The 534,748-nt window shown below is 40.7% G+C and overlaps 3 protein-coding genes and 1 long non-coding RNA gene across 12 annotated transcripts; 3 read left to right on the top strand and 1 right to left on the bottom strand.

Annotated features, from left to right (window-relative positions):
* Positions 1–60,009: 60,009 nt before the first annotated feature.
* ARHGAP6 (Rho GTPase activating protein 6) lies at positions 60,010–375,437 on the bottom strand. Of its 7 annotated transcripts, none has more exons than XM_064708522.1 (13): positions 374,886–375,437; positions 119,575–119,734; positions 102,023–102,094; positions 92,551–92,807; positions 88,005–88,200; positions 84,960–85,015; positions 81,122–81,272; positions 79,743–79,891; positions 76,495–76,674; positions 72,099–72,196; positions 65,787–66,049; positions 63,797–63,877; positions 60,010–63,072 (listed from the first exon to the last, which is right to left on the bottom strand). In XM_064708522.1, the coding sequence occupies exons 1-13, from the start codon at positions 375,387–375,389 to the stop codon at positions 62,384–62,386; spliced, it is 2,856 nt and encodes a 951-aa protein (XP_064564592.1). In that variant the 5' UTR covers positions 375,390–375,437; the 3' UTR covers positions 60,010–62,383. The 7 variants fall into 7 exon arrangements, with proteins under 7 accessions (XP_064564592.1, XP_064564600.1, XP_064564634.1 ...); XM_064708530.1 differs by lacking the exon at positions 374,886–375,437 and adding an exon at positions 217,976–218,181; XM_064708564.1 differs by lacking the exon at positions 374,886–375,437 and adding an exon at positions 216,250–216,269.
* On the top strand, positions 281,575–285,577 carry LOC135446251 (uncharacterized). Its single transcript, XR_010439711.1, has 3 exons — positions 281,575–281,656; positions 282,190–283,678; positions 285,561–285,577. It is a non-coding gene; the product is annotated as an uncharacterized LOC135446251 (long non-coding RNA).
* An 833-nt stretch (positions 375,438–376,270) lies between the features above and the next one.
* Positions 376,271–385,323, top strand: LOC135449396 (skin secretory protein xP2-like). The gene is made up of 4 exons (XM_064716772.1): positions 376,271–376,276; positions 380,379–381,680; positions 384,157–384,204; positions 384,291–385,323. The coding sequence occupies exons 1-3, from the start codon at positions 376,271–376,273 to the stop codon at positions 384,163–384,165; spliced, it is 1,317 nt and encodes a 438-aa protein (XP_064572842.1). The 3' UTR covers positions 384,166–384,204; positions 384,291–385,323.
* Positions 385,324–413,276: 27,953 nt separating this feature from the next.
* Positions 413,277–436,635, top strand: MSL3 (MSL complex subunit 3). 3 transcript variants are annotated; one of them, XM_064708491.1, is made up of 14 exons: positions 414,561–414,600; positions 415,104–415,135; positions 415,446–415,528; positions 416,111–416,206; positions 416,766–416,866; positions 417,763–417,854; positions 418,614–418,736; positions 419,156–419,316; positions 421,241–421,399; positions 422,045–422,307; positions 422,691–422,800; positions 422,989–423,088; positions 423,522–423,606; positions 432,875–436,635. In XM_064708491.1, exons 1-14 carry the CDS (start codon positions 414,576–414,578, stop codon positions 432,972–432,974), a joined length of 1,530 nt encoding a protein of 509 aa, XP_064564561.1. In that variant the 5' UTR covers positions 414,561–414,575; the 3' UTR covers positions 432,975–436,635. The 3 variants fall into 3 exon arrangements, with proteins under 3 accessions (XP_064564578.1, XP_064564571.1, XP_064564561.1); XM_064708508.1 differs by lacking the exons at positions 414,561–414,600; positions 415,104–415,135 and adding an exon at positions 413,277–413,592; XM_064708501.1 differs by lacking the exons at positions 414,561–414,600; positions 415,104–415,135 and adding an exon at positions 413,757–414,180 and having other exon boundaries at positions 432,875–433,777.
* The last annotated feature ends 98,113 nt before the right edge of the window (positions 436,636–534,748 follow it).

Below are 534,748 nucleotides of genomic sequence, written 5' to 3'. Positions count from 1 at the left end.
GTCCCCAGGTTTTCTGAATTCAAAACCACATGGGTTTCAACTTTCAAATCATAATATTATTTCATTATGCTGAAATATTTAAGATGTTACTACATTTCCTCTTCAGTCTTAGAGACAGATGGAAGTAAAAAAAAGGAGAAACTACCAAGGAGATGAGTGGGAATTATAATAGCACTGCACAACAAATAATATCATCACCATTTAAAAGTGGCTCTGTTCTGTGCATGCCAAATTAGAGCAGGCTTTCAAATTTCAAAATTAGAGCTTCTAATGGCAGTTTCATTTCATTTTTGTTCCTTGTTTTTGTCCCTGTGTCACTGTAACCCCATTACATCTGAAGTTACTAACAGATTCACATCAACACATGGAGAAAAATACTCCTTTCTTTTTGTCTGGCCTCTGAAAGAGTTTTTAATGCCTCCCTTATCTATATGCATTGTTTATAAATATGCATTATTCAGTACCTAGATTGGATAGTGATGGACCAAAAGAATTTGCATGGATCACATTCAGAGCAGCTCAGAGAAAATTACTTTGTCAGAGGCACCACTAGTTATTAGTGCTAAGCAATGGATAAAAACCTCAAAGACATCTGCTTAAAATACCTATGCGTGTATTAGAATAAAACTAACAGAAATATAGAAATTGTTTCCTTAGAAATTTAAGGCAGATTTAGTGAGCTTTAGTCAAATCAATATTATTGCCAGAACAAATATTCTGGATACACTGGTTTAGGGATTTGTTTTGCTCAAAGTTCCACTGGAAGATTCCCAGCTACAGACTGCCCCATTGATTTGCAGGACTATGTGCAGGAATATCAGTTTTTCCCATGCTAAATTACAACAGCAGAGAGGAAAGGTCTTTCCATTCAGAAGAATATTCAGCATATACTGCTGTAAGGAGGCTTCTTTTGAAACTTTATTTCTTTTTTGTTTAATTTAGTTTAGCCGATATGAAATTTGAATAAAGACATGAAAGCCTTACAGGAAAATCTGTGGTGCTTCTAGTCTGTAAATGACAGTTTTAAGCCTCTTATTTTTCTTTTTTATTCCCTTTGTTACCATACTATTGTCAAAAAGCACTGGGGAATGGATCCATCCCCTAAAACCCTGAAGGAATCTTAGCTATTTGCTGAGCACACAGAGCAGTACACAGTCAGCACTTGTCTTGTGCAGTGCAAGACTGCCTTTCTTCACAAATGCAGAAATACACTTTATGTCTACAAACATCTACACAAAGATCTAAACTATAAAGGTCTTTGATAATTTCAACAAAGTGCCCAAGATGTGATGAGACAGATTGCCAATATGTCTCCTAACTCAGTGACCCATTGTAACCAGCATACATGGCTCTGTGCACTTTTTTCCATTAAGGAGTTCACCACCACAGCATCAGCTAAATCAGCTCCATCCTGATGCTTTACTTCACTTCTGACCTGGACTTTCAGTGAATTTTGGTGTGGACCTATAGATCTCTGCTATTTCAATCCAAGTGCAGGCCCAGCAGCTTGACTAAGCACGGTGGTTATCCTGAAAGGATCTGTACCTAAAGGTTGTGCAGGGGGTTATGGTGCAGGATGCCCTGGTCCAGCATCGACCCAGCTTGCTCTAAATCAGAAACAATACACTCAGCAGTGAATTTGGCTGCTTTGCTCCTGGAATAGAGTCTGGCCACCTTCCAAGGAATCCTGCAGTCCTAAGGAGATCTGCTACTCTGCTGTGAGTCATGGAGACTCGTGATTTTCCCTACAGACACCGGAACCAAAAGAATCCATTACTTCTTCTACATAATGTCCTATGGCTCTGTCTCTGTGTGAGCACAGGGAAATGCCAATAGTTCATTTAGTACTAAATAGTTGACCCAGTTTTTTAGTTTTTAAGTTGACCCTCTGCCTTCCTTCAGGGGCTCCATGAAGTCCAGCATCTTTTTTTGTCAGACAGCCATACAGATGGGGCAGCCAAACAGTGGTTATGGGTTGAGAGAGTGGTGAAAAGGGAAAGCTGCCCCCTTCCTGTTAAGATTTTACTTATTGGTGGCAAGGCATAAAGTTGGCTTGAGACTTTGTGGTGTAATGCAAACTGAACAAAATTACTAGATCTTGGAAGGGCTGAAAGGTACTTACAACCATCACTCATTCCAAGTAACGGTCTCAGCCTTAAACTTCACCAAACTGAACTGAGCTGGCGACAGTGACTCAGGGGAGAGGGCGAGAATGCCTGTCATGGGAGGCACAACACACAGACATCCCTTGGGTGGACAAGACACAAGATGCTGGAGGTGACAATGCTGGCAGACATGGTGCCACCCTGACAGCACACTGAGAGAAATGGATCTCCAGGAAAGGCTGACAATGAGCACTGCACACGTTCTCAGGCTCCATCCCTGGGGATGGACAAAGCCACAAGCTGTGGGTGGCTCATCTGCACTCACATGAGGCAAAATGCTGATTGGCAACTTCAGCTTTTTCAGTCTGGGTCTCAACTGGGATAGTGTTCAAAGGCAGAAATACGACAGACTAAAAATAGCTGTCAAAAGCAGAACTTGGAATCTGGTATAGTATCTGGGGTTATTCAGGCTTGTGAATGTGTGATGAGAGTCTAGGGAATTACAGACCTAACTCTCTTAAGGCATTCCTCCTAAGGCAAACAGTAAAACTCCTGTGATAGGAAATTAAAACATCAAATTGGAGCCTAATCATCTCAGTAGTTTGAGAAAAGAGCTTAATACCTTGACTTTCATTTTATAATTTGCTCTTGATTAAAAAGAGGATGAATTACACATCTGTGTGACTAGATTTTATTCAAACAGTATAGGAAAGAAGAAAAAGTCAGTTTTGTGGATATTTTTAAATCTAAGTTTATTTCCTTCCTTATTTACAGTGACAAATGGATTACAGTACAAAAGCAAAGGCTGATTTGCTTAGTTTTAGTACCATAGTGACATATTTTCCTCAATTCACATATCAGCTTTTCTACAGCAACACTTTATAGAAGAGAGTGCAGCACACCAAAAAATATGGCTGGCTGAAGTGCACCCTGCTAACAACCACCTCTCTACTACACACTAGAAGAACTGAGAAATTAAAGATCTTTGCCTCTTCCCATTAGAGAAGATGTCCAAAGTAAACTACGAGTTGCCAGCAGCTTTCCTTTTAGGGTTTAAGCCACACTCATCCAAAGCCCCCAGTGTTTGCCCTCCTTTTGCTTTATTAACCTATCAAAGTCTCATCTGTGCACAAGCTTGAACTGGCCAGGGGTGTGCTGACAACTTATCCCGTGGCCAAACACAGCATTAGTTCTTCATCCTGCAGGGCTCCCAGCCTCCCCCACACAGCCACGAATGCAGCTCCCTGCAGGAGCACATCCCCAGCTCCCACTGCTGCCCTTCCCATTTGAGACGGAATTTGGTGTAGCTCCATCCTGTCTGCTGTCCTAAACAGTTTGTGTGTTCAGACATTCCGTGTTCAAGCATTCTGCAGACTTTGTGGGGAAATTCCAGGATGAGACAGCTGTTTCTGCATCATTTCAGAGAATTTTAGGAGCCACTGTTGAAGCTGTGGAAGCAAGCAAGGACCTCTTTAAAAGGTCTGACTTATCATATTGCTATTAAATGTGGACTGACCACTATTAATCCACAGAAAATTTGTACAAATCTCTTGCAATAAGAAAATAGGTGTAGAGGAAATAGCAGCTTTGCAAAATTGAAGCCTGTGTTTAATTTTCTAACAGGCAAGTTTATGAACCTGATTCCTATAATTGATGCCTATACACACAGTTCCCTGTCCTGAGTTCCATCCAATACAAACATTGGGTTTCCAGCAGAGGAGAAAGCTGTGATATGAGCTGCAGCAAGAAGGCCAAGCACAAGGGAAGAGCACACACTACCCAGATGGTGCAGAATGTACAAGACAGCCTTACTGCTTCCTTCATAAAATATATGTTTACTTTTAGTAGGTAGGTCTTGATCTAGGAAAAGAACAGGCAAACAATGGTATATTGCCTAGATATAGCCTGGAAATTAATTTTATTTAGCCTCTAATGTCTTTCTCTTCTGACTTAGAATGTGCTTATGAAAAGAGTATGCATAAGATATATAGATAGATAGACAGATATAAATATATATATGGATATATATATGGATAGATACAGTTTTCCAGTTGATTTAGGTTTGTTCCTTTCTACCCAACAGCTGCTGCTGTCATTCCTTCATCTTTCTCCTCTGCTTTCATTACTCCTTTCTCTCACATTTGTCCTCTTGCCATTTTCTTTCTAAATTGGATGCAAAACCAAAAACATTTTTTCTCTATGTATTAAAAGCATTAAAAATGTTCATGAAAAGTAAATTCTCCCTAATACATAGCAGCTTGCTATATATAACTCTAATCACAGCATATAAAGCCTATCTATGAAAAGTTCTAAAAACAGTGCGGTTTTCTCTCAACTTTCATTTGTCATTGACATTAGCCCTGCTACAAAAAGCAAAGTAACTATAAATAAACTAGTCAATATCTTAAAAGGGAAACCTATTAGAGCTAGCTATGGAGTGTTTGGGTTTTCACTCCTGAGGCTATACAGCAGTAAGCCCCCTATTAAAGTTGTGCTTTCTGAGATCCCAGTGAACTGCATGAAATTCCAAAGATGTAACCAAGGCTTGCTTTTTTAATACTTTAGGTACTTGTTTGCATGTAAATAGAAAATGCCCCTTTCAGCTTTTGCAGTCTGTCTCTCAGAGAGGAAGATCACCAAAAACTTTCCCACAGAGGCAAATAATTTATAACATCAGTCAATGAGCAACTGGCCCTAGGTGCAAGGGACACCAGATAATGAATATAAATGTCTGAGATTTGCCAATAGCTTTTTACTTTATGACCTTGGGCAAAATATTTCAATATTTTTTTAATTTTTGACTTTGGGCAGAACTCCTCATTATTCTTTAGAGTACATATGTAGAGTCATTTGTGGCTGCCTGCTACCAGAATTATCTGATAACATATGAAATATTTAAATTGTGATTAGGATAACAACGTTGATTCTAAGATTTCAAAAGCTGAGATCAGAGTCAAACTGAATTTGCATCTCAGCTATGGGGGAAAAAAAAGAATTGTATTGTATGCAGAACAACACACCATCACTTTGCATGTTGAAAGATTGTCTCCTTAGCACTATGATTTAGTCAAAAAGGAAGCAAATTTTCTGGATAAGCAACCCACTCTTCATAAATATGAACAGTATTAACTATCAGGCAAGATAAATCCATGATGCTGTGAGTGAACCTTACTTTAAGGTCAAAGCCATCCCTCTGGCTATTGCTTGCAAAATGTGCAAGACAGAGAATTGTATACATTTATTTTTTCTACTCTATTTCTCTCTCTGTCTTTTTAACTTATTTGACCACCCTGGGCTCAAAGCTCTCATTTGCAGATGAGTGTACTTTCCAGGTGGCTTTCCCCAGCCTTTCTGATGGGAGAAATTTTCTCTTTAAAGTGTATACAAACCATCACTTAAGTCCAAAGAAAAACATTGGCTGAGTGATGTCAGTTTTACGATGCTGTTTATTACCAGCTATATAATCCCAGTTTGAGGCAAGGATTACTCAGCATTTTCAGATAATCCACTCAGATCACTGCTACACCAAATGAGGACAGCACAAGGTTATACCAATTTAATCACTTTAGTTTCAATAATCATTACACAGAAAAAAACTACAAAGTGACACTAACATATGACTTTAATAAAAATAATAAGTTTGTTTTAACTCTCATGTTGAAAGCCACAAGGTGAAAGGTAGAGAACACAAAGCTCATTCAGAAGTACAAGGAAATTGGCAATACCAAGCATCTCCTGTGGTTCTCCAGCCCCTGTAGAATTAGGGTCATTTCACACATCAGCCTCCCAGCAAATCAGATCAGGGAAACTGAAACTGAGTATTAATGAAAATTCAGAAATAATGTCATATACTGATATTTTCTCAGCCACACCAAGCACATTTTGAGAAGCCATGTCTAACTAGATGTGACAGAAATAGTGTCTTAATTGCTAAATTTACGATCTGATTTAGCAATCACGTGATTTAGGAAGTAAAGGACCTAATATGTTAGGACACAGATATACTGAATGCCTTTCCCTAGTTTTCAGGCACATATTATTCTAAACAGGGTCAGACACCACTCCTGTGGCTCCCCAGGTAGAATCACTGAGCTCATCATGGGATGTGGGTTGTGAACATCTACCTAATTCACAACCTCAGCCATGGAAAAGAGTCAAAAGCCCAGTGAACAACTTTTACAAATATTCCCACAAAAGCTGCAATACATGAATCACCAGAAGACTGAACTTGCAAGTGACAAACAAAGAGCAATTTGGCATAGGCATCATGACAAAGATAAAGAGAAAACCTCCAAGTGGGCCTGGGGAGACAGGCATGAACTGCTGATAAAATCCTTCTCCTACCCATTCTCATATAAGAAGTACAAAACAACAAGTTATTCCTACCTCTACAATATGTCTTTCACAAAAAGGTTCATTTTCTTTAATAGCTGGGATAAATTCACTGCTCAGAAGAGTCACTAGCATGCTCTCCTAGCCCTGGCTCTGCTGTGCAAGCAGACAGCTAGCACTGAATAATTTAGGGGGGGTTACTTGGAAAGCAGGGTGGGGGAAGGTAAAAAAAACTAATAACTCCAGCAGTCCCCCTCAATCATCTCCTAAAAAGGGTCAAAGTGCATCTGCCCTGAAAAATCCAGGCCATGTCTTGCCTGAATGCCTGACATTTGCAGAATTCCAGACACGATTAAGAGAGCATTAACAACAGGGAAAAGCACGGACCATGTGCAATACAAACAGCAATTATCAAAACCATTGCCAAGTTTATGTCCCAGGGATGCACACTTTGTTAAATGAAATGGTTCTGATAAGCAAAGTATGGCAGCTAGGGAAGGCAAAGCATGGCAAAAGAGTTCTTTGGTGAGCTCTCTCCCTTGGGCTGCCAGGAGGGGCAGGAGATTCCACAGGGCTGAAGTCATCTGAGCTCAGAGAAGGTCTTCAGCGTGGGAATGACACACCTTCACTATCACCAGTCTCCAGCTTGAGAGGAAACCACCCTACCAGCCAGGGAGTTATCTGTACCTTCTCCTAGGGCTTTCTCCTCTTCTCTCACTCCTTCAGTAAATCATGTTATCAATGAAAACACAAACAAAACCCAATTTAGACCAGAAGAATCTTTCCTTTTTCTTTTTTCTTTCTTTATTCTTCAAAAGAGAGCCAGCAGAATTTCAAACATCTTATGACTGGTGATGAGAACATGAAGAGAACATTTCACAGTATGTGGCAAACATAAATTTTTAATTTAAAGCATGTAGCTGCTTCATGAAAAAAAAATCCTTCTGGCACAGCCTAAAATGGTTACAGAATCCTGAAAACCAGTACCAGCCATATACATACTGATGTGACAGGAGGCAAACTGTCACCAGCTTGAAGGCAGTGACTGGATCCATAATCTTAAATTAATGTATATGGGGATAATTCACTTAATGCATTCAACTTTTATAAGTTATATCAAAGAGCATATTTTCTTAATTGCCAAAACTGCCAGGAGGCACACAGTAACATATTAAGATGCCAGCTTCAATCCACAGTTTGCACCTCTGAAAGACTATTGAGAACATTGTGAAAGGTATAAAAGAAAGGATTTGAGGCAGAGAAAATATCTAAAATATCTTCAAGAGGCAGACATAGAGACTGAGCTTACAGGGAGAGGATTGACAGATGACATAGCTGCATGCAGTTATGTCATAGAGAAAAACAGCAGGCTCATTAATTGAGGAGCATAATCCTCACTGGTCAGAAGCCGATGCCAGATAAAGTTAAATTGAAAGTAATCATTTGTTTGGACTTTGTCAATCATCAACAAAAAGCTATCAAAGCAAACCTTCCCTAATTTCAGATCAAAACCGGATGCCTTTGGGAAGGCATGTTTAAGTTAAACAGGAAGCAATGTGTTCAACATGGATAACAGGATAATGTGTAGCAGCCTGTGAGATACAGAGAGCAGACCACACTATTGCCTTCCAGCTCAGGGCTCGTGAATCCCTGAGTTGTTGTGGTGGGCTTGGTCAGACGCTGCCATGAGCCATTTCTGTGCATTTCACAAGGCCTGACCTTCACGTACACCCTGGGCTGCACTGTGCGTTCTCTGCATGAACCTCTCCTCAGCCTGTGTCAGAGGCAACTTGTTCGTTCACTAAAAATTCATCTGAACAAATTTAGCACAACTAAAGACAAATAAATCCGTTCTGAAACCTGTGTCCGAGAAGCAAATTTTCAAAATATGTGTAAGTTGGTGACATGAGAATCAATTTCCTCTGGAATGTGCTTCTCCTCAGCAAGGGCTACTTCAATGCCAATGTGCTCTCTCACATCATCTGGTTTGGCTGTTATACTATTAAGTGGAAGTGGTAATGGGTAAAAATGCTAATTTTCTGATGTGACTGAGCAGGGTTTAAGGTCTAGGAGGGTTTAATAGCCTCAATATGCATATTTGGAAGAAAGAAGGCCTGAAATTTTCAGTGTAAAAACCAGGGAATATTAGATTACAATGATTGAGAAAAGCAGCTGGGAGAAGATTCAGAGACTTGAAAACACAACTGTGCTAAAGCTGTAAGTGCAATTCTGAGAAGTGATAAACCAACCAACAAAATAACCGTAACAACCAAATATCAGTGGAGTTGCAAGAAACGGGGCAGGGGGAAATCAAACCTCATCCCTGCCCTGGGCTTCCTGCAGGGCAGCACAACACAAAACATCCCTTTTCCTCAGGGCAGGCAGAGGGAGCACGTGGGGAAAAGCAGCAGCAAAACCCCAGCAAGGCTGGGAGCCTGGGAGCTGACACTGTCTGCTCCAAGCACTGCCCAAGGAATTCCTGCCAACAGTGTTCTCTGGAGGGGCTGGGGCTGAACGTGCTGCCCTTTAAGGATACAGGACATGTTTGCATCCAAAGGTTTGAGATGCCACTCTTTGGACCCAAGCACAACAGGAGAGAGAATGGAAAATTGTGAAAGAGAAAAGAAAGAAAAGAAAAGAAAAGAAAAGAAAAGAAAAGAAAAGAAAAGAAAAGAAAAGAAAAGAAAAGAAAAGAAAAGAAAAGAAAAGAAAAGAAAAGAAAAGAAAAGAAAAGAAAAGAAAAGAAAAGAAAAGAAAAGAAAGTATAATAAAATAATAATAATTTTAAATATATACACACATATATATATAACAACAAACAAAGAAAGAAGAGGGAAACAGGAGGGAAAGGAATATATGATGAGAAATCTTTCCTGTTCTCTCTGAGCCCACAAATCCTCAGGACCACCCTGGATATAAGTGAAAACATGCCAAAAAGAAAAGAGGAAATGCTTTTCACAGAGCTGTTACTTTTCACCTCTCAGCTTTAGAAATGCCAGGCTGCCATTTTCAGAACTTATATAAGTACTGGTTTTACCCTCAATTTTCGTTAGTCATGAATCATTTTACAATAGCAATCTATTTTTAAAAATTATGGCAAGAATCAACTCTCAGAAAGCAGCATCTGTCATATCCATTCCTAAATGCAAACTTGTTTCATCCCATTCTGAATCCTGGTTAGTAAACAAATCCATAAATCCATTTTGACAATGTCATCAGATCAAGCACTGTTTTATTCAGGGGTGCAGGAGGGCATGACAGGACAAGAAAAATCTTCAGAAGAATAACAGAAGACTAATTTTTTTTTTAATTAAGTGAGAAAAAACATGAAAAGTTCAGTGAAAAATAATTATTAAAACCCACACCAAGCTCATTTCTTCATATCCAGCAGCATTGAACTGGGCCTGTTTCCACCAGGAGTGAAGGTTTTCCATATTCCATATGGGGAAAAAAAAATCCCTTCTTAATTACACAGCTATGATGGATTTTGGTGGGGTTATTTTTGGTTTGGGTTTTTTGGGATTTTGTTTTGTGGGTTTTTGGTTTTGGGGTTTTTTTTGTGCCAAATCCAATACAGAAAATTAGTCACCATCCTTCATTCATCTGAGGGGAAAAACTTGAAGCAATTTCCTTTGGTTGAGAACAAGGAGAGAGCCTGCAATACAATACAGTAAGTTCACAGTACCCATGGTCTGAATGCATTTGCTTCATGAGATATGAGATATTCATATGGGGCTAAAATACACACATCTCCTGCATATTTATATCTGGCAAGGGGCTACATGACATTTTCCATTCTAAAAGATTTGTGGAAGATTTTATAAAGATTAACTTCACTTAAAATGAAAAAAAAAAAAAAGCAACAACAACAGAACCAAAAGTGTTACAATTTAAAAAAAAAATCCTGGATTAGGGAAATGGCCTTTTTTTTGCTGTGAAGTTTAGCTAAACTAGGAATTTTCACACCTCTGTATGTACCCTCATAGGCTTTTCTAGGGAAACTCCACGTCAAGAGCAATAAATTACACAGGGACAATTGGAGTATGCCTATACCAGTAAATGACACAAGGAGATGCTCCCAGGCACTGCAATTTGTATCATTTCCTTCTGGTTGGTTTTGACTTACACTGTGGGGAGCACTCACCGACTGTTTCCAGGGGTAATTTGGAAGTCAGCTAGGATTCTTTGTTAACAGGTGGTGTGCATGGCTGCTTTGGAGGGTGGGAGTTTGCCAGCACAGCTCAGAGCTGCTGCCCAGGCAGTTGAGTGCACCAGTCTGCACCAGTGCCAGCCTGATGCTGCTCCTAAGCAAGCACACTCTGTGAGCAGCACATCTAGAGCTGCTCTTTTTGCCACCAGAGAATGAGAGTCTCCATATGAGCTGTGTCAAGCTTTTCCCACAATCTCTCATGCAGTCCCAGGGCTTCCCACATCCTCTAGGAGGAGGAAGGAGGAGAAAGCTCAGCTCCCTGTTCCCTGCCCACAGACCCCACACAGAGCCCAAAGCACCCTTGGCCAGCAGTTGGACAGCTTCACTCATCCCCTCATTCCTAGCAGCAGAAAGCACAACAGGAGAAACTTGCTCAGTGCTTAAATAAAAAGTTACTTATGCTACAGGAGTGATTATAGTTTGACAACACACATTTCATTTTATTTTTTATACTAATGTTGGAAAATTTTCACAAATTCTTTACGATATTTTGGTTGACAAAGCAAATGTCTGTGAAAGTTACGAAATGCCACATTGAGATTTCCGTACAAACATTATATATCTGCATCTCTGATGTAAGTTTCCTCCTAAACCAGTTGTTTTACCCCCCTTGCAAATTCCTCACTGCTAAATAAATGTATTTCCAGCTGTATCTGTGGGAAACAAACAGTGTCATACAATGAATGAGCAGCTAGGAAATGCACACCTGTCATAAACTAAAACGCATCTCGTGGGATATATTGTATTCCATTCCCAGCTTACCAAGAGAGGATACAATGAAAAAATGGATTGGTGTCAAATGCCAGATGTTTTCAAGCCTCTCTAATTAGGTAAAAATTAAACAACTGCTATGTCCTATATTATAGATATTTTGCAGATGTGTAATTCACATAAACATAAAGTCTGATTTTCATTTACACAGAGGCCTCTTTACACTGCTTTGGCATCACAACATTGCTTAATATTGGCCTTAGTTACTCATGTTTGCATTTCAAGTTCTTTTTTTTTTTTTTTTTTTTACTGAGAGAGTAAAATAATCAATTTCACATAATCATCCCAGAATAAAGCCCACAGTATGATGGGGATGATTTTTGCAAGGAGTCTTGAGGGATGCCAGAAGGAAAAAGAAGTCATATTCTCTTTTAGTACTTATATTCCACATAGAACAAGTCTGCTGAGAATGACTAGTTTCAATTCATCTGTACTGTACAACTTTACAAATGTCATTGCATATTTAATTGCAAGTGTGATTAATTTGCTCATGAGGAACACAAAATATTAAGCTATTTCCATTACCTGCTTAGCCCCTCTCCTCAGGCTCTGCACAAAACCCAAAGCTGAAGAACATCTAGGGAAAGAAATAATCAAGTAAATCCTGTTTGTACCAAAACAGGACAGTTTCTCATCTTACAGATTAAAATAAGAGGAAAATTATCATTAGTTAAGGTAAAGGGAATAAAACTTCAGTGAAAAAAATCAATATTGAACTTAATTAACTACTTAATTCTGTTCCTAACAATCTGAGGGGGATGGGGGGGAAGAGAGTTCCTGTGTTTTTTCTTAACAAAAAGGCTGATTTATCTGTCCCACACAGTTATCATACATTAAGAGCTATAAGATGAAGGATACTTCGGTGCAAATAGGTCTGCTCACAGGAACTCAACATGATTTCTTTGTACCCTCATCCCAAGTAAAAATTGCCAGATCTTTCTGTAGTCAGATACAAATTTGTAACCATAACAATTAAGTCGTTTTTTAAAAGAAAGAATACCTCTTTTATAAAGACCTAAAGATGGGAACATGATTGACAATGCTTATCAGCATCTGACTCCAACTATTTCAAGTACAGCTTTCTCATTCTCCTCAGATATGGGTGTTTGTATTAGCACTGCAACTGCAACACAGTCCCTCCACTGGGGACTGCTGCTGGGAAGAAAAGCCTGATAAACCATATGGCTAATAGAAAGAATGCCTGGACTGAAAATTATTATTACTACAGAAGATTAGACAAACACACTCACAGTGTATCATTTTGCCCTTGGAGAAGATTCAAGCATGGTTATTAATGTATTTGATTTCTTTCTCAGCATTCCTGAATTATTATTTGTCTTTTAGCCATCTGGTCCAATTGTTAATTTTCCTCAGAGATGGGCAGTCACACCATGTGCTTATGGTAACCATCATTTTGGTAACTATTTTTTTTGCTATTATAGGCAGTATCTGTCCAAATTATATTGCACTAGTTGAAAACATTTGTCCTAAAATCTAACAAGACGTCATGAGATAATCCTGACTAACATGCTGTAAGTTTTTTTGCTGTGTTACAAATTGCTCAGAGAAAGAGAGTGTTAGTCTAACCCCCACGTTCAGCTCTATTTGGAAAAGAGTTTTGTGAACTGCAGAGAGGTCTGGTTTCTTGCTTAATTTCTTGTTCATTTTGTGAATAAATTCAAAATTACAAGGGGAGAATTGTTTTTCACATGCACGGAGCATAAGGATGAAGGCTGCCACCTGTTCATGGACAGCATATGCAGAAGTAACCTCAAATATGGGCTGACAAGGCAAAGAGAGCCCAGGAGACATCAGCAATTGGGCTAGAAACACCATCCCCGTAATCCAAGATACTGTGCAATATGCATGTGAGATAAGTGCGTCCAATACTATGTAACATACCCTAAAAGTCACACAGAAGTCCTGTTCCTCCTGATGTAGTCTAAGCTGCAGGGCATGTCAATGTGTGTAATGTTGTCTTGGTTTGGAAAGACAGGTGTCTGCTAAGGAAGGCAGGAGCCTCCCCTGAAATGGAAAAATGTAAACCCCCTCCCTCTGAATTGTTATAAATTTGAAATTAAGGGGGCTCTTTGGAAAAAATATGGGAGCAGAAATAACAGTTCTTTAATAGGGAAGAAAATTTAAAAAATAGAATAAACAATGCAGTAAACTAAAACAACACTGACAGAGTCAGAATACAACCTGACACCCTGTGGGTCATGGTGTTGGAAGCATTCCAGTTGGAATTGTGGCTGCAGTCTTCCTGGAGTGTCAGGTGTGGTTCTGTTGGATCAGTGATCCTGTAGAAAGGTGTAGTCTTACTCTGGAGATCCCGTGGAAGAGGCAGCTGCTCCTCTGGGAAATCCAGTGGAGAAGCTGGATTTGGTTTCAGAACCTCAAGATTATATCCAGGTAGCAATGCTTGGCTCCTCCCTCTGGGCAGAGCATTCCCAATGGCATGCTGTAGTTCTTATCAGTCATGCAGTGACATTCAATAGCTGTTATCAGCAGATGTCTCCCCAGAGGGAGGAGTGGTTGTGGAAGAGATAAGGAAAACTGCCCACTTAACAGAAGACAGCTGCCATACAGATGGCAAATAGAATACAGATAGAATTTGCTTGGCAATCCAGGACAGATGTCAATACTTTCATATATTTTCTGTAACTTTTCTCTCATTTGCTTACTTGTTATGTCTCCATCTCTCTATTCTTTTCCAAAGTCTTCTTTAATACTTGCTCTGTCACTTGTTAACCTTTACTTCAATCATCTTTCTTCCCTGTGAAAGAATGGGGATAATTTCATGGCACAATGCAGCATTATCCAAATGCACTTGTGCAGGCTCTGGACTGGACAGGCAGTGTCTGGATTCATTAGCATGCACTCCCAGACAAAGTTCATTTGCTAGACACATCTCAGACGAAGTGTTAGTTCAGCTGCTTGCGGTAGCCATGCCTTGGTGTTCCATGCTTGGTGTTTCAGTGGAACATTGCTGCACCTTGCTGTATCAGCAGACACTGAGCACAGCTGCCTCTGGTGCTCAGACTAAGGATCATTATGATTTTTTTTTTAAATAATAGGCACTCTCAATTCACTCAGGCATGAAAAAAGCTGCAAAAGTAAAATGCTGGTTGAGATGTAGGTCACAGGATCCAAACAAATTATACTGGCATTGTCCCTTCTATATCCTTCTCTCAACAACATCAGCACGAACAATTAAATACCAGTAACAAAAGGGCAGTATCCATCTCAGCAACAGTTTACTAGTGGGCATTGAAGAGGGCAAAAGACTGATAGCTGCATGTATTGCCATCCATCACAAGAGCTCAGCACTTATGCAGGATGTATTAGAGAGAACTTGCCCCAGGAGTTATGATCAAAGGGATCACAGAGGAAGGAGGAAGGGGCTGCTCCACCCCATTCACAGGCAGCAGGTAGCCCAATGAGCACTCCCACCTCCAGGTTCCAAAAGGATGATCCCAACCTGGCCCCCATGCCTGCCCAGCTATGCCTCCCAAGGCCTGTCTGGCAACTGCAAGGTGCTCCAAGAGGAGTCCCACAGTATGAGGAACAAGCTGAAATACACACCTACTTCATATTGGAGCAGGAGAATTTCTTTCATTTTCCACTTGTCCAGCAAAACTACATGTTTGTGAACAGATGCATGGCTGAGCTGGAGCTGCTGGAAACTCCTCACAAACATCTGCATCACTCAGCGGCTTTGGGAAATATCAGCAAGGCTTTATAGGATAGTGGGCATTCAGGTAGGGGAAAGGAAGTTTACCAGCAGTGTTGAACAGTGGGGACAGAGACCTCTGTCTCTCCCCACCAAAAGCCAGCCCAACCACCCATTAAAATATTCTTCTCTATGCCAGCACAGGAACAGCTTTCCCCTCCTCTACAGCCAGGAGGACTTTGTGCTCTAACCAGAGTGCCCTTACCTCACACAGACCAGACAGCCTGATTCCCTGTCTCTGCTCCTCACCATCCTGCCCATTCTCACCAAGAGTCCCTTTCCTTCCCTTGGTCACCCCTCACACTCCTTCCTACACTCCCGTGCTTCCAGCAGCACTGACACAGCTGGGAAAGAAGATGTAGGAAATGTACTGTGGGGAGAAGGAAGCCAGAGTCAGGAGGGTCCCATAGCTTGGACCTGAGGATCCTGCTTCCCCACCAAAGATGGGAACCAGCCATCACTCATCCTGCAGTGCCCAGGTCCCCTGGGGATTCCTCCTGCAGCTGCACCAGCATCACGAGGCATTTGGTGAACAGATACTCTTCCAGAAGGTGTTCTTCAGCAGGAACACCACAGGCAGCCAGCAGTCACCATCTCCTCAGTCCTCTTCATCTCTGTAGACAGCTGCCTTGGGTAATCTCATCATTAAAGAGCCCGATGGTTTTACTTCCACCTACTCCTTTTCCCAGCAATTCACTGAGCCCCTGGCCACTCAGACACTTCTCCCCTGAGCCTTCCCAGCCAGGAAAAACTGCTGCTTGGGGGCCTCAGAACAGACCCAGCTTTTAAGATACAGCAGCAGCAACAACAAAATTATTTTGAAAGGGCTTTAAGTGCATCTGGTCCTCTAATGAGTTTGTAGCATGGCCTCTTCAATGCAACTGAGGGGATAGAAGTGAGCAGCAACCAAAGGATCCCTTTGTCCCATGGGAGCACAGAATACAATACATCACCAAACCTCATCTGTTTTAATAGCTTCCCTTCCCAAACACACCCTGGGCCTTGTAAAGCAAGAAGAGTCATTAGACCATTGGCCTCACCTTGAGGAAGTTTACTGTTGATCTGTAATCTCTTGGGTTTTATCTCTGAGAAAAGAGCAGTGGCACGTTTGGAAGAACCTCTGTCTACGTCAGTCCCTATGGCCCTGTTTGCTTGCCCCCACTGTGAGCCTCCTCAAGAGCTAAACTGCAAACAAACCAGCCCCTACTTTCAATAAAATTCAAAGGAAGTCTTTGTTGAGATGTACTGGGAATCTTAAGTGCCAAAACAAAACCTTTGTGTTCCAGTCCTTAGCTTGGGGATTTAAATGGGATGCCTATTTCTTTAACTTTCTACTTTTAAAGAGCATTCCAGTTCTTACTACATAAGTATTTTGATTCTGAATATAATCATTCCTATCACAAAGGAGGAACAGATGGACTTTCTGCCCATTATTGTAAAGCAATTTAGTTCCCTCATATTGACTGTGTCAATATTGAACTCCTGAGCTTGAATGCTATCAGAGAGTGAGGCCCTTGCCGAAATCCTTTCCTCAAAACCACAATATTTCTTGATGTGAGTAACTCTGAAAGTCTTAAATGAAGCATTCAAGTGTAAAGAAGATAGGGACCTTGGAATTTGGTCTGTGATTATGAACACCTTTCTATTGGATTGGTCAATTATCACACATCACCTCCCAAGTAAAATAGATCCCTAATCTTTTTGCATGAGCATGTATCTGCATTCTAGCAATACAAAGATTAATCAGAAAAAAAACCTTTCTGAAACCTGTGTTACTAAATCATACAGAGGAAACAAAATAGGAAGTTTAACAAAAATTGTTTTACCCAAGCTTGTTCAAATAGAAAAAAAAAAACCAACAAAACAGGTGGATATGTGACAGCTATAATTGATATAAACAATGTTTTTAATTTCAATTCAACATATAAGTATCTTCTTTGTAAGTCTGATGAAATTAAAGAAAAACATAAATCTGTTTATCAAGTTCATCATGCACAGAACCAGAAATAAATGGTTTTAAATTGAAGCAAATGAGGTTCATGTTAGATGGGAGGTTCTGTAGAGCATTTAAGAAAGATGCGTGCCTAAGGAAACTCAGAGATTTCTATCACTATAATTCCTACAAGAACAAGTTAGACAAATTTGACAAGACATATATTATATATTTACCCAGGACTTCTTGGCTCAGGAAGATACAAAAAAATATTCAGTGCAGATCCTTGTTCTGTGTTATCACCTAAGTGATATTAATTTCTAATTACACAGTATTTACTACCTAGCATTTAAGAAACATGTAACATGTTTGTATTTTTGCAGCTTTCTTTCTTATTTGACAAATAAGAAAACAGCAGAAAAATTGTTTCATTACAACCTTTAACAAATCTACAGCAAAGTCAACAGTTCAGGAGTTTCAGCACACATTCTTATGTCCATTAGTGGGATTTAATGGCTCTTCATAAAGGACTAGCAAACACAGATTGGTTTCTAGAGACACTACCCAGAAATTCTTTGCAATTGGTGCATTGTTTCAAATGAAATATCATTCAAAGCAAGTTTTATTATTTTTAACCATGGCAGCTGAACTTGCAAAAATATTCCCTCTACCATCACCTTGAGATCAGAAAAGAAGTCCCAGGAGACTTCAACCAACAACTGCATGAGCTGACTGTGGTGATGCTACATGTCACCTGTGGTGAAATAGGGAAATGCAGAACTAGGGTTTTACCAGCAGACTTTAAGGGGAAAAAGAATTTAAAATCTCTTTTACAGCTTTGTGCAACATTAGCATCTTATCTGATTCAAAATACATTTTTCAGATTTTAGCAAACATTTAATATCAATTCATTAAGAAGAATTTTTTTGTTTTTTTATCGTATGCTTCCCCTTGCTTTTTCTTCAAAAGCAACATGGTCAGTAAGTATCAGTTGATTTTCATACAGATTTATATTAGAGCTCAACAACTCTGCATTTGTTTTTTAAAAAACAAACATACTTTCAAATCATTAGAAATAGTTTATTATTTAAAGAATCATATTTGATAGATGAATTGTGATAAAGTGTAGTAAAAACAAAGCACAGTTAATGATGAATTGTGCATAGGTAATAAAGAACTTGAAGACTAAAAGCTTCAAAAGAAAAAATAAAATAGCAAGAATTGAAAAGCTATTAACAGCATAACTTTCCATATGGAAAGTTCTGAGATAAGATCAACCTGAAATACTTCGAAGTGTGCATTGAAGCGAATGAAACAACCTTCACTTTACTCTGCTTCATCAGCAGCGTTGGTCTAGAGTCCTTCCTGGCTATGTGCACCCTAGGAATATATGCTTCTGAAAAGCAGTTTGCTGAATTGAACACTGGGAGGGTGGAAAAACTCATTATTTTATTAGGAACCTGAACGTCTTGGATCTGTCTCTTTGACTGCATTTGCCAAGGAGCAAAATGCACTGGAAGAGTAATTTAAAAATCAAGAAACATTTTTCCAGCAGTGACATAATTTTCCATTTAGGTTATGAATGTTTTAAGGTATTTCTAGGTTTGCTGTTATAGCCCTTTGTTTTAGTACCATCATTGTATCCCATCACATAATAAATATTAGCATGCACAATGTACCAGTTTGTATAAACTGCTGTACATATTTCGACACCTACCTACCTTCAGTAACCTTGTCCAAGTATTGAGTTAATCATAACTGTACATAACTGTACTGTACCAAAGCCTGTACATTTGAGCTTTTGCATTATTTTTAATTTTGTCTGAGTTGTAGTGCATCTAGCCCCTCCATAAGACAGCCCTCATTAATAGTGCCAGTGAAGAATGTCCTAGGAGTAGAGACTGTGTGGAAGCTGAGGTTCACGTTTGTGCAAGGACACCTCAGGCCACACCATATCAGTAGTTTTGGTTCCTGGGCTACACCTGAAAAAGCTGATTCAGGTACTTAGGGCTCAAAGGAAGGAGGAAGAAATTGATTCTTTGGAGCAATGTTTACAAGCCAACACATTGTGGAGGTTGAGATTTCCTTTTCTCATGCACACCTAAGACCACAGTCCGAAATCCCAGCAAGAACTGAGCTCATGTGTTTGGGCATGAGAGCATTGACTTACCCCTTAATAGTACTTAAATTATTGCAACAAAGTCAGCAGTAGTTGTGTCTACCTCATTGAAGACATGGTTAGAGCATTTCTCCATTTGAGCTTGTTTAAGCCACAACTCAGATTTTGCCAGAGACTGCCATAACCGGGCATTCCTCAGTTTGGGCAAGAGATACACAGACTGACCACTTTCCATCCTTCACATGGATCAGAATAAAAGACCTGTGTTGGGACAGGCATGTGAGGGACAGCACAGTGTGCTGCATTTAAGGAAGGAAAACAGAATTAAGACCAAGACCTGCTGACACACATTGTGTGAAACACCTGCTGAGGACCATGGTCCAACATTAAGTGTATGACCTGGAGTCTGGTGTCACAGGCTCCAAGACTAATGATGCTGCAGAGCACAGTGGATGATTTGATAGCTCTAACTGTGTCAACATCTCATTTTCCAACATGTAAAACTGAGATAGTTCAATCAAGCTAATCTGGAAAGTATTTTGATATCTAGGGAAAGGCATGCTATGGAGAAGTTATCTTGCACCTGCTTTGAATGGGAACTGGATCTAGCTCATGTTGCAAATCATTTGGGTTGGCTGGTTTGGAGGTGCCCAGTAACAGAAGTCATGGCAGGCCTGGGCTGCTTGAGACCCAACCTGGTAGGAGCAGAGTTGTCTGCTTAAGAGAGACTTTAGGTGATGAGATCCAGCGTGGTGCACGTGCGTGTGAAGCCGCCCTCCCATGGACAGCATCAGCCTCCCTGATCTGGAGGGATGAGAGGTGCGAAGGTCTCACTCAGCACCACAGAGGGGCAAGCAGGGGTCAATTGTGGCTTCACAACTCCTGAGACCAGGGCTGCTAAGGTTTGTTTCCCACAAATATCCCAGCAGCAGCATTTCACTCTTCCCCTTCAGGCAGTCTGACTGCGGCCCAACGCTGCTGAGGGAAGGGAGAACAAGGAGGGGAGGGAATGGATGCTGTTACATAAATGCTTCCATAGGCCTGACTACTGTTTCCTGGGAAAGGAAACTCCATTCATCAAGTCTGTAATGAACTGACATCTCATCAGCAGGGGAAACAAGAGGAAGGTACTTGTGAAGGGAGAAATCTGTCCCTCTACATACAAGAACTGTTTTCCTTTGCATGCCTAATCTGTGAGGTGACTAAAGTTTCACCCACTAGTGCTATAATACTCACATGGGAAACATTAAGTTAAATATTACAAAATTAAAGTGTAAGAGTTATTGGAAACTAGAGCTGAACAAAATATTAGAATTTTCATCCTGGGGGAAATTCTAACATTTCAACATTTGTTTTCATCCAAAATTAGAATGGAAATGTTGAAATACCTCTTATTTCAGAGAATGAACATGTTCTCAGCTACTTTAACATTAAAATGAATTTGACAAAGGTGTTACAACATCTCCTGGGAATTGTTGTTAAGGTATTTTGTACTTAGAACCGTGTTAACAAGGAATATTTCATTTGGGTTATTGAACCAGAACTGTTAAAAAATGCTTGGGGTCAGGCAGAACTTTCATTTGATTTTTGTTTCCTTTGAGGTTATTTAACCCTTGTGTTCCCTTTAGCAAATGAAAAAAAAAAAAACCCAAAACCCAACAAACAACAAAACAAACAAAAATACATAGAGAAAAAATCTTGTTCTGTTCTGAAAAGGAAACAAGTTTTGCAGCCATTCAGTTTGAAGATAGTCAACAGTTTTCGGGATTTTCTATCTGATCCTCATATATTGGTTCTTTTTATGGTTAAATATCAAAATGAAAAAACTAATTTTGTTTCACGTGTTCTTGCCAAGAGGAACTATTAACACAGACTCAACAAGTTACTTCAGTTGATCCACAACTGAATTCATCAAGACAATAAATCACTGAAAAAAAAATCTATCTCATTTTTAAAAATATCTTCATAGGCTTCCTTCTTTGGTTGTGTGCCCCATAGTTGATCTTCAAGCCATGAAGTTGAAATCCTCTCATGGTATTCTTCAACACTGACACCTTAGCAAGTAGCATCCTGGAAACTTACTATTTTTTTTTCTCTTCAGAAGGAATAATTCTTTTGTCCTGATATTGTGTTGCTGGGTGCTGCTTGCTGGGTAGGTCACTTCTTTTATTGGAGTGTTGCTGGCATGCTGGCTGAAGTCTGCAGATTTAGTAAGCGATGAAAGTGAGCAGAATGGAAAAATCTCAGGGAAAAAATGCCCTTATGGAGGTGAAAAGGTATCTTGCTGTAATTAAATGCACTCTAAAACACTTGAGAAGCAAAAAGGGGGGACCCCACTGTTCAGATTCATTTTGCAGATTTAATCAGACTAGAAATTTTCCACTTACTCACAGATCATTCATTGATCTTCTGATGTTACTTTAGTTGGCTGGTATTTTCTAAGGTCTCAGGCCATTTTTTTTTCTATTAAATAAATAGGACCTAAGACCTCAGATGTCTATATACCCACTTTTTAAAAAAATTCCTGTCCATATTTTTTTTTGCTGTTCTCATACAAAGGCTAAAGGTTAGGGTTTTAGTTTAAACATAATATTTTCATGGTTCATAAGAAAATCTGTATTGGTTTACATTTTTGGCAACTTTCATAATACCCTAGTGATTCCTAGAAGTCCTTGTACTTTCCTGCTGGTGAGAGATACTTTCCATAAAATAACACAGTATAAAAATAGTAATTATTAACTCACTGTGATGTATTTTCTTAAGGTGCAGAGAGTGTGTCCAAAGCAATAAATATATTCAGTGTCCAGTTTTGTGGCCATGTCTTCCGGTTAAAAATTATTATGTTGTAAAAATGTACTTTAAAATCAGCATTAGAAGCTTCACTAATGGGAAAGACAGGAAATAATCCTAGTTACTTGTAACATCCCCATATCCCCTACATCTGACAGACAACAACAGTTCAGTGTTTAAAAAGGATTTAAAGAGGATTTTAAAGGGTCTTTTCACTGCAGAAAAGTCTCACTTTGAAAGCAGCTCTAAAAATAATTGAAGAAATTCCAGCTCTCTGTTGTGACACATTATCTAGGTTGATACCTGCATAAAGTATATTTAAAGGCTGCAGATATTTTATATTCAGTATACTGATGCAAAAGAATTTTTCGTATTGTGTTTTTTTCTAAAGGATGTTTGAGTTGTCAGAAAAGTATGGATTCAGCAAATGCTAAATAATGCACATTAAAAAGCCAAGCCCATACACCACTGCTATGCACAGTGCAGCTCAGCTGAGCTCAGATCTAGGAGAAGCCTTAATTTAGGTGAAGGCTCTGTGACTGGGAATGGTTGGTGACTGGTGGGAAATGGGTTGGCCTTCACACACACTGCCTGAGCTGAAGGTGGACATTGTGATGAAAGGTGATCCTGCCCAAATTACAGGAGCTCCTCTAAGCTAAATTTGTGTCCTGCATCCCTTTGCTGACTGTGCAAATACAGAAGAGTGGCATTTGTTCCCAACATATTTAACTTCACACCCCTGAAACAAACTGTGCTTGCTGCCATGAGCCTTCCTAGGCCACAGAAACTGGGCCTAGCTCAGCTAGGTCAGACTGAGGAAGACTCATCTAGGTTAGACTGAGGAAGGCTCAGCTAGGTCAGACTGAGGAAGGCTCAGCTAGGTTAGACTGAGGAGGGTTCAGCTCAGTTAGACTGAGGAAGGCTCAGCTAGGTCAGACTGAGGAAGACTCAGCTAAGTTAGACTGAGGAAGGCTCAGCTCGGTTAGGCTCAAGTCTTTGCAAATGATTCTGGTCTTGATGAATTTAAGGTGGTGTTTCTGCAGGACCATTCAAGCCCAGGTTGCGTGTGAATCTCTGAGAAAGGTAAATTAGTAGTATTGTTGCAGGGGATTTTCTTGTGGCTATTCAATATTGATAAATGTATAATTGTCTTTTTATGGAATTCACCTCAAGAAAGAAATGGAATTTTATTGCATTAAAGCATTTAGAATTTCTCAGAATTATTTTTCTCCACCAAATCCCTTTGAATGGTCCCATCAAATTCATTCACTCTAAGACTGGAATACATTAACAGACTGAAAACATTTAAAATTTTATATGCCTGTCTTTACCAAACACGCTCTCAAGAAGAAGTCTAGATTCATCTACAGAACAAAAACAGATAACAAAAAGAAATAGTTCTAATAGTGTGAGACATGTAGATTTTACAGAAATATACCCTGTAACATATTATATATGTCAACAAGAAAAAAAAGTTGATCTATTTCTGTACATATTTAGTACAGACAAATTTCTAATGGTTTCTTAAATTGCTTGAAAAGATGTCTACCAAAAATTCATCCAGAGGCATCTCATATTACTTTGAAGTAGAAAGCAGAGCTGCAGGAAAAGATATGGTAAAAAAAAAAAAGCAATCCTGGTAATTTTGTGTGACTTTTTTCACACAAAAAATTCACCCATAGATCCAAAGCAAGTATAATATATACATTTTAAAGATGGAGAAATGCGTAAGCAAGGAAAAGGAGCATTAGCCTATTTGCTTAGGTTTTTCCATTCCTTTCTGCTGGATTTCCACTTGGATTTCCCTACTCCAGTAAATGCAGGGTCCACAGAACAGCATACAGTAAAGCAGTAAAGTCAAATACTAAAGCAGATTAAATACAGTGAAACAGTGAAGATCACGAATGGAAACTCTACATTAAAGTGTGCAAGGGAACACAGTGGGTGACAAGCTGTAAAGGAAATCATTATTAGCAGGATAATATTAGGAGAATCTAAGGCAAATGCTGTGATTTCATGAAGTGCATTTAACTACTTTAATATTTTTATTAGTAAGTGAAATGAAAAAAAAATCAAAATCCTACTTTGCAGAAAATAAACTCCTACCTCCTAACAGCAGAACTTTACATGCTTTTCTAGAAACAGCAATGGCATGTGTTCATCAGAGACTGTGCAATTCTCACAAGTAAAAGCTAAAAGCTGAAAGCCAATAGCTTTGTCACACTGACAAAGAAAAACCAAAACTGTTCCTAGGCTGGACATGAATACTAGAGGTTCTACAGTTACACCCTATTGACAAAAACAGAGACCTTGCCTCAGATTTTGAGAGAGGCAGGAGCAGACCAGAACTGCTTTAGCTAGAAAGAATGAATACCAAACTATCCCTTGTATTCATATATTCTGTTTTACTTCTTGCATTCAAAATTCCTGCCCCTTTATTTAAAATATTTCCACTCCTCAAATGTTTCTAATCTTTCTTTCTTTTATTACTACTTTGTCTGGACATGCTGAACAAGTTATTCCTATTTATTGACTTCAGTCTGTGAGGCAAATTCTGAACATGCCAAAACAACTCATACACATTGAGTCAGACATGTCTGGTATCATATTTTGCAGAATACTTAAGTTACACATGTAAACACACATACACACTGTGAGCTAATTTTTTGAGATATGTTCATTTTAATATGGTTTCTAAATTCAAGTATTTCCAAAAAAAATTTCTTGTGTCCTTTAATCTACTGATCAAGCAACTATGAGTACAAAATGAGTATTGTATATAGTCTGTGTCATATCAGAACCAGCTGGCTTGAAAATTTCTCTAGGGATAAATGAAGGGGAAAAATCCTTTGAAATAAAATAATTCTAAGAATCCTGTATGACTCTTAACGACAATCTTTCATAATTATTTCACAACCTAGGTCATATTATATCTGAAGTGATAAGCCATGTTATATTTGAAATGATATGAGGAAAGCAGTAAAAATCGAAGCCAAGTGTAGTAAATCATCAGTTCTAAAAGATTAAATACTTAAGGAACCATTGCCATAAAAGGAAACTTGCTGGAATGAGGAAAGAATATCAGATGTGTTTCATCGTCAATATCCCATGTATGAAAGAAAATTTGTTCTTTTCATAATGCAACTTCAATTGCACAGTTTAAAACAGTTCCAGAGCAAATAGCATGCAGTCAAGAGTCCCAACAGGTAGTTATTGCTATGCACTTAACACATGAGCTCAGGTACTTGAATATTCTGCTTTTAAGGGAAGCAAAAACACTGATGCTTTTTACATGTAGAATTTCTAAGTAGCTAAGCATTAAAGATTGTTTTTTATCCCTTTATTTCTGTAAAATGCTGCACATTCCCATCATATATAATGTGGAAGCACAAATCCACCCATACAATGTGTTGCCTGAATGATACCAAACAGCTATTCCTTCCTGTCCCAGCCAAGGTAAAGTTGCCTTGGGAAGCAACAGCAACTTTGGCAGCACCCAGAAAAAAAAAATATCCACAGACACAGAAAGCAGCTTTGCCCCCCCAAAGCCAGATTTAGCTCAGACAAAGCAAAAATCCGAAGCATCAATGAAAAGAAGGTAAATATCTTGTCTCTGCAATCAAGTTTGGAAATTCTAGATAATCTAAGTATTGAGAGAGGAGATCCTGTCTGCTCCCCAAACTATCAATTCTTCCTCACTACTGAACTGAAAAGTATTTCAGCCTTTGCAAAATCCAGTTCCTATTCACTTTTCACTTCAAATACCCCTTCAATTTTGCAATTTGGATTCTTCCTACCCTTTGCAGCCTTTTGAACTTCATTGTGGATACTGCTCAGACTTCCTTTCCTCTTATTCTTAACCTTTCTTCCATCCTCTCTCCTATTATTTTCACAAAGGCAAGACCACAAAGGCACAAAGGCTGAGATTTTAAATCTGAAACACTTCTGTAGAACTACACCTTCCAGAGAGGCATTTGGGGCAGCTTGATGGTGTGTCCTTAACAATAACAGTTATTAGGGGCTACATTGAAGGAGCTCATTTTCAGTTAACAGTCTGTCTGAGCTCCTGTAAAACTGCTATGTTATAAATCACTTCACTCTGTTATTATAAAAAGGGGGTAGCAGACAATTAGCAATATAATTATAGAATTATTATGCTCCACAAATTATACACCCAGGCCCCCAACACATGTAGCTGCAGGGCCCCAGTGCAGACAGGAAATTTTTTTCTTCTAAAGAAACAGATGTGTCAAGACAGATTAGAAAGTTTTTGCAGATGCATATGATTTTAGGTTTGTTTTATTTTTTCTTTTGCTGATGTCTTCTATAAGAAAATGTACAAATGAAGATATGGTAACGATGTAAATGAAGGCTGTGAAGTTCAGCTTAAGATTCCAAAATTTAGCAAGCCTAGCTTGCATCTTGAAGTGAGGATGCTTGTGTGACACAAAGATGAGCCCAACATTACAGAGGGAGCTGAAGGCCAGCTGTCTTCTTCTCTCAGAAGAAATCCCTGGGAATGCTGAGCATGTCCAAGCTGCTCTGACAAAGATTGGAGTCACTTGCTGGTGCCGGGGCAGCAGCTGAGAACCCTCTTCTGCAGAGCTGAGCCCACCAGGCCTGCTGCTGCTCACTGGCTGCCCCAGGACAGTAAAATACAGCATTTTTCCCAAGAGCTTAGTTAAGCCTCATTAATCAAAAAGGCTTTTGAGACAAAACTGTTGGCTATTTTGTACAGGCGCCTACTTAAAATGAGCAGTAGTACCTGACTTCTGCTTACAAGAACACAAACATGAACACAGGTAATCAGAGAAATTAACCCACTGACATGCAAGAAAAGTTAGAAGTTGGTCATCTTCTACATAACCTGACATTTCCGTAAGGTATTAAGAATCATCTGAGTTATCTATTCACCTAAACCAATTTGGCACACTACCCTGGCCCTAATCACAAACATAACACAGAAGCATATATGTGGAATTGGATCCAGTCTTTCCTTTTATGAGAGGGGATGAGGGAGAAAATAACAGTTCTTTTTTTGCCCTCATGGTGAGGCAGCTGCTGAAGTCTGTTCTAGTAATAAAAAAAGCAGGAGTAACCAGAATGGGTTTACATTCTCAAAGAGGAAAAAACAAAAGCAGCAACTGCTGCATCCCACATCTTTGAGGTATCTTTGAGGAACTTGAGGCACAAAGGAACATGTACAAAGTAAGCAGCATTTCAAACATGTCCAGGGAGACAGCAGTTTAAAATGCAGCAGGATTTCCAGGCTGCAGTGGGGCTGTGGAGTACTTCTGTCAGAAGATCTCCTGTCTCACTGTCTGGGTTCAGTTTTCTACATAGCTCCATGCTATAATTAGTCTGATAGCTGTGCACTTATTTTAATGAGTAGCAAAGCAGCTGCTGGAGTTGCCTATAGCTGAATTGGTATGTCAGCTTATAAATTACAGTTCTATTGCCTACACATTGGAGCTTAAAGGCCTAAAGACATTTCTCTGCAATTTGCTAATTATTGTAATTTTGATAATTTTCCATGACCACCTCTTTACCAAACAAACAATATATTGAAGAGTTTTAATAGTTTAAACTGTCTCAGGAGTTAAAAAGAAAAGCATTTAGCACTTCCACCATGGTTTTCAGTGTGTGAGTGCTAAGGGAACAAGTGGATACTCAACTGTTCATTTAGCTCTCAGGTCTGTAAAGAATGTCAGTCTAGCAGAAATGCCTACACAGATGAAGAGGTAATTTTATTATAAGGAAGTGAATTCTCAGTCTGCTCTCCTTCCAGACATTTGCTGTTTTTTCTCAATAATTTTTTAATGCCCAAAAAAAGCAGCTCCTTCAAGCATCTCCTACTGGCATCCGCTGAGTGGCACAGCCCTGCTTCAGCAGGAGGTCCCTGAATGAGGAGCTCAGGAATCTGCTCTTATCCATCAAACCCTCAATGACCTTCACCCACCCTCACTTTCTGCAGTTCAAGCCCTCATCACTCTGGCACTCCTGCTATATATTCAGTAGAATTCATGTCAGGGGTATGACTGCACCCCAAAATGGATTTCAGAGAGGTTAGCACTGTGCTTTAGCTGTGGACATCTATTTTAAAAAGCCAACACCAGCATGCCCCAGACACTTGTTATGACTTCCTATTTGAACCTTATCGGCTTCACCATGATCCAAAATAGCAGACAGCACCTCAGTAGCACGGGACATTGGCACTCAGTGGTGTTGAGCTGTTATTCTGTCACTGCCCAGGGTCAGCCACCAGAGCGAGTTTTTCAAGGAGCAAATCTAGATGGACTGCCTGCTCCACTGCCACTGACACCCTGCTTCCCTCCCCTGACCTCCTCAGGCTCTGGAATCTTTATAAATAAAGGTCAGTAGAATTCTAGCATGGTGTTCTCTGCCTAGGAAAAAGAGAGGAAAGCACATCACTGAGCATGTATATCCAGAGTGAAGGAGAGTTAATTCCCTCGCAATTAACACCTCACCACTCTCTCCCCTCATAAAAAAAACCATTAAGGAACTAATAGCCTGCTCTTGCCAATTCTTATTAATGTATCTGGAAGCTCACACCAGATTATCTCAGTGGCTCCATCTGGTCATATAAACCACACTCTCCAAGTTCTTGCCCTCTGGAAAAGTCATCTGTTCCTATGTGAGAAGAGTGGCAGCCCACCTCACGCAGTGGTGATGTGGCACCTGATGGAATGGTATCCACCATCAGTGAACCCTAATAAACACCCACAGTCCCAGCTCCCTGGCATCTGGCACTGGGTGCCAGGGTGAGCTGTCAAACCCTGCCCAGCTTCGCAAAGCACAAGCAGAGCCACATGGGACTTACAGCTCCTCAAGTCCTTTTCAGTGCATGCCTAAGAATCGTGAATCTCTTTGAGAAAACAACCTTTTTTATTGTAACTATTTTCCTTTTACAATATTACAGCATGTAAGTGTGGATGCAGAGTAGTTATAAAGCCAGAAAAAATCAAGGATGGACGTTCCGTACCAGCAGGAGGAATATTACTCCTCTGCTCAGTCATGAAGACTGTCCCTAAGATGACAGGAGAAAGGGCATGATCAGGATGGTCTAAGCCCAAGCATCCTTTTTGAGCTTGGCCTGCACCTGGTACCTAAGCCATGATCTCATCCAGCTGAGGGGGAGCCACAGTGGCAGAGGGAAGCATAGTGACAGGGAAGGTTTGCTCTACACTTTCATAGTTCCAGCTAGACTTGTGTTTTAGGCTTTTCTAACAAAGCAGATTAAAAGATGTATATCAAACCACATAATAGGTACATGAAGAAATCCAAGCTGTTCCTGGTGCCCGCTGTAAGTACTTTAACTGTTCTAGCAGTGATGGTAAAATAGAAAACAAACTAAAGAATCACAGATTGTTGTTTGCTTTTCACACTGCACTTCAGTAAAGATTATTAATTGTCAAGACTATTATTAATTGTCAAGACTATTAAGTTGTAAATTAGAAAAAAGGGTCATTATCTGCAAAGGGCTTTGTAACAACTTCTCATGTGTCCTTTCTCACATGCAGACTGAGCTGCTGCGTGCCTGTGTCTGTAAGCCTGGGGATAGGCAGCAAAATCCCCACGGCTGGCTACTCCACAGGCACGGGAATGCAGAACTCTCTACGTTCTGATGGGGTAGTTAAAAACAGCCTAGGCATACTGTGGTTCTGGGGTTTGACATGGCTAAAACCCTTTTTTGCAGAGTAATTACCCCAAAAATTTTTACTTTGAGATTTTATTCCAAAATAATGAATCTGAGAAACATTTTGCCATTAGTTTTCTAAATTAATTTTGGGAGGAATCCTGCTTATATTAGAAAACTTGACCAATAAATTAAATAGAAAAAGCTGCCAAAATTCTATTTACCTTTAAAAATAATTACTTAGTCATACACACTGGAAAAAAAATTCTGAGAGCTTTAATTATGTCTTCATACCTTGTATCTTAAGTCTTCAATATCAGGTAGATAGAGAAAAACAAACCAACCTCCCTGCACTTTGTCCCTTCCCAGCTTTCATTGCTAGTTATTAAAACAGAGAATAAGCAAAACCACAATGAAGGCTCTTGCACTTAGATTTTATTGAAAGATTTTGGAAGACAAAATTGATTCAAAACACTAAAGACAAATCTACACAGAAATCTCTCCAGATCAAACCCAGAAACATGCGTGAATTCATTTTTTCATTATTTTTGGATAACCACATTAAAATTGTATTTCATGGTCTCTCATTCCCATCTTTGCTGGATATGGACCAAAGGAAGTCCTCACTTGTAGTGAGAAGTCCAAATTTCCACACTGGGCCTTGCTCTTAGCTCCTTAGAAAACCCCAGTGGCTTAACCTCTGGAAGCTATCAGTTTTCATCTAGAAGTGTACTTTGAACTTGTATTTTGCATCAGTAACCTACAAGATTAGCATCAGACCATGCAGGATGATAGTTTGAATGAGTTTTTCAGTCAGGCTGGGTATCTTTCACAACTGGACATTACTGCCTTTGAAAATGACATTAACACACATTGACATTGATGGCTGGCGTCAAATCATCAGCCTCATTAAATCTCTTCCCTACAGAAGTTGAGGAGGTCTTGAAAATATAAATGCAAGCTAATTTTGAGTAAGAGGGAAAAATCAGATAAAAGTGCATAATTATATCACCCTCTTCCTCTCCTATTTTAAGAGTAGTCTAGAAATCTCAGAGAGAACTTCTGGAAATTTGTAGAAATCTCACTTCTCAACTTGATTCTTCAGGGAGATGGATTCCATTAGTATTATTATGATTTCTTTCTTTCTATCAAAAGTTACTGGCATTTAAAGTTCATCTGTGAATTGGTGTCCAGTAATGCATGAAGGGGGAAATATGCCCTAAAGAAGGACAACTGAAGTGTGCAAAAACCTATTTAAACCTCTGAAATGAGTATTTCAGAAATTATGTGTTTTGATATGAAAATGAGATTTAAATGACACAAAATATGATAAATTTGTTTGCTCTGTAATATCCCTTCCAAATTTTTCAAAGCTCTGTGGCCAAAAAATCTTATTCCAGTCACATCAGAAGAGCACAACTGTGAGGCCTGTGCTTGCAAAATACATTCCTTTGAAATGGCAAATAGAAGTGCCTGACTGAAATTCTCAGACTGAAGGGGAAAACAAGAAAAAGGAAGTTGCAAGGAGGTAATGATATCTGCAGCAACACTTAGCAAGGATGAACAAATTGCAGTGGGAAAATAAACGGCCACTTCCTTTTCTAAAGAGAAACTAAATCAGAATAATTTGCTTTGATGTTGATGGGAAATCACTGTATACTTTAAAACTTTGGGACCTAATAGGCTGCCACTCGACTGGAAGCACAGTGTCTGAATGTGTGGAGAGAGGTGTGTGGGCAGAGGGCTTCCTATGGACAAAGCACAGACAGGGTTGCCCCCAGTGATGTGAAAAAGGAACAGGACAGCTGTGCTTCAAACCAGTTACCCACTGGATTTCATGGCTATTGTTAATAACACTTTGTAAAGAATATTTATTTAGTGTTAATTAGAAAATTCAGCTCTAAGGGGGAAAAAAAAGGCAGATGTAAAATTAATGTCTCTACAGAGATTGAAGTGGTCCATTTGGAATTTCAAAGGCAGGAAATTCATGAAAATGATCATACAGTGGAACTGTCAAGCATTCAGTGATATCAGTTACTTAGGGAAAGGGCTCAGTATCTCAGAGGCAGAATCTGTCACTGATTGCTACATATATCTAATGGTAACTTATTCAACAATTCATGTCCATGAACACAAGAGGAATACCCAGTATGTGAGCTGCTATTATTGAAAATATTCCCCTTATTACCACAGCATATTGGGAAGTGCTATAGCTAAGCACACTCTCTAGAGTGGAGTGTACACTACACACTCCAAAGAAAACTCTTGCCAAGGTTAATATCTGTGTGGAGATTTTAATTTATGAAAGAACTGAAAACAGGCAATAATGAATGGACTACAACAGCCATTAGTTGTTTTTATTAATAAACTATCAATTTTATCCATTCTGACAGCCATGAATTGCTGCTGTTTGATCAGTGAGTTCTACAGCTCCTCAGATGACAAAAGCAAGGCAGGACTGAATTTTGTCACAAAGCCAAATTGCAGGGTAAAACCTTATGTAAGTTTTTATTTCTCCTCCATAATTAGCTAAAGTAACTCTATTGCTGTTGTCATTCATCTCTGACCAGCTCACCTTATTGCAGTATATTTCTCTTTCTAGCTTGCCTGTGTATAGGGATATCATTCTGCCCATATTACACATAGGGATGGGCCAAGAAAAAATAATTTTCCCCATATGTTCCTTGTGATGCATTTCAAACTACAACATAATCCACAATATATAAAAAGCCCTGTCAGATGCCATATGCTAATGGCAACTCTTCTCAATACTTTGGAAGAGTCTTGGTGTCCCCCCACTACTTCCCTTCCCAAAGGAAGGAGGAGCATCTGTCAGAACTAAGCCCATATTTTTGTGATTTAGCGCAAGCAGAATATGATTCCTAAATTTCTTTGAGCAAACCCTCTACGTTACCTGCACCCTTCTTTACTCTGATCTACCAGCACCATGAGAACAACATACCCTAGGTTTACCAGCATCACCTCTACTACTTCAAACTAAATTTAAGACAAATGCAGAGACATTTTTAGCAGAACTCTCTACTTTGCAAGATTTAAAGAAGGGGTTTTAGATGCAAGCACAGAAAAAAAAAAGATAAATTACTAAATCATAACTCAAATAAAATCCTATGCTCCTGCATAGCTGTTTCAGCTCCACTCCGCCAGAACCTCTGTCTTGCCTCTCCTTGCTGCAGGTACTGGGACCCTGAACTCAGATACTTTCCTACCTCCCCAGCTGCTCCCTTTCTTCTGGACTCAAGTTTTCCTGCTAATTCAAGTGCCCCATGACAATCTACCTAGCTCAGTTTTTCAGAGTATTCAGCAGGATTTCTTCAGCCCCACTTTGCTTGTAGCCATCCAGGAACACACGATCCAAAAATGAACACTGATGGGACTGCTAAAACTGCATGTTTAAGACTACTGTCCTTAGTCAGCCCTGGTGTCTGCCCCCCACTCAGTGCGGATCACTCCTTTGGTCCACTAGAGATTACTAAAACATTCATATTAAATGTCATACAATGCATACATTTTGTCCAGCTCGTGATCTGGATCCCTTGAGAGCTTTCTGTGGAGACCACACAGTGCTTTCAAATAGCTGAGAAACACTCTAAGAGGTTAGGAAGAGAAATCCATCTCTGCAGGACCACACTGAAGATCCTTTTAATTCAGAAGATGATGTGAGAGTAGTGAATATTTTGGAACAGAGTAAGAGACAAGGGAAAGCAGACAGAGATCTTTCCCTTGTATATTCTACTGGTTCCTGGCCCTGCACAATCTAAACTTTCTAAGCCAATGGTCACATCAGCATCTTAATGTTTAATAGACCTGGGTGGAGAGTTCTTCCATGAACTTGTCTTATTGCTGTGCCTGGAAATGCTAGAAAGGCAAGCTCTTCTCCAGTCATTTGCTTTTACTGGGGTTCCCATGACACAGGAGGCAGTGAAATGCATAAGATGTTTCAGCACTTCAGAAGATAAGTACCTGGAAAACAGACAGCTGACTCAGCTTTGGTCTGGATGAGAGCTCAGTGCTGCTGTTAGATGGAAGGAAGCCTCTCAAGGGTAAACCACAAGCCTGGAATTAAATTTTAACTGAATATATCTGCCAGGCTCTGATTACAAACCACTGCACATTCAAGGGAGCTTTCTCAGCTGCCAGATGCCCAAGCAACAACACCCCAAAAATCTACATAACAAGCAGATGCATCATTTCAGAGCATGAACAGCAGCAGTCAACCTCAGCCAGGCTCTCATCACACCAGAGCAGGGCTCAGCAGAGGCACCAGCCACTTTCAGCTAACCTGTGAGGTTAAGAGTGTAGGGTTAAATAGTTTAATGGTGGGATAATGTACAGGATTAACCACCAGAGGTGTTTCAGGCAGTGGGCAGCAGGAGCCTAGAGCTCAACATCCATCTGATCCAGCTAGTGCAGACAGTGCTGCCTGTCCCAAACTCAGAGCCCAAGGCAGAACACGATGGCAGAGGTTTCCTCCACCCATAACAAGGAGTCAGAGTCCTTCCATCTACACAGCAAGATTCAGGCTTGCAAACAAACACACAGCACTGACAATATATGAGACAGCCCTGAAGGGAAGAGAGCATACAAATGTCCCCAAAGAAGTAAAGTCTATGTGAGGCTCCATTCCAGGAAAAAGGATGCATATTTCCCTCTGTGTAGCAGCAAAAACATTTATGGCCATACAACAAGCCTCTAGGTGGACTTAGCAGGTCATGAAAAAGTACTGAAAATATATGTTATTTCTGATTTTTTTTTTTTGCTAAAACAAACACTTTTTGGGAGCCATGGTGACATCTAGACATCCACAGATTTCTCAAGTCACCATGGGTGCAAAGTCTGAGTCCCTGAAGAGTTTGGTCTCAGATTCTAACTAGACACTAACTAGACAGAAATGCAGGAAGAGCCAGAGGCACAAAAGGCTTGCCTGGAGTGAAAAAGGCCCAATATCATAGAAAAGAAAAAAACCCCTGCTTCTCCTGAATTCCAGGCTAGTTCCCAGTGTATGCAGTCCCAGGGTCTGCACAAAATTCAAGCCATATGAAGGACAAAGAATTATAAAACCTGAGAGTAATGAAGATAAACCACGGACAATACCATAAAGTGGATGTATGTGGTATAAACTCAACAGAGCCAAGAAAATCATAGAGAAGCCTTTCTATTAGTACAAATAGATGAAATTGATGTATATTCGTACAAGTCTTCTCCAAGAGCAATGGCATTAGCCCATGCTGTAATGCAAACCAAATGCACAGGGAAATCGTGTGACAAAGGCCTATTGAAAACAATAAATAAACATACACACATTTACACATACACACACATATATGTATATATGGTATTATATGAATTATATATATCAAATTAATACTCTAGAGACATCTCATGGAAATCATTCTTGAACTCTTCTTTCCGGGATAAGTTTTGAAGTTAAGACTTCTGAAAAATGGTGCTGTGGAAAAAACCCAAAGAACTCACCCATAATATTTGACATTATGGGTATTTGTAATTTTATTTTCAGTCATTTGACATTCTTGCTAGCTGGGTGCATTCTCATCCTCCCATTTTTTCAACATCAAAATACCTTAAAATATCCTTTAGCTGCGTAGCAGGAATTGGATTGAGTGTTCATCACATCTTTCTGGTTAGCTTTCCAATATTTGCAGCAAGAACCACTTGGTTGTACAGAAACTAAAATCCTAACAGATAGTAGGAGACTGTACAGTATGCTCAACTGCTCAGCCATAGCAAAGCAGTCTTTGTAGCACAATTCAAAGTTTGTCATTGCTGCTGCAATGGCAAAATAAACCATTCAGGATTGTATTTGGAACACCAAATTTCTGTCCTAAAGAATAAAATTGCTGATGAAGATGGTCACAAAAGGACTGACCCAGCATTCCTCCAAGCCCTTCTTTGGAGGGGAGCAATATGAGAATGGATCCCAAGTATAACTAGTATTTCTATTAATATATGATTATTTTCCAGTGATGGAAATGTTAAGCCTAATCCAAAAAAAGCACGGATCTGGTTTGGAACAAATTCCTTTACTGCATCATGTCCAACATATGAATTACTGCAGTGCCTTCATGGATATTTTTAATTGTCTTGTTATATAAAACATAAACACTCAGGAAAAATGGGAAGAAGATCCTCATTTTATAGAAAGCCTGCTGATTCCCTAAAGACTGGAAATGCATTTCAAGAGTTATTTGTCTTAACACAAATCGAAGCCATGGCTATTTTTGATGCAGTGATTGAACTCATAACTTAGAAAATGAAATAAAAACATTTGTCAGGAGTTGCAAACCAATTGTTGAAAGGCGTGCATTTATCATGGGATGTTAAATATAAATTTACACAAGTCCAGACGGCTTTCTTGTGATGAGCCCTTTACAGAAATATTTAATGTTCAATTCAATTAATTCATGGCAATTAGCAAAGGCGATCATAGTAAAGTGTCTTTAGCAGCCAATATTTGTCATCTGGAGACTGGAACAAATCTCAAAAATCAAGTTATGAATATGGGAGTGATTTAAAGTTTATTAATAATACAACAAACAAACCTGATTTCCGTCTCTTCGAGGAATCATTGTAATTTGCAGATTGCAGTGCAAAATGAGATGGATCACAATGATTAACCTTGTGAGCTACAGAATAACTACTATACATGTAACAGATGTCTGCTGTGACAAGGGGCACATTACCTTCATGTTTATATTAAGAAAGAAGAGGGATTCAACTGTTTCATATGAGAGAGTTGTGGGAAAGATCTCAGAAAGCTCCTTAGGAGAAGGTGGGGAATTATAAATATTTGCAAGTGTTTATTCAGGTGCTTCTACAGTACACGGCTTGAATGCAAAGGGGAGCGAGGAGGAAAACATCTGATCTAAATGTTACTGGATTCATTTCACTGGTACAGATATTGACCCAGTTCATCTCATTTGGTCAACACCAGCCCCGAGCCAAAACTTGCATGTTCATTAACATCAGCTGCACAAGCAACAGGACATTTTTCAAAGTAAAATCTTGCTGGAGAAATAATATTACTGAAAGTAATTACTCCTGAATAATTAGAAGCACAGGAAGCAGCTTACCTTCATAAAGGTGGGTGGATCCCAAGATGTTTGGAGATACGGCCTCGATACCCTTCTGCTTTCTTTGTGCTGGGCTTTAGTATTGAAAGCAGCTGATGCCGTTCCTCTTCCACGACCATCACCCCCACCAGTCTGCACCACAAAGCCAGGTTCTTCTAGAAATGCGTAAAGTCCATCTTTGCATGAGCTGGTACAAGGATTTAGTGATTTTAGTTGGAGTCCTCTTCAACTTCTGATGGGAGAATGAAATTATTTCTGCCCTATATGAAAAACAAAAAACCAAAACAGCAAAGCAGACAACAGACAGAAAGGGTCGGATTCAGCTAAAACCACTGACATATTGTCATATGTATGTGCGACCCCTTGTCAGCTTGGGGCTTCAGGTCCCACCACGTTCAAATTGCTCATCTGAAAATGGAGCTGTAAGTGATCTCCTGGACAGCTGTCTGATTTCTGCTGAGCTCACTTTGCCCACATGGTGACACCTACACAGAGACATCTAAATGTAGGTGTCCTAATTTGCAAACTGAATATACCTGAATTTTGTCTTTATGAAAGAGAGACTATGAAAACCAGGACACAGTGAGCCTGTTTGTTGAGATGAGCCTTCCCTCCTCACCCGTAACTCTGAGCATCCAGAGAGATCGAAGTTTTGGAGGTCTTGACAGCAATTACACTGTAGGGCACCCATAATCATTCTCCTCTCTAAAAACTGATCCCATCATATAAAAAATTGAAGAGTCGCAACTGGCTGTTTCTCTCTGCTGTTTAATAACCTTGAGCAGTCCAAATAACACACATTTCATTCCAAAATCTTGCTGTTTAAGTTGTCCCCTAATGGGAAATAGCTCCAGTGCTCACCAAATTCCCTTCCTCCCAACCACTGCCTGCAGGGAGTGGGTCTGGGAAGAGAATTGTTTCAGAGCACACCCAGCTCCATTTGCCCCCATGGACAGTGGCAGGAAATGATCCCAATTAATTCAGCTTTAGGAATGCTGCCATCTCTACTGACAAAGGCAAATCATGAGGCCATTGTCAGCTGCTGCTTCCTTTGCCCAGTGCTCTAGGTGGCTGATAAGAATTACTATGCTAAATGATGATAAACTAGGGGGGGGCAAAAAAAGAAGTTAGGCTCCAATCCAATACACCCCAAGGCTTCCCCAAATGTGGCAAGGATATAAACTCAGTAGCTGGGTGTGCACAGTGTTTATTAGCTCTGCTCTTCTTATCATCAATTCCTGATTTCATTTTAAAGATCTCCCAGAGGAACTCAAACGAAAAAAAAAATCAATTTACGTTCCAAAGCCAGACAAAACTGGAATAGATAATGTCCAACCAAGGGAAAAATTAAATCCAATCTGCATCTTAGTTGAGCAGAGCAACTTCATTGACTGGCTAGGCAAGCATGCTCTATGTTTGGGGCACAAAAGGTGTGAAATTCCAACTGACTTCAAGAGAAACAGAATCAGGTCCTCCAGAAAACAATCTATAAAATATATATTCACTAAAACCCATGGGCATAAGCCTAACTATATTTATTTCACAGAGGTTATTGGTATAAAACTGCAGTATCATCAGGCAGCAAAGCAGCATTTGGCTCAGTCTCCAATGAAAAAACTGAGAAATGCTGTACATGTAAGGTTTGTGGCACCTCCTGCCTGCCAGTTCTCTCCATGCTTCTAAAATACCAATTTCAATTGAGACCTGGCAATCTTATGTATATGTAAACAGACCCAAATTGCATGCAGTGCAAAATGTGCCAGGATCAGAAAGCAAAGTATTACTAAAAATGGTTTTTTCCTACAAACCAGAAACTGGAAGTGCAACTACAAACGCTGAATCAAATCTCATCTCTAATACAAAACCATTGGCCCTGCAGGGTCTCAGTGGCACCAATTAAAATTGTCTTTGTTGGGGATGATAATCACAGGAGGCAGGAAAAGGGACACACAACATTTCTGTTTGACCTTGGAACATCCCATATGCATAGAAGCCAGAGCATGAAGCAAAGTGAGAAAATATAATCGTGTACAGTAGATGCAAAATAAGATAAAGGCAAATTCCTGTGGAGAGGAAAGAAGCACCTCAGGCCAGCCCACATGAGCAAATAGCCACCAGGAAAGGGAGCCATGGTACTGCAGAGCATGCTGGAGCCCTGACAGATGATCAGCCTGGGGATTGTAAAGGATTTCAGGGCTGCCCAGGGTTTCTCTTCCACACTGAATTTCATATGAAATGTTTAACAGAATGACTTGCAGCAAAAACAAGATGGTCTTTGCTAAAAGAACCACTCAGTGTAATTAAAATATCAGGACAGTCAGAGGAATGCAGTAACGGTCCCTATTCCCTGATCTACCTCCTCTGCCTGAGAGTGTGGAGAGGTGAGAGGAAGGAGAACAAGATTTCCAGTTTGCACAGCAGGATAGAAACAATCTTGTGAACTCCTGCTGTAGTACTCTACTTGTGTACTATCATTTTTGCTGAGGCTGCAAACACAAAGGTCTACACCTATTTTTCAAAATTCAAACTAAACACAACAGATGAGCAAAAGAAAAACTAAAAATAAACTTAGGATCAATAACTTGCAAATAAGAAACATAATAGTGAAGAAACCCAAATCCTTCTACAGGAATATCGTCCTGACAAACTTAAGCTCTAACTCCTTTAATTTTGTACAGGAAGAACATAGCAGCAGTCTGGAAAATGGTGAAAGAAGGAGAAAAATCTAAATGCCATTTTGCAGCTGCAGTTGTCTGGACCCAGCATTTATACTAAACATAAAGAGTATAAAGAACTTTCAGATCAGAAAAATAGCCTCTTCTGCCCAGGGGGACAATTGTGACTGAGGACATTCTCATGTAATTGTGAAAAGGCCTCTAATCATCTACAAAGCAAAGCTGTGGAGCAGCCTTTCAAAAAGAGTAGTGGGATTAGACCTTAAGCCTATGAAGATGAATTTCTCAGGTGCTGGTACCATACGGCTGTCTAAGTTAGCAGTGGGCTGGACAAGGTGATTGAGGTCCTTTCCTATCTGTATCTGTATCTGTATCTGTATCTGTATCTGTATCTGTATCTGTATCTGTATCTGTATCTGTATCTGATGTCTCCACATAATGAGCACAAAGAAAGATGGCCACTGTAATACAAACACCACACATCACCATTTCAGAGATTTTTTTTCTGCTGAGGTCACCTGCTCACTTTCATCTAGGTAAGTAAAGCAGATCAAATTAAAGTAAGATAGCTCCTAAAAAACAACAACAAGAGAATGATAAAAAGTTGAAAGTTCAAAATTTTTGATCAAAAATAGTTATCTGGTTAGCAAGGTTTAATTTTCATCCATGACCCTCATCTCCAGAATGCCAAAATTCATTCGGTCCCAAAGGCAAAATCTGTCTTCAAAAGTGCTTACCAAGGAGCAAGCACAGCCCCATGAGCTGCTGTACATTCTGGGTACCCAGCACGGCCCCTTTGAGGCAGAAGCTGGAGTCTGAATTTTGGTGTTCAGCTTGGTCCCTCAAGCACTGTCACTGTGGGAGAAAGGCACTCCAACTCTCTGCCTTAACCACAGCCACGTGCCCGTCCTTCCCACAGGCACATTCCTCCTCTGACAAATGGGAGGGAGAGGAGGGGCAATGGCAATATTTGGATTAAACTGATTAATCTGGAAGTGATCCAGTTCTAATCAACACTTAACAGAAAACCCCAATTTCTTTCCCACTGCCAAAATTAGGCCTTAGTCTCCCTGATCATACAGCAGTATTGAACTCATATGCATTTTATGTAGCTAATTCACATATAGTCAGACAGAATGGGAAGAACAACTGCTGTCTTCCAACATATTAAAAAGGATCCAAAACAGCTCAGTCCAAATCATCACATTTGAAAATATGTTCACCACACTTGCAAAAACTTAGGACCACCTTTTATTTAATTATTTCCAGGAAATAATGGAGAATTTCTATTAAAAGTTAAATCCCAGGATCACTGTTAGCAGAGAGCACAATGTAGGAGATCCTGGTTTAATGCAGCTTTCAGGAGTCAGATTTTGCACCATGCTTCAAGTTGTAGTTTGAAACAAATGTCTGGTTATTAGTTGAACCCATTATTATAAAAGTGAGCAATTCTGTAGCAACAGAATATGTGAACAGCTGAAAGAAATACAGAATCATGAACCCTAAGCAAATAAAAACCTTTCATAAAGGAAACATTCCAAAATATATTTCTAAACAATGGTTGACTGCAACCAAGTAATTCACACCCCGTTGTGAAACAAACAGTAATAATTTCTAGCAGACACTGGGGCTCAGAAACAAACAAAAACCCCCTTTATTTCCCCCTCCTCTTCCAACCGTGTTTACAAAAAAATGTGATTAAAAGTAGAATATGTTAAATAAAAGAACTGAACTCACTTCCCACTCTAAGGAGAGAGTATTTCAGTAAATGCATTTTTTCCTTTAAGTGCTATTCCCAGCAGAACAGTCCTTTAAAAATCAATCTACAAGCTTCAAAGTCAGCTCAACACTTTAAAAAAATCACTTTCTATCAAAAATATTTTTGGCATGAGGTTTGGCTATTGTTTTCAACACTCCTTCCAAAGGCTGGTATGCTGTAAAGAGTGACTACAAGCTCAGGCCCCACATAGGTAACAGCAGCTGTATGCACTAATTTTGCAGTTCCTTGAACTTGTATGAATGGGGGCAATGCTAACCTATGCTCTGTGCTGAAATCACACACCATTTTGGTTTAAAATTACTTTGCACTTCAATACAATTAATATTTTGTATTGAAACTGTAGAGCACATTTCCCCCTTAGTCAGACAATGAATGTTTTGAGTTCTTTGAAGCATTCCAGTAATAAAACTCGCAGTGTTAAAAGTGCAGGGTTTTTTCCAAAGCTGTGTGAGTGACACTTTCTGGCACTCTTTTAGACAGGTGAGGATGAGGATCAGCAATTAAGTGTCAAGCACAGAAGGGCTGCCAAGGCGCCACAGGCTCTCCTGGCCTCCAGGTTTGGGCAGGTGGAGCATCCTTGTCCCCAGGAGCTCCCCATTGCAGGACAGATGTCCTTGTGTCGGTTCTGTCTCTGACCCAGCCAACGGCAAAGGGAGGCAGCTGGCTCGTGGGCAAATCTCAAGCACGTCAGAAGCTTCTGAGGTCTGTTTAATCCCTAAAAAGTTGGGTCAATTTGAGAAATCTGTATCCCCATCTGGAATAAAGACCAGTCTGCTACGGGGCCCAAAGCTTTAACAAAAGCAAAATCTCCAGAGATTTTTAGTGGTCTTTGTGTCAGAGAAGAATTAAAGTGCCAATGTTGAGGGGCACTAGGGGGGTTCTTTTTAATCATTGACATTTTGTAGTTGATCTTTTACTTTGTTGCAAACCCTGAGGCTGTTTTCTTTTTACCAAACCATTCACCTGCACAGAGGCATGAACTTTGGCATTTCAGAAGTTTGGATACCATGCAAAGATTGAGGGTATTTTTTGTGCTACGTACACTGCTAAAATCAGTATGCACATCGTAATGGAAGAAAAACCACCCTGAACAAGTTAGCCAGTGCTGAATTTCTCTTTTTAAAGAACAAAAGAGTTTGCTGAAGCCTGATGAGACTGACCCAATTTAATAGAAATCTCAAGAATCTGCTACTGCTCAGTAATAAAATCATAACAGAAATCAAATAATAAAAGAAATTTAACAACAAAGTTATGTGTAAATGATTTTGCTTTGCCAGCTGTTCTAAAATGCCACTCTAAAACTTTTCCTTCTAAAACTTTCTCTGAAATTTTTTCCCAAGTTAGAAATTACAGACGTGAAAGTTTTCAAAGGTAGAAATTTGAAAATTTTCATTGATGCATATGAAATAATCTTTCTGTCCAGAAAGATTATTTAAAGTTTCTTATGACCAGGTTTGTTTTTTCCCTTGCTCTTGCCTTCTATAAATAAAAATTATCCAATTGTAATGTAGACCATCCTTATATAAGCTGTATGGAGCAAAGACAGACTTTCTTTTTATCTATCTATCTATCTATCTATCTATCTATCTATCTATCTATCATCCACCTATTCGTCTGTCCATCCATCCATCCATCCATCCATCCATCCATCCATCCATCCATCCTTCCATCCATCCATCCATCCATCCATCCATCCATCCATCCATCCATCCTTTCCATGGTACTTGGAGCAAAGCCTTGATTGGACACTGTAGCATACAAAGCAAGGATGCTTTTTCACAGAAAGTGAAAGATGACCAAGGTGCTGCTGCTCTTGGACGATTCTAAGCATTACTAAAATTCTGAGGCTGAGGTTGTTTAGAAAATTGGTGACTGTGACAGAATCAGCCCCAGGAGTTTGTATTACTTTCTCTTAGGAAGGTGGCAATACAACTACCAGGATGCTAAAAAAAGAGATGTCACTTTTTTGTTTCTTGTTTGGGAAAAGGAAACATTTTCTTGTTTGTGGTTTTGATTAGCATAACCTGACTTCTCTGCTGTGAGGGACAATAATGCCCCTCCAGACAGAGGGAATAGTGAGTCAAACCCTGCATTACTATTTTCCCTTTAGATTTGATTTTTAGGCTTTGTAGCATCAGGGAGCAGATTTTGGCTCTTCTACAAGTTCCCTGAAAGTCACTACCATGGGCTTTCCCTCTCTTCACCTCTTTGAGCAGGAAAACTGGAAACAATAAAAATACTTTAGAGAAAAGCCATTCTGTCTCTTACCTCTGTGCATCATCCCCAGATGTTTCAATGCAAGTCCAGCCTCCCTGCAGGAAGAAAGAAGCAGCAGCTCATGTCCGTGAAGGCTCCAAAGTGGACCTTGATCTCCATGCTCTGAATCCCTCAGATGTCCAAGGAAGATAACTTAATGAATCCCAAAAACAATTTAATTGGGAAAATTATTCTGGACCTGAACAGGTGTGCCTGAGCAATTGGGTGTCTGTACTCTGAGTGGACTCTACTTAAGGAAGTAGAAATAAAAGTTTTGAAAATTCCAAGACAGTTGGGAACAAATTGCATTGCATCCAAAATTTGCACACCAAATGAAAAAAACCTCTTCAAGACTTATTAGGCCTTTTCCCTATCATCCCTCTCCTTCTAAACCTCCAGCATGGAGATTTGGCTCACACAGACCACTTACATCCTCATTTCATGCCATCCAAAAGTTCAGCTGCATTGGGTGTTCAATGATTTGGGGAGGAAGGATTTACCACAATGAATATTTGCAAATGGTCTACAGGAAAAAGAAAAATTCAATGGACTCACATACAATGAATAAAATACTGAAGCTCCCTCACATATAGATGCCAAAGGTAAGTTTGGCTTCTTCAGCTCTGTGTGTGTATATAGAAATATAAACCCACATAGGGTTACAATGCAGAAGCTGTGCTATGTTTGTTTAACAAATGAAATATAGATACTTAAATGAATATTAAACAGTCAAAACTTTGTTATTGTAGTAGATCCAAACCAGCGTAAAAATCCATAGAATAAATAATCTATATAATCCTCTGGTTAAAGTAATTCAACAGACCAACTCATATCAACTCCAAGGATTTGCTTATGCCTGTCTGCCTGACTAGGGCTCTGTCTTAAATTTAAACTGCAAATAGGATATGCAGTTATCTTCTGAAGGACTTTGCAATTGCTTTTCTCTAAATTGTTTGTAGGATTCAGCTGGTTCTTAATCTGGATGGGACGAGATATGTCATACAGAGAGCCTTGTCTGCAATTTCATTTCAGGTTTTTGTAATCAATTTCTTAATAGGATTATATTCAGGGTTCATTCAGTTATCTCTGCACTGAGCCTTAAGTTTTCCTTGGCCCTATATTTTACAGCAACACTCCTACTGTGACATTGGATAAAGTTGTTTACTCCTTATGTATTTGTAATTATCAGCACTGAGTGTAAATGATATAATGCTGAGCATGTATTTAAAATAACAAAAGATGGAAAAAAAGCTAGATATCATCTTCAAGCCAAATGTACAGCATGAAGGAGAGATACTCTGACTGCTTAGAAAATATTTAATTCTAAACCCTCAGAAGCCTAAATTGTTAGCAGTTAAATAAAGGGGGGAAATGGGAATAAGTGGGATCATATTTCTCTGAAATGATTTCATTTCTGATTTCCATAAGAACCAGAGATGCCTCTTTGAAAATCCTGATGGACGCTGATTGTAACTGCTCCCTAGGCCTGTGTCAATCTCCTGAGGGCTGCTACAAAAAGTCCTCAGGCAGAAGCCAAGCCACACTGCTTATTTTTGTTTCCTCTTTTTACAGCTTCTGTCCAAACACTTTGACCCCAAAATTTTAGGGTTTAGAAGACAATAACACTGGGTGTCAGTCAGTCTCTTTAGCAGTTTCACCAGGTGAAAGGATATTAACTACAAAGGCTGTGAGCACCAGGTAAGCCAGCACAGGGCCTTGCCTTAGAACAGCAGCACAGAATCACAGAATAGTTTTGTTTGGAAAGGACTTTTTAAAGCTCATTTAGTCCAGACCCCCTGCCTTAAGCAGGGACACTTTCCACTAGGGCAGGTTGCTCAAAGCTTCATTCAGCCTGGCCTTGAACACTCACAGGAATGGGGCATCAGCTTCTCTGGGCAGCCTGCTCTAGTGCCTCACCTTCATTGTAAACAAATTCTTCATTTTATCCAGTCTAAATCAACTCTCTTTCACTTTAAACCATTCTGCCCTTGTCTGACCTCTACATGCCCTTGTCCAAAGTCCACATCCACATTCCTGTAGGTCCTCTTCAGGTACTGGAAGGTGCTATAGGGTCATCCCAGACACTTCTCCAGGCAGAACAGAAACTCTCATCCTGTCCTCACAGGAGAGGTACTCCAGCTCTCTTACCTTCTTCATGGCCCACATCCTCCTTTTGTTGGGGGTCAGGGCTGGACACAGTACTCCAGGTGGGTTTTCACCAGAGTGCCCTGTTCCTTCATCTTGTTAAAGAGCCACAAGGTTTGTAGGGAGGGATGGGGATGTGCATTTTTATTTTATACATGGATGTACATGATTGCGGTCCACAGCCATCTCAACAGAAGGTGCCTATGGAGCACCATGGGGTGCAGTGGCCCCTGCACAGATGCCAGGGAGGGCACTGGGCAGTGGAGGAAGAGCCTCTCAGAGCAATCTACAACCCAGCCCCCATTTTTATAGAGACCTGCAGAAAATGTCAGGCCAGTCCTGCTCCACTGGCTGCCAGATCTCCTGTGTTACCTCTGCTGGAGAGAGGTAACAGCCTGCTGTTATTCACAGACTGCTCCAAACCCAGCCAGCCTCTCCCTGGCTGCTGCTCCCCATGCCCCAGCCCATCCCCACTGTGAGCTGGACCCAGGAAAAGGAAAGGACCCTTATAAGGATGATTAAAGAGAAGGAAAAAACACCAAAAAAAGCCTAAACATACGGATGAAGAGCTCTTCCATCACTAAGCAGTCCAGCAATCAGGAAATACAAAAGATCTGGGAACACAGACAAAAAAACCCTTTTATTAGAGCCATAACAAACAGGGATTTGCACCAGTATTCCACTGCTGAGCATGAATGGTTTTTTTCCTTGAAATCAATTATGGGAGCACAGATTCTTCATAGGGAAAAAACCCTAACATGGCATTTCAAAAACTTGGTTTTTAATTCATATTTTTAACTATTGTTGCTATTATTGTGCAAAATAACAAAAATTCCTTTTTTGTTACCTTTAAAACCCATACTTAATGTGATTTTTGTCAGTTTAGAATCTGCATAAATCTCATTCTTGCATGAAACAAGAAAACAGAGAGTACATCATGAATGGGTTCAGGAGTATGTGGTGGAGCTTCTCTTCCATTGTGGACATCTTCCACTTCATCCAAACACACAGCTAGGCATCCATTTTGTGTACTTTTCCTTTTCTCTTCCTACCCCTATAACCCTCCATAGTTTCAGTCCTCATAAAAGGAAAATTTATGCAGTGGTCAAGCACATTTTCAGGGTATCTTTTCTCTGAGAATCTCAGCTGTGTCCAAAGACACAGTTTCTTATTTGCCTATGAAAACTCTCTGATAAGGGATGCAAGATAAAAGTGTATTGAGGCAGGGCAATCAGTGTCCCAGCCCCACAATACTGACCCTACATAGGAATAGCTCTGCATTTCCCCAGGTTATCCCTGGACATCAGCCTTCCTCCACACCCTCTTCAGACAACACTGGTAAAGCATCAGCTCCTGAAAGGCAAAAGCAATGCATGGCTGTCAGGTGTGCCAGTCCCACGGGGTCACAAACCTGCTGCCAGCACCTGTGGGATGCAGCAGGGCTGGAGGCATCTGGGCTGCTCCCCAAGGAGAGTCAGACCGGGACAGAGGGGGCTGAGCATCCATGGCAGCAGGGAGGGATTTGGGCTGGAGAGGAGTCACACAGGCAGCAAAAGGATGGGGTGGAGGAGAAGGCAACTTTTGTGCCCATGCAGCAAAGGCAGCAGTAACCCAGTGGGTGCAGGTATTGCAGAAATAACTCTGGGGAGCTGTGCTAACAATCTCCTGTAAAAAAACCTGCCCATTGTCCCAAAGTACTGATGACAGGAGTGAATGAAGTAAATTAATCAATCCTTCACTAAATGCATGTATTCCTGAAGTTCAAAGTGTTTTCCCATTCATTGAACAAATCCCCTCACTGGCTAGGATATTTCCAGTCACCTTTGTTTAGAAATCCAGTCAGTTACTAAAGAGAGGAAAGTTGGATTATTCCTGTGCTTATCTTCCAGAAGAGCAAACTCTTGCAGACTCTACTTAACAACCTAAGAGGGGAAAAATAAACAAAACCTTAGAAAGGTTTGAAGTATTTGTGGAAGAAAATCTAATCCTGATTGTGAGAGTGTACTGACAGTATAATAAGATAAAATAATGCATCCCTTTAAAGTCATACTATACATTTTGTATTGTACCTATATATTCACCGGAAAGCAGAACTGAATCATAAAAATAAAAGTTATGTGAAATGCAGTGTAAAATATAAATGAGCTGGTTAAAGCTCATGTGTCTCATAAGCCAAAACAGAACAGAGTTTCAGTCTAGATAGCTGTACCTTCAGCATGAGCTGAGGAAAAGGGGGAAATGTGCACAAGCGCAGGCAGGTTTCATATGAGCACACCTGAAGCTTTGCTCTTGTGGCAAGAAGAGGGTTGGGTGGTGCTTGTGCTACACTGCATGGAGGCAAGGAAAGAGCAGAGGCTCAGGCTGACTACCAAGGCAGAGCTCCCAGTCTTAAAAGAGATATTTTGAGATTTTTATAATCCATTGCAGATAGGGTCTGAGGTGGTCCTTTAAACAGAACTTTCATGCTTGACAATACAAAGGTTGTTATGGAGGGCTTCCAGAAATGTGCACACACCTATCTCCAAGGGCTTCAAAACTGGCACAGTAATATTTAAATCAGCTGAAAATGCTACAGGATAAGATAACATCTCCTCAGGGTAAAGAACTGACACTGGTTATTCCCTTATTCCCACCCCAACCTTTACTTACCTACAGACTATATACTACAAGTGTATTTGTCATATTTGGGAACTTTCTCTTGCAAATAACAGTTGTTTCCTCCTCTTGATAGACTAGATTTTTTTTTTCTGCTAAAGTTTCATTGTATAAAGCATCTGTTTTCAAGGACCACCAACAATTGTAACATGACTTCCTTATACCTGCAGGTGCTCTCACCTGCATTCACACTGGTGCTCACAGCCAGCTCTGAAGGCAGACAAGTTCACTGCAAGGATTGAACATGCTCAGTGTCCAGTATGTTTTTAGTAAATACAGATTTCTTAACCATCACTCTGTTGATTGCAAGGGCCAGATTTTAATGTTACAATAGAAAAATAGGTTTAACATACACCTGGAAGAAAATCTCAGTTTGCAGCACAAATTTACATGGTCAACTTTGCAAATAATATCCTGGTGTTTAGCGTGGTCTTGTTCCAAAAATCCTAGAGGGAGCTCAGCAGTTTCCATTCCAAAGATGCAAAACATCTCACTGCCCTCTGAGATTTCTTACATATTATGTATAAACCTTCAGACACCACAATGAGTGCAGTGCATACAAAGTAAATGATGTATATTTGGAATTGTTGTGTGCAATAAGTAACCATGAGAACTAACAAGAGGAATACAAGCTCTTACTCAACCTAGAGTCATGGTTTTCTGCTTTCTTGAGTTCTTTCAGGTTATTCAGCAAGGAACCAATTCAGCATTCATTGAATGGTTATGCCTCTAGGACCAAAATCTCAGCATGGTCCAAAATATCTGAGAAAAGGGAAAAAAAGAGAGAGAAGATAGTTTTTCTTGCAAGAATTTATTTCTCGTGCAAGCCATAACCAGCATGTCTGTCCTCCTGAAGATACCTGGGCAACCCTGGCACAGCAGCCTGAAGGACCACACTACTGCTTTTATCCATCTTTCAGCTAAATGAGTTCTTTGCTGCTAGGCACCATCATGTGCCTTGGAATGGATGTTTCCAGTTCAAGAGCTGGTCTTTAGGCCAAAATAAAGAATATATCACTGAAAATGTTGGTTTTATTTTCTTGGAAATAATCCCACATTTCATTCCAAATCAAGCAAACACTTGTCAGGACCTAAACCAAAAATTTCAGTCAGCACTAGTGCACCCCCAAATACACACTCCTTCATTCAAATGGCCAGGAGATTTACCTGAGACATGTAAAATTTAGTTTAAATCTCATTCTCCATGTAAGACTATTTAATGTTTATCACCTGCGTTCTATATGCCTTGTTCTTCAAGTGATAAGGGTTGTCTGGGCAGAGTTCCCTCACTCTCCACAACACAGAAATTTGTGGAAAATACTGGGCTACTGCCTGTGGGAGGAGCTGCACTATGTCTCACACTCCCAGCATGTCTCACATCTCAGCACTGCTGCCTATTTTTTTCTAACATCTGCACATTAATAATGGATGACATAGCACCACCAGGTCACCCTGAGGAAGATCTGCCTGCAAATACCCTTTAGCCTTGCGTTTCATAACCTGTCCTCAGAAAAACTGGGATGGGAGGAGGAGAGAAGGAGCTGAAACTCCTGCTCAGGCAGAGAAAGTTGTCAAAACTTGGTCTTCCACATTCCTGCTGGACTGGCTATTGAGCAAATTGCAGAGATGACTGACTCCCTTCTATTCATCTAGCATAAAACAACAGAATGCACACTACCCAGCAAGTTCAGACACATAGCTTTAGGGTGCCAAAGCTGCATTTTTCCTTGAAGGAAATAATCCCTCTCCCCAGTCCCGTTTCCAAGGGGATTAAAAAGAATCTGTCAGCCCATCCCTCTAGGCTTGCTTATACAAAAGCAGCACTCCATAAGAGCACTTATCTCTTGAGTCAGAATAGTTCCTCCATCTAGTAAATAAAATATTTTTTGGTTTGAATAAAGAACCATTCATAGTTAATATCTTTAAAAATAACTTTTTATATGGTTCCAGAAAATAAACCTGCAACTAATATCCTGAGTCTGAGAGTGTTACTGATCTTGCCAAGTCAATCTAATACATTGCTTTAGAGAGTAAGAAAGATAATATAGACCCTCTGGGTGGGACTTCTTAAAATGGGCTCAGAGGAGAGAAGTTCTAGAGGCAGATCAATAACAGGGAAACCACCCCTTCTCCTCTCTGGAGAGTAGAAAAAATATTCATATTCCATCCCTGTCCCTCACAGCAGTGGTACATTATGTACCATAGATCCTGGCAGATCTTCCCTCACCATCCTTATCTCACTGTGGTGAGCACAGGATGGCCCCTAAGACAGCTCCATGCTGAGAAGTGTTAAAGCTTCTGGGGGTTCATGGCTGAGAAATGCAGAGGCATGGAAAGCATGAAGTATACAACACACAGAGCAGGGAAACAGAGATAGACACAACATAGAGAAAACAAAGACTCTTTCATAAACAGTTTTGTGAGAAGAACAGATGAATGTAAACACTAAACAAAGGCTGCAGCAACTGCCCTTGGTACAATGGGAGGAGTTGTAGGGAGGGAGGCAATTTCCTATGATACTGCTCCTAAGAGGAGGGGGTTTTGACAGAATTAGTAGAACAAAGCACTTAATCACTTGCCCAGCAGCTTTCTCTACAACTCAGGACTAAAATGAGGGATCTTCTGGAAGGGCTGGACTTCACCAACAAAGCATTTGTTACCATTCCTGTGTCTGGCTCCATCGGTGAGGGGTGTTGGGAGTCCCTGTCATGAACATATGTGCCACTGTCAGTCAGGGCAGCAAAAGGTCACTGAATTATCCTTTAGCTGAGGCAGATTAAGCCAAAAAACACAGTACAGAAGGCCTTCAGTTGCTGCAGGACCTTGAGTGCTGATACCCAGTTTTTGTGCAGGAGTCCCAGAGATTTTGTGGAAAGAAAAAGTTTGTGGGATGAAAGAGCGCAAGCAAAGATTCCTTTGATAGGCTCTGAAAAAAATTAAAATGGTAATTTGTCTGAGTAGGCTAAGCCTAGGTGTACAAAAATCTCCAAAATGCTGTAGCTGGCTGTTGAACTAGTAGGGATATAGCTATCCCATCACAGCACTGTGTGAACACAGTAGATTTTAACAGCCTGACTGAAAGCCAAAGCTCATCATCCTCTTCAAAATCCTAGAGCTTCCTGACATAGTGATGAGCTGCTTTGGAATACTGATCCTGATGTTTTACATTACAAAACAGGGTAACTCCCTATTTGGCTGGGACAGAAGGTGTTGGGATCAGCAAGGTTGAAGCTGAACCTCCTGCTCCACCACATGTGCTCCCATATGTGCTCTTGTCTTCCACAAGTGGAGGCCTCAGGAACCACTAATGAAGAATAGCAACCCAATCTGTTCTCCAGATAGAGCTTCCAAAAGGAGAGATTTGGGAAACTGTGTGGGTGCTTCCCAGTGGTCAGGATACAGTGGCCATCCCAGACTCTGAGAGAACAAGTTGCCAGCATGCAATTCAGCCATCCCAGGTGATGCCCAAGACACCACAGCACAAGTAGGAATAGCAGCACAACTGGGATGCTACCAAGGATGGGACCTTTGCTTATAAATTTGTCTTGAGGGAAAAACAAGGCAAAACCCAAACATTTTGGGTAGCTAGGGCAGCAATATCAGATAAAAATTCTGAAAGGAGACTTTTTCAATTTTTATTTCATGCTGCCTGAAAGTTTATGGTATAAGAAGTCCTTTGTAAACTACTGCATCATATCACAGGATGTTCATATGAGCCCACCTCATTCACTTTGCTGAGCATCCAAGCAATATAGAGGTAAATGCTAACAAACATTTTAAGATTGTTCCTGTCTGTGGGAACAGGCATTAGGATGTGCCCCCCCTCATGCTTGGGATGACAGAAGAGCTGAAAGGAGGGCTACAGTGTTGCTGTTCTTCAGGTGCTCTTCCAAAACATTTGGAAAGCACCCCAGCCACACCTGGGGCTGTGCAAGGATTTGTCTAGACCCCCTACAATATCCAGGAATGGATGTCTAAAATAAAGGAAAGTCATTCTAAGGGGCTGTTAGAGATGACCTTTGATGTGAGAGCCATGAGGACATTTCTTGGGACACTGTGCTTATAATTCCATCAAGAGCTTCAGACACCGCCTGAAGAGCGCACAAAGGACTTGATGCTGTTTCTGTCACAGCACACACATTTGCTTTATACTGGTTCTTCTGACAGCTGAAATCTCAGTTCTCCCAATGATACTTTTTGGCATCCAGTCAGGTGGAAGGGTCAGTGTTCCATGAGTCTGTTCTGCCTTGCAGTGCCATCCTGTTAACATGAATCCCCAAACAGATTTTCCCTGGCAGCCCAACCATTCACTATTCACTCCAGAGTGGCCCTGGTGTTAAACATGTGACAACAACAAGTGGAAACACTGAAACAGAACTTAAAGCCCTTTGAAAAGATCTGACAAACAAAGCTATTTAATGTTGGTGCTGCTGTATCTACCAGAGTATAATGTTCAGGAAACATGAAAGGTAGTTTAGCCCCCAGACTGGCAGACAGCTGGGCAATGAGATTCTTTCTCTGTTTAATCCCTTTTCTGGGAACATGGTCTAAAACTCTCACACTTTACAGAAAAGGTCCACAGGCTCTGACATGCAACAGATATCTGAGTTTTCGGCTGGTCTTGCTGTGTGACTTCTATCTTGGTTTACTGAATAAATCTATAAAGCTGAAAGGAAAGGCCTGTGTGGATGTATTTTAAGAAAAGTCTTTTTTCCTGTCTCCCTCCTCACTGAACATCTAGTTCACAGGGGACAAGGTTGGCAGGGTTTTGGCTGCAGCCATGAGGAACTGAGCCCAGCAGCCTGCTTGCTGGTGAAAGAATTAAGGTATTCAGCATGGTTCTCGTTGATGCCAATATAACGGGGTTACATTAACACAATTGTGCAGTGAGCATAAACTTTCTGAGCAGAAAGGTCTGCTCCAGTTGCCCTGCTAGTGTGTTTGCATAGGCCTGCCAAATAAACAACATTCCCTGCTGGGTGATTGGGAACAAGTCCTGAGTGTGAGATGCTAATCCTTATGGTATAATCTCATCCCTGCTCTACAAAGGCTTCTCCAGCCACTGGATCTGACAGGGTCACACAGCACAGCCTGTGGGCTGGCAGTGAGAGCTGGATGCATGGCCACTCTGAGATCCTGCCTGCAGCTGAGCTGAGGATGCAAAACTCCTGGGGCTCATGGCCGGCCCACCTACCCCCTGGCACAGAGTCTTTTCCTGCACAAAACTTCCAGGCAGGGAAGGATGTGCTATGGAGGGGATCAGAGCCATGGAGGGAGTCTCCACAGCACTCAAGGAGAATGGCGAATCCACCAAACTGCCTACAAAGATGTGAAGTGGATCTGCACCAAGGGGCAAAAGCATCATGACTGTGGTTCATGTTTCCTTTTTCCTCTCCCTCCCTTCTAAAATACCCTTTAAGGTTTTTCAAATGAAAACCTGAGGGTCAGGACAAGGCAGTTTTTGGCTTTTGACATTGAGTGAGTCCAAACCTATCCCTACAATGGACACGCAGAGTGTTTGCTGCCCTTTTCTAATATGCAGAACTGCAGAGAAGTGCCCTCCTTGCTGTGACTAGACAAGTTCATAGAAACACTAGGTATTTTTTAAAGGGAAAATTTAAGAGGGAGGATAGTACTTGTTATTAAGTTGTAAATACAAATCATGACCCGGAAACTCTGATCTTATCCTATTTATTTTAGTTTTCAGGGACTCTGCATGTTGTGGCAAATGTCCAGAATTAGGCAGAAGGTATCCACATTTGACCATTATGATTGATATGAGCTTTGGTGCAGCAGAACATGGCGTAAACACCTTAACAGAATGGTTTTATTTTAAGTGGTGCTCCTCTTTATTTCCTTGCCTTATAATGTACTCTGTTCTGTCTCAATCCACTGGCTGGTCAGAACTGACATGGGGTATTTCTTACTTGCTTGAAGGAATAGCGGTCATGGAAGACTTCTTTAAAAATCTTTCCTATGAAAAGGGATGTTAGAGCTTTCTGTCTTCTCAGTCTCCTATGGTTACTTTTATTCTTCCAGTGCCATCTGCATCCCTGATGCTCCTTATCCACGGCCTTAAGCTAATCCCTTGATACCAGAGTAAACAACCACTACATGTTCTCCCTGCCCACTCCCTTAAAACACAGAGCAGAAAATTGCCTGAGGGTAGTACGAATATTAAACCAACTCTGAACAGCTCTCCTCACAGGGCAGTGCAGGTTTCTGCTCCCTCTTTAGCACACAGGGCAGATCCTACATTCCCTGTGCATGTGAAGATCACAGAGACAAAGGAGCAGAGCAGACAAACACCAAACTAAACCAAGACCCCACAGCAACCACAAAGAGGACACACACCACAGGCACAGCTCTTGTAGCAGGAGCTGAGCACTGCCCTGCCCATCCCAGGAGGGTGTGAGAGCACCTCCATGTCTCAGGGCTTACCTGCAGTGAGAATTGGATGTCTCCTTGTGGGTAGGGGCAGGAGTGATGAATTACCCCTACCAAAAGAGATGTTTCTCTGGAATCCTTAATTTCTTTTCAGAGCCTCCCCTTGGCACCTCCCCATGATTCTACATTAGGAGTGAAACGGAAATTTCTGGTACCAGCTAGCAAGGGCTCATTTTGCAGCAGTAACTCTGCTGCTTTCCCAATGCTCCTGGCTCAGCTTGTCTGGCTCTCAGGGACAACTCAGAAGGTGTCCAAAGGGCTGCCTCAGAGTATGAGGCTTTCCATTTACTCACAGCACAACATGTGGTGCTGGCACAGGGCACACAAAGCTCTCCCAAGCTCCCTGTGCCTTAAAACACCATGGGCCATACCCACATGCTCAAACCCTTGGGGCATTGGAGTCCCAGTGTAGCACAAGCCAGAACAGCTCAGGCAATTTAATCTTCAGTGCTGAGCAACTATCCAAGGCTCCTAGGGCACAGAAACTTCCACATGGATCCCAAGTACTGGGCAGCACCATCTACAGGTGTGCTTTCCTGTCCTTGGGGAAGGCATCAGCTTCTCAGCTAAGCTCTGCCATCATGGGCTGTGGGAGAGACACACACACAATTCTGAATTCTGCCCCCAGAATTCAGCCCAGTGGGAGAGCCTTGAGGAAGGTGGGACCTGAGAGTTGTGTGTGGCCCATTGATGAGAGCTGTGCAGCTGCTGCACTGCCCTTGGTCCCTCCCGTTAACCAGTGGGATGGTGAGGTATTTTCAGGGTCCCCCGTCATTGAGAGGAAAGATGAATCTAACTCCATGTTCTTAGAAGGCTAATTTATATTATTTTATGCTATTATATTATATTATGCTATACTAAAACTATACTAAAGGATACAGAAAGGATACTTACAGAAGGCAAAAGGATAATAATGAAAACACGTGACTCTTTCCAGAGCCCTGACACAGCTGGACTGTGATTGGTCATTAAATCAAAACAATTCACATGAAACCAATGAAACAATGACCAGTAGGTAAACAATGTCTAAACCACATTCCAAAGCAGCAAAACACAGGAGAAACTAATCAGCTAATTATTGTTTTCATTTTTCTCTGAGGCTTCTCAGCTTCCCAGAAGAAATCCTGGTGAAGGGATTTTTCAGAAAATATGATGGTGACAGGATGGGAGAACAAGATGATAGATACTCAGGGTTTAAATATGCCTGGTACATCCCAGAAGTATTGCTCAAACAACCAGATGACAGGAGGGACATATTGAAGATTGCTTCTTCAGTCCTGGCTAGGGCACAAGGCAGAAGAAAGGAGCCCTAAACCCAGAAGAAGAGCAGAACAAATGGCAGTGTGGCTCTGTCCCTGCATTTGTGTAGCAATGCCATTCCAGCAAGGTTTAAAATTCACACAGATTCTCACACTCATCTTCTCACTAGCACCAGGATCAGGCAGAATTAATTCTAGCACCATGAAGGACAAGACATGCAAGAGTGCAGGGCCTCATCACACCTGCTGGGTTCTCTGGACCTTGCTCTACTCCGTCACACCAATTCTCAATGTTTCCAACTACAAATCTTGTCTCTTCAAGGATAGGAAAACTTGAAGATTCGGAAACTTGTCTGCTAGAGGCAGACATGGGAAAACAGCATTCACTTAGCATCAAAAACTTTGTCTCCATCTTTCTTTCCTTATTTTTTAAATTACCTTTGTTGTTCCTTTAACAGGGGAACCTCCCAGCTCTCTAGGTTCTGCCTCTTGCTTGCCACTTGTCAGAGTTATAAGGAATAGGTTCACATGAAACCAATGAAAGCACCAGTGGGATGAGGCTGCTACTCCGGAGCTCTTTTTTTTCACAGGCTGAAAAGTGGCTCGTAATACTGGAGCCAGGGCTTTTTGTGGTTTTTTAGGAATATTTCAGAAGAGCCTTCCTTCAACTCTGAGCTCTTTCAGGGCTCCAGCTCTCCCTGCAATCACAAATAAGGCCACAACTACACAATGTCAATACCACCCTGGGCAAAAGCACAGCTGGTAACCTTTAGCTGCTGTTCAGATCTACAGAAATAGCTTGTGGGTGAAAGGAAGAGTTTGTTCAGCATTTCACCCTTTTAAACCTTTTTTTAGGAGAAAAGCCAGATGCTGCTTCCATATTCAACACTCCATCTCCCCAAAGTGATTCTTGTCCTCAAGCGACCAGTGTGTTTTTACTGCAGTAACCCTGCTTGGCAGGTTACCATGTGCATTTGTTATTTTCTGCATGATAAAGTGCTTTTTAGTCTGAATTAATTAATTTCCTTCCCTCCCTCCCTTCCTTTTTGAATGGTGTCTCTAACTCACCTCTGTGAAGCTGAAGACAGTAATCAGGGTCAGGTAGTCTTTGGTCTTTTCTCATAATGATTGAAGAGTTTCTGTACTCTAAAGGATGCCTTGCTTGGTCAATACTCCTTTTTCAAAGCAGACAAAATTTGGATTTCTATTAAGATGATTCAGAAAGAAATATTTTTCCCAGGCCCATTATATTTTTTTTAATTAAAACCCATAGCTATGGTTGGAAGTAAACAAAAGAAAATGGAATTGAGCAAACACAGCAAAAGGAAATGGTGATTGAAGTGTCTATTCATGTCCCTTTTGTTCAAAAGAGACACTGTTAAAAGCTATTCTCTTTTATTTAAAAGTTTGAATAATCATTAGAAGAGTGCACAGAGTCTGGGGCTGAAGTCCTCCCCCAGAGAGTGTTTCAACCACCCAGCTGGAGATACTGCTCTCACCTGCACCTGCTTTCACCCCTCCCAACTGCAGTTTAAGAGAGAAGTGGATCCTCTTTCCTCCTTCCTACTCTACTCACTGACTCTAAAACTCCAGTAGCAAAACCACTTACTTTCTCAGAAGCAGAAGAAAGAGAATTAACACCCATCTTGCAAAAGGAAGATTTCATCTGCCTGTCTCTATTTGCCAGTGTCACTTGAGAATCAATACAAACCACCTTTCTCTATATATATAATGCCCAAATTAGGTCACTTCTAGAAATCATATATTCATTTTTAAGTCTCTGAACAAATTAACTTTTTTTTTTTGTGTTCAACTTTGTTGTCTGTTCATAAAAACTTTCACTTCATCTGGGCACAGAGTTTCCAGTGAATAAAGAAATCCAACTTGAAAACAAACCAACCAAGCAAGCAGTCACACATCAAAACAAAGGTTAAAATCCAGCCCAGGCAGTGTCCCTCCCTCACTTTGCAAAAAGCCAGTATTTCTCCCAAAGCTGAGTGTGCCACCTCCCCAGGCCCCCAGGAGCAGCACTGACTCTGCCAGCCCCACTAGTCCCAGATTCACCTAGGAACCACAATGCTGAGGCCTCTGGGTAAAGTTCTCTTTTCCCAGGGGCTGGAAACCTGTGTTGAACATTCACCATCCCTTTTCTGGTTTACTAGACCCTCAGGGTGGAATTCACTCCAACAAATTTGGAGTGCTACCTTACTTGGGTGACTTATTTAGGCTCCCTTTATATAGCAGGGGAAGGAAAAAAATAGGCCCTTCTAGCAAACAGACCTTCAAAAGAGACTGTCCTTCAAAGAAAGACATGTAGGCTCTATCAAAGTGGCACAGAAATACCCACTTCTTTCCACTAAATAAAAAGGGAGCCTGTGAGTAACTTTTCCAGATGCAGATACCACCTTTTGAGATGCTTTGCACTTCAGAAAAAATTAAATTAATGCTATTCTCAGAGATGGTGCATTTTATGACCCAGCAGCCTGAGTGTCTACCTGCCTGGAACAGCTGTGTGGTCTCTGCAGCACTGGATGGCTGCAGACACTTTCCCTATAGCAAGTGTAGCACAGCAGGCCTTTACAGTTCCCAGTGATGTAAAAGGACTTGGTAAAAGTCCATTACTCTTTAATGCAACTGAGAACCATTTCCACTGCTTTGCAGCTCTGTGAGGTTAAGTATTGCACAATGGAGCTACTATTTTCTTTTTTTTTTTTTTTTAATTAATGCAAAACAACAAGGGAGGGAGAGACGGAGATGAAGCTCAGACATCCTGTTCCCCAGAGAAGAAGGAAGGCCCTGATCCCTGCAATGCAGGGCAAGCTGGTGCTCCAGAAAGGCTGGAACTGAGATTTCTGACCTCCACCAATGCCTGTGAAACAACAAAACCAATGAAAAAACAGGTAACACCACCCTCCCCACACCATACAACCACAAGTTCCAGTCCACTGCACCTCATCATTTCAACAGCAGAGAAATTCTGAGTGGCATTAATTTATGGCGGCAGCCTGGGCTCCCAGTGCAGACAGCAGAGGGCTTGAGATTCCATGTACCCCAGGCAGCAGCTGGGTGGGCTCAGGTTTGTACCTCAGAGCCACTCTCAAGTGCTTGGCTGGGCTCCTGGCTGCAGGTTGAAGCAGCAAGCCTCAAGGTTGTTGGAGCACCTGACAGAAGAGCCAGTCTCACCCTTTTCCTCTCCCCATCTCTGACAGTCCATCCTCTTCCTCCCCTCTGCCCACCACTTGTGAGAGCCACTAATTTTATGTGTTCCTTGTTCAGGACAGGTTTTAGCCAGATCAACAAGCCCTGAACTCCTCCCACCACTCCTTTAATGCAGATGTGATAGAGACCACGACCCTTTGCTAAAACAGGAATCCTCCTCCCAAGGGAAAGGGTCAGAGAAAAACACACCACATCCCATCTCTCCTGGGCTCACCTGTGAGTGCAGCACAGCCCTCCTCCCAGCTGGGAAACCATCCTGAGAGAGGGAGTTCAGCCCAGGAGGGGAAAGTGGTTTATTTACAATCCTAGGTGGGAACCAGTGTGGTGTGATAAGAAGTGATAGGAGGGAAATTGAGTTTGCCTAGAGGCCTTGAGACCTCCAGAGGGGGCCTTCTCTATCACACTCATCATTAAAGCCTGTGCTTTAATGGAGATGTGACAGAGACCATGACCCCTTTGCTAAAACAGGAATCCTTCTCCCAAGGGAAAGAGTCAGAGAAAAAGCTTTGATACCCTCACACTAGAGACTTTCTCTGTAAAATGAGTTTTATGCTATTCAAGAGCATGTGTATTCAAGAGCATGTGTATTCAAGAGCACAGGATCATTTAGAGATCTAAAATGGGATATCCCACACAGATTTATCACCCAAAATAAAACTAGAAACAAGATTTTATGGTTACCTTTCTTACAAAATATATATTAAAGAAAAAAAAAAGGCATACAAATTATGTCATTGATTTCAGCCTGGAAAGACTTACAACTGAAAAGTACATTCTTAACCTGCTCATGATAATTCTGCTCTGCCCTGTTCAAATGAGAATTACAGAAATTATATAGTCTTGCCAAGTGTTACTTTAATTTATTGGAATTTATTTTGTGTCTTTTCTCTTCCACATGACAATCTGTTGAAATGTGTGCACACAAGGCTGTCCTCCAGCAGTGGTCTTGTCTTTTGTTTTCATCTTTTGTTGCATAAACTCTATGTAGATGGCAATACACAGATATATATATATATATATATATACAAATACATACAATGAGAGGAAGTGGAAAAAAGCAATCTCTTCATGAGGCTGAATAATCCTCAGACATCTTTCACTAGAAAGGGTGCAGGTGCTCCTGTATTTAGAAGGGTTTAAAATGAAGAGATGGACATCTAGTAAATACAGTATCTTCTGCAGTAAGACTTACACTATGACTGGGTTTTGACTACCTGGGAGCTAATTCTCTGTACAAATCTGTATCAAGCCTGGAATAATATTGAGGCAAGATCAAATAGTGAAGATTGTAAGAGCTCATTTTTGTCTGTCTTTATATTCCACAATCATTTTAATTTGGGGTGGACTGCCTTTTTTTTTTGGAATAAATTGACACAGAGCTGCTGCAACAAAGGGACACACGTGAACCTTTTCCTGTCAAATCTCATACCATAATAATATTTGGAAAAGCTTTGCAACTACGAGAAGAGAATTTTATTTATTCTGCATAAAAAGAGCTACAACAGTCAAAAGGCCAAATTCTGCCCCTGTCTACTTGGCTTTGTGCTTTTATCTTATAACTTTACTGGGAAAATAGAGATACAATGAGAAATGGAGATCTGAAGGGAAGGACTCTTTATATGATGGATTTTAAGCCTCAAACCAAATTAAAACTTTGAATCTTGTATATTTAAGTTGCATTTGAAGGTGGCCCTTAAGCTCCTCTTAGATGTTTTTTATACAGACACTTAAGAATGCAATAAAAACACATCAATATCCTTAAACCTTCAAAAAAAAGGGAGCAAAAATATGCTCATTGTTTTACTCAGCTTTTTATTCCATCAGTATGATACAAGATAGAACTTAGACAACATCACTGAGTAAGTCTTCAACTTCATTAAAATTATGACTAATATGTTTTATGAAATTATTTTGCTATGATACACTTTCCCTTGTGGAGTGCCAAGAAGGAATTTCTCTGGAACGCTGGAGTACATTGCCACCCGCTGCCCACAGGTGGCTCTGCTGCTGAAAAACAACGTGAACAGAACAGCAACGTTTAAAACAACACAACACACAGCTACTGAGGCAGTGGGACTGACCCCGACTTTGGCACAAATTTCATGGAAACACAGTTGTGAGCTTCTCCAAATGTCATGTTCATTCCTGAAATTCTACTTCACTCCCTTTAATGTGTCTGTCTGCATTTTTTGCTTTTCTCTAGCTTTCTTAACACTGGAGCTTTGATATTTCAAAGGAAAAGCCATATTCTTTCTCAGTGTTACACATCTCAATTTATTAGGTTTGGTTTTCTAAAATTTGGATTCCAGTTTATTGTTTTAAAACAATACATAAAACCACACATTTATAAATATATATATTATATCCTGCATATATAACATTGGTTTTCCTTTGGAATGGGAGGGCAGACTTTGCACTACATAGTTCATTGGTTTAGGCACAATGTTGTTCTTAGATTCTCTGAGCTGCTTCCTATCAGAACCTAAAAAAATACTTTTATAATCTTGTATCAAATTTTAAAGTTTTTTGCAAATACATGTATAAGAAAAAAATAATTTGTATTTCCCCCTCTAAGCTCACTACTACCCTTATAAAATATATGGCTTTTCATGTTTCACTTTATTTTAGTGTTTTTCAAAAGGCAGTGAAAAGAAGTACAACTTTACCCCTTAACAGCTTTTTTTTTTAATATAATATATATATATAAGCACAGAAACCAGCTTGTGCACTTTCTATAGAATTCCAATGCATATCATGGTAATGTAAGTGCAGTGATTTTTTAAAAAAGCAGTAACGATTGATTGACATCTGTATATGAAAACATAACATGATTATCATACAATACCCATTACAGAATATACAATCATCAAAACTGCAGATATATAAATACATTTTTAGCAACATCAAAGCAACAGTTTTATCTTATACACAGCATATGAATACAGAGTTATTACACTTAAGTTTTCACCTTGTTTTTTCTCAAAAGCTTGCTGAAAAACAGGAAAATGCTGTAGTTGCAAATTAACTGCTTGACAGTGCTGTTGAGAAATTAAAGTGAACGAAGTTTTAAAAAAGTATATGCAATTGAGTTGGTATAAAACAAACAGGCCTCCCCCATTTTCCAATGTCCCCGTTGTTTTCCTATGAGACGGAGGCACGGGTAAAAGTGGCAGTTCCACAGAGTCAGATCATACAAGGGTTTCTGGGAGGGCATCAGGGTTATCAGCTGATAACAGCTCCCAGATCTGCCACCTCTCCCTTTGCCACTCATTCCAGTCCGCCTCTGAAGCACTTGTACTGTTGTGGCTGTGAGGGGCTGTGGGACAGCTGTGACCCGCTGGCGTGTGCGGGGCCGGCTGCTCCTGCCTGGGGGTGGCCTGCTCAGGGGCTCTGCCTGGTGTCCCTCCAGCTGCTCTCGGCCCCGAACTCTTTTCTGGGCGTTGAAGTCTCCAAAAAGAGTGCAGCGTTGAGGAAACACTCGAGCTGGTTTTTGCTGGGCCTGGGTAAGGGGGTGGTGGCCGCTCTTTCCTGTAGGAGGGCTTGGCTGTGCTTTGCAAACAGCCCGCGCTTGAGTCGCGCTCGCTGAGGTCCTCCACGCTGCTCAAAGTCAAGCGCTGCTCCGACCGGGAGTGGGACAGCCCTGAGCTCCTGCAGCCGCCGTCCCTGCGGGGGTCACTGCACGGCCGGGACGCCGCGGGATGGAGCTGGCACTCGGCAATGGCGGCCGTGGTCTGGCTCCTCCGCATCGCCTGCCGGCCGCCGGCCAGGTCCGAGGAGCTGCCCTGCCAGCGAGGGGAGCACGTGGCCAGGTTCCCCTGGGACAGGGAGCACTGTCCGGGCCGCAGCGAGCTGCTCTCGTAAATGTTCCCGTAAGAACCTGGGCGTGGGGGCAGAAACACAACATGAGCCTGCAGAGCCATTCCTGGGGCATTTAACAACTTACTACTGCTTTTTCCTTGGACTACATGGTAGAGGAGAAGATTGCCCAGAAACCTCATAGCACCTTTCAGTATCTGGAGGGGGCTGACAGGGAAACCAGAGAGGGACTCTTCATCAGGAACCGTAGTGATAGCACAAGGAGTAATGCGTACAGATTGAAAGAGGGGAAATTCAGGTTAGATATGAGGGAGAAATTTTTACTGTCAAGGTGGTTAAACACTGGAACAGGTTGCTCAGAGAGACTGGGGATGCCCCAATGAGTGTTCAAGGTCAGGCTGGATAAGGCCTTGAACAAACCAGTTTAGTTGGAAGTGTCCCTGCTCAAGGGAAGAGGGTTAGGATTAGATTATCTTTAAGGTCTCTTCCAACTCTTATCACTTTATAGTTCTATGATTCATAGAAACATAATAATTTAAAACTATTTCTTGAAGCAATTTTAAAATAACTTTTAAAATTATATTTGACAGTTTGAAATGTTGCTGTTTTCTGCATTTCACTGAATACAGAGAAGTATAACCACTGTGTTCCTCTGTATTCTACTTTAGAGTCACCTTTTAGAAGTCCAGCTATGGACAATGTGAATTCTACTGGTTTCACTGTGATTTCTTGACAACAAGAAATTGGTTTATTCTTTGTTAGATTTGGGCTTTAAAATTACTGACCTGTGATTACTGGATCTTTGCAGCCACTTTTCAGCGTTGAATGCCAAGTACCCCAGATATCAAAATGATCTTCAGAAACATCTGAACAGCAGTAAGAGCAGGCAAAAGATGATTAGTCAATCATCTTCAAGACATTATTTAGAAATATACAAGTAGAACAGTTATGCATCAGAGTCATTAACATCCAGTGGCACCTTCACTGTGTACCTAACACAAGCACCTCATATGTGAGACCCCGCCTGGAGTACTGTGTACAGCTCTGGTGATGCCAACATAAGGACATGGAAGTGCAGGAAAAAATCCAGAGGAGAGCTATAAAGCTGGTAAGAGGACTGGAGTACCTTGTCTACAAACAGGCTGAGAAAATTGGGGCTGTTCAGCCTGGAGAAAATAGCATGGAGACCTTGTAACAGCCTTCCAGTATCTGAACATGGCCGACAGGGAAGCCAATAAGGGACTCTCCATCAGGAACTAGTGACAGGGCAAGGAGTAATGGGTGCAATTTGAGAGTGGGGAAATTCAGGTTAGATACTAGGAAGAATTTTTTTACTGTGAGGTTGGTGAGGCACTGGAAAAGGTTGCCTAGGAAGGCTTTGGATGCCCCAAGCCTGGCAGTGTCCAAGGCTAGGCTGGTTAAGGCCTTGAGCAATCTGACTTAATGGGAGGTGTCCCTGCCCATGGTAGGGGGGGGTTGGAACTGATCATCTTTGGGGTCCATTCCAACCCCTTGACATTTTATGATTCTATGTATTTGCTCACAGCTACTTGCTTCAAGAACAGACCCTGCAATGGATTCAGCGAGCTCTGTATGGGCAGGGTGCCTGAGTTTGCTGAGTTCTCAAGTCCTCTGCCTTACTGCAGTCAGAGAAACTGCAAAAGAACAGGGGAATTTGGTCCACAAAAGGTGGTTTCTGGCAAAGCTCCCTCAGGCAGCCCCAGGGGTCACCATAAGGCATGTTCTATCAGCCCAAGGAAGCTGCCACTCTTACCCAGAAATGCAGCCATAGAACAAAGATTCAATGAGGAACTTCCTAATTTGTCCTGGTCCAGTATCATTGTGATGCATATTAAAATCCAAAAGATGGTTAATACAATAAAACTTAATGTAATTTCCTATTCATAACTTAATAGAAATCTGACCAAATTCTTAAACCTCTTCAGAGATTTAGATTTTGAATACAGAAGATAAATTCCAGTTGGCATTTATAAAGCATATAATTGAGATATTAGTCTAAATCCCATTAAGTCCAAAGGGAATTAAATGCCTAGGCAGTACATCTGAAATTAGGAGGTTTTAAAAATACCACCAAACAGTTATATGCATCCCTACGCATTGAAAGGTCTCAAAGTTTGGCTCACTAAGTATAAATTTCATGGATGACAATTTTTTAATATATATATATTTAAAGGAAAAGCATCTTGAAGTGCTGATGAGCTATTAGTTTAAACCACAGTTCTTTACCAAAGAAATCACTCAGGTATTCACTCCACAGGTAGCTATGGGAATAATGGATCCCTGCACTAGTATTGCTCAGTGTGTAATTGGTTGCAGATGTAAAGCTGTGCAGCTCAGCTATGTTTTCCAACGACATGGTGTTGAGGTCATTCTTTACAACTGGAAATCTTAAAATCTCAGTTTTTTCCCAAAGCCTGAACCATAAACCTTGCAGGTATTACAGTCCCATGGATCAGGACTAGACTGGACATATATAGTTCTATTTTCCTAATTAATATCGCCAAGTTTTGAGAAGTGCCATACCATGAGCATCCCTGACTGATGGCTGAATGAATGAGAAGGACTCAGCACAGATCCCTTGGGCTCAACCCAAAAAAAAATTATATTGGTCTGTCATTTTTTTTATAAGGCTATTTACGCTATTGCTCCTCAAATCCTGGTTGCTGATAATACAAATCTGGCCCTTTTCAATTATTTCAGGAGTGTCCATCAGTCACTGAGGAGGAGGAGGAGCACAAGCAGGATGCACCATACCTTTTTCAGCCTGTGATGCAGAAGAATTCTCCTTTGTCTTAGTTTGCAAGTGTCCAACCAGCGTGTACTGCTCAGGTACCTTGTACAGCTTATCTGGGCTGTGGGCAACTTCTTCTGGCATTGCCACCAGCGAGCGCTCGGACAGCACCGGGGAGTTGTTGTCATAAGGGGAGATATCACCACTGGAAGCTTTGTTGGAGTCTGTGGAAGAATGTCTTTCTCCTGTGGAGTAGGAACCTTCCGACCGCAGCATCTCAGGGCTCCTGAGAAATTGTGATGAACAAACTATTGTTAATAAAAGAATGCTTCATGTTCACAGTTACAGGTGCAGTTTGGCATCAAGGCCGGGATGGAAGGGGCTCTGAACAATCTGGTCTAGTGAAAGGTGTTCCTGCCCACAGCAGGGGGTGTTGATCTAGGGTACTTTTAAGGTCCCTTCCAACCCAACCATCCTATGATTCTATGATCATACAGATAAAATCAAACACATGAGAATGGTCACAGCTGCTGAAATGAAAACACTTCAGAAACACTTATTGAGGTGGATTTTCCATGAGTAAAACTTTTGCCATGATGTGGCCAGCAGAGGCCACTCAAAATCAAAAGATGTTGCTGTCAAGAAAGAAAACAACAAAACCCCACACAACTGTACAGTAAACCAGAGGAAACTAAGCAGTTAATAAACTCCTTATGTTACCTTGACAATGCAGCTTGTGGCAACAATAAAACTGAAGGCGTGATAGGGAAGATTAGTTTGATGCTAAGCAGTGTGCTAAAACAAATTTTTGTATTCTGAAGTTTTCCAGAGAGAAATCAAGCACTCAGCTTGCCTGTCAAACTACAAGAATGATCCTCTTCTAGAGACATAAGAAGGTAAATGTTCTACAGGGGACAAACAGATGTATTTACTGTACTTATGGCTGGGGCATCAAACAACTGGTTCCACTGATACCTTCTACAACTTCTTTTACCTTTTCACCTTCACACCCCCAACAACACGAACTGCCTTTACTTCTGCCAAGAAACGGCAAACACAACTCCCACCTAAGTACAGCCAAAGGTCAGAGAGACAACTAATTTTTGAAATGTGCTGGGAACATTGATGGAGATTTCTTGAACTGTCACAGTTTGCCATGCAGGTAGGAGGCAGGCTGTGAGTCACTGAATATCCACAAAGAACATGCAGAACTACTCTGTAAATAAACATAATTTTTTTTCCCTGTTGTTCCTTGCTAACTCATATTTCTATTACTCATTTTTCATTTCTCTGCACCTCTGTTTTGTAGATGCTTATTTTTTGCTTAAGTCAAACACTTCTTTAAGCGACCTCTCATTAATATCTGTTCTAATTTCATATGATACAACAGAGGCTCATTCCTCTAAATGTCTGAAAATGGTCAGTCCTTTTCACAGTCAAATCCAAAGACAGCTTGAATGTAGTGAGAAGCCAAAACTCATTTCTCATTATGGAACAGCAGCTCTCTTTCCAGACAAATAAAATAAAACTGAGGAAAGAAAATAAAAAAAACACAAAGCAAACCACAGGACAATAAATATTAATACAAAAATAATGACAAAACTTAACACCACTTTCAAGCTGTTGTTTTTTCCCTGGCTGATTTACATATCACATGTCCCAAAAAATAAAATATATACAATCAGCAGCATGATTACTATGTTATTCAATATTCCTTTTTTCTTTTCTAGTATGAAAGCAATCATAATGTGCTGGTAACTAATTAAATAATGTTACTCCTCAGCAACTCTCAGTGACAAAACCATCACTGGAGTTAAACTCAGGCAAGCCCAAAAAGCAGAGCTGCCATTTGGCAAAGTTGCTCTGTCACAAGCTTCCCAGAGAAGCATGGTAATGCTGAGGAGCCATTAAAAAAAAATAAAACCTCAATTATATAACTTCTCAACTAAATTTCTTATCTGAACATAAATCCAATGTAAATTAATCTATAAACAGACACACACTGAGGAACTATAGTTTTGTAAGTATGTATAATTCTATCACAAACCTTTTTTTCTCATTTCTTGCAACTTGCTTCTTTCTTTCTGTCCTAAGTCCTAAAACCCCTTGTGCAGTGATATGAGATTTAAGCAATGTCTTGGGATTTTCAGAAGAACTAGAAGGACTAAGAAGAACTTAGAAAAGGGGAGAAGGAAGTAGAAGAACTTAGAAAAGGGGAGAAATGTTGGTATCTGCAAGTTTCCTTTTTTCCAGCCTTCTAGACTGAATGTCATCCAAACAGTAAGGTTTATTGCATGTAAGTGTTTGCAGCATCAAAATCCTGCTGCACAGGGTAAAGACAGAGGTAAACCAGCACTTAGCCATGGCAAGGTAACACAAGGAATAAGGGAAATGGAAATGAAAGAATGTGGGAACATAAACTTGAGTTTTGTGACACACTGATTTCATGTCTTACCTTGAATGATCTGTTATAGTCTACCTCTTCTCAAGACAGAGCTCCTGCTAAAAATTTACCTGAATGGAAACTTTCAAGTCTTTGGAAAGATTCAAACATTCAAGTTTCTAAACTGATTTACAGTTTTGGCTGGTAAGTCCATACTATTTTTAATATACATATATAGTATCACTTTCAAATTTGTTCAGGCAAAATAGCTTTAAAAATCAAAGGAACTGCAGTGGACTCTGTCAATCTTACTACAAGAGACCATCAAAATGGATTAAATACTTAAAAGCAGGAAATTGAACTCACACATTTGCAGGTTTGCTTCACAAACAAAATACAACAACTTGCAAGAAGACTTTGGTTTGCTTCTTTGCAAACAAAGAAAGAATTCTCACAAATCCCTTAAAATGAAAGTTTTGCACCTGTTTGCTTTACTGTTTGAGTTCATTAGCAAATGGATGTTTGCTACAATTCAAAATTCTTCCCTTGGACAGTGAGATTCTCTACCCACTCACCAGGGAGAAACTAAATTGGAAGGCAAACATAAATACTGTGTAAGATACCCACTCCTCAATATGCAATATATGAGGAAGGGTAGATAATTGTCCCCACAAGGAATAATAGATGATTATGTGCAATCAAATGTGAGGAATGGGAAGGCAGGTAAAGTATTTTTCGGGGACTATGAAGTATGTTAAGGAAAAGGTTTTAAAAGTGGCTAAGTACCAATGGAAAGATTTGAAAGCAGCAGAAGAAACCTATGCCACATGAATTTAAAAATACAATTTCAGATTCCAAAACAACAGGCATCTTTCTATGAATTGATGTTGTCCACCAGAGTCCAGCTGCATGGGTGAACTGGAAATGTGTTAATCACAATAATTGCTTCTACTGAGGATATTCTTACTTTTCCACTAGCATCAAGGTTATCAAAATAGGAAATCCCTTTCTGTTTCTGGCAGAAACACTTTTCTGTTATAACTTAAAGCTTCTGAATGGGAAAACAATTCCAACTTCAAGAGACAAATCATATGGAGTGAGATGGCTTGGCACCACACAGTACTTATTTCCACACATATTTGAGTAACACAGGTGCTACCAACAAGGCAGATTACTGTGGGATTGTGATGAGGTTGCTGCTGTAACAGGGTAAAGGACTCTGTTTCAAGGAGCCTCTGCAGCTTTAAAAACTGCATTTACACATACTGCATGACCTGTTGTATGGCTTCATTTTTGTGTCACAGATCAGGATGGATTGAAACTCATTATCATAATCCAAAAACATCCAAAACTGCTGTAACTTTGCAACTTATTTACTCTGAAAGGACTACTAACCATGATAAGCATTAAATAACCATAAGAAATAGATTTTATTTTTTGTTAGTTTAAAGATGCTTCATCTCACAGCTGTAAACCCAAATTCCATTGTCATCAAGCCAACATACAAAAAATTGGGAAGTCACCCACAAAAGCACACTTCACAATTGTAATTGCCATTTGTAATTAGCACTTTATCATGAACAACTTCCATAAATTCCCTGACACACTGTTCACAATGCTTAGCTCTTAAGGGAACTGAAAGATGAGGAACATGTGGTTTGTCCTCCTCTGGGGAGGAAAAGAGATTGTGTTTTCTGTGTTAGATCAGAGCCAAGGAAGCATTTATAATGACAGCAAGAGCAGAAATGTGAGGGCAATTGCAGAACAGGACCTTCAAAGCAATTAATGTGACATTAAAGTCTCAAAGTTGATTCTATACTTATGCAGTCAACTAGCTTTTCTGATGAAGACTGTCTCAAGAATATATAAACTTTTTTGTCCACAGATCCACATTTGTATTTTGAGTATGTGACCAGGCAATTTCCAATAAGAAAGGTATATTTTGGAGGCTCATTTTTATGAAATCAAGACAAACATCTCCTTGTAGTCTGCTGTCTCACATTTCTTATAGGAAAAAATAAGCAACACATTTGTAGCCTCAAAATTGAGATTATGTTGTGAAATACATTAATCTCTTAAGAGCATCACACTCCTAGCAATAACACTAAGCAACATTCTCTCTAATTGCCTGGAATATTTTAACCAAGAAGTTGCAACCACAGTGAAAACATATTAACACTAAAAGTAAATCACTTACATGACAGCAAAGTAGAAAAAAAATGACAGTAATTTTTTCCTATCTCAGTGATATTTCATCTGCCCATTACTGACAACACAGTAAATTAGTACAACTGTAGCTATATGCTCCTATTTGGCTTCAGAACATGTCCTTACAAAATGCCTTTTGTCAGTTGTGACCAGCTTTTCACAAAAGCTGCATTTTTTCCTGCAGGTGTGCATGCTGGCTAAGAGTAAGGAACTTCAAGGAAAAGTCAATTAAGGAATCAGGATCTAACAATTACCTGTTGCATCCACAATGATTTGTGACTAACTTATGCACAATTGGTATGTGTAGTCACATGTGAGATACAATTTGATGTCTTTTTGTTATACAGACAGTGAAATCCTGCATGAAGTTTTTGTTAGCTTGAGTTAGAAATCATCTGATCATTCCAAACTAAGGACTGAAAGGAAGCAATCTCAACACACTACCTTATGTCATATGATTTGTAGTGTCTGTCCTAATTGTAGTCTTGGCTTCTGGCAAATGTGAAACAAGTCTAAAAGACAGTTTATGTACCTCTAACTATCCTGCACTTACTGTGATCTAAATATACACATGATTACTTGTCAGTCAGACAAACTAGCTGAAATTACTTCACACTAAGAAAATTACCCCAAATCAGATGATCTGTGATAATTTTCTACTTCATGTGGTTAAGTTAGGAAACGAATAAAATTCTTTACAACTCAATATATACTGCACATATTTTTGTTTCCAAATGTTGTAGTTAAAGAAAGCTTGTTCCTGAAGGTGTTAGTTAAACTATTTCTTGTATACCTTTCCCTTTGAAGCCAGGCACACCATTACATTACCTCCAAATATAAAATGTTAAGAGGGAGAGAAAAAAAATCATAGCTGACTATACAAATTCAATTTTAATTATATTCTGAATGCACTAGGCACTTTCCACAAACACAGGAAGACAAAGTCCAATATGTCCCAGAGAGTTTAGAGTCTACAAACCCTCTTAAAAATTACTTAAAGCAATTCTATCAAATTTTGTGATCTGCCATATTGGGATTCACTAGAATAAAGACAATGAGTGTGTGGTCCCATAAGAAAGCCAGGAATACTGTTAATCTGAATGTACAAACTCACAGCATTAAGGCACAAGGGTGCAGGTAAATGTACACCATACACAAGAATATGTTATGTATCATAACTGCTATAGTGACCAGTGTGATTTTTTTTCTCTTAAGATCCTTCACAAAGCATACAATTAAATAATATCCAAAGTCTCCATAGGGCTGCTGTTGTGGCAGTTGGCTTGTTCACAATGTCCTACATGTATAGGATAGGAAAAGAATGACAGAGTGGTCAAGCAGCTCGCCGTGATGGTGTTAAGGCACTCTAGGGTGTGTTTCAAGGATAGTGGAATACATGCTTCCTGTTACTGAAGACTACAATAAACCCAAGACACAAATCAGCAGATGACTAAAAAACATCCTGTCAGATAATAGTGCACTGAATATTTTTATGTACATGTCATTCTGTTCTCTGCAGCAGAACACAATCTTTCCTCTGAATCAGGGAAACAAGTTTTGTCTTTAGAAAATGCTGTACAAGAGTCAGAATTTCTTTGGCAGAGTCTGTGTAATAGGGAGGATATTTCTACTCCACTGTAGACAGTGCAGAAGAGCTGTGGAAAACTAGAGCCTTTTGGACACTTCCAGTGGGAGATAGAAATTCCCAGAAGAAAAAGGGATGATGAAAAAACAGATTACTCACGATGACTGGGAAGCTTTCCTCCTCAGCAAATAGTCTACAACATCTGGGTCAGTCTCTAATAAGCTAATAAGCACTTCATTCTGTAAATCAGGGGAAACCTATGAAGACATAAAAGAATACTTAGTTGGAGGTTAATATCCTTTCATATACATAAATTTTGGTGCTATGCTTAATCTAAATGAACAAGTACAAGTACATTTACAGAAAGTATATAAAATATTCAGAAGCTTTCACTTAAAAGAGAAATTTCATGTAAGAACAGATGAAGTAGGACTGAAGATCACTTTGTACAATGTTCAATGCTGATTACTGTTGAATAACTGGTAGGCGTCCAGTTGGTAATTATATCTGGAAATAACAGTGGGATCACTTAGGTATCACGATCTCAAAAGCTCCCGTTTAAGGTATTTACTTTACACCACTCTTCAAAGATCTGAGGACATTTACCAATCTCCATCTCTGCCTCTCCAGCCACTCTGACCAACAGGCTCAGTCAGAATTTGTGTCACCTTCTTTGGAGTTTGGCCTTTTGATGTGCTTTCTCTTTGCACTTTGTATGGGCATGAACCTTCAACACCCTTGACAGCTTCAGATGCTGCGGGATACAGCAACATCTCCTGGGCAAGTAGCAGAAATGGCACCCCAAAATCTGCACAAGTAAACTTTGTGTTTCCAACTGCACTTTACATGACTCTTATCAATCTTCAAGTAAGGATTTGTCTGCTTTGTCTGCATTACAGCAGAATGCTCAACACAAACTTCAAAACACTGGAACAGATGAAACCATCCAAGAACAGCCCAGGTTCACTCATGACACGTGAAAGTCAGTGCAAGACAATCTCAGCAAGGGGTCATCAGCTGGGCAATATATGTTTCTGGATGTAATCTGTCAGAGCCTGAATCTCTTGAGCTTCAAGTCACACTTCATGGACCATTTGTTCTCCCTGATATTTCCTGGGAAATAGGAATAGCATTACTAACATGTTCCCCAGAGGAATATCCCATTTTGGAAAGTATTTAAGGAGTCTAGTTACATAAAAGGCATATTTCTTAAAATAAGGAAATAATTAGAAAATAAATAAAGATATGCATAATTTAATTCAAACTGATCCAAAATCTCTATGAAAAACTTGTGTAACCACATACTCATTTTTTTAATATTGTTTTCAGTCTCTGAACTGGAAAAATATCTTACTGATGGTCACTGATACACTGGTCTTTAAACAATTTTTTTTATAGGAATATAATTTTTAGAAACCTGGTGTACTGTAACTTCTCCATTTAGACAGCTTCTCTGTACACTAGAAGAAACTCCACATAAGAGTTTCATGGTAACAAGAAAATCCACACATTTTTGTCTGTATCTTTCTACTCAGCTTTTTATCAAATAACTTTCTAAGAAACTACTGAGAGAATTTTGTCAGAAAATAAAAATACATCTTGCCTTATTAAAAAGAAGTACAAATCCATCACAAAAAGTCTGAAAAAGTTCCACTAGAAGCTCAGTTCCAACAGAAAGCTTCTCTGAAACCCAAACTTAATGGTTCTACGGATTCATAGGGGTTTTACCAGAATAAATCTGCAAGTAGATTTGTGCTGATGGTCTCCTTGCTAGGTGCCTACTGGGTTTGGGGGCTTCTCCTGTGCAGCAATTTTCTTCAGTTTAGTTCAGTAACTTGGCAAGTGCAGAATTGATATGCATGTAATTGTAAACTTACACTTATAGAGAACTACAACAGCAGTATCTCAGGAAGATGTCACCATATTACTGAATTGTTTCACTGGTAATTGCACCCAAGTAGATGGATGAGAACTTGAAATCTGGGACAGAAGGGAAGCCAAGGAAGCTGGTGAAAAAACAGCTCTGGAGAACATACAGGGACATATCAGAGGGCTCCAGGGTTGTGAGGACTCCAGTAAAGTACCAGATATTCTGAGATTTTGGGATTTGGTGCAACATGACAGTCATAGCTGTTGACACACAGAAGTGTGGAGGAACCCTTGAAGTGTCTCCTTTTGCTGTCCCTGGCCACTGATGTGGCACAGAATGGCAGTGTGTGGCTGCCTCCACAGTAGGAAGGTCACAGTAGCCTCTAACTACAAAAATATCAAATTTCATACAGTCTGTAGCACTTCTTTGCAGCAGGGCTGGATTTGGACACTAGGAGATGAAATACATGAACAAGCTGCTGATTGCCATTCTTCATGCAAAGCCAAGTCAAAAATGAAGAGTGGCTGAGTTGTGCTTCCTTTCATTCAGCTGCAGAGACTGGCAAAGAACAGTCCTTAATTTTAATACATCCCCAAGACTCATTGAAATGGGCAAGAGTTGGATATGAAAGTGGTTATCATCACTGACATCAATGAAGCAATGACCAGATTCCATCTTCTACAGGAAATCCACTTTTGCATGCTACTGATGGTAATCATAGTTACTCAGTACAAATGGTGCTCAATATCCTGGGTTGTTCCAAAAAACAGAACTTCTCTGATCCACCAATAAATCAGAATCATTCTGATATTGTGGTCCACCACCACATTTTGTTTTCCTAGGGTTTGGTTCCAAATGTTCTTCCAGTTTCAATGCTGAAACCAATCACAGTTTCATAACCTCCCCATATATAAAAGTAACAGAAAGAAAAAAAAAACCAAACACAAAAGCATCTGAGAATTAATACACCATGTTATAGTTGTAGCTGAATGCTTAACTCCAGATGTTCTCTTTTTTTTTTTTTTTTTTTTTAATGTAGCATAAATGTCGAATATAAACAGTAAAAGCAACTCTGGAAAACAAAAGAAATTCTTTTTCCCACACTCCATTTAACCTCCAGAAGAAAGTTGAAGCACTGAAGAGAAGGAATAAATCCATCAGAATTAGAGCCCAGATGCAGGTTAGTCCAACCTTAGCCCCATCCTTTCCACATTGAAAGTCACAAGGCATGCCTTAAGGATTATGGACTGAGTTACTGAGTTGTGCCTGTGCTGTTAGAAGTTCTTAAAGAGAAACAACAATAAGAACACTTCAACTATATTAAGTATTCTTATTCAAGTATTATCTCGAACTTGATAGGGCCATCCACACTCTGGGCTAGCAGACCTTCACACAGGAGCGCAGTTCTGTCACTTCCTTTTACTGAGGTGGAAGGAAAAATAGCACCTAGCATTTTCCCCAGCTGTAAAAAGCATTAAAAAAAACCCAAAAAAACAAAGAAAGAAAACAAAAAAGAAAACTATTGCAAGTGTCTCACTGGTACAAGAATAAAAATAAAAGGCAGGAAAACCACAAAGAAGTTCATCTGAGGCTAAGATATCTGAGGCAGGGCTCATGATTGCTTTCTCATGCTCTACTCCCTTGTTGAAACCTGATAGACATCTTCCATTTACAGTTCTATGTGGCCATCAGCCCACAGTTCAGGGCTGTTCATCATCTTCCAACAAGGTCTCCAGCACTCAGCTTTGCTGAAGCACTGAAGGTTTCCAGAGTGTTCTTTCTGCTTTGGGAACTTATCTCCTCAGTGTAACATACAGTGCTGCTTAATCTCGACACAACAACCAAAGTTTTTTCCACTTCTTCAAGACTACTGGTTTTGTTACAATGTGTATTTTTACAAAAATGAATACAGAATAATGAAGACCACCACTAGGTCTGACTGGCCTCTGCTACCCCCAGAGCAGGGCTCCCTCAGACACAAGTCATGCTGAGCTGACCTACAATTTTGTACACAAAAAGAGCATGAGATACAGCCACAGAATAAACTGCTCAGGTAACTGCTAGGCATAAGAAATGTGCCCTAACTCAGCTTCATCTGAAGTAAACATGTCCAACTCCAAGGCCATCAGCCTTCTTATGAAGAACTTGCTTGCTTCAGCTAAAGAACTGAAGGGAACTCAGGAACTACACAGATTTATGTTTTATTCCCTTTACCCAACTAATAAATAAGAAAGTTTTGTCCTTCCTGTCCATCCAACCAATAAAAAAGTCTTGGGTCGGGAAGGTAATTCCTTAAATTAATCAAGGATGTCTTAATCCCTGCAGAAAAAATTTCTTCCTGACTTATAAAACTGAGATGTGAAAGATCCTTTTCAGTCTTGTCTATACATTGCTCAGTATACAACTGAATGGCCAACCCCATCATTTTCACAATATTCTAAAAAATATACATTTACTTGCACAGAAACCATTCTAAGCAAGATATAAGCACACATTTTTAATATTTTTACTTACTGCAAATCATTCTCCTTGCTTGAAGACTACTCTTTGTTACCAATAATTACTGATCCTAATTTAATGCAGCTTCTACAGTTTATTTCATCTCCATCTACTTTATTATCAAACAGCTGTTTTCGCATTTATCTTGCAAATGTATAAGAGAAATATGAAGAAATATCCACCCACCATGAACAGGGTTTCATAGTTTTCAATCATCTTTTGCACAACAGCTATGATAGCAGTACTCTCTTCAGCTCGAGCTGAGCTCTGAACTGAGAATTCTTTGTCTGTAGATTTCTGCTTGTGCAACAAGTTAGGGCCAAAGATGGTGGCCAGGTTAAGTGATGTCATTTTGTTCCCAGTAATCTGGAAAAGAGAAAAAAAATGAGGTGGGGTCTCCCAGGGCCTGACATATACAGATATTTATATAGACACATCTATACACACTCATACCCCTAACACCCACACAGAAACACTCTCTGTCCCCCCTGATTTGGTGGATGCTCCATTCATCAAAACCAAAACCTGCTGCTTGTCAATAAAAAATGAACAACTTTTAGTAACACCTTGTTTTGAACATCTCTGCAAGAAGCGCTGTAGATTTTCTGGATATATTTTCAAGTGGATTAGAGGAGTAGAAGGTGGAAATGTTTTCTGCCTTTAATTCCCTGGGAGCTCAACAGCGGCGAACTTCTGAACTCAGAGCAACCTCCCTCCTACCTCAGCATCTCAGGATGTTACTGTCTCCTAGGACCTAATGCTGAAAGCTCCCGGCTTTCTCAAGCAGCATTCATGATTTGAAACATGTGATACTTTTCCACGTTTAAACTGTTGAGAATATTAAGGAGCAGGCTCACTTCTTTTATGAGTATTTTCCTGTATTTCTAGAACATGCCAAATGTTTACTTGTTTGGTGGCTTGTTTTAGTTTGTTGGGGTTTTTATCTTTTTTCCTACTTTTATAAACCTGTGCTCAAGGGAGCAACGGTAACCTGAATTTTGAGGAAACAAAAGGCTAGGAATACATACTAGACTAGACAGGAATTACCTGAAAAATATGTCATATACATTATTACATCAATACTTTCGTTGTCATATTTGTGATTAGACTATTAATTTCCCTTTCTATTCTTCAATAAAAAGTAAAGGTCATTTGAACAAATAGTTTTTAAAAAGGATATAAAGAGGCACCAAAAAAAGGTAGTAAAAATAGAACTTCAAAAGTGAGTTGTACAAAACAGATGATTTCAAAGCAGTATTTTTTTTTTTTTTTGTAGTTGATCATTCATCAAATACTCTAGTCAAACTTTAAAGCTGCACTGACTACATCTGGTTTATTTTTCAAAGAACTCAAATAGACAGCACAGAAATGACAGTAAAATGCTTTTTATTTGTAGGAGCAGTGTGTAGTGTTGAAAAGAACCTGTACTAAGTGGGTGCATGGGCAGTCATAGCAAACATGTTGGCTCTTTGTTTAGAGATCCATCCCATCAGGACTGTGAGAACAGCAAACCTTGTTTGCACAGCACCAAGCACCAGCTGTTTCTCAGGTGACCTGCTTTTTAAACTCTGAGCTTTGAGCCACCACAGATGCACAGGCACAGGGGGCCTCAAGTGTGCCAGGGCAGCCTCAGGCTGTGCCCAGATCTGCATGTGCAGGCTGTTTGTACAAACAGTGAGCCTTTTCTTAAGGGCAGCCTCAGGGCATCCTTAAAAAATGTTGTAAACATTTCCACCGAAATAAACTGAATAAGCAATTTTAATAAAGTTAGTCATCCATCTTCATCTTTGTGAGAGAAGGGTTGTTGAAAGAAATCAACAAGAGGGCCTGTGTGCCAAAGCTTGGCTGTTTTCCTTCCAGTGATAGCAAACAGTCTGATAAAATACTTTCTCTTGCCCTGAATGCCTTTATTCACTTAATTCTTCATAAATAGCTTAAATAATTGTGAGCAGAATACTGTATTATCTATAAAAGGTATCCAGTTGCACGTAATATTCCTGATGCTTACAGTACTGTCAAGGTAACTGTCATAAACCTGCCTTACCAAAATACCTGTGGCAAAGCTGATGTACCATGGTTGAGCCAAATGAACTCTGCTCAGCAGCATCCCCAGTCCTGCAATAAGATCCTCTTGGGTGCATTCCTGAACCAACAGAGAACTCTTTGCAGGACCAGGGGGACCATGACCTTAGCTGGCTTATACATGTTTTTAAGCACACTAAAGTATTACAGGCTGCTTTTTTTAAATGTTTCCCATCACAGCGATATAGTTTTTTATCAACTCCTTGCTGAGAACAAAAATAATAGCATTTAAAGTGGATTTAAAAGTGAAATGGGCCTTGAAGTCACATACAACACTGGAAGTTAGGACTTGTAAAGATGGAATAACTGGAAGTTAGGATTTGAGGCAGAAATTTGGCAAAAATAAGTCTCAAAGTGCTAATTATTGTTGAAATCAGACAACTGCAAAAGGCATCCAAATTTGACAAAATCAGCAGGATTTTCCATCTGGAAGACAAAATTCTCAAGGAGTTTCATAAGAGTCTCAGCTGCAGTTCAGAGGACTGAGAAGTCCTTCCACAGATAAACCAGTATATTTTTGTCAAGCACTGACAGATTATATCCATTTTATTCATTTAACAGAGTTGCCTCCTTTTACACAGCAGCCTACTGGTGCCAGCACTTCCCTGGTAGGAAATGGGAAGCCTGGATTTTCAGGTTTTCTCCAGCATGAATGGGCACAGGGTGCAGAGAGGAAAATGCTCAGGGCTAGAGCTCAGCCCCATGGCTGGGGCCATTCTTGTCTCTGTGGGGTGAGTGCACATCAAACTCTCCATTGAATTTGGTCCAGGCTGCAAGAGTTAAGGAGGTCAGAAAGAAAATGGGCAAAGATGAACCCTGACTCCAGCTAGTGATGAGGTCTGTCAGTTGCAAGGATACAGATAGAGTTCCTGTCCTCTGTTTATTTTTCACTACTCAGGGCCCACAAGGAAGCTAAGAGAACCAGGAAGCAAACTGCTCTGTCCAAAAGTCATTTAAAAAAGCAACAACAGAGAATGAAAAGAGAACAACAGAAAATGAAGAAGCATATACTTGCTTGCCTGACCTTTTCTGAGTACTTTTCCCATAGAATATAATGGGATAAAACAAGGCAACAGGGGAAGGATGGATGACATAGACGTTCTTGACAGCAAGGCTGGTACATTGAATCTCCCAAAGCAAGTGGTAGATGCTTTACTGGTTAAGTCATACAAAAATTAAACCTTCACAGCCCTAAGAACATTGTAAACAAATGGCAGAAGTGCAGGCAAACAGATAAAGTCTCTCCCACCTTCCAGGGATATGCCACCATTGTGTATGTTTCAAGGCTTTAAAGATCTCTTTTCAGACCATGAATTCAGTAAAGTCAAAGGACACAAGCAACCAGGACTTACCTCTTGGCCATCCTTGTCTCTGGTGTCTTCTGCATGGCCAGCTACTGTGGAGAGGAACTGCAGCAGGCGGTGAAGGGTATCGCAGTTACAAGGAGGTAGAAGATAAATGAGAAGCTGTAAGGTGCTGAGCTGCTCATCTGGCTCTAATACTAAGAGGGGAAAAAATATGTTCTAAGAAATCACTCCAGCTAACCTAAAAGCAGAACAAATATACTAATCCCAACCCAAAGGAAGGTATAGGAATAGCTTTGTTTAAGAACCATTTTCCTTACAACATCAGAAGAAAAAGAGAAAACTCTAAGGAAACATCAAAACTATAACAACTACTACTATGGGATATTTGCCTTAGTTGGTCAACATTTTGCTCACAAGACAAGATTTTTCAATAAGATTTTTCTTATCCTGAAAGAGAGCAAAATTCATGTTTTACACTCCATCACTGTTACTGGACTCAAATATTCTGCTTACTTTTCTACTTTACTCCAATCATTTAGGTATGGCTACTGGTATGTACAGTAGCTATCAAGCATTCCAGTCAGGTTTATGCTTCAGACATTTTTAATCAGTTTTCTTACAGTTTTTCATCTTGCAGAAGTATCAGGAGATTGGAAAGCAACCAGAGCAATAAAGGACACTGCTATCATTACCATCTACCATCTAAATGGTAGCCAGTGACAAAGGTGGGACAGAGGCAGGATCTCAGACATGAGGGCTAGAAAGCATCTGAAGAACCCATACCAGGCACCTGCTTAAGCTTGAAATGTCCAACTTAACTTTTTTTTAAATCCCTGAGAGTCTGCACTTGGGTCTTAGGCAACACAATTGGGAGTACTTAATACGATGGCTTTGAGGACCATCAAAGAAGAATGAATGAAAGAAGCAATATGAAGAAACTTGAATTTTTCAAGCCAAGCTGGAACTTTGGTCAGTAGACAGATCTAAAAATTCTAAGAGACAAAGATTCAAATGGGAGTCTGTGACCCGGCACTGCTGGATCAAAGACAGGGTCAGGTTTTAATAGACAACATGAATTCCATTCTTACAAATGCAAAAATATATATAGTTAGTGAAACCCTTGTTCTAGTTTTCTGGATTATACTTCTACAGAATAAAACCAAGAAGTAAAACCAAGACCTCAGTAAATTTATACTAAAGAATATACTGTATTATTTATATTCTTATACACTATATTGTATTATAATATATATATTATTGTTATTAAATATACTATATAATTTATAGTGTATTAAACAAATATTTGGAGCAAATCAAGGCCAGAACATTAAAGGAATAGAGTAAAAGAGGCTATTAGTAGAGATCAAAGAATTCAAACAAATTAGCCTTTGAAAATTGATAAATCAAGATGCTGTAGAGCTCACAGAGAGTGTTGATGAAAGGTGTATAAAGCTCTCTGGTGAGAAGTGGGTCAGGCATGTCACGCAGAAATTCCTTTAACAAGGCAGCAACATCATGAATGCTGTGCTCTTCATCTAATACAACATCTACACCTCGGTCAAACTCTTCACGTAACTGAAAAACATCATGAGAGAAAACTACAGTCATTTATTGTCCCCAGTAATGCATCCCAACACAGAAAATCTTTAGAAAAGCAGATTTACTCCTTTTTAATTTCAAGACTGAGCATGACTAGTCTTTGGTAACGTCAACGACATAATTAATATCTAATTGCTGCTTAATATGTAATAAATAACTTAAAGTTTGCACCAGGCTGTAATAAAATACATTTTTTTTCCTAGCTAGTATATGACACTCTTGTATGAAAACATATATCCAAGAATAATTTTTGCAGAAATGCAAGATTCATAGCAAAGGCAGAAACCAGAGAAAATAAGGAAAATTAAAAGACAGGCTCTCATATCACGTTACTGCATTATCCCTGGAATCGGAAAGACTAAAACTGCATTTTACAACGCTTATGATTTTGTAGAAAAACATTATTAGTAATATCATGTTAATATCCACCAAATTCACATTTCTCTTGTCATTTAAGACTGTATGTAAAGATAGGTATCAAGCAGACAGGTTCACTAAGACTTCACAGTATTCCTTCACACACACCTTGTTCTGCCTTCCTAATTTAGTTACGGTCATTAAGTCATCATCATTACAGAGTTCACAAACAGCAAGCTAACTTCATTACAAGGTATTGCTAATTTTTTCCCCTGCTTTGGTCCTCAGACAAATGCTGTATTAAAGGCATCACACTTTGAATTAAAGGCAACACACTTCCCAAAGGCAGATGAAAACACTCTTCCAAATCCAAGATATCTTATGAAAAGGTAAAAACTTGCCCTTCTGGAGAGATTTTCCAGCAGAAAGAGCAGAATACTTTCCTCAAGGAAGACAGCTTCACCTTTTACTCTTTTTGCATTTTGAAAACAGTCTAGAGGTTTTAAAACTATTTCCTAGAAAAAAATTGTACCTTTGCTAACATTATGAGGTATCACAATGTCACACCTATCTTCTCAGAGAGTGATTACAGCTAAATCTTATAAACAAAGAAATATGAGGTATCAGGTTTCTTCATCAGGAATATTACAAATATACCAAAGAGCGGAAAGAAGCTAAGTCACAAGCAAACTACATGCCTGTAAAAATTTGTAGCAAATCTTGGTCACATGCAAATCTATCTTCAGTGTGTTCAGTGTGAAAATCCTTTGTTTTCAGCTCAGATTGTGCTTTCATATTGGTTGATAGATATTCATTAAAAACCACAGTCTCCATTCCAATTTATTAGGATTACTTTTAACATTATTAATATCAGTCATTATTAATAATAAATAATTATGTTATGAGGACCAGAATATATTCTTTATCTAATATTATTCTTTGATTTATGGTCAAAGATTTTCCAGTACCAACTTGAGAACTTCATTTCCAGCTTAATTCTACTCTCCAGACTCGTGACAAAAGCAGAACATCCCTGCAGAGCACCATAAATTACCTCAATCCAGCAGATTGTTTCTGCACTTAAGTGCCCAAAAGCAGCTGAGGAAACAGATTAGCACTGCATCAGGAATTCAGACTTCCCAAATAGCTGGCTAAATCACAAACTGCTGTTACAGACTTGAATATGGCACTTGTGATCTGATATCCTGTGAGACCTACAGAGATATCCTAAGCAGCAAAATATCATAGAAGCCTTGATGAGATGTGGCCACATTTCAGGCCCAGGTATCATGGCTGTTAGGACTGTAAATTGTACATTTAAACTTCAAGTCTTTCAGACTCCATTCACATGGCATGCTTTCAGACTTTGGAAGATACAGGTGGTGAACTACAGCATCCACTGAATCTTGGATATGAGAGATGAGGACATCTGTGCTGGAACAGGGGATAGGAGAGCAGAGCTCCGACTATTTCATCCTCAGGGTTGAAGCTGCCACAATGTCACCAGGCCCAGCATCAAGGGTTCCCCATCCCAATCTAGGCAACAATGCTCAGACACAAGATGGAACCTGGCACCCTCATCCACCAGATCTCCCACCTTGAGTCAAGATGAGCTTGGGAATCTCTGTCCTACACCTCACTGAACATGAAGGAAGAAGTTTTCAAGAGATGCACATGTTCTAGGTTTTCTCTTCCTGCTCACCAAAAAAAACCACCTCTGGCACATGTATCTACTTACTTATGTATTTACTGAAACAAACTACAGTTGAAACAGGATATCTTCTAACTGAGGAAGGAAGGCAAACAAAATATGCTTACTTTCTACACAAGAAAAACTAATGAACAGCTGCAAAAACACACCAAAATCTGAGTGCTGGGTTTGGCTTTCTACGGTTCAGAAAATGAGTGGAATTTTAATTGAATCAAGACTTTCCCATGTAGGTTAATGTTGACAGCATTTATTACTGTAACTACAAGGGCCAAGCTGATGCTTCCTTGTTGTTTAATGAAATATATCAGCTTACCTAGTTCAATAAATTAGTCCATTTAATAAAAAACATAGATACCCAAATCTCTTGATTTCCACACCTTTTGAAAACAAAGTAGAACAAAAAGTGGTGAAAGTCATTAATGTTCAGAGTAAGGCTTAGTTTACAAGTGAATGATAGAAGCTCTCTGCTTTTTCCCCAGATGCATGATGCAGTTGTACTCACCCCTAATGATTATGTATATTTTGACATTGAAGCTTGCAACGCAAATGTGAGACAACTTCACTACTTTATCTAGTTCAGTGTTGATCTGAAAACTGCCTCTGCAGATGTTTTTATAGCCTAGTGTAGCACGGGTGACTCAGGAATAGAAACTGCTGGAGAATAAGCTACAATTCAGCAGGCCATGCTGTCCTACCTGCCAAAATCAATTCAGTTTAGCTATTCAAGGTAGCTTTCCAGAATGATAAAACATTACACTATGAAGTTTTTGCAACTTTTTGCAAAGAACTATAAACTGTAGGATCAGATGCAGGCAAGCTTTCTGTTGCCTTTTTTTTTTTTTTTTCTGTTTGATGATTTTGGTCTTAACTTCCTGGGAGGGACATTTTCCTCTATCTTTTCATCTCTTCCTTATGCATTATGCAAACACTAACAACCATCTCCACTGCTCTAATTCAGCATGTATTCCCAGCTGCTGGGAATGTCTAGGTGGGTATACCTAGGAGCTAACACCCACATTTGACTTTATCTCTGGAACCTAACTGCACACCATCTGTGCTTTTTCATAATTTAGCTGAGACTAAGACTTGGAAGGGGGTCTGCTCTGACCTTGAAGTCTAGCAGGGGTAAAAGAAAGGTGATATTTAGGAGCAGCAATCTTAGGGTCAAAGAGATTGTTCTGTACTTGCATGTTTTCTCATACCGTGAGTTTTCCAAAGAAGATTTACAGTTTGAGTTTACTTTGGGAGCTTCTGAGCTGTTTCTGAGATGAAATGAACAGCCAAGATTTTTTTTCCCTGCAGTGTGACCTTTGGAAAATTTCTTCACTGTAGTTTATTTGGATCTCCAACCCTGTGCTACTTTTCCAGAGCAAAACATACAGAGACTGTTAACCTGCTGAGAACCTGACAAGGATTTCACCAGATGTAAAAGATACTGGAGTAGCCTTTTATGAGCCATCAAAAAATCAGCAAAGTCACTGACCCAGAAAGACTAAATTTCACCATACTACAGATGGGAAAGAAATAACAACAGAAGGAATCAGATTTCTTTGTATTATAGCTGATGAAAGAAAAACATATCCATATCCACTCACCTGTCTAACTCTCTTTTTTGAGCTTCCAACTCTGAATATTCCTACTGTCTGGAGACCTGCAAGTGAAACACATCATAGCACTATTTTATTGCTTAATTTTCTCCTGAAAATTGCATTGAACCAAAGCATTCTGACCTATGTGTGTACTTATAAGAATAAATAAAAAGAAAAGCAACATATTTCTCCACAAATGTGTACTTACCACGTTGATGCAAGATATGATTAAGAAGCCATCCACTGTGGTTTTAATGGATCACACTTAATCTGCAAAATGGCACCTCTGTGACATTTCTGATGCCACTTTGGATGCGCCCCTGCTATGAGGAACAGAAGTTTGCAGAGACTGGGGCACTGCTCAGGGTTTGGAGGTGTAACTTCCAGGACTGATATCAAAGGAAACAGGCAGTAAAACAACTAAATACATGGGCACTGAGCTGTGTATTTCGATACAGGATGAAGCTGGTATTTGGGGTAACTCACTGGCTCCAAAGTTCCTGTCATGACAAAGTTGAGAGTCTTCAAAGGTATCTAAATAGGGCACTCAGGCAGACTGTGAGAGGGAAGAACTTCAACAGGGAGTTGTGTGCACTTTATAAGGGAGGAACAACTATTATATAGAGGGAAAGCCATAAAGAAGCATTGTGGTACTTTAGGCAAAGTGCAGAAGTGTGTCATTTAGACTTAAAGCGATTAGGAAATTGGTGTTGCCTGCTATTTCATAAGAAATCAGTTCAAACCTTCTTGTGGTCCTGCAGAAAGCCACTACAAATACAAAAAACTATAATTTGGTTCTCAAATGGACATATCTTGCAGACTAACAGGACCTGAAAAATTTGAGAGTGACATGGTCTTTAGCAATGACAATGTGCGTGGAAATTTTAGAGCCTGAAGGGCCTGTGTATATAATATAATTTTACATGGTTATAGAGTTTTGCAAAAGGGATGAAATTATCCATAAGCTTGGAAGTTTATGGTCTAACAAGGGCTACTCTGCAGCTCTAATCCCCACTGACATACAGAAAGTGTAAAATTTCCTTGTGAAACAAATGCCTTCTGACAGCCATTAGGCTACACTTGCTTGCTGGAGATGTGTCAACTTGAACAGTATTTGGAGTTGCAGATCTTCATCACAGAAATTCAGATAGGATTCTGCTTTTTAGATTTTAGTCTCAACATAACACCTCTTTTCAAATCTTCTCTCTTTGGTTAACAGAAAATTACATTGATGGACTACCATTTAGCAAATCCAGGAACACTGGCAGAAAATCATCTGAGATGGAGATTACACACACTGGGCAACCTGCAGGCTGCTTACCCATTCCTACACATACAGTGTTTTTGCTACACTGCAGGTCTACAGAAAGCCAGGCCTTTATATCTCTGGGATGTGAATCCAGGGAAAATAGGGAAGGTGACAAGGACAGGTGCTCTAATGTCTAAAGCATAACCATTTTTGTCATTTAATGCTCAGAATTATCGTTTAAAGCAGTCATCAGAAACTGCTGGTGATTTGTTGCTGAAAAAGGATTTATGCATATAGGCAAGTATTTCAGAATCAGGAATGATGTTGCTACAGTGTCCACCTTCTACCACTTTTAGGTTTCTCTCCTTGCCAATGACTGTCTTGTGAAAAGCAGATTAAATTTAAAATTGAAGAATTTGCCCTAGATTATATTGGATTATTGCACTGTGGTATATTATAGTTTATTCTTAATCAAGGCACAATAACTCATCATAAATTTCCTTTAAAAGAAAGCTTCTATGTAAAGGAAATATAAAGAACATCATATGGAAAAGAACTTTGTTATGAAAGTGCATTAAAAGGATTAAAAAAATTATCACAGATAATCAGGTGACATAAAATTACAGTATGCAAATGATGCTCAGCTGGATGGCTTTTTTGGCTGACTCAGATACTTCTATGTTCTCCAAACTCAGCTACCTTTGCTTAAAGGGGTGGATGTCATTCATCTCAAATTTAATCATCCCATCCTTACTTGTCAGCCATGGTATCTAATCTCTGTGAAAGACTAACAGCAACTATCTTTTGCAGTGTTCCTAGATACATTTGTAAGGAAGACAGTTTTCAGTTATGAATTGTGAAAGCTCAGCATTGTTGTTTAAACTGCAGTCCCTCATTTTGCAAAAAAAGCCTTTCATTCAGAGTTAGTAAATGATTTCTTGCTGGTGAAATTAGCATCAAATACATAATTTGCTGTTACAATCACCATTATTTTATGGTTTGTTGATTATCTGGCCATGGGATAACTCCATCTTCCTATGGCAAAGTTATTTCAATTATCATTAAAAAACTTTACAAGGCTAAGATCCATTGGCAGAGATGGTGAGCAGATACCTAGATTGACTATTGTTTCTGCATTAGGTAAAGCTGTGGGAGGCTTGTGTCTGGACAATCATGAACACACAGGAAGAATGCTGGCAGGAGTTTGTGATTTCCTTTGGAGAGAGCAGGCCTGAGCCTGAGGCTGATCAGGAGGAATCAAGCCAGAGACAAACTGAGTATTCAGCCTTCAAGCCTTGCAGCGAAAACGAAGAGGCTGCTTGGAGCTTAATATATATTTAGTATGGAATTCTTTCTTATTCTGAACCCCCATCTTCAAATATCAAAAGTCTTACAGTATAAATAGTTAATCTAGATCTCACACCTTAAGATCCACTGGCTGTGCATGACTCCAGACTGACTGGAACATTTCAGACCTTTTGTTCTGAAGGAACAGGTAAACCTGTGGGGTGTGAAGAGCTCTTTCTGCAGAGCTGAGCACCCCAGTACAAGATGGGTGACCTCCAAGAAAAGGTTCCATCCCTGTGCTCTATGGGCCAGATTACAAGCACAGATCTTCAGTTTGGGAAGCTATCATGTACGGAATTACTTGTGGGACAGTATTTTTAGCAAGAAGCAAAACAGGAGGGAAAATGTCTAGCTTTCAAAGATGTCCTTGCATATACTTACTTCTCAAAATAGGCATTTATTTATATTATAGTAAAAATACATCTGCCACTCCTGGGAAAACAAAATATTCTTACCATGCTTTTCCAAGTGCTGGCAGCAGCTATCTACAAGCCGGGGAACCTGCCTGTAAATAGGGTTCAGGCTTAGTTTCTTATCTCTTGCCTTTTCTTTCTTGCTCTGAGCTTCTGCTGGCAAAGAGAGCTGGAGAGCCTCCAATAATCTTGAGTGATTGTCATCAAGATCTGTGATAGAGTCCACAGACATTGCACCCTGTAAAATACACACACATGTGAACAATCAGTAGGGCTAGGGAAATCTCAGCATCACAGGACGTCCAATAAAGACTTTTGCCTACCTGCATTTTAAACAAACTGCAGGGCAAGGATGAATCATGGTCTGTGGGTGCACCTCTGAATACTGTATTCATGTGCATGGAGATATATAGATATTTTTAAATCTTATTGACTACTTCTTCTGTATCTTGGACCATTGTATCAGTGAAATTTATGCAAAATGATTAACAACCATACACCATATATATTTAACAGTTAATATCCCAAATGCATACAGCTGTGGAGTTTGAAATAATTCCACTCTATCACAGAATAAAGATACACCAGAGAAGTTGAGGTGTAATATTTTTAAAATAATTCTATGTCACATATCTTAATTTTTTAAAATCACTAAAATTCCAATGAAAGCTTTGGAATCCAGGTTTTGATTACAGCAAGGTGCAGAAGTTCAAGCAGTCTGTAAAGGATAAAGCAGCACAAGCAGCTGGAGGTTTCTGACATGTTTTAATTTTCACACTTTAAAAATAAGATTTTCTTTCAAAGCACAAGATTACTGTAATTTCATTTCTCTCATGTCTTATTAAACTTAGGAGGCAAAAAACATTCTAGGTCCATGTATAATAATAATATTAATATTATTAATAACAACAACAATAAATAATAAACACAAATAAAAGTTTCAGGTTTTTTCCTATTAAAAATATCTCTTGTACACTATTTTCTTTCTTTCTTTTTTGTTTCTTTCTGAAACAAAGCATAAATTTTACAATAACATAAAATGTACTGTAAAGGGATGAAGCCTGTCATCCTAAGAAACAATAACAAAAATGTAAATTTCTACTCAAAATTTTTCTGACAATTATAGTTTGTTAAAAGCTGACAGGCAATTTATAGACTGCTAGTCAGAACTCTTATGTCTATTAAATGAGAACTTGAGAATTAAATGAGAATTGCTTACAAGGGAATTTAAAGCTCTAAAAGTATTTTGTTCCATCATCCTAGCCAGCTGAACTTTATAAAGATTTTAAACTCATAGGCAAAACTCAGAAAAAGTCCACTGAGATTTCAGACTCATTAATAAATTTCTAGTTTTAAATACCTTTAAAAAAACCCATTTAACTTATCAGGTATAGTTCTGTTTCTTGTAACTCATGGTAGATGTATAAATGAAACACAATGAAGTTTTCAGATTTTTTTTACCCGCATTACTATAAACAATTACTAGATCCTTTAAAATGCAACTTTTGACCTTTATTTCTGATGTCTCTCATAAGTACATCTGCTTGATTCCTTTTACCATTTCCTGCCAACAGGAAACAAAAACACAAACAAAAAACCCCTCCAGACCAAACAAGAACCTCTGGCTATGATCCATGTGTGTAAAATTCCAACTAAATGATATTTTGAGTTTATTTAAGAGTTTGGCATTCCAAACATCAAATAAAGGAATTGGCACTGAAAATCCTAACCCCACCCTCACCAGTGCAGCCCCTGTGTGACAGGTGCCCTCCTTTATAACCTGCCTTTATTGGTCCTTTCCTGTCTGCAAAGCATCCTCACCTCATGAATCATTATCAGAGTTACCTAAATCGGATTCAGATCCCTAAAATAGATGCAAATACAGTCAGTTCAACGTGGTCCTTGGGCACTTTATCAAAGTTGTGGATTAACTGGCACACTGAGCTGGCTTTAGGAAGAGTGACCTTGAGTTCAGTGACTGAAGTCATGGCTTGGCAATACCAAGTTCAGGCCAGCTCTGATTTTACAAAGTGCACAAGAAAATGTTACCAACATACTCCACAAATCCAGCTCAAACTCAGCCAGACCTATTAGTCTGGGCTCAGTCTGACCTACCTGACTGCTGAGGAACAGAGGAGGAGGAGACTGCACACCACTGCTCCAGGTTAGTAACACACACACTGCAGTGCCCAGCAACTAAAGAAAATCAAGTTCCATCTGCCAGCCATTACCTTTGCACATAATGGATGCCAGTCCCTGCTCCCCCATGACAAGTTCAAAACCTAAATACACTGGGGAAGTCTTAATCTAAGCACACAGAAACATGAAGGAAAGTGGAATTTAAAGTCTCAACTTCCAACTGCAGGGCAAAAATACTACACAGAAAATGCAGCAACAGTGACTTTTGTAAAGCTGTTGGAGAGAGAACCACAGCACTCACACCATGAGCTCTGCAGCCAGCATTACCTTCTTCTAACTCTTACTGAAAGTCTCAGGTGAGTGTTAGAAGACTCACTTTTGTGTTTGAAATACACAAAAGTGAATGACACAGTTGCAAAGAAGTGAATGGAGCAATGATAAACAATCCCTCCAGTTTAAGTTTAAGAGGACTGCACTCCAGGTGTCTCTGCAGCATTTTTGTGATAAATTGGTTGTATCAGTTGCATTTACTAACAAATATTTTTTTCCTTTTCTTGTAAGCATTTGTCAGTTGAAAACAGGGCAATGGTGCTCAAGAGATAAAAGATAAGCGCAGGCTTCCTTATCATCCCCTAAAGTAAGCTCAGAGCAGCGCGGTAAGTGCACTGATAAACAGAATTATAAAGACAGACAAGATATGGGACATGCGTTGATATTAATGTTAAATAATGTAAAATTCATGAAATTCATTAGGTAAGTTAATTCCTTAGAGAAAATGCCAGTTCCCTCATGTCACACAGCCCACCTTAGACTAACTTTTATTGCTCTGTGGGTAAACCACGTCCCACTGCTTCCTCATGGCTGTGGAATAAAGGCTCCAATTCTGCCCTCTGAAAGCTGCAATAGCATTAATGACAAAAAAATCCCCAACTATCCAAACAAACAAAACAAGCAAAACCCTCCCTCAACTTCTAGGAACTTGGTCCTGATGGATCTCTGTGGATGTACCAAAGGATCCATGGCCTTCTGCCTGCTCACTTGTCAAATACAGGTCAGAAATCTTATAATCCAATCTTTGTGAAAAGAACAGCAGATGAGCCACCTCTGGACACATGAGTTATCTTTCCTATGAAAAAAGGTTCTGAAACCAATGAGTACATACAGTGAAGTTTTATTTTTTGTCACTGACTGCCAAACTCTGAAAGAAGTTCATGGGTTTCCCTTAACTTACTCAAGTAACTTTGCACTTTTGTGTGAACACAAATGACTGCTCATATGGTTCGCACAGACCAACAGATGTGCATTAATGAGTATACAAGACTGCAAACACCATGCTTTCAGTTTTGCAGACAGAATATAGACAATTCAAGCTTTAGCTGGCAGCTAGACAAAGAGCCCCATGACCTGCCTTCTGCCTTCTCTCAGTTTGCAATTTATTCCAGTTCCACCCCTCTTAATCCCTGGTTTGAAGAGCCCAACAGAGAATTTCTATGAAGCTGTTTTAGCCTACGGATGAAAGAAGGCGAGGTTCTTAAGAAAATACTTTCTTTTCCAGAGTCTGTGTCTTGTACCTCAATTCTTGCTCAGATTTATTAAAAGGGGTTTTATTCAAAGTATTGTATTATGCAATTTTTTTTCTCCCTCCATTGCAAATGGAATTAAAAAGCAGGAAAGTCTAGAACCTCTATTCCATGGTAACAAAAGAAAAAAAAAATTACCAACTGTAGAACTAGGAAGTTCAGAGCATAAAATTTACTTACAAGGAACAGGTTTATGCTAAAAAATTATCAATTTTACATGCAGATTAATATTCAACCTGAACCCACCACTCTGTATTTCGCTGTCAAAGGCTTCTTCCTAGTCTGCATGCAGAAACATCCTTTGAAGACCCTGGCACAAATCTAGTCTGACAACTCCTTACTTACCACGGAGGATATGATAAGGGTTAGAACATGAGGATTTTTATTAATATAAGGATAGGGATTAATAGTCAAAGAGAATTATTATTTATTAATATAAGGATTTGGACTATTATCAAGTTAGAGCTAGATTTAGATAAGTACACCTATAAATATCAAACACATAGGTTTAGACTTTAAAACTGCTGAAAAAATTAGGCTAAAGACAGATCGAATTTGTTAAATCTGAAAAACTTAGAAGGAGGTAGATAAAGGGAGCGAACAGGAAGACTTCTAGATAACCTCTCTGCCTCTTTGTGATCTGTTACAGACTCACAGGGTCTATATGACCTTTTCCCACCAGCATCAGCAAAAGAAGATTTCCACTACAGTTAAGAGTTTTCTGAAGTTGATGAGGCTGACTTCCATCTGAAAAAAACCACTATTGAACAGAAAGTATTCCACAGTCCACACACACAACAGGGCTGTCCTGGTCCAGTCAGACCCTCTGGACCTGCAATCACACACCCCATTGTGATGTGTCTACTTACACGCCTCCTTGCCCGTGGCGCTGGCTCAGGTGTGTTAGGAGAAGTGGATTCATTCGGTGTTTCTGAGGTGGAGCTGAGAGATGAGTTACTGCTGGAAAGTTCTTTGTTCTGTCTTTTAGTTCCAAATGGCAAGAGAAAGGCCACAAAATCTGAAACATCTTTTTGCTCTTCTCTCTGAGAGTCTTGCTTGAGCTTATAGGCCCGGTCATTAGCAATCACTTGAGACAAAGGCATTCCAAAAGCCTGGGGAATAAATTCTGCAACAACAACAAACCCCTAATAGTTACCAAACATCTGGTATTTATTTAGTACAAAAAGAATTAACTCTTTCTTTGTTAAGAAAAACAATCTGAAGTCTCTTTAAATATATAGTAATTCCAATGAAGTATTGGACTCAGCAATAATAACAACAATCGTGCCAGGTTGTTGTAGCCTACGGTATCTGAATCATACATCCAGTCACATAATGCAAGATACCCTGCACAGGATCCTGGAAAATCACTTGAAATCTAATTAGGATGTTAACTTCCACCAAAAGTAACTGAAGTCAGGCACTTCTGGTTACATGTAGATGGTGCACAGGGGCATCAGAAGCTCTGGTAACCATCCTGAGACTGTGAGCCTCATTGAAGTGTTCCAAAGCTCTCTCTCATGTTTCAGGTCCCTCCACCAGGCTCCTTTCTCATGAATGCTGTAGGGCACCAGAGTCAAGGGGTCCTGACATGTGCATGGATTTCACTACAGTTCAGAGAGTATCAATCTACCTGTGCAGAGAGCTTTGAAGTACATTCACCCCTCAGATTAAGCCTTCAAGCATATAGTTTTAAATTCACAGAAGAACTATATTGTTCTAAATTTTGGTAAGATTGAACCTGTTTAATACTGGTATATCAGTATAAAGTTCCTTTGTAACACTAAAAAAGCATGGACACATGGAAATATAGGAGAACACGTTTGTCTTGATTAAGAAAAAACATCATCCTCTCACATCAATATAATTGTAATGTACAAAACCAGCACATATCTCATATCTCAAAGTAAAATGCTTAGATATTTTAGAAAATAGAAAAATGTTTTACAGTGAATCAGCAACAAGAAAATTCTCATCAATAATTTTCAAACCATATCTATCTGAGATTAGCAGAAGCAAAACTACTGAGACAGATTTCCAACTAGAACTGGCTTGTGCTCAAAAGAAATGAAAAAAAAATAGCCATTGATGCTTTTCACCCTGGTGAAAATGAGTGCAACTTCTACTAGGTTCCAGCTTCAGATCTTCTCAGATCAGGCATAAATAAAGCACCAGAGATTAAAACCAAATTTCTTCAAGCATCAGAAAAGGAATTATTAAAAATAAAAAAGAAGCACATAGGAAAATTCTTATATACTATACCTCTCTTTTGCCGCAATCGTGTAAATGACTAAATGCCAAAATTCCTCCTGGGACCTTAAGTCTGACTAGGTCTTTGATGACACTTGCAAATTGTATCTGGATTTGTATTAAGTAAGGCATTGAAAAGAAGAGGATATTTTAAGAATCTTGAATGAGGACACTACTAGTCTATCACACTAAAGAAACAACAGCCCATTGTTCTGATTTGGTAGAAACATTCCTGCTCTTTAGAAGCATGAAATGTTAAGATATGAGTTAAGTTTGGTGGCCAGTCAAAACTAAATCAGGAAGCAGAGCCTCATATATCAAGCAACTCTGGAGGTGACCTATGAGTAGAACGACACCTAAAACCATCTGCATTTAATTTAGGACAAAAAAGAGCATCCTCACATGGATATGAAGCAATGCACAGATAGCCAGTTCCAGGAGTTCAGTTTGACTTTTCCCTCCTCTACTCAGCAGAGTGTGTCTACAAAATTATGACAGTATTAATATTAATATTAATTTTTTTTTACTGCCCTGAATTATCTCCCTAATGAACATTTAAGATGACAAATTTGAAACGCACATGTGCAACACGTTTCCCCTCTGGCCATGTAACAGGGTGCTTTCTTATACTTCCAGTACCCCTTTTTATTTGTTCTTCTACAACATTTCCTGAGAAAAGCCAACACAGTATATTCCTCTGGTTTGGCTCAGAGCTGCCCATGATTCAGACTGGGAGAGGACAGCAATATTTATTTAGCTCATGTGATGCCCAACAGCCGGCTGGTGCCATTGATCCTACATCAACTGGGGCAAGATCAGCAGGAGCTGAGCTCTCAGCACTGCTTCATTAAACAAGTTTCATTAAAATGACCCTCTCCTGACTTCAGTATGTGAAGGTTGGCATTTTGAGGTAGGCATTCCTTCTCCTTGGAAACTCTCAGGTGTGGGATTCCAGGATTTTAATTGCTCTTGCTCAATGTGGCTCAGAGAAAGGACAACGAGCCGCTACTCCAGACTGCTCTGATGTAGACCTTCTCAGAGGACACGAACCACTTCCTCGATTTCTCAGTGTCTGGCAGGAACTGGATGAAAACCAACTGGCTGAATTTCAGACTAAATACAGATGGCAGTGGTGCTGGCTGGCAGTGGTAATTACATTAAAGAGCTGGCAAACCCAGTAAAGTTTTGCTCATTTGTTGAAATTAAGAGAATCAGTTGCCCCCTCTGCAGACTGCCTGCAGCCTCAATTCCCACCAAAATGTGTGTGTGGCTGTGGTGGCAGGGAGCATGTTCTACCCCCCACTCTTCAGAAACATTCAATCCCAACAGCTTCCTTGTTGGACAGGTAATTAGAGTGAATGTTAGCCCTTCTGTCATTTCAGATTCATTACTAAAGAAAAGCTGTACCATGTGAAGTAATTGTGAAATAATCAGCAACCCACAGATGGGAGAGAAAGGGCTCTAACTCAAATCACAAGATGTGTGGGTTTGAGGCTCCAGTCTCACAAGAAAGGTAAAAGGACCAACTGTCTTTTTACAGATGCATGCTGGGGATCCCCTCTGTCAGAGAGGTTTCATTTGCATGAAGAAATGTACTTTAAAGCACTGGCTCAAACCTTGATCTTTTGTATACATACCGAGTTAGTTATTCTCTGTAAACTCAACAAAAAATTGATCACTTATTCAGTGAGGAGACTGGGCAGCTTAAAAAGCCATTTTGCAAAAAGCATCATGTAAAAATGTGAAACAACCTGGCAGATTGGGCAATCAGCTTGGAAACAGACTTGTATCCCTAGCCAGCACCACTTTTAATGCGCTCCAGTTTTCAGTGTTTACTGGCAAAGAGGAAATTTACTATTTTGGAGAAGTGCATAATTTCACTTACCAGAAAGCCAGTCTTGCAGCTGAGGCAAGATTTTTAACAAAATTTTGATTGAAACTGATATGTTCCTAAGAAATCTTTCTTTGGCGGTAAATCATCATTTTCTAATAAAAAGCAGCATATCACAGAAAAATTCCTAGCCAGATCAAATAAGAGTTTCAGTGATCTCAAATCCTCCTTTTTGCTAATCAAATGATAATATTCAGGATGTTGACCCACATGGTTATAGTTTACCTGACCTCATGTCACCTGTCCAAACATAGTTTAAAAGACTTCTCTGAAGTTTCAGCTGGTGAAAACTGCTTTCCATCCCACAGAACATATTAGTCTATTAGGAGCCATATATATTCTAGATCCTAATGAGTCTTTCAATACTAATAAAGTGAAAAGTAACTATGGTTCAGGTCCTTAGCATTTGGAGTTTTTTCTTAAGTACATCATAAATGCCGGTTTTGGGTTGCTAAAATCCTGTGACCAGGATTTACTAAGGTGCTTGTACTATTTAAATAACATGAATAGAGATCAGAGAATAACAACCTTTCAATGGGATATTTAAATGGGGTCTTTAAGTCAATCTCCCCGGCTAGCAGACAGGGTAACTCTGTTTTGGTGACTGAAATAAATTATTTCAGATCTGTAGAGACAGTGATGGAAGCAGAAAACACAGAAAACAGAAACCTCAGTCCATAAGGGGAACTCTGAAACTCCTTCCATCTGAAGGTTCTTCAAAACCTGCACTGACTCCAGGAGATACAAGAGAAGACAATATTTTCAGCATCAGTTCTGTGGCTGAAAATCTCTTCTTCAGCTACTCACAGCTCACTGACCTTCAAGGAGTAATATAAGGCCCTCCCAATTACATATGCTTTTTTGTGGGAGTAGGTCTGGCTTTTTTTAACAAAAAATTAAAGAGACTATTTGGTACTTTACTTGACTTCAGTATAAAATATGACACAATACTGATTAAAAACCCTCTTTTTTATGCCTAGAGAGCATGAGAAACATATTCAAAGTTTTTTTTATAGAGGCATGGTAAGTTGGTGGAAAGACTTAAAAAAAAAAAAAACCAATTTCTGATAAACTACAATAAAAAAGAGACTTCATTTATTCAGCTCCCTCCTTAGGCACACAGACACCACGATAGGCTGAATTACTGAGAACAAATGCAAACATTAATATCTTAATTTACTGAGCATGAATAGGAAGTAAACACAAACGACATTTTCAAGAATTTTGAACTAAAGAAAAATTGAACATCTGCTGGATTTGCATATGCTACAGAGTTACCAGGAAGGCTTTTTCTTGTGAAGTCCTGCATACACAGCAGCTCTGCTAAGGCCCCAGAGATGAACCTGCCAAGTATTTACATCCCATGCAAAAATATCAGCAAAAGGGATGATTCTCAGTTACTCAAACAATCACATAACAAGTGGTTATAAATTCTGAGCAGGTCTCTTTGTTAACCTGTAGGGTTTTCTGGAACCAAGGCAAAACAAACTTGGCTTACTGATAAAATCTTCTAGGGCGAGTAATTTCTGGGAGGCATCTCTCTCAGGAATGCCTGCGTGTACTCTAGAAGTAGGTCTGCTTTCACTGACACCCCTACCACTGGCAAGGGATGGCAAAAACCCTGCTTCTGCTGCCTTAAAGATTAGCACTGAATTCATAAGGGAACAATATCCAGCTGCCAGCAGACAGCATCCTGAAAATGTCTTATTCCAAGCAGCACAGAAATGTTACTGCTCCTTCAGCCTGAGTACTGTTTGTCAGCAGCCAAAAGCAATGTTTGGAGACATCTGTAGGCAGTAGGATTGAGGGCCATGATGGCCATTCATAACAAGGAGGCCGGGTAAAGCAAAAACACTTGAACGATGGAAGCTGAAAATATTGCTTAAATGTCTGGGTGGAGTGCTGCTCTCCTGTTTAGTCTGTTTACATCCAGCAAGTTTGGCTATATCCTGCTTTGGTGAATTACTCAGAGATGTAATAACAACTGAAAAAACATTTCTTTTACAATTTCTCCACTTTTAACGAGATGTTGACAGATATAAAAAAGGACAAAGATATATGAAACTCATTTAAAGTGCATTAAATTCTACTGTGGTGTCTTTTTGGCCTTCAGAAGCCTGACAAGTTGCTGAAACTCTCACTTAACAGACAGGTTGACTGATCCATCTAAATAAAATGTGAATTTAGACAGTAAAACCTCCATAGATTGGACTGAGTCCTAAAATACAGATTATTAAATCTCCAAACAGTCCTAGAAAAAATAAGTACCATTACTTTTGGTTATGCCTTTAAAGCATAGATGCCTGGTGGGGCAGGTGGGGAAGAACAGTCTTGGGCACACACTGGAGAGAGGTGGCACCTCTCCAGAGAGAGTAACCCCAGAAACCTACACCATGGGGCAGTTCAGTGCATGTCAGTGCTGAAGGAGAGGGTTTGCCAGGCAAGAGCTGCAGTGAGGCCTCCATCATGCATCCCTGGTGACCAGCATGGTGGCCCTTTCTTTCCACCCTCCTCTGTCAGGCATATCCCTGCTATCTTTGCAACCCTCACACATGATCACATGGTGCTGCGTGACTGTCAGGATTAACCTTCAGGAGTCTGTCCTTACAAAAGGAGATTTTCAGGTGGCCCATACACTCTGGGCAGGACCAACAACACGGCCCCCTCAGACATTACTTGTCCAGGTATGTGGGGGATCCCAGGCTGGGACAGAGAAAACACAAAATGTTTGGGATTAATTACTCTCCCAATTGCAACTGTGTTTACAAAGTGATGCTGAAGGGATGGAAATGAAGTCTGCACTAAGGCCCTGCATCTCCTCTGTGTGGAGTGTCTGGTGAGCAGCTTCCCTGCTTCCCCTCCGACGTCCTGCAGCCTGCTCTTGTTTCCTTCTCACAACAGTGCAGCTGGACTAGTTACTAAAAAACCCATCACAAACACTTCAAAATAAACAAAAGGAAAGCATTCCATTCGGGTATGAGCACTAGGGACCTGCCTGGGGGGTGTGTGCTCCCAGCCTTTTGTGTAGCACACCCATGCTCACAGTTAGGAGTGTTTGTACTGGACCAGCTGCCCAGAAATGGAAGAAACCCTCTCTAGAGAACAAGCCTGCTGTGAAAGGCATGTCAAGGGAGGTTAACTCTGACTCCAGGTGACATGGAGGCCACTGTTCAGGGAAAGTGGTGGGGCTCAATTCTGGTGTGAGCACAGCAGGCTCATCCTCATGTAGACCAGCAGCACAAGGCCTTACATTTTTCTTTCAGAGCTAACTCATCAGCTGAAAGCTGGGCAATACTGTCCCCCCTGACTCCTGAGGCTGGAGGAGATGCTGGTGCTGCTGCTGTCCGTAGGAAAACAGCCACCCTTCAAGCACTGTGACAGGCTGATGCCCCCCTGGCACAAACCAGCACTCCTGGTTGTTCATTCCCTCTGCTGTGATGCATTAAAAGTCTGCTCAACAAGTACCTGAGTGGCAAATGATCTTTAATAACTCAGAAGGGCAGAGAAAAGTACACCAGGACCAACCATGGCCAGAAAACCTGACAAATAAGATGCTATATGCTGCTACTTGGGCTATTTTTGCCTAACACTTGCTGTTGGCAATTAGTAAGAGTACATATGCCTTTCTTTTCACTCTGCTAACACAACCTGTTCAGAACGTGACTCTTTCCAATTTCCTGGACTCTTACTGACCAACCCAAGTTTTTCCTAAAGGAAGGAGAGAAACACAGATTCTACTGTTTGAAAAGTGCTGGGGTATTCTCTCAGAAGGTCCTTTAATATTTTATATTATTTTATAAAAGCTCCTATAATACTTTATAAGTAGACAGTGCATGTAAAGCATCTCTATAACTCAGAATAAGACAGTGAGAGATGGGAGAAAAAGGATAAAAGCAGATGGGATAAAAAAAGAATAAAAGCAGTATGTTTGAAACATCTGAATTTCAAAAAATAATAATAAGAAAAAAGGAATTAAAATTAGGAGAATCAGCATAGTGATTTCTAAAAATGCTTAGTATAAGTAACCAGACAGTATGAGCAAGGCTGAAAACCAGGAAGTAGATAAATTTAAACAATGATGAATAAATACAAAGTGCTGATCTTTAGTGGCAACTAGTGAGCCCTAAAAGGCAAAGTGCACTCAGAAAACTCTTCAGAATAAAAATCAAGTATATCCCCAAACCTACTAACTGAATGGAGCATAACTGCATATAAATGTTACCATGCAAGGTAGAGACAAAAGAAAATCCCTGAACAGACGTGCAATAGCAGAAAATAATATTATATTGAAGTGCTCAACTGGTGCAGCTGTATAATTATCAGAAATAAAGGTCAGCTGAAATAAACTATGGCTGTAAGGAAATTAAATAGAATGCAAGGCAATATAAGAAAACAAATTTTTGAAAGATCTTTGGCAACAGAGAATTTAGTGGAATAAAGACCAACTCTGGATTAAGGATTTGTATCCATCACCAAAAGGACACTCTCACTTCTCAAGGCACTGCACCAAAGAGCATTGGTGGAGCTCTGAAAGTGCAACTGCAAGGATCTACCAAGTTGTGGTGAGACAGCAAAATTCTGGCTTTGGTGAAATATCAAAGCACTTTATCATTGTTAAAATCTGCTACAGTAATGAAAAAATGTGAGGGGAAAAGCCAAAATGTATTTTAACTCTCAAACTTCTAAAAATAAACTTTCAACAGAGACTACCAAAGTCATCGTATGCCTAAGGAAGGAAAGATGAAAGCTCTCAGCACACCAAAAATTTGTGAGAGACAAAACATTTTAAAATGCAGGATGTGGTTAGCCTTTTCTGATGCAGAAGAGCACCTCACAGGCCCTATGAAGATCAATCTCTGGCAAACACACTGAAGAGCAGAGCAGGTTTTGCACAGAATTATGTTGCTCTGCACTCTTATCTGTATGAACAACTACAGAAAAAAACATAGCAATGACTAATTACCATGTAACCAAATGTAGTGAATTAATAGGACAATGCAAAAAAGATTCTCCCCCAAAGGTGGCTACAAAATCATTAAATCTCTTGCTTAATGACTCCTCCTGCATGCGGCTTCAGTCATATATCAAGTAATTCTTGTAACGAATTAAAAGTTTGGTACTTGCAGTGTAATAATACAGGAAGCCACTGGATGCATCAAACCAGTGTGTCAGGGCACATTCCATTTTAGAAAGATTAATACAATATTTTCCATGATCAATTTTAAATCAAGAAAATAATAATAATGTATTTTAACTCATCAAACAAATAAAAATGAAAATAATAATATTTTCTTCTTGATGACTATGTAAACTAACTTGGAAATGGGGATGTTAATTTTTACAGTGGAATTTTGAAGTTCCATTCTTCTGCTAAACTAGACTTAAAGTGAGGACAGCAGAGTAACCAGGTCACTTCTTCTGTCAAAAATTCCTGGATTTGAGTGCATGTTTGTGAAACTGGGATATCAATACTGAGTTTTATAATCATTTTTCCAGAAATGAACACCAAATTAGATGCACAATTTCCTACATGCAATTTCACAGACACTTTCCAGCATCTCAGTATTCAGACTTGGTTCAAATGGCTCTGAATTACAGGTCAACTTCAGGCCTTGGATTAGGGCCCAGCCCATAAAGCTGATTAGTGTCCAAACAAAAGAGTGCAACAATATCCGTAAATCCACGTCACGTGGGGTTTATTAAAATCCAATTGATCAGTAGCACTGAAGCATTTATATATTTTAAACAATGGTTATTTTCCTAAGGTTAAAGAAAGAAAAGCATACCAAGAGACTTGCTTGGGCAGTGCTGGGTTTATGTGCTTTGTAAATTGAGAGTACAAATGCAGGTAAAGAACTGGACCACGTTATACAGACCACATTCTGCACTGGATGGTGAAAGTGGGTAGAAAGACAGTTGGAGAAAAGATGCAGTCCTTTCCTTTAAGTCTTCCTTTTTTTTCTCAGGAAAAAAACCAAACAAAACCGACAAAACCAAATCAAAACCAAAACCTTTCACTTGAAGAGATCTGACTTATACTAAAGTCAAACAGAAAAGATAAAACATATTTGTTAGGCTGAAAATAAATACCTAGACAGTATATCACTTAACAACATTCCACTTGAAAAAGTATTTATCAGACTAAAGAAATCTCATATACAAAACTAAGACCTGATCACCAAATATGTACTCATTTTTACCTTTGTCTCTGTTCTTCTCCTTTCCTAAAGAGTCCAGTTTCTTTCTTAATGACTTCTTCCTCTTTTGTCCATCTGTAAGAGGCAAAAAAAATGAAAACAAGAAAAGGAAGTAAGTGAAGAAAAGCAACGCTGAACAAACTGCTGCACAAGCTGTAGGAGCATGGAGTGAGAGGGTCACAGCACTGGGGATCAGGAAGGGTGTGAGACACATTTCACAAAAGCTGGGGACTGTCACAGCCCTCTGGCCCCAAGGAGTGTGGCTTTGCTTACCCAAACACTGAGGCTGTACTGGGGAACACAAATGTATCCCCTGCATGCTGCTGGGCACATTTACACACGCATGGTCACTGAAGAGTTAACAATGGACGTGTTTTGCTGGATGCTCTTGATAGCAAAGCACCATAAACCTAAAAGCTATATCCTAAAGAATAGCCTTCATCCATGGTCACAAGGCTGTGATTCAGGTGTGGAACTAAAGGTAGTATTTGGAAAGGGAGGATTGCTAAACTCCAGGATAAAGCTCTGCATACCAGCCATACCAGTTGGGTGATAGTTGACCACCTTCACATGACCCATCTGATCTGAACTCATGTTGGGAACTGGCACTTGAGTACAGCATGTCCAGATTGGTTCAGATGGATTAGAGCCTCAGAACAGGTTTTGTTCTGACAATCGACATATTGTCCAAGTTTCCATTTGGGTACTAAGAACCAAAGGTTTTAAGCAATATCAGAGGCAGGTTGGTTCTTGAAACAATTATATCAAAAAGTTGGCTATCATTATTTCCTTCAGCAACATCTTTTATAATGAAAAGTCAACAAAACGGAATTTTATTTATTAGGTCTCAACAAATACCAGGGATTAAGTCAGGGGCCTGCTTTAACTTGTACCTTTGGAATTTTTTAAGTTCTAAAGCAATATAAAGTGTCTACCATAGACACTGCTCTAGATAAACTTTAATGAACATATACCTTTTCCCTTACTGGTTTTGTATTATGGTAAAACCTCAAAAATAAGCACACCATATCCATTTCACTTTTAGAGCAAGAGAGTCACCAAGTAATGTGTCTCAACGCATTTTTCTAGTTGTGTAAGCCGGTGTCTTAAATAAGTCTTAAGTCTTTTATAGCAAGGAACATACCACAAAGGAGTGAAGTGGATCTCTGTTAACAAACTCTCATTTTTAAAATAAGGAGTCATGAGAGACCACAAGCTACTTCTCCATACCTTTCCCTCAAACCCTTCCTTGAAAACCAAGTCCAAAATATTACCTGACAGACTGCTCAAAAAATGACTTTTTAAATAGCCAATTAATATCCTTTAATTTTAAAAGTAACATTTCTTCTTTTTACTTTTTGTAATGGTGGTTGAACTGACTCCACTTGTACTCTGCAGTTATTTCCAGGACACCACAGAACCACAGAATGCTTAGGGTTGGAAGGGGCCTCTAGCGCCTTCCTAGGAGATCATCCAGTCCAACCACCCCCCAGAGCAGGATCACCTGGAGCAGGTGACACAGGAATTTGTCCAGGTGGGCTTGGAATGTCGCCAGAGAGGGAGAATCCACAACCTCCCTGGGCAACCTGTTCCAGTGCTCTGACCTCCTCAATGTAAAGAAGTTATCATGTTGAGGTGAAAATGCTTTGTGTTTTCATTCATTGCAATTGCTCTTTGTCCTGCTGCTGGGCACCACGGCAAAAAATCTGTCACCATCCTCTTGGCACCCATCTTTGAAATATTTATATGGACTGATGAGATCTCCTGTCAGTCCTCTCAAGCCTAAACAGGCCCAGGTCCCTCAGCCTCTCCTCACAAGAGAGATGCTCCAGACCCCTCATCATCTTTGTAGGCACTTGTTGTACCCTTGCCAGTAGCAGATTGTTTCTCTTGTGCTGAGAGCACACAAGTGGACACAGCACTCTGGATGTGCCTCACTGAGGGTGAGAAGATGGGCAGGATCACCTCCCCTGATCTGCTGGCAAAGTTCTTCCCAGGATACCAGCAGCCCTCCTGGATGGAAGGGCTCCCAGCACCCACAACTTGGATATTTGGTTCCTGTCTTGAGGTACAATTGCCAAGTGTTGGTTATATTAAGTCTCCCTTTCCCACACCTGCTCTGGTGAGAATTCATCTTTCTGAAATGAGAGTTCAGCAGTATAATGGTGGCAATTCATTTCCTGATATGGTCTATGATTAGATTTTCCCCTTTTTTCTTAGCCACATGACAAGGCTATAATTCAAAGTCATTCTCTGATTGATGAAAAGCCCAGACTTTTCACACCCTCTGACATTTCCTGTTGTTAAGATTGAGTTTTTAAGAGAAATTCTTTCACCTCTTGGCAATGTGAATAGTTGGTAGCCTGCTTACATGCACCTGACAGTACAGCTTGTTTTTATAAGGTTCTCTGCTACCATTGTGTTCTGTCTTTATATCTATAAAATTATTTTCAAATTATTTTCCATGTTATAAATTCAAATTACTGCTTCACAGACTCTTTTTGACAGATGATTTATATTTCTTTGGAGTCATATTCTGCAAAAACTCATTTATTGATATACTGAGACATTAAAAAAATGAGAGAAAGAATAGAAATTTGATGTAAAATGCAGTGTTTTGCTATGATCATTTACATTTACAGTTCACCCCACAGCAAGAGAAAAAGAGTTGCATATGAAAATAAGGCTAAGAAAAATCTCAGCAAAAGCTAAAGCTCAGAAGATCTAAAGAGGTCTAAAGTCAGTTCAAGTTTTCATCCTCCCCAGCAAAAGACATGATAAATTACAGTCCATATGCTGTACATATAAATATGTTTTCAAATTATGTTAACACAGGGCACATCAGGCATGAACATTGCTGAAATATTCATAATGTGTTTAAAGACTTATGCAACCTCAGCAGTTTTACATATTAAATGAATTCCATTCACAATAATAATGCTTAGTATTTATTAGCTGCAGTGTGGCTTTGAAAATATCATTAATATCAAACATTATTGAGAAACAAGCAAAGCATCACTACCTACTAATTAATACCTACTGCATGGTTTTTAATTAATTAGCAAATACTTCTGCAAAATAGCATTGCATCAGTCTGAAGAGCTATTAGGTATGGATGGATTGCTATTTTTAATTTCCACTTTGGAAAAGTCTAAACCACATAGTGATAAAAGCTGCTGGGCTGTTATCCAGCCTTTTGTGTCAATAAATTCTCAATTCGTGTCTTATTTCTGTAGATCAACAATACACTGCTCTTTCAACAGGTTCCACTCAAGAACATCAGCAAGACTAGAGAAGCACTCAAATGACAACTGTCACAGTGAAGGAGGCTGTGGCTTTTTTCCTTTGCTAACCCATTCTGCTTTTCCTGAAGGACACCTGTGCAGACAGCTGTGCAGATCAGCTTGTTTGTCAGAAATGGACTTCATCTGTACAGCACTTACTAATTTATATGTTTGCTGCATTTCTCACTGCAATGCATACATCACTCCCTAGGCATCTATTTATTAAGACTGGCACAATGAATATTTAAAGACCAAGAGTCTAGAATCAAACTCCTGAGTGCACATTAAATTGCTATGTGACCTGTTTTTCCAAAGTGGTAGCACTTCCAGGTTCAGCTAATGCCAAAAAGACCTTTCTATTTGAAAAATTAGGTCATCTCTTTAGGACTCTGCCAGTGAACCACACAGCCTACAGAATACAAGACTATTTGTACTGATCTACAGACTTTTTACAAGAATTGAACAATCTGACTTCTGAGATTATCAAAACTTAAATATTATGGGTTAAAGTTGAAATTCACCTGCAGTGTCATCACTAGCACAATTTTTTTAGCATTTATTCTATCAAATCCCAGATTTTCTACAGACCATTTGAGGGCTTAGATTTCTCTCTAAGTGAGACCACGGTTCTACAAACTAGGTAATAAGAAGTCATTTTCACACTGAGGATATATAAACTTCAGCTTTGACAGTCAAAACATGAAAAGAAAGAAAGAGACCTTTGTACATTTTTTTAAATTATTGTTCTGTTGCTTTGCACAAGAACACCTACTAGCCACTTACCTTCTAGGACTGCAAAAGAGAGGATAGTGCAGGCTGAATCCTGTTACTATTTACTTCCAGTACTTTTTTATTTGACTTATGTGTCTGGAAATGAACAAGTCTGTTTGGTAGGTAGAAGTGTTGCTCAGCATAAGCTAAAGAATCACAAATTAGGTATAGGGAATTAGCTCAGAATTATACAGTTAGTGGCAAAGTTAATACCCAGAAAGTCTTGGCCTAACAGTTTCAGATTATGTCACTTAATATCCTGTGAAACCCCAATCCAATATGCTTTTACCAATTAGTAAATGATGCAGTAAAATAGTACAACAGCATCCAAGCTTTGTACATAGTTTCTGGGAAAATATTACAGTATTAGGCTTCAGATAATGAAAAAAATACCCTCTCAAATATGCTTGAAGTGAACCTGTAACAAAAATAGGATTTTTTCAGCACTTTCCTTTTTTCCAGCATGGACTGGTGGATTATCTATAAGAATGATATCCTTTTTATGTTACTTACATGCAAGGACACTTTCTATTACCCAAAAACTTAGTAAATTCATACAAATCCTTTAAACTAATTTAACTCAGCAGGCTTTTGACATAAGAGGTGGTATGCTGCTGACAGGGTTGAAGAACAAAGAGAACTTCCCATTTATTGGCAAGTTCCTTTGCTTAAGAGAAATAAGTTTCTTGTCCATTTAGGGAAGAATGTTTATCAAGTTCCACAATTAAGGGCTATTTTAACACAGTGTAAAAAGAGGACCTATCTCAGTGATTATTATCAGACCCATAGCTCAATTACCAAAACACCAACAGATAAAAAGATTGATATTATGAGATTTCTAAACTACTTCTTCATAGTAATTGTAATTCTATTCATGGCCATTTTTCTTAATAACTACTAGTAATGGGATCTAACAGCTCTTAAAGGAAAAAAAAATAATATATCTTCTAAGACTGCAATCAAATCTGTCTTGAAAATTACTAAATTACTACCAATGGCACCACAAAGCACAAAATTAGATCTCTCTTGAGCACTTGCTGGTTCACTTCACTCATCCAGAGCAACTCATTTCCCAAATGCCAGCCTCCCCCAGCCAGCCTGTGTGCCAATGTCAAGCTGCAGTCTCTGTGGCCTGTGCAATACTGCAAGTAATTGAGAGTGTCAATCAGAAAACACTGCTAAGTTCTGTTGACAGAGCACAATAAAGGCAACACTGCACTTCATTCACTGACAGTTGCACAGTGTTTGTGGTTGTAGCTGCTTCTTTGGGTCACTATACAAAGCAAATTTACTTCTAAATATGCACTTGGGGCTGCTCTGCTGAAGAAGAGGGTGATGGTTTTACTTAGCCATTTCTGTGACTATAAATGTTCATCTTGAAATATTTATTTTTAAAAACTTGTTGAAATGCCCCGCCCCCATGCAGTAACTTCCAAAGTACTGCCAGCTGCAACACAAATGGAAGATAAAATTCAACCAGAAAAACAGGATTTTGGCACATAAAGCAATACAAAAAGGGGAAGATTGAGCCTTCAGATATTTCTTAGCACACTCACCCTTTGCCTCAGCCATACACTCACAAGACCTCCATCAGTGATGAAGATTACTGTATTTATTCAGAAGCCTTGGACTATTATCTCTTTTTTCCTTACGGTCTATGTTCCACGCTTTACTTCATTTTGACTTAAAACAGCATTTCTTTGTGCTTGTCAGCTGGCAGCTGATGGAAGAAGAGCCATAATCATTCAAGAATATTCCACAGCTGCAGTCATGGCCTTCCAGGTGACATCTGGCTCATAGATGCTCCCCTCAGTCCACAGCACCACAGGTTCAGGCTGCTCACCAAAGGCACCACACACAACAGAGGCAGCTTTCCTCTGATGCAGCAAACAAGCTTCAGCATTCCCCTCTCTGAGAGGTTCTTGAAGACTGTGCTCATGGCAGAAGAACCAGCATGAAAAGGGCAGAGCTGAAGTCAAAGCCAGTTTTTCAGAAGGGAGATCCCTCCTGTTGGACTGTGCGCAGGGGACAGGGCTGGGCAGGGGCAGCACCTGGGCCAAACAATTCTCAGGGCAACCATGAAAAACCAGGAGAGCTGTGGGGAAAGTCAACTGTGCAGGAAGCAACGTTCTCAGCAACACACAATGCATACAGTACAACCACCTGAGAAAACCCACAGCCAGCAGACAGAAGCATGATTTTAATTCACCCCTTCCACATCCCAGCAGACTCTTTGGTAACCTGTGGCTAGTGCATCTTATCAGACCTAACCTTCAGTGCCTCTGGACTAAGGCACTACTAATCGTTAAAATGAAACACAGGCAAATTACTAAGTCCAGCTTTGCAGGTTTTAAGTGATTCAGCTGCTGAAGTTTAAAAGCTGCACTATACACAATTTCTTTACTGTTGAACAGTAAGAATTTGGTGACAGTGGTCAACAAATTATTTATCTAGAACGTATTCGTAAGTTTCCATGGAACTCATCTAGAAGGCAAAACTGACGGAAATGTCACCTACTTCAAAAGAAAGCTGCATCCCTACAGGAACTGCAGTTTTACTTATCAGATAACAGTTGACAATAACGTCCTGTGGTTCTGATACAACTTTTTAAAAAACTCCAAACAACCAACCCTACAAAATTTGCTTGCCAGGTACTAATAGATTTTTTATATTTTATTTAATAGATTTTTTATATTTTTTTTATATTTATTTAATAGATTTTTTATTTTACATCAGTTGATACTGAACACCTATTCCGAAGGCAAAGGTGATACATCAATTTATACTTGCTGAGCATATTACCAGTAGACTGCCCTGTCTTTTAGGAAAACAAATCTGATAAGTGTAGTTCTAAACTAGATTCAAATCTAGAAAAATGCACTATTTCTAATGAAACCTATTTGCAAGGCCTATTTCTATAAAAAATATAGACTCTAACTGCAGTGAGATAGGTATTAACTCTCCTACACACAAAACCCCACAAACAAACAAACAGAAACAAACAAAAAACCAACCAACCAAAAAAAAAAAAAAAAAAAAAACCCAAAAGAAAACCAAGACCACCACCACAACCAACAAAACAACAACTTACTTTGGTCACTGCTCTAATTCAGATAGCAAATACTATCCAACTCCTGTGGCTAGAGGAATCATAAAAAAATGACATTTCCACTACATTTGCCTACATGTTCCCTGGTGCATTTAAGGATTTAACTAGTCTCAAGTATATAGGTTGTAAAGAAATAACTACTTCTGTATTTTCAAATATGTTCTTCCATGACTCTCTGTCATGAAGAGACACGCATTAACTGGTGGGCAAATGCAGGTGCAATGTATTCTAAGGGTGAGAACCAATATGGGATTTGAGCTCTGGAGCAAGGTCAGGGCTCCTGAAGCCACAGCCAGAGGGAGGGGGATGCCAGAGCCCACCCAGGCAAGGAGAAGAGCTGGGAAGGAGCAGCTTCCCAGGCCTGGCCAGGCCACTGCACTCCTGCTGTGCAGGAAGCTGCAGGTCCTACAGATGAACACGGCACAGCTGCACCAAAGAAACTCTTCAGCCAGTACAAAGTGGATGCCTGCCTTGTTTGTGCAAGCTGTGTATAAATATCCTTAAAATAACAGAATTTTTAATAGTTGCAGAATTTTTCGAACCACCACAACAAAACCAAGAATAAAGTTTCCTATCTTTCCATTTAATTTGATTTTTTAAAATGTAACCTTTATTCTATTTGCATTTGGACTATTGACTGGAAGTAACTGTGTTGGAGAAGTCAGGGAAAAACCCTGTTCAGTTATTTTGCCATTCCTGTTATAAAAACATATGTAGTTTTTTTGCCATTTAAATATTTTTTAACTAATAATACATTTAAGATGGCTGCATTACACAAGCTCTGAGGAACGAGATATTCAGTGAGTTTTAGTATCCAAACACTAAATTATCATTGTTTGGGAACTAATTTGTTAAATCTTTAGCTAGACCCCTGGAAAAAACTCATTTTAACCTAAAAATAAACAGTTGCACAAGTACTTTTCTATGCCAGAATGAGGAAAATGGCTGCTGCTGCCATACATGGATGGGATGATGGAAGTAACTCAAAAAACCCATGCTAAGCTACCTGGCAGCCTTCAGAGGATTATGAAGGAAAGATCAAATGCCCTTGTGTGTGGCTGTTAGTGGAAAGCAGCAAAAAGCAGGCAGATTCCTGGGAAGGGAAAACAGATACACAATGCCAGGTCTGACTTCCCTGTGCATAAACACACTCAGATTTTCAACTCATACACAGCTCTGCTTGCTTCAGCACCTGCATTAGCACAGGACTGCCTGTGTCATAAGAAATCCCAAGTCACAGTAATCTAACAAAATAATACTGAAATCCCACCTCCCAACAAAACCCTTAACAAAACAGCCATAGAAGGTAGTCCAGGTCTTTTGATGGAACACATGCCTTGTGTCAGTAATGGAAGTAAAACATGTCTCTAGGCCCACTGAAATTAGGGGCAACCAGTCCTCCTAGGCTTCGTATTTGCTGCATTGACACTGATGACAGCATTCATGGAACAGTAACATCAAGTAGCAGGTGCAAGACAAAATATAGACACTACTTTTTCTCATTATAGCAGTATCCACAGTGTGGCAGGAGTTTCCCTGATCTCCAAAGATAGGAAAGTTCATGACTTAAATAGCCTGGGATACACCAGGGACCCTGCTGTTGCCCCTCTCTCTAAGTGGAAGACACAGAAACCGTGATGATGGGCAGAGGTTTGAAAGCTCTGAGAAAGACTGAACGACATCCCCTTCTTGGAGTGTTTTCAAAGCTCAGAAAAACTGTCAACACTAAAGCAGGTCAAAAAAACCTAAAAACCAATAGGTTAAAATTATCCACACTAATAAATGAAAACAACTACAGTCAATGAAAGTATTTTAGCTGTACTGAAAAAAATTCAAAATACCAAATTAAAGCCAAACAGGAGCCTTGATGCTATAGTATGAGATAGAAAAATACAAATACATGCTCTAAAACTGCTTTCAGTTCACTGAGGAAACAGCAGGGAGACAGCAATTGACTGTCTCCTGGCTTCAACTGCTTAAATAAAAATTTTATAATGTGGAGGGGGAGAGTAGTTTGACGCTACTGCTAATCAAAATGACTCAATCTGATAAGGAGAGTTACCTTCAATCCAAACACTACAGGGTGGGCCAGGCCCAGAACAGACACAATCACCAGCATGTAGCTGGCCTTGGATTTACTGTTATCAATAAAGCCACGTGCACACCGGTACTGGCAGGTGAAGGAGCAACCAAACTTCTTCACATCTCAAATCTTTCCCCCTGCATTGCTCTCAGTGTGAGCATGAGTTGAGCTCTTCAAAGGAAGAGGAAATTCTTTTAACCCTCTGGAATTCAGGAGACCAGCCAGTGGTCACAGAGATGGTTCAAGGCACCCAGGTCTCTGTAGATATGACTCCTTTGTGTAAGTCTGTCCTCAGACTCTCACCTTAAAGAAGAAGCCACATAAGAAAATAAAGCATTACTCTCTCTAGAACTAATTAAACTAGTCCACAGCAGTCCTGCTCAGAACTGTGATGGAGAAATTAAATGACAAAGGAGCTCTCAGTGTGGGGAAGTGAAATCACAGTGCAGCAGGTCTCTCACTGGACAGTTTGGTGGCTCAAATAACTGAGCGGTTATCCCTCTGAAAAATGATCAACAGATCTTACTTCTAATAATGTCTCTTTGTAGTAATTACCTGTCCTTTGAATCATCAATCATAACAAAAACAGGTGTTGAAAATGTAAACCACAGAGCAAAAAGGCACAAGGAGCTCTGTAAAGAACACTTGGGTTGACTTCCTGCACAGAAATAGAGTCACATGGACATCTGTCTAATCTATTCTTAAAATCCTTCAGCAGGAGATTACATCTCCATTAAATCTCAAGGCAGCCTTTTCAGTGTAAAAGCCTAATACAAAGATATATATAGTACCACAGCTCTGATAAAATAAATCTATCTAGAGTCACTTTATCTTTCCTAATCAGTATCGAGAGACATTACGCTTCTGGCACCAGCCACAACTGCACTTAAATCATGCCTGTGGAAAAACTAGAGAAAATTTATTACCCAAGGCAAGAAAAAAATTATCAGGAATATTCCCTAATTCACTACTGAAAGGAGCAACACACACAAGATAATTTAAATAAGCCTGATTTTCAACTGAAATTTTAGAAGTAGTATACTGGAAGAATACATGTTATACTGATGTTCCATGTTGACAAAGCTCGGCCAAAGGCAAACAGAAAAAGGAAACTGGTAGGCTGCAATGTCAGTATTCTTAATAAAGGTTCAAAAGCTTTTTCCTTGGCTGGTATTTAAATTTACTGGTATTTATTATTTGACTTTGAACCACAATAAAGCACAAATTCATAAGTCACTATCAAATCACTGGACATATACATTTGACTGTTGGCAAAACCCGGACAGCCTAGATGGTTGATTCAGCCTAGAATTAAAGGGTAAGCACTACATGAAATGTTAAAGACAGATTTGGCAGAACACACCCAAGAATGTTACTGTTATACTGGTGTTTTCTCAAAGGAAAAAGACTGAAATACACCTAATTTTGCAAAGCAGTTTTAGAGCTTCTCAATGTGTATTTTGCTTCCCAACACTGATTCTCTCTACCATGTGTCTCAACTTTTCAATGTGGCCAACGGTCAAGACCAATATTTTAAAATGAAAGCTGCGATTTTCATGTCTGACACTAATACAGACAAAATACCAAATACACTTACATGTACGTCAAAGTCAATAGCTATTTCAAGTGTACTCCTAAAGAAACTATATTAGATAGGATTTTTTTTTGGTCTCAGAAGTAATTTTTAAATTCTAAGGGAGATAATATCAAATATATGTGGTATATATAACATCAAATATATCTCGCAGCAGTCTCCGGATCTGATGTTTCAAAAGCAGTACCCTAAATGTACAACAAAGAGCATCTAAATAAGCAACTGCCCTAGCAATGAAAACTCTGGTCATAAGTCTATCTTTAACTTTTCATGATATATGAATATATGATACATGAACTTTTCATGATATATGGAAACATGTATTGTAATATTTCCTTATTTGCCATAGGAATTTAAGCAAGATCTCTTTCCTTCACTGTGAAGGGAACTGAAAGACTCCTGCCTGTCAGTGCTCCTGCCCAAAAAGCTCCATAGCTAAGTATTCCTTCAGTGTCCATCCCTGTCCTCATTCCTTTCCTCTTTCTCCACAAAATACACCTACACAAGAGGTAGGTTCTGGAAGTTACACAAATCTTTATTTTAAATGTGCTAAGCTATAAACGTATTTTGTCATATTTACATTACCAGTGCCATTGATTTTCCTGTGAAGCCTACAGCATTTCCTACCTCTTTTCTGTGTTCCTACAGCACAACAAAAATGCATGCTGCTTCTCAATCAATCGCAGTTCCTAGTTATTTACAAAATACTATTTAGTAAAAGGGCAAGTTTTTTTGTTTGTAGTGATTTTTTTAATGAGTAAAACCTTTTCCTTTTAAACCTATTAGCTTACCTCTTACAGAATAGTTAAGTTGAATAAAGCTTTCCTGATGTAAACAGACAAGTAAAACACGCTATGTGATACAAGAAAATCTCGGAAATCAATTTGCTGAGCATGGCATAGTCTTTTATAAAAAAAAACTGCCTCACAGCAAAAATTAGAAAAAGGAACATCCCTCCCTCTTAAGTTTTGAAGATAATAAATTATTTCCCCTGTTACAACATTAGAGAAATTATATTCTTGCAAGCTTGATGTATTTCCATTTTATTCTTTCCTCAACAGTGGCAAAAAAGTGAATTTGAAAGTAAAAATCCAGACAAAGTTCTGAAAATTTCCTTATTGGGAGGAAAAAAAAAAAAAAAGTTTTTTGTTTTCTTATCTCTCTGCCTGGAAAAACTCCTGTCACCTTCACTTTGATAAATGACTGTGTAGCATAGTTCAAGACTATGTCTCACAACCTCTACCCTGCAGCAGCTGGGACTTCTCCTAGCTTAAAACATTAATTTAATTTTCTTTCCTTCTTTTTTTTTTCTTTCTTTTTTTTTTTTTTTAACCCAGACTGAGAGATACTTGGTATTGTTTTCTTAGAATGAAAAAAGAAATCCCTGGACGAATACATTTTTCCATGACATATTTAAATTGGATGCACAGGTGGGAAGTTTCAGTCTGAAAATCAGCAAGTTGAACAGTTTTTATCTCTGACCAGTCTGTCTGACACAGCATAGCCAAGATTTACTAATGTAGCATAAAGGAGGAGTTTATCTCAGCCTTACTTGTCTTAAATATGATCTTCATGAGCTCTACTACATTGAAATAAAATCCATGGAATCATAAGCCCATGCCAGAGACAGTATTTATATGAGAAGAATCAGCAGAGGCTGGCATTAAGAGGGGTGGTAAGAAGCCTCTACACTCAGAAGATACCCTGACTCCAGTTGAAAAGCAGCCAGTCCCTGAGCCTGTAACTCCACAATGTATATGCTGCAGTTTATTTAGATGTTTTCCACTGCCACAACAGCTATAATGTATGCAACATGGTCAGTGATTAAAAACAAAGAGCAGTTTGGAGCCCTCACAAAAATGCAAGCCCAGATAAAAATCATAGTCACTCTCAGTGTTAAGGAAAATGAAAAATGAAATATAATGGAGAGTAATGTAAGCAAAAAACAGATTGAAAGAAGCACGCCCTGCCAAAATAAACAAGAAGCATAGAATTGTGTAACTCTTAATTCCCTTTTCTATTCAGAGCTTAACTGGAATGGAGGGGCAATTTTTTACCATTTACAAATGAATGGTAAAAATTCAGAAAGCCCAGCCATGTTTCCCTTCATTTCAGAGACAGGGCTGTCTCAGCTCTCAGTCTGTAATCACACACTTATCCAGCCCTGCTTCTTCAATCTCACCTTTACTAAAACAGGTCATACAGGAGAGCAGTGCTCACTCCCTGTGAGCACATGCACGGTGTCTCATGGCACAAAGCTCACATGCAAAACCATACACCAGCACATGTTCAACCAGCAGCAGCTTCCTTAAAATTACCTTCCTTAAACAACTGGGACTGCATTTAGGCTTCTAAACCTACCCTTACATCTTCATTACAACTAAACAAATTACCTGAGAACCAGATTTGACAGCAGAATTAAGAATCAATTTCTCTCTCCCAGAATATCACAGAATCAAAGAATCATCAAGGTTTCAAGAGACATTCAAGATCATCCAGCTCAACTGTCAACCCAGCAGCAGCATAATCACCAGTAAACCACACATAACCCCAAAATGCTCTCCTTATTGATTCTTGCTCTCCACAAATCCTCCAGCCCCACTGCAAAGCTGAGAAGACAACATCCTGTTAGGAACTGGAAAGAACATAAGAAGTAATGTTCTCTTCTTGAATAAAGAGAAGACCCAAATATGATCCCTGAGTCTCAAATCCTATTTGAGCCCCTTCACCAGCAGGTTCCCATCATACCTTCAAAACCAAGGCAGATGCTCTAGGAGCTGAAATAGGGTTGAAGCCCTAATTCCCCATTTGCTCAACTCCTAGTAGTTCCTACCCCTGCTTCCAAACACAGGGTCAGTGAAGTGGGACAGGACTGTTAAGAGAGTCATTATAAACATGAGATATTTAGGAAACTGATCCAATCAAACCTCATTCAACAACCTCTCAGCTCAAGAGATACCTTGGAGCCAATGAACAGAAGAAAATGAGCTCCTCTGCTGCTCTGATCCCAGTTTTACTCTGCAGAAGCCACCTAACTTGAGTTAGCATTTGCTTGTGAAGACCTTTTGTAAAAGGTTCACTTTTCTCACTAATTCTGTGCAAGGACATACACAAAACCGTGATGTCACCAAAAAGTAAGCACACCTGAAGTAAGCTGCATCACCATTTTTTTCTCCTATTTTAAAGAGAAGATTGACTTCCCTGAAATGAGAAAAGACACACCATATTGTAAACATGAACTGCAAAGAAGTATCAGCAGAACTGTACTGTTGTGACATTCAGAATGTCAACAAATTAAAAATCTTTCACAGAGAAATTGCATTGGTAAAGACATTGCATAGTGCTTTGCCTGGAAATTACATCCTCGTGCAACTTTACACATTAACCAACAAAAGATAAATGACTTGGTCTAGTTTTTGGTGGCAAATGGGGGAATGATATGGGGGAGCAAAAAAGGAGTTGATTAGAGAATTTGAAAGATAAAAGGCAGAAAAGCAAGACAACAAGAAATAAACGTGAAACATCTCATGGTATATGTAAAACTAGCGCCTCTTGCTCAACTTTAATTCATTTTAATTACCTACTTTAGTGCAATTGTAGCATCTTTTAAATGACATGCTGGTTAAAGAAATTCCTGTGGGAAGTGATCTCTTCTCTGTGACCACAGGATATTTTACTAGGAGATGTGAGTAATGTTCTTCATTAACAGTAATAGCTACAACACAGTGAAGGAGAGGGATTACATATGAGGTATCACAGTCTGTGCATTCCTACACAAGTGTGGGAATAGCCAGATGAGCCCTGGAAGAGGTAAACTGCCCTAGCTGTGACAAAGGGACCCTCTGAGCATGGGAGGACTGCAGCATTGTGAAGAAGCAACCAGTAACAGCATGTCTGTGGTTGTAAGATAAGGCAGAGGCATCTGTACTCTGGTTTAACCTCCATGCACGCATGTTTGGCACAAGCACTTGTTAGCCATTAACAATGAATTTTTACTCTTCACCATACCTATGCCAGTAAATGTAACTATTCAAATGCCTGCAGGAAGTAAATGCCCAGCAGGCACATGCATGTTCTAATGTAATTCTCTAGCAAGTTTTGAAAAGCAGCCAAAGAAACACAAAGAAGTACACCTCTATACATAGACTTCTAAATTTTCTAATACATAAATAGTTCCACTTGCCTCTACTCATGAATATTTTCATATGGCATTCTCTGAAATAGAAGAGAGTTGTAGAGTACATATCTCATTTTTCTGGATCTCTCCAGACCTACAGAGCTCCTCTAGCTCTCTCAGACAGTACTAGTTCTACATCGCACAGTTTTAACAGTTTGTTTTTAACTTGAGTCTGGTTTTAACTTGATGGCTGTGATGGAATTTTATTTTATTTGCATTCTTGCATGCCCAAAGTGCCCAAGCCAGTTTCACACGGATAAAACTTGAAATTCCCAGTTTACACATGATGTTTGAATGTGATGATTAACTGGATGGATGCCTGTAAACTCTTGTCATACATTTTCATTCCACACATTTAAAAATTATAGGAACATGAAGAGGACTTCAGAGTGTCTCTGCAAATGGTCTAAACAAATCTGTAATAATTTCAGAATATGGTAGATTTTTATTCTCCTATCAAAGTACCAGCACAGATGTAGCATGATGGATTGACAGAGTGATTATTAGATATATCCACTTCAAAATATTATTTATTTCTGTTGTCAAAACTGGTGCCAAGCTTTGAAACAGGATGGACAGCTAAATACAAAATGCACCTTAATTCTAGCTATTACCTTCACTTCCTTCAATAGATGGTATTACAACATTTTGAAATTCATTTGTACTGGCTATTCCTTTGTGATGTATACCTTAAAACACAGAAAATCTAATGATGTGGCCATTCAAAGCAAGAATGCAGATGTGCAATTACTTGGCTCTTATTAATAATCTCACTGGTACATCCAAACTGGAGAGCAGAACTGAATAGCCAATTTATTTCTCAGTCAAAATGAGCCAAGAGATTAATGAAATTATGGGGTCAGCACCAGCAATGAAACAGTAGCCTGGAGTTCCTGACTTTTTGAAATGTTTTTTATTTTTAATTGCTTAACAAAAATGTATATTCTTATTTAGTTTCTATGCTTACAATTACACTTTTCAGACTCAATATATCTAAAACTACTTTCATGTTTCATATTTACCCATGTCTATATATGCTGTGAAAATAAAAATAGCTCTTGTGTGTGATTCAAACCTGAAAGACTCCCCAAATATTTGGCCTTTTAGGGCCAGATAGGTGGTAGACACCCAATCCCTGAAAACATTCAAGGCCAGGTTGGATGGGACTCTGAACAACCTCATCTAGTTCAAGATGTCCCTGCTTATTGCAGGGGGTTGGCCTAGGTGACCTTTAAGGTCCGTTCCACACTAAGCTATTCTGTGAATGTGGATACTCAATTGTCTTGGATGATATTACCACACATCCATCCACATATGCAGGACCTCCATATGTGTATTTTCATTTCTCTTGGGAACAGCCATTGGCAGTTCAGACTGTCAGAAATTAGTGGAATGCTCTTAGTGTTCCAGTTCTTCCTAGGAATATCTGATAAAGTTGTTTTCCTGTTGATCAAACTTGTTTTTGAGGGAGCAGGGAAGCTGGTGAGGCTTGAAGAAATTGATAAAATCCATCTCACTACAAACTGATGCCTTGCTATATGCGTGAAGTTGGACTTTGTTGGTTTTGTCAGGAGTTTTCTGCAGATACTAAAAAGCTGATGAATACAAAAGCCTGCCTCTTTCACATTTGTTTTCTACATCATTATTTTCACAGACTGGACAAATTTTTTCTGCTTAACTTAGATCCATTAAAGAATTGCTCCTGTGGCATCACTGTGTATATGCTACCACACAGCACCTCTGGTCAAAAGTGAGAATTCAGTGATCCCTTGTTATTCCTTATGTAAGTACACAACTGCAAAGAAACCACAGGAAAGCCAGATTTGCAGATGATTGCACAACAGCTATCTCTGCTATGCTTGATCTGCAGCCTACAGGAAACAACAGAAACTTTCTCATTAGTGAAGTTTAGATCTCTTCCATGGTAACCTAAGCACAGGTCTACCACATGCACATATCCTGCATCAGGATTCCAAGAGCTGAGCTTCTCCTTTTCATCTCCTGTTTCCTAGGAGTTTGATGTTTTATGCTGAAAATTATCTTGTTTTCTAGGAAATAGGCAACACTGTCTTAAGCAAAACTTGGGTAGGACTCATATTATTTGACATAAATGTCTTCATTATCTGAACTAGTGACAGCTGGCTTCCTGCACAGACAATGTTACACAGAGTGAAAAATACCACTTCTATGGTAAGATCTACTTGACCTACATAGACATTTAATTCTGGATATCAGGAAATGTCAGAAAAGCATTTTTCTCTCAACTGAGTATCAAGACATCCTGGCATGAATGAGTCTGATTTAGATTATCTACCCTGAAGACATCTGCCCTTGATGAGGTGATCCCACCCCTAGGTGGCCCAAATTGGACACAGAAGACAAACAACTCTACTCATCATTTTTACGTAATGACTGCAGTTAAGCAAAACTGAAATGGAAGACAGTATCTGTGGAATAAAAAAACCCCAGTGTTTACTGCTGTGATATGAAATCAGTGGGTTAACAATCTAAACAGAGACAGCTTATCAAGCCCTTACCTTTGGGGATAGTAATCTGACAGGCCAGGTCACAGTCCTGCTGCAACTGATAAAAAGCCACTTCCTGCAGCCGAGCACGCTCCAGCTCTGAGAGGCTCTGAACGGGAACTGACTTCAGCCGCACGCTGCGCCCTGACATGCTGTTCCAAGTGAAATCACCCTACAGGAAATCAAATGGAAAAATATGAAGCATCATATGGAATGCACAGTTTAATAAACAGAACCATCTCTTTTACTGCTAGAAAAAACAACACAGGTTCTTCTCAACAAAAGGCCATTTTCTTGGACATCGCTAACTTTTCAAATATCTTTATTTTCCCTAGAGCAGCATTCCTTAAAAGGGATGCAGACATGCAAAACAAGAAGTCAATTCTGTCTGAAGCCATTTAATCAAGTATTGTTGAAAAACATTAGGATTCCTATAACAAAAAGCACAAAGCAAGGAAGGGGAGAAAAAAAAAGCACCCTTGTCTGCTTTTCCCAGTTTACTTTCTCTGTACAGCACTTGATGTTACTTAATTATCTTCCTGCACCATCAGTCAGAGCAGCAGATCTCCATGGACAATATCCATCTTAACTACCACATCTTGCTCATCCTACTCCAGCAGACTTGGAGAATGCACTGGCAGAGCCCCTTTTCCAACACATCTCATCTCCTCCTTATGACAAGGCTGTGTTTAGAATATGAATGACTAAAGGACAAGACATTCCATGTTTTTGAACAGCTGCAATAACAACCTATTTGTTAACATTTATAGAGAAAAACAGCATGAGATATGCTACATCTCTGGAAGGTACCAATTATGCTTGGAAAGCAAACTGAAAGCTTTAGCTGGTGTATATCCCACCTGTGAGAACCTATACAAAAAAACTATTCCAAAATACTCCCAGTATTCAGCTTGGGCCAGAGAAGTAATCATCACTCAAAGAGAAGAGTGAACACAAACACAACCTTAAAGCCTGACAATTAAAGTAAAACTTCCAGAATTCATCTCAAAGAGCACAGATTATTACAGGGAGAGAAAGAATTTGTTTTTCATTCTAACCATGTTAAAAAATAAACATCAGTCTTGTCAGTAAGTATAACCTGATGCAGCTGCTGATAATGAAAAAACTCTGATGCACACCAGCTGGGCGGTAAGAAACCCACCAACCTGCCTTTTATCACAGCATGGCAGACTTACAATAAATAGACTTCACTCCCATTTTCAGTTTAAATTTCAACATCTTTACCTTCACTGCATACTAATTTTTTTTTTCACTGTAAACTTATGATTCATCTGTTCTGCACATTCATCTGCGGTCAAAGGATGTCCACTGACTTTAAAAATTATTGGTGGAAGCTCCTTAATATAAAAATCAGTAAAATTAGACTTAGCAGTTGTGCATCCTGATGTATGCAAACATCTTTTTGCACATTTCCATATATTTTGCCCATCTATGTGCATGTACATTTATATACACACGTACAACCTGTACATACGTTTGTATTTAAACACATATGCACACCTATGACTGAGTGTATCCACATAGAAGCATGAGACAAAAACCATTAACAAATGTGCAGCACCATTTAACAATGCTTTAATCCTTTAGATTAAAGGAATTACACAGTTAACACCCTTTCTTGTGATTCACAAAATATGTTTGAGTTCAGCAAGAAATTTTTTTTTTTTGCCAGAGTAGTTTTAGTAAGTCATTAAGCAATCATAAGAGATAAAGGCATTACCTCAATGTCAGCAACTGGACCTCTACATCTTAATGCATGTACTATGATCAATGTCTTTATGGTATTTATATGCACATGAGCTACATATGCAAAACTTCTGTGTTACCCCAGTATTTAACTACCGTAATTTGTTACTTCATTTTTTTTCCTCTTCACCTTCTTACTCCTCTTCTGGTGCCTTACTGTTGACTAACCAGATTTAGTAACCTTAGACTAAAGGTTTGCAGTGTTACAAGCCAAGCTGTGTAGTTTAACTCAAGCAAAACCAAACCAGCAAGAGTCACATAAACCTTATTTGAAAAATTGCACGTAAACATTTACATTTTTTAAAAAGCTGTTGTCATTTATAGATAAAAGTGATCAAAAACATCATCCAAAACCAGACAATGTATACAACAAAACTAATTCCTTTCCAACCCTGATAATGCAAAAGAAACTTTACAAGCACAGAAGAATGCCATTCAATCCTCGTGAACAGATAATACAGAAAGTATTCTACAGTCAAAATGGTATAGACAGAGAAATATAGGTTTTTATGGTAGAGTTTAGGGGTATTTCATCTTAAGTTATTTCTCCATCATGAGTATTTTCATAAACAAAAATATCACTGGTATGTCTACCATAAAAAATTTGAAATCCTAACCTTAATATTAAAACAGGAACAGGAAGCAAAAATGACACCCTGAAGAAAATATTACGGTAACAGAATACATGTCCTGTTTCCTTCAGACCACAAAAACCAAGTGCAGCATGGGACTTCTAAGAATCACCACAAATTAGGCAAAAGTTCCTTAACTGAATTCTGCATGAATTATTCCTCTTTTTCAGGAATGAAATAGAATTATGAAAAATAATTTATAATGACATGAAAAACCAATTACAATACAATTACAATAAATGAAAAAAAACCCAGGTTTTTATTCTGCCAGTTTGCAAAGCCCCCAGATGTTCTTGGTGCTCACTGTCTAGCTAAAACCAGTTATTTGCAACATCTGGACCTTGCAATGCCACCACAGGTTGATGAGATTAAAGAGTGTGAAATCACTCTGCCCAATTGCTGTGCACAAGACATTGCTTTTCAACGCTTGATGGGTTTGATAAAATCTCTGCTAGGTCATATTAACATAGGTTTTTATTATGCTAATGGAACACATGACTAATAAACTAAAATATTTTTGGAAAATCACGTGGTAAGTAGGGCCAATGAAATCTCCTAATCTTTAACAGTTCAAGAAATGTTTCCTTGAAAAATTCTGTTTCATTTTGCAAATATATATCACTTCTATATCACTGTCTTCTATGAGTCAAAACACAGTATTTGAGAATTTAATCTATTCAAATACTCCGATGCTTTACAAAACACAAGGTAAATTAAAGGCCTCATCTTCCTCCCAAAACACTGCACAGTTATACAAACAGCCTGTAAATATTGCAAAATCATCCAGGCTTGGGAGAGGTCCAGAAAAGCTCCCTTGAAGAATGGGTTCTGGTGTAATTACATCTGCCTAAAGCTATTCAGCACTCTGTGGGGCAACCAAAGGAGGACGAGGGCAGCACAGACATGAAGAATATTTTCTGTTTCTCTCTCCATATGAGAGGAAACACTTCACCTGCCTAATTCAACATCAGCCTGCCCTAGCTGGAAGCTTAAAAGGAGCAGAAGACCTTTAAGCAACAAGTAAGAATGATGTGTTTGTTTTTGAAGTTCATGCTTGTATGTGTTCAGACATGGTACACAGGTTGCCCTCTATTATTTAGATTGTACGACTGTAGGTCTGAATATGCTCTGCAAATGATTCCATCACAAAGAAGAAAAAGGCAACACACAAACAGAAGAGTGCAAATAGAAATACTGTTCTGGGATAAAGTGATCAGCCTGACAGGACAAACTGCTAACTGCACAGCTGCCTTCATCAAAGAATTTTACGAAACCATAATCTAGACTAAAAGCCTTCTCAGTTTTTTTCCATCAGTCACACATTTTTCCTCTCAATTCCTCAACTTCAGCTGCATTTTCTCTCTGGCAGGCCCATTAACATCTAACATGTTTGCTCCGCTCAACTGAGCACTTCACTTACCAGGTAACTACCTAAATACCAGAGCAGATGACTCAGCAAAGAAGATTGCTGGAAAACTGCATCTTTTGCCTGTGAAGGATCTGAATCTGTCCATTTTCTGTGTACTTCTTGTCCACAATCATAAGCACAATCATAAGCACATTTTTAATAAGACACAGACTGCAGCTGTTCTGATGTTCTTTCAAGCATTTTTCTAATAGGTTGGATGTTTGGTAACTCCAAAATAAACATTAAGTGGCACATCCTGACTTAAGTAACACCATGCACTTAAATTACTCCTAAGCATGTCTAAGCTATTCTTGTGTGCCTGACCTCTTTCTCCCGAGCCTCCAACAGAAAATCTTGCAGATGTCTTTCAGAAAAGCCTCACTCTTCTGTCTTTGGTACGATACAGAAACTGGCTGACAACTGCATAGAATGCTGAAATGTAGATGCAAATCTATAGGCAGTGATCAACCTTGATTTCTGTGGAGTTTCAAGCCTTAGTGAGTTAGGTGGATGGGAAATAAGGCTGGGAAATAAGAAGCCTCACACATCATAGTTTCATAAAAAAGAATTTAATACAAGATGGAGAGTGCAATTTTCATCTTTTGCCTTATTGTTAATGACTTTGGTCTGGACTGATTTAGGTGAACACCATTATCAGATTAGCTGTCTACTTTTCACTGGTCTTTACCTCAAATCCATTTGAAACCACTGGGATCAAAACCAATTACGTCTACTTTTTTTCTATCCTAGCAACTTTTAGCTATGTGCTTGTATTTAGATGGGTGTCCACTATAAAAGAACTCAGTGGTTTTACACAAAAACATTATATTGCAAATAATTTGGCAAATATAGTATTAGAGTGTCTTAATTCTGTTTGTTTAATTACTTCTTTAAGCTTCATGAAATCATATATCACTGCCACTTTACAACCTTTTGCTTCCCCATGTCATTTATTTCAACTCTCTCTATAATTATTTCCAGACTCCTCAGGCATAAACTCTCACAATTTGTCTATTGGTACAGGTAATGCCTCTTCATTTCCCGGGTGTTGCTATTAGTAAGAACAAAAACCAGTTCTAAAGTAAAAGTCAGTCACTTCAGTACAGCTACATACTCTGTCCTATTGAATCAACACTATACAGAGTAGTGTTCTTGGACAGGATGAAAATGAAGGAGAAGGGGGAAAACTGATTTAAGCAGCCTTTTAAACATTACATGCAGTTAAGAACTGCATGGAAAGTCCTCTACTAGTGCTATCTCAGATAACCACCTGCAAATTAATGAAGAGTTAAGAAGCAGTAGATGGTACAAATGTGCTACAACCTGACTCTCTCTGCCACCCTCATTTCAGATGCTCTCCCATAGCATCCACAGCTCAGTGCATGACAGGCAGCACCCTGGTTTCCAGCAGGCATTACAAACAATTGCAACCCAAGATGCTCTCAGATCACGCAGATGCTCCCAAGTGTCTGCTACTACTGCAAAAGAACTCCCTCAGATGAATGAAATGCCACCTCAACACTATACAAAGAAGCACAAGACTTGCTGTGTGACATCAAAGCATTCAGAGGAAGAGATCTAAACATGGATGTACAAAGTATGGGGCCCCAACAATTAATCTTCACTAAGAAAGACTGACTTCACTAAGGTTGTTATCTAGGGTGACATCCTGTTCCCCTTGACGTCAGTGGCAAAATTATTAATATAACGTCTCCTCTAGGAAGAGAGTAAGTAAAGTCCAGATGATTCCGTGGTAGTTTGAAGCCTTGCACTAAAGTTGCCTCATTACACACTATATTGTATTTAAGTGTAGTTTTGCCAGAAAGATCACATTTTACAAAACACTGGTTGAGATATCAAAACTACTTAATGGCAATTAATATAACCAGTGCATTGCCACAGACAGACACCTCCTCAATTTCTGTCTCATTCCCAAGGCTGGAAAGCCATGTATTCAGGATCAGTACTGCAAGGGAACCCCTGTGGGAACACTGGAAACCTGGTATTTTACTCAGGAAAGACAGAACTCACACCCACAACAGAAATACTTCATCTAGAAAGAAGGCATGAACCCGTGTCCAGGTAAAGATATCCATTTCAGACTGTTAATTACAGTGGTGATTTCCATTTATCAGAGTAAAAACTAACTTTAGTCTAAGGATAAACACAGAGCAGAACAATGAGCATGCTTTTACAGCAGTATAAAAATTGTTGAAATAAAGGGGGAAATATTTCCGGATCAACCTTTCCAAGTTTTCTAAATGCCTCAGGATACTATTTCATGTTTAGAGTATTTAAAAGGCATTCTCTTACACAAACATGATGTATAATGGAGACGTATTTAATTCCTTTTCTGACATTAATAAACCTGAATGATGTACAAAGATATTGCCCAGCAAAATATTCATCGCTAACATATGGACTCTATACTGAACTTTTTCAACTGATCCAAAAACCGACCTCCAGAAGTCAGAAGGCTCCCCTAAAATGTATCAAAATATATGGTTAGTTTTTTTGGATTTCTTACTTCAGCAGATATCAATATTTCTTAAGGGATTTATGAAGAAGAAACACAATTAAACTAGACATGGCCAAATACCTTTTTGGAGGTTTCAAAATAGAGACAACACACCTTAAAAAGCCCAAATCCAACTTCAGAATTACAGATGAAATTTTGTTGGTCTTCGCATAAGCAGCTTTTTGAGTGCTTTCATGTGTAACAGAGAATTAAGATTTAAGAATTAAGCCATACTGCAATACTCTGAATTTTGCTGCAGGTTAAGGGTACAACCAGTGCTGTCACAACTATGACTGCATGAAATAACAAGTTGAAAAACTGCAGTAGCTAAACCATCTGGGAGCACAGCAGTGAGCTACAAAGTTTCATCAATCTTAACACAAAAGATTTGGGATAGTCTAGTTTCATTAAGAGAAGAATTATTTTCCCTTCTATTAGTTTATTTAGTGTACATTTTGAGAGGCTGGTGCCTCTCAGGTTAACACTTTTCCAAGTGTTAAACTCCTGCTTCATATGGAATAGCAAAAACTCTGCAAGCTAATGGCAGCTGAACAAAATCCAATACAATAGCTGCACAAATATTATTTTTAGTTGCAAAGCTTACTTAAACAGACCCTACACCAACATCCTATGACCAACACAAACGTGACCCCAACAGCCCTCAGTGTTCAGCTGCCTGTGAAGGTGAATGGAGAACCACAGCCATGATACACTGAAGACTGGCATCTACTGAGTTTTCCTGTGCCACAGGTTATGGAAAAGGGGGACTCTGTCCTGAGGACAACTCTTGCTCAGTACTGCAGGTTACAGTAATCCATTCATTCCCTGAGTGCCATCTATAAAAGCTATGTCCTTAATAAAGGTAAAGCTCCAATGAGATTCTGATTATTGAAATAGCGCTCCTTCTCCTAAGCCTAAGAAAATTAATGTTAAGCAAACAAAATAGTAAGACAAACTATATGTGAACTATATTTAAACAATCTGAATGAAAAACTTAATTATATGTCCTATTTGGATATATGATCCTGTAGTACAAAATATTCCAGTGAAACAAAGAGGATCTCTGCTTGCACAGCACAAAATCAATCATTTCTGCACACAATTAGAGGTATCAATGTGACCACAGCCAATGCTTTGAACAGTTAGGAGTGGCATCTATTTGTATTATGGTCTACATAAAAGAAAAAATGGCAACATTTTAGTAGAAAGGAAATTACCTACTATTTAAAAGAGAGAATGCGTGTGAAAGAGTACACATTGTAATTTCCAAGCCTGCAAAAATTGCATCTGCCAAAGTATTGTACACAAAGCTAAAAATATGTATTTGAGTACTTTAGTTTACTTCCTGGATTTTGAGCTTTTAAGACTCATGCAGATTACATGATCTGACAAGGATACTGTCACAATCTCATAATGAAAGTTAAAATCAAATAATTCTATAAGAACTAAGATCTGACTAACAGTATAGTCTTTAATTCAATACAAAACTCTATTCTTACTGTTTCAAGTGGTTCATACCAGTCTTTTCTATAAACTTGTACAACTGACAGAAAGAAAAATGAGGTCTGTTCCACACAGGAAAACAGTCATCTGACTACCTAAATACCAGATCTGGCTGAAAAACAATTCTAGGGTGTTATTTTCTTCTTTTGGGGGGAGAGTGGAGCTGTGTGTGATTTACTTGATAGGTACAAAATGCAAGACATCTCTAAATATTTACATTTGGAGAGTAAAGTGACAGCTCTCAGTAACACAGCTAAAATACAAAGGACTTGGGAAGAATCTGGGAAGTAGTGACCTGACCTGGAACAAGAGTTTGAACCAGGCTTTCACACAATCACAGAAGCATTTAGGTTGGAAAATACCTCTGAGCTCATCATGTCCAACCTTTGACTGGACACCACCATGCAAACTAAACCACAAGCACTGTGTGCCACATTGCCATTTCTTTAATAACTCCAGGGACAGCAACTCCACCACCTGCCTGGGCAGCACATTTCAATGCTCAACAACCCTTTCAGTGAAGAAATTACTCAGGATGTCCAACCTGAACCTGCCAAGGTGCAACTTGAGGCTATGTCCTCTCCTATTGCTGATTGCAGAGAGCAGTAAGATCCCCCTGGACCTTCTTTCTCCAGGCTAAACAATCCCACCTCCCTCAACCATCCCTGAAGGGACCTGTGCTCCAGGCCCTTCCTCAGCTCCACTGCTCTTCTCTGGACACATTCCAGCACCTCAGTGTCTTTCTTGTGGTGAGGAGTCCAGAACTGGACACAGGGTATGGGGTGTGAGCTCGCCAGTGCCCAAGACAGGGGAAGAATCGCTTCCCTTGACCTACTGGCCACACTATTTCTGGTACAGGCCAGGATGCCATTGTTCTTCTTGGCCCCTGGACACTGCTGGCTCATGTTCAGCCACTGTCAACCAGCACCCTCAGGTCCTTTTCCACTGGACTCCCAGACTGGAAAGATGCCTGAGGTTATTGTGGCCAAAGTGCAGGACCCAGCACACGGTCCTACTGAACCTCATGTTGCTGGGCATGGCCCATGGATCCAGGTTTACCCCATCCCAGACAACTGCCCTACTCAGGAAGCCACTGCCTACTCCAACATCTCCATCCCTACTGTGCTGAACCTCAGTAGAGATTGCCAGAGCCATCTGCAAATTCATTACATGACTGGCTACTCCCAGAGCTGACTTGGACACCTCTAACAGTGACCACCCACCAACTCTGTACTGTGACCATGTGTGCTTCCTCATGCCCATTCTCTTTTTCATAAACTGGCTGAGATAAATGCTGAGAAAAGGTTGTAGGAGCCATTTTCTTATTTAAGGAAGTTTTCTTTTGAGTCGTGAGTTTATATCACCAGACAGCAGTGCTGCAGTGTAAGCAACACACGAGTTCTGCAAGGCAGGGACAAGTGCATTTCAAACATACAAGTAAAAAATTAGCTTTTAGAGAACAGGAGTTCTCACTTTTGCTACATAATCACTCCACACTTCAGTTTTACCTCTCTCCCACTATGTTCACACACTACCACTGCTACCCTGTGCTGATGTCATACAGCCCAGAACAAGTTTGCACCAGTGAGTGAGTTACAGTGCTCTGCCAATCTACTCCAGTTTATTGGGACTGCATTTTCTTCCTTTGTTTGTTGGGGTTTTTGTAAGATCTGGGATATCAAATTCCACCCACACCAGCAGCTGTTTTGCTGATTCTCTTTCCCAAAGACCCCACAAAGATAATTCTCTATGGAAAAGAAAATACACAAACTCTAATTACAAGGAAAAATACTGTGAGTACAAAGAGGTGGCTTTGCACTCCTTAGTATTATGAACACTTTTCATCCATGCAATTACTTTTCCTCTTCTTTCTACGCAATGAAGCACAATGTGATCTCTTTCTGCAAAGCACAGCACAAGACATTACATTAGCTTAACGAAAAGCATTATTCTGGCATTTCTTACAAAAAATTTACTGTTTGCACACATGACTCTGCTGATTTGCCATTAAATTCAATACCAAACAGAGTTTAAATATTTTTTAAGAAACCACTTCAACTATACTGGAACTATTCAAACAGCTCTGAATGGATATACATCTATAGGTCAGACTGATGGATCTTTGCATGTACCTGGAAAGATCACTAAAAAGCACCTTAAAGCTCACCATTGTCTGTTAACATGGTGGTTTGTTAAAAACGTGACTTCTAAAGTAAGAAATGTAAACGGATCCACATGAATAAAAACTGCTGCAACATCAATTTTCAGGAAAAAAGGTGTATTTTCTAAACTGCCCCTCCAATCTGAAGGACCCCAAATTCGAACAGACATTCCACCACTTTCTTTGTTTTAAAACAGCACATTTACTTTGGACAGAAGAGGGGAAAAATAGCCATAAAGTTCCCACTGTTATGAAAAACAGAAACAATTGCTAGAGTTACAAGCTCCTCACAGACCAAGCCAGATGATGAAGAGCTCTGGGTCTCTACTTTCTTGTATGCAGTTAACTCAAAAATGCAACAGTAACACAGCCGTGGCCATAAAACCTACGCATACAGAAACTGTTATTTGCCAAAATGAACCTATGCAGCAGCAGCTGTCATGCCATAAGCTTTCAAAACCCCTTTATCTTCATCATATTTTTCTCACAGCTGCCTGGGTTACGTGCCCTTCATGCACAGAGCATACAAGAAAGAGAATAAACATGTCACCACAGAATCCAAAGCAAACCACCTGACGAAGCCACTAAAATACAAATCAGCCTAATTAAACAGTTTGGTTTCCAAACGTTAATGTCACTTCTCATTCCACAGTTTCATTACTCTCAGTCTTTATGAAAACAGGCATGGTCAGGAAACTGGTCTGAAAACAAACAGTATTTGAAGGCTCTCAGTTTCTTGATGGATTTCCAGAGCCTGGTAAGTGCTTGGTAATGCCTGCTTTTCCCCCACCCTGAATCAAAGACGTTCACTTCTCTTCAAACTCATCTAAAGCCCAAAAACATTAAACTGGATGTCACCATGAACACCACATTCAGACCATGTTCTTCATCACACTTACCTCTATCCCATGACATACAAGATTATTTGGTTTCCCTACCCATTAACTGAACTCTCTTTTGTCTTCAGTGTTCTTTCGTATTTGATCAGATATTCAGGCTTGAATTAAGGACACAGATCCAGATATGCTGCATCATAAAATAAATTAAGAATAATGTTGTTGACCTGCAGCTGTGTACTAAGCAGCTGAGAGTGAGCCTGGCTGGAGCAGCTGCGACTCCCAGGACACCTTTTGCTGCCAGACGTCATGAATCTTAAAGAGGAAAAACTGTATTTTCCTTTCTCTGCTTTGAAGCAAGCTGAGAGGCTGGCCCAAGGAAAAGCTCAGTCACACAGACAAGTTGTGACTGGGTTCCCTGCTTCTTACTCCAGAGATGTGCTGAGCTAGTGCAAGGAGCTGTGAGGAAGGGGCAGATCTCCTCCCAAAAATCCTTCAACCTGGGGATGTGGAAACTCAGAACCATCTGCAACTGCCCCAACTCTCCCTCTATCAGGAGTAGCCAAGAGTGCTGGACACAGCTGCTGTGGCACCTTAGAACACAGCAAGGAGCTCTCAGCAGCTTCTGCCTGACCTTTCTGCACAGAGCTTTTTAAAACACCTTTGAAAACTTACTCAGGCAGGCCAGATAAATTTGTAACATAATTTGACAACAGCAACACAGAGACTGAGCATTTTACACAGTCTGCTAGGGGAAAAAAAAATATCCTTGATAAAGGCACTGCTTCATAAATAATGTCTGTCACGTTCACAGTCCCCATACAGAATGCTGTCATCTATAGTGCGTGGGCAGAGAGTGTAGGAATTTGTGAGAAACAAACAGTGAATCACCAATTATTCTGATGGCAGCTCTGCCCTGTGTGGCTTTTCACCAAGTCATTCTTCAGAGAGACAAGTTTGTTTGTTGGCTGGCACGACCTAGTGCTTCATCAGATTGCACACATATCCATGGGCTGGAGTTCACAGCAATGGCAAGGCAGATTATGTAGTGCAGCTTTCTTTTCCCCCCCAAATATCTACCCAGATGCTTTGTCCACATCTAAATCAGCAGGCTGAAGAGCTGCCCACCAGCCAGGCTATGAGAGCCCCAGCTCAGAAACTCACAGTCCCCCTTGGATTGACATCTTGGCCATTAGCCTCACTCCTCACAGCACCAAACTCAGACATCAGATGTCCATAATTCTGAAGCCTTATGAAAAGCCCAGGGAAATCAATGCAGAGGCCTCAGCATTTTCAGTGCCTCAGATCAGACATCAAATCCTCAAATTATGCAGCTCCTCACCTCCACTTCCAGCCTCCTTCCACACTGCTGCCCAGGGCTGAGAGGTGCCAAGACCAGCTGGTGTGCTGCACATTCGGCATCACACCAGACAAGATTTCCAAGGCAAACAAGCTCTCTTATGTGCAGAGAGAGCTGAATAACCCCAGCAAAGTACTGTCACTGACTGCTGAGAAGCTGCAGCCAAAGAGCAGTGTTCTGTTAGTCCTCCCGAAAATAGGCTGTACATTTGTAGTCCTTGCAATCTTTCTTCAAAAGTAAGTTTCTTTAGCCCACATATTCCTTGTGCCAGTATTCTCTGAGTTTCCTTAATGAGCAAAACTCTGCTATTTATGTAACTGGAAACGGGGCTGTGCTCCTTCTTGAGCCTGGTTTACTCAAACCATGTGATGAAGGAACTGCCATTTCCAGCTCTGCAGAGCAGCTGCCCCACAAACAAAGTATCTAAAAATCACCAATCCTTCTTGGTGCCCTGCATAAAGATGAAATTTAATGTCTGTGAAGTATTGAGATAACCTTTTCCACTTTTACTTCTGAGCTCCAGACAGGTTTTTTCCTTTATCTTAGATTTTTTAAAAAGTGAAACAATATTGGAACTATAGGTAGAAGTTCATATTTATTGCAAATACAGGTTGATAGTGTTTCCTTCTTAGAAACTGAATTCTGCTTTGAACCTGGATTCTTCAGGTTATTCACTATACACTAAAAGTGTTCCCTGCAAGAAAACCCAGGGTTCTTTGGGGCACGCTGTCTACACTGTCTAGTTGAACTTATTTGTATATAATTTCTATTAGCTACCAGCACATCCAGGGAGTTATCTTTCTCATTTCAAACGACAGTTTTTTGTAATGCACAGCTTTATATTTAAAAACATGGTATCAGAATTAAATGTTATGACACAAAATATTCATAGCTTATGGAGAGGTTATAAAAAATATACCCTATCAGCAACAAAAAGGGAGAAAATGAGCATTTGTTTTGTTTTTCGGATTGATTTTTTTTCCAGAACACTCAAAAATGTTCATCTCAAAATTTTGAAATGAGCTTGACCTAAACTCTCATAGAAAAATTACACATTTCTGAGATTGTAACTTTGTCATTCACAGACAAGGAGTATGGGACTTTTAGTTTGTTTCTTAATTGTGCAAAATTCCAAGGACTCACTCACACTCTGGAGAGGTGCAGGATTAAGAGAACCAAATTACCAGGCATTGAAAATTCCTCTGGCTGATCTCTTGTTACACCAATGACCAATTCTAGATAAAAATGCCTCATGGGACTGCCAAAAGTAGCTCCAGAAATAGAATTGACCTAAAATCTCAGTTTTTTTCAGTGGGAAAAAAAATGTGATTTTGCCTCAAAAGAATATTCATAAAAGATACATTTTCTGTGGAAAATAACAATGGCACGGTGAAAATCTAAAGCGCATTTTCAGCAAAGAATGATGGGTTTGGTCCAAAATGTGCCAATGTGCTTCATGGGGGATGCCATTTGAGAACTTTGTATGCATAACTATGTATCTTTCCCCTTGCAAGCAGTTCCTAGGACAGATTCCTTCCTTTACCTCCAGGGATGGCATTGCACCACCAAAAGCCCTCCAGGCTCATAAGAAAGAACCTGGGGTATAAAATCCCCTACAGAATGGCTTCTAGGAGACACAGCAGAGCTATCATGAATAAAAACATACTGGATCTTTACATTTCCATGAAAAGTAACTGAAAAACACTAGTTTAGGCTTTCCTGTATTCTTTTTAAACTCCACCATAGAGCCTGAGAGACAGACTGAGCATTCACAGTCATACAAGGTTATGTGCACTAGGTTCAGCTGAAGCAGCTCATTCAAAAATAGAAATAAATAAGAGAAGTAAAACAACCTCTATTAAATTTACACTTCATATGATCCTAAGACCTGTGAAAATAGAGAAGTGGTTGCAAGTTGCATATGCAAAAAAGGCACTTTAATTATATCTCTGCTGTCTGATCCAGTAACCACAAAACACCCATCTGCTCCAGACACTCTCTGCCTGAGCCTCACAATCTCTAAAAAGCAGAAAGCAAATAAAAACCAATTAAATATATTTAACTTGGGGGTTTTTATCTCTTGATTCTAAGTGTTACCCATCACCAGAAACTGATGACTCCAAAAGAGATGACGTGAGTACTCTGACAAGTTATATTAGACTCTAATAAAAGCCCATACATTGAGAGAGATGAAGAGAGAATATGCAGCATCACTCCTTTTTCCAGAAAAGGAAAACATCATAAGGAGCTGCAGAGACTGAAAGTCTGATGGAGAATAGAAAGGCTCCATCCTGGAGGAACTAAAGCTGGGTTTGCTCCAACATGCCTGTGCTGTGGCTGTAATCTCCAAGAAGAGGATTCTCTGTATTTTCTCAGACTTTTAAAAAGCAGTCATTGCAATATCCTGAAAATGCCCCTTTACAGCTTTGTTTTCATAAAACCACAGAGCAGATTTTATTTTTAGTGTAGCTCCAAAATCCAGGTGTGACAAGCAGCATTAGGTACAGCCCACACCTCACCAGCCCTTTGTCACCAAAGGACAAACTCCCACCGTTGGAGGTGTTTAGATATCTGACCTGCAGAAAGTAGAGCAAGGAGAGAACTACGGACTTAACTGGTATTTTGGAAAATTCTGCACTAGATTTTAAAAAAGAGGGGTCAGGAAAAGCCTTGTCCAGGCCTCAGGGGGAGCTGCATGGCCAGGGAGGAGCTCGCAGCAGCTCCCCAAATGTGCAACCCCAGCTCCAAGTCCTGTTTCAGAAACCAAGCTCAAAGAGCACAGGCCCTACTCCCAAAGCATTTGAAAAGACACGTCTCCATCCACAGTCTCCAAAGGAAAGACAAACATAAACAAACTCAAAGGCAGACTGAAAACCTATTTTTAGATAAATGAAGAGCACAAAAGCTTTCCAATGTCCTCTCCTTACCCCCTCTTCTATTTCTTGTCTTCCCCTCCCCTTATTCTCTGCATGCCTTAGCTGTTGACTGTCACAGGACTGTCAACGCCCTCTGCTCCTATTTAAATTTTTAATGGCAATCTAGTAAGCATCCCCAATCCAATTATTTTAATATGTCTGTGTTAAGTAGTCACAACAAGATCCTCTTGCCAACATTATTACTACTGCAATTAAAATATATATTAGTCAGCTCAAAGATCCACTAAAGCCTCTTCGAATTTCACCCTTCATTACTGATTGAGCAAAGTGTTTAGTGAAAAGAAGAGGAACCAAAAGTGTGGACTTCAAGAGCCAGTATGAAGCTCTTGCAGAAAAAAGGCACAGACACAGGAAGTCAAAGAGCTTTCACTGCAGTATCCTTGTAAAACCAACAACTGCCTCCTAGGCTGAGCTTCCTGCTGAAACTCGCACTGCTGCTGTACAAAGAACTCCCCATCCCACAGACACAACAGCACTGCATACTGCTTTTGAACTTTTATCAAACTCTACTCACATCCAAATATCACAGCACTTTGGCTGACTATCAAAGATTTCCAGTAACATATGGATCTAGAGATTAATTTTGAGGTTTATGAGGTCTAAAGAGCGCTTATCTGCATTATGCCCTTTAATGAGCTAAATAAGATTATTTGATACAGCTCATTAATAATCACAAAGTATACTCAAGGGAAACTCAATCCAAAAGCCTGCATTTTGAAATAAGAGGGATTATACACTTAAGTATCGTTGCAATATGCTTCCAACAGGCTGTGGATGAGTTTTAATTGATCGCCTTAGACACGCTCCTTGTTCTCCAGATCCCCAGGGATCTCCTACAGGAACTTCTGCACTGGGGGGAGAGTCTGCTCATGCCAACCTCCTTCAGAAGTTACACTCACTTTAATATAATTACACAAATGTACTCACATAAGTGTTGAGCTCTTCAGAGTATTCCCCCTGCCTTAGCTGCAGTGTGACAACTCTCAATAGCTGAAGTTGTTGCTGTTTGTTCAGAAACAGAGGACGACAGAAAAAACTGGATATAAATAAAACTCTTTAGGAGCCTTTACTCAGGTCTGAAGAATTCAACAGCTGCATCCCATTCAAAAAACGGAGCAGAATAAATATCCTCAGCTAAAAGACCGGCTTTCCAGGGACCAAGCTGAAAATTGGGTACATTTCTAAAAGAAGACATTGATTTTAAAGGCATTTGCATCACTTGCACATTCTGTGGCATTTTTATGAGTTAAAATATCTTTGTGGTATCTGGTATTTGCTTTAAAGCTTTATCTCCAGGAGTTATGTGAAAGTCTGGGCACATCTCATTGTATGTATTTACGTAAGGAATACAGTAAAACTCCAGTTGTTGCAGAGAGAAGCCTGCAGGTGTGCTCTGTGTGCTGCTGGAAAGTGACACTGAGAGCACTGCATACAAGAGGAGTTTTGGTAGATATGGATACAGCTAGTCAATAATGCTTCCAGCATTATAACTGGGGGAATAATAATAAAGCATTTGTTCAATCTATAACTTGGTGTTTATTATTCCACAGAAGGCTACTTCCTTTACACTTCTCCATTCAAATCCTCCACTGAATAAACATTAAATGTGCTTTTTCTCTGACTTTTCACACAGCACAGGATTAATCAAAGTGTACGTTACTAGTGTTATTACTCTTATCATCATTATTATTATCATCCATAAATAACTCATTACAGACTGAGCTGGAATATCCTTCAGGAATCCCTTAGACTTTGTGAAATTTCACCTATTCCATTTGACAGAGAAATGAAAGCCAATAATAACAAAAGTGCAGGCTAATTATGGATGTTTCAAATGCTGACACATCAGCTGTGGAGCAGACCAGACCTGCAGTGGGATTGTGTTCAAAATACCACCATCTCTAAAAAGACATTCTCAGCACCATTTTCAACCAGCAATGAGAAACAGGAACTTTTGGGGAAGTAATTAATTTCATTTGGCTCGCAGAGATAAGGGCAAACCTCCAGAAATGCCTTTTCCCCCATTTCCTCCCATGTAGGGAGGGAGTGCAAGGTGGCCAGCACAGAGCTGTATGTCTATATTGAGCCTAAGTAGCAAACATGTAATGAATGAACTGAATTCACCAATTAAATTTTCCCTGGCTACTGAGCACCACTAAGTCTCCTCTGAGCCCTGTGCTAATAAGGCTGCAGATACACAAAGTTGCTTCTCAGTGGCCAGCTCCACAGCTCCTTGATAAAACCTGGGGGTTCGTGGCAAAGTTGCCAACAAGTTTCCCAGGGCTGAGCATTCCTTCAGCCCCAGCCTCTCCCTCGGTGCCCTGAGAGAAGTGGCTTGGGCAGAGACTGAGCCCACCCTCAGTGCACTGAGCCACCCAACAGAGCCCAAGCCAAGCCTCACACAAAGCTGCAGACCCTGCACTGTTCGCTGAACAGCTCAAGGCCACAGTTCATTAATTTCATGCCCAACAGTGAAAATGCCAGCTACAGATGAACCTGCCATTGCTAAGCTCGTTGACTGCTGAAATTCCCTGAAGTCCAATTGCCATTTATAGCCATGGGGCTGGGTGGAGCATCCCTGGGAAGAAGGAGACCACAGGCTGCATTCTTCAGCTGCTGCAAGAGACTTTTCCCCCAGGAGCTGGGCATTTGCTGTGCTATTAGCGAACAAACAACAGTGGGTTGCAGTTTTCAACTATAACTACTACTGGCTTTCAGCTAATTTGGTACCAGCCTCTAAAAGAATGGTTTCCAGCAGCACAACATTTCACCCTGAAAATTGCCCCAATGAGTTCTGTTACTAAGGGTGTGAACTCCCACAACAAAGAACAGCAGTACAGAGAATAAAATCCCAGATGAAATAATATACTCATCACGAGTTCTGAAGCATTGTGGCTATGGAACTAACAGCAAGTACTAAAAACCAATATAAACCAATGATGCTTTAAGCTCCTTGCCTTTTACTGTCTTCACTCAAAAAATCACCCATAGCCTTCAACAGGAAAAGAGTCAAAGCTCTGTCAAGTTCATTAGGGACTTGGCTATTTCTAGTCTGTCCTACACAGGAGGCATTCAGGTTTCAATGGACTGCAGAGAGTAGCAGAGAGAAGTGTAAAGAGCAGAGAATTCACATATTGCAATGACACAGTTAATACTGTCCTCCTCTCTCATCTTTTCCAAAGGGCTAAAACTGCCCTCTATCTGAAAGCAAATCAGAAAACAATAGTACAAATACCATACACAGTTCACACTTCCAAGAAGGCTGTTTAAAAGCAAATAATCTCCTAAATTGCTTTCCTAAAAAAGCTCCATTTTTCTGCTAGTTAATAATTACAAAAGAATTTTCTCAAATTTACTGATGATGGGAAAGAGCACTGCAGTCAGAACATTGTTTTCTTGTAGAGAACTGAAATAACATTTTTTTCCAGATTTCCACAGAGATGTTCAGTGGAAAAATGCCCAGTTATCCTAAAACATTTCTCTCTGGAAATTAATTTCACTCTTTCCTTCCCATACAGTCTTTTATGAATGTGCAGAAAAGCACACAATAAAACACTATACAGCCTTTGAAAGCACATTGAAATATTATTTTCTGATATCTGAAATGCCTGGCTGTGAGTTTATTATACAGTATTCCAAATCAATAAATATTTTTCCAGCAGCCTAAAAATTCTCAGGTTGTTTTTTTAAATAATTTCCTACCATTGCACCTGAACAGAATCAACAAGTTCAGTTTGGCTAAGTTTTTCATGCAAATAGGTGCATAAAAAAAGAGGAGTGAACTCCATTTAAACCTTCAGCTCTAAATTAAAAGACTAAGATGCCAACTATTAAAGCATGACTGCACATTTCAGGTTCTCATTTCTTTTCAGTTCTTCTGGTAATTACAGAAGTAATTCTAAGAATCATCCATCATCCTGATGACGATGCCTTTACAAAATGTGCCAACTTGTTTTTTCACTGTACCATGGGTGAGGGGGTAAGAATCATTTCAGACACGCGAGATGAACAGTTTGTTTAAACTTTAGATTACCCAGACAAAAACTACCAGAAAATTATAGAGAAAGAGGGCAGGAGAAGGTAGAATGAAGAGGGAAGAGGCACTGACCCAGCTCGTTTATCTCACTGGAGGAGAGAGCAGGGTCCATTCCAGAAGAGGAGATCATCTCCATCACAGCACCTCACACAGCCGATTTGAGTTTGCCTTGCGTTTTGCAACAGAGCTGGTCTGTGACAAGCGTGACTGAGCCAGCCAGGAGCCAGGCAGCCATCCCACACCTTGCCACTGTCCCTGCATGGCACAGGAGGCTCCTGTCCCGGGGAGAGCTGACAGAGGTGGGGCTGCGGCCTCAGCTGTCCCCCCCAAAAGCTCAGGGTCAGTGTGCTACCCCTAAAAGCATTCACCTCCAGCACTGGGACTCAGCCATGAGCTGAGGGGCAAGTCCTGAAGGCAAACAGGCAACCTCAGCTGGCATCACTTTAGGTTTCTAACCCTCTTAGCCCATTTTTCTTCCATGTTTTTCTCCAGTCCTACTGCTCTGTGGTAACTACTCCCCCTCCTGCCTTTCAGCCCTGCAGGACTACCACAAAAGGAAAACAACTGCTCTACAATACAAAGGCAAATGACAAACGAAGCAGCTCTAAACATCACAAAAGAATACAGCAATAAATCAGAAGGATGAGGGAAAAGGAGTGTCATTTATCTTCTGCTTAATGCCCCTCCTGTATTACAGCACATGCAGTATTTCAGAAGCAGTATGATTTTAAAGATAATTACCCCTTGTAAACTGTATTCCCTTTTTACCCACCTGTGATGAATTATCTGAGGCAACTCTAGAGAATGGCAGTCCAAGTTGCATCCCACTGGCCAGGCTGTGCCCCAAGGGGTGACTCTGTCCTGCTCCCTAACACTCCTGTCACCAAACAGCCTCTCAGCAGTCAACTGTTTTGCTGTATAATGTAGCCCTGGGCTGGCCATACAGACTCATTCTAGACAACACCAGGGATTGCCTTTGCAACACCTAAAACTAAAATAAAATGCACTTGCCTTTATTAAAACATGATGCACAGAAAGCATTTGATAGTCTACTGATCTGTGTACCTGCAGCTGCTTAGATTTATATTATGCTGGCATAAAATCAGCAAATGCTTGAAATAAATACAGGACTTTTTTTCTGAACAAAATGCTTCAAAGGTCACTTTGTAGTACACTGCTGTTAAAGAAAACATTATTAATCAGGATGTTACCTCATGTTTTTATTTGAGTATCTTGTTTCATAATTAAGGATCCACATTTTGAATGTAAAAAATTATACTGAGTGTTTGTTCCCCACTGACCTTACCACCAGATTTGCTCATTCCAGTTTGAATTAATAAGGCTACTAAATCACTTCACATTTGTCCTCATATAAACACAGTCACAACCTGCTGCTTCACTCTTGGTCACATTACACACTTCCTCACAGACTCTTCTTTATATAAAAGGCACCTTCTGTATAAAGACATACCCTCTGGACAGATGATAAACTCCAAACTGCAGACATTTACCTTGCCAACAGTACTGCCTTGCTGTCTCACGCCAAGGATGCAGAATTTATGGGTTCTGTTGACAGCCACCATGGATTTTAAAACTCCACAAGTCAAGAAACATTCATCTAAGCCATCATGTGGGTTTTGTGCTCTGCTGGACCTAGACCTGTTTTCTAAATCTTGGACTCTGCCTCACCAGTAAAAGAGCCCCAGGCAAACCAGTGCAAAACACACATACAGCTGGAGCCCTGCAGAAACTGTAAGGATTCAACATAAAATGTGGAAGCAGATATGTGTGTCTGCATTACAGATATGGGCATGCATCACCAATTGAAGAGAAAAATACCTCACATTTAGAACAATTAATTGACAAAATAGTAAAAACAGAATAAGAACACAGTTGTTCCAGGTTCAGAAGCAGGATGGAGACCTTACAGCTTTCTCCCATGTCCCCCATTTCCCACCCAGGCTGAGTTACTGTATGCCTCCCTCTAGGTGTGCTAGGGCAGCCTACAAAATTCTCACTGTGCCTTGCTAATGCACTGGCAAACACATCTGAAACAACAACAAAAACCCCACCTACTGAAACTTACAACATGCTGTAACGAGTTGTTACCTGGTTTAATTTGCTGTGTATTTAACAAGTTTCCATACAAAGGTACCAACAGGGGCTGAGCATAAAGAGAGCCATGCAGGATACAGGTTACAGGGTCCTTCATAAGGTGCAGTGGTTTCCAGTGGGTTAAGAGCTAACCCTACCTTGCATATTCTATGGTGATAGTGAATATTCCTGCCCATCCTGCTTGTATGGCATCATGCTCTGAAGGCTTTGCAGGTTCCTAAGTGCTGGCAGAGACAGACCCCACTGTCCCCAAAGGGGTTTGTAAAGGCCCAGAGAAGTTGGCTTCAGTCACAGGGCTGTCACTGCCATGCCAGCCCTGACTAGAGAGCAAGCACAGCTTCATGTACATCAATGACAGAAGCTTGTATTTTATAAATATAAATATTCAGAAAGTATGTCCCCCCCAGGTTTGCCCCTACATTCAGGGGAACACAGCATAATGCAATGATTACCTGTGTTAGCACTGTTAACTTGCAGCTATGGAAAGACACTATATGCTAGCTCCTGAAAAGGATCAAAATGAATGTATTTGCAAAGTGTTTTGCCAGTCAAAGAGCATATTTATGGTTGGCTGCCTTAGCTCTACCATCTGCTAAGCTTCAGCAGCTCTGTGATGTTCCCATTAGCATGTCTTATCAGTGCTGATATGGCCAGTAGACCAGAAGGTTCTGTCACTCAGGGCTGAAGTGATGTGTTGTCATCGTGCTGGAGAAAACCACAAACCCACAACCAAAGACTGAAATGTAGATTCACAAACTAGACATGTCTGAGCTCCTGCAGTGACCCAGCTGCCAGGGAACAGCCTTAATTCACATTACAAAACTGCCTCCCCCTGCAGAGTGGCCATGTCCAAGTGGTCTGTCAGAAGTAACTCCTGGCCTGTGCCTGCCCTATACACCGATGGTGCAGATGATCCAGTCCCAGCCCCAGGGAAGTTCTCTGACACAGTTTGATCTCTGTGCAGCCATGGCCCAAGAGAGCAGAGCAGGAGGCAGAAAGGCAGGCACGGCATTGAGGTATCTCCAAGAAATCCTCTGCAATCAAGTGAAAAGACATGAAGCAGTACTGTCAAGAGTAAAGCAAGAGAGAAGCATTTTCTTGGCTTAATTCTCTTTCATAGTTGTACTAGACCCATGCTGCCTATTGCCTCACATTCAGCATGCATATGAAAGAGAGAAAGAGCAGGTCAATTCTTCAAACCTGCACAAAAAAAGGTAATACTGCATTTTATGGTTCATTTTTGCTGCCCAAGCTTTGTGAAATATTCATGTAAGAATGAACTTGTGTGTACACTCTACAGTTTTAACTCAAAACAAAAAATAACGTACATTTCTCATTAATATCAGTGCTATACAATAATTAACATGTTACCCACATTAGGACAATCTTCCCAAGGTACTCTCAGTCCTACTGACAGAGTCACACTAAAACTGGCTTAAAACTTCTTAAACTGGCTCCAAACTTCGCCCAACCTTCAGCTAGATTAAGGTCAAATGCCAGAAGACTCAAGGTATCCCAAGTCAGGTGATTTATACAATTGTTACCATTCAATGCTGCTTTCTTACAAAGCAGACACTGGGACTGCTTCTCCAACATTACACAGAAGTTGCACAGTGTAGCTGACAAAGCTGAAGCCACCAGTGCTATTTACAGACAGGGCAAAGACTCCTTTCACCTGCTGGAAGCACACACCAGCCAGTGGAATCGCACGGCCAAGCACTTACGCACATCTGACTTTTTTCTGTGACAGCCTAATCAATAAATCTCTGAAAATACAAAGGATATTTCTCCTTTGGCCACTCTGTTGTATTTGACTTGCTGTTGGCAGTCTTTAGCTCTGCAAGAGCTAAGTGCTGCCACAGTGTTGTCTTCATTGCACATTTTAAACCAGATTTGTCAGTTCAGCGTATTTTTCTATTTTCACTCCTGCACAATTCTCCTGATTCCAGAACAAAACAAACAAAAACCCCATGAAAGACTTGTTCTAACACAACAGGCTCCCTGATGGCTGCAGTATTCCAGTTACTAAGAGGAGATTCCACTGTTTCCAAGCCCCTCTCTCCTGGTTCTTCTGGGACAAGAGAACACTGACATTTTCCTGAACTTTGGAAAAGCAAATGAAAAAAAGGAGACCTATAATCTACCAGATTTATTTTCCTACCTTGAGAAGGCTAAGAAGGAGCTTTGCAGCCTATTTAGTCTTTTTCCTTTAGCCCAGAGAAAATTATCTTTCCAAAGGAAAGGAGTTATTCCTCTCACTCTTTGGCAGAAGGTGATCCCATTACTCCTTGAAAAGCAATAGCAGAAGGGATAATTTCATCTCCACAATAAACCACTAACAGGCTCTAAGTCATGCAGAGCAGGAAGTTCAGGTTGCATAAGGATTTTCAATAGAGGCTGGCTGTGCCAGCAGAAAAGGTACTTGTCATTTTCTGTTCAGTTAATGCTGCGCATTTTACCTCAGCTAATGACTACCCAATCAAACCACTGTTCAACTCCTTCTCCTACTTAATGCAAAACATTAACACCAGTTCCTCATTAAAGAATTCTCACAGGATATGAAATTTTATGTCATAGAAAATATTTGGATTGTTTTACACAACTATTGCATTATTTTTCATTGTGTGAAAAAACATCTGTAATCTACTGTGCCTTACTCAGTATTTCTGCAATGTTCTTCCTTACTGAGACTTTAATAAAGTTCATAATATAATCACATTGAAGTCTTGAGTAGTGTAATAAAATTTTTAAATTACTTTAAAATTTAGTGTATTAGCCTTTTATCACCATGAAAACCCTGAATATTTTTATCCTGAAACTTCACACCAGGGCAGCAGAAACACTATGTCTAGCTTGCAAAATACATGCCTAAATACCCGAGAAGCCAGGAACTTTATACATAAAAACTGAAATTTTGTTTCCTGAAATTATTTCTGAATATTATCAAATCACAGAGTTAAGCTTATTATCATGACCTGATATAGCACTACTAACACAGAACATGACCTAAATTGGCTTCTTGTAAGAAAAGCAAAATACCTTACTTCTCTTCAGCTCCCAGCTGTGACAATGTGAATGATGGATGACCTCAAAGCCTTATTTCTAAAGGCATGAAGTCATTAAGTGCTGGGAGATGGAAAGCCCTTCAGAATGTGATCCAAATGCAGGAATTCACCCATCCACTCTTCTCCTCTTCACTAGGGAGAGCAAGGATGCTCCCGGTAGGGAGATCTGGGTGCTCACCCTCTGGGAAAGGCACGAGTGACAGCTCTGTGATCACTTAAAACTATGTGCAAATAGATACTAATCCTCTTCCTCCTCCAATACTAAATCTTGAAGCTGTGAAATCTTTTTGTTGGAAACCTATTATTTCTCAAAACTATGAGAACGGGACAAATTCCTGCTGTGGAAATATCAACTCCACCCAGATTCTTAGCTCTGCTCATAGCAGCACACTGAAGGCGTGAACTCCTTAACTTTGATGCACACTTCTGAGCAGAGGTCACTTCAGCTAATACTTTCAGCAGACAAATGCACCACACCATTATAATAATAAATGCCATGAGAATTTGGCACAAAATGCTATGATCTGTGAGCTAAGTTACAGTAAGATAGATAAAACAGCCAGGGAAAGGAGAAAAAAAAAATTAACTCTAGCGAGGGAGTGGTCTTCAAGGCAGCTCTTAAGTAAATATTTTTATCAATTTTTTTAAAAAGTCTTCTGAGATGCTTCCTAACAAAAAGATCATAAACCCAACCCACAAAAAATCTTTAGAGCAGAAACTCAAAACAGTAAGAAGAGATCATGCACAGTTCTCAAATATTTTTGCAGATTCTCCATTTGCTAAAGCTTATTGTTGGTTTTTTAAGGCTATGACTGCTCCCACATTCCTGTCTCAGAATCTACTAAAGCTGTGCTGTTGGCAAGTATTGCTACATTACTTTTAAATGACATTTAGTCCTTTTGCTCTTGGTACTCATGAACAGGGCTTCAAAATTAAAGGGAACTGCCCTCAGAGATTGCAAAAACAATGGGAACCAAAACCAAAAAAAGTTCAAACATTTGCATTCTGTCTTAAGATAAATTCCAAAATCCAATTTTATCACCAGTTTGCTGTTCTCACTAAATACTTAATAATAAATGAACAGAGTTTCCAAATTGACTGCAGAAAATCTGTCCTTGATATCTCAGATGCTAATATATGACCATTGTTTTTTTCTGATAATGACAAGTAAAGCATTATTTTTCCCCCTCTTGTTACAGATACTAAAATTTGAGAAAGACAAAGCGATGAATGTTGACCACTTGCCTCCTTGGTGCAACACTTGCTATCCCAGTGGGCAATGGAGTCACATTATGACTACAACAGTAATTCAGTGTTGTTAAACTTCACAGTGAATACTCCTCCTACTTTCTGATGCAACATCAACCACACCCATACAGAACTATGAAATGAAAATTCCAAATGGAAGAATAAAGCTGATCTGTATGCAAAGCACTCTGACCAGATTTTAGCAGACCTCTTGGAAATTACAGCCTTGTCTGATCAATGAGTGCCACTGGCTGGGGAAGGCAGAACCCTGGTGCTGAGAGCTGCTGTAGTGCAGGGAAGGACCCCTTCCTTCAGATCAAGGGTCCCCCTAAACCCCCAGGGCTCCTCCAGACAGCCAGTTCAGCCAGTGGTCAGAGAGATGGAGGAGAGCCACAGCCCAGTGCACACACACACACGCCATGGAGGTGTAGGGCATTGTCAACTTATGTCAAAATCCCATACCTTCTCAGTTATTTCTCATGGGCAGCTCCTCACAGCACAGCCAACAAACTCCATCTCTCTTCACAGCACAACCAACAAACTCCAACTCTCTCCTCGCTAACCAACCCCCGCTAACCCACTCTTTCATAGCGCTCTTCTTCTTATTGGACACAGCTGTGGCCTATTAAGGGCAGGTCTGTTCCTAACCTTTGGTGACTGGTACAGCTGCAACTCCTCTGGTGTGAGATTCCCTTCTGTACTATCTTTATTTTCTTACATTCTATCCCCCTGCAGTAGGGGAGTGGTAACAGAGACCTCCCCACCTTGGCCTCAGAGGGAGCACATGGCATTTACCAGCCCTGTGCCATCACTGCTTTCAGAAGGCTCCCAAACTCCCCATGACCAGCACACAGTAAAGTTTAGTCCTGCAAAACCAAACTTGCTCTCCTGATACCTGGAATGGCATGATGTGACAGAATTGGCAGCCATTCCAGGCCAAAGGGCAAGATTTCTTTTCCAAACTCCTACAAACTTTTTAATCTTTCCATAGAAATGAAGCAGAGATAGCAACACTGTTTTGACTGCAAATGCTTCATGTAAAAATAAGCTCCTAATGACTTCAGACTGAAGGCAAATTTGCCAGTCAGCAAAACACTTGAGTACATGCTTAGTTTGAAAAGTTTTGCTATCTATTGTATGCAATTAATCTCTTGGATCACAGATGCAGGCTGGGTTTTGTAAGGCTGAGCTATTTTGCACATCATCTCACTCATCCTGCCATCCTTTGACCTAAAGAGGTGCTCCCTGTGTTGAACAGAGTGAGGTACAAGACAATTGCCTTATATGTTTAACTGGCAGATGAGAGAGCTCATGCTTGAAAAATCCTACCCTTAGTGGCAGAGCAGTAACTCAAGAGACAAATTCATCACAGCCACACTCGTTATAGGAACTCAAACACTGCCAGCAAAGCCCAGGCTAAAAGCTATGTTACTTCAGGGTAATTTTACCTCATAACACCAAGGTAAACAAAATGCATCTTACAGTTTATTTGACCATCCAATACAACCTGTTTTTATCAATTTCAGCTACAATGTAAAGTATTTTAATCCTTCTGACACACTTGTTCACTTCAGAATAGCTGGCAGCAGGCAGACAGTGATTCACTGAGTTACATCAGTGTCAAACAGCTTCCAGTGATATAAAACCAGAGCACAGCAAAGTGAACCTGACTCACTGGATCTTCAGACAGAGACAATCCATTTTAAAACGAGTTTGGAAGATGAAAACACACCAACCATAAGGAATATCCTGGTTATTTTCTTGGTTTATCAGTCCAGAAATTGTTTTGAACATGGAAGTTTGCACAGTAAATTAAATTCTGGGTTTTTTGTATTTTATGACAAAGAAATTTGCCTAAAAGTGGAAAATGTTCATATATTTGTATTCAGGCAACTTCGTATTCATAAAAGTCCATTATATCCTTTAAATGAAAGGGGGAAAAAATCCCAAAACTCTTGTCCCGTTTTAAGGAGTTGTTTGGGGGTTTTTTTTTGCCTGTACATAAGCAGAAAGTTCAACAGTGTTGAGTATTTGGAAAAGGTTATCTTCATAAGAGAAAACTTGATCATCACATCAGGAAAAGAAAACTGCAGATTTTTGGAAACTATGATATCTGGGTTTTGGGTTTTTTTCCTGCTTTAGTGTTTCAGCTAGTACAAAAATATTTCCCATTCCTCTAAGACCAGATGGCTTTAAGTTTTAGCCTTGTGGACTGCAGCAGAGAAGTTGAAACAGAACTGGAAACATAGAGTTTTCATTTTCATGAAATGGTAACAGTTAAAAAATTTAGTTTCAGTTCATGAGACCCATAACAAAAGATTCAAAATATGTTACAGCAGGAGGCTCTGTTCTCTTGGGGAAAAAGACAAAAAAAAAGTTTACCACAATGTCTTGTCTACCTTTTCACCTGGCAAATTTAGAATTTCTCAAACGTTATGACATTGGCCCAGTAGGCAACTCTAAACCAGAAATTTCTGGCTTCCAGACTCACCTAAAAAGACATTCTGGAAAACCTTGTCAATTTAACATCTGCATCTTTGAATTGACAGAAATTAATCAAACTTTCTAAGTTTTGACACAACAAATCCAATGCTTTTTTTCATGGAATTATTTTACTTAAATTGTTGTGTCTTCTCACAGTGCTGTTCAGCACCCAAAGGATACTGAAAACCTTCTTTAGGAAATGATGCCATCCTAGGTGTTACAACTGACTCAGAGTGTAGCAACAACCAACACGATGCTTGGCTTTGCTTCTGTTCTCAGGCAAGGCAAAATATCAAGCTAACATACCTATGGATTATCATTAAATCCTTTTCTTCACTGGATGAAGGAAGAACTTCTTTGGAAGGCAGCAACACCTCTGAAATGCTAGCAGAGCCAGGTGACACCTGAGGTGACATTTAAATTTCTACTGATTTTGTCTCTATACACAAAATCTGTATCACAGACAGCCTGGCATTCACTGACTGCCTGTGAATGTGTGTACAGAGGCAGATTGCTACTGCACCAGTGCTTACATTTGTTACACAAAAACCAAAACAACCAAACATTTAAAAGTGCTGTGTGTCAAGACACCTGAAAAATTAAATGCCTCAGTACCCTCATGGGCACCTAAGTTAGGAGAAAGCAAAAGAAACTTCCTTCCTGCATGCTCCATAGCATGAATTCAAACACAAGGGAAGACAATGTATGAAGTCATACTCTACATGGGCAGATATGACACTGTACTGTGTGGTCCAGACACTTTCCTCTGAAATACCTCACAAGGGTAAGCATCTGGCATGCTTCTTCTGTTATTACAGAATCATAAACTGGTTTGGGTTGAAAGGAACCTCAAAGATCATCTATTTCCAACCCATGGGCAGGAATTCCTTCCACTAGGCCAGACTGCCACACCCAACTGGGTTGTGAATACTTTCAGGGATGGGATATCCACAGCTTCTTCAAGCCAGCTTTTCTGAGCAAGTGTTTCAGAGCCTCACTACCCTTAAAGCAAAGGATTTCTTCCCAATATCTAATTTAAACCTACTCTCTTTCAGTTTAAAGCCATTACTCCTTGCCCTGTCACTATTATGCTTCTATCGCATCACCCTGCCAATTGAGGAAGAGAGTATATTAAAAAAATAGTAAGACACCCATTTTGGAAAATGTAACAGTGTTCTTATGTGGTTCAAAAAGATGCAGACCACCAAATCACAGGGAAGACAAAATGTGGTCCAGGACCTTTTATTATATAGTCCAGACAGCATAACAGGCACTCAAGAGTCAATACCTGCCACCAGAGCATACAGGCTAAATTAATAGCAAAAACACAATAGAATCCATGTCTTTCTCCAGCTCTGCATTCATCCATGGCTACAATTCCATAGCTGCTGCCTACCCTGCCAACCACCAGGCACAGATGCAGAGCCCCCCCATCAGCTCCCCAGCACAGCCTCACATGGCCCCCCAGAAGCAGGTGATGCACCCCAGGCTGGGGGGTGTCCCCAGCAGCCCAGCCTGCCACGCCAGCTCCATCTGCACAACTGCACAGGGGGAACAAATGAAACACGTGAGCAGCCTCAGCATCCCAGAAATGCCAGCCAACCCATGTGGCCCCAGCTTGCAGGGGAATCCCACCTGCCCAGGTGTGCCATGAACCCACCATCCTGCCTGCTCCTGGACAGCTGGAGCCACAGAGCTTCCCCAAAAAGAAAAAGCAGGAAGCAGCAATAAAAAAGCTTCTCCCTCATACCCACCCTCCCCTGAGCCAGAGTGTGAGTTAGTTAAATCACTGTATCCATCCATCTCTGTGCAGTCACACTCTTGTCAGGTTGGGATTGGTTTGTATCAGTTTAGCTTCTGCCAGATTGGACCAAAAGATAAAATTTTAAACCGATTTGTAATTAAGCAATTATTTGATTGTCATTATCTGATCTGACAGTCATCTCTCTCTGTGGAGCTGTGATATCAATACAGCCTTGAGTCTGTTCTGCCAAAGTTCATCAAGTTACACGGCATTTCAGAATAGGAAATGTGCATTAACAAACCCTGCAATGGTGCACAGAGGGAATACTACACTTTGCAGGACCCTCCATCCTACAGGAAAATATAAACATAAGCACCACAGCCTTTGCAACAGAAAGAGCCAATAACATGTCCTGCTATGTTTAAAAGAAACCAAGCCTGCACAATAGTACATGCTCACTAAGTGATCCAGAAGGCATCAAGATTATAGGAGGTTCTTCTAACGGTGCAACGAGCTTACACAATTTTTAGCTCACCACTTTTCTCCTCATTTCATACTTTAAGCTCACTAATGCTTTTACTCATGAAAAGGCCAAAGAATTCCATTTTTTCAGTATCTTTGAACTCATTTCTTATCACCGCTAGAAGAGACAAAACACAAACCCCATCACCATTGCATGAGAGCTCTCTGTAAGGCTGGTTTTAATTTCATGTTTTCCTTTTCCTTCAGGATTAAAGATCAGGAAACCAGAAAAAAAAAAAAAAAAGCTGAAGCATTTCAGGCATTTTCACTTGCTTTCAGAAATCAATCCATCTCCTGCAGTCAGCAGTGCATACCTCCATTAACCCTCCTCCTCAAGGAGCACTCTAACTTAAAAAAAATTAAAGTGTGTAAAAAAGAAAAGAATAAAAATACTTCCAAACAAAACCAAAACGAACAAACAAAAAATTCAAACCAAAAAACAAACCAAGCAACAATTCTTTCAATGATCTTTGGATTTAAAAGGTGAGCTTTGGTACACGTTGTACCAAAACCAGCACAGTGATTGAACTGAATAAACACATTATCCTGAAAAATGGTCACACTGGGGTTTGAAAAGCTACAATATAACACATTATAAAGACTACATGATAACTTTAATCTGAAAAAATTACTTGAAATACAGATATGTTATTTAAAATACTTAAATAATACACACCACGTAGGTATTTCATGATTGAACTTAACACTGTTACAAAGTACCCTGCACTTCTTATAAAAAAAGAGAATTAAATCTCCACAGACTGTTTCCAGTTTTGTTTTTGCAAATTATACAAGAACACAAGGCCATACTCATTCCCTTACTAAGGAGGAAAGAGAATAAAACCCTTTTTTTTTGAGAGAACAGAACTTAATTTAAAAAAACATATTATAATTATTATATTAGCTTCACTAGGTCCATGTCACAAGAGAGACTTAACCATTTATACTTCTGTAAATTGGCACACTCAAACAGGGAGTTATTAACTATAATATCCTTAAATTAAATTGGACAGGCTTATACCATAAAAGTCAATACAATTCAAGTCACAGTGCCAGTTCACAGGCTGTACCAGCATCCTCAGCAGACATATCTCAGGGAAAGGCAGGTGAGAGGTATTTCCTGCCAATGCAGTGAGGGCTATCACTGGGCTGGATGCTGGGAGTGGATTTATGCCACACTTGTCAGAAATCTCTTCCCAAAGAGCCATGAAAACAATGGAAAAGGCTTCAACCTCTTCAGTAAAAAAGATCCCCAGGAAGCCAGAGCCACGCTGCCTGTCAGCCTGCTGGCACACAGAAGTGCTGCCAGGGCTCTCCTGGAGAGAGGCAGCAGAGCTGGTGATGGGAAAGCAGAGATCCAGAAATCCAGCCACCAGTGGTGAGCACAGGGTGCTGAGCAATCCCCAGTGTGTCCCAGAAGGGAGCACAGGGTGCTGAGCAATCCCCCGTGTGTTCCAGCAGGGACCACAGGGTGCTGAGCAATCCCCAGTGTGTCCCAGAGGGGAGCACAGGGTGCTGAGCAATCCCCAGTGTGTCCCATGGGTGACCACAGGGTGCTGAGCAATCCCCAGTGTGTCCCATGGGTGAGCACAGGGTGCTGAGCAATCCCCAGTGTGTCCCCAGGGGTGAGCACAGGGTGCTGAGCAATCCCCAGTGTGTCCCAGAGGGGAGCACAGGGTGCTGAGCAATCCCCAGTGTGTCCCAGAGGTGAGCAGTGGCATTTCAAAACTGCTCTTCAAGGCACAATCTTTTCTGCTCTCATCTCCTTTGTGCATGATAGAACTGCTAAAGATTAGTTCTTATTAGCTTAATTGCCAGGGCAGCATCCCCTGAAGCCAAAAGGAAGTCAGATTTCTACTACCAAGTCCACTTTTCATCCAAAATATTTTGTATTTTTAGAATGCCTGGCCAATTAGAAAAAAAAAATTACATTTTTCTGTTATAAAAACCAAAGAAATGTAAAACTAGCAGCAACCACCTAGAGAGAGAAGGAGGGGCAAAAAGCTTCACTTGACTCCACAGCAACCATTTGCTTTTCTAATCAACATGAAAAGTAACCTTCACATTGTTCTGCCCATCCACAGAGTCTTTTATTCTACATATCGGCAACATCCCCCTGCATGGATGTTTGCTCTAAGATAGTGTAAATGGTATCAAACATTTCAAAATAACTGTATGGTACGTGTTGTTATTTAAAAAGCAAGTATGTTCTACACTGCACTGGACATCTTGCAGAATACCATTATTTTAGATAATTCGTTAGTGTCCATTCCAGCCTTAGGAAGCTACACACAGCTCATCTCAAAGTCCTACAGAGAAGAAATAAGGACAACTGGAAAGGAGCTATTGCAGCACTGGGGATCAAGCACTTCAATTCCTCTCTAACTCCACCATGTGGGATTGTCCCACCATGTAACACAACAAACAGAAGAGTTTATCCTCTACTTGCTTCCCTTGAACTGGTCCTGTATCTGCCTCTGGATCTCTAAGAGGAGCTTACAGCAATAAATGTTTACACACAAAACACAGGAGGTGCAGTTCACAAGAAGAGAAAAGCAGCAGCAATGGGGCAAGAAAATCTCCTTTCCAAAAGAGATTACTCAAGATAAGAAAATCAAAGAAGGCAAAAATAGAGGAAGACAATTTAAAAAAGAAGAGATCAGTGTTGGAGGGGGAAATGATAACAATAAGCAGTATTGGAATGACAAAACTAATATTGATTAAAAATTTACTAACCTTATAGCACAAGTAGAAGCAAGAACACTGAATTCAAGTGGAAGATGTCCACCTTAGTTTGTTGTTAAAGCTGATTTGCAAGTTAAGACTGGAATGATCGCCTTCATTTGTTTCTGAGAACCAAAGTGAGACTTTTAGAGAAATGAGAATCAGGAACTGGTATCAGAAAAAGGAAGACCCAAAATGAGTTTATTTGAATAAGATTGGAAAGAACAGAAGCAACAACTTCTGCATGTAAGCCAGTGGATCTGGATGGCAACCAGAATTTTGCATATTGACATTTTGAGGGATCTCTGCATCTTCTTACCTACTGGCTTACTATGAGCCTGCTTCCAAGGTCACAAATGACAGCTCAGATTCACAATCTACTGGGAAGAACATTGGCACATTAGCCATTTGCAAACACAATAAATGCATATTTCTGAGTGCGTGCTTTTGAAAAACCTGTCTCCTAAGATGGAAATTTTGCAAGAGAAAGTCAGCTCTCCGTTAGATGTCCATGTACTACCACCTTGCAATGACTTATAACTGTCATCTATGATTTCAGAAAGGTCCATTTTCATGACTACCCTGACAACAGACATGAAGTGACAAGAGAATAAATCCAAACAATCTTTCTTTCATACATAGTTCACTTCCACAAAAATGCTCACTACTTCAATGTCACTTGTTCCAGAATCCCTTCCCCAATGGATTTACCACTTCTAAATTTTGAAAGCAGCCTGACCCAGTTTGCTAACTCATGCCTGACAGAGAATTATTCTCTTATTTCCTCACATATTAAGCAAGGAAGAACAAAAAGTAAGCTCAACTCACCATGAAGCAACATACCCACTACCTTCACATTCCTCTCTCAGGAAAAAAGTTACACACCTGGATTTAAGTCTTATTCCCTCACCTTTACCTTTGATATACAGCCTTTCATATCAAAAGAAAGCATAAAGGCATAACATATTTACATGGAGCAGACAACTTGAGGAAAATCACCTGCATCTTGCTGAGCTCCTTTTCCTTCCTACAGCTACTGACTTACTGCTGAGAAAAAGGTAACCTCTATAAATGCACATCATATTTGGCACAGGGTACTGCTGGAACTCAAGGTAGAGATAAAAAATGCCTGAAAAAAATGCCTCCTTTTCTTTAGTCTCAGCCAACTGCAAGATAATTAATGAGACAAAAATCCTGCAAGTCACTGAAAGGGACAGGAAGAAAACCAAGAAGGAGAAAATGACAAGAAAAGAGTGGAAACCTCCAGCAGATTGCAAGGGACATTACATTACCAACCTGAGAGAAGATAAAGGAGTTTCCTAAGGTACAGAACCAATTTGGGCTGAGAGTGTGAGATAAACTCAATATCCCATTAGAGACAAGTCAAAAAAGTAGATAGAACTTCAGGGAAAACAAAGGCACACTGGTGTAAAGGAAAGAATAAAAAAGAGACAAAAAGAAGATGAAAATCCATGTGAGACCACAAGAAATTAATTTAAATTCATCTAGAAAGCAAAACATCTATTATTTCCCCAAGAGATTAATATGTCTGTCTCTTGATGCAAGTTCACATGCAAAGACTATTTATTATTGTTCCTGAAAAAAATCAGCAAAGTACAAGAATTCTCAAGTCTCAAGCATCCATGGGAAATTTACCTTCATGACAGCTAAAATCAACCAAATTGCAAAGTTTCAAATATCGTAACATGACAAAAAAAAATCAGCATGAAGTGACTCAGGTATTTTTTTTCCATCACTTACATTCTACCACCAAAGCCCTGTAAAATGACTGAAAAACATTATTTTAAAAACAAGAGAGTTAATAATTTTTGGGGCCCCACAGGGACTCCCAGCAACTCAGCTGTTTGTGGAATGCAGCTGAAGCCTGGGAGGCTTCATCTCTTCACCAAGCAGGAGCAAAGGGATCCCATCAGATATTAACTGTCCACAGATAATGTTACCAGCAATAAGATCAATTAGAGAATTATCTCCTGAGAGAAGTATATTATGCCATTAACCTAAATTAGTCTGCATGTTATCATATGGTAAAGAATGGAAAATTTCCACAGAACTTAAAAACTTAGTGCTTGAAGTCCATTTAGATCTCTGTAATCTGATTAGGTTCTTGATTAATGAAGAGAAAGGGATGATTCTGAAGGCCTCTATAAGGTAGAAATCACTCCCCTGGAGCTGAGAAAGAGAGCAGCCCACAGTTAGAGCAAACACTACAAAGCACAACTGGAACAGACTGCTTTGAAAGAGGCAATTAACAGAGACCTTGACTGCAAGGTCAGCCACTCTCCTGGTTCCTCCCGTCCCTTCCCAACCACATGGGCAGCCCAGAAGAGGCAATTGTCCATCCAAGTGCAATATCTCTATGAAGAGAACCACTGGTAAGATCAGGAACATGGAGATTTCTAGACACAGGCTCTTCTTTCACATGACTTAGTGTTTAAATTTTGTGTCTGTGCAAGGACTGTTACTTTACACCCAAGCGAGCTCGTCCTTAGGCTAATGGTTACACTGGTAACTCCAAAAAGCATGCCTGCTATTATTGTCAGATCATATTTTCTCTCCCATCTAGTTATGCAAAGCATGAATTCAGATCAAGCTAAGCATGTCACCAGGGAAAACAGTTTAAACAGTAAAGACTAAATGGAGGGGGCAGAAGTGATCAGAAATAGGAAAAGCAAGGTTGAGGAAGGAACAGGAAATGCATACCTCAAGGTGGAATTCCTTCAGCCCTGGTGAATGTCAAGAGGATAAAACTCCCCTTGATCATACATTGTAGATATAGGTAAGGTAATTATTTCTTTCCTGAGCAGCCCAGGATGCATCTAGATACTTAAACAGTGTCCTCCTTCATCCTCTTCCACAGAGGCGTGGGCAAGATAAAACGGGTGGCAATCAAACATTCATTAAATGAGAGAGGAGCCTTCCAGAGAAGAACCAGGGCAGGAAGAAAAGTCAGTTCACATTACAACCCACAAACAGAGGAAGGCAGGTAAATTAATAACTTCATTCCTCCTCAGCACAGGGCAAGATCTGGCTAACAAGATTCCTGCTCAGTTATCAAATTTTTCCTCTTCAAAACTGTAAGAAATATGTTCTGTGCCTCACTGAGCTCTCCTAACAAACACACACCTCTTTCATCAGAATATGGATAAATTATCTCAGTAAAGTTTCTGCCTTGGTAAAGCTAATCTGTAATGATTAGAGAAATGTACATATTGCTGTCATCTTCCAAGCATTGCACAAATAGTAACTAGCTGATCAATGAACACTGCACTGGGGACTGTTAGCACAGGATTCATGTGTTTGTAAGTATGCATGTGGCTAATGTTTATGGTCAGCATTTAATTTATGTGCTTGATTTCACCTTCCAAGAAAGGTCACTCCCTTAAGGCAGGTCATCTGTCTGCCTGCAAGGGAAGGGTGAGAACCAGGAAGCAGTGGCTGACTCAGTGCCAGACCCTGCCTGACAGTGGAAAAAGCAGCTTCAGAAAAGCCCTGGAATGGTCCCAAAACCTCCCCGCCTCCCGAGCCAAGAGAAGAGAGGGAGAGAAAACTTTACAACTCAGGCAGGGTAAGGCCGGAGGTGGCTGACATTTCAAACAATAGCAGACTAAACTGGAAAAGTAAACCTTGGGACACAAAGCAGATCTGAATGAACTCTGTGATGTAGCACCCTGCAAGCACCCAGAGGAAGAGCGGGTATGGGCAGAAGAGCACCCAAATGTTTCTTTCTCAAGCCATTCATCACCCCACGTGTTCAGGCTGTTGGAGCCAAAGAAACCTGGCACCAAAGCCAATATGCCAGATTTGTTATCATTTGGAGAGCCTGATAATTTGTCTGATAAGATCCCAAAAGGTAAAAGATGAAGGCAATGCAGCACTATCTCTCTCTATGGGTAAACAGCTCCTGTCATCACATTCCTGTGAGCACATCTACAGCCTGAGGGGGACAATCCATGAGTGACCAGTCCTTAACCACAATAACTTCACATTAATAAATCTCTAGATTGACTACATGCACAGCAAATCAAGAGATTTTTATTGTGATCCCATTAACTGAGAGCTTTCCAGTTAAGCTTTCCCCAACCTGCCACTGCCATCTCCTCTTTCCAGCCACAGTTTGCCTACCCATTTCTGAGCTCCAGTCTCCAGGGCACTCCACTGCCAAGCAGCTGTTTTGTAACAGCAAGGTAACTGCACAGGATTATTATCTAGATGTAAAATCTTAATTGGTGAAAGCTCCTGCACATTTAACTACCAGAAAAAAAACCCCTCCAGCTTCTGTTCTCAATTGTTATCTCCTATGTTACATACCTGTTAGCAGAGTTTAGCAATCAACAAGTGGTACAGAGCAATTTGACTGAGAGATAAGCTAAACAAGTTAGGTGGGATGACTATCACCATGAAGGCCATGTTACTCTTCAGAAAGAAAACCCAATGTCAACTAGAGAGGCCCAGGGAAATGGTACAACCATTTCCCCATTCTGCTTTCATTTCCAGGCTGAGATGCTTTGTGTGGCACATGCTGGGGAAGAGAGGGCCAGTCTTGGACCATGGGAAGTCCCAGCTTGGTTTCCTCCAGCCCAGGAGCACAGCTGCCTGCCAAGGAAACCTACACTCCCAACAGCACAACTTTCCTGCATGAGAAAAGAGGCAGCTTTGACCCACACCCCTGAAAACAGGAATCTCATCACAAGTAGCAAAGGCTCTTCCATGGCTGCCTTTGCTTCAGCAGAAAAAGTAACACCCTGGCAGTATGGAAGCTCTCAAAAGCTGACAGCTGCTACACTCTCACAGCCTGGCTTGATTTACACCCCTGAAGAAGTTACCACCCAAATAAATAATGACCTCACAACAGTGTGATAAGGTAATCATTATTTTTGAGGAAAATTAGTATTCTGACAATGTGCCAGAATTTGGCATTGCTAACACAGATGCTCCATGGTAAACACATCTAGGAAGGGGTGAACAAACGGCTGCTATTCTTCCATAACTTGTGTTAGGAGTTTGCACTGTAAAATTTAGGTGGCAGAAGCTGCATTTCTTCATCAGTGAGCGTTGTGAGTACAGTTGTTGATGCTCCTCTCCTTATTTTGCCAATAGGATTCCCCATGAATAAGTGTCAATACCAGCTTCTACTAAAAGACATTATTTCCATACCCATAAATACATGGAGAGCTATGTAACCACCCAGGCTGCACCAACGCAGTGAGAGCTATGGAAATTCTTTCAGTCAGAGATCTGATGTGTGCACAGTTCACACACCTCACCAGCACCACCACACCGGCATGGGGACAGTGACAAACCCACTGCTTGGCCAGGATGCATGGGAAACAGCAGAAACACAAACCAGGATGAAAGACTTGTCAGACCTGTGAATGTAAATAAGTGTGTGACAAAGAAGTGTCAGCCCTACACAAGTACTGCTGTTACATTAGATGTTAAACACACCTCCTTGTAAAAGTGCATGTAACTATCAATATTCCAGGCAATGTGAATTATATAAACACTTAGAAACAAAGGCCGGGCCTCACTGAAAACTCTCCAAATATCTTTGGGTTAAAAATACTGCAGCCCTTTTTGCTGCAAGGTTGGGCTCACATTTAACACTCCAGGATATCATATATCAAAGAGAGCTTCCTCTTGCAAAGAGCTGAGTGCCTTTCTTAGAAAGCTACCAGAACTTCTTTCCTTTTTATTTTGGCAGTCTCATGTAACCAAACTTATCATATACAGACATTAGGAAACAGAGATAACACTCCATAACTCTCCATATAGTGGACCAAGTACTGGATAAAGACCTACTGCAACTGGTCCAAACAGGGCTGGAACTGTCAAAAGTTTCACTCTCAGGCTATGAGCACAGCTGATCCAACAAACTCGAATCCAATTCCTTTTAGCAGAGCATCAATTGTTCAATTACAAAAGTCAGCATATCTGAGTCACCCCTTATCTGCAGCTAACTCTGTAACTGCACCCTTACGTAAGGCTGCAGCTTGCACGTTGACTTGCCAGGTTTCATAGGCTATGGAAGAGCTTTTCCCAAAGGCTCCAGCAATGCAGCACCATGCTCCAGTATTCCACACTGAATTCCCATGCTCCAGGCACCACCTGGACATCTCTGCCAGGAACCCCCACAGAGCAGGATGGTTACAGTGTAACACCAATGGTGCCAAGGGGGTGTTTCTTCACAGGATGTGATCAAGGGATGCTCAAGGAATCCTCAGAGGCACATCCTCCTCACCACAGCCTCACAGGGTGAGCTCTCTGAGAGCCACAAGAGCCCACTGCACAAAGCCCCCCTCCTTAGCTAAGGGAACCAGCAGGGAAGGGGATGCACTCACAGGGACTGCCCCTCACAGAGAGGAGAAGCTCCTCCTGAGGTCTGCAGAACATTCCCTGTGCGTGTCCCTGAGCCTCCCAGCCTGGCAGCATTTGCACTGACACCCTGAGCATCACCTCCCCAGCCACTGCCTCAGCTCCCTCCCTCTCCTGCTGCAGAGGATTTAGCAAGTCTGTTGATGCTGGGCTGGCTTGGGCAGGGTAGGCTGCACAGAGACCGCCAGGAGACATCTCCTCCAGGTCATGTTCTTATGTTCACTGCTGTGAAGCTGTGCAATCTGTAAGACACAATCTCCTTGCTGCAGCTCTGGGGGTTTTTTGGTTTGTGTTGAATATAACAACCTTCTACCATTCTATTTAGATCAGTGCCTTTAGTGGTGCATTAATACTAAACTACAGAATGGAAACCCAGTCATTCCTACAGTTTTATATATGACCCTGTTAACAGAGTAAAATCAATGGAAACTAAATCAGATTTTTTTTTTCCTACCCAATAAAATGCAGTGGTGCCTCAGGTGAGCTTGTGCATCTGCCTTAGAGAAAGACAAGGGCATTGGAAAAACATATTCTATTTGTAACAAGGTGAACCCAAGCCAAGTCAGCTTTCCTTTCAAAGACACAGAATTTTGCTTGCTAAATTTAATGTTTGTATACAATTCTGCATGTTGTCTCTTAATGTTAACAGCTGACCACCTGTTTTCATAAAAACCATTTGCTGGAAAACATAGAATTATTCTGTTCAGTTTTCCAAATTACAGTTTTCTGTCTTTAAAAAATGCTGGAGATAAAGACAGGAGTGCTGCTTTCTGACACAAAATACTATCATCACTTGCATAAACTGGGCTTCAGTTCAACTCCTTTGGCCTGTAATGTCATCAGTATGAAGGCAGAAAAATCTTTGGCTTAATGCTACTTTGAAAATACTTAAGAGTAGCTATTTCTAACCATTTAGCAAGAATTCACTTTCAAGACAACTGCAAATAACTTCCTGCCATTTTTAATCTGGGGAAAAAATAAGTAAAAAGCGATGACTACTTTTCTTTCAAGTTTTGTAGGGAAAAAAATGCATGTGTAATATCCATGCCCAAAAGGATTTGAAATAACACTAGTTTAGTGTTATTTCAAAGTTTAGGTTACTAAATTAAACTGGCTAAGATTCTTCTGAATATCTTCATATATTTCTGCCTCAACCTTCCTAAGCTTTTTACTGATGCCAGTGATGACTCATTAATCTTACAAACTGCAAGTAACCTGCCTTTGCTTTCAGATTATATCATTTCTTCAGGTGAGAAACTCCCGTTTATCTAAAGAAAAGTCTGAAGTGGTTGGCTAAATGAGACACTAAAATATTCATATCACCCAGCAAAAGTTTAGTTGTTCAGACAATTTACGTAAGTGCTGCATGCCTACAGCTGTCAGCAGCATTGGCACACTCCAGATGAGTACCCATGAATCAGAGATCCAATAATTGTATGAAAAGGAAACCACATATCCAGTTTTGGGGGAAAAAAAAAATGTAATAAATATCTGCATGTACTCTCATGTCACAGCATAATCCACAGTATTAAGTAGACGACTTACCTGAAACACAGTTAAATACAGCTGAGAGGAGAAACCCTTAACTTAAAAAGTATGGGAGGTTTAAATACTGTGCAATTGCACCCCGACCATCGCATTTTCTCAATGATTTCTTACCTTTTATAACACAGTAGAAGAACTGAAATGTTAACATTTTCAGTTACATATAGTTTTCATATCACAGGTATCCTTATGTGATTGCTAGAAAATCACTCTACATTCACTAACAATTCAGTGGAGCTGAAAGACTTCCACTTTGTATGACCTAAAGGGCAGCAAGAATGCACTGATCAAGTGCAAGTTCTGCTGGTGTCCCTCTGAAAACATGGAGTGCTATTGGGCAGTCATGGAATGCTGGACAAGGGCAGTCAGGGGCCATGGAGGGGATGAGAGCTAGCCTAGAAGCCCAGATTGGTAATGAAAAAATAACTTGGAGGAGCTGAATCAATCTATTTGATAGAAAGGAAAGAAAGGAGATGGGCAGCAGTTGGAATAGCACAGGCTCCTTAAGATTAAAGAGATGAAAGCAGGTTTGTCCTGCTGAGGGAGAGATGGTGAGACATAAAGGAGAATCTTGTGGTAGGGTGACCCTAAGGGACCCTGAAGGAGTGAGAGTAAAAGAGATTTGGAGATGGGGTTGTGTCACCAGGGCAAGTGAATGAGTCAGAGAAGCAAAAAGGATAAGCCATGTCAAGGTCTGGGTAAGGATGGAGGAGGAGAGGGTTGTAGGAGGAAGAAAATGGCAGACAGGATACTATGGGAGGAACACATTCATATTGCAGAATTCAAACTCTGCAATTTCTTTTCTAATAACTACTGGTCACTAACACATGAATATCTAAAAGGAGATCTTTTTGTCAGTCTTCCCTTTAGCTCAAATATTTCAGTTATTTCTCTCATCTCATGTGAATGCACAAAATGCCAAAATGAATGCAAGAAGGCAGTAATTATCCTCTACTGAGTTTTAAAATGCATAAAATTGGTAGCAAAAGTTTATTACTTTTTCATCCGTGAAAAAAAATGTGCATGCTTCATGCACTGCTTCTCAGCAACTTGAGAGCAGTGAACTTATTCCAGTTAAATACCTCAGTGTCATTCACTTGAAAACTGGGTCTTAGTTCAGTCATCGTTTTCTGAAAATGCACTGTGTAATACTGTCATGAATTCTACTGAAGATAACTTTTTTCTTTTAAACTGCAAAATGAAAGACCAGAAACAAACCTACAGATCTGGGAGCTCTGGTTATGAGTTGTTAATGCTCAAAACATTAGCAAGGGCATCTGTAAAATAAATCTTACTTCTGAAGAGCTAGGTAAACATGTTTGGTTCATGAAACAAGACTTAAAAACTGCATAAGAACTGCAAAAACATCTATTTAAGGTTCTGTAACTGTGCATATTTGTGTTTCATTTACAACTATATTAATGGCTTAATACCTGCTCTTCAATTAAAATCAGCAACCTTAACTAAGAATTACCTCTGATTTGGCATAAAGAACCCAAGGGGGAGGCAAAGAGCCCTTTTGCAGCCTAAGTCTTCCAGTGACATTTCAAAGAACAGGAGCATTATCCAAATTCTCTTCCCCTGAAATGCAGCTGTTAAATGCCCTTAAATTTCAGTAATAAAAACCACCACTAAATTAAAATATGTAAATTTAAACTAGTGAATGTACAACAGGCACTTTTTTGAAACCTAAAGTGAGTGTTTCTATACTCTGGGATGTCATGTGTGGTTTCCACTCTTGTATCATTCCTGCTGGATAATAGCAAGCAGCTCAGTCCCAAAAAATTGCAAGGGTTAAAGTCTCTCCATGGACAGCAATTACTGGAGCACATCTGTGCCAGGGCTGCTTCTGTAACACTGCAGCAGAGACAGCCAGCAGAATTCCCCTCTGCCACAGGTTTGCATCATCTTTCATTTACTCTATAATACATCATCATTCCTACACTACAAAGAGCTCCATAGTAACCAAAAAGAGTTCTAAAAACTTTGCAAAAAAAAATCACAGTCGGGAGGAAGGGAGAGGACGAGAAGAAAGGAAGCTATGAGATAAAAAACCTTGTCCCACTGATATCCACATCAAACAAAATTTCATCAGGCAGAACAAGGGATGCATTTGTCCCTTGAAAAGCATTCTTTTCAGAAATGCTTGAATCCCTGCTTCCTGTTATGTAAATAATTTCTTTTCTGTTGTCTCTGTTAAGATCACGCAGTCTTGCAAACGACTCTGAGCTGGGCAAACACAGAGCCATTTCTCAGCTCAAGTCATAAATTACTGATTGTTTTAATATACTGGAAAATTGGCAGGAAGCGGGGGAAGGTACGTCAGTTACACAAGGCTTTATACCATCACTTATCCCTGCCTTCCATTAAAAAAGCCTTAGTTGCTGTAGCAACTGTCAAACCACACTCTGGTTCCTCTTCCTCCAAGATACAGGACTTCTCCAAAACACTCACACACAACACAGCTCTGCTCCAGCCACAGGACAGGTTCCTGGCACTTTTGCACGGTTTAAAAAGAGGCTCTCCAAGGAGCTGACAAATCCCTCGTAGGCCTTTTATTCCAAGGATTGCTCCTGTAGAATAGAAATCCTTAAGAAATCCTTGAAATTCTTGGATTTCCCCCCATACATCTACCCTCTTTTTTTTCTCTTCCTTTTTCCTCTTCTTTCTCTGCATTATACAGAATGTTACTCCACTCAGCTTAATTCACCACTCCATCCTCCAGTATTAAACAAAATGCCCACACATCTGTCAGACGTCCCTTCCCCTCTCATTCCTCGCATCCTGGGAGAGGCACATGCAATGGGACAATGTCACAAAACACACACTGCAACACCTCTAGGTCAGGAAATCCAACAGCAGAGAGAGACTTCCTACCCAGCACCTGAAGAGAAAATCCTCTCCACAACCCCATCTTCCTAAAACACTCAAAAAATTACAGAGAGTAGAGAAGAAACCATTAGCATGAACAGAAAGTTCTGTCAGAAGCAGGACAAAATCACACACTACTGAAGAAAATCTCATGAGGAAGTGAAAACATATTCCTCCCCTTTGTGCAGCATGCCAATATTAATGATAAGCAAAGTTCTGGAAGCTCTTATGTGTTCAAGGACACTACCCAGGGCAGGATGCTGGCACAATAAAGGGAGGGCTTACCCACCTTCTATCCTCCTTCAATCCTTAGTAGCTCCATCCTATTTCTAGCTGGAATGTGATGCTTAAGAAAATGTTCATGCCTAAATGCATTTTGTTTTAGGAACACTTAACACAAGCAAAGTTGTTATACAAGATGAGATGATTATTTTTAATTGCTCTTCTGAAAAGAAAGCATCATAGTATTGCACAGATTATCTTCAAAACACATACAAATTCTGCTCTTCCAAAAGAATTTCCATCTTGGATATACTTGTCTTTTCCAGTTTTATAATGATTCTTCTGAAGTGTGTTGTAGAATGGAGGATTAATGGTTCCACATAGAATTATTTTTGGTTCCTCTAGCAAGACCTAAATTACCCAACCACTTCACCCTGTAGTTCATTTCTTCAGCACCATAAGCATCACTTTCATTCCCTTCTACCCACACACTTGTTTCTCTGACAGGGCCAAAATGAACCAAAAATGAACAATGCACTTGTGCTGCCTGCAGCAGCAAGAAGCACGGAGGCAGCTATGGGAGAAGGGCATGAGTGTCCATACAAAGTTAATTGCAAAGCAATATGCACAAGCATACCCTGAACCCAGCTTTCTGGGAGTTTACAGTGGAAACAGCTGCATACTGGCCCAGCTACACGTTATAAACAAGGTCATTTCCCTCCTGGGAGCAGTGACACACCAGCCCTGCTCTGAACCACAAACCAGTCTGCTCCCCAAGCGAACAAAAATCACTCCCTGCAGCTAAGGGAGGAGCACTGAGGGATGTTTGCACTCACTCCCAGCTCGGCCCACCAAGAGCAGTTACTGAACAGGCATTGGTGGCTGCTCTTCAAAAATTCTCAGACCAGCCAATGTATTTCTTCTGCACTTAAGAGATTGATGGACTGTTCCCATACCTTTGCTCTTCTAGTCTCTCTTTTTTGTATCTTGTGTTTGAGCAGGTGCTCTAAGGAGGCTTGTTTTTCTGTGCTCAGCCACTCTTTCCTGCTTTTGGTGCTGCCCCTCTTTTACAATATCCCTAATTTTATGGTAACCCATGATTTATCCAGGCTCATGCACTCACAGGACAAGGGCTCAGGCTGCTATGCTAATGAAACAACCCTGAAGAAAGTGCAGGATACCATTTGCTTTTTATTACCACTGGGCATCTGTACATCTTGCACAGGATGAAGAAGCAGGGCAGCCAGCAGCTCAAGGCCACCTTGGGACATTTTTGTCTGTCAGGTTTCAGGCTACAACAGAGTACATCAGAGCAATAAACAAGGGCTGCTGTCATTTGCACTAAAGCTCCCAAACCACAACTTTGAGATTTACATCCAAAAAAGGTGTGATGGAGTAGAGCCTAATTCATTACAGTGTGCTTAAATACAAAGCAAAGCAAGCACTCCATCTCATTAATTAACCAGCTAAGATCAGTCTGAAATCAGCCAGGGATCTTCATCCTAAACATAAAGACATCCATGCAGTTCCAAAGCCATATACCAGAATACTTTCCCAGATGTGAACAGATTGGATTGAAAAGTTACTGACCATAGAAATTCATCACCACTTCTCAGCTGGCATATCATATTTCAGCTTTTTTTTCTATTATCCCTATACAAAATTGTCCAGATTACACAAATCTCTTCAAATACAGCATTTTAAATGTGACAGCCAGCTGACAGAGCCAGCCATTGAGCACAAGGCAAGTATTTATAATACTTTCCTAAATACTTCCTCTATTATTTACAGCTTTATGTTAAATGTTACATTATGAGCTGTATCACCCATTTTTGCTGCTCCAGTAGTTGCAAAGTTGATTTCACTTTCAGTACTCCACCTCTTTAATCTGAATTCTTTTGGTTTTGAATAATCAGGTACAACAAGTAGCTCTGCTTCGTCAAACATTATTTTCCTAAAAGCTACTGTAAAGGGACACATCTTCAAGCCAAGTTTTACTCATATATAAACAAGGTGACACTTTAAAAGCTGAAATTATAAAATGTGGAACAGTATCTGTCTAACTTCACTACAGAGAGAGATTTTAAAATACTTTTTTTATAACTTCAGATTTTTAACTTTAGAACGTTGTCTCCGTCTGCCCGTAAATAATGAAATGAATCTGTCCTTTAGAACAAGCAAATTTTGATAATATTTTGAGTTCTGCTTTACCTACAAACCAAAATGGACCTCTTACCACACATATCCCACTCCTGGAGCTGATTAGACAGCTCTCTTTGGATAAAAAACCCAATCAAACAAACAAACAAACAAAAATACAACCAAACAAACAAAACCCCAACGAAAACCCCCACGGCATAAGGAGAAAAAGAAACTTGCACTCATTTCCCAAGACAGGAAGTTTGAGTACATATGGCCTGATAGAAGGAGGGGGAAAAACCCCTCCAATGTCTGAGCCTAGCGGCTTGGCTACTTCTGAATCCGTACCAGGATACACCAAGTTCCTCTTTCCAAAAACAGCATGATAAGTCACACACTATAGCACAAGCCCTTAGGGGTTTTGTTTGGTTTTTCCGGTTTCTTTGGTGGGAGGGGGGCTGTATTCGTGTTTTTAAGTTTCTAAACAAAAAGCTTTACAGCACTACAGAGGAGTAAACAGCTCCAGGATAGGGCAAGGAAACATAAGAAAGCTTGGATTAGGAAAGATTTCCCCACATAACCACCCGCAACAGTACCAAAAAGCAAAGAAAATCAATCTCCTGAGAAAGCAGGATTCTTTTTTTTCCTTTCATTCTTTGTACTTTCATTCTCTTCATTCATATGAGGAGCTACTGTTACTTAAAGGTGATGCACTGCAATTGCTCAAACAGCTTCTACTTCATCTCCTCCAAAGGCAGTTTGTAAACCCTGCCCCCCTAAAACACAAACCACAAAGCCCCCACTTCCCTTAGCAACATTTTCATAGCAAAGAAAAAAATTTTGCAGATATCAAGTACCAGTAGCATATTGAGTTATCACGAATTTTAAAAATAAAATAAAAACCTGCATTTCAACAAAGTGCAATATAACCACATTCCAATAATAAAGTCAACATTATGATGTAGAAAACCACCAGGAGACTGCAAGATCTTGAATATCTACTGCTGAACCACAGAATAGCATTGGTGAAATAAGTCAATACTTTCTTTTTAGAGGAAGGAATCCAGCTCCAACCTCTTGTTAGGACATATCTACAATATTAGTTCCTAAAATATCAGTCTTAATCCACAGAGAATTTTCCCAATCAAATTTCTTTTGCTGCTGTGAGAAGACAGAAGGCTGACTATAGCTTATGGATGTACCATGACATCTGTGTATGGACTTGGCCACATTTCTAACTGCATGTAAGAGCACAGAAACTCAGGCTACACAACAAGTCGGGTCTGGCCTGCCCAAAAATTTTGTTTGCATTACTTGCCCTTTTGGTTTTTTCTGCTCCATATTCTGGAAGCTCCATAGTCCTCTCCCAAGCACACACCTGGCATAAATGCTCTTACATGACAGTGCCAGCTCCCTCCCCATCAAGTCCATGCTGCAAATCTGTTAAGTGCAGCACCGGCTCACAGAGGAAGGGTTGTTGTGCTTTACTAAAATGAAAACACAGCTTAAAAAAGGAAAATCCCTCACTGCTTTCTACAGAACTAAGCTATCAAAATGTTACTCAGAAATTAGCACTGGTTATCTGAGTGCAGAACTTGATCAATGCAGAAAACAACCAGGTGAGCCACGTAGGCACTCAGAAATTAATGACTACAAGCAATCCTGAGATATTCAATTATTATTAGCATTTGTTAAATGTAAAAAGGAGAAAAGAAGGTGAAACAACACCATGATTATATTGACATACAATTTACATCAAGCTATGATGTCACTTGCAATGACAAGATGTGGAATTCACACATGCATTAAAAGAATGCAAGACATTCTGAATTCTGTCCTGCAAATCTTGTAGAGTTCAGAGAGAAAATTACTTTACAAATGCCCTTGCTTATCATGATTCCAGCAGTATTAAATTCACTGTGAAACTACGATATGATATATAAGGTTTGTGGGCTTTTTACAAGGAATCTCAGGAGGAATACATTGCAAACAAAATGCAACAGAAACTTACCAGTCAGATGCATCTATATTGATCTTGCCCCTACATCCACACAGATAATTAGCAGAGCATCAGAAAAATAGCTGTTTGTGAGAAATGAGCAGGAGCTTATCTCCAGAAATAATACTGTTTTTAAAACTTTAGCACATCTGCTATTTCAGTTGCCTGTAATTGTCACCCCAAAGACTGACTCACATGTCACATGATTTTTACAAAAAGCATAGTTTTGTTAAACTATGCATACATTTACTTTTATTAACCTGCTACATATATACAAAATACATCTGTGTATGTTTAAAGGGGCAGTATTATAAAATTTTAGAGCTTTTTTTTTGCATCTGGATGAAGACATACCAAGAGTTTCTATGTAAAACACAGCACTCTTGGAAGCCATGAAGCAGGCTTGCTCAGAGTCACACTAGCCCAGCATCTCATGTGAGCTCCATTTCCTGCCTAAGCACCACAAGCTCTGTCAGACAGATACCAGCAGAGGCAGGGGAGCAGAGCCTGGTGTCTCTGTAAACACCCCAGCAGAGCAGGAACAAGAAAAGCACCAGCAGCTGGACACAGCTGAGCTGAAGGACGAGCAGAGGAAGTGTGAGGCTGTAGTGGCCAAGCTAAGAGTGAGGCAAAGATGGTGGGGCAGGGAGAAGAAAAGTATTCTACTTATCATGTCCCCAGCCAACATTATCAACCAGTTCTTGCCTGCTCTGTTCAAAACTGGATGATTACTGTCATTTTAGTTTCATTTTTCCATGCTAGCACAAAATCAACTCCAAATGGTTTCTAACTACCCAGGAAGCAGCAACCCACAGCAACTTCCAACACCAGTCAGCTTTGATGAAGCAATCCCATTTAATGAAAAGCTATTATGGTCTCAGATTACAACAGGGTGACATTCGTGAAAAGCTGTTCCATTTCAGAACCAATCTTTCATAGCAATCAAAGTATGAACATGTACATTCACAGAAGAAACGTAGAATGCTCCTAAATTCTTTTCTGTGGAGAGAAGGGGGGAATTAAAAAAAAATAACAGTGGGGAACAGCATCATCAAAAGAAAGAGAAGCAGTTACATGTACTGGAAGGCTGCAATAAGGTCTCCTCAGAATCTTCTCATCTCCAAGCTGAACAACCCCAGCTTTTTCAGCCTGTCTTCCTAGAAGAGGTGCTCCAGCCCTCTGATCATCTTTATGGCTTCCTCTGGACCTGCTCTACCTCATCCATGTCTTTCTGATGCTGAGGAGCCCAGACCTGCATGCAGGACTCCAGGTGGGGAGTCACAAGGGCGGAGTAGAGGGCATGAATCGTCTCCCTTGACCTGCTGGCCACCCTTGTTTTGATGCAGAGTACCACTGACCTTCTGAGCCATGAGTGCACACTGCTGGCTCATGTGCAGCTCTTCATCCACAGGAGCCCCCAAGCCCTTCTCTGCAGGGCTGCTCTCAGTGACTTCTCCCAGTCTGTCTGGGACTGCCCTGACTCAGGTGCAGCACCTTACCCTCGGCCTTGTTGAACCTCAGGAGGTGCTCACAGGCCCAACTCCTCAAGTTTGTCCAGGTTTCCCTGGATGGCATCTTGCCCTGCTGTGGTATCATCTGCAAACTTGCTGAGGGTGCACCAATGCCACTGCCCATGTCACTGATGAAAATATTAAAGGGTGCCAGTCTCATGAGTGTCCTGAGGGACACCATTTGTCACTGGCCTTCACTTGGACCTAGAGTCACTGACCTCAACTCTCTGTCCGTCCAGCCAATTTCTTATTGAATATTGATCCACCCTTCAAATCCATGTCTCCAAACTGGAGATGAGGATGTTGTGTGGGACCATGTCAAAGCCCAAACAGAAATCTAAGAAGATTACATTGGTCAGTTTTCCCATATTGGCCACTGCAGTCACTTGATCACAGAAGGCCATCAGGCTGTCTTTAAGGAATGATTTGTCCTTAAGGAAGCTGTGCTGAATGTCTCGGATCATCTCCTTGTCTTGTATGTCCCTTAACAAGGCTTCCATGAGGATCTGCTCCATCATCTTCCCAGTATGGGAAGGAGGGCTCACCAGTCTGTAGTTCCCTAGGTCTTCTTTTCTCCCCTTTCTAAAAATAGGACTGATGTTTCCTTTTTTCCAGTCACCGGGGACTTCATCTGACTCTCAAGACTTTTCAAATGTAGAGAAATATATTCCATCTTTGGAGTAATCAATAATTCAAATAATCTATTACCAGAAGCGTAAACTTCAAATGACTGGGCTGCACATTCACATTTTGTCTTTGTGTCCATGTATAAACTTTTTTAAGCTAAACTGGAAGAGTAGGGGGAGGGAGTGGATTTTACATTATATAGAAAATGCCATGCAAAAATTTATGTTAGTAGTGATGCTTCTGCACTGAATAAACTACATGCAAGCCAGTTTTATAAATGCACAGCTCTTGAGGACACAAGCTCTTACAACAGTTCTATAAATATGCTTTGCAAAATGTTTATGTGGGCTCAGTGTGTGGGCAAATTCACAAATAGACATGCTAACTCCCTTCTTCCTGATGACCAATAACCAGAAGAGGAAAAAGAAGAGATCCCTTTTAGAAGAACAGTCTAGACAGTTCAAAAATAGCCTCTGTGCCCTTGCCAGGTACATAGAAAACTGAAAAAGTAGGAACCATGGTGCTTACTAATACCAGAGTGTTGTTTTGACTGTTTTCCATCCACCCTCAACCTTCTGGATTTCAGCATGGAGATTCACACCCATTCAGTTCCCAGAGAAGGCCCCTTCATCCCAAGGCTTAACTGAGATGAACCATCAGCAGGTTTCCAGACCTTCATATTGAATGAATATTAGGAGTGTTGGTGATACAAAGTGGCAACAGGTTTCAGAAGCTGAGACGTCTTCAGAGCGTTAGCTGATCCTTTCCCTATTTGTTCTAATAAAATTCTTTTCTGCTTGCTTGCTAGCTTATGACACATGCTTGGCCTAGGGAAGGAGTTAAAGGTAGCAAGGAAAATCACATTCCCTCTTTCCTGTGCTTGCGTTTCAAAAAAAATAGCAAAGAAGAGTTGTTTATTCTTCCAAGTCAGTGTGCATGTTCTGTGCACTCAGGATGACATTCCTCCACTGGAGACATGTGGAGTTAGATAACATCAATTTATGTTAAATAATCTTAAAATAGAAACACATACAGTGCTGTTTGAAACTTACTAGATAATTCTTTCTCACAGTCTGATTCTGCATGTTGTTTTTTGTTTTCTTTCAGTGTGTGGGAGATATTATCTCACGTTTCAGTGGATGTGGTCATTTTCTCTCTGTGGCCAAGTTTATAGATTCTTGCAGGTTCTGTTCCCACATTGGGGGACTCTACATTTCCCTCAAGATCCTGGGTGAGCAGGAATATGTAAAACTCCACTCTGCAAGTGAGCCTTCACAAACGTGAAGTGACTGAAACTAGAGAGCCCAGGGACAGCAAGAGCTGCTGCAGGAAGGTTTATCACGCAATGATCTGGGTGTTACACACTCTAATTTCTCAGTAGAGTGCTAATGCTGCATGCACAGTCTGTACCAATACAATAAAGTAATGCTGCAACCATCACATCACATCATATCATAGATGGACCCATTTTAATTGACACTACTGAATTATAAATTATTATGTTTAGCACCAAACTTCAAGTCTGTAAACACTAACTCCACTCTGCTCTTACTAGCTGCTATAAATTTGCCATTAGAAACTAAGTACTGTGGAGAGACTAAAGTTTAATTGGTTTTTTTATCTTCTCCTCACAGAATTTTGATACTGTCAATATGAAGACAGTTCTGCAGGTGAAAACTGATGAAGTTACCAAGCTTCTAAAGACAGAGCTGCCATGACCTGGCTCTGCTCAATACTTCTCCTGCCATGGCCAGCATGCTCTTTAACTGCTCCTTTCCCAGCCTTCCAGCATGCTGTAAATTTGTCCAGTAGCTACATAGTCAACACAGCACACTATACAGAAGACAAAAGAGATTGGGTTTGAATTCATAAGTGCAACTAGAAAAAGAGAAGGTGAGCCTAAATTTAAAAGTTGTGCCTACTTTTTCCCTGCCTCCCTTCCTTAACTCCACAGTATGCATCAGCTCTAACTTGTTTCCCAAGGAACATCACCAAAGTCACTGTCAATCTCTAGCCTCAATTTCCCACAGAAAGCATGCAAGTTCCTAAACCCCAAAATACTACAATTGGGAAACATTAATTCTGGATGGAGTCCAGATCTGATGATATAAAGTACATTTAAAGGCTTGGCAAGTTAACAAATGACAGAAGCTGCCTAACCACATTAAGAAATACCTCACAATGCACACACTTCAAGAGGCATTTTCTGAAGCTTTATAAGTAGCCAGTTTCTTGTATTTACACTCTCCAAAAAGCCATTGTTAATGGTTCTCATAAAGCACAAATCAGACAAATTAAATGCTGCAGCCAAAGGTGATTCCTCCTGGTCCTTAGAAGCAACCACGCTTACACTGCTGAAATGATGATGCATTTTGCAACATTGCTTGGAAGGAAAGAAAAACAGCACGCTCACAAAATCTTAACTTTTCTACAACATCCATTTTAAGAGAATAAGGAAATAAGAGTGACTATATATATATTTTATTGCAAAGATGCTAGAGTTTTACTCCATGATATAATTCAAGCAACAAACAAAAGAAAAGGATAGAAAATTACTTACCTGGAAAAAGAATTCTTGTTCCTCAGCAGATTATCTAACTTTATTTAAAAATTACAGCTGAGTTTTTCTCTAACAAGCACAAAAAGTTCATACTTGCTTGCCCTACTGAGTGGAAGTAATTATTTTCTGAACTGACAAGTCATTATGAATGTAACTTTGTATTTCTAACCCCAAATCTTCTTAAGTATAGACTGAATCTTAACTTTGATCTAAGGTGTCACACCACCATATTTATATGAATTCCTACATCATACAGGGAAACTCAATACAACCCAATTTTCACAGAGCTGGCTATTGAAATAACCTGAGGTGACAAAAAAGGTTAATGCTGAAGGAACTAAAGCAAATCTTTCCAAATTAATAAAATCCTACACCAGACTTCCAACCTATCCCACAGGCACCAAACTTGCTTAATAATCTGCTATTCATCATTCAAATCTTAGGCTGCAGTAAAAGAACTGTATATCTGGTATCAGACTAAGAGAGAAACAAGAAAAAAAAATTGACCCAGCCTTCTGCATCATGATCCTGGAACAGTTTTTTATTCAGCCAAGCATGTCATATAAGCAACCACAACACTATTGCTACACTTTTGCTCCTAGTTACCAGAGAAATTGCATTTGGGCACCTAGTTCATAACCTGTTACAAATGGCCTTTTCTGTTCAGAGATGAAAATTCTGTGATGGGTATTCCTCCACCTTCCCACAGGTGTGTCAGACTGCAGCAAGTCCGACATGGGGATGTCCTTCAGGCAGACCTGAGGTTCATTCACAGCAAGCCCCCTCCTGTGACAGAGAGCACTCAAAGCCTGAGAGAGGCCTCTCATAATGTGGAGTTTACACTCAGAATCAGACAACTCTAATAATTCTGCATCAAAACAAACAAAGGAAAAGACAAGTCATTGAAGTGTTTCTGTTCCTGTAAGCAGGAATGGCTGGAATGAAGGTAACAGTGATCATGTGCACGGTTCCTTGCATTTCTAGGTCTTCATGTTGGTACTTCACTAAGGGTTTTGTATTTTTTCAGTCAGTTTGGAGAGTTCCCAAAGCACTGCTCATTTCTAAAATGCATGAATTGGCTTCCCTGGAAATAGCACTCAGCTGGAAAAGAACATGAGTTATAAAAGTAAAAATTACACCAGGGAATAAGAGAAAGAAATCCTCTGCCTTTACATTTTAAATTTATGAAGCACTTTGCTATAGTGAAAAATTCACGTAGCACAAAATCTTGGGGAGCAGACTGAAGAAAAGACAATTTTGACAGCCTGGTTTTCCTTTAATTCTATGTTTCTTCCATCTCCCCTTGGTCCCTTGACATCTTGGTCATGCCTTCCCATCATCCACGCCTTTAATCAATACTCTGCTGCCCACATCAGCTTACAGAATCAGAAGCACTCTGGGCACCCTGATACTGCATTATCCTGTAGACAGAGACCATTGCAGTTTTCCATACAGCCAGACTGGTGTGGTGGAAGATGTGTTACCCAAAAGCCCAGACATTTCCAGAAAAAGCCTGTGCTAACAGCATGTCATCGTTCCCTGAGAAAGATGAGCTAATTAGAAAATGAGTACATTTTTGCAACTTCTTTGAAATATCATCTCAGGAGCTCCTTGAGTTTTCATGAGGAATAAAATCTCCTCCTGCTTTTTTTCAACAAGACCTTTAAATTCTCCGCTTTCCTTCAGGTAGCTTTTTCTACAGCCAAGACCATAACATTTCCTTACATTGTTACTGATGCTATCATTATGAGTGCAGCATTTGCCCTGGAAATATAATAGGAACTCACAGATTATATTATCTAAACTAAGTACTATTTCCCTTCCCACTCACTTGGAAACTATCCCAAATAAAGCCTAACACACAGTTTACAGTTCATGCCCACTTAGGATTACATTAACAGCAGCAGATTTGCATGTAAGTAAATGCATCATAATTCTATGCTGTCACAGCTTTTGGTTGATGGACACTTGGAAATTCACAGTTAACTCTGTGAAGTGCAGTGAAGTTTCTGTGTTTTTAAACCACAATTACATGAAAATCTGAATTTCACATTTTATCCTGCCTCTTAAAGCGAGGTTTGAGCCCTCAGAGTTGTGCAGACAACTTGGAAATGTGCATGTTAAGAAAACAAAAATCTAAAGGCTCACTGAATACAGATTTTTTTAAAATATATCTCTATATTTTTCAAACCATCTCATGATTTCTTAATGCTCCAGATTGGACAGTTTGGCTGCAAAGGATTTTTACAGAAGTTTAAAAGAGTTATGGCATGCTATGAGAAAGATGTAAATACATGCACAGCTTTCTCTCTGTCAAAGCATGATTTGCAGGTCTCCTTAATAAAAAGGCAGCTGGAAAGCAAAACACTTTGAGGGATTAACAGCAGAATTAATTTGCTGTGGCTTGGTCATTTGTGAATTTTACAGATATGCTCCCACAGCAGAGAGAGAAACCAAATTATTTATAATGCTCCAATAGGAGAGCAGTTCCAGTGTACTACATCTGGAAATGAATATTTATATACTGAATAAGTTTTGCTATTAAAATTAAACTACATAAAACTCTAAGCGTGGACTGTGTATCTTTTAAAAATACAAACAAAAACACATATCACTGCAGTACTGATAATAAACTAAAAAAGCCCCAACATCCATAAGAAATTACACAGTTCAATATCAGACTGTGGCTGTACATAAGTTTGTTCCAAACATATCTTTACTCACACCTCACTAAACAAGGCATATCTATTCAGGATATGAAGTCACAACAGTGCAACAGTGATAGTTACCTTCACAGAACTCGGATGATTTTCACTGATGGTGAAAATAAAATACAGAAAACTGAGATTATGTCAGATCATTACAGAAAACAACAAAAAAGAGAAGCAGAAAGAGTTAAATCTGATCTGGTTAAATCCAAATCTGCAGCCCTTTATACCTGCTAAGCACTGCTGACTGCATTTCAGATCACTCTACCATGTGCCAGTGTTCCATTAAATGGCAGCCTGTGAACTGCACTCTGGGATAACTGCAAGTGAACAAAACACATCCTTTACTCTTGCTGTCAAACCCCCGAGCAACCAAACACATACACATACATGAAATAAGTAATATTTGATATTCTCTGAACGAGACACTCTGAATATGAGAGATATTCTGAATATAATGATACACTCACTATTCAGAGATTATATTCTCTGAATATTCTCTGAATTATTTCAATGCTGAGCATGGTAGTCCATAGTCCACTTCAAATTTAGCTTAGTTTAATGCATATTCAACTGTCAAATGTTATGATCTGAGACAATGAGAGACTTCTCTTTGAGCAACATGTCTTACAGAAATGTGGTTTTCAACTTCTTTGAAGACCATGGTCAGGGGTTAACTCTTTCCTAAAAAAAAAGGCACCTAAAAGTGCTGTAGATAAAGCATCTAAAGGTCACTGTAGATAACTTGCACTAAATATAGAAGTAATGTGAAGAATGTCACCACATAACACATACATTTCAATAAACATACACTTTAATGGGGTGGTGTGTCACCTTCTTCCAATCTCCCCTCTATTCCATAAGATTCTACTTCTTTCTCTCAGAAATAAAAAAAACCCAAAACAATCTGGAAAAAAACACCTCAAACTATTTGCAAAGTAAGTTCACCAAGGAATTGTTTTGGATTGACACTAGTATCACATTTTCTTCTGACATTCTATAGTCTACTATATTTAATCACAATCAATATTTATATTGCCTTACTTTGACACACATCAAGGTAACATGTCTGACATTGTACTCAGCGTAGGCAGTTCCCACTTCTCAGGATCACAATTCAGTCAGATGTAATGCTAAATAAGATTTTAAGACAGCAGATGGCATCACTTAGTTATTTTTAACTGTTGCACACTGACCATTTACTGTGTATCATAATCCATTTTTCATTATGATAATCCATAATCCAGGAAATAACAGCCAGGATGAAAACAGACTGGCTCTAAGCTTTGAGAGGGACTACGAAACCAGATCTGCTATTCCATCTTTCTTTTAGAATTTCTTTCTCAGTGTTCCTTGTATAATATCTAGGATATTGTAGGGTGATGGAAAAAAGGCAGAAAGATGTATTTCCTTTGTCAATTCAGATGATATGCAGATTTGAAAAGATAAACATAAAAAAATTTAAAAAAGGTGACTGTACACAGGTTCAAACTGCCTGGAGAAAGGGGAATTCAGAGATGGCAATGTACCCAGTCATTTTTCTGAACCCTTTTCAGAATAATAGAAACATGCTCTACACAGGGTGTTTGGAAAGCTCCTGTCACAGTAGTTAGCAGGTGTTACAGCCACAGTGTGTCATCACAGAGGTGCATTTTTCCATGTACTGTGAGGAACCTGAGCTTACAATGCCACCAGGGAACAGCCAGCTGGACCACCTTCATCAGGCTCGTGGCAAGACTGTAAATTCCAGGATGGCAGCCCATGGTGCAGACCTGGTGCCGCTATGCTGGCTGATTCCAGGTAAGGCTGTTGGAATCTGTCTCCTCCTGAACCACAAACAATTCCACAGAACAACAGAGGGTCCCTTGATGCATGGGAAAGGGGGAATAAACCATACAGAGAAGGGCAAAAATAAGGTCAGAATACAGGAGAAACACTCTCCTCCTCACCCACACATGCACAGGTCTGCTTTCCTTTGTCCACTCCTAATATTTTCTCTGGTCTTACTTTTTTAAAAGTCTTTTTAAAGATCCATGCTGTACACACTGTCTGAATTTGGAGACTGCAGTCTTAGGGAATATTGAGCAATTCTCTGCAGGGTTCCCAAGAGCATCCTTACTGGCTGGGTAAGTGCAAATGCCCACCAGAATTCACACTGGGTATTTAGTGTGCATTTTATAGCAGCCAAAAGCTTGACCTGAGCATCTTCTGTTGGTAGTAATAGATTGTTAATGAATAACAAGTCACGAAAATCAACAGGGCAAAGGAACTTGTGTGGAAGCTATAGGTTTCTTCAGAAAAGAAAAAAATACTGCAGAAAATACTGAAAACAAATGTTAGAAGCAATGAAGGCATTATAAAGTCTTTTCATTTTCCATCTTTATAAAGCTCAATTTTCTCCCCTAGTGTTCAGATCAGCCACCAAAGCATTCATCCTTTATGCTCTAAGCCTAGGACAGAAATAAGCCTTTTTAGTCACTCAGAGCACATCATTACACCTCTGGAAAGCAAACAGAGCTCCAAAAGCTGTGAGGAACAGAGGGGAAAGAAGAGAAAGTATCAATCTCTGGTACAATTAATTACTCTTTTTTTTTTGTTTTATGGAAGTCACTTTCTAAAGTGTTGTTAGTGCATATATTAGACAAAATTTCTTTCCTCCATGGGTTCTTTCCCAGCCCGCTAGCAATACAAATTGAATGTTACTGAAAATAGAATCCATAATAGAATGAATTAAACTTATAGATCCAACAATAATGTGAATCCAAACTAACAGCAGTATTACTGATGTCATGATAATTGGCATTGATATTCACTGTAGCCACATGCTTTCTGCTGAGTCAGTTTTTGAAATACCAAAGTCCAAAAGACAGACAAAAGAATAAATTCCTAGAGGTCATGAAATAGTTGGTAATGTCATTTGTAGTGAACATCACAACCATAAAAACACGAATTATCTGATGCAGGTGTCTCCAGTACCAGTGGTTTGCCTCAAGTGATCTTGCCCTGTCCTAGGGTAGAGCTGCAGCTCCACAAAACAGGATTTGGACACAAAATCCACAAGACACAAACTCAGGAGGTCTGTCCTCAGTGACAGAGGTGAGGTCAGGCAGACTTTAAATTTTAGCTGAAGAATACTCATTGAAGCATCAGACCATATTCTGACATTACTTTGAGGACTAAAATTACACACAGAGGTCTTGCAGGGCTGTCTAAACCAGAAGCAAGTCAGTTGCCTAAGCCCTGCTGCAATCAGCAGCTATTAAATTGCTTTAAACCCTGCAAAATACCACTGAGGACTTCCAGTACTTTTATGTACCTAGGCATTTCCAAATATCTGGTCTCTAGATACAGGTGGAGCCCTTTAAAATTCCTCAATATGAAAGCCATTCTATCCTATTTTATGAATTTTGTGGTAACTGAATCTCACAGTCAACCTATGTACTGCATTCTTTATGCACAGGCACGCACACACAAACAGAGGAAAAGCATTTTCTAAAATCACAGGGAAGTTCTGTAGACATGCCTACATTATTTTACAGGCAGCTACATTGAGCTTTTGAGCTAAGCTGTGTTAACGAAGCATTATATTGCCCCCAGGAGAATTTATTTATTTTCTTACGACAGGAATAAGCAGATCTCCAGAGCTCCAACAATTCCTACCACGAACCCCAAAAGGATTCAGGTCATGATCTGCCTTCCTGCACCTACAGAATAATTTCCTTCCCAAATATTCCTTCCCATTTTTTCTAGACTAGTCTTCCCACCTAAATTCTGAATTTAAATAAGCAGTAAGAACATTTCTCAAGTGCATATAACAATCTACTTACACCTTTATCCCAATCCCAGCTGTCCTAGTTGGTTTGCAGACACCTGTGCAGAAAATGCCAAAGGGACTGGCAATCTCCTCAGTTCCTTTAACAGAGTGCAATTCTGAAAACAAGACAAATTATCTCCTCCTTTCTGTCTTCTACAGTGCTTCTGAACTGGTGGTAGGAGGAGCAGAAAGTCTCCCTATCTTGCAATGTGAGAAAAAGCGAAAATTCCCATCAGAAGTGACTCACCAACATTAATCATATATACACCAGATTGAAAGGCACTCAGAACATGAAGTCAGAATCCCAGCCTCAGCTAAGCAAATGAGAAGTAAATGTCTCAGTACTACCATATTCTTTTAACTGCTCTATCTGTACAGTTTTGCACAATGAAGCTGATGAATATAAATTTATTGTTTCTAGCACTGAACTTCCACTGAGAAGTGCTGCAGAATCTTTTGGAAGAACAAGCAGCTGAGTAGCATGAAACTTCCTATGTCCTGAAATGAATAAGCACCAGTGTAAAAATTTTCACATGTAAAGCATTCATATTCACATGACTTGCCACCTGGCCTGTGCATTAAAATGAATATCCTTATAGCTTAACCAAGCAGATGAAGATCAGAATCTTAAACAACCAAATGACACTGCAGGTCAAGATATTTAGTCTCCTGTTTGCTTCTCATGGGGAGTACTGTGAATTTTTATTCACCAGCACAAAATCCAAGTAAAAAAATCCATAGTGTACTGTTTAGATTCAGGACTACAGCTGAATATAGGGGATTAGGAGGCTTGAAGAAAAAGAGAAAAATAGTAAGAAAAAGTCCTACTGCCTCCAAAAGAAAGTTTGAGAATGAGAATATTTATTTTCTTATTAAAAAAAAAACACAACAAAGCCATCTTTGGACATATACACATGCTACTTGAATCTACAAAGCAGGGAATTTCCCCATTCACACATCTGCCATACTGCTCTACATTCTTCATAAACTGGACTCAGACTTTTTGCCTTTCTAGTAGTCTTAACTCTATATAATAGTAACTATCCAGCTCTCACAGCACTATACCCAGAATTATATATAATATATGAACAATATTCTATTAGCCACAAAAAAACCAACAGTACGAATACAAAAAGTAAATTACACTCCTCCTATTTTTCAGGGAAGTATTCCAGTGCCCAGAACTAGGTTTTTATAGTCTGTCATAGTCCTGTAAACTCAGGATAAATCAAGTGCTGCTCTAGCACTACCTTGGCATAAAAGAAATCAAGCCTCACTCCAATACAGTGCTTGAGCTGCTGCCAAGTTAACAATGTCTATTGGCATTTCATTACATTGCATTTCTGGAAGCTAAGGCACAACTTCAGCATGAGCAGGGCTGCTCTGAGCAACAGACCTGTTCTGTTCAGCTCAACACTCACCCGACAAATAGGTTTGATATATAGCACTGTGTGACACACAAAACCAGGCAAGGATGTAAATTTAGCTCCTCACTGATTTGCTCGAGGATATTTAACTCAAACATTGTAACAATCACTGTAAATAATAACAATACTTACGTAAATCCTGCCTATGACTCGCAAACTTAAGAACAAAATGGTCACATTTTCTTCTGAGTAGAGGTATTTAAAAGAGTCCTGGTTTAAACTGGGTTCTGTTATACTTCAGACATTTATATTTCCCTAGAGAAATGCTTGCATGACTTCAGAGCTTCAGTCTGTTCTATTTCCTCACACAACACAAGACCTTGCTGCTTTGGACAGATCACGTCTGGCTTCTGGTATTCCCTCTCCCAAATCCTGACAGGGAGCAAGACCCCCAGGATGAGCACAGTGATAATCTCACTCTCTGTGACATGGGACTATGGCTTTTTGCACAAACATGCTGCTTCAGACTTAGATCGCAACCACCCACTTTGAGAAGCTTTCTGAGGCAGATTGATGCTGTGCCCTCATCCTTCGGAAAAATCAAACTTGATTTCATCATCTGAAATCTGAGGTACCCCAAAACACTCCTCACTTCTGAGACACTTGGGTCTGCTTGTGCATCATTCAAGAAAACAAAAATATAGAAAACAGAATCATAAACTGTCCATGATGCCACATTTAAAGGGATCCCTAGCAATGTCAGTAAACTAAGTTAGCCAGTCAGAAAAGAGTTAACTCAGTTAACTCTGAAATAGCTACAGAACTCCAGTACAGACCCAATACCATCTCCCTCTCTCTCTGTTATGAATACAAAGGAAGACAACTTTGCCCTAAAGGAAGCTCACATCAGTCTTTCAGTAAATGTTAGCTGGAGCAGGACCACGCTCATTTGTTCTGCTTCCACACCTTGTTTGTGGAAGTTTTTCTAATGTCTTACCTGGCAACAACTCTGGACACAAGGAAAGCCTTTTTTAAAACAGAGCCAGGCTAAGGTTCACAAACTTCTCATGATGATCCTGAAGGTTTTATCTTACAGATTCAGTCACTGCTTTGTAAATCAAGAAAGACAGATGTTCTAATTTTTGGTGGCTAGGCTTTTCCACATGTATTTTGACATGTTTGAAAGAAATGCACTCAGTAGAAAGGGTTAGAGACATCCTAAGATGAAATGTCCCTGAAGAATAACTCCATATCCTCTAGGTAAAGATTTTATGAAGTAAGTAAAAAGAAAAACTGGTGATAAAGTGACCCAAATTGCTACTGATGGTCCCAATGACATGTTATTGTAGTCTGAAGAGCAAAAGCATGCAAGATATTGAAAAGTCATATTAATAATGTACAAAAGTTCAGTCTAAGGACTATCACTTTGGTTGTTACATAAGATCCTATGATAAAAAAAAAAATCAGAGGAAGGTAAGTCTTTGTTTCTTGGTAGATTTCGAGAACATAAAAAATAACTGCCTGATTTTACTTTGAAAATTAACATCTTTACTCTCTTTTTGTGCAGTGTTAGAAATAAGTGGGACTAATACCTCACATGATTTGAGAGTTGTGACTAGTAAGAACAAATCAACCACAATCAGCCGGCAATCTACATTTATAACAACATATACAGCTTATTGAATCCAGAGCAGCAGAGGGGACCAATCCATACTCCTGTGAAGTTCCCAGCTCTCCACAATCACTCCAATTTACATCTGAGAACACCAAAACAAAAGGTTGGTGCCACATGCCTAACAGGGACTGTACACAGGTGTTTAAATTTAGAGTGGAAAACTGCGCAGCTTTCCAGAGCCCTTCTGGCATGATCAGTAAAATGTCAGCCTGGTCTCCAAAGCTCAGCCCCACCACACTGAGATCCACAGAGCAGGGCGTGAGAAGGCAGAAAGTACAGGAGGTGGTCTCCCAGAGGTACATGTGAAAGGCCACATGCTTACAGGACAAAGAGATGACCAGTTTTCATTCAAAAACGTGGAAACAGGCTATTCTGAAAAAAAAAAAAAAAAGCTTCATGGTCAGAACACTACACAGATATGAGAATATATTTCTGAAAAAAAAGACCAAAAATAAACTAAGAAAAGGGTGAATAAAAAAAAAGAAACAAAAAAAGAAACAAACCATCAAATCAAACCCAAAAGTCAGATGTGACCACCAGTGGAAAAAAAATACAAAACCAAACCAACATAATGGACCAGAACAAACATAAACAGAGATTCCCAATTTTCGGCTATTCTCTAACCTAGTGGCTTGTAGCTCTTCCCAGAAACTGGCCTTGGAACCTCCCTCCAGGCCACTCTGGAGAACAGTGAACCCACATTTTCTGGGTCCTGTGGAGCCCTCTCTCACACTGGCAGGTCTGTGATGCAGCTCCTGCTTCATCCTCTCCATTGCTCAGGGAGCTCAGGCACTCACTCAAGGCTGCAGCTTCCGCTCCAGAAAAAGCCATTTCAAAAGTCTGTTACAACTTTGCCACTTGCCACTTCCCTCTCTATTTTCATGGAGCCCCAAGGAAATTGTTTAAGGTCAGCAGGAAAGCATTTGCAGAGCAGGCACAGCAGTGCAGCAGCAGTGTCAGATGCAGACCCCACCCTGCAGCTCTCTGCCCAACTATGAGTGCATCCATGTCCAAGGTCCAGGCCTTAATCCCTTCTCCTCTCCAGATGCTTTACAGCAACTGCTCTCAGACAGGCTGGAACACAGCGTGAAGTGCTAAATTTCAAGTACATGTCTCTGCTCTTAAGACTCTGATTCCTCTTTCTTGTCTGTTTAGAAACGTACTGAAGTAACATTCACCATAAATAAAACAAATGTCTTTGGAAAAGGCCTCAGCAAGATGCTCAGAAAGTCTTCTGCAGTTTGTGATTCCATCTGTTTCCTTCTCCAGTTTAACCTGACACGTTGGCTTATTATTAATCTGTGTGATACTTCAGATATTTTCAGTAAGTCCTACTGAAAAATTTTCCTCCCATTTAGACTAAATGTGAGTTTTCGGCCATGTTATCTGAATTTTTTCACTGATCAGAGAAGAAGTTCTAAACTAAGTTCTCCATTGATAGAAAGGGGCTGATCTGAATATGGAAAATCAGAAATTGCAATCTAATTAGAAAACTCTCATGAAATTTAAGTCTCAGAGGCAAGGGGACAGTTTTATTTTCTACATTTCTAATTAATTTCTACCCTGTTAAGTACACCCAAATTCACATTTGCTTTCATTTCTACCTAATGATATAGAAGTCCCAGAAAATTATGCTGGTAAACAGGACTAATGACCAGTCTTGATGGTGATATAACAAGAAAGGAACAAAAGAAGGATCATGAAAAATTGTAGAAGTAAGCATTCAATACCAAAAGGGAACAATTCATGGGAAGTTAATGAGTAGCCAATATGGGACTGAGCAAGAAATCAACAGTGTCAGAAACCTATGGAAGAAAAGCAGCAAATGTAAACAAGAAGAGCACAGAATGAAATCTGTGGGCAACAGATAGAGAAAAATTCAGGGCTTTAGAAAATGAGAAGCATTGAAATGAATTTCAATTGAATTGAAATCCATTGAAAGTCAGATGCAGGAAGGTGAGAAAAAAACAAGGCCAGAAGAATCACAAATAACTTCAAAAAATAAGCCACTGTTAAAAAAAAATTATGTGATACACAAATTTTGGCAGCCTGTCAAATTTTAACTACCTTTTAAATTACTAATTATGTGTTCTAATTGACTGAATAAGACAGAATTTCAAGAGTTTTAATGTTACCCTTTTTTTTTATCTCTGCAATCTCATCTCAGTGGAGAACCAAATGTCTTCAAAGACAAAAACAGGGCATTTGCTACAAGAAAATCTCTGTCCCTTAACACTACAAGAAACCCAAGTAAAGGTCTATCCTAAATGAAGAACAAGGCAGAAACTTCAGCTACATCAGTGGAATAGGATTTTATAGGTCTTTGTCAAAATAAACCTCTCTGAGAAAGCAACCTATGTTACTCATATACAACCAAGTTACTTACATACTCACCTGAAGCATCTCCATTTCTTCCTAACTGTTCTCCAGACTGACTTCCTTTTAATCAAATAAAAGACACTGTTGGGTCCAAAGCCAGTGTTATCACCTCCAGGTCACCTCCCATCCCTCCTCTGTGGGCAGCAGCACTGGGGCACAGGAAGGGCAGGGAGCAGATTCAGGCATTTCCCCTGCAGATTAGTGCTGTAAGTAATGCCTGGCCCAAAGTGCTCCTGCTCCTTCAGGGACAGTAACACAGAACATGTTGTTATTTACAAACAAATGAAAAAAGGCCAATTGCACGCCTTTCACTTATGATGCCTTTCAACTACACGTGTCTAATCTTAAAATTATATAACTTAAGGTGCATTGGCCATGGGAACATGAACTCATTTTTGTACTACTGCTTTTCCTAAAATTACTTTAACAGGCAGATTATTCATTTAAGATAGAGCATTAAGTCTTTTTGTTCAAATTCAATGAGAACACTTATGCAATGCATGTCAAAATGAAATTAATGTGCATTAAAATCTGGCCTTTGATGAGATTCAATGTATAGAGAGTAGTGCTTACTCTGGAGCCACCTGGAAAGACATCCTTTATCTCTTATTTTAATTTTACCATTTCAGACTAATTCTTGCAATAATTGTTAATGCTTAATTAAGAAAGATGACAGCAGAAGTAATCTCTCTTAGAGGATCCAAAATAAATATAAAGCCATTTCGGAACATCTGTTGCTAGAGATTACTATTGTTGAAAATGGAAAAAAAACTGGATTAAACTGATATCGTACATCTAGGGAACCCTGATAAAGTAAAAACTTCTGTTCACAGCTCTCTGAGAACAGAGGATTTTATGTATTCTGCAGAACTGCATAAAATGCAGAGCAAACAAAGATTAATCACTTCTGTGCCCATGGTCACTAAAAGGCAAGGAAAAATGTTACAGATTTTATAGAAGAAAACTGTGTTTGAAATTGTAGGGAAAAAAATGTTCAGAGTACCTGAAATTTTGCTGGAAATGAAAGAAAAGTTCAAAGGAAAGGAAACTTCCATTTTTGCAGTGGAGAATGCAGCAGTGAGAAAATTAATCTTGTGCATTAATCTTAGCATTCCTCCCAAGTGACTCAGGCCTGCAGAAGAAAACATTCCCACTATCGGGTTAGAAAACGTCATGTTTCCCACACAGAAGGGAGGAAAAAAAGCCTGAGCAGGGCTGGTTTTACTACTTTTCTCCTGATTAATTTGCTTGGAGACCCTTCTGTTGTTCAGTTTCAGATTGCTGAGGAAAATAGTTGCCATTTATGAAAAAAAAAATTGAATTAGTCCTCGTATGTACAATAAGCTTGAGTCAGACATTTCTAAACAGTTATTTAACTATTTATAATTTATTCTAATAGTTCTTGGTAAAAGCATCTTAGAACCACATCAGCAGCAAAACAGAAGATAGGCTAATAAACTCTGTGGCAACGTTTACACGCTTAAGAATTATAAATACATACTTTATGTGGTGACAAGCAGAACAGAAAGTCCAGTAAGCAATGAAGAGTGGGCTCCCCCTTGGTGAGCTGGAAGAGTGAGAGAGCTCAGACAGCCACTGGCAGTACCTGAACCTCCACCATTTCTAATGTCTGAGCCAAATATCTCTTTTTAAAAGCAAAACCCCAGCTCTGTTGGGAGCACTGACCCCATACAGTTCTCAGGTGCCTCTGTAAAAGCCAACGCTGTTACCAACAGGGAAAAAAGCACATGTGCAAAAAGGACAGTCAGTTCTGATGCTTCACTCAAACCCTCCATGCCTGCAGAGCAGAATCCTCCTGCTGGGCACCACAGCATTAAGGGCAGCTACAACCTGTGCTTCCACAGCCAGCGGCGCTCAGCAGGCGGCTCCCAAAGCTGAGCCTGGGGGAGCAGCAGCTTTGCAGATGTGCCCCAGCTGCAGATGTGCAGATGTGTCCCAGCAGCAGGTGTGCAGATGTGCCCCAGCTGCAGGTGTGCAGATGTGCCCCAGCTGCAGGTGTGCCCCAGCTGCAGGTGTGCAGGCGTGCCACAGCTGTAGGTGTGCCGGTGTGCCCCAGCTGCAGGTGTGCAGATGTGCACCAGCTGCAGGTGTGCCCCAGCAGCAGGTGTGCCCCAGTGCAGGGGCTCAGAGCAGCAGTGTCCCCACTCAGCAGCAGGAGAGCCTCGTGCCACAGCAGCCCTGGGCCTGCTCACCCTCCCTGGGACAGGAGACGCCGCCCCAGTGCAGGTACAAGAAGGAGCAGCAGGATGGTCACACCCACACCTGCAGGACTCAAGGCAGACCCTGATGCATTTGAAGGAAGGATGGGCAGGACACAGCTGAGCACTGAAAACTAATTTAACTAATTGACTGTCTTCATAAAACATGTGGAACAGCAAGGTAGGAGACTCAAAAATGCCTCCTGTACAGCCATGTAAAAAACACCAAAGCTTAACCACTTGCAAAACAAGGAGTCAATTAAACTATACTGAACACTATACAGATTGTTATTTATTAATCTTTAAATTATTTCCCAAACAGTTACTCAGCTAAGCTTCTGATCTGTTTTGTATTAGTGTCACATGAAAGTTGAATTATGAATGATTTTTCTCTATTGTTATTTATACATGTAGCAACCAGTTACAATTCAAAACCAGTATTTTACTGTGTCCCTGAAAGAAAATTATCAGTTTGGATGGAACAGTTTTTCTGTATCAGCTTAGGTCTTTCACGAATTGCCTTTTCACAATACAACATTTGAAAAAGAACTGAGATTTCTGAAAATAATTGTATTGGCAAGGAAGGAAGGCAAAATATTAAGGGCAAATATTTCAAGCTTTTAAAGCCAAGTCTTCCTATTACCAAGTCCTCCTCTATTCCCAACTTCCTGCTATTTTATTATATTCTACCAGACAGAAACGTTGTAGAAAGACATAAAACATGATTTAAATGTTTTCCCTCTCTATGTATACCTTGCATGTTAGGTCAGTTGCTCCACTTCACAGCTCAGCTGAAAATTTGTAATAAAAACACAGAGGTAAAATACTTTTGAAGAATGCTGCCATAAAATACACAAATTCTTTTAGCTTTCAAAGAAACTCAAGGAGTTTTTCCACTTGTCACACAATGGTAAGTGATGTAAGACAAAAGGATGGAATGAAAGTCATTAACAGAGAAGAAAGATGGAAAAATCTATCTCACAGTGGTTTACAATATCCTTAGTTTTGTGTTGTAAGAGGGGTTTTCTTTTTGGTTGCTGTTGAGTTTGGCACAGACAAAGTATCTGCAAGTCATGACCTATTAGAAACTTCTATACAAAAAAATAAAATAAAGCTTATTACTAGCTAGGTGTTCATTTTAATCTGTCAGCAGGTTACAAAGAAAAGATGAAAGTAAGCACAAAGAACTATTATATACCAACTACATTTGACTGATGAGTGTTCAAGGTGATTTTAAAAATTAACACACAAAATGTGTATATTGCAGACTTTGCATTACATATGTGAAAAAAAGACTGTGGCATTTATTTCAAGACAGAATACAATACAGAAAGGTCAGATTTTATGTTCTTATTAAAAAGTTTGAAAATTAACATCTTCTTTCCCCTTCTGTCACCAGGTTCTTAACAATTTCACCAAAAAGGAGCACCAAGTAGACACCCAGATATACTCATTTTTTCATCCATTCATAGCCATTTTTTCATCCCTTCACAGCCCACTAATTATTGTAATCTGCATTCATGTTAACATTCATATTAACTGATTTGTTATAAGCACCTTTCATACATACACAGACATGGATGTGAACTTGGGGAAGGATTATAAAAAAACTTCATAAAGAACTCTACTAATTTCATCAATGTCTGACAGCTTCACTGAAAGACTTCACTGGAAAGATACAACCCAGGACTAGATTTTAAACCTAGTTAACCTTCACCCAGTAGGGCAGAAACTGCAGATTTTGTTTCATTTGGAGTACCTGGTGTTCTAATGCTTCAGAGTATCTCAATCACATAAGAAAGGCATCTCTTACAGGCAGAATCTATAAAAACAGGAATAAAGTCAGATGTTGATCCCTAATAAATGAAATAAGAACAACTATCAGACAGACATTCTCAGAATAAACAGAGAGATAGGAAAACCTAAACCATTGAGAAGTGAAATAACATCCCACAAGAAAGTCAGTAAAAGAAAAAGATACCCAATTCTATTGACATATTAGATTGGCCTCAGGGTGGGATATTCAACCTCAAAAAAGTCAAACATACCAAGTAAGGTCAACTATAATTTAAGATTTGTTATAATACCCTTATTCTTTATTTAAAAAAAAAAAGTTCAGAGATTTCTTTGACTCAAATTTTGCATAAATAATTAGAAATCCTAGAATTGTAAGTGTTAAAGAAACAATCTTTATATAGCTACAGATCTTAAAATGCGAATTTTTTATAAGAGCCCCTCAGGTATATTTCAAGCTGTCAGTTTGGTTAGTAATATACTGAAAGCTTAAGAGTAGAAACAGTCTGCTGAAGTCAGTAGGTCTACACACACTGAATTCAGTTGCACAGGATTTTCTCTTTAATGCTGATGCTCCAGAACTGCCCAGGAAAATGCTTTCATGGTAGATAAAAATTAAAAATATAACCCACTTCGTTTAGCACTGAAGTCAGAGATTACTCACCTCTTTCATTCAATAAAGACTGACTTCTTGATCTACAAAACTTCCTGGTCACCTATCAAAACATTCCTATTTGCTCCACTGCTTATTATAATTATTAGGGATCTTTCTCAGGAGTCATTTGACCTGTCCCTCATTGATATTGTCCCATTCCCTATAATATTTGTCTTCTAATCCATCCATCTGCCTGGATGAGCTCTGCATCCTCCTTTGCCCATTTCCTCCTCCTAAAGAGTTCTTGACTCTCTTCAGTGCATCTTCCTCTTCCCTTGTTTTTACATCCGTACTATATCCTAGAAATGCACCGACAGAAAAGGACAATCCCTTGGAAAATAGGACTGCTTCCCCTGCTTCTACTCTTCTTGCACTCATTGAAATATCAGAAGTTTGGTTTCTTCTTAGCCTGGAACACAGGCAGATGAGGCAGCTGCAGCAGCAGTGCCCCGGGGTGAGCGCCGTGCTAAGATCACAGTGGAGAACACTGTGACTGGAGCTGCCTTTGTCATCCTTCTGTGGCAAAGGAACAGGCCACTTTCTGTGCATCACTCAGTACGAGTGACACATTTGTATGGACAGAAACCTCTTAATACACATAGGCAACAAACTAGCAGTTATCCTGATGGAACTTCCTGACATTTCCAAAGCATAAATCATTCAGGAGAGCTGTTTCAAGTCTTGCTGTCACATAAGGTACCTTCAGAGTATACATACTGTACCACTAATAGCTGCTTTACACAGTCAGAAAGAGTAAAGGAATGTTACTGCAATTAACAACTGACCTTTTACTTTGTATGTAAGGGAAAATGCATCGGAACATACCCATACCAAAAAAAAAAAAAAATCTGCTATCTGAGACAGTCCATCAAATCCCTCTAAAATGCTTTGTTTCTGTTATTTATTTTAACCTTGCACAAATGTTGTGGGGTTTTTTTAATGAAGGAGACTAAAAATTCAATATTCTTATATAATAAATAATGCAACCTCATTGTAGGTATACTTCAGAGCAACTAAGAATGCTTAATCACTTTTTTCCTAGGATCATCCTGTAACTTGACATTTCAAAAGTTGTATAGCATGTCAGCAAAAAATAATGCACTGATGGGAATATCCTGATAGAAGTCAAGTAATCTGACACTGCCACACTTAAAGCAATTTTCTTAAAAAAAAAACAAAAAAAAAATCCAAACAAAAATAAAGAAACCACAACTACAAGACCTAAAAGACTATTTAACCACAAAACTATAATTTATTTTCTAATACGTCTCCTCATATATACTAACTAGCTCCTGTCTCTTTTCTTTTAAGAAAAGTACTAGACAACTTGGCAAATATATGTCAATAAAACAAACTTTAAAAAGGTCTCCAGGTGTTCAACCCTGCAAAGGTCAGAGCACCTGAAAGGTGAGAGCTTCCCCAGACATGTAATGCTTAACAAGAACTTTCCATACCTCTTGAGACCAAACCTAAAAGAGCTTTTTATTTCTTGGTGCCAACCCAATTAACATAAATGTATCTTCTTCATTATGTGTTTTCTGGGAAATGTGAGCAGTGTCCTGTCTTTGAATAAAGCTTTATCTTTTTGAGCCACAGAGTTCTTGGTAACATTTTAGCCATACACATCTGCAGCTTACTTTGTGTGAATTAATGTGGCTTTCTCATAAAAGTTGGCTTTAACATCATAAATAACCGACAAGTGCTAAATAAAATCTTTGGCAAAGCTCAGGATGAGATGGAGATTCCCTGCAGCCACCCCACCTGGCACCAAGACAGCAGAGGCCACAGCTGTTGTCCCCACCGGCCCAAAGCTAACTGGGGCATTCCAAGAGCTGTGGCTCCTGGAAATATACTGAATGTCACATTCACAAGGAACATAACCGGGCAAACCAAGTGCACCACTGGGATGGAAGTTACTCTGAGAAGATGCAAGGTTTTTCTGCTTCCCTGTTTATGAAAAATCATATAGCATATAGCCAAGTTTTCACAGGTTTTCTCCCATTTTTCAAGTCACAGAGCAACATACACATCCTAAAAATAAGCAGAAAAAAAAATATTTACAAGTGCTTCTGACATTCACCCTTATATGCCATTGTCTGCCATTTTCCTTGACTTTCTACCTGTTCTTTCCACCCTAAACCCATGCATCAGTACTTCAGCCCTTTCACCTCCACTCGTACATGGTGCCATCCCACAGTGGCATCCATGGGGAAACTCACTGTGCCCTGGCTCCCTACACACTTCCATTTCTCCAACTCAGGCAAGGAGAAAAGGTAAGATCAGGGGCTTGAAGAGAACCATCAAGAGCTGTTTTAGAAGATGACTGAGCAACACACATTTCCAGCATAGCTGTATGCATGTATGCCTGCTCTGTGCATGCATACCCGAGGTCCAGGGAGACAACACAGCCAAGGAAGACAGAGTCTCCTCTGGCTGGCTGAGAAGGCTGTCTGGAGGAGGAATTAGAGGGCAGGGACAGGACTCTTCCTCAGCACTGGGCCTCTGCCAAGACCAGGCAATGGGATGAAAGGACTTGACCTCTGAAGCTGGCCTGAGGATTCAATAAGCTGCTTCACATGGTGTACAAATGTAACTGTTTTGATTGTGGTTTGCCATCCTACTAGACTGTAATACAAGGTTTTCTCTCAGCATAAACAAATTACATCAACAGTCTTGTGGGACACCATGCACACATTTACCCCATGAGTACCTCCTCTGTGTGACATTGCACCAACCCTGCATCTTGGCAGGGAGGGAACCCTGGCAGGCACAGGCCAGGCAGGCCACCACACCTTGCTGGACACCATCACGGTACGCAGTCAAAACAATATCAAAAGAGACAGCCTATGCAAAACCTAATATGACAAGGATCCTTCAATAACTTTTGTAAATGACCAAATCTCCTCATTCTCTACCCTGATGGTCACCAGTGACAGCTTCTCAAAGATGACAAAGGGCTGGGTTCCACCACCTTTACCAAAGAAAATACAGAGGCATGAAGAGAGTAGTTTTGAAGCTAAGAATATTTTAAGTAACGGAGTTAAAAGCAGATGCAAAAATTTTTACCAGCAGAGGTAAACCCTAAAGCAGAATCTGATAAAAATCTGAAAGAAGTATCTTCTAACAACTGAATGATTGAACTGATTTATGTTAGAACATTCTTTCTTTCATGTACACTGAGCCTGGTCCTGTTATAAATACATCCAGCACAAGAATAATCACATCCACTGCCAGGGATAAGAGGATTCTGTGTACATGGCAATCAGCCCTGGTCACACTGAGTGAAACACTCAGGGAATTGCAGGGGGAAAAAAGAGAAGATGAAGTCTATTGTAAGGATAGAGTGTAGTGTCATTCCTATTATTCATTTCATTACACTGATGAAGAGTTTCTCTGATGAACTGGGGAACACAGCCACGAACTTCAGACAGCAGCTTTCCAAAAGGAACAGATTTAGCAGCTTTCTCATTTTAAACTCCATGAGAACACTGGTACTGCAACAAATCAACCTCTTTATGTTTCCAAAAATCCAGTGGGATATTTGTGTTTAACAATATAACAACACATTAATGCCTCCCAAACATTAACAATGTGACACTCATAGTCAAACAGAAACTCACTCATTCACAGCTAGAATGGATGATTAAATCCTAGCTGCTAAGAACTAAAGAACAGACCAGGTTAATGTATAAAGGTTTGATGCGTGCAGAGTTCTCCCTCATCAACTGAAGACAGCTTCTTGAAAGGCTTTCTGCAGGTTCAATGAACACTAAGCAACAGAAGTGAGCTGAAGTGAGTACTTGAGCTACTACGGCTGCTGCCTCAGCCTGGAGAGAATCTCTGCACTGAGGGGTCTTGCATGCAGCCAGAGCTGGCAAGAGCTGCCATGAGCTCCATGGAGGTGCCAGAGGGCTGCAAAAGAAAAGCAGAAAATGAGGTATCCAAAAACCTTGTATTTTAACACTAAGGAGAAACTGGAAGCTTGCTTATCAGAAATATCTGCTTTTTACATACAGGACAGCAATGGGGAAAACCATTCAATGAGAGCAGAAACCTTTAAAAGGGAGCAGGAGGGAAACTATTCTACTCCAACACATCCTTACCTCACTTCACACATCCATGTACCTACTATCTATGATTTGCACACAGGTTCTTATATCAGTCCAGATCTTGTAGGGATTCCTCTGTGAGTACTGACAAGTATGAGCAGTTGAGTCCAAAACTTTGTGCACATCACGTAAGATGAATACTGCTCAGCTTGAGTAGAAATAGCCACTGTTAGAAAAGGAGCCTCCAAAATCATTAATCATTTCTACATCAGCATACATATTCCAGGCACATTCCTTGCTCTGGTGCACCTCTGAGAGTACACATTTACAGTCCAGAGGAGGGCTACAAAGAGATGACAAATTACCTCACACTTCAAACCACAAATATTTGGCTAACTAACTGGCACTGAGGAGCATCCAAAACAACAAAAATGTTGTTATTTCTTTTCTGCTACAAAGCTCAGCACTCTGCTCCTTCTTTCCCCTTTCACAGAGTGAAGATGGTTGGTCTAGCTGTTTTTATCTCAGTGACTTGCAACATCTGTGCTCTTCTTCACTACAGCTACACGTGGCTCATCACAACAATTTGTTCCTGAAAGACACTACCAGGCTTCCATTGGACCTTTGCATCTGGTAAAAATATTAAATGTCTTTGTAAAATCACTGTGGTGTTAAGTTACAGTGTTAGAGATCTTTAATTTCCTTGCTTTTGTTTCAAAATATTCTTCATGTTTGATGAAGATTTTGTAAGATATCTTAGGTCCACATGTTGAATTTCTTGGCCCTGAACCATGCATAAGGCTTTCCAGCTTCCCTAATTTCATACACATGAAAACACGAGGAGGGGTGAGCTGCAATCCAGCATAACTACAATAGGAAGTTATGAGTAGTGACAGGTACTATGTCTGCTGAGTATTACAAAGCTTTGCTGGTTTACACGCATTTTCCTTAATGTCAGTGAAAGATTCACACTACAAAGAAAGAAGGCTTGCATCTACAAACCACTCAGGGAAAGTGGGTATGTAAAAACCAGAGACCTTCACTGGCTTTAGAGGACAGGACCATTTGTCTCTGTTTTAACACCTTTCAGATACTAGCTCACATTTTTCTGTACGGTAAGACATGAAGCTACCTGCCACAGAGGAAGCTCAATGTGGAACCAAGCTTGTGTATACTTGTCCCCACAGTGTGAACAAGCAGAGCACTTGGTAATGATTGATTCCAGGCTGGGACCCTGCTCCCTAGCAGGTCACTGCAGCCATGTCCAGCTGCCATCACAAGGCTCCCAAGCCAGCTGCAGATGACAAATGCTGCCTGAGTTGCTGGAAACGCAGACTGCCTCTGCTGCCTGCAGGACTGGGCAGGCATGCTGCACAAAGGCACACAAACCTCATGACAAGGTCACCTCTCAGGCCCACATCACATCTGACCTGCCTGGCCTCTAGGGAAACTTGGGTGCAAAGCAAGAACTGCTCAGCATATGAGCCAAATATAGCTGGAAAATAACTTTATGGGGAAGAGGAACCAAGGAAGAGGCCCTGGTTCTGAACTTGAGCCAGAAATGCGCCCTCACAGCAAAGAAGGCCATCAGCTCCCTACGCTGCCTAAGCTGCATTAGACAAAGAGTCACCAGCAGGTCAAGGGAGAGGATCCTTGCCCTGCTCAGCATGGCTGAGACACTCACACTTGGGATGTGGGATCCAGTTCTGGGCTCCCCAACACAAGAGAGACAAGGACTGACTTACTGGAGCAAGTTCTCCAGCAAAGGGCCACAAAGATGATTAAGGAATGGGAATGGGAGCATCCCTCATACAAGGGGAGGCTGAGAGAGCTGAGAGAGAAGAGATGCCTTAGAAATGTCTTATCAACCTGCAGAAATATCTGAAGGAGGAAGCAAGTACAGACTCTTCTCTTTGGTGGCAAGTCACAGGACAAGAGACAGTGGCCACAGGCTGAAATTCCACTCTAAACATAGGAAGAAACTTCTACAGTGAGGGTGGTCAGACATCGGCATGGATGCCCACACAGACTGTGTAGTCTCTGCCTCTGAAGATGCCCAAAATAAAACTGAAGAGAGGCCTGAGAAAGCTGCTGTAGCTGACCCTGACCTGAACAAAGCATTGGACTAGATGATCTCCAGAGGAACTCTTCCAATCTTAACTATTCTCTAATTCTGTAAAAAATAAAGAGAAAAAGATAAGTCATATTAGCACTTGTAAAACTAGTAAGAATGCATATAAAGAAATATGGGGATTTTAAGCTGACAGTGTCAGTCACTAAAGCTTTATCAGGAGACTCAAGAGAGTCATTACTTTCACTCTTCCTCCTCCACAAAGGAAAAATTGTTTTAACTCCATAAAATTTCTTCTGTCAGATAAACAGAAACTTTCATCAACAGTAGCTAACCAACCAGCTGAGAGAATAAGTGGCAAAATAATACTTAAAAAAACCCCAAATTAGTACATTATGCTATTTTCCCCAAGCCTTCACTGCCAGTCTTGAATTTTTAAAGTTATTAACATGCTAATAAGTACACTGAAATAAAAAGTACCTATTGTGTTAAATAATTACACCCTAGAGAATATTGAAAAGTTTGTGAAAACAAATTTCTTCATAATTCAAAATGATAGCACACATTTTTTCATTATGCAGCACATGAAAGCGTGCTGGCTGCACGCTTATATTTCATCTACTTGTGGCCAGTGAAAATCATTGCCAAAAGCAGGAGTTCTCCTTGAGAGAACAAACAAAAAAATTAAGCAAAAAAGAACATAATAAAAACATTTGTCTGAGTAACTCATTACGAAGTTACATGAAATTAATAACCTAATAACCTTTTTCATTTCAAAGAAATCCATCTCACTTAGATTTTATTTTACTATTTCATGCCAATGATGAGACTGACTCAAATAATTTACATTCAAATGTGAATGTGAAGTTGCCCAAGACTGTGTGTCTAGGGAAGAAATCCAAGGAAACAGTCTGGTCTCTTGCTGCAAACCAAAGAAAGCAATTATCAAAATAAAAACTGACATTTTGTGAAGTCATAAAGCAATAAAGTCAGACCATTTCTTCCTTTGAGGAGTTTTTGTCTCACTGCCTTGAAAGGGTGATATCTTCCATTTGGACTCAAGGCTGTTGATGGGCAGCTCCATTCAAACCCACAAATCCTGGCATTCCTCTGACACTGACACTCAGGGGGGATAGGCTGCCCTGACCAAATCTCTCACCTTCTTGCCAAGATGCTTTTTCACAAAAGCTCTGTCCCAACTCAGCATCTCCTGAGCCCATTTTCCCACAGAAAGGGACTCAGATGTGCAGAATTAGCTAATTGCATACTCCATGACAAATGGGATGTGTGGCTTGCACTGATGTCACAACAGCATCAGCTGTGGAAGTTGACTCAATGTTAAGGAGAAGATGACATGAAAAGACAGCACAAGTCTTTATGCCTGGTGTTCCTTACTAACAGAGGTAAATGAACTTCTCAGGTCTGCAAGCATTTACCCACAACTGGATTCAGCTGCATCCTGCACTGCCAAGGCATGCTAATATTTATTGTCAATAAAAATACTGAGTACTGTAAAGTAGGAAAGGTTGTTCTGCCCTCCGTGTCATGATGATTACAAACGAAGACAATGCCCAGTTAAAGAGACACTATTCCAAGTCTGCTAAAAAAGCCATTTCCAGAGGTAAAACAGACAGACACTTGGGAATGCTTAAGCTGTGCTGGAGTGTCTGACATACCAGCAATATCTGGGGGGGAAGAAAGAGTGAGAGAAGAAACAACTCCCATTCATGTTAAAGGGATTAGGATCAGAGTCTTGCAGACAGAGGTACTCCACAAGCCACACAGAAATCAAGTATGTTTTAGAAGTTCTACATATAATAGAAGCAATGCCAAGAATTTTTTCAGGATAGACTTTACTGCACTACATTTATTTCCAGCCAGATCATACTCACAGCCTGTTGCCCATACTAGAGAGCAGCTTGGCTAAGGCAAGGCCATTCCAGAGAGGCTTCACAGATCAGAAGATGCATTAAGGGATTTGATTTACAGGAATTATTTTAACGTTTTATCTAAGTGATACTGCATTAAACCCATTCTAATACCCAAATTAATACAGTTTAGAATAGGAAAAAACTGCTCTGTCAGCTTGCAAAGCCAAGCACCTCCTGACCATCAACTCAATATATATTTCATAATAAAACCACACATTGGAGAGGGCATTAAATGTTAAATGCAGTAATGTAAGAGTAGTGAAGCACAGTGCCTGGTGGGAGCAAAGTTAGGTGAAGTGCCCATTTTAACCACAACAGCTCCATGTGGGAGAAAGACAGAAATGTAAGGCATATAGGAAAGAATGAAGTTGTCCCAAAGCAGCAATCCTACTTCTCACTTTGTTCAAAGGCTCACAGGGTTTACCTTCCACATAATAACTGTAACCTAAGGAAACACACTGAAAAAATTACAAGCAAATGAGTATTCCACCACTCGGATCCTATTAGCAAACCATGTATGCTGAAATCCAAAAAGCCTCCTTCACTGCAGTCTTTAGTAATTCATGGAAGCTAACTAGTGAGTGCTTGTAAAACACTCCTCAGATGCTTCTTTGATGCTCTAGCTCAGCTAGGTTTGCACAACAGACACAACCACACACTCCCCAGCCACTTGAAACAATTGGAAGGAAAAGAAGCTGAGATGCACACCAAACGACCAGCTAACTTTCACAGAGCTTTGCATTTCTGCTGCTGTTTCTGGTTTCCTTTTTATTCCAGTACCCTTCCCATTATTTAATGATTTACATAGCACCTATATCCATAGCTATCAGCCATCCTTCCCATATAGCCTTAAAAGGACTTGTTTAGATTTGCAGGGGGAGGGAGAGGGGAGGAAAGGGGGTTTCTTCAGACCGTGCTATGTCAAGGTTGTTGGAAGCCAGCAAATTCTGGCCTCCTGACCCATTTTTAAATAGCAAATTATCAAAACAGTCCTCACGCTGTTTCTCACTAAAATCACTTTTATGATTCTACTCATAGTGAGACATAGAAATCTGCATTTTGGTGACAAACAGAATGTGAAGCATTCTATAATTTTCACTTTAAAAGGATGCAAGAATCGCTGGCTCCTTACAAACTTCACATACTCAGCACACATACAAAAATTTAAACAAGTCCTTTTAAGGCTGCATAGCTTCTGTCTTAAAAAAAAAAAGCCCTCACATATTTGCTGGACTGGGTTGCTAGCGCTTCCCAGGGCTCTTCTCCATCCCTTTATGAGAATCAAACTGTGCCCTGTCCCCAGACAATCCCACCACCTCATTCTTCACCAGTGGGGAAGGGATGGCCAAGGAACATTTCTGCCACCTGGCAGAAATCTTAGAATAAATTATAAAATATAAGAATAATTTAAAACTACACTACAAATGGCAAAAAAAAAATAAAATGGATTAAATAACTGAAAATACACATTTTTTCTTCCTGGCACAGTGAAACTAAGGCTCAATCCTTATTTTCCTAATGCTCTTGATTACCAATCTTTGCTGGCTTCAGTTTTCCATTTCCTGCCTTTGTGATACTAATGTACTTTAAAGCCCAGAAGACCAATTGGTACATAGGATCTGTCCCCATCATAAATACATTCCATAATACAAAAATTCTAGAGATGAAAATATCTTTTAACTTTTTCAGTTTTCATGTCTTCCAGCACGTTTTGTCTCCATGACTACTCAAAGCTCCACTTTTCATTTATTCTGTGTGGAATATGAGCCTTTGAACAGATACATACAACACTAATAGTCCTTACACACAAAAACCACCACAAATTCCTCAATGCAAAATTTTTTAAGATAAAATACTTGTTCTGTGAAAATCAATATTTCTTGTGGGCCCTATGAGTCCTGGGCAAAAATATTTCAGTCAACATTTTTTATGAGAAGATATGACGGGAGAAAGGTGAACAGCAACAGACCGAGAGGCTATTGAAGAAACATCCTGCTTCTATGGAATAAGCTCCTAATTGCCAACCTGAGTTTATTTATGCCTACTTTATGATTCATAGCTGTGCTTTCATGGAAAGAATTCTTTCTTTTCTGTTTATTCCCTTCATGTATCATTGACAATAATCGCACCCTTCTCATCTTCCCTTTCACTACGCTAAGCAACATTATTCTCCTTCAGTCCTCAGGATGAGAATATCTCGATTTCCTTCATTGTTTTCACACAATTTCTCCAGACAATAATTCATCTTTCTTGAACACAGGGCATTGGAAATGTACTCATATTCCCAGTGAAACTGTATCAGTGCTCTTTGCAATGCTATAAACACTTTTCTTTCTCTCCCAGAAATCTAACACCAAATCCAAGGCATGTGGTTAGAAAAGAAAAAACAAAAAAAGAATACCATACTTTTCAAAAATGCAACAACTATCAAGGACAACCATCAAATTATTCTGCACTATCTGGCTATGGTAAAATTATGCTTCATTTTCCTTGCCCATTCATCATTATTCTTTGTTTTTAATGACTTCCTTGTTCTAAATACTTTCTCGTAACAAATGTCAGAATAATCAATCTGTTGGTCTTAAGTCAGATTTTTGCTTAACAGGTTAAAAAATTATATTTGTTATTCTCCAGTCATATGTGAGCAGCTCTGGAAGGACTGAGCTATCAAAAATGCTTCAGATCAGATTTTAAGGTTTATGTGTCAACCCCTCCAATATTTTGAGCTGATGTCTAATGACATAGGCAACACAAACCTTGTAGAGAAAGTACCATATTCTACAACAATGAATGTAGCTACGGAGAGGACCTTGTGCCATTATTACTATTATTATTACTGTCATCTAGGGATGGCCATCATATGGTTCCCAGGATCCAGGAAGATCAGACACTTGCGTTTTATTCTTAAAACGGAAATTCTATTTTTCAGGCCATCATTTACACAAACAACCTTGGCTTTAGTACAGCACCTCCAACATTACCACTGTACTGACAGTGGCATAGAAGATATCTCCTTTTGAGATAATTTCTGTATTCTTTTTGAGGTATACTACTTATTCAATGCATCATGGCTTCATCTCAGTCCCTGATTCTGTCTGAAGGACCTCTTTTATTTGCATCAGCCTCCTCTGCATAGGACAGCTTGACCTTTTACAATTTGCACAGAAGCCTTTAGCCTTCTTTGTTTGCAGGACCTCTGCTTATCCTTTATTCTGAGGCAGTTAATTGTCCATTTGCACTTCCAATAGAATGCTTTATGTATGATTCTGAAAGTTTGGGGACTTTGCTTTCTGGAGAAAAATAAATTAACTGTCCCCTGACCTCTTCTGTTTGGTTAATTAATTCCCTCAACTTTATCCCCTGCATTTTGTTCAAATTCCATTTGAAATTGGTTAAGTTGTCAGCATTTGTTCCGGAATTGTTTTCATAGTCAGCTCTTCCATAAGGTCATTCCTACATACCAAAGCCAAGCCTGAAATGGAGTGATCTTTTCATTCAGTAACTATTAGAAGAAATATGTTGACTACTACATCCAGAAATATCCTTCCTATCATTATTAATAGCATCTTCTCCAAGGACTAAAAGTTTCCCAGAGATATGGATCTCCCAGTAGTATTTCCTTCTCTAGCAATGCTGACTTCTACACAAAAGCTGAACTTGGCATCTAGAGCAGACCCCTAACACCCCTGAGTGCACCTCACATCTCACACCTGCCCAGGTAAGGTAGAGCAGGACAAGGAGCAGGGGACCTGTGCACTTGTCCGTCCCATCAACCAGCAGCTGGGATGAACTCCTCATCACCCCCAGGCCATTCTGCCACTGTGTGAACAAGCACAACTAACACTGTTGCCTATGTCATAAAAAATTCATCCAGAATCCATTTTTAAAGTAATCCAAATGACAGAAAAATTTTAAATTTCAGAAACTTTGCCATGGTTTTAAAAATTTCTTAACTTTGTGGATCCCTTCTATCAAAAAATGTGAGACAATTAGCCAGTCTGACCTAACAAAAGATTTTTATCATTATTAGACATATGTTTACAGACAGACAAGTTTGAAGAGAATTTATTCTTAATTTGGCATTTCAGAAGCACCTCTCACCTTAGCAGTGTAACAAAGGCAGCTTTAAGTACTTGAGTGCAGTTGTATTTATTAACACTTTGCATGAGTCACCACTTCCAAATGCCTTATGCTGTCCTTAAAATCATACTGGCATATATTTCCTTTTAACATTTTGCTAAGTGCTACTAAAACTTTACAGCCCTGGGGGAAAATTATGTAGGAGAGAATTGGCACACTTACACTTGAAACAATGAGGACACATAGATCTGTTCATCCTTTACCCATTCAAATTCACAACAAGCAAAAAACCACCTTTACTTAATGTAATGTCATCCATAAAATTTTGCAAGTATGAATTACATTTCCCCCAGAAAATGCAATGTACCTCTGGTAAGCCTGCACAAAGGGCCACTGGTTAGCACAAGATAATGATCCTAAATCCTAAGAGTAGTCATGTAAGAGAGGAAAAAAGTCAATATGAATTTTAAAAAATATGTATTTAATTTCAGAAATAAATAGGTGCACAATAGATTCTCTTTAAAGTATGGTCTGATTTCTTAGTCTTATGTTTTCTGTTTTGAAAAGTTTGGCAAAACAGAAAGAATAGCACCACTGAAGTGAGTTATGAAGAGGACTGAAAATGTTGATATTATTTAAGGTGGTGAGGTCATTTCTGTCAAACATCTGTATAAGTTCCAGGCAGATGTGTGCTTTTCCCATTTACATCCCAATATATCCATAATCACTGACAGTGAAATGTAAAAGCTGGAGTTTTCCTCCAAATTAAGCTATCCATACAAAAAGGAGTTACTATCACAAGAGTAGTGGTGCAAACAAAAGGAACCAGTTCATATGAGCAGAGGGTTTGCCCCCAGTAATGAACATTTGCTTCACCCCCTGTGGTTTAACGTGGCAGGGACACACCTAGGAGCTTCCTCCACAGCTGCTGCTCCAAGTGCCAGGAGTTCTTACAGCCCCTGGGCCAAGGCACAGAGGCTGAGAGCAGCCAGGGGGCTGCAGCAGCTGCAAGGGATCCGTGCTGGGGCTGTGGGCTGGCTGCCAGACCCAACAGCAGCACGGTCACCCTATCCATGCCTTTCTCCCATCAGTACTTGGCAATTTCTCCTCCTTTTTGTCCCACATTATCTTCAGTTTGCTGTCTCCCAACTCCACCTCTCCCTTTTCTGTGCCCAAAACCAACCATTAACAGAGACATTTCAAGAGGAACTCCAGCAGAATGAGGAAAATGAGGTAGGTCCTTGGCTTCCCTCTCCTGCTCCACCTGCAGAGGCAGCAGATCTCAGTCTCTGAGAGGATGATTTGTCCTAGCTAAGGAAGTGCAGAACAAAGTTGATTAAAGCAACTATTTAAAAGATGGGAAATAAAAAGAAAAAAGTAAAGCCATCAGCTGAAAAGATTGCCAAGAGCAGTACTCATCTAAATGAAGAGCACTGCAGCATTCATGTCAGCTGCTAAGCTTGGGCTCCATTTATAGTTGGGGTGAGGAAGGGATCATGACAGAGGACATTTTCCCTTTGACTTCAGGCCATGAAACCAGCTCCTGTCACTCTGCTCTCACATTTTTCCCTACTGTGTGTGAAGTCCACCCCTGAAGAAGGCAACAAACACAGAGGACACTTTCTAGGGAGAGAGACAGAATAAGGGCGTCCCTCACAGCAGAGCCAGCATCCTTTCTGCAGGCCAAACAAATAAAGGAAGGAAAGCTTGGATAACTAACAGGCCAACAGAAGTGCAGTTTCTGCTAAAAGCTCACATATTCATGGTGCCCCAAGAATAAATTTAAGTCAATATGAAAAGCTGGTCACAGGGATCTGGAAGAGCCCTTTAGCTGAAGCAATGAATGAAAACACCATCCAATCTCTGAGACACAGACCTGGTGTGTTTATCTAAGAGGTTACACATAGCTGGGTGCAACAGCAAGGGGCAGGGATCCACAGCTCAGGAGGGCCCCCATGTCTTACAGTCCGAAATATTGGCCAGGTGAATTCTACTAACTTTTCAAGTATTTTCCTTCCCAAGAAATCACTTTCCAGTTTTAAGCAATTATGAAGAGTTAAGGCTTAAGACTGATTTTCTTATATAAAGTAAAAATAAAGCAGAACAAATATGCTTCTTTGAAACTTTTAGGAAAAGGATCAGTCCCCTAATTTGCCAGAGGTGTAAGTAATAATTGCACTAGCATGTTTCCAGAGTGCTTTTTATCTCTTTGCTATTGCCATTCTCTTTGAAGAAGAAGCAGATTCTCAGGAGAACAATAATTAATAGTCAGCCTAGAGATAATTTCCTCCAGTCCCTCTGCAGTGCTAAATTGCATGAGTCTGCAGGAAACAGAGTAAAGTGGACAATATAAAAACAATCTAAACCTACTACAAATGGGAGGAAGATGTGTACCAAAGCAATGGGGGGCATGTACATGTTTAAGAGAGCTCCACAAAAGCTGCTATTTCTTTTTGTTTTCCTTGATGCACAAACCTACAGAGATTTACTAAGACTAGAAGTACATGTTTCAGAGGTCATTTGGGAAGTAATTCAAATACATTTAAGACTGCATACATGTAAACCTATGTAAAGTGCAGGTGAGCAGGGAGACTACCAAACACTCCTGACACAAATATAAGAAATCCATGACTAAGAGACACAGGATTGTCACACACCTTCCCCCCAGAATAAGGCTAAATGGCAGACACAGTTTTCATGCCACAGTAGAGAAATCACACAGGAGCATCAAAAGAAGGCACCAGAAAGCAGGCTGTCAAAACTAATAAAGGACCTCAGAAACTTCTGGATGAATTATTTTTATGCCTCAGATCCAGCCTATGAGCTGTAGAAGAGGCACCTCCTGCAAGCACAGCTACAAGTAAAAGTGCAGCAGTGTAATTACTGCAAGCTCATCTCTGCTTTACTAATACACATACCTGGGCCCTTATCTTTTTCTCCAAGTTGGTATAGTGTTCATTTCTGTAACTAATGCAATTACTTCTCCTGCAGTCAAAACTGCAACTTTTTCTTGTTTCTTTTTATTTGATGAAAGTTAACACTGGAAAGAGACAATTTTTAAGGGAAAGGAATTCTGAGAAATAATTATACCAAACTCACAGGTGAGGTTTCAGTAACACTAACACTGAAAATGCCACAACAGTCCATACGCACAACTGGGGATTAGAACAGCAGATCTAAGCTTGCATGGCATTCTGCTCTATGTTTTACAAGATACAAGAAATGACTGTACTCATAAAGGAAACGTTTTTAAATGGATAGCTGAACTTAGTTTTGGCAAGGTAACTCAAGCACCTTCCAGCAAGTGTGAAGAAGCTTTGTTGCAACCTCAGGAGGCCAAGCAGCAAGCCTTGCTCTCTCCTCCCATGTGGTGGCCACTGATACCAATGATTTCTGTTAAAAACCAACTGTGATGTGGGGATTGGGTAATCTTATGGATAATCTGAAGTGAATACTTCTAACAGAAAATACAAGAGCAGAATAAAAAACACACACAATTAATACATTGTAATACACATTCATATAGAAAGCAGACACTTGTGATTACAAAGATCTTTGTTTCCCCAAAGAAACATCTTTTGAGCATTGCTCCTTGCTAACATGATGGTTTGGCCTTCATTTACGTGGGTATATCAGCAAGGCTGCTTATGTGAATGTGTAATTCAGCCTCAAGTGCTGCTCTTGAGTGATGCTGATGCCTCAGTGAGCAAACAAATCTGCGGCTTAAGTCTGGAGGAGCCATCAACCCTCAAGACTAACGAAAACCAAGACATTGGTAAGTAGTTGACAAGACTCAGGATTCATGGAACACCAGAGGACAGGAGTATTTTTTCAACCCTTTCTTGAGTGTCAGCACAGTTTCTATACAAGGAATTCTTTTAAAGAGTTACTCAGACAGAGATGGCACCAAACACAGGTGTATGCTGGCCAAAGGGGCAGCGATCCTGCCAGCAGGAGCAGTGCTCAGGAAGGAATCCAGACACACCATCAGCAGGACTGTACCTACAATGCCCACCCAAACACCACATTACTTCTCTTGTTTGAAACAAATGTCAACACTCCTGAAGCTCTGAGCAGGGCAGGATAGTCCTGATCTCAATCTTCACTATATTTGCTTATTTATAACCATCACTGAGGCTCAAAGTGCCACTGGTAGAGGCTGGGACCATCTGAACTGCATGTGGCTTAACATGGACAAAAAGGACTCCCAAATGCAATGAATTCGCATGATAAGACATAATTATAATGGTGACAGGGAATCCAGAGCCATTCATTTACCCACTTCTGCTTCAAGCAGGGAAGCCTTGAGGAGATTTGAAGAAACTCACGTAAGAGCAACCTCATTTGCCTGATGAATGGAATCAAAATGTCTGCTTCTTTGGAGCCAGATTGAGAAATTGCACTTAGAGTTAAATCTATGTCTAAATACCTAAACATGCACTGTTATGAGTCAGAGTATTTATTGTTGCCTTGCTCCAATCACCCTGCTAAAGCTGCATTCAAGCTTGCTTTAAAAGGGATCCACAAAGATAGCTAGAGGCCAGTTTAGGCAAAATAACAAGACATTAATTCCTCATGGTAATTCATCCCAGAATAAATGTGACCTCCCCTTTTCCCCCTTGATTTTGCATTCTTAATAGATAAATAGAAATTCTACCGAGTTCACAGAAAACTGAGTAGTATTACCATTAGTGGGAAAAAAAGCTTCATGGGAGAAAACAGCAAGATGAATCACCAAGAACATAACAAGGTTATTTGTGAAAAGCAAGGAAATACGTACACACTCTATTACACATTATTGCTTCTAAATGCACCAAAATGCATTAAGCACTTTACAGAACAAGCTATGTACAAACTCTGCTCTTGTCAGTTTATAAATCTGGCTTCATAAACACTGAAACCATCCTCACCCCTTGTCAAGCAGCCATGTGACTGCTGGCATTTTCAGAAGCAATGACTGAAATCTGCTCTCTGTTTTGAAGTTTGTTTTACACCAGACCTCGAGAGCAGAGCTGCACCGTTTCAGAAAACTTCAGTAATATATACTGTAAAGAAAATACTCATCCATGTAAAATGAAACCTTGACTTGACCTGGCCTTGCACACTTAGCAGAGAGGCAGTGTTAGACAGGAGATCAAACCTACAAGTGTCTCAAACACACAAGACTAAAACACATAGCGCTATGACAATCTGTACAAGACAAGGGGAAAATGAAAGCAGTCATTTCAACATCAATCTTTGCAGTTGAAGGTCTTTACCTGAGTTTGAAGAGTTCAAACCAAAGCCTCACCTTGCAAAAAGACACCAGCAAAATTAAAGGAAATATAATTAACTAATGGCAACAGCATGAAGATCTGAGCTCTAAGAGCCCTGAATTGGGAGAATGTGTATTACCAAATTACATACATAACTTGGGAAAAGTGAAGAACCTTGTTATTTCCTGTGCCTTTTAGTGAAAGGTACACTCTAATCTGCAAAGCCTCACACATTTAAGTCAATAGTTATTAATAGCCAATATATGGTATTATGTGGTAGAAAATCAATCAAAAAGTATAAATATTCCAACAGAAATAATACAAAATGAGTTAGGCCGATAAATGTGCTCTGCACAGCATTTTTTTTAAAAATTGTTGCCCATGATCTACAGAGCATCTGTACTTCCTGATAATTCATTTTCTCACTTTCCTGCAAAAGAAAGCATTTAAGAGAACTTTAAAATAAGCAATAGATAAAAACCACCATCAGAAACATGATAGTAAAGGAAAGGAATTCAATAATACTTCTTCAGCTGGAATTTCAGGCATGAATTCTACATAAAGGGGAAATGATTTAAACAACTAGTGCAAAATATAGTAAGATATAAGTAAACTCTGCTTAATATTGCAAGCTAGCTAAAAGAACAGACACTCTATTTGCAGGCATAGGTAATAATTGTAAAGACTTCCTGGCAATAATATTTCTTGTCAAACACTTTGATGTTATGCCCGAGAGAGAGGAAAAAAAAAAAACAACAGCAGCTTGTTACTAATCAGACTTCCTCCCTGTGCACATTTTAATTACTCTTTATTTAAGGTAGGGCAGAAACACTGTCCCCTTCACCTTTTTCAATCTTGCTGAGAGAAAAGGACTTGCAACAGCACAGAATTGTTTCGCTGCACAGCAACAATTACTGGGTATTATCTGGCAATGCCACACAAGAAAGAAAAAAGCCTCAGCTGGCCAGATGAACAGGGCCAGCTCCTAGTAAAAGTATCTTTTCAAATTCAGCTGTACAGACCTCAAAGTTGCTGAAAGACACTAAATTTGACAGTCAGCCAAGTAATTCTTTCCCATCACTTCACAGAAGATGACTAAAGGCACCTATGACATATCTAAGGGCACAAAAATAGTTCATGCTTACCTGGGTTTGAGAAAGCCTGCACCAACAAAAAAACATAATGGGATGACTGTCCATGGATGATGGAAATGCAGAAAGGAAAAATGATACAAACTTGTGTGACAACACAGTATTGACAAAATTAAGGTTATAGCACTGTGGCAAGGGCCACAGTCTTGACTCAAGTTCAGCCTAATTTAGAGACCAACAGGGACAATGGCAATATTAACTCATGGCCAGAAATGCTGCTGTAGTACTGAAGGATTTAAATACTCTCCAGCCATTGTGTATACGTCCTGGAAGTAAAATACATAATTCATCATCACTCAAAACAAACTATCCAAAATCATGCAGAGAGACTCAGTAGCTGGAGACTCCCAAATTTCTCATATAAAGGAGTGCTTTCAAAACTACAGTGCTATCAGAAAATAAAGATTTAGAAGGACCACTTCCAAAGCCATGAATCACCTGTAGTGGAACAACCATTGTTCATTAGAGAACTCACAGCAGGGAGAATGCCTCCCCAAAAAAATATAGTTAGCCAGAAGGGAAATTGTCAACTGATCAAAAAGGACAAGAGCATCTCTTCTGTAAATAAATATAAACAACTCTTTTTGTTAGAATAAAGTAACAAAAACATTTGACAAAGTAATGTACAATGTACAGAGGACTGCACAGTTTGCTCTTTTTACCCCTTTTCTCCTCTGTATTTCTGACAGAGGTTAATTCTGCCCTCTTGCAACATTTTACCATAGTAAATTCCTAAAATTCAGGAATTCGACATTGCTTGACATGGGCTGTGCATTCATGCATGGAAAACCTTGACTAAAATGCAGATACACTGTGGAAGACGACAGGTGAGGGGTAATAAAGCTCAAAAATTTGCATTTAATTAGTCCATTCTCCTGTGGCCTCAGACTGAATTTCAGATTTACATCAATCTAAATCGAACCTTGTGAATACAGTTCAGAGTAAGACATGCAAGAAGAAAAAAAAATTAAAAACCCAAAAGTATTTATAGAGAAATTCAGGCCTCAGTAACTCTGAAAACAAAGCTCCTCACTAGCAATTTCATTTCTTCCAGCCACAGTGTCCAGCTATGGGCTCACTCAGCCACAAGGAAACAAAGCAGCCCAGAATGATGCACCAGCAAGACCCTTACCCAAAAGGCAAAATTGTCTGTCCAGAATCACAGCTGAGCAGGACTTCACCTTCTGCTGAAGAAGGACTGTGAACTGCCTCTGGAAATCCCAGTGGCTTTAAATCCAAAACCATCAGGTCAAGCTGAGAGCCGGACTGACTCATGCACTTGTGTGACATTGCAGTTTTCACTCCTGGAAAACTTCGGCTTGTGTCCATCATGCACAAATGGAAGTGAGTGGTGCAATTCTCAGGTGCTCACAGTCTGTGTCACAGCTGGCTGTCATCTCCTGTGCTCCTCCAACAGCAGCTCAGGTAATTCAGCTCTTGAGGTCACAAGGACACAGCTCAGCAGTTCCCCTGCTCCTGAGCTAAACACAGGTGTTGGAAAGTGCTGCCTGTCACTACATAATGCTGAGAGCAGTGCACGTGCATCTCTCCAGTGAAAACCCACCAAACCCACCACTGAGACATGAACCTGGGCTCAAGACATGAACATTTTGCATCCCTCACTGCAGGGGCAGCCCATGTGCTTCTCAAGGGTTGAAACAAAACCCCCTGGTCATTGCTGCTGCTTGTGCAAGATACTGCAGACTCCACAAGAAGAGATTCAGCAGTTACAGCTCTGAAAGACATGCAGCCTCCAGTTAAAAGCCAAGCCATGTACTTCCCCTCCTGCCACCTGTTCCTACCATTTGTCCAGATGTGCTCAGAGGACAGAACAGGCTGAGAACTTGACAGCAAAAACATTCATAAAGGAGACCACAGAAACACATATCTGGGAGAGGAAGCAACCAGCTAATTGGGGGTTCCTCAATTACTCATAGGGATCTCTGCTTGCAAACAAGAAAACCCCTTTGACATTCTACCAAAAGTTCCTCAGTGCCATACTCTGCAGTAAAATAAATCACTCATTTTTATTTAAGATAACTTTCATAGAAATTGGGAATATTTCCAACATTCAATATGTGCAGCTACAAAATCTGACATTTAAAGGGATACATAATAACAGTATGCAAATATTAATGACAGCCTGCAGTGATACAGAACAAGAGCAATTTACCACAAAAGAAAAAAAATAAACATTTAAGGCCAGAGTACCAGTTAAAGGATGGTTTTACCCAGAGGGTCACAGGAATGTGAGACAATCTGCCAAGGGAAATGGAGGGTGTGGCCTCTGCACAAAGTTGGATTCCACATCTGTTTCATGAGCTGGGATATATTTCAGCAAGAACAGGACTAGGCAGCAAGTACCTATGGTTTTCTTCCAGCACAATTTGTTTATGGGTTTGCTTTTTTTTTTTTTTTTGGTATGTAGAAATAGTTCTAAATACTGTGCTTATTCAAAACCCCATCTGAAAAGCAGAAATACATTTCCAAGTTTTTAAGCTAGCTTAATCAAACAATGATCTTCAGATTCTTTTCCCCAGCTTGTGTTTAAACAAAGTGCTTTGCAAGCCTCAAGATCTTTATTAATAGGTCCAGACTGGAAAAAATACAGTAATCACAGAAATGAGAATTTCAGCCAGCAAAGATACTGGATCCAAGTGCCAAGTCACATATAGATGAGTGTAACAGGACCTTTTACAAACTAACAGGAAAAAGGGAAAAAATACTCATCATTAAACAACATTTAACTTAGGTGTCTGCATCAAACCTCACACCCCAAGCAACACAACTGACTTTGTAAATATTTAAAACTTTGCAAGTATTATACCTTTATCAACATCAAAAGAAGACAACAGCAAGTTTCAGGAGATTAGACAGGCCAAAGTCTGGGTGCTACAGTTATACTTAGTTATACAAGATGCTCCATTTCAAAGAAATTGATCATCTACAGTAAACAGAAACAGTGAAGACTGGCTCTAATCTACTGTAGTTACACAGAACTGTAGTAGTTATAAAATCACAGGATCATCTATCTTCATGGCAGTGCAGCAAAAGTGACTGATAATCAGATTCACATAAACTAATGCACAAAAGTATGAGGTATTATTTAGAAGTAAACAATTCAATTGTATGATGTAATATCAACAGCCTCCAGTATAATTTCCACAGCTTCAATCACCTGTTTCAAAAATGCAAAGCATCCATGTATGAAACAACAGCAGGCAGTTAAGATCAGCACTTACTCTTCCTGCATACCTGAGGGCACCACAGCCTGAAAAACCCAAACTTTACTCAGGTTGCCCTTAGCAACTGAACACTAAATACAGTCTATTTAAGTACTGCTGTAATATTCAATTTTCCATCAGCATATCATAACATTTTTTGCTTTAGTAGAGAATATATTCAGAAAATCCTTTTAAATGTGAGCTATCAATAACACTTAGATAGTAAGCATTAGAAAGAAAAAACATTACTTACTTTTCTTTTTTAGTCAGCCATGCCTGATAAGATCCAGGTATCTCCCAAGGGAGCACTAAGGTCTAACACCCCTTTAGAGAAACTTAATGTGAACCATGTGGACTTGACAGCCAAGGCATGCTACAGAAAAGGCTGTCAGATTCTTTTTGTAAGCAGTACAATGCATGCAGACCTCCTTTATTCCCTAGACAAGTAAAAGCCATTTCACTCCATGAAGTGAAATGTCTTTCTATATTCTCAAATGTCATAGAAAGGCAGCAATAGTGTGGAATTTGAACTCTGAGTACATCTTTTCCAAGTCACTAAGAGTTCAGCTGTATTTCTGCCACAGGTAGAGATATTCCTTTAGAACAAGAGCAGCAAACACACCTTGCCCAGAAATAGTAGTGGGTGAACAACAGAGGTCCTTAACAGACAAATGAAAGAAGTTCAAAAATCCCTGCTTACATGATGACATGTAAACCAGAGTATTCCTTAGGTGTCATTTTCATTTGCTATTTAAATTCTAAATATATATGAAATTTTGAAGAGCTGTAGCCAGCAAAACTACTTTACTAAATATAACTCTACAGAAACAAATCTCCTGAGTAAGTAAATTTCCTTCCTCACAGTTGTACACAGACACTTGTGCATAAAAGGTAACCAATTTGCAACTGAAGATAAATACAAGTAGAACCAACTACCTAAATATATCTGTGACCTCAATCATCTTCCATTTACTTCACTCTTCAGGCTGAAAGAAGTGTGAAGACACATCTGCAAATTTCAAAAAGCTTCTGGAAAACAGAACTGGAATACAAACCATCAGCTTGTGTGGGGAATATTGACTAGGTGGAGTTCAACATCTTTACTTCAGGGTAGTTCTGTATTCACACCACCATCATACCTGAACAATCTCTAAAGGCTAGCACGTTTGTACACACAAACAAATACTTCTCTTCTTTAGGAAGAGAAGTATTTCCACAGGGGAAGAAAAAATTGAAAAAGGACCAGAGAACAGCCTTGTTCTAAAGTCACCAATAAAGGAAATAACAGAGACTGAAATCCTCATCTTGCACTTCATCTACATGGCTAAGCTTCATTCCAGGCACAGGTGCTGATTTTAGCCAAGCATGACCTTGCTGCTCAGGCAGAGCTGAGCCCAAAACATCACCCTGAAGCTTTGCAGAGGACTGGTGCTGGCTGATTCAGTCTTCTCCTGGAGAAGCTGTATCAGCATAAACCTTCCTGGGGAAGCACAGCACCACATCTGAGCCTAATGGTTGTGTGCCCCTCTGCAGAGAAACCCTGAAGATCCACTCATGTGCGAGTTTTGTTAAACAGCATCTTTGCAAGTACTATTACAAGAACTGTAATTGCTCTGCAGGGACAGATTATGCTAGAGACAGAGAGAAACTGAATAAAGGGAAGCTTTACCTCCTGCCGTCTATACACAGGGTGGCCACTTTTCTCTGTACTTTAGACCACTTGTATTCCTGCACAGTGTCTGGGAGCAGACTAATAAACCACATCAGTGTGGCTCTGCACCTAACCTAGCAAGTCCTGCCCAACTCCACCTGCATCTGCCCCCATCTTTGTCCTGCATATGAGAGGAAGAACAGTGATATCCACATGTCAGTAAGAGCTCCCAGAATACATGAGGTGTTCAACAGCTATAAAAAAAATAGAATCTGATCAGAATGGAAATCTACTTCCTGTAACTTTTCAGAATCCTGTGACACACATGAGCTCCTTGCTTCCTGAATTCCAGCTCTTTGGTGTTAACTCATGGCCACTTTGCATAGCAGATAAAAAACAGCTGGACTCACTTCAAATTCCATCAATCCCAGTCAAAGCTTGGTCCTGGTGTTCATACTGAGTGACAAAGAGAGCTCACTTCCTATATTTATACATGCTCTTTAGAGATTAGCAATAAAAGTACTTTCAAACGTTGCAGAAGTGCAAGCATGAGTCACCACTGTCACTGGGAATTTCACCCAAATGAAGAATGAAGCACTGGGCTCAACATCCTCAGAAATCATATTCCTCCTTCCAAAAAACCCAACATGCATAAGGTGAGATAAGTCCTTGACAAATAAAATCCAAGAATCAGATGCCAGAAATCTGACATTTAACTACTCCTCTACTGCTAATTGCCTCTTCTGTAGCTTGCTTATTTGGTGAATTTGATAGTTTTCTTCAAAATTTCCTAATTTGAAAACAACACCTACAGAGCAATTAAACCTCTTGAACAAGTTAACTCTGCTTGTGACTATTCAGGATAGGAGAAAATAAGCAGTTACCTTTTGTGAAGTAGAGATGTTTAAGATTTTTTGATGGGCAGGAACTTCCTCTCCAGCCCACAGCCTGTCCTCAACCTCACCAAACCTAAGCACAAAAACACACTCTGATTGATCTGGATACACACTGGCCCAGCCTGGTCCTATGCTGTTTCTTGCTGGCAAGACTGTTGGCAAGAGAGAAACCAGTCATATGGTCTAGGTGAAGACAGCAATCTTATTAGTCCATTAAGATAAATTACTTGTAGGATTTCCCACAATTATGGTAACAAATGTGGTCTGCTTGTGGCATGTAAGTTTGTTAAAATCTGTGAGTGGCTGAAGGCTCAAGTCATAAGGCAATGCGTCCTGAAATCAGAAACACAAGGAACTGTCTTTAAAAGAGGATTCTTGCAAAACACAAGCAAGCCCACAGGAGGATGGCAGTGCTTGGGTCCTCCTCACAAGGAGATTTTTACCATTCCAGTTTACAGCTTTACAGCATCGCCACCAATCTTGGTACTCCACCTTGAATTATATAAATATATAATTCTTAGTTATCATTAGTACAACTGGAATACTGGAGGAAAATGTCTGTTATCCTCTTTTTACTCCCTCTGTGCTCCAGAAAGCAGGAGGTTTCCTCGTGTCATAGTTTCCAGTGAAAACTGTTTCTTCTGTTTTCTCCATCCTTCCATGCAGCCTCGTGGATTTAAGACACTAAAGAGGGAGCAGCAAGTCTGCCTATCAGCCCAGCAAGGGCCAGCTGGGCACAGGCTGAGCAAACACACAATACAATGCCCCAAACACTGCCGGAGGCTGGGAAAAAACCTTCTTTTCTCAAAATACTCTCCAATGTCTGAATTTGAGGTGAGAAGCTTAAACCAACTCAAAGTTGTTGTCCAAGGACTCACATATCCCTTCCACTCTGGATGCCAGAACACTCATTTTTTGGCCCCAAGAAAGTCTCATATTTCCTCCTTAGATGAATTCCCCAAGGTATCTCTCAAGCCATGGCAGCCACTTCCAAATCCCAGCTCCTTCCCCATTTTCTCATATTCCCTGGTCAAAGACAGTCAGAGTTTCCTCATCAGGGTAAAATGTCCTTTCCCTTGAGGGAAATCCTTTCTGGTAAATGTTTCAAAGACAAAACAAGATTAAAGATATTACACTAAGATTAAAATGGCTATATACAAACCAGATCATTCTCCAATCTTTCTGCTTTGAACCACTGAGGGACCGGCTAATTGGGCAACAGCTAAGACTGTTTTGAGGCTTTTTGTCACAGGAAAAAACTCTGCATCTCAAGTAACCAATGGATCTCTCTGATGTTTTAGCCAAAATACATGAAGCAGCTTTTTAGTTCCCCCATTAAGCTACTAAGATGGAGTGGGGGAAAAAAAGAATTTAGCAATAAACAAAAAGAAATCCCGAGTCAGGAAGGTGACCATCCCTTTTAATGAAACAATACAAAACAGTTCCTGAAACACTGAAAACAGTTCCTGGAACATTTGGAGATTTTAGTATCAGTTACAAACACCATGATACCAAAAAAAGCTTTTAATTCTGAGTAATTTAGCCAGATGATTAATGGACAGGTAAACTAACCCATGTCTAAAAAATAAAGAGTACAGTTTGGCCAGGCAATATACATCAAGAATGAGATACTATTTACCTTTCTCTAAGTTTTAATAAAAATGTCATCTAAACATATAAGAAAGGGAAAAGAGTCTTTGGACTAATGAAAAGATATGAGGAGGGAAAAAAAATTGTTTCTCTGATCTAATGCAAGTATAACTATCTCCCAGTCTGCATTTTGGTTTGTTTTTCTTACACCTACTGCTTTAATAACATATTTTTTTCATTTTCAACTGGCTGGTTTCTTTTAATTTACTTTTCACTGAAAACAATATTTCAGCATATTAAAATGACCTCTTTGCCTAGTGGAGTTTTTAGGTAAGTCAACACCAATGCCGAGTTCAGAATGGAACTGTGACATAATTATCAGTCTCTCCACGCTCACTTAACACACACAGGATCCAATGTGCTATAGGTGATGGGATCATAGCCACTGACATAACAGTCTTAAGCTATTAAGTCTGTGTTTGCATAAGCTATGCTTGCAAACACACTAGGAAGCCTCAGAATCACAGTGCCATCCCTGTTGATTTATGGCTACATTATTGTGTTGCACTGGCTGTAGCACACTGCAGAGCTCAGGGGCTGGTACAGCGGATGGAATGTCCAAACAACATGAATTTTCCAAGTTTAGCTGACTCTAGCTTGGTCCTGAGGCTCAAATACCCTCCAAGCTGAGAAGCACCAGAAGCACATTCCCCAGTTCAGCATCACCTGAACAAATGCTGTTTCCCATGATCAGTCCACCCTGAGACATGAAGCAAAGCAAACAACTGGGGAAGATTGGGAGACTGCGTTCAGAAGCACAGTGCTGTCTGGAACGAAGATGCCAGTGCAGATGCTTTCTTTTATGAAAACCATGAAATTTTAATTATCAGTCCTGAAAATCAGAAGAGAAGCTCACCACAGAAATCACTGTAATTTCTTCTGCCAATAAATTAATGGCTATTAAATGCTGCAACACTGCATAATTTTTATTTCACAGATATCAAAACAATCCAAGAACTTGATTTGTATTTACACCACGCAACTACTTAATGAGAACGGCACTTCACTACATTTAAGCAGTAATTACTAAGGTCTCAATACAAGAAAGCTCTACAGTCTGAGCTCATCAAGTCAACACACTTTTCATCTCATCTAGGTTTTCACAGACTCCATGTTAAGCCTGGATTATGCACGGCGTCCAGACCCCAATTCTCCAGGCAAGCCAGTGATATAAACTATAAATGTCACTTACCTCCAAGATATAACTATGTGTTGCTACTTCATCATTGAAATGTATCCTAAAATCGTAAAAAATACTTTGAAGTTTCATTCTCAGGTGTGCAATTTCCCTTTTGCTGTGATACACAGCAATCAAAGACCAGGGGTTTTGTCAAAGAGGTAATGGTCATCCGATATGGCTGCCCATCCTTCTTCCCTTGCATGCCTGCTGGCCTGAATTCAATGCACTACCTGCTGCTGGCTCCAAGCATGAAACAGGACTGATACCCAACTGACAGAAACAATAATGTGTTTGCAACTAGTAGTTAATGGCAGACTGACAAGCACAATCACAGGAAGTAATAAAAGTTTCATGGTGCTAGCATGTGACGTGACTAGCAGTGGTCACCACGCATCGAAATACTCACGGCACCATTACCCTGCTGAAAGAAGTGGTTCCAATTTGTTTGGTGTATGACCACTAGATTCCTGATGAAATCACTATCACTACAAAGGTATTTGTTTCTATTAACTAATATAGCTGACTTACCATTACCTCTAAAAACGCTCATATTACTACAGCAGCTGAATGCACTAACACCTACAGTTGAGTGGGTACAAAAATATGTACACAGACAGACATTAAACCCTGCTGCCCAAAAAAGCCCAAGTAGTCTCTTCCAAATTGTTTACACAAGGTTTTAAAATAAAAGAGTGTATAAAAAGAAGTTTAATTTCATGTCCAATACTGAAGGAATCAAAGTGAAGCAAGTAAAAAAAAGCACATCGCAGTGTGCCCCGTAATCGATACAATTAAATAGCCATCAACCCATCCCGCCAATCCAGCAGCCGTGCTCCCAGGACCAGCGAAGCAAGCCCGCTCCGACTGACAATTCCTACACAACTTTAACAACAGCAATAAAAGTATTCATCACTGACATGGGTGCAAACGAGAGCGGCACCAGCCCTCGCATGCAATAGCAATAACTCGTGCTGGAGTTTATTTATGACTTCAGGAGAGGAGGCAGCTGGTTGTTTTTACGCGGCTTTTTTTTTTTTTTTTTTTTTTTTTCCCTGCCGGAGCAAACGAGAAAATGCTCCTAATAAGGCTGGTGGAAGTGCAGCGGCTTCTCAACAGCACCAGCTCTCGTGAAGGAAATTAAATAAAGTATGGTGTTATTATCGGAACCGCCCCGGGAGCGGAGCCGGAGCCAGCCACGGAGAGCCCTGCCGGTGCTGGGCTCACCCCAGCCCGCGGACGGGAGAAGAGCAGCGGGGCCGGACTTGGGGGTCCCGGGATCCTCCGAGAGCCCTCCCGGTGCTGGGCTCAGCCCAGCCCGCGGACGGGAGAAGGGCAGCGGGGCCGGACCCGGGGCTCCCGGGATGCCCGAGCGCCTCCCCGAGCCGGAGCGCCCCGCTACCGCCGGGGAGAGGCGGCACCGCCACCGCTCCCGCCGGCTGCAGCCCGGCTGCCCCGCTGCCGGCACCGCATCGCCCGCTCCTTTATTAATTAAAATATATATATTTTATGTCATCTCCAGCAAAGCGCGACACTCCCAGGTAGGAAAGCGGCGAAAGCCTCCAGCTCAGCGCCGTGCCTGCAGGCTGCGCGCATCGAGTCCCCGCCGGGGCAGGACTGCAGCCACCTCCCCCTGACCCGCGGCTCCGCGCCTGTGCGGACGGACAGACGGACGCTCCCACCACCCCACGGCACACGTGGGCGCCCCGGCCCGCGCAGTGCCCCCCGCCCCGGCACTCACCGCGTAGCGCAGCGCCGGCCTCTCGCTGAACACCGAGTCCCCCATGGGCGCGAACGGGCGGGCGGCGGCGCCGCTCCCTGCACCGGGGCGCCGCTGGGCACTGCCCCCGACCCGCCGTCCACCCGCAGCGCTGGGCTCCCGCCCGGCAGCCCGCGGCCACCGGCGCTCCTCCTCGTAACTCCCGCCCGCGGCCCGCCCCCGGCTGTCCCCACCCCGCGGCGGGAGCCGGCAGCCCCTCGGCAGAGCCGGGCGGCAGCGGCAGGAGGCGGCTCCCGCCGCTGCCTCAGGGGCGGCGGTTTCGCTTCTCCCGCCCAGCGCGGCGCTCAGCCCGGCGCACCTGCGAGCCCTCCCCGCACGGGCGGCTCCGTTCCCGCTCCGGCCGTCCCTGGGCGGACCCCGACGCCGGCTCGGGGCCCGCCGGGGGAGCCGCTGTGCCGAGCCCCGGCCGTCCGGCAGCGGCGGCTCCAGCGAACCCGTCCTGCAGCCCCCGGCAAACCGCACCGGCCCCCGGCAGCACCGGGGGCGAGGAACCTCGTCCTGCAGGCGAGGAGCTAAAGGTGAAGGAGAGAGGGACAAATAAAACATAACTTTCCTGTTCACGGTTTTACAGTGCGTACTTTCAGTGAACTGGCTCGTGATTCTTTAACCCGTAGACTTTCAAAACAAAATGCTATGTCATGGCATATTTGTTATTTCATAAATGTGTCTTTACACAAACTGTAAAAGATCAAACACATTCTGAAGGAAAATTGCATTCTGCTGTGTTATATAATTAGTAGTGACTTCTGTGTGACTTGCCTGGGGAGATTATTCCATCAATGGAAGTGTTTAAAAATGTATAAACTTCCCTCAGCTAAGCATAGCCTAAGCAGAGCCTAGGCCAGGCTACGTTTCCTGAGCCCTCTTTCACCCTTATAATCATTTTTAAATGCTCTGTACAAATCTTGGTAAGGGCAGCAACCCCCCCAGTTACTCTCAGCTGTTCTCTGAGAAAGTGGCCTTATCCTAGTGCTGCATGACATAAATGGAATTCATCAGTTTCCAACCTACAATCTAGGCAAATGCTACTAGTCCATCACATTATCTCAGAACACAGGTAGCACAGTACTTTAGGGGAAAAGGAGAAGGTATTTTGAGAAAAAAAAATGTGTACAATATCATAAAATATATTCTGGAAAGATAAACCAGTTGAGCCAAAGTTTTTATGTGCTCTGATGCTGATGTACTGTACTCAACAAACTTCCAGTTATGGATCTTCCATGGATCTTAATCCCTATTGCAGAGGAAATAATCTTTAAGTGTTCCCATGGACAGTCAACTTGGCGTGAACAAAGAGCACAGTATCTGCATTTACCAATAAAGTCCATTTTTGCCTCTTGGGTGAACAATCTGTGCTACTCCCCTTCCTGGAAAACAAGGCAGGGTAGATACTTGAGCAGTTGCAGAGCATCTATTGGAAAGCAGCACCCAACAGAAAGAAACCTTATATAACAAACTTCAAATCATCAGAATCTCCAGGCAGGTAGGCGGGAAAAAAAAGGGTAAAAAAATAAACCCCTGAATGCCTGATTTTCTCTTCTGTATTTCTACTTCTTATTTCAAGGAGATGTTTTCAGTTAGGAACTCTGCATATATCATATGCTCTGATTCCCAGTATTTGTGTGTCTGCTCTGCAGGTTTGACCACAGAAAGTAGATGAGCAAGATGGTAAGAGGTTTGCAGGATTTCTATGCTCAAGTTCTATACCATCACCAGCTTCTTCTAACCACAGATGCAATGCAAAAGAAAATACAAAACATTGCAAAAGGATTAAAACAGAGGTGTTATTTCTAATAAATACCCCAAGGTGAAAAGAATAGAAGGAGAGCAGAACCCCCATGGTAGAGAAAGTAGGGAATAAGCAAACCAGTAAAGGGAGAGATGCAAAACTTAAAGAAAAGAGAGTAATTCATGCAAAGGGGAAAAAGCAGGAAGGTAAAGAATGCCCTAGAGGGAGAAGCCAGAGAGGGGAAGGACTAAAGGTGAAATTTCGCAGGTCAGACTTGTTTGGCCTAGAAACTTATTGCCATTGAAAAGGAGAGTCTGCCTCCCATTAACCCTCTTCATCCCCCTCTCCCAGCCACACACTGTCACCACCTCCCTTCCCTCTGCCTCCGTGCTTCTCACAAACCAATACAGCAAATGAAGCACACACCTTTCTTTCCATTTAGCAGACTGAATCAGCCCTCTGAGGGAGGAGATGACTGCCAGAGCTGGCACTAAAGAAATCTGGAGATTGTCTAGTTGGGAGTAGCATACTGGGGGCAGATGAAGAGCATGCATGGAGTGCTCTGCAATAATAACAGGTTGTTACATTAGTACAGCTAAGATTAAAAATAAAGAATACATGATAAGGAAACTGCAGTTGAACTTTTTATGATGACAAGGAAGAAGTTGTGAACAAAAACCTACAGACTGGGGGGTATCAACACAGAAAAACACAGGATACTAGATCTGGCTTTATTCTGTACACATAATATAAAAAAACAGGGAGAAAAGATTCCTGTGTCTACCTCGGATCAGAATTTAAAACTAATTGCTGACTAGCAATTAGTGTTTTCAAAGATCAGATCTCAACAAAAGCTTTCTGGATTTTGAACACAAGCTACTGTGGCTGTGATTAGAAAGCTCCCTTACACAGTATTTATGGTGGCCAAGGAGTTTCTGATTTCAAACTGCTCAGGGTTTGGAGCCCACCCTGGTCTGCAGTGAAGAGGAACCCACTGAGCTGTACTACTCAGCTGCCAGCAATCATCTACACCTCTCTTAAGCCACTTAGCAGCCAAGATTTACAGACAGATCTTTCTGGCCATTCTGATTACATTTTACCCTTTCACATTCCACCCTTATTCACTTATGATGCATTTATGATTCCTCCCAGCTGTTCTTTCCAAATTTTCTTCCTCCTTCATTTACCGGATAATGTGTGCCTAAGGAATGCATGCAGCTCACTTTGGGAAGTGTAAACCTCCCAGGTCAGTTTCTCTTAAGAGAGGACACAAAGCATCACAGTTAGCTTCCTGTATGTTCATTCCAGGGCAACTCAATCAATTCATGCTTTCCATGATTCCCATTGTGGCTGTTCCTTACACAGCTTTCAGGAGCTGTAATGTGGGCTTTACACCTGCAAACAGATCTTATTAAAATTGTCAGTCCTCTCCTGTGTATCATTTGTCATTGACAACAGAAAAGAAGAATGAACAGTTTCAGCTAAAATTTAGTTGCTTACAACACAGCAGCTGGGAAATTAGTAGGTAATGGAATCTTACCTACCTGATCATTAGTGAAGCCAAGTTTTGTTTTTCCAATATTACTGTAGGAACTGAGTGCTTTCTCAACAGTAACTGCTAACAAACAAAGGAAAATAGCTATACAGTTTCAGACAGCACACAATTATGAAACCGGAGAGAAGAGACTTCTCTACTTCTCTGCCATGAACTTCACCTGGAGCTCATGACTCAAGGTGTCTGATGTCTCATCAGATGAAGCAGGAAAAAGTTTCCAAATGCATCCTCTTTTGGGAGGACAGCCAGCATGGTCCTTACTGCAGTAAAGGATTTGTCTAACCTGAATGTAAACATCTACAATCCCCATCTCAGCTTACCACCCTATGCTTCCCACTTCTACAGGAAGAAGCCCATATATCTGCTGTGTATGTACGTCACTGCAAGTAGACATCTAAAGTAGGACACAGAAATTGAAGTGCTACTTCAGAGGAGGTCCATGACAATGAGGTCAGAGCCTGCCCTTCAGGCATCTGCAGTTAAGTGAGGAGAAGCCCACCTGGGAGACCAGCTATTAAAGTTCACCTCACTTTCAGTAAAGTCCTTAACTGTCTCAGTGCCTTGGTTCTTTGCATTCAGAAAAGCAGGGGCTACCATACAGGTGAAAACACAATCAATATCTTCAGGTGAAAAAGCCTGAAGCAAGCATGAAGGTCTTTTTTCACCTGACCTTTCCAATAGTACATGAATGCAGTTTCCATACAGAGGTAACTCCACATCTGGAAAAAACTTGCCTCTGTGGCTGCTGAACCAGAGCCAAGAGTGATACTGGCAGCACATTGCTTCCTTGAGGAATTAGCACTTTTCTTATCCTGGCCAAATGTTCATTCGGTTGCTACAACTAATGGTTTAAGTCTATTTCCCAAGAAGAAGAGAGAGAAAAGATGACAGACAAGTATATGAAATGCATAAAACTCTATAAACAAAACCTAGAAACTAAGGAATCAGAATTTAGGAATAATACATTACAAAAATATTTTATTCAGAACCTTTTTTCTTATTTGCTACCTATCAAAATATGTTGATAACTTCTCACCAGTTTGTAACAGAACTTAGGGAAATAGTACTTAATGCCCATGAAGAATGAAGTGCCACCTCACTCCTGGAGATGCTTCTTTACAATAACCATGCAAATCTTCTTAGACAGAAAGAAATCCTATTTGGAAAGAACTTGATCACTGTAATTTCCTCGATGTCTGAAAGCTCTTTATATGAGATCTAATACATGAAAAGAGTGTGACCCTGTTACTGCTCTCAAGGAGTTGCCCAAGTGTTGCTCATACTGGTGAAGAAGTGAGTGGGAGGCTGGTGCAAAGCAACCTGAATGCAAACACTCATCTGTGCTTGCAGCAGGTGGTGCAAGGAAGAGGAATTGCACCTTGTGCACACCCTGGAACGCTCCTGCACGGCCAATGCCAAGGAGCCCTCGAGGGCAAACCAGACTCCAGATTATAAACTAAAGCTGCAAAATGTGCTGTGCAGAGGGGTAGGAGGAGCAGCTTTTCTCAAGAATGTGATCAGTATATATCTAGAGGAGGACCCTTGACTCTTCTCCATGCCCTCTGCCTGTGGTCACTCAGCCAGAGATGCCAGAGCTGCTGCTGCCTGATGGAGCATAAGCTGGGAAGGAGCAGCAGCAACAAATGTAGCCTTAGGGAAAGGTGAGAATCCAGACAACATGGCCCGGGGCCAAAACCAGCTGTTCTGGTAAGCACTTTATATAAGAAATGGACAACCCATGGAGCAGTCCCAAGGGAAACCTTTCCCGTAATGTGAAAGATGTTAGCAAACATCCAGGAGTTTGTTAGCACTGGTGTGCTACCAGAACCTCACACAGGATAAATCACTACACTTCCTAATTTATAAGTCCCTATATATATGCATACTGTATAATTGACACTTGGTCAGTGATGTCCTACATGTGTTAGTGCATATTACTGCACTGTGAGTTATCAGCAGCACGGCAAAGAAATTTAATCTAAAATACTTTTGGTTTAGAAAAAGGTTAAATTAATTTGTATCCCTTACATGTGCACAATGGTCTCTGTTTCCAGCATCAGTGAAAATTCACTAGAATATCTTTAAAATAAAACTGCAAACCACTAACTTGTAGGTCAAAAAAGGTTCCCTAAAACACTGCATAAAATATTTTTTCAACAAAAATTAGCATTAACCTCATGGGTCACTAGAATTCATTTGGTTTTAAAGGTGCAAAAGAAAATACCAGTTATCCTGTCACAGTTTTCTCGCCTTAGAGGCTGTAGTTTAAATAAATGTAACCATTCACAGTTTCATGTAAAGATGAATGACTGAGTTTCAGGCCTAATTTTTTTTTAATGTTTGTTTTTCCTTGCTGACACGGACCAAGATAAAAATAAGGGGAAGAATGCCAGAGTTGGGGGAGGGGTGGGGGAAATAAGGGGGCAAAAAAAAGAAATGTAACTTCCAGGTTAAGAGTATAAAACAGCTTAGGAGACTTAGGCATGCAAGCCGAAATCTCAGTGAAGTCTCATCTCTGTAAATCATACATATCTGGGAAAATAACAATTCACTGGAAGATTTTTCTAGTTCCTGAGAGTGGGTAGATCTCCATGTATTTCCTTCCTTGTTTATCTCCTTGCAACTCACCTTCACTGTAAAGTAAAACTGGGCTGTGCTCTCACTAGCAATTATTCTTCTCCCTTAAATGTCTTCCAAGAACTGAAGAAGGAGAAAAACACAATTTTCTTTCATTACATATGACTTTTACAGAAATTGCAGCTATATAAGAAAAGTTTTTAAACCACTAACTTGAAACAAGTCACTCACAGATACATGATCTGGTTGCTCAGATTAGAAAGAAGAATGCTTATCAACAACAGACAGAAGCATGGGCTCCTATCTAAATTTACCATCTAAATATTTGACAAGAATTTAGGAGGAGGAAGGGCTCTTTCACAAACCAAAAGTTTATTCAAAATTGTTTCATGAATAGTATGGGATTGTTAAAATCCATTTAGTCTGCGGAGTAATAACTACACAATAAACCTCCCAAGAGGTAACGTGACTACTGTACATTTTGATTTAATGTTGTAATTCATAAACCAGTTTTGCAGTGTAAAAGTAATTACTTCAAGACTGGAACAAGACCAAGCCTCTTGTGACCCACAATAATAATATTCATAATGTTAACAAACCTCTTCAAATGAAGTCATTGTTTAATACATTTCAGGCTATATGTGAAGTGGTTACAAACATCATGTTTTTGTAGTTGTCAATAATTTGGGGATCATGTAAGCAGATGGACATTGTGTTCTTCTGGATTTCAACTGTAAATTAAGAGTCAGGGTATTATTATTCATAGTATTCACTGAGGCTGGTTGAAAAGCTAGTGTTCCAGCTGAGAAGGAACTTTGCTTTTCAAAATTTGACTTTCATCTGATTGAGTCTAAAGTCAACATTTTCAAAGGTTTTGTGAACTATTAATTCCTTTTTTTTTTTTTAATTTTTTTTTTTTTTTTGGAGCCAGATAAAGACAAATCATGAAGCAGTCTGCTGGTTAGCAATGAGCCTGACAAAAATTCCTCTTTTCTCTGAGCCCTGGCAGAGCACTCATGCAAACTGCCCTTGGAGTGACAGTCCCTGGGAGGCATCCCAGTGCATCTCTGCTCCAGGGCAGGGAGCCTGGGAAGCCAGAAAGGCAGGCAGAGAATTACTATGGAATTAGGATTTGCCACAGTGCTGTGAAGGCCTGAGGCCTTGGCACTGACAAGATGCAGGGCTGTGCCATCTCTGGCGGTGCCAAGCCCTGGCAGGCAGCCTGTCCTGTAGCTGGGAGGCCTCTGCAGAGCAGCTCTGCCAGCCAGCCCACACTGGTATTGGAACTGAGAATTTTCAGGATCACTGGGCCTGGCCTTGGATCACTCTATGGATGTTACCAAAGATATACACTCTTGAATCAGTCCCAGGCCTTGGGCTGTGGGACAGCCCAGGAGGATTTTTTCTCAGTCATAAACCCAGAGTGCCCATGCAGCCTGCTTGTAACTCAGGGATAGTTCTCCTGGATTGATTAGAAGTGAATTCAAGGAGTTGCAAATGAAATATTTGAAAGCCAATAAATCAGTTTTTCCCACTATAGTAAATTTCTACTCATTAGCGTGATTAATGGCTTTTGAAATGTTTCTTCTTTTGTATTTATAAAACGGAATCATATCCAATAACCTCACACACTGAGTTCCTTATGAGGTATTTTGAACTTGTATATCTGACTGTCCACTGAATTAGCTATGAGCATCTTTACAGAGTGCTGTAGCAATTTACATTCACTGTTTGGTTTTACTCTGAAGAACAGGAATGGTTACAATTTCACTGTATGGAGTCTGAGGGTTTCAAGCAGTGATGAGTTTCATTTAAGCATCATTTTCCCTGGCCATAAGTTTATTGTTATTTTCACCTTGAGGCTGCAAAAGCATCAAAGCATATTTGTTTTTTAGTAAGAAACTTCAGTCACCTAATGATTCAGGCATAAAAGTTCCTCTGACCTGTCATGACAAGTGAGAAAAAATATTAGGGAACAGACTTCAGTACTCAAAGGGAAGATGGAGAAATGCAGGATGTTAAACACTCTGGATGACTCTTACCCTAAATCTAAAAACATTGTAAAGAAGTTAGGAAAACAACAACAACAACAACAACCAAGTCCAAGTGTTCCAGGTGCATCTTCAGATTGTTCCCATCAGTGTCTATGCATGGGTTATGCATCTTGGTCCCCATTTGGTCCTACTTTATACAGATAGTAGAGTTGAAAGGGTTCAGGACATGGCAGTCTGAAGCAGATGCTTTGTTTGAATGTGCTCAACACATTTCCAGACCCAGATGAGTGCACTGACTGTCTGTGCCCACCTGGAGAAGCTGCCATTGCAGACACATGCGTTACAGAACCCTAGAACAAGCTGTGCTACCCAAAGGTAGGAATGACTGTGTTAAAGACCTTTGGTCCAACTGCCTGGATAGCCTGTTTCAATAGTCATGTGTTTCTAGAATCCAAACCAATGCAAGCTGGAGCTTGGGGAAGGGATCTGCAAGAAGCCCTTTCTAACATGTCCAGGCAAAATTGATTCATACCTTACCCAACAAGACCCATGGACTAACTTGGTACTCAGCAGTGCACAAAAACACAGCCCAGTAAACATAAAGCAAAAGGTCCATTTATTGTACTTTTGTTCTCCCTGCAGCAGTCATGACAGCTGTACTACATGTGACTGCATGTAAATGTGGCATGTCACTCTCACAAATGAGTCTACATTCCAAAAGAGCTGAGTTTAACTGAAGAGTTATAATATGTTAGTGCTCAAACTGCTTCTCAGTTGTATTCAGAAAAAAGGTTAAATCACCCAGCACTTGGGCGTCTGGTTCTCCCTGTTACCTGGAAACTGGAGCTCTGAGTGCAAGCACTGTAGAGAAAGTGATTTAAAAAGCAACGGGAACATGAAAGCACCATTCATATAAGACATGCACCATCATCCAAGCAGTTTCTCCGACTGCAGAGCTGTATTGTTTTAATCTGCAGGACCCTTTACTTGATGGAAGTATACTGAATTCCTCATAGCTTGGGTGCAATTATTCCAGCGTACCCCATACTGTGGCTATTCCCTTTGCAGGAGTGGGAGGAAGGTGAAGGCAAAGCACAATCCACAGCCTTCCAGATCTGGGGATCCAGAGGTGCTATAGTCCCAGTGCTGCTGAGCAAGGACTCTTATGCTAATCTGGGAGGGGAAGATCCCCCTGGGCAAAACAGCTTGGGAAAGGCTGGGTTGTATAAAAATGTTGGCCATTCTCAGGCAATTGTTTTGTAAAAAGGTAAGCTATGAATTGAAAGCACTGAAGCTGTTGCTAAAGATTCTCCCACCAGTCTGCTCTCCTTTGGCAGTAAGGACGCCCAGTTCCTTTGTAGTTAAATTCTTCTCAAGTGACTTGTATTGCTTTAACTGTCCTGGTAAGACTCGAAAAAATGTAAGTATGGAAAAGGCCTTGGAAAGGCTCACTGCAGTTTTACACTAACTTGATAATAGTGGTGATTTCAATGAAGCCAGCATAGGGAAAGGCAGGAATAATGCAGCAGGGAAAAAGAGCCGTGCTAGAGCTGTGCTCTTTATTTTCCCTTTTTGTCCTGTTCCCTTGATTAAACAGTCGAGGAGAAATCTTGGAAGTGATCCTGTACATGATTTGTGCTCCTAAGCAGAGCCAGAATGCAGCGAGCCAAGCGCCAGGCTGAATATCCAAACTTTTGCTGTTTATATTGAGGCACATATTCACTGGGTGCTGGAGTTTGAGACCACTGCTCCCCACACACCAGCTGGGAGGTATCAGAGCGCGTGTGCATTATCCACCCATTCACCCCCAATTAGAAAAAGTGTCCACAAGATGCTGAGAACATCAAAGTGTTTAGGAAAAGGAATTCATGCACACAGGACAAAGAATTTAGGCTGTTTACAACTTTCCACTCTCTGATGTTTATTACAACCCCCGCTATAAAATCTGTCTCCATCTGCAGTACCTTGTAGTGAGAGAGTTAATGAAAACCCAAGCCACATTCCAAGGATGGCAATTCAGAATGAGAGCGACCTCAGCATTGTTTTGCTAAGATCTCAAATTGCCAATACTGCAAAATGAAGTAATGCTCTCTGTCAACATGTAGTATGCTCTATAAATGGGATTGCCTGTTCATCTGTCAGTAAAACATGCAGAAAAGCACTATTTGATTGGCCTGAGAGAAGCTGACTGCTTGCTTTGACTTCTTCCTTAAGATTTACTTGAAGCGTGAAACTGCCGAAAATCTCCAGTGAGTAAAAAAGACAAAAATATATTAAAATTAATTAAAATCATTTGCAAATAGACCTCACTTTATGTAGTTGGTCTTGAGTTAGCATTTCTTTATCAGAAGAATTGAATCCAAACTTAACTAAAGCACTGAATGTTGAAAGTTAATTTCCATGGACTTCAGTATTAACTTATAAAACTTACATCTTTTTACAAACAGAATATTACTTCAATAGTTAACTCAGAAACCTCAGACAGTTTTAATAAATTTATAGACAGCTTCCAGATTGAATTTTGCTGATCCAGGCTTCTTAGGCAGAGTTTATGGAGCCAGACTTGTTATATGAGCTATTTCTATAAGCCTCAGGTAAATATACACAGGGTTTGTGTTGTTAGAGAAAGTGTTTTTTTCTCTTCTAAAAAATTTAAGTTAATCTTAAGCAAAAACAAAAGTTCATTCAGTACATTTTGTATTTGTTATTTTTGACCCATTTTGGGAAGTATTTCCCTTTCACAGATCTGTACTGTCCCTGCTTCTGTCCAACTCATTTAACTCTTTCATTTTACCACTCTGTTTCACACACTGCTGCTCTGGTCTGTGAGTTAGAAACAGCCAGATGGCACAGCTGGAGAAAAGGAAAGGTTTTTCAGGCATTTCCTTCTCCTTCCTACCCAGCAGCTCTCATGTGCTCCCTTTCCTACCTGTCTGCTTTGACTCAAGTTTCATAGAAAAGTTTGGCCTGTATTGCAAAACCAATTTAGAAGTGTAAGTTATGCTACATACTCATGTAGCTGAAGTCTTGACATGGATGCAATTACAGGGATCAAATGGATATGTTTTATTTCTATTGCAATTCAAAACTGCTATGGCCATCTAAAACAGCTTTATTGGAATATCCCTCTGTAATAACAGGGTTCTCCACTTTACATAATTTGGAATTTGTGAACTCCATAGCCAAAGCTGTGCCTCTTAAGATTTCACTTTAATGTTCTTTCAATGGAGTGTCATGTAAAAGATTACCCATAAAACCCAGAATTAGAGTCAAAAGTATACCAACGTACTCAGAGACAGGATGTCAGGATCAAAGGATCTGTAGCTTTCCTTTTAGGTAATACATGGGCCTGCAAGCAAGATGGGAAAACGTTTCATCTATAACATCTCTCCATCCACCATTGGTACTAAGCTGAAATTTGCAAAGCAATGCAGTTTGTTTTTTTCTACTAAAGTATGATATAGCATATAGGCAAAGGATTGTTAAGTCTTGCTATGACATAATGTGATGAAAGGTAGCATTAACAGATAAAGAATGAAGAAACTGATATTGCAATACAACAGGGATGACCAAAATTCTTGCCCCTTAGCTGAAAATGGACATTTTAATGTGATCAACGCCTGAGCTTGAGGGCCTGCTGGAGCAGTTCTCAGAGATGAACACATGATGGCCAGAAGTTCCCACTGCTCCTGTCTGAGACACCACTAAATTTCTGAAACTGGGAACCCAGTCAGCCCAGCAAGGTATTAATTGTCCAAGCAATTACTGTCGGCTCAGCTCTACTCACAGCCAAGGATACGGATCAGTCACTGTGCAGCACAAGTTCACTGCTGCCTCATGATGGAATTACAGCCCTTGAAATGCCCTGTGAGGACTGGAGAGACTGGCTATAACCCATGGAAACTCCAAACAAAACAAGAGCAATGTTCACATGACAGAGACCCAGGCACACTGTCCAAAATGAAAAAAGGTAGATTGTCACTTTTTGTTGGTTCTTATGAGAAGGCAGGCAGCAGTATTTTGCTGATGATGGTGTTTAGGCTCGTGTTGTTCTACAGAACACTCCAACAAAAGAGATGAGACAACAAAGCCATGTCTGAAAATCACCCATGACAGACTCTCCTGCTCCCTCTGTACTGTCTGCTCCCAGCTGTACAGCTGTACCAGCACAAAAAGTTCTTTTTGTGATCCTGGGTAAATTAGTGTGCTCACAGAAATTACTGATCCCATGGGTTCACAGAGAGAAAAAACTGTATGCTGCTCCTTATTTAATTTTAAGTAAAAGCATGTTGGCTTACTTAAATGGTCCACACTGAAGATTTGACTGATTTCTTGCTTGAACCATAAACATCAAGCTTGCATCCATCCTGGTCAGTTGGTAGCTCTGAGACCCACCAGCACAGTACAGTGATGAACAGATGGTTGCAGTGATCCGTTCCATCAGCCTAGAGGGACCCAGAAGACAATGCTTGTATATGTCTGCCTACCATCTGGATTATTCCAACAAATGGGATAATTTTTAGACTGCTGTGGTTGCCCTGCTGATGTGTGAATGAATGCTCTCAGTATTGTGTTACTTCACTTCAAAAACATTGTGAAACATTCACATTCATACACATCTCCCTCTTACTCTTCATTTAATCACAGGCTGCTGACAATGGCTGTAATTCAAGGTAGCAGCTAACTCCTCACATAGCTTTGAGTATGTCTCTACCAAAGACTGTTCATACTTTAAAAATTCTAAATCTAACTTGGTTATTTTTTGCCTTTGATTGTTTATAAAGCATTAGAGCAGTGTGGTGAATCTCACAGTGACCCCTGGAAATTTTAACTATGGGATTCACATGGAAAATTGCTTCTAAACCAAAGGCAGAGGAAACTACACACAGGTTGTGATATCTGCTATACCAAAGCTTGATCTCCTACCTCTGGTATGATCTCAGATCCAGCTAAGGGTCTCAGATGGAGACGCCAACTCTCAGGCACTGTACTTGAACTGGACAGAAAGCCACACAGGAAAGTTTCACTATTGCACCCTGTTGTGACCTTTTATCAGTCCCTCCACATTCACCTACAGTGTACCATCCAAGGAGCAGAGTGTTTCACCTTGGACTCTGAAGTGTGTTATTCAGCCAGAGGTGCAGCACAAAAAATGCTGCAGGGGGTGCCAGCCCATGAACCATGGTGCCCACTTGATGGAGGCTAAAAAGAGCGTGGCAGTTCTGCTGCTCGAGGGCTGGCATGACACACAGACCTACACTCTCCCTTGTTTTGGTGGGAATCCAACCAAAACAAGTGCAGGGCAACTCTCAGCTGAGGGGAGGAGAGTTCACTGTGCCTGCAGTGAACTGAAGCCACCCATGTGCCTCAGCCTTGCTGCAGCTGGACCATAGCATTCCTTTGGAACTCATGCATTTCTCAGAGGCTTTTCTGTTTGTTTTCTTAACAAAGCTTTGCAGACTTTTTAAGTGAGCGAAGGGAAACTCAGATATTCCCCTCCCTCAGTTTTAAAAAATCAGGCTCAATTTTTTAAATAGGAAAATATAGGAAAAAAATATAGGAAAAAAATCTCTGTTAGAATCTCTCAACCCTTTAAGGTCTGAACTTCATGGCTTTTTTTAGCTGACTCAGGAACTTTAAATGTTTTAACTATCACATTTATTTTCAGTTGAATATTACTAAATGAGCAATTCCATTATGGCAAAATTGATATTATTGTAATTGAACAATATGAGATATATCCAAAGGAAAAGAAATTAAGTGAATCACTCTTCTTTTGATTTAATTCGGAAGCTAAATCCAAATACCTAAGTGAACTTGACAGCATCTGTCACTTTGTCTGCAAGTAAATTCTTATTTCTTCCCTCCAGCATTGGAACATAAAGGTGCTGCCAATATGTGGATAAGCAGTGTGCATTACACAAAACAGCAGTACATTCATGCCTTGTGTTGTAATGGAAACTCTCAATTTAAGATCTGAAGAGCAGTAATAGAGAGAAGGAAAACTTGGAGCTACAATTTTTATCATAGCTGGTAGGATTTCTTTCCCCAAGTGAGGTCGGGGAAACAGACTGGAGAACTACATTTACAACACTCCTCCTTGTCAAGCACAATAGCACTGAAGTGTTGTTCGCCTGGAGGTGACTGAACTATGTTTCACTCAAACTCAGCTGGCTGTTGTGCCCATGTCACTGAGGGTGGAATTTGTCTTAATGGACTGCAAAAAACCAAAGAAGTTTCTCACTTAATGAGAAAGCCGTGAAAAGGTTTGGTATCTGTGCAGAAGGTTAAACAAACAGCCCTACACCTTTCAAACATTGAGACTCTGTGCAGACTCATGAAGGGGGTGGATTGCTACTGGAGGAGTGACCCTGCATTCCTCTACTCTTCCCATGTCCATCCACTCCAGGTTAGTGTCTTTGTGGCAAGGCTGCCACTCTGAAGGGAAATTAATAGTCTTGTGGTGGATTAACTGTCTGACACATCAATTCCCCCTGAGGTCACTCAACTGCTGTAGTGTTGCAGGGGAAGTGGGAGGAATGGATGATTTCAGGTAGCTTTTAACTGGAGTAATAAAATCCTTAAATTGGAGTAATTAAGCATTTGGTGCAACTGTACATTCTCTTCTCCCAAATCCTGGGTATTTAGGGCACACTACTCCAAAAAGAGATGGCATTATGTATTGATTTTTCTACCAAAGGAAAGCCTTTATCAGCACTAGAAAATAATTCAGTTGTGGAATTTACTGTAGCAACAGTGAGAACCAAGAGTAAAAATGGGTTAAGAATTTTTAAAACTCAATAAAGATGTTCCAGCCATCAGTGGCTATTAAACAACATCACCCAGATTGTTTTGTACAGAAGACCCTAAATCACTAACCACAAGGAAGGGGAAAATCTAACTTTTGTCTTACACTTCTTAATTGTTCTGCTGTCTACTACACTTTCTTTAATCATCACTCCTGCCTCCCACAGGAAAGAGCATTAGGGTGTTAGGGATCCTCTCTTCACCTCCACCAGGATTCCAGTTCTTATGTTAATGTACCCACACCTCACAGGAGTCTGGCACCTCATCTGTGGAGACCCTCAGTGTTATCACTAACATTCTTGACCTGCCACTACCAAAAGTTTACAAATGCTGAACTCCTCTATAAAGAGTTGCTTGAAAAGGGGAGCCTGAAAAAGAAAGGAGAACCATGAAACCAAATGTCTTCAAAAAGAAAAATGAAGCAGGGAAAACAGTATAGCTGCAAAGTGAACTGCTTTGGGACCAAGTGATATCAGCAAAGATGATTTTTTTACTAAAAGGATAAATAAGAACAAATACTAAGAGGAAATATTTTTTTAATTTTAGATTTCAGATTTGATTTTAATTTATCATGATGTATTAACTTAAGCTTTTGCACAAAGACTCAGGTTTGGACAGATCAAGTTTCTCTGAAGAAGGGGCCTTTAGGTCTCAGTAGGCTGAAGGGGATGTAGTCAGAGATTTCAGTACTGCTGTTCACTGGTGCCCCCATTTTACAGGACATTAATTTGCCTTTCATTCTAGAAACCAGGATGCTATAAAAACAGATCTACAAATGAAAGCAAGTGCTCAAGAATACTCTTGAAGAAGGATGCTTTGATGAACTTGGAGCCAGAGGATTGGTGTGGACTCACTGGCTCATTAATGCCTGCATTAATTCATGACATTGAAACACAGTCCTTTGATGCACAGACTCATATTCAGAGAACAAGACCCTCTGCTGGATGGCTCTTCTGACTTTTATTTTCAATTCATCAGTGATGGGGAGACCTAGGCAGAGCATAGCATAATTTGACAGACACCCTGTCCAGAGGCCCAAATCCCCCGAGTTGTGTGCACAGCCAGACACTCCCCTGCCTCCCTAGGGCACAGCCACAGCAGGGCAGGCAGGTCCTGCTCCCTGCCCAGCACAGGCTCCATGCTGGGAACAGCAGGCACAGGGGGAGCAGCAGAGCTTTCACAGCTCTGCCACAGAGCTGGGCACAGCAGACACGAGGGGGACAGGAGGAGTGGAAAGGATGGAGTCTGCTAAAAAGGATAGAGACAAAGCTGACAACTTTGGTGCCCACAGCCAAGCACACTTACTGACAGGAAAGGAGAAAGGCAGGCCTGTATTTAACAAAAAAAAGCAGATATTCTCTCTTGAGAAATGCTTACTGCTTTGAAAGATCAACATAAAGCAACAGCCTCAGCCCTGCTCTTCTGCAGAGGCCACCAGCAGTGCCTGTATTCCCCCACTGTCACCACTCTCTCTGCTCCCCTCACCTCCCAAGTGCTTTGGAGGCTTGGAGAAGGCTCTCCTGGAGAGCCCCACTCATTTACTGCTGCTCAGACATGAAAAACCCATGCCTGCCTTGGCTGCTGCCATTTATTGAGCATGGACTAGGAAAGAAACCCAATTGTTTGGTAATTTTTTAACTGGACACTACTTTTAGATTATTTGGGCTTGTTGTCCAGAAGCAAAAGGGCATTTACTTAACCCACCACACTGCAGAGTTTGCAAGTCAGATAATTTGTAGTCTGCAGAAGACATGGACCTGAATTCAAGAGTGTCTGTTGCTCTTTAAAGCTATTTTTGCTGCCTAAATGCTAAGGATTCAGAACAGAAGCACAATGTACACCACAGCTTTACTCCTTGTTTTCCACTGACATATTTTTCATATTTTTCTCCATGAGCTCAGGTCAGTGAGGCAAAGGGAAGGCAGAAAACTGCAGAAGTTTCCCTTCTCTGCAAGGAAAACAGTTTTGAAGAACCATAGGGGATGGAGACTGCTCTCCTGACAAACATTTCAGAGCTGCAAGGAAGAAAGGAGCTCCTGGTTGGCCTCTTTCCTCTTGCTGCCACTGCTTTAACATCACTATCACCCTCAACATCTCTGCAGCAGGGGACAGTGGAAGCTCAGAGTCTGAGGTGCTCTGCCCTCTTGGATGCCTGATCATGGATGTGCTCTCCACTTCACCAAGGTTTAGCACCATTTACAGCCACATCTTGTTCACAAAATCAAAGCCACACAGGGAGGTGATTGGAAAAACCTTTACCTTTACAAAAACATTTTGCTTCTGTTTCAGCATGTAATGTAAATTATCAGTAGAAAATCTAAACATTTAGTAATTTGTTTTTAATTTGAGAGAATCTATTGACAAAAAGTTGTTTTTTCAGTATGATGAGCACTTTTTGAGGTTATATTATGTTTTATTGTAGTCCAGCTTTTCTGCAGACAATAAAGTTTCCTTATAATCACTCTAAGAACTAAGCTGGTTTTCAGCACATCAAACTCCATGGGAGATGCAAATCCTTCCTTTTTTGTTCTTCAACCAGTCTTACATATTTTCCCAAATACATTGTTTTGTTTGACTCACCTTTTCTCTACTGGCATATTTCTTTGGTCACCTGCAGTAATTATTTTCTTTCTGTTACTACTTTTAAAAATACCAACATTTTGGTTTAAAGTAATTTAATAGTGCTCATGGCTCTCCTCTTAGACTGTGTATTTTCAGCTCTACCTGCCTTCTCATGAAAGGTGGCCTTAAGCCTAATTTTTCTTAACTTTTGAAGTTATCCCTGTCCCTTGTTCACTGAAGTGGCTTCTTGTTTGCTTTCTGTTCTTCCCAGTGTTTCCTGATCATTCCCAGTCTTGTTCTGTCTTGTTCTGTCTTGTTCAGAGAAAACTATCACTTTGAGGACTTAAAGGGAAGACAAAGGATAAAAAGAACTCAGGATCATTACTACAACCTGTAATAATACATGTCCAGGGCATACACCCACTGAGAAACCCCCACTGTACACAACCTGAAACTAAAATCTGACATTGCTTGAACACATTTCATCTTTAAACTGTGCAGTTTTCCTATAGGGAAGAGCTGGATGTAATCCTGGATCAGACGCAGTGGAAACATTAGGAGCCTTGCCTGGAACAGACTTGGCCTTTTTGCAAATTAAATTACTATGTTGTGTGTTTAATTCGTTATCTATTAACACCCAGACCCTCTCCCTCACTTTTACTATTTAACCTTTTTTTCTCTGGGTTTTGATTGATAAAAGTTTGTCTTCGGAGGTTTTCTTTTTCTTCTCATGGACATAACTTTATAATGTTGAATTTCCTCTTGGGAGCCATAGATTTTGCTAGAATTCTCCAAGGCAGATTCAGTGCTCCAAAATTGTAACTTCCCACAAACTGCAAGAATCAACTAGTTTAGAATTCCAGATCATTCATGGAAGCAAAATTAAATATAGAGTTACCCTTGACACAAAGATATTTAAAGGTGTTCATTCATTCCTAAACTCAGTTTCACTGTGACGATACCAGCCCTGAATTTCATATCAACTGCCTTATTAAAAAGCTTGTGATTTCTTCAAAAATAGACAAGCATTGCAAAGTTTTCTGTTTTCTAAAAATATATAATCCCTACAGTCTATCAACATACTATATATGTATAGTATATATTCCCCCCAGTATATCAGCCAGTTACCACCTGACCATTTACAGAAGAATCTCTATTTGCTTTTTGCTGTGCTACATCATGAAGTGAGAGAGACTGGCCAGCAGCTCCCTGGGTTGTTTACTTAGCCATTTACAAAGAGGAGATCTCAGCAGAAATAAGTGCTGGTATCTCCCCTTATTATATCATCTGAGTGGCTCTATTTCTCCCTTCAGGATGCTCTGGTCCAAATCTCCAGGTCTAGCCTATCCTGAAGTGTTCTACTTATCTGAGACCGAGGAGTTTGTTATTTTGAGTAAGGAGCAATACACAGCTTTTCCTCCCTGGAGCTGTGCACAAACCCTGGCTGGGTGTGAGCTCTGGAGGCCAGGAGCAGGGTATGGCTCCAGCTGGAGTCTCTCAGCACTGGCACTGTTTGTCCCACCAACAAACAGTGCCAACTCATTCCCTGGGGAACATGGACCAGCCTTTTCTGAACCACCATGCAACAGGAAGAGCATTTTCTGCTGAACAAAAATCTACCTTCAAGTCACAGAATATTCTCAGTTGCAAGGGACCCACAAGGATCAAGTCCACAACCCTGGCATTATTAGCACATGCTCTAACCAGGTGAGCTCATGTCAGTCCCATCTGACCACTTAATAATTATTCTACTGTGTATCACACTGTAAAATGCATTCAGCCATTCATAAGCCTAGTGACCCAGAATTCCTTGATGCCCAAGAGCTGTCTCCCTCCCAGCAGCATCAAAGGCAAAGCCCCACTGTACAGCAGTTGCACTGCCCTGAGCACAGAACCAGGGGCAGGAACTTGTTCATCCAGAGCTGCTGCCAAACCACTCGCGCTGTGGAACCACAGCCCAAAACACACAACGTTTAATCACGAAACTTGCTTAGGCAGCTGCTGAAAAGGAGAGACAAGCTGCTTACACACATATAGTCCTGAATGGCCTATCTTATGTGGACTTCAAGGTGCTTCAAAAATATCATCTAAACCCAAATATTATTTAAGCCATCTAAAAAGAAACCGCTTCTCTGCGAGTCAGAGCTCTGGTTCACACGCAGCGAGAAGATGAAGTGGGTACTGACATCCACCAACCATTTGCTGCTCAGACACAGTGACCACAGCAGGGAAAGCTGAACAACATCTGAAGCAACTTATAGAGCCCCACAGACCAGTACTTCAAAGTAAATTGAAATTGTATCACTGTATCAGGAAGGGTATGACAGTAACCAGCTCCTGTTTCAAATCACCAAATGCAGCTAAAACATGATTATATTGTATTAAGTAGCTTTCTGAATGCACATTCATATTAGAACAGCAATGTCTGTAGAGGGAACATGGTTTTGAAGCTGAGAGTACAGACCATGGATTCTGATGACCTGGAATTCCTTATGCTGGATCATAGCTTGCCTGTGGACTAGGCAGTACTGCCAGCAGCTCACTCCCCTGCTGGTGCACATTTCTTTTCCAGTGCTTCTCACAACGTTATTACTGCTTTTCCCTCCAGTTTTAGCAAAAAATTATAACCTTATTTAGCATTTTTCGACTGTATTCTTCTACTTATTGTGATATTTTCAAAGTTTCTTTTGACTCATTTTTTATTTCTCCCAAATATTTTTGTAGCCTGGAGAAAGACTCTGATGTCAAGATGGGCCTAGCTTTGAACCCAGGGTGGAGAAACTTTTGATACACTTCCAGACTATTTAATTCTCTACTCAGGTCTCTCGAGTATCCAAAAGAACCAACTTTCCCAGGCCCTGCTTGCCTGTGAGATGCTGGAGAGCAAAGCACCCAGTCTTTCTGAGAGGTGAGGTGCTGATTACACAGCTTTCAGCACATCCTGAAAGCTGATGCCAAAAACTAATATTGTTTTTGGCATCACACAGAGTTCTTCACATACCCTGTAGAGGGAAAAGCAAGTGCAGGAAGGTGAGAGATTTTTAATATAACTAGCAAAGAAGAGAAGTATGGTTGAGAAATAAGACAACCTAAGCTCCAGCTCGACCTAGCCAAATCTCAGCGGCATCATTCAGGAGATTTTGCTTTTGTCCTCTCAGTTCAGTGTGGTCATGCATCAAAGGTTACTCCACAAAATTGTATTGGACTGAAAATTTGCACTCTCTCCTCTTGTACTCAGGATGGGTGTGCTGCAGAATTTCAGTATAAACTGCTGTACATGGAGACAAGAAAGCTCAGAGATTTCAAAACCACTCCTCAAGTTAAGTTTGGCACTCCTTGCCAAACTGATGTCATATGTGTCATACATGTTCTTAACACATTTAGTAGTCAAGAAGACAGCCATCAAAATGATCAAAACTTCACAGCATGTCTTAGAGCAACTCTATTGCTAAAACAAAAAGTTATTGGTAAAACATCAAAGTGTGCTGAACAAAAAACTCCTTATTACAAAACAAAATAATTTCCACATATATATAACATATTTATATATCCACACACACATATATATATGTGTGTGTGTATATATAAATATGTGGAAGTTATTTTATATATATATAAAATGTAAATAATATATAAATAATATTTTATATATATACATATACATATATATACATATACATATATATATATATGGAAAAGGAAGCAGGGCAATGCAAATTTTCCCTAGAGGCTGGAAGCAAAATTTTCTTTATTGGCAACTACCCAACTAACTTTCCTTAAAATACAATACAGTAAAAGGATCTTTTCTTCCCATCTCTTATGTTCAAGTTATCCAAAATATTTACCTCCTTACAGTCACGTGCACCAAGACAGCCTCCTGAACACTGATTTTGTTTCATGTAAGAGGGCCCTTGGGTCAGACTGGGTGGGACGGGAGATGTCTGTGTGGCTGCTGCCTCCCCCCAAAGCCAGCACCCACTTGTGGTGCTTCCCTACAGCCACTTCTCCCAGAGAGGAGCTCACCCCTCTCAGCATCCCTTTCTCCCCTCTTGCAATGGACAACAGCTGTAAATCAGGAGCACTTCACCAATGCTGGCTGGAGGCCAGAGAGACCTGCAAACACATGGAGTAAGCAGCCTTCCCAGCTCCATAGTATTCCCAGTGATATTCCCAGAGCAGCATGATTGCTTCAGCATGGCTCTGATAGTGGAGCCCTGGGTGTGAGCTGAGACCTCTCTCTGCCAGGTGCTGCACAAACAGCAGAAATCCACAGTTTACTGAAAAAGCAACCAGAACCTGAAATGGACACTCCCTTCCTCCAGAGCAAAGGAAGGGAAAATAAATAAGTGAGATAGATAAATAGAAGCCAGCAAAGAAATTAGTGTCTAGCCTAGAAAATATTTCAGAAAAAGGGTGAGCCTCTCAAAACGGTATCTTGAGAAAGAAGCACAGTTGCCAGGAATCAGAATGATTTCCCACCAGGTTTAATATGTTTTAACAAAACATAATTAATTTCTTCTGTCCTGAAAGAACATTTAAGCATTCTTTTAATCAGTGGGAATTTTCTCAACCTTCAGTTCATGGCTGTTTTCACTCTTGGCTTTGGAGCAAAAAGCTCTAACCTATTTCTCTCTACCACTGGAGAAAAATAAAAAAAATAAAAAAAGGAAAAAAAGGAACCAGGCATAGAAAAGATGCTATCAGTTTCTTTTCCAAGACAAAAGAGGTCTTTTAAGATTGCAAGCATGTTCAGCACTAAGCCTCTGAAGCTAGTGTATTTCCCCAGGTGTATTTTCCCAGATGGAATATCTGGTGGAATAGCAGTGGACATCATGGAAGGCAGCCCATTGACAACACACTACTGGGAACAGCTAATCATCCTGCATGATCATCACTTACCAGGTATTTGAGCTAGTATGGAGAAGACAGAGACCATGTTCTTGTGCTATGCATATGAGAAGGACAGAAATCTGGCTTTTGCCCAAGAAGATGGACTGGATGATTCCACAAGTCTGTCTTTTTTCAACACCCAGGAAAAAAAGGGACACCATGATTCTCATGCTTGTTTGATTTAAGGTAAAGAGAGACTTCAAAAAAAGATTCTCAAAAATGGAAAAGAGTAAACCCAAGCAAAAGGACAAAACCATGAGACCCAGTGAGCAGTTATCAATCAGCAGTGGAAATAGATTTTGCAGTTTATTTAACGTGGTTTTGCACGTTATAACACTTTTCTTTCCTTGTTTAAAAAAAGCCTTGGCACTAATGAATCCAGGAGAAATCTGCTTTTTAGCAGGGCCTGTGACAACAGAATTAGGGGCAATGGTTTTAAAAGAAAAGGGGGGGTCAATTTAGATTAGATATAAATAAGTTTTTCACAGTGAGGGTGGTGAAACACCAGGACAGGTTCCCAGGAAGCAACCTGTGGTACATGTCTGAACCCTGGAAACATTCAAGGTCAGGTTGGATGGGAGCCTGATCTTATTGAAGATGTCCCTGGTCACTGCAGGGGATTGGATCCAGATGTCCTTTAAACACCTCTTTCAACTCAATTATCCTACAATAATCCAAAGGATTTCAATAGTTCCTCTTGTTGTCAAAGTAGTATCAGACAAAACCCACCTTTCTTCCTGAAGGAAAGCAATACAGCACAAATTTTAGAAAAACATTACATTATTGTGCAAATGATCACAGTTTATTATTACATTAGGTATTCAAGCAATTTCAAATTGATTCTCCCAGTATCACTTGTAAACCATATTAATAATAATTTTAGAAAACATTTACCTATATCCAGGGATATCCATTTACCTATATCCATATATGGTATCCATATCCCACCAATTGATTACTCAAAAGTTCAGTGAGCTAAAAACCCACTTGTTTTTCATCCAGAGTAGCACCCAAAATATGTAATTAAGATATGCATCCAAGCATTAAAAAATATGTTTATTGATAAGTACTTTTCCAAGCCAGCAATGTTGAAGACCTAAAGCGTGGATTTTTCTAAGGATGTATTTACTCATGTAGGCATATTTACTGTAGATGTGTTTTTATTTGTGTTCATTGGTGCTGCAGGTTGCACTAGAATCCATAAATCTATCATGCTGTGCTTTTTATACCCCAGAAATTCAGCATTGTACTCGTGAGGCTCAGCATGGTAAGTACATCAAGTGACCTTCTCAACAACACAGAGGATAAGTTTTAATCTGCAGCTGTAGTAATAAGACTCTGCCACTGAAAGCCTTCAGAAGCTTCGTGCCAGCACAATTAAATGAGGATCTTGAGAGGTTTGCAGGGATGCAAACTAACTTTTCATTTGCTTCATGTGCACAAATTACATTTATGTATCAGCCCATCAGCAGTGCACCTTCAGCTTCGACTGGATGCTGTCTGATGAGATGGTGCCTATGAGATCTCATTAGCTCTGCCCTGTATCTCAAACCTCTTCTCATCTACAGGGCAGTACTGGCAAGAGAAGCAAGAATGATGGCAGAGATAAAAGGTTCTGCAGTGCTGTCTGAGATTCAGGGCATCTCCCAGCACCTTAAGGAGTGTTCCTAGATGAGATTTCCAGAGGGACATCAGTCTGAAGCAAAAAAATGGATGCTATAAAAGGTAGTGTTGGTATGAGCCTGTGCTTGTTTTCCACTCTGCCACAGCCTCAGAAGAATGAGGTAAATGACTCAGCTCTCTACACAGATGTACAAGGCATTTCCACTGGCCCTGGAAGATCCCAGTTTTGCGACATGCAATAAATCAAGGAATCTCTGCCATCATGAAATCAGGCTTCTCCACAAAGACTTTCAACTCCTGGGGCATTCTTACAATAAATATAATTATTCTCATTTTAAAGCTGGCAACAAAAGCAGAGAAGAACATGCAAAAGATCACACACATGGGTCAGTCTTCTGTGGCAGATCCACTTAATTCCAGGCAAGTACTTAAAACACAAGACTCTCATGAATTTGAAACTGAATTTCCACCATGTCCTGTATTGGTCATGCTGAGGAGTATTATTCAAATTAATTCAGCCCAAAATCTTAGGGTTAAAGTAATTTTTAAATGTAGCCTTAAAAAAAAAAAAGAAATACATGAGCAAAGACAAGATCTGCAATAACAGAGAGAAAATTAATTACCTAGGCAGACTCCTTTTCAAGTTCATGACTCATGCCAGCATGTAAATGTCTGCATGAAGCCAGTTCTTAATGCTAATTTTGTCACTGTAAGAAAATCATAATGTTCTCTGAGAAAAACTGAGTGCATACCTTGCTATTGATTTTTCAAGAGTCTGACTGCCAGAGTGCTCTACTAAAACTGCAGATTTGTGCTAATGCTCTAAAATGCTTTGCTAAATTTTATCTTTCACCACAGATATAGGGGACTCCTGACCATGCTGCAGTTGGCCTCAGCTCCAGAGAAGCTGGGGTCACAGCCACTTAATTCATCCCTTTTTACTGAACATAGACATGAAAGTGTAGCTCTCAATAAGCCAAAAATCCCATTCCATATAATGACAAAACCACAGTACAAAGAATACAGAGAGTGGGAGTAAGAAAATATGCATTTTTGTTAGAACTAATCTGTGGTTCAAACGTTGCCCCTGCTGCTGTGTTTATCAGCCTGACTGGCACGGGGTCGCAGTGCCAGGCACTGACAGAGCTGCTGAGGACCCAGCCCTCCACAAGACCCTCCTTGGAACCATCACCTCTGAGCCCAGAGTTAATTTAGAGACATAAGCTACCAACTGGAGGTATCTGCTTTTTATCTAAGAATTACCAAAGTGCTCCTTGGGTTCTTTTAATCTGAATGGAGCATTACAAGAGCAAGTAAATGTGTCTCATGGTCCATATGCACGGCCCTACTTGGCCACATGGTGCCAAAAGCTACACATGCCATGGCTGGAAGTACATGGGCAGCAACTCCATTAGGGGTCATGACCTCATTAAAGTGGGGAAAAAAGAAACACAGGCACACCAACACCAGCATTTCTCTGCTGGTGGCAGGCAGAGGGCAGGCAATGCAGGGAGGAGGGAGCCAGCTGCACTGCGGGGCTCTACCACCCCAAAAGCTGCTGCTCCTCTTCATCTCCCCTGGAAAGTCCCTGGCAGTGAGTGGGGTGTCAGCATCATGCTGACACCAGAGGTGTCATCAACACAAGGACCTCATTGTGACAGGGCCTCTCCAAACATGCAGCCATACAAGGGGCCTGAAGCACCATGTCTGACAAGAAGGCACTGAGCTCAGCAGAGGCTTTTCACCAGCAGGCTGAGAGCAGGTCAAGTGTCCTGGCAGCCCCTGGCATGCCACAGGCTGCCTTCCCACCACACAAAGCAAAAACAGCACAAGAGAAAGGTTAAGATAGGGAAAAATACCTCCTGCCCAGCATCACTTTCTCTTTGCCTATGGCAGCATGCACAGGGAGCAAGGCTCAGTCCACGAAAGCCAAGGCCTGGGGAAAATGTCACCTGCTGTCACCTGCTGCACCCAGCCTCACCCCAGACACTGGGCACCCAGGGGAGCAGCATCCAACTGGTCCAGTGTTCACAGGGGCACATGGAGCAGGGAAGGGGTAGGAGATGAAGGTAACGCGGGGAGTGTCCCTGTGCACCCCCACCTGCCCCTATCCTGCTCTGCAGGGTGGCTGGGCTGGCTCCAGACTGGCCCCAGGGGAAGAAGAGATGAGTGGAGGGTAAGACAGAGAGAGAGTGCTGCTTCATCACATAGAGCCACACAATGCAGCATTTGCATCCAAGCCAGCACAGGTCCAAGCGGGGACCTTTGTTTGAAACAAAGGCACATGGGGTGGAAGTCTGAGCTTGTGTCTCCAAAGCAGCCCAGCCTTATCCCAAAGTGCTGAACCCAAGCAGCACCTGGAGGCAACATGGGAAGAACACGAAGATCTCTACATCCCACTTTCTAGGCTATGTGGAGGCAGTACTTACATTCAAAAGTGTTAGAGGGAAGATAACCAAAACATGTATTCTTTTTATTTCCAGAAAAAAATTATATATCCTGCACTTTTTGAAAGCTAATTTTAAATGTGAAGAGATTGGTTACTAAGCTCCTTAATTCCTTGCAAGTATTTTCAGAAAGAGAATGTGATCCGCCTATATTGATTTTATGATTGTTATATTTTATTCATATCACTGTCATGGACTTATGCACACATGGAACAATCAGGCAACTGGACAAATATTAGCATTTCTAGCTAAAGTGAAATAAAACCATTTGCTGGATGTTCCCGTTTCTGTAGCAAATCAATAATGGGTATTTAAATTGTTGTTCAGACATCAAAGCTAAGATGAATGGGGACATTCTCATTTCTTTCCTGCTGCTATGCTTTCAGGCTGTGCCTTTTAAATAAGACCTGGCATGTGCAATTCACATCACAGAATAATTTATACTTAAAAGGTACAGGTATTATTTTAGAACAACATGCCAGCCATCTCCATACAATGGTACATTGATTTGGCCTGTTCATCTTAACTGCAGCAGTTAAAAAGCATCCCCAGTGATCTGTTTTGTGGCTTGAATACCTCCTTCATTATTGCATCCAGACAACACAGCACTTGTTGGCACCAACCACTCAGCCTGCCAGGGAAAATCTATGGCACACCCCTGCTCAGGAACCCATTCCATGCTAGACAGCTTCCAGAAACCAGGACAGTTCTGGGGCTTGAGATCAAACTTGCACACAGTCATGATTATATTCTCAGGGTCCATTAATTGTGCCAGTGTCACTTCCCAAACACAAAAAATTCTCATCTTTGTGAGGTCAAATCTATTGGTATTTTACTAAATTTCATGGGAGGCTGGAGAGGGAAAAGGCAGGGTATCATGAGGTGTTTGATGCAGCAATGATTCTTAGAAATGTTATGGATGTATTTATTCAACTAAGAGGTTCTTTGCTGGATATATTATTGGATATGTGATTTATTTGTTATTTGATGCTCTGCTCAATATTAATTATTTTAAAGGCTTTACTCTGTATAACTAGAAGGGTGAGGGATGGCTCTATTTTACAGAAAACAGGGATGTGGCTTTTTAAATACCTGAGAAAATATTTGCATTTGCAAAATAGGACAAACACAAGAGCATAAATCAACAAAAAGCACTGCAAGTACACTGCCAAGGACACAGCCCTTAAGGAGGCCATTTAGCTTGTGTAACTTAGGCCATACTTGGAGATGTCCAATTCCACAGGAAGGTTATGTAATTTCTCTTCTAAGCAATGCAAAAAATAACAGTTATTAATTTGTATTTCTGAAATGTGCAATGAAAACAAGATGTCTGCGGGTCCCAGATGCATTCTGTAATGCCCCTACTTTCCTGCTCTGGCCATGTTGACTCCAACAGTGCATCAACCCCCCTTTCCTCTGGGCCACCTGCAATAAAGCACCATGAGCCTCTCTTTGAGAGTGAGCAGGACCACACTCCTATACTGACAAGAGATTAGTAGCTCCACTGAAGCAGAAGCTGATCCTTTGGAGAGGTCTGTGGCTCTGGAATGCTCTCGAGCCTTTGCCTTGCAGGTATCATCAAAGAGATGCAACAGAGGCTAAATCTGCACTTGTATTTTAGATTGTAAGCACCAAGCAGACCTATTATGAAAGCAGCCAAGGCATTAGTGGTGCCCAAATGTTGCTCCCAGATATCTGGTGTAAACGCTGGATGAAATGAGGAAACGAGCTAAGGAGCTGAAGAGATGAGTGGGACACAATCCCCAGGCGTAATTGATGGCTGCTTTCACCTGATCTTCATGTGATGAAACTGAGCCTCTGACTCATTACATTAAATTATATTTCCAAGCTGCCACAGTGGAGAAGTGAAGAGCAAAAATATCACTCAGAAACTGGGAGCTCTGGCTTTCAACAACACGTGGACACGGTAAGGAGCCAGAAGAAACTGCAGCCATGGTGGCATCTTAATTTCAGTCAATGTTACTCGATTTGGCTAACAGTATGTCCCTTACCAAAGGCTTTGAATTTCTGACTTTTAAATAAAAAGGCTGGCAAAAAAATTCAGAATTGTAAAGACAATAGGCTATTAAATAAATATTCTTCAGCTCTTCACTTCTATCAGGTATCCATCCATAGGTATTCAGCTGGTCTCTGTCATGTTGGTATTAAGAACATATCCCAAAAAATCAGGATAGAAATAGCAACACTCTTATTATGTCAGGTGACAACAGAATAAGGTATTTAAAAGGCATATCTATACAATAAAGATATGTTTTCATTTTTCAGCTGATTAATAAGTTAAGTGATCTAATGTGTTCTTGTGACACAGAGTAAGTGCAAATCAATACTCAGCTTTTAAACAAGTGAAGACAGTGTGCCTCCTAAATTCTGTTCAAAAACTATATCTGGCCTCTATGCCAACAGTTCATATTGTCATGGCCTATTATTGAAACACTGGGTTAGTTTTTCTATCAGTATGGTGATAAAAATGGAGTTTGATCACACATTTTCCATGGGATAGCATCACATATATTTAATTCTTTTCTGTGGTGGCTTCCAGAACTCAGTGGAAAACATACAGCTTAGGTCTTTCTGAACTACTTAAGGAATATTATGTTTTATGCAATCTTCAATATCTTTTTTTGTTCTCTGTGAAATTACACAGTTAGCACAAACTTTGAATAAGAAGACACAAATTATGAAGCCTCTGTTCTCAACAGCTTCATGCATGGAGAGAAAATCTAAATATTCATCTAGAGAATAAGGTGCAGACGTGATTTCCTTCCCTTCACTGTGTTTTTTCACAGCTAATTGCAAAATTTAACAACTTTTAAATGCTAGTTAAAACCATGCCAGCCTATCCCAGTCACTAATACTATGGCCTTTCACTCACTGTTTCCATTGTCACTTTTAACCATGTCTTTCAAATATGAAGAAATTTTTTCTCATATGCACATATTAAAATTACTTTGTTTCTTAACAGCTCTTTACAGATTTATTTGGCTATATAATAAAATAAACTAATCTGTCCTAATCTGTTGCAGTCAACACTGTGGTCACACTCACTTTTTGTTCTTGTTGGAAGTATTATCAGCAAACTTGGCTGCACATAGCCCATAATTTACCTATAAAAATAGCCCAAATAATCTAGCAGTAATGCAGGCTTTATATAAGTGAGTCCTTTCCTGTAATCCCTTCATTGTGATCCTCCACGTGGTTACTATACTGAAGCAACACAGGAAGAGCTCAGGAAAGATATTTAGTGTGCACAGAGTAAGGGATACTCCCTGGTGAAAAAATCCTGCAGTTCAAGTGAATGACACAGGCTGAAGCTATAAGGTCTCATTTTACTATGAGATTGATGGAATGGAAGAAATATAAATCAAGACACTCATTCATAAATATTCATGTCACAAAAGCACTCTTTTGATAACGAAAAGCCTTTCTGAAGGAAAGGGCAATGTGTTAAGAAAATAAAGGACTGTTTCAATCAGGGAACAGGGTCAATCCACACTAACTTTTTGTGTGTGGGGATATTTGTGGCTAAGATACTATGAGAAACCTTGCACATCTTCAGTATATTAAACTGTAATATCATAAAGCCTTTCTCTGACAAAGGTTTGACACACATTGAAGATAAGTAAACATGAGTACTTTCATTATAGGCTCATGCACAGGGAAGTTAAATGTGGCATAGTTGAAAGAAAAAAGAAACCTCCCAGTAATGTTTGGTTTCCCATTTTATTCAGTCACTAGTCCACGTCCCCCTGAGTCCATTACATTTCAGTCCCTAAATTATTATTTCTCATTCTGTGTTCCTGATATTATCTTGATATTCTTGGCATATGTTAATAACACCCACAGGGCAGATAAACTGTTCTAGTGGTCTCAAAGTAATAAAAGAACAGTTCTTACCAGGCACAGAGGAGATTCCTCAGAAACCCATTAACAGCTGCAATGATTCACTCAGTTTTCCATGGATCTGTATTCGCTGTGGCATCAGCTTTTCATATTAAGAAATGTCAGATTTGGTAAATCCCCAGTAAATGGCAATTTTCCCTCAGCTCGTGCAGTGGGATATGCACAGCTTTGAAGATCTGCATTGTGGGATGCAGTCCAGGAATGCATCTCTTTGGTTCAGGGGATTTGCCCAGCCCTGGAGCAACCTCCACCCTCGTCATTTTATCAGAGAGCCAGGATACTAACTTAAATGAGTTTTTGTATTTCAGGCACCACTGCCCCCCTTACACCCCCTATCTTTCTTAGTATGGTCTCTCCTCCTCCCATCTTAGGCTTTGTTTAGCTCCAGAGAAAGCCACTGAGGCTCACAGCTGCTTTTCCTCACTCTGGGCTCCCTCCACAGAGGCAGCAGAAACAGAAAACCTCCCCAACCTGGACTGCTCTGCTGCTGACAGTAGTGATTTATCCAAGACTTCTCAAAAGCCATGACCTAACAGCATTTCTGAGATGTGACTTGAATTCACAATTATGAAAGAGCTGAATGCTGCAGCTTATGTGGTTTTTAAACCCTCATAGCTGTTGTCACCTCAAAGCATGCTCCAGATCAAAAGGCAGGGTTCATACACACAAATACATACGTACTTATTTCGTATTTAAACAATGACACAAACGTTCCTCAAGAAGGATAACTGCACAACCCAAGCCTCCAGCTAACAAAACTCAATGGATGTGAAGTCTGTGTGTGTTGATACACAAATGACAGATTTGTTTATGTGGTTTTTCTCACAGTGGAATTCTTACCACCTCATCATATCTTATCAGTGACTTTCCATGGTATCAACAAACTCGAGGACACTGGGAAAGCAGAAATTATTATTAAAGTATAACAAGATTGTATTGGATAAACATGCATGGATTTATTTTACCAGTGGTGATATAATCAAAATATCTAGGTTTTAGGGCAGGTCAGTACATAGGCAACAAGCAGAGAGGCCTCTGAGCTGTCAGGTTGCCTTTGGACAAGGACATGACAAACCTGACGTTGTTTAAGTTTAGGTTTCCTACTGACACTGACACTTCAAAGGTGGGGACTCCTGAGCCAGGGGCCCTGGGAAAGGAGGAATAAAACATCCTCAGCAACCAGCCAGTCAGCAAAGGCTTGTAAGGCTGTCACAGCCTTGATGACTGACAGGAAAAATGAAGAAAAAGTCCAGAGTAGACATGGGGGCCCCTAGAATCACAAACAACAAAGATAAATATTTTTTTAATAGACTTGCCAACGTCTGATGAAACAAATGAAAGCTGCTAGCTGCCCTTGGATGTTGGTTCTGGATGCCAGTATTTCCCAGGCTTTAGCTCTTTTTGCTCTGACTTAACACACCACGTTGCAATTTATGGAAACAGATTTCACAGTGCTTGAGAGCAAAAGAAATGTGATTTTTTAAAAAATTGTTGTTATTTAGAAAAGTTGATCTAGAAGGCAGCAGTCCCAGCTCCAACATGCCTTAATGGCAGTTTAAGTAGAAGTGTATTTTTTAATTTATTCAAATTATAATTAGGTAATTATAAGCAATCAAGAGAGAGCTGTTTAAAAGCTACTGGCCACAGCTGTTAGCTCCCTCATCTCGTCAGCAATCAGCACCCCCCAGCTGGGGGATTTAAGCAAACCTGGTTTATGACAGCCAAGTGTAAGTGCTCACGTCCTCAATTACTCAGCTGAGAAATCAGTAGCTTCTGGGAGCAGGGCAGTAAGTTTGTTACAGCTCCACCTGGACCTGGAAAGGGCAGATCTGACTGTGCCCACCAATTTGAGCTGTTTTTTCTCCAAAAGTGACTGTCAGTTTCTAGTTCATATTGCTACTAATATTCCTCTCTGGGCTGTTATGATAGTATGCATTTAAAATGCTGTTCTCCTCTGAAAAATTATTTTAATTAAAATGATATTCAGGGGTCCCATATTCTTTGGTTTCTACTAATTATCTTTGCACATTTTTACAGTTTTCAAGCTAAAGGGTGCTTTCACTAACGGCCAGCTCCCAAATTAAACATGGGATCTGAAAAGGCTTTTTATTTTTCATGTCATGTTTTCCTGCCCTTCTATCTTCTGGGATTGCATAGTCACTGTGAGGAGAGCATCTTTCAAATTCTCTTTGCATGAAACTCACAGATGAGTCTGGCTGAATGTGCCTGACAGTGCAGCACATGGTCCACTGTGCTAAGTCTGTGGATGAAATGGGAGCACGGAAATACTTTAGAGCTTAAAGTAAGCAAGACATAATTACTATGAAATCATTAGCAGAGAGCACAAAACGCAGAACAGTTAAGTAGGGAGGTGTAATTTGGACACACAAGCAAGCAGTGCTTAAAGACACAGTGAGAGAATGCATCCAGAGCAGTGGTTTTTGTCCAGCAGTTCATTATTGTCGGATCTCAAAATCTCAGCCCTGAGATGCTGAGCCTCCGAGACCACCTTGGGGGGCTCGGGAGTCCTGGAATGTTGCCAGAAGTATCTGGTAGCTGGACTTTAACCCTACACAGGAGACGACAAGGATGAGGGCTTCACCGGGTGAATGGTGAAGGGATTAGTTAATTAGAGAGTGAGACACAAGGTTTAGGATTTATGTACAGGGGGGTTTAGAGGAGTAAGATGGAGGAATTGGGGTGTGTCCTGTCCTCCTCCTTCTTCCTCCTCTCCTCCATCTTCTTTGGCCACGGTGGCACCTTTCTATTGGTTATTACTAAGAGTACACCGAGTTATAAGAATAGATGGTATTGGGGAAAAATGATAAATATTGTATACGTAGCAAAGGGTATAAAGATACGTGGCTGCCCGGAGGGCAGGGAGAGTGTGCCCATGGCTGACTGCTGAGCAGATCTTTGTTAGGCTGAAAGAACATCTTTTAGATAAACAATTAATAAACATAAAACCAGAAAGAAGAACTGAAGCCTCTTCTCGTCCTTCGATACGCGGGCTGCCCCAAGGCCACCTCCGGGCCTTCCAGGCCCCTCAAACAGCCGAGATAAACCGGACACTTGGCGGTCCCTGGCCGGGCTCCACCACCACAACCTTTCGGGGGAAGATAAACCGGACATTTGGCTTCCACTGGGTGAGCTCTGACCACCACAACCTTTCGGAGGGGGGCACCACCACCACCTTCAAAGCCCTGAAGAAAAAGAGAGAAGAAGAGAAAAAAAGCCAGCAGAGACTGCAAAAAACCAGCAGTCCACCTCTCAGTTTCTGCCGAAGAATATTCGTAGCAGAACAGCCCGGACTGGAACCAGAAGGCGCCCTGGGTCCACCTCTCGTGATCTGCTGGACAGATCGAGACGTCCAGACTGCTCTGGCGACAGATTTGGTAAGAAAGCCTGAAAATAAGAACATGGGAGGCACACCTTCCCAGGAACAACGGGAAATTTTGTCCACCTTATAAGGTGTGACACAAACATACAAAAATTAATTAGCTCTGGCCTTAAAAGGCCAGGAAGGAAGACCCCCGAGACGCACCAGACGTCCGGGGGGGGCCCTCAAAAGAGGGGGGAGCAATGCAAGACTCCGGAAAAAATTAGCTCTGGCCTTAAAAGGCCAGGAAGAAATAACCCTGAGACGCAGCAGACGTCCGGGGGGGGACTCTCTGAAAGAGAGAGGGGAGCAAGGCTCCAGGAAAAAATTATTAGCTCTGGCCTTAAAAGGCCGAGAAGAAAATGCTCTTGCAGAAAAAGAGCAAGAAATATTATTAAAATACCCGGTCCCAAAACCCAGAAACCCTGGGAAACTCCCAAAAAGCGTCCAGAAAGCCCAGAGAGCATGGAGGGATCAGGACCGAGGGGGGAGAGCAGGGGGGGGGAGAAAAAGGGATCGGAGGAGGCGCTCTCTCGCGACAGCCAGGCAGCGGCGGAGCAGGCGGGGAGCACGGCTGAAGAAAAAACAAAAGACGCATGTTCAGATACGGCTTTGCTAAGCTCAGGGCCGGGGGGTGCAGCGGCCCCGGGGGCCGGCAAGGTAGCAGAAACGCGCGCGGCGGGCAAAACTCGCAAAAAACCCGGGGGGGAGAAGCCCAAACCAAAGCCGGGGCGTCTGACCCATGCAGCGAAATTAGGGAAATTGCGCAATCCCAGAAAGCTGCGGTGAGACGCAGGGGGCGCGCAGTTGTGACGCAAAAAACCCGGGACGCAGATCGGTGCGAGTCGCGGCAGAGCGCGGGTGCAGGCGGGAGCGGCCGGCACACACTGACGAAGGGCCACACACACACACAGCGTCGGAGGAGGAGGAGACAGTCAGGGGCAGACCGAAGGGGGAAAATTCAGAGGCGGAAAAAAAAAAAAAAAAAAAGGGAGAGGAAAAAAATTACCTCGGGAGAGACAGAGGGCGGCTCGGAAAGCACGCATGCGCAGAGTAAAGAGCGCGGGCGGGGGCGGGCCAGACCCACGGTAACGTCTCAGGCGAGGAGGGGCCCTCTCCAGACTTGGTGCCTTTGGTAAAAACCCTCGTGGAGTCCAAGCCTCTCCCCTCCCGGGGAGGCGTGTGTTTTCTAACCCTATTGTCAGTTGAATCAAAAACTAGGTAACCCCTGAGTGAGCTTGCAAACAGCAACAATCGCAGAACAAAGAGGCAGTTGTATTCATGCAGTCGTCCCAGCCACGGAGCCCGGTGACAGCGCCACTCGTGGGGGAATGACCGAAGTGCACAACATGCCAGATGCAACTATGCAGCGATTTTCCTCAACAAGATATAAAAAGAAACGAATACTCAGACAAAAGTCGGGACTCAGACTGCAAAGGACAACTCAGAAGAGAAACAAGAGGAACGAAAGACTCTGGGGGGGTTTTTCTCTTTGGGGTCTTGAATATTTCTGTATAAGAACGAAAGACTGGGGGGGTTTTCTCCTTGGGATCTTGAATTGCAATAGGCGATGGAGTAAATTTACCTATTACAGGGGAAACTGACAAAGGATCATATGTTGATCAGCTGGTAGATTTCTTTGACATGTCTCCCATTTGGAGAGGAATTTTAAGGGTAGGATTTTGACATTTCTCCCATTTGGAGAGGAATTTTAAGGGCAGATTTCTTTGACATTTCTCCCATTTGGAGAAGAATTTTAAGGGTAGGATTTTATGTTTTAATAGTTTAAGGTTTTATATTGTAATAATTCTCCTAGTCCTCATCCATGTCGTCTCAGATGCCATGAATCAGATTGTAAAAGAGGTTTTCTTGGGGCAAACAGAAGGGGGAGATGTCGGATCTCAAAATCTCAGCCCTGAGATGCTGAGCCTCCGAGACCACCTTGGGGGGCTCGGGAGTCCTGGAATGTTGCCAGAAGTGTCTGGTAGCTGGACTTTAACCCTACACAGGAGACGACAAGGATGAGGGCTTCACCGGGTGAATGGTGAAGGGATTAGTTAATTAGAGAGTGAGACACAAGGTTTAGGATTTATGTACAGGGGGGTTTAGAGGAGTAAGATGGAGGAATTGGGGTGTGTCCTGTCCTCCTCCTTCTTCCTCCTCTCCTCCATCTTCTTTGGCCACGGTGGCACCTTTCTATTGGTTATTACTAAGAGTACACCGAGTTATAAGAATAGATGGTATTGGGGAAAAATGATAAATATTGTATACGTAGCAAAGGGTATAAAGATACGTGGCTGCCCGGAGGGCAGGGAGAGTGTGCCCATGGCTGACTGCTGAGCAGATCTTTGTTAGGCTGAAAGAACATCTTTTAGATAAACAATTAATAAACATAAAACCAGAAAGAAGAACTGAAGCCTCTTCTCGTCCTTCGACACGCGGGCTGCCCCAAGGCCACCTCCGGGCCTTCCAGGCCCCTCAAACAGCCGAGATAAACCGGACACTTGGCGGTCCCTGGCTGGGCTCCACCACCACAACCTTTCGGGGGAAGATAAACCGGACACATTATGTGACTTTCTTCTTCCATCAGCTCTCCTGCAAGGGGTTCTAAATTCACATAGATTGCACACACATTGAAATGTAATGGAACTAGGAGAGGATTTCTAATACAGGACAGTCTTGAAAACCTGAATACATAATGGGTTTTTCATAAAAAGTGTTTGCAATACACCAGATTTTTCAGGATGAGATTTGTGTTAGTTACTTTGGCCTCTACATACTGTATTTGTTTGTTTCAGAAATGCAAGCTGGCATGCTGAAGTTATACAAGCCAAGCCTATCAAGAAGATCACAGTTAACTTTCCATGGAAACCCTTATTCAGAAGTCAGGAAGATTTAACTTAGCCCATTAGAAACAGTCAGTGGACACACAGACTCTTCCAGTCCTTGCAAAGGACTCCCACCTTGGTATGTACTTAGCCAGTGTCCAACAAGAGAGCAAAACATTTCAGCCCTTGCAAATTATGCTGCTCTTTTGCCTGCTCAGAAACTATGAGCTAGAACAGCAGGGGTGCACAGAGCATAAACTGGGGACAGATTGGGCCCCATGACATCCATGTGCAGTGCTCAATGCGTGGAAATGAAACACCCTGCACAGAGAGAAAGGATGCATGGGAAATTTCTGAAAAGATAGGAAAGTAACCATAGTTGTAAAGTATATGTACAAGTTGTAAAGTATATGTACAAGTTTAAGGTTAAACACTCTTTTTGCTGCACATTGCCCTCCCAAAAGAAACAAACAAACAAAAAAATGTGTACACTAGTAAATACAGCTGTGAGCTAGTCCAGGAGCAGCTCCAGCAACTTTTTACCCCAAGAAACCCAAACATCATTCCTGACAACCTCTTCTGTGGGCTCACAGAGGCTACTGGCCCCCCTAGGAAAACTGCTATTCATTCCAATGAATGAATTTATCAGAGGGTGCAGGGACAGAGGACATGTAGGGAGGAGAGGCTGGAATAAAAATGCTCAAGAGAAAGGGGTCAGGGGAACCAGAACCTGCACTTCCACTGAGGAAATTATTCTCTTCAAGAAAAGTGATGGCTTTATCACTAGCAAATTAAGACAGTTCTTTGCTTTCTAAATGTTTCAGTTACTCTATCAGTCTGACACTTCCATAGAGATAGCGCACTCATAATTGCCTCAAAAACATTGCGCACTCAATCCTTGGAAATAAACTTACTGAAAATACTGATAGAATCCACAGACACACAAGTGCTTCAAATTATATTTGGAAAGATACTGCTTGAGGCCTGACCTATGCACTCAGTTTCTGGATGGATATGACTGTTTCTAGAATTTAGAGGTTACTGTGTTTACACCAGATGTGTCAAAGCAACTCTCCTAAATCAAGATACTCTAGCAACAACAGATCAAGCAGAGATGGGACACAGGGCAGTGAGCAGATTTCTGGAGGACTCTGTGGCTTGGGCTGCCCTGCAGGAGGAATTCAAGCCTCCCAAGTCCTTCACAGCCCCTCTGCAGGAGGTGAAGCCCCTTCAGGCCTGCAGGCTCTCTTTCTCAGCCAAGGACTTCTCAAATCATGCCCAAATGATTCAAGATAACTCAATCCCTGGGGTTTGATTAACCTGGTCCTACAAGTAAATCTGAAAAAACACATGGGCAGGTGAATGCATATAAAGGAACCACTTTTTTTGCTCCTTTTGTTTAAATTAAGAATATTTCTCATTCCTTCTTGTGCAACAAAGATGATCTGGGAGCCACTTCATGTCCCAACACCCACAGCCACAGCCTGGCCAACGCTGCCAGCTCCCCCAAGTCTTGCTCCTGATCCCACTGTAAGCAGATATACACTGGCATTACTATTACTGACCTGCATCCCTTGACATCTGCAATTTTTGTCATATATGATTGAATGCCAGACCACTTTGAGATATGGTCTTGGTGGTTTTGTGTACATACATGGGTATGAGAGAGTAGGTGAAAGTGTGTGAAATGGATTTTATTTTAAAATGAAACTAATTTCCCCTGCCATACAGCTCTACAACAGTAGATAGTTTTTGTTTCTGAAATGTTGCATCTTTTACTACGCTGTGGCCTTGATTTTGTTGACCATCATCCAGGTGCTGTTATCATACAGCTGTGAAGTAAATCTGTGGCCCTTCTATAAGTAAGAGCAAAGTTAGTTTTGTGTTGTGTACTATGAAAAATCCCTTCAGATGCCATGCTGTGTACAAGGGAACTTAATCCATTTTTGAGGTAAACCAGTCTATTTCATTTCATATAGCAGAACAGCAACTGGGCAGGATGGGTGCAGGATCTATTAATGCACTGCTCCCTGTGCTGCCTGCAGTGAAGCCAGTGCTGTGTGCTCTGAGCAGCTGCAGCTGGTTACCCTCTGCAGATTGAATGGGAACTGAACAATGGCACTAAATACAGAAAACAGGACAAAATTGAAGTTGTGTTTTAAGCAACTTTAAGGAAATGAATGCTGATCACTTAGGTGAATAATGAGAAAACTAAGGAGAAATGTATAATCAAAGCTTGAGCTGGACTCTCCTAAGGGTTGCACATCACTGTGCTGACCCAAAACACAGCATCAAGATTTTGCATCCTTCATTCCAGCATCTGCACCTGCACAGCAAAAGGACTGTGATGTCCTACCTCATCCTTAATGCACCTTAACATACCTGCTTTGTAATAACACAACTGCACAGAGTGACATAATAAACTTCACACTTGTTGTTGCTTTGTAAAACTATAACAACTTTAGGGCTGTTTCTTGTCATGCATGGTCTGTACTAGTTTCTTATTAAGCATTAATGAATCACCCACATAGCAGCAGCACTGAACACTGCTGAGCAGGACCCAGGTCGTGATGTACCTGCTCCTACCAAGTTCTGTTGCAACAGAGTATCTCTACCTCTCCCACAGAAAATAAAGATGTTTCTACAGCCAAATCACACCAGTTATTCTAAGAAGCCATCACCAACTTTCAGTTAGCAGAAGGACTTAAAAAGGCTACAAAGAAAATCAGAGAAATTCAGAACAACTTTATTAAACTGGTAGCTGTAAAACAGCAGTTCATGTTGCATGGCAAAGCTCAGTCTGCCTCACCAGGCTCTTTTTTCCTCTCCTTAGAACAGACAATGCTCAAGGGAGCGTTTGGAACAAAATTCTTCTTTGCTAATAGCCCACTAATTACTAGGATTGCTACATCATATATGCACGTGTAAAAGGAACAGCAGCAGTGATGTCAGGGATGCCTTTGAAAAATGCTGAAGCTGAAGTGTTCCAAGTTCTGCAATTCCCACTGTGTACACTTTTCTGCTGTTTCATTTACTTAACATGTCAGATGAGGCAATGAGTCCTCAATTCCTTTAGAGCCCAGAAAAAGAAGCAATAGTAAAGGTGATTGTGCAGCTGCAAGCTCACGTGAAGCCTGACTCAGGATTGCTTTCATAACAGACTGGACACATCATTTGGTTTTACCCTGATAATGTAACTTTTTCAGTAACTCCCAGGTGAAGTGTGCCCAGAAGTCTAATAATTTCTGTGAACATTCCATTGCAAACCAGAGTTTTACCCCAAACAAGTGCACTTGTACCAAGAACAACTATTAAGAACTTCATTGCACAAGCCAGGACTCTCGGGTTCAGAGATCTTGCTTAGAGCAGATGCAATAAATCCATTACTTCCTGTAAGCATAGCCCACTGGGTCGATTTGGGACTGCCCAGAAAGTTTTGGAGAGGTAAATTTAAAAAAATGAATAAAGTCATCAGTAGACAGACAAGCAGCTCTGTGGAGTTCATCTGCAGTTACCCACAAGTATGGCACTGAGACCAAAGCTCATATAAAACACTGGATTTACCTTAATCTGGTGCTACACAATTGCATGGCAGTTCAGTTTGGGATGTAAGACATTTGAAAGGACCACAGAAAAATCCTCAACAGTTACCCTGACAAAATTTCCAGGCATGTAGGGAACAGTAGATCTAGAGAAACACAGAAGCAGGATGATGTTGAGCATAAGTAGCAAAGTCAGAGTGAGGCCATGCCCAGTACTGCAGGAAACCAGAAACACATGGAGAACTGAACCATCAGTGTTCAGTCAGGTGGCTTGAACAGAAAATTACTGGGTTTTTAAACACAATTCCACCTCTCAAATAATCCATAATATAGGTTTTAAACAAAATTTACAAATTTCTCGATGTGGTCATCTTTTCATTCTATGAGCAATTTTATATTGGAAACATGTAATTTACAGATGGTTCAATAATTCAGAGTCCAGATCAATTATTAAAAAATAAAAATAGCTTTCCATTTACTTAAACAACTTGAAATTATTTCATTATTTCATTTAATTCATGGTTGGTTGAAGTCCATTGCTGTGTATAGTTCCAACAGCACCATCCTTTTGAGTTTAGGTATGGAGCCTGAGTTTAGGTATGCTGCTTTAGGCAGCAGGTAACAGAGCAAAGTGTTAACACTGTTTCATTTCCTTCAGTCAACAAAATATTTTCTAATACTTTAATTTTCATGTTACAGTTCTTCGAAAAATCTCACGAATTAGAGGTGTGCATGAATCATAAGCATCCATTTTATAAAAAAAAATTGTATTTCTGTTCTTTTTTCCATTTTAAAATGGGATGAAAGGCTGGAAATGTGACATATTCTACTGAATAGATACTTCTGAGAAATAACAGCCTGTCATACCACCTCCCTGTATGGCTGTCACTCAGCATTTCAAGCAGCCTGCCTTGCTCATAGCTTACCTACTGCACTGGATGGGTAGGAGGGAAAAGCAGGCTTCACCTCCATCAAGAATTGCAGCAGAATTGGATACATCACCAGGGATGTTCTGATTCTAACATACAAGACTTCTCTGAACAAAAGTGCTCTAAAGCATTGTGGTCAGCACACATGCATGCGTTCACATCCAGATACTGTTTGGTAGAAGTCAGAATGCACAGATGTTGGACCAAGCAAAGTCCTTGTGATTTTGTCTGTATGAGGTACTGAGAGATGATGATAAAAATGGAAAGCCAATGGGATCATCTTTAGGATGAGAACACTATCAGAGCACATTTACCCAAAAGACTGGAAAAGCCTCGGGGAAAAGACTCAGACAGCCCTTGTAGACTTCTTTTTCCTATACAACAAGAGGCCTGTAGATACAGAATGGAGGTGTGGTAAGGGACAGTAGCTCACCAAACTTTCCACAGATATGGTTCCAGCTACAGCTAAAGGGCTCAGATTATAATGGCAATAAATTTTAAAAAATCAAATCAGGAAGAAAGCTAAGACTATTAAAATTTGCTTCTATATAAGCAAAGCTCACTTTGAGCCATTGCACTCACAGGTAGACAGACACAGGAACTTGGGACTGAGGTGAGCAGTCCTAGAAATCTCCCAGACACACACATGCTGTTCACCCTATCTAAATTCACTCTGACCTAAGCCATTCTCTCTGGCTATTCTCTTTGATCATGGCAATTGGCAGTACCTTGCTACATCCAAAGCCTCTGCCTGAAGTCCATGAACGTTTGATGCGCCACCCTACAGGAAATCGGCACTTCTGGAGTGGCACAGTGCCAACATCCTCCTGCTGAGCCTGGGTGGCCTCATGGGCTTAGTGCACAATACTCAGACACCTGGCACACTTTCCTGCAATGGGACTATTTTATCTCCTAAATATGAGATTAATGACAGAAATTTGGGCAAACCCCTGTGTCTCCAAGCTGCAAGGAGCACTTAAAAAGCTCTGACTCAATGCATACCTGTGGCACAATGTTTGAACAAGCTCTGCTGACAACCTGCAGCAACAGCTGGGAGAGGTGTGACCTTCCTCAGTTCAGAGCAATTTTGAAAACCAGTGATAAATCAACGTCAGCTTTGTTAGCAACCTAATGAAATTACCAGAAGTAAGAGGGAAGATCACACTCTGAAGTAAGCAGCTTGAATAGCTTAGGAACAGCATTTACGATAATGTCAGCGGGGTTTTTTTTTTTTCAGATATTCTCAGCCAGGAAAAATAATACTGAATTCTGCATCTCAAGTCAAATCTTCTCCTCTCACAAACATCCACATCAGACAAAACTTTCTGTAAATCACCTAAGCACACAGGCAGGTAGGTAAACATCTCCACTTCTTTCATTGGAAAGCTGTTGCAGAATTTTGGTCCTCTGCAGGCTCAAAATATTTTCTAATTTCCAGCCTACATGTGCAGCTCTTCAGACAATCCGTTTATACAGTAAGACAGGCCTAAACTGAAACAGTCCTAAGCATTCCCTGATTTTTATCTTTCAGACAGGCAACAATCAAATCCTCTCAGGTTTTGCTTTTCTAACCCAAACTGCCAAAATCTCCATCTCACCTCCTTGAAAAGTCACTTTGCTCCCCATATCACACCACTTCATTTCTCTGATTTGCAAGATCCAGCTCCTTCCTTCCCCTTAAGTAAGGGATATGTGAATCCTCCTTTCTCTTCATTACAACTCCAAGCTTTGAGTCATCAGCATATTTCACTAGTACTGTTATTTTATTGCAAAGGTCTATTGTACTAAATTGCTCCCAAGACCAACAGGAATTTCTCTAATAAGTTCCAACATTTCAGCTTCCAGCACTAATTGTCATATCCCTATTAGCCAATTCCTTACTCATCTCAGATTTTTCTCCTACTAATCTGACTCATTGTATATAATGATTCTCCATGTAATAAAAACATTTTGGTCAATTAAAGAACTATACATCAAAAAACCACCATATTAAGGGAAAAGCTCGGGCAAATACTTCATGAAATCATCTTCCAAAACCACTAGAGCCAGAACAGAGTAAAACCATCTGCTAACTGGCCAGTCCTCCAGTGGGGAATACTCAGCCCCCTTTTCCTTTTGTTTTCACCCAGTCTGAGCACACAAAGTGAGCGTGGCATGGCTTTCACCTCAGCTCTGGCTATTTGCATTGTAGGAGCACTTGTGCCAAAGCTGATTTGGAAGGGTGTTAGCTGCTCGGTTAAGCTGCTCCTGATGGTGGCTTAATACCAAGTTTTGAAAGTTTCCACCCAAGTGACAGGCCTTTTATTCTGTTTCATTGTGTCCCAGCTGCTGTGAGTTGCCCATGTCCAGCTGGGAGATGGAGTGAGAAAGGGGGGAATAACTTCTTAGACAGCTGAAGTCAGGTTTTCAAGAGCACCTTCAATGACATGCTAGAAAGAGCATTTTAAACTAATCTGCCTAAATCAGGAGATGAAGTGAATTAAAGCCAATCAAGGGTGCAATTCCATGTTACAGGTTATGATGAAGTGCCACCAAGAGGTGCAGCACAGCTGCACCAGCTCCTGCCTGACCTTACAGTGTGCTGATAGCAGAAATTCAGACAGAATAAAAACTATCACTTCAGGGTTTTTTCAGAAAGTTGTTTCTCTCTCTCAAGCAGTTTGCCAGAAGCACCAATGCCAGCATTAGTGAAGCTGTTTAAAGCTTTACTGGAATACATGTACTCATCAGGCAGATGTGCCGCCTGCAAAAACGATTTATAAAAAGACTTAAATAGAAGGAATGCAGATTTTTTTTCTCTTTTCTTTCCTTTCCTTTTCCCTTCTTTCCTTTTCTCTTCTTTTTCTTTTTTCTTGTTTTCATTTTTCTTTTTTCCTCTTTTTCTTTTGTCTGTGCCAGTGAAGCCTGTGAGCCCAGATTCAGGTTGGGTGCTCCCATCCCCAGCTGTCTTGCCCCCTTGCCAGACAATATTTTGCCTGTAATAGGGATGACAAAAATGGATGTGTCTGTGATCAGGTAGCCTGTCTGAGCATCATCATCCAGGTCTGTTTTCCTTACTTCAGGCAACATCTAAAGTCATGCCAACAAAATGCAGCAAGGATGGTCCCCTGAAAGATCTGGGGTTGTGATCACCAGAGATGTAGCTATCACTTCCTCAGAAGGATAAGTGGAAATCTATCCTAGGCCTATCTTAATCTTACATCCATTTAACTCTTACACCCATTTCTAAAGAATTTGTGTTGAGCTAACTTTTGCAGCATATAGGTTTGTGTTGTCTAAAATACTGCACCAGAAATAAGACAGTGGTCTGGGGGACGGAAGCGGTTGAACTCTCAGAATGAAAAAATCTACATTAGGAGTGAAAATGTTTTTCATTTCCCAGCAGAACTTTAAGCACACAAATACTCTAGGCAGTCAGTTTGCAGATGAAAGTAAGTTTTTCTCATAAAATATGGCATTTCAAATGAGATATGCTAACATTTTTAATTTATGTACTTCCTTCTAAAGGTTCTCTTGACAAAATTGTGAGTGCTGTTATCAACTTTAGGAAGTTTTGTCATATCACTTATTCTACATGCCTGAGTGAAAGACTTGAGCTTCCCAAGGAGTGCAGTAATCTCCCATTGTTTGAGAGGCTGTATTGTTTTCCTCTAGAAGGGTGAAGACGGAAAAGTCCATGTTTATGTACTTAGGTACATTCTTCATACACAACCAGGAAACTCTTCTTAAAGTATTTCCAAACCCAACTTCAATGATGGGACTACACATCCTGCTCATGTGTAATCCCATCATCTAAGATGAATCATGTTCCTCTGAAATAAGAGAAAGTCCCATGGGTTGTCTTGCTGAGGAACTACTAACCATGGCAGAACTAGAACTATGTATGAAAATGAAAATTTAAAATTCTGAATCACATCAAAGTATTAAAAGCATCAATATAAACTGCTAGACCAAATCCCCACATTTGACACATGTGGCACATGGTGGACCTAGCATAGCCCTGAGCAGTATCTCTACAAGCTTTGCACTCTCATGCTGTTTCCCATGCTCTCATACCACCATAGATTCTTGATTTTACGCTATAGAACATATTTTGTGTGGCTGTGACATAGCCACCTCTTTATCCCATATACTTTGTTATTATTTCTCTTTGCATTTCTCTTTCTAACAACACCAGTGTGAACCTTGTGCAGCTTTGGAAGGTCAGTCTCACCACACAAATCAGAGTACAGGGCACCTTCTACTTCACATACACTTGCCCAAAGGTAGGTCTCTCTTTCTGTCTTGAGTTAAAGCAGCATGGAAGGCTGACAAAAGAAGACTTGCTGCCAAATTTAGTGATCCTGCAGACCTGTGCAGCCAAACCTCTATCATACCAATCCTCTGGCAGCAGCAGGGGCACAGGGTATCCTCAGCTCCCGGATGTCTCATTCCCTTCTCTGCCCATGGCTGAGCACCACCACACTCATGGTGCCAATGTGGGATTGCACTGTTACACAGGCTGTGCCCACTGAGACCATGGGCATTCTGGCAGCAGAGGAGAGTGTGGCAATTTGGAACACAGGGGTAGGGAAGAGGAGGCAGTGCCAGAGGAAGGCCTGCATTTGGAATAAATAATCAGAAAGCTCTGCATCAGCACAGTTTACACAGATAATCTGTTCTTAAATTTCTCTGGTTAGAAAGTGGAGAAAGTTGGAAGGAAAAAGACAATGTAAAAAGTGAGCATTCTGTTTCCATCTCTCACATTCAGAAATCCTCAGAAATACGACTTTTATTTTGCTCTCCACTAACTTCATCCCAGTGTACAAAACCTAGAAGTATTTCCCAAGAAGCTGAGCTGTTGGTATTTGAATTTTTCTCAATTATCTATCATTATTTTTTGCTACAAGTTATTTTTTCCTATTCGTTCACTGACTTTATAATACAAATATTACAAATTCTAAACTCTTGTAAATATTTGCTGTATAAATATTATAATTTACTATGATAAATGATCTCTAAGTAAAAGCTGATCTCAGTCAAGATTCTCATATTAATGCTATGGACTACTAAAAAAAAACTGTATAGAAACAGGTTTTGTTTTATACAACATACAACAACATACCATCTTTTATGTTCTGGGTCTTTTAGCCTCGCCAAGAATTACTTCATCTGGAAAATATCCTGGTAGGGAGACATACTTGTAACTTTAGATACCATGAAGCACAAGTCTGAAACTTCAAACTTCAGCACTTTCTTCATAACAGTAAGGGGTAAAAGAACTCCACTTCAACTGGAATATAAATAAAGCTAAGTGAAAATATTATTGCTTAGTAGTCCAGTTAACAAGCAGTAGCAAAGAAACCAACAAAGTGAAATTAAAGCAATGTTAAGTCATTTACAAAATGTCAAGAAAATTCAAGGTTCACAAATCTCCCTTTTTGTGTAAGGCTTGCTACTTTTGTTCTACATGCCTCAACGCTGGGTGTAACAAAATCATAGAAACACAGAACCACAGGATGGTTTGCCTTGGAAGAGATGTTAAAGATCTTGTACTTCCAAGCCCCCTGCCATGGCCAGGGACACCTTTCACCCGACCAGGCTGCTTGGGGCTCCATCCAACCTGGCCTTGAATGCCTGCAGGGATGGGGCAGTCACATGTTTGGTGGGCAACCTGTTCCAGTGTCTCACCACCCTCACAGTAGGGAATTCCTTCCTAATACCTAACCTACACATACTGTCAGTTTGAATCCATTTCCCCCTGTTGTCCTTTCACAACAGGCCCTGGCAAAAAGTCCCTCTCCAACTTTCTTGTAGGTCCCCCTTGGGCACTAGAAGGATGTTGTAGGGTTACCCTAGAGCCTTCTCCAAGCTGAACTACCCCAACTCTCTCAGCCTTTCCTCATAGGAGAGATGCCCAAAAGTAAGTCTGGTTTCCTGACAGCTTACTTTCAAAGAGTGTAAGACCTTGAAGTCCTATTCAATGGCAGAAATTTTCATTCCAGGATTTTCATTAAAAACCAACAAGAAAAGAAACAAACAAGCACAGAGAAAAATAAACAAACCACAAGCATTTCAGCCTCTGAATATATCTGGAATTTCAGGCCTTCAAAGCTTGGCTACTGCCAGCCTAAATCTCTGGATGTGCCAGTTTCCAAATATCCAAAAGATTGCCAAAGACTAAGCCCACCTGCAGATCATGGGAGGGAAGGGACTGAGTTTTGCATAGGTGAGTAAAGTTTACTGCTGGCCAGTACCTTGACACCTGAAGAGACATCAAAGAACCACCTCATAAAACTACTGAGATGGTGCTGTCATTGCTGAATCACACGTTCTTTGCTATGCAATTCTACCTCTCTAATGCAACTTCTCCATCATAGAAAGTTTATAAAATTTATACCAGGCAAGCACTGCTAAAGAAGCAGTCACCAGAAACATATCACTGAGTGCTCTGACCACTCTGTTCCTCCAGCTCTCCAGCTGCATACTTGGAGGCAGTAATTCTCAATTATCTTCCCTTCCCAGAGCAGTATGAGATCACTGTACTAAATTCTAATCTCTTCACAAGAGGCTGTTTATACAGGCATGCCTGTTTGGCTATGGGAAAGAGAACCTCTTTGCACAGGTTTGTCTATATCCCACTGAGAGCCACTAAATATTTATGTCAGCTTAAAAATTAAGATGTTTTCCTGATTTGTTTAATCCAGTTTTAGTGTAACTGCTTCCTAAAGTGATGGTCACACCTTCCCATCATTTCTGCCTTCATGGTCCCAGTCTCCTTCTCATCACAATGCTAAAAATTGTGTGACTGCATGATAAAGGAAATGACTCGCTGTAAATTCACCCAGTGGCAAAAAAAGCAGCAAAAGATGAGCTTTCAGCTGGAGCAGCTCTCTGGTCCAACAGCTTGCTATGTAGTCATGTCTTTACTGAGTGCTGACACAGGAAGCAGAAAAACACCAACTGCGTTAAAACATGAAATAGCAACCTAACCAAAATATGGCAACAGTGGCTGAAGGTATTGTATGCTCCCTAGGGCTACTCAGAGTACCAGTCCAGTTAGGGGAGTGGTGCCACAAGGAAATCTCCACCTGCATGACCCCAGGGACCCCTCAGCGGTCTGATGGGTGCAGTGCAAGCAGGGCCCTCACACTCCCCTCACAATTAAGGGTGTCTGTGTCACAGTATATTAATAGTGCTGTGCAGAGAAGAGCACAAGCAGCAGTTATTGCTATCAGAAAGGCTTGATACAAACACCTCTCCAAAAACAGCTAGGCAATTTTCTGTGAGAAGCCAGGAAGCTGGACCTTTTTGCAGACATTTTACTTTCGTTCAGCATTAGTTACTCAGATATTGTCATTCTTTCATTTTAGGGAATTGTTGGCTCTGATACTTTTACATCTTTCTTTTGTGTTTTTATGATTTGTATATTCAGAAAAAGTTTTCTGTGAGATTCATTATCACCTTATTAAATGCCTAATCCCGTAGGGCATGGCTGATACAAATACTAACTTTAAATTTCTGGCATCAAATATAGCCACATAATTCTACCTTGATGTTAAATTTTGCTTTTGTCTAATTTAGCTGACATTGAATGACAGGTCAACAGAAGTAGAACTACAAACTAAGCACATACCAAAAGGTACAAAGCCTGCCATGAAACCAACTCCAAGAAACACTGATTTATGAGACATACTTGTGCCCAGCCTTGTGCCAAAGAAAAGGAGATGCTGCCTCCAGAAGTCAAATGTGAGCTGCTTCTTTCCTCAACAGGAGAAAGCAGCACCTGGGGGCAGCTCCACACCAGCTGGGCACTCCTGGCCATGGTCTGCTGGGTTTGCAAGGACCCCATTTGTGAGCACAGATCTGTCCAGCAGCTGTCACAAAAAAAGGAAACTAAAGCAAGAACTTGCCATAAAAAAATGTTTTCCCCATTCCAGAAATGTTTTATAGCAAACCAGTTCACACTTTTGAAGATCCTGTTGTAAAATGAAAATGTCACCAAGCACCAACATGGCGTGGCACTGACACAATAATCACCTGCACCAGTGAACTGTGGAGTTAATGTCAGTTCTCCAGTTCCTTGAACACTAACTTTGGTCCCCAAAATGTGACCCAAGTAATTGGGGTTAACAACAGCTCAAGTCAGGACTGTGGTGAGTTCAGTTTTAGAAAATGCTGTTGTAACAAAGACCTATTAAAAGGTGTGAGTGCAGCTCCTCACTGATTTTAATTGTAACAATCCCTATGAATGTCCTCTCCTGTTTTCCCCAGGCTCCTTTAAACACACTGCAGTCACAAGGGGGATGTTAACCATGCTGCAAAGAGGACAGCTGACAGTAACCTTATCTTTGGCCTCTGGATAATGTGGTGACACAAAACTGGGAGGCTTGCCTAGGATTGGGAGCAATATCCCTCTTTCAATCCTTATCAGACCATAAAACTGGGGCATGTGGTTTCTTTGTCATTCCTATTGTCTCATGCTTCCATGCTGAACTGGAATGTCAAGAGCACACAGAGTTACCTTAGCAAGTGAGGGTTCATCAGCTGAGATGTGACACAGAAAAGAGACCCCACATAAAGGGCAACTCCTTCTAGCCAGAGTGGCTCATCGGGAGCTGCATGGGGGTCCTCAGCACACCTACATGATTTTTTTTTTTTGCCCCCTCCAAGAGACATTCTCCTGCACCCTCTGGGGTCCCTGTCACTACTGAAATGGAGGCATTCCTCATGATTTATCAGTCTCCCAGTCCTGGTGCTGAGTTTGATTTCTGGTTGCACAGACCATGACAAGCTGCCTCAGAGGGCAGGCAGCTCCTTTCTGTAGCTGTGAGCTCAACTGAATCACTCCCCATCACACTGATGCCAGGGAAGGAGCAGGAACATTCTGCAGGGGGGAAAGCTCCACAGAAGCCTCCCCCAGGTACAGGTAGGTGAAACAGGCTAATGTGCTGATCTAGGCTGAAAACAAACATTAACCTGGTTTTGTGCTGGCTCCATTTTAAGCAGGATGGCAGCTCTGAGTGAGCCAGCTCATCGTGTGACCTGCTGACCTGTCCGAGAGAGGTGATCTGTCAGCCTGCTGTGGGCACATCAAATCAGAGTCACTGCAGTGCACAGTGACCTACACAGTGACCTGTCCACCTGGGCACAGAACTCATGGTTCATGAGCCTGTGGTTACCCAAACACAGAGTCCTCCTTGCCACAAGGAGAAAAAGCAGCACAGATTCCACTGGGAATGATCCAGCTTAGCTCTTCACTTTCCCCATGATCTTAGCCTTGATGACTAATATGATAATCCCATATTCTCAACAAAACAAAGTTTATATGTGACGGGTTCATATCCGGGCCTCAAGGGCACATCAAGGCTGAATTTCTGACTTCTCTGTGATAATTAAGTTTGGTTCCAGTAATTTAAATTCTCAAAGGGGTTTCTGTCCCTTATACTGAAAGTTTTTAGGCACTGAAAGTACAGTAAGACATTTGTTAAATGCCCAAGGGGTAGACTGGAGCTTTCCAGATAATTCTGAGTGAGAAGTGACTAAAATGGTACCTCATGATACTCAAATGAAGTTTGGTCACTTTGGGTTAAATAACTGTTTGTCCTAGCCTTGTAAAACCTTGGCTGGTTTTGAGAGATGAACTGGTTCACTACAAAAAAATGCTAAGACCTAATGAGAGGTGGACGACACATTGGGGAAGATCAAGAGAGGAAAGAGTGAGTCTGTCCCTGCTGGCAGATGTGAGCTCTCAGCCTGACCTACTCATAAGGTGACTTAAGAGTCCTGTGAGCCAGGATTGGTCCTTTGTTAAGGATTTTTGCAGTGCCACACGTGCTCACATTTAAGATGCTGCTTTCCTTGAGTTTTAGTATTTTAACACTTGTGCCAAGCTTAAAAGGTGATTCACCGCTGTATCACGGTAAATGCATTTCTGTGCAAATTTGACAAGCACAGTAATAATTCTCCTTTCCTCTTATGATCCTAATCTCTGGCAAGAAACTGTGAAAAACTATTTCCAGCAAATAACTATGATAAGTGCAAACAATTCAGTGACATTTTTATAGCAATGTGCTTTCAAGCTATTCATTAAGTCTGTGTGAGAAAAACAACCACAAAAACCACTGCAGCACACTGAACCCCAATTGAAGGCTTTAGTGCATCTGTCACTTTCCATTGTATGTATATATATTAAAAAACTCAAAGCAACAAACCTTTCTGGCATGCAGAACTGTTGTATTCAGAAAAGTTAGCAACATTAGGCTTCAAAAAATGTACATGTACATCTTTCAGATTTCTACACACTGAACTACTTGATCTCACTGCAGTTCTCCATAGGTACTAAATTTTAGGGCTATGTAAAAATTTGAAAGATAGAGACCTAAACTAGCATGTTGCAACTCTTGTGGAAGTACTTGAGACCAAGAAGGAACAAGTGGATAAATAAAACATTGCAAACTCCTAATTTCCACACAAACCTTAAGGAGAAAGGGCAGTGAAAACAGACAACTGTGTTATGCTATCTCTGGACAGTGCTGTGTGTTTTGTCTAAAATGGGACAGACCATCAGTTTTAAAGGTCTCCTTTCCAGTGGTATTGATGTTCATCTTTGTGAGCACCTAACAAAAATCAGTCTAGCCTTTCTAAACCTGCAGACAAGATTATAGTTACACAGTTTGTCCTTCACAGCTCAACATTGGACTTGTTCCCTTAGGAAAGATCACATCAGTGCCAATTCACTCATATTCACTCAGCTTTTTTAAACTGAATTCCACTAGGAACCTTTTAATGCCACTCTTCCATGCAAGCTTATGGAATAATGAAATATAGAAGAATATCCAGTGCTTGGGCACTGAGAGATCATGATATCAGGCTGGCCTGTCACCTAATGAGAAATGAATTTGCTTCTGAAAACATATGAATGCCTACATTAGCTCCTTTTTTTCTACCCCTTTCTCATATGTCTCAGTGTTTAAGGAGTTATACATATGATCTTAGAAGATGGTTTTCCTTAGCCAAAAAGGCATTACCTATGATAAAAGACAGCAATAATAAATGATACAAAATAAGTATGGGACTCCCACTGATTTTGAAAGAACATGGATACTTCCTGAGTGAATTAAAACTTATATTGCCATATACTTTTAATTTTTCTCATTCAAAATTCTTTCTACCAGTACTTAAAATCTTTACTTGAATGTAAAGGATATAATTTATTCAGCATCCCAGTATTTATTGGTCACTGGTATTTTGCTCTTATGGTAGGATTAAAAAATATATTATTCACTGTATTCATATAAAGCCTATTATTTTGTACATGGCTATAAACCACACGGGAAAATTGTGACTTTACATGATTTAAGCACAGTCAGAAGTCCCCCAGATCTGGGGATATTGGGAATCAGTGCAGCTGGAACTGGGCTGATTTCCACCTTTACCTTTCTTTTCTGTGAGGTTTCTGCTTCCCCAGCTGGAGGAAGCAAAACACAATAGGCTTCTCATCCTAAATCTAGTGAAGATGAGGAGGAAAATGCTGTGAAATAAGCTGCAAAGAGCTTTAAGAAGGAAGACTTAGCTTTCACTTCACATTTCCACTGAATGGGAAGCTGGGCAGAGCATCAACAACTGAGCAATGCAAATGGGGGAGAAAGGACTCAGGTATGGGAACACAGAAACTACAGGCTACTGTGTGAAGACAGTAACAGATGAAATAGAAGCAATGTGAGGAAATGGATGCAAGGAACTGAGGATGGGGACTAGTGAGCAACCATTTTAGGATAATTTCTTGATGTATGCAATGCATTTCCTTAAGTGTTGAGCAGATCAATGAAATACTCTGCTTCCAGGAGGAATTAGAAAACAAGACCAAAGCAGAGTAGAAGTTAGAAAACAATAGTAATAATTCTCCTAGCTATGGAGAGTTATTACTATTTTAGTCATTATTTTAAACCAGTCTGTTTGTATTTTGGGTCATGTTATGTTTCAGCCTCATAGGCAAAATACATATTTTTCAGTACATGATTAATACGTGGTATTTCTCTGCCACATGTTTGACTTCACATGTAATTTGTGGATTTACATTTTTTTTCACAGCCCCTCTGGATTTGAACTTGCAATGGTCTCTGCCATCATCCTTTACCTCACAAAAGTATTCCAAAGATGTGTTCCCCAAATACTAAACTTACATCACTTGAACCAGCATTCAACAAGAAACCATCCTGTGGCTTAAGTTCTCCAGCCAATTCTCTTTCAAGCAGTGAGGAAAAGCATTCATAGCATTCTTAGTATTCCCTGCCCTCACAGCCCACACTTTACAGTGTTTTTGTTGGAGGCAAGAAGAAGGAAACATACAGAATAACCTCACTGAAAAGAGCCATGGTTTAACACTATAAAAAACGAATTCTGCTGCATCTGCCACAGCATATAAACCCTGCTGTATCCTGTCCAGTGGCAGCCAACATTAAAAGTGTTGGCATTTTCCTAGTGCTTTCTATCTTAAGCCTGCTGGCCTAAATTAGACATCTAAAATTGCTAGTCCCTTTTGAAAAACTGGAAGGATTTTAAATACAGACCACATTTTCTGAAAAGCATGCAGTAATCCATGCCTTTTTCAAGATTCTTCAAGCTGGGCAAACAAAATCACCCACAACTACTCTTTAATACCTCCAGCAAACAAATGCAGCATTTCATCACCAAACTGAGTTTTTGAGTGCTGCAGCCCTACCATGTAACAATGGAATATCAGGAGGGACAAAGGTACAAGAACAAGCTGATGAGAAAGCTATTACCCATCCCCAAGTGCCCCAGTACAAGTTATTGTTAAATGTACAGGGAATCTGCCAAATCAGTTTTCTGGATTTCCCTACCCCAAGGCTCCCAACCATTTCAGTCCCATGGGAAGGCTGATCTGTTAAACCTGCCTCTGGCTGGGATACCCTTCTTTCAGCAGGGCTGCTTTTGCTGTACAGAAAACCTCCAGGTCACAGAAGAAACACGCAGCAAGCTGTGTGCAGCCTTGCCAGAGGGACTACCTGCACACCAGGCATTCCTGCCAGGAAAAACCATGGATTTCAAGGCTCTTACAGCTTTACACCCCATATGTGACCCAGCTGCCTTGGCAAGGGTCTGGAGCACAGAGCTGGCCTCAGCTTTGGGTTGTAACCACAGAACTCTCCTCTCTGTCAGCAGGATGAGTAAACTCATTTAATTCCTCTTGATAGATGGACTTTTATGCAATTTCACCTGGTTTTCTTTCTCCCAGAAAGAAAACTATAAATATTTAGGCTTCTGAAAAATAAAGAGGGCCAACTTCCTGAACGTGATCCACATGCAATTCTTTTACTGCTACAAGGAAATGGAGAGTGAAGATATTTGAGTGCCATCTGGACAAACAACTTCCATCTACATAAACATGTCTCAGCAAGTTCAAGTCCCATGGGCAGGATACTTGCCACCAACTTTTAGATTCACATGACCCTTCTCACAAACACTTCCAGGCCTTTAGATTAGGCATCTCTACTCCTGGCACAGCCTTTTGGGGCATATCAGGGGAACAAGGAGCTCATCTATCTGACTCTGGTCCCACTAGCTCCATGAGACCCCAGTCACACAACTGCTGCAGAGTACATGGGACATACTTGATTTGTACATTTGGCAGCCCTTTGAGCAGTTCTTCCCTTTCCCAAACAGTAATGGATTTTAAAAGCTGTGTTCAAGTTCGGTTTTAACTAGTACATACTGCCTCTTGCTGTGTCAGGGCATAACAGTATGTGAAGGAACAGGGGCACCCCAGACCTGCTGGGAAGACCTGGCACATTCTCAGCCTGACCCTTGGCTCCAGGAGGTGAACCACGCTGTGTCAGACAGTTCTCTGGCCTGTAACAGGGCACTGTGCTCACCTAAAACAGGCAGTAAAGCCATAAGGCTGTGCAGGAGATGGCTAAGTCCAGTGCATCACTTGCCTGCTCTGTCTGTCCAGGTACAACTGATGTCCTTACTGGAATCAAGATAAATCAGTATGAGTCAAGCTAGAGATGCCTCTCCATTTCTACTGTTTCCCTGCCACCACCTTTCTCTCTCCAAATCCCTCTTCCACTCAGTCTCTTCTAAAATATCCTTCAAACAGTTTTGTCATCCTCTGACTCCCTTTCCAGCCCTTTAAGTGGCTCCTCTCCCTCAAAATGGAGTCAAGCTTATTCCTGCTGTGAGGAGCAGCGAGAGGTGGAAATCTCTGAACAGCTTATTCTCCAGCATTATTCTGTGGTATGCCTCCTGTGCTGGGGAAGAGGTGGGAGAATGCAAGATAATTTGTAGGTGTACTAAGCAGTACAACGGTAATTGCATTATTAAAATCCTCTAATGTAAGACTGCCTGGAGAAAGGAAGAAAAACAGCTAAACTGCCTACTCAATATTTCTTTGTATAAACAAGACCATGGAAATGTATGCTGTGTACCATGGAGACTGGCTTATGAGAGCCTCCTTACAATCTATGACACTCTCTAGGGCTACATTTGATCTGTTGTTCACTCGCCTCTCTTGTTTCTTTGTTCCGTGTTAGCTAGTTATTCAAAAACAGGAGTTCACACCAGTCACAAAAATGCTTTTTTACCTTTCTACCAAAACCATTAAATTCCTACACCAATATTTTTCAAGAATAGTCAAGAAAAATAGAATATTTTTCAATCAAAGTCAAGAATCAGAAAGAGGAAGCTGTGAGAAAAAAACTAGGGATATTTAAAGGATCATTTTATTAGTGCTAAAAAAAAAACCCAAAAAACAAAAGAGAGAGAGAGAATCCAACAGAAAACAGAACCAACATGTATTGATTTTGTACCACTTTTTACACACATGCCAGGTAGACACAGGCCTCTTTTTACTCCTACCTGATGGCAGTCCAGACTGAATCCCTTCTTTAGGTAAGCCCTCCCTCCCACAGGCCTCTTGAAGCATGCTTACCCTGTAATCATTTCAAAAGAGCCCCATTCTCAAACAGAGTTCAGAGCTTCAGTAACCACCTGCCTGGGGACTCACAAGCCCTGTCCCTAACTCATCCCACACTTGACTCCCCCTGTCTCCTACAGAGGTGGCACTGATAGTCAAGAAGCAGAGTCTTACACCTGGAGATGCTGCTACAGAGCAACACTAACCACAATGCTTCAGCAGCTGAAGCCAAAGCCACAGATTTGGTAAGCCTAACAGCCTGTTTAAGGAATCCATTTGGAATGTGTGCTGACTGTGCCTAGTGGCTTTTCTGGATACCTGTTCATGCTAACAAATAAAAAGTATTTCTAAAAGGTATGCCTGGAAATAAACCAGGCTTGGCCTATAGCTACAGAAACTACAGTTCAGAGACTGGAAGACAGCTCTGAGACAAGAGCCCTGGGTATGGACAAATATGACAGTATTTGCTCAAGCCAAATCACAGCTTCCTGAGGAGACAAATATTTCATGAACCTGCCTTTACTCCCATTACTTGCATTCTGAAGAGTCTTTAAGTCTCACTAGCTGGAAACCATCTTCTCATTTCTGTCCTAAGGTTATTCAGTGCCACATTATAGCCCTTTAAATCATTAGCTTAAATAGCTCTTCTCTTTCATCCCTAGTATTTGGTCCCTACTAAGAAAGGATAATCCTACTGCCTTCCCAATGTCCTTCTTTTGTGAGGCTAAGCAATCTAAAATCTTTTGATCTTTCCCCTCCCTGATTTTAGCAGCACTTACTTGGATTCACTCCAGCCCTGGCTCATTTTACCTGAATAGGAATGCCTAAAATTGCACAAGAAGTCTTAGTCATGCTTTGTACAATGGAGTAACACTTTTTCAAATAAAATTATATATGCACATGTAAATCAATAGTTTTCCAAAGACCATAACGTGTACCATGAATGCTGTCCCTCAGGGGCTGGTACTGGGACCAGTGGTGTTTAGTGTCTTTGCTGGTGACATGGACAGGGAGATCCAGTGCACCCCTGGCCAGTTAGCCCACGACATTCAGCTGTGGGGCCCACGGGAGGGAAGGGATGCCATCCAGAGGGACCTGGACAGGCTGGAGAGGTGGGCCTGTGTGAACCTCATGACCTTCAGTGAGGCCAAATGCAAGGTCCTGCACCTGGGTACAGGCACTTCCAATCACCAATACAGGAGAGCAGACTGAGAGCCCCCATGAGGAGAAGAACCTGGGGGATATTGGTTGGCAAGAAGCTCAACATGACCTGCTGTTGCAGCCCAGAGAGACAACTGTGAGCTGGGCTCTATCAAAAGCAGTGTGGCCTGCAGCTCATATTGGTGCCTAACCTACTCATAAGGGTAGAGGTATGAAAGAACAATGCTGCTAAGACTCAAATATGCTGAGAAGGGAAATAGTAGGGGCAAGTATTTGTGCACTTACTGTGAAATTTAAAAGTAGTTTCTATTTTTAACCCATTTTTCAGTTCTTCAAATTCCACTACAGTAAAGCAACTCGTTCTCCAAAGTGTTACTCATAAATCTTTACAATTTCTATACTAAAACAGTTTTGGAACAGCTGTAACATTAAGAAGGCTGTGCAAATACACCAACACTTGAAAGTCTAAGGATTTAAAGGTCATCATTTAGGAAGACTACAGCACAAAAAAACCCCCAAATTTCTGTCCTATGAATGGGTCTCTCTGAGGCCTGGTGTATCAGAGCAAAGGCTGGCTCGATCTCAGCCCATTCCTCTGTCACTGCATGTTTAACAATAGCCTATGAGCAGTGGGCAATTATGAAGTTATCCTTACACCGACTGGCTTCCACCTCAGTTCTAGCAATACAAGTGTAAGGAGTGACACAAGCTACATTCAGAGCACTCTGGTTTTTATCTATGTACTTGTCCCTCCTCACACCCTGCAGGAATTCAATCATGCACTTTCAAAAAACACCAGTTCTATGGCAGAAATATAACCTGGGAGTACCACTCAGCATCCCTCAGCAAAAAGTATGTTGTGATCCCCCACTGGAAGGGATCTGTCTCCCTCTGTCCAGATAATGAAAAATTCATTATCACTGCTGTTGTCAGGTACATTTGACCTGCTACAAGGCAGTATTTGTTCTATCTTGCAAAGAAGCTGGGCAGAAGGTTAAAATCCTTCTCATAACCAGAGGCCTAACAAATACTCAGCTCTCCCGGCTGATGGGGCCTCTTGCTGAAAGCCTGGCCAACAACAAGAGGGGATGTGAGTGAATGAAGAGAAGTTGTGCAACTGTGTGCTTCTGGAAGATCACCAGTTACATGGCATAGCCATGCCCTCAGCTTTCTGTTTCTCAAAGGGGAACTGTTCACAGCAGCTTGCCCAATATCCTGAATAATACACAAGAGCAGGAACTGAAGAGACTTTTGAAAATTTTGGGCAGTTTTAGAAGCCACCTCTGAGAGGAAAAGTGGAATTTGTCAAGGAAATAGGTCATAGATACATTAGTGTTGCCACTTCAATAGCAAGGGCAAATGTGTTACGAAATACTCTGCTGGATAAGAAATATACTTTTGCATAGGGAAAGAGGGAAGAAAAATGGAAAAGTTAAGCATAAAGAATGCAAAAAGCTGGCATATTCTAATTTGCAGATTGACCAGAGGTATATTAAGTTTTTTTGACATATAGCTAAAAATGCATTTGCTGGTTTCAGAAAACAGAAGCATTTGTTCCACAAAAACTGGAAATTTTTAAACTTGGGAAGAACAGAACTAAGTCATACCAAGGAATATTTTATGTCCTCTGGGACTGAGTATGGTGGAAACAATCTGCAAGTTGGCTGATTGAAATGGATATTCCAGTGTGGAGTGTTTACTCCATTTTGCAGAGCACTGGAATACTTGATCTTGTGAAAAGAGGTGCAACCTATCATCTGTGTTCTGTGCAACCTATCATCTGTAGGTTTTAATCACACCACTATACAAAGCTGTGTTACCATTTGCTCCACTGAGACTGCTCCAGGAAGCTAAATCCACATGTCTGATTTTGCATCTCTCCGCTGTGATGAACCAAATGTTTCCTGGAACAATTTGGAGCTATTTAGGGAGTCCTGAGAGAATTACTTGATCATTTACTACTCCTGTCAAACAGAATACTTTCTTTGCTTTAATTCCCACAAGCCAGGCTAAAGCACATCTCCAAACTGACTGAGTTTTCTGTCTGACCACCACACATGACAGTGCCTTTAGCACATCAGCATTTTGAACTCTGTGCATCCCTGTATGAAGCCTTTGAATAATGACCTCTGAAGTTTCATGAAGGAGGAATGCATGGACAAGATACCATAAAAAATAAAAAATGAAATATTTCAATCTCCAGCATAGAGGCCACTTGGGAAAAGTCAGTAGGAGGCTGACACATTATTAGAGAGGTACTTTCTTCTAACCAACAAAGTGTTAGGCCATATATAGCTAGGAAAATTAGCTGAAATACATGTGCTAAATTACACTGCAGGGAGAGATCACACTTCTGGAGAGACTCATAAAATAGTGCTTTCAAAGGGACTGTCCTCTCAGGGGTCTCCTGGAGCATCACTCCCAATGAACATCATAATGTTCCTTTTCAAATTGATTTGCAAGTGCTCTCTGCAGGACTCTTCACATTTCCCTTTTGATGTGTGGTAGCATGTTGTCCAAAAAGTAGGTTCCAGTCTTCAAAAGAGAAGTAGATATTGGAAGAATTTCCGAAGTCTTGTTCTGGGTGCATCTACCATACAGAACTCATTTAACACCTGAAGAGTTACAAGTCCTGGCAGTATCCAGCAGCCACCTGTCCCATGGGACATGCAAACACAGATAACAGCTCCAGTTCTAACTTTGTGTCTCAGGACTTAAAGCTGCACCACTTGTTTCTTCAATGCAAGCATCACCCTTGATGCCACAAGCAGCAGAAAAGTGTCAAGCAACTCAAGAGAATGCACCTACCAAGCATCTAGGTTTAATTCATGTAGGATGCCAGCTTGAGACAACAATGCAGCACCAAAGAATCTGTCTATGCAAGCTTTAAAGAAAACACCTGCTCTGTGACACAGAACGGTGTATGCTCTGAGAAGATTATATAGTGAAATTTAAAAACCAAAATAAATGATGTGGGACAACATTTCCAACATAGCAGATTCTCTAACACGAACCAGTGAACTGGAGGTAGAAAGTTTGCAGGTCAGCTGCAACTGAACTTGTGCTTCTACAGGCAGGGAAAGAGAGAAGCAGGAAGCACACAAAGCAAACCCTGCCTGCTTTCCCCTGACTCATCTTCCCACACCACACACGCTCCCAGCACGGCTGGTGCACAGGCAGGAAAGCTGGTGTGCCATTATGAAACTACAAATTCCAATACTCTCCATTGAAAAAAAAAAAAGTTTGGGATTATTGAGAAACTGCATCAGCCTGGAAAAAGTTGAGAACTGCTAAAGAAAATATTTTCCTTTAACAGGGTGAAAAACCACGGAGTTTAAGTGCCCTTGCTAGCAAGAGAGCTGCTTGCAGCCACACACGCAGAACAACACTCCCTCGTGTGGTCTCTGAAATAAGAGTTCTTCCTTCCTGAAAAGCTGAATCAGAATTGCCACCAAATACAGGCTGGGAAAAACTCTATCAACTTTAACCAAACATTGACTTCAAACCAGGGACACTGGAAAACAATGGCAAAAAAAGTCTAAACTCTTCAAGAGGGACTATCCCATCGCAAACTTTTACTGAAACAGATGCCATTGAACAGCACAGCAGGTGCCCAGCTTTTTCCTCCCTAGGAGTGGTGGCTTCCAAAGTTTTTTACTTTTTTCTCCCAAAAAGAATTTTTTTCATGTTTAGTTATTATGGGAAAACTCTGAGGTGGTCAAACAGAAACATCTGTTTATTTCTGTAAATGAGAACAAAAGCTAGGGTTTGGAAGAACAGAACATTCTTCATATAATTTTATCCTTTTTTTCCTATGAACTAGCCATCTCTCCTGTAGCTAGATATGAGAAATGCTTCAAACTTAATACTTGTAGCATTTCTCAAGTGTTTTGTCTAGCTCATTTGTCCTTATCTAAAGAAATAAGGGATTCTTTTTTCCCTTAAGGGATTCTCAAGGAAAACTTAATTTGTAATCAAATACATCTAACTCTCAAATTATTAAAGCCTGTGTGAAACTTTCCTTAAATTCTGGTAAAAGTTGTTAAGCTTTGTTTCTGCTTAACGGGAAAAGAAAGCGTGAGGGAAAAAGTGAGTCATCAGAGGAGGCATCCTCATGTTGTGTATCAGTGAATCACTGAACACTCTTTGCATCACAGATGTCCCGTGCAGCACCCGCAGTCTCTGCCACAGCTAAAGATGCAGGAACTTGTGTACGTCTGTACATAAACAAAAATTAATGACGTTTCCTTCTACTTTACAAAGCTGCATACATACACTCCTCTAATCTCAGTCCAGTGAGGTTTATATCTGTATCATCAGGCGTCTTGAAAACTACAGCTTGAAAAATGATTAAGCAAAACATTTTCAAACTCTGATCCCTACATTTGCAGCAAACAGGCTGTAAAAGACACATGCCCTGACGCACAGGCCTCGGCTTTTTGGTCAGTTGAAATGAATACATCTCCACTGGTACATGCTGTAATCACGGCCTGCTGTTCCATTCAGAGTCACTGCAAAACACCGTGTACAAGCCCCCAGGAAGTAAGGAAAATCACTCAGCAGAGTTCTTTTTAATTAATAATATTTGAAAAATTAGTCATTATTCCATCACAAAGAACAGTCACCAACAACCTTTAAAGTAATGCAGTGTAATGTTCTAACTCCCAATCACCACTTGTCTCCTTACTCCCATACATATAAAGAAATATCACACGGCAAATTGCAGCTTTTTTCTTTCAAAAAAATCTCACATACACCCACAACTTTTACAGAAGGTGCTTTAAAAGCAAATCTGATGGCTATGGCATGACTCGGAGGTCATGGGCAATATGAAAAAAATAGCTGATTTTTTTTTTTTTTTTTTTTTTGAGGTGAAGACTGGAAAAGAATTTTCTCCGGAACTGGTTTGCTAACTGAAACATTAGTTACAAAGCAAGAGAGGTTTCTCTGAAGTCCACACCTGCTTTCTTTTGGATATGACCATGCCTGGCTCCTGCTGACAGGGCAGCCACTCCCTATCCCAACCCTGCAGTCCCCATTGCCCACACCAGGAGGAACCCAGAGTTGCAGTAGAGCTGAAAACAGCAAACCCAGGACATGAAAAACAGTACTGGAAAAATCCAACCTGATGCAGTGGAGCTGTCAAAACGTTCATGCACTATGGGGTGATATTTCATGAGCCTGCAACTACAGCTTCAGACAAGCCAGGTATACACAGAGTTGAGAGGCCCCTCAGCATCAATTCACTGGGCTGGCAAAGGCTGCATTTTCCCTGAGAGGATTCATTTTTCCAAAATCTGGGCAGCATTGACCCAGGCCAGCATATGACTAACAGTGCGGCTATGAGCCACGATGGATGCGTCTCCCTCGCAACACAACAGAAACAGTCAGATTGCCAAGAAACACTGAGCGAAAATAATTTTATCTCTTTTCACCTGCCAAGCAATCAATTACTCAAAAAATTAATTTGTTTTGCAGCAGCTCATGAGCAGACCTGAACAAACTCTTAGACCAGACAGAGGACACAGGCAGCGCTCTGGGATGGGACAGCATTGATGTCACGGTGGGCTGTTCCACTTGGGTTCATGTGGTAATCACATATCTCTGAACAGAGACAGACACAGATCTCCCAGATTTTTCTGGGAAGCTGTGAGAAAGCTCAGAGAAAGAATTAAAACAATTATTATCTCAATCTCTGCACCTGGCAGGCAATCTCTGTTTGTCAAAGATGTTTACAAGAAGGAGTTGTCCCTTCATGACCAATAGGTGAGAGAAGATTCCTAAAGGCCAAACAGGTCTTAGGTCACCATTGTTTCTATAAGAACTGTGGATTTCTAACAGGTCTTCTTCGGTCCACTATTGTTTCTATAAGAACTGTTGGTTTCTAATAAAACAGTGCCTTTTCATGCCTTCTGATGATGGAGTCTCTGTATCACCTTTGTCTGTCCCCGATACCCCTCTGGCAATAGGTTCAAGCAGGGCTCACATCTCCAGGGATCCAACAGCAAACCAGACAGGCACTGTTCAACTAAAATCCCACCCTTTCAGGTGAAGGCAGTGGTGGAGGAGGAACCAAAGTTATTGAACATGAGAGCCACCTTCATCACACCTGTGGTCCCTCCCTGGTGCCTCTGCTGCCTTCAGCAAGCAGCACGAGCAATCCCAGTGACACTGCAGGACCCCAGCAGCATTCCATGAAAAACCATGGAATGCCACTCACAACTGGGGAAAGGGAAGCTTCAGGCAACATGCAGAGCTTCACACTTCTGCCAACTGCACCTTGCCAAGCACCCTCCTTTGTGAATGTCTTTAATCCTTAATTTTCCTGAGAATTTCAGGACTGATAGCATGCCTAAAAGAACAAACTTGATTACAAGTACCTAATTAGAGTGTACCAGTCATTTGAGAAAATATTCATTCCTTGAGATAAGATATCAAAAACAGTATTTATGAATCTCAAGAAAAAAAATCTCATGCATTTTTTCAGTTTTCTGCCAGAAAACCAGATTTGAGGTAATGGATAAATGTAGGGGGATAGAATATAAGTAAAAAAAGGTGGCATAGAAAGTAATCTTACCCCCTAAAGAGTTGCAGCTGGGTTAATTATTAAAGATTAGGAGCACGCCTGATGTTAACAGGCCACAGCTGTAGCTGATAATAAGAAGAGTGTTATAAAAGAGTGGATTGGTTAGCCAAAGGGAATTGGAGTCAGTTGGCTGCTGTGAGAAGAAGGAAGAGACAGTGCATAGAGGAGATGCCTATGAGAAATATCAAGAAGGTATGAAACTCTAGCAATGTGAAACTCTTGTACTAAACAGACCAGAATATGAAACATTGCAATATAATGACAACAGAGAGAGGAATTGGAGAAATGTATTATGGACAGAAAAATTAAATTATTACATTTTTTACATGCTTTGTTTTCTCTTTTATATAGAATTATTTATATATTATTATTTATATATAATTTCTATGTTATTATTATTTATATATTGTTTATAAGGAATTATGAAGTATATTAAAAAGATTCAAAATAAGGTAACATCCATCATCTTCAATGAAAAACAGAGGCTTGGAATAATGGAATTTAATATAATCCATAAACTTCATTTCAGCAAAATTTTTAAAATACCAATTACCTTGAGAAGAAAACAAAATTAGCAGGAAAAAAATTAAGATATCACAGTAAGACAATAGTAAGATAATTATTTAATATAGAAAATTAACAAAACTCTTATTTTCTTTTTAAAATTAGTGGGTTTGCATCTTTATTAGTAAGAGATCCCTATTTGCATTTTTTTCTTTGTTCAGGAGCAGACCATATTCCTCTTCTCCACTGGGTGGCACTACTACCTAGAGTAATGCAAGAGAAGCACTACCGAGTGATGTGCTTGACGACCACATGAAGTGGCCACAATGAAGTAAATGTCGCTCACAGCTTATTGCTCTGAATTTATAGAATTAAACCAGCTAAGACAACCTACAACACCCACCCTGAGACAACCACCTAAGCTAGTCTGCTGATGTGCAAAACTACCCCTTCTTAGCCAAATAGTCGTGTCTGATAGTTTTGGAATGAGTATTGCTGTAAAAAATAAGACATTTCAGCTTAATTTAATTCATTCTACTGTGTTTGCCAATGTTGAATCATCTCTACAAAGAATAAATCCAGAGAGATGGATTAATATAGTAGAAACACTGTCATTATATGTGAAACAGAGAAATACAAGAAGAAAACATGGATATGAAATAACTCCCAACTTCTAGGTCTGAAACAGCATTTGAGCTTTAGCAAATATCAGTGTTAAAGCAGTGAAGCAGTCCCAATGAAGTGCACCACCAGCTCACAAGTACACCTTGATGAAATGTGCTGAGGGTGTCAGAAAAAGGCAAGAAAGTGGATGTTACTGTGTGCCGTAAATGAACAAGCTACCTGGGCTCTACAGAGCATCCCATAAATCCCATCACCATGTGCCCTGACCATTCTGCCTGTTTTCCTTCCAGGAAAACCAAAGTGTAGGGAAGGAGGAAAGAAGCTTAAAATCCTAGTTAGGTGTCAGTTGGCATGAAGGAGGTAACTGGTGTGCACACACAAATGCTGGGGATTTGTTTGGGATCATTGTTTAGACAGCCATGCAGCAAGAGCAGGAAATACATGAGGAATAGGAAAACTTCTTCACAAGCTCTCTTTTCCCCTCCCTTTTGCAAAATTAAAACGCAGGAGGTCAGTAGTAAAAAGATCAATCCAGTTGTTATTCAAGAATCCATATAAATAAATATAAACAGATAGAGGGTTAGATTACAGGATAACAGCCTAAAAAGATTTTCTGATGTTGTTAAGGATTTAATTTTAATCTGGCTTGACTGTAAGTCTTAGACCATGATCCCTGAGTTCTGTTTGTTTGGTTATCCTCTTTCTCTACTGCTTTTCCCCACTGCTGTTGACCTCTGAAATAGACTGTCTTTATGTGCACACACCTAATGCACATCAGGCTTTCATCCTTGAAGGACTTGCACACAATTATGACAGGAGAGTGAACCCAGCATTTTTGGCAGCTCCCTCACTATGGAGTTCTGTTCTCATCTTACTATTTTGTCCCAAGCCTTATCCCAGGCTTGAGCATCTTCACAGCTGGGAGGAGGAACACCGAGGAATCTGTCCTGACTGACCCTTCTAGGAAAACAAAACGAAAACCCAAAACCTTCCTATATCAACCTCAACTCCTCCAAAATAAAAAATCCAAAGACTTCATATCTCCAGTAGTGCCCTCTTCAACAATGAGAATAAAACCTTCCCACGGTAAGGGCTATTTACATTGCACGCCATCTTTCTTCTTTTATATTTATTCCAGAAAAATCCACTTGAAAGGATTTATAGTCCAAACTGAGAGGCCTGAGCATGCCCAAGCTGGCTCCCACACAGGGAAGGGGAGCTGTGCATTCCTGTCCCCCACCCCTGCATGCACAATGCACAGGGCTGCCCACGCCCATCCCCAGGCATGTGCAAAGGGAAGCTGCAGACACAATGTGCAGTGCATTTCTACACTGCTGAATTAATGTAAATGTAATTTAGAAAAAGAGAAACCTCTTTGTGATATGCTCTACCCACTACTTCCTTTGCTCTGGTATTCCCTCTATGAGCACGTACAGTTTGGGTAAGAGCTTGATTAAAGAGCCAAATTTGTCTTTCCCTGAAAGGTTTGTATTTAAAACCTCCCCACAGAAACAAGGATGGAATTATTTTTCCTTCTTTCACTTACATTTAGAATCCACATTTAATCTAATTTTGTTGCTTCCTGAGACTTCATGATTTTTGTTTCTATTCATCTCTAGACCAGCTTCTGGAAACTGTGGTCTTTGTTCTCTAACAGGAGGCTAGAATAGGTGGAATGAAGTTTTTCTATAATAATTGTTCCTTTCGATAAAGCAAGTTACAGGTTTCATTTATGTCACCAGGATGAAGTTATTTTTATAATGTGATTGTTACTCAAAAGTAACCAGAATTAGTCTATTATTGCCAAATCCTGTTTATCCACTTACTGTTTTGATCATCTCAGTTTCTGGTACTTTAACTATTTGTCCAGTGTTAGTCTAACCCAATTTTCTCAGTTGATCCAAATTATGAAAAAAGAGGCAATAGGGAGAGAAAGAAAAAAAGAAAGAAAATCCCATACCAGGTGTCCTACACACACACATTTTGCAGTCCATTAAAAAAATGTTTATTTCACAAATTTGGAAGAAAAGCTCTAGTGGGAAAATAAAAATATCAACCACATGAGCCAAATCTATCATCAAGAGAATAACCTCTTCCACTCAAATGAGTTTTTGATCAGCAACTTATGAAGGTACTTTCTGTCATGTAATCTCTACTCATGCATTTGGGCATTGGCTGGGGTTTGGCCAACATGCACATTTTCCTGCTCCTTTACCATATTAAACACATCAAAGAGGCAATGTCACCTGCAGAACTTGGCCATACCTTTATAGTAAAGGCAGAAAAGGCATTTTCCTCCTTGTTTCACATTCCCAAAATCTTGGGCTAGAGCCCCACTGTGGAGCTGAGCTCTTAAGAGATAGAGGCAGTATTTTTTGGCACATATCATGGGTGCCAGAACTGCATTTCTGGTCATGCTGAGGCAAGTGAAGCTCCCCACCATTCTTGAAAAGTTGTTGCTCTCTATTTTAATGAGTATACAGAACAAGCAATTTTCAGCTCCATATGCCACATTACGTAGCAAGTAGAAAAAAAGTCCTGCTACAACAGCTAGACTGACTGACTAACACACAGCTGCAGCTGCACTGCTGTGCCCAAGAAACATCTTGCCATATCCAAGAAAGGCTGGGTTTAAAATGAGCAGTCTTTTTCCTCATATGAGGGATTTGCAAATAATCCTACAGATCTCTCAGGTGTCTGGATATGTAGGTTATGCAGAGCATGTGCACTGCTATTAATTGCTATATCCTCTTTGATACAGTCTTTGATTCCTTCACTTGACACTTAATGGCACATTCTGTCATGCATTTTTGGGTGATTTAAAAATACAGCAAATCTATCTCATTTTACAGTAGAATTCACCAACAAACTCTAGGCATTGAAGACCTACACACACTTCCTCTTTCTAAAACAACACATTGTGACCTTCTCTATTTGTTTTTATCACTGTGTAAACCCTTGTGCTCAGCTGTACACAAACGTTATGTCCCTGAACACAACTGGGAAACCCTGACAGCCACAATCAGCTGCAGCTGAGCTATTCCAAGACACAGCTACCTATCAAATCCATGAAATTACTGTACCTAGAAGGTCAGAACAGGTAAGACAATTTATTTCAATTCTGAACTATCCTTATCATCAGAGAAATACTGATGTTGACATGTCTCACTTTCATTCTGTTTTGGAGAGTCTTATTTCCTGTGGATGCAGAGAATTATATGTGTAGAGAATTATTTTGCCTCTTTGCCTGTGGTTATATTCAAGAAACTTGGAGTGTTTATCTCTCATCTTTTCTTTAAATTAATAAAACCCACTGCTTTCAAACTTTTTTAATACATAAAATTCTGTAAACTTTTGGTAGATCAGAACCACCTCAAGATGGCCCACACAGTTCTTGATGAAGGATGCCTGAAAGTGGACATGATACTTTTTCAGTCAAGCTTCAGCAGAGCTAAGTAGAGCAGGCAGATGTCTTTGCATACAGCCTCTGTATGTCTTTGTATACAGCAGTCCTGTTTATGCCCACTGGATGGTTTTGCTTCCAACACGTGCCGCTCTGAACCACAGATTAAATACAAGGCAACAATGACCACCACATCTTCCTCTGCAGACCTTTTGCCAAGCGAACAATTCATTCCATAACAGAGGGATGTGCCCTTGATAGTTCATAAACAAACACACAATTTTGTACTCAACTTGTATTTCACACCCAGCTAAAAAAAAAACAAGTTTTAATCCCATTCAGTTAACAAACTGATATTGCCTAGATCACATTTTTCTACCTGTTCTTAAAATTGAGTACTATGTTTCTGGCTGTGTGTTTCTTTAAGGACAGTCTCCAATTTAACAGAATCGATAGTCATTTAAAAATCCTTGTCAGATCTACTATTTAATTCACTTTAAGATTCTGGCAATAATCAGAGAAACACTCCCTGATTCACTCACTTGAGTCCACTTGGTTGTGCTATTTTCCGCTCCCAACCTCTGCTTCCAGTAGCTCTCTCTTTCAATGGACATCACTGACAGCTGGAGCATATTTTTCATTTAATCATTTTGGTTTTCTGCTCTGCTATCTCTGCAGAGCAAATGCAATCCCTTATTTTCTAAAAAAGAACTTTACTATTGGCACATCTCTTTTATGGTAACCAAGCAGGATTCGTGGTTTTTTACTACAGGTCTCTGTTTCTGACGTTTAGACATTTCTTTATTGAGGCTTCTGTTCTTTTTTCTAATCTTTATGGAAAATGCACTACTTTCTTCTGACTACCTCAAAAAGTTCTTTGTTTGACTGAGCTGAGTAGGCTGCTCTGCAAGCATTTCTCCTCAGTTTGAAATACCACCTCCAGTTCCTCTGTAATATTAACACTATTCACCAAACCAGACATAAAAGAGTATTAACAGCTTCATTGGTTATTTGGTGAGAGCCTTTTACATCTAGGAATAGTTAAAAACCACTTTTTCCAACCTCCACTCCTGTTGTGATGATCAGTGCCAGCAGCCTGGTAATGCTGACTTTCTGGCACAGGGACTGAGGGAGGGAAGAGTTTCCCTGGGCTCATCTCCATGAAGCTGTGCAAGCCTGAGTCCTCTTTGCAGAGCCACTTACTGGCTTTTCTGCCCTACCTTTCAGATCATACACTGACATTTTTCCTTCCAAATGTTTTTGTCTCTCACCCTGATCAAACAGTCAAAATGAGACAGCAGCCCACCACTAATGCCAAAAGTAAAGAAGAAAGTAGTATTAAAATCTGTTCTTTTGCTCTCATAATGTCATTTTTTTCCCCAAAAAAAACCCTACCTCTGTAAGAAAATACAAAGAAGAAACATTTATTTCAAGACATCTGACTGCTCTAACCTTTCTAGCTAATGTCATCCTCATTTTCTAAGTAAAAATTCAAGTAGAATCTCAAGCAAAGACTGAAGCAGTTTCTGTGACCTTTCCTTTATCAACCCCTTCATCTCCAGCCAGCAGGAAAAGCTCCCATCACCTTCTCCCAGCACCCACACCAGCCCAAAGCCAGGGAACAGAACCTGACCCTGTCCACAAATTCACAGAGTGTGCTCTGGGACCATCTGTTTGCTCTCCTGGGCTGCTCAGAGCGACCTCTCCAAAGGATGAGTCCCTGCCAGATACAAACCAGGTTCTGTGCTCCATCCAAAGGGAGGCCAGCACAGGAAAAGCTTTGAAAGACAACTCTATCAAAAGAAAATTGCATCAAATGCACTCTAAAGGACTCTCCCAACAGCTTCCCTAGGAACCAAGGGCTCGTGTGACAGAAAACAAACAGAAAGTCATTAAACACATTAAACACTAAGAAAAAATATATTTTAAAAAACAGAGGCCAGGGATTATGGATTTGCAAAGGAGTGACCCAGAGGATGATGACAGCTGCCCCTCAGCACCAGGAGACTTTTTCAATAATACACATTTCAGGATACTTTTACATTAAAGTAAAATACATTTTCAGGAATTCAGGCACTACAGGGGATGAGTTTGCAACTGATTTTGTTAAGAATCATCTTTCTTTTCTCAGGCTTTCTTGTTGAACTGAGATAGCATTTTACTATCCTGCAACACTACTTTTAGAAATTATCCACCAGTGATATAAGGAAATAAAGGAATTTTGTCTTGCCTTTATATTAACATCTTCATCTTGTCATTTTGTGAAAGATATATTAAAACATGGAAGAATATCCCAGGGATCTGTGTGTCTTCAATATTAAATGATGCTTTTGTGAAGATTTTATCTTAAACAGTATCTGTTTCAAGAAAATGCTCATTTCCTACTCAGAGGCCAGTTCTTCTTATCATTTCATAAACGTGGATTTTGCAGATCTTTCAAAGCAAGATTCTTCTCTTTGCGAACTTTTCTAAATTAAGCCAGTACTGCTAGATGTTATCTGCAGGATATGTACAGAACACTCCCTTACTGCACTTTTTGACCTGAATCATTGTAAGTTTTCTTCTAAAATATCTAATATTTACTATACACATACTCATGCTTTACTGCACTCATGTTTTACTGTGCAGCTGCCCTTCAAATCTGTGAATAACGAAAATGACTTTTAGGCAGTCTAGACCAAGCAAGTGAAATGCTTCACTGATCAACACCAGAAACTGAGGTGTGAACAAATACAAGCTTTTAGATTACAGATATTTTATGTTCCCAACTGCCTCCACTAAGTGGAAAATACAGGGCCACAACTGCTCAGGACAGTAATTCTCCTACAGCTACACTGGGGCACAGTTAAAATAATTTTCAAAGTCTTTTGCTGATCTGAAAGAGTAGTTCTCACATCCAGCAAAAGGCACAAAAGAAGACTTTGAGGGTTCATGCTAGGCTGCAGACCAGGTGCCTTCCACGAAACACAACTGGCTCTGGTGGCCCCTCCCTTCCTGAATGGAAGAAACACAGTAAACACCACTGATGTTGTTTTACCCAGGAGCAACCTGGTCCATAAAGTTGGAGGAGAAAACTCCTTTCAGCTCTTCCCTATTCACGTGCAAACCCCACCTATACTCTGAAAATAACCCAAAAAAGCCAGCCAATGGTTAGGCCAAAGGGAAGATGAGATGCTGGCAGGCACACCATGTTCCCCCAAAGCACAGCATCTGATTCTTGCAGCGATGGTAGGAGTGCCAGCTCCCTGAAGAAGGGTGCTCCAACACGACAGGCCACTGGCATGCTGAGCCTTACAGGCACAGTCAACAAAGCAGCACACCAGGACCTTCCCACCAGTGAGAAACCAGAACCACAGCAAGAGCTAAGGATGCTTGGTACACATCCCACATTTAGAAATTATTTATTGGGGAAATAAACTCGTAAGCAATTTATCCTTTGATATTTGGCTCACAATTCCCCATGGAATCATAGGTACTATAGAAACTATTATAAATAATCGGTAAAAAATCGGTTAAAAAATCTGTATCTGTTTCTTACACAATGTTTCGTACACAATGTTTCCATTATGAAACCAAGCTTGAACTTAACAGATGAGTTCTTCTAGTATGGGATCATTTTGTGGACAATTCTCCCAAATGAACTTAATGCTTTTATATTTTCCATGACCAAATGAGTGTTTACATTTAAGCTTCCTTACCCTCTCTTCTTGATGGCAGCCCACTCTGGAGCAAGCTGCCCGATTTTAAAATGCAATAAATTCTGTACAAGAAAATATTTTCATCTGATTCAGAAACTCAAGGATTGTCACAGTAGCTCACCTGCAAACATGAGGAATAATCAGAAAGCTGCTACAAAGAGTACAGTTTTAGCAGTAATTTCTTTTTTCATCAGAACTCTAGTGTTAAAATTAAACCCAGAGGTTCTTCAGATGAAGTTCTGCGAGATAACATGGTAAAGAAAAGGGGTGATAGCAACATGTCTTCAATTATTTTCTGCTGTGATTATATGATAAATGTGTGCTTTTAAGTCTCATGAATAACCTCTGTGAAAAGAAGAGGATGAGTCTAAGTCTGGAAAATTTTCAAGTGTGTCTCTCCCACATCCTTTCAGATTTCAGTTTAACAAAAACACCCACACATACATACAGGAGGTCTACTTCCATACTAATGAGTAAAAGTACTCACTAGCAATCTAAAAGAGGCTTCTTTAATGGATCCAATGAGGCTTAAGCACAACTGCCATTAATTTAACATTTGGTCATTTTCTTGCCAGCATTCTGCCATCACTAACATCAATATCTCTTTAATGACACACAAGTTGTTCTCGTAAGTGACTGAACTAAAGTATACCACCATGAGAGAGCTGTTCTTAAGCCAGTCAACTTTTTGCTTCCCAACAGTTCAAGGCCAGGATGTGATATCCCTTCTTCTATCATTTCTTAAGAAAATTCAAAGCAGAGAAAACTCCCCAGAGCATCCCCAAAGATTCAGTGTTATCTTAGCATTCATTCTTTCTTCGTTCTGTGCATATTTAATGTTGTTTCTACAGAGCTGAAACACCACTGCCAAACATCAAGATTGACTTAGAGTCTAATCTTTCTCTTGAAGAGGGCAAAACATGTTATTGCCTTGCCTTTGCACCAGCTTCTGATGGGCCCAGCCTGTAAGATTGGTCCTCAGAATGGAAGCCCTAAAAATCCACAAAAGCAATGTTGTAATAGAGCAACCATCTGGGGAAAGACCAGTGTGTCTCTGGAGCAGCACAGAAGAGACTCAAAGCAAAAGGCTGAAATCAAAAGGCCCAAGCACAACCTGACCCTGCCAAAGGTGAAATGGATTATTTGTACTAACCCTGGCCAGACCGTGGACTGGCTTTGTTGATATTTTCTTGAAGAAAAGCAATTGTCCTGTACATATTCAAAAAGAAAGGGACATGCTTTATTTATTTTTGCCACTCTCCGGGAAGAGTTTGTTTTATCATCCCAAAGCCAGGGGTCCAGCTTAGTTTTTAATTCAAGGAGAAATGCTTTTTGTATACAAAGAAGTAAAGGGGGAAGACCCAAACCTACACTGTCTGCAGTGATCCCTTTCCAGTGCATTAACTCCTCTCCTGCCAGGAGTCCTGAAGCTTCCTGAGACATAGCTCCACAGAAAAACAGAGGATACAGGATGGTAGGATTTCCCTTTATAAAAATCTTGGACTACAGAATAAATTCCCTCATGGGAAGAGCACACTGGCAGCACAACCCGTGTTCTGGCCAGAAGCAGAGACACTGTGGCAAGTGACAGCACAATGTGGGCTCTGAGCAAAGGACAACCAAAACAAGAAAGCCCTCACAGATCTGTAATTCCATCTGTAATATTCATGGAAATGTCATGCCTACAAGCGTCTGTGCAGGTCTCATTTTAGGAAGTGCACACTCAGTTTTACAACAGAAAGTACAAAGTATTTCTGGATTAAAGAATAAAAAAGAGTCATTATACCTGCTTGAAGGGAAAGCATGATTGTGATTGTTTCTTTCACTATAAGGCATCTAAAGACAGTCCCTGAAAAGCAAATGCTTTCTTAGACCAGTTTCCAGGTCATCCTTCCTGAGCAGAAATCATGGAATCTTCCTGGCACATTTCATGCCTTTGGCCTCCTTCACTTCAACTCTCTTCTGAAACTCTAGTACTTGGAGCAACCAAATATGAAATACATGTTATTTACATAAAGTATTTCTGGAATATGCATCCAGATAAAACCAAAACCATTCATCTGGATTAACTGCCATTTCTAAGAAATCCTCATCAGGGACTGACAGGCTAGGATTCAACTTTGCAAATCCAAGCTGCTCATCAAGAGGCTTGTTATAGGCAAGAGCAACACTTCAGGATACTACTCATCCCATTCTTTAACAGGTACAAGAAGTGCTGGTGCTGCTCTACCCACAGGACTGACTGCAGAGACACCCTGGGGGATAATGCCCATGTAGAGATTTACATTGAGAACATCCAGAATTAGACTAGACAAACCTCTACCCTCCAAGGACAAGGAGAAGGGAAGAAAGAAGGCCTTGGAATGAGAAGGGTGCAGCTTGAGCCTGGGGATGAGCTGTTCTCAGAGGGACAGGTTGGTACAATGAAGCCAGCACATCCAGCTGGAATCAGAGCATCCAACACACCAGCACAGAGTTGGCCTCCAGCCCACGGCATCGCAGCAGTAATGGTTTGCTAAAATTGGCACTCTTTATTCTAGAGTATTGGCTGTCTTAACACTTTGCCCTCTTCCTTGGAAACAAAAGATTTTCCTCCAAAGCTCCAAGCAGGTTACTCTGAAGACACATCCACACTGCCTTGTCTTAAAGACACAGGCCCCCAGTGAGGAGAAAAGGTTCAGCCAGGGACACCAGCAAAAGCTTTGATTTTTAGTGATTAAGGGATTCAGGCGTGACATTTTCTACTCCCAGCTCCATCTCAATCCTTTCAAATTAAGGACTGGATTCAATCACTGGCTTATTTTTAGAGGCATTTAATCATAAATAAAAAAGTAAACAAAAGCTGGAGATGAGACAAGCTCTGTAGCCTGCCTTCTTCCTTAACACTGCTACAGCTCATTACCAGGCAGTTCAGTTCATTTGTGAAAATGCCAGTACCTATTCTGATGCAATGCAGAATCCTGTAAAACATTCCCAGGCCTCTGGACAGCAATGAGAACTGTTCAAAATTGAAAGCAAGCACGAGACACTTTCTTACAATTATAAGTAGCTATGGCAGAATATTAGCAAATGTTATTTTAAAAAAAGCTGATATCACCCTCACCCTACAGAAGGTCTTAGAATTACCCTGTTATCCAATTCTGAATACAGTGTTAAAAAAAAAAGTGTTAGGCTTATTGCCTGGGTCCAAATATTGTTTTTTTGTAAAAAGGGCCTGAGAAGCCAAGCAAATCAACTGCCTTACGTTTCTGTTGGAGTCTAGAAAGTATCTGAAGTTCAGAACAAATAGGGTTTGTCACATGATGTGGGAGAAAAATGAAGGCAGAATAATAAAACACAACATCAGCATCCCCCTGGGAGAATCAGAGTTTTTGCATCATGTTCTTGCCAGTTCCCAATTTCAAGCTGTGTATTTTACATTAAAAATGTAGTATGATCATTCTTATTAACTTTGGCAGGAAATTCAGTTCAATCAAATCACTACTTATTATCGTCTTTGACCAAAACCATGATTAACATAGAAGAACCCAATAATAATATTTTGATGATTTTTAGGAATTTCTTACATGAAAGGGAGGGGAGACAGGGGAAATGAATAAAGAGTGTGCCATCTAATGAAATTAAATTAAGAAACATCTGTGAAATTGAGTTGAACCTCAAAGTATAACATGCAAGAAACAAAATACCTTACACCTACAATACTGAATTTTGGAAGGCAGACAACTTTTCCCCATTCTCATCTCTGGGGAAGAACCTGAAGCCACCACAGAGGAGTCCTCACTGCTGAGACTGGCAAAGGAAATAATCCATTAATAAGCACTGACCCACAGCAGCTCTGCCATCTGTGCCACACACGCGGGCAGATCTTTCTGACAGGCCACTGCTGGGGAAATCATCAAGCACATGATGCACTCTGAGCCTTTCCAAGCAACCCTCTCTCTGCTGTGTTTCTTTCCCCTTCCTTATGGCAGTGCAGGCAGGAGGGGCTGAACCCAGCATGGGTACCTGGCTTTGGGCACAGTCCCCAGCTTTGCCCCTGGCCCTGCCCTGCCCAGCAGTACAGGCACACTCCAGACACTGGCACCTCTTTGTACTGCTGAGGCAGCTTTGCAGTTATACTTAGAATTAATAAACATAATCACCATTCACTTCTGGAGACAGAGTGATCTTAAATGCCACTGGGAACAAAAAATGATGCTGTTACAGGAAAGAAAACTGCACACCACTACAGGGTGAAATCATGAAGATGCAAGGCATAAAATCAGGCTGTTGGTGACAGGAATTTTCAGCATATCCTCTGCAGAATTGATTAAAAATGTTCAAAGCACAGAGTTAATTCAGCTTCAAAATATGACATGCTGCTTTCTTGCAAACATTTCCTTTGAATATTTTCCTGATCACCATCCAGTTCTCCATCTGCATGCCAAACAGGATTGCTGTCAATCTCACTGAGCAGCAGTAACTCACCTTTCCTTTCTAGCTCCCGTCTCCTATCCTAGGGAAGCTTGTCCTATCCAGTAAGTGATATTTGGCTTTAAGTTGATTGAAAGAGTCTGTACTTAAATATTCAGGACTCCTAAAACAGTCTTAAGAATTCAGGGAGGAACTACAGTCACCCTGTCCTTAGTGGAGACTGTCTTCTGCAGGATGGCAGCAGCAGAGGGTAAAACTTCTAATATCAAAGGAAACAAATCTCTTCCCTCCTCAACAGCCTAATAAAATAAATAAAATAAAACCTGAGCAACATTAAACAAATACCAAGTGAGAAGGCATACCCATTCTGTAAGCCACAGATTGGTGTTCTGTTTGCAGTATGAGCTTTAATGGAAAAACACACTTCTCATGTGGCAGATCCTACACAGCTATCACTTCCAAGCAAGCTTTTTTGACATCATGCTCTTTTTCAGGTCCAAAAAATTACTATTATTGGTGTGCTACACTCCCATTACAAGAACGAATGTTCTCTGGTCCTTTCTGTATCCAGGTGGTGAAAACTTTTATGCATTTCCTTAGCCAGCATAGCTTATATGGATGCCTTATTTATTTCCTCTCACCCTTCACTGATTTCCACTGTCTTCCCGCAAATTAAGGAAGATTAGAAGCACTTTAACAGTACTGGAAGATTTCCATAATTATTCTTTAATACAAAAGAGTCATTAGAAAGAGATAATAGCCGACTGCAAAGAGAGCTGTAAATCTAGGACTGCTCAGCATTCTAATGAAAACCGAATCCCAAAGGCATTATCTTAATGCTTCTAAAACTGGCTCCCTCTGTCTTGGGGAAGGAAACCCACCACACTAATCACAGCATTCTGCAGTTACTGTAGAATTAAACAGAAGGGCCACCCGTGGTTGCAAGCGGCTGAAACAAAGCATTCAGTAATACATGACAGCTAAAATCAAGTAGCTCTTTCTTGTTATTAAAATGTAGTACACATGAGAAATATTTTATTTTATTGTCTGCTTCAGAAAGATGGTAAGAGTCAATTTGAAATTTGTAAACTCTAGTATGGTAATCCAGTTTATCCTCCTGTTCACCATCAGTGTTTATTAGACTCAAAGATGGGAGATAAGAAAAAAACCACAAATGTAACAAAATGAGAACCAGTGACTCACCTTGGGGATCAGAGCTTATGGAGAGGAAAAAGGTGGAAGCATAATGCTAAACAAGTTCTAAGCCTTCACAGTAACTTCTGCTATTTAATGTGCAGAACTAATGTTCTGTACATTAAATAGCAGAACAAAGTAAAATGACTTTGCAGAACAAAGTAAAATTATTTTCCTATACAGGAGTTATTGCAGCAGCCACAAATGAAGGGAAGTGCATATGGCAGAAGAAGATGAAGTATGATATTATCAAGAACTGGTGCAGAAATGTGACATAATACATAAACAAGCTATTTAACTTGTGTGTAATTGTAGCAAATTGTTACAGCTTGCCTGCATTTACAACAGGGACAGTTGTGAGTAATTCACCTTGCTCTGTTCCATGTCCCTCTAACAAAATACAGCTCTTGCTGACAACACCTTTTTTTTTACCATTGCATTCTTTTTCTAGGAGGAAAGACAATGGAAGAAGATGGTATGAGCAGTATGAGCTTAGATTTTTTTCTGAGTCTTGAACTCAGTAGTCATTTGCTTTGTTCACTCTTCACCCTTGCTCTTCTTCTTCCATCCCCACCCAACAGATAACCTAACAGTACTTAAACAGGAAAGCAAAGAGGAGTGGGAATGTCTTTCTAACTGAGGTCTTTTTTTTCCCAGCCTGTTTATTTTAAACTGCTTTAAAGACTCAGCGAGATCATGTAAGTGCTCTGAGCCCCAGCCTGGCAGCAGGGGCACCTTGCAGGGCAGCGAGGCTGGGCTGGCAGCATGTGAGGCTGCAGCAGAGCACTGTGCACAGAGCTCACCCACTGTGGGACAGCATCTCCCTATGTGCCCAGGGCTCACTCACAGTGGGGCAGCATCTCCCTGTGTGCCCAGGGCTCACTCACAGTGGGACAGCATCTCCACTGCTGCCAGCAGCAAAAGCTGTGTCTGCATCTGGGACAGTGACAGAGGCAGCATCCTGTGCACAGAAATCCTGAATGAGGAGGTCCAGCATTCACCACAGAGAGATGGATTTTGTGGTCAGTGCCATTTCCAGCTGGAGGGATGGTGTTGAGGGCAGGACACCACAGCTGCAGCAGCTTCTACCAGAGGTGTTCCCTGTGCTTTTTTCCTTTGGGTCCCAAGCATATACTGGGAGATTTAAGATATATATTAAGACTCCTATCCCCACCAAACTCCACTGTTCCTCCCCTTCTCTGCACACAAGCTTACTGCCATCCCAAAGGCTGGCACCTCTTTAAAACCACATGAGCTCTTAGCACTAGGCTCTCACAGTGGCATTCACAGGAATCAAGCAAGTTATAAACACAAGGAAAAAAAAAGGGAGAGAGACACCTACCTCAAGAGCACACTACTGCTGTCTCTCACAGTAAAAACTGAGCTGTGCCTGTTTTTCATCCCACTTAAACTTGTCACTGCCTTGCTTTCTGGCTTTCTAGGATCACACTAGATATGGTTACTGATGCCCTCTAAGTGATTTTTGTAGGGATCCTGCTATTAACAGAACAATTTGCCTTCCCCTCAGAATCGACCTGAACGCCCCTTAGCAGGGAGGCACTCGGGATGGAGCACACAGCACCTCGGTGCAACACAGCACCTCTGGAAACACAGCACCTCTGTGGTCCCTGCCAATTTTATCTGCCTCAAACTAACCAGGGCTTGTCCCTGCTGTCATGGCTACACCCTAGTCTGCAGAGAGAGAGGGGAAAAAAACCCCGCATGAAATCTGGGAGTCAAGTTTGAGGGAAAGCTACAATCTGGCCTCTCTACTGGCACTGGGGTATGGTCTCTCAAAGTCGCATTCACACCACTAAGAAAAAAAACAAACAATCCAAACCAAAACTTTCAAAAGACAGCTTGCATTAACCCAAAAAGCACAGGTTTTGTGAGTGTAAAATCTCAGAAAAATATAATTTTTCTTTACAAATGCCTCAATTTTCTTAAGAACTTTTCCCAATGGCCTGCAGCATTTGGCAGCAGGTTCTTGATAACAGTGAGGGTCCTTGTCACTACACTTCCCTCCATGGGAGGTATCTCAGAGCATAAGGATGGCTGGGAATGGTGACCTTTTCCCTTCCACCACACAAAACACTCTTCTAGGTCTATGACACCAAGGTAAGCAGCAGGGTCACTTTTTTCTCTAGCAAAAGACACTAAAGGCAGTCCAGACACCATGGAGACCAGGAAAAAGTTGATGGTTCTAAAGTGAACAATATTTTGAAACACGTACTTAAATTTTTTCCCAAAATGTTTTACTTTTGACAGACACTTACAGATTTCTCTTTTTTCCTCCCAGGCTGTGACCACCTGTGATTTGACTGTGCAGGACTTTGCCTTCCTCACAGAATAGGGAAATTAAAAAGAAAGTAGGGGGCTGGCTTCCTGCAAGAGCTCTTTTTAAAGTCCTCTTTGCTATTCACAAAGCCCTGGTTAACACTGATGAGAAGCATGGGTTTGGGTCACTATGGTTGCCTTATGCTACAAATATCCCCTGATTTTAGTGGGATATTCTAAAAAAAAAAAACAAAAACACAAAACACAGTATTTTCTACAGTGGCAGGTAATCTCAGAGTATAGAACATATAAAATACAAGAAATATCTCTTCTCAGTTCATTTCCAAATTTATTAGGAAGAAGGGTAAAATATACAGTCTATAAATTCAAGTGAGAATTTGTACATGCTTTGCCACTCATGATCTTTCAATGGGTAGAGTTCTTCCTGAATTAAATACTATTTTTAAAAGGAACCTGTTGTTCTCTTTAAAATGTCATGCATTCTTTTAAAGCCATACACCAACACTGAACAATGAAAACCATTTTATCCTTCTGGAATTCATACTTAGAAAACATTGTTCTGCAAAAATAAATTATTTGAAAAAATTTTTCATCAGAAGTTTTGAATTCTAATAGGTTTGTAATGTTCATCTACCCTGTTTCTAGGCTACAGGTACTATGGGAGCGTGATTCTATTACCAGATAATGTATTTTCACTGGAAAATTTGCCTATTACAAAGAAACTATTTGAAAAACAAAAAATGTTCCAAAACTACACAGTAATTAAGTGAAAACTAAAAATTTGTTGATTTATCTGTATACAAATGTTTTAATTCTATCCAAAAAGACTCAAAAGCTAAAAACAAATTTTGCCTTAAAATTTTTCATTTTCAACTTTTCAACCAGTTAAAGGACAGAAATGCTACAGAAAGCACATTTCAAATTTCTGGCAGCTAGAAAGCCCTGGTTTAAACAGGGTTATAGGCATCCCACTGTATCCTTTCATACGACAGTAAATTATGTACATTCTCACTGAAAATTTGCTCCCTATCTCTTGTATAAAGTTCACCAGCTTACAGTAAGTGAATTCATTGTATTTCTTTTTCAGGTAAGTTAAAAGTCAAGGTGTATCTGACAGACTCTTACAAGCCAGAGTAGTCATGCAAACAAGGAGGTGCTGTGGAGAGAGGTTTTAAATGGACACAGAACAAAGGGCCTGAATTGCCATCAACATTTTCCTCCTCTACTGCTCTAACTCTCTGGAATTTGCTTTCATGATTAAGTTTCCAAAGGCTGTTGCAATACCAGATTTGCAACATCTTTTGCAGTTTTGGTAGTTACACATGCAGAGTAAGCAGCAAGTGGAGTCACACAAGGCTGGCAAGATCACTACACATTTCAGGTGAGAGAGATGACCCTGATTGGGTCAAAGGTACAGAGAACCCATTTGGGGATACCTGTCTTGGTGGCAAAATGAATCTGAATTGCAACTGTCTGAGTACCTGCTTGTACTTTATTATTTTACAGATTCAGCAAGAGAAAAAGAACATTTAGGCTGATTTTAGGGAAAAAAAAAAAAAAAAACAACAAAAAACTTCAAAGTTTTCTCATTGAAGGTAAACAAGAAAAGCAGCCCATGGTTTTACTGCAAGTGAAAGGAAGTATGAAAATTTGCACTGAAATGCCTGTTCCCTGGGCTATTTTCTATCACCACAGGGAAGGGGGGACAGCAGCTGTGGGGGCAGCAAGGTGCTCAGCTGTAGGAAATGACAAGCTGCTACAAGCACATAGAAAACCATGCTGGCCAGGTCTGGATCTGAGCATGTGCCCTAACCACACTGGCACCCCCACTCTTAATTCCTAGGGCTCACCAAATATGTAAGTTTTTCATTTTATTGTTTTTAAAGGAACAGGATTGAAAGGAGATATAAGGAGTGATATACCCTCGAACAGAACTTATTTTGTAGATCATATTACTTTCTTAAAAGATGATTGATATGGCTTTGAATCCTTTTGGTCTTGAAGCCGTTCTTCATTATCACTTCTTCATCAAGAAGAATTACCACTTTAGTCTGAAGCATTTTGTTGTCCAAAACTATTCAGCCAATCATCCCAAATTTCCATATAGTTGCACAGAGAAATCCCATTCCATTTTGGGACAAACTATTTTCAAAAATAATGTTCAACTCGAAAGTATGTTTTTCATGGTTTATGTGGATCCACTGCAAAAAATGCCCATAAACCCCACTTTCAGGTTAAATGTAAGATATTCCAGTATTCCACTCCTTTCTAAGATGAAATAAAATGACCAAGACATTTAACATTGTTAAAGTTTTTGAATGTTGTTTTGGTGGAAATTTTCTTCCTAGGCAAAATCAAAAGCGTGAGCACATGGTTCTTCCCTGGAGTCAACAAGTTCCTGTGTTCCAACTGGTGTGCCATTACCTCCTCTTACATGTGCTTAGAGTTAGATAAATGCAGGCAATACAACTTAAATTCTCCTACTTTCACTGCAATCTAAGCTAAATTGGATTACTTAGTTCCTTCCATGGCCAAGGACCATGAGCACACACTACTACAAAACAGCTTCTTTACTAAAATACAGTACACTATGAAGCAGCAGTAATGTGATTATGCAACTGACACCCAATGTTTCTACTGCAGTGCTCCCCAACTCATAATTTCATTAAGTTTTAATTGCTTTTTTAGACTGCAAATGCAATATTTGAAAGCTATAACAGTCTTGTAATTCAGTTCCCTTCCCTCACCACATCACTAACATATCCTACCAAATTTCACTGGAGTTTAACAAAACTTGTCCTTTGCTATTAAGAAAGAGCATTCAATATTACAAGACATACAATTACAGACTGCCTAAGAATATTGTCAATTAGCAAGACGACTATAAATATGGAAATCTCATTACAAAGAGCTGTTTGAAACTTAAACCAACCAGCTCCTGACAAAACATGCTAAATTATAATTTTATTCCTATTTTATTTTTAAGGAGAATGCTGGTGTCACAATAAGAAACCAGTTACTCTCACTTCAGTCTTGCAAATCACTCTATGAGGAAAAAAACCACAAAGGTTGGTTTAATTTTTGCTTCTAACAGTATAGGAAAAGATGGAAGGAAACAGAAAAGGGAACATGTTGAAATTATTAAAGCACAATGGTCACAGGGAATTGCCAGAAAAAACAAACAGTATAAATTGAAAGATGTTTTCTAAAGACTGGATTCTCTACTCCATTACAAAATTGAGTGTTTTCTTTTTGGATGGATAAGGAACATTTATGAGAAACATCCCTTGCATAAACTGCAGCACAGCAGTCAGAAGTACAGCAGGTGTTGAGGGACAGAGGAAGTCTTCTCCTTTGAAGGACCTCAAAACAGGGTAGATAAAGTACACATGGATGTTACTTTGTTAATTTGTGAATATTTGTACACAAACATAAATACTTTGCAAGTTTGCCAGTTATAATGGCTCTTTTAGCTTCCCCTGAGGCCAAACTGTACAGCAAAATTGTCCCCTCTGGCAGACACTGCAGAATTCTCATTCCACATTCTACATGAAATGTAAGCAGCACAGTTACTATTCAGAGAAAATCGTTTTGTAAAGGCAATAATCTCGTACTTTTCTCATAATTTTATCACTTCTCAGGCAGTAATTGTTTTAGGGTTAATTGGTTGTAGTTTTAATATCAAGAATAATGTGAATATTCCATTACAGAAAAAGTTCTTCATCAACTACTTCAAAATGTGTTAAGAAAAATGCTACTGGTTCCATATAAAAAGTGAAATAAACGCTGTTCTTCCTTGCTTTTAGATTTCACATTTAAAAGTCTAATGAACAACTGTAAAGTGCATGGGGCTGCTATGAACTCAAGCTCAAGCATTTGCACTCTTTGAGCCAGGCACTTATTACTGGATATAGAGGTTACCCATGTAGGAGACACAGTTTGTGCTCCACCAGAGGAAAATGCTGGTGCTCAGAAGGGTCAGAAGGTTCTGACTGTGCTTCTTTCCCTTAAAGCCCTACACTCTGGTGGGGCTGTGTGTGCACCATTCCACAGAAGGGACCAGTTGGCAGCCCGCAGCTCCTCACACGTCATCTGACCCAGGGCACATTAGAGTTAAATCTCAGAGCTTGGGCCCATAAAAAAAACTTCATGCAAGATATTAACAAAAAGTTTTATTTTTACATTAACAGGATACACATAATACATTTGCTATGAAAATAAATCTCTTTGAGCGAACCAAAAAATGCCCTTATTTCTAATAATAGGAGGGAAAATTACAGTTGGCAAACTTCAGAGACAATTAAGCCAGTGTTTCAGAGAACTCCAGATCACTGCCAAAACAAATATTCAGATAAAAGAATGCAGCTTCCACTCCCTGCTTCCTTATTAACTGTGTTTTCTTCTCTAGCCATTACAAATAGGTTTGTAAAATATACTCAGAAAGTATATGGGTCTCTGTTTTTCATTTGAACTTGATTGTTGTTTCTGAAGATGCCACCAGCTGCTGAAGGAGAAAGCCTTGCACTAATATTCACTCTATAAATAATGTAAGAAAAAAAAGGAAAGCCACTGCACAGCAAGGTTAAATGAGGACAACGTGGGAAATTCAGTTTAAGGGACTGTGAGGCCTCTCACTTGGATTTCCAAGTGCAACATATTCATTGTATTTTATTAGCTGATTAACGAGGTGGCTGCCAATTCATCTGGAGCTACTGATCATGCCTTTGATCCACCCTTCCTACAAGCACTCCTCTCAAGAGACACTAAAAGTTCTTTGCAGCTAAAATCCCCGTGTCCAGCAGGAGGAGGCTGCTGGGGGCAGCACAGTCTCCCCACACCAAGGGGACAGGTCCAGCTGTCTCATCCACCCCACAGAGCCCACCACTCACCCCCGTGGGGCAGCTGAGGCTCCATCCCCACGCTGTGCCAAGCAGGCACATTAGATGGCAGTGTGCTTTCTGTGTGCCACTCTGGGAGGCTCCGAGGGCTCTCCCTGCTCCAGGTCTCAATGGGACACGCAGCTGCTGCATGGGCACTGCTGGGCATGTTTGCTTGCTTTGGGGAAGCTCTCAACCTCCAAAAGCTCTCTTGCATGCACAGGTATCAATAACCTCAATACAAGAATTTCAAAGGATTTTTTCACACAGAAATCACAGCCTCAGAGCTGCATATGGTTTGTAGTGCTCAAGCCAAAAAATTTCCAATATTAAAACCCTTCAGTTTGCTCTTGGGTGCTGAAAAAAGCCTCTCCACACAGTGCCATAGGGTAGACATACAGAACCCAGTGGACCAACCATCTGTGGAGCAGCAGCAGTGAAAATCTGGACCAAATGGCTCAAGAGTTCTGCTAATCTACAGGTGACAAATGCCAAGGTTAAGCTCTGTATGGTAGGGTACAATTTCCTGGCTGCACGCAGCTTACAGTGGTGTCTTGCTGCTTAATGTACAGCTTTAGAATGACACAAAACAGTACAATCTTCATCAGACACTCTCAAAAGGCAGAGAATTGCCTTACAAAAGAGGCAGCTTTATGTAAGTGTTCTCTTTTCTGCCATCTTCACTTCAGACCAAAACCCTCAAAGCTGTCCTTGTCTTGTGGCTTTGGATGTCACTTCAAGCAACACAGAACAGCAGGTGAAGTGAATCCAGGGGGAGCAGCAAAGGAAAGAGGCAGGAAAAGCAGAGTGACAAGAAGCAGGAGAGAGCTGCTTTCATCTTGATCAAGATGAGAGTACAGAGTCTCTGGAGAGCAGCTGGGATCTCCATCTGTACTGAAAGAACAGAGACATGATAGTTTCACAAAGCTCTCTGAGATGGAATGAGGCAGTCCTAGATCTACACCAGCTGAGCATCACAGCAACAGCTGATGAGCTTTACAATCAAATATTATCCAGAACTGAATTCTTGGCATGCTTCTGTAATCAGAAGAATTAGTTAGCATGCTTCTGTAATCAGAAGAAACAAAATTTTTTAAAATAATCCTATCTTGTTTTATTCTTCCTCCCTAGTAACAGGGTGATCTCAGAAGAATCAGAGGCACCAAAACACCCAGCTCATATGGGTGTGTGCATATATTTTGGGAGGCAGCCTGGGGCCTAAGCACAGCCATCTAGTGCCACTTCAAATGTACTTTAGGGTAAACAAGACTTCTGGGGGACCAAGCAGAGTGATGTGAGCCCTCTGCTGGACTCACAGCAGGAGGGACAGCCAAGGTCACCTCAACTGGTTCCAAACAGTTGTGAACCCCAAATGCCCGTCTCAGTGCCAGGGTCACCTAAGAAATAAACTAAGATTATGAGAAAATGAATACACATTTTTCTCTAGCAAGCTGTAAAGGGCATTTTAAAAAACAGAAATCTACCTGTGGCAGGTCTAAACCTGCACCCTTTAGCAAACAGTAGCTGGTGGAGAAGTACCTTATGGTTAAAGTTTACACAGAAGCGTCATTATGGAGCCACTCAGTAAGATGGAGACAAAAAAGTGAACTCCAGTGACACCCTGAAGGACAGGGGTCTTGCAGGAATTAGAACTGCTGCTGCTCTTGCCTCATCTGGAAGCAGTATCCACTGCAGCTCTGCTGTGAGCGAGCCTCTGAGTCCATTAACTAGAAGCTGATGCTGCTGTTAATGCTTAAAGTCCAGGTTAAGTTTTATGGATACCTAGCTGTAATGGAGTTTCCCATATCCAGCACCCTGTGCCTGGCACTGACCAGCCTGTCATGGCTACTACAGGGATCAACTGTTACTACAATTTTAAGTGTCAGTTGTGCCCAAGTCCCAATCATGCACAGTTCAATGATAACTTTCTGTTAAGAAATCAAATGTGCAGAGTAGAACAGTAAATGAACTGCAGTGCTAAAGATTTGCATGTAATCATTAACAAAAAGCCAACACATTACTTGAATTTTTTAAGAAGGGAATCCTATGCTGTATTTTCCAATAGTAAGTTGCAAGGGATAAAACAAAGCTAACATGAAACAGTGCTAACATCCAGTTTCAAACAGAAATTTAATTTATTCTGTCCTGACCTGTGCCAGATTAAAATCTTTTCTCCAGTAACATTCAAAATTACCTTCTCCAAAGCTTTAATACAGCAAAGGGAGTATAGGAAGAACAGGAAAAATTTGAAATAAATGAAGTGGGCAGATGTAGATGCAATCTACCATACCATTCCTCCATGCTGATATTTCTGCAGCACTGATTGGCCACACTAGTGTTTGCTCCCTCTGGTTTTATGTTTTTCCTGGATGGTGAGGGAGGGGAAGAGGGTCAGGCTGTGCTGCGATTCTAGGGAGAGGCTGATGCTGCTGTTTTCAACGCACTGAGTATTTCCTGCAATTCTTGCCATCATTTCCTGGAGCCACAGTTTGACATTTCCCTTAGTAAACCTCCTTTGCATCAAACAGATGCATCTTTTACTGCAGTCATTTAATTCCCTTGACAAGGTATAGAGCAGCATGAGGCAAGACCTAATAGTCTATTCTCAAAAACGTAAAAACTAGCTCTAATTCTGGTATCCCTGCTGCTCATCTAAGTCACAGGTGGCATAAGTCTCACTCTCCATGGGGCGATGTCCTTGCAGGAAGCTTGAATTAGCTCTGTGCCATCACAAGCAACCAAACACCTTTTTTAGCTGAGGTCTCTGCACCAGGAACACTGGGTGCAACTTCAGGAGTGAATTAATGCTTGACCACCTTGTTCTTCAGATGTGGGATTCATTAACCCTTTTAGGTTTAGGCTACCAACCTACCTACCCCTCTGACACCCTGTGACTGTCACCCCCTGAGGCAGCAGCTGCTCACCCAGGGCTCTGTGAGGCTGGACCTCCAAACCAGTGGGGCCAGATTTGGGTACAAGATGAAAGTGCTCCCTCAGGACTTTCCAGTGCATGTCACACAGCCATCATGGCACCACAATCTTTTGCTTCCTCAAAGCAATCTTTTACTTTCAAAATGTTATTTGCATAAACAGCAAAAATACTTGAAAGGCGAAAAATCCACCAAATCCCTTGAAATTATCTTCTCATTCAGTCTGAAATAAATATGCTTGTTATTTATCATCCAAGATTCACTTAAATAGTTTTGAGGACTTGACCCCAGAGGAATGTATGCATTTCTGGACATGCTGACAAACCAGTAACAGCCCAGGCTCACATCCAACACTATCGATTTTCATGGCTGCCAGTGTGAGTTGGAGACATTAGGATGTTAAAAACAGCACAGCTACACTTACAAGCACTCCCAACAAAAAAACACAACCAGAAACAATTGCAGTTACTAAATATATTCAGTAAAACTCCCAAAGCATGCAAAAGCCAGCCATGGCAAATGCCTGCTTAGTAACTGGATCCACTCTGAGATTGTCCTCGATGTCCCTTGGCTTACAGGAAAATGACATCCCTTAATGAGGACAATCAGGAAGATGGGGAAGTTAGGGGAAAGGCTTCTTCATTCTACAATTATAACTTAATTTTGAGATTAAACTGATCATTTAATGACTCCTACCAGCTTAAAAGCAGGATCCAGGAAGAGAAGTGACCAAGCAGAGACAACTGCCATGTCCCATCTCTGATAAACTCCCAGCTGCTAAAAGCAGTGCTGCCTGGTGGGAACTCCTTGTGCATCCCCAGGTGGGATGAGCCCCTCATGTCCCTCCTGCCTCACACTTCTGGCAGGAACACAGACCTGGGGACGTTTCCAGGAAGCCAGAATGCATTTGGGATGTCTGTCTCTCCCATCTTTCAGTACACATCTAAAAACCAAACCAAAACCTTCCAAAATGTGACTTAGGACCTCAAAACCTTGATGTGGAGCAAAGAGGTCCCTGAGGAATGGCAGCTGCCTGCTGAGCTGCCCCAGGAGCTGCCCTCATGGCAACGCTCATCCACACCACTCTTCTACCTGAACCTGACTTCTGCAAAACTGGGCAGAGCTCTTCCCTGTCTCCCAACTCGTGCACAAAATCAGTTATGCATGAGGGACAGTGTGGTTGTGTGAGACACACTCACAGAGCAAAACAACATAAAAATAACTTGAAACCTCTACTGGGTAGTTTCTATTTGTCCTCCTTATCTTTCAAGGTATTTTCTGCAAGTCCAAACAAACTATTTTTTCATTTTGGACAACTGCAGTCATCACATGTGTACATCCCCCATTGAGTATAAGCTTAAGGCATGCAAGAAACAGAGCAGGAATCCCTGTGACTTTACAACAGATGGCAATGGGAGTGGATGAGAGGGTATGGCATCACTCCATGGAAAGACCTTTTCCAGCAGCAGAGGTCCTGGCAGAGAGTGAAGGTGTGAGCAAGGCCACAGGAGAAGCAGTGGGAACAACACCACTACCACCACCACAAGGCTGATGCAGCCAGCTGAAGGAACACCTGCACTGCAAAGCTCCATATCTGAATGTGTGGGAATGGCTGGGGTTTATGAACCTCTCCACCTGAAAAAAACTCAGAGAAGCACCTGCATGGAATTTAGAAAGTATGAGCCCTGAAAACAGGAAAAAAATCAATCAAGAAATAGTTGAAAAAGCAAGGGAAAGAATCTAACCCTGAATCCAACATATTGCAAGACGCATACATTTGCAGGCACAGCACTCTCCACTGCTCAATGAAAATCAGGAAGGTATCTAATATTTTCAGGAGAATCAGTCCACCAGCCTGTGCTAAGGGTATCCAGCCTGAAATTTTGCAATTCTTTATCTGCTGTTTGTAAATGATTTCTGATTTATTTTCCCAGCAAGGAGAAGACAGGCTAATCTAAAAATAAGCTGTGTGAGCAAAACCACAGAATTACATTCAGAGCTTCAGCACTTGATAATTTTTAGGCTGCAGTTCCAAATCATCTCATTTACTTTTAGCACAAAAAAGCAGCAAAATATTTTGCTTAAGTGAGGTCATGTATTAACATATGTTTGATAGATAGACATAAAAATATCCTTTTGTCCCCACCACTGGGCATGCTGAAAACACTATGTTAAGAATAACATCAGGATGCCTCATTTTCAAGCATGAAAATCCTAAATGGATTACATGGCAACACATACTACTCAGGACTCAGAGCTTTCTCTTCCACCTTTGCTCCCTCCCTAAATAAGGCAAATGTGGTTACTTTAAGTTTCCTTCAGAGGTTGTGCCAAAAATTAAAAAGAACAGTAAGAAAAATCTTTCTATGTAGATTTTCATCAAAACAGTATACTTGCAAGCACAATGGTGTGCTATTTTTTTAAAGATTACCAAAGAGAAAGTGGCAGAGTTATTCTGTAACAAAACTTCTCATAAAACCTCAGTATCTGTGCAGCAGCAACATGGACTGTGTTAGTCAGTGTGTGCTGCTAGGTCTTTCCACCTAAAGAAACTATTTTAAATGTTTTAATTCAACAAAATCTAATCAATTTTTAAACTCTCATATCTCTAATTATAGGTTTGATTTTATAATCATCATTCAGAGAGCCAACCTTGCCTGCTGTTCATGCATCTGTTAGTATTCCTACCACTGTTGATGTGACAAGAAGCCCCAAACACTTCTATGCTTTTCATTTTAGCAGAGCTCTTGGTCCTGAAGCATCAACAGCTTTTAAGGAAGGCTCCATACTAGAAAGGGGAGTTTGATAAATATTCTTCCATTTTGAGTCCAGTTCTCTAAGGTAACAAGGCTAATGCCCTTTTTCCTGTCTGTCTGTCTGTTAGTCCTCCTACAGGAGCACTTTGGGACAGCACAAGGCACACTCTCCAGGAGCAGAGAAGACTGGCAGAAGATGAGTTGCATTGCCACAGGCTTTGCAACATCCCTGGCTGACAAGCAGAAGCCCAGAGGGAAAAACCAGAGAGTGAGCACAGCAGAAGTGTGTTTGACCTGCTGGGCTGGGCTGCCTGTCACTGTATGTGCCAGCCAGGCCATCGGAGGGGACCTGGGAGGGACAGGGCCTGTTTGCCCCCTGGCCAAGCAGTGCCAGCACGATGGACCCACACAGGGAAAGATGGGAGAAAGACCACCAGAAATATCAGTGACTGCCAGCAACTAGCAAGTCAAGTGACTACTAAGTCAAGGGTGAGACTTAGGAAAGAACACATTCTGTTAGTCTTTTTCCTCACAGGACAGCCTGTTATTGTGTCCCATATAAGATATATAGAGATGGAAAATAGAGAAAAGCTCTGCTGTTTTAGTTTTTGGGCCCACAGCTCAGTGTGCTGGGAACAGCCAATCAAGAAACAAAATCGCAACTATTAAAAGAGCACATGGGCATATCTATGCACCCCCAAAGAAAACGGTGTTGGCACCAGCAATGTCCATTCTCCCCAGAAGTGAGGTGGTAAAAGGTGTGTTGGTGTGTATCTGTGAGCCAGAGGCAGACAGATGTTCAGGGCAGTGGGCTGGATTCAGTCACTAAAGCAAAACATTTGCTGACCCCTCCACATCTGCAGTGCCACAAGTTCCCCACCCAGACACCAAGCCCTGTCTCCTACCAGCAGACACTGCCCTGCTACAATTTTAGTTTATAAAGCACCATTCTAGAAAGTGTTGTTTTTCTGCAAATCAAAACCCTTCCAGATACCTGCTCACAGGGCAGCACTTGCTCAGCAACAGATTCCCTCTGCGGCTGAGAAAACGATCTGACAGCCCAAAGCCTCCTTTCCTCCTGACTGTGCTCACTGCACTGCATGTCAGGAGTTTTACTGGAAGCTGTTCCCAACCAGACAGCTCATGGCAGTGAGGGCTGGCAGGAGCTCCCAGTTTATTTCTACATGAATGGGAAGTCATTCTCTCTCTGGAGGGTTTATAAATGAGCCCCTACACTCACAGCTACCAAATGTTTCATTCTAGGCATTTTATCTATGTAAACCAAACAGATAACAAGGAGAGCAAAGACCTTTGAAATATTTATGAATCAATTAAAGTACTAAAGATTTCTACTGCACAGTGATAAGGAGCAAATTCTCACATAAGATGCCATGGCATTTGGAAGAACTGATTTTATCTGAGTCCAGAAACTGGAGGTTTGCACAAAGAGAAAGGAAGAAAAAATGAGCTATATACAGATTTCAAGATAGATACTAGATACCATGAAAGCAATATGCAATAAATTAATGTGACAGAACATACAAACTAAAACAATGTAAAATATAAACTATAAATATAGACCAATTTATTGATAGAATACTTTTGGTTTGATCTGTTTTCTCAACCATTCACTACATGTTAATTTTATGACAGCAGACAAAAGATGTGTAAAAATACAGATAATACATAACAACACTTGTTCAATGTGTGCAAAATTTATTCTCCTTTGCCCTGTGTTGCAAAGGTGCTTATTTCTCTCATAAAGACCACGTTTGAGGAAACCTGAATGTGAACATAAATGGCTTCATTTTGTTGCTTTGGTGTACTCAGTTTCACGAAAATGAAGCATGACAGCGTGAAGGTCACTGCTCAGTATGCACAACACCAGAAAAATTAAGAGAGTACAGGGCCCCCCTGACAGAAATGGGGACTTGAAACAGGTTTGAACAATAACCCAATGCAGCAGGATCCCAGCAACACTGAAATACCATAGAGGCCTGGGTGGTGCCATCTCTCCAAATTTCTCACCATCTGAAGACAAGAAAGGAGGAAGGGACATGCAAAAGCAATGCCACAGTTCCATTATATCAATCAACTGCTCAGGATCTTTACCCTGAATGAAGCTGTGTTCTCCTAACTTGCTTCTTCATAGTGATTTTTAAACTTTGAAGCTGAAATTAAAGCAGTCTCAGCTGATGAAAAAAACAACTCAATGAACACACCAGAAAACAAAGTGCTTGTCTCCACACACTGTCACTGCAGGGCAGGTGCTGCTGGGACATGTGTATGTATCTCCCCAGGTGCTTCTGGTGAATCTGTCACTGTGGTAAGAAGGAGCTTTTAGTCTGTCAGCCACATTCACAAGGGCATCACTGGCGCTTGGCACAGTCCACAAACAAAGCCAGGTCCTAAATTCAACTCTTTCACTTAGCAGGGAAACAACTAAAATGTTGTTTCCCTTGTGTGTACAGTCTTTCAACAGTGCCAGAGAAAGGGGGAAAAGAGGAATATTACAATAAAGCAATTGGACTTAATATTTCTAGCTATTTTTTCACATACATTTTGTTAACCCACTTACATGAACAAAAAGAAAAAAAAAAGCACCAAAATAATCCCAAACTGCAAAACCTTGCTATCATCATTCCTGAAAACTCCTTGGGCAAAATGCTTTCCCTTTGGAACATGACAGTTCTTGGAGCATGAAGCATTTCACCAGATATTGTCAAACCCATACCCTTACAGAAGAAATAGCACTGTTTTCCCAAGTATTTCTTACCTCTCTGAGAGCTCCTAGGCTGGCAGGCAATCAGTGCCTGTGGGAGACCAAAAATCAGGCTCCCAGATATCATGACAGCATTAAGACCCTCACTGATATCTATTTAAAACTTTATATGTGCCACCTTTATAATTACATAAAAACTCATCCTGTGGGAGCACTGACTCCAACATTTCTAACAACCTTTAGAAAATATCTTTTTGCCTCCTTCTTTCAGGGTAAATTGTTGCCATTTAGAGGTCGCAGAGCATGACCCTGCCTGTGCTGGCTCTTCTTTGGAGACAGATCTGAGAGAGGCACATGAAGAGGAGCAAGCGTTCTCTGAGCTCTTTCTGGGCAGTAGGCAATTCCGTCTGGGTCAGGAAATGTTACCTCCTCGAATGGCAATTTATAAACAACAGAGGATGTTGTTTGTGGGACCACTCATACAGCCTCTAACTGAATGTTTTATAATTTATGTGAAGACCAACTTCAGAAATCTAAATACTTCACTGCAAAAGGTGCAAGAGTAGACATCTTTTCATTGTTTTGCCCTAAAGCTGTCCCACTGGGAGGGGAAACCCTTGGAGGACAGCAGGGGAGCTGCTGGTGCTAAGCAAGGGCTGGAGAGCCCTGGGGTCATGTTTTACATTGGGGCAGGGAGCCTGCTGCCCACATTAACATCCCCCAGCCGTGCCTCTGTGCCTGTACCCATACATTACCTGCTGTTCCTGCCTGTTACAGCCCATAAACAGCACAGGGAGAACTGAACCCTGTGCCATTAGCAGCTGAACTGGGCACTTGCAGAGGCACAAAGGGCTGCTCCATTGGCACTGGCGTCTCATAGAGCTGCTTCTGGTGTCACCTCTCCCTAGCCCTTCTCCTCCACCACCCAGGGCAGAAGGACAAGCTGCTTTGCACTCTTCTCCCTGTTTTCTCTCTGGGTGGTTTACTTACTCATCTCATTATTCACAGTCTCACTGAAATTTATTTCTATCCCGCAGACAGTGATGGTGGAAGCAGATGAGACATAAAGGAAGTTGCTTTTGTACAGAAAAGGAAAGAAAACAGTCTCTGTAAATAGAGCATGATATTAACAGACTGATGCCTGACACTAAGCAAAAATAGCATCTTCTCCAAGAAACTTAATTTGCTGTAAAGATCACCAGATATGTGAGGATCTTTGATCTTCACAATTATTCACCCATGAAGCCTCTTGATCTAAATGGCCAACACATTTCCTTTTGGGACAGCAATGGGGACTTCTCTTTAAAAGGAGATAATCATATGTCAAACATGTTAAAGAGAAGAACTGATATTAAGAAGTGAAGTAGACACAAAAATAGAGCATAATCAGTGCCAAAGTAGAAATTAACATGCAAATTAATAAAAGCAGGAGTTTAGGATATGAATGTAATGAGTGCCAAGCAGACTATGATATTCTCCTTTTATGTCAGCATGCTGGCTCCTTGGCAGAAAGACAGCTGTTGCTTTTGTTTCTTCAGCAGCCTCCCCTGTACATGCAGAAGAAGTGGTCTCAACTCACTTCATCCTCTGTTTATTGATGAGAAACTGAATGCAACAAGGAACAAGCACTGTCAAAATATTTGGGGTTTAGCAGATCTTGCTTTGACTTCTATAAAGCTTGGAGTCAAAATGCAGCTGCAGGCAGCAGCCTGTGCTGCAGACTGCCCAGTCTGCATCCTGGCCAGCACCAGGGGGCTGAGTGGGGCTGGCAGCCCCTGGTGCACACCTGCAAACACCAGGGCAGGGTAACACCAAGCACCTTGCCCCAGGCACCGCCAGGCTGTGACACAAGGGCATTAGCTCCACCAAAAGGGCCAAAAGAGGGAACTGGCAGCATGCACTGGTCCCAAGGAAATAGGAGCAAGAACTACAAAAGGCACAGGGGTGGAGATTCACCTTTAAACACATCTGAAAGACATGTAACCACTCAGGACCTGCAGTGAGACAAACCAGACGAATTCTTGAGACCACAGTATTAGGATTCCCAGAGTAAAACGAGCATCATAAATCTGTGGCTCTTCCAACCAAAACCAACACTGCCCCAGGTGCAGGCAGCCCGGGGCTGGGATGGAAACAGCACTGGCTCACCACTTCACCCAAGACGAGCCTTCACTAGCAAAAAAACCTGAGAAGCAGCTGTGTTGCCTTGTCCCAAATGTGAACCTCTCATCTCAGAGAGCAGCACAACTTCTGTGGTGCTGCAGCATGGCTCCTGACCCACAGGTCAGTCCCACACTCTGCACAGCTGCTGGACTTTCAGAGGGAGAACAATTAGTCAACAATTTAGGGTTGGAAAACAAAGCACTCAGTGACATAAAAAAGGCAAAGTGAGATGCTTATTCCCTTTCTCACTAGCAGTTTGAGTCTCTGGATGGCATCAAGAGATGCCCACAGCTCCTCATGTACCAGAATAACACTTTTTCTAGCCTACCTCAATAGTCATCAGCATTAACTTCAACAGGATGTTAAATATTTTTCAAGGCCATGTATGTATGTGCATATATATATATATATGTATATGTATATATATGTATATATGTATATATATATATATATATATATGTATATATGGTATGCTGACTTGCTACAGTAAGATCAGAGTCACATTTTCTCATCCTAAAAAGAAATTACAATTTTAAAATTAGATGTTAAACTTAGCAGAAAATTTACCTAGGTACATTTTTAATGCAATGACATTTAATATAGAAATAACTGTTTGCTATACAAATTTGCCCATCCAAAATGTGAATCATATGATCTAGTTATTTTACCAGTATATAAACAGTTTGGGGTTTTTCTCTGGCACAAGCTATGAATACACTCTTTTTCTATTTCTGTCATGTGTAAACACATTTTTCTCACGACTTCCATATTACAGTACATGGAGGGTACCCTGCAAATAGCACATTCATGAAGCCATAGTGATTGCAATAAACCATTTATATGCAAAGCACTGAAGTTTCAAGCCATGTGCTTTTCATTTTATGTGTACAGTAAAATTACTACACCTGGACTAAATCCAAACAGAACCTCAAGTCCCAGATCATTAACAACTCACTTTATGTGTTTATGCTACAATTCACATCTGAAATGAGACCATAAGAAGCTATAAGAATAAAATGCGATAAAACTACACAATGCTGTCAAATTGAAATATCTTTTAACATAGATGTATTTTCCCGACTTTAAACAGACTTGTTTCCAAAACTATGTCAACATCTGCTACAACATTATATTCAAACTTTCATCAATGTTCATCAAGCCAGAACAACTGATGAGACTCTTCAGTTGTCAGCACGAGTGACACAAATGTCCCAGGTGTGAGATCCCACCTGGAGCTCTGCACCCAGGTGTGGGATCCTCAGCACAGCAAACAGGGACCTGTAAGAGGAAGTCTAGAGGAGGAGCACAGATGTGATGAGAGGCTGGAGCAACTCTCCTGTGAAGACAGGACTGAGAGAGCTGGAGCTGTTCAGTCTCAAGAAGATTCCAGGGAGCAAGAAAGAATACAGACTTTTTTTGTAGGGCCTGTTGTGACAGGACAAAGGGTAATGGTTTTAAACTGAAAGATTTAGACTAGATATAAGGAAGAAATTATTTACTGTGAGTGAGGGTAGTGAGGCACTGAAACAGGGAGCCCAGAGAGGTTGTAAGTGCCCCTGACCTGGACTGTTCAAGGCCAGGCTGGATGGGGCTCTGAACCACCTGGCCTAGGGGGAAGTGTTCCTGCCTATGGCAAGGAGCTGGAAGTCGATGATCTTTAAGGTCCCTTTCCAAATCAAACCATTCTATCAATATACACATAAGCAGTTTTTGTTTATATATGTATTGTTTATTACACACATATCCTTAAAATGAGAAGGTCAATAAGATCCTGACACCTTATGGCATTGAGACACTACATGTATTGCTATATTCATATCATAAACTGATTTTTCTGAATCAATGAAAATATTGAAGAATTGCAGAAAATACAATTATCTTGTACAGAAGCTATTTCTGTTTTCTTCCTGAAACAACTGTCCTTAATCAATATCACAATAAATTAAATCAAGAAGTTCATCAACTCAGTCTTTCCCATTCTTTCTTCTAGGAAGTTAGGGGCTACTTTTTAAATTCTTTTAAATAAATTTTATTTATATTCATTGTCAAGTGCTATTTCACAATACAGGAAAGGAAACATTAGTTTCTAAGATGACAAATGCTTTGATTTTTCAGTAATGTGTCTCCTTGTTTTTCCAGCTGAAATTATTCACTGAAGGTGTATGTCATTTTTATTCCATGTTCAACCAAATTCTCTGACACAAATTTACTACTTCTTAATGGACTGTTTATTTTATTTGATACAATAAATTAGCAAAACCACTCAATATAGAGCAGTAGAAGAATGAAAAAGAGAAACAAATGTTCAGATCCCATCCATGCCCTGTATCTAGAATTATTAGCTCACACATGGGTCTCATCTGCTTCAAGCTGAGTTTAGGAAGAGTGCAAATAAATTAACATCATCTTTGAAAGCTAAGGGGGGGCAATACTAAAACATGGGGAAAAAAACCCCTCACAATTTCTAACTATAATCTCTAAATATATAGAAACAATTATTGATAAACTGTATATTCATTATATGAAAAAGGACTTAAATGATGTCTGCTCTAGAAACTCTTTCAGGAATGGCCTGGATAGGGAGTCAGAGGATTTCAGGATACCTGATGAAACACAATTTACCTCTTTTGTACATTTTTTCAGTGACAGTGACATTTTTCAGAGTTAAAAAATTCCCTTAAAGAATTCCCTTTGAAGAAAAGAAAAAGTTACATATACAGGAATAAGATCTACCAGCTCTTCATGCCAAATATAATCACACTTATGAAACTGATCTATTTAGAAAATATAATACCACTAAACCAGTTGTTATAGTTGATTAATCCAAGCCCTTCTTGTTAAAAACAGATGGCACATGCAAGAATAACAAAACACATTCTGAAGGGTTTCTGATGAGAAAGCCCATTAACTTTCATTAGTTTCTTATATATACAGAGCAGTAACAGCTGGACCACAAATAATTACAAAATATAAACAGAATGGAAGGCTGAAAGCAAAGACCAGTTCACAACATGTATGGACAAGTACTTTTACAGATATTGAGCAGATTTTAGCTCAGGATTCTCCTGGTCTTCACATTAAAAAAAAAATATTCTCTTTTGGAAACATGATCTGGAAATATATATCTATGAAGAGAAGCAGCATTGTCCATTCTCATGAGTTCCTAAAGTGACTCTGTTTGACTGTACTGAGCTTATGTCCATTTATCCAGTCCTTCATCATGGCCTGATTGAGGCCCCACCACCCTTTACTTGTCTTTACTTATTCTTTGCTTGTCTAAGTTGGATGGTGTGCTAAATGAGAGCTTGGAAAACATTCAATTATTAACAATGCTGCTTCAGTGTCCTATAAGATAAAATGCCTAGAATGAAAGAAAAGCCACAGGAGAAAGGAAATTACAAACTCTGCTGAGTGGCCTGAAACCCACACCGTTATTGAAGGCAATGAGAGCAGCTGGAGCACAAGGGAGGAAACAGCAAAACATACTGTCATCATTTGAAAAACATCATTACATGTCTGAAAAGCAGGAAGTTGGAGCTGAGGCCACCAGGGCACCATTCAGCAGCTGCAGAACCAGTTTTTATGTACCATGGACTGGAAGAAGGAAGCCCCAGAGATGAGCAGCACAGACCATATGTCAGTATCTCCATGCAGCCTGTTCCTCTGGGAGCCACCACGGTGGTGACCACATCCAGCCCTGCTGCAAAACACCCACAGCACCACACAGCTCTCACCAGCAAATCTGTGCTGGCAGCATGGGGCACCAGCTCCCCAGGGTCCCCATGCTCCAGTGCAGCAACCCAGCACCAGCCCGATATCCTCATCCCGAAGCCTGCTGGTGTGAATGCCACTGCCCCCCATTCCCCATACAAAACCCCATCAGCATGGTGCAGCCACAGGCACTCTGCCAAGGTTCCCCACTGCACCATTAATGGCCAGGGAACATGCCCCTGCTCCTTGGATGGGCAGAAACCATAGTGTCCACCATGTGGGCAGACAAGCCTTCCTGCATCCAGCAAAACCAGGGCACTGCTCCAAAACCCCTCTCACTCAGGAAGTGAGCACTGTAAATACTTGCTAAACTTCATCCCACTTCAGTCTGGATCAAAATGCACAGCCTTTCTGCAGCAATGAGAGCTCGTATCCCTTCTGCACAGCACTTACACCACCTCCAGACAGGACACTCTGTAACAACCACACCAATTTTGTTGGAAGCCCCAGAATCATCATGTGAATTCTTAGTGAAGAAATTTACATTTCCTCTTCATAATAAGCATTCCAGGAGGAAAAAACAACATCTGGAGTTGAGTCGTCTCTGAGATCATATTAACAGGTCACAACCTCAATATCCTTCAACTTTCAAAAAGGGAACAGTTTACAACTTAGTCCTTTTCCTATAAAGTCCTTTTAGTTTCTTTCCTATTACCCTTCTCTCTGACATGCATATTTTAAAAAATTTAACTGCATGAGCCTCCTGGCCTTACCTGAGGCTGAGGCAGGTATGTCCCTCTGCCTCTCTCCTGGCTGTAATCCTGTCTCCTGATATGGCCTGCTGCCAGGAACACCAGGGGACAACCCCACTGGCTTCCTTCTCAGAAGAGTAAAAAAAGGAAACTTTGTGTGAAATGGGATGCTATGTGCTAAACCTATGGTTTTTCAACACGCTTCTATCATTTTAGGATGGATTAAACACTTTGCTTTCCCTGTATCCTGCAGCATGCTGGAGGCAAAAACTCTCCAAGTTCCCAGAAACACTTCTCCAAAGCACAGAGGATCACAAGAGAAATGGGCTATGAGGACTCAGTCTATTACAGACTTCAGTCAGAAGCAAAGCCTGATGTTAAAAGAGCCAAAGGGAATTTTGGGGGGGAATAAACATTGTAGTAAAAAACTAAACAAGTGTGTGCAAGACTCTTGCAAGAAACAGCAATGATGTGAGCCACATGCAAAGGCTACAGAGTGCATGCAATTGGTTTCTCTCCATTAGAAGTCTGCTTTAAATTCCCATTTAACAAGGACTGTAGCCTTGCTTTGATTTTCTCTGATCACAATATAATAGCATTATTATGAAAAATAACAAATTTGCATTTAGAAGACATCTGAAAGAATTATCTTCTCCAGTTGGCCTTGATGATAAACTCAGGCATGGAATACTTTCATACCCTTATTATCTGCTTCCTTAAGCACTAGCATTGCCTGCAAAGCCAAATGTACCCTCCTTGGGATCACAGCACACTTCAGTTTGCCCAGGGGAGAGCTGAAGGAGCACCCACACCTCCTTGAGAGCAGCCTCCATCAGGAGCTGGGAAGGGAACAGGATTTCCTAATTAGGTCTGGAGCTGAAGACCAGCCTAGAGCTCAAACAAGTCCATGGGGTTAGACAAGGTCACAGGAAGGGTCTCTGCCATGCAGGGAATTACAGCAGTACCTTCTGCTATTTCCTAAAGCACATGCACAAAGCAAATTGTGTAAAATGTAACAGAGGAGTTCTCCTCAAGGCAAGGGCCTGTGCTTTTCATGGGTGTAGCTAGCATGCTTCTCTGAGTCTCAATGTTTAAGCAGCAATTACTGGATAAGAGAGGATTCCAAAAACCTGGAAGTGTCACAAGGAGTTACACCAACCTGTTTGGCTTTCCCAGCCCTTGCATTCATAAGCCAGTGGTTCTCTGAGTTTGCTCACAAACTTCTCACCAAGCTGCAGAGTCCATCCAGCTCACTTTAGCAAGCAGCAAAAGGCAACTCCTGCCAGGTCTGGCCCCTGGCTAGTGCAGAAGCCAGCCCAGCCCAGCCCAGCCCAGCCAGGCTGAGCAGCTCAGGAGCAGGCTGGCAGCAAAGCCCCTCAGGCTGCCCTGATGGTCCATGGGCAGCCCCAAAGCCCAAGCTTTCAAACAAAGCCCAAGCTTCCTGCTCTGCCAGCAGGAGGGCTTCTTAAAAATAAACATGCAATGCAACATTTCAGAAGAAAACATTTTTACATTTACAGAATTCCATTAAACCCACGGGCAAAGCTCCCACCAACTGCAGCAGGATGCCAGGATTTTACCCATTATATTTTAAGGAAAAATACCAAAAAAATCCACATAAATAAGATAAAAAAACCCCAGCCATCAAAAAGATACTGAGAGGCCCTTTGGGGATCTTCACCTAGGGGCTATCAGACACCCACATACCATTGCAAAGTCCTTGGTAGGCCCAAGTGCTGTCCCACGCCTTTCCTCTTCAGCCATGTAAACACTATAGTGACATCTCCAGAGATAGGAAACCATCTCTCTCTTTCCCCAGGGATTCTGTGGACATCTGATTAAGGATGTTGCTCCTTTCTTGGGACTCTTCAGAGGGATGCAGGAGATGCTGCAGAATGGACGGAGTGGAGTGGCCTATCACCCAGCCCAAGGGAGCACCGTGCCAGAGACAGCAACGGAAGAGCCGGTTCCTGGAGAGCTTTTTCCAACTACAAGTCTAGACAGGAAGCTTGAAAGAAAAAGAGTTGCTTCATAGAGGTTCAGATTTGATTTTTTTCCTTTTCAATTAAAAGGATATTCCTTTAACATGATATCAGATATTCTATATAAGATAGGCAAGACAGTGACTCAGGCACATTAAAACTTGTGCTTTCCTTCTATTTTTCCATGACACAAAAAAAGCTATTCATATGTTTTAAATATGAACAATATCACCTAAACAATATCTGGAAAATGACAGCAAATTTTCTATCCAAATGCTATGTTAAACTAGAATTAAAGTTATGTTAAAGTAATAATAAGATAATTTACTCATTATAAGTTAATTACAAATAGAAACATAAGCGCCACGTTTTCATTTCCTCCAAAACAAGCACTATTACCCATAAAAAAGTAAAATTCAAGTGCAAATTGGAAATTAAAATATCAAGCATTGCTGCAGAAATGTATAGGAAGGACACCAAAGGAGCAACTATGGACTTAAACCTCCTCAGGTTATAAATGGTTTATATGGCCCCAGACAGTACTAGAATGAGATGTTGTTTACATGGGAATCTGATTGTCTTGTGCTCTGATTTCTTTCCTCCTCCTTAGGTAAGAGATCTCTGGCACCACATCCAGGTCTGATAAAACACTATTCCTTAAAAACAAACAAATAAATAAACAAACAAACAAAGACATTAGCAAGAGAAAGAAAAATAATAATTGAGCAAAATGGTGGTGACAATGATTCCCACTATTTCAGTGACTAGTAAGTGGGTAAGAAGCTAAAAATGACATTTGGGAAAAAACCCCACTTCATATACCAGTGTTTTGAGGAGCAGAGGGAGTGGCTGGATCAGAGTTTGGGGAAGCAATAGACAAATTTCAATGTGTGGGATTCTCCAGTGGAACTAAAGGGCAGGCTGCAAAGCTGTAAATGGGGAACAGGAACAATATACCACAAACCAGAGGGTGAAAGGACATCCCAGTGACACTACCAGGGCCTTCAAATGCCTCCACAGGTCTGGCTGATGTAAAAAATTTACTATTTATTTATGTAGATTAGCAGTGTAGTCCCCAGACATTTGCTTCCACCTTGACTTCAGCAGCGCATCCTGGTGTCCCTGCCCATGGCAGGGTTTGGACAAGATGATCTTCCAAGGTCCCTTCCAACCCAAATCATTCTATGATTCTATGTTCCTGTCCCTAGCATCTGATCTACTTGCTCTATAGGAAACCCCCTGTAGTCAGCATTGATCCCAGAGACCAGCAAGGCCAGCCCAAGAGTGAAGAGCAGGGACAGCTCCATGGGGAGGCAAAGGTGGCTGAGATGACTTTGCCACAGCAGTAACCCACGAGGAGCAGGCTGCTGACCCACCACTGAAACTCACTCTAGCTGTGCTGGCAAACCAGATGGAAGCTGAAGTGCTGCCTGCAAAGTCCTGCTGCTCTCTCAAGGCACTGGTATTATGTAGATAAGAAATGGAAAAGTGTGTTGTTTACTATAAACTCTGCTTCAGGGACACTTTTAGTCATGTCTTACTATCTAATTAATAATCACATTGAATTTTCTGTGCTGAATCAAGGGCAAGGTACAAGGCAAGCAGTTGTAATGCTGATCTCTGAAAGTGGAAGCTAAGAATATTTTTTTTCCATATTTCAGAAGTGAGGATCTTTTATGAAGACTGGCAGCAAAACTTTGCATTTCTTATTTTGTAGTACTAGAAGAGCAAGAGTAACACTGGATTAACCAGATGAAGAAAAAAATTCTGGCATCAGAAAATCTAGTTCACAATTTGTGTAGAATGTTATAAAATATCCAGAAAAAAAATTGCTTCTATAACTTTAAATATATTTTCATCATTGGCACACACAGATATAAATCCTCAAAAATCAGTACTTGGTGCTCTTATTTTGTGGGGCAAGCAAAATACCAGACAAAACTTGATGTTTATATAAGTTACAATAGTAAAATATTTCTCCATTTAAAATATTCTTTAGACACTAAGTCATTTATAGGAATACTGTAATAAGACTTACACAATTTGAATGACAAGGAGGTAGAAGGTTTTCTAGTAGAGTTTCTTGCTCTTAGTGCAGCATTACTGGAAGCTAAGTGAAAAACAATTCCATTATAAAAATTTATTTGAACATAACAAAAGGAATGTTCCTGGAAGAAAATCATTACAGTGCAGATGGTGACCTGCTTGTAAAATATGTGATTAGCTAAGGCAAAATTTAGAATAACACTACTTGCTTCTTTCCTTTGAGAGAAAACCATGGGCGTTGAAGGACTTTGCTAAAAGAGGCTGAAGCATTTCAATACCATTGGTAAAATGAATTCTTTAATAAGCTTATGATGCCTAAACTCTTTGTCCAAGGAAACAGACCATTCTTAGGATGGAGAGAGTAGGAGGAGGCTAATTTACAAGCTGATCCCAAGGCAGGCTATCCAGCACCCCAGAAGGCATTTCAAGCCGAGATGGAGCATGGCCATGGGCACGTTTCCAACTGGCACCTGGCAAAAGCCATGCCAGCAGCCTCACTGCTGTGTCACACCCCGTGTACTGGAGTGCACCCCACAGCACCTGCCCCAGGGCAAAGGGCTCCTGCCTGCTCTGCACCACATGAGCTTTATTCCCAACAGGGTTTTGTGCATGGCATGATGACCACAAGCACAATCAGAAGTTCCTCCAGAGTCTGCAAGACAGATTGCTATTGGAAGTGCTGGGTTTTGCTTCATGAAGGTGCCTTTACTTCCTGCTAGCCAAGACAAGCATTGGTCCTCAGTGTAGAAAGAGGGCAAGGATGGAGCAACTCCTCTGGAAGAGGGAATGTCTTTGATGTTTGCAGCTTCCCTTACCTGTTTTTATCTTCTTTTTGTTACTACTGCTGCCTGTCATTATATATTATTTCCTTATTGAATATTTTGCTTTGTGGTTTAGTAAACACAGATGCAGCCGGCAATACTTACTCAGTTTAGCCTGACATAAATCTTTAAGGAGGCTCACTGCTGGGCCACATATATGTTACAATATATAAATTTATAATGTAAACCCAGCAAAATGGGAGAAAGGATAAAAAGGACAAAAAATTAGTAACAAGAGCAGAACAACAAGACAGGTAAGTTGATTCACTTTGAACTCAATTGTTTCTGCTACTTTGAAGGTTTCTTGGTCCTTCTGGCTGTTGCAGCCCAACAGCTTCCACCACAGCAGGTGGCTCATGCTATGTGAGTTAATGCAGAGATCAAGGGCTTGAGGGATTGAGCGTCTCCTGAGTAATTCCAGATTTGCTGGGGTAACTTCAGCTACACTGAGAGATGAGAATTTGATCCTCTGTCCTTAAAGAGATTAGTTTTACGAAGGAGTTATGCAATTCAGAAAAATGAAGGCTGTGGTCCCACATTCTTCTTCTCCTGTTTTACTGTATTTAGCCAGCCTGTCATACCATGGTTGTATGTGATAAACAACTGAAATGTTCAAGTCTACCCAGGGCATTTTACTGTGCAGGGGCATGCATGGGCAATTGCTACTTCCATATATGATGCAGTGTTTTCAAACACTGTGACACCAGTGCCAAAAGTCAGCACGCTGACAAGAAATGCACCAGCACCTAAATTAAGTAATTAAAATGTTCTGTATTGCAAAAATCCCATCAATCTCAAAATTTAAGGCTGCCTTCACAGCTGTTTGTGCCTGATGAATTCCCATAATCTCTTAAATAGGCTTTCTCCACATATCTTTGCCTGACAGAGTCGGGGCATTAAGTTTCTATCATTCCAGAAACACCACGATTTTTTCCTCAGTCTTTTCAACAGTGGATGATATATGTTTGCTGCATATCATCACCATCTTTCTGAACATTACTGAAGTATGCTACAAAATCCCAGAGTTACTTTCTTACAAATGTATTTTTGTTTCACTAATCTCTGTAAAAAAAGAAAAAAGAGAGAAAAAGAAAAAGAAGAGCAAGAAACTTTACTAGAGCTCATCCCTGACCTTTTCCACAAAGAGGATGTTCCTCCTTTGCTTAAAAGAGATGACACCTCCTTCACCTGAAGATGGATGGGATTCTTGGTGAATGCATGACATTATAGAAGGGGAAAACAGAGCTACAATAGGACACCACTTCCTGCAACTTAATGTTTTTGAGCCAACTTTCATCATACAGGAGACTTAAATACGGAGGAGGTCATCCACAGAGGAGAGCCAGAGACCCCACAGAGCAGAGATGGTGCTGCAAACAGGTAGCTGGCAGGTGTCACCTGTGGTGCCACCCATCTGGGACGTGGCAGCAGAGCAGCACAGACTGGTACTGGGCATCTCCTTTGTCCCTTGCAGCCCTCTTGCTCCCCATCAGAGCCCCGACCTCCCTGCTGGCAGCTACAAGGACTGTCCCTCTCCATGAACCCAGAACACAAACCCCACAGACTCACAGCCTCAGCTCCTTGCTGGAGTTCTGCCACAAGTGACCTGATGGTAATGAAGTGAGGACTTGCAACAAAATGGAACTGGAAACAATGAAGTTTTATGCCCTGGAACAAGTTATTAATTGTAGGCAATCCATGTTGTAAGCATAGTAACTTGAGACCAGATAGACATTATTACTAACAACCTGATCCAGTGCCATGCACTGAATCTGAGGCTAATCATGAAAATATTTCTCTCACACCCACTCACTGCAATAACAAACACAGCCAAGTGTAATAAATTACCCTTTTTTTGTTGAGCTGCCTATGTCCAGAGTTTGCTGTCTTTCTGTTAAGATCATTCCAACAAGAACGGCAGAAACACTTCTCCAGCTGACGCATTATCAGTAATTGCACTTCTTGAGAGATATTTTGCCTGGTTTTACCACCCAAGAAGATATTAATAGATAAACAGAAACAGTGAAGAGGAGAAAAAAGATCAATACCTTAAAAATTGAGCACAACCAGGTCTTTAAAGTAAACATATGTACTCCAGCCTCCCACTGGTAATACACAATTTTCTGGAAAGGTTACACACTTTACATGAAAGGGTCAGTCTTAATGTGTGCCAGCTCAATGTTCCAGCACAGCTCCTCTGTGGTGCCAGGCCCCAGCCAGCTCTCCAAGCTCACAGAGTAGTTGTGCCTGATCTCCTGCCTCTGTCTCCTCCCCTGGCCTGCTCTGACCATGCTTTATCTCATCCATGGGTATCCACACGTGCTCAGGCCCAAGGCAGTGAGGTCAGTCAGCATCCTGAAGCACAGGTTCACCAAGCCCTGCTTTACTCACTGCTGCTCTCATGGCCTTTGCCACCATGGTCCAGCCAATAAGAGTTTTCTCCTCCCAAAATCAGTGCCTGGCTATTTTCCTTGTCACTTCTCCTGTCCAGAAGACTGGTTTGTATTATAACAATTCAATAAATCCACCAAAGGTCTTCAATAGCATTTGTCAGATCTCCTCCCAGCCTGGATAAATGTTATTTAACAACTTTATTTTACAGAGCTTTTCTCTCTGAATTTAATGCTTAAAGCAATCATCCATTTTGGATGATAGAGGTGCTCAAGTAACAAAATCAGGATTATTGGGGAAATGTGCTACAGTGAAAAATGCTTGGGGGTATGAATTGCATTCTGAAGGTTAATCATCTACCACTTAGCACAAGCAGCTCTTTTATAGCATTAAACTGTCTGTAGTAACATAAAATGCAGGGTTGGAATGTAGCAAATGCACCAAAATACCACAAAAGAACATTTTCATATCCATGAATACATATTTTCCATCCCAAATTAAACTATTGCTTCCTTGAAAGAAACAGATGTTATGGCAAAGCTGGTTTCTCTTTTAGACTGATGGTTTTTGTCTATTTAAAATTTTTCAGCTAGTATTCAAGGATATGATTTTGATCAGTCACTGCTTTACCATGGAAATACAAGGAAAAATGAAATCTCCACAGGATGATGAATCTTAATCACACTACGGAAAAACAATATTTTGTGCTGCTTCTGTAGAAGCAGTGACACAATTATGAGAAAATAAACTGAGGTACACTGGCAGCTCAATTTCATAGCACTACTGAAAGCAAAACTTTTATGGTTTAAAATATAACAGCGCTCAGTATTCTACTTTGAACTAAATTGATACAGCAAGACAATTCAAAAATTCTTAATGTTTTCATTTTATTTTATTTCCCCTTTGAAATTCCTAACTATTCAGGATTGAGTAGTAACACAGCAGTCAGGAAGTATGCCTGAAATATTATGAAAGCAGTATTATTTTTCCATTTGTCACTTGCAAGAAAGTGAGATGATACACTAAGATCACCACTATTTTTTCTTAGCCTCTGTTTGTGGTAGCTGAAAACATCTGTCCCACACACAGAGGTGCAGCTCACAGGCAGCTCACACGGCACGAAATGTCAACTCTTCCCAGGCCAAGCAGATGCAAAAACAGTGAGGTTTATCACTGGAGTCTTAAAAGTGCAGAGTTGCCTGCCTGATCCTGCATGCTCAGTACAATGACTAACATTAATTTTAACAGATACAACTCTGAAATTTGCTAATGATGATCTATATTTCACTATGGACCCTTTCATTCCTGGTCCAGTCATAGCAAAGACCATGAAAATACACCCAGGAAGGGCCTTTGATCATGGGTGGTTCTACGCTCCATTATATTCACCCTGCCCACTGCTGGATAAGACGGCAATAGAAATTTGATCCAGGCCAGGAACAGACACACAATTACATTTGTGTTGAATAAGCCAAATCACTACACTGTTATGCAGGCTGCAGAAGGCCAAAACAACATCTGACACAAAGAAATCTTGCTGGCATAAGGTTAACTCCTAAATATTGAAAAAGCAGAAGAAGTCAACATTGGATGACTGCTTTGCTCCACATGGCCACAGCATTTCTGATCTGATAACTAGGACCAAAAAGTTAGATGGATTTGTGACAGGCCCTGCATTCAGTATGAGGAAAAAAAACCTTCCAACAGCCACTCAGTTTGTAAGAAAATAAATGGTTAACAAAGGAATGATCTTGCCTTCAGAAAAGTTACTAAGGTGTTCAATATACTGCCTGTGTTTTCCATAACTAGTCCAGACTATATATCATAAAAATCTTATGAGACTAGAACTGCTCAGTCAGAAAAGAAACAGAAACCTGAATTTTAGAAATACAGAATCAAGGAAAGGAAGATTTAACCAACAAGTGGGAGGGATGGAGAGGACCTGCCATTCACCCTCCTTGTGTGCTCAATCAGGTCTGTGGGAGACAAAGTAGTGTCCTGTACCTCTGCTTCTCCTACAATGAAAAATATTTCAGACTGATCTCTCTTTTCAGTAAGTCTGAGTGGAGCTTAATGCTCTTTAACACAACTATTAACATGTTATTAAGTTCTCAAACAGCATATTTATAAAGGACATTACAGATAGGAATTACCATTCTCTGGAACAGCCTAAGATCATTGTTAATGTGCAGTGCTTGTCAGTCATCCTCCATACACCAACACTAACAGAGCTAAAAATAGCAACACAATTTTGGAGAAGGATATTCTCCAATGTAAACAATTCATAAATTAAGGCAGATTTTTAGAGCCAGTTAATTATGGCACAAAGTAAATTGTCCATGAAAACAAAATAAAACCTTCCATATTTTCTTAGACTGCTAGAAAGAAAAATTACTGAAATTATTCTTTTTTCTGACTCTGTTTAAAGTGTCATTGGACTGAACTCTGGATAACACCCGGGAATCTGAAGCCTCCTCTTTAACTAAATGTGTATCTTCTAGAATGGAGCTGGAATTAGCACATAGCTTCATGTTTCAGATAACCTGCCTTTAAGATACAAGCAATATATTACAAAATACTCAAGAATTACTCCTCACCTGCTAAAAGAAAAAAAAAAGCCTGTAGTAATAATAGCTGATAGTTGAAACACAGAACATACAGATTTTTTTCTGCAGTATGATCAGTCCAAACTACAAATTCCAAGACTGTCTTCTAATAAACACCCCACCTTGCTGTAACTTCCCTAGGGGCATATCCATGTTACTCCTAAGACACATGCAGAGCAGCATGTGGTGGAACAGAAGAAACCTATGGTTTGTGGCTCTTGCCCACACCCTATTTGACAGTTGTGGGTTTAATAAAAGCTGGTTGGCTTAGGTTAAATTATTGGTGCAAAACCAACCAGACATAGCTGGGCATGTGCACATGTCCTCACGGGCAGGGATCCCAGTGCATGGTGTGTGTGTGTGTGTGTGTGTGTGTGTGTGTGTGCTGGAAATGTCTGTGTGTGGTACATGGGAACACTCTCTGTTCTCCCCAGTGCTCAAGGAGAGATCCAAGGTAAAAGACAGCAGTCACTGAACCACAGGGAGAAACAGGGCTGGGCAAAGGAAAAGATAATGAAGAAAAAAAGAAGGGAAATTGGAATACAGAATAAAGGGAGGAAATGAAAAACTGACAGTACGCATAGCAGAAGGATAAATCTGTGGCTAATGCACAGGACAAAGAGTCCTTGCCAAGCACCATGTGCAACCACAGTCACATCTTCCCTTATTATTTCAGTTAACACATCTGCCAAGCAAGGAAATACTGAGCTACTGCAGGTAGGAAAGGAAGATTGCAGAAAGTCCTGCGAGTAACGCTGCTGAATTGCTGTTAGCACAAAATGAACTGAAGGCGCCCCAACCTTTTTGGTTCAAAAGCCAAATAAAGCCTATTATTTTGAAGAGGTCAGAACTACAATGAACACCTGCTGACAAGACTTCTGCCTTGTTTTGATCTGCACCCCAAATCAGCTGGGAGGGGCTAGCCATGGGGAGGCAGGGGCACCACTGCTGCTCGGGAGGGACCTCGGGTGATGGGCCAGTGGGGACAAATTAAAGCAGTCCCCAGCCTGTCCATTCTCAATGGGACCAGCAGCTATTCCTAGCTGCCCACACTCAGCTTCTCCTTCCCTTCTTTTGCCACCAACAACTCAGGGGGGGTGGAAATCAAAGCAATCACCTGCAACAATCTCCCCTTGGCTACTTCCATAGAGATGCAAGAGTTTGAGGAGGCCAAACCTCCTTCTCCTCTGTTCCACCCAGGACAGCAGAGGAGCAGCTGAGCTGGGCAGGGTACAGGCTGCTGGGCCCCCAGCTCACACTCTGGCTACAGCTGCAAGCCCAGCAGCAGCCACACCACAAGTGCCAACACCCTGCTTTGTGTTTTCCCAGGAAATACCCCCCTCAGTGCAGTTTGGGAATCTCATTTTGTACACAATTAAGCTTTTTCTCCAAAACAAAGACATCCAAAGGTGCCAAAAGTGACAACCACCCAGCTCTAAGTAAAGGAAGCTCCAGGTAACCCAATAACATTTGCTCTCTTCCACTGGTATCCCAAAAATAACTGTTGATCCAGAAACTACTTCAGGCCTCTTCAGAGCAGCTGTGGATCTGAAAGCTGTCTTTTACTTTTCCACAGTATCTCTGCTGACCTAGCCAGCAACCCGGTCTCCTAATTTGGTAGCAATCCTCTGGCTTCTCCTGCTGTGGGCTGTGTGTTTGCTTGCAGACCAAGGAAACTGCTGCCAGGCAAGGATCTGTTTCAACACAGCAAAGGGCAGTGGAGGTGAATTTCTAGGATGATGAAACCTGCATCCCAGATATCTTGGGCCCAATGCAGTAAAAGAGTGAGGAAGCATGAGAAAAGAATGAGTGGTTTGGTATTGCCCAGGCCACAAACAAGACCCTTAATAAAGAAATTGCAGCATTGATACCTGATTTTGCCTCACAAAACATAGTTCTTTAACATTGTGGGGACAGACACATCCTCCTCCATCTCCCCAGTTCACCCCTTGGTTCAGGGAAGCCCCTGTCTCTCAGGCACACATGATCATCAGCGAGTTATGGGGCTTACGTGCCAGCCAGACTAAAAAAAGGCTGCTCTGGAAAACACCCAAAATTTTCAGCCAGGTTGTTACAGCCCTGAATAGTGTAGAGAAAGACCCTGAACCCGGCTCCTCATAGCCAGATGACGGATTGGGAGAGGTCCATCACTACTAATTCATAGGGTTTTTTTTCTTTCATATATGTATTTGCCAGTAGGAATCCAACCCTAGATCAAAAAAAAAAAATACACCATATAGAAATTTTCTGCTTGTATAATTAGAAATTTCTGATACAAAACATATTTTAAAAAATTCGCAACCATCTCTACAAAAGTTTCTCATTTGTAATCGCAAACCCAGCGTGTGCTCTGTAAATGTGCAATAGCTTCAGGGTGAGAGTAAATTTTAGTGCGTTTCTCCTGTAAAAACCACATACAAACACAAAGGCAGAAGGGAGTTCTCCCTGTATTTCAGCTGCGAGGACCCTCCATCCAAGTACTGAGCAGTAACCGCAGAGAGTTTCTGTTTCCCCCATGGGATGGAAACACATAAATTCCAAATAATTCAAGGTGAGCCAAAGAGAAAAATTGCCCAGGCAGGATTAAAAATTCCAGCTGCACTCTGACCGCAATAGAAATCAAGACAACTGTCCAAAGAGCTGTGCCAGGCATCCAGATGCTGCTCTGGCATCAGATCTTCCACAGCCCGATAGCAGCTGGCTCCAGGGATGGCAGCCAAAGCCTGCACATAAATCAGAGAAAAGGAGAGAGAGAGGGAGAACTGACAGCTCACCACCTGATCAGCACCATTCCTGCTATATGGGCATATGCATGTTAGTTACTAATCATTTTATATTAAAAAGCCAAGATTGATACCAAGGCCTATGACCTTGGAATGAATAGGACTGACATCTGCAAAAACCTCACTGCTCATGTAGGCAGGGCCACTGAGACATTTCTTTAGGATACCTGGATAAGAAAGAAAAAACTGCCTTGAGAGCATGGAGCCAGAGCCTTCCCTCAAGTTTCACAATTTCTGCAGAGTGCTCTGTCTTAAAATGTTCCCTTCTTGTGGGATCTCAGCACCTCAGGACTGAGGTGCCGAGTCACCGAGACCACCCTTGGGGGGCTCGGGAGTCCTGGAATGTTGCCAGAAGTGTCTGGTGGCTGGACTTTGATCCTACACAGGAGACGACACTTGTATGAGGATAGGAGGATTTCACCGGAGTGAATGGTGAAGGGATAAGTTAATTAGAGAGTGAAACACAGGGTTTAGGATTTCTGTACAGGGGGGTTTAGAGAAGTAAGATGGAGGAATTGGGGCGTGTCCTGTCCTTCTTCTTCTTCTTCTTCTCCTCCATCTTCTGTGGTGATGGTGGCACTTTGGATTGGTCATTACTAAAAGTGCACTGGTCAATAAGGGTGAAAGGTATTGGGGAAAAATGATAAATATTGTATATGTAACTTTGGGTATAAAGATAGGTGACCGCCCGGAGGGGAGGGGAGTGTGCTCATGGCTGGCTGCTGAGCAGACCTCTGTCGGGCCGAGAGAAAATCTTTTAGATAAACAATTAATAAACACTGAGACCGAGAAAAGAACTGAAGCCTCTTCTCGTCCTTTGAAACGCGGGCTGCCCCAAGGCCACCCCGGGCCTTTCCAGGCCATCCAAACAGCCGAAAATCGGACAACTTCTTTGATTACTGGAGCAATTGGGGGTTTTCAAATATTCTATCCATCTGTACCTATCCCCCTTCCTCTAAAACTGCTGCCTACCTTCTGCTGCTGACACTCTCCTTCAGCCTCATGGCACATGGTTTGGGCACTGCACCAAAGAACTGCCTCAAACTGAAAGGCTGTTATGTGTCAAGAAATTGGAGGCAACTTGAAATGTCCCTATAATTAACTCTCCCCAGGTTGTGCTTCCCAGGCAGTTTCATGCATGCTTGTGGCTCAGAAAACACATATTGTCTACACTCCTTCCACTCCCAGCAAGTTGAGACTGATAAAACAAGTCACCGAAGGGCAGGAGCCTAGGTTTCCCCTCCACTCTGCTCTACCTCTCTGTTTTTCTCTGGTGAGATCCGACCTGGATTCTGTGCCCAGCTCTGGGGGCCCCAGCACAAGACTGACATGGTCCTGTTGGAGTGGGTCCACGAGGCTGGAGCCCCTCTCCTTTGCAGACAGGCTAAGAGAGCTGGGTTTGCTCAGCCTGGAGAAGAGAAGGTTTCAAGGAGACCTCACAGCACCTCCAGTACCTGAAGGGACCTACAAGACAACTGGGGAGGGACTTTTCCCATGGGCACGTAGCAACACGTAGTAACACTTTAAACAAAAAAAAAAAAGGGGGGAAAGTTGAAACTGGACATAGAGGAATAATTTTTTGTGATGAATGTGATGAGACAGTGAAACAGGTTGCACTGTTGTAGGTAGATGCTGCAATCCTGGCAGTGTTCAAGGCCAGGCTGGATGAGGCTTTTAGAAACCTGGTCTAGTGAAAGGTGTCCCTGCCCATGACAGGAGTCTCATGCCCTTGGGATCTTTAAGAGACCTTCAACCTAAACCATTCTTTGGTGCTGTGATTCCAAGTAACATGTGGAATTGGCAAACAGAAGTAGTGGCTGACAGAGAGTAACTCAAAGGACCTGAGTTAGGTGTCTGCTTCTGGGCACATTTCAAGTAGCCAGAGTTCAGTCACTGTTGTGACGTGGTAGAAAAAAACTGTTGTGGTTTACACACAGATGGTGACAATTAACTAGGACACTATATTCAAGTTACATAGGACAGAATGAATTAAGCTGGATCATCACCAGGAGGAAAAAATATCCTCTGACATGAAAAGGTTACAGAGGGAAAGCTTCCAGGATGGACGGAGTTGGAGTGCAGCTCAGCCAGAGGATCCCGTTCCCAGGCCTTTGCTAACAGCAGCAGTAAATCTAATTCTCATGAGAGAGATAAGCTTGTGCTTAATTAGGGATGTGGACTGTATTAGCTTCACGATGCATGTTCCTCTCTCTTACATGGAGAAAGGGACACAACAAATACATAGTTCCTGGTTATGTCCCTAGTTATCAAATGACCCAAAAAGAAAAACTGACTCAAATGACCCAAAAAAATACGGCCATTTTTATTTTTCAGTAACTCTCAGTAATATTTCTATTAGTGTCTCCATTACAATTCAGGTCCTGAGATCCTCCACCCAAGCAGAACAGCCCAGAGGTGCAGCCTGGTCCAGTGTCAGGTCCCCAGGAGCCACCCAGGGAGGAGAACAGGGGCACAGCAAGCTCAGACATACAGAACACTCCTGTCCACCCCACCTCCAACACCACAGGGGCTGCTGTGCAGAGAGGAAGACCTGGCCCTATGTACCTATTTGGGGGGCTATATTGGAACAGATAAGACTCAATGTCCCTTTGCACATAGAAAACATTAGGTGTGCTTCCAAAGTCCATCTTCTGGGTGAGTTTCACCTAAAACAACTTCAGCTTGAGGGCCCTGAAGCTATTCCCAGGCAAGCCAAAACACAGGAAGCAGGGATGGATCAGACAACTGCTTCAAAAATTGTTTCTGGTTGTTCTTTATTCCTTCTCTATAACTTCTAACCTCTTTTTTTTCTTTTTTGACAGCTGTTGAACTGTGTCTACAAAATTAGCTTATTCCTAATGCCCATCAAATTGCTTAGACCCACTATCAGCAGTGAAAAATTAGATATAAGAAACCTGAACCACACCCAGCCTTTTCTACATTCTTTTAAGGATCAGATCACAATTATGATCAAATATATCCCATCCCCAAAACCACAATTAATTCCTCCACCAGATTTTCTCTCAACATTCCTGATCATCAGTGAACTTCAAATGAACCACTTATTTTGACTGAGTATCTCAGAGGAAGATGTTATTTTTTTCCACTTTGCAGAATAAAAATGTTATGGTTGGAGGCACCGGGCAACACAGTGTGGTGAAAAGCAGGAAGAGTAATTGCACTCTTACAAACAAGGTCATCACATGAGTAAGTCTGGCTGCTGGCATCTCTGCAGGACTGAAGGGAAGCCCTCTACACCACCAGAGAAGTTTCTCAAGCTCCAATTACACCAAGCTAAATAATCCAGTCTTGGAAAAAGAGGCTCCTCAAGTCAAAGGCAACATGTGTGTTTCCTCACAGCTCCAAGGGGTCCCTGGAGCAAAGGGCCAAGGTATGCCAGTGATCCCAGTTGCGCAACATGGAAGAGGCCCCACTAGAGATGACAAAAATCATGTCTCACCAAACTTAGTGGGTCTTGCCTGCGTGCTTCAAGTGCATTTGTTTTCTTTCTTGAGCAAACCTGATCCTTATAAAAGTCATTATAAATCAACCCCAGCCTAGAATGTTGTTCTGCTAAAAATACAAGCACTCTTTGGTTCCTCTTCTGCCTGCTCAGCAAAACAGCACACTGCTGCTGGAGATGCAGTGACAGTGTGCTAACTGGGCTGCACCAGCGGGGCTACGACAAAGGCTGGGAATGAGCAAACAGGGGAGAGAGGGGACAGAAATTCCTGACTTTGGGGTCATCCTAGTTGGAACATCTCCTGCCTCACGCCCATGGGCTCTGGAAGTGGTGACCTCACAATAGACAAACTGTACTGGAGATGGAGATGTGGTCCTCAAGGGAGGCAGCCAGTAATCCCACCTAGTCAAGCATCTCCTGGAGCCTGTCTTCCTTTGGTAAGAATTCACCACACCTAAACTGCTCTAGAAACCATCAGCTTCTTCAATCAATAGGACTGTTATAATAAATTTACATTTATATTTTGAATTCATTCTAGTCTTTAACAAGAACTTAAAGTTCTTGAAAGTATTCTTGTGCATATGTACAGTAATTTATGTGGGTTATACATGATAGAGAATTTTCTTAGAATAGTTTCCCCTTCATTTATCATGTCCTGAATAACTCATTTGCTGGCCCTTGCCCAGAAATAACAGGACTATTCCCATGTTAGTGCTGATAAAGCTTTCCTTCAAGTAATCCTGAATTTTCTTTCTTATTTTACATTATATACACAAGAAAAAAAAAAAAAACATGGACAAATACATTAAAATGTACTAAATTAAAGAATTACAACAAAACAGAAAATAGGTTTACTGCAACTTTATATACTGAAAACAAAATGTGGTCACAGCAAGGCAAAGTCCAGAGCAAGAAGTCAGTCAACTCAGCATGAAATTAAATAAATATGCAAGGAAGAAGGTCTACAAGAAGGTCCAGATTTCATCCAAGGATGCAAGTTCAAAGGGGAGGCAAGATGACAGCTCAGGGCCCATAAACCTTCTTACATGCATGGAGAGTAGGAACTTGTTGTCAACAGAGGTAATAAAAAGCAGCTTGCAATATCCTACAGAACAAATTGGCTGTTGGTGGGAGCTTGCTGAAGCAAGTGTTCAGGGACTGCAAGAGATTGATATCTCTATCTCTAATCTGCAGACTCCAGGATTTTGATTTTCATTTTGCTGTCTCACCTTTGGTTGGGATCTAAAAGGAGATAGAGAAAAATGGGAAAACATCAATAAATCCACTCAATTTCCCTGTTCAGTAAGACCATCCTGGAAGATTAACTGCAGCCCACTTTCAATACAAAAATCAAAGGATTGTGCAGAAAAGGCTGAGAGAAGTAACTGAAATAATCCATTAATTGGATTCAAACACTGGACCCAGATCTCAAATCTAATGCCCAGCCCAAAAAAAGGGCAGAAAATAAAAAAGAGCAAAGCAAGGGCAATAAGGACAACCAATGTTATATATTGCCAGAATATTCCAGACATAGCCTAGTTACTTATGAATATACGTAGTTTTGACTAAATGCCCAACTACCATGTAAAAATGATGATGATAACTCTAATGCAACTTTGTTCACTATAGCATAAATGCCAAACAAAGGTACAATATTCCACATATACTCTTTCTATTATTTTGTTAGGTATTTATTTTAAAATGGAGTCAGCCAAAACAAACAGCAGCCAAGAATCTCTGCCAGTATATGAGCAATCTGCTGCTAATATTTACCATGTTGTGGGCTTGCCTTTAGAGAAAAGGAAAAAAAGAAAAAAAGTCCAGTGTTTGGATACAAGAAGTCACATACAAAATGCTACGTGTCACCTCTTGCTGCATCATCCCCTATGCTGTACAGGTAAATTCCTCTTCCATTACAAACATCTGCATCCTTTTCAGAGGATGAGAGACCAGCCCAGTGTTTCCATCAGACAGCAATGGCACTCATCCCAGGACAAGCAGGTGGTTTTTTTCAGTCTGCAGCATTTCATGATGGCACTGTTCCCTACCACTGCTTATCTTCCAGCTGCAAGTGATAGCGTTTCAAATTTTGAACCAAATAAATCAGAATTAAGATATTACCTGATCCTCTATATTTTTAGAACTAGGTCAATAGTTATTTTTTTTGCTGGAGCCAAAGACGTTTGAGCAAGACAAACTGTGTCAATCAGTACAAAATGTATTCATTAGTTTTGCATGTGTATTGGCTTAGATGTCTAGTCCAGCTTCACCATTTCTGTACTGAAATGAAATACATCACAGTGAAGCAGACAACCTTATTAGATTTTGATCTTCATTACTAACGCTGTCTGGTTAATCTGCTGTATCAGAAATGTAAGTTACATGTGTGCTCAAAGTTGTGCATACTGTGCATATAAGCATTTATGCATTTCTAACCCATAAAATCAAATTTCTGCTTTTGCATGCTGTGTCAGAAAAAGAAACCACAATGGGACTGTACATTTGCCTGATAAAGCTCGACTCTATTACAAAAAGCAGGCAGTGCCCTTTCCCCTTCTACACAATACAACCAATACAAGGAGAGTTTCTTTAACAGTTCCCAGTCCTACCCTGTCAACACTTAGCCTGTAAAACCTGTTGGTCACAGTATTTTCTCCACTGCTGTGGAGATTTTGTTCTGATTGTGTCCTGCTTTCCTAATGCTTTTCCCTTATCCACTCATGTCTTTAACACACCATTTTCCCATCCCAGGAACAGATACCAGATCACAGGGAGTACCTATTCTGCCTTAAAGTTAAGCCTCTGTGCCAGCCAAAGGACAGAATTTTGGGGAGCAGGAGGCTTTCAGGCTTTTGGCTATTTTCATAATGCCCTTCTTAGCTTCACTATGAATAAGTTATATCAAACATTTAGTTAGGTCATCCAGTCCACAATAACAGATCTTCTATGCAACACAAAAAGGCTAAGGGGAAAAAAGGAATCAAATTTTCAAAGACGTTATTTACCTGACATCTGGAGCCAGTGTATCTAACAAATATTAGTGGAACTGTTCATGTGCATTTAATTTTGTACATATTAAAACAAATGTCACAAGTTGATTTATTTCAACTATAAGATGCTGGGATAGATATAGGAACAGTTGGCCTCAACAGAGGTCAACCTTAATCATCAGGTCCTGTTCTTGCCTTAAAGTCTAATACATTATTCAGGATACAGCAGCAATTACTCTGAAGAGCACACAGAGAAATTTTATTTATGCATAGGCATTTGAAAAAAAGAAAAATGCTAAAGCAGAAATATATACTGTTGCCTATTGCCAGCCTATTGCAAAACACACATTTCAGTCTTCCAAACTCTCAGTGCAGAAAGGCCTCAGATCGGATGGGAAATGGCATAACTCTTCTAATTTGTAAAGCAGTTTGTTTAACATTTAAAGATTTAATGTCTCCTCTGTGATTTTTCTGTCATGTTCACACGCATTATTGCCCTTCTATAAAAATAACTTTATTTATTTTTAAAATATAAACTTCGTATGGTGAACAAAAATAACAGTGTCTCAGTTGAATTTCCTGCCACCTCAATTCCAGTGCCTAAAGATGTGGAGGAACAAATCATTAACAATTGGATTTGTGCTCAGATTTCACAAACATGATGAGGAAATGGAGACTGTATTTCATCAACCTAACTGCTCTCATCTAACATAAATATTAAACATTTTTCCTGGCATCCATCATGAAATAATCACTATAGAGTTTCTCGATCATGTATTCAATTAATCAAAGAAATCTCAAGTTCAGTTAAATTCACCTTGCATTACATAAAGTCAAAAGTCTTTTTGGTGTAGTTACAGAGTTTTTAATCCAGTAAGGACATCTCTGGCACTGGAATAATCCTCTACATGCAACTTTCCTCTTCCTGACTGGTGAACAATATCCTGGGAGGCAGCCTAGTAGGGGCCTGGACCTCTTTTGCTTTGTTGTATGTACTGAAATGGCAGTAAAAAAAACCATTCAAGTTTTTAGAAAATAAGACCAAAGACTGAACACTGTGAAAATGAGGGCAAACTACAAAAATTTCAGTTCACAATCAAGAAATAAACTCCCTGTTTTAAATCAACTGGTTCTGCAGCATAAACTTAACTTGATAACAAAGGTCAGCAGATACTACTGGGAACAGATGCGTCAGGAATAAGGTAAGGAAATGCTACTGTCATTTTTGGAGCTCCTTTATATAAATCCACCATCAGACACATATAAAGCACAATTAAGGAGGAAAGTAAATCTGCAAGTATCACATTTCTAGAATTTTTAAATTCAATTAGTAACTATAAACTTGAACTGCATGACTGTTTGCTCAAAGCACTATAAAAGAGCTTCAGGTGTCTTCAACTCCAAATGAAACTACTGAACCTCAGGAAGAAAAGAGGAGGAAAAAAGAGATAATCACTTCTGGCATAATATTCTATTCAGAAGCCGGCAAAGTTCAAAACCTTAGTGGACTGTGGTAAGTACCCTGTAACAACTTGGCATATTTGGGGCTCCATGAGAAGACTGCATAAGTTAGAAATTCAGACAGAACTTCACAAAATACCTTCTCTGGACATCCAGCCTGGGGTGTGGGAGTTGTCTTTTAAAGCTGGTAAAGCACTCTGTAGGCCATTGATTTTTCACAATTATTTTGGACTAAATCTGTGTCAGTAACAGACAGAAAGCTTCTTCCAACTATTATGAATAGCAATTAAACAGCAAAGCAGCAGAGATCCAAGAACCATTTTCTTGATTCCTTTATTGACTATGTGATAGAAGAGCCACAAGAAACCAATCATGCTGGGCTGTAAGACAAATGGCAACTTAATATCAACTGTAAATGTCTGGGTTTATTTAGTACCCAGAAATGTGATGAATCCCCAATAGATATATTAATTGCTGCAGGAATTCAGATGAATTCCTGCATGAATATCCTTCAGCAGTGTCACTCTTTATCCTTTCTTTGCTGGCTGTTGAGGTTGCAAATACTTGGAGCAGGGAGAGAAAATAAATCCCAATGTCTTCTGATCTGGAAGGATATGAAACAGAGCACTAAACAAGCTCAGAGAGTTGCCACCTCCTCTGCCTCACAAAGTCTCAGGAAACATTAGCTTATAGCATCTAACAGCACATTCAGAGATAGACAGATAGGAGATTAAAATTATTTACATTACAGTTTTCACACTGAATTTCCTTGACTGAAGTATTACATTAGTTAGAAACCAAGACTATTTACATACACACAAAATCCAGCTGTTTTATTTGGAAAGCCATTTCTAAAACAGTTAGTGTTAGCACAGTTCTACAGAAAACATTCTTCACCTCTCCTGAAGTTTAGTTTTTAAAAGTTATCATAGTAAAAGTTGTTGGGGCTTTTTTAAAGGAACAACTGGTGTAGTCTTTAAAATGGCTTATTTATTAATAAAACATTTATGTGCATGGTGACATTTGTTAACTGTCTTGGTGCTGCTTTGTTATGACCCCATCCTTTGTAACACTATGAGATTCTTACAATTCAGGCTAAAGCTACTGAAGCAAAAAGGTGAGGTAGTACTTCATGAGCAGTTACTTTCCGTAGAGCCCTGAAAACTGGATATTTTAATATCAGTTTATATTTCAGAAGAGTTGACCAAATGCAAAAAATGTAGAACGTAAAACAAGCCACATCAGGACTATTTACAAGGCTAAGCTGAATATTTGAGGCAGAACTTTTACAGGAACATGGAAGATGAACATTTGTTTAATTTTGACTACTTATGGCACGCTACAATACAATAATGATTTCCAAAAATGCTCTGGAGGTGTTAGGGCCTTTAAGACACCTGTTAAGAGTTTAAACAAGCCCATACAAAACAGCAGTACTTGCACAACGCACACACTGACATTATGGTCAAAAGGCTTTAAACAGAATAGTCCAAAATCATGTCACTGCTCATGACTTGCAAAACCACCAAGGAAAAATGATGTTTATCTTAAGTGAATGTCAACAAAAGCCTTCCACAAAGCTCAGCGGTCAAGTGTTTTCTGTAAGTCATTACCGTTGTGGAAGGTTTGTATTAATCTCTGTAGTGAGATCCAGCCAGGAGAATTTCCAGCCTGCAGTGGGCAGCAGCCAGACAACAGCCACACATAACCTCTGCAGCCCCAAGGGCTGGTGCCAGTTCTTGACACAGCCCTTACTGACAGGGACGTTGCTCGGTCCTGCAGGAGCCATGTGAGGCTGAGACACAACAGCACCAGACATGTTTTATTGACAATGCCCCGCCTCCCCATCGCCATAGCAAAGGTAATTCATTGGGCTGCCTTTTCCCTCCACACTCCTGTGAGGCTCAGCTGTTTCATTCATGACATCTAGCTTCAATATGGAGTTATAAATGTAAATTCCAACTCTGAAATATTTACCCTTCTTTTTATCTCTTCAGTGTCTACTTCTTTAGTATTGCCTCTATTTTGCCCAATACAACAACAGTGTAAAATGCCTCCTCTTGGGACACACTGTAACTATAAATGTTGGACAATTCCTCTAGGAAGAGGGGAGTGCTTGCTTTCTAGTAGTGTGAGGCTTATTTTTATAGTCTTATTAATTCACAAGTTACCAGGCTGTACATCTGCCATTATTCTAATATACTGTATTTTGGCTCCTCTGCCCTTCAAGCTACCACATACTTTTCAACCTTATAGGAGAAGAAACTTGACATTCTGAAGAAGGAAACATTTCTGTAGACAACAGTAAGGAGGATGTTTCAGCCAGCAAACAAAACACAGAAACCAGTTATCTGATAAATGTGTATTTTACCTTTAACTGCAAACTCTACAGTGCTCTTGTTAAACACATATGCATACTTGGCCAATGAACTTAGAAACAATTTCAGAAAATTAGTAAGACAGTCCTTACAAATTGATCATGTGACTGGTTTGAAAGAATCTTTTTTTAAATGAATGATAAATAGTATTCCTCTTTCTGTATACTTGCCTTTCTAATGAACATACTTTGTTTATACCTGATTATAGCAAATTAAAAAGCGAATTTAAAAGTTAAAAATTTAAAAAGTTAAAAAGTTAAAAATTAAAAGTAAATTAAAAAATTAAATTTAATAGTCACAATACACAGGAGAGTTTCAAGCTTTTTGTAGTTCAAATTTTATTCAAATAAATATTACAGAAAACTTCAAATGATAGAAAAAGACTTACTACAGACCGAATTATTCCTCCACAGCTACAATGACTCCTACTTAATATTGTTACTCCCAAATTCAGCAGCCTCCACCCTTTTTGTGGAGGGGTAAAAGCAAGCATGGAAAAGATGTTACAGGAGGGCCATTAACACACTGCAACTTCTTGGAACTCGGAAGAACATTGTCTCCTGTGATGCTTTACAAAACCAAACACAGGGGGGTTTCTTGTGATATTATGCTTCCTCAAGTCTTTTTAACCCTAAATTAGTCAACAAATCCTGTGCACCCCTCCCACAAAGGCCAAGGCTGTCTATCTGGAATGTCCTTAGAGAACTTTATACCATAAAAAGTTGAATCTGTGACACTTTTATGTAAGGATAAGCTGGCTGGAAATCATGCAGTCATGACCAGCTCCAAACAAAGCCCCCTGTCCCTCTTCCCATGAGGGTGATAACACTAAATCAGCCCTCAGAAAGCTGTTATCACACAGACCATTCCTCTTTTGGAGAGACAGACAGCCTCAAGAGCAAACACCAAAGACACCAAGTTGAGAAAGAACAGATCCACGAGCTGGGAGTTTTTCTTTAGCTCTATGCCAAATATGACATCATGCTTGAACTACAAACAAAAGCTAATAATAGTTTCTGATCTTAATTCACAAAACAGAGTTTTTACACATTTTTGGAGTCTTACCAGAGTTGAAAGATCCATAAAACCTAATCATTGCCCAGCAGAACATTCAAATTCCTCTCCAGCAACTAGAAACAATTAATTGCTCTGCATCTAGTACAGAATCCCACAAACATTCAAAAGGTCGAAACTATTGATTACCAACTGCCAGAGCCCATTTATCAGTAGGGGGGGAAAATCAATATCTGGTATTAAAATAAGGTCAAGTTATTGCTTTTTCATTTGAATCCAGTGTTTTCTAAAGTAAAAAATAAATAAAGCCCTACCAGATGCTCACAACACAGGACCTAGGGAACCTCCTTGAATTTTGAAAGAAAAACTGAACAGACCTGTCCCACCAAGGACACCAGAGCTTTCAGCAGTTCAGCAGAGCATTATATAAGATAGCTCTCAAAGCTAATGGAAAAATTTGTTGAGATGAAGTCAACCAAGTAAGCAGTGAAGCAATGACACCAATTTTGCTCAAACAGTGATTCTTCTAGTGCCAATGCATTGCTTCCAGCGGACACCTACCAAGAGAGGCAGCAGCTGGAACAAACTGCTTGAATGATGTTATTTCCATGGAGAAAGACAGTGCACATCAGCAGCTATCATGACTAAAGCAACCTTCGATATTATAATCACAGACTCAGACATTTAGGCTGTAGAAGGTCCTTGGCACATCAAAACTGAGGACTACAGTTAATGTTGGTGCAGCAGATGGCTGGCATCTCAAATATCTATCTGCAAGCACTCCCATCATTATGTAATTAAAACTGTTCTCATTTCAATGCTGGTTCAGTCTTTCAGGCTAAATGTTAATATTTGAAATGCAGTTTATTGGCTCACCACTCAGGACAACCTTACTAATCAATACACCTTCCTGGTGGTGTCATCCCCATGATTCTGGTCCTCAGCTGTCTCACACTACAGGTCAGCCAACCAGTGCAATGAACTGAAAATGTCACCTTGGATCAATTAATTTCACTCCACTTATGACAGAAGTCCTTCCTAATTTCACCCTAAATGCAAAAAAATCGTATTTTTTTAATACCTGAAGGTCAGCCTATCTTCTATCCTTTCCTTCAGTTTCAGTCACAAATTCACCCCAGGGATTTGTACTTTAATTTCAATCAAGTGTTGACTATTTTAAGTTCCAAAACCAGATCTGAAGCTCAAAATTTCTAATAAGCTTACTTCCTCTTCTTTAGGCATTCCTTCTTCATTATTTCCATTCCATCAAAGACACTTCCAGCACAGCAAAACAAAATAAACTTGGTAAGAACCAGACTCTGGCAGGTCCTTGGAGATGCTTTTAGATAGGAAAAGATCACAGTGCCCAGGTGCTCTGTTCCTCTTTCCATGAGTTTACAGACCTGGGGTAGCTTCTCTGCAGAGTACCAAGTACAACCAAAATAGTGAAGAAAAAATCTATTACTGTTATTGCTCATGAAATAAAACCCTTAAGTCACATGCTGCATTGAGTATAAAAACACAATGAAAGCAGTTTAATGCCTACTTAAACCACTGCTATGAGGAAATGCTCATCAATCCAGGGTGGTGAGATGTGGGTGTGAGTGACTGTCACCCACCAGGGACCAGGGCCAGTTACACAGGAAAGGGGCAGGAGCTTGCTCCCTCCTGAGCCAGCAGTGGAGGGGATTACCCAGGGCAGCTCTCTCTGGAAACCAAAGCCAGCTCCCCATAACTCATCATTTAATTGGAAGTACTTTGCAGAGCACACTGCAAGAGCAAAAGAGCCTCACAAATCTAAATTGCTGAAGCTGAAAAGAAGAATTTGCATTGTGTACCCTTAGCAATATGTTTTTGTGATTTTAACTTCTTTTATGACTTCATTTCATTCCTGTAACTCTGTATTTTGAATAAACATGCTTTTATCATTAAATCTCCTCAGTGATAAAGCTGACTCAGAGTAATATGACACACACCAAGACCTTCTTCTTTCCAGGGTACCGACTCATCCTTCCAGGGCAAACCAGTGCTCTCTTTGTTTCCCACTGAATAGCTCAAAGCCTTCCTGAAAGCCTCCCTGCAGTCTGCCACAGGGGCACAAGGTTTCAGCTATAGTTTCTCAAAAGCTATGTCTGTGCAGTCCCCTTCTCCCAGCAGTGTGAAGTCAGTGGGAGAAAATCTGAGAACTCGAATATCAAAAGAAATCAGATTCACACTCAACTTTCCAGGAAAAAAAAAAAAAGAAGAAAAGAATACAAACAATGCTGTAACAAATATTCAACAGAGTCCTTAAGGAAACGGGCATAATTCATAACCTTTATGTACCACCACACCTCAGGGTTCCTGCCTACACCACCAGTTTGTAAAGAAATAGAAGGAACATCTCAGTTGATACACACAGCCTGAGCCTCAGCAGCTATGAGCACAGAGCCCCTTCATTAGTGTGGCTGATTAATTACCAAAGATATTCACCATCCCCAAGCTATCACAGGAGGGGGCCTTCCCTGTGGGAAGTCTGTTCTGTCTGCACATGTTTGTGGAAGGCTCTGAATGCAGCAGTTTGGGCAGAGAGGTCCCTGTTTTGGGGTACCAGCAGCTGCTCTGGCTGGCACGCCCAGGTGTCAGCAGCTGGGGACACTGGCAGGGATCCAGAGGCAGCTACAGGCTGGACTGAGAGCATGTATGTGCATGCATACAATATACATCTATATTTGTGTACAAAGATGTGCCTAAATTTGACTTTCACCCTGCACAGCTGGAGAGGACAAACCAACCAGGCCATGGATGGCACTGCTATTTGTGTCACAGCTGTGCATCCTGTCTATGCTGATCAGTGTGTCTGTGTAACTGTGTTTATACACACACACACACACGCATATATATAGTTGCACAGGTGCCTCTTGGGGACACAACCACACCTGGGGACACAGAGCCACAGCAGCCTCACCTCTCTGCCTCTTAGAGTCTGCACTCCCTCACTCTGCACGTTCTTGAAATGCTACCAGCCCTTCAGAATGTATTTGGAAAATTATTAGTATACCTTAAAATGTAAAGTGCTGTTGGAAAGCATCAAGCAGTTCTCCTGAAGACTGCATCACCAGATACCAACCTGAATCATAAAATGCAATTTGCAGCTCTGCATGATATCCCTGGATCCATCTGAAAAAGCCTAATAACTACAGAAGGCTTCAAATGTCTTTACATAACAATCTGAAATACAAAAATACACTGGCTTACTTTATACTGCTAAAACACTTAAGGTTCTCTCTTTTAGCATCTCAGAAAGCAATGAAAGAATCACCCTTCTTTCAACGCTGGATTCTTGTAAAAACAGTTTCATCACCTTGATCATGTGTATCTGAATGTTGTTAAAGAGCAATATAGATAAAACAAGGAATTGGACTAACTCAATTTTCTTAAGAAACGTATACATACAGGTAACTAGAAAAAGTTCAAGAGGCCATCCTCAACAAGAAAATAAGGATATACTACAAATACATTTTGGAAAATGGAGGAAAAGAGTTTCCTGCTCTCTGAGAACTCATTTCAGTTGTGGAGTACAATGAGGACATACGACAGCCAAGACAGCACAGGGGCAATTTATTCACTGGCTCAAAGTGACAGGAACAGTCTAGGAAAAATTAAAATGAGGAACCAGTACTAGGTACTGCTTTTCATTGGGGTATATATAAAAACAGAAACAAAGAACTGATTCTCCTCTTGCAGGTTCAGTCTGGAGAAGTAGTAAGCTCTGGTTCTCAGTGTTACTCAGGATGAGATAAGCTATACCATGGGAGCTGCTATCAGTTACAAACATGGAGAGTTTTGAGACTTCCAGTTCCTAGTGGGAATGGGGGTTCTCTGGTGTAGCTTTAGCTACCAGGAAAGGGTCTGACACTAAGTTCACTGAAGTCTCTCTCTGACTACAAATAGCTTTACATCAGGTACAGAGGATCATGCAAGGTGACTAACATTTATAGAGCAACATCAGGACCTGAGGCGATCCAGATGGTAAGAGCAGTCACCATCACAAGGAAGATCCTGAAGGGATGCCTGTGGGCAGAAAGGATATTTGGCTGTGGGCAGAAAAGCCAAACTGCACAGAAATGCTAAAAGAAGACCCCAGACCAGAGTTTTCACATTGCTGATGCTGAATTCTGCACCAGTCATTGAATGTAACATGAGCCACAAGTTTCTTCAGAGGTTATGAATTAAAACTAAGAGATACAGACTTATTTGGGACATCAGAAACATACTGCATTGGTACAGTACAAAGCACTGTAACCAGGTACACACATTTATTTCCCATTTAAGGCTGTAGACATTCGGGTACTCTTAAATTTTTAAGCTGTCTCAGACTTCATTTAAGCAAACATAGTCAGGAAAAAGAACTGACTGTGCCTGAGTTCACATAACTTAAGACGTACAGCTGCAATCCAGGTTTATAACCTGTCATCTGGTGGTATATCTGTGGCTGCTGCTACACAAAACCAAAGTGGCAAGAAAACCTCTTATTCTTCCTGAGACTATGCCTAAGAAGGTCAGAAACTTTTTTCCTCAGACACAGACACTTCACAGGTAATCATATCCCCCCTGAAGATAAGGATTCTCAGAGTGGCTTTGTTAAAGCCACTTAAGTTAATGTGAGGATTATGCTGCCCCTCCTGAGGATTATGCCATCCACCTCAGAAAAGCAGTGCAGGTACAGCGAGTCCCCCTCAGCAGAAGGATGGCCTGAGATGGACACAAATTTCCCTTGGCGTGCTGGAAGTGCTTCCCCAGGGGTGAATGAGCAAGGAAGAGACTGCCATTGAGTTTAGTTTAGCGTGCACCCTGTTAATACTAATATTAACATTAACAAATTCTTACTTTACTTCAATTTGAGCCAAGGAAGGCTCTAGGAACAATTTAATTTGTGCTAAGAAACACATACTTAGAATAAAACAGTTACACTGTGCTTTGATAATACCTCAATTACAGAGAATAAAAACCTGTATGTTTCCTATTAAAATAACAGTGTGAGTTCACACTGAGGTTAGTTCCCAGCACCAATTTTCAGTAGTCCAGCTCAGGAGGTTAAAATCCAAAAAGTAAGCTTTTCACCATTTATGGCTCGTGTTTTCTTGTTTACACTGCACTCTGCCTTCAGAGAGACAAGACCAGTCAATTAGAGTTTCAGTTCTCCAACATCAGAGCTATGTTACAGTGCATGGGTTTCCAACACCAACAAAATTACTTGTATCCAAAATAAAACTATTAAATGAAATTAAAAAAAATATTTCACGTTCATAGGAGCAACACAGCTATTCAGAGCAAATTAAATGCCCTGTTTTACATTCTGAAAAATTAATTTAGAAGAAAAACTGCATAAGCCTAAAAAAACTGGGACTTGCCACACTGAATCACAGAAATATAAATCACAATTATTGCACTTATTTGGTTATTTTTAATCCTAAAAATGGAATTGTTTGAGGACAAAGTCACTTTGCTGACTGTTATAAAACAGCTGTATACAGGTTTCATTAGGCCATATGGGGATGGGGGCACACTGCGGACATGCATGCACAGCAGGTCACTCTGCAGGATGTTCTTGTAAGCCCCACTACAGTAAAAAGTTGAGCACTACTATTTTAGCTTGTTCTGAATATATTCGTTAATGTTAATCAGAAGCTCAACAGCAAAGGAGGGAAAAAAAATCCACATTTCCTATAAAAAGCTTTGAAGAAACCCCCAAATACTGTTTCTACCCCATGGGAAAGTTCCTAAGAGGTCCCCAAATGTGCCTCATGCCTTTATACAACAGGAAATCTAGTTAGATTCAAATGCTGACACTCTTGTGTGTTCTATCCAAGGGGTTTCAGGTCATGAAACAGACCTCACTCAGTTAAATACTACACTCATGTTCACAGGACAAACCACAGCAATACTTTCAAACCACAGCTAATCCTATCCAAATGGGAATGTAATCTGTTTGAATAAATAAGAAATAAAAGGAAGAGTGAAGCCAAGGAATAATGAGTGTTTCTCAGGGCTGTGTGTCTCGGCTGAGTGTTTGAAAGTGGGGTTGCATCATTTGTACTGCATCTGCTGGAGAAGACAAAATGTGCCCTGTAAGGTAACATGGACAAATGTCTTGGGACAGAAGACTCCATGCGTTAAACTGTGATTTTCTGCCTGCTGGAGAGTGCTCTTTGAAGTTACTGTGGATGAATTCCTTCTGTAATTGTATTCACACAGGCACACACACTTGCATTATGAATTTTTCATCTGCTTCTATAGCATAGAGCATTAGGCACAGTCAGTGATAGAATGCCTGATTCCACAGCATAAGGTCTGACTAGTGCCGAGCTCCTTCAGCAGCCTGCCCTAACTTAACTTATAGTGATGTCCAAATACTGCATTCCTGATGCTTTTTGCCATAACCACTCAAAATGTTTTAAATGGCTGCAGTGGAGCCTACATTTATATTGCAACTATTCCTACTGCAAAATGATTCTTATATACCATGCAGAATGGATGGATATTGCAAAACCATGAGTTTTATCCCCAGCAGAAAAATCTTTCACTGCATAAGTTAAAGATAACATACTTGGTATGTATAATGACAAATAAAAGCACAGTGGGTATGAAGTGCCTGGGTATTAAGATGAGGTATTTGCCCACGTGTCACTCTGCCATGCCAGCTGTGCTGACTGCAAAGGTTACAGCCCTTGGCCTGCCCCACTGCTTGTCATCTCCCCTTCACTGGAGATTAGCACCTGCCCTGCACTGCTGGCACAGCCATCCCCAAGAGAATTCCAGCACCTTTTCAGCAGAATCAGCTGCACTAAGAGAGCACAGTACTGGAAGCTAGCCTGGACAACTGAGACTCAACACAACGTGGATCGCACAAGTGGCTGTGCTGCTCACCTGGAGCACTGCTGTGCAGGTAGGAGCAGCCTGTGAGCAGCTGGATGGGGACTTCTCTGTCTCAGGAAGCTAGACAGGCAGTGTGACCATAAGCAGGACACAAAACCCTGTTTCTTTGCCTGACATCACAAAGTGTCATGGATTTGCACCCACAAGACACAGCACTCCACAGACCTACAGACAAACACCAAACTTGCTCTGAGCACATATCCTTTCCAAGTCCCGAAGCGACTGAAGTGCTGAACACTGCAGGTCTGGCAGATTTCTTTCATTTATGTATCATTTTTAAAGAAACAACCTCTTAATATGTAGGAAAGGTGAAATGAGTGTTCCCAATATGTCCTACAATAATCTTTCTGGAAATACCCACAATCTCCCTCCCTCTAGATGATCCCACCTTCCCCATCAGGATTTCTTCAGAGTTTAGGTCTAGGATGAAGGCATCCTAAGCCTGTACCTCCAGTCCTGTACTCCAGTTTTTTAGTGTTTCTATTTCTCCTTCCCTGTGAATATTCATGAACTAGCTTTTATAACTATTCCTGTCATCCAGAAGAAATTTAAGTGGAAGCACATGTGACTTTTGCCACTTTCCTTTCTGTCCCAAGGATTGAAATAGCCACAAGGAAACTGCCCAGCATGTTATCAGAATCACTTGTCTGCAGTTTGGCAAAGTTTGTGAAGTGGCAAGTTCTGGAGCTGTCTAATGGCAAAATCTGGAAAAGAGCTTTCAGCACATTTGGAGGAGAGGTCCTCCAGAAACCAAAAGAACTACAGATGTTTTTAGCTGAACTTAAACTCTACTGGAGCTGGTAATGCAGGCATCTTACTCCCTCAGCTATAAAATACAGCCTCACTTTTTTCTGAAATGATGACCTTGAAACTTCTTTGAAAATATCCCTGAATAATAAGATCTAAAAACCGTTAGAATAACTCATGAATTATATAACAATGTGAAAAGGATAGAGCCTCTCTCTCTTAACAATAAAGGTTCTCAGAGATAATAACAGGACATTGGCGACGCTGTGATCTGTAAAGGACTCCAAATATGCCTGTAACCAAAACCTCTTTAAAGTACAGCCTGGGTTAAATAAACAAAGACTGATCATTGCAAGCAGCAGTGCTCAGCTGAGTTCAGTCACTGCATATCCAAAGGTCCTGCTGGATGAATATTCAAACAATGCACTCAGCCTCATGACCTTGGACTCTGCTAAAGAAAATTCCAGGAGACCATCAAGGTCTGATTTTCCTCAATCTCTCTGGGCAGAGAACGTAGAGATTAATGACCTGAAAGCGTAATGCAACAATCTGGATGAAAATATAAACCATACTGAGCTAGAGTTGTGAAAAAGGTAAATAACTGCAAATAGCCATAAGGCCACTTCAACAGATATGAAAACCACAGTAGGGGCAGGGTAGGAGAGGAAGGGAAGAATATAAAACTGAAGTATCAAATGACAGCACATAATATGCCAAAGAAAAACTTTGTAGAGAATGGACATAAAACTCTGTGCACACATTGTGAAATTTTGCTGCTGTAGTCAAACATGAGAAAATGAGAAAATAAGCCAAGAGTTGACAGTACTCCCTACTCAGAAGAGCTGTGATGCTTAACACATTGCTCAAGTACACTCATCAGCTAGAAGAAAGAAACACTGAAAGGAATCTACTACTTTCCTTAGTAGACAAAAGCACAGATTTTGCAAAGATCTCAATTTGAACAAAATATAGTCTTCTTCTTCAGTATCAGTGCTTACCTTGGACCTAGGGAGTCCAAAAGCAACAGGGGAATTTTTTCCTCCACTTTCAGTTGTTGCATATACAGACAACTGCAACCCTGTGCCAGGTAAGCACAAGGACAATGAGTTTACTGATCTGCATCCCACTGGGCACAGTCTGTGCCCTCATAGGATACATGGATACTACACAAAAGTTTCATATACTGCCTGCCTGGCCAGCTCCTGGCTGGAGCTCACACTCTGCTATGCAAAGTACAAAGTCACAAACCAAAACCACTCATCCTCCCCCCCTACAGTCCCTACCAGCCCATGTGGGCACACAGTTTGTGGTAATTGGGAGTGGGGCTGAGGCAGAGCCCCATCTCCAATGGGCTACAGCTGTGAGAAGCAGGTGAGCAGCATTGACAGCAATGAGCCACGGAGTGCCCAGGGGCACTGACCAATCACCAAAGGGACCAGAAGGCACACAGGTGCAGGGCATAATCATGAAGGGTATAAAAGGTTGGGCTAAAGAGCAAGCAGGGCAGACATGTACAGCCTTCTGAAGTGATATGGTGCTACTCTGTATGGGCAGGTGCTGGAAGCCTTCTGATGTGCTACGGTGTTACTCTGTGTGGGAGGATGCTTAAAGCCTTCTGATATTCTACGGTGAGACTCTGTGTGTTGTGGCTGTCTCAGCTGCAACAAGCCCACAGGGCCAGTTCTGAAAACGCACTAAGGACAGACCAGGGGGCCATGGCCACAAAAATGCTTCTTCCCAGCACACAGATGCACTGCTCCTTTTCTCTATTTATCACAGCCCAGCGCCAGCTGGCCCAGGAGGACACAGACAGCTCTGAGTACATGGGACATCCACACTGATACAACTCAGTGGTCACCGGGAGGCAGCAGAGCATGATTTTTCTTCCCACCCATCCCTGAGACTTCTGTGCTTACATCACTGCTGATGTGAGTATGAGCACTGAGGAGTTCATTTTCTCCAAGACCACATCTTAGAAACACACAATCATGGACTGGTTTGGGATGGAAGGACCTTAAAGACCATGCTACCCACTACCATATAGGGACACCTTTCACAAGACCAAATTGCTCAAAGTCCCATTGAACCTGGCCTCAAATACTTCCAGGAATCCACAGCTTTGCTGGATAACTTGTTCCAGTGCCTCATCAGTCACCCAGCGAAAAATCCCTTCCTAACATCTAACCCAAACTATCCCCTTTTGCTTTAAAGCCATTCACCCTTGTCCTGTCACTTTCAGATGCTGGAAGGTGTTATAAGGTCTCCCTGGAGCCTTCTTTTCCCAGTCTGATCTTACAGGAGAGACAGTCCAGCCTTTTGATCATTTTCATGGCCCTTCTATGGACCCACTCCAACAGATCCATGTCCTTCTTATTTTGGGGGCCTGAGAGCTGGATGCAGCACATCCAGTGCTGGTAGTGGGGTCTCACAAGATAAGAGTAGAAGGGAAGAAGCATCTCTCTTGACCTGCCTAGGTGCTCCTACCCATGTTCTGGAAGAGCCACTTTGAAATAACAGCAAACAAAACAGGTGTGAGAAGTGAAAACAAGAAAAAAAAAGAAAATAGACAAGAGATGCCTGATTTCTTTGCATCTTCTGTATTCTATATTTATAGTGGAAGGATATTAGCAAAGTAACATCCATACTTACTCTTTCTGAAATATACTGTTGAGAGATGAACATAAGAAAGAGCAGAAATAATGAGGGCCAGGTATAATTTGCATCCAAGGATTTTGGAGACTAGAAGTATCAGTGACTGACAGAATAACTATTTCTGTAGAGATAAAAACTTTAAAACAGCACACAAGTCATTATAACTCAGCTACAGACAGTCAGAAAATATCTCAAAAAAATTAAATTTCAGAATGTGAAAATTTCATTACTATAAATTTAAGTTTTCTTATTGTATTAAAGAATTTGTATTAAATTCAAAGAGTAAATAGCTCCTGATGAAGTTTGCAAGGAAGCAAACACTCAACAGGGAAACAAACTTCTAATCACAAACTATTTTGTTGATTATAAAGAGCATTTTCTTTAGTTCAGCCCAGTTCAAGAACAGGTTTCCTTAAAGCTTGGAGAACTGATTTGGAAGAGGAAAAGTCCTTACTTCCAACCTATACACACTTGGCAGAAGAGGCTGACACAGCTCCAAAAAGAAATGGAGACCAAAACCAGTCCATTCAGACACTTACATAGTCCTACTTAAAAATGCTGTCCAAGAGATCTAACAACCTGCCCTCAGCTGCAGAGGCAAAGCACAGTTTGTTCAGTTTGCTTTTTCAAAGATCCCAAGTACCTGATGTAGGCTGAGCACACAGTGGTGCCTTTGGCAGTCTAATTTCATACAAAAACAATTGCATTCACATTCTCCAAGGCTGCTCCAGGATGTCAGCCCAATCAAGCTCAATGAGTGCAGATAAGCAACAGAGTGGTTCAAAATACACACACCTGATCCAAATTAAATTAATCATTTTAATGCAAATTAACTGATTTTCTGATAATTCTCTTAATTTCAATAACAATGTGGTTTTACACATTTTCCACTTCTTCTCTTATATGTACTCAGTATTTTTAAACCAATTTTATAATACTGATTTTCTACCTTATGGACTGAATTCCAAGACATCATCAACAAATAAAACATGACCACATGTTATATATATATTATTCACCATTTATAAAAAAAGAATATGTATGTAATTTGTCAGTCTGAACAGCAAAAGAAGTACTAAATTAAGGAAAAGATTATATTGTCATTGACACTCAACACATGAAACAACTATCAATCAATGCAAATCATCTTGCAAGAAAAATAACTCTGAAATATGACCCAAAAAGTTTTAAGCCACTCACTTACTAAATTAAGTACACATTTAAAATCTGTGATGAAAATCAAACTGCAAACCCAAATATGATTTAAAGGTTTACTAATAAAAACATAACTGAAGACACAGTCACGAGACAAAGGGAAATAACTCAGATAATAGGCAGCATATGACATCCTTAGCACTCGTGAAGTTCTCATAAAATACCAAATAACAAACTTAAAGAATGCCAAAAGCACCTGAGGACAAAAGACAACTGAATAATTCTTGGTTTTCTAATTTATTGTAATTTTAACGAAATTACAGATGTGATTCACACATTTGTCTGTATTTTCCAGAAAAATTTTACAGGTTTAGTGATAGTCCCAGTGACCACTTTCCTTCTCTTTTCCTTGATTAAAGGAAATTTGGTTTCTCTAGATAACCACAGCTCATGTCTGCAGTTACATGTATTTTAGTAATGGGATAAGGCAAAGTTTTGATGTTTACCTACTCAAAACACAGAAGAAACCTTTGCCAAAGCTATTTGATGCGAGCCCCCAAATCACTTCAAATTAGCTACATTTTCCCTGGAAGTCTGTCCCTTATTCCTGAAGGCTGTTTGGCAATCCACAATTACATTACTCTAAAGAAATGAATACCATTTGAAAGAGTTAAAGGTGAATGCATTTTCACAAAAATAGCCAATCTACAATTCACCTGAGCTCTGACAAAAAACAGGGAAACCAGGAAAACCACGGACCGGGAATAGGTGACGACACCTCACCTACCCCTGTCGTTAGCCAGGGAAGCATCAAGCATTTCGGATCATCTTAATGGAGCAGGCCCCAATAAAGCAGATCAAAGTGTAAAATAGATAATGAAGACACTGAATGAAGACTGAAAATATTTCAGATTAAAACTAAAAGAGCCCTGGCCTTCTGAAGGCCTATGTTTATACAGATTGTGCTGAAGTGGATGGAATTTTAATCATTTCATTGGCAGCTCACCATTAACAAAGCCAAATAAAACAACACCAAAAAAAAAAAATCAACTGCAACCACTCCACATTTCCACACATATATAGAACTGTAACAAAGTAACTGTTATTTTTTGAATGTTCCCAGAATTCTGATCTGGATAAACTGACTTAGAGAAATAAAGAAAAGAAAAATGGCATCCTTCTCTTTCAGGCTTTTTGGCAGTTGGTGAATTTAATCCCACATGAGAGGCCACCTCATAAGAAGACAAAGTGTTCAAACCCAGAAGCTTTTGATGATAAAATTGCTCATGTAACTTTGCCTCTAAACTCAAGTGGGAAGCAGTCATTAAGCAAGTACACAATCACCAGAATTTCTCTAGCATGATGCTCTACAGGCTTTTTCTGTAACTCTAAACATAATAGCATTGTTGTTGGAAAAAGCAGTGGACATGTCACGTGAAAAACCAGTCACATGAAAAATCAAAGAACACTTGTGAAAGCCACATAATAGAAGTCGCCAGTCATACAGAGATTTCTTCCTCATACACAAAAAAGCATTAAGAATGCAAAGAGGCAGCCAAACTAAATTTTCAGCTAAATTAGCTACGTGGAGTACGTCTTCAGGGACAGACTCAGGAGTTCCTCTGTGCCCATCGGTCCTGCTGGCTCTCCTCCCAACCCTGGGGCAGGACCTTGGTTCACACTAGACCTCAGCCCACACCCTGGCCTCTTCACTTCTACATGAAGGAAGGAGTTAGACACAAGGGAAGCAAGATTTAACCTATTCGGGGGGCTCGTGGATGCCAGCAGATGGGATCAGCTCCCCAGCACGTCCCTGTCCTAACACAGCACTTAGGTGGAGATGTGCTACACTCAGTTCTCCGTTTGCTGGGCAGTATTTGATGAGCCAAAGCTCCTCCTGTGCTAAAATAGCACTGAACAGAAGATCTGAAGCTCATTTACTAAATAGAAGCCTAAAGAGGACTCTGGAGGAAAATATTATGCTCTAGAGCTTCCTCAGATGTGAGGCCAATAATCAATCCTTATGTTTGTCCAGTTTTCACACATAAAATTCAGCCTGCCAGAGCCAAATATGGAAACACTTTGTTCTTCATTTGAACACACACAAATTATTCATGCAAAAATCTATACAGGAATATACAGATGTACAAGAAATATATTTGTAATGATATATGGATATTGCTCTTTCAAATCCTATCTTTTCAGCTGCATATTTGTTTCTGGTCTCAGAATGTATAAGTGAAATTGTATTTTTATGGAAACATCAAAATGAGTAATGTCCTTCAATTCAGGGAATACAGAATATAATATTGCTTGTATATATAGAGCCAAAATAATACATATCTTGTTGAATGCTATTTCTAACATGAATGACATATCAACTGTCTGCCTCCAAAGTGTGGTAAGAAGAAAAGCTCTGTAATACCCCATACAAAAATGATGAGAAGTATTTCATCACAAATGCTATCTCATAAATTAGTTCATGTGTTAATTGACCAGCTGCAAACAGCACAACAGGTAATGGAATAATCATACCTTGGAGCAAGTCATAGGAGCAACATGCTTTCTAGATGAAAGTTGCTTACTCTTCTTGCAATATCATTGAGTGTCTCTATGAAAATTGCCAAAGCCATGAAGTACTGAGCTATCTACAGAAAAAAGAACAGTGAAGTGAAGGAGTCTTAAAATTAAATAAGCCTGTGTATGTATGAAGTCTGGAAGGAGACAGATTGCATCTCATAAAAGATTATCAAGACACGCATGCAGGGATACACTGGAGTCAGCCACAGCATTGCTTATGGAGTGAAACACAGCAGTGATTGATGGGACAGCCTAAACAAATATGCCCACAAACCAAAATTTTCAAAATGTTCTTTAAAGAAATATGGTAAATATGAAACAGTGTCAAGTAAAAGCAAATCAGGTCCTTATCTCACCACTGCAGTTGACATTGTATTACAGCTTCCCAGCAGGTGTTCAGGTTAGATTAGGCAGGGTAACATCTAATAATACATTCCTCCCTACTATGGGGAGGCAAATTAACTGTAAAAACAAACCCCCATCACAGACAGAAAGAAATACTGCCAAGTGAAGACTGCAACAGAGTCCTGACTGACAACATCACAGCAGAGCTTTATTATTGAATAATACTTTTCATTTTATTAAAATAAACATCAGTTAAAAATGGACCATGTGTTGTGATTCCCTGACAAAAAATTATATTGCTTCAGTCCCAAAATAGGAACCAGGATACCCTCTATTTTTCCAGTAAAAAAGAACACATTTCCTTCATGAGCATTACGATCAACCCTAACTTTAAAGCTGAGTTATTTGTGACCTTTTCCTGTTAGGAAGGGCAGGGTGTTTACACATCTGTTGAAACACCATATCATTTGCAACTAATAATTAACTGATTCCACAAGGTGTTAAGACATGTTTTAAATAAGACCACCACTAAAAAAGAAACCAAGGCAATTAATATCAGCATGCGGCTTGTTAAAGCTTCATATTTCTTGGTCATAGCAATCTTATTTTTTTGTTTGTTTTGGTTTTGTTTTTTGTTTTGTTAAAAAGAAAAAGCAGAATTTGCTACAAAAATCTCCAATTTTCCGACTAGAAATATTTTTCCTGCAGACTAATGCCTTTTTTGCAAAACAATCAAAGCATGGCGATTTGAAGTTGGACACATTCTAGCAGGATAAATGTACCATAAATACTAATTAATTCTCCATGTGACCAACTCTCTCCTATGTCTGTGAGCAGAGCTGGAGCCCAGGATCAGAAATCAAACAGAAGCTGATACTTTAGGGAGAATCAACTGTATTCCTTTAAAATTGAAGTTTTTATTTTTTCAAATAGTATAAAGAGATTTATCAATTAAGATGAAATACATAATTCAGTGAATTCTAAGATTCAACTTGGTTGCTGCCATTTAAGATGAAATTATTCAAAAATAAAAGTATGCAAAATCTTAGATTTAAATATTCTATTGATATATTAAATATACTAAATGCCCAAGGACAGCCAGGGATGTTCAGCTGTGTCACCAGTGCCATCACTGCTGCAGAGCAACCCTGCAGTGGCTGAGCCTGGGCAGGCAGAGCTGTCCCACAAGTCACAAACGCTGCACAGGGAAGGCTTTGCCCCCGAAACAACAGATTTAGAGCTGGCAGAACAGGCTTCACTGCATCTGCCACTGGATCCTTCCTACTCTCCTTTCAGATATTTGTCCAGAAAAAGGTAAATCATTAGATTGATTCCTCTTGGTAATGGCTAACTACCAGGGCAAGGACTTCTGTAAAAGCCATCAGTGCCCTAACAAGGCTGAAATATTGGAAAGAGGAGCTGCCTGTTCCACTCAACTTCTCACTCAAAGATCTCCTCAATCAAGGAACTGAAATCCCCATCTTCAAGGACAAAAGATAACAATTAATTCCTAATAATTAATTCGCAACAATTAATTCTTAAATGACAAGGCACCAATAATTCAAGTCACATTTCTGAACTTGCATTTCCAAGTAAGATATTTTGCCTCCTAAACAGAGAACGGTCTTCAGGTTGTGGTGATTTTATTGCATCTTTTTCTCCCTTTTTCCCCCCAGTACTACAAAGTGGTCACTGCAAAACCAATTAAGTTTCTTTTTATCAAAGCAAGCTCTCAGAGAAGTAGTCCCTCGTTAGGGGAGGATGACAGTTCTGAAGACAGCAGGATTGGGATCAGGAACTGTAGCATGCACCTTGGCTATAATCCCCAGCAGCTTCCTTCCGAGGTGTAATTCTAAGGTGGAAGCTTGACAGCCTGTCCCCAGAAAGGCACTGAAAGGAGAACACAGACACCCATCCAAATGAAGAAGTGAGGAGCTCTGGTGTGCACCTCTCCTTGTCAGAGGGCTGAGGTGCTGACAAGGGAAATGCTGTGCTTGACTCTGTGCCCCACAGCTGCTGTGGTCCAGCACGGGGTATGGGCAGGAATGGGGCTCCAGGGAATGGAGCACCCCAGACTGCTGTGTATGGCTGAAGGCTGGTTTACCCTCTCATAGAGCAATAATGAAACAGGTATTTGGAGAAGAGGCTTGCTATTGCTGCTGCTGACAGAGTAGCAGTTCAGAAGTAGTTAAGTGGTCATAACAAACAGGTAAGAAACCCTAAAGTTCATTAATAGTAACACTGGAGAAGGCTCAGCACAACTGTTACACATAAAAAAACCAACAGCCACTTTCTTCTACATCCTCTGCACCTTCATTAAAGCACAGGCTTGCAAACCCAATGTTTTCATACCGAATTACACAGCTAAGTTTCAAGGCAAACATATGTAAACACCCATTAGGTAAGTGTTAATAATTGACAGCAAGATGCCAGCTCTCCAGTAAGACATTTAATGGGCAAAGAGACCATTGCAAAAGGTCCTTGGAATAAACTGGACAACTTTCAAACAAAAGGAACTGCTTTCTGTATTAGTATTGTTCATCAAGACTTTATTTTGCTGCTCTTGAATATTTTTAAAATAAAAATGTTTCTGCCTAATGTTTATATTTGTGTATTTAAAATCACACATATAACCTGTTCCTTTTCTGATGGTGATTCCTCTGCCTTTGCTAGCCAAAAGGCCAGCATGGGGCTGTATCAAGTGTCAACCAGACACCAGGATTCAGCTGCCTACCACAGGGGGTGGTACCCTGTGGAGGTAGCAAACAGGTACCACAGCACCTGGGTAACTGATTCATAAGTAGCACTATCCCACACATACAGCAGATTGATGGGGTAACAACAACACTGCCCAGGGGGATCAAAAAAGATAGTAAGACTCATCTTGGGAAGAGGAGTAAAACTGCCCCAGGGGAGGAGCTGTCAGAGATCCAGCCAGCCGGGACAGGAGCTCAAGTGGGTGAGCTATCCCTACAGGGGCAGGAGCTGAACTTAGTTTTATGCTTCATCTCTGGGTAATCTCACACATAAAGGTGCCAAACTCCTTTCACAGCACAAGGATCATCCAACAACACCCAAGTAAGCTATACCATGTGCTAATCCAAACAGACTTAGTTCTGTAGAAATAAAAGTAGACTGATGCTTAAATACATTTACTTTTCACTTATTATTATTGTGATTTATCAGATTAGTAGGTTTTATTACACTTATTAGCTTGGTCACTGTGGGACTGTGGCTGCACTGCTTTGGGATCTCAACAGACCTTGTGGCACAGCCATACACTGCATCAGCTTCTCAGATTATAGATCTTCACACCATGCCAAACTGTGCATCTACACACAGGACTGGGAAAATCTGATGCCTGTGAAAAGGGAGGCAGGCAGGTAACAAAGATCAGTATTTGCCATATTCCTCCTACCACTGACCCTTGTCTAGAAGCTAAAGAAAGCTATATTTATATGCAAATTACAAATATACAGCCTTTTCAGTACAAAAAACAGATAGAAATCCTGTGCAGACTGTTTTCTTCTCAGTTGCTCTGGCGTTCTCTTCCCTCACCTTTCCAATACAATGCTGCTCTTACATTCATCCACAATGCTCTGCAAAGGCACCTTGGCTTTGACAATGCCACCTTTTTCTTTGTAGCATTCCATTGTATCCCAGCCTGCTATCACACCAATTATTAAGCATTTTCCTTCCTAATTAGTCCCATACTCTCCATCATCCTCATCTACTGCCCATGTTCATTCCACCATTTCAGGTCTCTGTCACAGTTTTCTGCACTGGGAACTTATCTCCTTCTCCTCTCATTTCTGAAGAAATTACCACTAAATATTATTATATTATATTAATTATATTTATTGTTATATTTATTAATATATTTTAATTATATTTCTTATTATGCTTATTATTACAACATTATCCCCATGGTTTAAGAATCTCTAAAACTTAGCAAGGCCAAACATCTGCTTGCTGAGTCCACTATATATCACAAAACAGTCTGTACAAATCTTGGTGCAACTGTATTGTCTTTATTGTATCTATTGCCTCTCAGGTAAAATTTCTGGAAATAAAAGTCACCTGTGTTTATACACCTTGTACAGTGATGTCCTAACCCACAAATAGGGTGCCAAGATACTAAGGCAATGTAAAAATCACCTGTGCAATGCAGGGTGACCTGTGATGCAGGGATGCCCACACAAATTCCCTGGATTCTTTATGGATTTGCACAGGGCTGGATGCCCATTTCTGTCCCTCAACCCCCCACAGTCAGGGCAGAAACAGATACTCTTATCACTCACTTTTACTGTCTCATCCCTAATTTGGGCATAATCCCAATTTAAACCAGCTATCTAACATCTAAATATCATTTCTCTAGGCTGTGCGGTTTCCAGAAATAACTGATGCTGCATCCCCTTCCCCCATCATGGAAACACACCCAGCAGCAATTGCCAAACCCAAGCCCCAGTGACCTCCTCTGTAGGGCCCGGTGGCACAGAGACCTGGCTCTCACACAGCCCTGCATGCATCAGCCACCACATCCACAGGTCATCTGTAGCTCTGGTTTTCAAGCCTTGTCCCTCCCCAGTGCTTCAGTGAGCACCCCCAGGCAGCTCCTAAGGACCAAGCAATCACTTGCCCACTGCTTCTGTCCCACTCATTGGGAGGAAATCAAAAGATACTCCAACAAGCATCTGAGCTGTGCATACTGTAAATAATCTATATATTCTTAGAGAGTGAATGTAGCCCTAATCCACAGCACCAGAGGAGGAAGAAGGAATATGCAAAAACTTTGTTAGTCCCTGCAGCAAAATCTGTAATTGATCCTTTTCCAAGCTGAGCAAATAAATTTTTCCCTCAATGGTCTTGAGCACTGTCTCAACCCTTTTAATTCAAATATTTCCTAAAAAGTTGGGAAGAACAAAAGCAAAATCAGAAACAGACTATTTCCAGGGTTATCCTAATACAAAGCATGCAAAAATATTTCTTCATTTCTTTCAAATACAGTATGTTAGAGCCCCTTCTACACATTGATGCTGTGCCAGTGGAGCACAATTCATTAATTCCTCACTTTAAAGTAAAGGCAAAAGCCCTCTAGTTGTCTTTGGGAGCAAGTGACCTGCAGCTATTTGATCTCACAACCACTCCTGTGCCTCATTGTTTGGGAAACTTCTCCACGGGAGGCATCTGAAGGAGCTGGGTCAGGACACCCAATGTCACCTGAGCGAGCACAGGGGTGCCTGTGGGGAGCACGGAGCTGTGGAGCTGCTGTACTGGAAGGCAGGGCAGCGTCCCACTGACTCCCCACAGCGAGCACTCACACACGTCCGAGGAGCCCTGGCTCGACCCACTCCAACCTTCACCCACACGGCTCTGCAGGATCTCATCTCCAGGAAACAGCATCTCAGAGCTGGGAGATGTTTCCTGACAAAATTAAAAATATTGACAATAAAACCTTGACTTATATTATTAAGAAATAGTACATTTTGTATTATTTTCATTTTCCCTGACATTGTACATTGCAATGTTGTATAAGTAACAGCTTTTTAGTAACCTGGACTCCAGATGTACTTAAATTATTGTGAAATGCTTAAATTAATATTTTTCAATGTGGTAATCATTCAAGTCAGAAAAAAATACAGACACAATGAGTATTTCCCATGCAAAAGTATAATATAGCAAACATAATTTCCAAGTTTAGAAAGAAAGAAACAGTTTATGTATTAAATATAAATATATTTTACAGTCAAATTGTTTTGCCACAAAGGTTAAATAATTCCCCTGCAGTTCACAATTTCAAGCATCCCACAGTATCTCTAGTTTCCTTTACCCTTATTGTGCTCCTAAAGTCTTCTCCTTTCTCCCATCAAACATTTGCAGCCTGACTTTCCTGGGCAACCACATCACACAGAGCATGTGATAATGTAGAGATGTAATTCCCAATTTCTCTCCTCCAGGGTTCAATTTCAAGCTTCATTACGGTTTGACAAATAAATTAGAGTGCTTTGCCACTGCACACAATAATCTTCACTTCTAAGGCAAGCCCTAGCAATTCAATTGCTTATCCTGAAATATATGTATCACACTTTGAGTGCATCAACACTCAAAGCCTTGGAACAGCTAACCCAGTTCCACCTCACACCATGCTCACTGATCTACAGATCTCTGTTCAGTCATCCCAGTCCTTCCAAAATGTTTCATGCCTTTCCCCAGTAAGGCTTCTCTGCCAGAAAAGGCTGGGTTATAAAATAACCAAAATAGTAAAAAAAATTTTTTTAAATAATCTTTGGACCTGATGGGAGGTCCCATTACACTTCCCACATGCTGATTTTTCTGTGTCCTCAACAGTTCAGCAGCTGCTTCTGCTGCACCAACACTCCCAGCACTCAAACACAAAAAGGGATTTGGAAGCAAATCCCTTCCCTTGCTCTTCTGGCCCTTTCTCACTGGCTCCAAGGAACATGCCATGCAAACACCCCACTGCTTTTCTGTTTTCAGCCTCCTCTAGCCTTAGACTTTATTTCAAGAGGGGTCAGCAAGCAAGCCCTTCTGTATGCCCCCTGCTATGTACCTTCTACAGAAATCCTCACATTCTCCTTGGGAACATCCTAACAAATTGCTCCCTTCCAGCTTTGATTTGGCCCAGATGTTGACAACCATATTTTTTCTTTCCCATTGGCTTCCACTCCACCTCCATCTGTCTGAGTCAGATCCAGCACAAGAGGCCAGTCACCCTCTTGCAGAGCAATATGGTAATTAAATGTCTTCATCTCAGCTAAGGGAGTGTGTTTCAAAAAACTGTAAGGAAGCCAGAAATAAATAAGTCACTGCAGTAATCTTATTCTTTTCACCCATAATTCAAGTTAATTCATCTTAAGCCTGCTATCTTCAGCACAAAGTTCTATAGTTAAATCTCATGCTGAAAGCTAAGTCCAAGACTTGGTCCAAAAGAAGGGGCTCCAAGAGCTCAAACCACTTAGGAAAGGTGTCCTACCACCTGAGACCTGAGACCATGGCCACCACAACTGCAGTATGGCCATGAAGATAAGCTCATTGCTGCTCCCAGTGTTTCTATTCCCAGGGCTCAACAGCTCTTCAACCTGCCAGGTGATGAGGGCTGTCTCTGTTCCCCACCCCATCATCAGGACTCAGCAGCTTTGGCAGAAAAGTTTGTGTTTGTGGAGCACAAGCAGTAAGGATCGTGCCCTGTTATCTCCACCCACCCCTCCTGCACCTCACTGTCCCTGCAGGGCTGCAGCCTTCAGCAGCCTGCCAGGATAAGGGAAGGATTTCCCTGGTAGAAAGCAAAATGCTATCTAGTTTCCAGCCAGTTTGTCAGACAGACTCCCTAACAACCAGGCCTTCAAACACCTGAGAGCTTTGCTTGAAAAGGATTTCCAAAAAGGAAGCCCAGACAAATACAGCAGTGCAGCCTAGCTCCCTCTCTGAAAGTCCCCTCCCAGCCAGCTATCACACGTAAGTTACCAAAGAACATTAAGTTACCGAAGAACAGCAGATATTCTCTTTTAATTTTGGCACTTATGCCAGACCCCATATTCTACATCTGATCAGTTGGATGCTCCTGGTTTAAAGAGCTAAAGGGAATGCATTTGGACTTCAACAATGCACTGATAGAGCCTCCAGATGTGTTTCTAAAAAAACAAGCAGGTAAGCTATCACAAGCCAAAAACAACCAATCATAGTAGAGGCAAATATAATTTAGCAAGTTATACCTACCATCACAAAACAAGCACAAACAAAGCATGAACATTTGAAACAACAAAAGCTGAAAATGCTAGTAAAATGAAAAACTGCACAAGAAAACATATGAACAAGGCTTAAATCCCCTTTACTGCTAAAAAACAGTATTCAGTTGTATGGAAGACCTCAGCACTACAGTCCTTCTCTGGGAAGGAAGAAGAAAGAAAGAAGGCTCTAATTACAATAACAAAAAGTAACAATACAGAAGATCTAGATTAAGATTTTCAAAAACTATGCAAAAAATCTGGGAAATCAAAGTTCGTCTTCAAAAGTGAGTCAAAAGCTTCAGAAAATGTCATTGCAGAGATGATGGTGAGAACTATTCAGGGAGCACCAAGCACTGGGGCAGCCAGGACAGACCATGCACTGCTGGGTCCAGCCCCAGCCTTCCACCTGCCTGAAGCACACTGAGGGCCAGGTTGTGGGGCAAGCAGAGCCACAGTGTGCTGAACCATGCCATGACCTGAGCACCTTGGGCTCAGCACTCCCAGCAGTAAACCAGGACATCCCACCATGAGCAGGGCAGGGCAGGGCCACCCCAGCAGAAGTCAAAGCTCTCCTCTGCCCAGCGGTGGTGGCACTTCAGTGGCAATCCTGCTTTCCAGCCTTGCTGATGTTCACTTAGCTACTCATTTACCATACTGTGTTGTCTTCTGCCCTTCCTTGTCTCCTTCTATTTGAACCACACAGCTGGAATCACCTTTTCTTCCTCTTATGTTCTGGTCCATGAAGGAAAAAAGTACTTACCAAGACTGCAAACACTTATGAGTCCAAGCTTTGTTTTACTGTGGGCAAGATCCTTCAGTCAGCCCATTTTCATACTCGATGCTGGAGGCTGCACCTGCTTGACAAAACCTCTGCCAGCTAAATGAAGACTTTCCAAAGTAATTTCTCAAAAGCAAGGAAAAGACACACAGGTCTGATACTGATCAACATGCTTCAGAAGCTCAAAAAAGCCCACTGCTGCATTGTAAACTGCAGCAAATTATGACCTGTGCTCCTTTCAAACAGCAGAATGGAAGCATTTATTTCGGCAAGCCAATTTGGTACCAGCTTTTTCCAGGCTGTGTGGCCCCATCTGCCTATTCCAGTTCAGTTTAGCTTTGACTGATCCCAGTTACGTAACTGTACCCTTAAGCTCATAAATTGCAAGGTCAGTATCAGGTTAAACTCTTGCTGTGTAAGACAATATAGGCAAATCCTGAACAGTCCCATTGCCACACCTATTTTTCTGTGCATTTGATGCAATTCCCAGCTCAAAGCTCGACAGGAGATTTCCTTTCCTTTTTGCATACCTCTTCAATTTTTTTCCTTCTTCCATTTCTCTCACAGGTTATTTTTACTTTGATAAAGCAAGATGACAAAAATGAAATTTAGAAAAGCTAAATTGACAGCAATGCTTCTGTACCATCATTTTATTATAGGCATTGAACTGATGTGTTTTAGGCAGCATATCATATCACCTGTCATGAGCACACTGAGCTACCATGAAAAGGTAAGAAAAATTAACAGTGTTCTACCAAGCGTTCAATATTTTTAAATGCAAACAACCCACAAAAACAGACAAGCTCAATGTCAGAACAAGTCTGTCCTAACAACACGATGTCCTAAAGGTGTAAGCCCTTCTTAGCCCTGGGCTCCCTGGTGCTGGAAGAAGCAGGCTGGCTTGGTTAAATGAGGTGACAGGAAACCAACCTGGCAAGTAGTTACTGAAAGTTCCCTGCCAAATCCCTGCTGAAGTTCTGCTAGGGCACTGTCTGTCTGCCTCTGCAAAACACTTGAATTTCAGAAAGGTTTGGTTGGGGTTTGTTTTGAATTTTACTGACACCTTTAAAGAGCTACCCTGGCTTACTTTGCATTTGTGAGACACCAGGAGAGTAGGAGTAAGAGCAAGGATATGCCTCACAGAGTAGAAACACACCAACAGCTTTGGAGAATGATTGAATGAAAGAAATTACTCTTCCTACAAGCCTGCTTCCAATGCTGGTGCTGGAGAGCATCATAATTTCTGCAACTCAGCAACTCCTGTCCCATCAAAGGTATGTTGCAGCACAAGGGAGAACAGCAGCTTTCATTCTACTGTGGAAAGAAATGATACTTGGAGTCACAGAAAATATTAGGTCAGAAGGGACTTCTGAAGGTTATCTGGTCCAATTTTCTACTCAAAGCTGAGTCTCATCTTCAAAATTTGATTGAATCCTTTGGGCCTTGACCTGTCAAGGGCTGAAAATTTCCAAGAACAGAGCCTCCACAGCCTCTCTGGGGAGCCAATCTCAAAAGTTAACCACTCCTGCTGTGAATGCTTTTTTACTTAGACCTACTCAAAATTGCTCATTTTGCAACTTTGTGACTGTCATTGTGCAACTGACAATATCCAGCTGCACCTTCTCCTTAGTCCCCATGTAGGTAGTAAAAGTGGATTTTCATTCCCCCTTGATTCTTCTCCAGGCTGAAACAAACCTCATCCTTTCCTCATGCACTAAGCACCCTCATCCTTTAAGTGTCCTGATGTCCCTCCAGTCCATTTGCTCCAGTTTGCCAACATCTCCCTTGAACAAAGAGCCCAGATGGGGCCCCACAAGGGTGAAGTCCCTTCCCTTGACCTGCCTGTTACCTTTCTGCTCATGCAGTATGAAGATATCCTGCTCTCCACATTACACGCCTTCCACAGCTCACTAAATGATAATAATGGTTAGCTTCTTTTCCTCTGGCCCACATGAGGTGGTGTAATTTATCTGCATTTGGGCTAAAAGACAGGCGGGAGGCTCTGTCACACAATTTACTCCAAGAAAAGTAAGTTTATCTGTTACATTCACACTGCCTCTGTTCAGGAGAGGTTTATGGAACAGAAAAGTTCCATCTGAGCCTTGGCAGGGTGAGGAAATCCTATGTGCTCATACCTCAAGAAGAGAAAAGCGCTGAGAAGCCTTTTGGACAGTGTGCCAGAGACTTAAAATATGTCAATTTACCAATGTAAATCTTACCAACAATTATGCTAAAAAGTTTCTTTAAAACCCTCCATGTATGTTGGCTGTCAATTACATTGGATTCCCTTAGTGAATACAGAATTAAGGCCCTTTATCTCTGAAATATGTAAAACTTCTAATTGCATCTATTTCAGTAATTGGCTGCCTCTCCTGGCTTGCTGTGGTTTGGTACCACTCCCTGGCAGAGCCCACTCTGTGTAGCATTTCTGAGTCCACTGCCCCCTTCTAAAGTCCTACAAGACCTGTTCCTGTGGTGTGCTGGAACAAAAGCTGTCACTGGATGCAGACACAAACACATGCCTGAGAAACAGTAGTGAAGCAATGAGCAAGAGGCACACCATATTTTGTCAGTAGGAAAGTTATGAAACAGCCACAAGAAAACTCAACCATATTTTTCTAATTTATGATAGAGTAGATAGGGTCTTATTTTGGAGTACGAAAATGTAGTTTATCCCAATCTCTCTTTCCCCACCACCCCTTTCAAATAGTAGTCTGCACTGTCATCAAATTAAATTAACAGTTAAATAGAGCTGATTTCCAGCCAGGACATTATGAGGATTTAACCTTCCTATACACACCTACGCTTACAAAAGGAATTGTGGTGATGAGATTGAGAGCAATATATTACCCAGAATCCTTTTAAGATTGAAGACAGGGGAAAGAGAAAAGGGATTGATTATGGTTTAAGAAGGATAAATTTGAAATATGAACTATCGAAATAGCAATATTTGAGAAGTGACAGCAGATGTGTCAATTCACATTCTTTAGCTTCAAATTCTCCCATTTCACATAATTGTTAGCTGGCCCCAGAGCCTCACAGCACTGTATAAAGAAACAATTGCACATCTTCTAAAAACAGAAGATGGTGAGATCTCTTAAACAGCTTGCCCAAAAACTCTATTGTGCCAAAATTTTTATGGGTTTATTCAATAAATTAAAAGGAATACCTCCTATGGGAAGCAAAAGACATAACAGAACTGAAAACATTTCCTGTAGGAGGAGTATTTTTAAATTTTTACAGAGAGAGGCAAATGAAAACTGAACACAGCACAGCCAACTGTTTCTCACCACATTAGTCTCAGTAGGGTGCTACTCAACTGAAATTACCCTTCAGAGAAAAAATGAAAAAGTTAGTGCTCAGAAACAATCTTGCCATATTACAACAGTGGCAGAAAACAAAGGGATAAAGTAAATAAAACCTGAAAATAGAGATGGAAATTTTGTATTAGTCTTCCTCTTGCAAAATCAGTTACATGTGCTCAGCAGAGGTACATGTAGTTCCACCACTGAAAATCAAGTCCAGGCTAATTCCAAGGCAATGCAAAAGAAATCCTAATTGCACTAAAAAACCTAAACCTAAATCCTTCCTTTGTTAGCAAGGTCTGCAACACACTTTGTACTTTGCTGAAAACCAGTTTGTCCAATTATGAGAAAAGTACTTATCATTTGACTTGGCCAATCCAAATAACAGGCAACAGCTACAGTAAAGCAGCTTTTTTTTTTTTTTCTTTTTCAGTATGAATTTCAGGTATGTATGAACAAGACTCAGTATCTTCCTTTTTAATTTTTGGCAGGGAGGATAAAGGAAGCTATTGATAACAAGGTGTATTAGAAATGGACAAAAGACAAGCCCAACATAAAAAGGTCCAAGTGTGTGGAAGAGAACTCAGAACCTAAGGGGAGAGAAAGAGAAAAGCAAGTTCCTGGCAGCCACAAGGAGAGTTTGTGCATTGGACTGACTGCTCATGTGAATTCTCACTAAGTGCAGTGCTCAAAAATCTCTTTCTGACTCCACACACTCAGAGTCCTCACGGGTAAATAGTGTAAGTCAGAAGGTCTTTTCTTTGAGAGGATACGGATGAGATGAAGTAGGAAGATCCAGAAAAGACAGTTCTGGTTTCATAACTGGGGATGCTGATGCAGGCTGTTCCCATGGCCAGGACTGTGAGGATGATGACCCAGGGATGACAGCTTTAGGGTGTGAAACTGATGCTTGGTTTTATGAGCCAGAGACCTACTACAGTACCTAACCTACTTAGGTCCAAAAACACAAACATGTGGTACCCAACATCTGGTTCCAGTACAACAATGTGGCAAGCATCAGGCACTGGAAGCTCATCAAATCCTTCAAAAACACTCTCAACTCTCCCGGGGATTTAATAATTCTTAGCTGACAACCGGAGTGGAAAAAACATGTAACTTGAAATAGCCAGTCTGTACACATCTAGGAAAAACTAAAACTTAAACAGAAAGCCTCCACATACATTTCCATTGACATGTATTATTGTTACAGGATAAGAAAAGATTTTAAAAAATAAGGATTATTTTGAACAAGCACAGCTTAAAAATTTGTACACAATAATTGATACAAAAGCTTTAAAGTGAGGTGAAGAAATTAAATTCCTGAATGGTTACTAAAGGTGTTGCTTCCTTCCTGATACTCTGGCTTGATTAGCAGTCACTGGCCAAAAGGAAAGCACACATTTGAGTACTCTGTTGAAGTCTGAAAGCTCAATACCTTCCAAACCTGGCCAATGAGCTGCAAACTCAAATGAAGTCTGAACCTTGCTCTGAACCTCCTTATTGCTCTCCTTACAGTTTCTACAAGGTGAATGGAATATTTGGCCTCTTCTCCCACAATCCAGACACCTGGTCCAGCTAGCAACCAGTGGAACCCAGGATGCACAAAAGTTGCATTTTAAAATGTTAGCTTAATTCCAGTGGTGCTTATGCTCTCAGATACTGTGCCACATAGCCAGAGAATCAAATATGAGCAGCGTTATATCATGTTTAAGGAGACTAAGACAGGATTGCCATTATGATTTTGATTTTTAGTACGTTTTTTAATTAAGATTTTAACTCTACAACTCTGACACTAATACAAGTTAGTGTCAGAACTTACTACTATGCCATCATGACTGTTCAGCCCTACTTGCTCAGAACCCACTGCTGGTTTCAATTATGAAATTTACATCTGGAAGGAAAAAACAAATCCCCCAAACAGGCTTAATACCTATACAGTCTTAATACTTGTACAGCCAGAACACTGCAGAAGAGACTTCTGAAATGTTCTTCACCTGCAAGCTGTCACAACTGCAGTTCTTTTCATGCAATAGAGTCTGCAAAACTAAATGTGCTTCAACTCCACCATCAAGTCAAGACATCAGTCTGGGTTGTTAATATTTTAGAGGTTACTCAAAATTACTTTTCAGTCTCATTTCTATTATTTTCACAAGTTCCATTCCCATTACTTAAGCAATGTACACTTGAAAAATTCTGTCTGTCCTAGCCATCAACCCCCATATTCTCATCCAATGTCTTCAGACATAATTTAGTCAAGAATGGGAAGAGACCACTTGCCAAAATCAGAAATACTGAATATATTTAGTTCCTTTTAGTTGCATTCCTGTCATGAGAGACCCACAACATTCCTGCCCACCAAATTTTGTAATTATAGAACACTTACAGCATTGAATGGAACGGACTCAGGCTGAGACTAACTAATCTGTATGTCCAGTGGTTTGGAATGTCTTAGGAAAGAAAATAAAGTAGAACAGTGCTTTATATATATATTCTCTCCAGAGCAGAGCAGTTCAGTGGTAAATACCAGCACATAGAGTTTTTAGTTTATAAAAAAAAAAAAAATCTTCCAAAGTACAGTTCTCACACATCTCATTAAGAAGACCCCTCAACAGAAAAAATGCAAGTTATAGATTTAAACATGCTAGACCCCCATTTTGCTTCCAGGACAGTTAATCAGAGCTCTGCAAGGGAATATGTTCCAACATGTCTTCTATGCATACAGCAAGATCTCTGGGTTAGGTATCAAGGTGCTTCAGGGTAACACACTGCTCTCACCATTGATGTCCACCTAAACCACCACTGACACAGCTTGAGGCAGTTTCCTCTTGCCCTGGCACTGGCTGCCTCAGAGAAGAGAGGACCCCCACTTGCTACAAGGAAAGAGAGAATCTCCACTGCCTTCCCAATGGATTTAAACTCCCAAAGTATCAAGCCAGTGAATTTACCAAAGCTGACCCGCCAAGGCATCTGTCAGCTGAAACCTGCGCTGTGAATGTTCACTACTTCTGACGGCCATGCTATAAAACAATTCAGCTAAACCAATGTTGTTCTGCTAGTGCAGATTAGTTTCTCCAGCATCCTTGCAGCTCATCACAGCTTGGCCAGCCAGCAGTGCAGGAGACACTTGGACAAATCCTGGCTTCTCCCCCAAAACCTGGTGAGGAACCAGGGCAACCTTCCCTCCCATGCCATGGAAAACTCCTCCTGTAGTGCTCAACGGCGAGCAAGTGGATCACAGGGTAGGTCAGGAGGAGGAGGAGGAGGTGTGGAAGGCTGAGCTGTCCACCCACAACCCAATTTCATTGAGAAGCAAATTGCAAACTAAGGATGTTGCCCCCTGCCTCCCAGGGGCCAGGCATGCAGGTGGGAAGGCTGCAGATGTTTTGCTACCGTTACTTTAAAATAAGCTCTCCCCCCATAAAAGCATACTACTTGGAGATGGTAATGTTTAACCAGTCAGTAACACACAGATTATGACAGCAAAATAATCAGACCATATAAATTTAAGTGTGTAGATTTGGTTTCTCACAACAAATAGATTGCTTGGATACATTCCCATGATTTGCCATATTTTTAATCCACTTGTTGTGGCTTTCCATTACCATTTTTAAGACAGAAAAATAAGCACAAGAATCAACACAACTTGCGACTTCACACAGATCTATTAATCTTGAGCTATTCTGGACCCAGTAAATGTATTTCAGCCAGTCAGTCAGTGTAAACACTCGCATCCTTAACTTGTGCAGGTCTACTCAGGTATGTTAGCATAAATGTATGACAAATTTTGGCAGAATCAAGGCATTAAAGTATTTCTAGGTATTTTTACCATCTTATCCATGATATTTAGCTTACTTAGAGACTTACCTGAGCATATGGAACACTTAATGAAACGATAATAGGCTTAATTTTGCAAGTGAAAGTGCATTTTCTTTAAGGAAAACAACATAAAAGAACAGCTGAGATCAGATGGGAATTAAAGATGAATGCTTTTTTTCCCTTATTAAAAATCCCCCTTGGCTTTGTCCTCCTGAAACCACTGGAAATGTAGTTGCTGATTTACACAGACCCAGGAACAGGTTTTTTATTTAAGCAGCTTATATACATAAGCAGAAAACAGAAAGGTGAAAGAATGCTTGTCAGAGAAGTGAAGTTCTGCCAAAAAATAATCTTTATAGTTGTAAAAAGGTTCTTGTGAAGAAAACAACATGTCAATAACGAACTGCCAGGTCACTGGACAGTGAGAGACACATCTGTCAGATGATGCTTCACATTCAAAAATCTGTGGACCTAAGAAACACATTTAGGTGTGACCTGAAATTGGAAATCCCCTGTGCATTCAGGCATTCCATTAAAAATTATTTATGAATGGTGGCATGAACTTAGCAGCAACCTTTCTCTCCCTAGGCCAGCAGACAGGCTTGTCATAAAAAATGCAGAAGTCAAAGAACTACAATGAAAAAAAGATAAAATAAGCAATCCATTTTATTCTCCTGGCATCATAACAAAGCCAATATGGGCACTGTGGCCTCATATACAAAATCTCAGATCAGTGGGGCATGACTGCTGTAAAAGCTGACTGGAGCTGGGCCCAGGGTACGTGCCCCTGCAGTACCACCATCCCAGGGCAGGGTTCATCCAGTGCAGGCTGCAAACCCCACCTTCAATGTGTCCCTGTGGATGCCACCACACTGATCCAGCTTGGGACAGGTGCAGGAGGTCTGGCCCAGAAGTTATCATTTTGAAGGGGTTATGAAGGGAAGTTCCATGGCATTTTTACTTCACTTTACTCCTTTAAAGATTAAGGTAGTGGGGGAGAAAATAATTCCCACACTTATCTCCTAGTCCATAACCCTGCTGCTTCCACTGTGGGTATAGAGCAATATTTCCTAAAAAGGGCAATTATAATGAAGGTGTTGGAATGAAGGTAAAGAAAACTGATTTTGCATTTATTTTATTCCCAACTTGCAGGATGGGGATAAAATACTAAACTACAACTAAAACTTTCAATGTTTATTTTCATTAGGCAGTCATATATTCAGATGTCTTTTACAGCTGAGTAAAATCATTATTGTGATGTATTTTATTTCCTAAGCTGAACAGAAATGGAACTACAGATTTTCTACTGAAAATACAATAATTTGAATAATGGGACCTTTTAAAGCTATACTATTATAAACAGTTACTTCCTTTTCACCCAATAAAATGTGGGTTTTTCCACCTCCTCAAGCACACTTGCTTTGCCACAGCCAGGATGAAGTTGTAGAGACAAAAAATCCTTCACTTACAAAAAAATGCACCTCTTCAAATAAACACTAAATATTAAGCAAACAACTAAGTCCTTTTTTAATAATGCTATTTTATAATGAGACCAGACTGAATGACAATTAGGATGCATTCCTAAAAAATAGGGAGAATAAGATAAATATTATGTATGAGCAGTTTCTTCTAAAACATAGATTAATATAATTTGCAGATGTCTTTGCTGAACACCTAAGTTCATATCTGTATAATGTCTTGAAATAGCAACTGTGAAACCAGCGAGTATCAGGTTAAACGAGAACTGACATAAAATTCACAATGACAACACTGGCCCACTGCAGGAGGCCAGCACACCCTGCTCCTGACATCAAAGCCTTACCACCCTAGCTGCTGGGACAATGACATCCCTCCCAAAAAAAAAAGGTGTTAACTATTTAAAAATGCTCAACACGAAATTAAGGAAGAACCAGTACTTTGCAATATGCACCCTGAAGATGTGCTGTGGTGTGTGTTTTGACACACAGCAGATCTGAAAAAAATGCCCCAACTGTCCACCACCATAGATTCAGTGAAAAAAGGAAGACCTGCTTAGATTTACAAATCAGAAGCCATGCTGTGAGTCTTGGACCCAGTAAGGAAACTCTGCACAGAAACCTTATGTACATTACATTTTTTGATAGACCTTATAACACCATTAGTGGATAAGCAGCAAACTTACCCTTAAGTAGTGTGATCACTTTTTATCTCACTGTCCACTGGAGGTTTTTATCCTTGATTAGTGTGATCACCTATTTTCTCACTGTTCACTGATGCTACAAATCCCACAAAGTTCTTTGACACCATGAATTTTTTACTACCTTAAAATTCAAGCATCAGGATGAAACATTGCTTAGAGTAACTTCTGATTACAAGACTTCATAATAATCCATTTTTTAAAACTGCTAAGATTCTTCACCACCTCTTTCAACCTTAGCCAGCATCATGCCTGAAGTTGCCATCCACATGTTGACACTCCATTCCAGTTGGCAGACACTAACAACTTTTATACTCCAAGCAGACAGGGAGATATGGGAGCTCAGGGTAAGATGCAGCCTTTGCCTATGAGAACTGCATTTTGTGATCTTGTGCTATCATGATGCCCAGTTTGGCTTTGATCTGATATTGCTGTGTAAGGTAACCATTTTACAAGAACTTACACATCCCATGGCAACAATGGGCCTGTTTTATTGGTTCATCTAATTATTACCAACTGTTTATAATAAGTTCATCTGAAATGGAAATGAAAATGCTGTTTTCTGATCCCAGTTCTCCAGAAAGCATTACTAAACAGTTAAGCAGGAAACCTCATCACCATGAACAGGATGGAGAATTTCTCAAAACAAAAAAATTTCTTCTGCTGCTACAAAGGGCTCAGCATAACCAACTCGATGAGCAATTGCTACCAGGAAACAATGCCACATTTTTTGAAAACATTCATCCACATGGTATGGTATCTGCAGCCCAACATCAATGACATCCAAGTTAAATGAATAAATATTTGCATTGCAAAGTTGCATTTGTCTTGGAATACAATTGCTCTTCATGTGGTACTGACAGATGTGCGTTTTCAAATAAATCACAACTCACTGGGTGTGTGCACATTAAAAATAATTTGCCTATCTTGTTAGAAACCATCACGTGCTTCAGTTTAAGAGGTGTGAAACTGGGAGGGGAAGGTTTTACAGGCCTGGGACACATACACAAGGAACCCGTCGAGGGAACCTCAAATATCCGACCCTCCAGCGCCGCAGATGCCAGCTCCCGACACCAACACCCGCGGCGGCCTCGACGGCCCCGCTGCACCGCGCACCCACCGCGGTGCGGCAGCCCCGCCGGGCCGGGCGGCGGCGAAACACGGGAACGGGGGCGAGGGCGGCGCGGCGTGTGCCCGTCCCCTGGGGGCGGGCGTGCCTACCTCGGATTTCCACACGACGTAGGCGGCGGGGCGAGGCTCGGGCGGCGAGGGTTGCCCCTTCCTTTGCTGCAGCCAGCGCCGGGGCGAGGAGAAGATGCTGTTGGCGGGGCTAGCGGTGCCGCTCAGCGCCAGGGCCGAGGGGGTGCGCGCCAGGAAGGGCAGCTCGCAGCCGGGACTGCGCTTCCCGCGGAGGCTCTCCTCGTCAAAGAGAGCGCTGCCCGGCGGCGAGCGCTCCAGTGGGGTGCAGGGGGTGGAGAAGGAGGCGCCGTGGGGCGGCGGGGCGCCCCGAAGAGCGCGGCGCTGCCCCAGGGGGCTGCCGGCGGCCCGCGCCCGCGGCGCCCGTCCCGCGCCCTCGCCGTCCTCCCGGCCGCCGCCGATGATGGCGGGGTCGAGGCTGCGCGTCTGGCGGAGCCTCCGCTTGGAGAGGCTCTTGGCGGCGGCGGGGGCGGCGGCGGCCGGGGAGGAGCAGGAGAAGACGCTGCTCAGCAGGCTCTGCGCCGACATCCCGGCGGGTGCCGCCCCGGGCACGGCGGGGCGGCCGGGGGTCCTGCCTGGGCTCTCGCTGCCTCTGCCTCCAGCCCCCGCCAGGGCGGCGCGGAGCGGCCCTCGGGGCGTCCCCTCGGCCGGGCTCAGCCCCCGGCAGCGCGGCCCGACGGCGGCACCGCGGGGCTCATGGCGGCGTCCGGCGCTGGGGCTGCTCCGGGGCTGCCGCCGGCGCGGTCACTTTGCTGGGAGGGAGAGGGAGGGAAAAAAAAAAAAAAGTTACGAGAGAAAAGGGGAGGGAAAACGGCAGCAGCGGAGCTTTTATCTGGGCTCGCCGCAGGCTGCCAGAGTCACTCCCCCCTCGGCCGCGATGCGCAGGGAGTCGCGGGCCGCCCCACACACACACACACACACATGCACAGCTGGTCGGGTCCGGCGGTGGCAGGGCCCGTCCGCCTCCCCTCACGGGGCGGGAAGAGCCGCTGCCGGTGTCGCCCGCACCTCGCTGTGCCGCGGGACGGCCCCGTCGGGGGCGCGGGGCAGGCAGCCCCGCCGGGCTGCGCGGGCCCCGGGCGCTGCCGCCCTGGGACGGTGTGGTTGCGTTTGGGGACGGATCGAGCAGCTGTTCTCCGGAACGATCGCTCCCGATGTGCAGGCGAGCCTGGATCTGACCTTCTGAGCCCTGCGCCGCGTCCCATTCCGGCCCCGCTGCTGCTTATGGAACCTCCGTCCGTCCCGGCCCGGCTGTGTCGGGCAGAGATGATGTCTCCAGAAAAAGTTTCCAGCAACAAATACTCACATTGTGCAGCACACGGGACAGGGTCTTCAACGGAGCTCAATTTGTAGCTGTGTTCTGGCCCACGTCTCTCCTCCATCCTCTGAAATACCTCCTTTAAGGGCACATGGACGTGAGCCCCACAGGCAGCATGGGCCACCGAGACCTGTAACTCGTCTGCTGAGTACCTCACTGCCACAGAAAAGGACAGGAGTGGGACCGGTGAAGCTAAGCCTCCTCAGCTCAAGTAACTGAACATGTTTGTCTTCCATTGAGACTTTCTCTGTGCCCACTGCAAGCATAAGGAAGGAAACATTTACCAGAGAGACAGAGCAAACTTACGGAAAGCAAAATTGTAAAGAAATGCAGAAACAGAATGCACAGAGAGGGACAAGATCAGGCAGCTCCATGAAGGCAGCCAGCCCCTTCTCACCTGGAGTGAAGGAAGCAGCCCCTCAGCTGCAGAATCTGGCTCGTTCTGCTGCTCCTAGCTGGGAATATCAACAGTTCTCCTCCCCTCACTGAGGGAGTTCAGCTGTGATGTTTGTCAGGTTTTTCCTGGATCTCCAACACCATCATTTACTCTGTGTTTAAACTTTATTAAGTAACCTTTAGCTTCATGGGTCGGTTTGTTTCTGTTGCTATTGTGTCAGTGAATGCTACAGCTGCTAAATTTTTCAAGTTGGAAAGCAAAACACACAGCACCAAACCCTGTTTTTCTTCCTGACCTTTTATTTGTGGAGTAAGTGGAAGATGCCCTGTGCATTTGGCAAACCTCCCCAGTCTCAGATGAGCTCACAGTTAGACTGCAGATTCCATGGGGCCTTAGCATCCTTCTTTTGACTTGAAAACCCACCAGCTCCAAAAACCCCAGTCTCCCCAAAACTGTTGCAAGCAGCTCTTAGAACATTTGTTTAGAAAAAGATTGGTTATTTTGGAAAAGAAAAAAAAAAAGTGCTTCAGAAAATAACACAAGGGTTATTTTCTCCTCCTGCTGCATTTTCTCCTCAGACCCTAGTGCAGGGTTGTGTTGTTCTCTCTGGGGTCCTGGAGCCAATGCAGGTAAATGCTCTATGGCAGCACTTTCTGGTTTCATCAATAGAGTAGGCAGATCTCTCCTCTGTGGCTTTGTTTAAAGTTCATGAACAGCTACAGCACACAAGTACATCCTCTTTCAAAGGGAGGTGTTCTGCTTTTAGGTAATGTTTCCAAATGAGATTTTTTTCCCTTGGTCTGCAAAGTAGCTTTTCCCTCTTATTTTCACAAACTGTCCTATTGCCTAATTCCAAGTTCCTCCACAGCTAAGGTTGCAGCTGTTTCTGTTTAGAACTTCATTTCATTTTGCCTCCTCATTAATGCCTTCAATAAGGTCTCATGCTTGGGACTAAAAAGAAGGTCTGAAGCATAAGACAATCTGCAGTTGTTTTTGCAGTTCTGAGCCTATTCTAGCAATTTAGTTGAGACACATCTGCAATACAAATATACATACGTGTGGCTCCAAGTATTTGCTCTTTTTGTCCTGTACAAACATCATGGGAACATAAAGGGACAGGAAGACACGAGGAAAAAGGCAGAGAGGGAAATTCGGAGCTGTAAGGAACTCATCACATGAGGAGCAGAGAGGACAAGCACATTTGCCTCCAGAATTCACCAGAAGCAGTTCCCTGAAGCAGTGAGGTGCCCTGCCCACTTTGAAGGGCTGACACTCCTGGGCACAGCCGGTTGCCAGCAGGCAAACCCCCAAGTTTCCTATTCAGATCCTTACACACTGCACACACAGCCTGTGAAAGGAGACTGAAACGATCAGATAAGTGCATAGTTAGGAGCATACGTCACAAGCAGCAGCTCTAAATGAAGTGGAGGCAAAGCATTCTTATTTCCACCTGCTCAGCCCAAGTATTACTTATTGCCCAGCTGGTTTTCTTCATGAAAGCCTCCATCAAAAATTATAGTTTTCATGAGACAGAGAGGATCACACTTGCAATTCAAAGAGTAAATGCAGCATGTGCATAGAGATTATCCATGTAGACAACTTCACTGCTGCTCATAGCTGCTGTCTGCATCTTTCAGGGGTAATAGCAATAAAAGTACTTACTGATTATTTTTGAAGTTTCTGTTCATTATCACTACGAACTGGATTATTGTGAGACCTGGCATCACCATCCTGAAATAGGCTTGAGCTCTTAGTGGGCATGGTACAGGCACAGGACAAAACCACAGTCCTAATTCCCAAATTTTACTGATAACTTCCAGCCACAAGATACTGTCTGGGCAGCCATATCTGCAGAGGATTAGTGAGAGTACTAGTTGATCTGATGCTGCTAGCCCTTCCTTTCTGAGGCAAAACACTGGAACAGGCTGCCCAAGGAAGTGGTGGAGGCACTGTCCCGGAAGGTATTTAAAAAACCTGTAGAATTGGCACAAAATTATTTCTATTTATGCCTTCATTGCCTTGACATTCACCAACAAAGTCTCCCAGCCCTTTGTGCCTCAAGGTGAAAAAACCTCTAAACAGGGGGAAAGGACCAAGTTGTGGATCTTTTCTTGAGGAGTCACAGACAAATGAAGTCTCAGGAACCAGTGGGGATGAATCTGAGGGTGCTCAAATGGCTGGATAATGTCACTGGAAAGCCACTTTTTATATTTGAAAGGCCATCAAAATTTGGAGAAGTACCTAATGGCTTGGAAAAGGCTAAAAGTTGCACCTGTCTTCAAAAAGAGCAAGGACTGCCTAAGCTGCTAAAGGCTGGTGGCTTCACTTCAGGAAAATCACAAAAGCAAGTTCTCTTGGAAGAGAACTTCTGGGCACATGGAGGAGAAAAATGCGACTGGAAAGACTCAGCATGGATTTACCAAGGGTAATCATCAATACTGGAACAGGTTATGGGATCCCTATCACTGATGGTTTTCAAGATCTAACTGAAAAAGGCACTAAGTAATCTTGTCTCAGTTTAGTTTTTGCCCTTCTATGACCAGGAGGTTGGAGTATAGACCTCTTGAGCTTCCCTCCAACTTGAATCACTTTCTGGTTCTAAACAAATACTAATTTTGAAGCAAAGTCAAGAAAACCTTAGCCTTCAGAAAATTTTCAGAGACTTTGTGTAAAATGGCTATCACTTGACTTTGTAACAAGCATGTAACATGGTTACATTTTAGAGAAGCTATGGTCTTATTGTTATTTTAACAATGTCTGGTTTTATTAATGCCTCATTAAACTGAAATTGGAAGGAGTGACTGTCACCTGTTATTGGTTGAATTTAAAAAAAATATTTTTTTATCAAAGTTAGAGTGTATTCATCTCAAGAATGAAAAAAAGCCTGGTTCGTTCAGACTTCTGAAAAATCCCTGAAAATAAAGGTGATTTGGAAAATAGTAACTTTTTGCTACTCTAATTATTTATTTAGAATTTACTAAGCATTAAAAAAAAAATCCAAAGCCACTCTTTTACCTTACTTTTTTTTTTTTTCTTACTGAAGAATTCCTAAGTTTGTCATTCCTGGGATTTGATTTTTTTGTTCAAAAAGGATTTCATCTAAAATGTATCTCTTCCAGTCTTTCTGTGAAAATGAAAGAAGTGTTATATTTTTTTACGAAACTTTTGTCTTTGTTGCAGTGGAATTGATCTATAAACACTTCAGCACAGCACTCAAGGCTTCTCGTCCAGAAGAGAAGTGTTTGTGGAAGTAGCTGTGAAGTGGGGTGCATAAGTCCACACAAGGAGCCAGCACCCAGCTTTTACTCCAGTGGGGCTCAACCTTCCTAGCTAAGCACTGGTAGGTCACCAGTAGCTGGTGACCTACTCAGTGCTTAGCTAGGAAAGCTCAGTCTGTGTGACAGCATCTCCAAAAAAAATTAAAAAGCAATTTTCTGTAAAGAGAAAAAGGCTTATTTATACTGGAAGGGAGAAGCAATGTAATGCCATTGTTCCTCAAAACATTTGCTATACTGAAGCAATAATAATGACATATAAGGATATGTAGTACGCACCTTATGTAGACATAAGCCTACTACATATCCTTACAGAAGTTATATATACACTGTGCAAATCTGTTATATAGCATGTGGTATATATAAGTAAAAGTGGTGTATATATTTGTAAATGTGTGTGCATATACATACGTACATTTAGATATACATGTATGTATAGAGCATGCATATATATACACGGGGATTTGGGTCATTTTTTGAGCGAGAGGCAGTGTTCCGCTCTCTGTGCTCCCCTCCCGGCATTCCAGCGCCGCCCGGACAATTCCCTGGAACGTCCCGGGGATCGCGGAGCCGCGGGGGGCGGGGCCGGGGGCGCCCGGGGGCGGGGCCTCGGCTCTGGCCCCGCCCCGCGGCCCCGCCCCCCGAGGCGCGCGCCGCCCGCAGCCGCCGTGCCGATGCCACGTGGGAGGCGGCGGAGCCGCCGCCGCCGCCGGGCCGGAGTCGCGGCCCCGCTAACGCTGGGGACGGCGCTCGCCGGCCGCCGCGAGGAGGGGAGGTCGCGGAGCCCCCGGGACCGCACCGGGATCGCCGAGACCCGATGGGTGCTCGGCGCGGTGGCGCCCGGCTCGCGGCTCGGCCTCCCGGGCCTAGAGGCGCTGGCGGCGGCGGCCGGGCCTAGGGGCGGCTCTCCGCCCTGGGCGGCGCCCTCGCTGCTGCAGGTGCCGGCGGCGGCCCAGCCGGCCCCGCGGCGGGACGGCAGCGACTTGCCCGCCGGCGCGCCCGCCGCCCTGGCCGTGCTGCGGCTTCAGCCCGGCGCCGAGGGCTCGGCGCGGGCGGCGGCAGCGGCGGCGGCCGGGGCCGCGCCGCGCCTGCGGACCGTCTACGTGAACCCGCGCTGGCTGGAGCGCCAGGCCGCGCTGGGGGCGGCGGCGGCAGCGGCGGCGGCCGCCAGCCCCTGCGCCGAGGCGGCAGCGGCGAGCGGCGCGGCCGGGGCCCCGGCTCCGGCCCCAGCTCCAGCCCCAGCCCCTGCTCCTGCTCCTGCTCCTGCTCCTGCTCCGGCCCCAGCTCCGGCTCCGGCAGCAGCGGCGGCGGCGGGGCAGGGCGAGGCCGAGGCGGCGGCCACCCCCTACGTGGGGCTGCGGCGGCCGCTGGGCTACAAGTTGGCCAAGGCCACGAAGGAGCGGATCTGGCGGGGGGAGTTCATTGACCTCTTTTCCTTGCTCCACACAGAGCTGGCCCCCGAGCACGGCCCGCGCCCGGGGGACACGCTGGACCAGTGGGTCTCGGCCTTCCTGGTGTACGCCAGCGTGCTGTGCGAGAAGCACCCGGCGCGCTGCGGAGCCATGTTCAAGTACCTGGACACCATCCGCAAGCTGCACGCCACCTACGGGGGCACCTCCTGGATGAACTACGATGAGGATTTCCGGCGGCGGGCGGCCAAGAACCCCTCGCTGCCCTGGGGCGACGTCGACTTGGACCTGTGGATGAAGTGGATGGCGCCCCTCAAGTCGCTTGTCCCCAGACGCCTGCGTACCGACAGCGAGACACAGGCCTCGCCGGCCCAGCCGCCACCGCCGGGCCAGAGCCCCAAGCAGGAGGAGAAAAGCCAGGTGTGATGGGCCGATGGCCGCGTGTTTCTCTACTCTGCTGGCCGGGCATGGCGCTCCCTCGCATGGGAAGAGGAGAAAGGGGCAGTTGGGGTGCCCTTGTTTGGTCGGCAGCTCTCGTCTCGTGGCACTGACCCTTTGCTCGTGTTGACCATAGGGACGCGGTATCATGGGTGCCCACCCATGGGCTGGCCACCGTGAGAGGTGTGCACGCAGATGGATGCTCTGAGCAAATGTTTGAGCATTTATTGCTCCAGGCACCAGAAAATAGGAGCCCCATTCCTTCTTCTGATATATTTTTGTATTTTCCTGAAGACATTAGAAGAAAGATGTTCTGTTGTTTTGTTCTTTTCCTTTGAGTTGTCTTTAAAAATCAACTTTCTCAGCAATACAGTTATCTGTATGTAAGGCAAAGAGTACAGACTCTGCTGTTATTATGGGAACATGTGGGCGCTTGCACACAGCATGGGATGGCAAAAAATTGATATGAATACAGATAAACATAACAGGAATGGCCACAGTGTGCAAATTCACCACGATTTGAAGATTAAACCTGTTTGGGGGCTCGCTAGATTTAATCCACAAGTTAGAGCCTGTTTTGTGGGAAAAGATGAGTGTGATTAGGAGAAGCAGGGAGGATTTTGTGTACTTGGTTTGCTTTCAGTACAGGCATCACTGTGTGAATTGTTATAATCTGTGGTGGATGCAGGCAGGTCTGCCCTTTGTCCTGCCTGAGGCATGATGCTGACCTCCACAGCCAGCTGCCTGTCTATATTGGGGTTGTGCTGCTTCTCTTACACCGGTGACTGCAGTCTGCCAAATCCTCAGCACAGAAAATTCAGCTGGATGCTGAGCTTCATGCCAGCTGAATGGTGACAGAGAGATTCTGTTATAATGGCTATGTTTATTTCCGATAAATTATTTTTTACAATTGTAGAAAGAACCTTTGCTTTCCAGAAGAATTTTTTTTGCTTTATCAGATGCTGTGCTTGTCTGATTGCCAGCACAGGGGGGGGGACTAAGTTCCTTGCTTTGACTCATGTTAGCCTGGTCCCTTTTCAAGGCGTATGAAAGTGCTTGGTGTGTCACAGCAAGTCTTGCCTTTGGTGCATATCAAAAGTAACTTCTCTGGGTCAACCTGTGACATAGAAAGGGAGCAAACACCACACAGTAAGATAGATAAACCCAGGCCTGCTGGCCTTGCACCTTCTGTGGTTGATGCTCTGTGTTCTGCAACTTTTTCTCATATGTCTGTTTACATTTCTCCATTCTCAAGGTGAACAGCTCAGTTCTTGTTTTCCTACAGATCTTATGTGAGCACCAGATGGGCAGTGACTTATAGCTTTCATCTTATGTGAGACTGGACCTTCAGCTTGTCATGTTAACCACTCTTGTAACTTCTTCCACAGCAGCTGGTCTGTCAGTGCTGACCTTTGCTGGGTTTTCTGCTGAGGCACCAGGGATCTCAATCCCCTTTGATTTCATGGAAACTTCCTAGTTGATTTTTATCAGTGGCATTGTTGTATTTTTTTCCCCCAGAAAGTGTAAAGAAAAAAAATAAACATGTTTATTTTAACTCTTACAAAATATCAAAAGTTTAATGTTTGTAAAATGAGTGGTACTTTCAAAGCACAATGAAAAAGTAAAAAGTAAAACTTGGGCAATTAATTGTTGTGGTTTCAGCCACCTTTCTGTTACTAGAGCAGTTTTTAATTGGTAGCATATAGTCTCTTATAACTGTTTAAAAATGTCCTTAAATGAAATGATGGTTTAGGCAGCTGTCAAATGTAGGTGAGGCCTAGGATAAAGCATGAATTTGTCATTGGCATGGTCACAGCAAGGAAATATTTTCTTGGAGGTGACCTGTGTGTTTTCCCCATATCTCCTCAGTTTGCTGCAAGCTCTCTTTATGTTGTATAAAACTACGTCAGCCAAATAAGATGCGACATCACACTTGGGTGAAAGAACTGGAGAATTAAAATGGGAGAGAATAGCCTTTTATGGCCTCAAGACTTTGGACAGAACCTAAGCTTTTCAACTTTTACACTGTCAAGAGGAAGAGGAGGTGTTTTACAAAAACCTTTTTTACCAGGCTGTTGTTTTGAAATTATTTTCTTTTTGTAGTTTCGAAGGATAGTGTTAGGCAGCCTGACTGGATTTCATTCCCCCTTGTAGTCCAAGACTCCTTGAATTTCAGCATCATTTAGTTTTTAGTGCCTGTATCTCTAATTCTGCATTTCCACAGAGGGTTAAACAGTGAAAATTAAGTCAAAGTGTAGGAAGCATTGTGTCTGAGCACAGCTGTCCTTTCTAAGGCACTGGTGAAGAGTAACTTTGCATTACATGGAAAGAACAAAGTGAGAAATCCTAGCTGTAGTTTGAGTGCGATAATTGGTGTGTGTGTAGGATAGGTGAGAGTCATTCCTGCAAATTTATGTCTGTGTGTATAACTTCAGACAACTCTCTTTTTTTTCCCCAGACTCCATGAAAACAGAAGACCAGTTGGGATGGGAGTCAGACTAAGTGGGTGAGTTTATTTATAAAACTGAATAACTTTGGATCTTAAATATTTGCAGATTTGTTAAATACAGAATTTCTTATTGGTGCCAACAGCCTGACTCCGTTGGTGTTTAAGTGGAGCTCTGGTATTCTAGTGCATTCTTTTACCTCTGCTTCTGTTGCGTTGCAAGCTGTGCTAGAGAAGACGTAGGAAATTCATTGTACCAATCAGCAATTGTAACAATGGACTACAAACCTGCAGAGCAAGCCAGTTTGCTGGAAAACAGGAATTCCTGCAGCGCAGCACTTGTCACAGACTATCCAAAGAGGGCAAAGATTCAGGAAGGTGAATAAATTGAACACTGGTTGAATGAGGTCAGGAGCACTCTCCCGGAGGAGAATCCTGCCTAAAATACTACTTTGAAAGTAAAAGCCAATTTAATGCGCAGATTAAACCTTCTCATTTGACCAAACTTGTGTGCAATCCTGGATCTTTGCAGATCACAACCGGACACTTCAGAACCCTATGTATTATATTTGTTTAAAAAAATAAATCATAACTTGTCTTGTTACAGCTGTTACTTTTGCCATTTCATTGAGAGTATCTGCAACATAAATGTGTATTTGACTCAGAAAAGTATCATACACTTGGGATAATAACTCAGGTTGTCAACAGAATTATTCTGTTAGGCTCAGTATCCTCTTTCCATTGTTCTGCATTAACCATTACTGTCATTGTCAAATAGTCCAATTGTGCATTACAAAATTCTTCATCAATTATAATGATTGACCTAAGTTATAATTTTGTTTATATCCTAGTAGATTACTTAAAATCGTGACCATCAGACTTTGTAGTCTGGTGTTCATGAAAATCTTTTTCACTGATTCACAGTTTTCATTTTGCATCTCAGTATGTTGTTTTCTTCTCCTTTTTCCTTGCATACTAAGGGGTGTGGTCAAGGTAATGCTATGATCCAGTAATGCGCATGATGGTAAGGGTTTGCCTTTAGTTGTTTCAGGAAAAAGCTGCCCTTATGTTCTCTCCCTTTCTCAATATTTCCAATAATATGCATAACATAAAGTGTTTGTAAATTGATATCAAACTGTTTGTGACTTCACCTAAATAAATTTTTATATTTAAATGCTATTCTTAATCTTACCAGGTTTTTTCCTCCCTTGTTCTTGTATTGCCACTTCGCTTTTGTATTCGCTTTTTTATCACCCGACTTTTTACACAATTTCTGGTTTTCAGTTATTAAAGCACAACTGAATTTTAATTAACAAGTGAAAATAAATTAGCCTTTGGAATTTTCTTCCAATATTTTGCATAAAGACTTCATAATGTAGCTGTAGCTATCGTAGCTTATTCATCTGCCAGTTTTTGAGACAGTGATAGCACATATTGGGCCTTGAAAATGAAATAGCTTCTGTACTAAATACTTAATGGTCTCCAAAACTGATTTAGTGAATGCTGAGATTCCTGCATTTGATACAGTAGAATATAGAGCACTTTTACACATTACAAAAGTACTTTTTGTTTTCAAGAAGGGGCTTAAGCTCAATCATCTGATCACTCATGCTATTTTTCCTTTGTCCTCCTGTTTTAAGAAATCAGAACCTGGTTACTCACTGGTCTGTGCTTTGTTTGTTACCATCATTGCTCCATGAACCACATGGCTGCTCCATCACTGCAGGCATCTCTGCCTGAGCAAGTGCTGTAGTGTCAGGATTTGGGAAGAGGTCTGGGAAGAGGTGGATGTGGAGTGAGGAGGAGTGAGCAAAAACTGGTCTCATCTGTCTCCCTGATGAATTGTACGAGTGTGGTCTTAACCTATGGACTCAGAGCAGCAAAGCAGCAAGTTTTGGTTTTTGTCTGCTTTGAAAGCAGCATAGCCAGCTGGAGTCTAAAACACTTCCTAATGCTCTTTGCTGAGTCCTTCTGCCAAGAATGTTTTGGTTTGTTTGTTACTCTCTCCAGCTTTATACAGTCTGGTGCCCTTCCTGGCACTGTCACCACCCAGTCTCCTGCTTGCTGCTGGTTCTGGGTTGGACTACCCTGCCTTCCATATCTGCTGTAGAGAATTGCCAGAGCTCCACCTTGCTCTCCAGTGCCAGTGGCTACTTTAAAGTCACTGTCTGCTTTCATAATGAAGTTGTGTTTCATGTCATTGGCAGTGATGTTTTTGCAACATGTGAGACCTCTTCCCCTCTTTGCTGTTTTTCTTCTTCGCTCTGAGCCACCCTGTAATTTCACTGTGGTACTTGTGCATCCTTGCATTAGGGTTTATTGTTGCATGTGTGCTTTGCCTCTCATTGCTGTGCTGTAAGATTCTGCAGGAAATTTCCTTCTACACTAGTTTCTCATTAAAATGTTGCACTTCAAGGGATTTCTTCAAATTTCAACAGTTAGTTTACTCCATGGATTTGCCTCTATCCTTGACACTGGGGATAACCCTTTAAAGTGCTGTGTGAGGATAGAGCACACATTTGGAGAGAGGCTTAGGATTTGACCATGATTCTGTTCCTCTTGGAGTAACTGTGATCTGCAGTGGAAACCAGTAATGCATATGGAGTTATTTTTCTACAAATACTATTTCTCTTAAGTGGTATTTCATAGCATGGGGGGATGTCTTTGGTATAGTTGAAATTTCTTATGCTGTGCTCTAAAGATTTTGAGCATTTGTACAAAGATGATGCAAAACTTTTCAGTAAGACTGATGGAATTTCCATTTGGGAATATTTGTGTAGTGTGTGGGAATTTATTTGTATGGGAGGACCTGAAGCTTATGGAAAAACAGTTTTCTCTCAATTAACTAGAATTAAGGAGTGTACTTTTGGCGAGTAATTTCAAATAAATTTATTTTTAGGGATTTCTAGCAGGATAGCTTTTTTTTCCCCACAAATGTGCGTTTTCATGTGCTGGATTTATATGCATTGTTATTGCAAAGAACAAATCAAAACTCATGCAGTGTGATTCTGACAAAACACAAAACAAGTTGCAATGTAGGGATAAGACTAAAATACATAGTTCTTTCAGTAAGCTGACGTGCTTGGGGAGTTCAGATTTGAGCTGTAGCAGAAGTAGAGTCAAATAATTGGGTTTTCTGACTTCCACCTGTGTGCAGCAGTTCAGTTTGAGGTATTTAAAGCATCTGAAAAGACAAGGCTTATTAGTAGGCTCTTCTGGCCTTATTAGTACAATGTTGTGTCTTTAAAGATAAGGTGACAGCAGAATGTTTTGCATGTGAGGTAGCCTGTTACATCTGCAGTAGAGTAAAATTACTTCCAGTCTCTGATGAGATCTTCTCAGTGTGACTTCCAATTTAAGCTTCAGGCATTGCTTTCCCATCTTCTGCTGTCTTGAATCATTGTACCAACTTGGTTATCTTCTTTATAAAAATCTGGTGAGCACAGCAGACATCTGAGGGCAGTGTCTGATCAGCCTGTCTGTATGTAGGGAGCCTTTCATGTGTGGTTAGTTCTGTCAGGTTGTGTGGTCTAGCATGAAGGAAGTCAGAGAGTGTCTAAGTGTGGCTGGGTGGAGAGCACACAGGAGGCTCCCCAGCTGCCTGCAAGGCTTGTGTGGTTTTGAGGAGCCAGTGGCATTGACACCATTTTTTTCTGTCCACTCCTCTGGTAAAATCAAATCCCAAAGCCCCCAAGACTGTTGTAACCATAGAGGGAGGGGATGTGAGTCAGTTCCAACAGCCTTGGTGTTGGTGAAGGTGTTGCCTGGTGAAGTTACCAAACTTCTTTTCAGGTCATGGGCTTAACAGGGACTGCAACAATTGATAGTGTCTGTGGGAGTGCTTTGGTAACTCTTCCTATGAAGAGATTAAGTCTCTGAAAACTTGGCTGGAGAAATGATAAAGATCTTATTTTGCCCTCTTGTTTTGGTACCCAGGTTTGGTTTTTGCCTCAGCCCAATAAAGGAGCTTTGATCCATAAAATCTTCTAGGTCCAGAATTTTTTTTCTTCACCAGGAAATTCTCATCAAAACACTTGGCATTGGTGCAATTTTGCAGTTTACTGGGCAATCAGCAAAAGAGCAGCAGAGATTTAAATAGCTGGAACGTGTTTACAATATCTTGCTATTTGTAAACTTGAAATAATTCAATAAGTACTTTTACCTTTTTTGGTGGTTGTAGCTCTTTCTTTACTTTAAGGAATACTTTATTTTCTGCAACGTTTCAGGGCACTGTTGCTGTGTCAATATTTCCAAGGCAGCAGGGGAATGTTTACATAAAAACACCAAAGTGTTTTCTTTAAATTTTTTAATTGCAAACATTTGCGTCCATAAAATCCTTTGCACAAAACTTAGGTTGCTTGTTATTTATTCCATTCATAGCTAAACCTGGATCATATTCAGTTTCCAGATATTTTTTTTTTTTAGTTTTCTGAACTGTGCAATGTGAGGATTTTATCTGAACCTACATCAGCAGGTGTAGAAGATTCCACCTGCCACTTCAAATGGCAGTTCTAATGATCTGAAGTCAGGAGTAGTTGTTTAAAACCAGCTACATTGCTTACACAGGCTGCAGTGTAAGTGCTTTTGATACAAGCACCATCTGCATTGCTGATACTCAGTGTCCATAAATGCCCTCTGTTACCCCCAAATATGAGGTTACATGAAGGTAGTGGGCAGTAAAGTGTGTTGATGTTGGTTGGTGGGGCTGCTTAGTTGATAACCTGCAAAACAACGTGGTGGCAGAGGACGTGGAGTGTGTGTCCAGGAGTAGATGTTGCTGGCATCAACAGGGACAAGGCATGTCCTTGAAATATGTAACATGAGCCAGGAGTTCAAACCTCCTCTGCCTAAACTTCCTGCTCTGCACTTGGGCATTCTGGCATGTGTCTCCCACCATACCTGCCTAGTCTCAGCTCCTGGGGTTTTTTCACTTTGTAACAGTGAAATGTCATTGATGGTGTTGGGAGCAAACAAATACCACCAGGGCAGGCACATGGTTCCCTGCTGTGTGCATCTCCCTGGGATGGTCTATGCAGTGCTTTTCCCCATCTTTTAGCTGTGGAATGATAATTACACAAGTACTTAACAGAGGTGCTGGGATTACAAATGTTAGCAAGTCCACACTGGCAATAATAAAGTAAGGTTAGTTTGAGGTGGGGAAATCTCTGAGGGTGCCTTTGCTCAGGGCATGCAGGTGTGTGTCTTGCTGTACTTGGTGTGTCTGAGTGAACTTGAAGCACTAGAGTTCTTGAAGTGGTGTTGGATTGGGAGAAGCACTTTGTTTTCCTTGCCTGTGTCACTTTCCTTGTCCTTTCTCCCTCACCAGCACTCTCCCAAGCGGGATATGTGACCTCGTTATAGAGCATTGGTGGATAACAAGGGAAATCTCACTACCATTACATGGGATTTCTGGGAGAAATGTCTGAGTTTACACCTGTAAGATCATGAAGTTTTTCCAGGAGCAGCACAAAAAATTTGGTGGTATTCAAAGGCAAAAATAGTAACTTTGAGGGTACCCAGTCTGTCAGTTATTTTCCCACTGAGGAAAAGAAGATGCAGCTTTGTGGCTTAGTGTGGCCAGTGGAAAAGCTTTGGGCAGAATATCTCAAGGGGGTTTGGTTGCAGAAAGTAAATTACACGTGCACCAGTATTGCTGCAGGTGCTCTGTGGGCCAATATGTGAGCAGAAAAAGCAGCCCTGGCCAGTGGGTGAAGCTGACCAGGCTGTCAGTGATGCTGATCCACCAAGCTTGAGGGCATTTCATGGAACTGATTACAGAACTATGGAGCCCAAGGAGGTACCTTAAAAGACCACTTCTTCTTGTGCCTAAGCATGCTTTGAAAAAAAACCCAAAACAACAGAAAATCACACAGCCACAAAGTACTTTCATTGTATGTGTGGGATATAGTTACAAATGCTTTCTGAGAGGACAGTGAGTGATACCTGGTATGCACCATTTCCTACCATGCATTTTCTGGTTTAAACATTTTGATTACCTGCAAATGAAATGGAGTAAAATTGAATCTTTCAGTGTTAGAAAACAATACAATTTACCTGTGTGTTACGACAGGTATGTCTGTCTTAAAACACAGATAAATTGTATGTGTTAAGACAAAATATTCTTTACTTTTGTTAGCAAGCATTTAAAAACATGTTTGATTTGTTTTGGGTTTTTGGTCAGTACTCAAAGCATTGAAAACAAACCCTTAGCAGGTTGCAGCGCTGTTGCGCTGCTGAGAACAGCACAAGTTGTTCACAGGCCCGTGTTGCACAGAGGTGTAAATAATCTCAGTTGTTCCCCATCAGATGGGGAGGAATGGATGGGCACATCCTTTACCTGCCTCTTGCATGAGGAAGCTGTTGATACAGAGTGCTTCCCCAAATGCAGGAGCTGACAACAAGACCTTGGCTCACCTGCTTCCCCACTGGTTCACTGCATCAGAGCTGCAGGGCTGGAATAAACTGTTCCTTTTTGCTTCTCTTGATCTCCCCAGCCCACAGTCCCTGAAAGAGCAGTTTCTGCAGAGCATGGGAACAAAGAAACTTTCCTTTTGTGTTACTCCCCCCCCACCATTGTTCTGCAGCTTCAGTGTTGACACCTTGTTCTCTGAAGGTCCTGCAAGAAGTGCTGTAACTGAGAAACAGAAACGGCTGAGATATTTACTGTTGAGTAAGAAAAGTGCAATGCTACTTAGCTTTCCTAAGCTGGGAATTGTTTGTTATAGCCTGGTTAATATCTCCAAGTGGTAGAGGACAAGATAAACCTACTTATTGCTGTGGCTTGTGTTGTCCAGGAGAGTACCACAGCACGCCCTGTATATTGAATAGCGTGAGCATGGGCAGATTTGGCTGTGGTAGGAGGTAAAAATTACTCAACAGATATGTTCTGGTAAGATGGCTTACTCTGTGGCTTAACCTGGCAAGCCACGGGAAAGTAAAACATGTCTTCTCTTTCAAAATGCAGAAGTTACTTTCTTGAGAGGACGTTGTTGCCTTGAGTGTGTGGGCCTTTTTGATGTAGTGTTTAAAAGTGATGATGCAAGTGATGGGCCCTGTCAAGCAAGAACTGAAACTTTGAAATGTTTGCTGTAGATGCATCATCTGTGAGTGTGCTCTGCTCAAGACTACTAGCAATTAAATTAACTGATGTATTCATATTTTAATGTCTGTGAAGTTGCACCACAGGTTTAGTGTCATTATTGATTAATTATTTTATGCGCAGCTATCAAAGGACCTAATCTTCTGATTTGTCATCTCCCCTCCTCCACCCCCTCCTTCCCCCTTCCCCCCATCCCAGTCTGTGGGAGAGATGCCAGTGTGAAAAGGGAGCACCTCAGGCATCGAGGTGAAGGCTGGACTGACTCAGGGAGCTTCAGAGAGTGCCATTTACCTGATGTTCTCCTCTCTGCTGCTGCACCCTTGAACACAGGCAGGACTAGAGGCAAAGAGCCAGCAGCACCTGAGTGGGTCAGTGAGTAGGAGTGAGCCCTTTGAGATAGGTAAGGATGGGAAAGTTGCCAATATTTAATAACTTTCACCTATGGTGTCCATTCTAAGGATTTGGTGAAGTAGGAAATGCACTAACCCCACACACTAGTGCTTATACAGAGCTCCAGAAAAGGGAAGAAGTTTGGGGCTAGCTGTAGATTCCCTGCTTTCCCTCCTTGTCTCTTTCCTGTGCTTGCTGTGGAGGCTTTGGCAGGAGGAGGGGGTCAGTTCACCACCCCTGTTCCTTGTGACACCTGGCTTGTGGAGTTCCAGGTGATGCTGGAACAGTTGGTGCTGCTGGGAGAGATGGGTGAGATGTGGCTGAGGGCTGGTGGGAGCAGTGCAGGAAATCACATTGGGCTGTGCCAGGGCTGCACAATGACTACCTGAGCTCATCATGCTCTAGGAGCTCATGGTGGAGGTAGAAATCTAGTTGATGTCTAGAAAATACGAGTTTGGCAAATCTGTATGTAAGTATTGCAAATTGTAACTACAGAGCCACAGGAGGCTGGAGAAAACATAGTCTACTGGGGAAAACAGTAAACTAGGGGAAATACTCTTATTTGGAGGCCTCTTTCAAGCAGTAAGGAAATTGAGTCTGTAAGACTTTGTTGTGTGTCATGTTAAGGACAGTCAATACTGAGTGATAAATTATAGTGATGCATTGTGTAGATCAAATTATTGAGAGTGGCACATGAATATTTGTTCCCTGTGTTGTTTCCTGTTGCAGTTTCTACTCCAATCTTTGTCTGGAATTGCCTTTTTTTTTTTAACTAGCAGTTTCCAGGGGCAGTCAGTGGCAATGTCCTGAGAAGAAACTCTTTAGAGCTCTCCTAGATACGCTCATGGTTTACCTTTCATGCATGCTCCTTTGCTTTTATGTAGGGTGGATTTTACCTCCTGTTGTTCAGTGTAGTTTTCCAGGGCCTTTGGTAATTTCTCTGTTTCCTTTAAAGATAATGATTCAGCCCACAAATTTCCAAATATCCCAGTGTTCTTCTAATCCTTCTAATTTCTTCCGAATGAAGGTGCTTCCAACATCTCTAAATACCTCTGCTAGGTAGTGGGTAAGAGAAGCTCAACTTCTGTGTGTGAGGTTTTTTATTTCCTGTCATGTCTCTTGTCCTCTGCCACACTGTGCTGCTCTTTGCAGTGCAAGCTTTTGCTTCTCATGTTCTCATGTTCTTAAAACAAAGCTTAGTCACCTGACCTAGGATGCAGCATTATGTGAAAAAAATATAATTCATCTATTTTGTTGAAAGTGAAGCTGCTCCTGCTGCAACTATATAAAAATTACTCCATTTTTTCTTAACACATGAGCCTCTTATGTTCTGCACACTCATGTACATTTATTTATTTCTAATTTTACAATTGAGTCTTTTCATTGTTCAAGATTTTATTTTAACAGGTTGTGTTATCAGAAAAGTTATTTGTTTCTTCCAGAGAAAAGCAATTCCTATAAAACAGAAAAGGTTCTGAAAACCCATCTCAATTATTCTAAGATGTTTTCTTCCTTTTTACACCCTGTGAAAGGAAAATTGAGTGATCTAGAAATTTGCACAGAAATTTCTCCCACTTTACTGCAAAGCCTTAGAAGTACATTATAACAGTTTTTTCATGCACTTTTTACTGCATAAAGGTGTGTGTGGTAACAAAACATGAGTCTTGGCTTTTCCATTAATGAAGATGGCTTGCAATACTAGTGACATGTTTCAAAACATTTTTAAAACAGAATTTTAAAATAATTTCTCTCTTTACTTAGAGGATAAACAAATTATGTGAACCAATTTCTGAGACTATATTTGTAGCACAGTCTTTAGTTTCTATTTTGGTGGTCTGGCCTGGAGCCAGACTTTTTTTTTGTTAACTTGGAGTTTTTCAGGCACAATGCAAAAATGGCTCTCTTTTATTATTCCGAACATTTTGCAAAATCTCCTTTCCAAGTAGACTTTTCTAAGTTAACCAACATTTATGCAGTTATTTTCTACTTCTTAGAAAACCACAGCTGAAAGGAGCAATTAAAAACTTGATTGCTGCTTTAAATTTGAAATTTAATCTGTATTTAACACAAATAAGCTCTCATTTCAAGATTGCTTAAAGCAGCTGTTTCCCCTGTCAATGTTAATCATACTTTTGGGTATGTGCAGACTGTAGGATCTGGCACTTGGGGATTTAGAAATCATGGGCTGTCATACAAGTGATTCCAGATGGGTGGATTTTTCCTTTGGAGACTCCTGGGCCTTTCCAAGACATGACTTGTACCAGGGAGTCCACACTTGCAACACGATGTCTCGTGTAGCTGGGCTGTATTGTCCTTGGTGAAGCTGTACTGAATTTCTCTCATCCAGGCTTCCAAGCAAATTAATACTAGGTCTTGCCAATATCAATATGAAAAGAAACATGAAAAATCCCTGGAGGTGGCTCTCTGCATGCTCTCTGAGTTTCACTGTCACTGCAGGAGCAGGGAGGTGCCCTGTGCAGAGACAGCTGAGCTGATCTGGCATCAGGTGCCACAGAGCTGTGGCAGCATCCTGGGCATGTGGGTCCTGGTGAGTCCCAGTCCCTGCTGGCTATAAACAGCATCCCCAGCACGAACACAGAGGAGGTGAACTGCTGCCTATCTGTGGCTTTTGGGCAAGGCAGATGTGCACCTCTGTGGTGTGAGGTACAGAGCTAGGATGTACTCACACTGCAGTCTAACACAGGAGAGCACTGGACCCAAGTCACACCAGTCCCAGCCATGGCAGTGACTAAACCTGCATGTCACTGAGATGTGAGTTACTGTACAGGATGCAAAAACATTGTGCTGCCTACCTTTACTCTCCTTCCCCCCAAAACACAAAGCTAAGTTTATATAAATGTAAAACTCTCATATGCAAATACCAAGTGGATTTCATTCTCAAGTTTTAAATAAATGTCAATGGTCTAAGCATGACAAATAAATAAATAAATAAATGGCTATATGTGTCTGTTTTATTCATTTTGCAATTCAGAAATGTTTGTTGGAGCTATCAGACTTTTCCCAGCTATCAAGCAGACAGGGAATCTTATGTTGGGAAGTCAGCTGCCTCAGGTGATGTACTACTCATGGGTGTGTTACATCTATTAACTGCAACAGCAATCCCTGTCTGAAATTTGGGGTGGTTGGGGAGCGCAGCTACCATCTCACAAGTGCATCACAAAAGGCGCCTCCAGCTGGACCAACTTGGGTAAGCAGCACGAGGACAGAAAATCTGATCATGAGGAGTTGTAAGACAGTGTCTTTTGGATGCTCTCTTGGTGTTCATCATTCCTGTATCCCAGGAATAGTTCCCACCATCAAAAAAAAAAAAAGTCTTTTTTAAAAACAGGATGAAACTTCACATGCACAGGCTTGGTATCCACAAAGTTTCAATGTAAACTTTTATTTCCTGGGCAATAAGAATGTTCACTATCCTCCTGAGGCATTGATAGTCTTTTCATTTTCATTCTTTCAGCAGACTACAGAGCAAATAACAAATGAGTACTTTGATTTTTTCCGACTCCTAGTAGTTGGCCTGTTTTCATAATGCAAAAATTATTACACAGATTGTTGTTTTGGCTGGAGGAATAAGTTCTAACACATTGCAGATACTTAGTAGGGAGAAATTGTTCTGGAGACAACCATGTGTCCTGGGAAAGAGATGAGAAAAGATAAACAAAATAAATGAACATTTGGAATGGAAATAGTGAGGTAGTAGCTGCCCAAAGTGGAAAGCAAGAATTTAAGTGTATTTCTTCTCATGCATGTGCAGTAGTTTGGTATCTTGAATCAAAAGAAAGAACACACAGATTCTCCCCATTCTTTCCAGCAATTGCCTGCATGTTCACATCCAGCTAACATTTGCATTTTCAGTTTAAGCAGGAATACTGTAACAAGTCCTAGTAAACCAACAGACAATATGTTGCAATGGTTATTACTGTATTGTTAGTCATTTTTGTTCCCACTACATTTAGATACTCATTTGTTCTCAGCTTGAAAATTTTAGGTGTGAGCTCTGCTTTTGATTAGCTATATAGACCCATCCCACAGTGCATCACTAATTGGTGGGATTTTAATGTGGTAAAGCTAGACTGAGTTACAGCATTAGCAATGGACCCATCCTCCTTTGCCCTGATTACAGGTCAGCTGAGGATTTCAGTGGTGTGGGAAGATGTATGGCTGATGTGAATCAGCAAAGCTGGTCCTGCACTGCACTCATCTGGTCCCCTGCCAGCATCAGAGCCATGCCTGCCTGAAAGCAGGAGGTCACACTCAGGGCACTGCTGAAATGTGCCTGGTGTTGGCAGGAGGGTCCCTACTGCAGAGCCCTGAAATTCAGCACAGTCCTCAGGATCAGCCTGGCAGCAGCTAGTGGGTGTGAAGGCACTTTGTCATTCTCCTCAGGACATGCTGAACAAGTCCTTAGCCAAGCAATGGAAATGAGGCATGCTTCCAATTCGTGTCAGTGAGTTCCAGGGAAGAGCTTGTCAGTAACTGTGTGTGCTCCCACTCTGCCTTGCTAAGAGATGTGTTTCAGCCTCTCCTGGAGAGGGAAGAACTTTTGCAGCTTGCAAAGTATCTGTAACTGCTCTGGCTGAGCCTCAGACTGATTTTTCAGCTCCTTAAACAAACCGAGAGATTAAAAGAAAAAGCCCTCTCAGTCTGTTTAAGCTGAATTTTTGTTCTGAAAAAATAAATATTTCCTTTTAAGCAAAAAAAATCTAGAGAAAGTTGTAGGGGGTAAAAAGACACAGACCTATTTCTTACTGATGAGGAAGAAACAATAATTTGACAAGGCACCTTTCAAGGATGCCATTTGCTCCTTGTCAATACATACCTACAATACAGATTTAATTATTAAATCTGAATTATTCCTCTTCTAAAGTTTCTTCTGAGCTTTCTCTTTACACATAGTCACTATGCTGTTTGTTTTTCTTCCTCTGTCATTAATACATTTCTTAATTTTTAAAAATTCTTTTTACTATTCATTTGATTAAAAACACCACAGTTAAGTTTTTTTCCTTGCCTTACCACTGGGACCTTCACCATGCACCCAGTTTCCCACAACTGTCTCTTCATGTTGTATGCCAGAGCCTCTCTACACCCCATCTCCCCACACCACCATCCCCTGCTTGTCTTGCTTTGCCCGAGGCTCTGCGTGTCCTCCCACCTGATCTTTCTTCACACTTCAGAGTGTCATCAATGTCCCTCTCAATCTCAGTTGGTCCTCATGCTTGCCCCCACTGTGTCCCTCCCCAGGCCCACACCCCAGTCCCCACTGCCTTCCTTGACACTTGCATTTGCTCTCCCAAATCAGCCCTCAGATTAGAATATTCTCCTGTTCCTCCTGATGCTTTATTTTCCATCTCACCCACTGACATTCCTAAGCAGCCTGGGATCTGGGTGAAACCCTGAGCATTGGTTTTGCAATAAATAAATAAATAAACAAACAAATTTTTAAGGCTTTTCACATCTCTATTCAGAAAAGAACACAGAAAAACACTCTTGTCCTAATAGAAATCACAGAGGTAAAATGGCACGCAGTGGGAGTAAGGAGGACAGATGAAGCAAATCACAGAAGCACATAATGGGTAAGGTTGGAAGGAACCACAGTAGGTCATCAGCTCCAGCCTCCCTACTCAAGCAGGGTCATCCTGGAACACATGGCACAGGACTGAGTCCAGACAGTTCTGGAATATCTCCAGTGATAGAGACTCCACAGCCTCTCTGAGCAATCCAGTGCTCAGTCACATGCACAGCAGGACAGTTCTTTACCTTTACTTTCTGTGCATTAGTTTCTGCCCATTGCCTCTTGTCCTCATGCTCAGCACCACTGAGCAGAGCCTGGCTCTGTCCTGTTGACACCCTCCCTGCAGATACTGACAGACATTAATGAGATCCCCTCTCATTAATCTCTTCTCCAGGCTGAACAGGCCCAGCTTCCCCAGCTTTTCCTCCCAAGAGAGATGCTCCAGTCCCTTAGTCATCTTTGTTGCCCTCCAGTGGATCCAAGTCCAGGAGCTCCATGTCCATCTTGTATTGAGGAGCCCAAAACTGGACACAGCACTCCAGATGTGGCCTCACCAGGGCTGAGCAGAGGGCAGGATCACCTCCCCGCTGGCAATGTTCTTCCTAATGCCCCCCAGGATCCCACTGGCCTTCTTGGCTACAAGGACCCACTGCTGGCTCATGGACAGATGGTTGTCTACCAGCACTCCCAGGTCCTGCTCCACAGAGCTGCTTTCCAGCAGATCAGCCCCCAGCCTGTACTGGTGCAGGGGGGTATTGTGAATTTTGCAGCCAATTTTATGTTAATTGGTACTGCCATTACTCAATAATCTCCTTTTTCAGTGTGTCCTATATGCCCATAATACCACCTAAATTGGCTTCATTGCTCCGCTTCCACTTCCAAGCCTTTGGGTCTGCCATGTTCCAGGGAAGCAAATAACGCAGGAACTCGAAGGAAATGCCACAAATGCCTGCTGACTGTTTTTCCCAACTATTCCCACAACAACCTACAGCCCTTTTTTAGGCTGCAGCATGTCACACTGTGAGTCTGCAGCCAGCAGCATGTGAGTGCAAGCAGGTGCATGATTATCTGGAGAGATGAGGCAATGTGGTTTCACTGCAATGCAAAACCTCCCCGACTCCATGAGCTCCTGGATAAGACCGGCCCCACTCGACATGGCAGGTGCACTCCTTTTGGAAGACAAGGCAGAGAAACATATCTAGGGAACATTCTACAGGTCTGGAAAGGTTTGAGGCGCAGCTCTGTGAGCAGCTTTTAGTTTTTATTCCAGTCACGAGCCTTATCATGGGTATGACTTTGGGAAGGGGTTGTGGTCAAGAGAATTAGGAGTGCATTCAGGTTTGCTGTCAGGAAAAGAAACCAGCATCAGTCTGTGGTAAAAGAGCATTGCAATTAAGCCAGGTGAAAACTAAAACCACATTGAAACTCTCCCGTAATTTGAGATCTTTGAAATCCCAAATTACATCTAATTTTTGTAGCTTAAGCAGGTACTGCTGTTAGACACCTTAGCTATCTGTCTTTGGCTGAGTCAGGGGTGATCTCATGACTGAAATCATACCACGTGTTCCTTTCCTGCTCTCCCCAGGACTAATGTATGAACAAGTCAATAACTACACTGAAGATTACTTTCAAGAACCCCATAAATACATAATTTTTAAAAATTAGCTAAGATATTCCACTGTTAAATATAAAATGTACTGCTCCTCATTTGTGGCAAATTCACTTTTATAGCATTTTACTAAATGACCTTAAGTCAAAATCATTCTCTTGAAAAACGAAGCGTTCTTTTAAAACCTATTAAGATCCCCAGTCTGTTTCAACCTGGAGAAAGCAAGGCAAATAAGAGACTGACTTGATCCAAAGCCATCTGACTGAAGAGAGATTTTTGCTCATTTTTGGATTAGGTTGTCCCATAAAAAGTGATGTAAGTCATGGTAATGGTTACAGAAGTTGTATTACTGGATCACCCAGCAGCACAATTCTAGTATCCGATGTGAACACCTCTGCATTATACCAAATCAGAGTGAAAAGTATGTTAGGTATGTTGATTTCTTGCCAAGTACAGGAGAACAAACAATACCACAGCCAAAAGAAAGTGTTATAATACCTTATGTAATATCTTGCATATAGCTTATGAAATAAGAATTCAGACAGCCTGTGTAAGTCTAGGACAAGACATATACCTCCTACATACATTTTTTTGAACCAGTATGAACCAGCAGAGTGAGTTTGCCCAGCACCTTGCAATTTGTATCTATTAGACAGGGTATGAAACACCTTAAATAATCATGTCAAACCACAGCCTGGGCACATAATAAAACAAGCTATTTGAAACAAAATTTCAATCTTGCAAGCACAGTCATGTAGCTGAAAACAGAAAACACACACATGGTCAAGGGAACCCCTCATGCTCAGAATTAAGTAATTAGCTGAGAAATTGCACAAAAGGGAGGTTAATTAATGATTTCCACATTTCGGTTTGGCCATAAACCTGGCAATGTTTAGCTAATACCCCAGAGATCATTCCAGGCTGGAAAGATATCTTTCCACCCTCAGCTGGAAATATTAAACAAGAAGTTCTCTGCGTGGTGGGATCCAAACTGTGCTGCTATAACATATTTGTGCAATCTCTGCAGCTGGGCTTCTCAAGAGGTTCATGTACCAGAGGTCCAGAGGCTCTCAGTGGTATCAGAGGCACACTTTGCACCTGAAAATATGAAAAGGGCACATCCTAGAAGAGTGTTTCCTTGTTCTTAAAATATGGAGTGCTGTTCATTCCCTTACATGACTCTTTAATAGAAGAAGCCAAATATCAAGAAGAATGTTTGCATTTGCCTCGACAAGAATCAAGGATGCTTTTCAAATTATTTGCACCAAAAATCACCTATTTGAAAAATACTATCCTATAACATCATGAAAAAACCCAATCCAAAGTCCAGGAAATACAACAGCATGCTTAAATGACACTGCTAACAACACAGAACCATGCCAGGCTGAGTGTGAATATTCTGGAAGTTGTACTTTTGGCTCTGTTCAGCCCTATTAATTAGGAGTGTTGCAGAAAGTTTTACTATCTTCCCAAACTCCTTTGAGATCACTACTAAAGGAAATATAGGCAGTGATGTAACCACAGCAAGTCTCTCAAAAGATCAGATACTTAATTTTGCTTAAACAGAAAACACATCCTGAGGAAGAGAGGAGATTTATTTTCATAATAGGGTGGAAAACGTAATCATCTGTCTTCAGAGAGACTATAAACTGTTGGCAATAAACATGTAACAAATAAAATGTAATCTGGTAATCAGTTTAGTGCTGTGCCTTTACCCTGAAATAGTCTGTCTGAACTCAGAGCAGAACACCATTAACACCTGGCACCCGAGCTGTGGCCAGGCAATGCCAAGCTGGAGTGAAGGCATTTCCATACACCTTCCTGCATCCAAGCCAAGAGCACACAGAGCTGTCCTGAAATGCTGAAAACTAACTACTGCACAAGGAAAAGAACAGTGCCACAAAGAAGCCCCAGAAAGGTGGGGAGAAAGCTAGTAGTTATCCATCAGGCCCTGCTTCCCTGCACAAGAAGGGGCTCAGCAGCAGCCACTTGCTGGGAGTGCCACAGTGCCCAAATCAGTGATAGCATCCCCAGCAGGGTGAAAGGCTGCAGTACCCTCAGCTGGCCTGGGGAGCCCAGGCCGCTTATTTGGGCATTTATCTCCCATTTAGGAGATAAATGGGCTTCAGTCTCTCCCTGGAAGTAAACTTTCATAATTCATACTGTCTTTTAAGCTGGAAAGAGTCTGTATTCTTTTGTAGCTTGCCCACATTTAGATTTCACTTCAAGACATCGTTAGAGTGTGGGAGATGGCCGTAAAGCACTCAGATGAAGTGTTTTCCTTTCCTCAAACTGTGTTTAGCCTTGGAATGACAGGTTACATTACTGTGGAGTAAGGACTGCATTTGTTTACTCACTGAAACATAGTCAGAATCCAAGAGTATTTGAGTTCCTTTTTCAGCCTTTAAATAACCATTTCCACATCTGTTAGGTTTTTCTGGAACTCAATCAATAAAATGTCTTTCAGTTTTCATTTTTAAGTTCATGTTCTATATATAGACCATATGTTTCTTAACATTTTATGCTCTGACTATATGATCCCCTATAGGCATAATTCAGTTTCCTTGTTTCCTTTTCAATAAAGATAGTAAAAACTTTCTCAAAAACTATTTTCTAGTCCTTGATATTCTCAGATATCTATGAAATATAAATCTATGCCCCTTCCAGTAGCCAAGGCTATTCTTAGTATACATGATCCAAAGAAGTTTGGACATTGCATGAGTAGTCTTATATAAACAATTGCATTCAATAAATAAATTAAGTAGAAATATAAAAAACAACAGTGTAATGTAATGTGATTAGTTTACACAGAAATCTAAGTGCAAAATGTCATAGTTTGGATGACAAATACTGTATTAATATTGGATAAAAATGAGCCTCTTACTCCAAGCAGCTTCTCTGTAATCCCAACATCCTGTCTTTCCAATATCAGCACTGGAAAGAACAATATTCTAGGCTATTGGAATGATCCACTTCATGGCTTATTCAGCCTTTTCCAGCTCTCCTCTTATGTTATGAACAATCTGAGAAGACCCCAAAGGCTCATATCAGCATTCACTGCCCAAGAAGATTTCATCCAGCACCAGATCTGCAGGTTCTGTCATGAACTCCCCAAACAGCCCTTGTCTGATGCTTGATGGAGACGAATCCCAGAGTTCTCCCCAGGCCCCCTGAGGTTCTGGGCATAGCACGAGCAGAGCTGGGCCAGGGCTGAGGGCCCCTGCTCCTCTGGGCTGGAAGGCCTCTGCTTTGCCAGCCACCTTTAGTCATTCTTAACTGGCACATGCAAGGAAAATAAGCATAACACATCTTGTAGTCCTGCTGGCTGGCTCCAAGATATCTATTTCTTTTTTCCTAGTAGGCTGTCAAGAAGATCATCATTCAGTTCATTTAGAAATAATCCAGAAGTGCTCTTGTCATGTCAAATGAAAAACTGTTAAGAAAATCATTAAAGATTTTCATATTTTCTCCAGACTTGGGTCCACTGTTTTTGACATGTTTCATCCTGGCCTTGGGCTACTGACTGTATACTGACTGTAATTCCCCTTTCACCCCATCATAGTACAGTATCTACCAAATATAGCATTGTTGAAGGGGTAAACAACTTGTGATTGATTTAATTAGGACATTAAATTGTCCTTTGTTGTCCTGTCCCCACTACAGACAGGACATCACCCTCAAGTCTGTCCTTCTACCCTCAGGAGCCCAAGATGGTCCCTGGAGAAACCATGTACACAAAGAGGGATGATGTTCACCCTTTGACTTTGGATGTGACAAAGCAGGGACCTTCAGTGTTGTTACACTGAAGTAGCTACTAACATTTCACCATGTGTTAATACTCTTTGCTGAATAGGAACAGAGTTCAGCTTCTGCTTCATTTCCAACAAAACAGAGACTTTCAAACATGGGCTAATCATGTGCTTTGCTGAATTTTCAGCCTCAAGCAAAACAACCAAAGAACAGAGGCGAGCCCACCATCTGAGAAGCCTTCCTTCTTTGACGAAGTGAAGGGAGACGACCATCCGATTGATGAGCATCGAACTCCGATTTATTGATCCAACTTACAAACTTTTATAGTAGTGTTAATTAAGCTTATACATATTACAAAACCCGAGCTCATCATTGGTTACAGATTACACACCAATCCCTCCTTTGTTCCTGATACCTGTGGTTTTCTTGTTGAGGCTAATACTTGTTTTTCTCATCCTGTTATTGACTTGTTATTTATCATTCTCAAGGCCTCCATGTTTTTCACCATGCCTTTCTCACCACTTCCTCAAGGACGTGGTGTTTACTGTTGTTAAGGGAAAAGCCTGAGAACTTGCTGCTTACAGCTGCCTTTTACTTTTTGACCAGCTGTATGTGATCATGGCGTCTCTATAAGCTGTGTCTGATCAAAACTCTGCAACACTTCTTCCTCTTTCCAGGGTGCATTACCTCTGTTTACTTGTATTTGCAAATGGTAAAAAAAATAAATTGCACTGTGTGTTCTTTAGTTGAACCATTTTTCCCTGGGAAAGGCTGGTTAGTCCAGAGTGCACCAAGTAATATTAGAAGGCAGAAATGACAAGAAAGAACAAAGACACATTCATTTAGCACAAAATAAATATGTTGAGAAAGGAATTACTCAAGGCTTGAAAGAATATGAACCCACATTTTTAATTCTTGACGTAACAGTGACAGCAGCCTGAGTAATCAACAAGAGGAAGTAATTGCTTTAAATTAGCATAAACTACATGCTCAGTTTTACTAATACAAGACAGTGGGAACATTTATATTACTAGATTATGAATGATAAATCTTATATCTAAAATGGAGTGAAAGAAAAAAAAATCAAAAATTCATGTTAACTGGGAAAACAATTTAAATATTAGGCATTAGATAGGTTTGATTAGGGAAAAACTCACAGAATGGAAAGTTGTTATTTTCAGTTCATTGAGGAGAATTCACTGGAGGTGGGGTAGACTAGGCTATGGTAGTTTCTCTGCCTTAGATATGTAAATCCTTCTCCACTCATGCCTGAGGAATTGCTGTGGTTCATCTGCTGGACTAGGCTAGACTGACAGTTTTAACTCTTGTCATCCTGCAGTCTCTGAGAATGAACCTTGCCTGGAGCAGGGGCAGGCCCAGGTCCTGCCTCCTGGAGGAAAGGCCCAGCCAGCGGCCTGAGCAGTCAGTCCCCATCACTGAGTCTTTTTTCACAGCAGTATTTACACACAGTGAAGCAATATTAAGGGAAGCCTGGAGAAAGCTCATTGTGAACAACTTTCAAATTGAATGTTGGGTGGTATTCTATGAAATGGGAGAAAATCTCTGGCAATGAGCGTGTGGGGAAAACAAAAGCTTTATTTTTCCATTCTCATTTTCAGACTGGTTTGTGCAGCCTTTCTTATAAATTAATTAGGATGGACTGAGTGGGAAGAAGGGATGGGGAACTTTTACACTTTATTTCTGAACTGGTTTCCAAGTTAGAGCTTGGAAGCAAAGGAAGGACTGAAAGGATTGGATTTCACACCACAAAGACAATTCACAGAGATCAATTTGGCTTCTCAAATTCTTTCCCACACCATCTGCTGCTCACCACTCCTAGTCCTTGACTTGTATACCCACCCCTGACCTCTACCTCATGCCAAATATCCTTCATTTTATAATTGTAGACAGGGCTATTGTCTGTCCACAATAATTTGTCTCAGCTTGGGAAGAAATGAAGAAAATATGGGAAGACACATAACTGCTTCCAGAACTACACTCCTTTCTATACTTATTTTTCTAAGAGCCATCAATCAGATCCTCAGTCTGAGCATACCAAAGGCCATTGATGGTTATTTCCCATGAAATCAGGACTGCCACTCTAAAGTACTTTTTGCAAATACATGTCATGTGGGGAAGGGCATGGAGAGCTTCACTGTTTCAGAGAGAATTTTCGTTTTGCACGCTCAGGAAAACAACGTTCTGTTCCAAAGCATCTGTGTGCCAAGTTTGTAGCTAAATTCATTCTGAAGCTATCCAAGCAAGGAAGAAAAGGAAATACATATCCCAAAAATGTTTTACTCATGGAAATTTATGTTTAGGGTCTAAATAACCTAAGAGATGCCTAAAGCCAGTTTATGAATTCTGAAAAGACAGAATCACTTAAAAGCATAGGGGCCAAATAAAGCATTGCAAATATCAGACTACTGGGCAGATTACAAATACATGAAAATGTTCATTTAAAGCTTTAAAATTGGTCCTATCTCCACCATTATTTCTTTAATGAAAAGAGTAAAAGTAAGTTAAGTCGGGAAACAATCTCCCCCATGTGGATTTTTCCTTTTCAGCCCATTTAGAAATAATTCAGAAATGCTGTGGTCATGTCAAATGAAAAACTGTTAAAAATGCTTCAAGGAAATATATCTTCATTATAGCAAGGTTGTTATTTGGATCTTCCAAAGGTTACCTTGGTAACTTTTTACATTGATCTTAAAGTATAATTCACATCCTGTTGCATTAGAAACATTAGAAACATATTAGAAACATTAGAAACTAAACATTTCAAGAATGCTAAATCATATTTCAATATCACTCTGTACTTTGACTTTTCAAACTGCTTTGGCTGACTCGTTCAATGTGCAGGTAAAGAAGCAAAGGGAGGAACAGAAGGTGTTGACTGAGTGATCTTTCAGAATAAAAGACCACATTGTACCTTGCTATCTAAGGTATTTCTTTCTTAAAGTCTCTCCCCTTCTTTATACTTTGGAATAAGGTGACCATGAAAAATAGAGCTTAGCAAAAGAATGGGCATATGAAAAGAAAGACTTTACTGTACCATACATCAGTTGAAACTACACAGTATGTTTGGCAGCAGGAGGACATGCCTTTCTTTGGAAAAGGTAATTTCATAGATCAGGCAGAAAAGGTGTAATTTGCTTACCTGTACTTTATAATAACACTTCTGCCTCTTTTAATAAATGCACAAAGTCAGTTATGGGTTGTTTGTTTGTTTGCTTTTTTTTATCAATCACCTTTTATTTTCATTAATTACTAGTTTAAACTCTTACACCAACATGAGGAAAAATCTTGAACTTGTGCATACTCTCACCCTTCCCTTTCTGAGTCAGGCAAAAACCCTTACATCTAAAGACAATCTCGGGAACATGCACTCCAATCAAGCTAATGTGAAGCTGTGGCATGGGCAAGTTTCTTTTGTTGGGATTCTTTCCTGATCACTACTAGAAATCTTCAGGGAGGTGCTCTCAAGCTACTTTGTTTGGGTTTTTGATTTTTGGGGTTTTTTTGGTTGGTTGGTTGGTTTTTTGTTTTGTTTTGTGTTTTTTTTTAAAGAATGGGAATGAAAAAAAGGCTTAGGTGAAAAAGCAGATGCAAATTTTGTCACATGCCAGATAGAAATAGCAGCCCATTGTGTTATGGAACAAAGTGTCAGTTCATCTCTCCCCACCCTACAAAAACGGAAAGTGGGTGAGTAAAACACTTCAGAAAAACCAAATGGTTGTGTGGATCACAAGTGATACAAATAAAAGGGGGGAAAGTAAACAGTGTTGAAATAAAAAATTGAGGTGGTAAAAAGCAGGACTGCTGGGGTTACAGAGGTTACGTTAAAGAGGAAAACAAGAGCCATGCGTGCATCCCAAGATCCCTCCAAAAGTAAAGAAATTCACCTCAGTCTGTGCAACTGCCTGAACTGAGGACTTCTCTGCAGACCATATCAAGGGACTGCCTGCAACTTCTAGCAGCTCTAGAGCAAGGCAAGCATCAAAACCCAGGGAGTGGCTCTGAAGAAAAGAAGAAAGCAAAGAACATTTGCGTGCTATGGGACTGCAGGATGGAAAGGGCTGACTTCCAAGCTGTGTTCCTGAGGGCCTGGGTGACCCAGGCTGACAGCTGGGGGATGCCTGCTGCTGCACAGCCTGGCCATGCTCCACAAATCCAGAAAGCAGCTTCCTCTGCCCTCAGCCTCGGGGCATTGGGATGCTCTCTGCTCTCTCTGGCACTGGCTGCATCTGGTGTGCCCCACAACGCCCAGCTGACCCTCCTGCAGTGGCCCCAGCCGTTCTCTCCTGACTGCAGCTGCACATGCCCTCTTACACACCCTGCCTTGCTCAGCACTTCTCTGCTCACCAAGGCAGACACAAGGCCTGTTTCTTTTTCTTCCTTTCCAAGCTCTGACTTTGGGGCAGCAGCTTGCTGTATTATTTACGATGTTGCAGTGTGAAGGCCAGGAATGAGGGAGGTTTGCATTCCAAGAGAGCCATTTCTTTCCCATGAAAAGTATGCACAGTCCTAACACCCAGAGTATGTTTTCTACTACAGACAAATAATTTCCATGATACGTGATGTGTATAAATACCTTATTTCTACCTCTTCTCCTACAACTTTTGCCCTCCATAGCAACATAAAATAATGACAGACTCTAAAGGAAAACAGCAAAATTTTGTCCATTTTTCTTGTATTTATTCTATGCAGATGGGGATGAGCATTTTAAAAGCCTCAATGCACACTCTTTAAATTACTTATGATTATGATTATTTTATCCTTTTTTTCCCCTCCAAGTACTTCTGCAGCTTCATTGACCCCTCTCTGCTACTGTGGTCAAGCCTCTCTCACAATAAGTGCATTCAGTATGTTTTCTCCTAAAAGTCTTGGGCCACCAAAAACCTGAAGATAATACTGGAAATACAACTGAAGGCATGAAGATTGTACAGCCTGCTGCCTGGATGCCTGCAGGCCCCATGCCTTGATGCCAGCACCATTTCACACTGCATGATTCCTTCACAGTCCAGAAAGGCAGAAAAGTTTTAGCTTTAGCTCTCTGCTAGATTGAAGTTTTATTGTTATTTCATAAGACAGGGACCGAAGCAAAAATCCTGAAGTCAAAAGTAATGTGTATTTGTAATAACTCTACCTGGAGTTATTAAAATCTTCAGTAGTTTCTAGGAATATTTGTCACTATATGTTGTTTGTACTTCAGCCCAAGCTTCTGCTCAACTTTGCTACAGCTATATTTGTTCAATCTATATTCCAAGGAGGCTCCTTATTGCACACACAGCCATGCCAGGACAGCTGGTGGTGGAGGGGGAAAACAGCCAGCAGCAGAAACTTCTTAAGCTTCTTCAAGGAATCCTGGCCTGAGACCTTCTAAAATAAAATAAATCTATACCAGTCACATGCAGTATAATGTGAGGTGGGGTTTTTTTGCCCAAAGGGCTCTAAAGTTATGACCACAGCACTAGAAAAACAGGGCCTGGAAATGAGCTTAAGCACTGAACTGCTAATTGCCCATTCTGCTTAACTGCAAGCATGTGTCCTGGAAAAGGTTTGGCACATGGCATCTCCCACTGTCCCAGACAGAATCCAGACCAGGAGATGGTGAGTGTGCAGCCCATTCCAGCAGGCAGCATGCACCAGGCAAACAGCAGAGCAGCCTCCCCTTTTCCCTCTTCCTGTGCCTAGCATCACCTTTTTTCACTGCCTTCAGACTCTCCAGAGCATAGGACACGTGTTCTCAGCTTCATACTATGAAAATGTCACTCCAATAACCCTTTTTTTTCCAGGAAAATAAAGAGCCAATAAAAAGCACAAACATGCTAACAGTTGTATCGTAGGTCCATGAAAAAGAATCAGCTGGTTTGTAAAATGGATCTGGTCAGGTCTTGGTACTTGGCCAAAAAGGCAAGTGCCTTCACTTTATTATTTATTATTTGTTTTATTTGGTGTTATAAATATAGTCCAGCTGCCAGAATCTGGTCTTACCTTCACAGGGATGGCAGAAGGCACCTCTGACATTGAGGTCACCATCATTTAGACAATACTCTCAGGCACATGGTTGATGGAGCTGTGAAGGGCCAGGAGTTGCATTCAGTGATCCTTGTGGGTCCCCTCCAACTCAGCATATTCTGTGATTTTATGATCCTGCTGAAACCCTTCTAATGCCTTGAGGGCATTAGAGCCAGGAAAGATTTTTTATCTTGTGCAGAACAAATGTTAGTTTTGATCCTAGAAATAACAATTGCTTTGGCTGAAACCTCTCTGTTTAAACAGACACCCAAATAAGAACATCAGGAGGAATGTCCTTCATAGGTAACAATAATCTCACCATCTGTAGTTCTTTTTTATCCTTGAGATGTCTGTATCTTTAAGAGTAAATTAGGGTGGGTTTTTTTCTTCTCTTTGTTTTTATTTTTAAGATCTCAGAATTTAATTATGTTGAAACAGGAAGCATGCTTCATTTAAGTGATGTCAGAATTTCTTTCTTGAGCTGTTCATGGGAAGAATCCTTACTTCTTTTTCTCTATTTACGCTGAAGGTTCATGAAGCCAATGTAAACAGCAAAAAGAGTGTAAACACCAGGGATTAACTTTAGGAGATTTGAAAGCAACAGGGTTTGTCTTAATAAAATCAAGCAAATAATTAAGCAGCAGTGTTTGCCTTAAAATTAAGCAGATAGTTTAGTATTTATGTATATATATATATATATATATATATATAGTTTAGAGGTCCTGAAGAAGTGTGTTCCCCTTATTAAGCATTCACCATTTCAGCTTTTTGAGGATTTCCTCAAATAATCAAGGATAGCATTATGTTGGTGTTAAGCTAATTTTTTATTAACTACAGGGAGAAGACAAGTGGGTTATTGCTTCATTAAATGTGCAGAAACTCGCTAAAGTTGTATTCTCTGCACTGCAATACAGCAAGATTTTTATTCAATACAATATTCTTAAAGGGTTGTTGTCTCTTTCTTGTGAGCTGTGCTTTGACTCTATTTGCCTCCTCCTCCTGCTTATTGTGGATGTCCTTTGCTTCCTCTGAGTGTCCTGTGATATCACTGGGGAAATTTCCATGATCCTAATACTAAAACTCCTGGTTATAATTACTTTTAAAAAACGAGGGGGCAAAAAAGAAGAATGTCACTCTGAAAAAAAAAAAAAAGAAATTATCTATTTTTTTGTCCAAATCAATGTCAGAACAAATAATTTTGCTTTCTAACAAGCAAAACATAGAAGAGAACATGCAGGTGATGGCTGTTGAATAAAAGTTTAGGAAGAAAGTTACACAGTTTTAAGATATTCCAATGTGGCCAATGTGATGAGAACCTCATAAAGTCAAAATACTCTCAGAATGCTTAAAAATATCATCTTGCCATTTCCAGGCTGAAAAAATCAAGGAGGGATTTTAAAGAACTCAGTGCAGGGCTAAAAGAATTATTGATTGCTTCGGTATAACTGAAACCTCACCGGGATTTACAAGCAGTAGTGACAGTGTGGGTGTTGGGGTTCATGGAAACAGCCCTTGTCTCTACTGCCTGTCTTCCCTTCGGCACCGCACAGTCCAGGTGAGCCAGGTAAATACACACCCGAACAGCGATCCCAGGAGAAACAATGAAAAGCAGGGCAGATTCAAACAACAACAGGAACTAACAGTTTGCATATTGCATATTGCCAGACTGTCCGGGTGTGTCTCTAGGCTGCTGTCACCTTTGTTTGCCTGCGGACGCGCAGCGAGAAGCACCAGCAGCCGTGCGGGTAAAACTGAGGGTACACCCAGCGTAACCGCGGCACTGAGGCTCCGCACAGAGCAGACCGTGGGCAGGCCGCGGGCACCCCTGCTCTCCCCTCGGTGTTCCCAGTGCTCTGGGCAGGAAGGATCCAGGCGGGGGAATTCCCCTCTTCAGGGGACCCTGACACCTTTTCCCTGCGGGGCCGGGGCACTACCCGCGCCCGCCGCAGGACTACAGCTCCCAGCGAGCCTTGCGCCGCCTCCATCTTCTCCCTCACAAACGCTCCTTGTTGAAATAAAACGTGTCCTTGAACAAAACTTTCTCAGAGCGTGCTTTGAGCCTGCGGGGAGGCGCGCAGCTGAAATAGATCCTCGAATTAGCCCATGATCTCGTTGGGTTCACTTTGGCAGGAGGCCGGACTCTTCGCTCCCGGGCTGCTCTGCCTCCCAAAGGAGCTGTAAATCTTTCCTTTCCTGGAGGCGATGCAGTGTCCTGGGAATGTCCTCAAAATACGCGGTGGGTCAGCTCATCTCCTGCTTCAGCAATATTCAGCAAACCCGGCCGCTGGCCTCTCCCAGCACCCACCCCCCTTCACTGTTCCTCAGTGTCTGGGACGATGCTCCTGCAGATGCTGCCCGACATTGCTGCCTGTGCTGTCTCCTTGCTGTAGCCTTGCTGCCTGTGAGTGAGGAGCTGTAGTTGAAGCTTTGCTAAATCTCGTAGATCTATACCAGCCCTTTTGTTTATGTGCTGTACATGGCAGGAACAACTCACGGCAGGTGCTACATGGGCAGTATGTACATACACACACAAATACCATTTTCCAAGTGGCTATCACTCTCTATTTTTGATTTTGGGCAGCCATTTGGCAATATTCACTATGGAGGACTCAGTAGCTTTGAAAAGTCCATGTTCTGTATTTTACCTAGAAGTAGGAATTACCTGGGTAGCACTATCACAGGTTTTCCATAAACACACCAGTATTTCTCCATTCCTGTCGTCTCCCTTTGGGTGGATGTGTAGTTAAACACAGCTCATATACAGGATTTTGAGAGCCCTGCTAGAGGAGGAGCCTTGGTAGGAGACCTGGCAAGGCCAGGGATCTGCAGGCAAGGATTATCTACAGCAAGGTGGCTCAAGGAGATAAGATGGATGTACATGTGCATCTATCCCAGAGTGGGAGCAGGGAGAGAGTAGAAAGGGCAACAACTGTATCTCAAATGCTATGGCAGAGAGCTGTATATAATATTAGGAGACCCAAGTAGAAAGAAATTTGAGTCCAAAGATTTGAGGAGTAGATTGGGTGGGAGCCATAACAGTGGGCTGGGGTGAACTAGGAGAAGCTGAGATGAACAAGAAGCAGAGTCTGCAAGTGGACACCAGTGGGGAGGAAGGAAAAGGAGTAATCTAGGAGGCAGTGTGGAAACACATAAGCTGTTTATGCAGAAGTGGTGAGGCTCCTCTTGTCTGAGTACTCTTATCACCAGGTTAGAGGCAGGGACACGAGCACAAATTGGTGATTCTCCTTCCCTTGTTTTGTTTTGTTGTTGCTCGTTCCCCCTCATTTTTAAAGCATGGAAACAGCTTCGTTCTCCAAATGTGCAACACTATTTTCTTTATCTCGCAAAAAAACAAAACAAAAAAACCCACAAACAAACAAACAAAAAACCCAAAACCCAAAAAACCCCACAAAAAGTAACTTAAGTAACACTTCCTGCAATTGACATTGCATTCATGCACTTTTGGAGCCTGTTTTCTAACCTTAGCATCAGTGGGCACTGAACAATTTCAGGAATGCCTCCTTAATTTCTCTCTTTCTTTTCCATCAATTGGCTTCTCTCATCCCACCAAGTCTTAGCAGCAGGTTTACAGGTTTTCCTACCATTCCCACTATAAAAATATGTACATATAAAAATATGTATTTTTGAATCAAAAGAAATTGAGTACTCAGTCCATCCTATTCCAAGGAGCAGTCACCTTCTCAGAATCTTGTTTTCCCCCTATCACTTTTTACCTTCAGAAACTTTCTGGTAATACACTAGAACACCATGTTCTTTCCCATGGCATTCCTTACAGCTTCCAGCTTTGCTATCAGCCTCAGTGAGTGGAAAAAAGATAGGAGGATTTAAAATCCTCTTCTCCTTAGCACCAAACTAGTGTAGGCAGAGTTGCACAGTCTAGAGTCATCCATCTCCTGAACAGCTTCCACAGAAAAACAACTTCAGAAATGCTAAATAATCACAAATTAACTGGTCTTTCCACAAGGCTGGCTAAGCCCAGGCCTCCCAACCCTGTTATGGTCTTGTGTAAATCAGAAATCCAGAATTGGCATAAAAACTGCAACAGCCTGAGGGAGCATCTAATAACATCGTGTGGGAAACTGCAGCGTTCTCCTGGCTGAGCCCCATGAGGTCCCTTCCAGGCATCACTCAGCATAAACTGGCAAGAAAGCTGGGTATTGATTTTGATTATCTGCACTGTATGTGTGCTTGTAGAATCTGAAATTAAACAGCGGATTGGGTTTCTAGTCCCAACACCGTATTTATTTCTGGTTTTATTTTCCTGAAGGAAGGATGAAAGAACAACGGAGAGCAAAACAAACTTTGCGGGAGGTTACAATGTACACAAAGCCACCTTGGGAGTAGGGGCGGCTCTTCGCTTAGCGGAGAACGCGGGAAAGAGGGTGAGGGACGGGGATGTCTGCTGATGTTTAGAGGAAGCAGCAGCAGCAGAGAGAAGGGCCGCTGTTGTTCTCGGGGTGCACTTGACCCTCAGCCGCACCCCGCTCCGCTGGCGGGCAGAGGCCCAGCGCACGCCCCGACTCCCATGGCGCCGAGGCATCGCCGCCAGGGCCTGGAGCTCTCGCCTCCTGCAGGGACTCCCCCGGCCCAGGGCGGGCGGCCGCCCCTCCGCCCGGCGGGACGCGTCCCCCGCGCCGCCGCCGCCCCTCCCGCCGCCGGCTCCCGCATCCCGCGCCGCGCACCCCGCGTGACCGGCGGGGCGGGCACGGGCGGGCACAGGCGGGCACAGGCGGGCGGCGCGTCCCCGCAGCGCCCGGGGCCGAACGCCGCTCCCCCGCCGAGGGCAGAGGAAGCCGGGCGCTGCATCCCCTCTCGGTCCCGGCCGCCCGCCCCCGCCGGAGGAGCCGGGGGCGGGGCGGGGCCGGGCCGTCCGCGGCACCTCCCCGCGGGAGCGGGCGGGGCTCCTCTCCTTTGCGCCATGATGAACAAATGACCTCGCGGGGAATGAAATTTAAGTTCCACCGGGGAGAGAGAGTTCTCTGCTTCGAGCCCGACCCCACCAAAGCCAAAGTGCTCTATGATGCCAAGGTGACCGGCCGCGCGCGCTCCTGCCTCCCCCTCCCGCGTCTCCCCGGGCGGGAGGGCGCGGGGCGGGGCCGGCGCGCGGCCCGCCCGCTCCCGTTACGGCTCCTGCTCTCCCGTTACCGCTCCCGCCGGGCGCTGGGTGCGCCCCCGGGCGGGAGGCGGCGCGGGAAGCGGCCTTGGGCCCGGCCGGGGACGCGGCTCCGCCGGCAGCTGCACTTGTTGCGGGAAACGGGCGCCGGCCCGGGGAGGAGGGAGCAGGCGGGGAGGCCGCGGTGCGGGGGCCGCCACGGGACAGGGAGACGAAGCGAGGCGGTGCCGTCCCCGCCGGGCCTGGCCTCCCTCCGTTATTGCTCCCTGCGGGCGGCTCAGGCCGGTGCCCCGGTGGGGCTCAGCTCTCTCCCCGCGCCACGGGAGCCCCGGGGCTGGGGGTGCGCGTAGCGGCTGTTTGGAAGCCTCTGGGCCTTGGCCGCGCCGGGAGCAGAGGCGATGGGGCCTGCCCGCCGCGGCAGGTAGACAGCGGGGCCCCGAGCCGCCCTGGGAGTGCCGCCGGCCGCGCTTCCCGCCGGCCGCTCCTGGCTGAACACCTGCAAAGTAATTCTGAAGTCTTGCTGCCACCCCTGCAGTTTTGTAGTGTAGCTGGATCTATTTCCTGTCACGCTTTCCCACGCTTACTGCCCGCCCCTCTGCGTTTCAGAAAGCTATAAGTGGTAGCGCTGGTGAAGGAGAATATGCGGAAATAGGAGAGAGCAGTGCGCGGTGGGCCGTAGGTGTTGCAGTAAGAGGTGACTGCCTCAGTTAGGGCCTAACCGTAAGGGTAGTGAGAGTAATGATAGAGCTTTATGTAAATAGTGCTGGTTTAAGGTATCAGTGGTACACAAGATTATTTTTCAATCCTGAATCGTCTGTGTCCGACTTAGAAACAGAATTCTGGATGTTTTTTTGTTACAGAGAGGGATAAAAAAGGAAGTGTTGTAGCTGGATTCTTGATGAAATTAGTACTTTTTGCTGCAGGTTTGTGAGTGTGCTTATCCGTGTTTCTCAAACATTTTTGTTTAGGAATGCCACCGTCCTGTAATATTTTGGACTGCCCTTCTGTTGGTATATTTATTCCAATGTTCTAACAACCTGGTAGCTGTAGTTGCTATCCCTATAAACCTATAACCTGAGTACAAGAATGCATTGTACCTGTTCTTCTTTACTGTGAAGTACTGTAAACAGCATACTGTCTGAATCCATCAATAGTTCTTAAATTCTGGACACCCAAATTGAAACATCACTAGTAGCCTAAGTACTGATAATGATCTGTATTGAAAGCTACTCAAGTATAGACCCATATCTTTTTCTTCTGAGGTGGAGGCCCTTTCAGACTGGCCATTGCACATTTGTAAAAATGGAAGAAAACAAGGGTTGAGATATTCCCAAAGCCTCTTAATGTTTTGTGGCTGAGAGTCTGTGGTGTTCAACAGAGCAGTATGTCTATGGTTTATGTACAGAAAACTGTGTTTCCTGCTTAGGGCGCTTGAGCAGACAGCTCAGAAGAGAAAGTGTAAGTAGCCCAAATCTGCATATCCACACTGTGCTACTGCACTGTTTGATGTTTCCCTTTGTCTGTCTTGAAAGCATGGGACTTTTGAGGATAGAACCAAGATAGTGAGTAGTCTGCAATGTTAAGAGTAGTCAACAAGAAAGCTAAGTTTTCTGATCATTTAGTATAATCCTGTTCATGTCAATATTAACTGGCAGCATATCAAGTCTGTTTAATTTTCTTTTTTTTCTTTGTGCATAAACTTTCTAAATACCTGATGATTTACTTTCTCTCAAGCTTTTTAATATGTACCCTTCAATATTTGTTTCAGATTGTTGATATTGTTGTTGGAAAAGATGAGAAAGGCAGAAAGATTCCAGAATATCTGATCCATTTTAACGGCTGGAACAGAAGGTAAGCGCCTTGGTTTCAGTGGTGTGGTTTCAGTTCTTCCATTTCTTCTGTTTTATTCTGCAAAGATAGGCTTTGCATAAAATATCAAACTACTATTGTCTGCTGGAGTATTTTGTTTTTGTGAATGCCTTTAATATACTTGCTCATGTTGACATTTGTCTGTATCCATAAATTTCAGTGACTCGGTTTGATAGATGTGAGTTTAAACCTTATGGGATATCTGCCTGTGCTATATACTTATGGCACCTAAGTTTCCATTAATGAAAGGTTTATGCTTTGTTAAATCTCGCCCTGGATTGTTTGATTATCAGTACATGAGTGCAGTGTCTTGACTGTGATTGATAGTATGTGTCAGTGCTAGAAATGCTGTTTTGGATTAAGTCAAGGCTTGAACAGATTTTAGATGGCAACGTGAGAGCTGAAGCCATGTCAGCAGAGAAGAGTGCAAACCTTGTGATGCAGGGGTTGCTTCTGAATGGCATTAAACAAGTCCCTTGTAGATTTAAAGTGTATTAATTTATTGGCAATCATGAGTGGCATATATTCATAGTAATTTTTTACTTTCTTTTGACCTGTCCTTAGCTGGGATAGATGGGCAGCTGAAGATCATGTTCTTCGGGATACAGACGAAAACCGCAGATTACAGCGTAAATTGGCACGGAAGGCTGTGGCTCGCATGTAAGGAATACTTTTGGCCTCAAAAGAAATGAGATTCACTTTCAGATTCAGACAGATGCCAAGCTCAGTTGTAGGCACCTGGATGTGAGCTCATGCTGTAGGTGGTAGATAGATGCATAATGCAGTCAGTGCATTCTAGAGAGCTTCTCTAAGCTAGAGACATGTGGATTGTTACTAACACTCTAAAAGACTAACAACTCAATAGCTGTGTTATTCTTAACTATTGCTGTGAAATGCCTGTGTGTTGGATCTGCATCTTCCCAAAGAAATATACTTGCAAAATACTTCAGGAAAACATGAAGTATTTTTGGGCCAAAGGCAATAATCTAATATTGGTTAGCCATGGCTAGAGGATGTGCTTGAGAACATGAATGTGAGGTAATGTACAGACATTGGGGTATCCACTCTCAAATAAGCATTGTCCAAATAATTTCAGGTTTAATTAATGAAAATAACTCAAACATAGGTTTCCTGTGCATTTGCACATAATCAAATTAGTTAGGATAAAGACATGAAATAATATTACCCAGATGTCAGTGAACCATTTTACATTCTGTAGGAGAAGAAAGGGAAGAAAGAAGAGACGCTGCAGGTTGCCTGGTGTTGACTCTGTGTTAAAAAGCCTTCCTGCTGAAGAAAATGATGAGAGTAGTGAAAACTGTGAGTTTGTTTTCCTGCTTTGGTGACTGGTGGGATGCCTTGACCTGGGGATAAGTGCATGGTGTCAGTTGCCATGGGAGTATCCTGGTCCTTCCTATCTGAAATACTCCAAGGCAGTCATATGAAGAGTGGGAACTATGTTTCATGCTAAGCATCTGTTAAGTTGGAATATCTGTTTTCTTCTTGTAGTCCAGAGGCATCTCCTTGCATCTCTTCTATTCAACTGCTTTAATCAGTGATTTCAGAGCTCAATGCTGTTTTCTTTAGTGTAGTTTTAATAGGTGTGAGAACCCTTCAGATTTCTTCGTTTGATGTTCGGAAACACAACATTTCCCTGCTAGTGTTTGTGTATTTTTGAGGGCAATAAGATCATTTTTTCCCCAGTCTACCTCACACAAAGTTCTGTTTCTTGTCAGCTGACTGTCTGATTTCACTTTCAAGCCAGATTTTTAATTTCCTGCATTTTCCTTTGTGACTAGAAAGCCAGCAGGAACATTGGCTGGCACTTAACTGATGTTCTGGGAACTGCTGCTGCACAGATTCATGACTTTTGATTGAGTGATTAATATGTTAATCCTCTGTGGAGAAATAAAGTCCAATGAAAATGTGGGTGCTCAGGAATGTAGGGAGCTTTTAAAAGTGAATGTTTTTCAGTTAGAGAGGAGGCAAGAATACTTCCTAATAACTCACATGTTTAAAATATTTGTAGTGGGCTGTAAATAATGCATGTTTAATTCAATTAGAATTACTCATCCTCATTAAATATAACAAGATAATTGTGGTTTTTTAGTGGGTTGGGTTTTTTGGTTTTTGGGTTTTTTTGCATTGAGGCCTCAAACTGACTGGTCATAACCTCTGTAATGTAATAATGAATATGTGAAATCTCTTTTATGCAGCTATAAGTAGTTCTTCTTCTGACGACAGTGATGAAGGAACAGATGAAGAAATAAAGAGTGAAGAAAGTGACATAGATGAGAGGACAGAAATGGTATTTTTGTGTGTTCCTTAAGTTAATAGTATTTATTAGTATTAAGTATTAGTATTAATAGTATTTAGTATTTATTATCATCTGCACTTGAAACTCTGGGAAAATTGAAGTAGATAAAATATAGGCCACAACTGGTTATTTAGCTGGAATTAAAAGCATAATTTTCTTATTCCTGGTGTTTACTGTGATTGTGATTTTGAAAATTATACAATGTCATTTTCTTATAGAACTGTATGATATACTGCTAAAAATACACTTTTTTCCCCCCTCTCATTCTACACAAAAGACTCATGTGGAGAAAATGTAGCAGACTAGATTTTCCACTTTTGTGGGTGCTGTAAAAATTTGCTTGTCTATGCAGGTTGAATAAACTGATAGCAGCAGGATGTTTGTCATGTATTTTACTGTGAGACAGGCACGTCAACCCTGGTCTTAAGTTAAAATGTAGAGAGGACTGTTCTGTTTTCAAGAAAAAAAAAAAACATTTATTTTTCCACAGTAAACAGTTGATCTGAAGATGTGTAGACTTTAACAACTACAGTGTGGGTGATCTGCAACAGCAACACCTAAGAAATTTGTTTGCTTTTTAAAAAGTTGAATACTTAACATTAAATTTAAAAAAAAATTAAAAATGAATTTGCAGCTATTTTCAAGAGCAGTATTGTTAAATAGTTTAAGCCTATTATCCACTTGTATCCTTACTATTGAAGTTATTGTTTCACAACCAATATATTGTTTTCTTTCACTGATCTGTTGTAGAAAGAAGAACAAGACACTCATACAAAAAGGGACATGGAAGAAAGAGCAATAAGCATAGAAATTCCTGAAGTCTTGAAAAAGAAGCTTGAGGAAGACTGCTACTATATTAATAGAAGAAAAAGGGTATAAAATAAAAGTTGGGGTTCTAATGTGCATAAGGGTGTGAGGTAGTTTTTGTTTATACAACTGGAGTTTTTAACTTCACCTTTTTAGCTTCATTTGAGCTCAGGGCAAGGAAGAATACAAAGAGTGTAGGGAGTAGCATTCTCTATAGCTATAACAGTGGCTTGTCATATTCAGCAGTGTACTGTTGTGGTTCCTCATGGTACTTTAGAATGCAGATTGGTTTTGAAAGCTGGAAATGCATCAGGCTTCTTAATCTGACCATGTTTCTTCTTTCTCCTGATATTGATAAAAAATTCAGTTTAAGGGTTGAAATTATACAGTCCTGAATTTGCTTTATGCACTAGATATTTACTAAATTAGTTGGTACATTATAACTTACTGTTTTTAGAAGACATTCTTTTTTGTTTCTTTTTCAGCTAGTGAAGCTTCCTTGCCAGACAAATATAATAACCATCTTGGAGTCATATGTAAAACACTTTGCAATTAATGCTGCTTTTTCAGCCAATGAAAGGTCTCGGCACCATCAGATGACTCCACATGCTAATATGAATCTTCATTATGTGCCACCAGAGAAGAAGTGAGTAATCTTTAGTCCACTGTTGTTGTTACAAGGAGAATGAACTTGCATTCTGTGTTGTCTTTTATGGCTGTTCACTTCTGTGAGCTTATACCATAATGTGTATCTATTTACAGGGCTCAAAGTATTTGACAGATAACTATAGCAGAGTAACACTGATTACTTGTTTACCAGTGAGAGAGTCCCTGTACTCTGAAAAGTCATTATGCAAAAATATCAATATTCTCTTTTATCGTGTAAATTCTTATATTCTAAATATTGAGATCTGTTTTGAAGAATGTGTTGCTATTGTCAATGTGGAGAATTTCATATCTGATATAAGAATAGCCTACTTAGATAAACTTGAACAGGTTCATGTTTTAAAAAGGATAAAAATTTAATACAAACACTTATGAAGATCTCCAAGTGCAAGTTGTTGGTTTGTTTTAAGTGGATATATGATCTTAAATCTTAGAGTCAGTATGTAGGGAAACTGTGGTAACAAAAATCCTGATTTGTTGAAATTCATGTTTTAGTCTGTTTTCTCAGCTGAGCTGTCTGTTCTTCTACCATGTTACAAAATGCATTGACCATACATGTTTGCAGTGTGGTGGTTTTTGATTGTTTTGGGGATTTTTTTCTCTTATGTTAAAGATTTTTGATATTAGATAAGACTGCTTCTATCTAAGTACAATGGGGTGAAATCTTGTTATTTTTATCAACAAGAAATCCTGACTTGTGTTAGTGTTCTATTTCAATGGTCTGTATTTATGTTATTCCTTGAAGTATTTTAGCCTGAGTGTCTTGTTTTATGTTGGTGTCATTCATTCTTTGACAGATTGATGCTTTTCCTTCTTTGTAGTATAATCTCCCAAACAAAAGGTTAGATAAAATATCAGAAATATAAACAGAAGGTTTTACACACATTATGATTTTTACAGGTTTATGTTTAAGTAACTTCCTCAATAAAAACAATGTTTTAGTAAAATAAAGGTATAGTTTCACTGATCATTAAGTGGGAGAAATTCAGCTGACATCTTCATTGTTTTTCCCTTAGTGCTCTAACACTAAAGGTTATTGACCTTCTTGGATTTATAAAATTTCTGCACATGATGGTCCCCTGGCCCAATTCATGTGTATCAGTTTTAGTAGGTGGTATGAAATATTGGAGGTTTGGAATTTCTAACATGGATCATTTTGGGAGAATCAAATTGTTAACCATACACATATGTGCACTTGAAACGTGAGAGGGGAATACCTTCACAAAGGTGAGAGGTATTGAAGGTGTGCTGCACTTTGTGTTTTTGGTTCTTGTAATAGCTTGTATAGTCACCACCTAACCTTTAAGTCTTCCACACAGACCTGAAACTGAAATTCCTGGTAGCCTCCAAATGTGGTGCTCTAATTAGGAGAACAGACCATTGGAAACTGCTCTCCCATGCAAATGTATCTGGTTTTGTTGGTTCACTGGATAACTCTTAAGCACAGCTCAACTGCAGCTTAGCAGCTATAGGTCAAATTCTGCTTATGCCTTTTAGACAGAGATTCAGTCTATTGAGTACTTACTTGTTCTGGTGCACAGGTGCCTCTTTTTCAGCATAGTGAACTTGGAAAACCAAAAGAATGTTTACCTGAAAAACATCTAACGAACTTTATATATTCCACAGTAGATTTTATTAGTTTAGTGAATAGTGTAATATAACAGTTCTGTGATTTTGTTTGAGGTTGTGAAGCAGACCTTTTAAAAGAACTTGTATTTCTGAAGTTAACAGGAGCAATCACCTTCTTTTTAAGTGTGTTTTTAATCAGTTATCATTACTTAGTGATTGAATCACCATATTGTATTTATGATGTTAATTGACTGTATTATTGAGCAATTTTTGTGCAACTATGCTGAAAAATAGTGTCATGCAACTTTGAAATTCATAATTTTTTTCCCCTCTAGTGTCGAGCTATGTAAAGAGATGGTGGATGGGCTGAGAATAACCTTTGACTTCACACTTCCCTTAATTTTGCTCTATCCTTATGAACAAGCTCAATTTAAGAAGGTGACTTCATCAAAATTCTTTCTTCCCATCAAAGAAAACTCAACAAATACCAACAGGTAGGTTAGATACAAGAAGTTTAATATGCCTTATCTCAAAAGGTAGGAGAATGTGGTATCCTTGGTTCTTAACTAATTTGAAGATAAGTATACTTCTGTAGAATAGAATTCAGTAGAAGAACTCCTCACTTTAATAGTTATTGGAAGGAGACTGTTTTCCCTGAATAAAAGTGTTCATTAAGTGTGACAGTGTTCGCAGGGGTCTTGGGATGAGGAAAGAGACAAGGATCTGACTCCATGTTTCAGAAAGCTTATTTTATGGTATATATTATATTAAAACTATACTAAAAGAATAGAAGAAAGGATTTTATCAGAAGGCTAGCTAAGAATAGAAAAAGAAGGAATGAATAACAAAGGCTTGTGTCTCAGACAGAGAGTCTGAGCCAGCTGACTGTGATTGGCCATTAATTAGAAACAACCACATGAGACCAATCACAGATGCACCTGTTGCTTTCCACTGCAGCAGATAACCATTGTTTATATTTTGTTCTTGAGGCCTCTCAGCTTCTCAGGAGGAAAAATCCTAAAGAAAGGATTTTTCAGAAAATATCATAGCTACAAATAAGATCTGTGAAACTAGAAGAATTTCTTTTGTTGCTAGAGCCCTGACCATCTCAATTCTGTAAACCTGCCCTAATTACCTAGAAATCAGGAGGAACTTTCCCCAAGCCCTCCTCTGCTGAATCCACCCACACCTCAGTCGACTGACAGCCAGCCCACCACAGGGGAGCCAGCCACGCCGAAGAGGAGGAAAGCTGAGCCCGAGATCCTGCAGTCTCTGAGGCGTTCGACGCGCCACAGCTCCAACTGTGACAGGCTGTCGGAGAGCAGCGCGTCCCCGCAGCCCAAACGGCGGCACCTCGACACCCCCGCCTCCATGCCAAAGCTCTTCCTGCACCTGGAAAAAAGTAGGCTTTTCTTCTTACATTGTGGGCCTAAACAAAGCATGAAATTCTGTTCTTTTAGTGCTGCATGGGCTGTAAACTCAGAGAAAGAAATGGAAGTCGTTAACTTCTTGTATCAGTTCTTTAACTCTGAGGCCTCATTACCGAAGAGAGAAATACAAGGCAATATTGTCAGTACTTTGGGATATTTTTCCACAGAATGCAATGAGCTGCTTTTCTGAGAGTCTATTTTAGGATAACCTTTATTGAATTTCAGTGTTTTAAGACTTCAAACATTTTAGCAGCAGGCCTTAGATGCATTTAATGGCTTATAGTTCCAGGTAGTAGTTTACAAGTAATAAAATTTTTCTTTTTTCTTTTGTTTTGTTTTTCCTTTCATTTTGAAGAAACCCCTGTCCATAGCGGGTCATCTTCACCTATAACTTTGACTCCTAGCAAAGAAGGGAGCACGGTGTTTACTGGCTTTGAAGGTAGAAGAAACAACGAATTGAATGAGGTAACATTTTGATGTTTCTGTCCTAGATGTAATGATTAAATGTTTTGTGGACCTGAGAGTAAGGCTATGTAAGAAAAGATTTTGTTGGTATTACTTATTTCATCTTTGAATTTGAAGTTCTGTACATTCTAAATTATTTACGATGTTATAAAATTTTCATAACCAGTATTTTCATATTTTATCTATAGGTTTTGTCCTGGAAATTGATGCCAGAGAATTATCCACCAAGTGATCAACCACCACCTCCTTCATATATCTATGGATCTCAACATTTGCTGAGGATGTTTGGTAAACTAATGCAAAATTCTCTGCTCAATCAAAGTTGCTTTATATTTTTTTACCAGTCCCAATATCTGTGTGATTTTTCTGTTTGCTTTATTAAATTTATTTTTATTCTTGGAGGAATGTACATTTTAATCTGTTTGGAACTTTAGGCTATCCATAGATTTGGTTATCTTTTATTGGCTCTGTATGCCTTCATTTAGGAAAGGCAAAGCAGTGTTACTTCCAGTACACTGTCAAACATCATTAAACCCAGCGTCATTCACCTTCTCAGCATGTTTCTGTTTATTAAGGCTTTGAAAGATCAAAAGTAGCTTGCAGGGAAAAGTGGGGTCTGTGGTAAGAAGAAATTGTTATATTCTTTTCTATGTAGTGGATAAAAGTAATTTGAAGTTGCATTTACAAGAAGAGGTATAAACATTATTTCTTTTATTCACAGTAAAACTACCAGAAATACTGGGGAAGATGTGCTTTCCTGACAAAAACCTGAAGGCTTTAGTAAAACACTTTGAGATGTTTCTGAGGTAATGTCACACAGTGTACCACAGCAGTGTTTCTATTGTTACATAGGTCTAAATGTCCTGGAATGGCAAAGGAGGCTTAAAATAAAATACTAATTTTCTATAACTACAAGATTGGGATAAAGTTAGTATACCCTTTTTTACAATAGCAATTTGAGTAAAGATGAATATAAGATGTTTTATTTTTTAATTCCACTTGAAGGGAACCAGAATTTTCTACTTTGAATTTTAATAAACACATTGATATAGAACTGAAGTGTGAAAGTTTATTGATGTGTATAGAATGACAAGTCTGACTTGGTTAAGTAGCATGTTTTATGAAGAAATGCAGAGTCTGCATTGGTATTTTTTAATCAATATTAGCAGGAGGAGAAACTTGGTCTTAACAATGTGTTTTTAATTCTTAAAAGAAATGTCTGTCTTAACTGAGCTTTGAACAGAAAGGTTTCTCTGTGATGCAGTGCAGTGGTTTGTAGGGATACACAACTCTTTGTGGCTGCACTAGCTCTGCCACTGGAGTCAGTAAGGTCATACCTGCCCCATGATCAGATTGGTTTATCAGGTACTGTAATTAGTATTTCTGCATGACATTGAGCATGTGGTTAGATATCTAGTGTTGCTCTGTGTTGTGCAGTGTCAGTACACTGGAAAACAAAATTGCCGAGGAAAACTTTCAGGAAAGGTGTTGTAGACGGTAATGGAACAGATATGGAAATTGTAACTTAAATTTGGTCAGTGACATAGGGAAAGGTAACATAGTATTACACCAGCATAAAAAAAACCTTGTGTTAGATATCAGGGAGATGAAAGCTTTAAAATTATTTTACTTTAATTACTTATTGAAAATAAAAAAAGGTTTCCAATGTCAAAGTTTCTACAATACACAGTTTTTCTCTGGGAGCAATTAGTTTTCAAGTTTTACTGATTCCATTTTGCATTTCTTTTGTCAGATCCTTGTTGGCTTTCAAAATCAAAAGAATTAGAGCTCATTTTTGGAAGACGATTTTTGCTTGAAGTGAATATTTTTTAGAGAGCTTAACTCGCTGTGGATCAGACCAGTTTTTATCAGACTTTTGACTGTTCAGATTCTTCTGTGTTGATCAGAGCAGATCTCTGTTTTTTAGTGTCTTTAATAAGCATGTTTTCATATCCATGCTGTGGATAGTCTTTAATGGAGTAGAATAGATGGAAGGAGAAACATGTCCCCTACACCCCATAAAATAAAGGTTGCTTATTGGGAAAGGGTTGCTTAAGGGAACTGAAATTTCTAGTGATAGTATCTGTATGTGTTTTACTTTCCCATCTGAGCATTTCATTGAAATGTGTAGTCATCTATAAATAGAAATGAACATCATGTTTCCACACCAGCATTTTTAGGGGAGATAGAACTGTGGTTTTGAAGCAAATCTTTCAGTAGTTCCCCTTTTCCATGCTTTGTGTTGTGGTGAAGCGTCCTCCAAATACACAACGTGCATTCCTTTCAGAAAACACTTAACCAGAGGTGTGCTTCAGTCCTTGAGGCCAGGCTACAACAAAACCAAATGAGCCCCACAAGGCAAGCATAATGTGAATATCACATATCTGTTACAGCAGATATGAAGGCTGTTTTTTCCCAAGCACTTTCTTTTTTGACAGTGTCAAGAAAGCTTCAAAGTTACAGTTACTGTTGTAGGAAGCATTTGATCTTAGGTAGCTTTGTTATAAATACTTCCTTAGTCTACTTTCCTTGTCAGCTAATGCTACTGGGCAACAGAAACCAATACAAATCATTAGATACTTTTTTATCAATATCTATTCATATGGTGCTTTGAATTTTTTTTCATTTGGGTATTTATTTTTCATGCTGCTTGTCATTGACAGTGGTCAAACAATTATTTTCTAGACATTTGTTCGCGCTTGATTTTTATCACAGAAATAGTTCTGCATTTTCTGGTTCTAATCACAAGAAAACTTGAGTCTGAGGTGACATCTTGTACTGATGCCTCGAAAATAGCATTGATGTTCCCAACAATGTTAGAGTGAATATAAAAGCAAACCTTTACTTGAAAGCTTTCAGGTAGACAATATGGCAAAAATCACACGTTGCATAGTAATTCCACAATTTTTATGAAGTCATTCAAGTAGTATACTTACCATATACTGTCCAATTAAAAGGTTAATTGGTTAGGTAATAAATCCCCGGGGTCCTGCCCCACTGAAGGCAGAGGTTTCTTTTGTCCCACTTTTTTTATGTCTGGTCCAGGTTCTGGTTGGAAAACAGAATGTCTGTGTAGCTGGTTTTCGTCTTGGAGTAAGACTAAACAGTATTTATAAGGTCAGCTTATAGTTTCTAAATGTAGGGAAGAAAGGTAGGAAAATTGCTGGAAACTACAGCCATGCTTTAGCAGTCTACCAAGCTACAAATACATGAAAGGTACAAAAACCTAAAAATCTTTAGGCATCAGTACTAGTTCTTCAGTTTTCACATTCTGTCTTTTCCTTTTTGGGAATTAAAAGATTGATGAGTGATTATTATAAATATTTTATATCAGTTCTGTTCTGGCTTAACTTTTGAACAGTAAGATCTTCCCTAAAACATCTGTAAGCATTAGGTAATAGCAGCCAGTTTACTTAGGACTGCTTAATTGTTTTTGGGGTTTTTTTAAGTGAACTGCTTTTGAGTGAGAAGCTGAAGTACTCTCCTTTTCTTTATTTCTCTAATAGCAGGCAAAGGATTGATGGGTCTGCTTGCATTAATTAAACTACTCCTGAATATTCTTTGATGTCTAGTAGAGTAGTCCAAGCATTAGTAGTTTATGTATTCTTAAATAAAACTTTCATGCAGTGCACAACTGATTTAGTTCTTGCGTAGATACTGATATAATTTTGAATTATGATTTTGTGGCTAAAATTTATAGTTTACCATTTATAATATTAATCTCCTGTGAGCTGAGAAACTGACACTTATGTAATGTAATACTTTTTCTGGGAGCCTGTTGTCTTGAGTTTGCTTAGTTCATGATAGATGCATTAAATTAGCTTTGAGATGCAACATGGATAATATTTTCCAGTCATGCCCTCAGACTGCTGCTAGACAAGATTTTTCTCAATTTCCCAGACAGCATATATTTTTAAGAAATGTATGAAATGCATCTTTTTTACTTTCTTGTTAAGTAGAAACTCTACCTTCTTAATCCAGCTTCCTACAAGTGTGTAAAATGAAAATTTCTTCATGGAAAACAGGAAAGTTTATTTCTCAATAATAGAATTTGCAGAAGAAAATCAGATTCTCAAATTACGTACAAAACTCTGAATCTTAAATTATTTCTGAAATAATTCATAGTACTTGCAGTCTAAAATAGACTCACCAGTTGGTTTCAGTGAATTTCACTTACTGCACATTCAGTCTTTCGGACCAAGCAGTGGGAGCTAATGCTTTAGCTGGTGCTTACTGGTGCTAACTGGTAATTGGACTAGTGAAAGGCCCCTGATTAAATCTCCTTGCCTGTTAATAGCTTTAGAGTAAGAGGAAGTATTAGCTTTAAACTAATTCCATTATTTCAGCCGCTTTTGAAATAAAATGCTTCATATGCTCTATTTTACAATTTCCTGGCATTGTAAGGGGCCTAACAGGCCTCCAAAGGTTGCCTCAGTGGTGAGAAGTGACTGGCAGGAAGGTGCCCATTTCTATTTTGCTATTTCCATTAATTTGCACACAGCCTTGGCTTGGAAAACTGTTTTGGAATCAGAGGCCCCCTCCCAAGTCTGTTAACCAATAGGAGCTACTTAAGAGTTAGGAGGAGGATATAATATGTCTGTTTTTACAAGAGCAAGACCCATCTTCACTGAGGTAATTTCAGAGACTGGCATTTGCATTTTGGGAAAAAAGGCAAAATGAAGTGGTATAGAAATGCATAGACAGATATTTTGACTTTGATGAAATATGGAAGAATAAATAAGTAATGAAATATTTCTAAAATACTTCTAAAATTTCTAGTAAGTATTTTTAGATGAGGCCAATGTATTAGTTCAGATTATGGACAGCTAGTAGTCAAAGATTTTACTTTTGTTAAAAACCCACAGGTACTTAATACTCAGTATCTCCTTTAAGCTTAAATATATTTTTTTTACCCCCACTGACACTCTAAAATATGCTTTTATCTATTGTGCCACTCTGCTCCATGGGTAGGAAAATATTTTGATGCTGATGAATTTTTCTGAGAAGGAAGCCAAATCAAAGGATTGTAATAATAAAATGTGTATATACAAAGATGACAAGTTGTTTCACGTAACTTTAAGAAATAGATCTCTGGTGCTGACAGCAAATTTTGAGTGTAGTAATTTTATTATCTATAACTGCAGTGGTGAATCATCACCACTAGTCTGTGCTAATGTACAATTATGAGAGGTTATGTGTGTCTGAGAATGAAAAAATTAATCATTGCAAATGGTGAATGAATTAGAAGACATCTTTAGTTAGGCAAAGTTGCTTTGTAATAGAGTTCCTGTTCATTGTGAGTCATTGTGGCTTCAGTTGCAAACAGGCAAGTAATTAAAAATCACATTCTGAAAGGTGGATAAGAATGCAATTGTGCTAGTGTTTCTTATATTGTAATATTAGTTGATTAATATTGTTGAATTATACTGGGTTTTTTCCTCTCGGTTTTTTGAATTAACCAGTTACTTGGTTATGACACACTAGAAAACTTCATGGAATTGGAACCTAAATGTGAGAAAATCAAGTTTTTGAGTATAAATTGGAGACCTGGGTTTAGAGTGCACAAATATGTAAAGCAACATTTTTTCCCAAGTTTTGAAACACTTTGAAGGGAAGGAATTTTTTATGTACAGTTGGGTAGAAAGGGGCCCTCTCAAACTTTTGGCACCTTTAGGTAGAATGCTTCCCACTGAGTGCCTGGTATTGTGCAGGTTCTTACTTTCAGTGGGCTTTGTTGGCTGCTTGGTCTGCAGAATGTGCTCATTGGTGCTTATTGTCCTCAACTAAGGTTTTGCTGCATTGCCAAAAACTGTTCATGAAACTCTCCCTGTGGATTGCTTCTCTTCCTTCTGCTTTCCAAATCTTCAGGTGCCTGGGAGTTTGAATGTGCATATTGCTAGTCCATAGTTGAGGCTTGGATCATGTATCTACATTTAGAGGTTGCCCCAAGTACTTTAAATGTGTTATGGTAGCTTTTTTAGAAGGCAGCTGTAGGGGCCTGTGCTGGTCTGGTCACGGGGTCTTCATCCTCAAGACAAACCAAGGACTCCTGTATTGAGCTCTTGTAGGACTGTTTTTTTCCAAAAGGTCCTTGGGAAAATTAAATTTGCACTCACTCAATCTGATTCTTGGAAATGTTGTGATGGTAGCTTGGCATCTTCAGGGTTCTCCACACTTCCTCTTAAAAGGCCAAGGAATATTATCTCAGTTTCTGTATATCAGTGAGTGATAAGAGTCCAGTCAACAAAACAGGCCAGTTTACTCCTTTAGCATGGTTCTTGAGCCATTGGGTGTTGGAACAAATATCTGGAACCTCAATTCACTTCTTCTGTTGACTGCAATGGGGTTATGATGGACTTTGTCATCTGAACAACTTTCCAGATGGAGACAGGCCTACAAATTGGGGAGGGGTGAGGGTCAGATGGTTGTATATGTTTCTTTGTGAACCTAAAAGCCTTTTAGTTTTCAAATCCTGCACTTGAGTAGTAGTGTCAGAGATGAGGTAGCTTCTTAATCTGCAAATGACATTTCTTTTGATGAGGTGACTCACAGAGCTAGGACTCATAATGGTCTTCCAGCAAATTTGGATAGATCATTACAGTAGCCTTTCAGACGGGTCACTGATCTCATCAAAGCATCTGCTTAGTTTTTAAAATTCTGTAGGAGAAGTTTGTAAGGTCACCTTCCTGGAAACTTTTCCTTTGGACAGTGTCTTCTTATACCTTAATGGCTGAGGATGTCTTTCTGAAAACTAAGGTTTTCTTTTCTTTGTCATTTTCACACTTTCTGGGCTGTCCCTAAGTTTATTCATGTGATGGTAGCTGACATTTATCAGAATTCTTTTTCTTCATTCAGAGACTTCTAGCAATAAATGTTTTTGGTGGTGTCAAGGCAAGGCCTATCAGAGTATGCTCTAAATAAAAAAAAAAAAACAAACTAAAGAGTATGCTCTTAATACTAGTACTAATTCAGTGACTCTTTTTGAGATATGTTCATGACATGTGTTAAATGGCCTTCTAATGTGATAGTGATAACTCAGTTCTTCTTTTTGGTAGATCTACCTGTATAAATCAGTCAGATGGTAGTGTATTTATGAGGCTCTTGCTTGCTTAAAAAAACCCACACTTGAAGATCAGAACATAGCTTGAGGAATTCCTAAGTTGCCCACAGCTTTTCCACTTGTCTCCATCCCCTCTAGACCTTTCTGAAGTGTTGCCCTTCTAGGAACCTGAGGCTGTAGGAAAATAACTGCATTGTGCCATGTTACCTCTGTTCTCTAAGCATGACTATAAGGCATGAGTTTGTTTTTGAGGACATTCATGATGAAAAATGCCTGCAGTCTCAAATCAGTATGGACTGTGCCTCCCAGAAGTTGGTTGCTCATCAGCAGTCTTGCTTTATAGATGTATGCATATGAACTCTGTAAAAAGTATAAAAATGAAAGAGGCAGTAATGCAGCAGGTGACTGAATGGATCAGATTTGTAAGTTAATCATTAAACAATTTCTGAATAGCTCCATTGCAATATGCTTTCTGATCTATTGCTGAACATTGGCTCTGTCTGCTAATTACAGCTCCCTCTGTCTTTAAATCTTGGCTCATGACTTTCAGGTAGCAGTGTAATTGATCTTGATGCTGGTTTAGCTTGTCCAAGAGCAAAGCAATAGTGAAATATCTGGTAGGCAAAAGTCTTAGGAGACTCCTAATATTTCTGTGCCAGCATTCTGCACTCTGATGTCTTTTGAATCGAAAGCAGCTTCAGAAGGGCCCCTGCTCTTTGTATGCAGGTACAGAAAGGATTGTGGCAAAGGCTGACTGTGTTCCTTCAGTAGTTTTCTTCTGCTTCTCTGCAGAAAATAATTTGTGTTTGCTAGCTCTGGGGTATTTTGCTTTTCACAACTGTTATGTGAAGAACAGGGAGATGGATGTTTGACTCTGTGCCTTTTTTTTTGAGTTGTAGCTGTGGCACACCATCTCAGCTAAAATTTCTCATCTGTATCAGCTGTCACTTTAGCATGCACCAAACTGGCATGTATCACTGATGATTTAAGCAATAGTCAGGAAATTTGGAAGAGAAAGTGAACCTGTTTCCCATTACATGCTGATAAAATTCTTGGAACTGTCAGCTGCCCAAATGCCCTCTGAAGGTTCTTTTAAAACATGTTCCCTTCTGTGATCTAGCTCGTAGTACTGTGTTCTACTAAATGTTATCCAAAGATAGTAAGATTTTCATCAGCCCCTGTAATTTTTTTAATGTCTTGGAGTCATTAATGTGTGATAATGAAGAATTATCAATCAAATACCACTTGTTCATCTTAACTGTATAGAATCTAAGTACATCCAAAGTTAGGTTCAAGTCTGTTAAGTTTTAGGCTTTTCCACACTTGCTTCATACCAACCCTTCATCCTAGAAAGTGATTTGTAGCTAACTAAAGTCAGAGGTCATAGCAGTTGATGACTTCGGTATTTTATTAGCTTCTTAATTGCTATTTTTTTAGTGGTTTGAAACATTTTACATCAGAAACCATTTAGGTCCCTTTATATACTGTTAATTGCAGAGCTGCTGTGAAATAAAGAAGTATGGAAGAAGTCGACAATGTGCCTTCTAAATTAACAGTGACACACCATAAAGGATTGATTTCTTTTAAAAGAGTTTCTATTTCTCACTGCGTTTTCTAGTTACATCTAGTAGGATGTAACTAGTTATAACTCTAGTTTAGCATTTGATTAGCACTTGCAAGGATTGGGGAAAAATCAACTCTTTTTCATTTATCTGCAGTTTTGTACTGTCACCATTTTCTATGAGCTCTGAGCAATTAATATATTTCTTATTGAATATAAATGCTTTATTTAGAGGATCTTGCCAGTATTCTTTGATGCTTTGGCTCTCTTTAGGTCAAAGAACATGTCCAGTTCAGGCAGTGCAGCAGTGAGTGAGGTTGGAGAAGGCCTGTAGTTTTTATGCCATTTACATGAACATTTTTTTTTAAATTGTACTTTCTATGTCCAAAGTATTGGCTATGCAAAACTGATATTTTCAGTTTCCAGTAGTGAAGTCATCACCCCAGCCACTGTTTCTTGAGAGAGCACAGATTCTGTAAATGACATTGTTTTCTGTTGTTTCTTTTGCTTCCTACTCTTAAAACACGTAGCTAGCATTTTGCCATGCTTATTGATGCTGATCTTTAATATCCAGGTATTTTTGAAGGTCTTTGTGTTTTTTTTCTGAAGTACAGCTTGAGTGTAATCTTGAGTTTAATAACCATTTTGCCCTTTTTCCCCTGTTTATATACCTAGTATCTTTGATTTCAAAGGAAGGAACAGGGAGCTTATAGTCATTCTAGCTGTTTGTTACTGGTGTTTGTAGCAGCACTGTTTTCATTTTCAGTCCTAAACCAAAGAAAAAGTTGCGTGTTAGCAGAGCAGGAAAACATGATAAAATATTGGGTGCTTGGTGCTTTGAATAGTATTTGCAGACCATCTTGCAGAAATATGAAATTAAGGAACTGAATTTGTGAAGGATGTGTTTTGTCGTTGAAACCCATATTTAAATCAGAAAGATGGAGACCCTAAAGGCACATGAAATATATGAAAAATCATAACTTTACTTGCCTTAAAAGATATAGTTTGGCTCCCTAATGAATCCTGACTATTTGTATAAGATACTGCCAAAGTGATAACTGAAAATACTGGTTTGGGCATAAATGAAAGTAGTGTGCTGAGCAGGTAACTTACAGAAGTTGCAGAAAGATCTCTTCTTTTTCCTTCTGTACTAGTTCTTTGAATTCTTTTTCTGAGTATAGTTTAACTTTCTTGGGGGTTTTTTTGTTTTGTTTTTGAGCTTGAGGAATTTTCTTTTAATTCTTGTTGGATTTCAGAATGCTAGAGGAAGGCTGTTTTTCACTGTGTGAAACTTGTAAAAAATAGGGCAAATCCTTTGTATGCCAAATTTCAAAGAGTAATAATTCTTAATTCCCAGGCTGTGTTTTTGCTGAGCTTAAAAATCAATTTGAAAAAAGCTTTTCTCTTAAATGTTTTATATTCTGTTCTTTTTTTTGGTGTGCTTTCTTCTCAGGTTTTTAGCAGAATACCATGATGATTTCTTCCCAGAATCTGCTTATGTAGCTGCATGTGAAGCCTACTACAGTACTAAAAATCCTCGGGCCATCTACTGAAGCTATTAATAAGGATTAAATCCTGCTATACATAGCCCATGACAGTGCTATTCTGCTACATGGCTACAAGATGAGAAAGGAATTAAACAACTTCTGGAGTTGAAGACATTGGTAAATATCTTTATGATGGTTGGATTACTTAGGAATGGAGAACTGCTTTTCACAGATGTGTATAAACAGTGGTGTGAGTCACTTGGAAGGCTGGATATAAATCTGACTCCAGATGAATGAAGAAGCCTTGTTCTGACTTTACTGCACAGGACTACACAGAGTAATAAAAAGCAAAGGAGGCAAAAGCAGATACATTGGCAACAGGACATTCTCATGAAGATAAATCACCATGCTGTGTTTCATTGTAGCTCAGTCTCTCCTGCCTGAGAAATAAGACTTGACTAAACAGTTACATGAAGAGAATTTGTGACTGGTAGCTTATGGATTGTTTTCCTCAAAAATTACATTTCATCTGTGGAACTGTCATGATAGAAAGGATTGCTTAATGTAAAGGTGGCTTTGCTGTTTGGCTAGTGTGACATCTGCCTCAAAAATGACTTTGTTGCTTGAATGAAAGATGTGTTGCTGACTTTGCATTTTGCAGAGGTGTATATAGACCTTTCATGGCAAAGCTGACAGGGTTCTGAGCAGACCAGACACAGCCAGGGATTCGGCATTTAACTGGCAATAAATGATTTCCAGAGCTGTTATGAAAGAACTCATTTTCTACAAGTAAATGGGAAAGTCAGTGAAGTCATTGCTCTTGAATTGGCAAACATTTATTTTCTTAATAAAGTTCACAGTGGCTGCTGTGTGGATGTGTGATTTTGACTGTCTAAAACATCTTGTTCGTGCTCAGTTAGTATTTTGAGGGTGCTAAGTGTGCGTATAATGAGAGGTGGGAGCACTGACAACATATGGAGAGGAGCCCTTTCTGTATCATTGGATGTTCTTCTGCAGACTTGAAGGATGTCTCTTTAGACTTTTTTAGACACTTTGGCTCTGGAAATAGCAGTTCAGTGAGAACTGAGTTCCTACAAATGTGACAACACATTCAGTATAAATTAATTGAAACATAATTCTTGTTGTGGAAACCACATGCAGGACTTAAAACACTGGCCTTCAAAATCCTTGGCTCTATCAAGATAGACACAGATTTTAAAAGCACTGAGAGAAAACAGGACTGAGTTACAGACTGCATTAATGACTCTGTAATCCTTCTTGGTTCAGAAAACCTCCACCTATAATGCAGAGCTCAAGTTTCCTCACATTTGTAGAAACTAGTAATTTGAAGGCATCCTCTTTCCCACATAAATGGCAGGCTCAGGCTAAAAGGCCAAAAAAAATGTAAAATCTGCTGTTGATATTCATTGTCACTTTTCAGAGTTCTGTGGTGTGTTCAAGCTTATGAATTCAAAATATTAGGATTACTCTGGTTTTAGTAATTTTATGAAGAGTCTACTGAACTCAGTTGTTAAACCAGTGGCATGGATGCATGCAGATTTGATGATTGTTAATTCTAAAAATTGCCTTTTAGCAGCACTACTCTTTTTTAAACACGTTTCTCTTGTACCAAGAAACCCCCGTATTTGTAAGCTTTCATCATTCTCGAATGACAGAAGTTTTGAATCTCTAGCAGAATCCATGTACATCAAAACTTTGCCAACATGTTTCATTCTAGGTTTAAATGCTGTTTCTCTAAAAGAGAGTTCAACAAGATACAAACAAACTGTCTAACACGAGATGAGTCTAGGAATGCTGCCTGAAACTTCAAAATTAATCCTTTCTATTTTAAGAATGCTCAAGTGTAATAGGACTGATCTGGTTTTGTTCCATTTTTTGCACCTGTGAGTATAAGACACGTTACAAACTGAGTCCCGTTTTGTGACTGTTTAACTGTTGAAATGAAAATTTCTGCATCAAGGGGTCAGGAGTATTGTTGGTATTGCCTTGTGGAGATGCTCAAAAGATGTGAGGGGGGAAAAATTCTGATGGTCCAGTTATAGTCTTTGTGAACAGAATTTTTCATAAAATTCTCTTGAGGCTGCCATTGGATGTAATATTACAAACTATCTTACTCTCATAAAAACCAAAAGCTTTTCTCCAAAGTTGTATGTATGCCTTTGTGCTTCTTGACACTTCTAACTGATAAAACTTTCATGAATATATATTTGAATTTTAAAAGTTTAGTTTTATAAATTCAGTTACCGTAATGTGCAATTTTGACATCCCTCTTTACTATTACTCCTCATTTATGGCATTCCAAATTTTAATACCTGATTTCTAATTTTTTTAAGCTGCAGCAGTGGGACACTCTTGCAAATACTTGAAACAGAGTGCTCAAGAGGGACAGTTTTTACTGGTCTTCAAATATATAGAGAATTACCAGAGTGGGCCCCTAAATTCACTTGGAATGTAATGTTCAAGGGTTCTTGAACTCAGAAAGCTTGATAATGTAGCTTATAGCCGGTGTGAATCTGGAGGAACTCTTTCAGTGCCCTTGACTGATCAGATGCTTGATGGGATCCACATCCATCTGAGGTGATGAAAGATGCACTTAACTATTTGTCATTGTTTAGTTGCTCTTTGTAGAGTTACTCACACCGTGCTTTCTAACCTGGCTGAGTCACAATGGCATGGACTAGCTGGAGGAATATGAAAGCCTGACTGAAGCAGGTGTGGGAGCCTTCAGAGGAGCAAGTGTGCCAGCAGACTTCAGAGGCAGTCCCCTGCAGCTGAGGAAGCAGTTAATGGGCAGTGATAGATCATACCAACATACCTGTTTGTACAAGGCACACGTGCTCTGTTTCCAAGGGAAGGCAGTTTTGTTTGTGTATTTCAGGAAATTATCCCACTGTAATTACAGTGCATAATTACACTGGTAAGTTTCCATGCTGGAGGTGAGTCCTGCACTTCCCTTCAAGAGTGAGGTGCTCCCATAGTGGGTGTGATGTTTTGGATATGACTGTTCTTGGGAAGAAGCCGAGGAGAGCGATTGCAGCTTAGGTTTAGGAGCAATGATGCAGCTGATGGGTGGGAAGAGAGCTGCCACCTGCACGCCCAAGGTGCTTGGGCTGCACTCGTAGGACTCATTTCAGTACCTGCTCCGACTTGGCACAGGAAGGTACTTGAGGAGCTTTATGTTGTGCCACAGGACTATGAAACTGACCTTATGTTTAGTGCTTTACATAGACAGTAAAGTTTACCAAAGAAGAAAAAACAAAACTTTAATATTCTTCTGTTTTATTCCTGATTTTAAGCTTGATTCTGTACCTATCATTCTTCAGGAAAAAAAGAAGGAAATCAATACTGTTCTTTCAAGTGCACTGTCTAGAATTGCCATGTTGCCTTTAATTTTGCTGTTGTGTTTTTCAAGCTCCTATTTTAAAGCTCAGGCTTTCATGGGGGTCCTTTTCAGCTGAGATGATGAATGTGAATGTGACCAAATGTTAATTAAGAATATCTTCCATGTCCCATTCTGAAAGCTTAGGCACATAGGGTTTCCCTTGGCACTTGGTGTGGGCTAACAGCAAATGTGTCGTCACTCCTTACGTCAGGAATGTGTGATAGGAACTTGTCAAACACTACTGTAGGATAACCTTGCACCGGATTATGCTGAGAGAAATGTCTGCAGTCAAGGAGGAAATAAAAAGCTGATTGGAAGTAAAAAGCTGTTACTGCTTTTCATGTTTATATCATCAAAAATGTTATCAACACATTTGGGAAGAATGCCGAGGAGATTGTTATTGGAGTTAAAATGTATATGTGTATATTAAATCCTTCATTTTGTGAAAATTACACATTTTCTCCACTGGCATCTTTAGCACATCTTCCAAAAATATGTGTACTGGGGTGGAAATAAGCTGCTGAAGGCAGGGGGAAGGAAGGAACATTTATTATTCTTCACCAAGTCTCAAGTCAAGCCTTTATTGTAGTAGCTGGCTGTAGGAAAGCACAGTGCTGACAGATCTTGGACAGAGAGCCTCGTCTTAACTTTGGGCTGTTGCATGTTTGATCCCTTTCAACTTCTTTATCAATAACAGAGGCAGAAAGCAAGATTGCACTTCAGAGCACACAAAGGCTAGTCCAAATTCAAGGATAAAATGCCAAATAGCCACAGCACAAGCATGCTTTGGCTAAATGTGTTATGTTTTTGTCCCGTGTACTGTAGAATCTTTGTGATGGCACTTAATCACATTAAAAGTCAACAAGTTCCATTTTATGCCTTAATACATCTCAGTGTCTCAAGGTTCCCAGGAACAACAGTTCTAGATGGTTCCTTTGACCATAATCAGTACAACCTTGATGTGTTTACATAGTCAACTTTTTCACTTGCTTATGAAACAATGAATTTGGAGGGATTTTCTGCTTTTTGTATAGCCGCATGCTTTTTCTGTGTGAAATTAGTGAATCCAGGTACTACACTGCTAGAGTTGGAGGTAGAGACACTTCAGTATTTCTGTCTCAGTTTTTGGTGGTTTTTACTTCAATGACAACACCCCCTCCCCCCAACTCCTAAACCAAAGTTTGGAATATATATGGCTTCAGGAAAATGTTATCAGCAATGACTGAGTGGCAGATGTAGATGCTTACTAAGATCTAACTCTGTGCATTCTCTCTGTTGCATGCATAATGTATTTTCCCCATCTAACTCACATAGCAGATGATTTTTTTGCATTAAGGGTAAAGATTATAGCAAGCTGAATAAAATCAGTGAAGTATAAACTTGTGCTCAAAGATGAAAAGAAGTCTGTCTTAAAAAAGAAAATTAGGTGGAAAATGAAGTGCACATTGTTCCTGCTGTCTGTCAGTTGGGAGTGGTTGCTTAGGTCATGTGAGCTGGGCAACAGTGTTAGAACAAACAAACCTCAGATGCAAATTGATAAATCCCCTCACTAATACTGACCTTTAATAATGCATTCCATGGAATGGAGTAATTTCTCTGCCATTTTGTTTCTAGAAATGGTGGGAATTTCTTATAAAAAATTACTTTCTTAACCAATACAAGATATTGGATCTAATTCTGGGGAAAGCAACCCAGGTATTAAAGCATTGAATCACACAAATGTGTTCTTAGGGATATTTTGGTGTGATGCCAGAAAACAAAGTGTGTTTATGTAGCAAGAAATATAGAGATAAACGTGTTTACTTCCTGGCAAAATGAACAACAACACTTCCATTACAGTGATAGTGTTCAGGTTGGGCTTCTAATAGATAATATCAAGTAGATGTTCAATTTATTAGACATTTTTTAGTCTTTAATTATAAGCTATTAATAATTGCCAATCTGATAATTAATTTAGTAATCTCAAGTCCATGAAACAAAAATATCTCCCAAGTATTTTCTTTCTTTACTCCCTTCTTTCCTTGCTTATATTTTTTTATTATTCTAGAAAGTTGTAGAAAGCATGCTCATGAAGTTCATGGAGAGAAGAAGGGTTCTGACTCACACTAAGTAAGTCTGAGCACATATATTGCTTAACCATTTATGTGTTTCTGATTCATTCTGAGGTATAAGCATCACATCTGTACAACATATACTAGGTTTTTATTTGTAGGCTCAAAATTAGAGCCAGAATGAAAGAGTTGAACTGAATGGTGTAAATATCTAATTGAGTAATGGATAATTTAAATATGCCTGAAGTTAGTCCCACTGTATGCATTTATATGGTAGAGATCTTTTTGTTTTATGTGTGGCTTTCTGATTCTGGTTACTTGATGCCAAGCATTATAAATGAGGGCCTTTCTCTAAAAGTGTAAAACTGATTAAATGTTAACATGAGTAATCAAAACATCAAATTTTGCCATAAATTTGAATTCAAACATAGAAATGCTGCTATCCCATGTTATAAACAAACATTCTGCCTTTATTTTTGCAGAAGCTTTTTAGAAATGGAGTATATGACAAATCTGGTGCCAGGTGGCTGGCCTGGTGAAGGTGTTGTTCTCTGCAGCAGGACTAAGGTAAGCTGCAGCTCTCCCCAAAATGCCTCCACCCCTTGCAGGGTTCTTCCACTGCTGGGCTGGGGCACTGTAAGCACACAATGACAGAGTACTCAGATGGAACAAACCTTCACAAGTTGTCTCATGTTTATATTTCAATGACAGCAGTACAGCAAATGCCTGCATAGTTGATATTTAGTAAGAGTTTTCAGGGCTTACCTTCTGTTTTGTAGGCTGCTGAGTTAAGAAATCAGTAGTTCTGTTTAGGTTTCACATGCATGTTTGAGTAGGAGGTAGATTTTACTAATTGTTTTGATCAGATTAATGTGGAATTTATTTTCTGTTGCTGTGAGTGACTACTGCAGTGATAAAACTTCTTTGGCACCAGAGATTTAAACATTATTTTTAAAAATAATTTATTATAAACAGAATGAGTAGTAACTAATTGGACATTTCCTAAAGATTTTGTTTACTGGCATATGGATGATATGACACATGTAATGTATATGCAGTATTGCCAACTGTAGGCATTAGAAATGATGAGTCAGACCCTTAAAAGTCTTGGAAGTGGTTAAGAAAATGTGACAATTATCTTCTGTTCTTTGGGCCCCTAGGGTAACATGAGTCAAGCTTGCGACAAGACTTGCCTGAGACTTTAGGAAGGAAAACTGAGGGTTTGGACTAATCATGTGTCTTTTAGAGTTGGAGCTTTAGGAAAAAAAAAAAAAAAACAAAAAAAAACAAACACAAAACCTTGCAAGACTGGCAATAAAAGGATGATTTGGCAATGCTCTAATGGAGCAGGATGTCATTAATCTGAAAATAATCATAGACTGAATTTGTTTGTGAACATCTGTGCGAACATAACACAAGCCTTGGGTAGTGAGGTTTTCTGGGTAGGAAAGTTATAGCTGCTGATCTACAAAACAGACTGCCTTTGCCAAAGGCATAAACCTAAATTTGTAGATTCAATTTTTTAATTGTTTGGAATGACTATTAATAAAATGAGAGAGATAAATTGTTTACCATAGTAACAAAATTATGCTGTGCATGATGATGAAGCTGATGAAATCATGCATCAGAAGAAAATAAGAAGTTAAATGAGAACTGTGCTGTTTCTATGTGGTATGTGCCAAATTCTTATGTTGTTTATCTTGTTAGACCCACTCATTGAATTAATTGTCCCTCTCTTGCTGTGACAAGATAAGAAGTCGTTGCTGTTACCTTAGGCCCAGCTCTGGCAAGGGTAGAAGGTATCTAAAGAAAAATATAGGCTGAGATCAGATGAGCTAAAGAGAGCAATCCACAAATCCTTTCTTTTTCTAAATCTAGCACAGCAATCTGTATGGCTGTAGTTGCCTAAGTTTTCTGCAGTAAAGTTATTTAGATGTTAAAAAGACAAACTGGGCTTTCAGCACCCCTGGCAGGCTTGCAAGGCCATGTGGGATGTACAGATTGAGCACCAGTTTTGCACTTGGATCTGCTGGAGGACACGTGCCTCTTGCCAATGGCAGTGCAATCCGTGTTACAGCAAGAGCAACTGCTGTGGCACCACGAGCAGGCTGGAAATGCTGTGGCAAGTCCTTTAGATACAGTGGTTAAAGGTGGATTGGACAGTGGGAGATCTGGGTTTGGTGCCTAATCCACCTCAGAAGTTTAGCTATGCACTCCACAGACCTTGTTGCATGAGCTTCCTTTTAGATTGCCCCTAACAAAGTCACCTTACAGAAAGGGCCCTGAGAGCCACAGGAAGGAAGAATTTTCTTTCTCATTGAGCTAAAGAGTGGTATTTCCACTTGCATGTTCTGATTTCCCCATACAGCACCTGGTTTCCTTTTTATTTTTTGCACACCTTGAGGACAGCCTTGCCACCAGCCTGCAGGAGATACAGAAGTAATTTATCTGAGAAATACCAGCCCAAGTTGTGAGCATTTGGAGTGGGCCAAGGTCCCACTACAAATCTGAAATTTGAGTTCTTCTGGTAAAGAGCCAAAAAAAGCCCCCAACATACCTATGCCTGCAAACTTGTTTTTTCTGTTGCTGCTCAAGCATGTGGAGTAGGATCCAGCCCAGCAAATAGGGATGATGGATCTGACATACCCTTGTCTGAACAACCTCCACAGTCCTTGGAAAGAAGTAGTGCTTCAGGGTGTGGCTGATCTTGCCCTGAAGTGAGTGTGGGGCACAGGATCTTGAACCAGAGCACCTACTCTCTGCTTAGAGAATCTGGTGTCAAGAGCTTGACGCAGGTGCTTAGGCATACATTTACATGAGAGGGTCCCTCCATGCAGAATTAATTACAAATTTAAACTGATTGGAGCATTCTAGAGCTTTTACTTCACGGTTTTGCTCTCCTTTATTTTGGGTATTTTTGTAAATGTAAATCACTCTCACTCCAAGCCCAGGAGAGGTTGGCTGTTACTCTAGCTATTACAAAAGCATTCAGAGGCTTGTGGCATGAGAGGAAAGATGGAAAAAATAAAGCACAGAACCCATGAAGAATAACTGTTAGTTGTGGAGGAAGAGGGCTGGCAGATGACTGGCTAATGTGTGCACAATGTGCAGTTGAAAGCAGGCAAACAACAAGCACAGAGCAGGTAGGATCAACACTATGGTTTCGCCTGTCTCTGCTGCAGCATTTAGCCCATGGCTGCTGGTGTCAATTGGCAGGTGCAGGCACTCAGGGAAACCTGGGCTTTTGCAGCAGAGACCCTGTGCAGAACACCCCACAGCAGCTCTTGCTAAAGCACTGTGAAAGATAGTGCTGCTGAGGGAGAAATAAACCCCAGCTCAAACATCCTTCTTGTGGTAGGCCTGCCTCTTCAGTCCCATACCAATCACAGTTTTTAATTGCTCACATCAATCATTGCTTTTTTGCTCAGGAGCCTGTGATGCAAAACCAGTAAAGGGTGGAACCTGGGCTCAGTTTTGACATTGTTCTCACCTAGCCTGTTGTATCAGTGTGAGAGCAGCCATGCTTTTTGTACTTCATGGATTGAAGCCATATATGGGGATTTAAGTAGTCAGTGACACTTTAGGGATAGGTAGCAACACACAGACTGTTTTGTGAGGCTGCCCTTGCCTATCTCCACCTGTCTTGAGGGAAATTGCCTCTGGGTTGGTGGCTAGAAGAGACTTAGTGTGAGGCAATGTTTAGATTTGGGATAAAATAGCTGGTGAATGAGGTAGGTGTGTGGTCCATGTGGGATTGAGGGCAGGCAAGCTGTGGACCATCATGTGGAATGAAGGACTAGATGCAGTGTGGGATTTTATGTGACTTTCCTTAGGATTAGGAGTAGGTTGGTTTTTGAGCCATTTATGAAGCTCTGATGAAGAGACTGCAGGGCATTGAAAGGAGCTTTTTCTGAATATTCATTTTGCTAAATACTTTATTTCTGTCCTTAAGCTTAAGGCCATGCAAATTCTAGCCTGTTTGACACTGTGTTTGTCATATGTACAGACATTTGGGTGAAAAACATAACACTACATTTTCAACCAGTGTTTAGATTCTCCCTGATATGCACTTTTTAAAAAATATGCGAACAATTTTGAAGTCAATTTATCCTTAGGCTATGTTAAAAAAAGATGAAAAAGATGCAGCAACACTTATATTTGGAATCAGTTGAACCCTAATTTAGCTGTTCAAGTGTTTGGTTACTTTAAGAAATAGACTTTTGAGTAGTTATCAGAGTTAACAAATCTCAAAACCCCAAGTATGCTTCCTTAAGTCCATATGGGTCACCTGTGTACAGGGCACAGATGAAAGGAAATGGTAACAAACTGGGCTTCCTACATTGAAGAGGTTTGATGGAGGCTTGCTTGTCCAGAGTAGAGCACTCAGTAGAGCCTTGGCAAACAAGTGCTGAGGGTTTCACTGTAGGGGTGATGGTGGAAATCAGTGTAAAAAGAGGTATAGAAGTGCAGAGGAACTGCTCAGAAATATGGTGAAAAGTGGAGTTTGTGGACTTGTAGTACATGCTTTCCAAACTGGGATGGATGTAGGCTTCTCTCTCACTACAGATGAAATAATGAAAAATTCATAAGCAAAAGAAACTCATTTTCTGGGACAGTAGAGGTGCAATTAGATTAATATTCAGAAGATTGTAGTCCCCACCTGGGATTTGAACTCTGGATTAGAAGATTAAAACTGGATCACCATATGCTGCTCAATCTCTGTGTGTAATTTGGTAGTTGTTCCTCCAAATAATTAATTAGATAATGCTCCCTGTCAAGTAATCAGTTTGGGGTTCACTTGAGGAGAAGTAATATAAAGTCCATCAAACCAGAGAGGATTTTATTAGGACAACCATGATTAAAGTTTCAAACTCTAAATGAGGACTTCTTAATTATGCTGTTCAAACTGCAGAGGGAGAAAAACTTAGTGTATTGAAAGATTACAGAAGTCACCTCTATTTTCTTTGATTTTGTCTCAGAGCAGAACAAGAAGAAAATTCACATCTTTCTCTTGGAAAAGTGAGTTTGACAAGCCTTGTGGAGTTATGAGTGGCAGACCTGAAAGCATAAGAGGCAAACCAGTCAAAATATTTTTTTTTTTAAAATACCCCTCCTAGTTTTGATGACACCATTTCCTTGAATGCAGGGTTGTGTTAGGCATTTCCCCAGTAATTTTATAGCATTTATTGTGCTTCAGCTGAAATGATACAGAGCAATGTGGTCAGCATCTTTGCCTCTGATTAAGAACTTTCTGCAAAAATCCAAGACTTTCAACAAAGGAAATCCAATCTTAAAAGTTCTTTATAAATATCCCAGTACTAATTGCAGTTTTATTAAAAAAATGACTGAAAAACCAGAAACCAAAGCAACTATGAGGGGTAAAACAGCAAAGTGGGGCTCACTGGGGGTTAGTGTTGAGCCTAATACTTACTTCTGTATAAATGACCTAAAATAATAAGAGAAGAAAACTTACACATCAATCAAATTCACAGATGGTATCCAGAGGCTTCAAAGAAAGCAGAGACAACAGATAAACCACCAAATAAACTAGAGTCTAGAGAAAAATGGAGCATTCAAGGACAAGATGCAACTTTGATACATGTAAAGTTCTTTTGTGGATTAAGAGAAGGCTAGAAATGTAAATGTGTTCACAGGAGAACACAGACACTGATTTCATCAGGAGACAGGGACAGTTTTAGCATCTCACATCCTGTAACCAGGGGCAATTAGTTTAAATTCCATTTAACAGCAGTTTTTTGGTCTTATGAGCTCTGTGCCTGAGGTCTGCAGAGAAAGCTGCAGGATTTTGTTTTCAGATGCTGCTGGATTAAGAGAGCAAAACTTTTTGCATTTCTTGTTCCCAGTTTTGTCAGTACTTGTATTTTTAAAGGATGAGATTTGGCTGATGTTATGTTTTGACATTGGTGGGAGACTCACCCTTTACCAAAAGCTTAAAAAAATCAGTTTGCCAGTGAAACTTGTTGACTTTGCATCCATGTTTGATGAGGTGGGTCTGTCTGTAGCTAAATGTGTCTTTATCCACCTGTGTGTGATGTTTGCTTCCATATCTGCAATGTAACCTCCTTGTTTTGATTTGGCACACATAGGGCTGATTGGAAAAGCTGTGGTATTTAGCACAGGGCTGTAAAACTGTATGAGTTTGTTATCCTTGGATAAAGACAAGCAAATAGTGCTCTGCCAGATGAGCAGGTAGCCAAGAAACAGATGACCAAACTGATTTCTGGGTAGCAAAGGACATTGCCTGGAAAAGGGCACCAGTATTTATAAAAGGAAAGAGATAATTTTACAAGCAGCCTTTCTTTGATTACCAGAGAAAGACAGATGTAACTTGACTGCAGGGACCAGAAGAGATGGGACTTTAGCAAAACCCTGGAGTTTCTGTGACCACCAAACATATCCAAAAAAGTGATGGAAAAACTGAGGCAGTGATTCAGATGTTGCTATTTTTCTATTTGATTTTCTGTGTGACTTTGTTTCATGCATTGACTCAAAAATGTGATTTTTTTTTCTCTTTACACAAAAATTGGCAAAATTTAATGTGCTTCTATTTCTGTGGATCCCTGAAAAATGAAACAATAAACCAGTACATCTGCAAAAGTAGCTGCATGTGTCAGATACTTGGGAAGTATTTTAGTGGGAATATGGGGGAAATCAGGCTGTGAAATGAAGCTGCTCATGGTCTAGGATTATTGTTATCCTCTCAGGTAAGGATGTGCACATTGCTACATGACAATGTCTAAGGCTCTGGGCAGCCACTGCAGTGGCCATGTGAAGCTGAGTAGTTATATAGGAAATAAACAAATAGGGTTAGTAGTAGTAGTAGTTGTAGTAATAGTATTATTATTAGTAGTATTACTATAATTATTCATTTTTATGATAGTTTTTTATAGTTTGACAAATAGTCAAAGCACTGTTGTGCAGGAATGAATACACCTTTGCATTTAACATGGTCAGAGCAAGACTGGTAATAGTCAGAAGGGCCTGTGGTTCACGTCTGCCATTATTAGCCCAAATTCATAAAGGTTTGAGGATCCCTAAGTAGGACTGAGTCACTTCACATATTAAACCCTAAATTTTGATCCTTACTTGCCATTCCTTAAGCTAGCTCTTTATACATACAGATTTTCACACTTCTGTTCACCAAGTATTAAATATTTTATTTCTGTGCACAGAAAGCTGTTAGAGCAGTGGTTAGAAACCAAGCCTCTATACTTCTGATCAAATTTCCCAGTCACTGTTTAAAAGATTAGGCAGCTTCTCTCTAGTCCACTGATTTTTTAAATCAATTTTTGCTCAGGAATATAACTGCAACAGGAAGGGAGAGGAACATCCTGAGCATAAAGCCTGCAGCAGGATGGTTGGGATAGCAAGTGAGACCTGTACACAATTTAGTAATTTGGCTAAAATGGAAGTCTCCTGCTTCCCTGTCACACAGGTAATGACTTTTCCCTGTGTTACACAGGCCTGTGTACAATGTACAGCTGCAGTGCAGGAGAAGACTCCAGGCTAGAAGTTCCAACCTGATGCTAATCACAAAATCCTCGAGGTTAGAAAAGACATTTAACATCAAGGCAAGCTGTAAGTCTAGCACTGCCAAGTCCACTATAAACCCTGTCCCTGAGTGCCACATCTACATGTTTTTTTTCATTATCTTCAGGTCTGATGACTCAACCACTTCCCTGGGCAGACTCTTCTGCAGCTTTGCAAACCTTTTAGTGAAGCAATTTTTCCTAATATCCAATCTAAGCATCCCCTGGCATGGCTTGAAGCTAGTTTAACTGTGGCTCAGGTGTGGCCACACAAGCAGTGGGCTCTCAGGCAGGTGCCTCTCTGAGGTGTCTCTCAGCAAGCCCTGGAGCATCCTTGCTCCCAGCTCTGCCTGTCACAAATCCAGTGGAGGTGGCACTCAGCAGCCAGGCACCAGGAAGGCAGAACTGCAATGGCTGCTGCCACAAAGCCTGAATCCCTTCATGCATCTAACCCGCAGCTCTCTGACTTCCAGTGCAGATAACAGTGTAGAAGGGATGCTAAAAGCCAGCAAGTTACTTGGCAATGCAGTAGCAGAAGGAAGGTGAGGATGGCAGACCTCTCTACAACTGCATTTTGCTTGCCTTTCATTCTTCGCAACAACGGGACATGTGTACAGTGGGATGGAAATTTTCCCCATTTCCAGGATGCCTCTTTTTCCAATGCAAATTTTTGTCGTTTTCTTCCTTGAAACACTTCTCTTGTTCCATGTCTTCTGGGCTCTCTGTGGACCGTGCAGATTTGGCTGTGAGATGTCCATGCTCACCTCCCTCCTGCTGGTGGGGAAGGAGTGTAGGCTGCAGAGGAGCCACAGAGGAGTGGGGCTGCTAGCATGGATGTGGCCCAACAAGCCTTGTTCTCAGTCATCAACCTGCATTTTTGAAGCAGAGGTTATGAATGTTGGCCTTTCTTGTGTTTTCTGGAAATGGCTGCTGTGAGATTCCCAGTCCATCACAGCATTAACATGTCACAAGCAGAGACTTGGTGTGCTCTTGCTTCTGCACAGCATGAGCTCCTGCACGATGAACCTCGTTTCTGCAAACCTCTATAAATGTTTGGGCGCACATTTTGAAATGTACTCAATTTTGTAATAACTATAATTCTATAATTTTATTCCATAAGGTTATAGAAGGAATTTGACCACTAGCTAGCTGTTTGAATGGCTGAACTGTTGTTGAAATTATAGTTTCACCTTTAGTGATAAAGGACCTCTGGATCTGCCAGCCTGAGTGATTTCATGTGCTTTTTTGGCCTACCACTGTTAATAGATTTCAAAATCACCATTTTGATAAAATGTCTCAAAGAAGATTTTTTTTTTGCAAATTCATTTTTCATATTTTGTTTTTCTCTGGTAATTATAGCAAATCTAGATGGTTTCAATTTAATTAAAGTATCTTAACTTGGCTGGGCAACATAATCATAAGATGAAATTTTATAATAATATAAAAATTTAATATAAAAAAAGCAAATGCTTATTTTGAAAAAAAGCCCTATTTATTTCAAGTGAAATGACAGGCTTTTCTCGTATATTTAGACTAAATTTTAAATCACTAACTAAGGGCTAACTATATTGCATGATTAAGCAAATCCAATTGTTCTACTGGAACTTGAAATGTATTTCATGCTTTCTATAATGTTTTCTCAATATATTGTCTTCTTCTAAAATAGCAGTTGGGAGAGAGAGCAGTGAAACCATATTAAATCTGAGTTGAACTATGTTCTTCAGAGATGAACTGCATTACTTTTAAATTATGCATTCATGGAAACACCATAATCTCACCAGAATTACTGGATTGTGTTGTTCTAGGGCTTTCTGTGTTTTCTGAAGTCACTGCCTCTCAGTCTGAGTGCATCCCTCTTTTAATTGATCTCCATATAAAAGCTGTCCATAGTTTTAGAGTTACAGCCATAAGCACCCTGACATAGAAGCATACACTCTGCTTGTTCCAGAAAAATTTTCTCCTTTTCTGAATATTTTGTCAGAACCTCTTGCAAAGAGTGAACATGGAGTCAGCAGAAGCTCCATCAAATGATGATGTCTTTGCCCTCTCAGTGGGTGATGTGCTTGGAAGTGAGAGAAGATTTTCAAAAGGTTTCATGCTATATCAGTGTCTGAAAGTTCAGGTTCACAAAAGCATTTCTCATTGGTCTAGAAATCCCAGACAACATCTTTGTTTTATCTGCTACATGATCTCCAGCCCTGCTGAAACATCCTGAACATAAGGTAGTTGGATATTTCTGGTTTTGAACTCTAAAGATGAGGTCTCCAAGAAGCATCAGATAATGAAAAAGAAGTAATTTCATCTTTGGAAATGAAGAGGATTTTAGTGTTTCTTTCAAAGTTCAAGTATTTTTCAAGCTTTGATATCAAGTGCTGTATTTTATATATCTCTATATCACACTTCTTTACTGTGCACTGTGCATGTGTCCAAGCACTGGAACAAGTTGCCCAGAGAGGTTGTGGAGTCTCCCTCACTTAGAGATATCCCAGAACTGTCTGGATGCATCCTGTGCTCTGGGATGATCCTGCTTGAGCAGGGAGGTTGGACCTGATGACCCACTGTGGGCCCTTCCAACCTGACCCATTCTGTGATTTCTGATTTATAATGCTTGCTCAGTGCCATGAATATATAGAGTAACTCAGCTGAGCAAGGCAGAGCCACCTCAGAAAGATTCCTAAAATAATGACATGAAATCAATTTTATGTGCTGAATATTTTGAGGGGTTAGTTTGGTTAGTTTGACATAAGACAAGTTCAAAAATTACCAAGAAAAGCGGTCAAACTTCAGCAGAAATTTAAATTTAACAGAAATCTCTGTCTGTGCTGCATGCAAATATCAAATATCTTCTCATGGTGAGTTGTGAAAAACTGGCCAGAAAAAACAGTAGACTGGCACTGGTAGGCTTGATCTTTAAATTCTTGCTTTTCAAATTACTGCTGAATCTAGAGGGCCACCATAAAGGGTCATCATTGCTGAATCTCTATCTTTACAATAAATTTAGATTTTATTCCAGAGGATGCTGGGGCAAAAATTTTGCCATCATGACAATTGCAGAGTTCTAGTTTCCAATAATAATATTAAATGCAGAACACAAAGAGAAACTCAAGTTGGGCTTGAAAGTGCTTTATCAGCACAAGGCATTCAAGACAAGAAAATATTGATTTGAAAAATGGGAATTGATTTACCTGCTCAGTAAAATGTCTTGGAAAACATGAAAATTACAGCTCATTCAGTGCCCTCTGTGCCTTTTCTTAGCAAAGGGTTTGGGGCACCCTTCCTCCCACTACAATAGTGCTTGGTGCTATACAAATTTGGGGGTTTGGGCTTTGTTTTGGGTTTGGTGGGGTTTTTTTTGTTGTTTATTTGGGGTTTTTTTGGTGGTTTTTGGTAATGTACTGCATGCAGATGCCTAAGCAATACTCCTGTCTTGAGATATCTGGGCTTGTACATTTTTATGCCTGGAATATTGTCTTGGCATCCTTGCCTTTATGCAAAGTGAAGTGAAGCATTGGCTCAAATCTAACTTAGCTGCAAGAAAGGCAGTTTTATTTGTAATTGAAATTAAGTTAATATATGCACTCTGACATGTCTCAAGGCAAATGAAATTCTTTGTTTTATGTAAAATATTTACATACTTTTCTATGTCTTTTGCATCTGGTTGTCATTCCACCTTATATTTCTATATTTCCTGTATCTCAGAGAACACAAAAATGGAAAATGAAGCTAAAAAGCTTTAAAGAAAAGCTTTAAAAATCTTATATTTGCATTCTGGAAAATGCCTCATTAATTACAGCTGGAAATATGAGATGTGAAAGGCTGCCAGCAGAGTCAACTCAGGTTTGTGACAATGATCATTTTATGACTTGCATCATGTCAGTCTCCCAGAAGATTCCCTCCTGCTCACAGAATAAGTGAATAGTGAGTAAATGACTTCTTACAATTGCCAGGTAGCTTGGAGCTCAGTGTTGTGTACTGAAATTATGTTTATTTCCATATTCTTGGATCTAGTTTTTATGTTTATTTCCATATTTTTGAATCTAGTTTTAGTTTGCTTGCCTGGCATCGAAACTGTGAACGGAGTGACCCCACATTCCTGCTCCCTGTTTTGTGTTTGAGGATGATACAGCTGAAGCAGGTGGACATTGCACTCCCATCTATCACATGGTGAGTACCATCTTCACAGGTCTTATTTGGGCAGACTGAAGGGACAAGGGGTTTGGAAAGGCAAAGTTCCCACTAATGCTGGGAGCATTCCCACCTCTCTTCATGTAGGCAGGAACCTGTTAGAATGGGAGACAAACCAACCCTATTCTTGAGGAGGGTGGCTAAGTGGCAGGATGGAGTAATGAAACTAAGAGGGTAAGACAGACCCCAAACCCCAGAAGACTAAATGGAAACATATTCTGGGCTTGGGAAGATATTGAATATTGAGGGCCAAAAAAGTAGTAGAGGAAAAATTAATGATTTTTCATCTAGTAGAAATAAATAATTGCATTGAATAAAAGATAAATCTTGTATTCCAGTCTATACAGGTTGTCAATACCAACATATTCTCTCATTTTTATTGCTATTATTTAATAACTCTTAAGTAGGAGTAGCTGCAGATGAGAGCAACTGTTCCTTCTATGGCTGCATTTCGTTATTTTGATTTTCTTTAGTTAAAAATGTGAAATGTGAGTCGATCTGACACTATAATACATTGCTACATCGTGCTAGTAACTCCATCATGGCAGGCCTGGGACCTGCAGAGTGTGCAGAAGTGTAAAGTCTGGATTTAGATAAATGAAGTACTTATGTGCAACAGTGCTTGCAACAATAATGTTATCTGACAATGACAGCTAATGCATATGGTACAATTTTTATGAAATGTATGAATCATCTGTCTTTGGGGAACTCATTGTAACTTCCTTCTCCTGATTCTGTGTTAATGTAGCAATAAAACTTCTGTTTCTCTCGCATTTTTCTCAATGGAAAAGGAGCAGCAAACACCAGCATTTAATAATCACAACCTTCAGAATGCAGCATGAGCTACAAAAGCATACAAATAGGCTGGGGCATGCAGAGTTGTGGAGGAAAGAACAGCGTGTTCCTCAAAATCTGCAAGCACCCATTTGGAGAGTGCTGTGAAGGAGAACTGCCATGGAGGCTGGTACCAGTCTGTGTGCCAAGGCTTGCTGTGGATTATTCTGGACCAGTGGCTTCCCCAGCAGTAGATGCTATTGAGATTTCTCACACAGCTTTCATGCTCCATCCTTTGGAAATATCCTTGGAAAGTGTTCTGGCTATCAGGGAGGGAAATTTTTGGGTGGGCTGCTTGCCTGGTGCATCACAATCTGGGCAGAATGGATACCTTTGGATTGCTACAGTTCAGCTGGCAATTGATTTTCTCTGGAGACAGGATTAGGGTTGCCAAGACAGTTTCTTGGCCCAGTTAGCATTGACACTGTGGGCTCCCCTGGAAAGCCATGCAGGCCTATCTGGGGATGTCTTCAGCTAGCACAGGGTGGGTTGACCATATTGTCTGATCAGGAGTGTGTGTGTGATTGTGTGTGTCTTTCATTTGTTCATCCCTGCAAATAGACCATAGAGCCAGTTCCAGATAAAAACCTTATTGAAAAACTATGATTACATTTTTCCGGGAAAATTATAAAAATTATGAATAACCCCTCTTACATTTTCTTTTTCTGAAGGACATTTACTAATGCTTTTCCAGATTGAACAAGGAAAACCTACTCCTTTTAATTTCCTGTTCCACAACTACTAAGGTAATGGCTACCAAAGTAGAACAAGAGTGGCATAACCCAGGAATGCTTGGCATTGCAAAATCCCAGGAGGGTTGAAATCTCAGCAACCTTTTCCCATTAAAAAATAGCCTAAATTTAAAATTAAATGAAGCATATTGTAACAAAGAGTAAGTGTGGGTAGAGAAGAATTGATGGTGCTTACTGTGGTGTAACATTTTCTAGATTGAACCGATTACATTCAGAGTTTTCTGAAATCTGAATTTGGGCATTTATACTGTGGACTGCAAAGCCTGTGAAGTCAGTGCAGTTCTTCTGTTGTCCCAGTGGTCTGTGAATTAGGGACTTGCTGGGGATCTGGATTAGCCTGGCTGCATGCAGAAAACATTCTTGCATGTTCAAATCCTATTTCATCTTTCTCATGTCTCATTGTCCCCTAAGCCCCATTGCCTGTTTAAGGATCATAATGACAAGAACTGCAAATAATCCATGTTTAAAATGTTAATTTTTTTTATGTGGAAAACACAGGGGTGACTAAAAGAGTAGTGATTAAAGTCTCAGGTTGAATGTAACCAAGTTTCCCTGATCTCTAGTTAGACTAATCAGAAACACTTGTTTTTTTCTTTTATTAACACTTGCTTTTATTGCTTGACTTTAGTGATGTATCAAAGCATGCATTTGAGACTGTCTCTGCCATGCCACTACTTCTTGAGAGCAGATTTAATTTCACTTTGGTGAGGAGATTCAGTGTGCCTAACATTGGTGCTGAAACCCTCCATGCTGTCAAAGACTGGAAAATAATCTCCTCCCTATGCCTTCTGCCACATACACAGATGTAAAAACACATCCTGGGGCAAAATCATGAGCATGCCAAATCCAGCAGGGCCATTAAGGTCAGGATGGGATAGCATACACATGTGCCATATATATATATTTTATATATATATATATATATAGTACAGATGGGATTTATAGTAAGAAGAAAAAAAAAAAAGTAAAAACAAAGCTGGTAATTTAATTAATGTTTTTGAATGAAGAACAGCTAGTTATCACCAAAGTAATCCAGAGGATAAGCTAAATGTTTTACTTACCACTTTGATATATATTTGATTTCTTCAAACTGGATTAATTATAGTTTTTCCATAAATAATACCTCTTTTTTTAATAAAGATTTTTTCAAAGCTTCCAAGTGATGTGAGATTCATTAAACATATCCAAGGATGTTGATTCTCACACTGGTCAGGACTTGAAATAGGTGGGTATGATAACTCTAGAGCTGAGTCCTGTCCCAAACATTGCCCCATAGCAGAAGCTGATACTTATCCACTTTTTACTTCTTCCAAATACCACACATACACACAAGGAATCTGTACTGGTTTTATTTGGGATAGAGGCAACTTTCTTCATATGAGCTGATATGGGTTATGTTTTGGATTTGTGCTGGTGAGAGAGGTGTTGGTAAAACATCTCAGTTATTGCTGAACTGCACTTGAGACAGAGCTGAGACCTCTTCTGCTCCTCACCCCCACCAGCTAGGAGGCTGGGGGTGCACAAGGAGCTGGAGGGGACAGAGCCAGCACAGCTGACCCAGGGGATGTCCCACACCATAGGGTGTCATGCTGAACCTGCAGGGCTGGGGAAGGAAGGAAGCTGGTGATTATTTAGAGACATGATTTTTGTCTCACCAAGTCACTGGTACATGGGGTTGGAGTGTGGCTTTCCTGGAAATGGCTGAACACCCATCTGCCTATGGTAAGTGGTGAATGAATTCTTGTTTTCTTTTCTTTATCTGTTAAATGGCCTTTATCTCAACCCATGAGGTTTGGTGCATTTACCCTTCTGATTCTTCTCTCCATGCAACTGGTGGGAGACTGAGTGAGTGGCTGTGTGGGTCCAAGCTGCCTGCTGGGGTTATACCAGCACAGAATCAATTTCATATACTTTTTACAAGAATAGATGACAGGAGGTTATTAGCTCAAGATTGCAAAAGGAGTCACTAAAGGGTGCTGCTGTCCATTGGGATCTCAGCTGATCTATTGAGCTATCACAGGAATGATTCTTGGCCTGAATAGCTGGCAGAACTGTGTGACAGAACATGGCAGGAAAGGATACCATCAACTTAAAGGAAACACCAGATTTCCTCAGTTGAACCTTTTCACAAAGAAAAACTGGTACCTCAACTTCTGTCAGCTACTTATTAAAAGTCAAGTATTCAAGGTTGTCTATTAAAATGCTGTTATGAAATGTTGCCTTCTGTTCTGTGCCTCCACACTAATAAGCAAGATATTTAGTAAATCAACTGCTTTCAACAAACAAGAGCCAGCTAATTAATACAAAACCTCTTTTGCAGCACTGTAAAATATTATCCAAAGCAGTGAATGCATCTAGAGAACAACAGAACATAGCTGTTTATTGCAGCCTTTCATTTACACAGTTGCAATTGGCAATTATTTAGAAATTGTTGAAGTTTTAGAAATATTTATATTATAGTATACTGAACATTGTATTTTTTTTAAGTGTGCACGATATAATTTGCAATGCGCTTTATGGAGGAATTCTTCACAGCAAAGCTAATTTCTTCTTTGTAAATATCTTTATAGACATTGGTAGACAAAGCTGCAAAGGAAATTATGAGACAAGCATGATGACACTCTGAGATTGTCACAGTGATGGCATCTTGTCTTTATGTCCATTTGCTTTGTTTTATCATTTAAGTTTTCAAATCTAATGGCCATCTTCATGATTTTCATTTTTGCAGTACCTTGCAGAACAGATTGTGGTTCAGACAGTTGCTTGGTGGAGTACAGCCCAGAGAACAAGCAAAAGGAGATGTGCTTCTGGCTCTGCATTTCTTGTATCCACCCCTAGGCTGCTGTTGCCTGTCAGCTTTACTGTAGGATCAATTAAACCTCAGACACTTCTTCTCCTTCTGGACATCTTAATATTGGGTGCTTTCAAAAGATACTGGTAAACAAGCTGGGACGTTCATCCATCCAAGAGTGCGTCAGGAAGTAGGAAAGTTTACTCTTTTGAGAGTATCTTAGGAGATAGGCATGCCACATGACTGGTTGAATATAAAATAAAATGTCCCTTTTGGTTGTGACAGAGGCACACTTATGCACTAATTTCGGTGGCACTACAGACATGAAGAATCAGGTTGTGAGCACATGCTCAGGCATGCCACATACTGTTGTCATCTTATTGCAAAGTCTCATACCTTCTTGGTGATTTCTCATGGACATCTCCTCACAGCACTGACTCCTTCTTCCTCACAGCTCAGCCAACAAACTCCAGCTCCCTCCTCACCCAGCTAAGCCACTCTTTTGTAGCGCTCATCTTCTTATTGGACACAGCTGTGGCCTGTTAAGGACAATCCTGTTCCTAACCTTTGGTGATTGGTACAGCTGCAACTCCTCAGGTGTGAGACTACCAGAAGGTAGTACAATCTTTATTTTCTTGCATTCTATCCCTCCGCAACATACTCCAGGTCAAATTGGTCCCCTAGAATAACGAGGTGACTGCAGTAAAGCCAGCCCTAGCCTGTAGTGAGGTCACATCAGCTCAGGGGCAGGTGCCAGTGTGGCAGGAAGAATTGTCCAGCTGCAAGGCTTGCAGGCTTTCACACAATGTCATGGGCATGGCAGCTCCCCACCAGTTTTACGCAGCAACCCACTGCAGGAAAGGGCAAAACCTGTCTGGAGGGACCTTCTGCCTGACCAGGCTTCACCCATGAGTTACTGCTGCAGGGCTGTTGCACATGTGGCACAGGGCTTGGGCAAAGGGCTCTCTCTGAGCACCAAGCACAAGGTGCCAGTGCCATGGGTCGTGTGGGGACAAGCCTTCTCTGCCCAAGCTCCAGGCTTTCCCAGGAGCTCCTGCCTGACTTGCCATGCAATTGGAGAAATACAGAAGCTTCACACACTGTGAATGTCCACCCTTCAGCTAAAGTTACAGTGGGAGGCATTATTATTATTATTATTAGGATTAAAAGTAATGATTTCTCTTCTATTACTTTTTATTAATTTATACTTTTTATTTATTTATTTATACTTTTATTACTTTTTATGGACAGTGACTGTACAATGTCTACATCATTTGGGGCACCATTGCAGCACCAGGAGATGAAGCTGTTGTTAAAATATGATTTATCTTCATCATCAGTTGGTGATCCAGATAAATGCATAGGATGCAGATGGTATTGGGCAACCAACTCCAATTAATAAATTTACAGATTTTGTAAAATCTGAACTTAGATAAAAGGGAGGAAAGCAATTCTCCATGTGCAGCGACCCCTGTTTACTTCATTATTTTCTAATGCCGCATTGCCATGTACATACCTGCTCTCCACTTCCCATCTCTCTATGCCAATCACTTGTTTCTCTCTCCCATACTTTGACTGTGTTATTCAGAGAGCAGAGAAACTGATACTCCAATTCTTGTGCTATGCCAAACACACTGGGACTCAGGCCTGTAAATGACTCCAATACAAATTACTGTAATAAGCCTCATTAACAACATATTCCCATTAGGATGGCACTTAAACACATTAATAAAACAAAGGATGTGCTTATGTTCCACTGAAGATAACGTTACTGAGGTGTACCTTTAGAATTCAATGTGTTTTTTTCACCCAGCCACAGCTTGTAATTCAGTTGTCTGAAGCTGTTGATCTAAACCTCTGCTTCAGCCCCAAGGAAAGGGGAGCCTAGATTACATGTTGTAATCAGGAAAATTACTGTTTGACTGCTATTGACATTTCCTTGGCACTTCATCACCAGGCTGTGAGTGCCCACAATCATTCTTTGCCTTTCTGCTGCATCTCATTCCAGTCAAGGATCTCAATACGTATTACAAATGGCACCAGATCTGGTGAGAAGCTGAGTGTTGGTAATTGATTGATTAGCTGTCTTTTTAATATACCCTTTTTATAAAATCTGGGCTTTGACATTAAGGCTCAAGTTTGATTTGGCAGTAGATTTCAGATTTGTACTCTTCATGCAGCTGACAGCAACTGTTGTTAGGTTTGGAAAACAGAGTTACATGATTTTAAATCCCTATATTTTGTGTATAATGCTCAGGTTTGGAGATCTCTGCATTATCTGTGGTTCCCATTCTCACTGCTTTGACAGAGTTGAGCCAAAAAATAGCAAGTCCACCCAATGCCTGCAGGTTTATGATGCAGGATGTAAAGCAGTAACAAGGCCTTTAGCACTGTGGTGGTTTAGATTGGTTTTGTTAGCTGTTATTGTTTCTAAATGGCTTCCATTTTTAAGCAGCTGTAGGTAGGGCTTGTTGATTGTGCTCTTTCAACGATGCAAGGAGATCTTACAATCCAATTAAACAGAATTTCCAGCAGTGTCTTTGGGAATTTTTATGCAAACAGTTACATTTACGATAAGAGAACAAGCTGCATTATTGGGTTTTTCTCAAACTGTCAAAACATTTAGCAATCCTATCCAGGCTGGAGCTGCAATCTTGCCTGCTCACAGAAACAAAACATCACACGTGCAGAGGGAACAGAAGTGCGAACAGTCGGCACCAGAGCTCTTTCTTCTGCCCTGAGGTGGTGAATGCTGGGATGGAAGAACTACCATGTCTGGGTGAGTCTACTTTCTAAATTAAATTCTTGCTATAATTTATTCAGAGTAAAATATGCTTTTAATATTCCTTGCTGTCATCCAGGAAAGACAGGTGCATAGAGGATGAGAGAAACAGCTTGGGAGATGGTGGGTTAAAACATTGTACCCTTCATCTGTTGATTGTTAGCTGTATCAGAGGCAATATGTTTTGAGGCTCTTTCAAAGCTTTAATAATAATTTGTCTGCTATTCACACATATAGATGTTACAAAAAGGGAAAAAGATGCTTAATAATGTTCCTTACATAAAGTTTTTTTAAGAAATGTTCATATAAGAGAAGGTTAAAAATCAATGTGAATGAAAGGAAGAGTCTAATGATCATACACCTAGTCTTTGAAAAAATCTCATTAATCTTTCTCTTATTTTAGACTATAGTGAAAGCAGAGCTTTTGATAGACTAATTACAAGCTGAAATGTGTTTATTACCTTCTTTTTTATATGTTCTCTTTTTCTGTTGATCAGGCTGACTTGATCCATTCATCTCATCTTTGAGCTCATTTCATCAGGAACTGATGAAGTTCTTAAAAGAACCTGTGATAACTAATAAAACCATTTTCTAAATCTTGGTTTAGAACTCTAACTCCAGATACTTTTTTTTTGACTTGGAAGAGGGGAAGGCTTAGATAAGAGAGCTGTTTTCTGCACATCAAATTTTGTCCCCATTCCTGCAGCTTGACTCACCTGTCCAGTTGAAGGAGCAAATGATTAAATCAACAAAAGTAGCCAAATCTGTCCTCCCTCTGGATAGTTTTATGAAAACAATAATGCTATTGTTTAGGAATACATCTCCTCTCACTTTAAGTCAGCTTTGTATATGTGACAGATTTATAGTCTCAGGAGCAAAATAGAATATTGTGGCAGAAGTACCTGGTAAACACTGAAACAACTGCCTAGTGGCAAGGAAAGTGTCACATTTATGAAGCACAAGAAAGTACATAAAATTCAGTGCATAAAGGGTATCACTGGTTGCTGTCTCATCACCATCCAGGAAGCTCAAAGGGCTCTCTCTATCTTTCAGAGCTATAAAGGAAGCCAATCTAATGAGATAATGATGTTGCAAGAGAACATGGGTTTACAAAATATGCAGACTCATGTTTTCTAGCAATTCTTCAGAGGTAGAATGAGTTGGGCACTTCTGAGAGACCTGGCTTGAGGCTCACTCTTGTTCCCAGTCGCACCACAACCCATGGACAGAGTGGAGCCCTACCAGACCAGGCACTGGGCTGGTAGGGGAGCACTCACACTGTCCTGCTGCAGGGCCTGCATTTCCATCTATTCTCTTTCCATCAGCTTTGCAGGGGAGTCAGTCACACCACAGTGACTGTGTGGTTTGTCTCTCTTTTGGTCTTGAAAAATATGGAATTTCTCTGAACAGATCCTCCTCTCCCCCAGCACAGCCACATTATGGGTACAGACAGTGACCACATGGAGGATAAATCTGCTAGGAGAGGAAGGGCAAAGCAACATTTTGGTGCTGCTCTTTCCCCCAGCCTGGAAGCTGTGAGAGACAGCCCACACAGGACTCGGGAGAGCCAGAGTGGCCCAGAAGTGCAGGAGGGTGCTGACTGTCCCCAGAGCTGCCGATGCCCACAGGCCACCATCTCACTGTCAGCTTTGGTGAGGCTGAGTTTGCATGGCACACAGACAAGCTGTGCCTGATGTGCTGTTGTTCTTTTGCTCGCAGTTGTTGAGTTTTAATGATAAAAGTCAGCTGCATTTTCTCTTTTTTCCTCTCCAGCTAACAAGACTCAAAATAGGGGAAGGATTAAAAAGCAGTAATGAGACTTGATATAATTTTGCCCATATAGATCAATGAAAGAAATAAAAGCTCAGCTTCACTTCAGCTGTATGTAAAATTTGTGGGAAGCTCAAGTGCAGCTACGATAATAATAAAAGCAACAATACCAATGATTTACTCCTTTATTCCTGGCTTTTCTCTATTAGGTTTCTTTTACCAGAGATAATGAGGAACCCAGAAAGTGTTTCAAGTCAGAGAACTGCTTTGCTTTTATGGAGCTATCGTTTGATGTTGGAAGTAAAATGCTATAAATGATAAAAAATTGAGGTATGTTTCTGATTAAAAGGTAAAATCCAATTCTGTCTATAGGATATTGACTTGCTCTTTGCTGTTGTGTGGCTTCAGGCAATTTGGGCTTCTTTCAGTCTTGTTTCTGTTCCCACCTCCCATCTATCTATATTGCAGTCTTTTGTGGTTATTGACTAACTCCTACTGTTTTATAGTGCCCAGCATAGGGCAGTCTCAATTCCAGCATTGTGCCTCAAACTCTAAAAAAAAGAAAATTGAGTAAGCAGTGACCAATTTTATGCTCTCTGACACCAACTGGGTTAAAATAGTCGGAACTGAAAAGCTATAGAAGCTCCAAGGGAGTTCTCTGAATCAACATTATTATTTGCTATTGCACCAGTGGCACTTCCTGGATAAAACACTTGCCCATAGTCAACAGGCTCCCCACCTAAAGGTGACTGTCAGTACCTTCAGGAGGCACTCTGTGTCCAATAATCCCTGCAGACACAGCACCCAGGCACTTTCATCCCCTGACAGGGCCTGCATTCACCTTCCAAACTATGGGTTGCACCCTTGTCATGCCTGAATGAACACCAGAGACTGATGCTGAGCACTAGTATGTGCCATCTCCAAAATACTTTTCAGTTTAATGTAACGAGACTAAAAAAGTTATTGTGCCTTGTCTTCCTCAAAAAGTCAGACACAATACAAGTTCTTAAAGTTCCTAATGTCAATTAAATGTATTTTCGAAGGTTTCTTGTGAATGAAAATATCACTAAATTAGCTGTAACCTTCTAGAAACTGAACAGCCTCTAAAAAGCCTTGCAGTAGATGATGATAATTTCTTTAGAAATATTCCTCATTTGATATATGTTCTAGAAAGGAAAAGTGCAAAACCAATTCAACTAATTACAAAGAGATTTCCTTTTCTTCTTTATCTGTGAGGAGAGATAAGGTTTCAAAAGAAAAAACTCCCTTGTTTTTGATCAACATTTTCAGACAGTGAAAATTAACCAAGTTATTCTGATATACCTGATATGCAACAATTTTTTTTCCTTTTTAATTTTCAAACTTATTTACTCCCCAAAAGGCTACAGGAGTGGCTTTGGTGAGAAGCTGCCAGAAGTTTCCTCCATGTACGGCAGAGCCAATGCCAGGCAGCTCCAAGCAGTGCTAAACACTATCAGCTCCCTGATGGGGTTTAGGAAAGTAGGCCTGGGCTACATGAAGGATGGGAATATAATTTTCTTCAGTAATTCTCCTACCTGGACTGCATAGATGGGTTTGCAGAGATGCTCTCTGCTAGGAGTGTGGTTGAGCAACAGAGACTCTGCTATTAGGTATTCTCTAGGGCACTTTATTTTCCCAGGTTCTAGGAAGGGCAGAAGATATCAGAGAATGCTCTGGGCTGGTGAAGCTATTTAAAATGCCTTTGGATTGGATGTTTTGTTTTTAAAAGGCAAAAGAAAAAAATAATTTGGATTATTATTGAATGTAATTTTGCAAAGGCTTTCAATAGCCAAGCTGGCCTGTTTGTCTTTTCCCTTTTCCTTCCTTTAACCATTCTTTCTTTTTTTTTAACTATGAACTGAGTTTGAGATAGTGAGGTTGTGTAGCAAATGTCTAGTGAGTGGCTGTGCAGCATGGGACTCATTAACACACAGAGCCTGCCTGTGAGACTGCACTGTACACCACGCTCCTGCTTGCAAACCCAGCTGCAGAAGGGATTTCCAAAGAAAGAGCACTGATCAGCAAAGATTCGGGTCTGCAGAAGTCATGGGATGTAGAGCAAGGCATTGCCATGAAAGCTTGCACATCCTGGAACTCTGTTTATGCGAGCAGTTCCATATGTTTCCATGGAATTGCTCTTGGAAGTCAAATTAAGGATATGAAGGCATCTCCCTGAGCTGTGTTTAACTTTCCTAAATTGTTATGACCAAGTCATGAAAATTACTCCAACACAGTCATATACCTAAGCAAGGGAATATTTTCTCATGTCTAAGGCAAAACAAGGTCAATTTTCTTCCTTTCCCTTCTGAATATCTTCTCCTAAACAGTCTGAAAGAGATCACTTGCTTTTCTGGGCAGTGATAGTGAGGGGAACAGCCAGCTCTGATGTGGAGTTAGTGAGGGACTGCAGCTGTGCCTGAAACGGGCCAAAGCATCCCAGAAGGGGGCCTGAACAGGTGAGGTATTTCCTCTAAATGTCAGTGGTCAGTGCAAACTGGCTTTCTGGAATAAAGCCATCATAACACTTCTGGGCTGATATTTACTTTTAGAAAATGGGTTTCAAAGGAGAGAAATCATTGTGGTATTTTCTCCCCTACTGCTGCAGTCTTACCTGCAGTAAGTTGCTTAAAGCCACAGAGCCCCTGGGAGTGACTGCGGACTGTCCTAGCAATTCTCAGGGAGACAGGAGTGTCATGCATTTCCTAGCTTTGTAATACATGCAGGCAAGAGCAGATATATTGTCTTGACCCTGAGATTCAGCAGTCATCTGGTAAAGACTCCAAATACTCCTGCAGTGAGAATTTTATGTGATGAAGTGCTCCTAAATCTCCGCTGACTGTTGATTTGCACACATGAAAAATGAAGGAGCAGTAACAAGTCTGGTAGAGTATCTTAACTGGGAGTGGGGGTCCTGCACCCAGAGGGCTCAGAGAAGCCATCTGGTCTCCCACTGATCACCTACACGTTGTTCTGTGCTCTGGGGGGGGCACAAGCCATTTGTATCAGTGCCAGCCATGCCAGGATTTTCAGACTACAATTAAATGTGAAGTAAAATGCTTCTAGAGCAATCATTAAGAGAAACAGAGGAGTTGGATATTTTCAGTAATAATTGCAAAGTACCTTGCAGACTGTAGTGTCTGCTCCAGGGAAGGTTTTCTCTCTTCCCTGGCAGGATTACCAATGCACCCTCTGCTGCAGCAGCGAGTGGAGCAAACAGATCTCAGAGGGTGGGTGTGGAGCTCCATGGCATGTTAGGTGTCTCAAAAATAGGCTCAAATGTTTTATTCTCTTTCTGCTCCCATTTGATGCTATTTATGTTAAGACAAAATAGGATGTATAATATTATTGTAAATAATTGAAGAGCCAAGCCCCTTAAAGTGTTTCCTGCATTACACTCACAGCCATTTGGAATTTCAATATGAGAATTGTCAAAATGGCTGCAGTGTCCTTATTTTAGATGTGGTAGGAAGAGAGAAAACCAAGCACAGTCCAGCTAAAGAGGGAAATAGAAATGCTGTCAGATTAAAACAGTGCTGTCTGAGATCTGTATTGTCAGAAATACCTGAGGCACCTCCCTAAGGTAGCTTAGGAAAGGAGGCCTAGACAGAGGGAATAAGTAACTATATCATTAATTCATACCCATTTTTTGTGGCTCAGAATAAGAACTACTTCCAAGATACCTGGTGGCAGTCCTGGAGTTGCTGTGTCATACATTAACACTCCCATCCTCCCAGAGCCTCTGCAACACCTCTGGTGCAGGGCAGCAGTGCCCCAGTCCAAACTCTTCTCATCCTCCTAAATGCTGTTTGCTCTGTGGTTTTACCTAGGAGCCTTGGCTGTGTGTCATAGATTCACAGTACCAAATGGTGGTGAAACTAAAATAGAGAGCTCTATTTCCAGGCTTGCAGTTTTTATATACACCAAGAGACAGTCAGGAGGCGGTGGAGAGGCAGAAGTGGGCAATGCCCAGCTGGACTAGCACCATCATTTCTGCCACAGTTTGAGTGCAGTGGGAAGCTCTTGATCCTGGGCATCTACTTGTGAAGGCTGTGAGAGGAAGACTGTGTGAAGGCTCAGTGAGCTGGTTTACCCTGAGAAAGCTGGCAGTGATTCCCAGCTTAGCTTGCTTACAATAGATGTGAAAGATATGGTTGCCTTGCACAAGCAGCAAGCAGGGCATGGATAAACCCCTTTTCTCAGACCTTGGTTCTCCCAAGGCTGTGGCCAAGAGGTGGATGCTCTACCTCTCCTGGGGTCTCTGCCTCCTTCCCATCCACACTGTCCCACTCACTCTGTGTTTTCTATCAAGTGTGCAATGTAGCTCTCCCTCATTCAGCACAGTGTAGCTGAATTACTTTTGGTGGCCCAAGTGCAAGATCTTGTTGCAGCATCAAGGATTTGTCTAGCTTTTTTTTTGGCCTGTGTGGTGTGGCTGGTGTGAAAGGATTCTGCATATTTTTCCCCATTAGGACCAGAGCACAGCTAAGAGCCATGGAGTGGTATTCAGCCCCAGGAGGTACTGAGGCCATTGCAAAATTTTAAAAGACCTTCCTCTGACAAAATTTTTTTTTTTATGCCAAAGGTTTCCTTCATTTTTTTACCAAATTTGAGCTTGTTTTCGCAAAGAAAATCTCTAGCCTCTTTAAATTCAGTTTGTGCTTAGAAGAGAGGTGTGAAACATATTAGGCAGATGAGAGAAGCTAAACCAGTGTAGGGATAGACTGTTCGAGGGACTGAGTTCTAACTATAAATTATTTAAAACACTGAATTTGAATTTACAATATCCCTTTAAATCATCCTCTGTATTCCATAACTGGAGGTAAGACTTCCAGACATATTCAGCCTGCTGCCCTGTGCTCAAGATCTTTCTTTCCTTTTCTCGCTGGCTAAGTACCCGATAGCTTTCACTTCCTCTCTGATCATGTTGCATTTTAAGTTTCCTTTAGGTGGACTTTAAACACTTGAAATGTGAGTTCACCATGTTCTTCTGTAAGGGAAGACCCTCTTCTGGTTTTTACAAGCATTATATGGTTATCCCCATCCAGACAAAGGTACATGAGGAAAGGGATGTGCTTTATTCACTGTGTTGTGTAAGACTCTCCTGCCAGCATCCTGGCTTGATTCAACACCGAGTGGAGAACTGCTGCTGTGCTCCTCATTTTTCACTTGAAAGGGGAATGTGGATACACAGAGAGCCATGTTCACAGTGTCATCTTCCTTATCCCTGTAGTAAATTGGGCTGGCTCAGAAAAAGAGGTTATTTTTCCTTATCGAATGTGAGTGCTAGGATCCAAGGCTCTGCTTGCTGCCTTGGAGAGGCTTTCAGTCTGCTACTGAAAGTGCTAAATCCTACACTTCTGCTAACTGGTTGGAGGAAGCACCATCCCCCAACTGTGTGGGTTTCAACAGTGATTTAATATATTTTTAAGTGCTTTAACACTTTCCCTTATATGTGATGGGCAATCTCTAAGCCTGGATGTTGGACAAATTACCAATAAAAGCCACTGCTTCTGTTGGAAAGAAAACCTCATGCGGCTTCTCGTGCAGACATTGTGTTTGTAAATCACTCAGGGCACATGACCTCTTAGCAGTATCTTGTTTCCAACTTGCAAAATGATGTAAAGTGATTGGGCTCCATGCACTCACCACCACTCTCCCCCCTTCTCTCATCTGTGTGATTTTCCTTCCCCCGAGTTGCTCTGACAGAGTAAGCCCAGCTTGCTCCAGCCTTTTCCAGCTGAGGGGCAGCAGGTGCAGAGCGGCTTCATGAGCTCCCTGCTCCCGCCAAGGGCAGGGGCAGTGACAGATTCCTGCCTCCATCATGGACAGGGACTTTGGCAGTGGGAAAAACCAAGCCCTTTGCATTCCCTGGGACATCAGTGAAGTCATGGATGGAGTGGAAGAGGAGCAGTTTTGCCCGTGAGTAACAACACTTAATTTGGCAGCTGCTTTCCGTGCTGGCAGAGGGTTGATCCATGGGGCTGAGAGCTGCTGCTGCATCACCTGGGGACAGACTGAGGTCCGTGTGTCCCTCAGCATGGCAGGGGTGCCTGCAGCAGCTGCCCTCCAGCCCCTCAGAGGTGACCTGGGCAGAGGACGGCTACAGGGTGGGCACTCCTTGTGCATGTGCAGTGTCACAGGGGGCTATGAAGTTTTTGGGAGCAATTGAAAGAGGAAAAATTCGACCTGGGTGAATTTCTGAAAGAGAAGACAGCTCCAGACTAGCTGATATGGTAATGCATGTAATTTTTGAAATGGCAGTAGGAGAGTCTGCTTCTTTCTTCTCTTAAAAGCTTAAAAATCTTGCCCAGAATAAGAGGGCAAGACAGTATTTTTTTCTACCTAGATACTGTGTCTTTTGCTGTTGAAGACCTGGATATGCAGCTGCCAAAACTGCAGCAAAGAGGATGGGTTTGGAGAGGTGAGAGAAAGATTGGCATAGAAAAATATATGACAGGATTTTAGGCTACCATAGTGACAGTGCCAAAATTTTCTTCGGTTTTAATCTTTGATAAGATGAACAATCCTGGCTGAATTTCAGTACTAATTGAGGGTTTCCTTTTGATCATCATACACACACCAGACTTCAGCACAATCTTTAGAACTACTCAACACTGTACGAAGATATTCAGATATCCTTCACAATCAGTAATATGGATATATAAACAATCAGATTTTTTAATTGGAAAAGATGTTTTTCTGATACAAAATCTGTCAGGTGAAAACCTGAATCTCACAACACTTACAGACCTCCAATTCCCATCTGCCTGACCAGGCTTCCCTCATTCCTAATGGGAACTAGGGTACAGTACAAAGCTGTGTGGGATCCACCTGCTCCTTGATCCCTTGATCTTTGTAGATTAAAAGGATTTAATGGGGAGGAAGTTCTGGATTTGGGAAGAGGGAGGGGGAAGGGCTTCTTTTGGAAGGCTGTGTGTTGGCTGATGTGCTGCTGTACAATTGGCTACAGTCTTGGTCTTTCAGCTGTGGCTGTATTAACTGCACCACAATGTTTCTGTTTCTTTCTTTCAAGGGAATGGGTAGAATTAAATCCTATTTTCTCATCCAAGTTATTCCTCTGAGCCAAGATCATGTACTCAGTTTTGGCAGATGCACTTGGACATGTGCCCCTGTCTCTTTGTTTGTAAGGCATCCTATTCTTTCCTGGTTTGGGGAATGTGGAGTGTATCTTTGTCCCCCAGGAGTAAGTAAAGAGCTGTAAAATATACCAGCATATTCTTAAGGGCTTATTATGAGCAGGTAGCCCAGACATTGCAAGGGCACTGTCACAACTTCCTCTCCTATCACACAGTACTGCAGGACAGATTATATATATGTATATATGTATATATTTATATATATATGTGTGTGTGTGTATATAAAAATCTATTATATATATATACACACACACATATACATACACACATATGAGAATGTTTGCCAACTTAGATCTGGGATAAATGACCCCATTAATCAACCCTTCTGCCAAGGTTTGTAGGAACAGGAGGCTTGGGAGCTATCCCACACTCCCACTGGTGCCAGGGCTTAAGCTTTCCCATGGGCACAGGTGAGAGCTGCCGTGGTTGCTGCCATCCCATCCCCCTAGTCTGAGCTTAGTGCTTTGCTGGTGCAAACAAAGAAAAAACTGCATTTTTGAGAAAAAAAAATGCTGTCTTACAGCCTATTCTTTCACTTACACTAAGAATCAATGGGAAAAGGAATGAGATAGCACAAACCCCATCAGCTTCCAGCAAGAATAATTACACTTCTCCTGCTGTTATAGAGAGCAAAATAAAATCTGTAAAGGGCACCATATAAAGGAAGACAACAAATTAGGAGAGTGTGGATACAAACCTTTAGGACAGTGAACAGTGTCCATTTCTTATCATAATATTGTCTCTTATTATTGTTTTCAGTTTAGTCTCAGCTAAAATAAATCTTGAAGTATCATTTATACTTCTACATGTGGCTTCCACCCTCCCAACATAACATAACATAACATAACATAACATAACATAACATAACATAACATAACATAACATAACATAACATACGTAACATAACATTCAGTGTCCATTTAGATGGCTACTAATGGTTGAAAATAATTGGCCCTAATAAGGTACATATATATGTACAAATATAATTTTCTCTTGCAATTATGTAGATCTGAGCTCAGCTCCACTTCGTGGAACAAGCACGGCGACTGAAGGTATAGGGGATTCAGTAAACTTTGCAAACTCTTTCTAGCTTTTCTTACCAGCATTTGTATCACATACTGAAATAACATCAGGTGGAGTTGCTTTGACTCCTGTTCTGAAGTGCCTACACCTTTCAGGATACAGCATATTAAGATGCTGAAGTGACTTTAATCTTCCACTTCATTCAGTTTAGGTTTTTTTTTTTTAAGCTGGAGATAAGTATTTTTATACTAATCAGTGTAACTTTCACTAAGGTCACTGTTAGGTAGGATGAACTTTGGCAGTGACATGGCTTGTTCTGTCAGTTCTAGGATAAGTATTATTCATTTAATATGTGAATAGAAACGCAGCAGCTGCCTGACCTCCACCTTAGGAGGTGTATGATTTGTTAACTGTCTGTGAAGCCTTTGGTTCACTGAGAATCTTGCTCCACTTGCAGTGAAAGCTTCCAGCAGATGTTTTTTGATGGATTTCAGGGTGGTGGAGAAGCAGTTCAGTGAGCAGTGCAACCAGTCATGCTTTGATTCCCTGGAGATTTATGTCTTCAGTTTGAGCCACCTTGCATAGACTGGTTCAGCCTGGGTGGCTTTTCTCTACCTCACTTCCTCTTTCCATTAATCATGTTCCAACTAAATTCCCTTGATTCTCCTGCTACTTTGTCAAATAACCTTGAAATTGGCCAGCAGCTTCACAAGCTATTAGGAATGGCAGGTAGACACATAGTTAGCAATATCAGGTAAACATAATAAAACACAGCAGGTCTGTACATATCTCTAAACCAGATAATTTGCAGCATTTTATATTGGAGGGAAAGAATATTATTGTGTTGTGTCCAGGCCAAGCCCTAGGAAGTGCTAATTGAAGTACCTTCAATTCCTATTAAATTCCACATAAACTTTCAGGCTCTGATCAGAGGTTTGGATCTGGCTACGACTTCCTCCAGAATTGAGGCAGGTACCCCAATAGCTTATAACACAATAAATTAATCTGAGGGAGAAAAAAACCTGCAACTCTACTTGGTGCAACACCTCAGAACTGTAGTGATCCCAGCTGTATTTTAAGTGCCATGCAGACTTGCTTTTGGTAATAAGAATTTCTGGAGCTTATTCAACCATTTTCTATCTCACTTTGGGGCAGATGCTATAAAAGGCCAAAAGCAAAAAGAGCTTCACTTTGCAATATTCTGTCACAAGTATGACAGACTTGTGATCACAGCTGCAGGATGAGCACCATGGTATTTGAGGAGGTAGAATGTGCATTCTTGAACCCCTCCAGTAACAGTCCCTCACCTATCAGCAGTAATTAGCTGCTGCACAGCTGGTTTGAAGCAGTTTCTTGTGTATTTGTGTAAGGCCCTTGAGTTTGGGGTAAGCCCAGCCATGGCTGATGGGCAACAGGAGGTCAGGAAAGAAGGTGGGAGAGAGGGGGGCTTTGGTGAGAGGGTCTGTGCCTACCCAAGGGCTGTGGGGCTGTTTCTGTGCTGGCAGAAGGGGTGGCTGGGGCTCAGGCAGCAGCTCTTGGAGCAAGGAGAGACATTTTGGCTCAGCTGTGCCTGGGACTGGAGGGAAGAAGGGTGAGAAGTAAGGAGCATTTAATGTTTTGATGTGCAGCATGCTGCTCTGCATCTTCTGCTCGTCTAAAGCTGAAGGTCACCTTAGATTGAGGAGTGCTTTGGGTTTGGGTCAATACAGGAATTGTCTCATCTTTCCGCAGAGCATTGATGGTTCCATTAACCAGCTGGGGTTTTGTCTGAGAGGCTGCATTTTGCTGCAAGCCCAGCTTGTGCCGCAGAGATATCGAGCCTGGTTTGGAAGCTGCAGGAATGAGGTTACTCAGAACTTGTGGCATTTGGGCTCTGCTATCACAGTTAGTGTGCTGATGCCCACTCCAATCCCATGCAATAGTATTTTCTTTTTAAAGAAGAGGAGACTGCTTTTGAGTTTGTTGAGGCAGGCAGGGTGAGTGACAAGATGGTAGAAACAGGACCTGACATCCTTTCCTGTGGTCAGGTAGGTTGCTATGGTGTTTAGGAATAAAATGAAACTGAGAAAGAGGAGTAGTTCTAAGGCTGCAAATTTTTATTGTTTAAAATCACTTTAATAGCATAGACGGCTCTACACAAGCCCTGGTATTCATGACTTACTATGTTTCACTAAGTTTGGTATTATTAGCTTTTCAGAAAATAAAGGCCTGAGGTGCTCCTGGTAGCTTCTATACCAAATGTGTACGAGCAAGAGATTATTTTATTCTTTTAGCTGGAGAAAAATTCTAATTAATTTTACCTTTCAGTCTACTCTATTAATTCAGAATCCACTGAGAAGCTTTTGATTAACCAAAATGTGTCTTTTTATTAAACAAATTAGAGCCATTCAAGAAGCACATGAGAAATTTGTAAATCCACTATTAGAAGAAGCTTACTGATGATTTTACAGTAAGAAGTCAATTTTCCAGGAAGAGAAGACCATTTATATTTCAGTGGGACTGGGCATACTCAGAGGTGTAGCATCACATCAGAACATAGAGGAGATAAGCAGCTGAACTGCTCAGGATGTTCCTAATTGTTTGTTTCCTGTATGAAAAATCTGCTTCTTGTATGTTAACACTCAGAAATGTTAAAATATGAGTTAAGAGTAAATAAGCTGAACTGCATTTAGTCACTGCACCAGCTCTCTCAATAAGAGTTGACCTTAACTCAATTAAGCAGAAATTATTTTCAAAGTGATAGAAACTAAGTAGTGCCGTAGAGGCTATTAGGTTGCAAATTATTATGTATGAGGGATCTGCAGTAATTGACAATGGTTCTTAATATATAGCAAAAATGAAGTCATTCAAGCCAGAGTGGTACTAGGGCAGGGAGCACATGCAGATGCTCATGTGGGAGCTGGCATGCAATAACATGTTACCTCAAAGCTTGTAGTCTAAGCACTAAATTATTCTGAGACTTCTTAAAATATAAACGAGGCATCTGCAGGAGACTTTGATGAAGTTTATCTGCACTGCCTTAAAATGGGCTGGAATTAACTCTGCTGACCACTGTGCATAACCAGGCCATGGAATGGGAGTGGGATTCTGGAAGCAGCCAAGGAAAGCTGAAATCTGTTCTGCCAGTTGTCTTAGGGAAGTGGTGAGGTGCAAAGGACTCAGGTCTCCCTTGGAAAGGGAATTGAAGATGTGACTGAGCAGGGAATGCCCCCTGGATGAAGAAATGGCGTTAAAAGTGCCTCTACTGTTGAACTTGGTGAGGGAGCCAGACACTGCCAGCACTGGTGCAAGCTGGCAGCTCATAACACTGTCAGGGTGAAAACCCCAGCACCACCCAAATCAGACTCTATATATCTCTATTCTGCATCTCATTGCAGTGAAAGGTGCCACAGTGTCCAGCTCCACATCTAATCTGGCAGTGCAGCTTTAACTCATGCATTACATTGTCTGTGAGCAACACAAAGGGCCCGGGAAACTTGTCTGAATCTCCCACTGTCTCCTTCATACACTTCCTAGTTTTCCTGTTTCATTTGGCATTTCTGTGCTTTCTCATAATGGGCATTCACAGAACAACAAAAAAGAGGAAATTTGGTGAAGAATAAAGGTAAATTTATTAAATCTAGCAAGTGGGGAGAAAGATGATGTGTGCTGCATCTATAATTTTGCCAATAACACTGTGACAGAAATAGCAGTTTAGGGTTTGCATTCAATTTATGCATCTGCATTTCTTCTCTGCTGCTTTGCAATCAGACTAACAGCCCCTGCAGAGACCATCAGTGGCAACAATTACATTATGACCTTTTAAAGCTTACTTTCAGAGTAAAGATTTTTATCCCATATTACCGATAATTGCTGACTGAGTTTAATACAATCCTCCCAGTGTGCTGAAACTGCAGCGTTTGTGATTTCCATGATTTGATAGATCAAGTGTCACGGCTTTGGGGGAGACAAACTGTTGTAACAGCATCTCTGCCATTTGGTGATTTCAAATATCCTACCAAGAGGCTCTGTATTTGCTGTATGACTCTGCTGCCCTAATCTTGCAAACCACATCACCCTGCTGAATTTATAGCAATGTAAGGAGTGTAGGCAGAGATGAACTTCAAGGGCTTGTCAAAGCTTTGTGATAGTGAGGCTCCTCTTTAGTTTTATCTTCAACCAAATCATGGGAGCTGAAAGCAAAAGGGTGGTACCCATACTTCAGCCTGCCATGGCATGTCCGTCCTTGGCAGCTGTTTACTGCATGAGGCCCAACAAAGGTTTCATGTGACACCTGTAAAAGCCAAGGTGTGGTGATGTTTGTGGGTCCCCAGGATGAGGGAAGAGATGAGAATCTTGACTCCATATTTCAGAAGGCTGATTATTATTGTATGATATATGTATATATATAATATAGTAAAAGAAAATGATATACTAAAACTATACTAAAAGAACAGAAGAAAGGACTTCATCAGAAGGCTAGAAAGGAATGATAATAAAATCTTGTGACTGACCAGAGTCCTGACACAGCAGGACCTGTGATTGGTCATTAATTAAAAACAACCACATGAGACCAATCAGAGATGCATCTGCCACATTCCACAGCAACAGATAATTATTGTTTGCATTTTGTATCTGAGGCCTCTCAGCTTCTCAGGAGAAAAATCCTAGTGAAAGGATTTTTCAGAAAATATGTCTGTGACACCAAGGCACAGTGATCTGTGTCTCTGTGCAAAACTGCTTTGGCACACATCTTGGTCATTTGTGTGCCTGCCTTCAGTCACATGTAGTGTGTTAGTTTGGACTTGTGACATATGTGTATGCCAGAAAAAATCTGGCACAAAATAAAAGCACAATCAGGTCACCAGCTCAGTATAAACCAAACAATTCCAGCATAGCATTTTGAAACAGTCTAGAGGGACTCAATTGAGATGTAGACTGTGTCTTACATATTTCTTGCTTCTTATAATAAGGAGCACTATCATTAATAGAGTCCTAATAAACAATTTGCTTATAAACAATTGAAGGTGTCGCAGCAATTGCCAGATCACTTTCCCTGGAGAAATACCATTAACCTGAAAACACTTGGTAAGGCAGGCCTTATACAGTTCCTGAGACATTTTGTGGCTACTGAATCAGACCAATAGTCAATTTGGCTCCTTCAGCAATAGCCTTCCTCCAGGGCTGCAGCTTAAAGAGCCTATCTTCCAACATATCTGCACATACACACATGTGTGTGCAGGCACATACCTGCATGCACAGCTGTGTGCACACATTCCCATGATCGTTCCCCCTCCTCCAGGCAGTCCTTTTTTTGGGACAGAGCAAAACTGCAGTATGGTGGAGTGGTCATTCCTGGTGTATATCCCTGGGGAAGGCTCACTTTGCTTTTGCCATGAGCTGAACTTGAACAAGGTATGAACGCCCTCAACAGCCGGGGCAGCCAAACCCACCTGGAAAAGGTGCTGTGATCATGCTAATACCATCAGAAACTGGGATGGGCCAATTTGTGTGAATTACAAAACAGATCTTCAGGGAAGACTGAGAATGATCCCAATGAATTTTAAATTAAGGTCAAATTTGGAAAAGTTTATTTTGTTAATTTAGGTTTTGCATCCTCTGAATGAGGATCAGGATCGGTTGACTGGGAATGACTGATTTGCAAAGTCAGTTCAGGTGGCTTTTAGTGCTCAGGGCAACAAAAGCTGCTCTGAACCCTCACTCTGCTGCTTATCTTTTGGATAAAGATGTCCATGCTTACTTATGGCTGATGGCACTTTGTTTCCCCCATGAAGAAGTAGCACATCAAACCTGTGCCAGAACTACCACTTTTAGCAGCCTCTTGGAGATGTGCTTTTACACCTACTTAATTCTTGGTATTGGTTGAGGGGACAGCTGATGCATTGCCAAACATGCCAGTGGTATACTGAGTGAGAACATATTCACTGGGTTCTGGATGAGACTCCTGAGCTGAATCATGGGTTCACTAATAGTAACAACTCCTCTTCACTGTAATTCCTGCTTTTGGCGTCAGGGCAATGGCTCTATATCAACAACCTGAAAGAAAAAGCCTTTACGTCCCATTCCTTACTGGTTTGTTAAACTAACCAGATTCTAAGAATGAAATTAATATCCCCTAGTGTGTAATTTCCTCATTAAACAGAGAACCAAATATTTTTCCAGACCTCTGCTTTATAGAATCCTGTATAAACAAGATGAGAAGGCTCATCTCTTAAATTTTTTAATACATTTATCATTTTATGAAACACTGAAATTGAGATCTGACTATTAGCTATAACAATTTTAATGCTCTAATTAAGCTGCTCTGACATTCGTCCTTTCTGTGTATTGTCTAAAAGAGCATTGACTATGTGCACGGGAGTTATGAAACTAGTCAGCTAACATTCGAACAAACATTTTAGCAGCACGCCCCCACAGTTTTCAGAGGCTGAACTTTTGTTTCAGCTGTGATGTTATACAATCCTATTTCCATGGCAAACTTACAGATACACACTTGTCAAAATTCATGGTTTATTTAGCAAAACTGTCGAGGCACATATGTGCTGTATGCATTCCCCTATTTATTACAGACATGCTTTTTAAAACAGCAATTTCCTGCTGCAATTAAGTGTGGTGCTTGGACTTCAACACATATGTGTGGCATTGAAAGGGAATCTGGCTTGGACTCCTACCACTAAAAAGAGCACCTGTCAAGAAACCCTATGTGTCTTTCTACTGTTCCATCTCCTGCCTATTACAGACTTTTAAACATCCTGTTTTATTTGATTTTATCAGTATTTATCCTGCTTTCAGAAGGCATTCTTTCCTTCAATAAAACGGCACTTGCACACACCTTGATATCAGATATTTTGGGCACTGTCTATCCATGAATCTTAAAGTGACTGTTTAGTTAGTGTGACTTATTAGTGACTGTTATCTGTTGTGGCATCTTCTTCGTAGAGCCCCGGATAAGTACACAGGCAGTCTGAGGACAAAGCAAAGGAGGTGCTCCTTCCAGCACAGATGTGTGTCAGGCAGGCAGCCTGAGGCAGGATTTTGTGAGCCCTCACCTTCCCCTGCAGATGGAGGTGTCACCTCCGTGCTGTGTCTAGAGCAGTGGAAAAGAGCAACACACAATGGACATTGAATGCTGAGTAGAATATCAAAATCTGGTCAAAACATAGAAAACTTCATGGGACACAGTTTTTTTTTTTTGTTTGTTTGCTTTTTATTATATATATAGTTTGAAAATATTTTCAGTGCAGAGAAAATTCCCCCTTTTGCCTTTGTGTCCCTCCTGTGTCCTTTTCCTTATTATTTTCCTTCTTGCTTGTGCTCTGGTCATAGTCTTTGCCTCCACTTAGGATGCATCCCTCCCCATCCCCAGTGCCCTGGTCCCATTTCACTGATACCTTTGCTCCCAGTTGTCTCCCAGTTGTCTCCCTCACCACCTTGTGCCTTGCCCTCTCCCATTCTGCTGCCCCAGTTTCTGACCTAGTATCAGCCAACCCTTCTCTCGTCTTGGCACCTCTGCTCCTCTTTCTCCCAGGGTCTTCACACTATTAATTCTAATCCCAACCATTCCTGGGCTCCAGGATCAAATGTGTCTTGCTTCCTTTGCACCTGGTGCCCTGAAACAAGATTATAGTTGCCAAAATATGATAAATATAGGCAAAGTTCCCTGCTTCCCATCCTAGTGTCTGTATCCATGACACTGGGCAGCACTGCACCATGGAGCCCCTGTCCTTCACACAGCTGGGTTCAGCTGCCTAGAAATGCAGCGGTGAGCCAGTGCAAATGGAAACCCAGCTCCAACATGAGAAAGCTCATTCTTGTAAAGGATGATGTAAGGCTGCTTATTTGGGCGTTATCAAACCTGTCTATAACAAGGAAACCCAAGGAGCAAACCAGAAAAAAAAAACACAAGCAAAGAACTAAGGAATCCAGATCTAATTTTGCTTGCTCTGATCACTAAGATGACACAATCTCAGCTGATTGTGTAAATTATAATTGCGTGGTGACCCCTTTCTCCCTTTGCTGGTCACTCCTCCGCCCCCAAGATAGATGCAGGGCATGCTATCAAGCCATGACTTAACTTTGAGCCAGCTCAAAGCATAGCCACAAAAGAGCCAAAATAAATTTCAGTTCTTGAATAAGAGAACCAAAATCCCTATCCTGTCCTTGTCCAGGCATGGGGAGGCCACTTTGCACAGGGGCAAACACATTTGTATTGGGATTGGAAGGGGAGAGGGAAGTGGACTTGAAGAGGAGGCTGTGCTTAGCTCTGCATGAGGAATCACTGGCCAGAGCTGGGGGAGGGCGGGTGGGAGCTTACAGGGTCATTTTTATTTTTTCCTTGTCAAATAACATTCACTAGCACAGCTTTCCCCTTCCCTATTCTAGCCTATTCACCTCTTACAGGTGTCAAACTTCCTTTCCTCACAAGAAGGCCTCTCTGTACATCAAGCAACACTCAGAAGTCCTTAAGCTTCCAAATTTTGCCATTTGAGAGACATCTGGGATGGTGTAAGAGAAGGAGAGGGGCTGGGAAGGAAACCCTGGCCAAATGGACTTTGAATTTTTGTCCTGAAATAAAAAACAAATACTAACTAGCTATGGTGATAGTGTGCTGAAGGCTGTGCTTGGAGGGAAGCCCCAAAGGGAGCATTTGAAGCCCTATTAGATCAGTCCATATAATTTGATATAAACACCTCACTACATGTTGTAGCCACGCTTTACCTTTAGTAGCACCATGCTGCCAGCTCAGAGTACTGAGCTTAGGCTGCAGGAGTGAGAGAGCAGATGCTTAGTTTGCTGGACTGATCCACAGGAAAATGGAGAGCCCTTCCTGAGTTAGACAGATTGCAGCTTTTTGCTGTACCACAGGTAATGATCATGGTATGGTATATTTTAAAGTAGTCATTTTAAGTGCCAGCAGTTCTCTCTGTAGCATCATTGAACCTTCCATATGCCATCAGCAGCTATATTTATAGCAACCTTAGTTTAGTGTCCTTTTCAAGGCTTAGAGGCTTTTTTCTAGTTTATTTGTTTTGCTTTGTTTTTGGAGAGAGAGAAGAAAAGAAAAGGAACCAAAAGTTAGTGAGATCATGTGGAAGTGAAAGAAATGTGCAATTGTGAAGCTTGCCTGTGGCAGAAAGGCTCCCTGAAAGGGCAAGCTGTTACAGCATTTCAGTAATTTTCCTGTTCTGTGAGGTTGTTAAATAATCAAATCCTTCAGCTGAAATTGCTCTGTCTCTACTCTTGTCTGTACCATGGTGCAAACAGATATATCTGTTGTGGTCATAGATAGTTGAAGTTTCTTATTTGACACAGCTGGAGCTTGATGTGCTTACTAGAAACAATATTCAAGGATAAGCAGAAGTGAAGCTGGGTAGAAGCCAAGTGAAGTTCCTTAGTTTGTCCCAGAATAAATCAAAGGGTCTTCTGAGGCAACTGTCAGAGGTTCAGACCTCTCCTTCTAGTGAAATGAACACAATTGTTTAATAGATTTCCCCTTGCTTTAAAGGGAACGACAGCAGCATCGAGGACACACAGTCAGTAACAATAGTCCCATTATCCCATCATGGCTCTCTAGGGGAACAGCCACATTTATTATTTTGCTTCCACCCACACCAGCACCCTCATACTGCATCATCCTCCCTTGTTTCTAGGAGTGCTGTGTGTCACCTATGGAAGCATACAGCTCAAACAAGGCTTTATTTCTCTGGTTAGCTTTCCTGCATTGTCTGACTGGGATTAGATGTCCACAAACTTAAAGCTCCATTAGTACATAACAAGGCTTAGGCAATTTGCTTGAATTATTCATACAAAATACTGTCTAATTCCTTTTTGAGTTGATTTAATTTATTCCTCCCCTTGCTAAATGTAGAAAAAATACATGTTTTCTACAACCACTATTATTAAGCAGTTCAGGCTATTCCCTCTGCCTGAACATCAGACTTTTTTCTTTTGGAATTAGTAATAAGTTACATGCACTTGGCCTAAGTCTTCACTGCTCTGACCTGCACAAAGAACAAAAAGCTATATGTAGAGATAATAGCCTTATTGCCTGTTGTTTTAAGCACATGTGTGATTCTACTCCCTGGAAGCACACTCCCAATTTGTGAGCAATCTGTTCATCCAGTCTTTCAAACACAGTACTTTTCTTCCAATGCCAAAATTTGAAATAACAGAACTGTCTCCTCTGTCTTTTAGTCTTTTGTGCACATAGCCACCTAAGTAATTATTAATTAATAAGAACCACTTTCCAGATAATGCATTGTTCTTCCTCACCTAAAAATGAATTGGAATTTCCTTAATTCCTGTCACATGGGGAGTAACTGGAAATACCTGTGTAAGTTTTAGCCTGAAGCATGTCCATGGGCAAGTTTTAATAATCCTTTTTCCTGTCAAAGTTGTTGTGAGTGACCAGCGTCCTTTACTGCAGCAACTGGAAAATTCACAAGAGCCTTATACCAGATTTTCAGTTTCTTCACCAAATGAGCCCTTACATGTCATCAAAACACCAGGAATCACTTCATTAGCCATAAAAAACTTCCCTCCTCAAAGTGCTTACCATGTACAAACCTGAGACAGGACAGAGAACTGTGGCACAGACACAGTCATGGAGGAAATCTGAGATATGAAGCCAGATTTGTTGCATGACTGAATACATACTAAATAGCAACTGAATACAGCTGAAATAAAAGCAGTTGTCCCAAACAAGAAATACCTGCCTTATACCTTTTCTTCCTTTTTCAAAGTAGCCACTGATTCCTGTTAAGTATGAGTTTGTAGGCAAAGTAACTAAAATAAAATGATGGAACCACTGAAAATACATGCTTGCATTTTTGAAATGATGTAAGTACAAGTACCAGGAATCAAATACAGATAACTGAGTTGATAGCTACTGACAGTTACCATGGGTATCTTTTGATATATTTATATTTATCTAGTATATATGGATAATATAATTTACATCACTCTTAAAATAAAAGGTTAAAGTAACTATTGCTGTATAAGAAATAGGTATCATCAGTGAGTCTTCTCCAGTACTGCTGAATGTGCAACCATATGTGGTGATCAGTTTCATATGGCCATACCCATGTTCACCTGCAAATAAGAAGCTTAAGATTTGTGAATGTTTACTATACGAGTTCAGCAGAAATGTTTGCTTGATGGTCTTTTGTTTTAATAAATAAACTGGCTTTCTTTGGTAGGATATTTTAGGTGGATTTTTTCCTCTACAGCTTGAAAATTTCTTTTCCCAAAAAGTGTTTTAGGAGAGCGTTTAAAATGTGTTTCCATTGGCTGCTATGGATATAAAAAATGCTTAAGTGCCTCTTAGGAATTTTTAATGTTCTTTGAGGCAAGAGAGTCAGAAGGAGTTAAAAACTAGAAGTGCCATAAGCAGAAATAGATTTTACAGTCCTTCTACTGGAACAGAGTACCATCCCAGTGGAAGTCATTAGACGTTTTTTCTCCATATATAATGAAGGGCTGCGGTGACTCATTCCTGAGTTGTAAATGAATTTTTAAAACCTTTCAGAGCCATGGTCAGGGACACTGTAAAAATGAACAGCTCAGAATATTATTCCAGCCCATAATTTCTTAGCAAGGAGATGATACAGGTCAACTGCTGAGTAAACCCTGTTTATGGACGTTGAACTTCAGGTCAAGTGTATTGCTAAGAAGTATAAGTGCTGATGAATGAAAATCAAAAGCAATTATGAACAATTATACCTGTATAAAACTAAACGTCTTTTTGCTTTTGCTGTTTTAAAATATTAGTGACCAGAAATCAACAGAGACAAATCAACAAACTAGTTTCTACAGACTTCTCATCTAAGTGCCTCCTATTTCTGTTTTTTTGTCTCATGTCTGTAGGGTCAAAAATGACATCATGTCATTCTTTCCCACATAATTACATTATTGCCTTACTAGAAATAGGAAATCTCATTTCAAGACTATTGTCAACCATTTTCCTTTCTAGCCTGTTCTCACTTAGCCTCTACTTTTCAAAGTGATTGTTTTTTTTTTCTAGAGTGATTTTATCCCTTTTTCAATTATCTGGCGTAGTAACCTACGTTACTATGTTGGCCAAAGCACAGCATCACTTTCCCCACATCCTGTTGTAACTTAATTTTCTTTTTGTGTGTCACAGGGGTGTATCTCATGTATCTCACCAGCAGACTGAAAGGTAGGTATCACTGCTGACAGTCAAGTATCTGGTCAGGCTGGAGGTGGTGCAGAGGAATCACAGGAAAATGATATTTTTACTTTTTTCTGTGGCTCTTGGAAAATTACTTTTGTGTTGTGTGCATCAATTTTTGCATCTGTAGGAAGCACATGGTTACTCATCTCAAAGGACTGCTAAAACTTAGTTTATCAATAGCTGTAAAGCACCATGTACTCCCAGAGAGAAAACACACATATTTTAGAAGATTAAATTTAATACTTGTGGAATTCAGAGGTTTTAAAAATGGTATTTCATCCACTCAGAACATCAACTCCAACCTACACAAAACAGTCCCTAAAATACCCCCAGTCCATTCATGAAAATCATGGCGAGTCCAAGCACTTCTGTTCAATTCTGTGTTCAGAAAATATTCAGAGTGAAATCCTGTCCTTGCCAAAGTGAGTGGCTAGGGTTTTGTTTCCAATCTAGATTTAGAGTCTCCAGACAATAAAATGCTGCTTATGTCCTTTGGAATAATATTCCAATGGCTTTTTGCCCTTATGGCTAAAAGTCTTAGGAGATGGCATTTCCCAAAGGAGTCTACCCATCCTTAGATTTGATTTTAACCGTGTCTTCTACCTTTTAATTGATTATTAAATATATTCAGAAAAGCATTTAATAACATCTTGTGGCTGCTGGCCTTTTCAAAAACAATAATGTAACTATTTTCTAATAATCTGAAAGCATATTGCCTTTCCAAACATCTTGATTTATATGAAGGAAAGAGCTCAGGCAGTGGAAAAAAAAGAACATTCTCATTCAGAGAAATATTAAAGTGTTTTTCAAAGGCTGATACTGAGAAAGTAGAGACAGTGGAAAAATGAAAAAAGAGTTTATTAGGAGATATATATCCCTTCTGTACAATTTAATTCTTGAGTAGAAGAAAGTACATAGCAAGTGTTTTGCTCTTATTAAAAGAAAATGAAGTCTGGATGCATGGTTTCACATCCAATATGATAACACTGGTATTAGGTCAGCAAGGAATATAGCTATAGGAATATAATTTTTTCCCCTTTCATACTGCTGGATTGCAATTTCAGGCACAGGTATGTGGAGACAAGGGAGGGAGAGAAATCTTACAACACTTCAGACATTACCCTGGATTTTAATGACAATACGTGATTGATGTTACAACGTTTTAGTTAAATGCCTGGGTTATTATGCTGTGAGAATTCCTGTCAGCCATAGCTGCATTGTTGCTCAGAGCAGAACTGCAGTGAATTCCACTCCCCATTAATAAGGTGAACTAGAACAACCTATATCTCCATGCTATAGAATCGAGGTCACAACAATAATGTGGCACTAAAATTTGATTTAAACCACAGAAATTTTATCCCAACCGGCCTGAGGACTCGACCAGATCTTCAGGGGATGTTGCTTCCTTTTATCATTCTGTTGCATCTGTGGTGTATGATCCACATCTTCCCACCTGTTTGGAGTTTAGATCCTTAGACAAATGGAAAGGGAATGAAGCTCATAGTGTGTACATTTTTCAGGATGGATGCTGCCTAAACTGCTTGTTAGTCACTCAGCCTACAGAAGGGACACCAAGAAATGAGACTGGCTGCTAGTGAATAAAGCTCAAGAAGTCTTGCAGCTTGCCTCCTGTCCAGAGGAGCCACATACAGGTTGGACAGCTCATCCTCATGAGGGGAAGGAAGCTTGTGGCAGTGCAGAAAGGAGGTCACTCACACTGCCAAGAGGTAGTCTCAACAGGAGAGATGATCCACTCTCTCTTCTCTGCCTGCATCCCTGAGGTGTTCTGAGGGCAAACTCTCAAAGTCGTGTTTTATAGCTCAGTACAATTGTTCAGGTTGGTACAGCTTCATGTTTAATGATTTCCATTTAATGGGAGTCAGGAAACATTAAATGTCTGGTTACAGGGCTGTACCTGTGTCTCTTAAGCAATGAAATCAGCATGGACAACTCAGTTCAGCAAATGCTAAAACATGCTGGATCCACATGGATTATACTGCTATATTTTAAATCATTCAACAGAAAATGCAATTCTCCTGTCTAAATGCATGTCTCAGTCCCTTTGAATCCAGTAATAGGTCTCAAGAAAGTTTTGCTGATGCTGTGATTTCAAAGGTGAGCGTGACTCTACCTCCTGCCTCAATTATCAGCCAGTTTCTTTAATAATTCAAAATCCTTGCTAAAATCCTGACCTTAAAGATTAATAAAATGATCCTTTATAGCCTTTCCAAGTTAGGCCGATTAAACACAGATTTGGCACGGACAACCTGAGAAACTTCAGTAGCGTTATTCATTTAGCTAACAGAGTTACCTCCCCTGCTGACGCACTCCCAATTAATGCCAAGAAAGGCATCTGAGCCGGTGGAAGGGGACCGCTTGTTCCATGCTCTCCATTACCTTGGAGTTGGTCCCAATTTAATGATAACATCACTGTGTTTTTCTTGAGAATTGTAATTATTTTATGGAAGTGGGTAGTGTTCTGTCCAGCTCACAAGCCTTCCTGAGAGGACAGCAGGCCCCAAGCGTGGATGACAGCAGGTGTTTTGGAGGGAAGCATTCATTAGCTCTCCCAAAAGCACATGAAGAAAGGCGTGGCAGTGGGTGATTAATTTATACCCTGCAGCATGAAGATACCTGAGCTGAAATACTTTATAATTGCAACTGATGGTCTTACTTATATCTGCTCATCAGCTTTTCCAGACCTAGGCTCTGCTGAACCAAGCAGAGCCAGCTTAGCTTAACTCTGTCTGGAAGCAGCTCCGATTAAACTGATGCAACTGTACACACGATGATGGATTTAAAATTAGTTTTTTGTTATGCTAGTGTTTATGAATGCCAGCTGAGTCACTGCAGGCTGAATTTAAACCAGTTTACTAGAGTTCATACCCAAAATTATCGGGGTTTAGCTAAACCAGTTTAAAATGTGGCAATAGGGGTGGCACTGGCTGAACAAGCATTGCTGCAAGGCTCCCAGGGAGGAGGGCCATGCTGAAGGACAGAGCCCAGCCAGATGCCCATTGCCTCTGACATATCTCCAGGGGTAGAGGTGACATGAGTGATGGCTGTGCCTGCTCCTGGGAGGAGGAAAAGGAGAACAGGAGGTCTGATCCCAGGAGGACTTGAAGAAATAGAATCATAGAAACATTTATGTTGGAGAAGATCAAAGTCATCAAGTCCAACTGCTGACTCAGCACTGCCAAGTTCACCACTTAACTATGTCCTGAGTGCCACATCCCCACATTTTTAAAATACCTTCGGGGCAGAGACTCTTACTGGAGTCCTCCCAGTCAGCACCAACTAGGAACTTGTCCCAACACAGAGCTAAGATATTATTCCCCTTGCCCAAAGAACAACACAAGTTCAGCAGATAAAAGGTGTATCTCTTGAACTATTTTGGGCAGTTTTCCCCACCAAACCTTAGTAACTCTGCTTTTAGGATTGGAGAAGGGAGAGAGATCATCTAACCATGACTGATTTTACAATTTCCAGAATATAAGGTCAATATAAAATGATGCCAGGAACAATGAAGTCTGGTTTATGTTGTTTCAATGCTGAACTGGAGGCTTTGTGTAAGATCTCTTGTGGGAGATGTTGAGAGGCCCCTCCCAAGCCCTGCGCAGAGAGGAGGGTGCAGGTGGGTGCTGTGGGGCACATGGGGTCTCCCATGGCAGGGAAGATTGGAGGTGTCCAACTCCTGGAAAAGGCAGGGGGCTGTGCCTCCATCCAGAGGCCTGCAAGGAGTGTGAGTGCCTCATGGCAGGTGGGGACAGAAAACTGTGCCTGGGGAAGCACCCTAGGCTCATGGCAGCCCCAGGAGGAGGCACTGAGGCATGGCAGAGGGAGATCCCCCTTCCATGGGGACAGAGGCCTGTGTCTCCTGGCCTGGCCTGCTGAGGGGAGCTTAGCAGATTGTGGCACCCCTGCTCTGTACAGGTACCTCTGCCAAGGTCAGAAGAGGTCCTGGTGCTTTTCTCCTGGATCCTGACTCTTTGTGGAAGGGGCTTTAGCTGTGTATATAACTGTTGTCAGCAAGAGATTTGGCTTTTACCACCACAGGCCCCACTTCAGGAACTGAGGAGGGCTTTGTGGGCACCTAAGGCACGTACAGTCCCTACGAGCAGGAGATGGAGCCAGGCTCCCCACTGCAGTGCAGCGTGGGGTAGGAGGACAAGAGGCATCAGGTATAAGTTGAAATGAGAGTTTTGGGCTGTGAAAAAACAGAAACTGCCCTCCTGTGAGGGAGGCAGTGAGCAGGTCACCCTGAGTGTCTGTGCCATCTCCATCCTCAGAGGGTTTCAAGCCCCAGCTGATCCAAGCCATGGGCAGCCTGCTCTGGCTCCAGCACGGGCTCTGCTTTGGGCTGGAGACCTCCCAAGGTACCTCCTGGCCTGAATTACACCATCATCCTATGATAAGAAATGTGTTTTTAACCCTAGACAGCTTTGTAGGTATGGCACATTATACCTGGCCCTTAGCCTCAATAAGGTCTTGTGGCAGTAAATTATATAAATGATATAAATTATAGAGATGAATCAGTTAACCATAATTTCAGTCAGTGTTATTTTCACCCTGACTTTGATTTAAGGAAGCAAGACATTTTCATTTTTGCAATCCCATGCATGTGAGGGAAAATTTCCAACATACATGCTTAAGTAAGTAACCTCTTTTTGACAGTGCTGAGCTCTCATCACCTGTCTCTTGATGGGAAATTATTGCCAACTGAGCACTTTGGAAAACTTCTTGCTTTGTTTATCAGCCTACATAAGACTTTTGGACTCTAATTTTTGGCACATTTTCTAAAGTGTCTCTGCTGCAGTAGCTTCTATGTGTTCTGAAAAGGTAAATTCTATCCTTCCAAGAAAGGAGCATTATTATCACAGTCACAGAGTATGCTGAGTTGGAAGGGACCCACAAACACCATCAAAGTCCTGGCCCTGCGCAGGACAATGCCAAGAGTCACACTTGTCTCTGAGAGCATTGTCCAAGCACCTTTTGAACTCTGTCAGGCTGGTGCTGAGACCCCCTTGCTGGGGAGCCTGTTCCAGTGCCCAGCCATCATACCTGTGTTATCATCCTCCCAAGATTAGAGAGTGGCTGACCCATCAAAAGTCTCAGAGTGAGTGAAAATTGATATTTCAAACACAACCACCCATCTGTTAGTCATAGATTTCATTAGCAGAGAAGCAAGGTCCACCATCCTTATCCAATCAGGTACAAGTTTTGCTAAAATATAAGGAAAATTATATTAAATATGAGCCTTACTGTGTTTACCTAAAATATCAAATTTTGTGTATGTTTTATTTTTAGTCATATCTGTAAAAGAAGAGACATTTTTTGTTTCCAGCTTTTATTTATATGTCTGTTTTCTTCTCTTTTTGCAGTAAATTAGTCACTAATTTAATCATCTCTAAGATCCATATGCTCGCCCACACCATCCTTCATATGAGTACAATGAGATAAAGATTCTTATTTGCTGCACTAGGGTATAATTAAACTTTCTAAATTTCAATTATTTCAATTTCTTACCATGAGCAATCACATGGCCTCCTGCAATAAAAGGAGATATTGTTTGCATTTTAAATGCAAATTTTCAGAATTTTCTACACTCTTATTTTAATTTAGCTTCCAGTCTTTGATAACATGGTTTACCTACATCAAATTAGTAATACACTCCACTGATATGGTTTCTTTTGTTTTGGTTTGGGGTTTTTTCCCTCCTATGGCCATATTGGCAAGTTTCACAGCTGAGCAGTATGACAAATACCATATGTTCACCTCCAGGCCACTGTGTTATTTGCTGGTAACTGAAATTCCTGCTGCTGTAGATGCTCTGTGAAATTAGGAGTGACTATGACACTTTCCTTCTATTACCTTAAGTCATCTTCTGTATCTAGGCAACTTTCTAGAGTCACTGCTCCATGAAATGAATTGAAATATGTGTAGATTCACATTTCTCTTTGGTAAAACACAAGCAACATTTGAATTCTGAACAGAAATGAAAAACATTCCAATTGGAAAGGTGCCTGCAAAAAATTCAATACTTTTCTGCCTTTATTCATTTATTTCGGCCTATATTGCTTATGAATCTAATGAAATGCTAGGCTAGAGCTCCATTTTTGTATGAAATGACTCAAAGGAATAGCATAAATGTCCAACTTCATGAACAGTATATGACAAATCTGTAGAGCAAGTCCTTTGATTAGTTTATCTAGTGGCTTATAACTTTGCTTTTGAACAAACAGGGATTATCAGACTGAGGTGGCAGGAGATTTTGCTATGAATAGACATGCAAACATGCCTGTCCAAAATCTTGTACAGTTTAATGGAGCTATACCTCTACCTTGCTTTGATTAATTGACTTTAAAAAGGAGGTTTTGTTCATTTTTGTTTAAAATTTCAAAGAAAGAGGGCACAGAAGAGCAACGGACGAAACTGCCATTCCCTGAAAATCAAAACAACAGTCAATAGGAACTAAGAGGTCAATAGAAAGGCAGGATTGAGCCTTTTATTTCCTAGTATATTTTGAGTCCTGCTTCCCACAGGAGAATGGCTGACTAAGTAAGAGATTTCATATTTTCTTGTTATTTTTAATCTTCTAACAAGAGAGGCAGTCCACCCAGATCAAACTATTCTGTACTACTTTCTAGGCTAGTCATGGGCCAAAGGGTTTCATTCCTTGCTGCACTGCCTCTAAAGAAACTCCTTCTGGTCCTTCTCTATTCAGAACATCAGTTCCCTTTTCTCCTCTGATTGCAGAAATCCTCCTTAGTGCATTGGGCTGATCCTTCCTCCTTATGCTGAAATCCTTCATCACTGCAGCCACTCACCTGTGGACGTGAAGCAGATCTCTAGTTGGCAGCTGCAATGGAAGTTTACAAAACTTTATTACACACACAGTCTCCCAAGTTAGCAACAGTGCTAATGCTGTAAGGGGAAGAAAGAGGGGGAAATAGATATCAAATTCCAAGTTAGCAAAAGTGTTATTGCCTTAAGAAAATCATTGGCAGGTTTAGTGTGGGATCTTGCCAGGACTTTGCTGGAGCGAGTGGAGAGAGCTAAAGATACAGAGTTGGATGTAATCTATATGCTTACACAGTAATAAATAGTTCAGTCTGCAGCCATAAGGAGGATTTACAAGGTGTTCTTTCACCCAGTAAGACTTTCCTTAAGGAGGTGGATCTGCTCTTTTTACAATGTGTGAGGAAAATTAGCACCCTAGAGCAGAACCTGTAAAGGCGAAAACAAGAGCTGTCTAGGTAGCAGGAGAGACTTAAAGAGCTTTAGATCTGCTTCCCTCCAGGCAGTGTTATTTTGGGGTGCCTAGAGATGCCTTCACACCTGTGAGCCCCCTCCTGGAATAAGCTTTCAGAGAAGCCAGGGCAGCTTGTTCTCAAAGCAGCAAGCAGGTGTTCTCCTTTCAGTGTCCAAGAAAATTCAGTCACTCAGAAGCAGCGGTGGCACCAGTTCTTCCTAGTGGCTTTGTTTGCTTCCTCGGGTACTCCAAATTCCAGTGAGATACATGACAATTGCAGATGAGGAGGTTTCAGTTAAAGTAGGAATTCTGATGAAACCTAGACTCCTAAATTCACAGTTGTTGTCCTGAAAACATCTGGCTTGAATGTTACATATTATTAGTGAAAAATTTGATCAATCTATGTTTTGGGTTAGTGTATAGAAAAATGTAGAGTATGTAGAAATTGAGAAAATTGTAAAGGTTTTGCCTACAAACAGTGTTCTTCAGTGACAATAATTAAATTGTGTTCATTTTCTTACTTGGCATTGCCAAAATCCAAAGACACTTTGGTTTGTGTATTTTGGGACCATCTTGTCCTTGGATCAAGGGCACAGATGGGAGATTTGAATCTAGATTTCTCTCTTCCCTCTCTCCCAGACATACCTACATCCCTTTAATGTTGTAAAGGAGGTAGATGAAGTCTTCAAATAAAGTGATTTTCTTTTGTTCATTTTGAATGCAGAAAATACTGGTAATATCAGTTTTCCAGATAATAAAGCTGAAACCTTGTGAGACTAAGGTGTCAAAAGAAGAGATGTTAGAACTAGCTGGTGCAATTAGGCAGCAGCTTATTTAAAAGAAAGTTTCGCTGCTTTTCCACCAAGTATTCAGTGGACACACAAGAAAATGGTTTTGTTGTTAACAAAATGCACAGTGTTATTTTAGAAGAGACCTTAGGGTAGCAAATTTCATTCTTATGTCTAACAAAGACTCTGTGACAACTGTGGAAATGATAAACAAGTTTGTCTAATGTCAACATTGAGTTAGACGAAGCAGTAATTAAAGGAAGTTGTTAGAAAGCAATAGGAATGGGAAGAGCTGCAATACTCACAGACAAACACTGATGCTGTAAAAGAAACTGGTGTTTTCAATCTACTGACACTTTATTGTAAATGCCACATCTAAAGTAAAATAATCTTAAGAAATTTATTCAGTCTTTTAAAAACTAAATTTTTTTGGTCAAAATTCCTGAAGTGGGGCCTGTTACTGAAATTAGGTATCATGAGATGTGGGAATTATGATTAGGGAACAGCAAGCTATAGAAAATCAAGGACTACAGGTAAATACCAAGGCACCATGCTGGCAAAAAGCCAGCCAAGTGATGACTGCAGAGCTGCACTATGAATACTGTCAAATACATTTCAAATGGTGGTAAAGTTCACCTGAAGTGAAACAGAGTGTGAAAAACACCTGAAAAAGACACCTCACAAAACTACGTAAACTGGCAGTGGAATGATAGATGGAGTATGTCAACAAAAGTGCATCATGGACAATATTGCTAGTTTAAAAATAAAAAAAAATGCATCTCTAATTGAATCTTAATGCATCCCTAAGAATTATGGATGGAAAAGGCCTTCAAAAAATTCACCAAAGTCCTCTTTATCTGCAGCAATGGTCAAAGTGTGACTGGATGTCTAAATGAGAATATCAGCAATAATAAAATTAATTCTACATTGTAGATGTAGCATACTTTATTACACATGCCCAAGGTTTCTTAAGGCATAATGTGTGGGTGCATGGGTGGGAGTGAATAAGTACATATATGCACTGACATAAAATATTCACCTATCTACAGAGCTGAAGTTTTAGAAGCAATAATATTTAATACAATAATCCTATGATTCAGATGTTCTGTGCAGTCTTGGGGTGTCATTCCCCTGAAGTGCTAATGCTTCAGCTATTCTGTCTGTACACATATGCTCACTGAAATATGAACATGCAAATTTCTGCTATGCATATAAAAATATTCTCCCCTGTTTCACTGTTTTTTATAACATTTTTCCTGCTTATGGACTCCTTACAGAAATGATTAAGAGTAATGAAAGTTTTCCATAGCAGTATAAACTGAATAGACAGGGACACCTTGTTTCACAGAGGAGTTGAAGAAGTGTATGAAAGAGATGTGAAATCAGGGTACAGAGAAAGGCAATCAGGTGGTGTGTTTAAGGAGATGCTTGAGGTACCTAAAATACAAAAAATCGGAAACATACAAAGGTACTCTTATATTTATCACTGGCAGAGTAAATTTACTACCATATGTGGAACCTGCTGCCATATGATAACCACTGAGCCCAAGTTTCTCTGGCAGTTAGGTGTATCAATGACAAAAACATTGAACCATCATGTGAAAAAGAAATTAATGGAGACAACGAGTCTTAAAATTATAATCCCTGTAGCAGCCAGGCTTTCTACAGTGTTTTTGGAGTGATTTGAGGCACCTGAAAATACAAGTAAGCATTGGATTGATGGGTAACTGTGATTTAGTAAGGTAATGCCACAGATCCCAGTTTGTTGCATTCCTGTAACTTAAGGTGATCTCAGTAACTTTGATGACTGCATTTCCATTGCTCTTTGATAGCAATACCTCATGTTATGTCCCAAAGAGTGATCTTTTAGCCTCCAGTAAACCTCAAAACCTAATTTTCCCTTAAGAATTACAGGTTTTTTTGGCACCTTAAAGTAGAAGCTGAGATCTATGTGAGATTGTGTCTTGCAAGGCTGCTGACAGTTAGCAATGATGGAGTAAATTCAGGATAAGTAGGAATCCCAAGTGCTGTTTCTGTTGCCCTAAAATTGAAAATCATTCAATCTGAGCAAAGACAAGTGAATATCCATTTTTTCCTGAATCCTGAAATAAGCATTGAGTTATATGATTTCTTTCAATGCATTTTTTTTAATTTAGCTCATCTATAGCTTAGCTCAATTTTAATACTCAAATAGAATCATAGTGAAGTAAAATGTTAAGTACTGAATTTTAGACTGAGGCACAAATCTATGAAGGCCATTTAAGCATTTGCTACAATGCTATACCAGGAGTAGGATTTTTCCTTAGAAATTTCCCCCCTCCAGATAAAAAGAAAAATAATGTCTCTATTGTGTGTCTTTATAGTCTTTTGTCATACTAGTTTTTACCACAATTGTTACTAAGTTTGCAAATGCTAAAATGTTAAAACTGGGCATTCACAAGCAAATGCTCTCCACTTATTTGTAACACTTGGGTATGAAATTAATCAAATCTTTTGAAGTGTCCAACATGCTCAGTAACTGCAATGGCAAAAATGGAGGAAAGTCCTCTGGCCAAAATAACAGGCCTTTCTAAGTAATTCATTTTTTTTCTCATTTTGTGTGTTAAAATTATAATCCAGACTGGCTGATTTAGGGGTGGTTACCTCCGTTCAGCACGTCTGATTAGGTAACTCGATGTTCCTCTGCCTGGGCAGTATGGAGACTGACAGTGCCTGCTTCCTCCTGTGTGAGCAGTTCTTAGGACCAGGTAAGCCTGGCAGTGACAACTTCCATTATGACGAGGGAAATGCTTGGGAGAGGGTTGGTGGCTTTGATCCAGTGGTAAGTGTGGTGGAATTGTTGGCTTTTCTTCCCTCTTCTACTCTTGAACTTGCTGGGCAATTTTGTCTGTACCTGTCTAAAGAAATGAGAGACAGAGCTGGTGCAAATTAGTGGCCTAATAGAGGACAAAGAGCTTGCAAGTATCTTCATATAACCAAAATATAACCTGGTGTTTCTGGTTTGGGGTTTTATTTCAGTTTCAGTAGAAAATAGGCAATCCTCTCAGGGAAAACTAAAATTGGAGCTTAACTTTAGACACTCAAGTCAAACAGCTACACTTCACAGACAAACAGGAAAGCAGCCTGCATTTGCTCACTGCTCATGGCACTTCCTTTCCCTTTCCCTTTCCCTTTCCCTTTCCCTTTCCCTTTCCCTTTCCCTTTCCCTTTCCCTTTCCCTTTCCCTTTCCCTTTCCCTTTCCCTTTCCCTTTCCCTTTCCCTTTCCCTTTCCCTTTCCCTTTCCCTTTCCCTTTCCCTCTCCCTCTCCCTCTCCCTCTCCCTTTCCCTCTCTCCATGGTTTGAGTAAATGAGACTAAGAGCAGCTTTATCTGATTATACCCCAAAATATTTTGCATAAATCTTGCCAGAAAAGGAGGCAGAACTGCTTTGCTTTCTCTGTACCCAATCCCTTGGTAGGTTGTTTTTTCTCATCTGGGGTGATATAATTGATGTCAGGGGCATTCTCTCTACCAGCATCCTTGCCTCCTTCCTACTGCCCCATTCCAATTGCCCCAATCCTATCACATGCTGCTGCCTTCTCTCAGACTGCTGCCAAGAAAAGAGAAGAACCAGAACCAACCAGAAGAGAAACTTTGAAGTAGGTTGGGCATATTTGTTCCTGTTCAGTACCATATTCACCTCCTCCCTACATCTCTGCTCAGGGTCCCTTTCCAAAGGTAGCACTGCTACCTTTGCATTCTGACCTTCTAATAGTAATTTAGAAAAATCCAAAATGATCAAATCATTCTATGAAGCCAAGTTCTTACAAGCATTAGTGTCAGCATACACAGGGCTGGAGGCAGGAGATCTCCATTCCCATCCATTTCCTCCTAGGAACAGCAAGCAGGGCTGTTTCTGAGAACAGCTTCTGACTTCAAGAGCTGGAAGAGATCAAATCCTAATAACAACCATGCTGTTCATACACACAATGTTCAATTTTCTTTTTTGACTGAATCAAAGCTACTTTTGCATAGTGCAGGTTTCATTGTAAAAGGTTCACGTTGTTCCTGAATTGTTTCCCCGTGTGTTCTGTAACAGCTTTGCTGCAATCACCAGAGATTGCCCCAGAGAAGGAGCAGGGTGAGCTCAGTCAGTGTGGTACATGGAAAACAGCACACTGATTTCTCCTTGTTCTTTTCATCTTAAACATTCTGGGCTGTAGAAATAAAATCCAAGAACTTCAAAAACATGCCTGTAAAACCTTTTGCCAGGTAAATTAAATCACTCATTCCATGGCTGCTCTCTACAGGTGCATGAGGGCACTGAAGGGAGAACCATGTTAATTTTCTTTGTATTTGTTTGAGGACTACTTTATATTCACTAGGAGATCTTTAACATCGTGTTCTTTCATTTTTCTGCATTTCAATATATATCTTAATATTGCCTTAGAGTTTTGTTCCTAATTCTAAAAACAGGCTAATTGGTATGCTATTTGCCATTTTGGTTGCTATTTTCATTGTGAATCAGCAGCAGATATCTATATTTACAGGCTGAAAGTGAGTTATAACTCTCTCCATTATTGTAAAATATAGTTTTACCTTTTTTTTTTGTTTCCTCCCAGCAGCAGAAGCTCTTTAAAACAGACCTTCTTTTTCACCATCAAAATAACACACTGTGTACACTGCAGTTATTAATCACACCCTATCACTGAAAATACTATTTGGAGGGTGAGGCAGGTGTTCTATGTCATGTAAATATTCAGAATTTTTCCCTCCTCTTATGAGTAAATAGTTTCAGGAAAATGCTCTGAATTGTTAATATCTGGTGTGCCAACCTCTGAGAGGCTTTACTAGTCTCTGAGTTGAGCAAGCAGGAGAGATTGCTCTCCTCTTCATTCTTGGATCAGAATCCATTCCTAAGAGAGAGTGCCTTTCTGGCAGCCCATGGGGCTTGTGTGTCCATGGAGAGCTGTCCAGAGCTTTTGACCTTTCTTTCAGCAATGTGCTTACAGGCAAATAAAACCAGGGTTGCCTAGAATCTTTGCAGATCTGGGGACGTTGATTTCTCCTTCAGTGGTTGTCAGCTCTGTTGGGGTTGATCCCTAGGGTTGCTCCCCTTTGGTGTCAGTGTGGGAAGCAGGGGTGACAGAGCCACAGGGCAAAAATACATTTTAGCTCATTTAGGTCTGTGAAAGGCACTGGGCAATTTGTTCCCTTCTTGCCACTCTGCCCCTTCTTTCTTATGTGTGCTAATTGCTAATGTGTGCTGCAGTAAATATTATTTACTCTTCTTCTCTCAGGGCAATTTGTAATTCATAGAGGGTTGGGAACAGCTGGAAGGCAAAGCAGTGATCCTGAAATTTTCTGAGACTAAAGTCAATGATATTTTTATGGTCATCTAATTTTCCTGGGAGTATTCTGTGTTACATTAAGTGGTTGTTATGCACTGATGAGCATGCCTAATAAATGTAGCCACTTCCCTCTGATAAATTATGGGAACAAATTTGAATGCTCATTAACGTGTATATATTAACCCTGTGTGAACATTGTGAAGAGTTCTGCAGGGTACAAAATGATCACTGTGACTTACCCTACTGTCTGGATCTAGGTTTACCCCTTGGCAGGAGATCAGTCTGAATGGAAATAAATAAATTACTTCTAATAAGGGAAAATGTATTAATATAAAACTGATTTAAAAGCCCATACCCATGGGCAGTTTCCTTTCCTTCAGTATTACCATTGAGAAGATATTGAGAAAAATGACTGCAGGAATCAGTATAGTAGTGAGAGGAGAGGTAGGGAGAGCCCTCTGTGCTGAACTGAACCAATAGAGGTGTCACCTTGCTTTATTTCTAAGGAGGCTGGGGTCTTTGGGAACAGCAACCTGCTCAGGACCTTTACAAGACCATCAATTGTGTTTGTTTCTTTACTATAAAGCTATTTTTCCATAGCCACATACAGAGGTTTTTACTGTTACCATAAGCTGAGGTACAGTCTCTTTTGGGCAAAGGAGTATTTTTCTTCTAGGAAAATTCAGCAGGTAATAGGTTTTTAATCATAATATGCAGAATAAGTCAAAAGGAGTAATTTTAAAAAGTAGCTTTTGATCCAGTATAGCTTTTCCCCAGGAGCTTAGATCAGATAACTGGTTGCATTAATTGGTACTCAGGGTAGGAAGAGATGCTAAATACTTCTCCCTGTCAATTCACCCAGATGTACAGAATAATCCGAAAAAGCACATGCAGTAACTGACAGGAATGAATTCTGAAAGAGCTGACAATCATGAATAATGCAGCAAGGTAAAAAAAAATATTGTGGTTGAGAGGTAGTTCAGAGGCTCCTCTACTAACACCTTCTTTAAATGCATTGTTCATAAATAGAACTTTTCCCATGAGTTGCCCTAAATTAGACAGCATATTATGAAGGTAAGGTTACAAAAGAGTGGTATCACATCTGTACTGTTTGAAATATAAAAACCTGGGGCCTGGGAAGGAAGCTTTGCTAAAATGACATGTTTGAATTTGTAAAACAAATATTATCTCTTTGCTGTCTGTATGTATAACAGAGACAGATTTCCACTGATTGGGATATAGACATAGTAAAAGAGATGCTCCTGCACAGATTACTTTGTTTGATAACCAACCAGCTGAGGTCCAGTAGAAAGCATCCAGGTGGCCTCAGTGGGTGCTCATGAGGGAATATTTTCATATTCCTTATCTTAAGGACATAATTTGAATATGTAGGTGATGCCAGTATTCCCTGAAGCTTCAGTCAACACATCATTCTCTCGTTTGACTGTAGTTTTGGTAGATTTGCTATTTTTGTCTGCATACATTTCCTTTTCACCTTTGTCAGCTTAATGCGAGACTGCAAGAATAGAGGTACTGAGTGTTGCTAATGCCCCCAGCAATGACCACAAGCAGAAATGTAAGAGTAAAAAAATAGGAGTACTTCACAGAAATTGTGCTACTTTCCCAACATGGTCTCTTAGCCTCTGACAACTCACAGCTCTGAAACTGAGCTCAGAATTGGTGACCCTGTTTCAGATGCACTCAATGGATGTTTCTTCCTAATGTACCCATCTGTACCAAGAATCACTGTCACCCCTATCAGAATGACCTCCACAGTTTATTGTGAAAACAGTGCTTTTGCTCTGATACTTTTGACCAGTTTCATGAGTTTGGTGGGGGTTTTTTGTTTGTTTGGCTGGTTGATTTATTTTGTTATTCCCCAGTCCATGTGGAGATTTTTCCAGTGGTGTTGCTTAGTTTCCCTAAGAACAGTCAATGCCTGAAGATGGCTAGTCGAAAGCCCAGTGAGTGCTACTGGGGTGCTTTCTCTCTGGTTCAGGAGTTTGTGAGGCAGGAATTCCCTCAAAAAGTCCATGCTGACTTTTTCTTGATGCCCCAAAATTGTCTGTGTGCCTCACATTCTTTTCTTTATTATAAGTAGGTAGGAAATTTCACCAGAAAAGCAGTTTAAATTTTGCATTTATATTTCCTCTGGGTGCCTTGATTCCTAGAGAATAGTTTTGGTTTTATTTTTTTTTAAATAGAAGATATCTTTGCCACCCTCCAGTTCAGAGGGACATCAAGGATACATGTTGGACTACAACAAAATGTTGTAGTCATTTCCTATAATGGAGTTTTCATTGTAGGGGAAAAGAAGTGCCAGACTGCCATGTCCTGCCCACTATAGGAAGATGATGAATATGTAGGTAAATTTTTAGCAAAGAAAGGTACGCATTAAAAAAGTGAAACAAGCACAGTAGCATGTACCAAGGCTCTGTGAAACACCAGCATTCATCGAGAGCACCCTCAGGGGTGACCTGAGATTGGGTTTTTACACAGACAAAGTGTTTCTGGAGCTCCTGCACTGTTTTTCAGAGCTATATCTACCCTGCCAAATAAAAGATGACATGGTTTCAAACTAAGTCCCAGTGACAGAGACAGGTTTGTGTGTATGCTCTTGCAGATCATGGCTGTCTTGCAGGCAGCTGTTTTAGAAATCCCTCCCGGAACCAAGGGCTTAGAGAACAATTATGCTGTGTGGACAATCAATAATCGAGCTTGGCCTTGTTTTATTTAGGGGTATAGAGGCACTCAGTGTGATCCTTCTAATAAAGAGGGACAGCTTGTAAAAGGATAAGAGAAACAGAGTGATTTCTGAGTAAATAATCTGATCTGGGGAATGATGTAAATGACGAGCACAGGCACTTCCATGCAGCGTGAAATCATTAGTGTTATGTAAGAGCTGAAAGCATTCATGTAAGGCTGGTGCACTTGTATCAGGACATAGATAGTGCTCTTACTCACATTTAGCATCCTTTTATTCCTGGATCTGGGGTCACTTGGGAAGATCCATCTACATAAACTGTATTTAGACTGTAATATTTTGATGTTAGCTGAGCTGAAAAGGGCTCTCCTGATGAGCTCCTTCATGAAAAAACCAGACAAATCTGAATTTTGGAAAGAATGACTGCACATGTCTTTTTGATACTACTCAGTGTCATGAAGTCTCATCTGAAATGTGACCCAAGTAAAAATGAAACCAAAATGGGTGAGAGTGTTTCTGCTTACTCTCCTGGTGTAAAAAGAAGATGGTGGTTTCAGTGGCTGAGAGCTCACAGTAAAAGCTGTGCTAAGGAGGCAGGTAGTGTGAGTGCCTGTCAGGCCAGCCCCTCAGATGCTGAAATAAGCTGTATTTAATACTGTCTGCTTTTCAGGCTGAGATTTCTTTCCACAGTTGTTTTTTTCTTGAAGCTCAATTAACAATGATGTTAATAAAGTTCCCATTTCCCGATACAAAATCTTCATTCTTCCTGGACTAAATGGTAAGCATAAGTTAAATACTACGAGCAAATTCGCCCATGCTGTATAGCTTTTAAAAGCATAGTAGACATGCCTTGTTAACTAATTGAAGAATTTCAGAGATATAAAAGCACATGATTGGCACATAATGTGCAGTCAAGGGAAATACTATCCTGAGAAGCTTTCAGCAATGAGACACCAAAGCTGCGCTGTGCAAAGTTCACATAAAAGAGCTAATGGGCTTCACTGGAAGAATCCAGAGCACACTGATCCATCATTGATGAAAACCCAGCTCAAGGCTAGCTAGGAAAATGGTGCCTATTTTGTTTCTTTCCTAGTACAAAACATATTATCTTTTAGGCCTCAGAGTGCAGTCTACCCAACACACCACTAAAAAGGTGTTCCCTTGTAAAAGATGTGGTTTGCACAGCCCAGGTCATCATAGACTCATGGAATCATAGACTCACAGAACAGCTGGGGTTGGAAGGGACCTTTAAGGGTCATAAATCCAGCTAGGATCTTGCCCTCCATTACAACCACCCTAAACAAATTTTTCTCCATGTCATGGTGCACAGTGACACTCTCTCCCAGCAGGACACAGCTCATTGCCTTGGAGCAGAGGATATGGGAAAGGTGCTGCTCGTCTGATTAGAAATCAGCACCTTTTTGATAATGGTAGTCAATATAATTATTTGTGTGCAGTTTTAATTTCCTCAGCATCTCAGTAACTGTCCATCTTTTGACTCTCTTATGTGCTTCAATCTTTTTTTGGGGGGGGACCCCTAAGTAATAGAATTATTCAGGTTGGAAAAACCCTGTAAGCTGATTGGGCTGAATCAAGTCTGAGTGTGTCAGGGATGTTTTTTTAATATAGACTTACAGTCTTTTCTGAACACACCTGAGTGAAAACTGTGTAAGCCAAAGGGAACACAGCCACATAGGGTACATACAGCAGTGTTTATCCCAATGTAATTTTCAATCAGTGGAACTACACTTTCATCTCAGGGAGACAGAGAAGCTGTTATTTTGGATAACTACAAATTTAGGCAAATGGAAATTGCACATACTCTTCTGCAAATTCAGACATCTTCAAGAGACAGGCTAAGATTGTTTTCATGAATACCATTCCCTTTTAAATCAGTTGTAGTAGTTAGCTGCAAAGAACCACTTGGGTACTTGGATTTCATTTGTTTTAGAACACAAATCAGGTATATTTGGCTAATCCTCTAAAATTCAGCTGCATTATATTCTTTTATTAGCCTCTCTAAAATAGCATTTTTATTGTTACATTTTAAAGAGGATTAATATCCCTAGTATAAATCACAGTAGTCTCTTCAGTTACGGTGCATTTTAAGGTTTACAGATTTTAAATTATTTAAATGTTGTTTTATGTAGCCTAATTTATTCTGTTAGAGCCGTTGAGAGTGTAAGACTGTCATTAAGGTTATTTTACTGCTTGATGCATCAGATACAAATCTTTTTGAAGAGCTGTTTCTTTCTCAATTATTATCCAAAATCTCAACCAGTACTTATCTTTTTCTTAATGTTTGAGAACAACTGTAGACAGATATAAAATACTAAAAAAAATTAGGTAGTTATAAAAATTTATTTGATAATAACCACCAGCAGGTGCATTGTCTGTATGCCACTGAAAAATTTAAAATGCTAGCAAGCCATATTCTGCTGTCTAAGAACCTGAATATGAGCTGTCGCATGAACTTATCTGGAATTCCTAGATATCTTTTCTCCCTGCTGTCATTCTGCTACAGACATTTTTCTACAATTTTTTTCTCACCTGATGTGGATTACATGGGACATTCTCACTCCCAGAAAAGACGATGATTACAGTAACTCTGCAGGTGTTACCCTCTTTTGTAAAATACAATTGGGGTTGATCTGTGAAACTCTCAGCAGAGGTCTCCTCTCTCCCACATGTGCCCTGTTTACTCTGAATCACAACTTCCACTCAGAGTGAGCTGCAGAGGCTTGGCACAGCAAACTGCCAGGAGACCAACGTGCCGGCGTTTCCTGGGGCAAAATGAGGACATGCATGTTTTCCTTTCGATGGGGATTTTAAAGCCATTGCAAGTGGCTTACATATAATTCCTTGGATTTATTTAAAAAGTTGGTTTTAATAGGTGAGAGGGGTTACAGCAAGAATGAGGAATCTAGTCACAGTTTAGCCACTGATCTTCTGGATGATCTCTTAATAGTCACGTGCCAGGACTTTCAGAAAGGGACAGGAATTTGGGTGTCCCAGTTTAGAGTCCCATTTCTGATTTTTATTTAATTTACTTTTCATTTATTTAGGAGGAACATTTAAAAATGCTGCCTGATTATTTTAGGTGGAAATACAAAATAATTCCTTTGAAGGAAGCTGAGTGCATCTCAGCCTAGACTTTTGGTCCAGGAAAATACTTTTACAAATTTCCTTTTTGTTGTTTTTTTATCCATATTATGGATCCAGCAATATTAATCATGTAAAACTTTTGCATTTCTGTTAAGGATATTTAGTTCTGCTCCAGCTGAAATCACTATAAAGCTGTGAAAGCTAGAAATCAGGCGTTCCTATCTTTTGAGCCTACAGTCAAGTGTTTGTACATGAATTTGCATTTTGAACCCATGCATGTTTCAAACTGGTTTGCAGCATGCTGAGAGCGGGGGCAGATATGAGAGTTGTCTTAAGGACATCTTCTCAGTGTGCCAACTGGATGCTCTTCCAAAGAGATTGCTCATGAGCACCCATTGGACTGCACTTTGCTGGCAGGAGAAGGGAAAGGAGGAACATCACAAACCCTTCATCTCACGTGTGGGCCAGTGCTGAGCATGCAAGGATGTGTCCATGAAGGAGAGAGAGGGGCATGTAATCATTGCACCTGTGTCTCTTTGTTCCAGCATCGTGTTCCTACATCTCTGCCAGGGAAAAGATTCACTTCCAACCACTCTGGCCCAGCCTGGGCAGGGCAGTGCAGCAGTGACTCCTGAGGGCATGTCAGAACCTCAGGAATGGCAGAGCTCAGCTCCACTGACCTCCTGGGCGCATCCTGGTCTTTGTTTTCAAGAAACTTCAGCAGAAATTCAATCAAACAGGCGGGGACTTTATTTTTATTTAAAACTGCAATAGAGGAAAGGAGAAAACTCCACCAAGATCTTAATGTAGGATTATTTCCTGTAGTCATCTCACTTATACTTTATACATATATATATTCCTTGTGAATAATTGCAGTCTAATGAAGGAAGGATTGAGAAGTTTGTGATGGGTTTGTTAATTCTCAGATTCAGAGACCCCTAAGGTCTAGGTGGGGATTACCTGTTTGCAGGGGGATGGACTTAACCCATAAGTTCTGCAACAGTGAAAAGTGCAAACCTAAGACTGGGATTTGCTGTTTGAAGTGAGATTTAGAAAGTATTGAGGAATGTGGGGTATTTGGGATCCTTAATGGAATGTGGAGGGAAACAGAGGCAGCTGAGAGCAAAAGCAGGGAGCCCCAGTGACCTGACAGATAAGTAGCTCTCCATGAGAGAGAGCTTTCCTTGTACAGTCACCTGCTACTCTCCATCAGAGAGATGCTCCTGATCAGATCCACAATCTGCCTGCAAACCAGCCCTGCTGACCGAGAGGCAAATCTGCCCTGGCTCTGACACCTTCCAGCAGTGCCTTCAGTAGGGCTGATGTTGCTTAATTCAGATTCCAATGAAATGTAGTTTGCGTGTGAATGAGGATATAAAATCAGACACAAATCACTGAGTTCAGTTGCTCTCCACCATAGAAGAAGATATTTGAAAAGGTGTAAGGAAAATGGAGCTGTATTTATAGTACAACACTGCAACATTGTATAAAGTAATTAATTAGAACAATTGAGAGATCATAAAATGTTTGTATTTTTTCCTTTTTAAACTGACAAGCAGAAATCAGAAAGGAGCTGATGTGAGTTAATTGAATGAAAATGAATTTTACAAAAGACAGTAACAACCTGCTTAAGTGTTACCATAAATTTTGATATTTAAATATATGATGCTTATCAGACAGCTTTGATTAGCCTTTAAGCAAAACTAACTTTTGTTTTAATCAAAGTTATAATGTTAACTGCTTATTTCACAGTTTTCTTGTGGTGTGTTAGCAGTAATATTTTCATGTAATGTAAAAAAAGATAGATTAAATGCTAACGAGAAGGATGTTATTATTTTAGAATTATTTATAATTTTATATAAATTATATATGATGAATAATTTTATTTATTAATAATGATGAAATATTATCTAGATTAATACAGATAAAGTATTATATAATTACCTCCCTTCTTGTAAACTGTAATTCAATGGTGAGGTTCACTAATTCAATATTTAAAATAGTTTAATGCAATTTCTGATATGAGGTGGGTTTTTTTGACTCTTCTCTTGCTTCCCAGCCACATATTTAGTGGAGTTTTAATATATAACTGTGTATTTGATACAGCTTTGTCAATGAAGGCAAAGTCAAGAATGATTTAGTGATAAAAGCAGTTTGTGGTTATCTGTGGGTGTGTGTTTGACACTTCGGATTCATCTTTTCCTGTCTTCTGAGAAATTTCTCAGATCTTTGTCTTTGCAATGGGTAATTTACCTGGATTTGAGGGCCAGACATACAGGGATGTTCCTTATCATATAATATTAGGAATGTTAGAGATATTTTCAATTCAAGCCTTGTAGGTAAAGACAGATGCCTTGCATCCTGAGCCTTTTTTTGTCCGGGAAGTCAACATATAAGATAAGATATGATGTTCCTGGGAAAACCACATTAATTCTTGCAGCACTGCATGAAATACAGAATTACACATTACCCAGGGGTACATACTCAGGACAGTACATGACAGAGACTTGTACCAAGCGAGCTCCTAAGACAAGGGCAAAATACCCACCAGTAGGGAATGATGGCCATTTTCTCATTTTCTCCATCAGCAGGGAATGGTGTCCCCTACTTTAGGCAACTGAGCATGCTGGCTGCATCTTTTGACAAGTCAACAGCTACAAATTGTATACTGGTCTGACCAGTAAGGATTATGCATGTATTAGAAGAAAAGCAGGACTTCCATCCAGCTGAAAACTGTCTTTATTTTTTCTTCCCTTGCAGCATCAATATGTTAACTCAAATGTGGATTAAATTATCTTTTGTCTAAATTAGAGCAAGTTCAGGATGCCCACTAAGGGCAATGAAACCATCTCCCCTTTTCCAAACAGGAAGCAGTCTGCTGTTCAGTGAATGCTCTTAAATAATCATTTAACCATCATTTCATGGCTTCATTGAGATGTGGGATTCCACCAGGACTAGCTCTGAATGCCTGCTTTGCAAATGAGGAAGCCTGGACCTTGGTGTCATCTCTCACCATGGATCTATTGTGTCTCCTTCAGAAAGTCTTAAGCAACTGCAATGCATTCCCTGTGCTCCTGTAAACTCCTTTAGTTTGTTATCTCTTACAACTTGTCAGTCATGGCTAATGATGTAGTGGATGCAGTGGAAAATGGATGTCAGTCCTTGGAAGACCATCATTAAGCCATTAATTCAGGAGTGTGTCTCTCCTTTACATTTCCTATGAATCTGTATTGGAAATATAAAAATCTATTGTAGATGGGTAAGCATGAAAAGAGCTTTTACTGAGATTTTTATAATTGCACTCAGAATTTAGTAATAAATGTGCCTTTTAAAGAAAAGCTTGTGGAACAATTTCAGTTTTGAGGTAAAGGGGCAGGGTGAGGATGAGCTATGAATGTGTGTGTGTGTTTTACCACAAATTTAATCTCAAAAAGATGAGTAGATCATATTGCTCTGCAAGCAACCAAAGGGATGAAGGAGTGAACTCTAGGATATAATTTTTAGAACAGTTGTTACTTCCCAATACCCTGCTAGGGGTGACTGAGAGTGAAGCAGGTGTGTGTTGGTTCGATTTGGAGGAATTCTTTGTAATGAAGCTAAGTGACACGATAGGTTAAGTACAATGAAATGACATGACTCTCTTTCTCTTAATAAATAATCATTAATAAATGACAAGATAATTTAAAAGCTGTTGCCATACAATAGGAGCTAATATGGTTCAAAATTTGTCATAAGAAGGAACATGTATTTTCCCATCATTTTTTACTAGTTTAGTTCACATATTTCTGTGATTTCAGGTAGTTAAAAGTCAAGGACTTTAAAGTAGCTCCTTTACTGAGCAAAAGTTTTGATAATTTTTTTAAAGGAGCCCTTAAACTGGCCATTTCAGGATTTTTTAACATGTCTCCATCCCCCATTAAATCACTGTTAGGTCTTCTATTTATTCTCACAGATTAAAAAGTTATGCTAAATTAAGGGGAAGATGGAGTTGTGCTACACTTGCTAAAATCTGCTGGACTACAATGTAAACAGACACAATAAAATGACTACTTTAGGCCTCTTCATAGTTTTAAAAGTCTTTTACAAGAAACTATAATTGGCTGAGATAATTTCATTTTTTGCAGTCTGTAGAAAGAAACAGTGATGTTTCAGAAGTGCTGACTGAAAATAATACAGAGTTTTTCTTGCCTGCTAATTTGTATCCTTGTATCGTTGGCTTTTCTCCTTACAATTTGCACAGCATGGTGTGTTTTGAGGCAATTATAACACCAATTCTAGAATAGCTTTCTTTCCTTGACTGGACATAATGCTCGAAAAAAGGAAAACAGATTTTTCCATTAACCTGAAGAAAATTAAGAAAGTTGCTTTTTTCAGAAAGCAGCTAAACATACACAACATATGTTTGTGATTGAGAAAGAGCTACATAGCTCTGATCTGTGGAATATTTAGGCATTTGAATGTATTCAGATTTAAATAGGCAAATGTTTGTGTGTTGCATTAATAAAGGAGTAACATTTATTAATAAATATTCCCCTGGATTATCAGTATAGTCTCGACAATGTAAGGCATAGCTCAGCAGTAAAACACATGCGTGAAACACCTTTGGAGAAAAGAAACAGCCTTTTTACTCTCATCCATGACACTTCCCTTTTTCTCTTTTAAATTTTATCTTTAAAATTAGTGCATTAAAATTTCCAGCCAGGCCATGAAAGGAGTTAATAAAAATTATTCCATGAAAGCAAGTTTAACCCTACCTGTCCCCTGAAATTCCAGAGCAAATCCAAACTAATTATCCCAAAAATAAAACCAAGGCAATAATTTGTTCCTTTTCTGGCAGACAGTAGAAAATGAATATCTTAGTTGGGTACAGCACAGACCCTTTGGACAGCAGGGAGTCAGTAATTGTCATTGTATAATGGCCAGGTAGGCCCTTTTAACACAGGTTTTGATCAACACGTTAACATTCATAACAGCCTTTCAGAATTCCTGGGGAGGCTACAAGAAAGGTAGGGACAGACACTTCAGTGTGCCCTGTTACAACAGAAAAAGGGTTTAAAAATTTAAAAGTTAAAAGGTTATAAATTAAAAGATGGTCAATTTAGATTAGGGATAAAGAAGAAAAGGAGAGTGGTGAAACAGTGGAACAGGCTGCCCACAGGAACAGTAGATTCCTGCCCCATTCCTGGAAGTTTGAATGTTGAGGGAACATCAGACTCCAAGGTGCACACTCTGCAAGTTCAGCAATTCAGATTTAGATAGAGCAGCTGCAAGGGGCTCTCTTGTCCTTGCATACATAGCATTAATCTTGGCTAAGGACAAAAATTATCGTCAGTATCTATGGAGAACAGATGAAAATTGAAACTGCCATGATAATCTTTGGCAAGAACAGACTCAGATGGGGAATTTTCATCTACACAGGCATGAATGTGGATGATGAAATGATGAATCTACCAGAAGAGATTCTGCCTCTGAAATAAGATTAGAACATTTTAAAAAAGCAGTGGAATCACCGCCTGCATATGTTTACCTCTGTTTTATCTCTACCTCTGTTTTGGAATTTGTAAAGCCCTAAATTAATTGTACTTTACTTCACTGTTTATACAATGTTTACACATTGTTTACACTTGTTTCAGTTGAGTCAGAATAATCTCAAAACAGTCTTGAGGGCAGAGCATGCTGTACCAGTGTTCAGCAAATGCTGCCATCTCTTTTTGCCATCTTAATGCAAAGATTGAACTTCACCCAACCTGTCAGACCAGCTTTATTTTCTTTGCTTGGCTAGAGCCAGTACAGCTTTACTGAATTTTAGGGAATAAAACAATCCAGACTTTCTTCTGGAAGCTGTCAGCTATGCCCAGAAAATTTGCAGGTGCTCCTGGTAAGCTGTGTATAGTGCTGCAGATTGAGGGATCCCATCTTTCAGCCATTGTTCCTCCCAGTTACACCAATATAAGAACTCTGCAAGAAATTGCCATTCTTTACTCCCACATTTCTCAAAATGATTACAAGAAGTTTGTGATACCCAATTATTTCAACATAGTGCCTTTTTTTTATCTCTTCTTTAGACCTTTTGACCTACCTCTCCTGCAGGAAATTTTACAACCAACTTCCTAATGCTCTTGACAAATCTATTATTAAATAGACACTAATCAAATTGCAAATTACAAAAAGATGGTATTATGTTCTATTAGTGGTTTCTAATGGAAATAAAAGCTATCACATAAAGCTAATAAAGGTCACCTGACATATGGAGAATGGCAATTAAAGCCGTAATCAATCAGCAACTGTTACCATTTGCAGTTTGCAGACCCATTGCAATGAGCTCTACATATCTATGCAATATTCCAGATAGTTTTGTCAAGAGAAGATCTGGGGAGATTTTATGCAGTATGCTAATATATAAAGAGGGGTTATAAGAATATACACAGGCCCTTTTTACCAGGTTCTTTATTATCAGGACAAGGGGGCAAAAGTTTTAAACTGGAAGAGGGTAGGTTTAGAAAAACTGTGCCCAGAAAAACTGTGGTTGTCCCATCACTGGAAGTGTTCCAGGCCAGGGAGAATGCAGGTTAGAATGACCTTGTAAAAAAAAGTCTGTACCCATGAAAAGAGAGTGGACTAAATGATTTTTGAACATCCTTTCCAACCCAAAGTATTCTCAGTTTCCATGACTCTAGACTTTCCACATGTGTTTGTACCTATCACTAAGGATAGGTATAATTTTAGTATTAAGATAGCTGAATTAAAATCACTCTGATACTGCTGTACAGCAATAAAAATTATCTGAAAGACATAAACCCTTTTTATTTCATGAATATTGAATGTTAACATAGGTTAAAGTAAGCAACACAGCTAAAGTCTTAACAGTTTAAAAGATATGTTCATCATTATAAAGAAATGAATTATTACTGGTATTAAAAATGTGTTATTATGTCAAAAGAAGGAAATACTTTCTCAAAACTCAGAAAGTCTTTCTCAACTATGCATTACTCTGTAACTTCATGCCCACAACATAATTAAGATCTATTCTTCCAGATGTAATGAAGTGGAATAAGTTTTTTCTCCTTTATGGACAGACTCAAACACGTTTAATTTCAGTGAGCTTTGACTGTTTCTTGCTGTTGTGTAAGAGCATGGCAATCTGTTACACCTATGCTTCACAGCTGGATGGAGTTTACAAGAACCATACACAGCTCCTGTACTTTGATGATGACAGTTCAATCCTTTATCCTGAAAGCACCACATACCTCTCTGCACAGCGCAGGGAGATTCTTCAGCAGTTGTGCTGTCAGTGCCTCTGGGATGTTCATAAAGAGTAAAACACTGAGAGAGTGAATAATGGCATATGAGCAAAGGTTATACTTGGAATGGAGATCTAAACTAATGCAGATTGTGTCTTAAAAAACTGTACACAAAAAATAATCACTTCAACTCAATGAATCTTTACAACAGATGGTTCTTGTGTTTTAATCAAGTGTGTACGACTTTTTAGTCACAAAGATCTTTCCTATCCTTGAGGATACCTAGAATAACTTGATCTAAGGCAAGTGGAGAGGGTTATGTTGGTCTGCAGTCTTGCTGTTAAATGAACAAAGACAATTTGCAAGCTGCTAATACTCCCTCTACCTGAGGGGAAGAGACAGGCTTACTGGAAAAAGTGCTTCAACAGGGAGAAAGCACAAAAATATAAGCATTGTGTAAATGTGTAAGTTACTAATGTTTGAGTTCTTTGTAGAGCTCTGTGAACAACTTTCAGTAGTGGCCACCCTGCACATGTGAAGCCTTTATTGTTTATACTTGATTAACTTTGCATTTCTTCCTTTTAATCAAAACATGAAGCAGAGAGGGGATCTATGCTGCAACACACTGCAGTTGCAGCCCACTTCTACTTTGGAGGAAAGGATAGGAAAAAAGAAAAAAAGTAGGGATCAGTTTTTTGTTGGCAGGCCTTTGTGAGAGTTTTGATGGGGAACAGAACTCTGGGCAGCCACATTATTTTGCCTAAATTCGTCCTTGTGGCTTCAGTCAGTCAGAATTTATATTGCTGCGTGCTGCTGTTGAAGTGCACAGCTGAGCAGCTGCTCCCTCTCAACACAAAGGAGGCTGCACTTCAGGACGTGTTCAAGTGATTCTGATTTTAAAGCTTTTTGGGGTTCTTCAGGCTAAAAGGCATTTTAACCACTTCTGCAGCTATTGGTGTACAGGGAACAGACAAAAAGTTCCCTGGAGTTGGTACAGATGAAACTTGAATTTCAATAGAACTTTGGTAGTTCTGGAGGTTTTTCATTCTTCTTTTAATCTGTGTTTAATCTATAGTCTGTAATGACTAAGACTTATATATAATTCTCTTTAGGGCATGATCCTAGTGTAATTAGTGTCAAAACCTGACTTTAATTAATGAGTAGGATAAGGCTTCGAGGATGGCCATGCAGAAGAACTTCTCAGCCTAATGAATTGATTTCCATTGAATTGGCTATAAATGTAATATCATTAATAATGAATTGGTTCATTGCAAGGATACCAGAAGACACTAGAAATGAGCAGATGTTACTTTTTTGCCTCAGAAGCAGGTTCAAAGGGTTGTTTCCCCATTATGTTCTCTAACAATGTTGGCAGAATTTATAATGAGCAATGTAGGCCTGTCTTGGGCAGAGATGAGGAGTCAGAGGTTTATAGCTGTGATGCCTTCAGGTACAGTTAAAGCAAAGGTCCTGAAAACTGATCACTCATGCCACAGAAGAAACAGCTGAAGGATCTTTGATATTCTTACAGACACTGCAACTTCCTGAAAATCATCCCTGCAAAGGTAAGGAGTAGGTAAATAATGAAGAGATCATCAAAAGAACCAGCATTAAAATTTTTGGTGACCAAAAGTATTTATTTGATGAGGAGGCTGGAACTGGCACCAAGCAGACAATTTCAACACTTTCATTGCCTGTAGGCTTCACTGCTCTATACCGGGAAAGGGATTCAAAAAATGCCACACTGCCACCAGTATTCCTTTTTGGGAAACGAACATCCTTAATGCATTGTTCTTTAAAGGTCATGATTTTTCATACCTTAGTTTTCTTGTTTTGGTCTAACTATGTTAGACTATGTTCTTTCTAATCACACTCAAAAATCTGTAGATGTCTTCATTTGTGCACAGACTTCTAATTAGGAATGGAAAAGACCCCAAAACAACTGGATGGGAAAAAGTAAAAATTACCATTTTGATTCTCATACATATTCTGTGAGCAGCATCCAAACCTGATTCATCATGTATTCTCTTGCAAATGAGGTCTGTTTGAAAAGCTCAAGCTTTGGGAAGTTCAGAGGGCTGGAGCTTCCTGTTCCGAACACAGAGATGACAGAAACTTTGTTTTACATTTGCACAGCTCAAGGAATGCTCCAGTTACAGATGGGGAAGGATTATTTCCAGCCACTCTTATGAACTTTGTTTTCCAGATCAGTAGGAAGCCCAAGATACTTTACATAAGTGCTGATGTGAAGGTGTTTGCATATAAGCTTATTTTACAGGAGTCAGTGCTTTCACAGTGTAACACACCCATTGGCACAGCAGTCCAGAAGTGCTCTCTTGGCTTCCTCCTTCATTACAAGTCTCAAAACAGATGCCCTTAGAATTGCATGTCCATATTCCTGATAATATCTTCCACATTTTCAAGCCTAAATCCTGGTGTCTTGTGTGGAAAGAACTAATTCTCTGAACTGCAGAAAAATACACAACCCCAGTGAATTCCTCTGGATATGGTAAGTGACTAACATTCATGAAAATCAGAACCTCTCATTCAGATGTTTTAAAAATAACCTAAGTATTTAATATCTAAGCATGCTTGTTCAAAAATGTCATTTAAATGTGTCTCTTTGTAGGCATTTTAGAGAAAAAATATGAGTTTGATTTTTCAAACATGGTTTCCAAGTGAACCTATCTAAGCTGAATGTGCAGTTCTGTACCAGAAAGAAAATGCACAAAGGTTTTAGCAAAGGTGAAAAAATATGCCTTTAAATATGGAAGTCCAATTAAATACCCTGGGCTCCAGTTGCTTTTAACAACTGAGAAAAATAAGGAAGAAAAATAGGATGATTTTCATATATTAGTTTAGATTTAGAGAAGAAAAAGGAGGCATCCATCCAAGGTTCTACATTTCTGCTATCATTAAGCACACAATAAACACATTCTCACCACATTAAATAATCACTTCAACAGGAACTAAGCTGGCCAGCCAGCTACCTACAGGGAGTCCTGGGGGACAGATGAAGGAAAAATAAATACCTGTGAATACTCTGGGAAAACAGTAAATCTCCACTTCTCAGTAGCACAGCACTCCTGCTTCTAGCCAACATGAAGGGCAAAAAAGCTCAGTCAGTCTTATAAACTCATTATGATACAAGATGGAATATTCCCTGCCCTGATTATTTTGCCAACTTAAGTGGACAGGGTTATTTTGGGTGGCAAAGAGAACTTTCTGCTTTGGAAGGAAAAAGAGAGCCTGGCTGATGATGCTAACAGATCAAAGGTGGGGGATATGTGGATTCACTGAGCTGTGGAAAAATACCCCAGTATGCAGAACCAAGGGTGTTTACCAGACATCTGCTTCAGGACCCAAAAAGAGGATGTACACAAGCAATGGGTTGCATTTTTTACTCACTTTTTGCATATGTGAGTAGGTTTTCAGGCATTATATTATGCACTGAATGTATTCATAATACCATACATAACAATGCAAATTAAATGTTTAGCTTACCAAAATGTGTTAATGATCTAAGGGTACAATCTAATGTGTGTGGAACTAATTAGTGCTGAACACTGCAGCAGGAAGGCAGAAATGCCATGCACAGTTAAGTATGCAACTCTACTCTGCAGGGGAAAACTCTGCCTTGTCACAGAGCATGATCAATACATGTCCAAGGCACCAAGAGTGATGAGGTTTTTTGCAGCTGCAAAATACATCCTCACATTCTTCAATTTTTTGCTACTGAGATTGACATGCTAAGGTACATAATGTCAGGGAAATGCACCTTCAGTCTTCTGTGCAATAAAGACACAAATTTATGGATTGGTTTTTTCTTTCTGGTCACAGTATTTTGAAACTGAAGAGTTTTACAAATAAACCTCTTAGTTTCCTTAGAAAGGAAATAATTACAGCTGTAGTAACAATTCTAAGCCTTATGAAGGAATTCTTCAAAGGTTCTATAATAACAAAAGAAAAACCCCAAACATTTTCATATATTTCTCTTTGTATTTGTAAGTTTTATGAGAAACTGATAGGGTTTCATTATGGGAAGCAATTTTTGGATGTTAATTCTATGCTCATCTGTCCCCCAAGCCCCTCAGACATTAATTAAACTTTTATAGCCATTCAAACTAACATCTAAACATTCCAACTCAGAGCTGCTTAAGTACAGCCTCAGGCTATATCTGGCCCAAATCCACCAGAATGGCTATGTGCCCAATCCTCTGTTCCAGCTATTGACTGTTCTTGACCCCTTTTCCCTTTACTTTTATCATCTATTATCTTAAAGGGGCTTATTCTGCCCTGGTTCTATTTTGTCCAATGACATAACAAGTTCTTATTTTTTTCTGTACCCCTCCCACCTGTGGCCAGCAAGTATTCTTCCCAGTAACACTTTCAGAGCCTTGAAATACCTTGACAGTTTGACTTTATTGAAGTTCCACAGCGGGTGATGGTGATGGTTGTTTGAGCTTGTGCTTCCAGATGGCATGAGATCAATACATGGGATGTGACTCACAGCTAACTGGATATTTGGCCTTTGAAGTGAAGTGTTGCAGCTCCTTAGTAAGTGTTCCAAGCCTTACAGTTCTGAAGGGAGCTGCTGGCTGATATTTGGTGAGGAGAGTTACAAAGCGTCAGAGCTGAAGAACATTTGGGCTGAGGTTTGTTGTCTGAGCTTTCAGCTCGTCCTCATCTCCCAGCGTGTTTTATACTTCCAGCATCTAGGTGTGCCAGGACTTACACAGATGTCTCAGCTCCCATTAGCACCAGTGGAGTTTTAGAGAGTGATCCTGTGAATTTTGAGTAAAAACACCAGTTATTCAGACATCACTGATCATGGGAACAACATCTCCATTGCATTTATTTGGACGTTAGACAAGCAACACTTACCTGGGGATACCTATGTTGCAGACAGATAAAATTGTCAGCTTTTTTGCTCACAGATATGCAAATCTTCCAACACAGGACAGTTTCATGAAAAATATTCCTAATTGGAAGACTGAGTGTTTTACCATCCACAGAGTCTTCGACTCTTTGGGTAATATTTTCTAGACATATGGTTAGCCATGACGTTTTTTGCCAGTTGAATATTACAGAATGCTTCAGATTTAGTAACTCATTCAGAAAAATGTATAGCAGCAAAATAATATTACTCTCTGGGACAAAACCAAGTTTTATCAGTAACTAGTTCAGGTTTGTGAAAGAAAGCATACCACTTCATGTGAAAAGAAGACACTGTCTGACCGCCAGTGAATTCCAACAGGAATGGCAAGGCTGTTACGATAGCCTTAGGACTCATTTGTAAGAGTATTTCTGATTTTAGCAAATATTAAGGAAAGGATTTTTCCATTTACATTGCTTTATTTTTGACTAGTTTTCTAAATCCTGTTTTGGATGTGGCAGAAGTGTTCCTTGCTTAGACCTTTCTCTCACAAAAAACCCCACCCTGTTTTCCTTACATATCAAAGTGTTTCTTAAACTGTAAATCCTAGATGACTGTATCCATGATGGCAGATTTCTGAGCAGGACATCTGCTCTTAGCAATATTTAACAGTGGGACTTCAGTCAGCTGCACTATGAGGTCTGGCATCCCCCAACAGCATGATAAGGCTGGGCCAGGGAGTGGGAAGCCCAGGCAAGAACAAGGTCTTTTGTCTGAAGGTCCAGCTGCCTTAACTCTGATAGAAAGACAAGTAAAATGTCACTCTGCATTTTAGCAACTATATTTAGAGAAATATTTATGACTGCCATATAATAATATAAAGCAAAGTCTTAGGTATTTAGCAGTTACGGAGAATTTGGAATCCTGGCTGAAAATTTGGATTCCAATGGTTCAGTTTGTCTTTGCCCTTTTACATCAGTCCAAATGCTTGCCAGCAGCTAACAAATACCTGGTACTTGGTACTGCAGGAGTGATACTCTGCTGAAGTTAACAATGGTAATTTTGATTGCTCTTCCAGTGTGTAACTATGCAATCATTACACTTCATTAATCACATTCAATAGATGTGCAGTTCTATTTACTAGTTCAGGCTGGGAAACTTTCACAGTTCCCCTCTTCAGAGATTATTCTTATCCCCAAAAGCACTATTACCCTTTTAACTCTAGGCTCTTACCAAAGCATGAAATCTCAAATTTAATGTTTTGTATTTACATTATCAGTTACTAGATGTGGCAAGAAAATGCTCCAGTATTTTTTAAAACCTAATATTGCAAACTGTTTATACATAAAGCTAATAGTTATGATTATGTTTATTGCTCAATCTGCATTCAGAAAAGCTTAAAGAAATGAGGAGATAATGCCTTTGTGAGAAACCTACTGTCCAAGTATGTGAAACCTACTGCCTCTGGGCAGCTCTGCTTAAAAGGTTTGCTCCTGAATCCTGTTTTCTAACCAAGAACAGGATATTCAATTTATAGTGTAAATGTGCTGGGGCAGAAAGAATTGATTATTAAGTTCAGTCTTCTGTTTAGAAGGGAAGTAAAGAGATCTACACCTACAAAATGCAATTTTTATGAGAGTTGATCATTAATTCTGGATCCTGACACTTTGCAGTTTTGATATATTAAAAAAGCTGTTAGATAGATCTGGCAAATCTCAAAGAAAATTAAATAAGAAAAAAAATTATAATATTCTACTTGTTTCTGGTAAAGCTGCATGAAGTTATAAAGAGAATGCCAAAAGAATTTCCCCTCCCTTCTAATCCTTATTCGTTTTTTCTGAAGATTAATTATGAAAAATCTACCAGAGACTCATTAAGTGCCAAAAGAAATGGCATATATGTTAATATCTCTCTAGGAGCCATGGCTATGGCTCCAGGAAATGAATGTATAATTCATGCGAATATAGTTAAAATTCCTTAGTGTTTTTTCCTGGATGTTACAGGACAGGCTCTAAATATCAGAACTTGCAAAAACTATGCAATAAATAAGATCAAGCTGTTCCTTGCACTAGAGAACTAGTATAGAAACTGAGTTTTTTTCTCTGCTTTCTTCTGTCATCTTCATCTTGCTTAAAATATACAGCAAGAGTTCTGCCAATTGGGATGTAAAATGCCTTCTTGATTGTAGCATATAATTAAATCTTCCCTTTCAGCTTTTTCTCCACATCAGTTTATAAAGGATCTACTTGAATTTGAGGCAAAAAAAGACATCTGGCTTCATGGTTTTGTGTGGGCTGATCTAGTTATATTCCTTTTTTAAATATATATATTTGCACTGAGTCAAACCTAAAATAATGCACACTCCTTACCCACTGGAATATATTCCTACATACTGAGAGGTGAAATAAATTTTGCCACGATCACTGAAAATATGCCAGAGCCATTATTGCACATTGCGCTACTTTGGCTCATTACCAAAAAGATTGAAGTCCCACACAAACTGTGCCCCCTGCCAAACCCCAAACCAAATACCAGATCTTCAACACAAAAAAATTCACTGACTCCAAAACCTTCTCTTTCAGGTCCAGCTTATGACTTTAGTTAAAAAATTTAAACAGGTAAAAACTACTACTACAGCATGTTGTATGAGAAAGAGAGTTTTTAAAAAAACCCTGCCTATTTTCCTAGAGCATGCCAGAACTACAGGTTTCTAAGTACTGAAAACATTTTTCCTGGGTCAACATCATCACAGCCATGCATTTGCAGTGTCCTTGATAAGAGTCACAAGGCTGCTTTACAATGAAGCTCATTAAAAATGATCGATATTTAAAAATTTTTGAAAGAAGCAACAAACATATTTCTTTGATGTAGTTTTGCATGCTGAAAAAAACCTGCAGTTTTAAAATAGTGGTGGAAAGTTTAAAACTCAAATGATATAATGAGAAAACTGCATGAGTTTTTAATGTCTAAAGAGGGCAAACAAAGCAGCTAATCCTGGTGGTGAAAAAAATCCATAAATCGTGGGTGGTGGAGTTGACAGGGTGAGCTGTAATGCAGCAGCACTCTCTGATGGAGGGGGCTCCCTCGCTGGCCATTGAGTTGCACCACTAACAGCAGCAATTGGAGTACTTGAGAGGGATCTGGCTTATCCTAAATCCATCTCCCACCATGAAATAAAAAGAAATGAGAAGGTTTAACAGTGTGTTTCAAAGATGGTTGTGCTTTAAGTCTGTCAAACCTTGGTAAGCATCAGTCTGGACTATGTGAATTTTGTTGCTTGGTAAACCCTGGATGTTTTGCCAAGTGATAAACTGGATCTTTCAACAGCCTTTCTAAACTGTTGTGATGGGGATTGCAGTCCCTCCAATTATCAAGGTTGGCTCCTCTGCCTCAACTGTGCTATGCTTGCAGCCACCTCTGTGCCACCTCTGTGGTGCAGCATCAGTTTATCCCATGGGGGATCTGCTAGAGTTGAGAGACCCAAGGGATCCACTTGTGAGTACCTTGTAGCTGTGAGTATAGGCTTTGAACTGCTTTTGAAAGAGATAAGGAAGAAAGGTCTGTTGGGCAGCATTGTGTATTGTTCTTGATGATAAAGAACCATGTCAAACCCCAAAAAAGCTCTGAAAACGGCTTTGATGGGATCTGTTCATCACTCCAGCCATGGCAACTGGCAGCGTTCCTGAGGGATGACACACCCCACAGGGAGCCCAGCAGTTCCCCTGACACCCTACCGGTGCTGCAACTTGTAACAGGAGAGACTAATATAACAAACTCTGTACATACTCCAGTAGATCCCTTTGCCCAGGTACAAATCACTTTTTTTAGAGGAAGGCTAAAATTCATGCTCCCTTACCAAATTTCTACCCTCATGCAGTTATTAGCAGCAGCAGAATTGCAGTTGCTAGTTGTTAATTAAGCACAGGTAAAACAGGCTCAATGATGGTCTCTTAAACTGGAGCACTTGCAAAAGCTACATGGCAGCTGCTGGGTGTGGGGCCGTGCAAGAACATCAGCCTCTGGTGAGCCACGTGGCTTCACTTCTACCTAGCCTGTGCATTTTGGTCACTGGCCACACCAAATGGCAACCCAGCTATGGTCAGAGCTTTGCCCCCTCAGTGATGGAGTTCTCCCAGCCTGGAAATGCAGAGCTCAAGCCACATCCCCAAACCCAGACTCATGGGAACAGGAATTCCTTACTGTTGCTGAGTGAAACTGAAGCTAAAAGAAAAGCTACTGTTTGCCATGGGGAGAGGTGAAGAATAAAGGATGAAGAGAGGCAAAAAAAAATTATTTATTGCCAAGCAGTAAGGTAAAATCAATGACAACAGATGCATGTTCCTAGAGTAGTGCCATTCAGATGGGGCTGCAGCTGGACTCCCCTGCTGTGGCTGTGCCGTGCCATTCCATGCCATGCTAGTCCTCTGTTACCCAAACAGTGAGCAGGCTGCAGCACGAGCTTCTGGGCCACAGGCACAGATTCCCCTTGCAGGGAGTGGGCAGGGCTTGGGCAGGTTTGGAACTTCCTAAGGTGTGGAGCCAGGAGACATCCTGGGCATTTTGTAGGAAAGTCTCCCTAACTGACATGTTGATAGCAAATTAACCCCAATGAATTGCAGGCACACAGCTTAAAATATCTGGGACAGAGGTGAAACAAACACATCAGTTTTTATTTCAGTCTGTGCAAGAAGGAGAGCAGCATAAGGCATACTTACAAATGATTGTAAATTTAAGCACCTCCTGAATTTTTAAAAACTCCTCTGTCTCCTATCTTGAAGGTCATGTTAAGTGGAAAGCATTTCTGATCTCTTTATAGATTGCCACACAGAGTAAACCTTTAAATAAGCGAGTGTCTTGAGCACATGGAATGACTATATTTTGCAGAGTCTTGGACCTTTACCAAATGTATTCCTCAATCAGGTTGGGGTGCAGTTTATAAAGGCTAACACACTTTTAAGAAAGATTTGAAGTGACAGCTTTTCACATGCCCATTATCTGAGAGGTCTGAGCCCTCTCTCCTGCAGTGAGACTGACAGACTGCGTGCAGCAGGGAGGAGAATGAGCAGGGAAAACCCATGAGAGCTGTATTGCCAGTTATATTCCATGTGTGCATACCTGGCTTTCCTCTATGAAGAAGGGATGATTTCCTTTTAATCTATTACCACATTTTCAAAGGGTTTCTTTTCCGCTTGAAATGTGACTGTGAAAAAATGTCAAGTTTTGTGGAACAAATTCACTCTCTGTGTGGATCCAGTCACATCTGTTAACCACAGTGATGAAGCATTAGCTAGTTCTCAGCTGAAATGTTCTGGCCTTTGTCCAAAGTATTTTGGTTTTTAGCCTAAAAACAATAATGTTCAGTTCTAGTGTGAAGTTTTAAATAAAAAAAGAAGACACATCATCCATTTTTTTTAATTTTGGTAATGAAAGCAAATGCTTTTGGCCCTCAATTTCGGCTCAGTGACAAATGCAATTTTTGTCAAAAGGTGGTTTCTGTAGAAAATTTTACCAAGCTTATCACGTATCAGCTCTACCTACAGCCAACAAAGCAATGCAAGCTATCAAAGCTATTAAAAGGAAATTTTTTGGCTGTTATGAGCTTTGGCATTAGTTACTAGTAAGTAATCCTTAGCTGAATAGCATGAGGAATGGGAAGAAGAGTCAGAAGCAGAGAAGCAGAATTGGCAAATGTCACAAGGAAGAGCTCTAACAGAGAATTGCCACTTTGGACACAGGGATGATCTTGTGAGGAGGCAGCATTTGTATTGTAGATGATGTTGTATGGCTCTCTACTTATCCAGAAGAAAATAAAGCCTACAAGGAATGGGCAGAGTGAAGTCCAATAGCTCACTCTTGTTTATTGTCTATGTCTGGCTGTCTTTTAGGGTGTTAATGCCACTAGTCAGTTGTCTTTGCGCATTCATCCTGTCTCAGGTAGCCAGTTTTTCCTGTAGGAATGACAAGGAGCCTTGAATATTCCCCATAAAATTCACAATTTCTCCCTTGGCATTTCAGTATGACTAATAAGATTTTTGTCATCAACTCTAATGAGCGTAAGTTTTAGTGTAAGCATTTCCTGTGGACACGTCTCCACTTAATCACCACACCAGACAAGCATGAAGCAAGCAGAAGAGTTCCTCACACAACAGATCTTGGCACCGATGCTTGGAGGAAGATTTATATCTCCTCCCAGGACCCCTTAACAACCTGCAGATTTGAAAAAAAGGAACAGAAGAGATGATAGTACCTTTTGTAAAGAAAGAAATATCCCTCTCTGTGGAAGAATGATCTCATGGAAAGCAGTCAACATAGCATGTTCTGCTTCCAGCCCATATCTTATCAGCTCGGCAGATTTCAGATTGCCTGCAGACATCCTGTCTGGATGCCCTTGGGAACATGGTAATTGTCTTGTTGCATTCAAGCATACAGCATCCTGAAGTATGTGCCTCTGACCATGCTGGAGGGCAGGCTGAGAGAGTTGCTGGCCAAACACTTCTACAGCTGTATGGATGCACCTGCTTCTGCAAATTAGGAGATACTGAGTTCTCATGCAGAATCTTGGGAGGGCTAACATGTATATCTGCTACTTATGGAAGGCAGAGAAATATAATCAGATACAATGACACCAAAATACATAGAGGGTACCAGAAAAACAAAACTGGTGTTAATAAGAACTAAGGAATACAGAAGGGACATGTGCTGGCTTGCAGTGGAGATGGAACTATGGTTAGGCAAAGAAGATACGTAGGGTCTGTACAAAGTCAATTTAGAGGTATCCTGTGTTGGAAACTACTTTCCTGACACAGCAGATCTGCAAGAAGCAGCAGATCAAGGAGAAGAGCTCAAACACATTCTTTTTCAGCTGCTGCCATGATGAGGACTCATGGCATTAACACCCTGCCTCAGGGGGAAACCTGGATTGTGACAGTGCAGGGCAGATACAGAGCTGGATTTGGGCACACTTAATTTCTAAATCATCTCTGGAAAGCTAAGGAGAAGTAGGTTGGATTATCTGAAAATATTCCCAATACAGTTCAACAATTCAGAGTTTTAAGATAACTGATGATGTTGACATAAAGTTTTATAAGTAATTTTCTGCCAGTTTTTAAGCAATTCCATGTCATTAGAATAATACACTAGTAATTTATATAGTTTGCTCTAGCAAACAAGACTCAAGAAAAGATTTCACAGAGTGAGTTGTAAAATTGTCATTTGGAAACTAGGGAGCATCCAACATTTATTTCTCACCACAAAAGCAGCTTGTGTTCCTCTGATGTGTTTTGTGTACTGGAGACATACTGGAGCTCTAACTTCTGAACTGTTCTCTGCTCTGGGATTTCAGCTTCTGCCAAATTTCTAGCCATCTAATGGTTTTGGTTCATTGTCTTTACAACCAAATGAGACCCCAGGTTTGCCATTGGCATCAGCAGGAGCATGGTCAGTCAAAATTGGATTATCATGGAAAGGAATACTAATTTGTATACTGATGCTGACTGACTTTGGTTTCACTTTGGATCAGAACTCTGGAAAAATATATACAGCTAGTGAAAGAAATTCAACATTATAGTAAAGTCATTTGTTCACCAGCTGTTAAAAATAAATAGCTATAAAAAATATGCCATAAAATAAGACTACTGTTATGCATAAGAATGTGTCTCTTCCTTCGATGATTGTTCTTTGATTTCTGAAAAGGTGGTGAATATCCACATCCTTAGCAAAGCTTTATTTTTGCTGGTGACATTTGTTAATTGTGTTTTTATGCAATACAGGTGTCACGAAAAACGGTTTTAGGTCTCCAGTAAAGAGTGGCTGCCATTCTTCTTCCTGTTAAACTTGCAACTAGAAGAAGCAGCATGTAGTCATATGTAGCACTCCCATCACCTCCCAGAGAAATAAAGAAGTTTATCACCAAGGCAGCATTCACACTCTATTGAAAGCACACAAAACCTAATGGAAAATGTGAAATAAGATGAATGACATGTAAGTGAAAAGTTGCATTGTCTTGTTTTGATATGGAGAATTTAAAGCAGGATAAAAATAATGGTGCTGATCACTTACTTGGTGTCTTTTAATGAAATTCCTTGGAAGAAATCTTTATATATTCTACCTCTGTGAGATATGGCAGATGAGTATGTGTTTCCATTTTGTGGAGAAACAAATTCAAATTCACCAAAGTTGGGAGTTAGTGATCCAGCTGTGTATTGAAGCACTTGTGCAGATGTGCAACTGCAGAGCAAGACTCTTTGCTTTGATTCAGTATTCTCCTTCATCTTGTTTGGTTTCCAATACAAAATTTTTCAGTAAAGTGACTTTAATAAAGAGCCTTCTGTTTGAATTATTTGACAGTCATCTTTGATATTTAAGCTGTGATATGTAATTCTTCGTGATTTTTATTCGTATGCAAAATACTAAGTAGCACAGCTGAAAAAGAGAAATTTTAAAAATAAAAACATCCCACTTTGCAACATTCAAGTACATGCTGATTTTTCCTTATCTGACTGCAAAAACTTTTCTATATCAAGAGCTGAAGGAAGATAGAAGAGGAGGCATTCATCAGTGAGCTTTATATACAGATCCAAACTTCCACTAGGCCTTTGAAAAATGCAGTTTGATTGCAGGTTTATGCCTATCCTACTGTATGGGCCAGATCCATACAAGAACTTGTGTAATACTGAATAGAAATATTAAGTGGAGTCCCATAGATTGTTGGTCAGCCCTTGAACATCTGAGGCATGTAATAGGTAAATGTGTTCCAAGGGAAAGTGTGAACTGTGAACTGCTCATCCTGAAAACAACATAGAAATGAGAAAATAATGAGTTGCAGGTGAAATGTGAATGGATTTCAATCAGATGTATAACTGGTTTGACACAAGGCTACTGTCATTTCACTCTGACAGATTAGAAGTAATAAAAAGGTACTAGTGCAATCTGTAAGGAGTTCAAAGAGAAAGTGTTGCATGGAAAAACATGACAGTAGTGTACATAGCATTACTGCTTGGGGAAAAACATACTGAAACTCAGATTTCTTCTCTCTCCTGTTCAAAGCACTCATTGCTTGTGAAGCCAAAACAGAGAATCTTGGTTTCACAGGCATTCAAGCAGATGCCAGGCTGCAATGATCTATGCTTGCTGTATGTACACACAGCATCAAGAGAAGGCAATGTTATTCAAATGAACCTCTGGTTTACTAGATGAATTTAATTATTTCTGGTTTGCTTTTGCCCCTAGGGGCTAGTTTTTGATGGAATAAATTCAATATTAGTACTTACATGACTTGCAGTATACAAGCAACACTGTTGAGAGCATTCCAAAAGCAGTGTTCAATTATAGCTCAGTGAAGTCAGTAAGGACAATGAGGTTACATCTGTTATTCACAACCTTCAGTGGAGAAAACTAGGTTGCACATAAACTGAATATATAAGGAATAAAAGAAAATACTGAGATCAAGCATAGATAAAATTTTGACTGGATGCCTACATCCTCAATTAGTTTCTCCCCACAATAATTAATAACATTTTCTCAATAATGAAGAGAGAGAGATTATATACTGGGCAAAGTCTGTAATTCCAAACTTCTCACATCTAAGATTCTCACAGCCAGCCATTTTAGGGGGATTGATTTTTGGATGAAACTATTGCAAAAATTTTGTAAAGGAGATTTCTTTCCTGCATCCCACATTAAAGCTTCTCAAAATGCTAACTGCTTTCAAAAAATCAGCTATATCAGCAGAAAACAGAGTGACGTACTTTGGGGTTTAACAGAGTGATTGGCAGTGATTCAGATAAGTCCTTGTAAAGTCATGGATCTCCAGTTAAAAAGAGCTAAAACATTGTTGTGCTTGGGGGAAGATAAAACCAGTATTTATATACATGAGGTCTGCAAACGAGCTCTACTTAGGCTAAAGAGCATTGAGGTCAGTGCTCACGTAGGTTTGCAGTCATACATCTTTACTGGCACATCCAGTTGCTAGTAATTAAAAAAGATTATGTTTCAGCTGCTGCTTTGCCCGAATAGCTTCCCAGGCAAGTGCAGGAATGAGTGGGAGAAGGAGGTGTGCAGCAGTGGGCTTTTAATGCTGGTGGGAGGTGGCAAAGCAACTGTGTGCCTGCATGTGTGGTTACCAGAAATAGTAGACAACCCGACTGAGCTAATATGAAAATGCTCTACTGAAGGGTTGGAGCATTAAGGAGGAAAAATATTCTAAGAAGGTCCCCTTCTTCCTCCACAGAAGGTGCTGCCACACGCAGATGCATGACAGAAAATGCTGACATTGTCTCTTCGTTGCTGTGGGATGTGAAAGAGATGAAGGAGATAAAATGAGAAATGCATTTCTTATCCTCCACCATGTTTTGTTACCATGAAGCATCCTCACGTTTGGAGCACCATTTGTGTCTGAGGCAGTGACCAAAAGGCCATGTGGAAGAAGCACTGACCAGTTAAAACCAGTCAGTTTGTGTCCCCTGCGCCACCAGCAGTGCCTTGATGAAGGAGTGCTCGTTGTTCTCTCAGTCACCTTGTAGATGGTTGTGGGAATGGTCAGTGAACCCATCACTCCTACTTAGGACCACCTCCATCATGAAAATTGGGTGGCAATTCTAACACTTCCTTTACATTAAAGAAGGCATAGGATGTAAAAATGGCATTAAAATTAAGGACTTGAGAATTAGCTACTCCATTAAAAGGCATATAGAGAGAAGTTAAATACTTGTCTAAGATGCATTTTGCTAATGATGATTTCAATCTGATTTGAATTATGTTCTGATTTGTAGATTGACCTGTCAAACTGACTGCCAAAATATCCTACACAGCCCTCCAACACAGTAAATAACTCCATTAACAAATCTGTTACTGAAATCTGCCTTCCTTGGAGTGGAGACTGACTTGGAAGTAAAGTTTCTCTTTCCCATTACTAATTTTTTTTTGGTTGCAAGTGAATTGGCCCAAGAAACTTTTCAAAAACCCCTTACAAGTAATTTAATGAATGTAATTGTTTTGCTCATTACAGCCTTTCCTCTTTTCACCTTTGTCAGATATGGTTTTCCTCTTATTCCTTAATGTTGATTGTGGAATCTGCCATCCTGCTGGATGGCTACCATTTGTGTGGATACCTTAGCTGCTATAAGTTCCATCTTATTTACAAAATAGAAATATGCATTTTCCTGAAAGACAGGAGGGTAGTGCTGAGTTGCATCACTCTAAATATGCATGAGTTTTGAAAATAATTTTTAATGCTATATAACTTCCACAGGAGTCATTATACCAACATCTAAACAAGAATGATGCATGGCTCATCAGAAATCCTTGACAGAAATTAGGTACAATAATAAATAAATAAGCATGGAGTATTGCTATGTCTGGATCAAGTGATCTTTAATTATGAAGATCTTTAATTTGTTGAAATTCCAAAGTCTAATTTCTATGTGTGCCACCTTTAGCCTGATTGCTGCTTGTGTGGTTATAGTTTGTCTGGGTTGTTCATTAGCCATTTTCAAAAGAGGAATGTCGCTTGTCACTGCTGATGTAATGTGACCTTTCTCAGGCTCCAAGCACAGCAATCAAAAAGTTGTGAACCTATGTGATACAGATCTGGATACCTGCTTTGGGTCCCCCAGTAGCTCAGTCACTGGAAACAGCCAGAAACCACTGAAAAGACAAACTGTGACTGCTCACAGCTTTATTTTGAACAGACCTGACCTGTCAGTCATTGGAAAACCATCTGTGAGCCGCTTAACCTTGATCATAATTTGTTTCTTCCAGTTTCTGAGGCAACTCTGTGCCAAAATATGTTGGGGTGGATATAAATCTTTTGGTGGTACATGACTTCTTGGGTCACAGTTCCAGCTTGCTTACGGTAGGGTGTCAGATTCTGTTTGCTCAAGGTAGTAAGGAATGTGTCTAAGTTAATTATTACCTGGGACTTCTGTATATCCAAGTTTCTAAAACAGAAAAATATTGTTAAACACTTCTGGCAGCACTGAGACTCCTCTCTTTTTCTCTTACATGTCCTGGATTGATTCCACCATGCATATTCACCATGAGTTGTATCTAATTCTGCATGTGGGATTACCTCATAGGATCTTATCTGGCAGGTGCAAGGTTGGGAAAATATAATTTAAATTTTTCCCCTGATTTTATATTTCTCTGTAACTAAGGAACATGTACAGCCATAGCACTTATTGCAGCTCTGTAACATACCTGAAAATCAATTTGCTTGTTTTAACAATCTGTTTACTGATTTTAAGATGATAAATAATAGCATATGAAGAATTCTTCTAAGGATGTCAAATGCTTTATATAGCTTTGTTGATATAACAAGAGTGCAAAAAAATTACTCAATTTAATGCAAATATCAATACATACAAGTCAAACATAAGCTGAATGTTAAACAAACACATTGCACTTCCAAATGGATCATAGATACAAGATTAGCACCACCACTTCTCCACTTCTCTCCTCCAGCTCTGCCCACTCTTTTCAGTGAGACTGGGACATGCTCAAAGCTCCAGCACTGTCAGTCTGCCCCCAGTTACTCATTCCTGTTTTTCCACACCCCAGTTCCTTTCACTAATGGCCAGCAGTGGAGATGAGCCTGGAAGGAGAGGAGGAGCCCACTTTGCAAGTGAGAAATACTGTATGAAAAATTCTGACAGGGGCTGTAATTATGATAAACAATGGGAAGAGAATTCTTGCTGAATACATTCAACATCATGGTCTACCTGAATTATGCTCAAAACCAGTGTGTGGATCATAATGTATTAGGGTTTGGGAGGATGGGGGAGTGTTGGGCTTTTAAGAAAAGAGCCAGAACACTGCCAGAGCATGTTTTTCACATGATTGATGGCAACCCTATACTTTCTAACATATAAAAGGTTTTCTCCAAAAACTTCCTTCCAAACCTCTTGGAGGCCAGATTCAGTCACACCAGCAAATATAATTTTATGGAATACTGCATCAGGGGAGCAGTAGCTGTAGGCTGGCAGCTTGGTAGACCAGTATAACTCCAAAGTCCAGTCTACATCTTTCTTTCATGCCTCTGTACTACAGAGGGAAGCTCTGAGACACAGACCTTTACTTGAAGTCTTAAGTTTGGAGTTTCTCATCTAGCTTCTATTCTTCTTTGTTGTTCAAAAAGTATTGCCAGTCTGCAGCACCACACACCAAACAACTCAGATAGACAGTAGATGGAAAGAAACAGACACTTCTAGGCATTATTCATGTTAACTGTACAGCAGCAGCTGAATTAGGTCAGATGAATCACATCCCAGAAGCCGCTGTGGCAGCAAGCAGTGGGTGACCAGCGGAGACAGCCAACTGCACCATGGGCCTCTGGTGTCAGACGATGCGAGTCCTGTTTAGGAGGATTGTTGCCAAGAACAAATGAAGCTAGAGCATTAGCTGTTTTGTAGAAAAAAAATCACCCCTTTCATGCCCTTAAATAGGGTTCATAATGTTTTTATTTTTTTCCAAACTGAATTTGACTAACATGCTATTTAATAATTGCCCTATGGTGCTGCCACCATACTTGACCTTCTGATACTTAGAGACTTCTCTGTTTTGAAATGCCATCAGACCTGAGGCACTGACATGATAGGCAAAGTTTTAATTTTTTAATAATTCCTGTGAAGCAGTAGTTAATCTCCTGTCTAGCAGCACAGTCAAATTGGCAACTTATCAGCACTGTTCTGTGTATTCATTTATTTAGCAAAGCCTGCCTTTGGCTTTACGAAATGGTATTGACACCTTATCCCTAGAAACCATGTTGCAACCAGTGGACTGAAACCAATGTAGAGTAAAAATAAGTGCTGGCCCCACTGTAATATAGAGCAGTCATGGAAATCAGGATGAGGCTTCACCTTGGCTCAGTTTAGTGGCTATTCCTTCTCTTATGATGTGATTCATTGGACTCAAACATATCTCTATAATGAGATGCATTACATCTACAGGTGTCTTATTCTTTAGTGATTTTGGAGTCTTAGGTGAGGGGATTAAAAGTCTGCACTTTGTAAGATAGGTCTCATTCTTCCAGTTAAAATGGAAAACTGTTGTACATAACAGTGAGGTAAGAATTAATTTTTGTTGTGAGTTCTAGGAGCACTGTTATTGTGGGTTTAGTTGATTTTTGTCCTTTTTTTTTTAGTAGCATTACATCTTTTCTAAGGTTATAGTCATGTTCATCTCAACAAAGTCAATCGTATTAAAAGCAAATCCTGTACTGGAATTACCAGTTACATAACTTATGAAACCTTTTATTAAGGCCCAGTTGTTGTAGCTTCTAGTATATATATATTATCATTGCTCTACTCGTTTCAATGTGTGTGCATCAAATCATGCCAGATGAGCATCTGGCCCCAAATGTTCAGTACGTGACTCTCAAGATGCTTTTAAGAGTGTAGTGAGAGGAAAAGATCATGTTAAAGGCTAGTTCATTTCATCACTGGTTTGCTCACAAGAGATGCTCTGAGAAAAGCAAATAAAATACATCACTTTTTACCTCTCTAGTTCTTTCAGTGCCCCTCTTGCTGGAATTTCAAAACAGGGAAGTCCAGAAAGGGGAAACTGCTGGTGCTGAAGGTTGGCCTCTGGGACCTATCTCATTTTGTATCATGTTATCACTAAAATGATATCATTAATTTCTTCTGAGTAATGAGTTTGACCCCAGTGTCTAATGGTACATGAATAACTTCTGCCACATCTTTCATAGTGTGGGCAGATACCAAGATTTCTCTACAAAATATTAGAGAATCTGAAAAATGAGTAATTAAAGATCCAGATACATCACATGCAACTGGGAGAAAACACAAGAGCGAAAGTAAGTGATCAGATTATCTATTCAAGTGCACGTGAGGGAGTCATATGGGGTAAACTACCCACATCATCCCTCAAACTATTCCACAAATATTGCCTGAATAATCTTTCATATATGTAAACCTTTACTTCTCTTTTGGACATTTGGAAACTACTGCAGTCTGAGTAGCTGTGAAGGCTGTTGAATTAGTTGGATATCTCCAAAAGCACTTGCAAGGCTTGAGAGGAAAACTTGCTTTTTAAAAAAGTGGCTTCTGATTACAGAAGTCAAATTGGTGGCATCTTGTATCTAGATGAGTTTAAAGAAAGTGATCATCTGTGGCTAACCCTTCAGGGTGACACTCACTTTGAAAATACAGCCCCACATGTCTCAGGCTAAATACTGAATATCAGGAGCTCTGTTTGAACAAATGTCTCAACAAGTTGTCTGTTAACGATTTGCTCACTGCCAGAAACAAAATTAGTTTCAGAGCTAGGATCTGAATTCAGAAATGTGGTCTAACCCCATATTTATACTGCACTTGGAGTTTTTCAGTGCCCTGGAGTTTTTTAACCCTTAGATCACGTATTCAAACCACCCTTGAGAAAACAGCAATTACACTTGTTATAGGCCATCTTAGCCGGAATCAAAGCTTACCTTAGGAAAAATCCTGTCTGCTTTCTGCACAAGTGGAGATGTTTACCTCATCTTGTGATCCCAAAACAAGGGCCCAAACACAAGTTTGCTAGTAGACCAGAGTGTCCAGCTGTCATGTAATAGACCCTGCAGACATCAGCATTTCAACAAGGCTGGGTGGAATGTGCTCAGCCTGAGAATTAAGACTCTGGGACCTTCCTCTGGCACTTTTTTAATGGAAAGATACATAATGGTCTCCATTTCACTTCTCCACTGTGTGAAAATATAAGTGGCACAGTACAGTAAAAACCCACCAGACTGTCAGCTTTGCTTTTACAGCAAGGCTCTGGAGCCTTGGAGTGGATTTCCCAAGTGTTTCTCAATCCACTGCAGCCACTGCACAGAACTGATTCTGTCTTCTCTTGCTCTGCTTGGGGCCTGCAATGAAAGGTCCTTAGCCTTGGTCACTAGCCTTAGCTGAAATGGTCTTTGTTAAGCTGTGGTCCCTTACAACCTTACAGAGATTCTGTAATCACCACTGCAGCAATGCCAGCAGTGTTTGTGATCCAGCCACCTTTTGTTCTGGAGTTTTTCACCCTCACTAGGAGAGATGGCACTTTGTAATTTTGTCAGTCAAGGTGACAGCTGTGGGAAAGCAGGTGGGTCTGCCTTGTTGGAAATGGAGATGCCATTTAACTAACTGCTTTCAACACATCCATTTCCATGGTGGCTGCCTTTGATGGTAAAGGCTCATACATCTGGTATACAGCTCTTGCTTTCCTTCTCTTCATCTACTTGGACACAGCAGCTCCTGTCACCATTGCAGTCTGGAGGTAAGGGCTGGTGCACTTTCCCACAGCTTCCCACATGCCTGTCACCCCAGCCTCCCTATACAGTCTGTCCTTTCTCCTTCCCTGAATGAAGCTGTGTCCAGTGCTGCACTCCTGGAGTGAGGGAATTGGGTGTCTGAAGAGAGGAAGGAGTGCTCCCCTGGAAATTCTCAGCTGTCATCTGACTTTCACAGCTGAAGGATTTTTTCATGCAAGATAACTGGGGAATAGGTTGATATTCCTTCAGCAACGGTCTCAGCACCATTGTGCTTAAATTGCAGTGCGGATTGGTAAGGAAATGTTTTCTCTTTACTTGAAGAAATTGTGTTTCTCACAGGTGTTTTGCAAGATGCTTAAGTTCTGGAGCTGTAGGATCCTGTTAAAGACAGTTTTCAAAAACTGGTGGCATCCTCCTTTGGAAATCAGAGGTCTTCAGCTCGGCAGAAGAAAACTTAGACATACACTCATTTGTTTTAGTGGACTGCTTTGTACTGTTTGTCCTGTGATATTTAACTGATACAGCGTCTCTCTCTTGCTGTCATGTTTTTCTTTGCATAAGCAGAAGAAAGCTTTATTTCATTACAACCCCCAAAGTTATATTCTATTCCAAGAATCCCAGCCAAGGAAAAGAAAACAAAGCACAGCTATGCTTATCCCTCCTTACACCAGCAGACACTGACACATCATTAACATTAGGCTGGAATCACACATGACCCAGTCTGCATACATTTCTATATTTGTTGAGGTTAATCTCAAGGCTTGTTTCAAGGTGAAGCTTCCCAACAGTTTTCTAAATGGTCATTACATCATTACAGCCCAGACCACGGGACTGCAATTTTCCCATTGATCCTCCCGTGTCAGCAGCATCGACATGGATTGGCGTGCGGGAGCGTCACTGCCATGGAGCCCCCCCGTGTCCCCCATTGCCCCTGGTAGCTCTGAGCCAGCAGCAGTGTCCGTGGTTCCATAGGCAGCCTGGAGAGGCTGGGGAAGGGGTGAGGCCGGGCAGCACACACAGAGGAGGGCTGTGTGCGGTGTGTGTGTGGAGGGTGCTGCGAAGGAGGCACGGATTCACCAACCCAGACCGCCGTGCCCAGGACTCTGCCACACGCTTCCATCAGCTTCAAACACAATGGATGTCTATGATAATCCCTTGGGAATCTTCACCGTGATTCAGTGAGTAAGCTAACACATCTGTTCTTCCCATTTCCAGCTAATGGGAATATAAATATTTAAATATATGCATACTTTGCAAGGGCAATATGGTTTTGAATACTCACACCTCTGTGCCCTTAATGGTAAGGCATGTTTTGAAATGACTTAGTTAAACACTGAAAATAGTTTGACCTTTGAATTAAACTAATCTAAGTAGCATTTCAACAAGCAGTAACACAGGCATTCTAGATAATTTATTGAAAATGCCATAGAACTGCAGTGAACTTCAGAAAGTGAAGAAAGGAATCAGGCATTTTCTTTCTGCAAGGAATGCTGACTCTCTCAGAAGTTTAAAGAATGTTTTAGTAAGCATGTATTTATGTCACAAAATGATTTGAAAGATCCTGAAAGTAATGAAGCAAGGTCCCATTAAACTGCATGGTATGCTTGTCTTTGAATAATGAACTCATACTGTAGATAAATTATTCAAGATTTCACTGTATTGCATGTATATTGGGTCATAGCATAGGATATGATGTTTGTTTTAAGAGTGCCTCTCTGCATTTATTTGCTCAAAGAGGTTGTCTAATACTTAGGAGGGCTGGGAGGTAGTGTGCCTGGATTCTGCTCCCAGTTCCACCAAGGACAATTCTTCAGCTCCAACTCATTTTGAAGGTTTTCTTGTTCGGTTGGTTTCATTTTGGTTTTCTTATGCTGCTGTTGTAATTGTTTTTTTTTCTCTTTTTGAATCTTGGTATTTTTCATCTTTTTGGATGCAAAACTAGAATTTAATAAATAACAGTCTGTCAGGAGAGTTAAGTTTTACACAATCCAAATCTTCAAGAATTGTAAAGGCTTGGACTCATCTGGTCCCTTTCTACTTGAATAGAATTGTCTCTTCCCATTGAACTGGACTGCAGCTGAAACAATTTTCTCTGGATCTTTCAGTAATGTAGGTTGTTTGTGAATGATTTAACTTGTTTAGCCTCTATTTAATTTTCCACAAATGGGGCAAAATAAAATAAGCCCAAAGACATCTGTAAATTTTCATTAACAATATGATTGTCAGATTTTTGTATCTATTCCTTCTGCACTGTTTGCTTTTTGTTATTCTTTTTTAAATCTCTTCTGCAAATTTTTTTGAATATGGATGTTTTCTTTGTAGGTCACCAATGAAAAAGCTAGCATATTCTGGACATATTAAAATAAATTCCAGAATTCTGAATAGTTTCTTTATGAACAAAACTCTTCCCTTCCTCCCCTCCATGAACCCCAAGGCAGATGGGCCACTGCTGTGGGGCCAGCTTACTCCTTGTTCTGGATGCAGCAGCTGAATGCAGGAATTGGGCAGACTTCAAAAAGAAAGAACAGAGACACAAAAAATAAAGAACTGCATTCACAAATTTTCCCTTTCCCCACCTTCCCTACTCCAAAGAAAAGAAAACAAACACCAAGATGGAATACAAACCCACAGAGTCTCAGGAGCAGCAGAGGATGGCAGCTTCAGCTCCACGCACACGGGACCTGCTCGGGGCAATGCTGCTGCTCCTGATCTTCCAGAGCTTGGGATACTTTGCCTTTGAGGACTGCTGAGCTGCTGTGTAAAGCAAGGCAACCACTGCCAGTTTAATGGGGCATAGCAACCAAACTCCTGCAGGAGGACTTGCTGATTAAATTGATGGAAAGATAGGTTCATCTTTCCATACACTCCTTCACATTTCAGGGGAGCTTCAGGAAGTGTGTTTGCAAATTTGGACACAAAGACTGCAAAATGGCTGCTGTTTTTAAAGTTTATGTGCCCTGAAGTTATGCTCAGCAGGCTTAGAACTGAAAATTAATTTTTTTTTCCAAGTGGAATTCTTTGAACATACTACATCAGAACAAAAGATGCTTGGAATGAGTGGGCAGAGCTTGTGCATGTTCTACCATAGAGCCATGAGAAAGGTAGAACTCTCTATTATGCACATTCCCCTTAAAACATGAAGAAAGCTGGCAAGTCCTGAACAAGCATAAGGAATTTGAAAGCTTAAAAAGAATGGAAATATTCAGACTTAGTCATTACAGTCTCAATTCTTTGATGATATGGACAAGAAGAGCTAGGGATACAGAGTGAATTAAATAAGGATTCTTGTATAGTCATCAAGCCTCTGTATTATCTGCTGCAGAATTCAGTCTGACACACACTGGTTTTTTGTTTCCCAGGGCACTGAGCTATCCCCCAAAGTCAGTAATACAGTAATACAGCTCCCTACCTGCTTGTGGTATAGCCACAAATCTTGATCAGGCATATGTTCCTTGGTATATATGGCTGGGTCTTCATCTCTGTGAAAGCCATTTATCTCTATAAACAACTGTGCTTCATTGCATTCTGAATGGAGAGAAGCAAGAAAAATCACATCACACCAAACAAAACCCCCCAAAAAAACCCAATAAAAAAACTCCCAAGAAAGCAATATATCTAGCAACAGCTGGGCAGTGAGGGTTATGCCTGTATGTTGGGGTGTTCTCCTGATTCTGACACAGTCCTCCCTGAATGCCCATCAAGCTCACATGAAATGGACTTGCTGGAGTTTAACCAGAGGAATCTGCTTGCTGGAATACAGTATTTTGGTTTCTGTGATTTGGCAGCAGTAAATATCTCCCCTATGCAGCTAGCTGTACAGTACCATCCCCAGAGCACCACTCCTGACTCACAAAGCATCATAAGACCAGGTGTCCCACCATGGACATGCCTGGAAGATGACAACATCTGGAAGTGATGGCCTGGGACAAATAAACACACTTTTGGAGCCAATTCATATCAAACTTGACAAAATAGGCTAATAATGTAAAGGATTCCAAAACCAGTGATGTGTACTGCTCATTGTTAAACTTTCGAATTACAAAAAAGACAGGTATTTCCTGATTTGAATCTCTTTTTCTTTGTAACATTGAAGTCCTACCTTTCCAATAAAGAGGGAAAAATAATTTACTAGTTCTCATAGTGGTTCATAAAACTTACCACTTTGTGTTTAACTGTGTACAGACAAGGTGAGCAGCTAATGATGCTTGTTATCTCCACAGTCAGAAATCTTCCTACACAAAGGATTTCCCTGGACCAAGACCACTCTTAAGTGATCCCAAGATGTATTTGTGTTAGCAGTTTAGAACAGATCAGGAATGTACCCAGGAAGCAAATATTCTGTCCTGTTTACTGTACCTGCATTCTCAGTGTAAATGAAGGGGTGTTGGAGCACACAAACTGCATGTCCCTTTGCTGAATCAAGTGGATGGGATTCACTCAGTATCCTATGTAGGGTCCAAATGAGAAATAGTCTGAAGTAATATCCCTAAAGCGTGTACAGGTTGGCCCTCAGCTGCTGTGTACCCCCCCTTTCACTCTACATATCCACTCCAATCACACTATGCTACATGCCAATGCAGAGATGCCCTAGACTTCAAAAGGGGACAGTCAAACTGAGCCTGGCACTGAGCCAGATCAGCTATTAGCTTGCTGGCTTTTGCAGCAGTTTGCACTGAGATCATGAACAGGTGCTGAGCAGGAAATCTATGACTGCAGTGTGGGTGGTGTTTAAAGCAGCTTTTAGCTTTGGGTTCGATGAGGGTGTCTGAAAGGGTGGTCTTAGTGACTTTTTTTTGCTTCTAGATAAGATGCGTTGTTCTCTCTTGGTTTGTTTTCTTTTCACACTATGCTCATCATCATTATGTGAAAGGTTGTGTCAGGATACAGCAAGTTCTAGCCCATACCAACAAAAACGGCGGTAAAACTCACTGTCACAAGCCAACCACTTTGGAACAAAGGCAAGGTAGAGCAAGCGTTACAAATATTCTGTCAGAGAGATCATTTGGATGATATAGCTGGATCTGTGACCTTCTTTGACTCACAGAGGATCTTTTCTGCTCAATAGGCCACTGAAATAGCTGACTTCTGGCTAGATTTAAATAAGCCACTTGTAAATAATTTCGTCATGTGTACTGGGAGGGAAAAAATCTGGCTAAAATTGATTTTGTTCCTGTACTTTCACAGCATTTTGCCACAAGCCCTCAGTATTGACAGTTTTCCCAGACCTACAGTAAATTCACAGTGGCTGCCCTAAATATCTCATGCCTGCTATTTTTTCTTTTCCTACAAGTTCATGTTGAATAAACATTGAAACCATTTCTGTCCTTGAAATATTTGCATACTGTGGTTAAGTCTCCAAAATGGCAAATGCATAAAATTGTTCTGTGATCAAATCTGTAAGTGATACTTTCCTAGGAAGGTACAGATGGGCACGACAAACAGCTCACCATTAATCTGAGTTATGCTGTGTTTGAATCTACTGTGAAGCTTGCATTCATTTTAAAGGGTGGAATATTTGGCTTATGGAATCCTTTGGTTCAGTCAGCTGTTCCAGTTGAGCTAAGAGCAGTGTAAGTGATTATGGCTATCAACTCACACTAGGCTATTATCCTGTTTTTGTGGAAGGATGGGTGCCCTCAGACATGGGGCACTAACTTTTTTTGGACAGGAGAACAGTGCTGGTCTTTGAGATGGTGACCCATAGCTGAAAGTAAAGGGTTATGGCAAGTGGTACTCTCTTGAAAAAGGCCAGGGACTGACAGCCTTGGCAGAAAGTCACCTGGCAATGTGTTCAGTGTTGGCTCTGCTTTGAGCAGAAGGTTGGAAGAGAGACTTCCAGAAGTCCCTTCCACTCGGAATAACTCTGTGATGATGTTAACAGGACAGAGGAGAGGAAATATGCTAGAAGTAGCTTATGAAAAATAACTTAATGTGACTCTCAGAAGTCACAGACCTTAAACATAAGCAAAATACTGATGTTGATGAAATCAAGAGAGCTGCAGGCAATTACAGCACAAGCGTGAAAGATTCTATTAGGGAATCAGATACATGGTTAAATTGGCAATAACACATTTGTCTCCCTCCTCTTTGATGTCCTTCCTTCCACCTTAATACCCAAACTTGCCAGTGGCACAGTTTGTAGTGGTGAGTTCAGTCTTGACAAAGTTAATAAACTGAAAATGCATTTTTTTTTTTTGTTGTGTCATGAGATTGGCCAGCTTTTTGTTGGTCTTTCAAACTGGGAGACCCAACTGAAACACAGCTTTCGGTAGTTCTGACGATTTAAATATTCTTAGCTGGTGCAGCTGCAGAAGAGCATCCCCAGGTTGTTCAGTTTCAGTTTGCAATAAAATCTCAGTATCAGAATATCTCAGGCTTGCAAGGGTCTGCATGTGGTAGAGCAGAATTTATTGTGGGCTGAGACATCCTGGTGTTCAGCATAACAAACTAGAGCTCCCTCAGAACTCAGGGTAACTCTCCTCTGCAATCCACCATGAAAACATGTTCTTGTGCACCTCAATTCAACAGCAGGTAGAATTTTTTTTTTAATGGTTGTCTGGCACCTGCCATGAGTCACCTTTGATAATGTGCCTTTTTGAGCACTGTTTTCAGAGGTATTAATTGTTTGTGTCTCCACTGACAGTGAGTCTGGAAGAGAGGGCCCTTACCTGCAGCTTTGCTAATCAAGCATCAGTTTCTGGTGTTTGATAGCAAAATTGGTGGTCATTGCAGAGAGTTCTTCAGTATATTTCTGTGATTTCATGGTGGGTTTTACTGCAGAGCTGCTGAGAAAGGGAAATATTCATTTGCATGCTGTAAAGCATAGGCAAGGAGCCAGATCTGTGCCATTACAATATCTGATCTCTGTAAGGCAAACATCCTTTTGAAAGGAGCTAATGTTGCTGTCTATTCAATTCTGATTCACAGTTCAGCACTTTCCTCATTCAAACACCCTGGGGAAGAGTTAACTGTATTTTTCTCTCTCCTTTATCTTTATTCCTGGATTAAGTGAATATTGGTTCATGTTACAGCCCTTTTCTCCCCTTGCAGTAAATCATCTCCAATATTTCTTGCTATGGGTGTGCTGGATGTCATGTATACCCTGTTCATGTCACACTGAAATGGTTAACTATTTGCATGACAAACATTCAGGTTTTATCCTATGAGTTGCCCCATAGGAGGCACATACTGTTAACAAATGCATACATGCACATATCTTAGAATGAGCTTTCCATCAAAAGAAAAACATTGCTATAAAACATTTAATAACAAATGCTCTTGATTATTTTCCCTTCTGTTTATGAAGAAAAATCATAATATTTAATATAGTCATTAGTAGAATCTCAGCACTAATTTTTTATCTGCTGTTCACTTGCTGCCTATGCTTCACAAACACTTTCCAAAAATCAAATGATAAGAGTCACGAGCTGTAGTCTCTTCTTTCTGAGGGGACATGACTGACTATTAAAAGAACCTTTAATTCTGTGAATACAAACCTTAAAATTATTTTTCTATAAATACCACGCAAAATGCAATTCATATTTATCACTTGTATTCCTGCCAGGAAATTTAATTGCTGTTCACAGAGAGCAAGTACGGACAAACAAATTCATTTAAATATTTAAACATTTAAACATTTCCTATATGTGCTTTATTTGTGAAAAACGATCTGTGAAAAAACAATCCAAACAAAGCAAGCCCACAAAACTCTTATGATAGGGAGCACTTTACATGTATTTATCAACACAAAGACTAGTCATGTCTTTCTCATCAGTCACTGTGC

This window comes from Zonotrichia leucophrys, chromosome 1 (genome assembly GCF_028769735.1).
Source record: "Zonotrichia leucophrys gambelii isolate GWCS_2022_RI chromosome 1, RI_Zleu_2.0, whole genome shotgun sequence".
NCBI classification, from domain to species: Eukaryota; Metazoa; Chordata; class Aves; order Passeriformes; family Passerellidae; genus Zonotrichia; species Zonotrichia leucophrys.
This window is presented reverse-complemented; position numbering and strand designations above follow the sequence as displayed.

Excerpts from the sequence above, each read along its gene's own strand:
- ARHGAP6 (XM_064708522.1), bottom strand. The coding sequence starts at position 375,389 with ATGTCGGCGCAGAGCCTGCTGAGCAGCGTCTTCTCCTGCTCCTCCCCG. Across the intron at positions 88,201-92,550 it reads CGCCACGGGCAAGGAGGCGT|GGTGCAATGTCTGTGGACTC; the intron begins GTAAGTAGACAC and ends TGTATTTTACAG. Across the intron at positions 85,016-88,004 it reads CCAGCACTTGGAAAAGCATG|GTCTCCAGACAGTAGGAATA; the intron begins GTAAGAATATTT and ends TTTCACTTGCAG.
- MSL3 (XM_064708508.1), top strand. The coding sequence starts at position 413,494 with ATGACCTCGCGGGGAATGAAATTTAAGTTCCACCGGGGAGAGAGAGTT. Across the intron at positions 413,593-415,445 it reads AAGTGCTCTATGATGCCAAG|ATTGTTGATATTGTTGTTGG; the intron begins GTGACCGGCCGC and ends TATTTGTTTCAG. Across the intron at positions 421,400-422,044 it reads AACTCAACAAATACCAACAG|AAATCAGGAGGAACTTTCCC; the intron begins GTAGGTTAGATA and ends CTAATTACCTAG.